This window comes from Taudactylus pleione, unplaced genomic scaffold, assembly GCF_031769625.1.
Source record: "Taudactylus pleione unplaced genomic scaffold, aTauple2 ptg000391l, whole genome shotgun sequence".
In the NCBI taxonomy this organism is placed as follows: Eukaryota; Metazoa; Chordata; class Amphibia; order Anura; family Myobatrachidae; genus Taudactylus; species Taudactylus pleione.
The window spans coordinates 6,485,125-7,061,840 of record NW_028284792.1 but is presented as its reverse complement, the minus strand read 5'-3'; the positions used below and the strand labels follow the sequence as shown (position 1 = coordinate 7,061,840).

The window sequence follows — 576,716 nt, the reverse complement described above, 5'->3', positions numbered from 1 at the left end:
CACAATCTCTACTATAGTTATTGAAGGACGTTCCAATCTTGCCAGATTGGCCAAATAACTACCAGGTCTATCACCTGTTGCATATCTAGAGTGTGAGTTGAATAAAAATTTATATCGAGCCTTATCTGTCAAACATTCATTCCATGCCCTCTGTGCAGACAGCCATGCGACCCTGGATGACTCTAATCCATCAGCAAGATAAGTGAGCTCTAATGATTGGCATGAGGCCTCCAGCTCCAAATCCTTTTTTTTGTAAAAAGACTGTAAATCCGCAACTCGTTTGATCAAAGTCCCCCTAAGAAAAGACTTAAATGTGCCCCATACTATCTGATCTGCGGCTGTAGCATGATTAAGTTCAAAATATTCCTTCCACAATTCTTCCAAATCAGAGCCCACCCCCATGCAGGTCAACCAAAATGAATTAAGTTTCCAAAATGATTGGCCCCTTTGACATCCCAGATCTAAGTTAAGTGTCAATGGAGAATGGTCCGAGATTCCCCTGGTCTCATAGCGCACGGACTTAATTCTAGGCAGCATATCCCACGTGAGCAGCACCAGGTCAATCCGGGAGAACGTGAGATGAGAATATGAAAAGCAGGAAAACTGCCTTGCAGTAGGGTTTTTTGTCCTCCACGCATCAACCAAGCCCAGCCCAGACACATAAGCCAAAAACCTGTTGCCTTGCGGTGAGGGACTTTTCTGAGTTGTACTCTTTCTATCCAAATCCTGATCCAAAACATTATTAAAATCCCCAACACATACTGTAGCCACTCCCGGGGATAGGGCCATAAACTCCGCTACTTTCTTTAAAACTGCAGAAGAATAAGGAGGCGGTATGTATATTGCCAATAATAAAAGTGATAGATTTTTAATCCTAGATTTCAAAAAGACATAACAACCTCCTGGGTCAATTTGCACCAACTCCAGTACAAAAGGGACCGATTTGCGGACAAGAACAGAAACCCCCGTAGAAGCGGACATGTGTGACGCATGATAAGCCCACCCCACCCACGGCTTTTTAAGGGAGAGCAATTTCCCGCCTACCAGATGTGTCTCCATAAGGCAGACTATATCTGCTCCATAATGTTTAAGTTGTCGCAGCACTAGGGAATGTTTTATTCTGTCATTAAGACCTCGTACGTTCCAAGTGAGAACATTGATATTAGCTTGCGTCATAATAGTCTAGCTAGTACAGCATCTCCTCCCAGTATATATATCCATAAGGCATTCCCGCATAGACCCAAAATATAAGCACACCCTGAGTTAAACCCACAATATTGCAGTATAAGATAATTTGTGACCACATAAGAAATCAAAGAAAAAAAAAAAGAAAAAATAGTAAAATGGTAAAACTACAACCCTTACCATTCTGTCCCCCCTCCCTGTATACCCAACCCCAACTGTGGCATACTTATTCCCACGCCCTTCCCTCAACAGGTAATCAATAGAAAAATAAGTTTACCAAACGAACATATAATAATTTATCCCGTATATAGGGTGAGGCAAAATATATAATGACCCCTAAACACAGGGAACCCCCCAAAACTTCACACCCCGGGGATAAAAATAACAACAAAATATTGTCCTGACCTAAAATAAAATACTATTAGGCTAGGGAGCATAGATATTATTCAAATATTTGAGAAAATGGTTATTATATTAATCTGCACTATCCCACAACAATTGGAGTAACCATATGCATAATCACAGGAAAAAAAAAAATATGGGAATACAATGACAAAATTCACATAACATCTAAAATAACATTTCTAGATCAATATTGGTAAGACCTGAAAAAAGAACACTTGACCATATTGGTAGACACATATATATAGCATAGTTACGTGCTATGCAAATCAGGAGTTATGGTCCATGTTCAGTCATTAACTAACGGCCTCATGGCCGGGACACGGTGATCCAGCCACAAAGCAGCCTCTCTCGGGGTGAAGAAGAATTTTGTTTCACCATCCGCAACCACTCGTAGTTTAGAAGGGAACAGCATGGCGTATGGAAGATTAAGATCTCGCAGGCGACGCTTGACTGGAAGAAACTGTGCCCTCTCCTTTTGAACTTCGACGGATAAGTCAGGAAACACCGAAATCCGGGAACCATTACGTTCCATAGGACCTTTAGTGCGAGCCAGCCTTATCACAGTGTCCCGATCCTAATAGTGTAGGAATTTGGCAATGAAAGTACGCGGAGGTGCTCCAGGAGGAAGCGGTCTGGTCGGCACACGATGAGCCCGCTCTACCACAAAGTGTGAAGTAAAGGCCTCCTGGCCATATGTTTCCAGCAACCATTTTTCCAGAAATTCCTCAGGGCTCGAGCCTTCCTCTTTTTCTGGTAGCCCCACAAATCAAGTCGGGGATTTAAATAGCCGCAGCAGGTGTTTTTTCCCGACATTGAAGAAGTGTTCAGAAGAGCACTTAGGTTATTTTTTTCATTTTTTTAAGTGGTCCCGTCAAATTTGGGGTACATGAAAATGGGTACTAGCATATTTTTATGTCCCTAAAGTAAGTTTTTAAAAATTCTGCAACTATGCACCTGCCGCTAATAGCCTATTCTGGAAAACACCTGCCGCATACTTGCAGAATAGCCCTGAACCTATTTCCCTATTTTTAAACACTTTTTTCCCATTTTTTTTTTTCACCCCAATTTTGAAATAAATTTTTTGGGGTGTCCCTATTTTTTTAAAAAACTTTTTTTGACACAGTTATTTTTAAAATGTCATTCCCAGGGGTGCAGGCTATTTTTTTTAAGCCTGCGCCCCTAAACCCCAATTCTGCACTTTTTTTCGCCACCTATTCAGTGGTGAAAAGTTTACCCCCGTTTTTTTTCAAAGACACTTCGCAGGTTCGAAAAGTATTAGCCCAATTACAAATGATGTGAATTCAATGTGTTGCAAATGCTGTAAGTAAGCAAGGCATGCAGTCCCTAACTGCAAAAGAGCACAGTCACAGTCAAAGCAGCAGATCTATTAAAGCAGTCTCATTGTAGTCATAGACCAGTCTCAGTATTACCTGACAACGCAACTGCCGTCCCTGATCGATGGTGGCAAGCTGCGACACTGGGGGACTGTTTAGATGGGCAGAGTTTAGAATCCTGGCGTCTTGGTCAAATAAGAACTGCTACTGTGGGTTACTCCTATGTTGCGCTAGTGTCAATAACTCCAGCACGTGTTGTAAACTAGCCGCTGAGTGTCCCGCTGTCATGGGACCTCCGGGCTGCAATCTCCTCCTGTAGAGTGGGGAGACACGGCTGCGTCTTGGTGTCTGTGAGGCACTTCCTGGTATGCTGAGGTCAACTGACACGTTTCTCGACCTATCACGTGGGTCGTTTCATCTGAGGTGCACTCACTAAAGTAGTTATGTTCTCCTTTCAGTATTGTACCACTTACACAGAGATGTAAAAAATAAGGGACTCCATATTTCTGTATGTTCAAAATAATTACACGCTGTACTTATAACGTTAAAAACTGAAAAAAGAAAATAAACTAGAGATTCATTTAATATAAAAAACTGTATATTATGATGGATAAAATAATAATAAACACAAGAATAATCTTCTGCCACTTCCCCCCAGTTATCTTTAGCCTCATTCCCCATGTTTCTGCAGCTCCAGTCCCACAGTGTCTACAGCTCCAGCCAGCACCCTTCTGTCTCTACAGCCCCCCAGTGTCTCACCAGCTCCTGCCAGCCCCCCCTTCTGTCTCTCCAGCCAGCCCCCCTACTGTCTCTCTAGCCAGCCCCCCTTCTGTCTCTCCAACCACCCCCTTCTATCTCTCCAGCCAGCACCCCATTTTGTCTCTCCAGCCAGTCCCCCTTCTGTCTTTCCAGCCAGCCTACTTCTGTCTCTCCAGCCAGCATTCCCTTCTGTCTCTCCAGCCAGCCTACTTCTGTCTCTCCAGCCAGCATTCCCTTCTGTCTCTCCAGCCAGCCTACTTCTGTCTCTCCAGCCAGTATTCCCTTCTGTCTCTCCAGCCAGCACCCATCTTCTGGTAAAGATTCATAAAAGATTTATTTTAGCAAAAAAAAATTGAAAAATATGATTTTCAGTGTTACAAAAAGAGGCCTCTTTCAGGGAACTAGTAATGGGTTAAGAGCTTACAGCTGTTCTGCAGCAATAAAAAATATGCTTGCCTTGGACATAAATAACAACGAGAGGGACTACTGAAGATATTTGCATATTTTCGCACATCCCATGGACACAAATGCCACCACACAGTAGTGGCATTAATGTCCATCACCGAAGCAGGCCCAGTGTTGGGAAGTACCTCCAGAACAGAAATGTCAGACAGATTTCATGCACCAAGTATAGGGCTGGAATGCCTGCTGATAGTGATGATGGCTACTTTCACAGGTGGATGGATAGAAGCGGTGTATTAAGCACATTTATGTCCCAGCACACGATGCGACTGCATCTGAACCTTACGTGCAACTCTGAGAGAGATAAAGCACCAACCAATAAGCTCCTAACTGTCATTTTTCAAGCAAAGGGCTCCACTTACTAATGAGTTTGAGGAGTTCCAAACTCATTGCATGTGAATTGTAGTGTTTCTGATATTTATTAAAGCCTGTTAGTGGCAGTGTAATGCAGCACTATTTTCTTTTCGATTTAACATGCAAATAGTAGGCTTCCCTTATTTACCAACGAACGGTATATCTAACCTACCGTTCGTTGCGTTATTTTGAACTCTTCAGCCCCAGGATTCTGTTAAACAGCGTTTACATGCGCTGAGGTCATGGCAGCCAGTCCTGGCATCCGAATCTTTGCCCATAATACTTTGTGGCCGCTGTGTTTCTATACCTTGCTGGTAGTAATAAAGGAGAGACAGATGCACATTCAACCTACAAGATGGCTCTCTGTCACAATCTCTGCGGTGTTCTGGAAGATAAACTGCGCATAACTAGTAAATGGAGCCTCAGGTCCTCCATGTCCACACCGACTCCTCTGGTCCTCAAGCCAGCTAAATATACCTTTCCAAGCCAGCTTCTCCATGGGTCTTGCTCGGAGTCCTTGCAGCACTGGGTCATCCTGTCCTTGTCCATCCTTTGCTCCCTCCGTGCTACGTCAGGCTGGGGTCGTCCATGCTCCACATCACCCCCGGACTGCCTCTTCCTCCGTGCTGCTCATGATGCCTCCTCCTGCAGATCCTCCAGGGGCACTCCTTCCAACATTGGTTTCTACTCAGGCAGCTGTGCCCTGCAAAATATTTTTTGTTGGGCTACGCATGCCAACACCTATACTCCTCCCAATTATGCTGTCCAGCTGCAAAGTCTTCAGCATTGCCGGCTCTCCCTGCTGGGTCTCCGTCACAGGCTACTTCAGTTTCCATGGTCACGGAGGATACACTTTCCAGTGGGAGGTCTGGAGAATGCAGGGTCTTCACTGTCTGTGGCAGGTACGGGCGTCTTCAATCCTCCCCAATCAGGCACACTCCAAGCCTCCTCAGAAAAGAAAACGTTTGTCAGCACTGCTTAGATATGTAAAACCGCGTCAACAGGTCCTCTCTTCATTAGTGCTCGCTGCGACCATAAGGAATAAAAAAATAGAAGGACAATAAGGTAAAAAAAATGCGGCAAATGAGAACGTTAATTATCACTTACCTAAAAACTCGTTAGTAAATGGAGCCCAAAGTCTGTAAAGTGTCAATTAGGAGCTGATTGGTTGGTACTTTATCTCCCTCCAAGGCTTAGTATACAGGCCCCTTAGTGTTAAAAAAACGTTTTATTAGGTTTTAAAAACAAACTGTGAATGTGTAATATTAACTCCTGTGCGTAGGATCTCTACATGACAGTTCAAACACTTTTTGAGAATCACTTTTCCTTTAAATATATGTCAAACATTTGTGTTTTCTCTATTTAAAATGAGATTTTTGTTCATCATAGTATTTTGGCCTGCTATCTTCTTCCTATCTCTTTCATGTCTAAAAATGCAGATGGCCCTTTTCTAAATGGCACATGAAAAGCTGTGCATTACTTTTGAACTACATCATGAGGAACCCATTCATATTTTCACTGCCAATAAAATGTTGTTTCTATGGACACTAACGAGCATTACAACTGTTGTTGCAAATTCAGTATTGGACACAAATGTTTGTAATGAATATACCAGAAAAGAGATAAAATGAATGGTCTCCTCACACAAGTGTAATCAGGAGTATTCTTCAGACTTACCCAACATCCTTTTTAGGATAGACATTGTTTATCCAATCTCATTTTTTTGATTAATCTTGCAATTGTCCTTGGATTTTAATAGTGATTGAGCATCAAATAACAGAAATTGTTCCTGTTTCGGAAGAATTACTTGACTTGTTCATAAATGCATAATAAAGTTACAGTATATTAGACAAAATACATTGTTATATATAGTTATATGTGTGAGTTTTGGCATTAATGTCTCAATTGCATGTTCCACTAAATCTGTACGTGAAAAGAAGTAAAAAAAACAAAAAAAACCTTTGCAGTGTACAAACTCAATCATGACATATTTATTTCAGGGCTGCTAAGCAACCATATTGCAGAGCTTTTGTATACTAGCCACCAGATATCGGAGGTACATGGTCCACCTTTTATATATTGGCTACGATTTCACTCCAGATTGGGTCCGAGTTGTACATCATACACCAGATTGGACTGCTCTGCATAGTAACCAGCAGATTTGGCCTAGTTTTGAATAAATGTCACCACTAGTAGTCAGCAGAATGGGTTCAGGTTTTAATGGTTGTCAATAGAATGGGCTCTGCTCTACATACTAGCAACCAGAGAGTTCTCTGGACATTATCCACCAGAATTGGTATTTGGGTAGTAGCCTTATTTGGCAGGGACCCCAAGATTTTTGGTGTTGGCCCAGTTCCTGAGCAAATTTCAGGTCACATAGGTGTGGGGTATTCAGCAAAGCTTGGGGAGAGAGATAGCATTGTGAAAGATGAAGTACCAACCAATCAGTTCCTGTAATTTTCAAACACAGCCTGTACAGTTAGGAGCAAATTGGTTGGTACTTTGTCTCACAATTTTATCTCTCTCTGAGGGGCATATTCAATTCTGTGTGAGAATAGCAAAAAACCCACACCTGCATGATTTTTCCTTAAATCGATGATTTTAGGTTAAATCACCAGGACATGCTCTGACACCCCCACGGCACCCCCCTGAGGTCTAATTAAGCAAATGGAAGTATCCAATTAGCTTAATTAGTCCTTAATTACTCACCTTCCGAAGCGCTGTCTTATGCATCTTCTTCTGCATCCAGCGTCGGGAGCCGGCTCTTCTGCAGCAGGGTGAGTATGTCAGTGTGTGTGGTGTATGTAAGTGTGTATGAGTGAGTGTGTGTGTGTGTGTGTGACCCCCGGTGTGGTTTGTGCGGCCCCTCCGGAATGGGCACTGGGAGAACTACACCTCCCAGCAGCCCTTGCTCCTCCCATCAGCACCCAGGACTCCCAGCAACCCCCTCTCCAGTAAGAAGAGAGAGGGGAAGCCACTGGGAGCCGCGGAGACCCCCTGCCAGGTAGGTATTTATTTTACACGGCACAGGGTTTTCAGTGCTGAAAACCCTGCGACCACTATTTTTTTCATTGAATACCACGGGTAACGGGAGCACGCATACCCGCGGTATTCCAGAATTGGGCATAAGGTGCACAAGGTTTGTAACTCGCTAAACCTCACGCCCAATTGTATATGCCCCTAAGTTTTGATTAATACTCTCCTTGGTTTTTCTGTTCACAACTTTGGGAGCTTTACCCATATTCATGCTGATGACATTGAGGGGTCTATTCATTATTACATAATTATCACTTATGATTATGTTTTAAACTCACTGTTGGGAGGTATTCATCATGCCTCATTAAAGTAGTACTTCTGAAAAGCTGCTCTTTTTGCGGAGTCAGCCTTTCAGAAAAGTGATACTTTTACCCCTACACTTGCTGTGTCCCTATTAATTTCCCGCCACCAGTGTCTGTGCCCCCACCCATAGCCACCGATGTCTGTGACCCCGCTAACCCCACTGCTGTGTGTAATTCCCCCATATCCTCTGTTGTCATCTGTCCCCCTGCTGCCAGCTGTCTGCTCTGCCCCCCTCCTGGAGTCCTCTCTCCTCCCCCTGCTGCTTTGTCCCGTTCACCGGTGGCCCCTCTGACCCCCACCCTGTGCTCTCGCTCATCCTCCTGCTGCTGTGTCCCGTCCCCCGTATCCTTTCAAAGTTGACTACTCGGTCCTCGCTCTCCCCCCCACCTGCTTCACCTCACTTGTCTCCTGTCCCTTTTCGGAGTGGCGCCTGGATGGGAGGAGGAATGTGAGCAGGTGAGTCGGACACAGGGCTGCGGTGCCCTGGAGCTCTCAGCTCCTGAAGTTATGCACAACAGGGAGGGATATGAATAGATCCCTCTGCTGGCTGCAGTGGCTGCCGTGTAATCGTCAGCCTGTGAAGGTTATAGGGGGCTGTATCTCAGGATGGCGTACAGCAACACCGCCAAGTTCCAATAAAAATGCTTTTTTGCAACTTGATGACTAGCCCTGACACTTAATTTATACAAAGGTATGTAAAATGTTAATGTTCACCTACTTTTGTATAAATTAAGTGATTATGAGTAGACCCCTGAGATACTCAAGGCTGGGCTGTTATCTCATTCTTTATGCACTATATACTATATGCAGTACTTTCCTGGTTGAGCTTGTGAAGCCGTATAGTGTCCTTGGAAATCATACAGTCATTAAATAGTTCTCTACTAAAATATTTGCAATCGTCAAAAAAATTATTGTTATGCTACATTTTTTTTTATGGGACATTTCTTCTTTGTGACTTGTGGTGTTTTGTTGTTTCTCAGTGTTTAAAAGAGATTGCACATGTAGTACAGTATACAAGCAATGGAATCAAGACCATCCGTCCTGGAGTCTCTCCCAGCTCATGTGTTATAAATTTTGTGCTTGATTTTGTTACTTTCTTTTTGTCTTTTACATATATGACAGGCTTAATCCACGGCACTCAACCATCCGGGGTGCCCTTGGTATGTGACCACACCATCTACATAAAAAATATCATACAAACTCGGCACTCGCTTGCTTTTTAAACTGCAACTCCTTTGAATACAGGGAATGTTGATTCCAAAATATTGCAATAATTTGTTAAGCTGGCCACCGCTTCATGGTCATTCCCATCTAGCCAGTCCCTACACTGATTCTCAGATAAATGATCTTGGTCTGCCACTTTTGTCTCAAGCTTGCATACATTTTAAACATGAATGTGGGTCCTGGCTTAAAGAGACAGGACCACACCCAGGGCTATCAGTTAATAAGCACCTGGATATAGACCAAAAAAAGTTTGTCTAACATTTGAAAAACAGGATGCCCTAGCAAGTGTGACCACAAAATTTAAATAAATGACATAAATATATGGTCTATTATTCCAGGTTGTTTAGCAGTGTTTAATAAATGTAGGTCCTTGTCCAGATGAGCACTGTAGTAATACAAGGTAGTTGTAGGCTGGCTGGGGATCCATTTATACCAGCATTATTTGATTATATGCTACATATTTCATAGCTATCTGTGTGTACAGAGCATTCAGATATGCATAAGATACAGCAGAGCAAATTATTCAGGATGTACAGTACTGGCATCCAGGTACTGTAATGTCATTCATGGCATGTTTACCAAAAAGGAAACAACTGTGCTAGTAGATACAAATACAGATTATAAGGCCAAGGTGTGTATATAATAAAATGGTCTTTAATATACAAACACAGAATGTTGTGTACAAACAAATAAAAGTAATTGCACATAGAACAGTGTAAAATCCAGAGAGTAATCATAGATATTCAGATGTTCTACAAAATAGAGAAAAAATGAGAATTCTACTTTTGCATATATGGTCATTACTGAAAAATAAAGAGCTTTCCGGGAACAAATCTTGAAGACCTGGGACTATTCCTGTAACTTATGGGAAACTATGCATTTAGTATACTGTATGTCTTCAATATGTATAACATCCACATAGGTGTTCGAACATTTCCTTTTTAAACACAAATTTAAATCCTCAGTTTCTGCTTATAAATTGCAAGAGAGTATTTGATTATTGCAGAAACTCATTCTGTGTTTCTTTAGGCCATGCGTAAGTATTATATCAATGGAATCAATCTTTGGTAAGTGCTTGGTAATAAAGGCGGTGCAGATAGATAATGGGAAGTGCAGTTAAGACACAACATCTATTTCAGATTGTGTTAGATAATGTTGTACCTGGGGCAGAGATTAGGCAGTGGGTAAAATCATAATTTTTCACTTATTACGCATATGGGCACTTCATGATTCATTTCAGAAGCTGAAACATTTTTCTTTCATCTGTAACTGCATTTGTGCTACATGCTATAACATGCTTGTGAGAATATCTTTGTACATATAATGGGGATTTGTTATTTTAGTTACAGTTTTTTTGCTCAGAGCACCTACAGCCTCAACCCATTTAAATAATTTGCTTTATAGAAGAGTTATTCTGACACAATTGGGATCACCATATGTGTTGGGCTAATGCTGTAGATAAACCATTCAGTACATCTTGAAGAAGTGATCAATGACATTAACATTTATTTTTTTGTTGTATTGTGTGCAGAGATGTTTGCTAATGCCACCGCAGCTGCGAATTTATATGCAGCTGCTGTGCGAAAGTACGTAAATGTCACAGATGCTGGGATTTGTATTGTGACGCCCATAGGCGGCATCGGTCGCATATCCTTCCATAATCAACCTACTGAGTAAACCTGTGGTCAATCAAAATGGTCATCTGTACTGAAACGCCGGAGCCATTTATATTGTGTACGGAATTGCAGACGTAGGCTGTGACACAGCCCGAAAATAGTCGCGATACGTCTACGTTTTTTGATGGCATCCAAACGCTTCTTGACTGTCAATCACACTGCAAATATAAAGTTGCTGCGAGTAACAACGGTAATGTACTTTGATGCATGCATAGTACGACTTTCAAACATGCGCAGATTATCGATAATTGCTCAACTGCGTAAATATTGGCATTCCGTACATCTCTATTCAGGCCCTACGTTTATAAGAAATGTGAAAAATCTAAAATAAGAGAGAATGTATAATGTGTATTAGGGTTGGCACACAGAATGTTTCATATTCTCTAATATGCATTCATGGAGTCATATTTCCCCAAATGTAAGACACTGGTGCAGGAGAAGTAGGGCATAATTATCTATAGGCAATACCCAGGGTATGTTCTTTAACCCGAAGCAATAAAACTGATTGATTGCCGTTTGTCATGTTTCAGTAGAACATTCTCCACGGAGGCATCACATTCAACGTTTTGACATGCCATATGCAACCATAATTGTGTAACTGTCCTTCTGGGAAGAAGAAAGGTATAGTGTAATCTGTTTTGAAGAACCTAGGAATCTTAATTAATATTTGTCAAGTTGTGAGTGATTTTTGAAAATAATTATCATCCTAAATAAAAACCAGTCATAGATAGAAAATGAGTTTCAGTTTTACTAAATGTATATTTTTATATTGTGAGGTGACTTTACATAAAATACAGTAATGGATAAAGGTTATCTGTTCTGGCCTTTAAATCTCAATTATAGGTATCTATGAAAGATGTTACATGTAACAAGATGGAATGTTGAAGTTTAGGGATTTATCCTTCATTTGGAGCACCTTGCCTAAAATATGCTAAAAAAAAATTTAAAGATGAAAAAAAAATGTTTTTAAGCGCCCGCATTAAATTGTTCCTCACAGAGACTGGAGCAGTTGCTGCTTGGAAATCATATCTACATGACATAACTACAAAGCAGCAAATATTTATATTTTCCTTTCTGGTTTACTTTATTTTCTGCTTTATAACTGAGTTAAACTACTGCTTTTTTTTGGAGACCACATCATCTGTTGCACAAGTATTCACTTGCCTCTATGACTGATCAGTTTCCCAGAAGCAACGAGGAGACATTGTTGTATCTGCCAGTGGGTACATCTCCTAAAACTGATTTATCTGAGGTTCCAACTTTACCCAGGATCGATCAGAGGATGCTAAAGATAAGCTTGCTTATCAACAATTGTTATTCATATATCTGGAGCAACAGTTTTTATTGGGGATGTAGTTAGGAAGCCGGCAGTCTAAATACAGACCGCCGACTTCCCGACTGTGAAAGCCCGGCAGGGGACTAAAGATAGGCATCGAAATCCCATCGCCTACCACTAGCCCTACGCCAAAATCCCTATGCCCGGCATACTGAACGTAGGTAAGCCGGGCGTCGGAAGCTCTTAGCCACGTGGGGGGATAGGATTAGGCAGCAGGGATGGGGGGGGGTTAGGTTTAGGCATCACTAAGGGAGGGTTAGGTTTAGGGGGGGAGGGGTATGGATAGCCTACTTACCACCCCTATCAGGATCTACATCTGCCGGCCTTCCGGCGTCGGGATTTCAACTGCCGGGCTAACATTACATACCCAACCCTTTTATTGCAATACCTTTTAAGTTCTATGTATATGATTATGAATGGGATATTTTATAAAATCACAACATATATATGTCTTTATTTCCATTACACTTTAGCTGGATCAATTGGAAGTGACACCAATCCTTTGCAGAGGTGTGTAGCAAGGTCCACCACTGGAGAGGCCCAGGAAGACATTTACCAGGGAAATTACATTGATGTAACCTGGCCCTGTAAGGCTTTAACAATATCCAGCATTGGGAATAATTATTCTGTTCTGATTCACTATTGTCCAGTCAGAGGCTAAGGCAATAAGCTAATCACATGTTGCTGCTGGTCTTAAGAATTTTGCTGCTGCGGTAAACCAATCCAGGCTCATTACATCACACTCCGCTCCCTCATACCGGCTAATATTAGCCAACGAGAGCCGTGAACAAAATTGGATGTCGGCACTGGAAGAAAAAGAAGCTAAAGACCAAAGAGTTCTCAGCAGTGAAAAAAGACATCAAAAGATGCAAGGATCAGGCAAGAATACCTGGTGTTGGGAGAAGAGCAATGGGATCAAGGGCAGAAGTTTGTGAGCGGAAGAGGCCCATGTCCGTACGGAAAGCAATAGTGAAAGAGATACATGACCATCCCTTTTGCTTCTTTTCCTGCAAGGAACAAGTAAGACTGTGGGTTATGCTTTGTATTACTATTTAGGCATCAGGCTCACTAGGAAACCAATATCTGTGTAAACTGTGCAGTAGGTGTTAGATGTAAATCACATTGACCACTGAATTGTGCTACTTTGGTAAGAAGTATCTTTTGGTTGCTCTGTAGCAGTGTTTTCATTTGCTTCAGACCCAAAGAGACACAGTATGTGGAATGATTTATTGGGGAACTTTGTAAGTGACAGGGTCACACATTGTTTTAAAAGTACTAATGTCAAGTTTGCTTGACTCTTCATTTTGTACCTAACCAATGTGATGACATCCCGGTTACCTGGCTAGCAATGCTGCCTTACATCACTCTGGTCATGGGTTTGATTGCAACCATGCATATGTGTGTGTAAGGTTAGATACGCAATCCCGGCGCACAGAATGCTGGTGGTCGCATTACCAATGTCAGAATCCTGACGGTTGAAATGCTGATGCCTGCAGGTATGTAACCTAACCCTCAGTGGCGTCAGAAGGGGGGTGCGGGCTGCACCCGAGTGTCACCCGCCGAGGGGTGACACCAAGGTGCACACTCCCCCTCAGTGACAGGAGCCGGGTGCTGCACTGTATAATTAAGTGCAGCACTCGGCTCCTGACTACTGTGAGGGAGCCGCCAGCACTGCACACAGGGCAGTCCGCACCTCCGACACCCTCCCTGCCTTCAGTAACAACGGGACCACGCGGGTTTGGCCATGGGGCCATGCCTCCTTCCCATGAGGTCATGCCTATGTCCGCTTGCCTACACCCCCACTTCGGCGCCGCATTCATATTGTCCCTCCCCGCACCGGGTGACATTGCGGGGAGGGACGACACTGCTAACCCTTACTCTAACCCTACCTCTAACCCACCTTTCCTGCAGCCTAACCCTAACCCTTCACTCTTGCAGCCTAACCCTCACCTCCCATAGCCTAATCCTAACCACTAATCCTAAACCTATGCCTAAAACTTACCTTTGGGATTGCGACCGCCGGGATTATCGAGCCAGGCTACTGACACTTGTCTGGATTCCAGCATTCTTTATTGCAACCGCCATGTGCATCGAGATCTGAACTACATCCCATGTGTTTTCTGTGCTATACACATAGGGGCATATTCAATAGGCTGCATGAAAAGCAAAAAACCTACACCTGCGAGGTTTTTCCTGCAGGTGCGGGTTTTTTGCTATTCTATTAGGTGCGTGTTTTGTTTTAAAACACGCGCGGGAGGTTTTTTTTTTGCGCACCTCCTGAGCAAGCGTGATTTTTCCTGAAATCGATGATTTCAGGATAAATCACCGGGTCTTGCTCTGACACCCCCGCGGCGCACCCCCCTGAGGACTAATTAAGCACTTGGAAGTAACCATTTAGCTTAATTAGTCCTTAATTACTTACCTTCTGCAGCGCTGTCTTCTCATCTTCTTCTTCATCCTGCGTCGGGAGCCGGCTCTTCTGCAGCAGCGGTGAGTATGTCAGTGTGTGTGCTGTATGTAAGTGTGTTTGAGAGTGTGTGTGTGTGTGTGGGCATGAGTGTGTGTGTGTGCCCCCGCAGTGCTTGTGTGGCCCCCCGGAATTGGCGCCTTGGAGAACTACATCTCCCAGCAGCCCTTGCTCCTCCCATCAGCCCCTGGGACTCCCAGCAGCCCCCTCTCCAGTAAGAAGAGAGAGGGGAGGCCGCCGGCAGCCGCGGGGACCCGGGCAGGTAAGTGACTTTTTTTTTTTAATTTACGCGTCCACTGTTTTTTAATTGAATCCCGCGGGTATCGGGAGCGCGCATACCCGCGGGATTCCGAAATTGGCTGCGAGGGGCGCAAGGTTTTTTCCTCGCAAAACCTCGCGCCCAATTGAATATACCCCATAGTGTACAGTTTTCCATCATTATGTCTCTGCATTTTACTAAGTAGTATTAGAAAACATCTGAAATTAGGACAAAAACTAATTTACATCAGTGACATTCCCTAAAACTCCAGGGGGGCTATGTGGCCACTAGTCCATTCAGTTCCAGTTTCTATACTAACACAATATTTGCCACCTTTACCAATGCCTATACTCATATTACATTGCCTTTTGCAGTTTCCAGTTGCAATACGACAATAGGTGCACTAATATAATTCTTGTTGACTTTGAATAATTCCCCTCTGGAAAAATCTCGTAGAGCACAACTATGTAGGAGAGGTACAATGCACAATTTTTGATTCAATACGAATGGTGTCACCAAGTTACTGGAGACTGGCCTACTTTCTTAGGAGTCCAGGAGAGACTTTCAAAATTCATCACTCTCCTAGACATTCCAAGAGAGTAACTATGCATGAATAAAGAGCTTCCAATGAACAAAACTTCAAGGCAATAAAACAATCCCTATGCCCCCCACCACTGTTTAGTGTAAACATAAACTAGATTACGACAAAAGACAAATTACACACTATAAATTAGGTGGTACTAAGGTTGGACTCGGTGTGATGTTTGTACTAATTTACCCTGTGTGTGTGGTACTCCAGGTGTTGTAGTGGGCACATATGAGTTAGGTGTAGATAGTACCTTACAGCTAAGATGGCAGTTCCAGTGGATCTTCCTTCTCCGTTAGCAATGACTCCACAATCTTTACCCACCTAAGGCTGTAGCAGAGAGGCTAGCTCCATACACGCAGTAAAATTACATACTGTAATGTAACAGCCTTGGCAAATAGAATAATCAAGTACATTATTAAAAGGGGGAAGGAGAACATAGATCCAGGGCAGGTCACTCTATGAAAATAATGAACACCATACATAATAATACTTATATTACAGGAGATCACAGCACAAAAGGGAATATATCAATTTCAAAACAACAGTTAGCAATACAGTAGAGAACAGGCAATGGGCAATAACTCTTTCCAATAGTTTTCTTTATCTTTACTGCTGCAGCACCTCTTTGACTATAGCTAGGAAAAGGCCAATTTCTTGGTTGTCTCAATATACTATACTTTAAACACATATTAACCTTTACTAAACATGGATATACACTAATAGCAACATGGATTATTACATTGATTTAGCAAAAACTTCAGCACTTCAGTATTTTAATCTAAAGTGCATACAAAGTTCTGTTGTTGGAGTACTCTCTTGGGTTGATGATCATAGACCTATAACATGCATGTATTTGTAATCCACAATGGACAATAGTACTAAGTTTAGCATCTAATGCTGTTATTTCCTAATTTCAGAAAGCAATAGCTTTGGTTTTCCTATGAAAAGGGACAATAAACACAGTTCCACTTGCAAAAAATCCCAATTGTTTTTAGCACTGCACAGTAGCTATTACTTTGTTCCAAAGAGTTCTTTAACTGGGCTCAGTATCCACACAAAATGGCTGCCACTCTTTACATCGAGAAACTCAGGCAGTGTTTCTCTAGTTGCCTAAACAAGATGGATATCATGCTTTTTAATCAAACTCAGTCTCTTGCACAAGTCAGGATTACACAGTACTTGAAATATAGCAGATCTCTGAATCTCAGAGCCATTCTCACTGTCTGTTGATAATTCTAAGGATCTCTCATATACTTCTGCGATAGCTCTGTAACAGTTCTCAGTAACTCTCGAGCAGCAGGAACATCTCCCTTTTATAGCTGGTTTACTCATTCAAAGCCTTTATGGATCTCAGCTGCGGCTCCCAAGTGCTTCACACTGTTTCCATCTCAATGTCAGCTGGTGCTTCTGCAGCGGTCACTCAGTGCACCATCAGTGTGTGTTCAGTGGATTCTGTCACCTCACTAATTCAGTGATAACACTTTCTCCAATCTCTTGTCCCTCGCAACAGATCTGCGGCAGCTTACCCCACTCTGCAACCTGTTCCTCGCCATCTCCAGGTCACTACTGTGCATGTATGACCACAAACATAATGTCCTGTCACTGTTTTAGCACATAATGGCTCCACCTGGTGACAGTCTCCTATACTGTAACATCTATTGACTCCTGTCAGAGCCAAAGGTATCACATCTGTTGCATAGATTGATTTTGTGGGGTTGTTTCCAAATACCATGAAGTAGGAGTGAATCTTGAAATGTGCTTGCATACACATATATGCACATTTGCACATAATGAATTGTGGGACCGTAGCATTATAAATTTGTTTTAAAGGCCACTTATTATGATGGTTACAGCTTAAGAAGATAAGTACCTGCGATGGCTGAACAAAAAGGCCCACAAGAATGAGTAATCTCGATTCATAGAGACAACATAGCAGCATGGTGCTCAGGAATTATTTCTCTAAGCTGGAAGAAGCTTGTAACTCTATAACAGAAGGAAATAATTGAACTAAGATAAACTAAAGTAAGTAAACATTATATTTGGAGGAATATAATAGGATCAATTTAAAACAACTAAAGAACATTAGCTGTCTGTAGCAGATAATGGAAAATAGTTAAAAAGAATAAAATAGAAATTACATTGTGGCAGTTGTGTAAGCCTTGCCTGAAGCTTATCATTTTGAAGTTCAAATATTAACTTAACAACAGCCTGGACTAGAATTAGCTGATCTTCCTAAAATATTTCATAGTGTTGATGCTTTGGAATTTAATAATCGACTATCGTCTTTACCCTTATTAGTCTGACTTGCAATTGGATAAAAGAAAGCATACACTGCTTAAAGGGTGGGTGGTTGATTGGACACATTGGGGGTGGGGATGCTGGGCACAATTCTCTACTTGTGGCTCGTGCATGTTTCTTTTTGGCCTGACCGATTACTATCTGTATGTATATTAGAAGAGCTAAGTATCTGAGAAGTGACTGTAATTATGTGTAGGCAATTTGTGTTACACTTTATCACAACTCTACTGTTATTGTTTCCCAGAACAAATAAAGAGAACCATTAACTTTAAAGAACCTTGCTTCCTTGGATTACAGCTTGGTTTTGATAAATGGTGCATTGTGATTAATGGAATTAAATGCAGTAGTTGATATGTGATTTAGTTAAAAGGCCAACACTGAGTATGCACTGTTAGGTTGACAGTGGGAATGCAGATCTGCAAATAATGTGATTTACAGCATTTTAGCAGTGCTGGCTCTACAACTTCAAACCTGATGGTAAATCATCAATTTCCAGCATCAAACCCGTTGTCTGCCTACCTTTCTCCTCCCATGGGTGGTGTGCAGGTTAGGCACTCGGGATTGTTGCCTGGTGGAACGGCTTCATCTGCTGTGGTCTGCTCCTCAGGTGGCACTGTTTGTTTTGCTGGTATGGCCCAACTGCATCGTGCTGCATTGAATGTAGTTCCTTGTAGACAGTGCGAAATGGTGATAAATAATAGAGAATATATAAAAATGATGAATTAGAAAATGAACAGCTGAGCTATATGACATAGACACTCATTTAATAATTATAAGAACATATAGGATATAAATGAAGGACAGTGATCACAGATATTATGATTTCTATTACATGAAATGACAAAGAAATCAGAGATAGAAATAAATATAATAGTCCAGGCTTCTGTTTAAGCTCACAGTTCATGATAAAATGACGGACATTCCGAAGGTAATACTTCGGATAATCATACACTCAGGATCTAATATCAGCAGAAATGGTGTTACCAGTATGTGGAGATGTAAAGTCCATACAGTCCTTAGCACAGAACTTACAGATGACATAGGGCTGGTAGGAAGATCCACAAGGTCACCTAGTAGCTGCAACATCTTTGGTCTAGAGTTAGGTGTGGAGGAGTCCAGGAAGAAATAGCAAACAAGCCTGATGCATTTCGCTGGGAAAATTACACCCAGCTTCCTCATTAGCAGACACTGTCATAGGAATGAATGGGGAAGCACTGCCATAGCAACTGTCCACTCCAGGCCAACTTACAACTTACTTTTGTTCCCCTTCTGAAAAGGATAATTCGCCCCCTTCAACAGCTGCTGAGAGATTCATCTTGGGAATTATGGATTGTATTAAAGGAGTCAGATTGCATTTGATTGATACAATTAATACTGTTCTTGAGGAGGCCAATGATGAGGGTGTTGGCAGTAAAGATTACATGAGGAATGTAGCCATGCTGCTGGTAGGGAAGGCAGTCAGGATGCTGGCGGATGAGCTGCCAGACGTCAATATACCAACGTCGGAATTCTGACGCCCATCAGAATGCCGACGCCGCTATCCTGAAGAGATGAAGATACCGGCATGCCGATTGTAAATTATGCAGGTTAGGGTTAGGTCGGGGATAGGGGGGGTTAGGTTTAGGGACCTCCTGGGGTGCATTCCGATTAGGAACCAACCGGGGAGGGTTAGGGTAAGGCTGCAGGGAGGGGGGGTTAGGGTTAGCCATCATCAGGAGTAAGTTAGGGTTAGGCACCACCCAGGGAGGGTTAGGTTTAGGGTGCAGGAAGAGGGGGTTAAGGTTTAGGCATCACTGTGGGGAGGTTAGGGTTAGGCACCACCGGTGGAGGGTTCGGGATAAGGGGAGAAAGGGGAGGGTTAGGCTACTTACCGGCCCCCGTCTAGATCCTGAACATTGGGATGCCGCTGTCGGCTGCCAGCATTCCGAATGCCGGTCAATTGTATGTATTCTGCTGGTAGTTGTTAACTGGACTGCTAATTTCCCATAATTTCTCGGTTTAGGGTAAAGAACTTGCATGATTATGCTGCAAATGACGTATTAATGAGGAGGAGCCTAAATGGTTAGCATTCCTACCTCACCTTATTTTGGTGTCACAAAGACTACAGATGACTTGACAAACGTTGTCTGGGTTGAGATAGAAATAGTTCCACACCTGAGAGGTTGACTTCCTGGTCTTTTGACCAGGTATAACATTACATGCTTATCATGGGCATAAGATTGGACCACTGGTGGCTTCCTTACTTGGAGACATTCTTCACTATCATCATCTATTTCAATACAACACATCATCACTGTCATCCTCATTGTCAGATACACTATTATCGCCATCATCCTGTTGCAGATTAACAACATCTAAATTTTCAGCCTTTATTTCTAAAATGTCTTCAATACTACTCATTCTCACATTATTAGATTATTTAGAAATTGTGAGAGCATGCTGCTCAGAACTTATCATAGTTTCATACTGTGATCTGTCTAACATACACATGCTGCTGATGGACACTCTTGGACTCAGCGCACCATCGCGTCCAGTGTCTCCTTCTGTACTCTGGCTAAACATGGCCTCTGTGGCTACAGCTCTGCATTTGGGAATATAACCACGTTCACTTACACGCCTGTGACACTCCCATAACACGCCCATGAGTCGGCCTTTGTGTTCACTTTAGGCCACCTCTCAAACACCGCCCAAGAATGCCCACGATTTTGCCTCTCTGGTTCTAATGCCAGTTCCTCTGTACGTAACAGAGGACTCTGTACACTCAGGGGGATGCATGCACCATATGGGTTTGCAATACTTTTCATGCATGCGCAGTAGCTAATAATCGCACAACTGCACTGTAGTGGGTAGATTCAGGTGACCATTACAGACTGAAGTGTTTCAAAACAAACAACCTTTTATTCCAGCAAAAAGTTACAGAGTAACATTCACCAATCACCAGTTTTACAGTTGGGAAAAAGACCTTGTTCTGGGCAAACAGAATTTATACTCCATGTGGATGGCAATAAACCGTCCCTAGTGCATGGCTGTTTGTCCTAATTATGCTCATTTACTATTACAATTACAGTATACTTTATTGTACCTCAATTTCTCTTTCTCCAACAACAGAAATAATGTATTTACTGGAAACCTTTACCAGACTCATATATTTCTGTTTTCAGTTGTGCAGTCATTAATTTCTGTTATATGCATTAATATATCATTTAGAGGTTATTTTGCTTGTTAAAGAGACTTTACAACATGTACTACTTGATACATCAGTATGACTGGGGTTGCTCAGACATGTACAATAAATAGATGAAGAAAACTTGCAATCTGTTGTTCTTACTGTATCACGTCTATACAGCTGACAGCTCATCTCATGATTACTCTCTAACAGAAACACATTTTGTCATGGAATTTTGGGCCTGATTCAGACCCACTCGCGAGCGGCTGTCCGCTCGCAAGTGGGTCGATGTTATGCACTGAGCATGCGCACGACGGAGGGAGCTCCGTCGTGCGCATGCGCCAGACGCGACGAGCGAAGGAAAGTCCTTCGCTCGTTGTGTCTGATCAAAGGGGGCGTGCTGTCGATGTTGATTGACAGCACGCCCCCTTTGGTGGGCGTGCCGGGGGCGTGCCTCCCTGACGGGGGCGTTCCCACGGGAACGCCTCCCGTCAGAAGCCGGCCCACTGACATCACTAGTGATGTCAGTGGGAGTGATTTTGCCTCTGATAGAGCCAAAATCACTCCGGAGCTTGCGGTTGAAAACCTCAACCTCAGGCTCCGGCTCGCAGTTTCGATGGTCACGACCATCGCGGCCATCAAAATGCACGCTCGTATAGGCTGTGGGTGGTGACCCACAGCTATACGAGCGTCCAGGAGGACGCTCCATTTTCATGGAGGGCGGCCCTCATTCAGAGCGTGCGCTCTGCTCAGAGCGTACGGCTCTGAATGAGGGCCTTTGTTCTTTTGCTTTCTTGCCACCTTTTTATGAACATTTTCAAAACATCATTAATAAAGAAAGTGGTACGACAATGTAATAACAGCAGGAAAACAGAAGGGAACCGTTGTGCTGAGAATCCTGCCGTATATATTTCAATAAAAGTTTACCTGTTTTCTTGCTTCGTAACCATTTTACAGCTGGATGTTTTGTATTGTTTTACAAAATTATTATTATTTTTAATTTATCATTACATAAATATGCCCAACAGTATGAGAGGCATACTTTAGAAAGTAGTCTATTGAAAAAACATTTTTAACAGTAAATACTTTTTTCCCTGTTTCTTCCTTTCCCTTCCCATATCTCGGTGCCCCTGTCTTTTTCTCAACGCTCTCTTACCGTGTCTTTCCCGCCCCCTTTCTCCCCTGTCTCTTTCCTTCTTATCTCTGTCTTCCCCTCTTATCCTGTCTCTGCCCCTACTTTCACCTCATCGCTCTCTCTTCCTTTTTCCCCACTTTTGTCTCTCTCTACCCCTCCTTTCCCCTATCTCTCTTTCTCTGTCTATCCCGGGTCTTCCTCTATTTCATAGGTTCTCAAACTCTGTCCTCAGGACCCCAAACAGTGCATGTTTTCAGGTCTCCTCACAGAATTACAGGTGAAATAATTAGCTCCCCCTGTGGATTTTTTAAATATGTCAGTTAGTAATGAATGCACCTGTCAGGAGACCTGGAAAACTTGACCTGTGTAGTGTCCTGAGGACCGAGTTTGAGAACCACTGATCTATTTGAATGCGTATTTCTGTCTGCATATTTAAAAGTTGTTTTTCATTTAATATTTTATTGTCTGTTTATTTTCTCTGTATTAGTTTGTCTCTGTGTTGCTTTTACATTTTCCACTCGTGTTCAGTATATCTATATTTCTTTGATGGTGTACAAAAAGCTCAGTCAGCCCTCCCATTCCCTCACCATCTCCAGTGTGTTGTTTGTGTATTAGTTTACTCTCTTTAATTGTTTTACTCTAAGATATAAGATAGCTAAATGCCTGTTATAGCAAGTAAATGCATACTGAATGTATTTAATGCAGCATAGGCCAATGCATATAAAGGTACTTCTTGTGAATCATTATGTAACAGCAAGCCTGCAAGCCCTATATACTAGTAGATAAATAATACTTAGACGCTCTCCAAAATAAAATCCTTCAATAATTTACTCAAATTTGTTTTTAGATCAGAGTCAGGACCTATGGATTGGGCTGACCGGTTGTAGTAGAATAGTAGTGGTAGGATCAGTCTGTCGCTGGAACCAATTGAGTGGAACTCAACACCTTACCCTAAATGTAGGGATAAGACAATACAGCGAGTAATTCAGGTGATCAGTAGCCCACCTAGCATCTGCTAACAGATACTGCACACTGATTATCAGAGCTGGGTCACTAGAGCCTAAATCTTCAAGAAGGAGCCTCGGTCCAGCACACAGATGGTATAGTGAGTAGTGAGTCCCAGAGTAGGTCAGGAGCTGTAATGCTGAGTAAAAGCAACATGATGCAGGTCAGGAGTAAACTAGAATACAGTGTGGTTAAAGACCATTTGAACCTGCAATGAGCAGAAGTGGACTTGCTAGTAGATATAGGGTTAGGCTACGGGGGGGGAGGAGTATAGGCTTAGGCTGCAGGGGGGGTAGTGTTAGGTACTAGAAGGAGGATTAGGGTTAGGTATAAGGGAGAAATACTTACTGAAATGCTGGAGTATTGGAGCTCTGACACGGAAGTGACCGCTGAGACACGGGAGACGCGGCTGTAGCAGCTACAGCCACTGGGGGCAGGGAAGTCACTTCTGGGCCACCAGGGGCGATATGTCAACATTCTAACACATCAACATTTTATCACTGTCTACATGATGAATGTTGACATTATGACCATGTCGACATTTTCATGTCAATCTGATGACTCGACATATTGACTGTAGACCCCCTTATCAATAAGGTCCCCAGAAATTTTCTACTGTACTTACATTTGAAGCACAATGGAGTATCACTGGTAACTGCTCCATTTTATACTGGTGATTTATATACTAGCTTACTGACTGGTCTGGTTAGTCACAGCCACTCACCATTCCTCAGATATGATGGCTGCTCCCTGACCCTACAATCACTGTGGAGCAGTGGGTAATAGATATTAAAAGGATAGGATATATAAACAATGATATGAAAATCAATAGTAATACAGTAAAGAGAAAATTAGTGAAAACTGTAAAACGAAAATTCTAATTAAATAAAAAACAAAATTAAAAGTGAAATAAAAAAATAGAATTAACATACATAGCGGTCATGTGTATTAAGTCATAATCAGAATAAGATTTATATTTGTTTGTTAGGGTAAATGGGTTATCACAGTTATCTTCTATTGGTGCAACTAGGTTTTAAATGAAAGCTGTTGCCCCACTAAGCCCTTATGTGATCTAGCTGACCTTGGCAGGCAAAGAGGGGGACCTTCTGCACCAGCTTATCCCTGCAGGTGTCAGTGCCACTCCTCAATTTGCTAAGTGCTGTGTCCTTTCTTGGCACTGGCTTGACTACGTCGGCTCTTGACTCTTACCAGGCTATACTTAGACAGCAGTGGGGCCAGTATAAGCTCTTTTGCAAGAGCCCCTTTTTCGCCAGGACTAAGGAATTCAGAAGTCTTCAGACTTGACCCGGCATCTTTTTCTTTCTCTCTGGTGTCTTTTTCCTTCTTCCAGCTTCTTCCCATTGGGTTTTCTACCTTCTGCAACATCATCTCTTCTTGTTGATCTTTGGGAGCTCTTATATCCTTCCTTGTTGCCAGACTCTCCCTGTATCACTCAAACTGGCTAATAAAAGCCAGAGTGCAGAGGCAGAACCATGATGCGGCCGGACACTACCTGTGTCAGTCTCTGATTGGCTTACAGTCCACGAGCCGCTATTGTCGCATAGTCGGCACTGATTTTAAACAGTCACAGCACCTTAACCTCCAGCACTGGGTGCCAATTCCTCCCTGCGGCCGGCCACCCCACTACCGTACATTCTCCTCCCCATTTTCACTTATGTATGATGCCTGAGATAGTGTGATTTCATGCTTAGTTGTCCACCCCAAAAATGTTATATTTTCCTTTTTTAAAAAAAAATAAAAAAAATTATAATTCAATTGAAATCATATTTCAAGGGAAAATGTGGTGTTTTTGAAAGGTAGTATATATTACTGTACTTCCTGAGTGTGGATGTGTCCCTATCAGCTGCACCCCAACATAATATATGCAACAAAGCCTTTTTTTCTAGTGTCAAAAAAATCTTGTCTTTTATCATTGAATTTCAAGAGTGTGTGTTTTTGAGAGGCAGCATATTTTACTGCACTTACTGGATTTGGGTGTGTCCCCATCATCAACATCCCAAAATAATAAAAGGGCAAAAAATAAATAAAAAATTCTGGTGTGAAAAAAAATCTCAAGTCTTTAAAACTGCATGTTCAAGGTAACAGTCCCTCATTTCCCTATCCCATAGCACATTCACTTTGTGTGGTGGCAGTTAAGGTCAACTATAGTAGCTTTACTCCTGTCCTGGTGTAAATCAATCATAGAAGAACAGGATCATTGCAGTACTAGTGCTGGCAGTCATGGTACTTCAACATCTTATTTTAAATAAGACAAGAGGTAAGAAAGGGCACTCCAAATTTGCAACATCTTGGATTTGTATCACTATATTTCAGCAACCATGCTTGATCCTAGGTTTAAGGCATATGTGTAATGTCTTTCTATCAAAATTACACAGATCTTAAGAGATGCAAAGTGCTCCTTGCAAGCAAGTTGTCAGCTCAAGTGGCACATGACACAATGGACCTCATTCAGAGTCGGTCAAAGCGGCCACACGGTCGTACGGGAAAAGGGGCCGGATATTCAAATGATTCCCTCACAAGTTGCGTCCCTAAGTTCGGATCGGTAGCTGGCCGACCAAGGGGAGGAAGCGGTCGGAATTAAAAAAAATACGCCCCCTTCTCGTACGCATTGCACGTCATCTCTGGGCATATAAGGATTAATCGAGACCATCGGGAACCATTGAAACTGGTCGTAGAGCTTAAGGTTGACCATACCCTCTCTTAAGCTCTACGATCATGTCAGTGTAAAAACCTCCCATGTCACATGTGCCATGATGCTACTTTGTTAATTATGCACTCCCATAAACCGTATGCACTCCCATAAAACGCTGTTCGCATAATTAGGCACGCCTGCGTTCAGATCTCCACTCCCCCGTTTTCAAGCACCTTCCCCTGTTACCACCCACAAACGCCTCATTCTGTCACTCAAACTACCGACCTGCCTGTGTTCAAGGAGAGAGAAATTTCTGATCGTAGTGGCTAGTTTGCGCACGCGCATTGCGAACTTTACACATGCGCAGTATAGCGAACATCGGTGGCGTAAGACCGTGCGGCCGCAACGACCGACTCTAAATGAGGTCCTATGTCTCCTGCTTCAGTTTCTACTACAAATGCTGCTGCCAGGAAAAAAATGACTTTTTCCAAGAGACCCACTGATGATCATGAGTCAACTCAGTGTATGAGCTTGAAACATTCTGACATCTGGTCAGGCTTAAAAGAATTGGCCATATATATTGACACCTCTACCTTGACTCAATCTGATACAGTAAGCATCAACAAAATGGTGGAGGATAACTTTAATAATGATGTACAAATTAGAATCTCTCACAGTCCCTTTGAATACTGGAAGGAAAAAAAGGCAATTTGGAGCCCCTTGTAAAAACTAGCTATGGTGTACTTTAGCTGCCCATCCTCCAGTGTGTACTCAGAAAGAGTGTTTAGGAGAGCCAGAAATCTTGTGAGTGATCAGCATACTGTAGGAGGCTACTTCCAAAAAATTTGGAAAAATGGATGTTCATCAGTATGAACTACAAATTGAATGAGGAAGACCTTTGCTGCCAATTACAACAAACACAGACTGTAACAGTGAATTCCAGTAGGAATAAGCTAATGTTGTGTGAAGATTATATTAACAACACATGATTGTGAGGGTGCGGATGAAGTTGATGACATATTCCAACTGTGAGGATGATTAACACTGTTTGCTTAAAGCCCATTAGTAGCTTGATTTAACCAAACCACCAAGATGTTTGAGGAGGACCAAACTGATCAAACACTTCAGGCACAAAAGTCGCTGAAGTGCTGGTTTGTTCAACTGTGCATGTCCTTTTTAGTATACAACATAAGGGTGGATGGGAGGGCCCAAAGATAAATCCATTATATTCCACTTTTCATTATGGGCTTTGCCAAGATTGTGTGTGTGTGTTTGACAAGCAACATATATTACTGTACTTTACTGGGGGTTTGGCCCCATATAAATATTATTTGAATATAAGGCTAAATTCTGACCACATAAAGACAAGGGCCCTCATTCAGAGCCACTCGCTAGCGGCAGTACGCTCGTTCCGAGCGCTGTTCGCACATCTGCGCATGCGTACGGATCGTTATACGCATGCGCGAACCAGTCAGTGCGGCCGAAATTCATGTGCTCGCAATATAGCGAATGCCTGCTATTTTGAGTGACAGAATGAGGCGTATGTGGGTGGTAACAGGGGAAGGTGCTTGAAAACGGGGAGTGGAGATCAGAACGCAGGCGTGCTTAAAGGTCAAAACGGGCGTTTTATGGGTGTGCATAATTAATACAGCAGCGTCATTGACCACGTCATTGGGTTATTTTATAGCCAGAACTGCTCGCAAGATTGTGGTAGCAAAAACCAACCACAAGAATAGCGAGCAGTTCATACGCTGGTCGATGTACTCGATTAATCTAATAAATAGCGGACATGACGTATGGTGCGAGCGGTCAGGGGGCGTTTTTAACAAATAAACGAGCGTATGTTTTGCTCGCTCGTTCAGACTTAGAGGTGTGAACAGACTGCAATTTGCGAACGGATCATTTGAATAGCCACCCCTTGTTTTTGAACGAACGACCGCAAATAGCGAACGGCTCTGAATCAGGCCCAAGGTTACAAGTCTCCATAAAATTATAACCACTATTCTCCTGTACAACGAATGTGAATAGTGATGGTGAGAATATGAAAACGTACTTTCTGCAATTATCAATTTCATTTTGCATGAGGCCTGTAATTTGCTGGTTGGAGAAGTTTGCTATTAGCTTATTAATTATTTATTAATTTCTAATTTATACTTTCTACAATTATAAAATTTTTATTGGCCTGAGGCCTTTGATTTGGTAATATATAACATATAGTTTATTAAACTGCCATCCTGTCTGCCACTGCTGTGCCACTATGTTTCATAAATGTGCTATGTTTTTTTTAACTGCCATGTGTTTGTGCCACTGCTCTGTCACTTAATTTAGCAAAACAGCTCGCTGCGGCTTTTGGCCAATATTGGTGAAAACAATATTGATACTGTGAGGTTGTCATAATTGACTGGAAATTAATGTTATTGATTTTAATAATAATAATGTAGGAAACAAAAACCGATCCAAATTATAGAATTTAAGCTGTTTTTTTAATATTTTTAAGGAATCCAAAACCAAATTTGAGGGGGGTTTTAGCAAAACTAAAACACGATGATTTAGAACTATCTCTAATTATTAAAAGTTATTTATATATTGCCAGCATATTCCATTGTGCTTTAAAATTGGGAACAAAATAGTAAAATAAGACTGCGTAATAACATTCAGACAGAGAGGTAGGAGGGCTCTGCTCATACAATTAAACACATCTATTACTACAGGCTAGGTATCCTATGTCAGTGTTATAGAAGGGAGACAGGGACTAACATAATGTTCTTTATTTATTTTTTTAGATAAATAAAGGTATGTAGACAGGTGAGCCCCTGACTGATATGGTAACCTGGTGCTCTGCACTGGTGGTAAATTCCAAACCTGTTTCAAAAGGATGAAGCAGTGTCTCTTGCATCCAAAGTTTTGACCACTTACCTGACGATTTTTCCAGTAAAATCGGGCAGAAATTACTGGGTCCGCAGGAGAGTCTGGGAAGTCACAGGAGATCCATTCTGCACATGTGTAGAACAAAAAACACAGCGGGCCGGTGCGGTCACACCATGTCAGCTGAAACACAACTTGCTGCATTCGCATCCCATACAACCATATCAGTTAAGTGGTTAAAGAAGGTATATTCATATTTTGTGTTTACTTCCTACCGGGCTTTTCTGATGAGATTAACGTGCGATAAATCCATTTAAAGGAATGATCGGAAAAACAGCACAACGAACCTAAACGATGTTAAAATGTGATTGGTTATTGTATCAATGGAACAATTGGTCCTATTTTCAGATCAGTGCACTAACATGAAAATTAATAAAAACAGCTCCATTAGGTGCTTAGTCTGAAGGTATTATGGCATTTATTCTCATGGCAGTCGTTTAGATTGATGGACTTTAAGAGACAAAGAAGAAAAAAAATATTTTGAAACCTGCAGACAAGAACACTGTGATATTTATTAAATGCTGTGTTTATGCTCATCAGTGATCCAGGGATTTAAAAGAGACATTGTCTCCCAGAGATACAGTGTTTAAAAGCTAATTAATAGCAAGGAGTTCTGGCTTATGCGCTGGTATAGTGTGACAGCTGATATCAATCATTGCATTGGAAAGGTTGGACTCTTATTTATCACTCTTGTCACGTTACTGATTTAAGAGGACGGGAATCTGTTTTCATGCAAACCAACCTTGTATCTACTACATAACAGCTTCTGTCTGCATCTAAGAGTTCATTGTAATGCATAGGACTTGCCAAACTAACATTTTATACTGTAAGTTTCAGCATAAAAGTGACCTTCAGCCTTCTTCCTCCACAGTACACTGCGTACACTATAGAAGCAAAATAATTACATTAAAGTCACTGTTGTATATGGAAGGGTTGTGTTCAATAGCCCGATGTTTGGGATGCCAGCGCTTAGAATACTGGTGCTGGGATCCTGACAACTGTCAGAATCTTGGCGCTGACATTCCCCAAAGTAAGTAGCAGGGTAAGGGTTAGGGGTTAGTGTTAGGCACTAGGGGAAGGGTTAGGCACTAAGGGGGAGGTTTAGGTTTAGGTACTGTGGGGGAGGGTTAGGTTTAGGCACTGGGAAGGGAGGGTATTAAATATTTTTTTCTTAGCATATGTAACAATATTTTTTTGTTTTTGTCCTTTGTCAGCCTCCCCCCTAAAAACTCTTGTGTTGGTACCTGCTGGTTTCACCACTGCTCATTTTGATTCCCTTTCCTATTGTCCTCCAGTCCCATACTGTCCTAGATTTCTGATTGGCCTTTGAATCGCACCAAGGCCTTTGAGTATTACTCCTTGAAACCACATCCAGCTTGGAGATTTATACTAATCTATAATGGCTGATAGGTGGACAAGTACTCTGGGGGAGAATTATGACACCTTCTAAAGAGGACTAGTGGGGGTGTTGCCTATAGCAACCAGTGAAATTCTAGCTATAATTATGTAGAATGTACTAAATAAATAATACAATCTAATTGGTTACTATGGGCAACACCTCCACTTGTTGCTCTTATATAGTTTGATAAATCTTCCCCTCTGTCAGCCCACAGCTGCACCCAGTAAGCCTGAGCTGCAAACAAGAACAAAGGTAATATACATTAACATCTCAGTAACAGTAACATCTCACCCATAGGTAACACTGTTTTGCATAGGGTGGTTGGGGAGGAGTTGGGGGGAGCACTCTCACACCAGTGCTCAGCATAGCAGAGCAGCGGGTTAATAGATGCAGTAAGAGGGAGAGCCTGGGGTCAGCCTAGCATCTACCAGAGTGATGACAATGGGGGCGTGCCACTAGGCCATGCCACACACCCTTTTCGGTGGCACATGCCTTTGGCACATGCACGGTCTCAAGTTTGATCTCATAAAAGTTGGGAGGTATGCATATACGTACTGTATGTATTGCGGTAAACCTCAGAAAAAGGTATGTTTTCTGAGGATTGACCACATTTTTTCATTTGATACATTCTGCCAAAGAAGAAAAAAGTTCATATATACTTAACTATTGCAACATCTGTAGTAGACTCCTTTGTCTCCTACTTCTCTACTGCTCCCTTCCCTAATAGGCCAGATACTTCACCTTCTCCACCACTATCCCATCCTCCTTCTTCTGGATGTATGAGCATCAGTAGGCTGTAAAACACATAAAAACAGAGTAAAACAAACAGCAACAAATCACAACACTGTACGGCTAAATGCTAATCATAGATTAAAAATTCAGATAAATAGAAATTACAGGACATCTACTGTACCTATGAAGGACTTGTGACAGACATTTGAAAGGTATCTAACATTACACATGATGCTCATTTATGCAAGGAATGCTCATACGCAAATTGACACAATGCATATTCTAACAATGGTGCACATTGGTGGATTATACATTTTACTCCCTTGTTTTATAGAGGATTACACATTTTAAACTCATATGTTGTTATAATTGTTTGAAACATGGCCTCTTCTGTACAAGGCTCATATTATCCTAACTTTCAGGTTTTGTTCATATTACCCTAACTTTATTGTTATCTATGTTATTTGTAAATGTGTGAAACTCATATTGGTTTGCATACTTACGCTGGCAGATCTTGTGCTGAGCTTTTTCAGGAGGCCAAGTTGCTCTGTTGCAGTTTGCGCCAAGATGGACAACTGAGTGCTTGCTTCTGGTCTATACACTACTTAGCGGCTTTGTATGTTGCAAGCTTTGGCGAGTTTTTATGATATACTATAGCACCAGGGCTTAATGTCCTGGAAAGGTGGTGGAACTCATATCCCCCGGCTACCCGCCACAACCTCCTATCTCTCCCCTTGTTAGGCAGAGCTACTCTGATATACTGCTTTGCCACTGCCAGAGGAGCAAATAGGGTTGATGGTGCCCTGAGTGAATTAAAAAATTGGTGCTCCTTGACAACTGTTCTTAAAATTCTGTATGTACAGATGTGTCCGGCTACATCTTTGCTCATAGCGCGGCATGGCACAGTAAGGCTTCTAAGTAGCGGCTTGATAATAGCGCGGCATGGCACAGTAAGGCGCAGTGAGACTTGACAACACCCACTACATGCAATACACAGCTTCACCACTGGGTGACCAGTGCTCTACAGATTAAAACTACAGTGGTGAATAATACAGTGGTGGATGGATACAGTATGGCAGTACAAAATACAACAGAACAGTAATCCCTGACATGCGGACCAATCACATATACAGTAGCCATAAATGCCGGTCGCACAGCAGAAAGTGGTGGCGGCACGCACATACTGTAGTGATTTCATGTCTTAGAAACTAGTAGAGATGTCTGAGTGAAAGATGTGTCTCTGGATTACAAACTGACTGTGCATTTTATGCTGCACACTTGCAACACTGTCGGTGCTGTCCCTGCGAGATCCCATGCATGTCCAGTGGAGCTGGCCAAAAGTGAGAGACAGTGCATTTGCACTTGGCTGTTGCACTGTGTGCTCAGCCAGTGATTACCGGCCGATGAGATGTTCATACTGTACACTGCAGCACTACAGAAAGTGGTTTTCAAATACTGTAGTGATTTCATGTCTTAGAAATTAGTAGTGGGGTCTGAGTGCAAGTGGTGTCTCTGGATTACAAACTGACTGTGCATTTTATGCTGCACACTTGCGGCACGGTCAGTGCTGTCAGCGCTGTCCCTGCTGCGGCAGCTGCACATGGATCTCGCAATGTTTGCAAGAACCCACGCATGCCCAGTGGAGTCAGCCGAGAGTGAGAGACTAGGCTGATGCGCTGTGTGCTCAGCCAGTGATTGCTGGAGGGGGGAGTTTTCACTCCCCCACTCCGGCCGATGAGATGTTCATACTGTACATCTCATCGTTAGTGTTTCCTGCCTTGCATCGGCAATTGCATCGGAGATTGTACAACATGTTGTTACTCGACACATAGCCAGAAGTTCCGGTCGCTGAGGCATTACAGAAAGTGGTGTGTGACATCACATACTGTAGTGATTTCATGTCTTAGAAACTAGTAGACTAGGGGTCTGAGTGAAAAAGGTGTCTCTGGATTACAAACTGACTGTGCGTTTTATGCTGCACACTTGCGGCACTGTCTGCGCTGTCGACACTGTTCCTGCTGCCAGTGCTGAGGGCTGCATGATGAAGCTTGCGGGATCCCGTGCATGCCTAGTGGAGCAGGTCAGGAGTGAGACACAGTGCACCAGGTCCCTTTCTCCAAAGCAAGCAAGGGCCTTTCATTAACATAATAAAGGATGCTTTGTTAGTCATTTAAGCAGTCAGCTCAAGGTCTGCCCTTACAATTACAGTACTAGTGTCCTGAAAAGGCGAGGAATGGTGACCACTGCTAGGACACCATCCCCCATTCGCTAGGCGGCTAAGAGAACTGCTCTGCCGCTAGGAAAGTGTCAGTTATGGCATTGTACAAAGTGGTGTGTTTCACTCACATAGCGATGGCATGTCTTAGGAACTACTGTAGTAGTGTGGTCTGAACAGTGGTGCATAAAACCATCACTGAACTACAAATCTCCACCCAGAAAGACGTGTCTATGGATTACAAACTGGCTGTGCATTATATGCTGCACACTTGCGGCACTGTCGGCACTGTTCCTGCTGTGGCGCTGCTGGCACCGGGGTCTGCACGATGATGCTTGCGGGATCCCGCGCATGCCCAGTGGATCGGGCCGGGAGTGAGACAAAGTGCATCAGGTCCCTTTCCTCAAGGCAAGCAAGAGCCTTTCATTAACATAATAAAGGACACTTTGTTGGCCATTTAAGCATCAGCTCATGGTCTGCCCATGCAATTACAGTAATTGTGTCCTGAAAAGTTGAGGAATGGTGACCATTGCTAGGACACAATCCCCTATCCACTAGGCAGCTAGGAGAACTGCTGTGTTGCTAGGAAAGTGTCGGTCACTGTGGAATTGTACAAAGTGGTGTGTGGCACTCACATAGTGATGGCATGTCTTAGGAACTACTGTAGTAGTGTGGTCTGAACAGTGGTGCATAAAAGCTAGCTTGGGGTGTTAATGCTTTGGCTGGGGTGACCTGGTGAAAGGGTCCCCTGGCTGTGGCATTACACCCCGGCTAGTTTGAGTCCAGTGCTGGTTTTAAAAATAGGGGGAACCCCACACCATTCCCTCCCATATTTTTAAATCAAGGACTGGTTCACAGAGCCCAGTGCTGTTTCATAAAAAATGGGGGACCCCTACACGTTTTGTCCCCTTTATTTTTAGAACCAGTACTGGCTCAGGAGCCCAGGGTTGGTTATGCTTTGGGGGGAAACCTATGTAAATTTTTTGCGCCAATGTCTGCACTGCTGTGTATGAAAACATCCCTCAACTATAAGTCTCAGCCCAGCTTGCTATATAGTGTATTATATGGTGAATATGATTGTAATGGGACACATGCAGTACATAATATTAGAGGGTTTTTTATTATTTATTTATCAGTTAGTGCTAACTGCAATACTGAAAGGATACTGGGCCTGATTCAGACCCGTTCACAAGCGGGTCGATTGTTAGGCAGTGTGCACGGTAGCCCCGGAGCGAGCGCATACAGCACTCGCTCCAGCGCTCGCATCCAAAAGGGGCGGCTGTCAATGTTGATCGACAGCTCACCCCATTTGGAAGGTGGGGTGGGGGGGTGGCTGGGCAAACGGAGGCGTTCCTGCAGGAACGCCTGCCATTTGTGGGCGGCCCTACTGACATCACTCGTGATGTCAGTAGGTGGACTTCCTGCTCTATTAGAGCAGGAAGTCCACTGGGGATTGCGGCCACGAGACCCTACTGCAAGTTTCTCGTCGCAAGCCCGATGGTCGCGATGGTCTTGACCATTGCGACCATCACCTGGCCGCTCGCATAAGCTGTGGGTGATTCAGAGCAAGCGCTCGCTTTTTGCGAGCGCCTCTGCATCAGGGCCACTGTAAGCAAGCATGAGCCTTTCATTACCATAATAAAGGACAAATTACTCCCACCCCAGTACCACCACATTAAGTTGGGCTTTGCTTTTGGATTGTTTTTCATCATTATTTGCTTGTTTTTCGTTTCAGAGTTGGCAACACTGGTTCCAATTGGCTTCTGCTCTACTTTTGAAGATGTACTGTAGACAGAAGCTTCCTTTGACGATGTAGACAGCTCAGGTGAACTTGCTTAAATCCACTTTGGACAAACGCTCTTTACCAGTGCGCCCTGCACTTTACCTCACACAATAGGCCTGATTCAGGATGTACGCAATGCCGACATTTATGCAGATCATGTATTTCGCACTGTGCAACATGCAGCAATTGTTTGGGGGAGGTAACAAGGTGGTTAGGCAAATGATGCCATGTCTATGCTCTGTATGAGAGGGTAGTAGTGGGCATCTGTCAAGCCGGATGATGGGCTGAGACCAGATCTCAAGTTAATATTTGGCCCTGACAACGCCATCTTGCATCGTCAGCATGAAACCATTATGTGTGATGCTAATATGCTATTATTAGCATTGTGCGACTGCATTGCTACCGCATATTGTTAAAAGTCCTACCATACCCAATACGCACATTAAATCATACATATAATATACAAGACACACAGCGCACAGTTGCGCTGTTTATCAAAGCACTCTACACATAAATCGCACCACGCATAAGACTCCACGCAATACACTCACACTTATATATACCGAAACTTATAAAAAGGTTCCTCCAAATTAAAGGCTTAATATTAGAGGTTATATTAGCGAATAATTATGTTGTGAAATGTAATGTATACGATATTTAAGGTACATAAGCTAGTAAACATATCATGTTTGGTACCACTCTAAATCACTGTTTGTTTGCAGATTTCCGGTTTGACCCGCAAGGAAATCGCATCATTCGTTCGCAAGATATGAACAATATGAAAATAGTGGTTAGAATGTGAAAATGTATGTAGTGTTTTTCTACTAGTTTAAACCAGTTATTTCGGCGGGAAAACCACACAAAGCAACGTTTGAGGAATTGGGACATACCCCTAATGATGCTATATGAACTGTCCAATGAACTGCATCGTACCAGAATGTCCACGAGCAAGATCCAATGGAAACCCGTTAACTAGTTTCTTTGTTCTGGGAGGGTATATAGCTTGCATGCTGGTTCTAGTCTACAGCCATTATTTCTTGGATGACCACAGACTTCTGGACTGATAACTGTTTGCTGTGACCAGTGCGCACACGTATGTATTGGGCTGTATCGTATTCTGTATTTCATTGCCTTTGCGCTAATTGTGCTAGATGAAAGCGTATAACTTTCTTTTATTACAATAAGAACTTTGGTGCGTTGGAAACACAATTATTGTCTGGATAGCGATTATTTCTCTTTAGCGATTTAAGGGTATTCATACGTCCCTATGCTTAGGTGAGTTTTGGAAACATTAGAATATTTTCGTAGCTGTTCGCAGCTGATTGCTATAAGGTACATTTCTGAATCAGGCCCATGGTGCCCTACACTTTACCTCTTTACCATTAAAGGCAAATTGAACTTTCTCTTCTGTAAACAGTCAATTGATAAATACAAAACATTCTAACAAAACATGGTGCACAACAAACAGATTTATTAACATAAATAAATAAAAAAATTACACAAAACGCATAACAAAATTAAAAAAAAGGTCCACTAAAAAGTGGGCAATCACATTAAAGAGCCCTAACCTGCGAAGAACTTGTTCTGTGGAACAAAAAGAAAAGGCACAGTATTACAGCACTAATATACAGTACTGTACAGTATTACAACACTAATATACAGTATTGTACAGTACAGTATATTGTAAAATCTTGACATCCACACTGTACTGTACTTAGTATACTACTGTATACTATAGTAGTAAGCATTGATGTACTTTACCTCAGGTGTAGCCCCCTTGAGAATTCTCTTGTAAGCCGTGTGGGCCCCTTTGGTCCTGGCGCCATTTTTGTTGGAGAGGAATTACTGTAGCTCTTTTAAAAAAAAAAATATATATATATATATAGATATGGTGATGGAGTATACCCTTTACATTATGCAACATTGTATAGCTGCCACGTAACATTATGTCGAATTGTAGTGTCGCCACTTCACGTCCACATTATGGAGGATGAGAGGAAGATAACATGTAATTTCAGAGGATACTATACTGTAAATCGTACATTGGGGCTGATAGTGTAGGGAGTGTACATAACAGCACATAATAAGATATAATCTGCCTCAAGCAAAGTGCAGTGTATGTACTGTACTACTTCATACAAGTCAGTGCTCATGGTAAGTCATTCATGTCTGAGCTAAATATTTTTATTTCTTATATTTTTAGGTCACCATTTTAGAATGCAGAGTCTTGAGTAGCAGCAGAAGAAACTACTGCACAGTACATTACCTAAAGGTGACCGCTTGATCTCATCGGCTGTGGAACTCCCTGACTCCACAACCGACTCGTCAATGATTAGCCGGTCTGTGTGTAAAATAAAAATGCTTTAATGTTAAATCAAGTACTTTTATTGTCTCCACATTACAACATGGGGGAGAAGTGGTATCATCACACATAGGGCTTTATTTACTACAATCTGCATATTGAATGCAGATTGTAGTGTGATATTACTGATTGAATTCACATTGCAAATTCAGCCTATATCACAGGGATTTACTAAAAATCCCTTGCAGAGACAGAGCTTGCGATAAAGCTCTGTCCCTGTGAATCCCCTTTCACAAAGAACACCGTGACAACTGCCCGCGTATGCGCCGACCGGCCACCGATAAGCCCTGCCCCCACTGTTAAGCCCCACCCCCGCGATCGCAACCCCCCTCTGTTAATTACACATACCTCCGGTGATGTCCTCCGTGACTCCAGTCAGCTGATCTCCCATCCTGCACTGGGACCTGGGTCCCAGTGCAGGATGGTAGATCAGATGACCGGAGGGAGGATATCACCGGAGCCCCGATCTCTGGTCCCTAGACTCTGGTAAGTTGTTTTTTTTTACTATTTTTTTTCTTTTTTTTAAGCAGTGATCAGCATGTGGTCTGTTTAGACCACACAACTGATCACTGGGGCCGGCTCCGGGCTCTGCTCTTCCTTTTAGAGCTGAGCAGGAGTCCGGTAACCGGCAGAGACCCTCCAGGTGGCATTATTATCACAGGGATTCCCCCGATACTTTTTCACAATTTATTTTTAATAACTTGCACACGGATCACATTTCCATTACAATTATGGGAAATGCGATCTGAAATGCGTAGAGGGCAGGAGGCAATGTGTTAGGAGGTGAGGTTGGAGATGTAAGGATCAGTGTAGTCTTTGGAGTACAGGAACAAAACAACTGCCCCTAAGTACTGTACCATAATTCTCAGAACACAATACTACTTTAATAGTGATGGCATAAGTATTGTAGCAAAATTAGAGCTGCTGAGAGTGGAGGACAGAGATACAGTAGAGTATAGCTACTTACTTGGCTGGGGAGGGTTGTCGGGCCCCGTCCACCTCCTTCTTAGGAGGAGGATATCTGGCGGATGTGCCGCCGATGTACTACAGCGAAACATAATACTATAATGTAAGTTTTCCTCAACACATGAAAAAAAAACCTCATGGAAACTTGTACAGAACTTACTTGGCTGTGCAGGCTCCCCCTCTTCTGCCTGCTGCTGCCTCCTCTGATGTACTGTAAAAAACCATCAATGCAATGTATACTAAAGTTGGTCTGAAAACAATTGGAACACAATCTGTGGTAGGGCAGGGGTACAATACGGCATCAACAAATGGAGAGGATATGGAAAAAATACATTGGCTCTTTGTCATCAATGGCTATGTACTCAGGCAGGGATCTCATCGGTAGTGCTTCCTGCTTCACCTTTTCCCATGGAGGAAAAACACACACACATACAGTAGGCTCCCCACAAATATATACTGTAACACATTGGCAACAGCGGCACATCTGTTGAAAAAAGCTGCTGATCTTAATCCACATCCCATGTTGGATTCCGGACTATAGATAAACAGTAAAAAGGTCGACAAAGTTTAGATAGACACAAAGGGCGGGATGTAATAGAGATCGAGTCTGCCGGAGGTGCGGGATGCAGACTGATCTCGATTGCTTTTTAAAGTTGCAGTCATTTACAAGGCAAAGCCAGTTCGGCTTTCCCTTGTAAATGACTGCAACTTTAAAAAAAATGATCGAGATCAGTCTGCATTCCGCACCTCCGACAGACTCGATCTCTATTACATCCCGCCCACTATGTTATACATGTCGACAATTTCTGTGTAGAACTGTAGACCTGGTCGACCATGTGTGCTTGTTGAATTTCGTACATGTAGACCGTTAGTGTGTTGACTTATTGACCCTGTCGACCTATTGACTGTCTAACATCTGGTGTCTATCTTAATCCACACCCCCTGGTTGCCTATACTTAACTATTGTAACTGTACAGTAACACTGTACTTACTACGCACAAGGCGCTGTCTGAGCCTCTGAAGCCATGGGGCATCCCTCCTCACCAGGTCACTAAACCGGTGCCGTAGTGACCAGATTGATCTATCCAGGCCTACTTGGGCCAGGATATCACGTCTGGAATTTATAAATGCCCGGTGTTTCTAAACATTGCTGAGAAGCGGCTTATTCCTCCACTCAAGGAGGATCTGCAACTCCCTCCTGGAATAGGGATGCTGCCTCACAGTCATTTTCTAAAGCATACAGTACTATAATAGTAGCACGCAGGGCGCTTGATGCTGGATATAAACGCGAAGGAGTGCATGCATGCGCAGGACATGAAATCACTGTCCGCACACCATTTCTGTAGTGCCACAGCAACCGGCACTTCCGGTTATATGTGTCTAGTAGTGGCATGTTGTACAAGCTCATTGCCGAGGTGAAGCAGGAAGTACTAACAATGAGAAGCAGGAAGTACTAACAATCTCAATGCCCGGAGTGGAGGAGTGAAAACTCCCCTCTCCGGCGATCACTGGCTGAGCACTCATCGCATCAGCCTAGTGCTGATGCACTGACTGTCACTCCTGGCTGGCTCCACTGGGCATGCGCGAAATCTTGCAAGCATCATGAGATCCCATGTGCAGCTGCCACAGCAGGGACATTGCCAACAGTGCTGACAGTGCTGCAAGTGTGCAGCATAAAATGCACAAGCAGTTTGTAATCCAGAAACACCACTTTCACTCAGACGCCACTACTAGTTTCTAAGACATGAAATCACTACAGTAGGTGAGTGCCACACATAACTTTCTGCGCCGCGCACCACTTTCTGCAGTGCCACAGCGACCAGCACTTCTGGCTATATGTTGAGCAGTGACATGTTGTACAAGTTCCTTGCCGAGGTGAATTACTGATGATGAGATGTACAGTATAAACAGCGTCGACAGTGCCGCAAGTTTGCAGCATAAAACGCACAGTCAGTTTGTAATCCAGAGACACCACTTCCACTCAGACCCTACTACTAGTTTCTAAGACATGAAATCATAACAGTATGTGAGCGCCGCACACCACTTTCTGCACTGCACACCACTTTCTGCAGTGCTGCAGAATTTGAGGCAAAGCAGAAAGCACTAACAGTGCCGCAAGTGTGCAGCATAAAACACACAGTTTGTAATCCAGAGACACCACTTTCACTCAGACCCCACTACTAATTTCTAAGACATGAAATCACTACAGTATGTGAGCGCCATATACCACTTTCTGCAATGCCACAGCAACCAGCACTTCCAGCTATGTGTCGAGTAGCGACATGTACAAACTCCTAGTGGCACAGTACAGCTGACATTGCCGCAAGTGTGCTGCATACAATGCACAGTCAGTTTGTAATTCAATTATTAAAAAAATCTATGTGGCATAGAAAAAAAATGGCGCATGTACTGTCATGCAAATGCCTAGTAATCTAAAGTAAAAAAGACTGTGTGAGTATCCTTTTAACAATAAAATGATAGTTTATTAAAACAATATAGCAACTAAAAAGCAGGTTAGGAACCCTGCTGGACTTTTTGGACTTGCTCTCCCTATGCACCAGGTGGCACCGGTAATTGTATACAGTCTCCTACCCATTAAGCACTTTATTGGGGATTACGCCTGTTCCTTTGGTGGACATTATACCATTCTTTTCTTTTTTATGTATTTCTATGCATACTACAGGATGATATTTGATCATATGCCAATTATTCATTATATCATGTGAGTTATGTATGCCACACATGCACCTACTTTTTAGTTGCTATATTGTTTTAATAAACTAGAATTTTATTGTCAAAAGGATACTCACGCAGCCTTTTTTCTTTAGATTACTAGGCATATATGCATGACAGTACTTGCACCATTTTTTCTATCCCACATAGATTTTTTACTAGCTATTTTTTTGGGTGACTACCCTACAATAACGGCAGCTGTTTTTTTGCATATATTATATCATTATATGATATACACTATTTATGGTTCATTGTATATATCCATTTATTTAACTATAAAATATTTTATGTATACTAGATATTTACTTATTATCTAATTTATCCACATTCATCTGGGTTGACATTTATTGGCGCCTTTATTGTACATTCTTGTGTACTAGTTTTCTGGTGTAATTTCATTATATCTCTTTCCGTGCTGAGACTTGTAGTTCAGTGATGGTTTTATACAGTGCCCTTCAAACATTTGTAAGGCATGTTATCACTGTGTGAGTGCCGTACATCCCTGCAAAACAATGTACTGTAGCACATCGCATGGACTAGCACTGACTTTTCTAAAATGAGGTGTGCATGTATCTAGCACTGTAATAATGATGGCAGAACACATGTATAAATTGTTTTGCAAAAGTGTACTCAGGACTCACACATGAATGATTTAATCCTTTATTACACACACAATTACAGCTCTCGATCGATCATAACTACAGCATACCAAATGACAGGTTCAGCTAGCCAGTCAGCGGGTGGTACTGCAGACATTGCATTGTCTTTTTTTTACTCATGCGCAGTTCAGTTTAGGAAAAGTGACAACTGGTGGACAGAAACTTGTACTACACTCTCCAGCTTTCCAGAGCTTCAGTATTTTATGATGCAACTCCATACACTACAGCATAACGCGACTAGCAAAGTGCGCTACATGGCATATGGAGCAAAGATGTAGCAGGACACATCTGTATACTTATATTAAAATACATATTGGAAACAGAAATAAGGGAGGTGTGAGAGCAAGGAAAAAGTACAATAGAACTGGATTAAATACCATGTGCACACACACTGTTGTGTATAGGAAAATATGAAGTGAATTGCTGGGAGTCTGGGGGCCGCTTAATCCCCCAGAAGCTTTAGGGGCTGATAGTGTGATATACATTATTTTTTTAAACACTCCTGTCACCATCTGAGACTACACTGTTAGGTCACTTAGAATAAAATATTTCTATGCCATCAGTGTCACTTAATTATTTTTCAATGAATTTGTCATGTGTGTGTCCCCATGTTTTTTTTGCTCTCCCTATCTATCCTGTGCTTACGTCTTTTCTGGTTTCTCTGCAATGGGGGACCTCTGAAGAAATTGAACTTCCATAGGCAGACAGTGTCTTGAGCCAGTATTCAGTATGCATAGAAGAGATAATGTGATACAAAAGCCATCTGTTTGTGTAGGAATAATATGTCAGCTACATACAACAGAGGTACAACTAGATAATACATAGTAATACAAGTTTGGGGGCAGAACAAAATATGAACTTCCCTAATCAAACATCCTGGAGAGACACACTATCCTCCTATGTCTTTCCATCACCACCCCTCTGCATCTCTATGGTATGATCCACTCTTGCATCTCCTCAGAGCCAACCCCCCTTAATCTCTTCAGAGCCAACCCCCCTGCATCTCCTCAGAGCCATCCCCCCTGCATCTCTTCAGAGCCATCCCCCTGCATCTCCTCAGAGCCACCCCCCCTGCATCTCTTCAGAGCCATCCCCCCTGCATCTCTTCAGAGCCATCCCCCCTGCATCTCTTCAGAGCCATCCCCCTGCATCTCTTCAGAGCCATCCCCCCTGCATCTCTTCAGTGCCATCCCCCCAGCAACTGTTCAGCTGCTCCACTATCTCAAATTAAAAAAATGGGAGTGATATCTGCCAAGTAATTGAAAAATAATCAATCATAATGACCCATATGAAATATAATCATGAATTACAACGCATTTGGGGGTGTTGCCCAGGACAACTAAATACAATAGTTTACAACCGGAAGAGGAAAGGAGTTGTCTTTTAATGTTGCACAAAAAAATAAAATGCAACTTTTATTTATCATTTTTAAAACAGATACATAACCTCAGTGACAGCAAAATATTGTTAAAAACATTAAAGACAGTTGAGAAGTACTATATAAATAAAGTAATTGGTAATTAAAATCAGAACATATGTCCAGCTGTATGTTTATTATTTTAGCACAGTATATACTTTTTATTTGAAATTAAATGTGTGCGAGTGTTGTAGTATTGATCGGATTGCATATGTTACCAATAGTGAATATTGAGCATGGATCAAAAAATACTCTCATGTGTTACCCTCTCTCTGTAATAATCTTCTATATGTTCAATAGCCCTTATATAAACTCTCTGAGCTAATTAAGATGTATTAACACAGTCTTGGGTATAAAAAGTAAATTATACATCCACAACTGGCTATAGTATTATAGGGGAATCGGTATGTAATGCCGTCAGTCGGGATGCCTCCTGTCAAAATACCGACAGCAGCATCCCAATGGTTGGTTATTTACCCTCCCCCCTTCTCCCCCTAACCCTAACCTTCCCTTCTTGTAGCCTAACCCTCCCCACCCTGCACCATAACCCTCCCCGTTAGTGCCTAAACCTAAGTCTCGCCCCCTTCGTGCCTAAACCTATCCCTCCCCCCTTAGTGCCTAACCCTAACCTCTCCCCCAAAACCTAACGATAACCCCGCTATGCTACCTAAACCTAAAACTCCCCCCTGCGGCTAACAGCTAAGACGCCCCCGGCTTACCTCATTCGGGCTGGCATCTTGTCTGTATTCTGGCATTGGGATTAAGATAGGCATCAGTATTTTGACGCCTATCTTAAGTCCCATGTTGGGCTTCCACCGTCGGGATTCAAACAGGCGGCATGCTGTCCACCGGTCTGGTAACTACATCCCATTATAGCTCCATATTATATTATCCAGATACCTTCATTTTTCTGTGCCTGATTCAGGGAGCTACACTTATGCAATCGCAACTGCATTCTCTCATGGATGAGTTGCTAAAATATGCTAATGCCTTTCAAAGCTTAGCCTAAAATAGGGACGCCCACTGCTGCCTTCTCATGTCCATCCAATGATGTACAACAGCCTATACATCTGTACCGTCGACACACATCGGGCAATCATACAGCATATAAGCCAAGTCTGACCTGCCACAAACACATGACATGCAGAGAGCTCTCATGCTGCAAAGGCAATCACATTGGCTAATTTATGCACACCCACGAAACAGCGTATATACGATCAGACACACCTGCGTTTTTCTAACCACCCGTTACCACCCTCAAACGCTGACTACCTGTCACTCTTATATATGACAGTAATCGCAATGCAATCGCTGCACATGTACAATGCTGCATTTGCACGTGTAGAATAGGAAACAATCGCTTGTTCTTCGTAAATATCGGCATTGCGTCTGTCTCTGAATAAGGCCCTGAGATCCTAATAACATAAGGACAAATCTAATTAAGTACACATGAAAGAAAATATATTTGTGTCTAACCTGTCACTAATGCAAATTAGTTCACATCAGGTTTTTTTTATTTGAAAGTTATTTGATGTCCCAGTAATTAAAACTCTGATGTTATACTCATATCACTGTAATCAATGGCTGCTAATTGTGGTAAGAAACATGTAGTTGTTGAATGTAAGATTCACTACAGTGTTGTTGGTAAATTTCCAAGATATCTAATTCTGCAGAGTTAAATTTAAGTCAAATAAATTAAAATAAAAAGGTTGGTTTAGTGTCTGCGATTAACGGTGTACCATATAACAGAAATATCTGCAGACAAACCAGAATGATTTTATAATAGAGGAATACTGTGTCTTGTTAGGCCCAGGCAAAAAGAATCAGAGATAGGTAAGTAATAAATTGTTTCAGTGCCCGGGATATCAGTATTCAAAATCATACAGTTGTGCCAAATTATATTTAACAATGCATTTTCCAGGAGTATATTCTCTCTCCCTGTATTGATTATAACAAAAGAAGAGGAAAATTTTACGTTATATATATATATATATATATATATATATATATATATAAAAATTGTATTGAGATAATATTGAGATTATAAGGTAAATTCCCTTGTGAATGGCACTTGCAATGTTTGTTGAAATTAACCCTATGACAGGTGAAGCACAGTGAGTTTGTGACTAAGAGATTAGTTATGCAACATGAGATCATGCTGTACATAATATCTAATATGTTGCAATTTTAAGTCAATACAGAGTACAGAGTCTGCCATTACAGAGTCTGCCATATTTATAACTGAGAGGAATAGATATTCGAAGGGAGTTTGTATATGTTGTACTATAAATCACAACATGCAGGTGGTCAAATTAAATCTTTTTCTTTTTACAGACCACAGCATTGCTAATGCCCAGAGTACACAAGTTGTAATTATATTGACATTATACGGAAAATTCCCTTGTGATATTGCTTGTAATGGTTAGTGAGATAAACCCTATGATGGGTGAAGCACAATAAATTTGCAACTCAGAGAGATTTGTAATTTATGTTGCAATTTTAAGTCATAACAGGTTCTCTGCCAAATTTATGATTGAGAGGCATACATATTCAGAAGGGAGTCTATATATGTTGTGGATCACCACTTGCAGGAGTTTAAATTATATAATTTGTGCATAATAGCAGTCACACCTCACTAAGTTATGGCTTCCAGGAAACCCCACTTTCTAAGGTGCTAAGCTCTCAGTCATTCACATACACTGGTCATTATAACATTATTTAAATACAACACATAAAAACACACAGTGCACAATGCACATTTTGCTGTGTACAGTTTTTTCCTTTACACCACTTTGTCTTAACAGCATCATCCCCCAGTGTCTCACCAGCATAATTCCCCTTGCATCTCACCAACATTACTCCCCCCCCTGCATCTCACCAGCATCATCCCCACCTGCATCTTTACAGCGTCATCCCCCCTTCTTTCCAGTGCTATCCCTCTACACCTCTCCAGCTCCATCCTATGTCTCACTAGCTTTATTATCCCCTACATCACTCCAACACCATACCCCATGTGTATCTTCAGGATCACCTTCCTGTGCCGTGCCAACAATCCACCCTGTGTCTCACCAGCATCATCCCCCAGTGTCTCACCAGCATAATTCATCCTGCATCTCACCAACATCATTCCCCCTCTGTGTCTCACCAGCATCATCCTCACCTGCATCTCTACAGCATCATCCCCCTGCATCTCTCCAATGCCACCCACTGCATCTCTACAGCGTCATGCTTCCTATCGCTCCAGCGCTATCCCCCTGCATCGCTCCAGCTCCCTCCCTATGTATCACTAGAGTCATTCCCTCTACATCACTCCAACACCATACCCCTGTGCACATCCTCACCTTCACCTTCCTTTGTCATACCAGCAATCCACCCCCTCGTGTCTCACCAGCATCATCCCCCAATGTCTCACCTAGGACAAAGGGGTACATTTGTCTTCCTCAGCAGCTGACATGAGCCACCCATCGGGCCCCTCCAACAAGCCCAGGTAGTCAGTAATCACCCCGCCGCCGCTCTTGGCACCCCTGCTTACTCCATACACAATAAGACACAGTCCATGATTGTAATACTCAGTGTGTAAAGTATGATTGCATTTGTTTGCAAAATATGAAAAAAAAAATAATTTTCAGATTTGAATAATAAACCTGACAACAAGTGTAGCAAAATGAAATGAGAATGCACTTGTTTTAGGACAATCGGTAATTCGGCAATCATCCAATGAGAATTGATGAGGTCATGTAGCCACATTTCATCATCATCATGTTGTATTTGCACATCCCTGTATTGTGCATTTACTTTTGTGTATACTGTATATCAGCAAAACTTCTGGTGGGCATGTCTACATAAGGACACCCATTCCCACCTCCATTCTACCCCTTTGTGTTCGTAAGAGCTAGTACAGTATGTCCAAATTGTGTTCTACTCTGCAATTGTGTATTTGCATGCATTTACATTTTGGGCACGTGCAGTGTGTAAATACCCAAAATACCCCAAGGAGACTGGTATAGTGCTCACTGAGCAACAGCCCCTGGGTAAGCAAAAATTAGTTGCCACTGAGAACTGATAAATGCACTAGCAAGAACTTGCATTTTCTATGCTTAACTTTTGGAAACATGTACAAATATAAAATAATAACCCCAGCAAAACATAGATGTATTTTACATGCAAAATAAATGATTAACTGAAAACATTGGCATACTACCATTTTGAAAATTTCTAAATATATTAATTGTCTATGTTTGAAAATGTAGGGGTCACACAATGAAACCCAGTATTAGTCCATTGTTTTCTGTGTGGTCATATTCCAACAAAATTAGCAGCCCCAGAAGTGATGGTGGAAGTAATCTCACCTAACCTGTCCTCCTAAGTCTGTGTCTGCCCATTTGTGGCCAGTTTAAGATCACCTGCTGGTCAGGGAAGACATTTGCAAAAACTTAAGGTGCCGACACACTATGCGTTGTGGTCAATATGCAAACTCGTGTCCGATTTTCCTTGAACTCTCCCCAGCAGCTCCCCGGCAGTCTTGGACACGATTTGGTGTTAAAAAGTGTCCAATGTGACAAACGATCTATCGTGCATCCTTTTTCCAGTGCAGCAGGCAAGATCTGAAGATGCGATGTACGACCAGCAGGTACCCGCATCGCCATCATGATTGGACACTCACGATTTGGACATATTTTACACGATTTGTCGTTCTGATGCTTTGAAATCGGGCAAATCCTGTAAAATATCGCCTAGAGTGTAGGCACCTTTACTATATATAAAAATTGAAAACAAAATATATATAAATTAGTTATCTAAATAATCACCAGTAGCGGCTCCAGGCACGGGTAAGCCGGTCCGTAACCCGGAGCGCTACTGTTTCCGGAGGGCGCAGGAAACGCCCACCTCCCTCCCACTGCTATAGTACATATTTAAGCTCAGGGGGAGGGAGCGGAGGAGGGAAGGGGCGGCAACACAGGACGGCGCTGGGCGCAGTACAGCCTAGCGCCGGCCCTGATAACCACCTATCTATCTATACATCTATACCCATCCTGACATTGACTCCACTGTAACTACCTATTTCCCTGTACCACAGGAACTTGTTAATCAGTTTTGCTGTGGATTGTTATTAGCAATACTGTATTTAGCTGCTTACAGCAGTTTATATCAGTATTTCATACATGACTGCAAAGTTACATGTTTAGTGACAAGTCATTTTGTTGGCTTGAGGACACATTTCAAATCTGTAGCAGTTGGCAACTTAATAAACTTACTAACTGCCAACTGAGCTGGGCAGCCAAGCAGTTTCCTGGAGCTTGCTAATAAGAGGGAAAGGAAAACAAGTTCTTTATACATTTTTTCATTGTTTTTTTTTTAAATTATTTTAAGATCACCAATGCCCATCAAGAGATCCCTGTATACCATTAATAAATTAACAAAAGAAATAAATAATAAAGTAACAATCTTGAAAGCTTTTGAGGTGATTAGCTTCATAAAGCTTGTACTGCAAATATAAAAAGAATGGAAATATATATTTAAATCCGTAACTCCCGCATTTCCAGTGTTTGTGCTACTACATTTAATTCCACTACTGTGTAATATTTTAAAAGTAGCATACAGTATTATAATATACATAGGCCCTTATGTAATAGCCAGCAAGATTCAGACATACTGTAGGCGCGACTTGTAATAGCCAGCGAGATGCCCGTATTTTTACAGCGGCAATAATTTAAAGAGCAAAGCCAGGTTGGTTTTGGCTTTTAAATTACTGACACTTCAAAAAATATGGCAGACTCAGTGGAATCTTGCCTGTGTCTGTATCTTGCAGGCTATTACATAAGGCCCATAAACAGTGCGTGAATCGCGTCACTGCCCCCCCATGGGGGATTCTCTTATAACTGTGGGGTGGGGCCGCCGGAAGACTTGCCTGCCTTTCTGGGGGGCCAGGAGCGGCACCTGATTTTCGGGAGGCTCCCGGACGAATCTGGAGGGTAGGCAAGTATGACTTTGTTATGTTTACATAATGTCATCTTTTGTTTCTGGTTATCACGAGATGTCAAAGATATGCGATGCTCATATTGAAACCATTTAAACAGATGTAGAGTTGAGCGAGGGGGGTGATTGAGGAGCACTCTGTGCTGGCTCTATTCCTAGCCCCAGAGCCTATGGGCACTAGGATATGGCGTGGCTCTCTCTAGACATGTGCTACTGCTCGTGTACGTACCACCCCAGTCTTTCTCCAGTGGTGTCCTGCACGTTAGGACATGCCCTGAAACTCCCCAGCATTATAGAGTCATACAAGGCCAGCATAGGTTCCCTGTTACAATGTGTCTTCAGTACTTACATAGAGGAGCAAATCGTTACCTAGTAGTAGGGTGTATGTGTCATTACCACCTGGCACACTTCAATGCCCAGTATACCCAAACGCATATAGCATCCAGTTAACTTGCATCAGTTTAACCCTGTGTCTACAGCCACCTGTATCTCTACCTAGTTAATAAACCAACACCCTGGTAAAGCCAGTCTGTTGTGTGGCCTCACCTCCATATGCACACCTGCTGCACAACTACCACACTGAGCACATTAGCCAAATACCAATTAATCTAAGGATGGTAGATAAGCATAATCTTCAGATTTTTATAAATTTTTGCTAAGAGGCTGAAAAATCAATATTGATATGTCCTATTCATTAAGCTCAAACCCCATTAATACAGTCACAGTATTCATTGGCGATAGCGTTTCTTTTGCCATATCCTTTACAGGGTTATCATCAGCAATAACAATAACACTACTGTCATTGGTTACAACCCTGCAGGCAGTGAAATTTACCAAGAATTACGTTTGCATTACCTGCTCTATTATTGCTACTTATGCACTATGGGTCAGCACTGTTCCCCCCCCCCCCCCCCCCAGACTAAAATGTGCCAGCCAGCCCCTGTTCTTACAGGCTGATGCTGTATTCTAGCTTTATGTATACAGTAGTTTCTCCTTTATATATAACAATCAAACGTATGTACAGTAGATTTGGGGGAAAAAAGGAGAGATTATTTTAAAAGTTTCAGATATATTAACACTAAAAAGCAGAGCAGAGGTTATTGAAGAAGTACATTCTGAGTTTAATGAGGCAGTCCCCCGCTGCTTTTTGCATCCTTTGATTTGACACTGCTTTGAACGCATCCTTTTAACAGAAGAAATAAGAATACCCATTATATATAGTGCACCTTTGCATTTTATAGGTGATTTTCAAATCAACATAATGTTTTTTTTTTCAGAATTCGGTCTATCAGAACGTGTTAACATTATTACCAAATATTATTTTTTTTCCCTATTGTTTTCACAATCTGGGTATTCAACCAGAGGATCACTTTTAAGACATTGCTCTTATACTTTGTTTATAGTGAATTTACATTCTGTTTATCTACAGTACCTCTGCATCATAGTTGCCGACTTTCTGGCTGCTCCTTCCGGGAGGGAGCAGCCAGATCGGCAGGGCAGCGGGGGGCGTGGCCGAAAAAGGGGGTGTCTCCGGATGGGTGCCTGGCATTTGTAGGCGTCACGGGGGCGGGGTCACGCAATTGCGTCATTTTGGCCCCGCCCCCGCTACACAATGCCGATAATACAGGCATTGTGAGGCAGGGGCGGGGCCAAAATGACGCAAATCGCGTCACTGGCTGCCCTCGCAGCGGGGGTTAGGAGTAAATTGCGGGGGATGTCAGGGGGATCTTGCCTGCCTTTCCGGGGGGGCGGGAGCTGCACCCGATTATCGGGAGGCTCCCGCCCAAATCGGGAGGGTAGGCAACCCTGCTGTGCATATTCATTAGTGTGCACTTATATTACATTCATTAATAGACAAATTGTTTGTCGGGGAAGAAATTTTATATTATATTTTAATATTATCAGTAAAAAAGTTATATATAAATATATATATACATATATATATATATAAATAAATAAATCCAGATAGGCTGCACTCACTTGAAAGAGTGTATAGTCCAGGGTGCTCCATTAAAGACAATAAAGTCCAGAATACAATAAACAAGATTGGGCACTCACCATTCAGCAGAAAATTGTAATTACTCACGGATAACAACAAAGTCGACGTTTCGGTCCCAAAAGAACCTTTGTCAGGACAAATTCACCACCACACAGCTACCACCAAACAGACCCTGGTGGTAGCTGTGTGGTGGCGAATTTGTCCTGACAAAGGTTCTTTTGGGACCAAAACGTCGACTTTACTATGTTATCCATGAGTAATTAAAACAATTTTCTACTGAATGGTGAGTGCCCAATCATGTTTATCTTATATATATATCTTTATGGGAAAAAAAAGAAATAAATATATATATATATATATATATATATATATATATATATATACAGTATGATTATTTCTAAAATATGAAATTCCACAAAGTTAAGTAACATACTTGTGGGAAGTTAATTCTGAGTCAGTCAGTGCATAGCATTGTGAATGTGGCTTTAATATTGGTTAGGACAAGAGGCAAAAGTACAGGGTCTTGTGTCTGTTTGGTGCCAAACAGCAACCCCTGACAAAAGACCCCACTCTCTATTGCTTTTGAAGGGTATTATTTTATGAGAAGCAGTATTGAACATTTGATAATAAGTGCCAAACATAGAGGGTGCTGCAGGTGTTTAATTCTACTCAGCAAACCCACCTCCCACTCAACAAAAATAAACAAAAAATATAAAATTTTGTCAAATTCAAGAGGTTATATTTGAAGTATTGTTGTGTGTGGAGCAGTACTAGATATCTAATAGCAAACAGTAAAATACTGGGAGCTGAACTCTGTTACTCTGAGCAGCAATTTCTCACCAAAAACTAAATGTTAAACAAATCTGGTTTAGCATTTATTTCTATTGCCATTTTAAAACTATCAATTAAAGTCACCAATGATTGGCAGCTTTGGCAACTCAATCCCTAGTAAATCTACCCCCAGGTGTAATATTTAAAAAAAGTCCCAGAAAATTGAGTCTGAAGAAGAAATGGGGTTGTCACAGAATCACGAGGAATGTCTAAGGTGTCTTTGAGTGCTATGTGTAGGTCTGGCATGTCAATATCTGCTACTATAATAAGGGCAGCCTTATTCCACAAGTTCTAATCTAAGGAAGACTAATGATGATGAGAATTTATATATTGAAATTAAAGATGCTACCTTGGACGTTGCTAATTTGCAGCAGGATGACAATAAGTGGATAATGAACATGAATGTGCTGAGAAGAAGAATAATGATGATGATGTTAATTGTGTTGAATGAAGTAAGGCAGCAACCAGTGGTACAACCTCATGTCCATGATAAGCGCATTGTTATTCCTTGGCAAAAGTCTAAAATCCACCTCTTACATGTGGAAAATGGAAATACTATTACCTCAACCCAGACAACATTTGTCAAAGCATCTTTAGCCTTTGTCGTGCCACATTAAGTAGAGCTAGGGATGATAAACATCTAGGCACCACCTCTCTCTTATGTCATTTGCAGAGAGTTCTTTAAGTGGTTTATCAAAAGCAGGAAAATCATATATAGCAACAAGTTTTCCAGCATCAGCTACCAGCAGCATGAATAGATGCTTCATGCAATCTTCATTGCCAATACTTGACCATCAACCTACTCATTACTAGGTAGTTCTGAAATGAAATCCCCAATGCAAACTAAGTTTTCTATTAAAATCCATGACTACAAAAGTAAAAGAAGAAGGAAAAGACAACTCCCTGGAATGGGGCACACTTTGCGGATAAAAAATAACTTTTGTTCTCACGTTTAAAAGAATGGGGGTGAACTGATAAAAAATGTAATTATTATATATAAAAATTATGAAGTCAAACTGATAACTTCAAATTTAAATCAAGTCCTTGAAAAGAGTATGGAGGAACAGCAAAAGGCCATCCAGGCCTACACAACAGACTATGACATAGGCTGTGGAGGGGGAATGCACCTTACTCAAGCGCAGTGGAGAATAATTTCCATGTTGTGCAAGGTTCTCAAACACTTTGAACTTGCCACACGTGAAGTTAGTTCAGACACTGCCAGCTTGAGTCAGGTCATTCCCCTCATCAGAATTTTGCAAAAACAGCTGGAGAAACTGCAAAAACAGCTGGAGAGGAGCTGAAATGGAGCAATTGCGCAAAGTATGTCGGACTGGTGGATCAAGCCTTTGATTCACTTCACCAGGATCCCAAGAGTCGTCAATCTATTGAAATCTGAAAAATATATTTTGGCCACCATTCTGGATCCTAGGTTTAAGTCCTACATTGTGAGTTTTTTTCCAACAGACCAAAATCTGAAACTATGCAAAGAGCTGTTGGTCAAAAAATTGTCATCTGCAGCTGCATGTGAAATGCCATCATCTCCTCCTTCAGTTTCAACATCTGCCAGGAAAAAACTAAATTTTCCCTACAGAATGCCTGCTGGTCATGCAGATCGTTCACCAAAAAATGACATCTGGTCAGGCCTGAGAGAAATACCTACTAGTGACATGTCTTCTACCGTGACTATGTGTGATACGGTTTCCATTCACAGAATGCTGGAGGACTATTTCAGAGATAACATTATATTAGGCATGTCAGACAGTCTCTTTCAGTACTGGCAGGAAAAAGGCAATTTGGAGTCCCATACACAAACTGGCTTTGCATTACTTAACAGTGTGTACTCCGAAAGAGTTTTCAGTGCAGCTGGCAACCTTGTCAGTGATTGGCGTAGGAGGTTACTTCCTCAAAATGTTGAAAAGATGATGTTAAAATGAATTACAAATTCCATGAGGAAGACCTCTACCAACAATTACATCAAAAAATTACAGAGGCGCCTATGGTGGATTCCAGCGGGGACAAATTAATATTGTGTGAAGGAGAGGATGTACACACTGATGGGGATGACGAGGACAACTTGTAATGTAAAGCCAGTTTGTGTATGGGATCAGCTTGTTTTATGGGGGGTCCAAATAAGCCAATCATTTCAGCCACAATTGCCAGTCCTTGTCGCTGAAATGATTGGTTTGTTAAACTGTCCTTTTTCGTATACAACATAAGGGTGGGTGGGAGGGCCCAAGGACTATTCCATCTTGCACCATTTTCCTTTCCATTATGTGCTGATTGGGGCATTGCTGTCTGACATTTTAAATTAATGTTATGGTTGGTTTAGGAACCAATGATTTATTTTTAAATTAATTTATGATCAATTTAACAGCAAGGGTCTGCACCCAATAAATTGTTTTTAAATTAATTTATGATCAATTTAACAGCCAGGGGCTGCACCCAATGAATCATTTTTAAATTAATTTATGATCAATTTAACATCCAGGGGCTGCACCCAATGAACTGTTTTTAAATTAATTTATAATCAATTTAACAGCCAGGGGCTGCACCCAATGAATTGTTTTTAAATTAATTTATTATCAATTTTACACCTGGCTGTCACTGTCATCGGCATAGCTGCACAGGGGTTCTGTGCTCTTGTCTGTCTAGGGGTTGCTGCCCAAAATAATAAAGAAACAATTTTTTTTTGTGCGTGCCAGCCACACCTGTCACCGGCATAGCTGTGCAGAGGTGCTGTGCTGCTGTCTGTCAAGGGGCTGCATGAATATTGCAATGAAAACTTTTTTTTAAGTTATTGGGTTACAAAAAGTTTTTTTTTAATCTTAAACATAGCAGAAATGTTATCCTAACAGCTTATAAAGTTATATATGCTCTAAAAAACTAAAGCCTATATTTGTAAAAAACTAAAGCCTAATTCTGCCAAAAGAGAGACTGACACCACGGCTAAACATAAGAATCACCTTCTGGATGTGAATTGCCTCATTTCCATGGGGAAAACCCAACCCTCAGATGAGATGGATCTCAGCCAGTGGACAACATTGAAATCACCATTAAAAAGTAACAATGGAAGACTACAGTGTGGAGAATCTTTCTTCACAGTCAGGAGAGGCCTCAGAGAACATGAAAAAAAAGATGCTCTAGGTGCTGAACTTCAAGGGATTTCTCCATCATGTTCTGTAGTGTGGAAAGGTTTAATTTACATGTTTTCTATAAAGCAGTTCAAAGTTAGAGCCTTCAAAGTATCACCCACCTTTGCCAGGATTTACCAAAGATCATTACAAGCAAAGTATTCATCTGTCCGGAATCTGTCTGGTAATTCATGAATTGTATTTGGCCTGAATGAACTAAGACATCCAGTGATTCTGTCACTGTGTTCTGTAGCCTACTTTATTCCTACCTGAATCGCAAACTGAAATACGGAATAGTAATCACAGACAACATGGAGGCCTTTGTTATTCCACTGCCTGCATACCAACCAATACCTCCCAGACTACACCCACTGGGGGGACCATGTCTTGATAACGACCATCCCTGTCTGTTGCTACTAGGCCTTCTTCTTCCAAACTATCCATGCTGGACTTCCTGTCCAAAAAGGGTAAGGGTACTGAAAGAGGAGCTAGATGTCCCCAATGACATTTTTTTTCTTCTATCATAGATGATGTGGAGAGATAAGAGCTTCAGATGTTGGAAGTACAGGGGCTCCCACCTCCAGAGAAAAGAGCTCTGTTCCTCAGGAAGTGTCTATGCCTGATAGGTAGGTAGTCTCTGCCTGTTGGTAAACTCCCTTCAGGAGATGGTAACCCAGAATAACAACAACAACTATAATAATGTGTCCCCTCAAAAACAGCCTGATCGCTTAACAGCAACATACCCCATATGGCCAACTCATAACATGACACCCAGTTTGCAGCCTCCTCTTCCTTATGACACTAATTCAGTCGCCATGGTTGATCAAACAGCCATGTGTGGTCCACCCAATTTTTGGCCTTCCGCATTCTAACATTCACATATCTAAGAAGAAGTGGACAGTGGGAACAATGGCAATTTGAAGGCCACTAACTAACTTTTTTTTAATGTCCTTGTACAGGTCGGAAAATTGTGTTACAGAACAGAAGGTTTGCAAAGGATTATTTAAGTTAATTGTCTATATATTTTTGGAAAGCACGCTTCCTGGTCCCCTTCTGGGATGAAAAAATCAACTCCCACCAAGCAGACATGGCGCTCAAGAAAGACGCAACGTAATACTTAAACCTTAGGCCTGAAATATTGCATTTGCTGCTCTGTTCCGCTTGTTCACAATATATCTCATATGGTTAAGTGGACAGTGGGAAGAACAGCAGTTTGAAGGCCACTAACTAACTATGGTTTTTTTTATGTCCCTCTACAGGTTGGGAAATGCCTTTATAGAAGATTTGCAAAGCATTATTTAAGTCAATTTTTTATTTATTTTTGGAAAGCATGCTTCCTGGTCCCCTTATGAGCTGTGAGATGGTTAAAATTGACTGGAAAAGAGTGAAAATAAATGTTATTGAGGTTATTAATACTGTAGGAACAAAAAAGACCCATTTTATGTGATTTTAGCTGTTTTTTTTATTTTTTAAGAAAAAATCCAGATCCAAAACCAAAACCAAAACACGAAAACAAAACACGGAGGTGAGGTTTTGGCAAAACCAGTCCAGATCCAAAACCAAAACACGAGGGTCGGCACACATCTCTACTCAAAATGTATCGCATTCCGGGGCTTGGTGCATATGAGAAATGCGGTCAAACCCCCGAAAACTGCATTTTTGTGGTGTGACCACATTTCTCAAATTGGTGCATCCAGTCCCAGGTCATTCACAGTTACGCACTTGTTTTGCTGGCTTCACAAATAAATATTAAGATGTCAATCTTTTGGAAACATTCCAGGAATGTCATAGCAGATAACTCATCCTGTTAAGGCTCTCTTCAGGATTCCTCACTACCAATAATGGAACAAACATTGTGTGAGCGTTATGACCTGTAAATTTCAACACGTACCATACTTTGGACACACAATAAACCTGGTGGGTGTGAATTTCCTAAAAAATGACAGGTCCTTACAAAAGATTCTGGGCCAAATATAATACGAAGAAAATAGATCTCAGACTGCACATTCTGGACATATATATATAATTGGAGGTGCTACCTGTGGAGACCATTGATATATACACAAAGAAAAAATACAGGTGCACAACTCCAAATTAACTGATTATATATAAATAAATACATTTTTGGAGTAAATACAATAGAGGTTTTTGGCATATTCTTGGCCAAGCTTATGGGCCTGCCCACCATATCCAGGTAACCTCTTGTCGGGCAGGTCCCTAACATACTAAGGCTCAAATCCAGAGCGCAGGACACCCCCAAACTAGCCCAGCCAATCCACCCCAAAACACCGCTCTAATAAGAAAAGTGAAGTGTTAAGAGCAGCCCATAAGCTTGGCCAAGAATATGCCAAAAACCTCTATTGTATTTACTGCAAAATGTATTTATTTATATATAATCAGTTAATTTGGAGTTGTGCACCTGTATTTTTTCTTTGTGTATATATCAATGGTCTCCACAGGTAGCACCTCCAATTATATATATATATATGTCCAGAATGTGCAGTCTGAGATCTCTTTTCTTTGTAAACTAATTAGTGCATTGATTTGCACACCTGGGAAACCTGAGCCACTTCCCACTCAGACTAGCACTTCTACTACATTGGTTACAGCATGGAGTCTGGCAATGTAATATGCACACCAGTCAGAGGCACAATAATAGGTAAGTCCTGCTAATATTTAGACTGTGTAGTGCAGCTTTGGTTCATTTTTGGGGTGTGGGTCCCCCTAGATTGCTTTGCTGATCTGCTTCAGGGCACCGCAGTATAACACATTTTCCTTTAACACATTTTAATACTTCACTGTCTGTTTCCTTTATATATATGTATTTCACTTTTTTATTTTTATGCTTTATATGCGGCCAGCGGCTGCTCTTAACACTTCACTTTTCTTATTAGAGCGGTGTTTTGGGGTGGATTGGCTGGGCTAGTTTGGGGGTGTCCTGCGCTCTGGATTTGAGCCTTAGTATGTTAGGGACCTGCCCGACAAGAGGTTACCCGGATATGGTGGGCAGGCCCATAAGCTTGGCCAAGAATATGCCAAAAACCTCTATTGTATTTACTGCAAAATGTATTTATTTATATATAATCAGTTAATTTGGAGTTGTGCACCTGTATTTTTTCTTTGTCCAAATATAATACGGTAAGAGTTTAGCAGTAAACTCTCACATTGGTCGACTTTTATTTTGAAAATGGGAAAACGTCTGGATGAGAGTTTAAATCGTGGGAGTATTTTGAGTCTAAAAACATGCGAGTTTGTATGTTCTCGGACTCTATTACATTGGGTGAGTTTAAAAGGTGTGAGAGTTTACTGCTAAACTCTCACATTTTCTAAACTCTCACCCTATTACAGTTGCCCATATGTCAATGTCCCATAGCATTCAGCAACTGCATGTAGGATTTGCAGTTGCAAAAAGAAAAAAATCATCTGCATTTGCTTAGATAATGGTTTGTACAAAAAAGCAAGTGAGCTTTGATTATAGCCATATTCATGACCTAGCTATACCATACACTTGCCTACCTATTTTTTATTATTATTATTATTATTATTTATTATTTTTAAATACTTTGCACCTTTTTGTACTCTTCTATTATCAGTTTTGTATGTAATTTTTGTATGTTTATAACTAAAATATATTGTATATAATAAAATTGTACTTACTTTATTATATACAATATATTTTAGTGGAATTCTGCCTTGTTACTCCCACTGAAACAAGTGGGAGTAACAAGGCAGAATTCCACACTTTATATGCATCAGGGAGGATGAACAACTGTAGGCCATCATGACCTACACATCAAGGGGACCATGCTACCTTACAGCAACACACTGAAGAATCAAATCATAACCCAAATGAAACTACTGAAAAGCAGCTAGAGATACTGAAGGGGGATTTAAACGTAAGAAATTCTGCCAAATATGTTAGCCTTGTAGATGAAGTTCTCTATTTGCTTTGGGGTGGGCTGGGCTGGGGGGTAGGGTGCCATCTGCTCTTTGGGCAGTTGCTTGGATCATTAGTGGTTGCAGCAGGGCTAGATTATAAAGGAGCAACCTGCCCTGTGAAACCCATCTCACAGACAGATTCCCTCCTCAGCCTCCCCCAACAGGTCAGCTTTACTTCCTTGGCTCTGTAGTAGATCTTCCCCCAACTCTCTTTCTCTCTTCCTCCCTGCTTCCATTGGCACCACATAGAAAAAGGGTGGCACTGTTGTAGCTCCTTATTTATTAAGTTTCTTATATAGCGCAGCAAATTCCGTTGCGCTTTACAATTTGAATCAAGATTAACATTATACTGGGTTGTAAAAGACATACATGACATACATAAGGGTAAGAGGGCCCTGCTCGCAAGCTTACAATCTATAGGGAAATAGGTGTTGGTACACAAGGAAAGGTGCTACATATTGCAAATTGGTCCAGCCCAATTGCAGATATTCTTGGTGGGCTGTATAATCCAATGACACTGGAAAGTTGGCCTAGGGTTAGGAGGATGCTAAATTGAAGAAAGAGAAGATGTTATAGGTGTTTACTATAAGAAGAGAGTTAGATAGGGAGCTATGAAAGGTTAGGTGGGCGGTCCTGGAATCTGATAAGCTTGTCTAAAGAGGTGAGTTTTCAGAGAACGCTTGAATGTTTGGAAACTAGTGGAAAGTCTTATCATGCGTGGGAGGGCATTCCACAGGGTGGGTGCAGCCCGAAAAAAGTCCTGTAACCGTGCATGGGAACAAGTAATGCGCGGGGATGAGAGACGCAGATCTTGTGCAGAACGGAGATGTCGGGTTGGAAGATATTTTGAGATAAGTGAAGAGATGTATGTTGGTGTGGTTTGGTTAATAGCTTTATGTGTTAGTGTAAGTATTTTGAATTGAATACGGTAGAAGACCGGCAGCCAATGGAGGGACTGACAGAGTGGATTAGCAGACACTGAATGTTTGGTGAGAAAGATCAACCACGCAGCTGCATTCAAAATGGATTGTAGTGGGGAGAGCCTGTTTTTGGGAAGACCAATAAGGAGACTATTGCAATAGTCAATGCGGGATATTATGAGTGCGTGTATTAGATTTTTTGCGGTGTCTTGCGTAAGATATGGTCGAATGTTTCTTAGATGTATGTAACAGGATTTAGAGACAGATTGAATGTGGGGAACAAAAGACAGTTCAGAGTTAAGGATCACACCTAGGCAGTGAGCTTGTGGGGTGGTGTTGATTGTCGAGTTGTCAACAGTAATAGAGATATCAGGTTGGTAACTGCTATTGGCCGGTGGAAATATAATTAATTATGTTTTGGATATATTAAGTTTGAGGTGGCGAGATGACATCCAAGATGAAATGGCAGAGAGACATTCAGTGACACGGACCAGCACAGATGGTGACAAATCTGGGGAGGATAGGTAAATTTGAGTATCGTCCGCGTACAGATGATACTGAAAGCCAAAAGAGCTGATTAGTTTGCCAAGAGAGGTGGTATAGATTGAGAAAAGCAGAGGACCTAATACTGAACCTTGTGGTACTCCAACTGATAGAGGTAGCGAAGTGGAGGTAGAATCAGAAAAGTGAACAGTGAAAGAGCGATTAGATAGGTAGGATGAGAACCAAGAAAGGGCTGTGTCTTGAAGACCTATGGATTGTAGTGTTTCTATGAGAAAAGAGTGGTCAACAGTGTCAAAGGCAGCTGAGAGATCTAGAAAAATTAGAAGTGAATGATGGCCTTTAGCCTTGGTAGTGACCAGATCATTTACTACCTTAGCCAGTGCTGTCTCAGTGGAGTGTTGGGAACGAAAGCCTGACTGAAGTGGATCCAATAAGTTGTGGGTGTTAAGAAAGTGTGTTAGGCGAGTGTAGGCAAGTCTCTCCAGTAGCTTGGAGGGGCAAGGTAGCTGGGAGATAGGACGGTAATTTGAGAGAGAGTTAGGGTCAGAATTTAGTTTTTTCAAAATGGGAGTGATCACTGCATGCTTGAACAGTGATGGAAAGATACCAGTAGAGAAAGAGAGATTACAGATTTCGTTAAGTGTGGAATGAGCACAGGAGACAGAGCTTTACTGATTTGTGAGGGTATAGGATCAAGAGGAGAGGTAGTAGAGTAGGAGGATGAGAAGAGTGTAGCTACTTCATCTTCATTAGTGGGGTCAAATGATAAGAATGTGCCACTGGGTTCAGGTAGGGAATTGAACAAGACCCTGGCTGAGGAAGTGCATACCATTTCATTTTGGATATTATCAATCTTGTTTTTGAAATAGGAAGCAAGATCTTGTGCACTGATAGTAGCTGGTGGGTTGGGTGATGGAGGGGTAAGAAGTGATTTAAATGTATTAAAAAGTCGCTTGGGGTTAGAGGCTTGGGCAGAGATAACAGATTGGATATATGTCTGTTTGGCTTTATCCAGTGCATTACGATAAGAGTGGTAGATCGTCCTTGAGCACCACCACAGAGGTACTGTCTTTCCCCTGCAGTCTCTCCCATTGTCCCCTACTTTTCCCTTGCAGTCTCTTCCACTGGACCCTATTCTCCTGCCATCTCTCTCATTGTCCCCCTCTCCCCTGCAGTCTCTCTCACTGTCCTCTTCTACCCTGCAGTCTCTCACTGTCTCCATTTTTATCCCCTGCAGTCTGTCTCACTGGGCCAAATGTAATAGCGTGAGACTCTCACATTGGTCGAGTTTTATCTTGAAAATGGGAAAATATCTGGATGAGAGTTTAAATCGTGAGTTTTTTTAGTTTAAAAGCATGAGTTTGTATGTTCTCAGACTCTATTACATTGGCCGAGTTTAAAGTGTGAGAGATTACTGCTAAATTTTAACATTTTCTAAACTTTCACCCTATTACATTTGGCCCACTGTCTCCTTATTCTCCCCTGCAGTCTTTCTCACTGTCCCCTTCTACTCCCCTGCCGTCTCTCCCACTGTCACCTTCTACCTTGCAATCTCTCTTTGTCCTTTTCTCCCATGTAATCTCTCCCACTGTTCCCTTCTCCCCTGCAGTCTCCATCACTGTCTGCTTTTCCTCTGCAGTCTCTCCCACTGTCCCCTTTTCCCCTGCAGTCTCTCACTGCCTGATAAGTTTGTGCTTCAGCCCCCTCCCCATATATGCCTGTGCACCCCCCCATCAGTGCCTCTGCCCCCTTCCCAATTGTGCCTCTGGCCCCTCCACATCAGTGCTCCTACCCCCTTTATCCTCATATGCCTATGTCCCCTCCCCACATGTGTGACCCTGTCCCCTTACTGCATGGCTGGTGGCTACAATCAAAATTGCCGTGGTTGGACGGAGGACCACTCTTGTTCAATGCCACAAATCTGAACCTAAGGATGGCAGGTAAGCACAATTTTCTGTTACTAAGGGGCAAATTTATGACAATCCAAATTTTTAATGCGGATGTGATAAATATTTTTTGGCCAAACTTGCAATGTGTAAATTAATATTATCACACAGCTTTACTAAAAGTATCTTGCCAGGAGACGGGCTCCGATAAGAGCCTGTCCTGGTGAAGAGATGGAAGCAGTGTCATCGCATAATACTATCACACTGCTTCCTGGGTCATTCCTCAGCGCACACTGCAAATGCATGGCTATCATATCTGGAGCACCCCTCTCCAGAAGAATTTGCAAAATAATAGCCCATAGGCAACTATAGGGTAATACTGTGGCCACTTGCTTGTGTTTGCCCCCCGGCTGAAAGTTGCCATCCAGCCCTGGACAAGATTCAAGGGTTTTCAGTATTTTGGAATTGAATCACTACATATTGACAACCATGCTTGATGTTTAAGTTTTTAAGTCGTATGTCTTTCTTTCCAACTGAAACATCTTAAAAGATGCAAACAGCTGTGATTGAGAAGCAATTTGCTGCTGTGATCTTCTGCTCAGGTGCGTCCCCTAATCTGTGGTCACTACAACTGTACCCCTTACAAACCTTCCTGATGTTGGCCCTGCTAACTTGTGTTCCTTTGGCCCATGCTACTTCATGGTCTTAGTAAGGACACATTGAAGCATGCATTCTACTTATGCCACTGAGGGCAATAGTTCATCTATAAGGTCTCTGTGCGCTAAATTTTGTCCTTGGCTGCCAAAACTCTTATTCTCTAAATTTAGTGGGTGAACTACTTCCTTCTCTTTTGTTATAATTGTTTAATAGGTTTCTAGTAATCCTCCCACCATATATATGTTGCAACTTTGATGTTGGCTTATCAATAGTTAAGACAATGCTTAACAGCATCTGACAGCATGTGAGAGATTTCATAGACCTGCTCTCCTGGGTAATGTCCAGTGCCTGTTTTTCTCTACAGGACCCTCCAGTACGTCCATCTCAGGACCCCCTGTTCCATCTGATACAAAGCCTTCCCTGACTCTGGAATCACCTGGAGAATGATTTCTAGAGTTGCAAATCGTTTCCTATCATGGCTGGCTCTGTGCTCAGTCATGCACCCCCAGTCCTGGTGCTACCTCACCATTCAGCTGCACCCCCAGTCCTAGTGCTACCTCAGTAGCTGTCAGCAGCATGTCGAAGCCGGATGGTTGGCTGAGACCTAAATTGTAAAATTAACATCTGAAGACGCCATTTTAGGTTGCCCCTGACAATGCCATCTTGCGTCGTCAGAATGAAACCATTGTGTGTGATGCTAATATGCTATTATTAGCATCGTGCGACCGCATTGCAACCGCATACTGTTTAAAATCCTATCATACCCCATACGCATGAATACACATATAAATCAGTGATGACAGACATGTCTGGTGGACATGTTTGTGACAAATAATTAAGAATACACAAGGATACTGTGTTTGCTCTGCATATTGATACATTGTGTCTGTGACAATTGAAGTATAACACAGACACTGATATGCTAAATGTAGATTTAGAAACAATGGTCAGACGTTTAGCCATCGTTTAACAATTGTATGCCTTGAATCTAATGTTGATGTGGTTAAGTAGAACTAACAGTTGTATTCTGGAGAACGTATTGTTAAAATTATCAGATTGTTTGCCAAAGCGTGCTCCATCTATAAACAGGACAAACCCCATTGTCTGTCATTCTTTTAGTTCAGACAGAAGTAATATTAATAATAACCAGTCTGAAGCCATGTATATATATATATATATACACTTAAACGATCACATGAGTATCCACAATGCGTGCACATATATATATATATATATATACAGTTGCATTTGTAAATAGAAATACACACAGCGCATGTTTTGGGCTGTAACACAAACCCTGCACACAGCGCACATTTTTACACTGCATGTAGACACACAATGCATACTTACATATAACCATAAATATACACGCACTCATAAAAGGTTCCTGCACATTATGACAAACAAAAATCCGGAGAATACCACTCTGCGCTCACCCAAGATATAGAATTTACTTATCTTCAATATGAAGTCCTGATCTTGGGACCTCAAATCCTTTTTATATTGGACACTTTATATGATAGGTGTGGGATGTATGTTCCAATGTTGATGAATATGTGGGAACATAAAACATAGAAAACAATCTAGTGCAGACGTATAAGAATTCACTTGAGTACACAATAATTCACATATAGGGGTGTATATGATCTACCCCAAATTAATACATATATAGTCCATTCAGGTATATGCTCTCCATATGTCCATATTAAAATGGAAAAAAGGCACATTTAAAAACCAAAGAGACAAAATTTCCAAAAAAATAAAAGTGTTTTAATTGGATATATCCAAATGAAGGAGTTCCAAATAACTTTAAAAATACAACAATGCTTCACAGCTGAAATATCCACAAAAGGTGAAGATGGCTTCCTACCAGAATACAGTGGTTTTTTGTGCGTATAAGAGTGATCTCACTGCCCGCAGTAATGCACCCAAATATTCGATGGAAATGGCACCGTCCTCCTCTGGTCTGGTCAGGATAGCTGTTCAACACCAATACCGCCAACGCGTTTCGATCAGTACTCTGATCTTCCTCAAGGCTTGGATGTCTGCCACTCTTCCCATGGGTATTTATACCCAGTGGGATAAAATGCACCTAATTACTGGGAGGAGCCATCCTCACTTACAAAATACACATGTTTACAAATATTGCATAAAAAACTCTCTAACATAAAAAATATCTTCCTGAACAAATGACCATGCCATCGTTTCTTTAATAACATAAAAAACATAGATTTTATAGTCTTTATTTGTAAATAAAGTTATATACATAAATTTCCGGCTATTACTTCCGGTTCGGCCAATAAATATGTCCCCACAAAACTTAACCATAATGGTTCCTCCTGCCATTAATCTGATCCTATACCTCCGTGTAGCCTGCGTTGCCCCAAGGGCATCACCATCCGGTCCCGCATCTGCATCCGGTTCGGACACAAAATGCGTCCCCGCGATGCTTCTACACCAGAGTTCCCCCCTGGCACTGCCTCAATGGGGGACTTCGGCTACACATCCGTAACGTGACGGACATCATCTTCCGGTCCCGCATCTGGGCGGGCCGAGAAAGATGTCCCCGCGATGTTTCCATACCAGGGTTCCCCTTCCATAGATTTATTAATAGGGGACAAAAAATAGTGTTGTGCATTGAACTCTAACCCGGATGTTATTCCGGTACTATTCCCGTTACATGCACTTCACAGTTACCTACCCAATTATTTTAACTGAACTGAAGCATTCAAAAAAGACTGGGATAAAATAATTGAAAATTGTTCATTTAAACTTATGGAATTAATTATTCAGGAAAGACGTAAACAATTAAAAATGGTGGAGGAGGAAATAGAAGTGTCAAAAACTCTTATTGCCCCATTTTCGAAACATTCTGATTATAAAGATTTAGAAAAAAGTATTGTGTTTAGATTAAAAAAGAATGAAAAGGAACTAATGACAAAAAAATTAAAGAAATTTAATAGAGATAAAAATGAATCTAGTATACTACAGGAGGGACGGGATGTTGTATCAGTGAGAAATAGTAGATATAATCCAAGATCTACAACAGCAAATTATGTTCCTTATGACAGGTTGGAGAAACCCTGGAATGGGACAAGAAAAAGAAGGGAATCTCCTATAAGGATAGAAAAGGAGTACACACCTTATCATAATTGGAAATCTCAAAACTACACAGAAAATAGATCTTTTTCAAATAAAGGATGGACAAGGGTTCCATCATTTAGATATAAACAGGATAATTGGAGGACAGTGGATCATAATAATAAAAGGTGGGAGGAAAGAAGTTCCCCCATGGGTGGTCAGGAACGGTGGAGGAATAAAGACCACATTATTAGAACCAATAATCGATTTGGGACTTTAGGAGAATCAGATGATTTTTTAGATTATGGACACAACCGCAGACACAATACATAAAACCCTATTTACATAGGGGAAAAAGGGGAGGTCAAAAAAAGACGAAAAACAAAAGAAATATTAGGAGACAAAAACGAAAAAGAGGAGGAATAACTACAAACCAAAAAAATTCCAACACTGAGAATAATAGTGAATTGCAGGGAAAAATTAAGATTTTTAATTTAAGTCAACATATTCTGAATGAACACGAAATATCCCTGCTTGAAAAGGGCCTAAAATTTGCCCCTTCTGCAAAACTAAATAAATTTGATTTATATGTGGACCTTCAGAAATTTTTGCGGAAACTATCTATAAAAAGATTTTTTGAAGCAAAGGTTCCCTTAGGATCGGAAATTGAATATGATGTTACTTGCCCTAAACAGTTTAAACCAAAGTCGATATTCAACCCCACTCATATGAGAGGAAATTACGTGGAGACGTTCGGACATTTGGTGAATAGAGACATAGATTTAATAATACCAAAATGTAAAAACTTTAACCTGACAAAAAAGGAGAATGAAGCATTGAAAAATCTTAGGCTAAATAAAAACATTGTAATAAAACCCACCGATAAAGGGGGAGAAGTGGTGGTGATGGACTTAGGCAAGTATGAGGAGGAGGTTTACAGACAGTTAAATGATATTAAGGTATATAAAAAATTAAGAGGGGATCCGACTAAAAGGATTTTAACAAATTTAGTCTCTCTGATAACAGAATATATACATAATGGAACCATTACTGAGTCAGAGGGAAAATTCTTAATACCTGAGGATCCTAACATACCAGTGATTTATATTTTGCCAAAGGTCCACAAGGACACTCAAAATCCTCCGGGTCGTCCAATCGTTTCGGGTTGCAATTCTATAACTGCAAACCTTTCTGAATTTATAGACTACTACTTACAACCTCTTGTAATAAAGAATAAGTCCCATCTTAAGGATACCCGTGATGCCCTAAATGTTTTGAAAGAGATACAGTGGGAGGATGACTATTATGTTGTGACAGCAGATGTTAATTCCCTGTACACAATAATTAATCATGATTTAGGAGTGGAAGCTGTTACCACTTTTCTGGAGGACAGTGGCTATGAAACAGAACTCTGTGACCTTTTGATTAAGGGAATTTATTTTATCCTCCGAAATAATTATTTTCACTTTAAGGATCAATTCTACTTACAAAAAATGGGGACTGCAATGGGTACCAGGTTCGCCCCAAGCTATGCCAATATGTTCATGGGAATGTGGGAGTCGGAATATGTTTGGCAGAACCATCAGTTTGGGGCGAGCCTGGTATCCTGGTCACGATACATAGATGACATCCTTTTTATATGGAAGGGTGATGCAGAATCCTTAACCTCTTTTTGCAGTCATCTTAATAATAATAGTTATAATATAGTGTTGACATTTGATAGTAGCAAGATTGGTGTGAATTTCCTGGATCTCAACATTTATGTTGAGGATGGTATATTAAAAACTCGTAATTTTGTTAAACCTACAGACTCAGGATCATATATCCATACTTCAAGTTGTCACCATAGTAATTGGTTAGATTCCATTCCAGAAAGCCAACTACAAAGATTGAAGAGAAACTGCACGGATGATCAAGTTTATAAAAATCAGGCGGAAGAGTTGATCAATAAATTCAGAAATAGTGGTTATATACCTGAAAATTTGGAGAAAGCTAGAAAAAAATGTGGGGATATAGATAGAAAGTTCCTATTAGTTCCAAAGGCAAATATAGAGGGTAAGGGAGACAAAGGTGATACATTAAAGAGAGACTTGTCCATAGCATTTATCTCGGGTTATACCACCCAGTTCAAACAGGTAGAAAAAATCTTCAAAACACATTGGCCCATTTTAGTAGAGGACCCTCTTTTAAAAAATGTTATCTCTGATAAACCCAAATTCATATACAGAAAGGCTAAAAACATAAAAGATAATTTAGTTAAGAGTGCATTGTCTCCACAGAAAACGGGCACCACTATTTTGTCGAAAGGTTTTTTTAGGTGTGGCACGTGTTGTATGTGTAAAAACACTATGGGGATGAATAAATGTGAAGAAATAACAATAAATGGCCACACCAAAAAAAAATAAGGGAATTTATAACTTGTGCCTCAAAAAATGTTATTTATTTCATAAAATGTAGTTGTGAGAAATATTATGTGGGGAGAACCTCCAGGAAGGTTCGGGGAACACTTACGTAATATAAAGAATGGGTTGGAAACCCATGCACTCTCCTTACATTTTAAGGAATACCATCAGGGAAATCGGAAAGAAATTACAGCCTTTGGGGCATGTAAATTAGTAAAAGGGAGTTGGAGATGCAATAACGTTGCGAAAGTTTTAGCCAAAACTGAGATGGAACACATATACTCATTTAAAACCTTGATGCCATATGGGTTAAATAAGGATTTTGAAGTGAAGTGGTTTTTGGAGTAATAATGTTTCTGGTTTTTGAATATGTAATTCTTATATGATATTTTTCCTCTATCTTAAAGGGCTAACATATGGAGAACACCAAGGATAACTTTGAAAAATAACGGATCACCAAAAAAATGATGTCTGTTTAAAAAAAAAAAAAAAAAAAAAAATATGATGTTTTTTATTTGTTTAACTGTATATCACTAAATATGTCAAATATGGTTAATTTTGTGAATAACATTTAATTATTCAACGCATAGGTTGTCAAATTGATTATTTGGTGAAAAAAACAGATATGCCAGGATCTAAAATGGCCACTGAAGATTCTTTTATATAGGCCAAATGTCAACATATCGATTTGCCAAATTTTAAGAAAAAGAGATATCTGGTTATTTCAAAAAGCAATAATTGTTGTATTGTTCAGCTAAGGTTTTTTAAAATAATTGGGTAGGTAACTGTGAAGTGCATGTAACGGGAATAGTACCGGAATAACATCCGGGTTAGAGTTCAATGCACAACACTATTTTTTGTCCCCTATTAATAAATCTATGGAAGGGGAACCCTGGTATGGAAACATCGCGGGGACATCTTTCTCAGCCCGCCCAGATGCGGGACCGGAAGATGATGTCCGTCACGTTACGGATGTGTAGCCGAAGTCCCCCATTGAGGCAGTGCCAGGGGGGAACTCTGGTGTAGAAGCATCGCGGGGACGCATTTTGTGTCCGAACCGGATGCAGATGCGGAACCGGATGGTGATGCCCTTGGGGCAACGCAGGCTACACGGAGGTATAGGATCAGATTAATGGCAGGAGGAACCATTATGGTTAAGTTTTGTGGGGACATATTTATTGGCCGAACCGGAAGTAATAGCCGGAAATTTATGTATATAACTTTATTTACAAATAAAGACTATAAAATCTATGTTTTTTATGTTATTAAAGAAACGATGGCATGGTCATTTGTTCAGGAAGATATTTTTTATGTTAGAGAGTTTTTTATGCAATATTTGTAAACATGTGTATTTTGTAAGTGAGGATGGCTCCTCCCAGTAATTAGGTGCATTTTATCCCACTGGGTATAAATACCCATGGGAAGAGTGGCAGACATCCAAGCCTTGAGGAAGATCAGAGTACTGATCGAAACGCGTTGGCGGTATTGGTGTTGAACAGCTATCCTGACCAGACCAGAGGAGGACGGTGCCATTTCCATCGAATATTTGGGTGCATTACTGCGGGCAGTGAGATCACTCTTATACGCACAAAAAACCACTGTATTCTGGTAGGAAGCCATCTTCACCTTTTGTGGATATTTCAGCTGTGAAGCATTGTTGTATTTTTAAAGTTATTTGGAACTCCTTCATTTGGATATATCCAATTAAAACACTTTTATTTTTTTGGAAATTTTGTCTCTTTGGTTTTTAAATGTGCCTTTTTTTCCATTTTAATATGGACATATGGAGAGCATATACCTGAATGGACTATATATGTATTAATTTGGGGTAGATCATATACACCCCTATATGTGAATTATTGTGTACTCAAGTGAATTCTTATACGTCTGCACTAGATTGTTTTCTATGTTTTATGTTCCCACATATTCATCAACATTGGAACATACATCCCACACCTATCATATAAAGTGTCCAATATAAAAAGGATTTGAGGTCCCAAGATCAGGACTTCATATTGAAGATAAGTAAATTCTATATCTTGGGTGAGCGCAGAGTGGTATTCTCCGGATTTTTGTTTGTGTTAATGTAGTTTTGGTGAGGATAACACCAAGGAGATTTACCCTTTAGCAGCCTTTGTAGCGCAATTGTTGGCAGATATCACCTTCTACATTCTCCTGCACATTATGGTTTATATTAAAGTTATTAATTATGATGTAAAATGTATGTATTTGATATTAATGGCATACAACATTACAGACATGGCATTTTGGTACTAAACTGACACACTGTTTATTTAGAGATATCTGAATCTGTCAGCGAGGGAGTCGCATCTTGCGTTCGATGGTTATGGAATATAGGAAATTAATGGTTAGAATGCATTCTGTATGTAGTGTCTATTGATTAGTTAAAACACACACAAAGAGCCATTGGAGGGCTGAACTACCATTGAACAAACTGACCTATGACAGAAGAACCAAGAGGAAGAACCAATGGGATTATGCCAACTCGTTTCTATTGTATTGCCTGCTCTCTGTAAGGGTATATATTCAGGCGCTCTGTATTCAGTAGTTAGTCATCATATTCTTTCTTTTGACGGAGGCTTCACCTTTGATGCCGGAAGTCTGGATCCAGAGCGCCTGCGTAATGTATCGACTGTACCTTATTTCTGTATAATCCTTTGCGCTAATTGTATTTAGATCACAGCGTGTAACTAAATGCTTTTTATGTGAATAATAACTTTTGTGCTTTGGAACCACACACAAAGTCTGGAAAGTGATTATTTCATATGCGTACTCTACGCTAAATAGCGACATTTAGGTATATAGGAATTCATAAGCATTTGTGACCTCCTTTGAGCAGCTGACCGCTCCCTTCACAACCACAGATTCTGATTAGTATTCTGTCTACTTTGCTCACAAATCCGTTACACTGCTTGTCACTCTCCGAACTTCTGCTCCACCTCAGTGGGCTGATAACCTGTCCCTCACACCCCTCTCTAAACCAGCAGCTGACTGTAACACAAGCCACTCCCTGGGCCTCCTCAGCCTTTATCCTCAGTGTATGGGGATTCTGACCAACTGAGGTGGCTGCTAAGTGACAGCAGCGGTTGTACAATCTCTGGTACTCACAGCCCCTCTGGCAGGTGCAACTTCAAGAGCAGGGTCTGTTCCCATGTTCTCACACTGCAGCTCTCCAGACACTGCTGAGTGAGCGAGCAGTCTAACATCAAAATAATATTTACATAAGTAACAGCTAATAAATGTCTATATTCAAAACATCTGGTCAAGAGTTGCTCTACACAGTGGCTATACTTGTATCCATAACATTCCTAACATAATTCTGTACCAACTTAAGTAAACTCTAATGGGGTTACACTCTCCCCCTGGTATGCTGGAGGAAGGGATTAATGCATTCTGCCTGGACACCATCAAAAACAATTATTACATATTCTTAGTTAGGTTAAAGTACTTATCTCATTACACAACATCTAAGATTCCCTTCACAATCCCTGAGACCAATCAAAAGAAGGCCAGGAGACTTTTATACTCTGCTATACCACATAAAGTTGGTTAGATGGTTTCTCTAGATGGTTGTAAGTAAGCATGATAGGGGGCTTGATGCTTCTCTCAGGACGAGTGCTCTCTCTGGGGTACCCTTATATTGTTCTCTAAACTCACTAGGAATAGACCCAGGGCTCTTTGTATCTTTCAGTGTTCTAGCTTCAAAGTTGTCCCTCTGAGCTGAAGACTACTTTACTCTGATGTCGGTGTGGCCACTGTCTCATCTACCCTTTCAGAAAGTGTGGAACCCTTCAGTCTCTATGCTGTCTCCATTGTCTATATTACTGAATTCTAGGGTCTCTTGGATGTAACATCCATCACCATAGTCATCTGCAGTAGAACTTTCTTCTTCCTGCCAACCCTTAGTTTGTATCTTGTTGTTTGGCTGGCCACAGGCTGCTTGATCCACAACCACATCCTTCTGAACTTGCAGTTTAGGTTTTCCTTGATGGCTACTCGAGGAGTCTGTTTCAGGCCAAGGCTCAGGGGAAATCTTGATTTCGCTTCCTAAATGGAGTAGGTGTGCCTGTGATATTTATTAATAGGGCCAGATGCCCCATCAGGCTTAATTTTATCTGAGGGTTTCCCAGGGAAGTGTACTGATACCACCAAAGGTTATGACTCCATCTGTTACACAGCTTGTATCTTGTGGTCCTTGCTTTCAAACAAACACCCTGTTGCCAGGAAGTAATACAGTCACGCACTTCTACATTGTATCAGGATTTATTCATTTCAACTAGCCATTCAGCCATTCTTTTTCACTAGTTGATAGGCTGTCTGAAGATATTTTTGCTACTGATCTACATACTTGGTGTGAGGAATATTGTTAAAATCTTGCAGTGTTAAGCCTATGTAGATGTCTATGGACAGCCAAGCTTCTCTGCCAAACATCAAAAAGTAAGGGGAGTATCCTCTTAGTACAATTGTATGCATGGACCAAGCTGCAGAAGTACCAACACCATTGAGCCTTCCTGTCTGGATCCAAGGTTCACAGCATACCAAGGAGCGTACCTCTTGGGTTATTGATCCCCTTGAGGATGGAAGAAGGTGGTCCACAAATTTTGTATGCCACAAACCTCACACAACTCCTGAATTGACCCACTTCCAAATTCTGCCCCTGATCAGAATGTAATTAGGCAGGCATACCATAATTAATTTCTTCCATAGTGGTTTAGCCACCATATTTGCTCTCTGTACCCAAGTCAAAAATGCTTGATAATAGCGGGAGAGGTAGTTTGTAACCACCAGGATATTGTATTTTTTCCATTCTTCAGAGTCAATGTTTAGGAAATCAATACACACTAATTCCATTGGCTCTTTAGTGTGGATATATTTTAAGGGGGCATTCTTGCTAAGTAGGGTTTTCCTAAGTATGCAGTTTTCACAGGTCTTAGAGTAACAATCTATGTCTTCTGCCATTTTGGGCAAATAAAATTGGTCTGTAATTAGACCAAATGTTTTTTGGCAAATACAAAATGGCCATGATCACCGTCTAGGGCTGTGTTTTCCAATCTCAGTCCTCAAGGCACACTATCTATCCTTAATTAGTATCTCAGTTATTTTAATTTAAATGTCTGTGCTCAAGCATGGATAGCCTTAAAACCTGGACTGTTAGGGGTAAATTTACTAAGAATCGAGTCTGATCGAGTTTGTTTTTTTAAACTCGATTTGCTTTGTGGAAACTCTGGTGCTTTTCCCATTTTTAAACTCGCAAATTTACTAAGAATTGAGTTTAGTTGAAAGTGAGTTGGCCGATGGTGAAGCAGATCGAGATTTCTCCCCTGAGCAACAAGTTTAGATGAGATTACTCATCCGAGATTGCAGTGTTTTCTCTCTGCAATACTCTCCAGAGCAAGCAGCCTGCACGTGTCAGTGAGATATGTGAAGGCTGCATGTGTGGACTACCTGTTAAACAAGAGTTATATTTTTATAAAAAATTACGTAGGGTCTCACCCCCCCCCCAAAAAAAGCATAACCAGCCTTGGACTGCTCAGCCAGTCCTGGTTCCTAAAATTACGAGGACAAAATGAGTAGGGTTCCCCCGTAATTTAGGAACCAGCACCTGGCTGCAGGTCCAGTGCTCTGGCTCCGGCTCCTGACTCACTGTCCAGCTCACGTGGGAACTGTCAGGAGCCAGGGTCAATCAGCGGGCACTCTACAGTCAGCGGCTGCTGATTTGCTACCGTCTCCGGACAGTTCACACTGATCAGTCATGGTCACACACATACACCGTTACAGTAAGTATATGGATTGGGTTCTGTGTTTTTATTTTGCCAAGACCCCTGGATGCTACAGAGACCAGCGCGAGGATGGAGGTGAGTATAGGATCTTTATTCCAGGTACTCCAAATGGATTCTACTAGAAAAGGGGACCAACCAGCTGGCTGCAGGTATGTGTGAGGTAGGTAAGTGTGTAATAAAGTTTTTCTTTAGACAGTGTGTGTGTACTGTGTTTTTTTTAACTATTTATTTTACAGTGGAGGTAAGGGTGCCGGCCACCTGCTGGCACTTGTAGTTCCACAAGTGCCAAAGGACGGGCATGCTGGTACCTGTAGTTCTACCGTAAATTACAATAGTTTAGAATGATTTAACACATTATTACCCCCATACCCACCGCTCCAGGGGTGTGGGGAAGAGCCCCAGGCTTCAGCGTAAGCCCCTGGGGTTTTGGGAGAGGGGGGGCCATTTCTTGGGGGGGTCCCCACCTCCCTTGAGATCCCTGGCGTGGGCTGACTGACTCGGGGTCTTAATGCTTTGGTCCTGGAGTCCCGGTGATAGGGTCTCTTGGCTGTGGCAGTACACCTCGGTCGGTTTGGGTCTGGTGCTGGTTTTAAATATAGGGGACCCCTACCCATTTTCCCCCCCTATATTTAAAACCAGCACTGGCCCTGCAGCTAGGTGCTGGTTCCTAAATTACGGGGGAACCCTACTCGTTTTGTTCCTCGTAATTTTAGGAACCAGGACTGGCTGAGCAGTCCAGGGCTGGTTGTGCTTTTGGGGGAGGACCCTACATTATTATTTTTTAAATAAAAACACTTTAAATTAAGTACACATGCAGAAACATACACAAATCACACTGATCTGTGTATGTTTCTGCAAAACTCGCAGCTCAGGAGGTGGAGTGTTTGGAACTTCAATTTATCAGGGAGATTGTAATCTCGATTCTTGGTAAATTCCCGAGTTGCATCTTTTTCATGAAAAGGATTTCAGAGTTTGGCCAATGGTGAGTTGTTTCGAGCTTGCAATCTCACCCGAGTTTTATGAATGAGAAGAGATAATTTCTCCCAAACTCACCAGTTCGTCTTTAGTAAATTCACGAGTTGAAAAACATGGCTAGTGGTGGATATCTCCAGCATGCTTCAATGACTCTGTAAATATCCTTAATGTAGGGACCATCCAGAGGGAAGGCACTCCCCGTAGCCCCCAAGGAGGTGACATAGGGCCCGATTCAGCAAGAAACGCAGTTGCTAATACGCATGCAATCGATCGATTGTTGTGTACTGCATATGCATTGCACATGCGCAAGCTAGCAATTGAGATCTGAACTGCGATTGTAGAGGCTACGCAGGCCCAGAGCACAGTGATTGACAGGAAGTGCCATTTGTGGGTGGTAATGGGAGGTGGTCGGGTGAACGCAGGCATGCCAGTGCGTTGCAACGCCGTTGCAGAGGCGTACATAAATTATCCACTTTGTGAGCATATGCAGCCTGAGGCCTCATAGCATCTGCTGAAGTTAGCAATTCCTCAGTGAGGTCTGACCTGTTTTAACTGTGCATATGGGTCCGATGCTACCAAGTAATTTTCTATGTTGGCCAAGTATACGGATGTGAGAAAGGGGAACTGGCGTCCTTATGTTAGGCTGTGATCGCTATGCGATTGCAAACATTTACATTTCACCGCTGATACTAGCAACTGCGTAGCGCGTATTAGCAGAATTGCTGAATCAGGCCCTGTTAAAGTCTGTCCACCTCATAATGCTGAGATCTGATGGCATAAGCTTTTAACCTCTGATGCGGGCACTTCAGCCCAATCTTCTCCTACAGGTTCTATTGGTTTCTGAGTCAGCTTTGAGAGAGTATTCGCTTCAATTTTGTTGACTCCTGCCCGATACTTTTAACATAACTCTTAGATACTGCAGAGAGCCAGCCGTGTCCCGTGACATCCATCTTCACTGTAGTTTGAACATAGGTCAGCAGGTTATTGTCAGTGTGGAGCTCAAAGGCCGCACTATACAAATAGCCCTGTAATTTATCCATGACTGTCCACTTTAGTGCCAGTAACTCCAGTTTTTGTGCTGGATAGTTCTCACTAGAAGTGAGCCCACGACTTACGTAGAACACTGGCATGGAGAACACATCTCAGCCCATCCAAGGACACATCTTATTGCAAAATATAGGGCCTACTTGGATCTGCATAGGCCAAATCTGGTATGCTAGTCAATTTTTTTTTTAATTTTTGAAACATCTGCAAGGTATACCTATCTCCAAATTCCTGTGATACAATAGTAGGGCCTTAGTTCTCTCTTGTTTGTAGTCTTCAAATGCTACTTGGTAGGTGGTACCCCTTTGTAAGATTAGTTGATCTGGTAATCATTGAAAATTGTGAAAAAAAAGTAGTAACCACAAAAACCTAAACAAGAACATAGCTCTTCTAGTTTGGTGGGTCTTGGTCACTCCTTTACTGCCTCAACTTTAAAAGGGTCAGCCACAATCCCATAATAGCTGACTATATGCGATATGTATTTTTCTGATTTCTGACAGTACACTTTTCAATAGAAAGCTTAAACCTGTGGTTCATTAGTAGATAAAGAACTTTCATCAATCTCAATCAATTATCTAAGGTCCGACCAAACATAACTATATTGTCCAGAAATACCACCACTTTCCATAGTTTCATATCTTTTACCATTTTTGCCATGCTCCTCTGGACACATTTATCCCCTGGGACATATGCACAAATTCATATAACCCCAGTGGACAGCACCATCTTCTCTGTATCCTCTGGGCTCACAGGAATCTGATAGAACCTGCTCTGGAGATCCAATACAGAAAACCACTGGTTCCCATTTAAAGAGCCCAGGGCTTCATCAACTTTAGGTACAGTGTATTGGTCTGGGATTGTACACTAATTGAGAGTGTGCGCTAGTCAACGATATGCATACCTCACCATTTTTCTTCCCTGCAACAACAAAACGGAGATGTGAATGGACTTTGGGATTTAATAATGACATGGTTGTCTAACAGCATCTTCAGATGCTGCCTCATGTAATGAAAGTCCATAGGGGCTAACCTCCAAAATCTCTCCTTGAAAGGGATATTATCAGTCAGATGTATGTAGTGTTTTGCATTGGTGGGTTTGGTGGCTAACACCAAGTTCCATTCGTGACCTATTGGAATCAAGGCTTCATAGAACCATTGCGCCAATGTATTAAACACATTAGCATTTGTACCAATAATAACTGGCACCCCACAATCCTCATCAAAGTAAGGGCAAATGAGAGCCATAGTGGTTATTTCACCATTTACTCTTGCTAATTAGGCTTACTGGTATGTAGCCTAAGTAGGAATAACAATGGTTGCTAAGGCTTACACAACCCCTCGAAAATAATGGACACTGAGGGTACAGAGTTATATCTACAGGAGTTCCCCATTACTCTTTGAGTGGTTTCTAGGAAGTCGATGCAGAGTTTAAGGCCACTCTATGGTGTTATCCCGATGGTCCTACACCACAAATATCATGGGGTTGTAGGTGCCATCATCAGCCTATTGAAACTCGGATTCAAAGGCCCTCTTCCCTAGTTTTCCACAGCTGAAACATCTTTGCTGTCTGAGAATCTGCTCTCTCCTTCTCAGAACTACACCTTGGCCCCTTATGTTTTTCACCTCATTGGTCAGTTGGGATGTAGTCTATCCCGACAGCGGAATCCTGGTATTTCAATTCCGTTCCGGTCAGCTCTTCCATTTTTGGCTAGACTGTTGCTTACTTTGGGTATAACTATTTTCACATTCTTTACAGTCTTTTCCCTGGCCTCCACCAGCATTTCTTCATGTCAAACTTCTCTCATCAGTTGCATAAACGTCAGAAGATGCCTACTGATGGAAGTGTACCTAAATCTTTGAGTGATAGGGTCTGTGGTAAGAGCACCGTCCAGAAACTGTTACATCCTTCTTTAATTTACTTCTCCCTTAGTGAATCATCCTTTATCCACAATACTATGAGCTGATTTGTCTAAGCTGTGTATGAATGCAGTCAGCCTCTCCCCCTGAGCTTGGTTAATGTGACGGAACCTACAGTATATATGGGGTCTTTCGCATTTTCCATAATTCCAAATTGTAAATCTAAGGCAGTGAAGTAATCCTTGAAATTAGCATTTGAATCTCTTCTTCTAGTTGACAATTTGCCTCTGAAGCTGTCTCACTGAGTCTTTCGACTAAGCATTGTTTCTTTTTTAAATCAGGACAATGGGATCAGGACAGATTCAAAAAAATTCTTACAATTGTCAGCTTCCTTCACAGCTACCGCTTCTGACTAGTGTTCTGCCTTTACTTACACAGCTAGCTTAGCAACAATGCTTGCAGATTTCTGCTCTACCTTAGGTGGCTGCAGGGCCGGTTAAGGTTTCTTGGCACCCTAGGCATTTCTGCAGCCTTACGCCCCCACCCCCACCCTCGATAGCTACACAAGCCCTTATACAATGCCCCCAGTAGTGTCCCTTATACAGTACCCCCGGTAGTGGCCCCATATGCAGTGCCCCCAGTAGTGCCAGCAGTAGTGGTCCCCCTATGCAATGCCCCCAGTAGTTTTCCCACCTATGCAGTGCCCCCAGTAGAGGTCCCACCTATGCAGTGCTCCAGTAGTGGTCCCCCCATGCAGTGTCCCTAGTAGTACTCCTCCCCCCCAGCAGTGCACCTAGTAGTGCCCCCAGAAGTAATCCCCCCTATGTAGTGCCCCCAGTAGCAGTCCCCCCGCAGCAGTGCCCCCAGTAGTAATCCCCCCCAGCAGTGCCCCCAGTAGTAGTCCCCACAGCAGTACCCCTAGTAGTAATTGCCCTCTAGGCAGTGCCTCCAGTAGTGGTCCCACCAGTGTGCAGTGCCTGCAGTAGTCCCCCCCCAGCAGCGCCCATAGTAGTAGTTCCCCCCGGCCAGGCAGACACACACACAAGGGGTAGAAAAATAACTCTTCCACTTACCTTAATCCCCGCGCAGGCATCTGCTCCTCCGTCTGGCGTCCTCCTGGGCTGGACCGCTTTGCATGATGGGAGAGACGTCTTGATGTCTCTCTCCCATCAATCACTGTGGGACCCGGAAAATGGAGCTCATGAGTGAGTTCCAGCCCAACTCCGGCAGTGGGCGCAGCAGCCGATGAGAGTCTGACTCTCATCGGCTGCGAAAACAAACATACAGCTGCCAGCGCCGGTGGCTGTGTGTTTGTTACTAGTAGTGTAGTGCGGACTGTCTAAGTTTGCCTAGTGGAAGCACTGGCCCTGGGTGATTGATAACCAAACCCTCATGTCCCTCTCTAAACCAGCTGCCGATTGTAACACAAGTCGGGCCTGTCATGGATATGGGGTAGACTCCATGTCTCTCCAGTGGCCGCCCATTCTCCAGTACTCACAGTCCCTCTGACAGGTACAACTTTAAGTACAGGGTCTGTTCCAGAAGTGAGTAGGCTCCTTACTACTTATACTCTGCCTTCCCGCTTGCACTGCAGCTTTCTAGGCACTGCTGGGCATGGGCAGTCTAGAGTATTCTCTGCCCCTCGCGCTGACAACCCCAGCTATACTCTGGTTTCATTACACAGGAATATTTACAGGGGGTACAGATACCCTATGTTGACTCAAGGCAGCATAAATATAATACATAAATAAATGTATATTTACATAAGTAACAGCTAATAAATGCCCACTCTGCCTCACTGCCCTGTCATTGTGGCGCTACTCTTCAGGAACTGCTGGGTGTGCGGGCAGTCTAATACAGAAACAAATATACATTTACATAATAGCTAAAAAAAACTTTATATTCAATACATTAAACAGCACATACTGTACATATACACAAATGAATATACGAAGTATAGATAACCATAGTTTATTCAAACAGAAACCAGTCAAGGGTTGCACTGTACAGCGGCTTCACTGCTTCCCATGACATTCCTAACTTAATTCTGTACCAATTTAGGCAAACTCCAAGGCGGTTACATTATTTAAAAAATATTTGGATCATATAATCCTCTAAAGACAATATTAAAAAAGGAAGGTTTGAAAACAAAAGTATTTATTTTACAAATGATTACCATACAGTTCATCTTGCAGTACACTTTAAATCACAAATCATTTTATTTATGCAATGTGTTGGCAGAAATCCAGAGAAAATGGAATTTATTGACTTCTATGGACCCCGTGAATCTATTACATTTCAACATAAGAAAGTCTGTCATACCATATTGCGCCAACAAAAATCAATGAAGGCCAGCATGTGGTAATCTGTTACCTGCTTTCATGTGCGTTCCACTAATTATAGCTAGTAATTATGCTTGCAGGCTAATCCATTAGCAACCGTCGCTAGTAAATGGTTAATTTATCACAACAGTATATTTCCCTACTATTCATGCAAATGAACATTTCTGCCAATATATGTTAAAAATAAAATGTTATATCCACTGTTGAGTTTAACTATTATAGAGCATGTAGTAGCCATTAACAATTAAACACAGTTTACAAAATTTTAATGTTCTGCGACAAGAACAATGTTTCCATTATTCAAAAGAATTAGATACTGCTGAACGTTTTATTACATCTAAAGTTAAGACAAATGTAATCTTTACAGATCCATGAAAGCGTAATCCATAATCCATAATCTGGAAGACAAGAGCGGTGAACAATCACTTCATAAATTAGATAAGCAGTGTGGTCATAGGAATAATGATTTACATTTTTCCAATAGGCATTTCTAAAATCTATCTATCTATCTATCTATCTATCTATCTATCTATCTATCTATCTATCTATCTATCTATCTAACTATCTATCTATCTATCTATCTATCTATCTATCTATGAGCTTACTTTGATTACTTTGAATTACATTAACATTAACAAATTGGAAAGTGTATCTTTTTTACTATATTCTACTATTTATGTTCAATTAAACATATTGTATGGTATATGATTATTTTATTTTAATATTATATTGAGCATGACAGGGAAATATTGCTTTGTTCACCACAGTTAAATTATCTTACATCCATAAGACTTTTTCATAAAGAAAATGTAATCACAGTTTCCTCCTATTATTGTTCTATAATTTATAGCTTCTGGTTTGTTTTGGTTGTCCATTGGTTATCTTCAACATCCAGACGCATGGTCGAGTTTTATCTTGTCCTCATTCATAATGTCGACATCTCAATGCCAACACCAGACCGTCAACATGGTTCAACAAGTCAACAGGCACCAGGCCAACAACATCAGGATGTCAACATGCTCATAATGTCGGCATCTGATATGTCACCAAGTGCAATACCGCCGGTGATGGTTAGGCGTCTCCAGGAGGGTTAAGGTTAGGCTGTGGGGGAAGAGTTTAGGGTTAGGCACTAGGGAAGGGTTATGTTTAGGGATTAAGGTAAGAGATACTTCCCAGAACACCGAAGTATCGGATCACTCTGCCGAAACTGACGGTCAAATAACCGCCAGGAGCGGAAAGAAGGTGCTGGAGACGCCACTTCCTCAAGGCCAGGTAAGTAACTGCTGGGCCACCAGAGGAGTTCTTCGTGAAAGTCGACATTCTCATGTCAACCTAATGCAGGGTAATATGGTGCAGCTGAGGCTTAGAGGTGTGAGGTGCATAGCGAAGTTGCAATAAATTCCAGCCAGGGTAATTTATTAATATAAAGATTGGAATGCATAACTAGAAATATTGTTTTATATATATATATAAAATATTTGTCTATATAATAATCTATGCATTGAAACCAGATCCTGGAAGCAATGCAGAAATATAGAATCTAAACGTATTTAAACTTCTGGGAAGCTACAAACTGTGACTATACCCTTAACCACTTGCCTGGTCACAGGGTAGGAGAAGGAGGATTGGGGTGCAAAAACAGGGGATTTTTACAGGGGAGGCAGTTGGGTAATGTTGCTATGATTTATGACAATTGTGGGGTCTATTGCCCGGCTTCCCGACTGTCATATCCCGGCATGGGTCTAAAGACAGGCGTTGATATGCCGACGCCTGTCATTAGACATACGCCGGGAGCCCGGCATCCCGGTCGAAGGGACGCCGGGCGCCGAGTGCGGATAGTCGCAGGGGAGAAGGGTTAGGTTTTGGGTTCCCGGGGGGGGACTTAGGGTTAGGCACCCCCGGGAGGTTAGGTTTAGGCTAGGGGAAGGGGGGTTAGCATTAGGCACCCCCCCGGGGGACTTAGTTGTAGGCGGCGGGGAAGGGGGGGTTAGGTTTAGGCACTTAGAGGGGGGATTAGGGTTAGGCACTGGGGGGAAGGTTAGGGTTAGGCACCCCTAAGGGAGGGTTAGGGGGTAGACATAGGTTAGTATATACTTACCTTTGGCGATCGGATTTCCTCCTCTGCCGGGATGCCGCTGTCAGGATTCCAACCGCCGGGCATGGGTCCGGCAGTAAATCATACCGATTCCTGCGAGACACCCACTAGGTATATTTTTTCCAATAAAATATTTAAATATACTTTTAAACATATTTTGTAAACTTTTAAAATGTATTAAATTAATAGAAAAACTGGCAATGTCTGACTGGTTTTGCTGGTAAAAAAATGTTCAGTGAAGTGGTTAAAGGTAAAATGGGGGAGATGGGGAATGGAAGGAAAAAGGATCATGGAAGTAGGGAAGAGGGAGGAAGGAAAGAGAAACTCACAAAATTAAATCTTACAAAACTGCACCAAAAAGACAGGAAGAGGCACCCCAACTTCATGTCCAGGGTAACAAAAATTTCAGTATGGGTGCCAGGGGGACAGTAATGGTAATCACCCAAAAGGTATACCAGGCAAAGTATATGAGAATAGTACATAGCACAACAGGCTAGCTTCAAACAGCAAAAACATCATAAATCTGACATAACAAAATGTGAAATGCAAAAATATACAAAATACTGATAGTATATTGAATCAGAGCTAAACATGGAGAATTATAACATGGCAGAGCAAGGATGTGCGAAAGTAAATCCATTATGTAGCTTGAAATTAAAAAAGGGACAATCTGACCAATAATGGACATTGGAGGAAAAGTTCAGGTTACATCAGGAGCTAGGGCCAGGCAGACTTCTGCTTCATGTTTGGGACCTGCTGCCAAGGTTCCCCAGCTGATGAGAGGAAAGGAATTGTTACTTGACAATGAAGAACCTCCCAGTCCAGAGGCACCAGTGGTTGGATATCCAGGGAGGAAAAGAAGGTGCCTAGGTCCGCTGGCATTTGCAACTATGTAACCTTGCCATGATGACGTACTTGCAGGATAAACGGGAAACCCCAGCAATACTTCAGATCATGCTGGTGATTGTCCGCGAGGACTTTAGGATCCTCCATTGTTGTAAGGTGTGCCATGAAAAATCGGGAAATATTTGTATCTTATCGCCATTAAAATCTATCCAATGAAGTTGACGGATCTTCATCAGGAGTGCCTCCTTCTGAGTGTAATAATGAAGGTGATAGATAACATCTTTAGGTTTGTCCATTGGTAGACTTCTTGGAAGGAGAGCTCTATGTGCCAAGATTTCACAGTTAGGATCCAAGCATAGTGTTTTCGTCAAAGATCTTGTACAGTCAGCGGACTAAATTGGGAAATGTCTTCCAGGAGTCCTCGAATTGAATATTATTGCAACAACTGTGATTAGTCACCCATGACTTCAGAGAATGAAATTCTGCTGACGGGACTTCACCTCACTAAATTTGTTGAGAATATCATCAGAGGACTCCTTGTGTTCTTCCAAAATGGCAATGTGATCTGTAAGTTGCGCTATATCTTATTAAATGGTATACACCTCTTGACAGACAAAAAATCCTGTTTTATTGTATATGATAGCGGATTTCACTGATCTCCTCACGCAGGGTAGCCAAAAGAAGGGTATTCAGACCTTCCACTGAATACATTCTATCGAGAGAGGAGGATGGCACAGGAAGGGGAGGGGAAAAAGTATCCTCCAGTCTAGAACTAGATATATTTAGATTTCTTTAGCTACTAGCACATCAGGATGAGGATCACTGTCTTTCTGTCTCATCAATTCGGATATGGATTTGGCTTTATTGTTCTTTCCCATAGATAACTTGCAGTGTGGAAAGGAGTGTAGATGAGAAGTAGCCAATATAAGACCTCAGAATACCAGGCAAGTTAGCAAAAAAGAAAGATGGGCCATCATAGGAAACTGTCCCCCAGGAGAAATAAAGGCAGCAGGCATTCAGAGCATAGCTAATTAGTAGAAAAGTCCATGGTCCAGAGAGCTAGTACATAGTGGTTGAATGTAGCCAACAATTTGTACCCAAACAACATACTGGAAATCAGTGTCTCTAGATGCAGATAGGGAGCACTTCTACTCTCCAGATCCACAGAGCAGGTGGAAATAGGCCTGGTCAAATCTATCTCAGGAGAAAAGGTGTGGACAACGCTATAAGTAGCCCCACAATTAGAGCTGTGATTATGGAGGGCACCTCAAACCCTCACCCATAGGGCCAAACCATCCAGGGCCAGGCCATTTGTAATTGACAGAGGAACCCGCTGAGAGCTGCAGAGGATGTGGTTGGCTCAGACAGAAGGGCTCCTGCACTCCACGGAGGGCTACACAGCCATCTGAATGCAGGTTATACAACACATGCCAAACACAATGACAGAAAGGTCGATTGGGCAATCATCATTAGGCCCAACTGCAGTGATAAAATATACTTTTACGGCAGTTATCACTGCAAGTATTAAAATGTGCTAATACCCAGAGCACCACAGTACAAGTGTGCCTGAATGAAGTGAATGTGCTTCAGTGGTGCAGTTGTCATGGAAAATTGTATTTGTAGCAAAAAATATATATATTGGTTTGTGGCTTTGTTAGTACCGCGGATCCAAGAAGAAAGTTTCATATTAAGCTTAACTACTGTATAAGAACAATGAGTATGGTGGCTTCTATTTATAAAAGCAGTGTTTTATTAAATCAGAATTTGTTTAAGTACTATATAGGCAAAGTCATTGCACAATTTAAAAAAAAAAGAACTTATTACAGATGCGTGCTTCAGTTTTACTCCATTATGTTCGGATCTCACAAACGGCATCTTATTGGCTATCTTGCTCTCACGTGTTTTGGGTAGCCAATGAGATAAATCCAAACTTGTGCTAATTTGGCGAAAAAGAACAGCGCAAACTGAACCGTTCATCTCTAGAAATTATGCACAAATACTTTACCAAATCAGACTCATTTTAAATACTTTGCAGCCTTTATACCAGAAATTCCCATTCTGCTGTATTCAGTAGGTTGTAAGCACGTTTTATGCCAGGGGTGTATTTTTTCAATATATTTCACAGTTCTACAAGTTCCTGTGTAGTAAATTATCAAAGCGCACTAAGTAATTTGCCAGGCAAAGTATGACAAGGTCATTACACAGCAATTTACAGACTGACAAATAGACCCCGAACAATCCACCACTGTGCACTGATTTCTCCCCCTGACAGATGAATGATTGGTCCCCTCTCTACGAGAATAATCATTTTCAAAGTAAAAAGTCTAGTTCAGGAGGACCCATGAGTCTGGTTTAATGCTTTTCATGACCTCTATTTTTTGTGAGGATTTGCTGCTATTTCTGTCTACACTTATAAATTAGTATGAACAGCTTCCAGAAACAGCACACGCTACAGCACCCCAAATAAAGCAAAATTAGACAAGCATTACATCCTTCCTTCTCCATGTTTATAATGTAACAATCTTTCAGTCTTTCTTATATATCCACATTCCTTTTACTCTGTTTCTTGGCACTGATCACTGCTGTCATGCAGTATATATAAAATACTCCTTAGCCAGTGTTCTCATTTCAGTGTGACAAGTGAATGGCTGTCCAATGCTCTGGCAGTCTTGTTCGTTTGCTTTTCTCATGTTACAGCAATGGGTAAATGGGAAGGAGATGTCAGTCCTTCCATATTCAACAACAGCTGATATTATTGTATTTATATTTATTACTCTTTTAATAGGTGAAAGATAAAATCAGATATTGAGAAGGCGATTGAGTCATACGTGTCAGACTACAATTAGGAGTTAGTGAATATTTTTTATTGTATTCACAGGAGCAGTAGGATTAATAGTAAACCAATTCATTATATATAGAATTATGCAGATTCTGTCACATTTTACAATTACAAATTCTTAAAGAGATGGATTGGGAGAGGGATGTGGCAGCCCATACAGTACATACATTATTTTGTGCATCTCTTAAGTAAATAACACATAAACAAAATCTATTTTCTGTCATAGAGATAGATGTATGAAGAATTTAAGTTTGACATAACATCAGGTCATCTTATGCACACGAATTCCGCAGCACATATCCTAACCCACTGCTCCATGCTCCTTCCTCATATCTACCCCATTTGTGTCACCCCTGTCTGTCTGCCCGTCCCCTTTAGAATGTAAGCTCTCATGAGCAGGGCCCTCATCCCTCACGTGGTTCTCCTCCCCCTTCTCATAGTATCTTTTACTCCTAACTTCCCAATTGGCACCTTACAATGATTTGCTGAGGCCCTGCTGCTTGTGTTATGCAGCTGTGTGTATAAACCATGTCCTTGTCCTGTATTGTTTTATATTACTATTAACTGTTTTTCTTGTGTGCTCATTTATGTACTGTGTAAGGCGCTGCGGAACCTTTGTGGCGCCATATAAATAAAGGATAATAATAATAATACATTAATGACTTGTTCCTGGAAATACAGCTGAGGTATACATTGATGAAGAAGTACAAATGGCAGCCAGTAAGTGTATCTCTTGCAAGTGCTGGAGGGCTTCTGTAAAAGTTAAACCTGGCTTATGTTAATGTTAATGTTGTAGAACTGGAAACACCTTGAGCATCTGACTGAGCATATGCATGTACATGTGCTTATTGTGTGTGCTACTTTTCCTTTTCCCAAAGCCCCTTCCTCCCCACCCCTTACCGTCACGCATGGTGCCGCACCTATCTCTTGCATTGATGATGTTATAACAAAGTGCAGGTTATTTCTAGGAGTTTCCACTACAAAATGATGCCGTTTTCATGAAAATCGCTTCAGTAGTTTTTGCACTAACTTGGAACAAACAGACACAACATTCTTATTATATTAGTATAGATAACAAATCAATGAGACAAACTTGCAGTAGAAAATAAATGTCATTATCCTGAGAAAAATGGGATGCAATGAGAGCCCTACAACCTACATCTGTATTAGTAAATGACAATAGTCTATTTATGAGAAGTGGGACGGTTTTCATATTTACATAACTCTAATGAAAATAATACTTAATCTCCACAATGATAAGATTAAAATGATCAAAGATAATATAGTTTATACCCTACAATAAAAAGGTCTGTACAATTGCTGTCTATGCTACAATATCTTTTTCTTGGCACTGAAGAATAGACTATAAACTAGATATATACATCTAATCTCATTTAACACGTACTGCTTCACAATATTTATCTTCACCACTCAATCTGTCTGGTAGTCATCATATAACAAAGCCCTTTCAAAGGACAAATTCACTGCAGAGACACACAGTTTAAGAAGGTATAACGCTATATAGCAATAAAATATGTATTTATTGTTAGAGTTGTACAAAATACAGAACTATACAATACAACAATATTTTTTGGTTAAGGTTCCAGTAAAAATTATTGAAGCAACTTACAAAAACCATGTTCATGTATTAGATGTGTATTGCTGAATGTATTCATGTCACTCAAAAAGTGGGATAGCCATGTAACTAATACACTTGGGATAAGCTATTGGCAAGTAGGCAATCCATGGGGATGTAGTCACCATCCGCCGGCGCACATCATCCCGGTGCCGGAATCCCAACCGTACTCAGAATCCCGGCTCCAGAATCCCAATAGCTGCGATCCCGACGGTGAGTATTAGGGTTAGGTTTAGAAGGAGGGTTAGACTGTGGGAGGGGATAGTTAGGATTAGGCTGCGGGAGGGGAGGGTTAGGCTGCGGGAAAGGGTTAGAATACTTACCTGTATGTGTCAGGATTTCCACCGGCGGGATTACGCTGTCGGGATTCTGATCGCCGGCATTATCATCGCTCGGAACGCGTATCCAACCCATGTTATGAACTTACAGCCACAAGACAGATGGGAGACCTAGCCAGTACTTATTTATTGTACTGTGACATGTGTGTGTGAATTTTAATATTTTATAACCAAAGGGGAAAGGAGATGTCTCTCAGTGGCGCACATAAAAATATAGTAAAATATAACTTTGTTAATTGTATATAATAAAGATGAATGCTGATAAAAACAAGCGTGCCTTTTGGACATAACATGCATGATCCACGCACATTAGCAGTCATTTTCACTCTCACCTGGACTTCTCTATTACAGCTGGAGGTGCAGCAGATAGTGGTACATGTTGATCCCTAGTGGTATCCCCAATCTCTTCAGTCCCTCCAGGGGAGGACAGGACACACAATAACAAGCATGGCGATGAGAGGAGACACACTCTGAAGCATAGTCACCGAGGGTACTGCAAAAGACAAAACACCCAGGCAACGCCAGGTGCAACTGTCTATTAGCCATATATAAGAAAGGAAATAATTTGCCAGTACTTGCTTAGGTGGGCATGTATAAGCAGCCATTGTTTTAAATACATACTGTAAAACAAAAGTATGTATTTCAAAAATGGAATTCGTATATATATATATATATATATATATATATAAATATATATATATATAATACCAGAAAGGACATATAGTGAATTTAAAGTAGCCCCTGGAGAATATTCTGAAAGTTACTTTATGTGGTTGGTGTGGCCTGATTGTTAGTAGGCAGGGTTGAATCACTAGGAAGCAGGCTGTCAGTGTAGATGTAACCACAAAGCCGTACGTGGGACTAAACAGCACACACAAGAGTGTAGCTATTGTTTTATACAGTATTAGGATATTCGTCAACCTCTCTCCTTCAAACACACAGGAAATATTGTGTGGGCAAAAATAAATAAAAAATAATACAATTTTGTATTACAAATATCATCAAACAGACAATTGTTTGCTTCATGTGATGATTGCTCAGGAAAGAAGAGTAGACTGTTGTGTAGACTGGGCCTGCCCTAACAAATTGTACCAGCAACCAGACATGGACCGCTCTGAGGCGTGTGGTGTAGTTTTCCATATGGGTGGACACTGGAGGCAGGGGGCCTGATTCAGACCCACTCGCGAGCGCTCGCAAGCGGGTTGATGGTGCCCAAGTGCACATCGGAGGCGGCTCCGTCGTGCGCATGCGCGAGACCCGAATAACGACAGCCAAGCCGTCGTTATGGGTCTCGCACCAAAGGGGGCGTGCTGTCGATGTTGATTGACAGCACGCCCCCTTTGGTGGGCGTGCCGAGGGTGTGGCTGCTCAGATGGAGGCGTTCCCATGGGAACTCCTACCGTCTGGGTCCGGCCCCACTGACATCACTAGTGATGTCAGTGGGAGTGCTTTTGGCTCTGATAGAGCCAAAAGCACTCCTGAGCTTGCGGCAGCGAGACCCTATCGCAGGGTCTCATTGCAAGCCCGATGGTCTTGACCATTGCGACCATCATTTTGGCCGCTCGCTATAGCTGTGGGTGGTCACCCACAGCTATGCGAGCGGCCAGGAGGCCGCTCCAAAAAGGAGTAGGGACGGCCCTGATTCAGAGCGAGCGCTCTGTCAGAGCGTCCGGCTCTGAATCAGGGCCAGAGTCTGGAGGATTTCCTGGCAGAAGCAAGGCTCCCTCCCTATCAGCAAACATACATGGCACATGCAATATTGCAATTGACTGTCATGTTAAGCCGGCTTTGTGTATTATTGCTAAGTGTCAAGCACAAATTATATTATATTATCCCACTTTAGATGCATGATTTATAAAATGTGGCTATTGTCTCTGTGATCAGAAAACAGCCTGTATTATCCTGGTTGGAATCAGTGTTTATGGTAAAGGAAAGTGCCAGCCTCTGCTCACTAGCTGTTTATTTATGATTTAATTAGACTACAAGGGACCCCTGATTTCTGTCCTATTACCAGGGAATAACCACAGCACAGCTCATTCCAGCTTGTCAGCTCTTCTCCCTTCCTGTACAATCTCATACCTGTCCCTCTAGTGGCCTCAGTCTGCTGCTCCAGTGGAGAGGAACTCTGTCTTGTGAGAGAATGGCTGCCAGCCTCTTCTCGTGATGTCAGTAGCTCCTTCATGGGAAGGTTGCACTGCTTGCTATGACAGGTGTCAGAGGGCTGCCTATCATTCAAGAAGTGTGACGCTACTGGGGATGGGACCACATGCAACAGGTTGCCCGTTAGGCAGTCTCACAACTGTATCAGCCCCCCAGGAATCTTCCCAATGAGCCCAATGGCCAATCCACCCCTGCATGCCAGGCAATAATTAACTTGTATTTGAACCATACAACTAAATTGAAATGTAATCTTAATATCTTATTTTTATGGAAAAATGTAAGTAACTATGCTCACAAATGTATTTTATTTGCCCACATATTTCATTGTCTATATTAACTTCCATCTATATGTTGTACTAGGTGAAGTACCCGACGTTGCCCGGGTTTAAATCTTCAAGTTATTAAGTTTTATTATGTGATGTCGTCCAAATCCATCCAGTGGAAGGCCCAGAACAGGCTCCCTGGATCAAAGTTCTGCCCAGAACACTCCGGGTCAAAGTTCTGCAGAGCGTACAGCGGTGGCTGTTTATAGGCAACAGGAATACAGTGACAAAATTATGAAACAAGTGCTGCTCTTGGCCGACCGGAAGAGCATGAAATTATCCTGTTCCTGCACCGTGTCCACCCGCATCATTTCAAAAAAAGTGGGTGGTCTGGGTGGTCTATGACGCAATTTGCCCTGTTTATAATGGTGTTTAATAATCAGGATGATCTGATTGCACTGTCACGCCCCCCCCCCCCCCACACACAGCCCAACTATGCTGAGCCTTGCACCCTGTACGCCAACTTGGCTGCTCCCTCCCATAAGTGGTAGCCAAAAAGTTGGCAAGTATGGACAAAATGCTGCTCTGGTGGGAGAATCAACAAAATGCCCACATGGTCAACCACACTGATTGGCAATTTCCTCACCTGTGTATCTCATGGGTCGCAAACAGTGCAGCTGCTATTGTTTTCAGCAGTAACCTTTGACAGAGACAGGGGAAGAGAGATGGGGAAAAGGGAGGAGACAGAGTGTGGGTAGAGACATGGGGGAAAGGGAGGGAATTATGTAATAAGAGAGAAGGTTAGGGTGCCACCAGCCAGCTTCTGCAGCAGACCTTGCTCTCTTTTTCCCTCCAGATCACTTAACCATTGAGCACTGCTGATTCTCATTGGGACGGACCCCTTGCATCAGGCGGCACCCTGGTCTGAATGCTGCTGGCCTCCATATGATCCCCCCAATGAGCTTCATTATAGGAGACATTTTTTACAGCTTTCATCCATCTTGTACCCTTTTTGATCTCCTTCACTGCTGCATTCCCAGATTAAATGTTTTCACCCTGCACCCTTCGACGCTCTATTCACTATACCTCCTAAAAAGGATTAGGGTGAAGTGAAATATACGACATCATCACATAGCATGCACCAATAACTGTAGGGGACCTGCTATGGGCTCTGAGGCTTCTAGGCCCTACATCACTTCTACTTTCAGGCCCCCTAATTCTGAAGTTTCGAGAACTCGCTCTCCAGTAGTACCGCTAAAGCTGACATCAGTAAGTCAGACATATTGTAATACCTAAATACCCTCACAACCAAGTCTAACCTCCAAAATTTAGAGATGCAGCTTTAGCAGAAGCTGTCTACCAAATTGGAGCTTCTCCAGCCTGAAATGACACATATCACCGGAAGATTGGAGTGTTTTGAGGAGTTGAAAGAGGGACTGTAGAATCGAGTTAACCAGTTACATGAATTGCTGGCCACTCAATTAATGGAGTTCAGATCCTAATACAGGTTAGATGGCCTTGATAATATAGGTCGCTACAATAATCTCTGTGTCCGCAGATCTTCAATGAGGTACTGTACCCCCTGGATGACTTAATTCTATTTGATAGAACCCACATAGCTTTAGGACCAGTATTACGCTGCGAGAGATGTCACCTGCAGTATTCGTTATTTTACGGTTAAGGAGGAAATCTTGCTGAAGGCTTGTCGTTGGAAGAACACAGAGTGTAAAAGCAGCAAGATACAGGGCCTGATTCAGAGCCGCTCGTAAGTGACCGCTCGTTCGTTCCGAGCGATGTTTGCACAACTGCGCATGCATACGGATCGTAATACGCATGCGTGAACCAGTCAGTGCGGCCGAAAATCGTTTGTTTGCTAAATAGCGAATGCCTGCTATTTTGAGTGACAGGAGGAGGCGTATGTGGGTGGTAACAGGGGAAGGTGCTTGAAAACGGGGAGTGGAGATCAGAACGCAGGCGTGCTTAAAGGTCAAAACGGGCGTTTTATGGGTGTGCATAATTAATACAGCAGCGTCATTGACCCCGTCACTGGGTTATTTTATAGTCAGAACTGCTCGCATGATTGCGGTAGGAAAAACCAACCACAAGAATAGCGAGCAGTTCATACGCTGGTCGATGTACTCGATTAATCTAATAGCAGACATGACGTAGGATGCGAGCGGCCAGGGGGCGTAGTTTCCCAAAAAACGACTGCAAGTTTTGTTCGCTCGTTCAGACATAGAGGCGTGAACAGACCGCAAAGAGCGAACGGTTCATTTGAATAGACACCCCTTTTTTCTGAACGAGCTAGCGCAAATAGCGTCCGGCTCTGAATCAGGCCCACAGATTTTCCAGGAATTATCATGGCATACCCTCCAGCAATTGAATTTAAGAAGAAGGACATTAAATATTACTCAGGATTTCCTTTCTGCCTACATGCTTATCAGTAGAAGAAGGTTCTTTTCCTGAATGTTCCATCTGACCACCATGTAACTGACCTTTGGCACTTGCAACACCCCTGTGATAGGTAGGGATTATTAATATTTCTCTGCACCCCTTCAAATGTAAAGCGAAATACATAATTTTTATGATTCATATATATCTACACCTTCTCCTTGACTCCTTTATTGGCCCTGTTACCTGTTTGGATCATGCTCTGGTTTGTTATGTGTTGGAGGTCCCCAACCCTAGCAGTGCTCTTGGCAGTTTAACAAACTCATGCTTCAAGATCTGCCCAGCAAACTGCAATTATAGTAGACTCTTAACACATTGCCACTAATGATACTCCAGTTGTTTCTCTCTCCTCAATTTGGGAAACCCATAAATGTGTTATGAGGGGCAAATGTATACAACTGGGCTTGTGCCTTAAAAATAGAGAGGAAGGCACGAGTGGTAGCTTTCTTAGATAAAATTAAAGCTCTTGAAACTTGGTTGGCTCTGAACAAATTTGTCACGCTCAGGACTATTAAAACCACTTTCTTACCGATGCCTGTCCAGGATAGCAGAGAGGTCCGCTCATGCTGCACATCGCTCCCGGCTGGTGCTGAGATCTGTCTGTGCTGCTCCTGCCCCGTCTGCTAAGTGTCCTGTTACTGAGCATGGAGATGGCTCTCTGTAGCCCCTTGCTCACAGCGTGTTTTCCAGCATGATGGCACACAGGATGCATGCCAAAGTTCCTTCCTAAACAACATTATGGGCACAGCCATGTTAGACTCTGTCACCTGACGCTCTACCTCCACTCACAGCGCTGCTCCCAGACCAGTTGATTTGAGCATCCAATCCCTGGGGTCCCTCCCCTATAAATTCCATTTCCTGACTGGCCTCTGTTGCCAGTACAATGTTGTTTTTTGCTGAAGTTACAGCTTAGTGCTGAGCTCCCAGGTACTCTGGAACTGAACGGTCCCAGTCCATTATATTCAGTTCATAGATCTGGTAAACAAGTCTCTTATACCATCTTCTGTTTTTTACCACTGAGGCTTGTTCTTACAGTCACTATCGGTTCCAGCCGATACCTCCAACCATTGGTCTCATCCGATACTTCCAACATTGGACTCATATCAATTAAGTTCTTCAATTCATCAACATTGGTCCCAACTGATCAGGTTAACCATTCATTAATATCGGACTAATATCAATTAAGTTCTTCAATTCTTCAACATCGGGTTCAATGCAGCATCATCGGTCCCAATCCAATTCTGCCCATTCATTCAGTATTATCTTCAGTTCTCCTTCTAACCTGCTGTTTAATAAAGCATTCTATTTCTGTCCTCGCTCAAGCCACCCAAGTTCCTTCACGTGCATCTCTGATCTCCCCTTCAGCCTCCCACGCCTGTTCCTACCCAAACCAACCCTCAGGCATGACAAAATGGCTAACTGATATATTAAAATTAGCTTGTCATAAATGTAGGACAATAAACCTGGCAGGCTTCTAGGGGCCCTCCGTAAACAGAGGAGTCTTTGTTACATTTAGAAAATTAAAAATAAAGCAGGCTCCCTGGTGCATACCACAGGTGATATAGAGGCTTTTTTTCAATGTTATTTTTCAGGTCTCTCTACAAACTACCTTCCCCTGTTCTCTCTCAACAGATTGCCTCATAACTTGAAGGGGTATATTTCCCTAGATTGCTCTTAGGTATCTTAAATGAACTTCAGAAAACAGAAGAGGCTGTTGTTTGGGGGGGGGGGGGGGGGGGTGTCAAGGCTAGGCTGAGATCGGATACTTTCTGCAGAAGGAGGGATCAGGTGGGTATTCAACTATGTGACCTTTTATATTATTGTTATGCTACCAATCTGACCTGGATTTTGATCTTGCCATAGCAAGGAGCGAGTAAGCAGTGGCCATGGATTGAATTGAGGAATATTTTCTTGATCTCCCAATGGCTGTGAACCCATGGCTCCCTGTTGTGCCACTAATCAACCATCTGACTACAGGCCGCACTTTAGTCTGCTGGAAGAAGTTTCGAGGTCAATCTACTCTCTCTTCCAACATTTCATCTCTCCAATGCACAATCTTTAATTCCCTCCTCCAGAAAATGAGGGTGTGGATCAGAGAGGACCCCTTTGGTTTGGTCAAACTGCTGGATGTTGTGACGTACTGGCCATTTGAAACCTTGCAGGCCAAATTTAATCTTCCTTTTAAGTAGCACATAACATTTTGCTGATCTATAAATTGTTGAGTGAACACTGATATGATGGTCTCCCTTGCTTTGCCTTCTTATGGCAGGAAGAATGTAACCTTGATTTCAGCGAGTCTGACTTGTTGGGGTGTGGTATAAGAGATAGGCAGTAATTAGATGTTAGACAGTCAATAGGTCGACAGGTACAAAAGGTCACTAGGTCGACAGGTACAAAAGGTCGACATGAAAATGGTCAACACAAAATTGGTCGACACATGATTTTTTTTAATTTTTATCCCTAATCTGCACTTTAACTCTAACCCGCCCCTTGGTGCCTAACCCTCCCTCCTGGTGCCTAACCCTAACCGTCAGGGTAGGTGCCTGATCCTAACCGTCCCTTCTAGTGCCTTACTCTAACTCTCCGGTAAGTGCCTAACCCTAACCCTCCCTCCTGGTGCCTAACCCTAACAGTCTTGGTAAGTGCCTAACCATCTTGGTAAGTACCTAACCCTAACCGTGGGGGTAAGTGCCTAACCCTAAACCTAACTAAAAATCATGCGTTGATAATTTTTGTATCGACCATTTTTATGTCAACCTTTTGACCATGTCGACCATTTGTACCTGTCGATCTTCTTACATGCCGACCTATAGTGTGTCGACCTTTTGTACCTGTCGACCTATTGACTGTCTATCATCTGGGGGTAAATTTACTAAAGTGAGAGTTTTTAGAAGTGAGTTTTAGAAGAGATGTTGCCCATGGCAACCAATCAGATTCTAGCTATTATCTTCTAGAAGGTGCTAGTGAAATGTCAAGTAGAATCTGATATGGGCAACATCTCTTCTAAAACTCACTTCTAAAAACTCTCACTTTAGAAAATGTACCCCCTGGGTTCTATCTAGACATTGTCTAACTAATTACTGTCTATCTACAGTCCAAAACCCGACTTGTTGAAGGTCTTCCAGTACAAATTTGTAAGCTGACAAAGTGTCTCAATTCTTGAAACGCAATACAAATTTTATCATGGTGGTACTGATGCCCTACTGTATTGCACAAAATGTTCTCAAGCTTGCCAAAAATCTATTTGAGATGTGGCCTTTCTCTCGGTTCTACTTACCATATTTTGTGGGAATGCCCTAGCATCACTGCATATTGGCAGCAGGTGTTTGCAGTCTCTCCCTCTCTTTGGCGGGCCTGGATACTCTGATGAAATTTAAGTTTTGGCTTTCTAATTTTACTATATTTATCTCCAAATATAGAAAAAAAAATACTATTGAAACATCTTACAGATGCTGCAAAGGCATTATTAAGATACTAAGGACATAGATTACAAAAAAAAGAGACAGAGATAAAGAGAAAGGGGGAAGAGGGAGAGAGAGATGAGGAAGAAGAGGAAAATAAAAGTCAGCAACGTTGGGCACAACAGCTACAAGTAACCATCCAGATCACACTATTTCTGCTAGATTACGATGCAGCGAACTATGGGTCAAAAATCCTAGTATGTTATATTTTCCTGGAGTGACAAATAGTCAGTGATAAGATGGTTGTGTATATGTACATAAGTGTCGGCTAAAATGACAGAGGCAATCAACTAATATATATGCAGTTGCCAGAATCACCATGCTGCAAAATGGCAACTAATTGATCTGATTTTGGGTGGTTGTAGTAATCACTTCAACACAATAAGTAGGAACGTCTTTCAAAGGGAGGTTAGCTATTGTATATGAAATAAATTGAATGCCCTCCTTCTGCTTGTTGTTGTCAATTCTCCAGGAGAGCGACTTGTAACACACACACATGTATAAATATATACAATATGTTGTTAGAATTATCCACTTGCTTCTTGATATAATTGTAACTGTCTTGTTATGTAATGTATCTGTGCATTTATCCTTGGACTTATCTTCCCTGTAAAATGGCAATGTAAGATTTATTTCCACAGAAGTGGAACTTTTTGCAAAACCAATTTAAATATATACCAGTAGTGCATGCTGGGAAAAGATCCAAGATTTGTATATTCTCTGTATATCTGTTCTTTTTGAGATTGCACATCATTTTCATTGAAATTATCTTCTGAAATCACTTTCTACAGGCCAGAATGTACAGGGATAAATCTACTTAAATTGTTTAGTTTAATAGCATATTAGTCAAATGCAACGTGCTTAGAGTAAAGTGAGATGCTCAACGTCTTACATTACATGGTTAATGTCCCATTATATAATCTACTTTTCTGACAAAACATGTAACAAAGCATGTGACATTGTGACTAATCCATCATTTTTGTGCATTCAAAGCCAATATAAACAAAAGTCACTAGCAGCTAGAACAGGGGTCGTTTCAGCTGTGGCCAGACGAAAATGTTCTGCTTGTAATTTCTTAGCTATTGATTTGTTCTTAAGTTTCTAAACAGGGCATACATATCACAAGCCCAGTGAAGTCATATGCTGTCGAATGTACCGAGCAATTGCCCAATATGCCATACAGCAACTGCAAATTTCATACAGAGGGGCCTATTCATGTTGTTAAGTATCGAGGTCCACCGATAATTAACATTCTAAATCACCAGGGAATCTGGAGCAATTCATCATTGCTCCAGCGCAGTGACGGCTGAGCAGTGACGGTAGTGCGTGGTGACAACTGAGCAGTGACGCTAGTGCACATGAGTGAACTACAGTACAGGTCACGCATGCACACAAGATCCGTATTCGCAACCCAGACCTCCTTCCCATAGGAACCCAGACCTCCTTCCCATAGGAACCCAGACCTCCTTCCCATCTGAAGATGGCGAATGCTCCTGCAGTTAAGCTCCGAAAATATTGTATTTTCGGAGTCTGATGAATTCTGTCCCCATACAGAGGGCCATTCCGCAAGAGGAAGGTAAGCAGGAGATATCTGTGATATCTCCTGCTTTACCTTCTTGATGAATGGCCTGAAAACCCAATTTTCACAATTGCAGGTGAAAATTATCATTTTCACCTGCTTTTGTAAAAATTAAGTGTTGATGAATAGGCCCCCTAATGTCTGGCATTTATTTTAAATGAAAAGATGTTGGTATAAGTACATAATTTTATTAACCAAATTGTTGGATCTAGATTACCATTTTTTCTGGCAATCATTTCTCTTTGCTGATTTTACCACCTGGTCTCCAGCAATTATCCCTTCTAATATATTACCCTTTCTCACAGATATGGTCACTTTAGCTAGAAAACTTATCCTACAAAGATGGATCTCTAAAGCAGCTCCATCCCTGGAAATGCTTAAATTAGAATTACTTAACATACTTTATTATGATAGATGTACAGCAATTTATGACATTGCAAAAGGTGTAATTAAATTTTATAATAAATGGGAAACATATCTCGCTTAATCCCGCACAGATTATGAAAATACTTGAAAATACCACTTGGCCTTCATTAAAAAATATCAATAAGATATATTTAATAGAACTTGGACATATATGACGATTCACCTAACACTCTTCATGTGGTTACCCCCCCAACCCCGCTCCTACCTATCCCCTTTACATTTGCAAAAAAAAAAAATATTCTTAGGAAATAACTGTAACAAATAAATACCCAGAATGTAGGAGTTCAGTCAACTTAAAGGGTTCTCATTGTCTACACTATACTTACATGATAATATTATATGTTACAGTTTCTGTGTTCCTAATGTGTTTCTTTAAACTTATATATCATCTATTCTGTTTTCCTGGTAACTATTGTATGTTCCTCATTGTATTTCTCTGATTTCTATGGTAACAGAATGTAACATATGTTTTTCTATGATATATGTAATCTTGATTTTAATAAAATATTGTTTTAAAAAAAAAGAAATGGAGAAACAACTCCCCCCCCCCACGCAACAAATTAAGAAACTTAAGCCCCACGGAACCGAATTGATACAGTCAACATGTTAGCAACTTAATGGATGGTTAACATACTGTAGGTGCATAAGGTGGCTGAGATCCTTACAGGAGATATTTTCTAACAGACATGCCAAAGCAGTGTCATACATGACAGCAGAAGATGATTTTAAGAGCTGAGGTGAATATGTTAGATACCAACTCATTTTGGTGGAATTTACAGTTTAGGTTCCCTTCCAGACACGCACAAACATACTAGGGTTAATTTTGTCAGAATCTTATTAACCTATCATGTTTGTTTTTGGAGTGTGACAGAAAACCAGAGCACCCAGAGTAAATATGAGCAAACATGAGAAGAACATACAAACACCACGCAGATAGTGGCCCTTGTATTTTCTGTTTTTTTAGGATCAATGAATGATTCCACTTCAGAGATACCACAGAGATGTGTTTCCTATTTCAGAACAGTCAGTAAAATAAAGCGAGGCTAATAGTCTTGTATGTAGAAAATGTGTGTAGGGCTTCCCACTATAGTTCCACCAGGACTGGCTGTCAAAACCTAGTGCTGGTTAGCCAAAAACAAGGAGGGACCCCACGTTTTTCTCCCCTGATTTTCAGGTGACTAGTACTAGTGCTGGTTAACAATGGATGGAGGAAGGGGGGGTATCCACACATTTGTTTATTTATTTATTTTCAGGGTTTTTTACATAAAGTACATTCAACTGCGGTCAAGCCCTTTTTGACTTTTGTATATGAGACAAACGATAATCTGATAAATGAATGGGGAGAAAAGATTTGTGACAAATGACCTCTATAGAAGAATGTCGGGCATATCTGATGAAAAATCTGTCAATGTATGGAGTCAACTTTATGGTCGATTAGTTGGTTAGACGTTCAGTTGGTCTGAACTGATGAAAAAGTTGGTACTGTATGTCTGGCTTTAGTCTCTATAACAGCACATTTATTATTAAGGTTTCCCACACCTGGTTTTTAGAGATCAGTGTTTTTTTCCAAACTACTCAAAAGCAAAATATCTTGAGTCCATGGACTCTGGGAAACAGTAACATGGTATGGCAGTGGGTACAAGGACCTGGCAATTGCTTAGACTCTTAATTTGGCTTTTATCAACAGAACCACAAAACATTGTCTTATCTTTGTTTCAACAATTCATTTCCTCATGTATAAAATGTATAAAAAAAAAACTATTTTAATAAACAATGGTAGCTGACTGGCCCAAAATGTGAATGTCATTAGTTTAGAATGAATCTATTTGAACATATTACCAAAGCAAAAGAGAGTTTGGACTGACAGAAAGATCACTGTAATACACACTGTATACAGGTTGGTTACAGGAATTCTGATGCCGGCATCCCGACAGGGTTAGGATACAGACACCTGTCAGTAAGTATCCTAACCATACTCTTAGCTCTACCTAACCCTTCCTCACCGCACCCTTAACCTAACCTCCCCCATGCCGAAACCTAACTCTCCCCCCTTAGTGCCGAACCCTAACCCTCTCCAAATAGTGTCTAACCCTAACCCTCTACCTAATGCCTAGCCCAAAAACCTAACCCCACTACTCACCATCAGGATGTCAACAGTCAGGATTCCGGTGCCGGCATTCTGAGTTCCAGCATGACAGCCGGGATAATAACTACCTCCCCTGCATACATGTTTAGGGTAAAAGCTGTTGGACTTGGCTATGGAGAAATCATTAGCAATTCTAGAATATTTTATGAAGTGCTATGGACATATAGACAGTCCCGTATATATAGCATGTTAAAGTAATTTGCAAATATAGTAGAATAACAAGACGGTGATGCTTTTTTAAATGAAAGCTTGGCTGTCATCTGTTTGACTAAAGATTAAAGTATATATATTTTTTTAAATGGATAAGTTAAAGGGAGATATTACAGATAGTGAAAAGCAAATGGAATGAAAATACATTATGTAATAATGTAATAAGTAATAAAAGTAAGTAATAAAATGGCAAGAAGATGGGTAGAAGAGACCTTATCTTATATCAAATAAATTAAGATGGTGAGTGAGTGATAAATTCTTCCTCCATATTATTATGCCGTATAATTTAATCCATTCAGCAGTCATTTATATTTCTTATTTAATCATGTCTTTAAATCAAAATGGCAAACCAATGAAGTTCCAGTTGCTATGCTTTAGGGAATGATAAAGCTTGGTCTACATTGACAACAAGTCCACCATAGTTTCATAAAACAAGAGCTGCAATTATCTGGGTTGCAAACTACCCAACAAATATATTATAAAACAGGATTTTGGTACTTACCGTTAAATCCATTTCTCCGATTCCACAGGGGACACTGGAGCTTCATGACAGTGGGGGTATAGACGGTGGGTTGAGTTGAGCCTGGCACTTTAAAAATCTACAAGTGTGACTGGCTCCTCCCCCTCTATGCCCCATCAGCCCCAGTTTTAAAGAACTGAGCCCGAGAGGAGACGGAGAACAGACTGAAGAACAGAGAAGGAGAACAGGAAAAGAAACAATCCAACATACTGACACACTGCAAGAACACAGCAGGCTCCAGGGATAAACAGTCACACAAAGAAAACAGACCAAACTGCAACAGAACTGAAGCAGAACAAGTAACTGAGAACAGGCAAGAAGCACTGGGTGGGCGTCCAGTGTCCCCTGTGGAATCGGAGAAATGGATTTAACGGTAAGTACCAAAATCCTGTTTTCTCCTTCATCCACTAGGGGACACTGGAGCTTCATGACAGTGGGGACGTCCCAAAGCTACCCTCCTGGGGGGGAGAGTGCTGAACGCCCTGCAAGACACTGTGACCAAAATTTTAAGCAGAAGCCGCAAAAGTGTCAAATCTGTGGAAACGTACAAAAGTATAAACCGAAGACCACTTCGCTGCCCTACAAAGCTGTGAAGCTGAGACACCTCTACGTGCCGCCCAAGAAGTACCCACAGAGCGCATAGAATGCGCAGAAATGGATACCGGCGGTGGTCGAGCAGAAGCAACATATGCCTGACGAATAGTCAGACGAATCCACCTGGCCAAAGTTTGCTTAGACTCAGGCCAGCCACGCCGATTAGCATCATAAAGGACGAACAGAGCCTCTGATTTACGTAGCCCCTCAGTACGGGACACATAAATGCGAAGTGCCCGAACCACATCCAAGGAGTGAGAATCCCCGGAAGAGTCCGACAACGCTGGCACTACAATCGGCTGATTCAGATGAAACTCCGAGACCACCTTGGGCAAAAAAGAAGGGCAGGTACGAAGTTCCGCCCGATCTTCATGAAAAATCATGTAAGGGGAACGGCAGGACAAGGCTCCAAGTTCAGACACTCGTCTGGCCGAAGCCAGGGCCAATAAAAGGATCATCTTCCAAGTCAAATACTTCAGTTCCACCTCCTGCAAAGGCTCAAAGGTGGATGACTGAAGAAAAGATAAAACAAGATTCAGGTCCCAAGGAGCCATGGATGGCACAAAGGGGGGCTGAATTCTAAGAACCCCTTGAAAAAAGGTCTGAACCTCTGGAATCAGAGCTAGACGACGCTGGAAAAATATAGAAAGAGCAGAAATCTGCACTTTAAGCGATCAAAAACGTAAGCCCGCATCAAGACGTGGTAAATGAAAAGAGGAAATGGAAGATCCACGACCTTCACACCAGGAGATATAAGCCCTCCAAATGCGATGATAATGCGCTGATGTTACCGGTTTTCTAGCCCTAAGCATGGTAGGAATGACCGACCTAGGAACACCATGGCTTCTTAGGATGGCGGTCTCAGTAGCCACGCCGTTAAACGAAGCCACCGTAAATTCGGGTACACACATGGACCCTGTTGTAGAAGGTCCGTCTGCCAGAAGGAATAATAGATCGGAGTACCAAACCCGACGAGGCCAATCCGGAGCCACTAGGATGACGGTGGATGACTCTCGTTTGATCCGCTTGAGAATCCGAGGGAGAAGCGGAAATGGTGGGAACAGGTACACAAGGCTGTACGGCCAAGGGATCAGTAAAGCATCTGCTCCCAATTCTGCCGTATCCATGGTCCTGGAGCAGTAAAGGGGTAGTTGATGATTTATACGTGATGCCATCAGGTCTATCTGTGGTTTCCCCCATCTGCAAACCAGTTGATGAAAGACCTCGGGATGAAGGGACCACTCCCCGGGATGAAGATCCTGACGACTGAGGTAGTCCGCTTCCCAGTTGTCGACTCCCGGAATAAACACTGCGGAAATTACCTCTACGTGTCTTTCTGCCCACAGAAGGATGCGACAGGCTTCTCTCATTGCCAGGCGACTGCGGGTTCCTCCTTGGCGATTTATGTATGCCACTGCCGTGGCGTTGTCGGATTGTATCCGAACCGGAAGTCCTCGTAACAGAGGAGCAGCCTGTATCAAAGCTCTGTAGACTGCCCGCAGTTCGAGAACATTGATTGGTAATAGGGATTCCTGCTGCAACCAAAGCCCCTGCAAGTGATTGCCCAGAACCACCGCTCCCCATCCGCGGAGGCTGGCATCCGTGGTGACCAAGGTCCAATTCCAAATTCCGAAGCGTCGACCCGCTAACAGATGCTCCGTTCGAAGCCACCAGAGCAAGGATATGCGGGTCCGGGGAGACAGACGCACCAGCCGATGCATCTGTAGGTGGGACCCGGACCATTGAGACAGAAGATCCAGTTGAAAAATTCTGGAGTGAAATCTGCCGAATTGAATGGCCTCGAAAGAAGCCACCATTTTTCCCAGGAGACGGATGCAAAGATGCACAGACACTTTCCTGGGTCTGAGCACCAGACGAACCAGCTCCTGTATGGCTAAGGCCTTGTCCCTTGGCAAGAATATACGAAGCAGAACAGTGTCTAGAATCATTCCTAGGAAATTAAGTCTCTGGGACGGCATCAACTGAGTAAATCGTTTAGGTACCGAACTATCGTCACCCCTCGAGAGCGCAAGTGAGACACCATGACGGCCATCACTTTGGTGAATACCCTGGGAGCTGACGAGAGACCGAATGGCAGGGCCTGAAACTGGTAATGAGCTTCCCTGATGGCAAATCTGAGGAAAGCCTGGTGAGGAACCCAAATTGGGACATGCAGATAGGCGTCCTTGATATCTATCGACACCAGAAACTCTCCTGCCTCTAGTCCCGCAATGACAGAATGGAGAGACTCCATCTTGAACTTGTGAAATGAAAGATACTGGTTCAAGGATTTCAGATTCAGAATGGGTCTGACTGACCCATGCGGTTTCGGAACCACAAAAAGGTTTGAGTAAAACCCTTGTTGTCTTTGTGCAATGGGAACCGCCACAAGAACCTCGGCCAGCAAAAGTTTCTCGATCGCTTGACGTAAAATTAGTTGCTTCAAGGGATCGATGGGCAAACCTGTTGTAAAATAACGCACAGGAGGAGTGAAAGCGAACTCGATCTTGTATCCTTGAGATACCAGATTCCGAACCCAAGTGTCTGGAGAAGTCCGTCTCCAAACCTCCGAGAAATGCTGGAGACGAGCCCCCACCTTCGAATTTCCGAGATGGGATGGGAGCCCGTCATGCCACAGGCTTGTCTGCTGGCTTGGGATCTGGACGGCGGGCATTATTCGCTTGACGTCCTCTAGCACGGCCTCCTCGCCCCGCTGAAGACGAACCTCGCGATCGTCCCTGAAATCTTGCAGATGCTCGAAAGGAACGAAAGGAAGGTCCCCTAAACGAGCGACGCGGAGGAGGTGCTGATGAAGGTAGAAAAGTACTCTTACCTCCAGTGGCCAGCGACATCCACTTGTCCAGCTCTGGACCAAATAAAATATCGCCTGTGAAAGGAAGAGCTTCCACTGCTCTTTTTGACTCAGCATCCGCTTGCCAGGCATGAAGCCAAAGTGCCCGGCGAGCCGAGACCGCCGAAGCAGAAATCCTAGCGCCTACCTGGCCGATATCTCTGGAGGCGTCTCCTAAGTATACTGCAGATTCCTGAATATGTTCTGCCAAGGTAATCATATCTGCCCGCGGAGTGTTGGATTTAAGACCCTCAGTCAATTGTTCCGCCCAATTTTCCACAGCCTTGTTGACCCAAGATCCTACCAAGGCCGGCCGGAGAAGTGCACCTGCGGCTGTATAAATGGATTTCAAAGTGGTTTCTAATCTCCGCTCTGAGGTTTCCTTCAATGTAGTAGCTCCTGGAACAGGTAACGTGGTCTTCTTTGACAACCGAGAAACCGAAGAATCCACAGGCGGTGGTGTCTCCCACCTCTTCCTATTTTCCGCAGGAAATGGGTAAAGAGAGAAAAAACGCTTAGGAATCTGGAATTTACGGTCCGGATTCTGCTAGGCTGCCGTCATCTGTTCGTCCAACTGGAGAGAAACAGGGAATGTGACAGCAATCTTCTGTGACCTGGCAAATAAGGAGTCTTCTAACTATTCTGGAGCTTCCTGGCCAGAAATCTTAAGAACTTCCCTTACCGCTAGGATGAGTGCATCAATACCTTGCATTGCCTCAGGTTCTTGTGAGTAAGTCTCTACGTCTGATTCGTCCAGCATCTCCCCTTCCTCCTGAGACGAGTGATCCGCTGCCGAATCCTCATCCAACTGGAGAACCGCCGGAAGAGCCCTCTTCTTAGATGAGCGACTTACCGTAGCTTCAGGAGCTTTAGACGCAGAACCCATCACCTGAGCAAGGCTATTCACCGAGCGGACTAAATTCTGAGCCCACGCTGGTTCTGTTGCTAGAAAAGAAGGGTGAGATGTGCTAGGTAGATCTCTGGCGGCCTCCCGTTCCCTACGGGAAGCGGCTAATTCAGAAGAAAGATCCGACATGAACCCTGCCAAACTATTTATGAAGGAGGGAGTGACAGACTGCGTGCTAGCACTCTCTGCTTCACACGTCTCGCACAGGGAAGACCCTTCGGAGCGAGCATGGGTAAATTTTTTCCTGCACTTAGTGCAGGCAAACAGCTTTTGTGAAGCAGCTTTTTCTGTCCTGGATGTCATCATGTACTCACAGACAGACACCACATACAACTCAGGAATGCAGAAGGAGTATAGGGAGAAGCAGAATTTCAATAATAATGCTACTCAAGTATGGGAGCAGACAGAGCAATAAGGGAGGAGCAGAATTTCAATAATAATGCTACTCAAGATGCAGGCAGAGCAATATAGGAGGAGCAGAATTGCAATAATAATGCAGCTCAGTAACAGGGGCAGACAGTGCAATATAAGGGAGGAGCAGAATTTTGTTAATAATGCTACTCATAGAAACCAGAAGGTAGTTAAAACTACCTTCTGTAATTACAGACCCCCTGTAGAAGCTGTCAGCCTTCTCCCCCTCCGATCAGTGCCTTCAGGGAGTCTCTAGCTCTTCTGAGGCGCCACTCCCTTTCAGAGCGCGCCAAACTAGTTCTCCCCCTCTCCCAGGCAGTGAAGGAGGAAGAGGAGTAGGGACCTATACGCTCCACCTTCCTAATGGCCGCCGTATGATTTGCGGGCGGGTTACACTACATGTAGTCAGCCTAGCCGCGCTGACTGCGGGGGCCAACGGCACGACCGCCGCCAGTGATAAACGTGCCGGTGCCTTTTACACAAGCACAGGCACGCACAGGTAGAACCGCCGCTGCCGAGCGCGCCTACCTAACAGCCAGCGCCGGTGTTCTCCGCAAACACCAGCGTGGCACTGACAGCCGCGCGCTGTTAACAGACCCAGCAGATTATTTTCACCTCTCCTGCTAGTCAGGAGAGGTGTGCTACTTACCGGGCTGCTGCGGCCAGAGCGCTGGGCAGTGAGGGGAGAGCGGGGACCCGGACACAAGCCAGTGTTAGCTGTGGCGGGCCCCGCTGAGTCTGATGACTCCTTAACTGCCAAAAGCAGCCTCCCCTCCATACGGTGACCGGACACAGGCTGCAGTAGCCGTGTGGTACCCTCTCTGGAGGCTCCCACGATGCAGGCAGACTGTCACAGCCAAAAGTCTGCCTGTCCTCTTGCTTGAATACTTTCTTTTACAAATATAAAAATTAATTTAAGGGCTGGAGACAGCCCTGTGCACTGGCTCTACTCGGGCACATTCTAAAAACTGGGGCTGATGGGGCATAGAGGGGGAGGAGCCAGTCACACTTGTAGATTTTTAAAGTGCCAGTCTCAACTCAACCCACCGTCTATACCCCCACTGTCATGAAGCTCCAGTGTCCCCTAGTGGATGAAGGAGAAATAAATGGCTATCAAATAAGATTTTGCTAAAATCATTAGTTAACACAAAAAAAGATATCTATATGGTCTGCTCAATCTCCTTCATCTTCAATCACCTTCTCATATACGAAATACATTTCTCCTCATCTTACTCCTCCTCTCTCATTTATATCATAATTATTTTATTTTATCTATTTTCATCGGCACCTTCACAACATCAACAAGTCCATCATTACAAAGCCCTCACTGGACCCCTCATAGCTCTCCAACCATCACTGTATCTTTATTCCAATACCCTGCTACGGTATACCCTCTACAACTGGGTGTAGAATGGTATGTTGATATGATCATAATGTCAACATTGACCATGTCACATTCATCACTGAGACAGTGATGAAATGTCGACATAGTACAATGTCAACATATCATCCCTGGTGGCCCTGCAGTGACTTATCTTCTGACATCATGTGACCGTGACTTCTGGGTCAGAGCTGTGTTCCTCTAGGGGTTTCGGTAAGTAATTTTTCACTAACCCTAATCCCTTTGGTATGCGCCACATGGAGACCGACAGCATAAGGTCTTCAGTAATAATTTCGGTGCCCTATGTCCTAGACCCAACCAGCCTCATTCTGAACAGCACTGATAGATGAAAATGTATTATAAACTGCTGTGGAACTACAGGCCCCAACTAGCCTGTAGTCATTCTGACACTTTACTACAAGTTCTAGCAACCAATGGCAGTTAGGGCCCACTAAATCATATAGCTCCATAATAGCAGTGTCAGAATCTGTAATTGTTTAGACCCAGAACTGGGACCACTGGGCTAGACTGGTTAGTGCTGGAGTGAATAAAGTGAGGTGGTCATATGAGGCTTTTCCACAACCAGTTCTACCTTCAGGATAAACTGAACAGGAAGGAGAACAGAAAAAATACAAAGCTAATGAACTATGGAGGTAGCACTAACTGAAGCCTAGAACACAGATATACCAGTAGTGCACAATATAGGTTGTGCACCAGGAACACAAAGGAATGAGTTGAGTTAGTATAATTCACAAGAGAGATATGTACACTGGTAATGAGCAGGTGCAAGTGAGTGGTTTAAGTAGGAGGCTCTGGACAGTCATTTGTTGCACATGTCATGTGGAAAGTAATTCCCCAGTGATTAGACAAATCCAGAGTCAGCTGACCAAAGCAAGATGGCAACACCCATGCCTCTCCGACTTTAGGAGAAAGGCCAAAACACAACACTAGGTTGTCACTAAATGTGCACTTTGGGAAGACTGACCAATCGGGGCATGCCAGGCGATGAACTGGCAGCGCCGAGTGTGACACGGGGGTCTGAGAGGGTGATGTATGACAAGCAGTGTGAGGAATATGGCATATATTGCAAATTGATATAATGAGTTTTTTAATAATTTGCTGTTAAAACTCTGGCCTCTCACAGATCAATAGGATGCTAATTGCATATGACTCACATGATAACTATGCTTTTGAAGTGCATGGGGCAGGAAGGCATTTTGGTTATAGTCCTGTCATAATAGTCCAGGTAAGGGAATTAAGAGCCAAACCAAGTTACCACTAGCTTGTTTACAAAGTTAGGAAATGCTGAGCAGATTTGCCTAGGGTAGAGCCCACCTGTACGTTCATTCAATAATGGTAATTTGCAGCCATACACCAGGGGAGAGGTAAACCCATTCACAGCAGGTATCTGCAGGTATAAATAGAGATGAAATAGATTAATAGATTTAATAGTAGATTATGAGGTGAGGATGAAAAATTAATCTTTCTCTAATTAGTAGGAGCAGCTAACTTTCCGTAAAGAGGTATCAATCCTATTCGCAGGTTAGATGCAATTTTCAAATCTCCCAGAAGTATTGTTTCAGAGATATGAGATATCTCAACGATCCCACAACGTAAACACATAAAATTTACATTCATTTTATAGCCAAAATAAGGGTAATTAATGTGAACACCCCCTATTTTAGGTAATCTTTCTGCAGGGAAAGTTATGAAGAATTATTAGGTTTTAAGTTAAAAAGGGATTTAGCAGTCTGTGAGGGTTCTAGACCCAATTAACTAATCATCCATTCAGCTGAGACTAGGAAGACATCATTCTAGGTGTGATGCTCTGCTGATAAAAGGTATTGGAGTTCTTCGTTCTGGAATCCAACTGAGGTACTGTATCAATGTCGTGTTGAAGCTTAATCTACGTTTCTTGCATTTCTTGCCGTTTCTTCTGGACAGATGTATCTATGTATCTGTAAGTTTATACCCTTTTTATTTGTAAATTGCAATACATGTATGTATTCTTAACCATTTTTTCTTTGTAACATTCTTTTTAAGCATTGTACTCCTTTTGTAAATAAAGTATTCTTTTTTAATTTATTTCATATATGCTCCGAAACCTAGGGGCCTATTCATCATACCTAAACTTTCTCTGGAGGTAATTAGATTTAGAACTCGCATAGAGTTCTACATAATTACCGGAGGAATTCATCATTCCTCCTCCCCATAAATATCTATTTAGAAAAGCTGTCATTTTTGCGATGACAGCTTTTCAGGAAATAGATAGTTATCTCTATCTACACTAACTTACCGCAGCTGGAATCCGTTCTGCGCATGCGATGTTACATTCGTATAGCCAGCGCATGCGCAGCACTACCTACAGCTGCAGTGATTTTGTGTGTCCCCCCCCTCCGCTCACCTCCCCGACTTACCTGCTTGCGCAGCAGCCTCAGGCTCCGTCTGCTATGCTGTCATGTGTTCTCCCCAGCAGCACTCAGTAGTTTAGAAAAAAAAAACATTTTTTTTTTCTAAACTTTATTGTGTTCTGCTGGGGAGAACACATGACAGCATAGCAGACGGAGCAAGAGGAGAGTCCAGAGCGATGGAGGAAGACGCCGGGGGACATGCCCAGTTGAAAGCAGGTAAGTGTTACCTACTCTACGCCACCTCACAGTGGCGTATGGTAACACCATCAAATTCCGAAAATACATAATTTTCGGAATTTGATGAATAACCTAATTTCCATATCCCCATACTAATGTACTAATGCATGGGGAGTGTGGAAATTAACGCAGGGGGACTTAACCAGGAGATATCAGTGATATCTCCTGTGTTAAGTATCTTCATGAATACTAAAATAACGTTAATTAAGGAAAATATCCTTAAAAACTTTTAGTGTTGATGAATAGGCCCCCTAGTCTTTAAAGAGATGATTAGTCTGCTAGGGTGATGCTACATGTATTGTTAATTGCTAGAAGCAGAGGGCAGTCTCAGCAAACTATGGTCGTCTGTGATGCTGAGCCTGCATAATTGGGATAGAGCAGGGGCATCTTAAGATAGGAGTGCACACCCAGTGCGGGGGCCCCTCCTCTCTTACCGGTGGCTGGCAGCCGACTGACGCGGCTGGCCAGCCACCAGAGCATTAGTAGACTCCGGACACTAGAGTGTGCCCGGAGTCTACTGCGCATGCGCAGAACCCCTGGGACCCGCGGCGGCCATTTTCCGGTGTTCTGAGCAGCGCTGACACCCGCCACGGGACCACGGACAGGTAAGTTTAAAATAATATGTGTGCAGGGTGTGCAGTGTGGGGCCCCCCTGGTCCAGGGGGCCCGTGTGCCCCACACACACTGCACCTATTATAGATATGCAACTGGGATAGAGGTTATGCGATAACTGTGATAATTCCTAGAAGCAGGGGACAGCAGATTAACTAAGTGGGAATCCTGTTGCCGAGTCTGTGCAATTGTTAAATAGGGGACCGGTGGCCTTCTTCGATCAGTGGTGGCAGTATTCATATTACGGCACTCTGTCTATAACAGAGTTTAACCCCTAAGTAAAAACAAAACAACTATGAAATTATCCCAATTATTTTCTAGGTTCCCCACCTCTAAATGATATCAATGAAGCCAGACATGTCTTCTTATATTTTAATTGTCCTCTGAAAAAGGTGAATTCTAGAGTTAATTTTGGAATTTATTAAATACTATACTAATAACATACTACACATATCTAAATATAGTTTATATCCATTATACAATGGGAATATTTGTTGGTTGTTTTTCTAAAAAAAAATGTTTAAAGATTTTTTATTTGTTTAACCTACAACCATGTTTCTGATTGGACAATTTAATTATATAAGGACTGTTATAGTTTCTCTAGCCCCTTGAGAAAGACTGCATTGTTGAAAAAAACATAATCTGGGGTCTGGAAGTACCAAAGATGCAACAGAGGAGACAGGACATACTTGCCAATGTTCACCTTTCCGGGAGAAGCCTGGAAAGGAGGTGCAGATGATTACTTCGGGAGTGGGCCATGTTCTTCATGTCATTATGCCCGCTCCTGTCACAGCAAAATGCAGCAAATCAAGGGTCCATAGGGAGGGACGGGGCTGAAATTACATAAATGTAATCATATTGGCCCTGCTCCCTCCATACAGGCCTGCAATTCCCAGTATTATCTCCCCATCCTGCCCAATTCACTAGGAAGTGAGTGGGATGTGGGAGTTCCACCCACTCTTCCAGGGGGTCTGGGGGACTACCTGAAAAATCAGGAGTCTCCTGCACCTTCCGGGAGAGTAGGTAAGCATGGTCCAGGAGCCTATAAAAGCTATTCATGTTTTTACATCTGTCTGTATTTGGAGAGAGACTTCCACTACGTGGAGGAAACTCTTGTTTTAATTGATAAGTGCTGAATAAATACTCTGGGGCTGAATCTGATATTTTTAGCAAAGCAAAATAAAACAAAGTAACTTTGCACCTTGTCAAAACCATGTTGCATTGCAAATGGGGCTGATATAAATGTGCAGAGAGTGAGAGAAGTGTGACCTAACTCAAAACTAAATTGCAATGTGTAAATAAAGCTGTGCAGTATTTGTTGGCTACATGCAAAACCAGTCAGTATTTATCCTGTATGCAAATATATGAATGTATTTAAACCATACTTACCTACTCTGCTCTGAAGGGGATGGAGCTAAGGGCCCGATTCAGAGCCGCTCGCAAGCGGCTCAATGCTAATGCCCTGCGAATGCGCCACATCCGGCGTGCGCATGCGCAAGCCCCGCTGAGCGACTGAAGTTCAGTCGCTATGGGGCTCGCAACAAGACAGGGTGGCTGTTGATGTTGATTTCACAGCTTGCCCCGTTTTGTGGGCGGGTAAAGGGGGTGGCCGGACAAACGCAGGCATTCCCTTAGGAACGCCTGGCGTTTGTTGGGAGTGGTTACTGACATCACTAGTGATGTCAGTAGTGGACTTACTGCTCTATTAGAGCAGGAAGTCCACTCGGGCTTGCGGCAGCTAGACCCTACCCCAGGGTCTCGTCGCAAGCCCGATGGTCGCGACTATCGCAACGGTCTCCTGGCCACTCGCACAAGCTGTGGGTGGTTTCCCACAGCTTTGTGAGTGGCCGGGGAAAAAAGAATAAAATAAAATAAACGCCCACATTCAGAGCGAGCGGCTCTGAATGAGGTCCTAAGTATATAATTTAGCCCCACCCCCTCCCCACTGACCTGTAAATCCTGGCATTTTGTTGAGACGGGGGAGGGGCCTAATGACATCAGAGCCGCCCCGCTCCCCGAAGTAACCAGCTGCATCCCCTCTCCAGGTGTTTCTTCAAAAAAATCGGCAAGTATGATTTGAACCCATGGTTTTTGCACAACATGTTTGTCCAGGTGTAAAGTTATTTGTTTTTTTTTGCTGTGCTCCCAACTCAAAATCAGCTCCTCTATACTGTATGCTTGTGCTTTATTTTAAATGATAAATAATGCATTATACAGTAGGAATTTTGTGTTTTCTTTCTTTATGAAGGCATACATAATAATACATATATGCAGGGCCTGCGAGAGCTAAACAAGGCTTGGGTCCTGAGGGCGTGGCCAACTCCCGACTGAAAAAATGACTACAAAGGAGGACATTTGTCCTCTCTGCAGCATTGCAAAGGTAGACATTCCTTCCTCAGCAGCTGACCCCTGCCCTGGTTATCAGTATATATGAGGAAAATGCTCTAATTATATATTAATACCATATTGTGTAGGATGGAATTTACTGTTATGGCACTTTTTGTTTCTTCTCTCAGTTAATGAGACATTTTTCCTTTACATTGTAAGTTCTTTTTAGTATAATTCTAAAAGCATTTAACATTTTGCCTCAAGGTGGCGGGGCTTAAGGACACAGTGCCTGCTCTTGAGTCTGTCGGGGGGTTTCTGGGTACTCATAAACCACCCCTGCGTGCGCTATTGTCCATCGTGGTACATTCTTTGGGAATATGGCAAATGCGCACAAGAGAGTAAAGGGACCATACCAGAGTCTTTGCTTTCCCTGCGCAATGCCATCTTCCTGAAGAAGTCATTGGGAAGATGGCCCTGCGGAGGGAGGACCCGCTTGTTGGCACAAGCTAAGTATACTCTGAGTGCAGGGTGTGCGATGTGGGGCCCTTTGGACCCAGGAGCCCATGTGTATTGCACATTGTGAATCCATGGTAACTACACCTATGATCCTGAAGCACTTCAAGCAAATGACTTTGCCTGTAAAGAGACTTTATTCAGCTGAAATGTCTGTGCTGTAACACTGAATGTGAGTCCTATGGCTCGTCCTATATATAGAGGACTGAGCGCACTGCTTGAGCTTTGCTGTGGCCTCCTGGTTCCTAGGTTTGGAAATCAACAGTGTCAATGAGTCACGTGACTGTCAGTAGGGTCCAGTAGCGGATGTAGACTTTACTTTGGTGGGCGCGATTTAAGAATAATACTGATTCCCCCCACCTGGATCCACCCACAATAATAATCTGGTCCACAAGCAGGCACCCCCCATGTCCCACAGGCACACCAGACCCCCCTGGACCCCCCACAATAATAATATGCTCCACAAGCAGGCTCCTCCAATCTCACATGTCCACCAGATCCCCCTGGACCCCCACATTAACAATATGCTCCACAAGCAGCTCCCTCCAGCCACACATATGCACCACATTACAGAATGACTCACAGCCACAAAGAATCTGTATTTACCAGTGGACCACCGGTCTGTCACAGCCTGCTTGGACGGATCAGCTTCCTCACTGTCTTTGCTGCGTTTGTCAGCAGTCTCTGACTGCGCATGCGCAAAGGAGGACAGAGGGGGGGGAGCCAGCCGCCAGCCGCGGATTATATTCTACTACTAGGTAACTCAGCGGGCTGCCGCGGCTGCCCAGCTCCGGCGCGATGTGCATGTGACAGACTTTCCCTGCCAGAGGCTCTGGCTGCAGAGAGTCTGTCACATGCACATCGCGCTGCTGATGACAGGTAACAGTGCGCTGCCCGGCTGAGCCTGTGTGTGTCTTTCTAAATAAATGGGTGGGACCTTCGGGAGTCAGGGGCCAGGCTATGTGTACGGGGGCGATCACCCCAGTGAATCCGCCACTGGTAGGGTCCCGTATACTGAAATTGACTTATTTTTTAAGACAAAAGGCAAGGCTCTGGGTGAAAGCTCTGCAAGGCCATGGCTGCATACAATGACAGTCACGGTATGCTTCCTCTTGGGAGTTTTTTATTTTTTTAGAAAATCAGCACCAAACATCGCTATGCATAATCTTAATTTTCTATGACAAATAAATCAATAAGTAGCTGCCTAGAAAAAGTACACCTCAAACAAAGGAATTGTAGTTGAAATATTAGTGTACCTAGGTATAAATTAGCGGCACATTGAACACTTAATTCTAACAACTTCCACAAATAAAACAAATCAAATCTTGAACTTCACAGAGACATTTAATAAGAAAGTTGAATTGAATTTTTGTAATTGGGTGGCTTTATTATATGTCTGGTTTTCATCTGTTTTAATGTTTTCTACTTTATTCTTAGAGTTTCATTGTACTTCGCAATTTATAGTTGCTGTCTTGATTATGATGTATAGTGTTCTGAAGCTAGCCTAGTCAATAAATTCTAAGAAATTAAATGCATCTCATTAGAACACACTCTACACCCATCTATAAAACACAAAGCAGTGCACACAGTTGGCTTCACACATGTTATTTATATTGTACTAATTCTTGTTCCTGAATACTTTTGGATTTGGTATAACATTGGATGACGAATGTCATATAATACACTGCAGAGTTTCTTTCTCAAAATTAATAAAATAATTTTTCCATCACTTTGTCACGTAATATGGTAGACAAGGAGTTACAAGCAGACATGTAGTCTGCACATGGGGTCTGGTACACTTTCACACACCACACATGCATATATATATATATATATATATATATACAGTAATATATATATATATATATATATATACACATACACATACATACATACAGATAGTCACACACAAACACACATATATACACCACACAGACATATGTCACACTTTCATTACATGCACAATTACCTTGCAGCATCGGCAGACTGCAGGTTGTAGATGGGAACAGGACCTGGCACCATATTTTCAATAAAGTTGCATCATATTGACTGCACCTCCTCACAGTTGACCCGTGAATCGCAGCATTTTGTCGTGAGGGAGCCGGGGCTTAATAACATGGTGCCTTCTCTGGTGTCTACCAGGGGGGGGGGGTCTAGGTACTACTCAGAGAGCCATCTGTATTTGGCATTAGCTGCCACGGCAAATCCAACAATTAAGCAACCTCCATAGAAACCTATGGGGGCTGCTGTTGCTGTCAGAAATAGAGGGACCGTGGTAGATATCGGAAATAGCTGTTGCTGTCCTTCCTATTTGCTGGTATCCCCCGAAAACATGTTTTTGGTTACAAACCAGACATTTTTTAAAAAAATATGCCCCTAAATGAGCAGAACCTTTGCATATAAATTAAAAGCAACAAAGGGGCTAAATGTATTGAACTATAGGTTTTCAAAATCTAATTTTTTTGCCGATGTTACCATCTGTTTTTAATATGGCAAAAGTAGTAAAGGCAACACAACTGTAGGTAGATGCTTCCTTTAATAACTTCAATGAATTGATTTTGAAAACCCACAACTCAATGCATTTATCTCTAGATCTAGTATTGAGGATGCTGGGTAGTTTCCCATTTAATTCCTAAACTGCAAAGATTAATTATTGCTGTTTATATGATAATATGTACGGTGGTCATGTACAGTAGTAGTGTTCACTCTAGCTCCGGCGGCAGGGCACCGGAGCTAGAGAGGGCAACCTTATGCGCGCGCGCGTCCGAAAAGGGGGCATGGTCATGAAAAGGGGGCGTGTCTATAAGACGCGCCCCCTTTTCGTCATACTTGGGGGCGTGCCCGGCGCTTACGGACATGCCGCTCAGGCCCCAAGCGCTGCAGAAAGGGAGAATAGATGCCGGGCGCATGCGCCCGGCGTCTATTCTCCGGCGGTGACCGGGACACCGCATGATTCTCCACCCGTGGGACGCTGCATTAAATCTAGCAGATACATTTTTGTGACTGCAATTACATGCTATTACATTTATCCTGGCATGTACAACTATTAGGCTCCTTGCTCTTGTTTCCAAAGAGGGGGTCTCCTGACCCCATCCACAGACCCCCCAGTCAGGGATGCCTCCAGAAATTTCCCCAGGCTGGTTTCCAGCCCAATCCGCCCCTGATCAAAACAGCTTAATAATTTAGCTTCAATGTTAAGCAACAATAAAGAATTAAGACATCTTTCTCCCATGGTTGCTTGAAGGCAAGACTTTCTCCTTTTCAAGGCCAGAAATATTCTGCGAAATAACTCCAGTGTACGGTACCATATTCCATCTTCAATGGAGTTTGAACAGTAGGACATGCTCTGTCTGCACAAGTCCTATCCATCCGCACTCCACTCCAGATGGAGTACAGTGGAAATACAAAAACATCAGAGTGCAGTCCCCAGTAAATCACGCTCCTAGGCACGTGCCTAATTGCATGCGCGGTTAGTTAGACCAGTGACAGACCACTGTAATGGAGCATCTAGTGATGTGGGATCACTGCACATCCTTAAAACGATTGTCTATTTTTACACCATGGTTATAAACATCAAACTACAGGAGCAAATTCAGCTAAATTATTAAAAGTGCTGATCAGATTAAAAGTATAGGGAGAACCTTTTATTATTGTATTTCTACTTCAGGGTCCATAGGGTATCCACAGGATACCTTGGGGTATAGGTGTGACGTCAGTCATCGGGCACCATAGAGTTAAGGTTTCAGCCTCCCAGGATGCACTAGGGTCCCCCTCCTATACCCCGCCCCCGAGCCAAGGCACCTCAGTTTAGTTTGGTGCCCGGCCGGAGTCGGGTGCACCTGTTGGAGTGGGGGCTAAGAAGAGCCCCTGAAGTTTTCCTGCATGCAGCTGTGGCTGCACATCTGGATGTACAGCATGGACAGTCAGTCTGTTTTGTTTCAAAATTTTGCCTTGAGCTATCATGGCAGCTTTCAATTAAGGCTATAAAAAGCCTAGTTGGGTGTGGCTAACAGCCAGCCCTGTATAGATGTGTCCCTCTGTATCTAGGAGGTGAGTACATTTGACTGCAATGTAATGATGTGCTAGGCATATATGCTAGTGTTAGGGACCTGCAGAAAAATGGGGTCCCTTGATGCTGGGCTGCAGGCTTAAGTGCTTTGATCAAATCATGACAAAATCCCCTTTGTTTTATTTGCTGCACACACATAAATTTGCAGTATATTATTGTTAGCGCCGATAGCAAAAGTTTTTCTGTTTTGTATACATATATGGCAATAATATTGCCATGCTGCTGGTACCATGTATGATATGGGTAAAACCGAGCGCGGGCATATTTCTTTTCAGTCCTGACGTCCATGCTGTCTTCCCTACACCCCCGCCGGTACCAGAACGCCTGTACCGATCCGGGGATGCTGGTGAACATCTGGGGTCACAGCTAGCGGTGACCTCAGATGTTCCGGACCATGGCCGGATTCAAGGGAGACATCAAGGTAAGCAGCGGGGTCCCGCGGTGGGTCCCCGCTGTTACATGGTCCAGAGTCCCCAGGCAGGGGGCTCCCTGGGGACTGGCTGCAGCGTGGAGCCAGGTAAGAACCTGCGCTTCCACTACCCCCCTGGGACAGCGGACCGCAGCAGAGCGGTAGCGCTGCGGCGTCCCGGGGGTTAAATGCATGCCAGGGGAGCGCGCCTTCCCTGTCTCACAGCCGGCGCCTCCCCCGCTGCACACAGCCCTCTGCACTCTGCCGACTGGCCCTGTGGCAGCGCTCCTCCCCCAGGCCAGCCTCCTCTCTGCTCCTCGGCGGTCATCTTCCTGAACGCATGGTGAACGCTGCTGGAAGCCTGGAAGGAAGCATCGTGGTCTGGGTCCCCTGCATACCTCTCCTCCGTTGTGGTCAGGTCTGTGTATGCAGCGCTGTGTCCTACCAGACTCTGTGTCTGCGTAGTTGAGTGATCAGCGCTGGTCAGTGCAGGAATTGATTTTCTTTGCATTGTATGTGACTGTGCTAGCGCTGCTGCCTGTATCTTCTATTCTGACTGTCAGCTTTATTACTGTCCCTGTTCTTTCTGCTAAGCCCTTGCGGTGCGGTGCTGCAGAGTGGTCTCTCGCCTCTTTAAAATACAATTGGTGAGAGGGGTCACAAACTTAGTACCATCATGTCTGAAAGTGATGTTCCTCACCGGCTACAGTGTACTACGTGTAAAGTACCTTTAGCGGAGGGGGAGGGTAGCGCGGAGGCCTCTGCCGGCAGTGTTTGTCAATGGCGCGGCCTATTATGGTTACAGCACCGGTACAGGAGCCGCCCTGGGCTTGTTTCGCTCAGGCGCTTACAACCTTAGTGGGCCAGTTAGCTCCGCAGCCCACGTTTTCGCAGATGGGTTTGTCCCAGCAGTCAGTGGTGTCGTCACCCATGCAGGGTTTCCCAAGACAATTGGTGGTACCCCGCAGTCTCCCTATTTCCCCTCTCCCGGTTTCTCAGGAGCCGGCGTGGGTTAACTCCCTGACGAGTTCTGTACAGCACTTGTCGGATGTGTTGCAGGGGGAGGCTGTGATGCGGCCACATAAACGGCCGGTGGCGTCTCTGTCGGCTCCTTATGAGGATGACGAAGAGACGTCTGATGATGGGGAGATTCTGGATCCTTACGATCAGGAACCTCTCCATACTAAGGACGCTGAAGCTAGGTCCAAGGTATATATTCCTGGACTTATTCGGGCAGTCCGCACAGCCTTGGTGATTGAGGACGAAGTTCCCCCAGCTGCTAAATCCAAGTATGCCTTTTTTAAGGAGGTGAAGGGTGACGCCACAGTCTTTCCTCTTTCGGGTCAGTTAATGGACGTGGAAACAGCCTGGCAAGCGATACCAGCCGCAGAGGCGCCTGGCAGTGGCTTATTCGTTCGCGGATAATTATTTTGCTAAGTGGGAATCCCCTCCACAGGTGGATTCTCATGTGACACGTCTTGTCCGTAGTGCCACATTGCCGATGCCATCCATGTCCTCCCTTAAGGATGCTACGGACTGCAAGGTGGAGATCTGCCTGAAGTCTGCTTATTCCCTTGCGGGGGGGCAGCGTGGCCGGCTATGGCCATTTGCTGGGTTGCCAGAGTGATGGAGCGCTGGGCGGATTCATTGGTTCCGACTGTCCGGCCGAACAAACGGAGTTGATTGGTAGTCTCCGTGATTCGGCCACTTATATCAACGAGGCAGCCTTAGACATTAGTACACTGGTGTCTCGAATTTCTTCAGCAGCGGTGGCTGCTCGTCGCACCTTGTGGTTGCGATCCTGGAAGGCGGACGCCCACTCCAAAAAGGGTTTGGAGGCATTGCCCTTTAACGGAGAAGTTCTCTTCGGTCCAGATCTGGACAAGATTGTGGCCACGCTGGCGGCAGCCAAATCGGCATGTCTCCCGTCGGCCACGGTTCCTTCTGGTTCAGGACCATCGTCCTTTCGGTCTTATAGGGCCCAGGGCAGGCCCAAACCACAGTCTTTTCCCCGACAGGCTGGTCCCAAGAAATCGGTCAAGCCCTGGAAGCAGGCATGGAGTACCAGACGTCCGGCCCCTAAGCCTGATGACAAGCCTGCGGCCTGACGGTCCGGGCCTCCCGTTGGGGGATCCCAGGGTGGGAGGCCGTCTACTGCAGTTCGCCCGGTGTTGGTCGGTCACCACGACAGACACTTGGGTTCTCGAGGTGGTCTCCCACGGGTACGCCCTCTCTTTCCGGCACAGACCCCGGCTCGATTCTTCACCACGGGTCTACCATCAGACCGGAACAAGGCCACGGAGCTGCGGAAGGTCTTGCACACTATGCTCCAGGCTGGAGTTATAGTGCCTGTTCCATTCTCCCAGAGGGGCCAGGGTTTCTATTCAAATCTTTTTTTGGTGCAGAAACCCAATGGGTCGTATCGTCCGATTCTCAACCTCAAAGCTCTCAACAAGTCTTTGCGGGTGCCGAAGTTTCGGATGGAGACCCTACGGTCCATCATTCTGGCGCTGGAACCTGGGGACTACTTGGTGTCATTGGACATACAGGGCGCTTACCTGCATGTCCCTATTCTTTTGCGCCATCAACAGTTCCTCAGGTTTGCAGTCCGCAGCGACCACTTTCAGTTTCGGGCGATACCTTTTGGCCTGGCGACAGCACCGCGTGTGTTCACCAAGGTGATGGCGGTCATGGCGGCCTCTCTGCGGCTGCAGGGAGTCCGCATGTTGCCGTACTTGGACGACCTGTTATTAGTGGCAGGATCTCCAGAGCTCCTTCTACGCCACTTGGACCTGACCATTGCGCTGCTGCAATGGAACGGCTGGTTAATCAACTGGCAGAAGTCCACTCTAATCCCGTCTCGGCGGATTCTGCACCTCGGAGCCTTATTGGACTCGGGACAGCAAAGGATCTTTGTGACGGGGGAAAAGATCTCTGCTTTACAGTCGAGGGTGCGCAGTTGTCTGCACAGCCGCCGGGTGTCTCTACACTCAGCGATGAGGTTACTGGGCTCCATGGTGTCGGTGTTCGACATGGTGGAATATGCCCAGTTTCACTCCAGACCTCTGCAGCACCTGATCATGTCCAAGTGGAACGGGCTGCCTCAGTCTCTAAAGTCCCAGACGATAGTGCTCACCCCGGAGGTTCGCCTGTCCCTTGCCTGGTGGTTGCAGACGACCCATCTCAGCAAGGGATGTCCGTTCTGGGTACCAAATTGGGTCCTGTTGACAACGGACGCCAGTCTTCGGGGCTGGGGAGCAGTTTCGGGTCCACACTTGTTCCAGGGCAGGTGGGCGCCGACAGAAGCGGAGCGTCCAATAAATATCTTGGAACTCCGTGCAGTTTTCAATGCTCTCCAGCAGGCACATCAGGTTCTCCAGGGTCGCCTGGTGCAGGTCCGGTCGGACAACGCTACCACCGTGGCCTACATAAACAGGCAAGGAGGAACCCGAAGTCGGGAGGCTCTCGTAGAGGTGTCTCGGATCCTGGCATGGGCGGAGCGCAATCTTCCGGCCATATCAGCGGTCTTCATCCCGGGAGTGCTAAATTGGGAGGCGGACTTTCTAAGTCGCCAGGACATTCATCCGGAGGAATGGTCCCTGCACCCGGACGTTTTTCAACTGCTGGTGGACAGGTGGGGTCTTCCAGAGATCGACCTCATGGCGTCCCGGCACAACAACAAGTTGCCGGTGTACGGGTCTCGCACAAGAGACGAAGAGGCGTCTCTGGTGGATGCTCTGTCCGTCCGGTGGACGTTCCGGTTCGCATACCTGTTTCCTCCGGTTTCCCTTCTTCCACGGGTAATCCGGAAATTCAAACAGGAAGGAGGAACGCTCCTGTTGATAGCTCCCGTGTGGTGGAGTCGGCACTGGTTCTCAGACCTTCAGGGTCTGTCCGTGGACAGTCCTCTGCGGTTGCCGCTATGACCAGACATTCCGTCGCAGGGTCCTTGTCTTCACCCGGACCTGGCTCGGCTGTCTTTGATGGCGTTGTTGTTGAGACAGCCATGTTGAGGTCCAGGGGGTTTTCCTGCTCTGTGGTGCGTACCATGTTACGAGCTCGGATACCGTCGTCCACGAGGATATACCATCGCGTGTGGCATACGTTCTTCCAATGGTGTCGACTGAGAGGTTATGCACCGTGGGAGTTTCGTCTGTCTAGGATACTTGCCTTCCTACAAGCGGGACTAGATCATGGGCTTCGCCTTGCTTCTTTGAAGGTACAGGTTTCGGCCCTGTCTGTCTGGTTTCACCGAAGGATTGCTACAATCCCGGATGTGCGCACCTTTATGCAAGGTGTTCTCCACATTCAGCCGCCCTTTCTTCCACCTGTGGCACCTTGGGATTTGGCTGTGGTCCTGAGGGCTCTCCAGGGACCGCCGTTTGAACCACTGGGCTCAGTGGATCTTAAATGGCTAAGACTGTTTTCCTTCTGGCCATTGCTTCGGCCAAACGTGTTTCTGATTTAGGGGCTCTTTCTTGTAGACCCCCTTTCTTGATTTTTCATGGGAACAGGGCAGTGGTCTGCACTCGGCCTGAATTTCTTCCCAAAGTTGTTTCCCAGTTTCATGTTAACGAGGAAATAGTTGTTCCGGCCTTTAACTCACCTGGCCTTTCAGTGGGTGAGGCCACTTTGGATGTTGTGCGGGCCTTAAGGACTTATGTTGACCGCACTTCTTCGTTTAGGAAGTCGGACGCCTTGTTTGTCCTCTATGGCTTCCGTAAAAAGGGTTGGCCTGCTTCAAAGCAAACTTTGGCAGCCTGGATCCGTATGGCTATTTCTGAAGCTTATCTTCATGAAGGTCTGCCGGTTCCTCCTTCTTGAAGGCTCATTCCACTAGGTCTGTGGGTCCTTTGTTGGCAGCTCGACGTGGTGCCTCTGCAGTCCAGATCTGCAAGGCTGCTACGTGGTCCTCTGTCCATACCTTCGTGAGGTATTACAGGTTTGACACCTTTGCCTCTCAGGATGCTTCCTTCGGGCGGCGGATTCTCCTTTCAGCACAGGAGCGTCCCCACCCTTAAAGGATACTGCTTTGGGACATCCCCAAGGTATCCTGTGGATACCCTATGGACCCTGAAGTAGAAAATATGAGATATGGTAAGAACTTACCTTTGTTATCTCTATTTCTACGAAGTCCATAGGGTTCCACAGGACTTCCGCCCTGTCGCACCTGTGCTGCAGATGGGCTTTGGTCTGGTCACCGGTTTTACCGTCTCCCTCTGGTAAGAGTGTGATTCTTGTGTGTATCCAGATCTTCTTTCTCTCTCTTCCTTCTTCTCCTCCGGCCTATGGCTTGGTAACTAACTGAGGTGCCTTGGCTCGGGGGCGGGGTATAGGAGGGGGACCCTAGTGCATCCTGGGAGGCTGAAAGCTTAACTCTATGGTGCCCAATGACTGACGTCACACCTATACCCCAAGGTATCCTGTGGAACCCTATTGACTTCGTAGAAATAGAGATAACAAAGGTAAGTTCTTACGTTATCTCATATTTTTTTCTTTGTATATTTCATAGCAAAAGAACAAATCACAAATAACTTGAAATAATTAAAAGAAAAGGCATATATTAAATATCTACATTAACCTAATCCCATTTACTTATGTTGTACAATAAAACAGTTTGTTGTTTAATTTATATTTAGGTAAAATGTAATAAAGACCCAGTTGTTTACTACTTCTGTTTTGTTTCTTTGTTTTATTATATGTTTTACTGCCTGTTAGCAGGAACAGTGTTTCCCAAGTTTACAGGAAGAATATAAAATAATTATTTTGTAGCTGCATTCAGTTCTAGTTCCTAAGATGTGTTATTGAACCATTCTGTATGATTTGTTAGGCTGTACAACTTCTTACGACCTTTTTTCCCAGCAACAATAATATATTTTGTGACTGCATAGGTATGGGTGTAGATCAGTGGGTACAAATTTATATTCAGGCAATACTATGTATAGACAGTCATCTGCAGACACATGATATTCATTTATAGTTTTTGCTCTGCCAATTATATAGGCCAGACATTAGTTATAGCATTTTCTGAACACCAGACAAGTACAGAGAGGAACAGTACAATTTAATTTATCCTAAATAGTCTACCAACCAAATGGATATAATTTATAGCTAGAAAATACCCCATGAAATAGCACACCTAGAGGCATATGTATCAAAGCTTGATGTGAGATATATATCACCGACCAATCAGCTTCTAACTTACATTTTGCAGGCTGTGTTTAAGAAATGATAGTTTGGAGCTGATTGGTTGGTGATATATATTTCACAATTTTATCTCACATCAAGCTTTGATACATATGCCCCCTAGTTGTAAACCATATATGGCATTTTTGACGGACATTTAATTAAACTGTGCAAATCCATTCTCAAGCAATTACGCCAATAATTTTGGCACTCTGTGCAAAGAAGGAAACACCTTTATGTCTGCCCTATCTTCACTCCTTGTGGCTCATGTTAATATCTTGTATGCACACCACATTCATGTTTTAAAGTTGCATTGACTAGACCTGTTTGCAAATGTTACTTGCTTATTATGAATGAATGCTCAAATTAGTTAGCAGATCAACTAAAAAGTTTATATTCATGTGTTTGAAAAATGTGAGAACATTTGCTTGCAGCATAGCAACCATTGGACAGATTCACTGAATCATGTGTCCACAATGCATCCTTTACGTCACTGCTTAGCAAGAATGTGCTGTATATTACACTGTAGCACAGTGCTGGCCAACTTCTTCAGGATGTAGAGCATTTTTGTATCATGTTGTGCAGGGAAAGTCTCATAAAAAAATATAGAAAGTTATAATATCATATACCATGATCCATTTTGAGTTCATATAGCATTCAAGAAGTCTGGCATCAGTACAACATACATAACTAAATATGTCAGATACTCATAATTGTAACTTATTCCTCTCCTGTCTTTGAGCTGTGAGTTTATTTTACATTTCTAAAATCCCCAGAATTAATTTTTTTTCACTTTCCATTCTTCTCTAATTCTCTGGCCTATGTATTAATAATTGCGGTACTGCCACGATTATTAATGTTCCAACTCGCCGGGGATATTTTCACTTTTAATGAAAATATCCCGTCTATGTACTACCGGGAACTTGCAGGGACAGCAGTTTTGGTAACCGCTGTCCCTGCAAGTTATATCCCTGGCATTTCAGAGAAGTTTTTTACAAGAGTGAAAGACTTCCCCGGGTGAAAAACACTGCTCATGTGCACAGCGTCAGCTTCTGGGACTGGCGGGGGGCTGCAGGGGAGTGCCCATAGGCAAACAGTAGTTTACACCATCTGAAGATGGTGTAAACTAACGGGTCTAAACTCCAAAAAGTTTAGCTTTAGTACATAGGGGTTAGATTGTAGTCCCCATTGGTAATAATGGGGACTGCGATCTGAAATGCTAATTAGCACTTTGCAGGAGATTTCTGTGATCTCCTGCAATGTGCCATTAGTACAAAGGATCGATACATAAAATTATGCAGAAACAGCAGTTTCTGCATATTTATATGTAAAAAATGGCTTGATACATAGGCCCCTAAATCGTAGAGCAGTGGTTCTCAAACTTGGTCCTCAGGACCCAACACAGTTCACATTTTACATGTCACCCAGCAGGTGCACAGGTGTAGTCATTACTCACTGACATATTTTAAAAGATCCATAGGTGGAGCTAATTATTTCACCTGTGACTCTGTGAGTAGACAAGGAAACATGCACTGTTTGCGGTACTGAAGACCGAGTTTGAGAACCTATACCAGAGATTCCGAAACGCGGTCCTCACCTGTGTTCAGCCATGGAGATCTCTAAAACCTGAACTGTTGGGGAGCCTTAAGGATCACATTTGGGAACTTCTGCACTATACTATAAAGCAGGGATGCCCAACCACGGTCCTCAAGGCACACTAACAGTCCAGGTTTTAAGGATAGCCATACTTGAGCACAGGTGACTTAATCAGTGCCTCAGTTATTTTGATTTAACCATCTGCGCTTAAGCATGGATATCACTAAAACCAGGACTGTTAGTGTGCCTTGAGGACCGAGGTTGGGAATCACTACTATAAAGGTTGAACATTTAACCCTTTCACTGTCACTGGTTAGTGCTTAAATTGCACATGATGAGGCCTGCACCATGCTTGCTTCCTGACAAATATGGTTTTCTTCTGCTACCACAGTTAACCATTGAACTTTCTAATATTCTTTCCAAAAATTTCCCCCAATTTTTTTTTTAAATTATGTAAATAATAGCTATTTAAACCTGATTATTTATTAACTTTTGTAATAAATATGCAGATTTGCCAACAACAAAATTATACTTAATCAGGTTAACATAGCTAATATTTACATAATTTGATAGAAAAAAGACATTTTGAAAAAAGTTATAAACAGTTACTGCACTGTGTTAACTAGTATCTACACACACATATACACCTTTATACATTTTATATATATATATATATATATATATATATACACATTATATATATAATTTATCATTTTATTATCTGTTCTCCAGGAAATGTCTGGCCATTTTGGGAGGTGGGGCCGGGTTCCTATGTCATTAGGCCCTGCCCCCATCACGACAGACTACCGCAAATCGCGGGAGCAATTATCTCCCCATCCTGTCCACTTCACCAGGAATGCGTAAGATCCGGATACTCTTCCAGGGGTGCGGGGGGTTTACCCGAAAATTCGGGAGCCTCCCGCAACTTTCGGAGAGTAGGTATGACACACAGGCAATTGCCCATGGCTGGGGAGGGATCTAGCGAGGGAGCACAGAGGCTGGCACAGTGTTTTGAATATTAGCTTCCAGCAGTCACCGCTGAGCGTATCTAACAATCTGATGCTTCTGGGGCAGTTACACCAGTGACAGTCGCACAGCCGTTGAGTACAAAGACGCAGCAGCTGCCGCTATAGAGTTCATCTCTGAATCAGCCCCTTAGTTATTTTTGGAAAATTGTTCATTAAGGTGGATACGGATGCTTTTTAATTTTTCTAATATTGGCTTTTAGGACTATAGGTGTAACCTCCAAGGAGGCTTACATCCTATGGATCTATTTACTAAATTTCCACTACAAAATTATCATACATGGTAGTTGGTATGAGAAATAATTATGATAACTGAAGGTGGATGAGCACACAAGATTAAGAATCGCTGTCCTACATTAACAAGACAAATTCCTTTTAAATAGAACACTTTATCCCGCTCACAGGGCCTGATTCAGCAGTGATCGCTAATGCGGTCGCAGCTGCGATTTAGCACGAAACGCAGCTGCGAAAATATGCTAATGCCTGCCAAAGCACAGCCAGCATGAAGACACCCACTACTGCTTTCTCATGTCCGTCCACTGTCGCTCTTCTACGTAAATATCGGTACCATCAACGTACAGCAGCCAGTCACGCAGGGCTTTTTAATTGTATTTTTATTACATATCTGCTGTGATTATTCATTTTTTGTGTATTTTCTATGCTCATTAATTGAAGTAAATGTCATCAGTCTATCTGCACTCTCCACTTTTGTTTTGTTTTCAGTGCTGCATCTTGACCAGGTTATCAATGCCTGGTTATTGGACCCAGCCAGGGCCAGCGCCACCATTCAAGCAGCTTCCTAGGGGCGTCTGCCACTGGAGGGCGCTGCTCATAAATGAGTTTGTATTGTGTACAGTACAGGCTGTGCCAGGCTGCCTGTGTGAAGTCCGAGCGGCGGTCGTGGCACTGGTGTAGCTAGCCGCAGCCACCGCTCAGTGACTGAGACAGTGTGCAGCAGCAGTGCTGCACACTGTTTTCTCATTCCCTGCAGCCACAGTGTCTGCCTGATGTGTCCAGGGCTCAGGCTGCCTCCTGTGTCAGTGTCAGTCAGCGCTGCCACTGACATGCCACCTTCAGCGATTGCTTTCACTTCTTGTTTGTGAAAGCAATCCTTATGAATCAATCGCCCGCCCCCTTGCTTTATACTTTCCCTTTGCTCCTTCTCTTAGAGATGCAGATGAGGAGCAGGGAATGGATGCCACCCAGACTGAGAGCCTGGGAGTGGGAAAGGAAAGACTGCTGTGGACTGGGAGTAATACTATATAATATTATATATGATATATATTAACAAGAAATGTATGTTATAACAAGTAGTGGGGGAGGTCAGTGCTAAGCAGTGGTGGAATCTCAGTGAAATTGAATAAGTCTATGACAATAAGTGTTTGATTCTAAAATGCCTTTATTTATATTCTCTGTGTACTGGGAGTCACAATGCTCCCTTTTAGTTTTAGACTAGATCTCTATTATTCCCTCTGCTGAGTATATAAATGTCCAACCTTTAGGGTTGGATGGATAGATGGCTTTATACTGGATAAAAGGTATAGAAAATAACAAATAAGAAAAACAATTTGGTCGTTTTATGAGTTTTCTGGTTATATAGTCACTTGTTTGCAAGTTTCAGTTAATCTCAAGTTAAGTCCAATGTGTGGGTGTTGGGGTTGTGTTTGGTGGGGCGGCGTCCCATACCCTCAGGCGCACAACTTACCCTTCGTTGTCTTGCGTCACACACCTCATGGTGTGTGGTCTGGTCCTTCTGTCTTCTTCCGCTGCTTGTTCCGTCTGCTGCTCCTCTATGTTGCTGCGTGTAGATAGCAGCCACATGCTGGCTGGGAAGCAGCTCTCGCTGGTTCACCTAGAGACTTCTGGGGTACCGCGATCTCACGAGATCATGCGGTCCCCAGGTCTCAGTTGGCGTGTGTGGCGGCTCATTCGATTATACCAAGGAGACTTCTCAAGTGTTCTATAGTAGGTTGTGGAGTCGTAGTCAGTATTAATGTGAGCTCCAATGCGTATAGGCCTGCAGGCCTTCCTCAGGGAGTTAGTGAGCGCCATCTTAGGTGTGGTTCCCTTATTATAGTGAAAACCTAGAGATGTAAGATATATCAGGTGCAATTTAAAATCTAATAAAAGTAAAAAATTTACAGATAAATGGATGAATATTATCCACCATGCAGCTCCCAATGAGGTTCCTGGAAGCATTAGTAAATAGACAAATATATAAAATTAATAAGGTATGATTATTAATGGTGACATAGCGGTGGGGTTTGAACTTCTTCCTCATACTGTTCTGTTTGTGTAGTTTCATGAACTGATTGGTACAGTTAGTTTTCATCAATAACAACACTTCTGCTTATTGTCACCTGGCTGATCCCTTTATGCAGAATTCTGTAACCCTTTTGCTATTCACTGTAGCCTACAAGCACTCTTTTCTTTGCACGAGCATCCCACTTTTGAGCGTTTCTTCTTTGGAACATGTACAAATGCTTTACTTCCAAATATTTTACATGTTTTAGGTCAGATTTCTTTCCATTCCACTGTTTATATGGAGTCTTTTCAAGTGTTTTCCCCAATAAATGATTTTGAAGATAACAGGCTGTCACATCTGCATAAAAAAATCATGATCCGTCCACATTTGTAGAGTGATCAAATTATTATTTTAGCAACATTTTGCTCTTGATTGTATGGTACTGATGTCTGGAACATAATTTCATATCTTTTCAGAATAGCTTGTGTCTTGCCACTTGTATACTCTGCCTCGTTATCTGTACATAGGGGCATATTCAATTGGATGCATTTTTTTAATATTTTTCGCGTTGTGAGTTTTTTAAATATTTGCGCATCCAAAAATGTTGTGCTATACAAATGCAGATATTTTTCTCGCGGTTTTTTTTTGGGGAGCGTGAGAAAAACGAGTACGAGCATGCATTTTCATGCACTTTCCTAATATAAAGTATTGAGGCATAGCTATTCAATTGACCTCGCGTCCCAAATCTTGTGCACATTTTTGAGAAAATTTTGCGTAATTTTTTCACGCATGTCTGGGAACTGCGTGATTTAACCTGGCCAGTGTCCAACACCTTCCAACCCCCAACAAAGCAAGTGTTACGTTCCAATTCCACCCTCCATTTTTGCTCCAAATACACAATGGAACATTCCAAACAGCTTTAGTCCTGCTTTTACCTGGAAATTTGCTGTAGCAGTCTGGTTCAACCACCATTTGCAGATTTTTGCTTTATGGTTGTGGCTGATTGATGAGGTTATGGAGGAAGGTGATAATCAAGACACTGCTCCGGAGCATCTAAATCTTTCTGCTTGGATCACTCCATCAGCTGATGCGGTATCAGTCCCATGGCCACGTTTATATCGTAGAAGGCGTTTGCTGGCAGACATCCCTGAGGCAAAGGTAATCAGATTGTATAGACTCTCCTCTCATGCAATTTTCGAATTGTATGACATATTAATGCTTGATCTTGAACCCAGGGCTAACACCAATCAAGTGGTCCCTGGTTTATCCAAATTATTGGCAGGCCTACACTTTTTTTCTTCTGGAAACTTTCAACCCACGCTTTCTGTGATAGCTGGTTTTTCCCAGGGATCTTTTTCCAGGATTTTAACCCAGGTCTTAAAGGCTTTCCGGAAACAAACTCCCAATTTTATCAAGTGGCCAGGTGAAAGAGAATGGAGGGAGATAAAGCATGATTTTTATCAATTTGGCGGCACGCCAAATGTCATGGGTGCAATTGATTGCACTCATGTAGCACTCACACCACCACAGAGTAATGAGGAATGTTTTTGCAATAGAAAAAAATTTCACTCAATCAATGTCTGTGATTCGCATCTGAAAATACACAATGTTTTGGTAGGCTACCCTGGATCATCACATGACATTGTCCAGCAGTCCTTTTTAACCTCATTCATGGAGGACAGACATGAACCTGGATGGCTTGTTGGTGAGTACAGTTCATGTTTTTTTTAATTATTTTTTTAGCTAATTTTACATTGTCTGTACTAGCATTAGCATTCCAAACATATATATTAATGTGGATTGTACATATGAGTTATTTACATTAACCATAACAATTTATGTTGATTTACCAGGTTATGCTGGTTATGGAGGCCGACCTTGGTTGCTTACGCCATTGTCTAATCCACTATCTCCAGCTGAGAAAAGGTTTCAGTCTGCACACAAAACTACAAGAGGAGTTGTTGAACTTACATTTGGTGTACTTAAGAGCCAATTTCGTTGCTTGGACCGTTCGGGTGGGGTGTTATTATATTCTCCTTCCAAAGTGTGTGAGTTAGTAATTACATGCTGCATTTTACATAACATCTTTATCAGTAAAAATTTGGCAATTGACATTGATCCCAATGTATTTTTGGATGAAGAACTTTCTTTGGCAGTAGATTATAACATTGCATCCGGGGAAAACGTAACACGTGAAGTCATCAATAATTTATTTTCCTGTGAATAGAAATGCTTTTTGTTTTTGGAGTAATCCATTAAAATCTGTCTAATTGCTTATCATTATTTAATTTTACTTTTTTTTTTTGGGGGGGCTAAAATCTATTAAATTGTGATGATTTTTCTAGCCTCTGTTGCTTATATCCATTGTTTTTAAAACATTTATATTTTTTAAATTAGGTTATTTAATGCATTTAATTATTACACAACCACAGTTTTGTTGGTTTTTAGAATTTAATCTTCCATGTCCTCTTACAGCTGGGCATCTTTTACACCCAGGTATATTGTTTGGCCTATTTTTCTGTATTGTTATTTTACAATTAGAATTTGCACAGTTGATTCCTTGAGAAAATAATAGTACTGACTGTTATTTTTTTTTTGGCCTTCAAAACATGAAATTTAATTTATTTTAAAATATTTAATTACAGTCCCAATTTTTACAATTTTTTTAATTTGCCAGAATTTGCCACAATTTAAAAAATAGCATGTTTTTACTCTTATTGAAGGACCCCCCAAAAAAGTGGATGGATGTAGGATCACTGCATCTACTCTCCCTATAAAGCTAATAATTATGAATATAAATGCAACGGTATTAGGAAGGGATGCCATGACTAACAAGCCTAGGTAACTCACTAGTACAGGTCTTCTTTTCTCTGCAATACCATTAATGTTTATTTCTTCTTCATTTAGAGAGAAAAACAATATCAACAACACATTTTGCTTCCAGCTGAAATTTTTTATGGAAAACACACTTTGAAAAATTAAGAGAAACATCTTACAAGGGATTCAATGTAAAACCCGCCATCTCAAGTGGAAGTCAGCCATCTTTTCTTTCACACGGTTTTGGAAACCACCTCAGACTATCCCAGGCCTATGGCTGAATCTCACATTTATCAATTCAGCTACTATGGACTGCAATAACATCTACAGAGCATTGTTGCATTTTGATCTGCTGCACTTGGCATTCTCGGTTCCGTTATATGCAACGTCTGTGTGACCACCACTACAAATGCTATTAAAATTTTTAATGCATGTTATTTTACTGCCAGCAGCATGAAGCACATTCATATTTAATTTCAGTATCCTTTTACCAACACATGCTTTTTCAAGAATACTTTAATTAAGCAGTTAAAAATACCCATAGCAAAATGTAATTTGAACTTCCACCCTTTTTTGATTGTTTTTAAAATGAAGAAACAAACAGCCATGTGACAATACACACCCAAAATGACCTATAGATACAATCCGTACTTTTCAAAATCATAGAAGGGTATATTTCTTTAATAAATTTTATTTTGAAAACTAAAGAATTACATTTCCATAAAAAAGCTTTTGGAATTCTTGCATTGACGCTTTATTGTTATTGTATTTTTGTAAGAAATGTGAATCAATTCCTGCTTGTACAACATTTCCAAATCTTTTGAATGCTGAATATGTAATCTTGGATGATTGGCATTGGAACAAACCTGTTTTAAATAATAAAAAAAAAATATGTACATGAATAATAGCATGACAGGAAAAAAAACATTAAGAGGATATTGATGAGGATAAAGGAATGGATACATTCTATATCACAGCGCAAGGGGTGCCATTGCAGAGAATTGCAGTGCCGGAATCCAGATACACTTGAGATGATGGCTGTCATGATGCTGTGTTTTTATTAGGTAGGTATGGTGGTTGGTTGTAGTGGTGTGGGGAGATTTAGTTTATGTTCCGGCACTGGGGATGAAGGGTTAGGGTAGGGACAGGGGATGGATAAGAATAGGTTTTGGAATTGTAACAGTATTGGGATACCGGCAACCATATTGTGTAAGCTATGATTTCAAATGCAATAAAATTCCAGGTTTGCGGGATCAAAAATAGAGGAGTTAGAACGTAGAGCAGTACCGATTTTTAAAAAGGTGAGAAGTAATAATTCTAAAGAAATGAAAAATAGATATCTAAGAAAGTAAAGAATGATGTTGAGAACATATGAGAACAAACAAGTGGATAGTATAAGAAAGGAGGACTTACACAAGCAGACCATATAAAATCTTATTCCTGTAAAAAAACAAAAATAGACTACGCACACACTGACAGGACAACAGACTCCCAACACACAGAAGACATGCACTATTCTCCCAGCGCCTCCGTGCAGACACATGCGCACACACACACACACACTACAAGGACTATAGACTCTCAACACACAGAAGACATGCACCATACTCCCAGCGCATTCATGCATACACACGCACACACACACATACAGAGCTGTAACTAGACATTTTGGTGCCCTGTGCCAGAGAGAGCATTGGCGCCCCCCCTCCATTTTCTAAATAGGGACATAAGATAGTGCAACTGAAAAAGGGCCATGGCTTCATGGGGAAGGGCCAGGGAAGAGATAGGGTAGGCTAGGAGATGCTGGGGATAAAAGAAGAGGAAGCTACAAGTGAGAATGATAATAAACAGGAAAATTGACAAGCCCAAACAGCGGTCCCCTGCCCTGCGGTGTCCTGTGCCATGGCACTGGTCGCACTACCCTAGTTACGGCCCTGCACACACACACACTACAAGGACTATAGACTCTCAACACACAGAAGACATGCATCATACTCCCAGCGCATTCATGCAGACACACGCACACAGACACCACAAAGACTATAGACGGAATCGGTATGATATCCCGGCTGCAGCATGACCGGGAGTTCGAATCCCAGCAGCGGCAGCCCGACATACCAGCAGAGCCCGGCAGCGGAAGCACAAACAGCGCTGGAAATCCCGATCATCCTAAGGTAAGTATCTACTAACCTAACCCCCCTAACCCTCCTTAGGGGTGCCTAACCCTAACCTCCCCCCTGTGCCTAACCCTAATCCTCCCTCTAAGTGCCTAACCCTAACCCGCCCTTCCCTGCTGCCTAAACCTAAGTCCCCCGGGGGGATGCCTAACTCTAAGTCCCCCCGGGGGTGCCTAACCCTATCCCTCCCTCCCCCTAGCCTAACCCTCCCGGGGGGGGTGCCTAACCCTAAATCCCCCCGGGTGCCCTAAACCTAACCCCCCCCACAGCTGTCCGCTCCCTTTGATCGTGATGCCGGGCGCCTGTCTCCCGGGATCGGGGAAATGACAGGCATCTAGATATAGACGCCCGGCATTTCACCCTCGCCTGGATATGACAGTCGGGAAGCCGGCAGCCGGCTTCCCGATTGTGTACCCTATAGACTACCAATACACATGTTGTGTTTTTACCTCTTGACTAGCCAAACATGGAGATTGTTGTATTGGTCCCAAGGTCCTCGAGGATTACTTCGAGCCAGTCTACTGGGTTCCTGGAAAGGAGGATCCGTCCTAGCAGCTGTGGTTGTGGTTGGAGGAACATTAATTCGCCCTGCTGTAAGTTGACCAACAATTCCAAGTTGTTGGCTATCAGTGTGGAATTAGCTGCTGATTGCTGGAAACTTGAAGCCATCTGAGCTTGACTGTTAGCTTGACATTCCAAGCTGCTAAAGAACTATTGCCTTCTTGGTTTGTAATCCAGTTTTGATACAATCTTCTCCAGACTGATGTTGATGTTGTCAAGCTTGCTTAAAAATTTAGAAAAACCACTTCCAACAGATGTTTGCAAATTTTGTTGCTGTTGCTCCACCAGTTTTCCATAGTCTTTGATTATGGCAATTCAGTCTGTTGATGTGGACTCAGATGCTTCTGTTTGAGGCGTAGGTGTTTGTTCCCTCACAGCCGTCGATGGCCTGATAGTTTAAACTTGTGGACTTGCTAAAAGCATTTGAGAAGGCATATTTGGAATAAAACAATATTGCATTGTTTACCAAAAGAAGATTTTTTATAAAAAAAAACACTTACCACTGTGTGTTAATGACAAGTCTGGTTGCAGATCATCCTCCACATCTGATTCTGATTTTGGATTAATTTATAATGCAAAACACATTAGGAAACAAATTTTTGAAAAACACCAAAAATAAAAAATAGATAAATTACCAAGTAATCCAAGATCCGGCCGATAAAACATAACTCCCAAAGATGTTCCACCACTTGTAATTGGTATTTCTACATTGTATGTAAAACATTAGGGAAGACAATTGAAAGATATTATATTAAAGATAGAAAGAAATACACAAAACAAATATGAAAAGATATACACACAAGAGAGAAGAAAAAGAGAAGAGACAGACAAGAAAGAGAGAGACAATAGAGACATGAAAGAGAAAAGACAAGAGAGAGAGAAAGGGAGAGGCATGAAACAGATATATAAATGTATTTATTAAATTAAGAAAAAACATATCTTCAGATACATCGACAACAACAACATCCTCCTCTTCTCTATTTGTTGGCTGGATGCCTTCTTCTACCCTAAGATTCCAGTATCACCTCTGGTGGCACTTCTATGTTTTGAGAAAAATTATTTAAAATTACAGAAAGAGAGAGCGAGAAAGAGAGAGACACCAAGAGATATTGAGAGAGAGAGAACAAGGGAGAGAGAGACATGAGAGGTAGAAATGAGAGAGAGCAACAGAGCCTGAAAGCAAAAATATGAAATATAGACTAAGGGTACATTTATGAAAGCGCTGGTTTTAAGAAGTTAATATGTTGAGCATAGCAATCAAAAATATTCTAAATAACATTAATCTAAACCATTATATTATATATTATCTCTAATCTTTTTAGTTGTTATGCCCAACATGTCCACTTTTAAAAACCTGTACTGTAGTAAATATAACCCCAACAAAGCAAGACTGAAATAATCCTAAAAAAATACCTATATCTTCGATTGTTGGCAGAGTTGGTTCCTGATTTTTTGGACGCTGAGACAAATGTATGAATCGAACATTTTTTATGTTGGCACCCCTACGGGAGGGTTAGGGTTCGGGGTAGAATTAGGTTAGTGAATACTTACCTAGGGACGATCAGGATTTTCATCCTTGTCGGACTGCCGCTGTTGGGATTTGAACCACCGGCCAGGGGTCTGGCGGTAAATCATAACAATTCCCACACAGGTGCTACCATACAACACACATGTTTAGCCTGGCTACACACAGCTGTAAGAAAATAAAAAAACACAAACATACAACACACAGGCACAACCATACAACCCACTTTACCATAAAACATGCATGCACAACCAAGTCATATGCTCAATTCTAAAACAGAAGATATTCCCCCGGATTTACCACTTGATTGAACCAGTTCTGCAAACATCTGTGTGAAGGTCTGTCTTCTGAGTGATTTTTCTGCAAACAATGTAGTTTATATTTTGGTGAAAATAAAAAATGATTAAAAAATATACCTGGAAGGCTCGCAGTTGAAGTATTCATTGAGTCTATTGTTCTGGCAACTCCTTCAACCATTTGTGGGCTTAATTTTTCTTTCATCCGCTCCTCCTATCAACCACTTCACTTTCTTTGCAGGTCCACCACCTGTACTGCGGGCATGGCAATGTTCTTTTGCCATTTTTTCTTTAGTTTTCCCCTTGCAATCCCTGTTGTATCCCTGCTTGCAAACGTCCACAGTTCTGGGTGCATGACCTACAGCGCTGACTTTTTCAGAAATTCGAAGTCAGTGGCTGACTTCTCTCTGGGAGCTGTTGTCTGGCCCCTACTGCCTATGATCTTGTCATAGTTTTTGAATACTTCTTCAACATGATGCAGGTTTTCTGGGTTGGTGAACCTGATGGATTTCCCCACCTGCTGCAGAACTTGGCTCTTGGGATTCTTCATCATACGCCTCCGTTTTTTTTGTTTTTTTTTGTGCTGGTTTGCCTTGTCTTTTTCCATGCTTCTTTCTTCTTTTGGTGTCTTTGATCCTCAATTTCTTCACTGGGACTATAGTCAGATCCAGATCCTTCAGAAGAAGAACCACAATTCGAAGGCTGCTGGCTTGCCATTTCCTCTGTAAAGAGAGCAAAAAGGATAAAAAATATAAAAACAATTAACATTTGCCAAAAAAAGTACAACCCAAAAATTTCACAAAATGTGCGGTTTGTATAGTGGGGGAGGGGAGGGGTTTAAGTAAAGTGATGATGGTTGGCTGAGTTTATGAGGTGTTTTAAGGAAGTCTTGTGATTGTGTTTGAAAAGGGGGTTGTGTTTGTGTAATGTGATTTGGGAGGGGTGGTGAGTGTGATGATTGTTTGACGTTTGTGATGGATGTGAATGTAGTGTTTACAATAATGAAAAATTCTAAAAAAATGGTGTGTTCACCCAAAAAAAAAAAAAAGTGGTATATGTTGGGGAAAGGAGGTGGATGGTGGGGCTTTTGCAAGACTGGACCTAGGCATAGGCTAAATAAGCAAATGCCTGGGGCATTTGGACTGCTTAGGGGCATCCAAGGTTCAGCCAGGCACAGCCGTGGCACCTGCTGCCATATGTGCAGAGACTCTGGCAGCTACTACTGCTGCTATGCAGCATCAACGATTGGAGCTCAGCTACCAGCTGCTATTGGACATGGCAGCAGCAAACAGCGGTCAGCAGCAGAACAACCAGTGGCGATTTGTGTGGATGGGGCTCCTGGAGGCGATTAGTGGTTAGATTTAGTTTGGCTCAGGGTTGCCATGCACCAGGGTTCAGCCTGCGAGCCTGAGCCGGGAAAAGCGGGTCCACCAGTTGCGGCTTGCTGTACCTCAAGTCGGCTGACTCTTCAGCCTGCACTCAAGTAAAGTAAGTCTGGAACTGGGAGAAGGCCAGGTTGCTGTGGCGCTCACAGCTGGAAAAGGGGTGCTCTGCTGGGAAAGGAGTGCTAGTTGAGGGTGGGTGCTGACACCATGCTGTGCTGGAAAAGGGGTGTGCTGTGCTGGGTAAGAGCCAGGGTGCTAGTTGAGGGGTGCTGTGCTGGGTAGGTGCCGGGGTGATGGGTGCTGTACTGGGAGAAGGGTGATGTGATGTGTTGGGTGATGAGTGCTGTGATCTGTGCTGGGTTAGGGGTGCTGTAATCTGTTATGTGCTGAGAGAGAGGTGCTGGGTGAAGGGTGCTGTGATCTATGCTGGGAGAGGGGTGCTGTGCTGAGAGAGTGGTGCTGTGCTGGGTGCTGTGCTGGGAGCACAACACAATGGGGGAAGGGGCCACAGCACAGTGAGACCACCCCCCTTCCATGAGGCAACACCTCTGTTCTGGATCCCATGGGTGCCACCACCTAAAATCTGGCCTAGGGCACTAATTTGGCTCTGGCCAGGTCTGGCCTTTGGATTGGAGGGGGAGGTAAAAGAGAAAGGTGATATCAGTGGGCTGGGTGGGTCAGTAATGAGGAGTGTGGTTAGTTTGGTGTTGTGTAAAAGTGAAAGATGTGCAGTGTGGTGTAAGGGGTGCAAATTTCTCACCAAAGTTAGCAGCTTTCCAACAGAAGTCCGCGTGTCGTCTCTCCCTTGTGTCTTTCAAAATGGATGCCAAAATCCTGTAAGGTGAGGTTTCTATATGCCACGCATGAACTTTCGATCCAGCCCCTCTCGTGTCCCTATGCTAATTGTGAGGCTAAGTTTTAATTGGATGGTGCTCAAATCGGGAATGCACATTGAAAAAACAGCCGCGAGTAATGTGAGTATTTAAAACAGATGAGTTTTTTAAAACACACGCGTCCAATTGAATATGCCCAATAGTGCTATTGGAAAATGTCCAATCTTGTTCTTTACTGCAAGATATTCTTCAAGTTTTTCTGAGACTTCATCCTTACTGTGCAGCAGGTAGAGTGTTGTGACCTTTGAGTTATCATTATTATTATTATAATTTATTTATATGTTACCACAAGTGTTCCGCAGCACCTTACAAAGTACATAAACAAATTGTAGACAAGCGACTTACAGATCAATACAATACAGGACCAGGACATGGATAATATATTTTGCTATATTAACTTCCATAATACCCAGATAAGCAACAGAACATAAGCAACCAAGTGTTAGGTGCCCTAGTGGTGAGTAAGAATAGATGAGACTAAAGTAGGGAGAAGCACAAGAGGGTAGAGGGCCATGCTCGTAAGAGCTTACATTCTAAAAGGGAGGGGAGTACAAACAGGTTTCACACAGATGGGGTAGATGGGGTATCATCAATGAATGTGAGAAAATATTTATTTTGTCGTGGGGCCACATATTCATTTGTCTACATGCATTTGTGTGAATTAGGTCTAGACACTTATTACTGGTTTTTGGAAAACTTTTTCTTTTAATTTTTCCCTTTAAGCAGCTTACACATTTCATTACTTGGTTGCAGGAATCAATCTTTATACCACCTTCATGCAATTCTTGTCCTAGTATTGTTATGACTTCAGGATTTCTGTGCCTAAGATGATGATGCCATGCATGAATACAGTTAAATATGTTTCTGCTTAGCTGTATTAACAGCTTCATTGCAAGTTAATTTAAATGTTGATTTGTGATTTTTTCTCCTGCAGGTGTGTGTCTATTGTTTGTAAAAATGCATTTATCACTTTTAAATGTCATAACATGGCCTTGCTTGGTAAACTGATTTAAAGACAACAGATATGGTGTCAAGATTAGGAACATATAATACAGTTTTCTTAAGTGTCTTTCTGGTAAATGATGGAGATACTGTAAAGTAAATATAACCTTCAACTTCTCCTATTCCTTCTGAGACCATATAATGACCATTAGCTGTGGCTATTATTTCTGAATTTCTTTGGTCTAACTAAAACTGGAATTAATATCATTTTCTATATGACATGTCGCCCTGAGTCAATACATCAGTCATTCAATCATTTATCACTCTTCCTTTGTTTATTTTGAAAGCACATTCAGCATTAAAATTATTTTTCCAGCTCCTTTATAGAATTCTTTGCATTCTGCTTTGTACCCTATTTCTTTAGCTGATTCATTTTTTGCTTTTCAGACTCTGCAATCTGCCTTTACCAGGTTTCTTGCACACAAAAAAAATCCTACAGTACAGAACTTTAAATGCTAAAATCAGAATACTGACACAAGTAGGTAAGTGTCCTAACCCTAACCCTCCCCCTAACCCAAATTTCTCACAGCCTAACCCTAACCCTCCCCTCCTGCAGCCTAACCCTAACCCTCCCTGCCCACAGACTATCCCTAACCATCCCCCCCTGCAGCCTAACCCTCCCCCTAGTGCCTAACCCCTAAACCTAACCCTCCCCCAACCCTAATACTTACCATTGTGATGCTGGATGAACGGTATTCTGGAGCCAGGATTCTGACTGTTGCTGGGATTCCTGCACCAATATTCTGAGAGCTGGCATCCTGACCACCGTGATGGTGACTACATCCCATCCTGAGACCATAACCTGTTGGCAGACATGCTATATAGGAGCAGCAGAAAGTATCAAACTCTTTATTTCTGTACTTAATATAAATATGTCCTGGAAGTATCCCCCATTACATCCTATGAGGGCTGTACGATCTTCAGAGACAGATGAAAAGTTGGAGAAATCAGTGATCATTGCAGTCAAATTTGGAGATACCTTAAATATCACTTTCTCCAGCAAATTTGCTGGAGAAATGTGATAATTATGTTTACTAAATATACCCCTAATTATTTTATAGACAACATCAAACTATACATGTAAAAGTCATTATCGCAGTGAACCCGCTCTATGCACATTTTAAGGTTGTCTGTCTAACATGTAGAAGTTACCGGTATGTCATTAGCCTCATAAGTGTGGGACAACAACCACTGTGAATACTAACATACTGTACAGCAATTGTATAAATCTCCTGTTCTCAAGGAATTCTGCTGATAAAAATATTTTTACTGTATGATAGCAACCAATTGTCATCATATCTGTAAACGATATAACTTTGCTGTGAGGTCTGACTGCAAATAGTAGTTAGACCTCGCAATAAAACCACAGACACATAAATAGTGTAGAAATGATGCCAGTATTTAATAAAATATTTTGTACAGTATTTCAAAGAAAGCAAAATGTGCTATATTTAAAGTATATGCCCCTTCCATTGAGTGATTTACAGATTGGCAGACTGTCACTGTAATTCTAGCTCATTTTCTGCTGTAGCTGAGGATGGCAATCAGCCTGTGATGTGCTACATGGGGCCAAGCACACTCCAAACTGCCAAGAATGTATCCTCGGCAACCAGGTACAACAAGAATAGAGCAGGCAATGAATACAGCAAGGGACCAGGGGTGAAGCTAGGCTTTTTTCACCTTTGGCAAAGACCCAACACTACCTAAATGACCACCTCATAATGTAGAGAACATGACTGTGACCCCATACAATACATAGAGCATTGCAGTGACCACCATACAATACATTGAACATCACAGTGCCTGTGATATAATGCAGAGAATATCACAGTGACCATCATACAATTCATAGAGCATCGCCATGAGCATCGAAGTGACCACAATATAATACAGAGAACATCACAGTGATCGCAATATTATACAGAAAGCATTAGTGTCAGCCATATAAAGCAGGGAGCATCATATATAAAGCACCAATGACCTCCATATAATACAGAGGAGTGTGACTGCCATATATTGCAAAGGGTATTTTTGATTGCCTTACAATATCATTCCCTCATTAATAACTTACCCTTCCTCTAAAAATACAGTAATAACTACTTCAGTATTATCTTATCAACCCACTCAATGTAATTATTATACTGTAATTAACCCCTTTACAATTTTTACATATTATACATAATTACATTTATGTATTAGCTCCAACATCATGAAATAATTCCATTTATGTACATTAACCCACTAATTATTTCCCTCAGGACAGGATCTATCAAGTATCGCATATACTTTGCAATACATCCAGCCCCTATTAGCATGCATACCATCATTTTTTTTAGCCAGGGCATCAGTCCGATCTGGTCACTGCCGGTATGACACGAGCATCATCACATAGATGCATAACATGCATTACCAGCAGATTGAAAGTTGCTGCTATGTGAAAAGTAAAGCTTGGCCGCACAGGTAGTGCAGGGAGGTGGGTTGTGCACAATTTCTTATGGCCTTTGCCAGATGGAGGTAGTGCTGATCTAGGTGGGACAGCCGCAATTGTATTACAGAGGCGGGTGGAGATGGTACAGAGGGGGGAGGAAGGGGCCTGCTATATTTACATACAGTAGCTTGTGGGAGGGCTGCTGGGGGAGGTGTAGCAATCCCTATGCTTGTCTGGCTTTAAGGGGAAACTCATCATATCCATTGCCCAGAAGCTCATAAGGAGATATTGGATCACTGTTACTTTAATGGATAGCGGGGATGTCCACTACCATATTAATGATGGTTACAGTGGTCCAGAAAGTGACATTAATTTCCTTGTAAGTTACAACCAGGATGTTTGTTCTTTAGTAAAATATGTCCCAATGTCTTTTCTTTAGAAATTCATTGCAAGTATTTAAATACATATTTAAAAATATATACTAAGAACAATAATAATATAATTATTATTATTGTGTATTTATAGTGTGGCACAAAGTATACAAAGGGCTGTTAAACTTTAATAAACAGGTGTGTTTTCAGGGCATTTTTGAATCCCGGCAGGCTGGTAGACATCCTAATAGGATAGGGAAGTGAGTTTCAGAGATGGGGAGCAGCATGAAAAAATGGGCGCCGCCACTGCCGGAACTTCTGACATCTCGCTCCGCCTCTGCCATCGGACTATCTAACACCTGCTGCTGCGCGCTGGCTAATATTAGCCGGCACGCGGGGACGGGGAGATGATGCATCAAGCCAAGACTGGCTCACTGTGACCATCTTGAATTTTAAAAATGGCACCGTGGTGACATTTTTTTACAACTGGAAGAGCCACCATAGCACGCCCGCTGCCGAACTCTGTAATAATGGCTGGCTGGACTGGATGCTGTAGGATCCAGGCCCGCCACCATGCCCGCTTCCACAACTGCTTCATGCTGGGTCCTGTAGCATTGGTGTTCAACGGTGCCAGGATCCCTCCAGATCCCACACTGCCACCACGTTGACAGTGTGCAGAACTGCCGCGACTGGAGATCGGTCACCAGCTCCGGTCTTGGCAGCCTACACACAGCAACATTGGTCAGCTGGTCAGCGGTCAGGTCTCCTGGTTTTTAATCATGTTTAAAAATGAGTACACCTGACAGGCGACCAAGATCAGGGTAATGGGTCAGTCAGCAGAGGGTACACACTTGTCCAATTTCAGACAAACCGGTTGGCCGGTAGTCAAATCTCCCAATGATTTGACAAGTGTGTACCCAGCTTTACACACACTAACCTCAAGTCAGTTGGCTGCATGTGTTTCAGCGCTGTCAACTGCTCCAATTCCTTCTACTATGCCTGGTCTGTAGCAGATGTGATTAGTCACCAATTTTTATGGACTCTCTCCTAAACCTCCCTCCCCCAATTAAACTGCATTTCTCTTCTCAGCTCCCTATTGTCCCATGTGCTCTGTCATCCATCCTGTAGATCTCTCTCCTGTTCTTTCGTTTCCGTAACTCTGTGTTCTCTCCCATCTCACCTTCTTTCCCCCCTTATTGCTTTTTTTTCTCTTCCAGCTAACCCTCTCCTTTCTACTTAAACCCCTCAGCCTGGTTCTCTTTTCTGAAGTTGCAATGAGGTAATTACTGTCTAGCTGCTCAGACCAATCACAGCAGCCTTTAGGACAGGCAGTTTCATTGGCTGCTGGGAAGTCAAACTCCTGATCTGTCTCCTTCACTCTAACTGCTGCTGCTGCTGTTGGTCTATTTAGTTGCAGTAAGTTGCTGTTCAGGGCGTATTTGGCTAAAGCTGTACCCTGTGTGCTAGAAGCAGCCTTCATGTGTCCTGGCTGCCCTGTTATAAAATCTATCAACATTCATGGGCTTTCCGACTGCAAAATCTGCATATTTATCATGGTCCAGCCCACTCTGCACAATGCTAAAATTCACTGCATAACACTGTGTTGGTGTTGTGTAGTTTTATGATAAATTGATTTACTCCACCCCGCCTTCGCCCAGTTGCTTGTAAAAAAATAGGTAATACAGTGGACTAATAAAGGAGGAATGTGCTGTATATAGTAGTAGCATTGAACTAGAGAAAAGTACAAAATGCAACAAGCCCAAGAGTTCCAATATGGGTGATGACTTACATTCTCGCAATTTTCTTAATCGGAAATCTGGGTATGTCTTCCCAACAGAAAAAAATATACAAAGAAAAAGAACACTGGTGTTGGTGTGGCTGGTAGGTGGCTATATATCACACAACACTATCTTGTAAATTGTATAATTTTTCCATATAATAAACAAAATCACAATATTATTGTAGATATATATATATATATATATGTGTGTGTGTGTATATATATATGAAATACAAGGGTACCTAGAATGTGCTAAAAAATAAAATCTTATCTTGACTGTTCCTTCTTTATACCCTTATATTGGTTGTGGGCAGCTAATCTCCAAAAAAGGTCCTTTACCAGTGGGAGCCTATCAATGTCAATGGGAGTTTTTGGTTTTTGTAGAGCGCCTGTTAATATTTCATTTACCAATATTCAATGGTTATAAATGGTTGTAAATTAATAAATGTATTTATATAATCAACTGCGTAATGTCATGTGTCTGAAGATATGATACGTATGTAATTTTAACATCTACAGAGTACACCCAAAACAATTTTTCTAAATTCAATTAAATATTTTTAAAACCAATTTAATTGCATTAAAAGCAAAATGTATTAAACATTTTCACATAATACAGAATAAACATCCCCCCTTGTAAGGTACAGATTTTGCTCTTGTTAATTTCCCCATTGGGGTAAGGTTCTGATTTTGACCAGTTCAAAACACTGTAAGCAACAAATGGTATCACCCAATGTGTTTCGGCAATTGTGACTTCTTAGTGGCTCAGGCCTCTAAAAAAAAAGTGTATAACTCGTATATGCTTTATAGGTTGAGGTTCCTCTTTAATCCTCAAGTGACAAGTCTGGTTTAATATGTGAAGCTTTTTAAAGGTGAGCATCCAATAAGGATTAACGCGTTAGACTGATTTTGTAAGTGAAGCCTTTCAGTGGAAAACTGGGGCTTCTGAGCTGCAAGGAAGGAGATTTCTGTTCAGACAAAGAGAAAAAGTTAAAGTTCACCAAATTAGCCCCATTGAAAAACTGCTCAGTTTGAAATGCTTCACTTACAAAATCAGTCTCAAGTTTAACAGTTAATCCTTATTGGATGCTGAACTTTAAAAAGCTTCACAAATTAAACCAGAATTGTCACTTGAGGATTAAAGAGGACCCTCAACCTATAAAGCATATATTATACACCTTTTTGAGAGGGCTGAGTCACTAAAACCAAACACCCCTGAAGAAGTCACAATTGACGAAAAGCATTGGGTGATACCATTAGTGACTTACAGTGTTTCAGACTGGTAGACATCAGAACCTTACCCCAATGTGGAAATAACAAGAGTAAAATCTGTACCTTACAAGGGTTATGTTTATTCTGTATCATATGAAAATGTTTTATAAATTTTGCTTTTAATGCAATTAAATTGGTTTTAAAAATATTTATTTAATTTAGAAAAATTGTTTTGGGTGTATTCTGTAGATGTTAAAATTACATACAAATCATATCTTCAGACACAGGACAGCACTCAGTTGATTATTTAAATAAGTTTATTAACTTACAACCATTTATAACCATTGAATATTTGTAAATTAAATTAATTAAATGTTAACAGGCGCTCTCCAAAATCCAAAAACTCCCATGTCTATACATATATATATATATAGAGAGAGAGAGAGAGAGAGAGAAATAGAGAGAGAGATGGAGTTACCTGAGTATAATATCATGAGTGTTAATAATCTACCTTTCTGTATATATATATATAAACTGTGCAATAGCTGGCACTCCTTTGCTGTAAGCAAACAGCCACGTCCGTTGCCCTCCTCTCGTGTGCCCAACCTCGATGGGCACACCACTGTAATGTAGCAGGGTGGGGCGGCACTCAGACGACTTTCACAGACCCAGTCATAAGTGAACATTTCAGAATCATCCTAAAAAAAGAATCAATAAAGATTCTGAAACATTGACTTATGAATAGGTCTAAAGAGGTTCTGTGAAAGTCGTCTGAGTTCCGCCTGCTACATTATATATATATATATGTAATATGTATATATATATATATATATATATAGTCCAAGGAGTCGGTTAGCACACACGAACAAAGATGTAAAGCTGCCTGGGGTGCTTCCCCAATGTTCCATCCAAGGTAACATCATGATATATCCACAGTAGTAAATAAGGTGCACTCACCAGGGACTTTTTCAAAAGATATAAAGGCTTATTTATTCCTTACTGCATAGTACAAGTCATCACAAGTCGACTTTTCGGTTAGCGAGAGTAACCTTCTTCAGGACGGACTCCCCAAACCACCAAGAAAGGCCCATGCTACACAGTGTGTTAAACCTCCCTATATACCCCCATGCATAATTGCTAGCCACACCCCCAGCCAAGTGGGTTGAAACAAATCCTCATCAGAAAACATAATAACAGGCCAGCCTACCTATTGGTTAACCTTAAAGAGGAATCCCAGCGCTATCGGGACTTCATAGCAATCCATCAAAAGTGTAAAAACACGTTTTTACACTTCAAACATCCAAATCACTGCAAATATCGTGGCACTTCCGGTTTGCGTTCCAATGCAACCAGAAGTCATCAAAAAATGTGTTCCAGGCACCAGAAGTGTGTTCCATGCACCGGAAGTACGTTCCATGCACCAGAAGTCAGGTGTTTTTCACCTCAAACACCTCAAATCTATAGTAGTCACGTCAGTCCAAAGTACAAACTATATTTTAAAAGTATTAACAAAGCTACCTATATGTATTCAAAGGCATTATGCACAAATAGAGTGCATGACATTCTAAGAATTGACTATTGCAATAACTGGTATAGAAGGGAGGCTCCACAACACTGTGTGAGTGTAGGAAAAAGAACATTAAAATATTCCAACAAATGTGGACATAATGTGCATAAAAGATCACAGAAATTACCTAGGGTAGGGTAATAGTATACATTAAATCAAAAACTACACAGATTAACTAATAATCATAATAAAGAACAACAAACAATACACAAAAAATTCCCAAAATATTCACAGAAAAAATCAAAAGCTAAAAACTCAAAGGAGTTTCCTATATATGCAACTGTCGGTGGACAAAAAATCTCAAAGACTACAATCACTCTGTTAGATATTTAACCCAAGAAGATGTTAAGATGATTGTATTCGTTGAGTCCTTTAGGCGATACCGTATCAAGTCTGTGTATCCACCTGGCCTCCTTCCTCAGGAGAATCAGTCCACGGCCAGCACCTCTTCTCAAGGGTTGCACCCGGTCAATCATCATGTATTTTAAAGATGATATCTGATGATTCATATGAAAAAAATGTAGTGCCACTGGTTTGTTAGTATTCCCCTTCTCGTAGGCCAATCTTATATCAGAACGGTGTGGTGTCATTCTCTCAGAGAAGGTTCTGGTGGGTTTTCCAACATACATTAAACCACAGGGGCATTGTAAAAAAATATATGATGTGGACCAATTAGCAAGTTAGTCAATGTCATATCAGAATTCGTTTTCCACTATGGGGATGTGCAAATGTATTGCCCACCAGTAGGGTTCTACAAGTTGTGCACCCCAGGCACCAGAAGCACCCTTTCTTTAGGTTTAAACGATTAGCCTTATTGGTGGTTGCTAATTCCATGTTAGTTCTATATAACAAGTCCTTCAAGTTAGGGCCACAGTGTACACTCATTGAAAGTGGAGTCATCCCCACTTTGCCCATACTGTTATCAGTGCCAACAAGTGGTCAGTGTCTCCTGATTGAACATTGTACTGTGCGTAGCCTGGTATCACATTTGACACCAAGGATCAGTTTATCGCTCTTTGTCAATCGATTATTGGTCACATTGTTACCTCCAAAGATCTTCCTTGCCCTGGTGAGGCAATTATCAACAACTTGGCTCTGGAATCCGCTTGCCAAGAATCTTTGTCTGGTTTCCTCCAACTGAAGTTCAGCCAGAACTATCTCAGAGTTGTTTCTTAGAACATGCAAAAACTGGGATGTCGGCAATTTACTCTTTAAAGCATCTGGGTGGTGACTCATAGAGGCCAAAAGTGTATTCCTATCTGTTACTTTTCAAAACAGAGTGTGTGCCAACTGGTTGTTTTTCTTAAAGACCAAAACGTCAAGAAAGTTCATCTGGTCCTGATTGGCTGATGCGCATTGGACTTCGTAGGCCATTAAGGCTCTCAACCATCAGAAGAAAGGAGTCCTTATCACCACGCCAAATGACAAAAATGTCATCAATAAAGCTTTTAAAATATACAATTTTGTCTCCAAAGTGGGGTATAATATGTTCATTCTCATAGTGATCCATAAAGATGTTCGCATATGAGGGGGCCAAATTGGACCCATAGCAGTCCCCAACAGTTGCATAAAAAAACTCATCAGCATATAAGAAGTGGTTATTCTCAAGTACCATCTGGAGTAGGGAGATCAAAAACTCCATAGGAGGACCTGATTGTTGTCATCGGGTCAGAATTTTTCATACCGCTTCAATTCCTCAGAGTGAGGTATTACAGTATAAAGACTGCATACATCTAATGTTGCCAGTAAGCAATCATCAGAATTAAATGTAAGTGTCTTAATCCCTTGTAAAAAAAATCCCCTGTGTCTTTAATATAAGTTATATAAGTTGATGATCATTGAGTTGTCTCCGTACCGCCAAATCATAGGCAACCATATCTTGGTGAACTACCGCTGCCCCCTTATCTGCCATACGAAAGACTATTGATTTATTTTCACAAAGTGTAGTAAGTGCCTCCCTTTCATCTGGGCTGAGATTATCAAATCTGCCTGTCCTTACATCCTGGTTACAATTAACCTCTTCATTGACCATCCATAAGAATATTTTCAGACTAGGGTTTGTCGATGGTGGGTCAAATCTCCCTGGTTTCCTGAAAATTTCACCAGTTTGTTCTGGTGATCCATGTTTATCTTTAAAAAATTCCCAAAGTCTGAGTTTCCTTCCCATTTTATAATGGTCCACCGACCGATCAAACAAATCAAATTTATAAGTGGGAATGAAACTCAGGCCACGTGACAACAGGTAACACTCTGCTTCTGTTAATGGGTGTCTAGACAGATTAAATATTAAGTCCTCATCTTTCCTCTTCTGCCCCTTGGGTGCCCTCATCCTGCTACCCCACCTCGGGTGTGGTTTCCTTGGTTTTCTATATGGGTGCCCTCTCAAGCTCGTGTATTCACCACTAAAAAAGTACCTGTAGAAGGACGAGTATCTACATTTTCAGACTCTGAGGAGGATTGAGAAGAGAAGGTGTCATATAGAGGGGCTCTCTGTTGTCTCCTAAAGCACACCCCTCCCATACCTCACCTTGAGTTACCACCACCGGCTAGCCAGCGATAGACCAAATGGTTCTTACAATCCTGGTCAACCACTTCTAATTTTTTCCTCTTAAAGGTGACAATGTCTAATCTATATTTATCAATCTGGTCTTGAAGTTTCTCAAGCCAGGGTTCATTTTTATCAGCTGATAAGGTGGGGGTAAATTCCTTATTGAATGATGCAAGTTCCTCTCTTGTCTTATTGAGCTCCACACCCTCCTCCTCAATAACCAGGAGGAGGAGGTCAAGAGAGCATTTATTTAAAATGCTGCACCACCAACTACAAAAATTGAGGTTCCTCCTACCTATAGTTGGTATGTTGTTAACGTGGAACCCCCTAGGGATGCGTTTTGTTCTAAACTACTCTGAGAGGAATTGCCCATGCAATATCAAATCCACCTCTCTTTTCCTCAGCCTATTTAATTTATTGTACAGGTCAGACGGGGTTTGACTCTGTAGACTCTTAAATTCAGTCTGTTCAAAGAGTACCCTCTCAGCATCATTGTCTTTTAGACGGATTTGGACATTCTCAGCATCACTTAATAGGGCCTCACTCAAAAAGCCTGTCACCATACTGGAGAATAGTTCACAGATTTATACCGTCTAGAAAAACACTAGCATGAATGAATACTTGAGAATACACACAACAAAAAAAATATTTTTGTCATACATAACAACAAGAAAAAAAAATACTCAAATTTCCAAACCCAGAGATAATATCTCAAAGCTTAGCAATGTAAAAAGTGCAAAAGAGTTTAAAAATACATCATTTGCATGGTGCCTTTCATGTAGCCTAGAGGGGAACTTCTTCCATCAATAATACAAAAAAATATATATAAATATCCTCACTTCATGAGCTTAGGAAGCCGGGTGCACAGCCAAAGAGAACCACAAGGTCATCTTTACTATAGTCCAAGGAGTCGGTTGGCACAAACAAATAAAGATGTAAAGCTGCCTGGAGTGCTTCCCCAATGTTCCATCCAAGGTAACATCAAGATATATCCACAGTAATAAATAAGGTAATAAATAAGGTGACTTTTTCAAAAGATATAAAGGCTTATTTATTCCTTACTGCATAGTACAAGTCATCACAAGTCGACGTTTCTGTTAGCGAGGGTAACCTTCAGGACAGACTCCCCAAACCACTAAGAAAGGCCCATGCTACACAGTGTGTTAAGCCTCCCTATATACCCCCATGCATAATTGCTAGCCACACCGCCAGCCAAGTGGGTTGAAACCAATCCTCATCAGAATACATAATAACAGACCAGCCTACCTATTGGTTAACCTTAAAGAGGCATCCCAGCGCTATCGGGACTTCATAGCAATCCATCAAAAGTGTAAAAACATGTTTTTACACTACAAACAGCCAAATCGCGGCAAAAATCGCGGCACCTCCAGTTTGCATTCCACCACAACCGGAAGTCATCAGAAAATGCATTCCACACACCGGTTGCCTATGATTTGGAGGTATGGAGAGAACTCAATGATCAACTAATTTATATGAAAGTGACCCATAACCCAATGTTGAACATCAAAAGTAGAGTTGACAATTTACAATTTATTGCTCTGTTGAATGGGTGGGTTGATGAAATTCTATATAAATTTCTGACAGGTGATCATCCTGTTTGCCCTGTCCTATACACCCTCCTTAATGTCCATAAAACCTTAGTGGACCCCCACAGGTGTCTGATTATTTCCGCCCGAGGGTCGGTCCTTCAGCCACTGGCTCAGCTGGTAGATTTTTCCCTGCAGGATTGTGTAATATCTATCAGCAGTTATATTAAAGACAAGGGATTTTTTACAAGGGATTAAGACACTTACATTTATTTCTGTTGATGACTTACTGGCAATATTAGATGTATGTAGTCTTTATACTGTAATACCTCACTCTGAGGGAATGGAGGCAGTACAAAAAATTCTGACTGAGGACAACATTCAGGTCCTCCTGTGGAGTTTTTGATCTCCCTACTCCGGATGGTACTTGAGAATAACCACTTCATATATGCTGATGAGTTTTTAATGCAACTGTCGGGGACTGCTATGGGGTCCAATTTGGCTCCCTCATACGAGAACATCTTTATGGATTGCTATGAGAATGAACATATTATACCCCACTTTGAAGACAAAATTGTATATTTTAAACGCTTTATTGCCAAAATTTTTTGTCATTTGGCATGGGGATAAGGACTCCTTTCTTCTGATGGTTGAGAGCTTTAATGGCCTACGAAGTCCAATGCGCTTTACAGCATCAGCCGATCAGGACCAGATGAACTTTCTTGACATTTTGGTCTTTAAGAAAAACAACCAGTTGGCACACACTCTGTTTCGAAAAAGTAACAGATAGGAATACACTTTTGGCCCTTACCAGTCACCACCCAGATGCTTTAAAGAATAAATTGCCGACATCCCAGTTTTTGTTCTAAGAAACAACTCTGAGATAGATCTGGCTGAACTTCAGTTGGAGGAAACCAGACAAAGATTCTTGGCAAGAGGATACAAGAGCCGAGTTGTTGATAATTGCCTCACAAGGGCAAGGAAGATCTTTGGAGGTAACAATATGACCAATGGTCGATTGACAAAGAGCGATAGAATGATCCTTGGTGTCAAATGTGATACCAGGCTACGCATAGTACAACGTTCAAACAGGAGACACTGGCTACTTGTTGGCACTGATAACAGTATGGGCAAAGTGGGGACGACTCCACCTTTACTGAGTGTACACCGTGGCCCTAACTTGAAGGACTTGTTATATAGAACTAACATGGAATTAACAACCACCAATAAGGCTAATTGGCTAAACCTAGATAAAGGGTGCTTCCAGTGCCTGGGGTGCACAACTTGTAGAGCACTACTGATGGGACATACATTTCCACATCCCCATAGTGGAAAATGAATTCTGATATGACATTGACTAACTTTCCAATTGGTCCACGTCATATATTTTTTACAATGCCACTGTGGTTTAATGTATGTGGGTAAAACCACCAGAACCTTCTGTGAGAGAATGACACAACACCTGATATAAGATTGGCCTATGAGAAGGGGAATACTGACAAACCAGTGGGACTACATTTTTTGCATATGAAGCATCAGATATCGTCTTTAAAATACATGATGATTGACCGGGTGTCACCCTTGAGAAGAGGTGGTGACAGTGGGCTGATTCTCCTGAGGAAGGAGGCCAGGTAGTTACACAGACTTGACACAGTATCGCCTAAAGGACTCAACGAATGCAATCATCTTAACACCTTCTTGGGTTAAATATCTAACAGAGTAATTGGAGTCTTTGAGATTTTTTGTCCACCGACAGTTGAATATATAGGAAACTCCTTTGAGTTTATTAGCCTTTCATTTTTTCTGTGAATATTTTCGGAATTTTTTGTGTATTGTTTGTTGTTCTTTATTATGATTTATGATTTATGATTATTAGTTAATCTGTGTAATTAGTTTTTGATTAATGTATACTATTATCCTACCCTAGGTAATTTCTGTGATCTTTCATGCACATTATGTCCACATTTGTTGGAATATTTTAATGTTCTTTTTCCTACACTCACACAGTGTTGTGGAGCCTCCCTTCTATCACAGTGATTGCAATAGTCTATTCTTAGAATGTCATTCACTCTATTTGTGCATAATGCCTTTGAATACATATAGGTAGCTTTGGTAATACTTTTTTAGATTTGGCATAATCTTGGCCAAGCTTATGGGCCTGCCCACCATATCCGGGTAACCTCGTCGGGCAGGTCCCTAACATACTAAGGCTCAAATCCAGAGCGCAGGACACCCCCAAACTAGCCCAGCCAATCCACCCCAAAGCACCGCTCTAATAAGAAAAGTGAAGTGTTAAGAGCAGCCGCTGGCCGCATATAAAGCATAAAAATAAAAAAGTGAAATACATATATATAAAGGAAACAGACAGTGAAGTATTAAAATGTGTTAAAGGAAAATGTGTTATACTGCGGTGCCCTGAAGCAGATCAGCAAAGCAATCTAGGGGGACTTGGCCAAGATTATGCCAAATACCTCTATTGTATTTACTGCAAAATGTATTTATTTATATATAATCAGTTAATTTGGAGTTGTGCACCTGTATTTCTTCTTTGTGTATATATCAATGGTCTCCACAGGTAGCACCTCCAATTATATATATATGTCCAGAATGTGCAGCCTATGGTATCCAGTAAGCAATGAGGCCAGACAAGTCAAGGCTGTAAGATGATGGTACTTACTTTGGGCGATTGCTCTTACCAATGCCCCAGTTCCTCGACAGACTGTCTCTAACAGTGTCACAGCCATGTGGCATCATTAGAGGATGTTTGTTGAGTGAGCTAAGAACTGCAGTGATGAAGGACAGAGGCGTGTTAAGGTTGAAGTTCAATATTGTTCTATATAATTTTGTTTATTATATAGTAAAACAATAGGAAAAGTCGACAGAGTAGCTGGCTGCTGTATGCAATTTGTCTAAGCAGTAACTTGGTAAAATTAAATGTTAGGCTGCAACAGATAAATGTGCTCTTGGTTATAACCATTTTATTAAACAAATTTGGTGTGCGCACATGTGGTTTGCAGTCAGTATGTCAACAATCACTATGTCGATATTGATAATGTTGACACCAGAATGTCGATAATTATGATGTCAACATGGTTAAAAAGTCGACATCTAACATATCAACATCTGGAAAATGTTGACATGGACAAAATGTCCACCACAAATGAGTCAGGCAATCTATGATTGGTGTATTTGATTAATATAACCCAGGTGTTTCTTTTGAGTCAACATAACACTGCTTATTGAGAGTTTCTTATGTATGCAAATTAGCTGCACAGACTGTAACGTACCTGATTTGGCAGGGACCTACATATAAGCTCTAATACAATCGCAAGGGGCATAAACAGGAGACGATATCTTTGAACTATATGATCGATAAAAATATCGTTCAATGATATATTGTTCGTATTGTTCAGTGTGTATGCAGTGAATGACCAATAATGGACGTTAATGATATCTTTGGTCATCCGTACATGCAGGCCAATTTGGACGATATCGTCAAGAATTGCCTGTTCAGAGATGTGACAGGATGACTTCACTGAAAGAAATCTATCAGTGTGTACACCCAATATCGTTTGTCCTGCACTACAGACAATTCATGGGAAATTTTTCACCAATATCGTTCATACAGCACATCGTCCCGTGTGTATGCACCAACTCTTGTACTCATTAGCTATGTTTATGTCTTGTTGTCTTTGATATGTATGATAACATACCACTATATGCTGACAAAGCTGTCACATTTTGAATTATATTTAGTATTTGTTTCATACCATTTATTTTTCCTATGTGTACTAGTTTTTATATAGATTCATAATAAAACTGTTTAAGCTTTATGTGTAATATAAGATTTAAAAAAATCTGAATGTTGGTGTTTTGATTGTTCTGCCACATTGGGACCTCTTTCTAATTAGCGCATCACCTATATAAATATTTTTAGTTTGCTCTACACATGTTTATTGGTGAGCTGTCACGGGCTCACATGGGGCCTGATTCAGAGCTCGCTCTGAATCAGGGCGGCCGCTTTGTTTTAAATAACCCGGCCTCCTGGCCGCTCGCTAAGCTGTGGGTGACCACCCACAGCTTTAGCGAGCGGCCAGGTGATGGTCTCGTCTGCCGCAAGCCCCAATGAGTTTCCGGCTCTAATAAAGCCGGAAGCTCACTACTGACATCACTCATGATGTCAGTAGGGCCGCCCACAAATGGCAGGCGTTCCTTTAGGAACGCCTCCGTTTGTCCAGCCACCCCCCCACCCCACCTACAAAACAGGGTGAGCTGTCGATCAACATCGACAGCCGCCCAGTTTGTAGTGAGCCCCGGAGCGAGAGAATGTCTCTCTAGCTCCGGGGCTTGCGCACGCGCATTGCGCATGCCACGCGTGCGCAATGCCCCACCATCGACCCGCTTGTGAGTGCATAGCGCTTGTGAGCGGGTCTGAATCAGGCCCATGGTGTTATGCTGCTATGATTAATTAAACAGCTTCATTGCTGATAAAATTAATATTGAGTTATAATTGCCATTTGATTAGCGCCAGGTGTTGTGTAAATATAAATTTTAACTTTAACCACAAAAGAGTCTTTCTCTTGCCATAATGAAACAAAATGTTGACATATGACAAAGTTAAAATGTCAACATTAGCGTTAGGGGTTAGGGTTAACTCTAACCACTAACGCTAATATTGACATTTTCCTGAAAAATTGTTTGTCGACATTTGTGACCAAGTCGACATTTCATCAGTGTCAACATACTGAACATGTTGACATGTCTATTGACATTTATACAATGTCATGATAATCATGTTGATTTTATGAATATTTACTTTGTTACTGTCGACCTAATATACTGAACCCCATTTAAGCATTTTGTCTTGTTTGCACCCATGGGTAGGCATGGTTTCAATTGGACACTCCAGAGTTTATACCATCTCTCAACGGGCATAAAATTCAGTCAGTACAAATTCAGGAAAAACTGTGATTACTACCTCTAAACTTTTGGGCCATTCAGAGCCGTAACTAGGGTAGTGTGACCTGTGCCATGGCACAGGGCACCGCAGGACAGGGGCCGCTGTTTTGGCATGTCAGTTTTCCTGTTTATTATCATTCTCACTTGTAGCTTCCCCTTCTTTTATCCCCAGGATCTCCTGGCTGCATCTATCTCTTCCCTGGCCCTTCCCCATGAAGCCATGGCCCATTTTCAGGTGCACTATCTTATGTCCCTAGTTAAAAATTGGAAGGTGGACGTGGGGGCCAACGCTCTCTCTGGCACAGGGCACCAATATGTCTAGTTACGGCTCCGGGGTCATTAATGTATTCATTTTGTGACCAATGTGCATATATATATATATATATATATATATATATATACTTTTTTTTCTTTACAGTTTTTGATAACATATACGTCCTTATATATTTTGATATAAAAAAATGAAAAGCTAAGGAAAATCTTCGATGTTCCTTCTTATATTGAATCAAACTAGCATATATTTCACATATAACTCTCGCTGAATTTGTTTTTTATTTATATTTTGTTAAGACTTTCCGTAGGGCACAGATAAATCCTTGTGACACATGCATGTTTGCATGGAGACAGGATGATTGGCAGCCAAAGCAGTATCCTGAGTGTTCTGGATGTACCTGACGCTGTGTACAGCAGTATGCAGGTATAACAGGTTGCAGCACCACTGGCCCTGGATCTCCCAATGGACATGTGGCTGTATGATGATCAGTCAGTGTACACATGTCTCTGCCTTCCCCTACACATACATGTGAGTCTCATCCCCTGCTCCTCCTCCTCCTCCAGTGAGAGCGGCTCAGCCAGGGAGACACTGTGCACCTCTCCTCCGCTCAGCAGCAGCTACAGTATTAGTACCAGTTGCAGCACTCGTCCAGCAATAGTAAGTCAGTGTTAGCGCTGTATGAGGGCGGCTGTAACGTCTCCCGTCCCCCCGCCGCTCCACGCTCTGCTGCACCGCGCACGGCTCTTTGAATTGCCCGCTCCTCCTGCAGGTGAGCCGGGTTTGCCGGACCAGACCCATGCCTATTCCTGCTCCATAGGAGAGCCAGCTCCGACACTGTGGGGTCAGGGGAATGGAGTTTACAGCAAGTGCAACTCGTAGTTCTCCTTCGCAGCCCCTGGATGTATGGAGCATTAATGCTGCTGGCTACACAGCTCATGAATGATCGGGACCCTTGTGTGACAGACGCATTACAGAAGTGGCGATGGGCAGGAGCCTGTGAAAGATGCCTGGCTTGTGCTGAATGTACTTCTTCCATAGCTGCCCCGGTCTAAGCTTTCCCTATCACGGGCAGAGGACACTGACCTGGATCACCAGCCCCAGAGAGCCGGGAACCAAAGAGAACAGCTATTAGGATCCTTCAGCTAGCAGAACACTGACAGGTAAGGTGCCCCCCGGGCTGTAACTACTATCTGTGATACATGTATGAGTTATTAGAGACTTCTAGCCAGGAGCAGCCTGCGGGGACCACACGGGGCTGAGCACCGGTTAGGGCTAATGTACTAATAGGCGATGTGAGACCCCTCTTTAGCGCGGAGACTACACCGGTCCCTAAAACCTGTTGTCATAGTAGTAGCGGGAAGCGGCCGCTCTCTGCATCAGCGCTGCTGCTGTACGGTGCCTTCATTTCTCATTAGGGAAATTGTCTTCTTGGCATTAGGTAGTTGGAGGTGTCCAGTAGGTCTGATGATAAGTCACTACCAGCGGCTTGCAGCAAGTAGACGTTATGGAGCTGTTCCTCTCTCTGGTAACGGAGCCGGCATCGGGCTCGGTGTCACAGGCAGCTGCCCCTCACTATGGCATACTGGAGGCACAGTAAGCATTGTACCCACACCTCTCCCATCCGGTGTCACCCAGCTATTCATATGCCGTGTGCTACACATATGTGTATGGAGAGGGGGGGCAGACTGAGAAGTACTACACACCTGTCTGTCATATACATCTGACAGGCTCATATATGTATATTATGTTATGTTAATATTCCCCTGCTGGTCGTCTCACACGTTCCAGCAGCAGAGCCTGTTATGGGCAGATGGCTAACTGGGCAGTGTGTGTGTGTGTGTGCATTTATCTATCTGAAAGATAGGTCTAATATATATATATATATATATATATATATATATATATATATATATATATATATATATATATAATGTGTTCTGAATCAGGGAAATTGAGGGATTGTCAGCATGAATGTAAGAGGTACCCTTTTATCTTCTTGTCTTTGGTGTACTGAGAAGAAATATGGAGTGTTATGACAGTTTTTTTAAATACACACCCTATGAGCAATGTCCAGTGCAGAGTTCACAGTCCCTGGCTGTAGTGCTTGGATAATTGTATTCTGTGATGATAAAATGGTCAGAATTATCAGGGTTAAATAACTGATACACAACCACAAGAGCAAGAGAACTGAATTGCACTGACTACACAGGGATCACAGCTTTCTACATAGTGCTTTTCAGACAAGACAGAATGGATCACACCACATATCATTGTTATTTTATCCAGTGTCTTATCCGGTGGGTGTTGTCTCAGCAGTGGACACCTGGAATACAATGTGATGCTCCTTGCCTGCAAATTGCAGTGATTACACTCTCCTCACATCCTCTTCTTGACATCATTGGTCTTTGAGTAAAGGTAAATATACTACACAGTATGAGGGCTCTTGCTCTCTGGTCTAGGTAAACACAGGCTAATGGTGTGCAATGAAGCATACCCCATCTAAAGCACTAAAATCCTCCTAGTAACAACTAGAGTACAGTATGTTTATAAAATATCTGTCAGAATAGAATACATTGTGTCACTGCTACCAAAATGTCCAGACGTCTTGTAACCCCAAAATACCACAATTATGTGTACACTCCAGTCATTGCAGCATTTTGGTTCAATTTTTAATAAATGGTTACTTTTAATTTTGAAATGTTTTACCAGTGCCTTACCATATCTAGCATAATAATTTATTATCTTTAAACATAATACAACCCTGAACATAATACGTTATAAATAATGTCACCAAAAAAATAATGGCGCAAACATCTATTCCCACAATGCAAAAATGTCCACAGTAACAGTGAAATTCTTAAAGGCAAGGTGTGTGTGTATATATTAAAAAAATAATAAAATATATATATATAATATAATTTTATTTTCTGTTTTACTAATCGCTGAATGCTCATTGCCTGAATATGTAAACACTGCATCACTATGTATAGTGTGTTGTTTTAAAAATGATTTGGCTATTCGTGTTTTTTACTTTCTGTTGTGATAAAAGAATCAGTCAGTGCAAATATATTCAATGTTTTACAGAACCTACACTAGAACCCCATGTCTCCTTCATTTTGCACTGTGAGGTGTCTCAGACAATGTAACAAGAATGTTGCAGCATGCATCTAAGCAAGATCTGTTCTCAGATGATAATGACTTCCAGTAGCTGCTGACCCAGGCCAGGTTCTAACTTGCTTCCTGTAGGAATAAAAGCTACACAACTAGTGCCAATCTATTGAGGCATCAGTGCTGTTACTCATATTCTGTGTTGCTTCTGCTATGAGCCAAAGATGAGTCATAACATTTGTGCACAGTGGCATACTGATTAAGACTCAGCTTTATCAAGAGGAAAACTTTGATTGGCTAATAGTGGTGTGACTCTTCAAGAGAGAGTGCAGGTTCCTCAGTGAGGTAGACAGACAAGTCTTAAATGAGGAATCCTTGAAACCTTAGAAATTGCTGACTTCAGGTTGCATGCGTCATGTATTATTTTATTGAATGACATTGAGAATTACAATTCAGTGCTAAATGGTATGTTTAAACAGAAATGATGACCACTTAAGTTAACAACAACTACATAGCAATAAAACAACATACAGAAGAAGCTTAAACTAATTTTATTTCTATTTTGCATTAGATTAATTCACCTCATGCTAGTAGCGCTTATTGTAATTGTGTAGGCATTTCATTGATAATATCACTTAGCTACTATAATTACTTTCAAAAGACATTCTTATCTCTCAATATGCAGATCTATGCCCTTCACAAGCCTTAGTCAGTTAGGGAAAGAAATAAAGTATAGACTTTTTAAAATGAATCTTAGGTGGCCCATACACGGTAAGATTTTTTAGACGATGTGCATGATTTTGATCGATCGCAACGATCAAACGTGCACATCGTATGTGGTTTGGCATGCTGTACGACGGCGATGCGTGTCCCCGCCATCGTCCATCGGCATCGTAGATCTTATGGAAAAACCGTAAGATCTGCGATCCGTCATGCTGTTAAATAGGTAACCGAAGCATCTTGTAAGATGCATCGTTTACCATTCACAGCAGCATGCGATGCATCGGGCTGAATTTGAAAACGTACCGAGGTGTACGTTTTCAAATCGCCCTGTGTTTGGCCGGCCTTAAGATGCTTATTGTGGTTATATAATACACAGAACTGCCAACAGGGGGAAACTTATTGCTTTAATAAAGTACACCTAGGGGTAAATCTAGTAAAGTGACAGTTTTTAGAAGTGAGTTTTAAAAGTGATGTTGCCCATAGCAACCAATCAGATTCTAGCTATTATCTTCTAGAAGGTGCTATTTAAATGTTAAGTAGAATCTGATTGGTTGCTATGGGCGACATCACTTTTAAAACTCACTTCTAAAAACTCTCACTTTAGTAAATTTTCCCCCTAATCTTAAAAGCACTCAACATACCATAGTTGTGTTTTTTTATCATAATTCCAAAAGTTTGTATGCCAAGGACTAGGGTCCGATACATATTAATTTCCTTATCACATCTATGCCTACTAGCATTAAGAGTAACGTGATCATAGTATTGTAATATTAATGTCATTAGCACTGATGTCAAGTGCTATCAATATCATTTTTGGTGTATTATAGTTATCATCTTTGTACTTTAAATATTTATAAAGTAACAGGGAGACAAAACATGAGGCATTTGAGGTTTCCAGAGATTTGCACTTAGAAAATCATTTAGTAAGAGAATATTTCCTGGAGCTATGCATAAAGCAGAAACAATGCGCCATTCTGTGTTCTTGAAATAACCATGTAGGACTATACTGTGTATACACGCTGTCAACCTTCCACTTCGTCAGTCATCCGCAGCCTAAACATACAGCTATGGTGTAATATCATTTATGTCCTTTTAATTTAAACTAGACCTCTTGTGGTGCCAATTTTACATTGGATATAGATTTGTATATAAAATAGCATGGCATGCAAATGAACACATCTCCCATTTTATAAATAAAATAATTAAGGGAAAAATGTGTTTCTTAAAGAAGTTCATATGTATTTAAATAACTGGAAATATACTAGTTGCATTAATATTTATTGAAGAGAGTTGCCAGGTACACAGTGACTTGCATGCCATGAAAATATCTTTCTGTACTGATTTGCTGTGTATAGAGAGACATGAAGCTGTGTAGTTTTATTAGTGCATTGTAATGTTTCAATTTTGTTATGCTTTGTGGTTACCTTTCAGGTTATTCATTCTGAGAATGACATTTTACCTATACATATTTATGATTGTATTCAGTGTCATCTGTACACAGATCTAGATGTGTTATGTATCCTTCTATAGGTGATACATTTATATGTTTATCTGTGTAAATTCATCATTGCTTCTCTCTGAATATTTGTGTGATTCCAGGGTTCATCTGCCAATGATCCCATTTCTTTTGTATTTATTTGATACAGTTAATACAGTTAAGTCAGTTACAAAAAGCTTTATACTGAATCCTGATGTCCTGTTAATTGTAGTTAGATTTAATTTTTTACCCTTTAATTCATTGTGACTTGATGCTGAAATGAGATCACTCATACTAGTTTATTTCGTCTCATTAAAGCTTTTTATTTTTTTTAATTCTTTTTAAAGGATGACATTTGAAGGTCATTTTCAACGTGTTCTCAGACTAGACTGTTCTGGGTGTCTATTGTAGTTTGTATCTTGGACTGGTTCATTTCTGCATTTTTATAATAGAATGTGGTTCTGTTATTCTTAAAGTTTACAGCTAAAAGAAGACTGATTCTTAAATAATTTTTATTAAATTTCAAGATTTTATTTAAACGAAAATGTACTCTGAGCACTGAGACATTGTGGCATTGTGACAAAATAAATGTAGTATACTTTCAGATCATATTATTAATATCTTAATAATTTGTGGAAAAACAGTTATGAAGGGTGAACCCAATTCTTGAAATGTAGATTATTTGAAAACATCATGCAGTCCAACCATTACCGTTATGGTGAAATAATCTGATAGGAACTAAAAGATCACACCGTGCGCACTTGCTATATCATTGTATTGCCTCAGAATACCGTAAAAGTATGTACCTAATCAATGAAAATGAGGAACAACATTATCAACTCTGTAGGACTTGTAGCATACACAGAAAGCAATAAGTAGGGTTACCATAAAGTGATCTTAATATTAGAACATAATGCAATATTCTATTACACATGATGACAAAATTGTACTCTGGTATTTTATATATTTTCATCAGTTCTACTACTTCATCTTTTACTGAATGGAAGCTGATGTGATGATCTCTTTTAAAGTAGGAGCTGAAATAGTTTATACTGATAGCACAACAAAAATCACATTGAAATTGATTTGCTCTGGTTATCTTTTTTAGAAAGTGGTACATGAAATCTGTTTAAGGAGATAATGCAAAGTCTGAGGTACTATAGATGACACCATCTCAAACAATTGGCTCTATTCAGCAATAGTGTTGATAATGTCCTGAATATTTTCATGCAACATCGACACAGTAATTTTTCTCAGCTATTCAGCATAAAACTTTGCAGGGACAGCGGTTGCATTAACACACTGTCCCTGTGACATCTCAGGCTGCATTCTTTTAGTTTATCCAAAAAGAATTCCCTCCATCTGCCCGCTGCCATTACCTGCCACTCGTGCCCTTCCTAATACAGGCTGCTAAACAGTGGAAGTGCAACCAGTGGGCTTGCAGAGGGCATGGGACAGGAGGCTACTGCAGGCACTGGATAGGAGGCTGTTGCAGACACTGGACAAGAGGCTGCTGCTGGCATGGAACAGGAGGCTGCAGTGGGCACAGTGTAGGAGGCTGCACCAACAAGGAGATATTACTATGAATGTCATATATCTACACTAATATTATGAGAACATTGTTTCTGTGTTTTTTCCAAGTTGGCACAAAAACTACTGAACAAATTTTCCTGAAAACTGCATTATTTTGAAGTGGAAACTCCTAGAAATAACCTGCACTTTGTTTAATTTCGATCCTTCAAGTTAATTCTGAGCAATAACAAAAACAAAATCTACTGATATCATCAATGCAAGAGATAAGTGTAGCACAATGCGCGTGGCCGGTAAGGGGTGGGGTAGAGGTGCTTTGGGCCCGCGTTCACTTGAATAGGATAGGCTACATCAGGGCCAAAACCTAGGATTTTTGTCAGCCAGGGCAAGACAGTAATTTGGCGCCCCCCCGGGTGATCCCCCCCATAGTAATTCACCTTTCAACAGTGCCCTTATAGTAATGCCTCCCTCAGCAGTACACCTATGGTAATGCCCACTTAGGTAATGCCCCTGTAGTAGTGCCTCCATAGTAATGCCCCTGTAGTAGTACCCATATAGTAATGCCCCTGTGGTAGTGCCCATATGGTAATGCCCCCATAGTAATGCCCCTGTAGTAGTGCCCATATAGTAATGCCCCTTTAGTAGTGCCCATATAGTAATGACCCTACAGTAGTGAACTCCTAAGCTGGAGTTCAGGAGAGAACTCAGCCTCCGGCTACCGCAGCGTTGCAGAGAAGGAGCCGGATACCCGCTGGTAATAACATCTCAGCGGGCATCCGGCTTGGAGCCTCCCTGCGGCACAAGGCTGGAGGACACTGGCGGCGGGTGCACCTCCAGCCCCCCCCTAGTTGCAGCCCTGGGCTACATAGCAGGCTGTGTACATGGAACACAGTGACATTGATGTGAGTGGTGGGTGAAAGCGCTGCTGCCACCAGTCTGTATAGTGCTGCTGGTCACATGGGCCACACCTATGCAAAGCAATACAGCTAGAACACCTCAAATAAAAAAAATGTCAGCAGAAGCGATTTTATTGTGGGCAAAGCCACAGACATTTTATAGACTGTGCTAGATAAATGATAGCTAAAAGCTGATTGGTTGCTATAGTTAATCTAGACTTTACCTCTCTCAAATCAAATTATTGATACATCTTCCCTTAGATGTTTTTTGACAAAACCCCCCCCAAATTCTTGTGGTTTTGTAGCGGTTTATCGGCAGAACTGAATCCCGCAGATTTACTAAGCTCAAACCACACTTTAAAATAGAATACTGAATGACATTGCTTTTTATACCATTACAAGTATGGAAAACCCTGATTTACCAAGCGACAAGGTTTAGAATCCGCTGCAAACATGCCAACAAGCCCGTTAAAAAAATAAGGTGGTTGTGACAGAAAAGTGAAATCACAAAGCATGATGATTGAGCTATCATAAGTGTTGTAAATCCTCTCCTTATGTTTGTCCTGATAGATGCAATGGTTTTACTGCAGTTTTGCAGTTTTCTACTGATCTAATGGTGTTTTTTTTTATGGTTTTTTTTTTTAACCAAAATTGCCATAAAACAGGTGGGTTTTGACGGTGGTTTATAAAACCCCATCAAAACCACTGAATTAATGGTTTGGCGTTTCAATATCCTGACAATGTGCAGCAGTTTCAAAACCCCAGCAAAATCTCTGCTTAGTAAATTTTCCCCCATGTGTATTGCGGGTAGTGTAATCAGTAGCTGAGGTCAATTAGATGGAGGGTAATCGGAATGAATCGTATATGTATTGTTTAAATACAGTGTATGAAAAGCTATGAATAACAACTATGAAGTATATTATCTTTGTTACTTTATCCTATAACTCATATCCTAAAGTGCACATGAAATATAGCATTTTCTTTAATATCTAATGATGTCAGACAGTAATAGGTATATTGGTTAATCTGCTAATTCTGACGATATTAGAAGTTTCTGACCAGCCCTGTAATGATAAAATGGAACAAAGCTGCAGGCTGGTTCCTGGTTTTGTGAACCTAATGTCACTTCTGATATCTGTAATGTTATAAGCAGGTGTGCATTATTTCTTATTATATCATCCTAATGAATACTAAAGAGATGAGCTTGGAACTCATTGACAATAAGCAGTGACATCAAAACTCATCATTTATATAATACACCTCCACTTTTATTCTGGGTATTAGAAGTCACCTCTGATATTTGCAAAAGTTATAAAAGTGTTTACGGCCTTGTGTTTCTATACAGGTCACAGGAATTGTTTGCGTTTTCAGGTCACGTTATTATGTATGTAAAATGTATTTATGTAGCAGCACCATATTCTGTAGGGCTTTACAACTGTAATACCACTTTTACACCTAAATTCCGGGTTTGACCCTGAGGTTGGAACAGGGTTCCAATCCGGATCAGACCCGGAATTTAGCCGGCGCCGACCCGTGACATTCCCAAGTCGGCGCCATTCACACCGTAGTCGGGTGTGCATAGACCCGGCTTTTCCGGCGTTGAAGTGGACGCTTGGAGATGACGTCATCTCCAAGCGCCACTGAAGCCGCACCAATCGGCTTACGCCTGTGTTAAACCCTGCAAGTTACCTGGGTTGGATTGCTTGGTCACTCGACCCGGCGATCCAACCCTCTCCCCTTTTACACCAAGGAGCTACCCGGGTTAACCCTGCAATAACCCGGGTTTTAGCTCCGGTGTAAAAGGGGTTTAACAAACACTTTATTGCACAATCCTATTAACTGCAGTTTTCGCAGGTGAAAATTCTCCAAAGCATTTAATGCAAATTTGTTTTCACCGCCTCCTGAGCAGGTGAAAAGTTATAGAAAATCCCTATTTTAGGGTAAAAATGTCAGGACTTGGTTCAGAACCACTTGGACACCTTCCTTAATGACTAATTAGGCAAAATAATTTTTTAATTAGCTTAATTTGGCCAATAATTATGTCATTTTGGGGTGAAAAAGTGCAGGAAAATGGGTTAATTGATGTGGGACAGGTATATGGGAGTGTTGTAGAAATGGGACAGGTGTTTTTAAGATTGCAGGTGGGTGTTAGAGGCGTATTTTGAAGTTTTTTTTTAAATATATATACACACTTATAGGTATTTTTATGCACACCCAATTTAAGTAGAACATTTATTTTGCCCAAAAAAATACTTGATTTCTATTATTATTTGCCTGTTTTAGAAAAATACATATACCAGCCATTTAACACAATTTAATAACCCCAATTTTTTTTATTAGGGCCACTAATACACTTCTATACTGTATTCTATATCACTTTGCCTTTTTTTAGGTTACTCGCAGAGTTCCCTATTTTTACCTACACTTATTGTGAGTAAGAGCAGCAAGAATTATCACGCGAATGCCGTAACGCTACTTTTGTAATTGAGCGCGCATAGACCCGATAAGTGAAATTACCACACGATAACGTAACACACAACAAGTTATCTCTTTATCACTGCTAATTGAATACCCCCCACAGTAACAAAACAACACTGGGTATTAACAGACAAACAGGTACGAGGGCCCTGCTTGTAAGCTTACAATCTGTAATTGGTACATACATGCCTGCCCTCCCGGAATTCGCGGGAGGCTCCTGATTATTCAGGTAAGACCCCGCACCCCTGGAAGGGTAGGCACTTCTCCCGCATTCTGCCCAGTTCCTAGGGAAGTGGGCAAAATGGGGAGAAAATTAGAGGGGATCGGCGATTCTGAGTGTTGGGAACTAATGACACAAATATATAAGAATCGCATCAGTTAGCCCCCCCATATTTTAAATACGCATAACCGCGGTGAATTTTCATAAGGGGGTGGGGCTTAATGATGCGACACGGTCAGGCCCACCCCTAACTCCACCCACCTGCTTCACCTCCCCGGCAAGTATGAATTGGTATCTGTGTGCATTAGTTCCTAATTTTTATACAAAAGAAAGCGCTGATTATCAGCAGTAACACCAGAGATTACTTTTTACTACATATATTATTTAGAAGAGTTTACAAATATAAACCCAGTTTTGTGTTGTGCACATATTTACATATAATAGCGTCACGTGTATGTTATAATGCTCAGATCATATACGTATTCACACCATTTATTATCATATACACAGAATTATTTTCTTCTCTCTACTGTATTAGATATGTCACATGTGAAAGCACTAGACATAATCTTAGGAAATAAAAAATAATTTGAACATTTGAAACTGTAATCAGGATTTTACAATTCTATTAATTCCTGTAAAGCGTTTATACTGTAGTATTGTGCAGCACTGGCTATAGACAGTATTTATTCCGACTTGCACTGTATATGCATACAGTCTTTCCCTTCTGTCCCTGTTTTGGAGAGAGAGAGAAAATCTAACATGGTAAAGAGTTTATGGACATGCTCACACCTTGGCAGATTTTGTAATACAAAGTAAAATAAGTCTTACTATATACAGCTAAAAATGTTTTACCCAGGTAAATACATATGTTTTGGCACAAAGGGGTCTATTTATATAGTAGTGTAAAGCCCTGTTTCACAAAGAGTAAACAGGGCTTTTCACTGCTTTGTTGTATTCAGGAAGGGGTATCCCTTGGAGAAGTTTCTGATTTCCCCAGTGGTGTCCCAGCTCCGTGTCAGGATTGTTTCCCCATATTGTAGTATGGAGAGCACGATTCAGAGAAGAACGGAAAGCTCAGTTTTCACTTCTCGAAATAAATTTGCCATCTCAGGATGACGTAGTCCTCCTGATGGGAGAAGCAGTGCTCCCCTGCCCCCTTCACTGACACCAGCCAATCAGAGGTGCCTGGGCTACTCAGTTTGAGAGAAGCAGTTATATAACCTGTCTTCCTTCTTTATATATTGTGATAGGATCACTGGTAAAGTGGTCTGTGACAGGGACATTTATCCCAGATTCCTGTCCTATGTGTTTAAAATCCCCAGGAGAAAGTCTGCAGTGTAGCAGGCTTGAGTTTAGGCTTTTTGAAAAGCCGGTTTGGGACCTGGGGGTTGTGGGTGAGAGGAGAGGGAGGGCTCCACCCACGGCCACTCCAGGTTTTGGTTCTCGCAGCCTGGTAACAGGCTTGTTAGTTTTCCACCTGAGAGTGGCCAATATAAGCCTAGTGTGTTGAGGGCTGATTGTCACACCTGGGAGAGCAGACAGGGAGTTTGCTCAGAGACACTTGGAAAACCTATCTGTGAGTGTTGTGCTGTGCTTTTGTTGCTGGCGAGGGCATTAGGCCCTGCCAGCTTCTGGTAGTGAGGGAACTACCTGTGAAGTTAGTGCCCCGGCAGGGCTAGGATTTATATTTATGTTTTCTTTATGTTGTTTCTGATATTGTACAATAAAGACTGGCACCGACCAGCTTGTACTTGCATCCAGTCTGGCGTACTGTTTCCCAGCTGCTGTGTGTGAAAGGAAGGAGTCCTCTACCCAGGGAAGGGACCCCCTAACCTAACTGTGTCACAATATGGTGGAGAATGCGGGCAACCACACACACTGAAGTTGCAGCGAGAGGAAAACTTTCCGTTTAAAAATTAAAGGGACAGACACCCAATTGGTGAGTGTGGAAATAACACTGTGTCCTTGGAGTCCCATAGAGGAGGCGTCAGCCAATGCTCAGAGAGGCAAGGTTCAGCTTCCAACCTACACCCCAGGACAAAATGGAGGACATTATTAAGGCCTTGCTCCAAGCTACAGCAGCTCAGCAGGAGACAAACAAACTTCAGCAGGAATCTACCAGAGCTCAGCAGGAGACGAACAAACTTCAGCAGGAAGCTACCTGGGCTCAGCAGGAATCTACCAGGGCTCAGCAGGAATCCACCAGGGTGCAACTGTTGGCCTTGGAGACAGCCCAGAGGCAACAACAGGTCGCCCTCGCGGAAAACAGCCAGGCCATAAAAGAGGTGGTACAGCACCTGGTCGCCCGGCCCAGAGATGTTAATACGGGTCCTCCCACCACCACTCACTCCGTACGAGCCAGTCACTTCCTCCAAAAGATGACTTTGGGCGATGATGTGGAGGCCTATCTCAGCGCATTTGAAAGAACGGCCGAAAGGGAGAGTTGGCCCCAGGAGCAGTGGGCAAGTCTGGTGGCACCTTTTTTGTCTGGGGAGCCACAAAAGGCCTATTTCGACTTATGCCTGGCTGATGCCAAGGACTATAAAAAACTAAAACAGGAGATCCTAACTCGCTTGGGAGTCACCACCTTTGTTCGTGCCCAACGGGTCCACCGCTGGGAGTTCCATATGGACAAGCCTCCACGTTCACAGATGCATGACCTCGTCCATCTGTCCTCAAAATGGCTACAGCCCGAGACGCTGACGGGACCACAGATCGTGGAAAGGGTCGTGATGGACCGGTACCTGCGATCATTACCCGCGACTCTGCGCAAGTGGGTGAGCCATGCAGACCCTAAGACCGCGGACCAGTTGGTCGAGCTAGTGGAGAGGTACGTGGTGGCTGAGGATCTGAGGAGTATGCCCCACCAAGCCCCGATGGCGCACCGACGAACTCCCACAGACACTGGTAAGACTGTTCCAGGGGAGAAGGGTGCTGGGCGGTGGGATGTACCTAAGACTGAGGGTGTAGAACCTGGAGACAGGCCTGCCAGGCCAGGAAGGTTCTTGCCCCATAAACGACTAGACATTAATATGATTCAGTGTTTCCGGTGTGGTGACTTCGGCCATATTTCCGCTAATTGTTCACTTACAACTGAACCTATGCAATGTGATACTGCTCATGTCTACCGCAGGGGGTCTTTCTTTGCACAAACAGCCTGTATGGCTGGCCGGCAGGCTGAGACTGATAAGCACATGTGTGTACTCACTGTAGATGGCAACCGAGTAGAGGCACTGTTAGACTCTGGTAGCTTGGTGACACTTATAAAAGCTGAGCTGGTGAACCACTTGAGGCATAAGGGGAAAACTGTTGGTGTGACCTGCATACATGGGGATAATTGATATTATGTTACTGCTGAGGTGAACATCGAGACACCATGTGGCTCTGCTATAGTTTCGGTGAGTTTGGTGCCTGGTCTGATGTACGATGCAATATTGGGGAGAGACTTTGCTCACTTCTGGAAATTGTGGGAAAGTCGTTTTGTTCCAGAAGTGAACAACCCCGGTCCACTTGAGAAGGTTGTCGATATAGTGGAGGAGGGAGTTTCTTCTGAGTCAGATTATTCCCTTTTCCTACTATGGTTGGCGAACTAGAGAATGCGGAGCGTGACGGTGGCCCGCCAACTGATGTGCCTCCCATTAAGGTGGGAAGTGTTGTTGGGCCAGTGGATCGTCTGCCTGATTTAGAGGTCAGAAGAGAGGTCTTTGCCGTGGAGCAGTTGAATGACCCTACTTTGGTAAAAGCCAGGGAGAATGTAAAAGTAGTTGATGGTAAACCCGTAGACCCTGATAGTCCTTTGTCCTATCCCCACATGGTAATGTGTCAGGATTTGTTATATCAGGTGACTAAGAAGGGGGAAGATATTGTGGAACAACTAATAGTTCCCAAAGCCTACAGAAGAACAGTGTTGGATCTGGCCCATGGTCATATAACGGTAGGCCATCTAGGGGTAGAGAAAACCACTGAGCGAATAATGCAGAGGTTTTTCTGGCCCAGGCTTCATAAAGAGGTGTCTGACATCTGCGCATCCTGCCCTAAGTGTCAGTATCATGCTCCCAGACCACATTTTAAGGTTCCACTAGTTCCAGTGCCTATTATAGAGGTGCCGATAGTAAGAGAGCACCTGGAACCGGCTCAACAGGCACGGCAGAGGGTATACAACCGCAATGCTCGGTTACGCAGCTTTGCTCCAGTAAATCCAGGGCCCTTAGTTCCCGAAGTGACAGTGGCAAAAACCCTGTTGGCAATTCAACAACGAGAGGTCAAGGAGTTTCTGGTCAGAAATAGGGTGCTGTTCTCTGACGTACCTGGGAAAACCTTGGTCATTAAACATGACATCATCACTGACCCAGGGGTTAAAGTTAATCTAAAGCCCTATAGGTTACCAGAAGCACCAAGAGCATCGGTGTCGAAAGAAATTAAAAATATGCTGGAGTTGGGGGTTATTGAAGTATCACATAGTGAGTGGTCAAGTCCCATTGTGTTGATTCCAGAGCCCGACGGGAGTGTGCGTTTTTGCAATGACTTCCGAAAGTTAAACAGTGTTTCAAAATTCGATGCCTACCCGGTGCCACAGTGGAGAAGGAGGCGTTGGCCATAAAGTGGGCGTTAGAGGCTCTCAGGTACTACCTGGTTGGTAGAAAGTTCAAATTGATCACTGACCATGCCCCTTTCAAGTGGATGTCCGAAAATAAGGACCGTAATGCGTGAATTACGAGATGGTTCTTGGCGTTACAAACTTTTAAATTTTAAGTGGAACACAGGCCAGGGGCCTGTTGTCTAAAGCAGACGCGTTGTCACGCGTTCATTGTTTGGGGGCTTCAGTTGTTCCGCCCCATAGGTCGAAACAAAGGGGGGGCATATGTGATAGGATCACTGGTAAAGTGGTCTGTGACAGGGACATTTATCCCAGATTCCTGTCCTATGTGTTTAAAATCCCCAGGAGAAAGTCTGCAGTGTAGCAGGCTTGAGTTTAGGCTTTTTGAAAAGCCGGTTTGGGACCTGGGGGTTGTGGGTGAGAGGAGAGGGAGGGCTCCACCCACGGCCACTCCAGGTTTTGGTTCTCGCAGCCTGGTAACAGGCTTGTTAGTTTTCCACCTGAGAATGGCCAATATAAGCCTAGTGTGTTGAGGGCTGATTGTCTCACCTGGGAGAGCAGACAGGGAGTTTGATCAGAGACACTTGGAAAACCTATCTGTGAGTGTTGTGCTGTGCTTTTGTTGCTGGCGAGGGCATTAGGCCCTGCCAGGTTCTGGTAGTGAGGGAACTACCTGTGAAGTTAGTGCCCCGACAGGGCTAGGATTTATATTTATGTTTTCTTTATGTTGTTTCTGATATTGTACAATAAAGACTGGCACCGACCAGCTTGTACTTGCATCCAGTCTGGCGTACTGTTTCCCAGCTGCTGTGTGTGAAAGGAAGGAGTCCCCTACCCAGGAGAGGGACCCACTAACCTAACTGTGTCACAATATATATATATAAACCCCAACAATGGATTAGGCAAACAAAAGGTTTTTTTAAATGCAACAATTGCAATATCTGTAAGTTTGTGAATAATATTAACAGCTCCTTCTCCAATCATGATAATACTTCTTCTTTTAAAATTAACAGTCTGATGAATTGCATGAGCAATTGGGTCATATATATAATTGAATGCCCATGCCACTTGCAATATGTAGGTAAAACAAAAAGAAATATAAAACTGAGAATTCAAGAACACATACGAGGAATTAAAAACAGGGTTGACAGCCACTCCATCCCTAAACATTTTTGCAAATATCATAATGCAGACCCCGCCGGTTTGAAGTATAAAGCCATAGAATGTGTCTCATTGGGGGACAGGGGCGGGGATAGGGAAAAGAAGTTGTCACAACGTGAAATGTATTGGATTTATACTCTGAATACAATGACTCCATTTGGTCTTAACGAAACGTACGAGATCGCACCATTTTTATAATCCTGTTTTTATTATATTATATTTTTTATTGTCCATTCTGTACATGTCCTGGATTTTAGTTATATTTATAACCTCACTCTTATGAGATTTATATATGTATTTTTAATAGCTATGCACTGATCTGTTTTGTACATTTTTATATACCCACCTTTATATACATCCTCATTTTTAGTCTATATTAACATTATTCTATTGTATTGCTAGTGTTTTATAAAAAATGTGCTGCTACTATATATCCACTATATATTTATTAATACTATGTTTAAATATGCTTTTGAATTATGCTATATACTGCACCAAAGGGTGGGTGCTATTTGAACTACAGAGGCACTTCAACAAAATGGCCACTATAGGTGGGACACCTTCTGAATAGCATTATACTGAATAGCATTATACTAAATGCCTGATAAACATTCCAGCTGAATATGTGTAAGACAATGAACTTGTGATCGAGTAATATGAGGGCTGAATGTTTTAACAGCACCGTTAATTTTAACATATGCTGAACAAATTTCTTATTGTATAAAAACTACAGGTCTCCGGCGCCATGTGGACCGCGCATGCGCGGGTAAACACAAGGTGGCGCCGCGGATCACGCGTGGTGTCTTAGAGCCCACGAGGTGTCACTTAGTCCTGCGCATGCGCGGGCAAACATAAGAGGGCGCCGCGACTCGCATATGGAGTCCCACACCTCCTGGAGACTCGCGAGTTTTGATTCAATCCCGCGCATGCGCAATACTGAACAAAATGGCGGCAATCACCGGAAAACACCTGTTTTGCACACTAGCAATTATGTTTAAAGCTATATAAGATAGTGCTTAAGGCTACTATGTGAATCCTCCTGAAGAAGTCCAGCTGAATTTGCACTAAGGACGAAAACGCGTTGAGGACTGTGGGTGTATTCCCAAACTCTGAGACCAGCTACTATCAGATAAGCTTGCTTGAAATTTTATCAATGTAATTCCCCATTTTTATGTGTGTTATGTGTACTTTGGATTAAAACCTTTTTTAAATGTACTACACTATGAGAAGTGTTTTCTCTCTCCTTAAATCCCATATTTGGAGTGCATAATCGGCTACCTTTTGGGTGTATAAGAGGAATAACGTGGTGAAACCTGGAAAAAGACTTATATACAAATACCTGTTGTTCTTGGTCATTACGGTACGCATGCCATTTTTCTAATTAGAGTGTGCTGCATACTTCACATACTACTACACTATATAGGCGCTCGTTCTCACCTTTTTGTTTTCCATATATATATATATATATATATATATATGCGCGCCGGGTCACCTCAGACTGCTAACTGCACCCCTGGTCGACTCTCTGTCCCCTATCTCGTAGCACTGCACCTCTTCCCAGGATTGCGGAGAGGCCTGCTTTACGGATCGCTTCATCGGAAAGGTAAGTATTCGTGAATTACTACTTAGAAGTTAGAACCACCAAATTTCTCATTAATATAATATGATATATATATGATACATAGTTATAATAAACACTTGCCTCACTGAACAGACCCCAAAGTGATGACGTCTAAATAGAACCGATCAACAATCAGTGTGTGGGTCATAAAGATGCAATTTGTGGGGCCATGACCCCTCACCTCCCACCTGTATGTTCCCTTTGCGATCTCTCCAGGAGGAAACATGTAAATTCTATATAAGCCTGTTTTAATAACACCATGGTGAAGTATATTAGCATTGTTAGCTATACAACCCCTTCCTATGGGAAGAAAGATTAACGCTAACAATATATTTTCATATCGCAGTTTGCATTGTCAATAACAAAACACAAGCAGCCTGCAGACAGATTACTTTATCAGATGACAATTTTTTGTTGGTCACACATGACCTAATAAAACTGACAGTTATAGATCTACTGACACATGGAAGGGAAGATTTGCAAGAAATCATTACAACACAACAGTAGGGATACATCACACCAGCAATGCAGTTTTTCCTGACAAAAATAGATCTACACAGAAAATCAACAGCAATTGTAAAAAAGAAATCTAATAAAAGCTACGGCTCTGGAATAGAGTTATTAAATCGGTTTCATATCTTACCAGCAGCTGAAACAAATTCAGGACTACGGCATTAAAGGCATGTACTGCTCACTAATATAACTTTGAATTAAATAACTATATGATATTACTTATAATACTTCCTAGCAATGTTTTAAATACATATGATAAAACTTTTTAACATTTTATGATCTGAGCTACAAAGTGTCACTCATACATTTTAAAGGGCAACTACTTGATATTAACGAGACACCTTGCTGGCAGTGGTGTCACTAGGCCAGTGTGGGCCACACCTTGTGACACCATTCGAAGGAGGTGACAACAAAATAGCAGAGCAATTCAGCAATGTTACCCCCTTAGATGGTGTCACCGAGCAGTAAAACTGTGGTAAACTATAGATTCAACGTTAATTGCTGAAATCTATGGGTTTCCCTGTGCGTGCCCAGAGGGAGCAGATTATTTTTCCTTGTAGCTCCTGGGGCTGCGAGGCAAAATCCTTGTTACCCGCATGGATGCTATTCCAATTTTGATCTCTATTTATCAGCGAGTTTTCTTCTTGTCAATATTTTGTGTTTCCGCTCACCGTGGTGTCTTTAATTATAGTGCTGGTAGGTACTACCCACCTGCTTGCTGGTGACCTTTACTGTTATTGAACCTTCCAGTTGTATTTCTCAGCGCCTGTCTGGGCTGACGAATGCAGGCGATTGGTGCATTAGCAGAGAGAGGAGTATTCCAGTGCATGTGCAGAGCGTTCAGTATTCCTGTGCATGCGCTGATTAAAAACAGTTGACAGGAGATGCAGCTGCCGAGGTGTATTCTGGGAAAAGACCCGGATGCCGCATCCTCAAGCTGGGACCTTAGTGCTCGTCAGCGCTATATAACTGGTTGCTATGGGCAACATCACTTCTAAAAACTCTCACTTTAGTAAATTTACCCCTGTGCAACTGTTAAATTGTGTTTCTAATGGCCTTTATGTACTGCTTTCAGGGTACAGCAGTGTAAAAAAGATGGTGACACTTTGTAAAATAATAATATTAAAATTAGTGCAATAATATTATGAATAGTTTCAGAGGACATTTTGTATATTTTGTTTAATCATATTATCTTTGTATTACCTCTTGAGGGCTTGATGCTAATTAAACTAATTTCCTCCTCATATCCCGGCAGTGACTGGGAGTTCCTCTTGAACGTCCACCAGTCAGAGGTTGCCTGTTGCTGGCTTCTCGTTCATTTATTGAATCTCTGATCCATTGTTCAATAGATTTCTGTTAAACATATCATTTCAAATTACTGTGTGCACTAATCTGAAATGCTTGTTCAATTACATTGTGTGCCCCTGAGGCAGTTTATAGCTGTCTGATTACAAAGACAGCCCTGTGTCAATGCTGTGAACATTAAAACATTTAACAAGTTACAGCTTTGTGATTTTCCTACTTTTCACATAATTTGGAAGGTCTAGGCAAAGTACTATTTAATACACAATTTATACACCGTGTCCTTTAGTAATCCTGGCCCTGTGAAAGTTCTAAAATATCACAAATGTAATATATCCACAAAACAAAATAGGTCGCACCAAAGAAATATAATAACACACAATACCTCCCCTAATAGGATTCCTATAGATAATATAAATGCTCTGAATGAGTTGGGAGGGTGCTATTCCTGGACAGTAATTCTAATATTCAATACAAAGGAAAAGTGGTCCATATACCGGAATGCACTAATGTGTCACTATATATAATATTTAAAACATAACTTTTATTGGTTATAAGTATAAACACAAAAATAATATAAATTCAGCGAATTAAAATGATAGTAAAGTAAGAAAGTATTAAAATAAGGGCTGTAGTATTCTTGTATCCCATCAATGTATTAGTAAACTGTATGTGAATATTGTAGCTGTTTATATATTGTTACAACTACAACAGTAGGCAACGTAATTGTGACAATAATGTATCTAATACCAGAAAAACAGATATAGTGTCTATCAATGGTTAATAATAATCTTGAAAAGACTACTCCGCACAGAGCTAGTCTTTAACCAGGAATATTAGGACTACCTGTTTTCTGTACCATTAGGGTGCCATTAATCACATTAGAATATTGGAGATACTGCTGTTTGTCCACTAAAACTGCTAATGATACCGGCTTTTACATGCTATAGCAAATTTAAGGCAATTGCTGCAGTCCGTTATCCACCACTGCTAATATCAGCCATTATCTGTTTAGGTGCTAGTGATCATAGCGTGCAGCACTCTGTGGCCACGTTTAACTAAAGCCGCTGTAATTCCCGGCTCGTCTCTGCCTCAAACACTGGCAGTCACCGCGTGCAGCGTTAGTGCCGCGATCAGACCCCCTTGATGTGGGAGGTTAGTAGCGGCTTATACATTTACAACATTGAGATACATAACAACATAACAGTAATTATTTCAATTTTAACTGGGTACAAATATTTGCTACTACAGCCCAACGCTGAGGCAGAGACGAGCCGGGAATTACAGCGGCTTTAGTTAAACGTGGCCACAGAGTGCTGCACGCTATGATCACTAGCACCTAAACAGATAATGGCTGATATTAGCAGTGGTGGATAACGGACTGCAGCAATTGCCTTAAATTTGCTATAGCATGTAAAAGCCGGTATCATTAGCAGTTTTAGTGGACAAACAGCAGTATCTCCAATATTCTAATGTGATTAATGGCACCCTAATGGTACAGAAAACAGGTAGTCCTAATATTCCTGGTTAAAGACTAGCTCTGTGCGGAGTAGTCTTTTCAAGATTATTATTAACCATTGATAGACACTATATCTGTTTTTTATTGTCACAATTACGTTGCCTACTGTTGTAGTTGTAACAATATATAAACAGCTACAATATTCACATACAGTTTACTAATACATTGATGGGATACAAGAATACTACAGCCCTTATTTTAATACTTTCTTACTTTACTATCATTTTAATTCACTGAATTTATATTATTTTTGTGTTTATACTTATAACCAATAAAAGTTATGTTTTAAATATTATATATAGTGACACATTAGTGCATTCCGGTATATGGACCACTTTTCCTTTGTAACAAATGTAATATAGCAATAATAATATACAGCCATGGCCAAAAGTTTTGAGAATGACACAAGTATTGGTTTTCACAAAGTTTGCTGCTTCAGTGTTTTTAGACCTTTTTGTCAGATGTTACTATGGTATACTGAAGTAAAATTACAAGCATTTCAAAGGCTTTTATTGACAATTACATTAAGTTTATGCAAAGAGTCTATTTCTAGTTCAAGGTCCATAGGGGGTCCACAGGGTTGACCTTGGGGTATAGCTGGATCTGGATCCACAGGCGCCACGCAGTTAAACCTTTTGCTGCTCCCAGGATGCACTGGGTCCATCCTCCTCTATACCCCGCCCCCGAGCCACAGGCACCTCAGTTTGAGCTGGTGTCTGGCTGGAGTCGGGTCACCGTTAGCACAGGGGGGCTGATTATCAGCCCCTAAGCTTATTTTATTTTATTAGTTTTATAGTTTTCTTTTGCTTTTAAGAATCTTCAGAGCAGCAGCATCGGACTGTCCATTGGATGTCCAAGTTGCTGCTCCTGCACCCCGCTGGTGCCGTGACGCCAGTACAGATATGGGGATCGCGGCGGGACCCCAGAGCCTGTACTAGCCGGGCTCTGGGGAATCCCACGACTGCTGCTAGAGCGCCGGGGATTAGATAGGTATATGCAGTCTCTGGGGACAGACTGGAGGCTCTAGCAGTGGCGACGGCCCCCCCCTCTCCGGAGGAATACCCCGTGGGACCACTAGACCACCAGGGAGTAAGTTGCTGGCAGCAGGAACCGGCGTCCCAGGGGTTAAATGCTAGCCAGGGGAGGTGGTAACAAAATCTTCCATTAATGTGTCGGCATTGGTGGGGGCGGTGTGGTTCATTCTTGATAGAGGATGACGCACCGTTCCCTAAGTCCAAGTATCCAAATTTTAAGCAGGCAAAAGTGATTTCGGCTGTTTTTGCTCTATCTGACCAGCTGACTAATCATATGGCGGAGGCCTGGCAGTCACCTAGTAAAAGGTTCCAGCTGCAAAAACATTTGGCGTCTAGTTATCCGTTTCCTGCAAGACATTGCAAAAAGTGGGATGTTACTCGCTTAATCAAGAGTGCTACCTTACCTTCCATTTCATCCCTAAAGGATCCCACAGACAGGAAAGTGGAGACTTGTTTAAATTCAATTTATTCTCTCTCAGGGGCGGTGGCCCGTCCATCCATGGCCATCTCTTGGGTGGCTAAAGACATTGAGAGCTGGACCAAGGTACTGGAAGATACTTTTCCTGAGGAAGCTTCGGAAGTTCAGAGAGCTTTAGTGGGACAGATGAGGGATGCCGCGTCGATATATTGGAGAAGCGTCTTTGGATGCCAGTCTTCTGACTTCCAGAGTTTCGGCGGCAGCGATCTCTGCTCGCTGGTCTTTGTGGCTCCGTTCTTGGATAGCGGATGCGGATTCCAAGTAAGGCCTGGAGGCCTTACCCTTTAATGGGGAGATTTTGTTCGGCCGAGACCAGGACAAAATTGTTGATACCCTGGCAAAGTCTAAGTCTGTGTTTCTGCCATCAGCGGCTGCGCCTTCTAAGGCTAGGACCTCAGCCTTTTGGTCCTTTTGTACTGAGGGGAAGTCCAAGGGTCAACCAAGGCTGCCCCTAAACCAAAGAAGCAGGCCTGGAGCACTAGACGCCCTGCTTCCAAGCCAGAGGATAAGCCTTCAGCCTGATGGGACGGGCCCCTCTCTGGGGGACCCCAGAGTGGGAGGCCGACTTCTTCAATTTGCCCAGTACGGGTACAATACCATCATGGATGCTTGGGTACAAGACATGGTCTCTCAGGGGTACGCCCTTTCCTTTCATCACAGACCCCCCAACAGTTCTTCTGCACAAGTCTTTCTCAGGACAAGACCAAGGCCTTGCAGATTCAGGGAACCATAGAGTCCTTGCTGAAAGCAGGGGCCATTGTTCCCGTTCCGCATTCTCAACGCTGGATGGGTTACCCAATGGTTCTCATCGGCCTATCCTCAACCTGAAGTCACTGAACAAGTTCCTCAGAGTGCCCAAACTCAGGATGGAAACTTTGCTTTCCATCATTCTGGCTATGGAACCGAGGGATTATATGGTCCCTTGGACATCCAGGATGCCTACCTCCCATGTTCCTATAGCACTTTCACACCAGTGGTATCTGAGGTTTGCTATACGCCAGCTTCACTTCCAATTTCAGGCTCTGGCCTTTGGCTTTAGATTGTTAACCAAAATCTGCGTAGCTGGGTACACGGCTTCTGCTGTATCTGGACAACCTCCTATTGCTGGCAGGCTCTCCGGAGGTACATCTACAACATCTGAACCTGATGACCGCTTGTCTGCAAGTGCACGGGTGGCTAATAAACTGGAAAAAGTCCTCCCTGATTCCGTCACAAAGGATGGTTCATTTGGGAGCACTTCTGGACTCTCGTCAGCAAAGGATCTTTCTGACTCCAGAAAAGATTTCCTCCCTACAACTACGAGTGAGTTGTTGTCTGAGGAGTTCCCAGATGTCGGTTCACTCGGCAATGAGGGTTCTGGGGTCCATGGTGTCTGCATTCGACATGGTGGAGTATGCCCAGTTTCATTCCAGGATCCTGCAGGGGCTGATTCTATCCAAATGGAATGGGTTACCACTCCGGATCAGGTCTCAGATGCTGGTGTTCTCTCTGGAGGTGCGCCTGTCACTTTCTTGGTGGCTTCAGACGGCACATCTCACCAAAGGTTGACCTTTTTGGATCCTGGACTGGGTTCTGCTCATGACAGATGCCAGTCTCCGGGGTTGGGGTGCAGTAACGGGTCCACTTTCCACTTTCACTTCAGGGCCGTTGGACAGCAGAAGAAGCGGTTCTTCCCATCAACATTCTGGAACTTTGGGCCATGTACAGGGCCTTCCAGTTGTCCAGTCACGCTCTTCAAGGAAGGGCCGTGCAAGTTCAGTCCGACGATGCTACCACGGGGGCGTACATCACCCATCAAGGGTTGACTCATAGTCAAGCAGCATTGTCAGAGGTGTCACGCATCCTGTCTTGGGCGAAGTGCCATCTTCCGGCCGTCTCGGCAGTCTTCATTCCAGGAGTCCTCAATTGGGAGGCGGACTTCCTCAGCCATCATGACGTGCATCCCGGGGAATGGTCCCTTCATCCAGCGGTATTTCAACTACTCGTGGACAGGTGGGGACTGCCGGAGGTTGTCCTCATGGCCTCCCGTCACAATCACAAGCTGCCCGTGTATGGGTCCAGGACAAGAGACCCTGGCGCAAACCTGGTGGACATGCTGTCAGTGAAATGGACATTTCAGCCGGCTAATCTATTCCCTCCGATATCCCTGCTGCCTCGGGTCCTTCGGAATTTCAAGCAGGTTGGCGGCACGCTTCTGCTGGTGGCTCTGGCTTGGCCCAGACGTCCTTGGTACTCCAATCTTCAGAGCCTCTCCATTGACACTCCGTTCCCTCTGCTTCAATGTCGGGACCTGTTGTCTCAGGGGCCCTGCCTTTACCCGGATCTGGGTCATCTGTCTTTGACGTCATGTCTCTTGAGACATCAGTCTTAAGGTCCTGGGGTTTTTCCAGCTCGGTCATCAGCACGATGCTACAGGCGCGCAAGCCTGCTTCTGCCAGGATTTACCACAGAGTGTGGCATACTTATTTTCAGTGGTGTGAGTCCAGAAACTACGATCCTCAGGCGTTTCGTGTTTCTAGGGTTCTGGCATTCCTTCAGTCTGGTTTGGACCTAGACTTATGCCTAGCTTCTTTAAAAGTTCACGTGTCTGCACTATCTGTGTGGTTCCAACGTAGGATAGCTACTCTGCCAGATGTCCGCACCTTTTTCCAGGGTGTTCTCAGGATTCAGCCACCCTTTGTTCCCCCAGTGGCTCCTTGGGATTTGGCAGTGGTGCTTCGGGCCCTGCAGGGTCCTCCATTTGAACTTTTTGGTCGGTGGAACTCAAATGGTTGACGGTTAAGACTGTTTTTCTCCTGGCGATTGCTTCGGCCAGAAGGGTGTCAGAATTGGGGGCGCTCTCCTGTCGTCCTCCTTTTCTGATTTTTCACCAGGACAGGCGGTGCTTTGCACTCGCCCGGGTTTTCTACCTAAAGTGGTTTCACATTAATCAGGAAATTGTTGTGCCGTCATTTCAGTCACCTGATCTGTCGACTGTTGAGGCTTCCTTAGATGTGGTCCATGCTCTCAAAGTATGTGGACTGGACTAGTTCCACTCGGAAGTCGGATTCCTTGTTCGCCCTCTTTGGTTTTCACAAGAGGGATTGGCCTGCTGGCAAACAAACTTTGGCCCATTGGCTTCATTTGGTTATTTGTGAGGCTTATGCACAGGAGGGTTTGCCTGTTCCGGCCTCTGTTAAGGCTCATTCTACATGGTCTGTGGGTCCCTCGTGGGCTGCTAGCCATGGTGCTTCAGTGTTCAGCTGTGTAAGGCAGCCACGTGGTCTTCCATCCAGACCTTTCTGAGGTTCTATGCTTTTAACACCTTCGCCTCTCAGGATGCAACCCTTCAGGCACCGGATTCTCCTTTCAGCACAGAGACGTCCCCGCCCTTAGTTGAACTGCTTTTGGACATCCCCAAGGTCAACCCTGTGGACCCCCTATGGACCCTGAAGTAGAAAACAAGAGATATGGTAAGAACTTACCTTTGTTATGTCTGTTTCTACAAAGTCCATAGGGTCCACAGGGCTATGTGGCTGGTCACCGGTTTTCTGTCTACCTTTCTGTGAGTATGGTTCTTGTGTGTTCTAGTCTTCCTTCTCTCTGTTTTTTTCCTCTTCCGGCCTTGGATACTTACCAACTGAGGTGCCTTTGGCTCGGGGGTGGGGTATAGAGGAGGATGGACCCAGTGCATCCTGGGAGCAGCAAAAGCTTTAACTGTGTGGTGCCAGTGGATCCAGATCCAGCTATACCCAAGGTCAACCCTGTGGACCCTATGGACTTCCTAGAAACAGAGATAACAAAGGTAAGTTCTTACCATATTTCTTGTTATTTGCAGTGTTGACCCTTCTTTTTAAAGACCTCTGCAATTCACCCTGGCATGCTGTCTATCAAATTCTGGGCCATATATTGACTGATGGCCACCCATTCTTGCCTAATCAATGCTTGGAGTTTTCAGAATTTGTGGGTTTTTGTTTGTCCACCCGCCTCTTGAGGATTGACCACAAGTTCTCAATGGGATTAAGGTATGGGGAGTTTCCTGGCCATAGACCCAAAATTTTGATATTTTGTTCCCCAAGCCACTTAGTTATCACTTTTGCCTTATTGCAAGGTGCTCCAATCATGTTGGAAAAGGCATTGTTCATCACCAACCTGTTCTTGGATGGTTGGGAGAAGTTGCTCTTGGAGGATGTTTTGGTACCATTCTTTATTCATGGCTGTGTTCTTAGGCAAAATTGTGAGTGATCCCACTCCCTTGGCTGAGAAGCAACCCCACACATGAATGGTCTCAGGATGCTTTACTGTTGGCATGTCACAGGACTGATGGTAGCGCTGACCTTTCCTTCTCTGGACAAGCGTTTTTCAAGATGCCCCAAACAATTTGAAAGGGGATTCATCAAAGAAAATAACTTTATCCCAGTCCTCAGCAGTCCAATCCCTGTACCTTTTGCAGAATATCAGTTTGTCTCTGATGTTTTTCCTGGAGAGAAGTGGCTTCTTTGCTGCTCTTCTTGACACCAGGCCAGTCTCCAAAAGTCTTCGCCTCACTGTGCGTGAAAATGCACTCACACCTGCCTGCTGCCATTCATGAGCAAGCTCTGCACTGGTGGTGCACCGATCCCGCAGCTGAATCAACTTGGCGCTTGTTGAACATTCTTGGGTGCCCTGAAGCTTTCTTCACAACTATTGAACCTCTCTTCTTGAAGTTCTTGATGATCCGATAAATGGTTGATTTAGGTGCAATATTACTAGCAGCAATATCCTTGCTTGTGAAGCCCTTTTTGTGCAAAGTAATGATGACTGCACGTATTTCCTTGCAGGTAACCATGGTTAACAGAGGAAGAACCACCCTCCTTTTAAAGCTTCCAGTCTGTTATTCTAACTCAATCAGCATGACAGAGTGATCTCCAGCCTCATCCTCGATACTCTCACCTGTGTTAATGAGAGAATCACTGACATGATGTCAGCTGGTCCTTTTGTGGCAGGGCTGAAATGCAGTGGAAATGTTGTTTTTGGGATTAAGGCCCTCATTCAGACCCGCTCGCTAGATGTGTTTGCTCGCTCAATGTGTATGCAATTTTGGGAAGGCAGGCGATCGCACGGCAAGGTACTAGCACGCCCACTATGTCTTGGCGTGCGATTGCTCTGTGTATGCAGACGCTCACCAGCCTGTCTTAAGACGCCCACTTGCGCACGTCATCTCCAGGAAGTGTATGAAACCATCGGTACCATCGATTACCATCGGATGCGATCGCAGCGCTTGTGGCTGACCATACCGTACCTCAAGCACTGCGAACACTCCAGTGTATAAATCAGCCAGGTGACGTGTACTATGAAGCTGGCTCTAAATTATGCACACCTGAGTTGAGATGCTCAGACACGCCTGAGTTCGCTCCTCCACTGCCCCGTTTTTAATGAACAGCCCCTGTCACCACCCACAAACTGCTTCTTCTGTCACTCACTCTGCTGGGCAGTCTATGCACAGCGAGCAAACGCTTCCAAATCTCACGCACTGGTTCACGCACGCGCACTGCGATACATACGCATGCACACAATGCAAAAATCGGCTAGCTACACGCGACTGCATCCTAGCGAGCGGGTTTGAATCAGGTCCTAAGTTCATTGTCATGGCAAAGAGGGACTTTGCAATTAATTGCAATTCATCTGATGACTCTTCATTACATTCTGGAGTATATGCAAATTGACATCTTAAAACTGATGCAGCAGACTTTGTGAAAACTAATACTTGTGTGATTCTCAAAACTTTTGCCCATGGCTGTACTATATGAACATAAAAAATGCAGCCTTGCAATGCGTCTCTAATTTGTGCCTTCTTGCCTGTTTGAAGCATTTCAGCATGCATGTTCACTTCGTGCCTTGGGAAACACACCTGTAAAGTCAGTCTGCACCTACAGTACATTTGTGGATTCACTAAGATATGCGCATGTTGATTATGGAAAAAACATCACCACAAAGTACAACTTATTTCAGTTTTAGGACTATCCTTAGATAAAATCAAAGGGCCTGATAAAGAGATGTACATTTATCCGATGATGAATGTACATCTCCGATGGTTAGAGATCTGCAACGGTGCATGACCTGTTCTGCGCATGCGCATGGGCGTTGATGGTCACTGCTCCCGGAAACGGACGAGGCCAGGGTTTGTGTCGGTGAGTAGATTCCTGGACTCTGAAGTAACCAGCACCCAGTCAGGCTGCACGAAGCTTCAACTCCCACAGCCTGACCAAAGGAGCAACCGGTTGCGATGGTGCTCGCAAATGCAGCAAGGAACTGTTTGACACCTTTTTTTGCATTTGCATTAAGATGGACAGAATTGCAAAGCTGTTTGTGTGCGGCTCTACAATTCTGTCCATCTCTAAATCAGGCCCTAAGTTTCCCCCTGAAATACTGCTATGTTTACAGTAGTCTTGTTTGTGATGCAGAGTTGAACAAAAGTCTGTTTGCTGACAGTATCTTATGTGTTTTTGCCCTGTACCTGCTTAGGAACCAGAGACATATGCAGGGCTGCCATCAGAAATTGTGGGATCCACAACAGATAAAACTGGCAAGGCTCTCCTCCAACCCATTGGCCACAAGCTATGACAACCCCTGACAGTGTTAACATATGGCTCATGCCCCACAGACCTCTCCACTTTCTGTCTGACCTCCGCACATGACAAAATTTGTACTTACCAGTCAATGTGGCATTGAACACTTGCCTCCATTCATCCATGCTACTTTTGATCTTCAGCCACCAACCATGGGGAGTGGAGTCAAAGTGACTGTTAGGGATGGGGGCAACAGAAGGGTCAATGATGGGGAAGGGGTCAACACATGGGGATCGATGGTAACAGGAACAGTCACACCTGGGGAGGTGGGGACAGAGGCACAATTAGGAAGGGATTATGGCAGAGGCACATTTGGGAAGGGATTGGGGCAGAGGCACACTTGGGGAGGGATTGTGGCAGAGGCACACTTGGGGAGGGATTGTGGCAGAGGCACACTTGGGGAGGGATTGTGGCAGAGGCACACTTGGGGAGGGATGGTAGCCGAGGCACACTTGGGCAGGGATTGGGGCAGAGGCAGACTTGGGGAGGGATTGGGGCAGAGGCACACTTGGGGAGGGATTGTGGCAGAGGCACACTTGGGGAGGGATGGTAGCAGAGGCACACCTGGTGAGGGATTGGGGCAGAGGCACACTTGGGGAGGGATTGGGGCAGAGGCACACTTGGGGAGGGATTGGGGCAGAGGCAAACTTGGGGAGGGATTGGGGCAGAGCCACACTTGGGGAGGGATTGTGACAGAGCCACACTTGGGGAGGGATTGTTGTAGAGGCACACTTGGGGAGGAATTGTGGCAGAGCCACACTTGGGGAGGGATAGGGGCAGGGCCACACTTGGGGAGGGATTATATCAGAGCCACACTTGGGGAGGGATTATGGCAGAGTCACACTTGGGGAGGGACTGTGGCAGAGGCACAGTTGGTGAGGGACTGTGGCAGAGGCACACTTGGGAAGGGATGGTGGCAGAGGCACAATTGGGGAGGGATCAAGACACACTTGGGGACAAATGGTGGTAGAGGCATACTTGGGGAGGGAAATCAAGGCACACTTGGGGAGGGATGGTAGCAGAGGGACACCTGGTGAGGGATTGGGGCAGAGGCACACTTGGGGAGGGATTGTGGCAGAGGCACACTTGGGGACTGATGGTAGCAGAGGCACACCTGGTGAGGGATTGGGGCAGAGGCACACTTGGGGAGGGATTGGGGCAGAGGCACACTTGGGGAGGGATTGGGGCAGAGGCAAACTTGGGGAGGGATTGGGGCAGAGCCACACTTGGGGAGGGATTGTGACAGAGCCACACTTGGGGAGGGATTGTTGTAGAGGCACACTTGGGGAGGAATTGTGGCAGAGCCACACTTGGGGAGGGATAGGGGCAGGGCCACACTTGGGGAGGGATTATGTCAGAGCCACACTTGGGGAGGGATTATGGCAGAGTCACACTTGGGGAGGGACTGTGGCAGAGGCACAGTTGGTGAGGGACTGTGGCAGAGGCACACTTGGGGAGGGATGGTGGCAGAGGCACAATTGGGGAGGGATGATGACAGAGCCACACTTGGGGAGGGGATCAAGACACACTGGGGGACAAATGGTGGTAGAGGCATACTTGGGGAGGGAAATCAAGGCACACTTGGACGGGGATAAACGCACACTTGGGGAGGGTTGGGGCAGAGGCATACTTGAGGAGGGATCTGCCCGCAGTCATCCCATATAGACACCTCCATGGATTCCAGAGACTGCAAACAGGGTGGGTGGACTCATATGGGCAGAAAGTTGAGAGGAGCAGGGAATGGAGCAGTGGCAATGGAGACCACACACACCAAGATGGTGGAGGAGATGCTGTGCTTTTCATTGTGAATGAGAGGTTGGAGCATCACTTCTCCTGGCTGCCCACTCAATGAGAGGGGTGCTCAGGACACACAACTGCCATGCCCCTATCTAAACCTTCCCATTCTACAGCTGCCAGGGTCTGCTACTCAGTGTCTAGCAGGGGCCAGTAGCGTGCTGATGATTCCAACAGCAAACTGCTTCCTACTCTCAGGCAGATGTAATAAGTGGATAAGAAGCAGTTCACAGGTTGGATCATCTGTGCACTGCAGGCCAATTTCTGAGGCCGGGCCCGGTACACTAGTACTGGTAGTACCCCCCTAATGGCGGCCCTGGATGTGTGCATCTCAGGCGTATCTCCACTTTCAATAGGTGTAAAGCTGGGTACACACACTATGATTCGTTATGATACAGAACAATTTATCATGTGCATGCCCATGGTCGTTCATCGCATCATTCCATTTCCTGTGCTGCACAGCAGATGGGATGATGCAATGAATGACTCCATGCAGCATGAAACAACACATCACGCCATCGTACCTGCATCGTGCAGTGTGTATGGACGGTGCAATGTCTCATTCCATCCTGATCGCATAGTGTGTACCCAGCTTAACTAGGCTGTAATTAAATATCTTCATGCATGCAAAGTTCAGAGAGAGCGTGTTAATGGAATTGCGAGCTATGTATAGTTGTGTGTACGCATAAATACACCTGTTTTCAGGAGTACAGTATATTTTGCATTGAGGAAAGTGCTTGAGCAAGTGTGCATCAATAGTAATGACTAATATTAAAGCAAGCATATGGATTGGTCAAGTGTGGTCACATAGATGGGCACAGCTCTGCTTACAGGTCACTCTTAACTTCAAATGTGGCCACATCTAGAGCACTTTAGGAAACTGTGCATGTGCCATACCGAACAAATGTGATTCTGAGTTCACATCTTAGACATTCATCTCCATCCATGAAACAAGCGTTTCCTAGTACTAGCTGAGCATACAAATGGAAGAGAAGCATCTCGTGGGCATGTAGTGGGTGCGTAGTTACACCATATTCTGAGTCATGTTTATACCATCAGGACAACTATTTCAGTCATATCTCTTGCACCTACCATGGGGTTGGTGTGATGCGTATACGTCAGGTCTAGCATTCCGTTTGCAATTAATTCACGTTCAGAATGCAGCTGCATTCGGACCTGCGTGGGTCTCAGAATCAGGCCCTCAGTTCTGTGCAGGTACTGTTAGTGCCTTTATTAAATGTGTAACTTTTCTGTTTTGGATTTTTTTTTTATACTAATTATATTAGTTACAGTGGCATTTACAGACAAAATACAAATAGAGGGGCTGATTCAGAGTTGGGAGCAAAAAAAAAAAAGGAAATTTTCACCGGGGCAAAACCATGTTGCTTTGCAAGTGGGGCCGATGTAAAATGTGCAGAGAGATTCAGATTTGGGATGGATGTGTTCAAGCTATACTTGCCTACCCTACTGAAGTGGGAAGAATATGGAAAATATTCCCGGGGATCGGCGGGTTCGTGAGTAGGGTCCGGGGCCTAATGACCTGATTCTCTGAGAATTGCGTAATTTGGACCCGTCCCCTATTTAAATATGCTGTGTTCACAGCAAATTACCGTGAGGAGGCAGAGTTTGATGGAAACCATCTGGCCCCTCCCCCAATATAGCCCACCTGCTTCTCCTCCCCGGGCTTTGGCAAGTATGGTTCACTCTCAGATCTAAATTGCAGTGTAAAAACAAAGCTGTCCAGTATTTGTGGGCTACATGCATTGGTGTATCTATAATGTGTGTAGAGTGTGCAGTGGACATGGGCCTCTAGGTCCATGGGCACCCATAATTATACTTACCTCTCTGGAGTCCCATATTGACTGGCACTGCAGAACAGCAGAAATAACTGGTAAAATGGTATGTCAGACATTTTGCCAGTGTTTTCCAGAATAGAGAAATCTCTGGGAATTGTGGCCATGTTCCTGGAGGCTAATTCAATTCCCACCTAAGGGTGTATTCAATTACAGGCGAAAAGTCAGAGGTCGGACTTTTTGCCATCATCGCTGCTTTTTCTGGGATAAAGTATCGGGCGTGTGGCCGCTTTCTTCCAGTATTCAATTATGATCTGGCGAAAACGGGACCCGGCGGAAAGGTAAGTATCGAAAAGTCCATTCAATTTTCGGGAAATGTTCCTGTCACCCCCCTAAAGATGTCCTGACATGGGGGATCACTAATGGTACCCCCGATTTTGGCTGCTGAAGGTAGTCAGGGTTTTTAATAGCCGCGGTAGGTGCATAAATGTGGCTTTAGAAGAAGGGGTGAAGAATAGCACTTAGGTTTTTTTTGGGGAAAAATAACTTGTCCCATCAAATTTGGGGTACATGAAAATGGGTGCAAGCATATTTTTAAGTCTATAAATAAATTTTGGAAAATTCTCAAAAAATGCACCTGTCGCTACCACCCGCATTCTAGAAAACACCTGCCACATACATGAGAACCCCCCCTGAATCAATTTCGCTAGTTTAATACTTTGTTCCCCTATTTTATTTTTCGCCCCTAAAATTAAAGTACATTTTTTGGGGTGTCCTGAGGATTTTGTTCAATTTTTTTTCATACAGATTACTTTTAGGGGACCCCTCCCAGGGCTGCAGGCTATTTTTTTTAAGCCTGCACCCCTAAACCCCAATTCTGACCTTTTTTTCGCCATGTAATACATGGCGAAAAGTTATCCCAGTTTTTTAACGAAGACTTTTCACACCGGCGAAAAGTGTTTGAAATTGAATATGGGGATAATTGAAATAGGCGAAAATGACGTCATCACGGACTTTTCGCCTGTAATTGAATATGGCCCTAAGTCTTTTGTGAAAAAGAAAAGTCTGTGTGCCTACTAGTAAAAAAGAAATAAAAAAGACATACTTAATTTGTCTTTTCCACTATCACAAACTAAATTACAGTAACCCTGCCTTCAATATTAAATCTGATGTGCAAAACTAGTAAACACATGTACCTAATTCTCACTTTACTTCAAATGCACAAACCTTTGTTGCACTATACTTGCCGACTTCTTTAATCTTGTCTCCGGGAGAAGCCCGGAGAGGAGATGATGCTGGCAACTTCGGAGGGTGGGGCCTGGCTCCTATGTCATTAGGCCCTGCCCCCATTACTGCAAACTGCCGCGAATTGCGGGGCCGCGAGGAGGGAGCAAGGCTAATTTATGCATTTTTGCATCATTTAGCCTTGTCTCCTCCATGCAGAGCCGCGTTTCCTGGCAATTATCTCCCTATACTGCTCTCTTCACTAGGAAGTGGATGGAATGTGGGAGATTGGGATACTCTTTCGGGAGTGCAATCTGCAATTCCGGGAGATGTAGCCATTTTAACGAACAAATCCATGCACAAAAAGTAGTTGTATGTTGTCACAAAAGAGCATTTTCAATTTTGTAGTCTGCACTTGTAGCATTTACATTATCAGTTGTTGAAGATTAAATGCAGGCTTATTACTAAGTGTAATATAAAGTTACAATTACATGCAACATTTACTTGCCATTGCTTTAATGTTTGGTATATTTTGTAGTCTACAACTGGCAGATTAATACAGTGCACATTATTTCATGCATTTTATAAGCATTTTATTTTTATATCCATATGTCATCACTGCATTTTATTGTGATTTTCACATATTAAAAATAAGCCATGGAATAATGCAGCAATTTTTGACTTGTCAAAATTTGTAAGAACACGATGTAATATTATGTTTTTTTTTTAATTGCCCTTATAAACACATCAATACAAATAATGATTTAAACCATGCAGGCTGTCAGTGCTGGCTAGCACTGCCATTAGGCACACATTTTAGATGCACCTAAAACACTGAATGAATGACATGACAGGACTTGTTTTTTGTTTTCACTGCTGCGTCCCTTTCCTCATCTGATACTCAGAGGAAAGGAGGTTATTTTATAGGGGCATGTGTATCAATTAATATTTATTTGTGGGATATCCCCTCAAAACACTAGTTTTCATGGTGTACTGCGTATATTAAGTAGCCCCTAAATATATATACAGGGAACTGGAGAGGATTTCTTCATTTTCACTCATAAAAGTGTCCTCACACTGTAGGTTCCTATGGGGGATGTTTTTTTGACAAATTTACCAAGCTCTGGAACGCAATGGTTTACGGAGCTTGGTACCGGTAGTTTACGCTATCTCCAGATGACATTAGCCACTGTAACCTATGAGGTACAGATCGCAAGAGTTACCGAATGCATGGTCAGCAGACTACGCATGTGTAGAACGGAGCCCCTGTCCCTGTGGGTGTATTTTAATACATCCAGGCATTCATTTATTTCTTATAGCAATGATAAGAAATTATAATTATTGGGTGTAGGACCCAATTAATAAATACGCCCCATATTGTTTAAATTATATTGTGTGCCCCCTGCATACATCCTTCCATTTACTCTGATGCTGTTGTTCCTCTGTCACAGTGAAAAGCTAGAGGTATGACACTTCAATGTAGGTAACCTTCTTGTTCTCCACACAAGGTAAGTAACCTTCTACTTTACTTGCATACAAGATGTTTAAAAAAACAGAAAAATGTGCTTGTGTAAATACGCCCTTTAGAGCCAAACAAACAAGTACAATTCTGCAATTGCTTGAAGACTCACCTACACTATTATGCTGCACATCCACAGGCAGATGGGTACATGACAATACAATTGCGACATCATAATAGTACCGTCGTCCCCATCCCCTGAGTGTCTACACTGAACGATATGTCTTTCAGTGCAGACACCCTCCGTCATCCCTGAACATGGTCAATCTGTCGTTATCGGCAGATTGACCAGCATGTTTGGGCAATGATTGATGCCGGCAACGGCCAGCATGAACACTTCACTGGTCATTGCTGACATTTTGCTGCCCGATCAGTGCACGATTAATGGACTACTGAATGATAACGATATCGTTATTGTTCAGTTGTCCATTAATATCGCACAGCGGATACGCACCTTAAGAAAGGAAATGTCCAGTTCTCACACATTACCCCACACAGCAGACTGCAAAAATGTCTATGCAGCCATGTAACAAATAAGTTTCATTTATACTAAAATGACTGCACTCTGTGAGTATCCTTCACTCATCAGGATACAATCATTTATAGAAGTGAAGAAAGAGTATTAATAACCTATGCTAACATTTCTTTTCAACACTGTCTCTATATCTAGAGACAATGATTTATGGATAGCTCTAATGAGCACAGAAAAGATGACCAGTGGAAGAGTTAAGAAATGCTTTTGTATTTTGAGACTTTGTGTAAAGGTTTCCACATATGTTAAGATCTGGCCCTTTGCCTCCATTACAGCACTGGGATCTGTGGAGGTTGTCTAAAGCCGGCCATACACGGTGCGATTATAAGTTGGTAAGATGTGTTGTACGATTGCCCTTGAAATTCTTCCCTTAAAATTCTCCATACGATGTGGTCAAATGGTGTACGATTGATCCTTACACTTGTATGCATCTTATCATATGATTGTATCGCATTGTACACAATAGATCGTAATCTTACGGTTTTGCAGTAAGATGTACGATCCCGCTATATGACTGCGGGGGCGCGCATCGGCATTGTAAACACACAGAAACAACACATGAAGTGCACGATTGATCATTACGATTGATTGAAATCGTCCACATCGTGCAATAAATTGCACAGTGTATGGGCCGCTTTAGATCTCTCTAACATTGGTGCCTTATCCACGTCTCTTATTAAGCCTATAAGATAATTAAAGCCATGTAGTTATTTACAAATGAAATGATCAAGGACAGTATGTAACTTGCTTCAATTTTTTTTATTAAAATATTTTTTAAATTATCTGTAGATTTTAAAAAGTCAGACATTTTATTGCATTACAAATCTTTACAGGGGTTTCCTCGCAAATGGCAACTATATCTAGCTGTAAACTTGATTCTAGAGCAGTGGGATAAACTACTTATGACTTTTATTTCTAGGTCAATGCTGTAATGCATATGTATAGAATGTACACTACAGAACTTTACACAGAATACTCTGCATACAGAATACAGAACATTTGTCACAAAGAGGTTACATCCTGTAGACATTGTAAATTCTGAAACAAATTTCTTTCTACAGTATTATTTTTCTGTGTTCCTTTGAAAAATATAAAATGGGATTTATACGCGCTCTTCATTTACATAATTCTCAAAAGATTCTGATATTATGGGGGGAAAAATATTCTATATATGACAAGGAAAGGTTTTTTTAATCATGAACAAAAAATTATTTTGCCATTTATAGCAAAGCAACTTCCTGTAATTTTCTTGGAGTCTCATCTTGTCCACCTTGAGCTTAAGTCCGCTTGTTCAACCATTTCCTTTTCTGTGAAATAGACTTTTCTCCTGTGACATATGAAGAAACGTGGTACTGTTGATTAATGCTGTGTCAAAAATTCATACAGAAAAAATCAGTCAGATCAGAGTGGTTGGAAAGAACATGGATTCTAATAATATTCCTTCAATTATATTTCACCACAAAGCGATATTTACATACAGACTTGGTAGTGAGAATTCATAAGTGTGATTTAGAACATAGCTGGCCCAGGAATAGATTGGCATAAATATGCTAAGCATATGTAGCAATATTATTTATTTTTTGTAACAAATCGTCTAACTGGTATGATTCCACAGCTTTGTTCAACCTCTGTACTAAAAGATTATTATTTAAAATTACAACATGTTAATAATGCAATGTATATGTTAAAGTCCATGTTTACGAACACAATATTAAAGTAGAGAACAGAAATATTCAACACATGATTGACTTCTTTTAACTTTAAAATATTAGATATATTTCACAACATTGTGACATATATATATATATATATATATACACTGTGTGTGTGTATGTATATATATATATATATATATATATATAAATGAAAAAAATAGTAGTCCCCTTTATGCTGCATTGCCCCCAGTAGTAGTCCCCCCTATGCTGAATTGCCCCCAGTAGTAGTCCCCCTTATGCTGCATTGCCCCCAGTAGTAGTCCCCCCTATGCTGCACTGCACCCAGTGGTAGTCCCCATTATGCTGCATTGCCCCCAGTAGTAGTCCCCCCTATGCTGCATTGCCCCCAGTAGTAGTCCCCCTATGCTGCATTGCCCACCTAGTAGTCCCCCTTATGCTGCATTTCCCACAGTAGCGGCCCCCCCTATACCGTGCCCCCAGTAGAAGACAAGCACATTAGAGTCTCTAGTTTGAGAAATAGACACCTCACAAGTCCTCAACTGGCAGCTTCATTAAATGGTACGTGCAAAACACCAGTGTCAACGTCTACAGTGAAGAGGCGACCTAGGGATGCTGGCCTTCTAGGCAGAGTGGGAAAGAAAAAGCCATATCCGAGACTGGCCAATAAAAGGAAAAGATTAATATGAGCAAAAGAACACAGACATTGGACAGAGGAAGATTGGAAAAAAGAGTTATGGACAGACTAATCGAAGTTTGAGGTGTTTGGATCACACAGAAGAACATTTGTAAGACGCAGAACAAATGAAAAGATGCTGGAAGAGTGCCTGACGCCATCTGTCCAGCATGGTGGAGGTAATGTGATGGTCTGGGGCTGCTTTGGTGCTGGTAAAGTGGGAGATTTGTACAAGGTAAAAGAGATTTTGAATAAGGAAGGCTATCACTCCATTTTGCAATGCCATGCCATACCCTGTGGACAGCGCTTGATTGGAGCCAATTTCCTCCTCCTACAAGACAATGACCCAAAGCACACCTCCAAATTATGCAAGAACTATTTAGGGAAGAAGCAGGCAGCTGGTATTCTGTCTGTAATGGAGTGGCCAGCGCAGTCACCAGATCTCAACCCCTTTGAGCTGTTGTGGGAGCATCTTGACCTTATGGTACGCAAGAAGTGCCCATCAAGCCAATCCAACTTGTGGGAGGTGCTTCAGGAAGTGTTGGGTGAAATCTCTTCAGATTACCTCAACAAATTAACAGCTAGAATGCCAAAGGTCTGCAATGCTGTAATTGCTGCAAAAGGTGCATTCTTTGACGAAAGCAAAGTTTGAAGGACAAAATTATTATTTCAAATAAAAATCATTATTTCTAACCTTGCCAATGACTATATGTTCTATTCATTTTGCAACTCATTTGATAAATAAGTCAGTTTTCATGTAAAACACAAAATTGTCTGGGTGACCTCAAACTTTCGAACGGTAGTGTGTGTATGTATATATATACATACACACACATACACCCGTCATATGCAGGGTCACCTCAGTCTGCTCACAGCTTCACCTCCCGTCCTGCTGCTTTGCCCTTACTCTAACGTTGGTGACTAATTCTGTGCTGAATATGATGGAAAGAGTTACCCAGGTGAGACCAAGGACATCAGAGATAAATACTTAGGGCATCCGCATTTAAAATGCAGATTGTAGTGAGATATTTGCGATTGTATTTGGATTTTGAATTTAGGAAAAATCCCTTGCAGGGACAGAGATTGCGATAAAGCTCTATCCCTGTAAATCCCCTCCTCATCCTTCTCACTATATTCTTTTAAAAAAAACAGTGACAAGGTGCCGCACATGTGCCGAATGGCTGCCGATATACCCCACATCATCATGACCCCCCGTGATGCCCCCCCGCAAATCCCTGAGGCTCCCTCCTCCCTGCGACCCTTCCCTTAATTTCACTTAACTCCAGTCATCGCCGCTCCGGTGATGTCCTCCCTTCAGGGCTCCGGTTAGCTGGTCTACCATCCTGCACTGTGACCCGGTTAGCTGTTCTATGCAGAAGCTGACCAGGGTCAAAGTGCAGGAGCCGGGAGATCAGCTGGCCGGTGCACCGGAGGACATCACCGAGCACCGATCTCCCTGGAATCAGGTAAATGTTCGAATTTTTGTTGCAGTGATCAGCTTATGGTCTGTTTAGACCACACAGCTGATCACTGAGACCCGGCTCCTGGCTCTGCTCTGCCTGTTGGAGCAGAGCAGGAGTCAGGGAATCGGGGGATGGGAGACCCTGGATAACGCGATCTCCTGGAGGCGTTACTATCACAGGGCTTTCCCCAGTATTTTTTCACATTTTATTTTTAGTAATCAGGCAGATTGCACTTCCCATTACAATTATGGGAAATGCGATCTGCTTACTAAAAATGTGATAATTAGGGCTTGGAGTATAATGTTACAAATTTTACAAATTCTACTCCAGTTGCCCTTTAGTAAATTAGGTGAAACTAGAATAATGTAAAAGGGTGTGAAAACACACTTTATCACTTCATTTTAGTAAAAATAATGTTAATAAATAGAGCCTTAGTGAGCACAATGGAGCAAGCTGGCTGGAAATGGCCATCATCACCAGTTGAAATATTTTATACATCATCACAGTTAATCAGGAAGATAAACAGGCCTACATTGATTAATTCATGTGCATTTCACAAATTTGAGTAATTTGTATCAGAGCACTTTCACTGAGGACAGAAATGTAACGTGAGTCACATCACATGTCAAAATGTATTTTAAGTATACTTTGCTTAACATTCAGGTTTTTGTTTGTGTGTCAATCATAAGTTTAGGGTCTTATAAGTAGATAGTATAACAATCATATTGTAAAAATAATTAGGAGATCAGGTTTAAATAAATAAGTCCCCTCAATTCCTATATATGCATTCTGTTGTAACATGAGTCACGCATATAAACAATAAAATGTAACTACAAAGGGGTAAATTTACTAAAGTGAGGGTTTATAGAAGTGGAGATGTTGCCCATAGCAACCAATCAGATTTTATGTAACATTTAAAAAGCACCTTCTAGAAGATAATAGCTAGATTCTGGTTGCTATGGGCAACATCTCCAATTCCAAAAGCTCTCACTTTAGTATATTTACCCCTAAGAGTGTACATTTTTACTGCTTCTAAGCATCAATTATGACTACCTACCCCATATATTTTTGTCATATTTTAAAAATGTTGCATTTCAACTTCATTTTTGTGTGTGGTGCATTTAAACTTCTAAAAATTTTACATGAAAGCTACATGAAAAGACACACACACACACACACACACACACACACACACACACACACACACACACACACACACACACACACACACACACACACACTCTCTAAACTAAAATTAAACATTGCTTTCTATCATTTTTCCACACATATGCAAATATGCATATAACAGCCCTTGGCCTACAAATAGGTTCACTAAATACTTTTATTAGGGCTGCTACTACTATTTATATTGATTCCCAGGGTCACTGAAGCTATTTATGGGGTACAGACTGATTTCCCCCCAAAAAGATGTCTTTTTCACTTGTTTCGCTTGGTTAAACATTCGCCTATCTGCGTTTTTCGCCTGTTTTAATTGAATAAGGCGAAAAGCGGGGACTCTCATGGAGAAAACATCACAGCAAAACAGGCGAATGAGGCGATTTCATTCCGCTTTTCACCAGATGGCACTTTTCGCGGCTAATTGAATTCGGCCCTAAGTTGCAAAGAGATATACAAGTGTCACATATCAAATTCATCAGTACAGTCTCCTGGTGTGTCCTCGTTGCATCACATTGTGACTTAGACGCATTTTTGGCAAAAAGATGCCCGGTGCTAGCAGAGTATGTATGTTAAGTATATAAAATACATTCTACAATTTGTTTAAAAAAACGTCAGCTATTTTTAGCTTTAATTATCAAATAAAACAAGTTATAAAAATTGCCTGTATTTTTACTTATATGTTACTGAAATTGTTATACTTTACAGCACCTTATTTGTGAGTGTTGAAAAGTGCTTTTATGTACTGCAAGAACAAGCTGTACTACCGTAGCTATAAATATTTTTTTTTATCTTAAAATGTAGTAGTGGCATATACAATACTTTTTAAATGGCACAGTAAACGAAAATTAAAAACAAAAAAACAAAACACAAATTCTGTATGTAGGTGCAGATAAACATTACTTCATGATGTGCTAATTGGAATTCCTGTGTTTTTAATGACACAGTACATTTGATTGAATGGTGCAGCTAATCTGTGCACACTTCTCTGTTGGCATCTGTTCCTTCTGTACTCTAAAGTGGCATGGCATGGGTAGTTTGAGGCATTAGCAACTAAAGAATTAAATCATGTATCAACACAAAAACAAGTCTGTTTTGGCTGAAATAATATCAACACAATTATATATAGTAGAGAGAGAGAAATTTGAGAGAGATAAAGCACCGACCAATCTTCTCCTAACTGTCATTTTTCAAACACAGCCCATAAAGTGATAGTTAGGAGCTGACTAGTTGGTGCTTTATCTCACAATTTTCTCTTTCCATAAGCTTTATTAAATCTCCCCCTAAGTGACTGATCCAATATGCATACTCCTCCACAAATTTATAAATTTTTTTATAGTTTTTTTAGATACAGATGTATCCAAATGCATCTAGCCTTCTTGCGCGTTCAATGGCCCATGCCATAGCACGACTCTGTAGCGCCAAACGTATTTTCATGCAACTTATTCCCTTAAAATGCATCTTAGTTGCTGAAAAGCAATGGGAACAGTATGCACAAGCTTCTGCTGATTAAAATGATATGCAACATGCCTATATTCTGTGTACGACTGCAGTTATATGTGCATGCGAAATGCTGCATTACAGTGTCAGCGGGTGTACGTACAACTATGAATCAGGCCGATTATCTTTGCCAGAAATTCATATTATGCTTTCTTGATGGTTTTTTTCTCATTTGATAGGGATTTCTAAAATTGCCATATATATTGATCTTTAATGATCTTTTCATGTCCTGTCAATTGTCTACTTTTCTATGTTCTATCTATTGCTGAGCTTATTCTATTCCAAATTCTATTATTGTTCTTTTGCAATTTTAAGGGGTACTTTCACTTAGCGGTGTTAACCTGTTTTCAGGGGTTAACGTGGCTAAAAGCAACTTAACACAGACAGCCGTAAGTTTTTTGGTGTTAAAATATCCCATGTTAACTTTCCATAGGATTTAATGCTGCTTTTTTATCGCAGCCCCAGAGCAGACACCAAGTTTGGGAAAACCCCTATTTTACGGTAAAAATGTCAGGACTTGATAGAGAACCCTTGGGACACCCCTTCCTCCTTATGATTAATTAGGCACTTAGAAGTTTTTAATTAGCTTAATTTGGCCATTAATGACATGCAATTTTTGGGGTGATATTCTGCAAAATGTAGAACAATGGGTTAATTGATGTGAGACAGGTATATGGTGGTGTATTGATGGAAAGGTATCTTTAGCTTGCAGGTGGGAGTTGCAGGTATTTTTTTTAAAAGTGGCTGAAATCTTCCCCCCCTAAAAAGAAAGAATGATGCAAGTATTGGTTTTCACAAAGTTTGCTGCTTCAGTGTTTTTAGACCTTTTTGTCAGATGTTACTATGGTATACTGAAGTACTGAAGTAAAATTACAAGCATTTCATAAGTGTCAAAGGCTTTTATTGACAATTACATTAAGTTTATGTAAGAGTCAATATTAGCAGTGTTGACCCTTCTTTTTCAAGACCTCTCCAATTCGCCCTGGCATGCTGTCAATCAAATTCTGGGCAATATACTGACTGATGGCCGCCCATTCTTGCCTAATCAATGCTTGGAGTTTTGTCAGAATTTGTAGGTTTTCGTTTGTCCACCCACCTCTTGAGAATTGATCACAAGTTCTCAATGGGATTAAAGTCTGGGGAGTTTCCTGGCCATTGGCCCAAAATTTTGATGTTTTGTTCCCCGAACCACTTAGTTATCACTTTTGCCTTATGGCAAGGTGATCCACCATGCTGGAAAAGGCATTGTTCGTCACCAAACTGTTCTTGGATGGTTGGGAGAAGTTGCTCTTGGAGGATGTTTTGGTACCATTCTTTATTCATGGCTGTGTTCTTAGGCAAAATTGTGAGTGATCCCACTCCCTTGGCTGAGAAGCAAGTGTTGTGAGTGATACTGTACGAAAATCTGAGATAGCGTACAACACCCGATACCACTCACAAGCTGCCATTTACACTGCAGCTTGTGCATACCAGCTGTGTTTACTTACCTCCGGTGGCTCTGGGCTGTCTCAGGCTCCCTCCTCTGGTCCTGTTGTGCTCGCCTGCAGATTCCTGTCCACATCCTCCATCTCCCCCTGCCCGGCCTGGTTGCTGCCTGCATCCTCCATCTCCCCCCGGTGTACTATGTATGGTTCCCCTTGTCTTATGATTTTATTAAGATAAGTTACATTTTATTTGTTACAATGGTGGTTTTTGGGGGGCCTTTTTGGCTATTAGGTGTGTAATTAATAAATTTGACTTACTCTTTTGTTACTCTCTCCCCCTTTGTCTTTGTTTTTATTTGACCATCTGAAAATGCATGTTGTTTTACAGATTTACAGTTTTCTTGAGTGTGAGGAAGTTGATCCCTTACCATGGTAATGGAAGAGAGAGAGCAAGGTAGACCTCTATATAACGAGGGATGGAAACAAAGTATTTCTACTTATTACTAAATGTTAACAGCTACAAAATGCAGCAATCCAATTAAAAGCTATTATCCAGTCTGTATAGATAGACAAATATTGTGCCCGATTCACTACGGAGCGGATAGCTGCGATTACGAACGGAGGGCTGCTACGAAAATATGCTACAGAAAGCAATCGCAAATCTATCGCACAGCCAGCATAGAGGCGCCCACTACAGCTATCTCACATCCGTAATACCTTGCAGTCCTGCATATACATCGGTAACATTGAGTAGCATCGGCCCCTCACGCAGTATTATTCACTAATAATGAATTACAAAAATAGAAAACGGGTTCCTGCACTCCCTGTACAAAGTCAGAATATGTTCAAACAGTAAAACCTATAGTCACAGTAAATAATGGTACCAATAGTCCTTAGACTCGGACTGTGGTGTCTAGGTCTGTGTTTCAGAGTGTTACAGCCAAACTTTCTGTGGACACTTCCTTTTCCTTATAGTGCTTCACTTGGATACTTATTAATGGGTGAAATACCTCTAAAAAATGAAAGTGAAGCTCCACATAGTGTATTAACCATGACATTTATTATAATTAAAATAGAAACCACCAGATTGGGCCTATTGGGAAAGGCACACTTGAAGACATGAAGGTCAGAATGGTAAACCCGGGTAAATCTCCTTCTAAGTGTGTGTCGATCTGAACGTCCAATCAGTGAGCAGTGGTACCCCTCCACCAACGCGTTTCGACCACTGAGGTCTCATACACTCCAATGTCACTTCTGATTCTCGCCATAGCACCAAAACTACCATACTCATATCAGTTGTCTGAACAGCAGCAGTGCTTGGTATGCTTAGCTTGTCCTAATTTAATGCAGTATTAGAATGTTTTATTATGTCAGACACATTTTTATTCTTCATGTCTATTATTATTGTTCCAATTCCATTCTAAATTACTGCTACAAATGTGTCCTTGCTCATCTAGCCTCAATACGCTATGCAGTGCAATATACTGTGACACTTGCATATCTGTGTGCAACTGAGGGCCTGATTCAGCAGTGCACGCAGATTCCCGATGTTTGGGGATCTTCGCAGGTGCCAGACCTGTTCTGCGAGTGTGCAGAATGGGTCCTGCTAACACGTTCGCAGACTGGCAGCAGACTGCCAGTGTTTGACATTCTGCTGCCGTTTGTGGGAGGGGGCTGCGATGCCCTCCATTTCCCAAAATGGAGGTGCATCTCCGCTGTTGCAGGGAGGGAAGAAGCCAGGATCCCCGTCAGCTGACGGAGATTTCCTGGCCTCTTTCTCTAAACTGCGGCGGCTGCATGTGGGACCCCATGGGTCACTGCAGCTGGCTGATGTTATGCAGACTTTCCGATGCTGCATTGGACAACACAGCTCGGATAAGTAATGCACAGGAGGCGTGATACCACCTGTGCATTACCATATCTGCAAGGATCGCAATTGCAAAGCTGCCTGCATGCAGCTTTGCAATTAAGATACTTACAGAATCAGGCCCAGAGTCAGCAATTGGAACTTGGCATGGCACATTCTGTTTATTTGACCCCAAATATAAAGACGAAGGGCCAAATGTGAGAGTGTGAGTGTTTAGAAAATGTGACACTTTTTAAACTCGGCCATTGTAATACAGTACAAGAATATGTAAACTTGCATGTATTTAGACTAAAAAAACCTCACGATTTAAACTCTCATCCAGATGTTTTCCCATTTTGAAGATAAAACTCGACCAATGTGAGTGTTTACTTCTAAACTTTAAAATTTTCTAAACTCTCACCCTATTATATTTGGCCCAAAGTATCTATACTTTTCTCATCCTACTTTACTACCTCTCCTCCCCTATATCCTCAAAAATCAGTAAAGCTCTGTCTCCTGTGCTCATCCCACCCTTAACTAAAAATCTGTAATCTCTCTTTCTGGTATCTTTCCATCACTCAGTTGGAGTACTGCAAAACTCAGTCTTAGGCTTTTCTCAATCTATACCACTCTTGGCAAACGAATCAGCTCTTTCGGTTTTCAGTATCACCTGTACATGGACGATACTCATATATACCTATGCTCCCCAGATTTGTCACTATCTGTACTGGTCTGTGTCACTGAATGTCTTTCTGCCATTTTATCATGGTTGGCATCTCGCCACCTCAAACTTAACATGTACAAAACAGTATTAATTATATTTCCACTGGCCAATAGTAGTTACCAACCTGATATCTCTATCACTGTTTATAACTCGACAATCAACCTCACCCCACAAGCCCTCCGATTAGGTTTCATCCTTGACTCTGAACTGTGCTTTGTTCCCCACATTCAATCTGTCTCAAATCATGTTACATACATCTAAAACACATATCCAAAATTTTAATATATTTTACCTTAGACACTGCAAAACTCTAATCCATGCACTCACTGGACCTCATTCAGAGGCGGTCGTTAGATGCAAGCGGTCGCTCTGAATGAGGATGGCCGTTTGCATCTTGTAGTGCCGCCTCTTGGTCGATCGCTAAGCTGTGGGTTACCACCCACAGCTCTAGCAACCGACCAGGGTGACCATCGCGACCATCGGGGCTTGCGACGAGACCCTAAGGTTGGGTCTCGGCACTCGCAAGCCCCAGGGAGTTTCCTGCTCTGATCGAGCAGGAAGCTCCCCACTGACATCACTGCTGATGTCAGTGGGGCTGCCCCCAAATGGTAGGCATTCCTTCGGGAACGCATCCGTTTGGCCGGCCATGCCCCCTGCCCGCCTCCCAAACGGGGCGAGCTGTCACTCACCATCGACAGCTCGCCCCATTTGGTGCGAGACCCTTAGCGACGGAGCGCCCATCGCTAGCCGGGTCTCGCACATGCGCATGTCCCCAGTGGGGGAACATCGACCCGGTTGCGAGCGCTCAGCGCTTGCGACCAGGTCTGAATGACCCCCATTATCTCCCGCATTGACTATTGCAATAGTCTCCATACTGGTCTTCCCAAAAACAGGTTGCCACTAGAATTCAATGTAAAACACTTTTACTTGCACATAAAGCTATTAACCAAACCACATCAACATTCATCTCTTCGCTTATCTCAAAATATCTCCCATCTCCACTCTGCAATCTGGGTGGACCAATTTGCAATATGTAGCACCTAACCTTGTGTATCAACACCTATTTCCTTATAGACTGTAAGCTTGCGAGCAGAGCCCTCTTACCTTTTATGTCTATCTGTTACTACCCAGTTTTGTTCTATTAATGTTGTTTCCAATTGTAAAGCGCAACAGAATGTGCTGCGCTATATAAGAAACTGTTAAATTAATTTTAAAAAGCTGCAGCTGTTGCATCGTAGAACGTTGCATGCTGATTGAGACACTAAGTCGCACACAGATATACTGTACAAGTGTCACACACACAAAATTAATCAGCACAGTCTCCTGGTGCATCTTAGTCACATCGCATTGTGACTTCGATGCATTTTCGTCAATAAGATGCAAAAAAACTCCCTGCGCTAGCACAGTCGCACGGGTCCAGGCGTGGCAAGAGGGGCTGTTTTACGTGATTGCAGCAAAGATGAGAACACATCTGAATATACTTTATTTCCAAGCACATTTGGGATTACATGTACAAATTCACTCTGTTCACCATATAATCAAAACCTTATTTTTAGAATGCTAAAAGCAGAAAATGTCTCCCTATAAGATTTCTTGAACTGCAGAATCCATGCCGTGAATATTGTGTTTCTAATTACACTTCTTTATTTGTTTAGAACCCTTACAATTGTTTCTCATCCAGCGCAGTTTTTTTCGATTTTGTATTTGTGTGGAGTGAGCAATTTCTCCTTTTTTTAACTGCAGGAGGTTTCGTAGCATTTGGTGGTTACAGACGCTGGAGAAATATGTTTGAGTAAAAGTGATTTTTAAGGCAGTATTTGCTAGTTTTCAAGCATATGTATTTATTATTATATGGGTTAATCCAAGGATTAGAGGTAAACTATTTTTTGTTCCTAAAAGAGCAGGAGGCCTTTTATCAACTTCTGAAACTACAATCTGTTTGTTGGAATATGTGTGTACAGCAGGCGGTGATATGGCAAAGTGTAGGTACACACCAGTGCATGCCCTGAGTCAACGAACAGCCTACTACTTAAATAGTGGAGTTGTTTATTTTATAGCAATTTGAAATGTACAGCCGTACCCACGGTTATGCATACACAGACTTATTACAAGGAGCAGAGCATACAGGACACCAGCTGGTGACTGTATGTGTGTAGCAGTACAGGATGCAAGTGGTACCAGCATCTCTAGGCATCGTGGCTCAGCGGTAATACTGGGTCTTCCACATCCTTTTTCCATTGTGGTGCTCCAGCATAGAAACAAGATGGTGCCATGTATGCTCAGAAGTTTGGTTGGTGGCCATCTTGATTAGGGACTTTAAGCCTCCTTGTAGAACCAATATGGAGTATGCACAGTAGCGCTCTCCAGCTTCAAAACTGTTTCCTGGATTTGTCAGGTAAATCATTGTTTGGCTGCTGTAGAATATACACTACATCCCCCCATCCGCCCTTTTTTTTGCATAATATAATTTGACTTGTCTTCAACATACCAAAAATTGTGAAAAGCCCACTGTCTGTCTGGTAGCTGAGAATTTGGTAATTAATTTGGGTTAAACATAAACTGGCTACTCATTTAGGCATGACATGTGTTTTTCAAAGCCCTCTTTTCCCATCTGAGATAAAGATGTTCTTGCCTTTTTTAGCTACAAGAGGGCCTGATTTGGGGAAACCATATGTCATGTGAAGGATCCCATACAAGGTGCGATGGCACCGTGCAAGGCGACAGGGGATCCGTCGTCCCACGTATCGGTGGTCCGCACACATGGTGCGATCGGGTGGCCGACTGTCCGATATGCCGGCTCCCCCCTCTCTCACCCGCATAGCAATCCATGGGATCGCACATCCCATCCCCTGATCTTATGGTTCTGCAGAAAGATCAGGGGGTGCGATGTACAACCCAATGGGGAGCGCGCTCGGCCCAACATCAGGGCCATACACTGTGCGATATAGCAGGCAAATCGCACCAATCAGTCAGATCGCCTGCTTTATCACCCTGTGTATGGGGGCCTTAAGAATGTTATTATATTCAGTGTTTAATGTTCCATATAAAAGATGTTAAATTTAAAATTTCCCAGCAACAGAAAGAGGACTTGGATGTTCATGTGACTCTCAAATGGTGTTCTAAATATTTTGCTCAATCATCCATTGGCGGTTGCTTTCCTCCTAAATTATTTTGTATCCAAACATTTCACCATTATCACACTGGGGCTCAGTTAGGTGTTGATGCATATACACCTTTGGCGCATGTAGAAAATATGTATATGCTTCCAGTGGTGTAAATATGGTATTTGGAGCCCAGGGCAAATGTAAAAATGGAGCCCCCCTCCCCCCACTATGTGCGCGTGCAAAAAAATGGGCGTGGTCAAAGGGGCGTGACCACTTAAAAATGGGGCGTGTCAACATGACACACATACACCTTTCTCGTCACTGAACATTCCTTTCCATTCCATATGCACCTTAACCCCAGTAGTGCCCCTTATACAGTCCCCCCTATGCAGTGCCCCCAGTATTGGTCTCTCCTATGCAGGCCTTCAGTAGTGCCCCTTGTACAATACCCCCAGTAGTGGTCCCTCTTATGCAGGCCCCCAGTAGTGCCCCTTGTACAGTACCCCCAGTATGCAATGTCCCCAGTAGTGGTCCCTCTTATGCAGGCCCCCAGTAGTGCTCCTTGTACAGTACCCCCAGTAGTGGTCCCCATTATGCAGGCCCCCAGTAGTGCCCCTTATACAGTGCCTCCAGTAGTAATCTCCCTTCTGCAGTGCCCTATGTAGTGGTCCGCCCTATGCAGTGCCCCCCCTAGGGACCCTTATACAGTGCCCCCAGTAGTGGTCCCTCTTATGCAGGCCCCCAGTAGTTGTCCCCCCTATCCAGTGGCCCATGTAGTGGTCCTCCCTATTCAGTGCCCCCAGTGCAGTGTCCCTTGTGCCTCCAGTAGTAAGCCCCTTATATAGTGCCCTCAGTAGTAGACTCCCCTATGCAGTGCCCCAGTAGTGGTCCACCTATGCAGTGTCCCTTATATAGTGCTCCCAGTAGCAGTCCCCCCTATGCAGTGCCCCCCCAGTAGTAGCCCCCCTATGCAGTGCCCCCAGTAGTGGTCCCCGATGGAGTGTCCCCAGTAGTGGTCCCCCCAGTGGTGCCCCCAGTAGTAGTCCCCCCATTAGTGCCCCCAGTAGAGGTCCCCCCCATTAGTGCCCCCAGTAGAGGTTCCCCCCATTAGTGTCCCCAGTAAAGGTCCCCTCCATTAGTACCCTCGTTACAGGTCCCCTCCATTAGTGCCCCCACTATAAGTCCCCTCCATTAGTGCCAGTAGTATAGGTTCCCTCCATTAGTGCCCCCAGTATAAGTGCCCCAGTATAGGTCCCCTCCATTAGTGCCCCCAGTATAAGTGCTACCAGTATAAGTGCCCCCAGTATAGGTCCCCTCCATTAGTGCCCCCAGTTGTGTGTGTTAGAATGCACAGCATGAGCCTGCCTGCCCCCCTCCTCCAAGCGCTCAGGGAGAGGGAAGGGGCTTTGCTGTGCAGCACAGGACTGGCGCTGGGAAGCCTAGTGCCGGTCCTGTGTAAATGTGTAGTGATGACCGCACTTAGGCCCTCATTCAGAGCCGCTCGCTATTTGCGGTCGTTCGTTCTAAAACAAGGGGTGGCTATTCAAATGAACTGTTCGCTAATTGCGGTCTGTTCACGCCTCTAAGTCTGAACGTGCGAGCAAAACTTGCTTTTGTAATTTGGAAAAATACGCCCCCTTGCCGCTCGCACCATACGTCATGTCCGCTATTTATTAGATTAATCGAGTACATCGAACAGCGTATGAAATGCTCGCTATTCTTGTGGCTGGTTTTTTCAACCGCTATTTTGCGAGCAGTTCGGAGTAAAAAAAACCAAGTGACGTGGTCAATGACGCTGCTGTATTAATTATGCACTCCCTTAAAACGCCCGTTTTGACCTTTAAGCACGCCTGCGATCTAATTCCACACCCCCGTTTTCAAACACCTTCCCCTGTTACCACCCACATACGCCTCCTTCTGTCACTCAAAATAGCAGGCATTCGCTATATAGCGAACAAACGATTTTCGGCCGCACTGACTGGTTCGCGCATGCGTATTAAAATCCGTACGCATGCGCAGATGTGCGAACATCGGTCAGAACGAACGAGCAGCCGTTTATGAGCGGCTCTGAATCAGGGCCTTACTGCGGTCGGCACTACACTGACTAACTAGGACGGGCCGGTACCGTGGCCGGCGGCGGTCCCACGGCACCTAGGGTACGTGCCCTGCTCACCCTGCCCTAGTTACACCACTGTATGCATCCATATTTAGAGTTGAGCTTTCAATGTGAACTCAAAAAAGTGCTACTTTCTCCAGGCATGCATATATATATATTGCATATATATATATGTGTTAGGCATCTGCATTAGTATGCAATGCAGAAGTGGATTTACCATATTGACTTACAACCTAATAATGTAATACAATCATATTTTTTACAATCATTATGTTAAGTAGAAATAGAATAATACTGCCAGATACTCAAGAAAGAATAATAATAAAAAAGATAAATCTGTATTTACCATAGATTAAAAAAAAAATGCTATACTGCATCCGCTGTTTATTCCATTAAAAATAAACTTACTTTCATGCACCAGTCCATATGGAAATGTAAAGTAATGCTGTTAATTTGTTTATCTAATATAGCCACAATGCCAGGTAATGAAATTCAGGTAAAGGAGGTCAATCTGCAAATAGACAATAGACTAAACTGCTTTACAGTTATCATCACCATTCTCACAAGAAATATGTCTCCTGAAAGATGTATCTGTTCACCTTTAACTGAATGACACTTTTTTGAACATGCTCTTACTGTATTCCATATGTATTCCCGCACTTTCCCTCCCACGTACTTCCTCTCCAGATGTACTGTAAGTAAATCAAAAGACGAAGATATTCAAACTGCTTTATACTCACCTACATTTTTTTGGTGTGCATGCTCACTTTTTAAATGTGTATCTTCCAGAAAAAAAAATACATCAGATACATATAATTCTAAATTAATTTGATTGCAACCAGATTTATTTTCAGGACTTTCCTGACCAAAGGACAATATGATCCAAATATGGTGGTCTTTTCCAGCATTTTCACTGGACCCCAAATTACTGCCTCTTGCTAAGAATTTGTAAACTAGAATTTATTAATGTTAACTAATATACAGTATGTGGGGACTTTGACTTAAGGAAGAAATTACCCTATGCATTTTATCACACAACTTCATCAGGGGTATCAAGCGTGACGTCCCTGATGGTTGACTGCTTTTCTCCAGGACACAAAAATTAGTGGTGACTTCTAATATTTGTAGTAATTTACAGGAGGTGGGACAGTATTCCTTACAATTAGGGATGTGCAGGCTCGGTTCTACTCGGTTCCGTTCGTTTTTTTTCCCCGAATCTTATTGGGTTTCAGCTGTCACGAGTTTTGGATAGCCAATAAGATTCGGTAAAAAAAAATGAACGGAACCGAGTAGAACCAAGCCTGCACATCCCTACTTACAATACACATGCTTTAATAATGAACAATACATTGATGACAACAGAATTTGAACGTCAGAAGTGCCTCATTTATTAACGAGTTTTATCACCAAAACGAGTGATACACTTCACTGTGTATGAAAATGGTGCTCTAGCCAATCAGCTCCCAACTGTCAACTGTTAGAAAAATGACAGTTGGGAGCTGATATCCTGGAGCACCATTTATCATACACAGTGAAATGTATCACTCGTTTTGGTGATAAAACTCGTTAGTAAATGGAGGCCTATATTAGAGTTTCATGATCCCACTGCAGCATGATGTAATGTTACTACGGCGTTTTACCTGTAATCGGATTTGTTATGCATAAACCGTGGTGCTCCTTCACTTTATTATAATTGATTAGATAATAAAATGTTCTCACCAGGGATATATATAACATGCTAAGTGATCATTTGCAATATTATGTTGTTCGCATAACAATTCATGTCACAAACTGTGGCCTTTATATTCAGTGCATAGTGTTGCATTGATAAAACAGAGGTAGTTTGTAACAGAATATTTCAAAGCAATGGCGTTGGAGAGAAACAGGATTATATTTTCCAGGATCACAGCACAATATTTCCATAATGAAATATGCATACAGAGAACAGGCTAATTAATGGACCTGCGTCGATTTCTGTGAAAAGTCATTGGAAATATAAAACCAAAATACATTTATTTATAGAGAGGCACCAATGCATATTTTATTTTCCTTTTTCCTCAGTGGTCTGAAGTGAATGTGCTCGGAGAGAGTATTGGCCAGAAATTTAAATTACAAAAGCATTTCTCCCAGTGAGAGGAAGAGAAAGGGTCATGTATCTCCTACAGTACATCAGCCATACATTTGACAATCATTGATAAACTTGAGGGCTGAGAATGTGTACAGGTAGCATCGAGTTAGCAGATAGCTTTGATTTCCAGCTACATCTGGCATTGGGGGAGGGAATAATCTCAAATTCAAATTAACAGATTGATTCAGAGATGTACGCTATTCCGATGTTTACTTTTTTGAGCGATAATTGCAATCTGCATGCATCTGAGTCAGATGGCGAATGCTTCAAGTTGCATTACCGTAGTCGCTCGCAGCGACTATTTACTTGCAGTGTGATTGACAGGGAGCGTTTGGGGGTGGTAAAGGGTAGTGGCGGCAAAGAACTCTTTGTGTCTCGACTCTTTCCGGGGCGTGTCACAGCCTGCATCTGCGATTCTGTATGCAGTAAAAGTTGCTCCTGCATCTCTATACACAAGGCCATTCAGAAGTCACATTATTAAGGATCTGTGTCTAGGTATGCAGATGTTTGGATTTGCAAAGCCGCAGGTGGGCATCTCAATACTTTCCTCGCACAGCAGCTGCGTACAGGATTGCAGCTGTGATGGTTTTACCGTATAACTCTGAATCAGTCCCTAAGTCGTATTAGCACTGTTCTCCAACCAGTATTGCTGGATCCTGGTGCAGTCCCACCATATGTGTAAGAAGAACCCTTTTAGTTACATTCTCTCTAGGTCATATCAGATGTACTCCATAACATATAACAAAGCTTTACTACCTTGTTATACTAAGGGAAAAAGCACATTGTTGACATTTCTTTATTGCAGTCATTCATAAGATGAATGAACTCCCCTTAAAATATCTATTCACTCTGCCCGTATTAAGGACACTGTCGGATTCGCACAGTGAATGCGTCCCAATGGATTACCATTGTCACTCTCAGTGAGGAGTTATTTGCAAACTGATTTACATACAGGGACCCTTTGTGGTGGCAACGGGGGTTCGACTCAAACACATGCATGTCGTGACCATTTTGGGGGTGTGTCTCATCTTTGGGGCGATCCTGTATGCAGTTGTAAAGGCTCTGGCATCTCAGACCATAGTTTCGCTAAACTTTGCTAATCGACTGACGCTGCATCTTTATACAGAGGTAAAAACAGCTCTGTGCTCTATACAGAAACTAGCATAAGAAAAATATATATTAAACTGAATATAAAAGTAGAAACTGCAATTGTGACATATATACGACAAGGAGATCCAGGTGTGGTGTCACCAGCGTTACTAATTGTACAAGTCCTGTGAGTGCCACAGCCTCCCTTCTCTGTATACCATTCATCTGAGGGCACCCATGCACCAAAGTATTCGTGAAGTGTGTGTGTGTGTGTATGTATGTATGTATATACATATTAGGGGTGTGCACCGGCCACTTTTCGTGTTTTGTGTTTTGGTTTTGGATCTGGATCTTTCTTCATGTTTTGGATCTGGATTGGTTTTGCCAAAACCACCCATCCGTGTTTTGGGTTCTGGGTTTTGTGTTTTCGATCTGTATTTTTTTTAAAAAAAGCATAAAAACAGCTAAAATCACAGAATGTGTTGGTTTTTCTGCTCCTATGCTATTATTAACCTCAATAACCTTAATTTCCACTAATTTCCAGTCTATTCTGAACACCTCACACCTCACAATAGTGTTTTTATGTCCAAAAGGTTGCACCGAGGTAGCTGGATGACTATGCTAGCGACACGAGTGGGCGGCACAAACACGTGACCCATCTAGGAGTGATACTGCAGTGGCAGACAGGATGCCAGTTTGAAAAACTAGGCCCCAAACTGTACATAATGCAAAGAAAAAAAAGAGGTGCAAGATGGAATTGTCCTTGGGCCCTCCCACCCACCCTTATGTTGTATAAACAGGACATGCACACTTTAACAAAGCAATCATTTCAGCGCCAGGGTCTGCCACACAACTGTGGCTGAAATGATTGGTTCGTTTGGGCCCCCACAAAACAAGCTGGCAATTAATCTGTCCCTGCACAAACTGGCTCTACGGAGGCAAGATGTCGTCCTCATCCTCCTCATCCACCGATTCCTCACCCTCTTCAGTGCTGTGTACATCCTCATCCTCACAGAGTATTAACTCGTCCCCACTGGAATCCACCACCACAGGTCCCTCTGTACATTCTGGAGGCTTGTCTCCCTGGAAGAGTTGATAATTCATTTTTATGAACATCATCTTCTCCACATTTTGTGGAAGCAACCTCCTACGCCTTACGCTGACAAGGTTCCCGGCTGCACTAAACACTCTTTCGGAGTACACACTGGAGGGGGGGCAACTCAGGTAAAATAGAGCCAGTTTGTACAGGGGCCTCCAAATTGCCTCTTTTTCCTGCCAGTACAGGTATGGACTGTCTGACATGCCTACTTGGATGCTGTCACCGATGTAATCCTCCACCATTCTGTCAATGGTGACAGTATCATATGTAGTGACAGTAGACATGTCAGAAATTGTTGCCAGGTCCTTCAGTCCGGACCAGATATCCAAACTTGGTCCTGCCTGCCCTGCATCACCGCCAGCGGGTTGCTTAGGATACCTAAGTTTTTTCCTGGCAGCCCCAGTTGCGGGAGAAAATGAAGAAGGAGCTGTTGACGTGTCACGTTTCGCTTCAGCTGACAGTGTTTTCACCAGCAGGTCTTTGCACCTCTGCAGGCTTGTGTCGGCCAGAAAGAGAGACACCACATAGGCTTTAAACCTAGGATCGAGCACGGTGGCCAAAATGTAGTGGTCTGATTTCAACAGATTGACCACCCTGGAATCCTGGCAAAGCGAATGAAGGGCTTCATCCACAAGTCCCACATGCTGAGCGGAATCGCTCCATCTTAGCTCCTCCTTCACTTTCTCCAGCTGCTTCTGCAAAAGCCTGATGAGGGGAATGACCTGACTCAAGCTGGCAGTGTCTGAACTGACTTCACGTGTGGCAAGTTCGAAGGGCTGGAGAACCTTGCACAACACGGAAATCATTCTCCACTGCGCTTGAGTCAGGTGCATACCCCTCCTTTGCCTATGTCATAGGTGGATGTATAGGCTTGAATGGCCTTTTGCTGCTCCTCCATCCTCTGAAGCATATAGAGGTTTGAGTTCCACCGCGTCACAACCTCTTGCTTCAGGTGATGGCTGGGCAGGTTCAAGAGTGTTTGCTGGCGCTCCAGTCTTCGGCACGCAGTCGCTGAATGGCGAAAGTGGCCAGAAATTTTTCGAGCCACCCAAAGCGTCTCCTGCACGCCCGTCGCTTTTCAGAAAATTCTGCACCACCAAGTTTATTGTGTGAGCAAAACATGGGACGTTCTTGAATTTCTAAGGGGGGTAAGCCACTGGGCGATGATTTCCCTCAGTTTCTCTAAGAGGTTGTCGGCGGTGTGCCTCTTACTGAAACCGGTGATACACAGCGTAGCCTGCCTTGGAACGAGCTGGCGTTTCTGAGATGCTGCTACTGGTGACGCTGCTGCTGTTGCTGCGTAAGGTGATACATCTACCCAGTGGCCTGTCACAGTCATATACTCCTTAGTCTGCCCTGTTCCACTTGTCCACATGTCCGTGGTTAAGTGGACATTGGGTACAACGGCATTTTTCAGGATACTGAGGACACTTTTTCTGACATTTCTGTACAGTCTCGGTATCGCCTGCCTAGTGAAGTGGAACCTAGATGGGATTTGGAACTGGGGACACACTACCTCCATCAATTGTCTTAATCCCACTGCACTAATGGCGGATACCGGACGCAGGTCTAACACCAACATAGCAGCCAAGGCCTCAGTTATACGTTTTGCTTCAGGATGACTGCTGTCGTACTTCATCCTCCTCGCTAAGGACTGTTGGAGGGTCAATTGTTTAGTAAAAGTAGTGGTGTTCCTACTTCCTCCCTGGGATGATGAACGACTCCCAGCAACAGCAGCAGCGGCAGCAGGAGGCATAGCAATGCAGGATCCTCCGGAGGAATCCCGGATAGGAGAGTCAGTCATGCCAGTGACATGGCCTGCAGGACTACTTCCGATCCTGACTAAGGAGGAAATTGACGAGGAGGGAGTTGATGGTGTGGTTTGCAGGTGCTTGGATACAACAGGACAACGGGATTTAGGTGTCCCTGGACTGCTTACGGTCTTAGCCAAAGTTTCTGAACTTGACAGTAACTTTTTATGAACGCGCTGCAGGTGCCGTATAAGGGAGGATATTCCTAGGTGGTTAACGTCCCTACCCCTACTTATTTCACCTTTACATATGGTACATATGGCAAGACAGTTGTCCGGATTTGGATAGAAATATTGCCAGACCAAAGAGGTGGAATGTTTGGTCTTCTGCCCAGGCATGACCGTGATGGGCTTTTTCATCCCACGGACAACAACTGTCTCCCCCGGAGCCTGATTTAAACAAACCACATCACCATCAGAATCCTCCTCGCCAACTTCCTCCTCAGCGCCAGCTACACCAGTATCCTCATCCTGTTGTACTTCAACAGTGACATCTTCAATTTGCATATCAGCAAGTGGACTGTGGGTGCTCCTTTCAGCACTTGCAGGGGGCGTGCAAATGGTGGAAAGAGCCACCTCTTCCCGTCCAGTGCTGGGAAGGTCAGGCATCGCAACCGCCACCACACTTGGACTCTCCTTGGGGATTTGTGATATCTTCTTAGAACGCACAGTTCTTTGCTGTGCTTTTGCCAGCTTAACTCGTTTGATTTTTTTAGCGGGAGGAGGGCTTACATCGTCATGTGAAGCTGAACCACTAGTCATGAACATACTAGTCATACTAGTATGACACACACTAGTCATAGGGAAAGACCTTAGCCGTTCCTTGCCACTCCGTGTCATAAATGGCATATTGGCAAGTTTACGTTTCTCTTCAGATGATTTAAATGAACTTTCTCATTTGGGATTGTATGTGGCCTCTACTATGACATTGGGCATCAGCCTTGGAAGACGACGTTGATGGCATGTTATCGTCTATGTCATGACTAGTGGCAGCAGCTTCAGCACTAGGAGGAAGTGGTTCTTGATCTTTCCCTATTTTATTTTTATCGGAGAAAGTTTGGTCCTCCATTTATGTTATATCGATTTGATATATACGTGCGGCTAAGGCGCACACAAACACAGAAAATATTTTTTTATTTTTGCTGGAGAGTGTGCACTTTGTGGGTTACACCACCCTTTAAGAAATGAGCCAGCCGGCTCTTTACTTATGGGACACAGGCGCACGCTTGGCGCTGCTCCTTTGTTAATACACGTGCAGCCACAGTGCACACAATTCACAAACACAGAAAATGTTTTTATTTTGCTTGGAGTGTACTTTGGGGGTTACAGCACCCTTTAACGGTCAAGCCAGCCGGCCCTTTACTTATGACACAGGCGCACGCTTGGCACTACTTTGTTGATGCACGTGCGGCTACTGCGCACACAATTCACAAACACAAAAAAATATATATTTTTATTTTGTTTGGAGTGCCCTTTGGGGGTTACAGCACCCTTTAGCGGTCAATCCAGCCGGCCCTTTATTTATGGGACACAGGCGCACGCTTGGCACTACTTTGTTGATGCACGTGCGGCTACTGCGCACACAATTCACAAACACAAAAAAATATATTTTTTTATTTTGTTTGGAGTGCCCTTTGGGGGTTACAGCACCCTTTAGCAGTCAATCCAGCCGGCCCTTTATTTATGGGACACAGGCGCACGCTTGGCACTACTTTGTTGATGCACGTGCGGCTACTGCGCACACAATTCACAAACACAAAAAAATATATTTTTTTATTTTGTTTGGAGTGCCCTTTGGGGGTTACAGCACCCTTTAACGGACAATCCAGGTGGCCTTTTACTTATGGGACACAGGCGCACGCTTGGCGCTGCTCCTTTGTTGATGCACGTGCAGCCACAGTGCACACAATTCATAAACACAGAAAAAATATTTTTTTTTTTGCACTTGGGGGGAGCACCCCTGACGGACAGATCACCCCCTGGACAACACTACAGCACCCCTTTAGGACTGGGACACTGCACAGGACTTTGGAGTGGACACAGCTCCTATGGACAACTGACTGCACAACACAGTCCAGCCAGCCCCTATGGACTTTGAAGTAGTGGACACAGCCCCCTATTGACAACAGCAGCACAGTGCAGCACAGCACAACACTACACTGCACTACACTACACTGCACAGCCCAGCCAGCCCTAACTCCCACCCTCCCTCTTCACTGTCCACAGCCGAGTGAGAAAATGGTGCCGACGCGGGTACCTTATATAGGATCCAAAACCCGCGAGACCCGGAAGGCGGGATGATGACGTTTTGCCTCGATTTCAGTTCCGAGTCAGGCGGGAAAAGTCGAGCCTGACTCGGATCGGCCTCGGATCGGGGGGGCTCGGGGGGGGTTCAGATTTCAGAAATCCGAACCCGCTCACCCCTAATAGATATATATATATATATAATATATATATATATAATATATATATATATATATAATATATATATATATATATATATAATGTGTGTGTATATGAAACAAGTTAAAACGTATGTCCTAATAAAACAGTTAGCAACAGATGTGCCCGTTTATGTTTGTGGAAAACAGTAATTTTAAAATGCATAAGCAGCTTGGCTTATGCATTAATCTTGAAATTTTAAATTGATGCAGAAATGGATCATTTATTATTATCATTTAATAAAGTGGTAAGAGTAATGTGTGAATTGGAGATTGAGAGCAAGATATAATCTTCATAGGTATTTTATTTTCATAGTAAACTATTGAAATACTAGCATTATCTGTGTTACATTTGACCCTGTTGACCTGTGGCATGATTTCTAAGGCAAGAAAATGAGGTGACACCCTTGCCTGGTACCATTCTTAATATGAGCATGGATGATACAAATACAAACCATTTCATCAAGACTGAGTTATGTTGATATATAGAGCTGAATTCCTTTAAAAAGCTCACTGTGAAAATTGTATTCTGCTGTCCTCATAAAGATACTACCAACGTAATTGAAGGCATTTGAACAGCACTCGCAGTAGAAATTTAGTCCAGTCCAGTGACAGGGGGGACAAGGGTGCACCCTTACCGCGGCTCAGAGTATCAGCGACACAAAAAATGGGACCGCAGCACCTATTAATACTTTTTAAACTGTCTGCTCTGCTTACCAATTAACTAAAAACGAATTAACAAACCGCAATAACCTTCCCCCTCACTGGGTACTCCGTCACTTTTTACGGTTGTGGTGCTGCCAGTGTTGTGATGTCATGTCGCTGCTGATATTCAGCTCTGTGCTGGCCCCTCTCTATCTGCTAATGCTGATGCCGCTGAGGAGCAGCCTGGCTCAGCAGGAAAACCAGCTCCCGCAGGGCACTCTGTCACAGACTCGGTCAGAGGGCATACAGCCAGCAGCAGCCGCCCATAGACCCACTGCTGTCCCTGCAGACACGAGACGCCCTAGCTGTGGTGTGATGTTTGGAGGAGGGTCGAGGGAGGATGGCCCCCAGAGATATCAGTGTACTGGACCTCAAGATTTCTGCTGCTGGCTCTGATTTAGTCTAATTGATCTGTTGAACCTGGTCATTGTCCTTGAAGGATCATCAATGGTTTGCCAGCCTGGAATAAATATGATTTGCTGAACCCCGTACACACCCAAACTGTTGGGTACTAAGTCCCGGCTCGGATTACTTTGGGGTTCTGAGTAGAACAGAGTCCAGACTCTGGTCTTCTCACCAAGTTCGGAAATCAATCTAAAACCGGATCGTATTTTGGGTTTGCATTTATGTCCCTCCCTCATGATTTTCAGGTGCTGAGAGGTATAAAAACAGGCCCAAATTTCATGATTTTAGTTGTTTTTATCAATTTTTCAAGAAATCCAAAACTGAAACCAAACTAAAACTCAAAGTTGATTTAGAACCAAAACCAAAGCCAGGGGTCTACGCACATCTCTAGATTAGATTAAATCCAACCTGCTCAGGGTGTGCCATTTAGGAAAGAGTATTAAGTCTGACAGAAAGTTATACTTTTTTTTATATCAATATTAAAAAAGAAGGATGACGGTAGTTAGAAAATAGATTGGTGCCCTTATTTCCTTTGGGGATACAACATCAAAATAGGCTCCCTCTAATATTGACGTTGAATAATGCTGTTCATTTCAGAATCGTGATTTCTTATAATGAAGTGAATCTAATTATCATTATCACAAAGCTTCCTGTCTTTTCCAACATTTATATCTCATAGAAGAAAACCGGATGGCAGATATTTATTGAATTCCTCATGCGAGTTAATAAAGCCACATGGTATTGAGGTTATTGAGGTGAAAAAAAAAACATTAAACTGTTTGGAACATTTTTTCGGTCTTGAACAATAGGTACCGTTTTAACTTCCTGACGGATATAATGCTATGGAGAGTTTGTTTCTGTCTGAGCTTCTTTGCTAGGAGGAAGTCTGCGTTGTCTCTTTTTTCATCATATTTTTAGTTTGCCCTTTTAGAGGTTTGCAAGATTTCTTAGATAATATTGTATTGTGCTGGCCCCTCACTACTGCATGCTTCTACAGTATACTGGAGATACAAGGAGGCTTCATGTTTTAATTGAATATTTTTAAATTGCCAGATTAGCAGTGGCCTAATTTGCCTAATTTGTAGAAATTTAATGAATAGAAATCTCTGTTAGCTTCCCATATTGTCCATAGGGCTAGTTCATCACATTTGTTAAGAATGAAAAAAAAATTAATGAGAGCTTTTTTTAGTTTGACACAAGTGGAGGCATTAAGATATAGGAGCCCATTGAGGCACCAGTGCAGTTTTTTTTATAAAGATTAAAAAGATCAATTTTAAATTTAATATCTGAGTTATTAGTCCAAATGAATGGGAGTTCATGATAGCTAATCAGTTTGTAGAATAGGGTGGTGTCTGGAAATAAAATAAATCTAGGCATGGTAAATGTTATGAATAAAGGAATCAAGGGGTGCATTTACTAAAAGTCAATTTTGGATCTCTTTTAAAATCAACCAAAATAGCACCAACATCCCCCCAAAAAATCCAGTGTTTCTAATCATAATGGATCATGTACTAACAGTTTATTTTTGGTTCTATTCTGATTTTGATGGTGCATTGATTTAATTTTTAAGTTCTAAACCTGTTCCAATCACACTCAAATAAAATAAAAAAGTGACTCAAAATAGTCTTTATTATACAAAAGCATTCCTATTGGCCAAAACAGGGTCATATGCACTGTGTTACCCAAAAACACCTTCATTCAATTGCTAATTTGCATATTCCCCAAAATGTAAAAGCAATTTTGTGCCTTTTACATGCCATGAGTTGGACACCTAGAATGCTTGTCTCCCCTGTTATAGGCATCATAATGAGGTTTCAGCCAATTGCACATGTTTTAGAAATTAAATAGACCTGTTTTAGATGTGTCTATTTATTTTAGTGATTTTGGGTCCATTTTGAGTCAGTTTTAAAACAGACTGTTAGTAAATAAGTCATTTGTATAGAACTCTATATTAAAGTACTGATGTTTTGGTTGATATATTTTAGTTTTATTTCAGTTTGAAGTAGGGGTGTGCACCGGCCACTTTTCGTGTTTTGTGTTTTGGTTTTGGATCTGGATCTTTCTTCGTGTTTTGGATCTGGATTGGTTTTGCCAAAACCACCCTTCCGTGTTTTGGGTTCTGGGTTTTGTGTTTTGGATCTGTATTTTTTTTTAAAAAAAGCATAAAAACAGCTAAAATCACAGAATTTGTAGGTTTTTCTGCTCCTATGCTATTATTAACCTCAATAACCTTAATTTCCACTCATTTCCAGTCTATTCTGAACACCTCACAATAGTGTTTTTATGTCCAAAAGGTTGCACCGAGGTAGCTGGATGACTATGCTAAGCGACACGAGTGGGCGGCACAAACACGTGACCCATCTAGGCGTGATACTGCAGTGGCAGACAGGATGCCAGTTTGAAAAACTAGGCCCCAAACTGTACATAATGCAAAGAAAAAAAAGAGGTGCAAGATGGAATTGTCCTTGGGCCCTCCCACCCACCCTTATGTTGTATAAACAGGACATGCACACTTTAACAAACCAATCATTTCAGCGCCAGGGTCTGCCACACAACTGTGGCTGAAATGATTGGTTCGTTTGGGCCCCCACAAAACAAGCTGGCAATTAATCTGTCCCTGCACAAACTGGCTCTACGGAGGCAAGATGTCATCCTCATCCTCCTCATCCACCGATTCCTCACCCTCTTCAGTGTGTACATCCTCATCCTCACAAAGTATTAACTCGTCCCCACTTGAATCCACCACCACAGGTCCCTCTGTACATTCTGGAGGCTGGTCTCCCTGGAAGAGCTGATAATTCATTTTGATGAACATCATCTTCTCCACATTCTGTGGAAGCAACCTCCTACGCCTTTCGCTGACAAGGTTCCCGGCTGCACTAAACACTCTTTCGGAGTACACACTGGAGGGGGGGCAACTCAGGTAAAATAGAGCCAGTTTGTACAGGGGCCTCCAAATTGCCTCTTTTTCCTGCCAGTACAGGTATGGACTGTCTGACATGCCTACTTGGATGCTGTCACCGATGTAATCCTCCACCATTCTGTCAATGGTGACAGTATCATATGTAGTGACAGTAGACATGTCTGAAATTGTTGCCAGGTCCTTCAGTCCGGACCAGATATCCAAACTTGGTCCTGCCTGCCCTGCATCACCGCCAGAGGGTTGCTTAGGATACCTAAGTTTTTTCCTGGCAGCCCCAGTTGCGGGAGAAAATGAAGAAGGAGCTGTTGACGTGTCACGTTCCGCTTCAGCTTTCTGTGTGTTCACCAGCAGGTCTTTGCACCTCTGCAGGCTTGTGTCGGCCGGAAAGAGAGACACCACATAGGCTTTTAACCTAGGATCGAGCAAACTGGCCAAAATGTAGTGGTCTGATTTCAACAGATTGACCACCCTGGAATCCTGGCAAAGCGAATGAAGGGCTTCATCCACAAGTCCCACATGCCGAGCGGAATCGCTCCGTCTTAGCTCCTCCTTCACTTTCTCCAGCTGCTTCTGCAAAACGTAATGAGGGGAATGACCTGACTCAAGCTGGCAGTGTCTGAACTGACTTCACGTGTGGCAAGTTCGAAGGGCTGGAGAACCTTGCATAACACGGAAATCATTCTCCACTGCACTTGAGTCAGGTGCATACCCCCTCCTTTGCCTATGTCATAGGTGGATGTATAGGCTTGAATGGCCTTTTGCTGCTCCTCCATCCTCTGAAGCATATAGAGGGTTGAGTTCCACCGCGTCACAACCTCTTGCTTCAGGTGATGGCGGGGCAGATTCAAGAGTGTTTGCTGGCGCTCCAGTCTTCGGCACGCAGTCGCTGAATGGCGAAAGTGGCCAGAAATTTTTCGGGCGACCCAAAGCGTCTCCTACACGCCCCTGTCGCTTTTCAGAAAATTCTGCACCAACAAGTTTATTGTGTGAGCAAAACATGGGACGTGCTGGAATTTGCCCAGATGTAATGCCCGCACAATATTGGTGGCGTTGTCAGATATCACAAATCCCCAGGAGAGTCTAAGTGGGGTAAGCCACTGGGCGTTGATTTCCCTCAGTTTCTCTAAGAGGTTGTCGGCGGTGTGCCTATTACGTAGCAATGCAGGATCCTCTGGAGGAATCCCCGATAGGAGAGTCAGTCATGCCAGTGACATGGCCTGCAGGACTACTTCCGATCCTGACTAAGGAGGAAATTGATGAGGAGGGAGTTGACGGTGTGGTTTGCAGGCGCTTGGATACAACAGGACAACGGGATTTAGGTGTCCCTGGACTGCTTACGGTCTTAGCCAAAGTTTCTGAACTTGACAGTAACTTATTATGAACGCGCTGCAGGTGCCGTATAAGGGAGGATGTTCCTAGGTGGTTAACGTCCCTACCCCTACTTATTCCACCTTTACATAAGGTACATATGGCAAGACAGTTGTTGTCCGGATTTGGATAGAAATATTGCCAGACCAAAGAGGTGGAATGTTTGGTCTTCTGCCCAGGCATGACCGTGATGGGCTTTTTCATCCCACGGACAACAACTGTCTCCCCCGGAGCCTGATTTTAAACAAACCACATCACCATCAGAATCCTCCTCGCCAACTTCCTCCTCAGCGCCAGCTACACCAGTATCCTCATCCTGTTGTACTTCGACAGTGACATCTTCAATTTGCATATCAGCAAGTGGACTGTGGGTGCTCCTTTCAGCACTTGCAGGGGGCGTGCAAATGGTGGAAAGAGCCACCTCTTCCCGTCCAGTGCTGGGAAGGTCAGGCATCGCAACCACCACCACACTTGGACTCTCCTTGGGGATTTGTGATATCTTCTTAGAAAGCACAGTTCTTCGCTGTGCTTTTGCCAGCTTAACTCTTTTGATTTTTTTAGTGGGAGGAGGGCTTCCATCGTCATGTGAAGTTGAACCACTAGTCATGAACATACTAGGGATCGACCTTAGCCGTTCCTTGCCACTCCGTGTCGTAAATGGCATATTGGCAAGTTTACGTTTCTCTTCAGCTGATTTAAATGTTTTTTTCAAGGTCATTTTCCTGAACGTTGTCATTTGGGATTGTATGTGCCCTTATTATGACATTGGGCATCGGCCTTGGCAAACGACGTTGATGGCATGTTATCGTCTATGTCATGACTAGTGGCAGCAGCTTCAACACTAGGAGGAAGTGGTTCTTGATCTTTCTCTTTTTTATTTTTATCGGAGAAAGTTTGGTCCTCCATTTATGTTATATCTATATTATATATATGTGCGGCTAAACACAGAAAATATTTTTTTATTTTTGCTAGAGAGTAGTGCACTTTGTGGGTTACACCAGCCTTTAAGAAATGAGCCAGCTGGCTCTTTACTTATGGGACACAGGCGCACGCTTGGCGCTGCTCCTTTGTTGATGCACGTGCGGCTACTGCGCACACAATTCACAAACACAGAAAATAATTTTTTTTTTGGTTTGGACTGGAGTGTACTTTGGGGGTTACAGCACCCTTTAACGTTCAAGCCAGCCGGTCCTTTACTTATGACACAGGCGCACGCTTGGCACTACTTTGTTGATGCACGGGCGGCTACTGCGCACACAATTCACAAACACAGAAAATTATTATTTTTTTGGTTTGGACTGGAGTGTACTTTGGGGGTTACAGCACCCTTTAACGGTCAAGCCAGCCGGCCCTTTACTTATGACACAGGCGCACGCTTGGCACTTCTTTGTTGATGCACGTGCGGCTACTGCGCACACAATTCACAAACACAGAAAATAATTTTTTTTTTGGTTTGGACTGGAGTGTACTTTGGGGGTTACAGCACCCTTTAACGGTCAAGCCAGCCGGCCCTTTACTTATGACACAGGCGCACGCTTGGCACTACTTTGTTGATGCACGTGCGGCTACTGCGCACACAATTCACAAACACAGAAAATAATTTTTTTTTTGGTTTGGACTGGAGTGTACTTTGGGGGTTACAGCACCCTTTAACGGTCAAGCCAGCCGGCCCTTTACTTATGACACAGGTGCACGCTTGGCACTACTTTGTTGATGCACGTGCGGCTACTGCGCACACAATTCACAAACACAGAAAATAATTTTTTTTTTGGTTTGGACTGGAGTGTACTTTGGGGGTTACAGCACCCTTTAACGGTCAAGCCAGCCGGCCCTTTACTTATGACAGAGGCGCACGCTTGGCACTACTTTGTTGATGCACGTGCGGCTACTGCGCACACAATTCACAAACACAGAAAATATTTTTTTTTTGGTTTGGACTGGAGTGTACTTTGGGGGTTACAGCACCCTTTAACGGTCAAGCCAGCCTGCCCTTTACTTATGACACAGGCGCACGCTTGGCACTACTTTGTTGATGCACGTGCGGCTACTGCGCACACAATTCACAAACACAGAAATTTATTTATTTTTTGGTTTGGACTGGAGTGTACTTTGGGGGTTACAGCACCCTTTAACGGTCAAGCCAGCCGGCCCTTTACTTATGACACAGGCGCACGCTTGGCACTACTTTGTTGATGCACGTGCGGCTACTGCGCACACAATTCACAAACACACAAAAAATATTATTTTTTTAGCACTTGGGGGGAGCACCCCTGATGGACAGAGCACCCCCTGGACAACACTACAGCACCCCTTTAGGACTGGGACACTGCACAGGACTTTGGAGTGGACACAGCCCCTATGGAGAACTGCATGTACAACACAGTCCAGCCTGTCCCTATGGACTTTGAAGTAGTGGACACAGCCGCTATTAACAACAGCAGCACAGCACAACACAGCCAGCCCCTATGGACTTTGAAGTAGTGGACAACAGCAGCACAGCGCAGCACAGCACAGCACAACACTACTCTGCACTACACTACACTACACTACACAGCCCAGCCAGCCCTAACTCCCACCCTCCCTCTTCATTGTCCACAGCCGAGTGAGAAAATGGCGCCGACGCGGGTACCTTATATAGGTTCCAAAACCCGCGAGATTCGGAAGGCGGGATGATGACGTTTTGCCTCGATTTCAGATCCGAGTCAGGCGGGAAAAGTCGAGCCTGACTCGGATCTGCCTCGGATCGGGGGGGGGCTCGGGGGGGTTTGGATTTCAGAAATCCAAAACCGCTCACCCCTAGTTTGAAGTCTATTTTCTTGTGATTTTGAGTCGATTTTCAGTCTATTTTTTCTTTAGTAAATACCTGATTTTCAAAATAGAAGGAAAATCACCTGGATATCAAAATCGACTGTTAGTAAATATACCCTCACATGTGTATTTTCTGGCTTCTCCTTTAGCTGGCTGCCAGGAATTGACAAATGCATGGTTTTTTGGGGGGAATTTGACTAACTGTAGTGGTGGAATCTTACAATTCAGGTTTATGATATTCACATTGTTTGCAAGCAGGAGAGGCCCACTACAATATGGATGGACAGTCTGACAGAAGCCAGAACACCTTGGATAGCTCCAAGAGCCTCAAAGACTAAGAGCCAAGTTTTGGGTGTTGGAGGGGAGTGCTCTGCACTGTGTCCTATCAGTCTCTGCCACCTTGTACAGTTAATGTATGGAGGTGCGCTGATGTCACAGCATGCTATCTGACCCAGCCATCCAAAATGTGCTACTGCATGTGTGGCTTGTCTGTGCATCTTCTCTTCTCCATCCTCCATATTAAAGACCTGCCCCTGATTTTCTCCTGTATGGAGACTGTAATGTACAGCAAGTACCCTGCTTTCACCACTACGTTACCACCACTAACTGTGTTATATAATTCACTGTGACCACTGGATGAATACACCCATCAGACATAACATTAAAACTACTGGCAGGTTAAGTGAATAACATTAACCCATCCCTTGACAGTGGCACCTGTCAAGGGATGGGTTTTATTAGGCATCATGGGAACAGTCAGTTTTTGAAGTTGATGTGTTGGAGGCAGGAAAAATTAGCAAGCATAAGGATCAGAGTGAGTTAGAGCACCTCCAAAATGGTTATACTTGAGGGGTGTTCCCAGTATGCAGTGGTTAGTACCTAAAAAAGTGGTCCAAGGAAGGACAACTGGTGAACATCAGCAGGGTTATAGGCGGCCAATGCTCATTGATGCATGTGGGGAGAAAAGGCTAGCCTATCTGGTCCGATCCCACAGAGATGGTACCAGGATGCACTATGGAAGAAGGCAAGCCAGCAGAGGTAATGTGATGCACTGGGCAATGTTCAGCTGGGAAACCTTGGGTCCTGGCATTCATGTGTGTGTTACTTTGACACATACCACCTACTTAAATAATGTTGCAGACCAAGTACAACACTTCATGGCAGTGGCCTCTTTCAGCAGGACAATGTGCCCTGCCACATTGCAAGAATTGTTCAGAAATGGTTTGTAGAGCATGACAAAGAGTTTGAGCATCTGTGAGATGGGCATGTGTTGGAAAAATGGGTCTGAGCCATGGAGGCCCCACGTAAAAACAAGGATCTGCTGTTAATATGTTGGTGTCAGATACTACAAGACACCTTCAGAGGTCTTGTAGAGTCCAAGCCTTGATGGTTCAGACCAGGATCTGTTGTACCTGCTGGATGCCTGCATTTAGTACCTACAGTATACCAGCATTAACCATGTGCTGGGCTGCCGAGAGCTGCCATGGCCCTGGGTACTCAGATAATTCTTTAAAGGATGCTGTAGCAACACGCAGCAAACGAAAAAACACAAGTGCAGAAGGGGAGGGACATGATTCAAGTCTCAAAGAGGTGCAAAACAGAAACAAAAATCAAAACAAGAAGAAGTAGTCATTTTCAATACCTCTAAATATATTCCTACAGATACTGAAATATCAGTGTTATCCAAAGGATTAACATTTGTTAAAACATTTAAGCAAAAACCTTTTGATCTAGAGATAGACTTATATGCATTCCAGAGACAACTTAGATTTCACTTCTTTGATTCTAAAGAAAAAAGCATCATTAAATATAATTTCAAACCAAAAAGTACATTTGACCCAGTAGTCAATAACTCATATATAGATACCTTTATTAGTCTATTTAAAAGGGATACTATACCAATAATCAAATGTCAAAAAAGCTCATTTTCCAACTTGTCAAAAATACAAATTGATGCAATTAAGAGCTTGAAAGATAATAATAACATCATTATCCGCCCCGGCGATAAAGACAGGGGTATCATAATTTTAGATAGGGATAATTATATCCATGAAGTTTACAGACAACTAGCGGATGTTGGTTCTTATAAAAAATTGTCGCATGATCCTACAATTAACTATAAAAAGAGATAGACAATGTGATTAATATGTGTCTAACAAATTCTTGGTTGAATGAACAAACAGCAGCTTTTTTTACACAAGATTATCCTGTTGTACCCGTATTATACATTCTACCAAAAGTCCACAAGACTTTACATGACCCACCTGGGGGGGACCCATTATGTCCTCACGTGGATCATTATGCCAGACACTATCGCAGTATGTGGAATTTATATTACAGCCATTAGTTTAAAACACTGAATTTTACTTGAGGGATACCACCCACTTTTTGAACAAATTGAGAGACTTACCGACCCCTTGCAATGGTACTATTTTAGTAATATTAGATATAGTGAACCTTCAACACAAACATTCTCCATCATCTAGGAATGGAGGCCATCAGAAAGATTGCTACTGGTAATCCTTACTACACAGGTCTGCCAATAGATTTATTTACTTTTGCTCATTAATATCATATTACACAAAAATTACTTTGATAATGTTTTTTATTTGCAGTTATATGGTACTGCAATGAGGTCTAATATGGCCCCATCATATGCCAATTGGTTCATGCATGATGTTGAGAAAGAGCTGGTTATGAAACATCCATTGGCTAGCTATATTAGCTTTTATGTTCGCTTCATTGACAACATCTTTATAGTTTGGACAGGTAGTCAGACTTAATTGTTCACATTTGTTTAAGGATTAAATACTATGAGTGAAATATTAAGTTCACACTTAACTTTAGTAATAAAGTTATTAGTTATGTGGATGTCAATATTGATATATCTGCTGGACAATGAGACCACTGTGTTCACAAAAATGACTGACAGCAATATGCTGTTAGCCACCGACAGTTTCCACCCCATGCCACTCAAAAGGGGACTGCCTTTCTCCCAAATGGTTAGAACAACCAGAATTACTTTAGACAAAGAGAAATTATCCTTGGCCTTGAATCACATGGGGATAAATTGCTACAATGTGGCCATGATGACAGGGATTAAAGAGGCCATTGACAAATGTCTTATATTGGACAGAGTAGACTTGCTAACTAAAACAAAAAGTACTGAGCAATCTGAGTGCATGGCTTTTTCAACTACCTTTTCTATAGCATCACACATTGTCAAGAGGGTGGTCATGAAGCATTGGCACATAATTCAGACGGATCATATCTTTGGAAAAATATGCCAAGAAAAACCTCTGTTTTGCTACAGATGCAGCAACAATAAAGATGAGATCACCACCTCGGACATTGGCCGGAGGAAACAAGCAGGTTGGCTATCCTTAAAGGAAGGATCATATCGATGTTCTGGAAGTATAAATTGTCGCTTCATGTTAACGGGTACGGAATTTAAGGACAACAACTCTGGTAGAGTTGTCAAAATTCAACATTGCCTTAACTGCGAAAGCAGATATGTTATATATATCATGTACCCCTGCAAACTTCTATATATTAGAAAAACCATATAAATGCTCAAGGAGTGAATTGCACTCTATAGATCATCAATTAAAAAAGTATTTGAGAGTTTGGATACTAATACTCCTCCAGTGGCGAAACACTTTGTCCAAATGACACTTAATATCTTGGACTTTCGAGTGTTCCAATTGACCATGTTCCTCCTTTGAATATAGGAGGTAATAGGGAGAAATTACTCTTGCATCATGAAGCAAGGTGGATTTATGACCTAAAATCTATGACACCGAGTGGCTTAAATGAAGAACTGAATTTATCCTGTTTTCTTTAGATATACAGTATCTCCCTCTCCCTCTCTGCTTGATTTAGATATATTGTGACTTTAGATGTGTTTATTGTTTTAGAGATTATGGGTTTAATATATATGTTTTCACTTGTCAGCGAGTCCACATATTGATTATAATCACCTTTTTGGATCCCCATAAAGACTCCTCATGAGAGTCCCAGTAACTATGGTTACTTTAAGCACAGTGTGAAGCAGAGAGTGAGCTTCTAATTAGAGCTGTTTGACCCATGGTAGAATGCAATAGAGAGTTCCGAGTTAGTGGTTGTTGGACCGCAGCCATCATTTCCGGCTCTTTGGTTTGCCGATTAGATGGATGGCAGGTCACCATACCACATGAAGGGGATACACACTAATTGGTGAGTAATTATGTGAACTCTAAAACTTGCAGCAATATTTTCAATCCATGAACCGTTATGAAGGTGTGAGGAAGCACCAAAATAGCTGTCAGGCTGTGATACATAGACTCCTAAGGATACATTGGTTCTACGGCAGTTAGAATGCATGACAATACTGCAGCTGCCTTATCAATTATGGAACCCCGCTGTATACCCACATTTTGAATATGTACAAGTGTAACCTGTTAAGTATATGTTGCTGCTACACTATGCATACATTAGCACTTTATGACATGTGACTGCACCTTTTCATGCTGCTCAGTATTTCAATACAAAGAGAGTTTTTTTGCAAATTTGGTGTGCTGATTTTTTCAGTGAATACAGAAGTTACTATGCACGGTATGTATGTATATATATATATATATATATATTATTATTATCAAAAGCGGCACTCCTCAATTGAGCAATGTACAAATGATAATGTCTTACTGTACGGTGCCCTCCAAGACCAACATGATTCTTCATGTAGCTACATCCACAAACTTCCAAGCCAGCGGCACTGACAAAAATGCAAGAATAAGAGCATTGAAAAGTTGGTCTACATACAGTTGTGTGTGTCATTTTTCCTGAGTGCCGCCGGCTTGGAAGTGTGTGTATGTTGTATATATATGTATGTGTATATATATATATATATCTATATATATATATATATATATATATATATATAAAATGACACAGAAATTGAGGCAGCACTCAGACTTCAGAAATCGTGAAAAATTTGAACTTTTACTCTTACTGATGTCAACGTTTCAAGGACATGTTCCACTTCTTCAGGACAGTAACAAATGATACGATCATGCAGTGAAATATTTCTACACTTACCCACAAATATCCCCCCAATCAGCGCTGTCCATGGCCATGCCGCCCTCGGCTCCGGTCTGTTCACTTCCGGGATTGCACAGTATGTCCTGCCGGGGAAACGCAACTTGTCCTGGTAGCGTGGTCATGGATACACTGTAACCACAATAAATCACCTAGTAACAGAACGTGTAGTGATCAAATACTTTGGGAATCCCAAAATGTGCTAAGCAATCAATCACAATAACAAATATACATGGTTAATGGTTATAGTGTGACATACAAAGTACATGGCAATAAATAAAAAGTAATAACACACATGTGCAATCTTTTGCTTGTATAAAGTACCTGTGCATATTAAAAAAAAAATAATATATATATATATACATATATATATATATATATATATAAATATATATATATTTATACATCTTGAAGTGTGTAACATCTCAATTCTAAAAATACTGTATACTGTGTATTTGCAGTACTGTACCTGTAAGTTGAAATAATTGTCCTTTGAAGGAAATTTTCTGTAGCTTATAAACATCCACCTACTTCCAAGTTGCCTGCAGCTGCTTGTAAAATGTGACTATCAGATAAGGGCCAAATGCTTATCTATGCTCTGGATTTCCAGATTTTTGAACCCAGTGTATACAAATCAAACCCTCTGCCCGCTATCACAGAAGACTGGTCCACATTAAACGGCCTGTATGTAATTAACCATAACTATCCAGGACGTGCTTCAATATTATAACCACACATACCCATAATAAGTAAGTGGTTCCAGATGTTGGTGTAGGAGCTTGGTGGTGATAGTGATGTAACCACTTAGAAAGCAGTATGAGGAGTCTGTAACAGGCCATTACTGATGGTGAGAAGGAAACCCTATATCTGGTCACAACAGCATAGGAACATTAATATGGTGAATTGTCTATTGGAAGTAAAGCAGCATGGGTGAGGAAGCTGGGAAAGAAACACATTTGATTAATTTATAATTTATTATTATTATTATTATTATTATATTCCATATGCTCAACTCAGAACACCTAGCTCCACTCCATTTCTAAAAACCTTTCGCAAAACACATTAGCGTGCAACTCCCAATCAGCCAAAGAAGCGATTAGCCCAAAACTGTCATAAAAATGTAGACTATAGAGTTTACAGCCTAGTTTTTGGGTAAAGGTAATATCTTGTAATGAGATTGTCATCGGTAGACTATTCCATGCATAGTTTTAAGTATTCAAATAATTTCTAGTGTTACACAACTGTATATTTTAAATTGTAAAAGTTTGTCATATTTAATATTTACAAATGACAAATATTTTTATAAGTCTAGTACAGTTGTGTCCGGGCAAAATGATATAAGTTTTACAGTGATTGAACTCGATCTGTAGACTGAATTCACAATGAATTAGAAACATTCATCTTGTTGAGTCGTAAGATCATTCAAACAAAAGCAGCCTTGTTGCTGCCTCTGGACATTTTCAAATGTCCATTAACAGCAACTCAATCCATCACACGCTAGTATTATAATGTCTCTCTTCAATGGGTCTGAGAGGCAAAAATGAAACAATTATAATTTAATTTTCTTCATTTAGGCTGTATAAAATGACATTTAATCTTCATGTAATATAGATTTGATAGCATGAGACTAAATAAATGACAAACACAGACTCCATTATGAAAGTGAGTACGGCATATTAAAGAGTTTATTTTCTGTAGATTGTAACTGATGCATTGAACCCCCACTGCCATTAGTGGACTTTATTTATGTGTGCAAGCATGTTTTATATTGGCTCTTTTAAAATATTTTATATATATTCATTCTGCCCCATGCTGATCCAGATTGCCGATTACAACCCCCTACCAACTCACTCTTCCCCCATGCTGATCCAGACTGCAGACTGTACACACTCCCTTTGTGCTGACCCGGTCTGCCCCCAAGCTGGTCTAGACTGCAGTCTGCTGCACTCCCTTTCCCACACTGCCCAGGTCTGCACACACTGTTGAACGAGACTGCCCTCTGTCTGACCTGTCGGCTGCTCTGATCCTCAGACCTTTGCACTGCAGTCACATACGCAGTGAGAGGAAGACATATCTGACTTCTGAGGTTAGGGTTATGCACCCCCCAGGAGACTTGGGTTTAGGCTACGGGATGGGGGGGTTAGGTTTAGGCACTATGGGGGGGTTAGGGTTAGGCACTAGGGGGGAGGTATGGGTTAGGCACCCCTAAGGGTGGGTTAGGGGGGGTAGGCTTAGTTCTATTTGCCTAAATCTCCTGTCGGGATTTTCACTGCTGTCGGTCTGCCATAGGGCCGGCGGTCATTCATATTGATTCCATGTGAACACATCAGTAAGTTAGAAAAATACAAAGATAATCAGTGAAACCATAAAACACATTAAAAGTTGTTAAATAGTACTTATGGTTAACTTAGCATCATAATGCAGCAAATATACTTAGTACCCTATTAATTTTCATTACATGGCTAATTGTTATTAAAAAACATAATAAAACATGTCCTTATAAATAGTACTACAGTCCTTGTGCATACTTGGCTACTTTTGAAAAAGCATTTTAGGGATATTGAGAAAGGATCACCTATGAGCGCGCATTAAAGTGGATGTGTACTGCTACATCTGAGATGAGTGTCATAAAATTGATTTATATTCAAATGTAAATGAGCCCCAAATCAGTTAGATCTACTTGTTGATGAAAACACTGAAACTTTTCGGAAAATGCCTGAAGCCATAGGGATCATTGTGCCTTATAATAACCAATGCAGGGAAATTATACTAATGATGATCATCACACGTATACTAGCCTCCCCATGTTTGGCTTGTATACAATGTTTGTCAACAGGTTGATCGCAATGCCCCATTTCCAGAGCTTGGCGAATTGTACTTCTGTGTAACATCATGCACTCTTTAAACCACCTTTTTGTCTTGCCCATGTAGTGTAATCCCATGGGCAAGACAGGTATGCATTCGGCATCCCGACGGTCGAGATGCTGACGCTTACATTACCGGCACCTGAATACCGACACCAATCAGAATCCTGGCGCCGGCATTCTGACCGCCGGGATGCCGAAGGTAAGCAACGGGGTTGAGGGGAGGGTTAGGGTTATGTTTAGGGGTTAGGGTTAGGTACTAGGGGGAGGGTTAGGGTTAGGCATTGAGGGGGGTTAGGTTTAGGGTGTGGGGAGGGATAGGTTAGGTGCAGGCACTAAGAGGGGAGGTTAGAGGGAGGGCTAGGGTATTGAGAGGGGGAGGTTTAGCAAGCATATCGGCCAGCAAGTGTCAGTATGTTAACCCTGTTGGATCCCGGTATCGTGAATTCTGACCGCCAGGATCCCAACTGTCGGTATTTCATTCAGATTCCGGCAACGCAGTATGTATATAACACATTTAGGGGCATGTCCAATTGGGCACGAGGTTTAGCGAGGTAAAAGTCATTGCGCCCACTTTTGGATTACCACGGGTATGCGTGCTCCCGATACCCGTGGTTTCCAATAGAAAAAAGTGGTTGCGGGGTTTTCAGCTCTGAAAACCCAGCGCCGCATAAAAAAATAAAATAAAATATACTTACCTGCCCGGGGGTCTCCGGTGATCTCCATGGCTCCCGGTGGCCTCCCCTCCAACTTGTCACTGGGGAGGGGGCTGCTGGGAGGAGCAAGGGGAGAAGAGAGTGTATGTAGGTTTCTTTTTTTATTTAAACCTGTTACATCTAGTTTTACTACCAGATCTTTAAGTGTTATTTCCTCTAGTATAACTAGGTAATAGTGTTGAGCCTTGCATGGCTGGCAGGTCTTTACCATTGTTAATTATTGGCCATCACTGATTGGCTTTCTTTGTAATAGTATTACTTCTGGCAGTCAATTTATTCACCGATGGTACAACATTAGGGGAGGTTACTTCATGGGTTTTCATCTTCGGTGTTAGGGTTGTTTTATGTGTAATTTTCAATACTTTATTTTTAACTTGTTCCAACTCTCTCCTATTATAGCCCCTTAAGAACAATTTTTTTCCAGCTTCTTGTATGGCTAGTTCTACCTGAGCCTGATCAGAAGTGATCCGTTTACATAATTGTAGAGGGTGGAAGCTTTCATGCCTTAATAAGGTATTTCTATTGGTACATTTGGTATATAAGGAGGTATATAACCGTCATTGGTCAAAGTTATGTTTACATCTAGAATAGAAAATAAAATACATAAAAATGTGTCTGCGCCTGAGATCACTGAAACATATATAACAGAACAAAATAAAAATATATTTTTAGCTGGAAGTTAGTTTATTCATATTTCCAATAGCAACAAAGAATTTAATATTAGAACTGCAGTTCCTAAAATCAACAATAAAAGTTACATATCAGAAACAGTGTAACACTCTGTATATATGCACCATATTTATGCACCATTAGTAAAGATCTTGTGTTGTTCCTTATGGGACAAAATAAGTAGATTGACCGTGGTTATTCTACTGATGATCTCTATTTGAATTTTGCGCTCCATTATTTCTCCTTTCACTTAATGATTAAATCTAGAAACTGAACATCGGTTCTACTGATATTAAATGTGAATTTAACTACACTGGTTGTTAGCTTATGTTCGCCAATAATTTTACAAGTGTTATCCTCCCAAAAAATAAATAGATCATTCATATATCTCAAATATAATGCTACTTGATCAATGACTCCCCTATTAAATAAGAGCTTTTGCCGTATCTCATAAATAAAGGCATTGATGTATGATCTACCTCCTTATTCACCAAAAGTACACCCTCTTTTTTTTTTTATTGTGAACTTCTTGGTGGTGTCATCAGCAAATGCTTAGGGAAGCCAGATTCTGCTTCTCATTAGCACCAAGAAATAAAACCTTTACCCTGATCTTGCAAAATCTGTATATCAGAGTAAAGCCAGGTACTGTACGCTGATCGGACAACATATCGGGTACATCGTCTAGTGTGTACCCGTGTATCATCAGTGACATCGCCCATTGGACCTGCATGCACATCGTCTAGTGTGTACCGCCCATAACTCCTACTAAGGTTGATACATTTATTCTGCTTGCTTTCCATGTCAACATGCTTCAATGTTTTTAAGCTTCTGTAAATTAACAGACTTTTTCGAGACAATTGCATTATTTTTTCTAGATGTGCATTACTACAATGTGGACTAGCATGTCTCGGTTATGTTGGAGGAACTGTGGTGAGGTAGTCACACTTGTTCAGGTCTTTTGGAGCTGCCCAGTGATTTGTGATGAGATGTAGTCAGTATCTAGGCGTGCGGGATGCCGACGGTCTAAATGCTGGCGCCGAAATCCCTGTCTGTTTGTTCTCTATGCACGGCCAGAGATTTGAACCATGGTGGGGACACTCTTAAATTACACTGGTTTCAGGGCTGGCTCAAGTGGAAATTGGCAGTCTGCCAAAAACCTGTGTGAAAGCTTCAAAAGTATCCTTTTAACCTCATAGTCTGAGAAGTGTAAAACTTTATGACTCATGCAAGTTCAAATTAAATCCAGAGTTAGTCCTTTTTAAAATGACCATATAAGTCAGCATGCAAGAGTGTAACTAGAACTTTGGGGGCCACGTAGCAAAATCTTAAAAAGCCCCCCAGAGGTAAAAAAAACCCAATACATTTGGCCCCACACAGAGCCATTCAAGTTATGCCACACAGTAGTACCCCTTATACACATCATGCCATGCAGTAGTAGTGCCCCTTATACATTATGCTACACAGTATTGCCCCTTACACATTATACCACACAGTAATGCCCTGTACAGATTATGCCACATAGTAGTAGTGCCCCATATAACACAATGGGGCAGATGTATTAAGCTCCAGAAAATGATAAATTGGAGAGTGATAAACGACCAGCTCCTGTCATGTTACAGGCTGTGTTTGAAAAATGACAGTTAGCTGATTGGTTGGTCGTTTATCACTCTCCAATATATCACTTTCTAGAGCTTAATACATCTGCATCATTATTCCACACAATAGTAGTGCCCCTTACACATTATGCCATACAGTAATGCCCCTTACACATTATGGACCTCATTCAGAGTCGGTCGAAGCGGCCGCATGGTCTTACGCCACCGATGTTCGCTATACTGCACATGCGTAAAGTTCGCAATGCGCGTGCGCAAACTAGCCGCTACGATCAGAAATTTCTCTCTCCTTGAACACAGCCAGGTCGGTAGTTTGAGTGACAGATGGAGGCGTTTGTGGGTGGTAACAGGGGAAGGTGCTTGAAAACGGGGGAGTGGAGATCCGAACGCAGGCGTGCCTCATTATGCAAATGGCGTTTTATGGGAGTGCGTACGGATTATGGGAGTGCATAATTAACAAAGTAGCGTCATGGCACATGAGACATGGGAGGTTTTTACACTGACATGATCGTAGAGCTTAAGAGAGGGTATGGTCAACCTTAAGCTCTACGACCAGTTCCGATGGTTCCCAATGGTCTCGATTAATCCTTATATGCGCGGAGATGACGTGTAATGCGTACGAGAAGGGGGCGTATTTTTTTGTCTTCCGACCGCTTCCTCCCCTTGGTCGGTCAGCTACCGATCCGAACTTAGGGACGCAACTTGCGAGGGAATCATTTGCATATCCGGCCCCTTTTCCCATACGACCATGCGGCGGCTTTGACCGACTCTGAATGAGGTCCTATATCCTTTCAACATCTCCCCTCCCCATGTATTTCCAGCAGCCTCATGCCTCTCCCTGTATGTCGTCAGCGGGCAGCAGGTGTGGATTTTGGACAGACAGCGCTGGTGCAATTTGAATCTGGCACCGGTCGCGAGCCAATCGGAGCTCGCGGACCATCAGCTGATCAGGAGCCGCCACTGCTGATTGGCTGCCGGTCCACAAACTCTGATTGCTTTGTGACCAGCGGTGCTGTCTCTCCATGTCTGCCTGCCGGTGCATCAGCTGTGATCAGCTGGTGGGCTGGTACCAAATCAACACCGCTGCCACCCGGGTCGCCCTGGGCGGCCCTGACTGGACCGTCCCACCTTGTGTACATGATTGGGAGAAGGTGGAGGGTTGGGCTACAGAAGCAGCTTGCACACCATAGCAGCCACACCCCTTGCACCCATCGTAGTTATGCCACTGTTTGCATGCTTGTTAGCAAACAGTGGGATCCTTCTCCAGATGAATGGAATGGGGTTATAGACGAGGTCAATGTAAACAATGGCTGCAGGTGTACTTCATGGTACAATCTTCAACTTAGGCAACTCTGGGTATCCCATCTAGATGTTAATAGTTATGGGACCTGCTTTAAGCAGCAGTGCCAAGTCTTTATCATTTCCCCAGAGTTCATTTCCTATAGCATGTGATCAGTTCTGGATCAACAATTGGTCTGGAAGTAATATCAGGCCATAACTCATCACAGGAATGGGAGCAACAACTACCATTGTATATTTGTTTTGTTTTTGTAGTTAACAGAAAAATATGTTTCCAGAATGGTCTTGCATTGTAATTACCACATTATATAAATATTTGCAGAATGGTCAAACATTTATCACTTGGGTGATCACAAAAGATGTAGGGCTTACATATGGATTCCTCTTTTGTATCCTGACACACAGTGGTGAGAACACATCATATGCTCAGAGACTGTTCTTGTTTCTTAATCTGTGTTAGGTAAAATTCTCATAGCTAGTTGATAACTTGGAAAAGTGGGTTTAAGGGGTTTCCACAATTCATGGTAATTTGAAACCATCATTTATAAAATGTGATATCTTGTGAATCATCAAAATAATACGAGCTCTTGGATTTAACTAATGAAACAAGACTATGCATTTTGACCAGTTACTGTAGTCCTGTAAACAATATATTACGTGTATATCAGCTCCTTAAAAGGGATTTCCAAAATGGCAGAACTGTAATGTTTGGTGAAATTGTATATCCATCAAAGAAATGATAAAAGGAGTAATAGTAGGTATTAAACAAACTTTAAGGACACCTATTAAATCTAGTGAATTGAAAAGGGATGATTGAAAAAGAGGCATTCTTCTAGATGAGTCACTGTAATGACAATTTGTTACAGGATTTAAGAAATAAAATAAAAACTAAGCTGAAAATGACATGCCAAAATATATCTATTTCAGATATCAATGATTGCTGTTTATCTGCCAGTAGTTGGACATTATTGCTTGAGGCACCAATGTCATATTAGTATAGCACACACTGTGTAATTGACAGGTTACTTTAAGATAGCAGAGGGAGAAATTGCTACAAAGTATTATGCTGCAGTGACAAATCTAGAAAAAATATCTAGGACCATATATTTTCTTTGGCTTCAAATTATATTTGAAATAAAGAGCAATACAATAGATGTTCCATATCAAAATGTTTATTTGATTTACTGAATGTTTAATACACTTAGAATTAAATGTAGTGTGCAGTCATACATCTAAATCGAATAGGATTGATATTCCGATGGCTGTTTAGCCGCCGGTTCAAATCCCAACTACGGATGGTAAGTACCCTAACCCTCCCTTCTCCCCCGGGGGTGCCTAACCCTAAATCCACCTGGGGATGCCTAATCCTACCCCCCCTTCCTGCACCCTAAACCTAACCCACCTGGGGGGGCGGTGCCTAACCCTAACCTCCCCCTAGTGGCGCCTAATCCTAACCCTCCCTTCCCCTAGCCTAACCCTAACCCCCCCATTTCCCGGGCTAAGTAGTATACTTAACCCTGCTCTTGACGATCGGGATTGCGGGGGTCAGGCTTCCGGCGTCGGGATTAAGATAGGCATTGGTATTTCCACACCTATCTTAAATCCTGTGTTGGGCATGTATAGTTGGGATTTAGAGCGGCGGTATCGCGTCCACCGGCCTATTAACTACATCCCATCTAAATAACTTGATAATGAGCTACACGCACCAGGTAGGGAGTGGATTGGGGAACACATGTTATGGAAGCATGTAATCTCCTGTGACTGTTATTGTAAGTTCATTATGAACACATTTTTTTAAATGAGGCTATGCTCTAAACAGCTTTTTGCCTTTCTCATACCAAAATATTACAAAATTGTTCTAAATGTCTACATTGTATTAATTTGATGTTACAATATTACATGTTTCAAATTTTTCCCCCATGAGAGGGGGTACATTATTCTTATGGGAGACACTGCATTCCTGAAATGGCTTATACCAACAATACGTATTGGTCATTTATTTTGTTTATTCATACTAACATCTGAAGCTCTATGGAATGAGATCCTGGAAATAAAGTTTCTTATTGTTAGGACAACAAATAATTCACACATCACTTTCACCAAGACTCAAGGTTGCCTGGAGTGAGGTTCAACAGCAGGATGGATTTATATGATTTCATGCACACATCTGTTCAAAAGGAGCAAATACAGAACATGTACCTTTCTACATGAATCAATATTTTGCTAATGTTACTGCAGTTAAATTTAAAAAGTGCAGGCTTTGTCCAAAATAATATAGTGTAATGCATAGCAGATGCTCTTTGACAGCATGTGTAAACTGATTGTATTACATTAATATTTGTGCTTTGTGTCGACACCCAAAACGGAGTTGAGCTTTATAATTTTAAAACACATTACTGATATTATGATGCATGAACTGAAATACAATACTAAATTAGATACCAATTTATGTGATACTGTAGGATATGTGATTTGGAGTCAGCATTTCATTATAACAGACAGGTAATACTATGCATAAAAGACGTAAAATAAGAATACGGTATTTTGAAAATCATAGATAATAATACCCATTATATTTCATAGAATGTGTTGCTATATGTGGAGCATGTCATTGTTGTATTTAGTTTCAAATCTTTTAAACTAAAGAAGTAGTAGTTTAATGTAGTAACATGCATGGTCAATGATTTTTCTAAAAATATTTTTTTATTTGACAGGATATGGTTTTTCATGCTTCCATATAAGACAGCAATCACATGACAGGCAAAATAACGTACCCTATATTTAATTTATCATATGAGTTGCTGTTCATTGGTCATTAGGCAGATCATCAGTAGTGTTGAAAGACTGAAGTAGATTGGGAATGTTATTGAAGTTACAAAACAAGATGCTGTATTAACAATATTTGAATTTACAAACGTTGGACCTGATGCAATGTTGATACCAAATCGGCTCACACCAATTTGGCTCACACAGTACATGTACAGAACTAAGGGGGAGATTTATTTAAGCTTGGCAAAAGATAAAGTGGAAAGAGATAGATGTACTAAGCTCTGGAAGTGATAAATTGGAGAGTGATAAACTACCAACCAATCAGCTCCTAATTGTCATTTTTCAAACACAGCCTGTAACATGACAATTAGGAGCTGAGTGGCTGGTAGTTTATCACTTTCTAATTTATCACTTTCCAGAGCTTAGTACCCCCCACACACCAAAGTACTAATAAATATGCTTTTAACTGCCATTTTACAGACTTTGTTTGAAAAATGACAGGAGCTGATTGGTTAGTATTTTACCCCCAGGTTTTTAAGCTTCTGTCTGTTAAACAGAAGCTTATTATTAGCCTTGATTGCCAGACCATCTGTGAGGGGCTGATATAGGGTATGTCAATCTCTGTAGTCAGTCTCTCACTGCCTGTGGAAGGCCAGAGACATGTTGAGAGACACTATGATTAGTGAATGTAAGTGCTGTGCTAAAGACTTCTGTTTGTGAGAGGGATGTTAGGTTCTTCCACTCTGATAGAGGGAATCATTTTGTTTAGTTAGAGCCAGACAGGCTATGATTGACTTTTATGATTTGTTTATTTTTTGTGCTGCTAATAAAACTATCTGCGGATACTTGTACCAAGGCCCTGGACATTGCATGATACTACTTGGCTGCTGCTTGACAAGTGCAGCTGTGTACCCCAGGAGATGGCACCCTTATAACGATTTTGCCATACATGGTGGAGAATGCAAACATTGCACTTAAATTGCAGCCATAAAATCTATGTGGAAAATTGAAAATTACTTTTTTTTTTTTTTTTCAGAAAAAGACTGTTCACAATAAAACAAAGCCCTGTCTCTGGGTTTTTATGTTTAATAAATAGGCCCTATGGAATTAGTTTTTCACCTTATATATGATTACATAGAAAATAAGAATAAAGTATTTTTGGCTGTGCTATATAAAATGTGTTTTAATATGTTTACACATTTATAAGAAGATACATGGAGCAGTAAAATAATGCATTATTAGTGACAGCTGTTGATTGACATTTTGACCTCTCAGTAAAATTACTGCTATGCTTAACTGGTATCTAATAGCCAGTAACTCATTTAATGCACAAAACATTTGAAATCTTCAAATATAAACAAATGCAGCAGATGCCTAGCCAGTTGGAAGTTGCTGTAAATTTGCCTGTGCAAAAATCTGTAGCCAACTGCTACAGGAAGCATGATATCTTTATAACAAACAGCATAAAATGAATTCTTTTTTTTTTTCCGACTTTCGAAGAGAATATTTAAGAGACATATTTATGAGACATATTTTTACAAAAAGAATGTGATTACTAGTTTAATATAATGTTCAATGATATGTCTATTGCTTTACATATATCACATATAGCACATCTTGGAATTGATTATATGTACAAGTTAAAGGAAGGCATATGTAAAGTATTATGGATAGATTCAGCTAACCTGCTAAAGAGAACAAGTGGAGGTGTTGCCTATTTCAACCAATCAGATTGTAGCTATAATTTTATAGCATGTTTTAAATAAATTAAACCTTTACATGTCCACTTTAGAAGGTTTGTTAAATCTGTCCTTTAAAAGTTGGTCACCAAAAGGCTTACATATACCTCTTATTAATTTAAAAAGATAAATCAAGACACAAATAAGCCACCCATGATAGGCACAAACCAGATCTAGAGCCAAAATTTAAAAAATATGTTCTAAGCTTGTAAAAGATTAAGCAGCTCCGTAAAATAGGTTTCTGGTATGTTATTAGGATACGAGCGCTATGAATATATATTGGAAACTAGTGATAGGTGTTATGTTGATCTGCAAATTTGTATCAATAATGAGAGTATGGTAGAATATACAGATGCTGTCAGTATGTATCAGTATATATAAAAAAAACTAGTAACAGGTGTTTTGTCAACAGTGACTCTGCAAACTTGTATCAAATAATAACTGTGTGAATAAAATGTTATGAAACAGAATATAAGTAAGGAAAAAAATGTGTATATAGTAAAGCACTTTAAAACATATGGATCAACGTAACACCTTTCACTAGTTTCTAATATATATTCATCCACCCAGACCATGCCCAATTCTGCCTAAACTGCACCCACATTATCAAGAGGCCCTGTCACATTTTGGATTGGTGAATCATCCTTCCTGAATAGGACTTGATAGCAAGTGTGAAGTAAGTGTGTGTGATGACATTTCCCACAAGTGGTGAATAAAAATTAATAAAAGTTTCATAACTGGTCACCAATTTAACACATGTAAACTATTCACTGTCACCACACTGTCATACACTGTCATACACTGTCATAACACTGTCATACACTGTCACACACTCATACACTATCACACACTGTCATACACTATCACACACTGTCACACACAATCATGCACTGTCACGCACAGTCATACACTTTCACACAGTCATGCACTGTCACCACACTGTCACACACAGTCCTACACTGTCACCACACAGTCATACACTGACACCACACAATCATACACTGTCACCACACAGTCATACACTGTCACCACACTATCATACACTGTTACACACTCATACACTGTCATACACTGTCACACACAGTCATACACTGTCACCACACAGTCATACACTGTCACCACACTGTCATACACTGTCACACATTCATACACTGTCATACACTGTCACACACAATCATGCACTGTCACCACACTGTTATACACTGTCATACACTGTCAAACACTCATACACTGTCACACACAATCATGCACTGTCACGCACAGTCATACACTTTCACACAGTCATGCACTGTCACCACACTGTCACACACAGTCATACACTGTCACCACACAGTCATGCACTTCAAAATGCAGATTTACAAGTACAGTACATACCATTGTGGAGCTTGACCACCTCTGGAAATGGCTCATTCTGCTGCAAATGGCCTTTCATCTCTAGTGGCAGATATATGTCTTCCACGAATCAGATATATAAAGTATCAATTAGCAGTCCAGTTGACAACTCCTTCTCTCAACACTGGGTTCTATATATAAAGATGGGTACTTTCATAGTGAACATAATATTTAATAACCAAAAAGACTCACCTACTGTTCTGACCATCATAGTGATAAACTTTGTGTGAGGCCCATTGAAAATGCATTGATCTCATCCCATTTTTGTCATTGTTACTGTGGCATTGATTTCTTGCAACAGTTATAGTATTGTGCATGTGCGTGCTGTTAATGATGATGGCTACTTCCGCAAGTGGATGGAAAGGGGCGGTGCGTTCGCATGGTTGCATACCGCTCTACATATTAGCGAATATCTACAATCAGTTCTGTTTATGCAGTGCAATTGCATCCATCTTGTAGCCAAATTTTAATCGACCCATAAGTCCCAAAAATAAAACTGAAGTACTTTCAATAAAAACAAAATATTTTGAAGATATAAAAACACAATAGATGAGTTAATTTAATGTACTGTATATAACTGCTATTACTTAAAAGTTGAAAGAATAACCTATAACTAATAATACAAAATTGCACATTTCAATTGATCAGCCAAGACTTTGAAAGTTTACAAACTGCTACCAAATTTTGTTTTCCACAAATAAATAATAAATGGTAACAAATAGATATTTCTATGGACATTTAATTTTAAACTGCCATACTTCTGGGCACATCTTCCCAACACAGCATATGCACTGAAGGGCACATTTTCTGCACTTTTGTAAGCTACTTGTTCCAAAAAAAGAAATAAAAAATTGTCAACTATTTATTACTGTAAACATTCTGCTATTCACAAAGAAATATGATAAGGAGGTTTGTTTTCCTATGTGCGTCGTCTATAAACTGTACAGTGTGTTTCAAGAAATAACTAGAATATTTTAATATGTTGTATAGAATATGTGTTACTCTTCAGTAGTTGTTTGGCACGAAGGGTACAGAGTGATGGGTACACTACAAAGTTTCAGTAGTTACTCACTAGTGCTGCACCTTCAGGAGCAGTATCCATAACGTCTTTCTCTCTCACCAGTTTTGTTAATGCTTGCGGATGGTAGAAACATTTAGGCAGGTGTTTATTAGCACAAATTAAGCAATCAGTTACTGTGTGTTCTACCATCATGACTAACAGAATTGCATAAACTCTAACGTTACTGCTGATTGCTTGGCAGATTCAATGTAACACCTGTTCAGGCCTAGTTCAGCAAATAATTAAAGTAATTACATCCATCAAAAGAATTTTAAAGCCTACATTTTGTTGTATTTTCTTATTCCTCATATCTTGCTAACATAACGAATTTCAATGACTGTAATGCTATGTACATATTTGCTACTGTGAAGAACACACTCAATGTATAGTCTCTAATTTTTGATGAATACTTTTGTGTAGTCATTATTGTGAGAACATATTGCATTTTATTCGGTAAATCTGCTATCAAGTTAATTATGTTCATATAATTGATGGCATTCCGAAAATAAAAAAATAGATGATAAAGTAAGGTAACAAAACAATATAAAATAACATGTTAAGAAATGTGTAGAAGTGTTTATACTGTGGATGTGCTCTATTTAGTTTTTACATTTTCTTCTTTCATCCCATATTTACTGATTTTCCTGCAACATTTTGTATTCGGCTTCTCCCTCTTGCAGTGGGTGTTAAAATGCTGACGTAGATGTGCAAGGAGAAAGCACCGCTGCTTCTCTTTCATTTCACCAGTTTATGCTCTGTATGGGGGACTGTGGGGGTATTAACAATGTTGGATGAGTGGTATTATTTCACTTAATCAGTGTATTAGGTCTGAACTAACCATTTGAGTCTGCCTAAGTTCACCTAGTGATAGAACTGGCCCTGGCAGAACACCTATACCATTTTCTATATTCACTGACTAGTAAAGAGAGAGGACTTAAATATCACTATGCAGCTGTTCTTTAACTTATCCTGCTATCAATCTACTACAGCTTGTAACTGCTCAGCTTGTCTACCTGCATTGGGCATGCTACATATTCGGGATCTCGTTGGCCAATGAGCATTCCTGCTATTATTATATTTAAAGTTATAAGCTCAATTTATTGACTACAACTATTGGCTGCATCGTTTGTATTGTTTTTATTTATTGTGTACATTTTCATTTATCGCTTATACTTATTCTATAGAACAATTGATTATATATCCATGTATGTGGGGCTTCTTCTTCTTCATCAACATTTCATTTAAACAAACAATATAAACATACATTAACCTTGTAAGGGTTGAGCGCAGTACCCCTATTGTTTCTTTATTTTTATAGCAAGTTCTATAGATTGTCAGTTTGTGAGCAGGGCCTTCCTGCCTCTACATCTGTCTGTTATTACCCAGTTTTGTTCTAACACTGTTGTTTCCAATTGTAAAGTGCAACGGAATATGCTGTTAATAATAATAATAATAATAATAATAATAATAATAATAATATGGGTCCCCTTCAGTCTGCTCCTGAAGGGATTGCAAAGCCTGACCGGCATGCCTTGACTATAGTCCATAGCTTGCTAAGACAGGAAAATATAACAGTCTCCTCCCTAGCACATACATTTTTAAACCTCTGCTTGGTTCTTAGACCACATACAAAATGTTAGATTTATTTATTTTTTAATTAAGACAATATGTGAAGATTACTAGAAGCTGTATCCTACTTTTAAACCACAGAACTGTTATAATGTGAGTGGAGGGATTCTGGGCCACAGGAACTCCCTCCTAATGGAGCATGTATGGAAAGTATGGCTAAATGCCTGATTTATGGTAAACTGAGCAAAGTGCTTGTAAAAGCTATTTGAAGCTGATTTTTTTGGACATGCATGTGTCCCCCATAATAACTGACTACAATCACATAATCTGTCAAACCTTTACAACCATAACAGATCTACAGTACACAATCACTGTCACCGTACATTTTCCCTCACCTCCAGTTTACATTTTTTTTCCTTCTGAATGTATTTTTTTGAGTGGGAGTTCTCATTTTCATTGTATTCCCATCTCTTTGTAAATGTAAGTAATTATTGGAAGTTTTATTCCTATTGCCGACGAGAATGGGAGTTTTTCTTCTTACCCCATGCAAAGAGTTACCACCAGTGATGGTCACTAAGGCTGCTTTTGCATTAGGAAGCAGCAAAGTAAAAAAGTTATCCCCATGGTTGCATATTAATAAGCAGACTCCTGTGTCTCCTATATCAAAATTGTACTTTTAGGCATTATACTCTGATACAGTATATGAACAAACTGCCAACTTACTTGTCCCATTACTCTTAACTTACCTGATCCTATCACTACACTTAGTACTTCTAAGGCAGAGTAGCTGTAACATAGGGACAAAGCAGGTGGGAAATGAGCATACCTTAGTATGTGGCCTGACTCACCTGGGTAAGATTATGTATATATGCTATCCAATATGTCTTTACAAACTTGGGGTTTAAATAAAGGTACAGATCCCCCCTCCTCCACATGAAAAGTGCATAAGGCACCATATAATAATAAATACCTTTAGACAAGGTAGGTACTCTTGCTTTTCCTTGTGTTCCCTAATGAATGATTGATGACGATGATTCCCATGATCCTAATGTATATTCAAATGTCCTGACTGACTGAATGACTCACTGACTCACTGACTTATCAACGTCCAGCCAAAAACCCTGGACCTAGAAACACGAAAATCGAGGAGTATATGCCTTTCATGATATAGGTGCCCACTAAGAAGGAATTTTTCTAAATTCGACTCTTAAGGGGCTGAAAAAGGCTAAAATGTTTCCTCTTTCTGTGCAATGTCCTGACTCCCTGTCTCATTGTGACTGTAGCACAGTTCATATTGAAACACCAATTGTCATCGCAAATGCTGCCAAACATCACTTGCAGTTGGTGTGGCTCCCCTATTTGAATTGTGAGGGAAGTGAATGTGTTACTACAGAGGTGAGAGAGGAAAATGTGCTACTATACAGGTGAAGGAGGGGAATGCCAAATGTGTTAATATGGAGTGAAGGAGGGGATGTGTTACAACACGGGCAATGGTGGGGAATGTGTTACTCCAGAGATATGTGAGGGGAATAAGTTACTACAGATGTGAGTAAGGGTAATGTGTTACTACAGGTGTGAGGGAGGGATTACATTTCTATACAGGCGATGAAGGGCAAAGTCAAATGTGTTACAACACGGGAGAAGGAGGGAACTGTGTTACTACAGAGGTGAGTGAGCATAATGTATTATTACATAGGTGAGGGAGTGGAATGTGTTAGTACACAGGTGAGGGAGGGTAATGTCTTACTATAGCAGTGATGCATTACTAAAGAGGTGAAAGATTAATGTGTTTATTGGAGTGGTTAGATGGAAATGAAAGCAGTAAATATCTAAGGTCAAACTGGGTAGATCAGTTCGTAAATCATATATACATTAAAATAAGTTTAAAATCGATGCTAAACATATTGTTCCAAGTACTTTATTCTAAGACACTTTACTTAAATACATATTGAGTGTATATCACAATATACTGGTTTTATGAGCTTATGAAATATGTTCTAATTTTATTCTTTTATATATAAATGAGAGGATTGGTCATGCTCTGCCATGTCCAATTACAGAAACTAGTGCCAGTCACCATTCACCTGCTACCAGCATTAATTGCCAACATTTATCTATTAACCTTTAAAATTTCCTGTCCAGTAAGTATTGTGTGGCTACAATGTGTCACCTTACCTCTTACAATTCATAGTGAAGGTAATTATTAGATGTGTATGAGTACATGTAAGCCTCTCGTGACTTCTCACACCTATGAAAGCATCTAATTGGCAAATTTAAACTTTCTATGTAAAACAAAGAAAGAATGTTAATCATCTGCACTGGCATAGTAAAATAAATTGTATGTAGAAGACAGCTGTATAGTTAGGGTCACTGACACCATGTGGGCAAAAGAAAGGCAAATATAAATAAAATTTACCGTGCTATAGCTCGATTTAAAATAAATGTAACATGATAAAATAACTCTAGTCTCTGCGGATAAATAGACCATTTTTGCTACTTGCAATGTTATATCAGTAAGGCTGTGGTAGAATAATGGTGCATACACATGGTCAGACTTGCTAGATCAACGATGAACGATTTGACCAATGATTTCATGAACGATGAACGATTTCTGACAGTATTTATGGTGCATACACACGGTCAGATTTCTTATCAGATAAGAACGATAACGATTGTAAAAATCGTTCAATCGTTCATATCTTTGACATGTAGGGCATGAATCGACCAACGATGCGTGTTCCCGCATGTCAGATAGCGATATCTGACATTGACTGTGTTTGCAGACAGATTTGGACGATATCATTCATTTTAATACTGTCAGAAATCGTTCATCGTTCAAATTGTTCATCGTTCATCGTTGATATAGCAAGTCTGACCGTGTGTGTGCACCATTAAAATGAATTAAATCGTCCAAATCTATCTGCAAACAGTCGATGTCAGATATCGTTATCTGACATGCATGAAAGCGCATCGTTAGTCGATGCATTCCCTACAAGTCAAAGATATGAATGATTGAATGTTTTTAACAATCGTTATCGTTCATATCTGATAAGAAATCTGACAGCGTGTATGCACCATAACTATTAACTGTATAGATAGTGACAGTGTTGTGCCAGTTTTATTTAAGGGTAAGGGCTTACTGTGGCCTGAATACGTTAAAAGGTGGCAGTGACATTGAATTGGAGTATAATACTAGGATTTGTGTATTGATATTCTAAAAAAAATACTGTATTAATAGAGTGATTAATTTGCACCCCCACAGTAGGGATCAGCATTGTATGGTCTCTCCCACTCCTTATTTTTTTATTTCACACAGCAAACTGATTTATGCAGTAATCACTACTGAATGTATAAGGGCAAATAGTTTTTAAATCAAAACCTAAAAAAGAAAAAATGGATAAGAATAGTTATATGTAATATTTTATCATGTTTATTTAAAACCTGTCAGTATTTTATAATATTAAATAATAGTATTATGGTAATATTTTCAATGATTTAGTTAGTATAGTTCTTCCATGCCCACTAGAAATTATCCAGAATAGAAATAAATGTACACAAATCAATGACAAACACCATAATGCATACATCTAATTTACAATGACATATAAAAGTCATTGATAAAGTTAAATGTCGAGATGAGTACAGCAAATTTGACAATAATAGTTTCACAGCAACACTGACAGTTTCACAGTGGTGGACAGCTTTGGTATTGATATTGGGGTCTATTTACTAAGTCTTGGATGGAGATAAAGTGCCAACCAACCAGCTCCCAACTGTAATTTTTCAAACACAGCCTTTGACATGGCAGTTAGGATCTGATTGGCTGGAACTTTATTTGCGTTCAATTTATCTCCATCCAAGGCTTAGTAAATAGACTCCAAAGTCTTAATGGTTTTTAGAAGTGGATATGTTGCCCATATTAACCAATCAGATTCTAGCTATTATTTTCTTGAAGATACTAGATAAATGTACTAGATAAATGATAAGTAGAATTGATTGGGCACCATCTCAAAATCTAAAAATCCGCATCTTACAAAATATAACCCTTAGAGTTCAAATTTTAGTTCACTGTTCTGCACTGTGGTTGTTTGTGAAATTTGTAGTCTATGAATATACTGTAGGGGGTAAAACTACTGTATGGTCAATTAATTCTGCTCTGCGGTGAATAAAACTGAAACAGTTAAAGCCAATTCCATATGAAATTTTCCAAGTAAATACAGAATGGCACTCTGTGTTTTAAGGAACGTTTTTGAAAATGTCAGCTCTAGGTAAATTATTATATAAGTATAAACATCTAAACTAGATGGAAGACCTATGCTAAATTATTCTCCTCATTTACACCACACTGTATTCATTTTTGATATGTTGAATTAATTTAAATGTATTAAAGGATATATTTAAACGAACTGTTCTTAGTGATGCCAATTTGATACAGTATGACATGAATGTTTAAATGGAGATCTGAAATAAGATTGTAAAGGAGAAAAGTGAAAGTATTGTGTCAAAGTGTACAGTATGTCTCAAAGTAATATTCTAGAAGTGAAACCAGGAAGTATTGCATTGTGAAGGGATTTGTGTTAATAAAAAAAAGTTTATACAGAAAAGCTTAAAATATTTTATTCGTTTTCACTTTAAGTTCACAAAGAATAAACATAATAATAATCTAAGAAATATGACTCGTTTCTAGAGTTGAGTGGTATTTCAAAAAACAAAATATTGGCCTCATTCCAAATTTGGCTTTTAAATTTCTCCTACTGTACTAGCAAAATTTGGCTTTAAGTTTTCCCAGTCAGCTGAGAGGTGGTGTTTCTGAGTACTGTGTGATTTTCTTTATAAAGGTAAGATTAATGTTTGACATTATTTGTCCTGACAAAAGTAAAAAAAAATTTTTTTTACTTTGACAAGAGGTCTAGTGGTCTCCACTACTTTTTTGGATAATTACAAGTCCAATGAGGGCCGCAGCAAACCTTTGGATATTGCATCATACACAACTGGGGGTACCTGGGCACATTGTGAAAATTTGGATGGAGTTCCGGCTTATGCATACATTGTGTGTATACATACATATACCAAAGAAGTCCTGCACTCTCATTGTAAGGAGACGGGGTGCTTCCAAGGACCAAAAGGCCCCTAAATAATCAAATGTATCCACTGGTGGAAGGATGCACTCGCCACTTAAAATAATCAGTCAAATTTATTCATGATAGTATATCACAGTTGCATAGATGAAACGAATTGTGTTCGTGGTCGACGATTCGGTTCCACTCTGAACCTTTCTCAAGACCTCAGTCAGTGGTAGTCATAACCAACAGTAATGGCAAAATGGTAAGACAATCTGTGAAACAAAGAAGACAAAATGACCTGTTTATCAGCCTCCTATATAACACTTGATGTGGTGAGGAGTTAAACCGCTCTCATCCACTGTCAGATTGACTCCCAGTGCCAGGTAAAAGATAGCACGCACCTCTTGTCACAAATTAATTTCTTCTAATAATATATCCACACCAGAAACAATATGTGCATGAAAGCACGTGAGTAAATACCTCAGTATCAATCTGACCAAAGCTGAAACACCCTTAATCTGGGTCAACACTCCGGATCGCACAAATCTGTGGACAAATGTCAGGAATCACTAATTGGTTGATGCTTATAAAAGAGATTTAACTTCTTTTAAAAGAAAGAAACAATGTTGTCACATCTGATTATCAAAATTATACAGTCTACCGATGGTTGTTAGGTGGTAATACCCAGTTTAGATCTAGGCCAAAGGCTAGAACATCAAGGCGCAGACTGATTCCACAATTCCAGACAGAATCTGGGTCTTCACTTTCTACATCTGATACGGATGCTAATCATGATATGCAGAAATCCAGCAGCCATTTTTTAGATCTGGGATTAAACCAAGAGCACATTCCCCCCGATGTCAACGAAGAAAGAGCCGGAGACCACATCTGAGGCGGGGTGGCCACAAGGAGGCGACGACGAGGAAGGCGGATGTAGATGTGGTATTCAACCTTTCTAGTTCACAGCTTGCTGAGGCTCAATTAATGGTGCTAGCCAAAGGTCTATCTTTTGTGCCCACTTATAGGCACAGTGACTTTAAGAGTACAATCAACATGTATAAATTTGGAAGAACATTGAGATTAAAATATTTTTTTCCAATAAGGGCACCACATCAAATATTAAAAGATTTAAAAGACCATCAACATTTGACCTCCCCCTCCAACAATGCTAGTTTAAAAACCTCTCTTAGGTTGGTCAATAATGAAGTTACTTCTAATATTGCCCCTAGGGCATAAAACAATCTGACAACTACTGAGAGAAAGGCTCTACAGTCCTTGATAGAGAATCCTAATCTTGTAATTCAATCTGCTGACAATGGAGGGGCAGTAGTGGTGCAGGATTGGGCTGACTACATCGCAGAAATTATGTCGCAGCTGGATGATAGTAATGTGTACATGAGTTTTGCCGTTAGGCCGGTTGATGAAATTAAATCTCAAGTTGATATGGTTCTCAGTCATGCCCTTGCGCAGAGGTGGTTGATAAACCACAATGTCCCATTTTATACACACTGCCAACAATTCACAAAACATTACCACCTGGCAGACCGATTATTTCCGCTCAAGGATCTGTGTTGCAACTGCTGGCCATCTTTATTGATAGTGAATTACAACCGCTAGTGTGCAATCAACCACCTACCTTAGAGACACTGGACATCTGCTAAAGTCCATAAGGGATATTGGAGTTTTGGATAATATCATATTAGTTACCATGGATGTGAAGTCACTCTATTTCCCATGAGGAAGGTATAGAGTCATTAAGAGAGGCTTTGATGACAAGGTCATATAGACGCATTCCTACAGAATTTTTGGTTGAGCGTGCTACATTGGTATTATGTAAAAATAATTTTCAATACAGGGATCGTTACTATTTGCAGACATCCGGAACAGCTATGGGCTCAAATTTAGCCCCTTCATATTCCAATTTATTTATGGCCAAGTATGAGAATGAACATATAATTTCTAAGTATGGCGATATGATTAAGTTCTATCGCCGCTTTATAGATTACATTTTTTGATTTGGCAGGGCACTACTGAGGCTTTTGAGCAGATGGTATCCAATTTAAATACATTGGATCATCCAATTTGTTTCATGTATGAAATGGATGGAAGCACGATTAATTTTTTGGCCGTCTCCATAAGCTACACTGATGGGAAATTATCAACTTCCCTATTTAGGAAACCTACTGATAGGAATCTGGCGTTGCTGCTCACCAGCCACCACCCCACAGCGTTGAAAGAAAATTTGCCACTGTTGCAGTATCTATGTGTTATGCATATCAACTCCACAGTAGAAATGAGAGAACTCCAATTGATCGAAATGACAGCGAGATTTTTGAATCGAGGATACCAGCAATCAACATTGTCTAGGTGTCTACAGAAAGCAAAACATATATTTTCTCGACTGAACCTGATAATGTGACCGGGAACATCCAGAAAGACCCTCGCCTGATATACACCACCACGTTTGACGCCAAATTGAAAATAGCAGAAAAATCTCTTAAAAATTTTGTCCCGTCTTAAAAAGTGATAAGATGCTACCATTTCAAAATTTGGTACCACCCATGATGGCGTACAGGAGAGGACACAATTTGAGGCAGATGTTAATGAGACCCACCCTCTATCCAGGCAAAGAAAGTGATGTATCGGAAGTAATGTTGAAGAGACCAGACAGTTATTCTTGCGGCAGTTGTATAACCTGCACCTCAATGTTAGTTGGACCTACTCTTCCACATCCTCATTCGGTCTGTAAAATTCAAAATAAGTACAGACTACACTGCACTCTTGAACATTTGATATACAGTTTAATTTGCCCATGTGGGATATATTACTTAGGCTTTACGGCCTGAAGATTTCAAGATAGGATGGCAAACCATAGAGCGTCAATTAGGGCAGCCATACAGACTGGCAAGTGTGATAAATCGTTAGCCAGACATTTTCTGGAAAAATCCCATCAAATGGCATCTTTAAGGTGCAAATTGATTGATTGGATCCCTCCAAAACAAGGTAGAGATAGGCTCGTGTTGCTAAAAAAGCAAAAGAGTTTTTGGATACATGAATTAGATACTGTCACACCGAGAGGTTTATATGAGTATAATCCGCTTAGCATCTTTCTTTAATTTGTTTTTAATTTGTCTTATACTTATATTTCACATTGGGCACTTCACATTACCAACAATAGTGTACCAAGTTTGAATTTGCTGTATATTTTGTTTATTTTTCATTTTTCGTTTCACATATCATTTATATATTTTTTCATATTTTTCCATTTTTTTATTTTTTCAATATACATTTTTATTTTTTATAGATTTTTTTGTTCTTTTTCTGTTGATTTGTTTAGCAGTTTTTGTTTGGTAACCTTAGAGACAACAATGTTGTTTGTATACAGATATTTATGTATATTCGTACAATTTATGTTTATAATGCTCTGATTCATTTGTTCTATAATGTATACACCTCTACACATGTAATAAGCACTGTTAATACTGTTCTGCAGCATTTAGTTACAAAAAATTCTCATGCACTGAAAAAAGCGATTTAATATATTATATTGGATTGACTTGGTAGCATGCTGTTAGTCTAATCAGGCTCCTATATATTATCATGATTTGATCATCCTTTTACTGAGGATTTCTAGTCTGCATGTGTCTAATTTTTTCCTGTTGTCTGTGACAAATTAAATTTAAATATCAGTTTGATTGATGCCAAACTCTGAATGGCCACATATGGTCTTTTAAGGAAGCAATCCAGCATGAGAAAATTACAGCTTTGAAAAAATGGATTGTGCTGAGAAACACGTTAGCGACATACCCCCAGTGATTTCAGAGGCTCCAGCCGCACCACTCCAAAAGCTCCATTACCTCACCACCCAGTACCGCTCACCGCTTTGTTGATCCTTGCCGGGCGCATGGACAGCAGGTGCCGGCTTTAACTGTGGTGGCTCCTTCCCACAGAATGAGCTTGGCAAGCCCGCTCACTTAGCAGCACGCACATCCAGGTGTATCTGCCCAGCACTGAATCCCGGCAGCCTTTACTCACACCTGCTCTCCACGATCCTTGCTTGCAGATCCGGAGGTCCAACAAACACACGCCATCTCCTCTCAGGTACCTGATATCACTATCTCCTGAGGACCATATACTGTTTAAACATCAGGACCCTTTCAAGCCATTTTTGAGCAGTTCTCACTGTCACCAACAGTGAGTTCCCTTACACAATTCTTTTATTTCACCTGCTGGGATCTTTATACTTACCGACTACTGTGAGGTTGATTCCCACCAAGGTGGGAAATTGCGGTATTTTGTGGCACAAAGGGTGTTCATTATCAACAAGGATTCACTTGAATTATTTCCACTATTCAATTATTGGCTGCTATCTAGAGGGACTTTTATTAAGGATTTCCACTTAGAAACAATTCAGATCTGTCATCATCATTTTTGCCAGTTTTCAATACTCTATAATACAAGTGACATCTACTTCAAGTTTTGTTACTTTTCAATAAGGATATCAATTAGAGACATTTTAGAATTGTCAAAATGTATCTTATTTTATTATTTCACAAGAAGTTATATCCACTTCAAGATTGCTACATGTGCTCTCTTCTTAGCCATTTTGGAAGATACTTATAGCCTTTATATGAGGTTCAGCTCCTCATTTGAAGCTGTGGGACTCTAGACATACCCCAAGACACTTTTTGTCATTACATTTATAGGCTTCAACATATTTATTATCAATTTACATCTACTCTGATTAGCGCCTTATTGCCTTTTTTCATTTTTGATTTATTCTCTTGAGAAAGGAGGTTCATCCTTCGAAAAGTCAATAAATAAACTGGAGTTTGTTCACCATGATTAAAAGTCTCTGAGTGCTGCCTTCCTGGCTGTATATGTGGGAGTTTTGCTGAACCCTACAAGAGGGCACCGGAGCAGTTATCGTGTTGAGCACAGCCAGTTGAGTGCCGGTCCATTTTGCAGTATAAATATATGTGTGTGTGTGTGTATATATATTAAGCAGCAGTCCGGCGTTTTCCATGGATACACAGTATGAGAAGATAAAGGTCGGCACTTCCGGACTTCTTCAAGGATATTACAAAATGTTTATATCATAACTTTATCCATCAACGTTTCGGTGTTAACAAACACCTTTTTCAAGATGCAGAAAAACAATAGTATCAAAGCAACATTACACCTACAGCAATGGTATCAAACACTTACCCCTCTTAAGTAGACACCCGTGTGCTGGCCACAGTCCTGTGGAACAGACAGTGGGATGCCCACTGATGACATCATGCCCTGCTCTGGAAGCCCGTGACGTGCTCCCGCAGTGGGGAGTGGTTACTTACCATGCCCAGCAACAGGAGATGCTGATCGGACCTCGATCCACAAAATTACTATGGCAACAAAAATAAACAAAAAATAGATAAAACACCATAGTGCGTATAAACCTTCACCACTACAGAATCAAAACTGAACCATAATAAAACATACATAATCAAGACAATAACTAGACAGATTACTGATTCAGGGAATATCACATGATAATGTTGAGCAATACAATACTAAATTAGGCTGTTCCAGCAAACTTTCTCATTCAGGCCTTTAGGAGAAACAGTATCTAAATCTCATTATCCACTTGGTTTCTAATTTTAACAAGGTTTTTTTTACGATCACCTCCACGTCGATGTTCTGGGACATGATCAAAGATCATGTATCTTAGGCTTGCCAAGCTGTGTCCACGTGATAAAATATGTTTAGCAACGTTTGGTCGCTACAATTTTTAGAGAGAGCTAACCATATGACTGAACGATGGAGTGCCATTCGTTCCTTAAATTGTCTAAAAGTTTTCCCTACGTAACATAGCCCACAGGGGCAAATTATTATGTAGACAACAAACGTGATGTTTTAATTGAAATATATTTTCCATAATGAGGATGTCTTAAAGAAGGACCCATGTTCTAGTAGCTGCACGTAGTGCAGTTGATACATCTATAACATCCAGGTCTCTTCGTATATGCTCCTCATTTTGTACGTTCAAAATTCATTATGTCCGTGCGGACCACCATGTCCTTAATGTTTCTTCCTCGTCTGAAACAAGCCATCAGTGTCTTATCTTTGAATCCCTACAGGTTTTTATCAGTACTTACAATGGGCCGTAATGCTCTGGTCACCTTAGGAATAATACGACTACAGGTGGTATAATTACTAGCCCAGATGATGCGCTTCTTTTGTGATTTTTTTGTTGGTGTTCTCATATAGTAACTTCTCCCTAGGGATTTTCAACACCTTTTCTCTCTGTTTCATCAATAAATCCTCAGGATAACCTCTGAGTAAGAACTTATTAATTAATTCATCCAGTTGTTTTCTCGTGTTGTTGATATCACTATTAATCCTAGCAACTCTGAGCATCTGTGAATACGGTGAAAGCTAGTATATCTCAAAAGCGTATTCCTATCAGTCTCCTTCTGATACACAGTGGTTACTATTCTATTATTGACGCTTGAGATTTTCACATCCAGATAATCTATGTGATGGTGACTGCTTTTATATGAGAATTTGATTCAACTGGTTATTAAGCATCTCAATATATGCACTGAACATCCTCTGTGCCAGTTCAAAAAACTAGAAGATTGTCATTATAACGTAAATATAACAAAATGTGCAGATTTATGGAGGGTTCTTTGAAAAACATATGTTGTTCCTGCATAAAGATGTTTGCATATGTTGGTGCCACGTTAGAACCCATGGCACATTCAGAGGTCTGTATGTAATACTCCCTGTCAAAAAGAAAATAATTCCGATGTAATACTAATGACAGGAGTTGTAGCATAAAATCAATAGGTGGTCCAATATATCTGGGATTGTTGTAATGAATTCTTTCACCACCAGTAAACCTTCCTGATGGGGAATAGATGTATATAAACTGAGTACATCAAGTGTACACAGTAATATGTCATCTGGCAGATCACCCAGCTTGTCCAGTTGATTGAGTAATGAGGTAGTGACCTCATGGGTCATCCCGGTGGCCTAGTAGGATTTTATGGATCTTCGAAACTGTATACAATATTGGTGTAATATATATATATATATATAAACAGTATATATATATATATATATATAATTTTATTTAAACAAAGTATACAGTATATTGTAACATCTGTTATGTTATCTGTCCCATGAGATTGGATTCATTATATTTTTGGACATTGTGAGGACTAAATCTGTCAAGTCAGATATATATTAACATTGAAATAAATAATATTTTTTATTATAAAGTTTGGCAATATAGTCTTTGGTTGAACAATTAAAAACGTTTGTCATAGGATATGAGTCATATCATTGATAACTTAACATGGTGTGAGTCATAACATTTCTGAAAGTAAAGGAATTCTTGTAATAGGGCAGATAATTGTCATACCTATATACAGTTTATATACAATGCAAAGTGGTTAGATTAAATAGTAAAAAACTTTTTTTCTAATTTGAATATTCGGGTTTGCAAATGTTGAGCATTTATTATCAGATTGGCAATAGAGATACTTTACATGAATTTGACAACCATGGTCTCTTGCAAAAACAGCCATGGTGGTATAGTACGCTAACATACAGTAGATAAAGCTTTGAACCAACAAAACTATTATTCAAATGAATAAAACTATTTTTAATTGTAAAAATATAATTTTATTTCAATTTTCTTGACTTCAGAGAAATCAAGATTTAAAAAAAAATTAAAAAATTCTAAGATATGTATCTTGATTTCTGTGATACATTATTGCTGAAATGTGATGTTCATTTTGTCAATGAATAGGGCTGCTTTATTTTATTAGTTGTGTTTTTTCTAATGGTATTCAGTATTGGCACATATTTTTTTATAATTTAAAATTTTTACAATTGGTTTGAAAACAGGAAGAAATCAGTTAAATAATTTTAGAAATTAAATAAGTATCTTAAGACTTGTTCAAAGTATGGAAGTTACAATAAATCTAGTATCAATTCTGTGTCATTAGATGAGTACTGGCTGAATAAAGAAAACACTTGTAAGGCTCTATTTCCCAATTTTTGCATTGTATGGGCAATTCCACCAGTAATGGAATCACTTTTTTACAGTGATAAACTCTATTCGTTATACAACTGCCACCACTATTGTGAACAAATCATCATAACCCAACAGCTCACAATAAACCCCATATAAAGCACTATCAAAATAGCTAAAGTGCTATCTTGTGTAAGTTATCCTTGATAAATCAGCCTACTTTCAAAGTCAGTAACAAAATCACTATTCATGAGACATGTTACTATGTGTGTACACAAAATTGAAAAATCCAGCTTCCAGAATTAACTCTAGATTTTCACAATTTTATTGCAAGATGGGAACATCCAGGGGATATATCTACATACATTTGTGTAACCTGGGCACATTTTTTTTAAATAAAGTAACAGTATCACCAAGTGGGTAATCAGCATGGTAAAGTATACTGATTACAATATGGTTTGCTACCTATTAATGCAACTACTACAACTTATATTTCCTACAATGTTTTATAAAATATTTAAGGACAAAATTACAAAGTTTGGAATGTATCAACATGGCTCAATATTTGGAATACTTGTGATTGAATGTTGACATAAACATACAAACATAAATTCAGATACAAAGTAGAAGTGCAGATCAAAAATATCAACTACAAGTCATACTTGCCTACTTTTGGTTTATCCTCTTTGGATAGAAGCCCAGAGAGGAGACATAGCTGACCACTTTGTGGGGCGGACTGCAATCTCATGTAATTAGGTCCTGTCTATGTCATAGCAAAGTGCTGTAAATTGTGGGTCTGTGGTGAGTGGGCTGCACTAAAGTTGTGTGATTCATGGCAATTTAGCCCAGCCCCCTCTTTACTGACCCACGATTCCTGCCAATTACCTTCCCATCATAAAGACTAACCAAGTAGTACTCTGGAATCAGTGGACTGTTATCGATATTGGGGTGTTGCAACAACTTTAACTTTTGAACTAGTGAATATGCCTCTTTACAAATTGAAATATGTAGATAAAGTTAAAATGATATGCTTTATACTCACATAAATATGTTGAAAGTTATTGAGAATAACATCCAACACTTTTTTTTTAGGATTATTTAATAAATCACTATCAGCACATGGTTTATTGCAGCCTGTGTAATCAATGATTGAGATCAGCTGTAAAAACAGTAGCATCCCTTTTATATCTTCTTTCTGATCAAAGGGGCAATGTAATATGATTCCGTTACCAAAAAAATGGTGATTTCGTTACCTCAAATTACAGCGTGGAAAAAAATGTGAGCTTGTATTTAGAAACTTTTACATAAAATTTAATTTTGAGGTTATATCTCAAAATCTGAATAAATAAACTTTTTTTTTACTTTTTTTGGTAATGGAATCACCTTTTACTGTTGTACATTTTAATTTAACAATTTCATGGAGAGAGAATTATTTATGGCTGTTAAATTGCCCTATTTCCATTATTTTAACCATAATATTTAGATATTTTGTGATAATTTAATCAAACACATATATTTTCATTGTTTTATATGCAAATGAATGAAAGCCTACTGATAATATTGTTTTTGTTCAGCAAACACTGATAGCGTTAATATAAATTACTACATCACAAATTAAAATTATTTTCCTCCATCAACAAAATAGAGCACTTAAACTGATTAATTATCCCAACATCTTAAACCTGTATTGACTTTTATGTTTTAGGCCACATGTCCATATTTTCATGGAATTGCCCATATATAACTTAAATATTATATATATACATAATATATATATATATATATATACTGTGTATATATATTAGGGGTGAGCGGGTTCGGTTTTACTCGGATTTACTCGGATCTTTAAACTGCATTTTATTGGCTATCACCTATCATGTGTTTTGGATAGCCAATATAATAAATCCGAATTTGCGGTAAAGTGGCGATAAGAACCGAGTAAATCCGAGTAAAACCGAACCCGCTCACCCCTAATATATATATATATATATATAGAGAGAGAGAGAGACGGGACCACTTTTCATGCCCTATTTCCCAATTTTTGCATTTTATATAACTTACAGATAAATATATATAGAGAGAGGTAATGTAACTGATTTATCTCTATAAATCCCCATGGATACATTAGGTTTATGATGGGACTGATTCATATGTTTGCTATACGTTTTAAATATTTTTTGTTTTATAAATGTCTCAAATTGATTTGCCTATATTTATGTGGATCCACCCATCAATTAGATTCTGATGCTTGTATTTTATTTAAATTAGTTTTTAATTTATGAAATTCTATTGCGCAGTTTTTATTTCACTAAAAAAGTTCATGAAAAATGCAATAAGAACTAGGTTACTTTTATGTTCTTTCATGAGCATTGACATAATTTAAATTGATTTATATAATGTATAGTCTATTTATAGATGATTTTCTTTTTGAGTGGCCTTTCTGTTGGTATGAGCATACTTTCTCACATTCCACTATCCTTTGTTCTGGAAGCAGTTATCCAGTTTCTGTCTACAGTATATTTAATCTTTTCTCATTACTGTTATCATGAAAAATATTCCAATAGTATACATTATATATCAGGTATTTAAAAGCAAATTAAATAGTTATCATCAGTATCCCAATAATCAGCATTTGATAATCACAGGTGTTTAAAATGAAATTACATTAGTACTAGGTCCTGACTGAGTTTTGACTGAGAGGGACAGTCATCTAAAATTGAGACTCTCCTGGAAATCAAACTGTCCTGCTTTCTCCTACCTAATCTTGCAGCTTTCACTACTTGCTGTTGCTCATGTCTTAAGTTTGTGTCTTAAACTCAATTGTTGATTGTCTGGCATTCCTGTTTGTAAGAAAGAATAAAGACATGAACGAATATGAAAGTCTAACAATGAATGACCACACTAGGCTGTTGCCCTGATCAGTCCAAACTTTAAGTAAGTAGCAGCCACATTTAATAATTAAACCTCTCTCCCTGCAACTAACTTTGACATCAAAATAATAGCATTTATATTTAATGGATAGACTTTTTACACCAAACCAGCCCTGACATGCAATTGTGGGTATTGACACTGAAATAGACCTTTCCCCTTAACCAGCTTCACAATAAATTAACAGTATTCACATTTAATAAACAAACCTACTTCCTCCCTAACATTAAATAGTGGTATTTTTTCCTAAACTCAACATTAAATTGATAGCCCCGAAACCACCCCACCATAAATTAAAAGATCCCACTATAACCCCACTATTTTATTAAATAGTCCCTACCATCATACAAATAGTTCCCTCCATCACCCCACCAATAACTTAAAAGCTCCGGCCCAATATTATATTATTAGCTCCAACCTACACCCTACCATGAATGCACACCTCGCATACATTACATTCAGATTCAGAACTACCCATCCTGCACCCATCCTATCACACACTTACAGTAAAAGCCCCTCCAACCACACTTACACTGCAATTTATTTTGACTTCTACTAGCTGCACAGACACTGGTAGCGATTGAGAGGGGGAATCTAAACAAGAAAGGTAGGGGAGAAATGGATAAAAATGGTCCATGGCCATAAACTATAAGGTGGATGTTCCCAATGGAATGGCTAGCCATCTGGATGCATACTGTGTTCGGAGAGGGTTTTTCTCACATGGGACCACTTTTAACTAGATTTAGCAGCATCTTACAGGTAGCAGTGACCTTACCAGGCAGCAACATTAGAGACCTCAGAGCAGCAGGGATTCAATGCAAAAGTACTAATGTTAGCTGGCTCTTGACTGATATGCAACCAGGGAAATGTATGAAATGTTTTAAAGAATGGAGAAGATGCCCATAACAACCAATCAGCTTTAACCTCTCATTTTATTGAATGTACTTGATAAATGCCAAATTCAAATTGGTTGGGTGCTATGGTCAACTTCTCCACTAGACCACTTCTCCACTTGATCCATTACCCCACAGTATATACTTTAAAATATAAAATTGTAGTTATTTCTGGCCGATCATTTACTTTTCTGTCTTGAAGAGATGATTTCAGAAGCTGGCCAGAAGCTCTCGACAACCAATTGTAACCACTAATGCTGGGTACACATTGAGAGATACATTGGCCGATCAATTGATCGGCCAATATGTCTGCTGCACGTTGGCCAGTGTGTACCCGTGATATGTCGGTGAATGTCATCATTCACCGACATATCGCATTGGCTGTGCTGCACAGCCAATGGAAAGATATGTCTGCAGACATCTGTCCATCGGCAGGTGTGTATGGGCAGTCTGCAGACCGCCCGTACACACACAGCTGTAGCCGCAAGGAGGGGGCGGGACCCACCAGACCCGCCCACCAGCTGCCGGGGCCGAGGTCACAAGCAGCTGATGGCCATTCAGTGTGTATGAACGACCATCATCTGCAGATATATCTGCAGATCCCTCAATCTGCAGATACTGTATATATGTCAGGTGTGTACCCACCTTAAATTTTACAAATCTTAAAGAACCAGGAACTTGGCTTGTTTGCTGTTGGTTAATAAGATAATTGTTAATGTGTACTGACAGCACATTTACTATCAGTGATACCTTCTACTGTACAAAACAAAAATGTGAACACTTTGGTTTTCAATAGAAAAGAAGCATAACATCTCCAGAACAGCCACAATAACTTCCTACACTAGGAGATGCTATAGCATACAATTGAGTGTAACTAAAGTGACTTTTCTTCTTTTTTATCCTAGTATTGTACATTACAATCCATGTGATTTTATGACATGATTTTATGATTTTCAATTGTATTGCCCTATATTCAACAGGCAGGTCTAAGGATACAGCAAGTCATTCAGTGTTGATTATCTTGCTTTCTTAACACGCAAGATAAAGTATAATTATATTTTCTATTAGATAATGTGTGGCTTTGAATTTAATTTTTTTATCATGATAAGATATGTTTTAATTATTCATTTTATTTTAATTTATCGATTGACCTTTCTGATATGGGTTTCTTAAATGTAACAAACATTTGCATAGTCATGTCAAGTTACATATATTGAATTTTGAAATAGATTTTAAATTATTTATTATTTTTCTTTCATGGACGTAATTTAGTAATGATAGAAGGTGAAGTTTATAGAGTCAGAATCTTGTTATCATTGCTTGATTTGAATTTTAATCTTGCTTGATTTGGGATTTTTCCCTAGGTAAAATTAAACATCTTGATTCTATATTTTTATATATATATATATATATATATATATATTATATAAATATACATACAGTTAGTCCATATTAATAATACAGCCACCGGGGTGCAATTTCCAATTAGCCGGGACACCATGGATGATATCTCTAACAGGCAGCACTCCACAGATTTAAATGATGAGGGAATACTTGCCGATTGTGCAACATTTCAGATATTTATTACATCTTTCATCAACGCATAAAATGCATAATCGTGATCTTACCTTTATATGCTATTTTATTGCCTGAATTGTTTTCAATAAAAATTGGATGTTATATATTTTTTAAACACAGTTCTCAGTCCTATTTTAATGTGGTTTGGACACCTATAGTCACTCTATTACCCTATTCTTAATTAATCATATATATATTGTTCGGTGATTCTTTAAAAATATAAGCAATGATATGGTGTTGCAGTACAGTAAATATTTAAGGAACAATCTGAAACATTATTTCTAATTTGAATGCAGGAAGAAGATGCCATTCCATCATGTCACTGCTGGCTTGTTGTACAAGGGGAATAACTACTTGAACCGATCACTGTCCACTGGAAGTGACAGTGAGCAGCTTGCGAACATCTCAGTGGAAGAACTAGATGGTAAGATTAGTAATTTAAATTCTGGCTATGAGAGTACACTTAGAACTGAGACTACAGGTCTTGAACAGATAAAATATATGTAACCTCTACTGTGCTAGTGTGTGATGCTCTGCTTGAGCACCAGACATTTATATACATACCAGTACGTGAACTGTTTCTATACCAAATTTTTTTTCTTGTGTCAAAGTCTTAAATACTTTGTTGGTAGAAAATATACACCAGAAAAAGAATCACCACAGTAAACCATTCCTTCTGGAATTTTTACAAAACTCTGCCTGATGCTCTGAATCCTGTGCAACATGCAGAGTTTTTAATAATTCTAGAAGGAATGGTTTACTGCAGTGAATTTTTTTCTGGTGTATATATTTTACCAACAAAGTATTTAAGATGATGGTCGGGATACCAGCAGTCAGAATACTGACAGCAGCATCTCGACAGTCAGAATCCCGAACCTATTAGGTAAGTCTCCTAACTATAACTCTAACCCACCTTTCCCGAAGGCTAACCCTAACCCCCCCAGCCTGTCCCTAACCCTTCCCCTAGTGCCTAACCATAACCCCTAAACCTAACACACTCCCCAACCCTGATACTTACTGTGGGGATGGCGGCAGTTGGGATTCTGGCGCCGGAATTCTGACTGCTACTGGATTGAGGGCCACATGACGCTGTGGCTGAAAATTTTCAAGACCTATACTGAGAAGGGGAGAAGCTGTGACCAGTGCTGTGTAGGTGTGGCCCCTTGGTGGTAAGTACCCCCTACACTATCAGCCCCACTGTCACTCTAAATACACAAAAATATAGCAACTGCATAATTTTGTGAGAAAAATAAAAAAAACTATTTTAATACTTATGATTTATGGCCGACTGTGTGACTAGCTAGGCAGATGATCATCATGACAATGAGCCTATTATGTGGAGGCCTAGAGCTGTAGCTCCATCTGCCCTTTATTAATCTGGCCCTCCTGCTGACCACTGTTAGATGCACAGCTTCAGAGCAGAATGATAAGGTATATTATATACTCCTCTTAGTACAAGTTTTTGATATCATCGGACAATCTCTCAAAATGAGCACTTCCTTACCAGAAATGTGTCAGTTAGCAAATCATCTATTCCCTACCTTTTTCAGCTTGCAGTTTATAATACCTGATGTTTTGTGTGTGTTAGGCTCAGTTACCTCATATCCGTATCATTAAATATTTACACAGTGAGCAGCCAAACAGTGAGTTAAAATTCAAGACCTCCCTACCTGACTTTAACTTAATAGAAAAAACATTTACTAAACAGAACTCCATATCCCGTCTATCCAAAAAAGATTTGTAAGCTGACTACAGGCTTGTTTACTGATCTGGTTCTGGTATGAGTCCATCTTCATCATTGCTGGATTTTTATGTATTTCTGTGATTTATATGCCCGTATTATTTTTGGATAGATGGGCATAAGAAAATATTTTCTTTTTATGCTTCATTAAAAATTATATTGCTTCATACATATGAGTATGTGAAAATATTTTTAAAGAACATGTGCAAAGAAGGCATTTTTTTGACTTGCTGATATTTTCATCCTAAAGCTTATTATGGGATCATATAGGATAAATTGAGAGACTATTTGTATTTATGACCTGCACTACATTTTTTCTTTTGTGTATTTTTATGTGGTGAGAACCAAGGTTCATTGGTTTGTCCACGTACAAGAGGCGTTCGGAATATAAACAAGTATTTCTGTGAAAAAATATAAGTATTTAGTCACACACTTCTTTATAGATATAGGAGTGTGGGTTTTATATAGAGGCACTTGGGTGTGGTTCCTCCTATTTTTTACACATCTATAGTTGATCTAAGGATTGGAGTACATCCTATTGGGGGACCTGACTTTAGCTGCCCAGGCGCATTTGTTTGAAACATCTTATTCACATTTTCTCAAGCCCCAACATTAGTTAATACCATTCACATTCAATCTTTTAATGGTAGAAAATGTTACATTTTTGACAAAAGGATAAGAACTGGATACAAAAATAATATAGGTATATGATTTTTCAAAGGCATGTAAAAGTTTATTTTTTACAAGAATATGGCCTGTAAGGTGTAAATTTATAATGATTAAGGCAGGGTAGTGAACTTTACTGTTGTATTAATAAGACAAAATTATGGTTTTAATATGCTTTTATAGGCATCATGGGCTTCTAATATTATTACTATCGTTTTGTAGTGCCTTTACTGAAGCTTTGTAAGTTAGAAATTGGCAGTGTCGGGTTGCTATGGCAACTGAAGGCAATAAGTTTCACAGGCTTTAAGATACTTTACAGAATGGTGAATGGTGTGTATCATCTTTGATGTACCCCTTATAAACTTAAGGAAGTCTGCTATCATGTGGATGTTTTTGAGAGACCTTTGTAAACACACATAATAAGTATAAAGTCCTGGTTCGAGGTGGTAGTGACTAGTTATCAGATAAACTAAATATATCCATTCTTATTCATTTAAGAAATGTTGATGACCATTAGTAAGGAGATGCTAAGTTGTTATGGTAACTCAATTTATCACTGTAAAGCAGTAGTCATATATGATCTATAGAAGCACAACCATACCATTATCCAATTAATATCATGTATTATTGCCATGTAAACTGATGATATTGAATAATAGTATTTGGAGATAGAATATCAATATCGGGAATATTATGTTTAAAGTGAATTTTGCTAATTTGATTCTTGTTTGGTTGTTTATTATCGATACATATATGTTATATGAATATGATAAAAGATTTATATACCATTGACAACAAAGAGAACTACTGCACAGGTTCAATTCAACATCCACCCCATATAAATTTGTTAATATATTATGGTATTGCATACATAAATGTAACCAAAAGGGCTATCAACTACCAATTTACATTGACACAAAAGGAAAGGGGTAGTATAATGGTGCACTTTTCGAATGATACTAAAGATAAAGGTTTAAAAAAATAACTTTTATTAGAAATTCATTAAAATATATATAATTCCCCAGCGGGAGTTATGGTCATGGCGAAGTATTTTAAAAAAATATAAAGATAAAGAGATGAAATTAAAGTCTAAAATAATGTGCCTGGGGTAGTATTATACATTCAAGAAGACTCCTTATGATATCAACGTATCTGGGTACTAGCTCCTCATATAGTAAAATACAGGTATGATCAAAGTAACAATGGCCTGCAGTTTTGTTCTCTGTTTATCCATTCGTACAACATTTAGTATAGAACTATTTGTTGGGAAAAACTCTCTATTGTCTTGTTTCCCCAAGTTGTTATTCACTTGATTAAGCAAGCTGCGTATTATTATGTGTGCATATCTCACTCAGACATGTTTATTATGGTATAACAATTATTGATAAGATGTGTATTAAGAATCTCCAGTTGCTCAGGGATATCTTCTTTACTTATTACCCAGTTTTATAACTTTTCAGTGAAGTAATTAAATTATATTCAGTTTCTTACTTACTGGATATAGTTATAGCAAGGTGTGGAACAAATTCCTCATGTTACATTCTACTTTGCGATGTCATTAGTTTACTCACACACATATGAACTTCCAAATTGACCAATATATAGTTGCTAGTGTCATGACCCTGAATACAAGATGGGGCTTTAAGCTGTCCTTTTATAACAGATAATTTCCCTCCGGTAAAGCAAATCACATATACTGTATATACAAGCAAGAGAGAAGGGCACAATAGATGAAACCCAATTCAAATATCTTGAAACTTAAGAACCTAGGGTGGCAACTTTCTACATGCTTCCCAAAGTCCACAAGGACACACTCACTCCACTAGACAGGCATATAGTCTCTGGTATCAACAACTTAACCGAGAAAGCCAGCTGTTTCATAGATAAACATTTGAGGAAATTTGTTGTTAGTCTCCCGTCATATGTGAGGGATACCATGGATATCCTAACTAAAATTGAAGATCTTCTTCTAGTTCCAGGAACATGGCAGGCCAAATGTGACGAGGAGTCCTTATACACGAGTATTCAACATACTAGAGGCCTACACGCAACAGAATACTTTCTCAAAATGGACACTTACTGTGACTTCAACAATTTTCTACTCCCAACTCCTTGTGTTCATGTTGATGAAAAATTATTTCATCTTTAATGGAAGTTTCTTCCTGCAGCAGACAGGGACTGCAATGGGAACAGTTTGTGCACCAACTTATGCCAATTTATATATGGGTTGGTGGGAAAAAGAGTATATTTTTATGGAAGCTAATGAACACCATACCAGCATATCCTCCTATATCTGCAATATATAAATGATCTCTTCATAATCTGGGATGGAAACAAAGAGGAATTACAGAAGTTTATACAAATCCTCAATTCCAATCCTTTTAACCTAAGGTTGACCATGGAGATGACTCAACTAGCAGTGAACTTCTTAGACCTAATAATCTCGGTTAAAGAGGATGGACATCTTACCTCTGACATGTTTAGAAAGAAGACTATGACAATCAGTATTTTACACGCGACCAGTTCTCATCCAAGATCAGTAATTACTGGTATACCGAAGGGAGGGTTTTTGAGAACTCAAAATAATTGCACAGGAGAGGAGACTTTGAGATTAGAGCCAAGGAGTTGGATAAGAGACTGATAGCTAAAGGTTATAGTAGAAGATCGACACGGAAAACATTCAACTCGGCAAAATGAGAGGGAGAGAATCATTGATTCATCCCAAACAGAATCAAACTATGGGGGTTCAAGAAAAGCAACCAATAAGATTTATAGGTACTTACTGTCAGAAAAATCGAAGGATGAGATAGATTATCCAGAGCCACTGGCATGTCTTAAGGACAGATCCAGATCTAGCAACCATTGTTGGTGACAGAGTGAAAATCTGGCGAAGATCCAGAAATTTGAGAGATTCACTATCGATTAGAGTATGGTGTAAAACCATGAATCAAAGGCTTTTACAGTTGTGGGCACTGCAAAGCATGTCAGTACACAATTAAAACTAAAAATTTCTCTGATAAATACAACCATGTTTGGCAGATCCTTAAATTGTAATTCACAAAATGTCATCTACTGCCTAATCTGTCCTTGCAATCTTCGATATGTAGGCATGACCAACAGCCCTTTTAAACAAAGACTACTTGAAAATGCAGGTAATATTCTCAATGCTGAATCTGACCAGAAGAAATTTAAAACATGGACAACAGTTGCAAAACACTTCCTACTTCATCATCAAGGCAACCCACGTTTTCTTAAGGCCTTCATGATGGAAAAAGTCAGAACAGATAATAGAGGAGGAGACTTGACCAAACAACTCCTCAGACGAGAAGCACGCCTCATATTTCTGATGGGCAGTATCTACCCCATGGGCCTCAATGAGAAGAATAATTATTCTACTTTCCTTTAAATATATTTCAGTATAGATCTTAGACCTCCAATTTAGAGGGAGATGAATCTGGGTCTTGTATCTTGAAAAATTTGTATTAGAAGGATTTATGGGGTACACAATCAAACATAACATCTTGATAACAGTTGACTCAGAGTCACAATTAGCAAATTTATGATTTATATATACATATACATTTATTTCATCTCTCCCAATTAGTACATATTATTACATTTTAGTCAAAGTATTTTGTTTATTTTCTTTTTTCTTTATCACTCACAGAACGCATCAATTTTTATTACACTCATTTTTTATATTTTATTTATCACCTACATGAGTCATCAGTTTTTTTTATTCTCTCTCTTATAACTTGGGCACATATAGGAGTCAAATGGACCTACAGTAGTTTGCATCTTTTTTTCACAATTAATTTCCACACACTTTTCATATAATTCTCACTAACAATACAGGATAATTAGTATTCTGTTCAATCAGTGACACTGTACTAAGTTTTTTTTTTCTGAAGATTACATATAACATTTTTTAGTCACAATTTCACCAATATTTTTGCTTGAGTTGGGCAATGAGTCATGATTAAGTTTGTTATGCGATTCCAATCACTATATATAGGTATATATACATAATAGATTTATGATAACTCTATTTATTTAGGTTTAAGGTGATAATAATACCTTTTCTATTGGTGATCCTTAATAGAATTAAATTTTGGGTTTTTAATCAACCACTTTATTATTATGTGATAATTTTTGAACAAACAAGATAGTATCTACTGTTATGGATTACACATCATTTTATTTTCACCAATTTGTGATGCATATTACCCAGTTGATATACTGTATGTCTGTATCCCAATAGATCCCCTATGCAACCAGTTCATTAGTGATATTGCTATTAGACCGGAATATGTAGAATCAACTTTACTGACATCTATAAGTTCTGTCTGGTGCTTGAATCGGCAAGCGCTCAGTATTCCTGTCCCGAGAGTCTCTGTGATCACGGAGATTTAATTGGCTTGACCGCAATTGAATAGGAAGGTAAGGCTATTTAAATCCATCAGACTCGCCCATCGGGTGATTCCATGAGTCAGCCACAGGCAAAATGCACATTGGAGGGTGCCAGTGGCGCTCACAGACTCTTTGCTATTGACTAATGCTGATCACGGCCGTATTAATTGTATTTGAATGCCGGGCAGCAATATATAAGTTTTCAATACTAGCTGTATATGTGTGGCTACTGTGAGTTGCGAATATACTATAAAATGAGCACCGTTCTAGCACCAAGCCACAAACATTGTGCATATCCATTATTATAATTACTGTGGTCACAGCTGTTTGTTTGAATGACTCCATTGAATCTAATATTAATGTAAAATATCACATATTATATATAGAATATTTGTGAATGAGCATATTATTATAAGTCACCTTACTCCCTTACTTTATGTGAAGATTGAATAACAGGAACATAATTATCTATATAAACAAAACCAATAACAAATTGAAACCCACTGTTGTACTGATACTGTTATAAGCAGATACTGGCTATTAGCAGCTAATATCAACTCTATGGACCCTCTTGCTGCTTTATGTGGAAATGTGTTTTATATATTGTATATTGACAGAGTATGCAGCAATTGCCATTATAAGCTGGACTGTAGACAGCACAGAACGGGCTGATTATAAGCTTCTAAACACCTGTGAATCATCAACAACTGTTACAATTTATCTTAAGATAATTTGTTACTTTCTATATACTTTATAGCAACCCACTATACAACAAATCATTAACAGGATTAACTCATACTGTCTAAGGAATTATAAATAGATATTGATTATTATCAGCTAATATCAGCTGTATACACCCATTAGCTGCTATATGTGGAAACTTGTTGTATATATTGTATATTGATAGAGTGTGAAGCAATTGCCATTATCAACTGGATTGTAGACAGCACAGAACGGGCTGATTACAAGCTGCTAACACCTGTGAATCATCAATACTTGTCACAGTTTATCTCAAGACATTTTGTCACAAGCGAGATTGTTACAATAACAACCTACTATACAACAACTCATTGACAGACCTGATTTACAACTGTCCAAGGAATCATTACCAGCTCAATCAGGGTAATGATATCCATTATATTTAACAGCCTACATTAACCAAGTGGGATGGTTCCATTTTTTATTATGTGATTATAATTATACAGGAGGCGTGAAGTAATTTAAAATTTTTGGGCAATCACTGCACCCTAAATTATAAAGGAGAGGTCTTTCCCCTGCAGAATGAACACCCAATAAACATAGCATACACACACACACACACACACACACACACACACACACACACACACACACACACACACACACACACACACACACACACACATATATATATATATATACACACACACACACACAGATATAGATATATATATAATTTACTTTACCGGAGGGAAATTATCTGTTATAGAAGGACAGATATATATTATATATATATATATATATATATATATATAGCCCCATCTTGTAATCAGGGTGGTGACACTAGTAACTATATATTGATCAATTTGGAAGTACATATGTGTGTGTGAAACTAATGACATTTCAGAGTAGAAGGTAACATGAGGAATTTGTTCCACACTTGGCTATAACTATATCCAGTAAGTATGAAACTGAATATAATTTAATTATTTCACAGAAAAGTTATAAAACTGAGTAATAAGTGAAGAAGATATTCCTGAGCAACTAGAGATCCTTGTGGAAACAAGACAATACACAGTTTTTCCCAACAAATTGTTTATTCATTCGTACTACATTTAGTATAGAACTAACAGAGAACAAAACTGCGGGCCATTGTTACTTTGATCATACCTGTATTTTACTATATGAGGAGCTAGTACCCAGATACGTTGATGTCATAAGGAGTCTTCTTGAATGTGTGATACTACCCCAGGCATTTTATTTTAAACTTTAATTTCATCTCTTTATATATATTTTTTTAAATACTTTACCATGACCATAACTCCCGCTGGGGAATTATATATATTTTAACGAATATCTAATAAAAGTTATTTCTTATATGTTTATCTTTAGTATCATTTGAATAGTGCACAATTATACTATCCCTTCCCTTTTGTGTTTGTGTCAAGAGATTTATATACATAAGGTTTTATTTGAGACTCATGCTGGAGCTTATTAGTGCTCATTTCCCATTGGAAGAAAGAGATGCAAATACTGCTAACTTCTTAAGCTGGCCACACATCTAAAGATTATCTGTCCAACCAGCCAACTAGTTGATTGGTTGGAATGAAAATCTGGTAAGGAGTACAGTCAGCAATTTGTTCCCAAACACTGGAAAATTTAACAAAACTGTTGTTTGAACAAATTGGTTAGATGAAACATTTAACAAATTTGTCTGAACGACCATTTTCATCTGTTTTCTGGCATTTAGGAGAAAATTGCTGATCATCAGTTACTCCCATACGTTACCAGATTTTCATTCCAACCAATCAACAAGTTGGCTGGTTGGATGTAAGTTGGTCTAGTGTGTGGCCAGCTTTAGTGTCTCCCACAACCTTGGAAAATATTTTTCATTTGAAACATGTTGGTAGATGGTGAAGGGGAAAATTCAAGTTTATTCAACCATTTGGTGAGAAGAAATACTTGCACTTCCACATTTGAGTAATTTATTCTAAATACACTCCATGAGTGCATGGTAAAACCATTATGACCAAATTTTTCCATCCGGGTGGCATCAAGAAGTAGCCGGGTGGAGGCCTTTGCAGTAATAAAATGCCCTCAGATACTGGCCCCACTTGCAGGCTACACAGAATATATTTTTTATACAGCCCCACAGATACTGGCCCCACTTGCAGGCTACACAGAATATATTTTTTATACAGCAGCTCCACAGATACTGTTCCCACTTTCTGGCTACACAGAATATATTTTTTATACAGCTCCACAGACTCCCAAATACTGTCCCCAGCTCCAACACAGTGGACGGAGGTATACTCTCTTTAATCAGTTCAGGCGACTATTCCCGCCTGAACAGTGTGACTGTGCTTTTTTTTACAGGGGGAAGGATCTCTACCCTCCAGCCTGACACTGCCCCTGCACTGTGATGGGCAACTTCACCCCGCCCCAATGTCGCATCCCCGGCCCGGCACTGTCCCCCGCCCCAGTGCCACGTCCCTTGCCTGGCACCTACCCCCACCCCAATGCCGCAACCCCTGCACGGCACTCCCCCCCACTCCAATGCACCGCATCCCGGAACCCTCACTAACGTGTCCTTCTTGCCGGCGGACACAGAGCCTCCGATGTGAAGAACATGTGGCATCTGTGTCTGTGGCAACAAGGACACATTGAGGGTGATTGGGCGATTGGGGACGGGGCGCATTGGGGCGGGGGAGAGTGCCGATCAGGGGTCTCGGCATTGGGGGAGGGGGAAGTGCCAGGCGATAGCTGTTTCTTGACGGCATTGCACCCGCAAAAAAAACAGCTTGGGGAGAACAGTGCTTTAGCCAATCACCAAAAAAAAATTAATGGGTTTTGCGCTAATTTATAGTATATAAAAAATGTATAATAATACTATTCAGTACTATTACCAAATATGGCAGAACCAAATAATATCAAGACGCTATAATAATTTTAAATGTATTTACATTAATCTAACTCATAAAAAACATAGAAAGCATACATTTTCAGGTGCATGTATTATATACTGTAAAACATGCTAAAAAATCTGCACAATTATATATAGAGGTGGGTATGTCCAATAGCTGCTTCTTTTCCCCAATATAATGTTAATGGAGCAAAGTATGTCACATTAAGATCTCACCACATTAGTCTGTAAAGATAAAGTTGAGTGTCTGCTTCTCCATTTAATAAGCTCCAGTTCAGGTGTATTTGGAGCCCTGTCGGGCTAAGATGTTAGAGCGGTTAAGAAGTAATCGTTCAAATATGCAAGCGGTCCTTCAGCCTGTGACAGCCCTTTACCACGCTGAGAAAGAACACTCTCCTGGCTTACAAAATCGGCAAGTCTCCGTCTCTGTCTTCTCTCCTCTTTAAGCTGAGTGCTGAAGATACATGGTCCGGCCACACAAAGGGCCTGATTCAGAGCCGAACGCTCTGACCAGAGCGCTCGCTCTGAATTAGGGCCCTCCTCCATGAAAATGGAGCGTCCACCTGGACGCTCGCATAGCTGTGGGTGACCACCCACAGCTTATGCGTGCGTCCATGATGATGGTCACGATGGTCAAGACCATCGCGACCATCGGGCTTGCGACGGAGACCCTGCAGTAGGGTCTCCCTGCCGCAAGCCCTGGAGTGATTTTGGCTCTATCAGAGCCAAAATCACTCCCACTGACATCACCAAAGGGGGCGTGCTGTCAATCAACATCGACAGCACGCCCCCTTTGGTGCGAGACCCGGAGCGACGGAGAGCCCGTCGCTATCCGGGTCTCGCGCATGCGCACGATGGAGCTCCCTCCGTCGTGCGCATGCACAGTGGGGCAACATCGACCCGCTTACAAGCGTCCTGCGCTCGCGAGCGGGTCTGAATGACCCCCAAAGTCCCACCAAGTGGAAGATCAAATAAGGACAGTCCTTTGAAGTCCTCTAAACATAGAAGATCACAAACTAGCGAAATAAGGTTCTGGGGGTGCTCTAAGAAGGGGTCAAGTGTTTTTGGGATTGCAGGTGCTTTTATGAAGGTGGAATTTCGCATTTATTAAAACTTCACTTTACAAACATTAAAAGATGCTTGCACCCATTTTCAGGTACCACAAATTTGCACAAATTTGCAGGACAACTTATTTTCTCCTAAAAATACTGCTTTATGCCATGCTGTACCACTTGTGCAAAGAGTGGCAATTGTAATTAGTGGCAAGTTAAGTACCCCAAACAGTTTTATTAGGGCTAGTCAGGCACTACTACATTGATCCCCAATGTTTCTGCATATTTTGGGGGGGTTCAGGCTGATTTCCCCGCTTCTAACATCACTTTTTGCCTGTTCTGACTTCGCATGTTACCGTCTTTGCGTCTTTTGGAATCGAATAGGGTGAATAGCGGGTACGCGCATGATCATTTTCCGCGGCTAAAATATGCGATGTAGGCAAAAAGTCAAGCATGCAAAACTTTATCGCATGTGCGAAACTAATTGATTACCGCCCTAAATATGAAGGTAATACTCCTTAATAAACACAGATATTGAATTTGAAATACACAGTAAAAAAACCTAGCAAAAACAGATGGAGAGTCTAACAATGTTTCCCTCTTTAAACACCTGGAAGCACATCACACTAATAAAAAAAAATTACATGTTCCAATGTTGTTTTGCTTAGAGCAAACAGTAGTTAACGGTTGTCAGCATCGCTGAACTGAAGATAGTGGCAGCCAGATGCTAATTTTTCTGTTCAAATTATGTAAGGGCAAGAGAAATGTGCATTTACCAATGCAAACATTTATTGCAAAAAGCAAACTTGCCTTTTTAACTTTTGTTTCTTTTGTGCTATGAATATGCAAGAAAATACTTAATTTGCATTTTTTTTATCCATATAGTGTTATATAAAATACAATATTGTGATGTATATAGTGCATGCAGTTATGAAATTTGTGACGTAATTTTGTGATGGGTAAAATATTCTTAAGAAATCTGCTGTAATGATAATGTAATGGCCGACTGTTTATAAAAGATGCTAATCAGAGGTGTAACTACAGTGGGTGCAGCTATTATGATGCCAGTGCAACCTCTGGGGCCTGGTTCTCCTGCACCCCTATCATGCTGCTGACCGAATGCTGTTGGAGAGCCTGTATTAACAGGGGGTCTGGGGTACCTGCCCTGGGCCCCCTCTTCCATTTGGACCCCATGCCCTGTTTTGGATCACCAGCACAATCCCCCCTGCCTTGCCATGTGAAGACACTTCACATCCTATTGTCACAAACTCTATACCTACCCATCTTTAACTGAGGCAACATATATTCTACAACTCAGATACATGGCAACTCTGTTTCACTATTGGTGTATGACTGATGTGGCATCTTCTGGAGACTCATCTTCACTTGGGACATTACTGCACAGTGCAAGCAACCCAGACACTTCTCAAAATGTCTACAACTGTTACATTTAAAGGACGTCTAGCAGGGGCGTTTCAAGAGAGGAGGGGGCCTGTGTGCAGTCTCTGTCCGGGGCCCCCTCCTCTTTCTCTGGCGGCCGGCTGCACACTGAGCGCAGCGCCGCACCGGTAGACTCTGGGCACTAGAATGTACCCAGAGTCTACAGAGCATGCGCAGGTCACCAGGAAAATGGTGCCGCAACAATTTTCCCGGTGTGTTCCCTACTGCGTATGCGCAAAACGCAGGGAAACTGCCCACGGCAGCCATTTTCCAGGTGATCTTGACAGCACTGATACCAGCGCCATCATGGGACTCCGGCGATGGAGTGGTAAGTATTAAAAAAAGGTTGCAGGGTATGCGGTATGGGCCCCCTTGGACCTAGGGTCCTGTGTGCACCGCACACCCTGCACCCATTATAGAAACTCCCCTGAAGTCTGGAGTATTACTTTCAACATCATCTATATGTAAGGTACAGTTCACAGTAATTATAATGGGAACTTGCGGCACCATACTGCATAATGTAAACTGGTGACACTACAATGTGACATAATGTGAACAGGTGGCACTGGGTATAATGGAGAAAAACAATTGAACTTATGGTGCTGCACTTCAAAGCAGTGTGGGTCACTAATAAGTCACCAACTCACAAATACCTACAGATAAAAACAGTGACACAACTTGCGCTAAGGATTGTTACAGCTGACAGTATAATTTTTTTTTTATTATTGAAGAAAAAAAAACACAATGGTGTAATATTGTTGGGAGGGTTAACAACTCCATAAGTGTCCAAAACCGTAAATAAGAAGATGTTGTCCAAGTCCCTTTCCAAAGTTCAGACAGTCCCACTTCAGTAATATCACCGGAATGTGGTGGACACAGTGCAAACTCTTACATGTATTCTTACACAAGATAGGATGGTGAAAAGCTCATAAAGGTTTTTTTCAGATCATCTGGGATCTTCTCCAGGATTGGCTATATGATAGCATAGTTGCTCCAAAGGAAATATAAAACAGAATAAAAAAGCTATTCTGCAATAATGAGTTGCAAACACAAGCTTTTATTATAAAAACACAAGGGGAGTGTCTGTACCATATAGATGTAGAATATAGAACACCAGAAGATGGGACCTGGGTACTTATGCAAATGGTATGGTAAATATGGATAGGACCTCGTACCCCAATACGCTCACTCTCCTTAAACACTTTTCAGTGCACTGTGACGCCTTTATCAAGATGAGTATCTGCCACAAGATAGGCAAAGTAGTAAAAACATGTTTGTCTGGCAGCCATATTGTTTTGTAGCAATAAAGGTAGTTCAAACAGGCCTGTTTGAACTACCTTTATTGCTACCAAGCAATGTAAATATCAACATTATGACTGCATCCCCATTTTCTGTTGCTTCTTTATAGTAAAATGGGTTTGTTGAAGACCCATACACATAGGATCATCCACATACATGTGATTGCATCCACTGTGCAGAAAAACTGTTGTAGAATACAGTTTATGTGTCTCCAATAACAGGAATGAGCAGCTTGTTAAGTCTTAATGTTTAACTAGGAATGCAGCTTTAATTAAAAATTCCACCCAGGTCTTAAATAATTTGTTGTGTATAGAATTCACTGAATTAAAAGAAAACTTGGTTTTACTTGTAATCAAGCTTGACCCACCAGACTTCTTCATATTTTAATGAAGGTCAAACAAAACTACATTTTGTGTGATGTTTTTCTTTTAAATTTATCTGGTAACATATATCCAGTGCATTAGAGTGGGATGCGGTCAAAATCCCGACCGCGGGGATTCCAGTGCTCAGATGCCGGTTCCGGAATCCCGGCTCTTGTCAGAATCCCAGCCCTGGCATCCTGACTGTTGGAATCCCGAAGGTAAGTAGCAGGGTTGTGGGGAGGGTTAGCATTAGGGGTTAGAGTTAGGCACTAGGGGGAGGGTTAGGGTTAGGCACTAAGGGGGAAAGGTTAGGTTTTGCATGCGGGGAGGGGGAGGTTAGGTTTTAGCACTATGGGGGAGTTTAGGGTCAGGTACCCGGGAGGGTTAGGGTAGGGAGAGGGGGAGGGTATTCTAACCCTGTCGGGATGCCGATGATGGGATTCTGTCCGCCAGAGGACGTAGCTTGAAGCAATGTCTACTTGCTGCTGAAATTGTTTATTCTTTGGCCTGGGAAAGAAGTTCAGGTTGTAATTCACTTGTAGTGCATAGGATTGCATGCAATCTGAATACAGATTTGGCTTGCTCATATGCATTTCTCACAGCCAAACTTCTAGAAGTACAATCACCTGGCCTCTGTCTTTTTAATTGTAATGGGTAAAATGCACTAATTGTCATGCAGCCTAGATAACTTTAATCTTGTCATAGGAAATAATGTTACTTGCTCAGAAGAGCATGAAGGAATTGTGGCTCCATTAAGGAAATCCTGTGATTTTTATAATAAAATGGATCACGACAAAAGTATGCAAAACCGAGAAAATTGAACAGGTACAGATGTGCCCAGCTAGTTTGTTGCTCCATACAGCCATGTAGCGCATCATGAATCTCGCGCCACAAAGTAACCTTGAGTTGCACCACAGAAAATGTTTTGTAATTTAACGTAGCGTAGCACTGGAAAAAAAAGTCATCGTGTAATACAACTTTTTGTCCACCAGGTGTCACTTTTCCTAAACTACACAGGGCATGTGTCAGATTTCCAATGCATTTTCTGTATCACTGCCCAATGATTTACTGACAGAAGCTGTGATTCGGTACACTATAGTACAGCGTTTTGGTCATTAAATAAGGGCTGTAGAAGAATGTGTAATAAAGTATTAAATAATTACAGTACAGTATTTGTGTGAGTCCTGTACTTTAAAAAAAAAAAAATATTTTTTTTGTCTCAAGGGCTCAGACAGGGGTCACAGGCATGCACAGCTTTCACTGAGTCATGATGAATGTGTTTACATGTACTGTACTAATGTGGCGTGACAGTAGCACGAGTGTCTTTTATGCATCTTTTTACCTTCAAATGCCTCTGAATCATATAGCAAATCGAATTGATCAAATGTGCCTTATGGAATGCACGCTCTGTCTACAACAAACTAATATCCATCCAGGACCTCTTTATTTCAACAATCCTCAACTTTCTGGCAATAACAGAAACATGGCTCACAGAATCAGACACTGTCTCCACTGCTGCACTTACGGTAACCTACACTTCTCACACACCTCCAGGCCTGGTAATTGTAAAGGAGGTGGGGTAGGAATATTACTCTCCCAATCTTTCACATTCACAGTTCTCCTGCATGGGCCACCTCAATAATTTCTGGAACATTTTTAAGCCTGTCTCCCTCCCCTCCTATCCTCAGACGTCTCCACTATCATTATGGGTGATTTCAATATCCCCATTGACAGTCCACAATCTCCTCATGCCTCCAAACTACTCTCTCTAATCTCCTCTCTTGGCCTCTCCCAATGGACTGACTCCTCTACTCATAAGGAGGGCCACTGCCTTCATCTTGTTTTTACCAGACTATGCTCAGTTTCCGATTTCACTAATGCTCCTTTCCCTCTCTCAGATCACAACCCTATCACCTGCACACTCTCCTCCATTACATCAACCTCAATGTCCGTGAAATCAACCAAACCTCCTAAAACCCGCAGAAATATTAATGCAATTAATTTTCAACAACTATCTACCTCTCTACAACAACGACTCTCACCAATTTCTACATTCACTTCTCCTGAGACTGCTGCATCAAACCTAAACCAGATTCTAGTAAAAGCCCTCGATTAAGTAGCTCCAGCTGCCCATCACACTCCGCATAGACTTAGACGTCAACCGTGGCATTCTAACTTAACAGGGCATCTACAAAAACTTTCAGGTAAAGTAGAATGTCAGTGGCAAAAGTGTCGTACTCCAAGTGACTTCCTCACATGTAAGACTATCTACAACTCTTATCGTACTGCTCCGGACACTGCCAAACAAACATATTTCCAATCTCTTATCTCTGCTCAAGCCTCCAACCCCAAGCGATTTTTGAATACATTTAAACTGCTTCTTACCCCTCCCTCACCCAAGCCACCTGCTACTATCTGTGCGTATGATCTTGCTTCCTATTTTAAGGACAAGATTGATAATATCCAAAATGAAATGGTATGTTCTTCCTCAGCTAGTGACCACCTCAATTCCCTATCTGAACCCTATGGCACATTCTCTTCATTTGACCTCACAAACAAAGATGAGGTATCTACACTCTTCTCATCCTCTTACTCTATTACCTCTCCTCTAGATCCTATACCCTCACAAATCAGTAAAGCTCTGTCGCCTGTGCTCATCCCAACCCTAACTAAAATCTGTAATCTCTCTCTCTCTACTGGCATCTTTCCATCACTGTTCAAGCATGCAGTAATTACTCCCATTCTGAAAAAACAAAATTATGACCCTAACACTCTCTCAAATTACCGTCCTATCTCCCAGCTCCCATGCCCCTCCAAGCTACTGGAGAGACTTATCTACACTCACCTCACACACTTTCTTAACACTCACAACTTATTGGACCCACTTCAGTCTGGCTTTCGTTCCCAGCACTCCACAGAGACAGCACTGACTAAGGTAGTAAATTATCTGGTCACTGCCAAGGCTAAAGGCCAATACTCACTCCTAATTCTTCTAGATCTCTCTGCTGCTTTTGACACTGTTGACCACTCTCTTCTCGTATAAATATTACAATCCCTAGGTCTTAAGGACACAGCTCTTTCTTGGTTCTCTTCCTAACTATCTGATCGCTCTTTTCTGTTTGTTTTTTTGATTCTGCCTCCTCTTCGCTACCTTTATCAGTTGGAGTACCGCAAGGCTCTGTCTTAGGTCATTTGCTATTCTCAATCTATACCACCTATGTTAGCAAACTAATCCGCTCTTTTGGATTTCAGTACCATCTGTATGCAAATGATACTCAAATCTACCTATCCTCTCCAGATTAACACCATCTGTATTGGTCCGTGCCACTGAATGTATTTCTGACATTTCATTTTGGATGTCATCTCGCCACCTGAAACTTAATATTTCTAAAATAGAATTAATTATATTTCCAATGGCCAATAACAGTTACCAACCTGATCTCTTTATCACTGTTGATAACTCAACAATCCACCCCACCCCACAAGCTCGCTGCCTTGGCGTCATCCTTGCCTCTGAACTGTCCTTTGTTTCCCACATTCAATCTGTCTCAAAATCATGTTACATACATCTAAAAAACATATCCATAATTTGACCATATCTCACACAAGACACTGCAAAAACTAATTTCCCACATTGACTATTGCAATAGTCTCCTTGCTGGTCTTTCCAAAAACAGGCCATTGCCATTACGATCCATTATGAATGCAGCTGTGAGGCATATCTTCTTTGCCAAACGTTCATCGTCTGCTGCCCTGCTCTGTCAGTCCCTCTATTGGTTGCCAGTTTTCTACCGTATTCAATACAAAATACTGTTTCTTACACATAAGGCCATTAACCAAATTACACCAACATACATCTCTTCACTCACACATAAGGCCATTAACCAAATTACACCAACATACATCTCTTCGCTCATCTCAAAATATCTCCCAACCTGACCTTTCCGCTCAGCACAAGATCTGCGTCTCTCATCCCCACGCATTACTTGCTCCCATTTACGGTTACAGGACTTTCTTCAGGCTGCACCCACTCTATGGAATGCCTTACCACGCACAATAAGACTTACCTCTACTCTTCAATCCTACAAGCGTTTCCTGAAAACTCACCTCTTCAGACAAGTTTATCAGATTCCAGAACCGACCACATAAACTTCATAGCTTCCATGTCTTATTACATCCTCTCTCACAGTCCACACATAACCTCACACATTGTCTTTCTTTCACATACTTCTGACATTTGGCTGACATTCCTGTGTGACTGGATCATGCAGCCCACCAAGAAACTCTGCATTCTGGCCGGACCAAATTGCAATATATAGCACCTATCCTTGTGTATCAATGCCTATTTCCCTATAGATTGTAAGCTTGCAAGCAGGGCCCTTTTACCTCTGTCTATCTGTTATTACCCCGTTTTGGTCTATAAATGTTTCCAATTGTAAAGCGCAATGGAATATACTGCGCTATATGAGAAACTGTTAATAAATATATAAATAACACAAGCAGCTTCTGCTGATTAAAATTATATGCAGCATGCCTATATTCTGTGAGCCAGTGCGGGTGTATCTGCATGCAAAACACTATGTTATAGTATCAGCGACTGTAACATAGTGATTTGCTTGCAGATACACTCGCACTCGCTCACAGAATATAGGCATGCTGCATAACATTTTAATCAGCAGAAGCTGATTGTGCCAATAACATGCATTTGAAGGTAAAAAAAGACGCACAAAAAGACGCTTGGCGCTACCGAGCCACACAGCACTCCTGTGACCCTAGACTCAAAACATTTCTCTTGACATCCCACCGCTTGGCATATCCGCTATACAGTAGACATTGTATTGTACACATTACAGGGTCATCCACTTTAATAGTGTGGTATTCAGTAGTACAAATATCATCAGTGGAGCACTCGCCACCCAGAGGTTAAGCAGTGTATTACATGCCCTGGCTTATCTTTCATTGTAGAATACAACAGCATGCCACAGTACAGCCATCACGTAATGTTCCATGGCACGACACAGAGGCCTGGAATAGCGCGCTATGAGCAGCAAACTAGCTGGGCCCATCTGTATAATATAAATCCTTCACCTTTGTCTCTCTCCTGTGCGGAACCTATATTGAAACTTTTTTTTGACTGGTCACATTCCAACATCAGTATTATGTTATATAGGCTTACCATATCATCCCTTTACACCGGGACACTCATGGATTACACAGGTTCTGTGGCTCATTTAAACTAGATGAAATCCAGGCTTCAAGTCAGCCAGCCACAGTACCTGGAATAGTATGGTAAGCCTAATTTTATATATAATCTTCCAACAATACTATAATTTATTTTCAGGTTCTCAAACTCGGCCCTCAGGACCACAAACAGTCCATATTATACAGGCCTCCTCAAAGAATCACAAGTGAAATAATTAGCTCATGTGGATCTTTTAAAATGTGTCAGTGAGTAATGAATACACCCGTGCAACTGCAAAATACACGTGTCCTGGAAAAAATTATACACCAGTGTCCTGGAATACACCTGGAAAATACACCTGTGTCCTGGAAAAAGTGAACCGTGTGGGGTCCTGAGGACCAGGTTTGAGCACCACTTATCTATGCTGTACCCACACAAAATATGCATTGTTATTTTGAATTATCTGAAAATTCTAAACACCACCGAGAAATACTTTGCAATTCTTGCTGTTGTATCAATCCACATATCCACAAGATCAAAAAAGCAGGGTTCTGCACTCAGGATATCATAACAAAAATCTACACTTTAAAATTATAATGTAATTTTTTAAATTTACTCTGTCTTAAATTAAATGCATAAAACGTGTAGGAATAAATTTGGTAGCTCAACAAGGTCTAACATTTTGAAACCTGGACAACTTAACCATGACTGGCATGCCCAGTAGCTTCCAGCAGGGCTATCTCTTTCATTTGGCTTGTTGGGCAGTTGCCCAAGCTCCCGGAGCTTGTAGGGGCCCGCCAACCTGTCCACCTACAGCCGTGAGTACTCACCTCAGTCCCAGTTTCACTTCATCCGCCGGCTTCAGACCAGTCAGACAGAGTCTCTCTGCATGTGTGGGAGGGCTGATGGGCATGCAGGAGGGTTTAATTTTATTGACCATTTAAATTTTTTTCCCGTGAATGGGTGGGTAGGGACCCCAGTGCATTGATTTGCCCAGGGCCCACACTGCTGTTAAGACAACCCTGGATTCCAGAAGGTGGCGTAATAATGGAAAATAACACATTTTGCTATATTTACCAAATAAATGTTTTAAAAATCATTTGCATAACGTAGACTGTCATAAATTTCTGAATAATTGCAGGTCTAGTGAAAATAATAGTACCCCATTTGTATGAGTACAATTAGTGTCGGAGTTACCAGACGCTTTAGGTTTTTTTTTTTCCAAATATCAGTGAATTGTAAAGGTCATAAAAAAACAAAACACAGACAGGAATGGCATTCTAGTTGACAAATTAGACAACATACTGCAAATGAGGGGATCCCTATGTTTATTTGAGCCAGTATGAAGGAAATCTGGGCACTGTAACCTCCCACATCTCTGAATAATTTACCTTTTTGGTCATACCTCTCACACTACAGTCTCAATATTAGTCTTATTTTAGCTTTTATATTGACTCAGGGGACCCTCTGATTATGTTTTGCCAACCTCTGCTCTGCGTATATGAAACATTTTTGTTGTATGGCAGATGGGAGAGGGCTGCCTTGCATTTCTTAAGCACAAAAAAAGCCTACGTGGTGCAGGACACATACAACTTTTAGTTTCATGACGCCTTTGCATTCACTCCTTCTCCCACGAAGTACATAGATAATGTTGGGAGATTTTTTTGATACCCAGCAGATGGTAACTGTTAAGGGTATAATTTTAAAGAGCTGTCTTACCTCAATTTGAAAAAACTGTGTATTGGGCTTTCAAATAGAAAGCACAAAGCATAATGCAAAATATAAAAATATACCAGTAATAAAAAAGATAAAAAATTAGAAAAGCGTCAAAATTACATTTACAGTAAGGTCAAAAAGGGTATGACATGAAGGAATGGGATTGAAATGTCGGGCATCCTGACAGCGGATGCCTGACAGGATCAAGATCCCAACAGAGGCAGGTAAGTACCCTTACCTCCCCTGTCCCCCCCTTAACCCTCCCTTAGTGGTGCCTAACCCTAACCTACCCCACTAGTGCCTAAACCTAACCTACCCCCGGGAGTGTCAATCCCTAACCCCCCCTTACTGCTCCCTAAACATAACCTGGGGGGTGCCTAACCCTAACCTCTCCCTGGGGGTGCCTAACCCATACTCTCCCACCTAGTTTCCCCCCCAAACCTAACCCACTAGACTCCCTAATCCTAAACCTCCCCCCCGCGGCTAACGGTATTGGCTCCCCGGATGTACCTTCATTCGGGATGTCGTCCTCAGCATTCTGGCGTCGGGATTATGATAAGCGTCGGTATTTTGATGCCTATCATAAATCCCTATGCAGCATTCCGCTGTCGGGATTGTGATCGGCGGCCTTGTGGCCGCCGGTCACATGACTACATCCCGACATGAACACCAGTATTTAGAAACAGTAGAGGTTCATACAAATACAACTGACAGTCTACCTATACATGTTCAGCAAGGAACATTTGTATATGTGCAAATATCAGAAATAGTATTGCAAAGATAGAAACTTAAAAACCAATTAGGCAAGTGATAGAAGATGAAAATGGGAGGATGGAGGGAAAGGGGAATATATACCAGCAAGTGTTGCATCAATCATAATAACCATGTTACAAAATATAGAAGTAATACTGATCTGTCATTCCTTGCAAAACTCACTACAAGAATCAGCGAAGCATATGGCTATACGAATCAGCTAAGTCTGCTAATAAGATGACAGTTAGTATTTTTGAGTATGCTCATAATGCGATGTTGAGTAGCATAATCTTATTTTCTAAATATGATCCCCATTTTTTATCAGACGCTAGCAACTAACTTTTCTACATCTGGAAGTGGTAATTTTTTATAAAAATATAGAAATTTTCAACAACATTACACAAGTGGAGAAAAATGGGGCATCCATTTAATAACCATTAACTTTTTTGCTACCGTAACAATAATTGATGATAGTGGAGGAAGAGGTTTATGTTGAGGGGGTCATTGCCAATTAGTAAAATTTGCACTAAATTGGGCCAGTGGATATAAGTTGAGTTGCAAAGCAAACAGGGTATTTAAGAAAACTATCAATGTATTCAAAAAATGCTCTATATTACAACTTTCCTAAAAGTTATGTAGGAATGATCCATAAAAAGCGTGACATTTTGGGCAACTACCCATTTTGTCTGCTGCCATGTGCTTTCATAGATTATTCAGAATCAACACATGCCCAAAATTTGTCTAATCTCGGTTGAACAAGATCCCTATAGATACAGTGTGTTCTCTATGCAGGTATTCATGAGAGATAATAATGAAATGCATTCATCAGAGCTTTGAAACAAGGAGCTTCAATCGACTACATATAAAATGAGGGGTTTGTAGATCTATTTATAATTTACACCATACGTATCTAGCAAGTCGTGAAAAGACAAGATTGGTTTTTCATGATCAAAAACATCTTTCACTGCCAATAGGCCTTTACGCTTCCATTCCAAAAACCACACATTATCCAAAGCTGGAGGGAAACGGGGATTGCCTTAAATCATGTTATATTTAAAATTTGTCTGACTTCTAGAGAATATTTTATTTATCGCTAACCAAGTATGGTAAGTAACTCTAAAGATAATATTTGAATAGAAATTGGGTGGGATTTGTGTTTTAGTGGTATGTCAAAACGTGGTAAAAGAATAAAGAGCCATAACTGCCTCCTCCAGCCTGAAGTGTATGTGAACTGTTGTAAGAAAAAAAAAAAAATCACTATTGGTTTTTTTTTTTCCATCTGGAAAAAAAAGTCAAGGTATAGAGGAGAAGGGGACTTAGTGCTGTATCCACATCACGATTGAAAGGAGGGTCTACAGGGAAACATATGTTTGTGCGTCCCAATCTGTCTGTTTATGTGTGTGATGTATTTATGTGTATGGGTCTGGACAGGCACCCTGCAGCTGGTAGAGCTGCCCTGAGCGTCCAAAGGGCTGAGATCTAACATTTTAAACCCCCTCTATTAAAAGAATACTCCCCCCTTTGTGATATTCATCTTGATCCACCATATTTGTAATGTCCATTGCATTGACCTGTTTCTATATGTCAACTGCCCTGATCCAACCACCTTTTTCATCCAAGTTAAATGCAAAACTAAGATTTCTGCTTAATATGGCTTAGTGGGAATCTTGATTTGTTCAAATAGATTTGGAAATCTACAGGGACACTATACATCTCGGTTTTTCCTGGACTGTACTGGCATCTGGCCTTCCATCCCGGTGTCCCGATGACTGCAGTCACGATGCATAAATGTCCCGGTTACTGGACTGGCAAACACAGGACAAAAGCCGGAAACTGGTGTATCTCTGAGAGGCCAGGGGCAGGCTGGAAGAACAGCATGTTATTATGTTAACAGCGGCCAGCTGTCCATGTCTTCCTTCTCGCCTCAGAATACGGGGCAGTTCGGATTTTGGTGTTGGCCTGGATCACTCCTTCACAGATCAGTTCCCACAGTGACCATCCCCAGAGACAATAAATAAAGTGAAAAAGAGCATAAATTTAGAGAATAGATAAAGGGCATAGATTAGCAGAGAGCATAGATTGACAGAGTGCATAGATCCATTGACAGAGTGCATAGATCCAGTGACAGAGTGCATAGATAGACAGAGAGGCATATAGCCTGCTTTGACTATGCACCAGCACCAGGCTCTGTAAAATTACAAACAGAGTTAACAACACAGACTGTACTGAATACAGGGGTAGATGTATTATAGCAGCACTTATCTTGCCGCTATAACGCTTCCTACGCCTCTTTACCGTGCTGAAGCAGGAAGCACTAACGATGAGATGTATTAATCCTGTGTGCAGCACTGTCCCTGCTGTGGTAATAGGTTATCGCCAGGCTGCAGCTGTCGATCGATAGCTGCAGTTGGCAGAACGGTCAGGCAAACTGACCGTTCATTCATTGCCCTGCCCATTGGTGCTGCTATCTTGTAGATAGCAGCGCCGATAATGACAGGTCCGCCCAGCCCCCCAATCATACATGGGGAGAATCGGTATCAGCACACGTAATATGGTCTGATGCTGCTCCGGCGGATAATAAATCTGCCCCCACTGTATTATGTAGTCTGTTTTTCCCTCCTGCAAAATAATCCATATAGAAAATATAAAACACATTATCATCCTGCAATATAAGGGATAAAGACATTTTTTTTTTTTTATTTCAACTTGGTCTTGGGTCTTTTGACTCAAAAGACTGGCTTCCATAATTTATATTAAATACTATTTTGCAGTTAAGCTCGTGGTTCTAATTTATAATTATTTAAGAATGCCACCACCAAAGAGAAAATGTCATTTAACTGATAAATTGCATGATGACTTTCCTTTTATTAAGAAATGTAAAGAGAATGACAATGAAACTGTTATGCTCAGTGTGCAGTGCTGTGTTGTCAATTGGCCATGGTGGGAGGTCTGACATTACAGCCCATATTAAATCAAGGGAACACAAACTTGCATCAAAGGTTTTTTTAACTTCCAGGAAACTTACCAGTTTTTTTACACCTGTCAAAACAGATAATGAGTCTCTATAATGTGAGTGTTTAAAAATACTTCTTAATTTATTCAGTAGACACATTATTTTAAATGAAAATTAATTTAGTCATGATAAATTGTGAACTTTAAATTTGCCTTAAATATCCAAACATGACTAAATTCTATGTACAGTACAGTCTTTATTTTGCCTTCGCAGCAATATAATTCAGATTCTATGGTACTAATAGGGTGTGGTGTGGGTTGACTCGGGATCCTCGTGAATGTGTCCCAGTTTTTTATTTTTTCAATATTGCAAACCTAGAAATGGATCAAAATATTCTTTATAATACAATATGTAAAAACTATTTTGCTGATTGTCACAGCTCATTTTATAATGAGTTTATTTGTTCTACTGGTTGATGAAACTATGTTTAGAAAATTAGGACAGCAGAGTAAAGTAATAGATACAATGAAGCCTTTACATTTTTTCATTTGTATTTGTAGGTTTTATTCTTTTTCTTTACCATCTGTGCACACATTCTTTCCATAGGTCGGTGCTGTGTAGCAGTCATGTTTGCATTTTGATTGAACAAAATATTAGCCATTGTAGCACTCATTTACAATTCACCTTGTGTTACTTGTAATCACCTGTAGTTTCATCTTTCTTCTCCAAATGTGTCTCACAGCTCTTTCATATGTTAACATCCCTTTCTTTTAGTCTACTGTAGCATGTATTGCTGCAACAGTAAAGGGGCCTATCCACTAGGTGACCTGAAGGACTGAACATCTAGCGTTCAGACCTTCAGGTCGCCGAGGTACGGTGCCCGCACTGAACGGCGTTCACTGAACGTCATTCAGTGCAGGAGTCCGACCTTCTATCGCTGAACATTCCGAACCTGACGAGCATCGTCAGGCTGATGGGCATGTTCAGTAGATAGTCGGGGTCAGCAAGGACCCAGCGTGCACACGCATCACTGGTCCTTGCCAGCTATCCATTGCAAGACTTTGCGAACAATGAGACCAAAACCTCCTGGTTTTGGTCGGATTGTTCACAAAGTCGTGTAATGGATAGGCCCCTTAACTGGCAAGGTTTCTTAAATAGACTTTCATGCGAGACAGAAAAATTGCCAATGAGCAGCTCAAACTTTAACAAAATTGCTATGACATTTAAGGAAAGTTGAAATTAAATTTAACTCTACCATCCTCTATGCCATATCAAACTATGTCAGGTTTGTATCCAATTTAACAGTGTAAGTTAAAGGAAAATTAATCATTTTTCTTAATCAGATTTTCATTAACAGATTTTAAAAAAGCTCTTTCACAATTATACTTAAAACTTCCTTCCTTTGTGATAAAGGTCTTTGAGGTACAAATATTTGATGAGTGTTTTTAATCTTTAATTAAATGTGTAAATGTTGAAACATGCAAGTATCTATTTATTTTCAAGCCAAGTCTCTGAGAGTTGTGGCCGAATTAGTCTGCTGCGGAAGTTGAATCACCTTTTCGTATACACTATCTGACTACAAAGATGAATGATAATGTAAGGGACTGTATTTGCAAGTAGCTCACTGATCTATTTCTTATGAGCGTGGAATTAAGTTTTCTACTTTTTACTTTGAATGTAAAATCTAATTTGAAGACCATTCTATTTCAATATTAGCTCACAAATAATAAAACCTTCAGAAGTGATAATTAATGTTGTGTAGTTTAGATTGCATTGTAATGGGATTTTGTCTTGTTTATAATCTGTACACTTGGGGACTTGCTAAATTTTTTATATTCTTTGTATTTTGATCATTTTTATTTCAGTAAATATTTTTTGGCAGATTATTTATCTATGGATATTATATTGCATTCCATCAATATTAACACAGACTTCTGGTGGGTGAAGTATCTTGAATGGACACTTTTTAGCTGTGGTCCCGAGGAATGGAGTGGCTTTTCCTGTCACATCTCCCAAGGACTAGAGTCAGATAATTATGATGGATATTGGTGCTTCTGTACCCCATACAGGATGTGAAAGAATTAAATCCCCCAATTAAATGTAAAAATTATGCTAATTATATAAATAAATGTTCGCCTGATGTGAACTCTCCAAGTAATGCATTGAATGGAGGGGAGCTGGTTTGTTTTAAGAGCACTTTGGATAGGAAATTGTGTTGTGCCAAACTTTCATAGAAAGGCCAGGGGAGTAGCTATCCTTTTTCATAGGGATCTACAATATTCTATTCTGAACACTGTGGCAAATGTTAATGGTATATATTTGATCCTGTATGATGGAAATCTGGGGTACTTCTTACATCTTGGTTAATGTATATGCCCCGAATATTGTTGCTTATGACTTTTTAGGTCAAATCACTCAATTGTTGGCGCAAAGCTCTAATATTCCAATTATTTTGGGGAGCAACTTTATTGATATAGAGGACCCCAGACCTGACAGGCAGCTGATACTGCCATGCCATTCTCAGGCATTGTGGAAGCCATTTCAGTTTTTAAAAGAAACTTTCCATCTTACAGATATGTGGCATTTGTTTAATCCCATTGGACAAACATTTACATTCTGTTCAGTTGTGTATCATTCCTGGTCTCAGATCAACATGTTCTTAGTTCACCATACTTTAGTGTCCATAGTTAAGGAGGTAAAAACTTCATAACATCTTATGGAGTGATTAAAACATTTTTGGGCACCCAAACACAATGGGTGCCCAACAGAGAAATTAAATTGTTGCTACATTCATGCCATGTGTGTGCACCCAAAAGCACAGGGGTTTGGCTGCATTCCCAGATATTTAAAATCATGAGAAGCCCAAGTGATTGGGATATCATTCAGACCCATTGCAGAGGCATCTGTGTCTCCCAGCAAGAGTCACAGATTTACGAGCATTAACCGAAAAGCCTGAGACCACTTCAAATTGTTTAAGCAGCTGGAAGATAGTCTGTAATGATTCAGCTGGGTTTGCTATATACAACCAAACATCATCTGCAAAGTCTGTCAGCCTGGTCTCCCTGACACCAACCCGGATGCCTCTGAATTGAGGACAAAACTGTATAATCCTGAACAATGGGTATGTGGCCAAATTGAAAAGGAGGGGAGAGAAGGTGCATCCCTGGCAAGTACAATGGAACATCTCCAAGGGAGCTCTCCTATAACCATTGATGATCAATGAGGTCTTGGGAGCGGTGTAAAGGTATCTAATCAAGTTTACAAAGACTGATCCAAACCCACAGGCTCAAAAAATTGCAAAAAGGTGAGGCCACAATACAGTGTCAAATGCTTTCCTTGTGTCTAGACTGAGCAGCATTTTATGTATGTTAGCAACCCAGGAGGAAAAAACTACCATTCCTATTGCAGCCCATACACCTCAGACCAAATGAAAGTCCCATACAAATCCCTGCTGATGAGGGATGAGTACCTTGGAGCCTATATGTCATGATTTTGGCAAGCAGTTTAACATCCATCACCTCTACACCTGCGCACAGCTAGAAACCAATAATATAGAAGGTGGACTAGTAATATAAGTAAAACATAAAAGATATGTCTTTTACAAGGGACTTATTATCAAATGGTTCCAGACACTGTCAATCAGTTGTATATCAGTTTCCCTTCTGTTGATTGTATACTATCCCAATCTTCAAAAGATGACATAGGTTCCAAGGATTCCTCAGGAGAGGGAGACAAGAGAAGAAGGGAAACCAATGGTGTAGTACTTCTTAAATAGGTAAATGATAATTCTTCCACTTCAAATATCCCAATGGTATCAATGACATACCATACTCACGTTAAAAACGGAGTATATACTGCCCAAATCTTTTTCTATTTATTTTCTAAATCAACCAGTGAGATTTTAAATCCTTATGTATATATAGTAGATATCAGGTGGGCGTACCCCAACTCACAGTATAATATGCTGTTGGAGTCCTATAAAGGTTTCTTTACGTCATCCTTTCCATTTTCCTCCATCAGAGAATTTTCTCATTGGTATGAAGTATATGGACTATGGGTACTAGGATCAGGGTAATTTCAAAATAGGTTTATTTATATAATAGAATCCAGTTAAAATAACAAATACCATATACATAGGAGTATATCGAAAAAATAACAATCACCTGAAATGTGAGCAGATCCGGACTGACACATATACAGAGAATGTAACTCCTATTGTACAATGGGTTCTTCAGCACAGCAACCAACACGTTTCAACCTCAGTCTTTCTCAAGGTGTCTTATACCCCATGTATATTCCATATACTTCATACCAATGAGAAACTTCTCTAATGGAGGAAAATGGAAAGGATGATGTAAAGAAACCTTTATAGGACTCCAACAGCATATTATACTGTGAGTTGGGGTACGCCCACCTGATATCTACTATATACACATAAGGATTTATAATCTCACTGGTTGATTTAGAAAATAAATAGAAAAAGATACCTTTTTCGGCGGTATATGCTCCGTTTTTAGCATGAGTATGGTATGTTATTGATACCATTGGGATATTTGAAGTGGAAGAATTATCATTTACCTATTTAAGAAGTACTACACCATTGGTTTCCCTTCTTCTCTTGTCTCCCTCTCCTGAGGAATCCTTGGAACCTATGTCATCTTTTGAAGATTGGGATAGTATACAATCAACAGAAGAGAAACTGATATACCACTGATTGACAGTGTCTGGAACCATTTGATAATAAGTCCCTTTTAAAAGACATTTCTTTTATGTTTTACTTATACTACTAGTCCACCTTCTATATTATTGGTTTCTAGCTGTGCGCAGGTGTTGGGGTGCTGGATCTTTTTCTTCTTTATATTGGTAGGAGGTGGATGACCTCTTTTTAGCACCCATACACTGCCGCCGCTAGTGTGTGCATTTTATCCCTCCTCATATTTGTGTTTAACAGTTTAACATCCATATTTAGTAAACTAATGGGCTGATAGTATTCTAAAAGTTTATGATTTTGTTGCAGTTTGGGGAGTAAGATAGTATAAATGTCTTTAAAAGGTGGAAAAGTGTACCCATTGTGTATAAGATCATAAAAAAGGTTAACCAGGAATGGAGCTACCTGTTGTTGCAAGAGTTTATAATATTCATTCAAAAGCCAATCAGGGCCAAGATATGTACCCAGCTGTAACTTAGAGATAGCAGATAAAACCCCAGAGAGTGACAATATAGTAACTCCCTTTGGCCATTGGTGAGGTAAGGAATTTCAGCTTCCAGAAGCAGCTGAGCATGTGCAACTCTATCAATGGGCAATTCATGGTATAGGGTGGAATAGCAGTGTTAAAATTTTTGTACAATGTCTGGGGGGGAGGTACACAATACATTGGTATTAGAGTTGCATATAGCTGTAATATAGGTTTTCTTCCACCAGGGTTTTGACATTTTAGCCAAAAAGTAATCTGCTTTATCTTCCCATCTAAAAAATTGTATTCAGTAAATACATCTTTCTTAGCCTGGGATAATAGATGGTTATCCAATAACTGCCACTCCTGGAGATAGCAGAATAAGTTTAGAGCCTCAATATAGGTATGGAGAGCTAAAGTTAGGGCCCTGGAGAAAAAGTCATAGGCAGGTGCAGATTACTTATGCTGTCTAGAATCATGTTTAATTTTATGGCTCCTTCGTACCACCTTTAATGCTCCCCAGAACACTATGGAATTGTCCCATGAATCCAAACTATCATCTGAATAGTTAATTAATTGAGTAGTAATAAAGTCTTTAAACCTCTTAGACTTATAGAGATATGCTGGGAAGTGACAAAGGCAGAACCATGTGGTAAACAATCCAAAATTATATATATATATATATATATATATATATATATATATATGTATGGGTGTGATCAGACACTAAAGGGACGTTTCAATTGTTTTAGCAGTGGTGATTTTTTTGGGTGCCCAATGGAGCAATTCAATTGTTGCTCCTTCCGGGCGGGCAAAGCTGCAGCAGCACACATTACTGCTTGCAGCCCACCAGGGTCATCTGTTTGTGCACCGAAACGGGAGTTTGGGTGCCCCAAAGCAGTACTTTAAACAGGGTTAGCTGCTATATGCAGCTAAACCCCGTGCTTTTGGGTGCACACACATGGCACTGGCTCCCAAATGTAACAACAATTTAATTTCTCCGTTGGGCACCCATTGTGTTTGGGTGCCCAAAATGTTATAATCACTCCCTAAGATGTTATTAAGTTTTACCTCCTTAACCATGGACACTAACGTATGGTGAACTAAGAACATGTTGATCTGAGACCAGGAATGATACACAACTGAACAGAATGTACTGTAAATGTTTGTCCAATGGGATTGCACAAATGCCACATATCTGTAAAATGGAGAGTTTCTTTTAAAAACTGAAATAACTTCCACAATGCCTGAGAATGGCATGGCAGTCTCAGCTGCCTGTCAGGTCTGGGGTCCTCTATATCAATAAAGTTGCTCCCCAAAATAATTGGAAATTTAGAGCTTTGCGCCAACAATTGAGTGATTTGACCTAAAAAGTCATAAGCAACAATATTCGGGGCATATATATTAACTAAGATATAAATGACCAGGGAAGGGGGGAATAGGGGGATATAGTTTGAGCACAGGATATAATATATTGGATATAATTAGTCAAAAGAATAATGAAAATCCACAATTATAAATATCAAACCCTAGTATAGGTGTCAAGCAAAAATATTGTAAAGGGTGGAGGTGCTCCCCATGAGAGTATAGATAAACGTAGTATGGGGAAGAAGAAGAAAACTCTCTTGTTGGGGGCACTCGAATGTAAAGGTTATAATAAGAATAATATATAAAAAATAACTTTTATTAGATATATTTTAAAATACCAAAAACAAGTCTGAGCCTGTTACTTATTGGCATTACTGTTGGAATAACAGCTATAAATTATCACAAGCAGAACACGAACATACATAGAACATAAGACAACATATAATACAATACTTATCACAATTGTGTGAAGCTAAGTGAAATATTACAAATAGGTCTATAATTCTCTGTCTCATACAATATTGAGACCTATATAAAACATATACTAGTTCAATGACCTCATAATGTCGTCATAGCACAATGGCTAATCAGAATTACGGCAGAAGCATACAAGGAAATCTTCTAGAAAAGAATGTGATAATAACCATACAATATTCAATATAGGTTACGTGAGATATCACAGCACAATAACACTGAACAGTAATCAGAGAAATACAATGATAAGGGGGTCAGATGAAATAATAGCTGACCCTGCAAATATCAAAATGAATATAAGTAAATCACAGGTTGTAATGAGAGGCAGATCACACGTAGGTCGCCTGTGATGCCACCCAGGTACTTGTAGACAGTAAGGTTATAGGAAAAAGTAAAGCTACTCCTTTATGTGGAGTTTACAAAATAGCAGCTGCTGCATGCCATTGTATAGCCATTGAATGGCATGTGAGCGTACTATAAAGGTACTCCCAGGGTAGGGAATAAGTATATGTTTTATATAGGTCTCAATATTGTATGAGACAGAGAATTATAGACCTATTTGTAATATTTCACTTAGCTTCACACAATTGCGATAAGTATTGTATTATATGTTGTCTTATGTTCTATGTATGTTCGTGTTCTGCTTGTGATAATTTATAGCTGTTATTCCAACAGTAATGCCAATAAGTAACAGGCTCAGACTTGTTTTTGGTATTTTAAAATATATCTAATAAAAGTTATTTTTTATATATTATTCTTATTATAACCTTTACATTCGAGTGCCCCTAACAAGAGAGTTTTCTTCTTCTTCCCCATATTAACTAAGATGTAAGAAGTACTCCAGATTTCCATCGTACAGGATCAAATATATACCATTAACATTTGCCACAGTGTTCAGAATAGAATATTGTAGATCCCTATGAAAAAGGATAGCTACTCCCCTGGCCTTTCTATGAAAGTTTGGCACAACACAATTTCCTATCCAAAGTGCTCTTAAAACAGACCAGCTCCCCTCCATTCAATGCATTACTTGGAGAGAGTTCACATCAAGCCAACATTTTTTTATATAATTAGCATAATGTTTACATTTAATCAGTGGATTTAATTGCTTCACATCCTTTATGGAGTACAGAAGTGCCAATATCCGTCATAATTATCCTACCCTAGTCCTTGAGAGATGTGACAGATGAAGCCACTCCATTCCTCGGGACCACAGCTAAGTGTCCATTCAAGATGCTTCACCCAACAGAAGTCTGTGTTAATATTGAAGTAAATACTGTTAGTTTCTTTCTCCTTCACACTTGATCAAAAGTTTAAATCATCTACAATATTCCATTGGCTCTTCTGTCTAATGTGGGGTACACAACTGAATTACAGGCTGACCACCTGACCAACGTCACGATTTTGGTAAGCTACACACTTAATAATCAGCTGCACGATATGTCTGGCCAGACATAAATGTGCATGCCCAGTTGTGATGTCATTATTGATGGTTCCTCTGGCTATCATAAAATGCGGCTGTTTGGTAGGTGTGTACACACTATAAGATGTGAACTACATATCTTTCAGATATACTGTATTGCATCTGCTGTGCAACACTGCCGATGCAATATATCTGCAAATGACTTTCTCCACAGATATGTGTATACACGAGCAGAGGCACTAAACGATATAACATTCATCGGCTGTACACACAATATATTGCTTAACGTGTATTGTGTACCTAGATTATGTGAGATGGACCTAATTCATTTAAAATGACCTCTGCAATGATCTGTTTTAAGAAATATTTCAGGAATTCTATCACTTTAACAATTATCAGTTCATCATATTATCAGAAGGCATGTCAGCGTGCAAGTAATAAATACTATAAATGCCCTTTCTAAATATGTATATTATTTACAAATATACACGTAAATGCAAACCAGCAATCAATTTTTATTATTTCCTGCTAAATTAAATGTTTTTTTTTTGTTTTAAAAACAGTGAATTTATGATGACAAAATAAATAACGAAAAAAGAAAATAAGAGTATCCATCTTATAACATATCAGATGCTATGGACTAAAAGGACACTGCTGGGGGCACTGTTAGCATCTGTGTCCTAACAGGCTGTGTGTGAAAACATTTGCACTTTTCCACACGGTTTTCACCTCACTAGTGAGTTTGAAGACAGTCTTCAGAGGTCTGGACCATAAGGATCCCACTGAATCTGCTTGAATTTTCTTTAACTCTTAACAATAACAAATTGCACATGCAATATGAAGAAGAAAGAATCCTGTACCAAAAGTGGTTTGGGTGCAGCTTGTTGTTCTGCTCAGGTATATCCCACGTCATTGATCACAACGAGCAAGACCAGTGTTCCAGTTGTTACAAGACTTCTCCCAGCACTGGGCCGCACTGTATGTCATCATATTGTATCGCAACTCGTGTCCTACTCTGGCTGAAGCTCTATGCAGATGTGTAATTACAGTAATATGAGGACAGCCCTACCCTTCTCCATCCCTACAGTCATTGTGGCCAGTTCTAGACATGGACAGTCTGCACAGCCTTTCATGCAGCCTGCCCCCGGCACACTGTGACTAGTAGCAGGCTGGACTAAGAATGACTTTGGTGATTTGATTGGGATCCTTGGGCATTTCTGAGCTATCTTCTCCCGGTGGCCTAATCCTCCCTGGCTCCATTAGATTTTCATCCAGCCTCACAGCATTCAGGCTTATAACCCCTCCACTTAACTCTTCTTCCATTGTGTTCACCCATTTTCCCTATAGATTGGAAATTTGGATGAGCAGGGCCCTCTTCCTTTTGTTTTCTCTTCATGTCTGCATTAGTCTGTACTGTTGTATCCTGTTGTCAATTTTATTCTCTTGTACGTCACTACAGAACTTTTGTGGCACCTTATAAATAAAAGATAATATTAATAAACATTTTTTATTATTCATTGCTTGCAAAGTACGAACTGTCACAAAGTGACTAACATATCATGTGTGTCTAGCAGTGGGAGGCTTCAGGCTGTGACTGAGGTTGTATTATACAGACATGTGAAAGACTGCACATGTTTTAGGGAACTATGCTGGGCCGTATGAAGGGTCACATAGGCGTGGAGGTGAAAATGATCATGGGTCTATTGAGAGAAGTGCTGGTCATAGCAGATGGGCTATGACCAGTGCTGTGTGGAAATGGCCAGTGCCATGTGGGCATGTATACCCCCTATGCTATAAGCCCCACTGTCCCCCTAAATGCGTTAAAGTAGGAAAAGCATAATCATGAGGAGAAAGAAATACAACTTTAATATTTATGATCTATGACTAACAGTGTGGGTAGTTCAATGACTGGTGATCATCATGCTCTCTTTGATGATCAGCCTCCTTTTTTTGTGGAGGCCTGGGTCTGTAGTACCATCTGCCCCATTGTTAATCTGGCCCTGTATCTAGGGAAGGTGAGTGGTGTCAGACTCAGGGAGAGGAAGACATGGGTTTTATATTTTATCAGGATAGAGCTGAGTTTGAGCTTATTGTTTAAGTCTTATGTTTCTTTTGGGCGGAGTGATCCATGCGAGACAAGCTAGACGATCTAATAAACAGCTGGTCTGTTTAGATTAGTGCCAAGGATCGGCAAAGATGAAATTGGATGATTAGTTGAATGTTGTTTGCCATTCTGACAATAAAACAGAAGGTTGATGCATCAAAATTTAATGTTGAGTGTAATCATTGAGGTGTCAGTGTCACACCACATATTTCACATTGATATACAACATGGGAATTTTTAATAGAAACCATTTCACAAACAATAATGTAAACTGAAACATGATGTATTGTATCGATGTCCCAAAATAACACAAAATAATCTACTGTTGCAGGGAATATGTGAATCTGAAGGTATTTCTATATAAACTCTCCAAACAAAAAAACTCCCAACAAAACAACCAGAGGCTTTTCAGTACATACACACTGCATCCAGGAGAGAAATGTGGACAATTTTCTGCAAGTGGATCTAATGTATGCTAAAAAACAAAACAAAAAGGGGAGGAATTTTTTTTTGAGCTTTACAAAATGGAGGGAATCTTAGGTGCCTATTTGTAGAAACAAAGCAATTCAGATACACTTAAAAAATTGTGATCGTAAGATTGTGAGAAACACCCCCACACATGAGAAATCAAAACTCTAAAGCATAAGCATGGATATTGTGAGAAGAGCAATTATCTTTATTACAGCAACATGCTGCTACTGTAGACTCCATTAGAGAAGGGCAAATCGACACATGCACATAGTGGATATTTAGGGTAGAGGATTGGCATGCATCTTGATGTGCAGTTGGTAGATCACACTGTTGCATTGATGAAAAAGTTTTTACAGTGTGTATCACAAGCACTTCATCAATCACCTCTGACTGCAACAAAACACAATCGCTTTTTGTATTTTATCATTGGTGTCATAAACTATCTACGTTTGGAAATGGACAATTATGATACTGTTGTGTTTGTTACAATTCTGCAAGTAAAAAATGGGCTCATCTGAAAAGGAGTCAATGCTTGAGCATTACCAATAAATTCTTACTCACATCCTTCAGTCATTCCTGCAGCAAGAAAGGAAATGTGTCAGAGAAAAAATATGTCTGTTTACAACCACCTCAAGTTAGTGGTAATAAAATAAAGCAAACTGTCACTCATCTATAAACACATTTTCTTGTTTTTCTTAATTTTATTTTTGATTTATCCTTTTTATCTTACTTACACCTTTTTTCTTATTCTTTCATTTTTTTCTCTCACTGTTTTTCACTTATCTTTCATTGGTCCTGATTCAGAGATGGCGCAAATCCCATCGTGACTAGCGATTCCGTATGCAACGGACGTGCGAAAATATGCTAGTGACTCAACTGATGTCTTGTGCACCTCCGTTTCTCGCACCTACTGCTTATGTATAGTACAAAAGTGGAAACATTGGTTGCATATCTAACTTCTGAGTAATCCTATGCTGTCTCAGAGCGGCTCTCCTAAGACACTGGGGCCTCTCCAGCTGTGAATGAATTTGCAGGGGCTCACTAGAGCATGCCTAGAAAACGGACCTAACACACCTGTATCTTTCTAACCACCCGCCATTACCTCCCCCAAATGCTGACTACCTGCAAATAAATCCTCTTTGTAACTGCAGTCGCTTATCCATCAACACACGTGCACAGTACGGTAAAAAATTGCTCGACTGCATCCAAAATTGCATCAATCACTGAATCAGATCTGTTATATATGTTGGTTACCTTGTTTTCCTCCAACCAGCATTTTCAACAACCGAAGGAGCAGTTTGTCAGAACTAGTAGAAACTACAAATATAGATTTTGATTTAGGAGTGAGATCCCTGCAATTTTTTATGACCTTTGTGGATGATTGCAAAGCTATTTGTATTCGGTAAAAACACTTGCATTTTGAAAAGTCAGTGAGGCGATTTACTGATCCATAATTAGAAACCACTGTTTGCTAAATTCAGCTCCATTTGTGAATTTGTATTATAATTTAGTGATTTATACATATATACAGTATAGTTTCCATACCTGACAGTATTGCACTTTACAATGTTATACAGATTGCAACACCTGCAATTGCTTCTGAGAAATGACACAAAGTATGGAAAGAAAGCTGATCAGGAGCAGCAATTCTTAATCTTTAAACCCATCTCACCAATTCTAAATAAACCATCTCTGACTCACCAACTGCTGCCCTATTTCTCTCATCCCCTTTGCCTCCACACTACTTGAGCGACTTGTACACAACCGATCATCTCATTTTGTAACCTCTAACTCCATTTTCAACCCTCTGCATTTGGAAGTTTGTCCCTAACATTGCACTGTGACTGTGCTGACTAAGGGCCTGATTCAGAGCCACTCGTAATCGGCAGTTCGTTCGCTCCGAGCGATGTTTGGCCAACTGCGCATGCGTACGGATCGTTATACGCATGCGCGAACCAGTCAGTGCGGTCAAAATTCATCTGCTCGCAAAATAGCGAATGCCTGATAATTTGAGTGACAGAATGAGGCGTATGTGGGTGGTAACAGGGGAAGGTGCTTGAAAACGGGGAGTGGAAATCAGAACGCAGGCGTGCTTAAAGGTCAAAACGGGCGTTTTATGGTTGTGCATAATTAAAACAGCAGCGTCATTGACCACGTCACTGGGTTATTTTTAAGCCAGAACTGCTCGCAAAATTGTTGTAGCAAAAACCAACCACAAGAATAGCGAGCAGCTCATACCCTGGTCGATGTACTCGATTAATCTAATAAATAGCGGACATGACGTAGGATGCGAGCAGCCAGGGGGCGTAGTTTCCCAAAAAACGACCGCAAGTTTTGTTCGCTCGTTCAGACCTAAAGGCGTGAACAGACCGCAAACAGCGAACGGTTCATTTGAATAGCCACCCCTATTTTCAGGACGAGCGAGCGCTAATTGCGTCCGGCTCTGAATCAGGCCCCAAGTGATCAATGATCTAGTTACAGAAAAGTCTACAGCTTATTTCTCTGTACTATTCCTCCTGAGCTTCTCTCCTGTTGATATCCCTCTTCTCCTACACACTCTTTATTCCATTTGCCTTTTTCCTTGTTAACGTCATACCTATCAAAACACTCCTTTAGTGTCTCTAATGTTGTCCCATCCTCTGTTCTGCTCCCACTATCTATTGGTGTCTCCCATGGCTCTGTTCTTAGCCCTCTGCGTTTCTCTCTGAATACTTCTTCTCTCTAGCGGGATTTGCCAGGTAGTTTGTGAACTTGCAGGGCCAGAGAAACTGCGATCAGATGAGATATCCTTAGCATCTAATTATCTTATCTTCCAGTACCACCTCTATGCTGATGTAACACATATCTACTTCTTCCTGTCTGTACTATCTGGTGTAACAAACTTTATCAGATCTTTCTCCACATGGATGTCTCATACCTGACTAAAACTCAACAAGTCTAAAATTGTCTCACTTTCCTCATCACTTTTCATATCTCCCTCATCAACTTTAACACAACAGCTTGATCTGTCTCCATATTGTACCTATTGTCTTAATGTCATACTTCACTCTAACCTCTGCTTTATTCACATCAAGTCTCCTTTTCAGTCCTGTTGCCTTCACTTTGGAAATAATACTTTTTTTTCTTACCAAAGATGCTACCAAAACTCTTTTCTACTCTCTCATCATCTCCCACAATCTCCTGCAATGCCTTATGCATTGGTCATTGCTTCAGTCCATCTTAACTTCCATAGTAAACTTATGTTCCACTCTTATTGCTCAACAGCTATAGCAGCACTGTACCCTGGCTCTCTGTGTGCTTCAGAATCCAATTCAAATTACTCAAATCTTCAACAATACCAGTCTATACATTTCAATTGTCGCATCAAATACTCTATCACTTGCCTCCTTAGATCTGGCTCTGACCTGTACTTGTCTCATCTCTGATCCCCACCTTAATCCCACCTACAAGACTTCTATCATGGCGCTGACCACTTATGAAATGCCCCAACACACCCTCTCAGTCTCTCCCTAAGCCTTTAAATCTTAAACCCTTACTTAAAAAATATATATGTAAGAGCAGGGGCATCTTTAGAGAGGAGGGGGCCCATGTGCATTCCCCGTCTTGGGGCCCCCTCTTCTCTTCCCGATGGCCAGCAGCCGACTAACATGGTTGGCCAGCCACCGGAGCATTAGTAGACTCTGGGCACTAAAGTGTGCCTGGAGTCTACTGCGCATGCGCAAAACGCTGGAAAAATGTCCAAGGCGGCCATTTTTCTGGCTCTTTGCACAGCGCTGACACCCGGGACCTCATAGAGGTAAGTTTTAAGTAATATGGGTGCAGGGGCCCGTGTGCACCACACACCCTGCACCCATTATAGATATGCCCCTGTATAAGAGCTTACCCTACACACACCTATAATATCCAAACTAACATACCCTCCCAAGTATCATAATCTCCACTCTAAATCTCACTCATTCTTCTTGTTTTAGCTGTGTCCTCTTCCAATTACAATGCAAGCTCTCTCATGAGCAGGAACTTCCCAACCCTTGTTTTCATGTCTGCATTTATTTTGTCTACCTTGTATGTTTTATGTATGTCCTTGTACTTACCTATGATGTGGATCACTGTGATACCTTAAAAATCTTTAATAATAATTTATAATATTAATTTTACTATGCTAATTATAATAACAATGATAACTTTGCAAATAACAAGTAAGATGTTACATTTATTGCAATTTAATTATATGTGAAAATACAGTATATATATTATCTTCATGCATGTAATGAGAATAAGAAATCCTCATAACTGCCATCATGCAACACTTTGTATGTAAAACATTTTTTGTGCTTCTGAAAATATGCTTCTTTGCCAAAGTGCAGCAGTATCAAAGATGATTTTGTTCTGTCAGCCACTTTGTGCTTTGTAAATTTCTTATACTGCATTTAAAATACTAATTAATCGTTCAGCTAGCCATGCTTAGAGTTGCTTGTATATGCATTTTGAGTTTGCAGTTTTGATTTAATCATTATTTCAGATATTGTAGTTCTGATGTACAAAGTCTTGTATCAGAGATGACAAGAATATTTGTTTTCCTGATTACAATGACCTTTGTTTTGTTATACTGTCATAGCCAGAATTTATACTGCAAAGCATGCCATATAAATATGTCATTAAAAATAACTGACTCGATAAGTAAGACTGTGATAACCCGCTTTCATTGACTGCTTATGAATGCTGATGAAAGCTTTTTTCTCAAAAATCATGTTCTGGAAGAATATGTAACATTGAACAAAAAGTGTTGAGTATAATATATATGCAGTTTTTGAATACCGCTACTTTTATTATTGATAATCAACATTTGTTGCATACTGTATATATGAGTACTAGCAGATGTACCTGGCTTCACCTGGGTAGACCTCAGATATTTATTGTTTCTATTTCCATCTTACCACTCCAATAACACATTAATCCTTCACCTCTATACTAATGCATCTCTGCTATAGTAAGACATTACCTTCCCTCACCTTTGTACTACAACATTCCGCTCCCTCACCTCTGTAGTAACACCTTTCTCTCCCTCACCCGTGTTGTAACACATTCGACATTCCCCTCCCTCACCTGTGTAAAAATACATTCCCTCCCTCACTACCTGTAGTAACTTATTCCCCTCACTCAAACCTGTATTAACTTTTTCCCCTCCCTCACCTCTGTAGTAACACATTATCCCTGCTCACCCCTTTAGTAACACATTCCCCTCCCTCACCTCTGTAGTAACACATTACCCCCACTCACCCCTGTTGTAACACATTCCCCTCCCTCACCCCTGTGTTGTAACATATTCCCTTCCTTAACCCCATGGTAACACATTTGACATTCCCCTCCCTCACCTCTGTAGTAACACATTTCCTTCCCTCACTATTCAAATAGGGGAACCACACCAACTGCCAGTGATGTTTGGCAGCACTTGGGATGACAGCTGGTGTTTGAATTCTGAAATGTGCTGCAGCCACAATGAGTCAGTCAGGACATTGCGCAGGGGAGGTAACATTTTAGACCTTTTCACCCCCTTAGGAGTCGAATTTAAAAAAATCCCTTCTTAGTGGGCACCTATGTCATTTCAGGAATATACTCCCCGATTTTCATGTTTCTAGGTCCAGGAGCTTAGGCTGGGCGATGACGAGTTAGTCAGTCAGTCAGGACATTTTATTTTATATATATATATATATATATATATATACATATATATATATATATATATAAAATAAAATGTCCTGACTGCGGCTGGGGCCTGTTGCTATTCAATGAGGAATCTGCATTTAGTTAACCGGGTTTAATAGAGGAAATTGAGGCTTTTAGTATGCACCTTCAGAGTATGTGATAACTCTTCCTTTAATATAAAAATGTCAGGACATAGTGCAGTACCTCTGACACACCCTTCCCATTGTTGTATAATGTATATAAAAGGTATTTCAATACCATAAGGACTTACCAATTTTCAGGTAATTTTCCCTAAAGAGCAGAATATTGGTTTAATTATGTGGGACATGTAAATTGTATTATATTATATAGTTGTTGTAGTGATGGGAAGGACAGCAAAAAAAGAATAATTAAGAATGAGTCAGATTAAAGCCCAAGGAATTTTGGGGAGGAATTTTGACAATTGCTTTTATAAAGTGACAGCCCTTCCTGTTTTCTCCCTCTTTGAATCCTGAAGTTTTCCCTTCCACACTCCCTATGTTGCTTTATGTCAGTCTGTGTTAGTTCGTGTTGTGGTTTTGTTTGGGTATTGCGATGTGAAAAAACTGAGGTTAAGTTTGGTGGTACCATGAGGTTTTGGGTGCACTTTCCCTTAGTTTGGTGATACTGATGACTCTGGACAGGCCTAACAACATTGTTCTAAGGGAGGGTGGTTCATCAAGGAGTGTTGTGTGTTTGTATGTCTTTGTGGTTAGTGCCGTTTGCACTAGTTGCCACCATATCTTCTCATATCCTCCCCATTTTTCCTGATTTTTGTCAAAATAAATTAGCTTTATTATTATGGCAAATCTATGTTTCTGGTTCTTTATTTAATGTATTTACATTTTTAACTTAAATGATTATAGCTTTTGATTAAGGTATACAAGATATTTTGATTACAAGGTTTACACTCAAGAACTTCAGCTGTTAGGGCATTTAATGGGTATTGAACGAATAGGTAGGAGTTGCAAGTGTTCTTTCTCAACATTTTACAAACTTGTATATAAACACTTAAAAATCACAAAAGAGACATGTAAATATACCACAAAATACTCTAACCATTAGTAAAAGTTGTAAAAATCAACCATTTGATAGCTTTTAACTGTATTCTGTACTTTTGATTATACACTATCCTGATGTCTTATTTGCCACTGTCGTGATGTATAATTATTGTTTGGGTTCAGGATGATTTCCCCACTCTTTCATTTACTTCACATAGTTCTAACATTGATGCCCACAACTGGCCAATTCTAATTGAATTATTCAAGCTGTTAACATTTTTTGTGCCAAAAATATTCCACAAGATGCACTGAAAATGAACATGGAACTTCATAGTACAGAACTTGTGGTTAGTTGAATCTGCCCCTTAGTGTTTTCTTAACAAAATATTGTTAAAATAAAGTTTCATTGAGGGTTAAAGTCCCTGCTTTGTTCAGTGATGTGAGGCCTCTCAATGTTTTGGTATTGATACAGTATAAGATTGTTTACAGTGATGAAGTGAGTGTGATACAGAAATCTTGTCTAGAACATGAGGCTTTTGCTTCTGTCTAATGACACTCGTGTTGGTGAAGGAGCCATAGTCATTAGAAATGATCACTCTGTTCCCCTTGACTCTACCAGTATCTCTGATATTGCAGAAGTGGATGCAGTGCGATAACAGGGTGGCGGTGGGTCCTGTGCAAGCTCCACCCCCTAACCTTGTGATGTCATGATGTCACACTTAGGGATCTGGGCCACTGAGTCTAGGAAGTGAAGCACTACCCGGAACATCCACAGGCTGCAGGGTGCCTGCCTGGAGCATTCTTTGGATGGACTGTAACACTACTGGCTGCAGGGTGCTGTTCCAGACCTAGGTACAGCCCTGGGTGAATTAAGCATTTGCTCTATACAGACAAGCGCATGCAGTTCTCAGGTTGGTATCATGGATCCTAACACTGAGTCTGATTATGCCGGGCAGCATAAGCAACAGTGGTGCATGCATCTAATGCTGTCACTTCCAGATCAAGGAGCTTCCTGGGGACTTTACTGCTTGTCACAGACTTGCTGTCTCAACTCTTAGATGGATAATTAGGATGACTGTACAATTGGAGTTGGCGGAGACCCCGAACTGAGGAGTGAGTCTAAAGTATTGGTGGTATTCACAGGGGGCCCCACAAGAGTTTTGGACTTTGCTGCAGCTGATACACAAGTCATGGCCCTCAGTCTGGGTTCCACTGTACGGGCTGGTATGGGAAGGAACTGAAGTCAGGTGGAGGCTGGTCACCAAAGGGCGAACTGGAGCTTAGTCATCAAGAAAGGGTCAGGACCAGATGAGCAATGCGGTACCAGGGTGCGAGCAACTCAAGTCAAAGGAATATCCGAAGTCAGAAATAGGAATCACTAATAGCAAATACAGGGAGTATACTGAGAACAAACGTTGGACCTAGGTTTTATGCCCTCCCTTTTTAGGGAGGGTTTAAAATATGGCGCCAGCATGATGTCACTCTTTAGCGTTCCAATGCCTTTAAATTACAATGAGAGCATTGTACAGAACCCTATGGGAGCTGTGGCCACCTGCACACAGCAGCAGAGAGAGCCGCTGGCAGAGCCCACAGCAGTTTGGGAGGAAGTCGGTCTGAGGACAAGATTACTGTGGTGGGTGTCAGTGCCGCTGACCCATTAAGTTAGCTGTGAGCTCCGGGCTCTGACGTGCTGTGACACTTGCACATTTGTGCAGGCTTCCCAGTAATAAGAGAAAATATAAAGCTGCCAGAGATTCCTCGCTAGCTGCTTTTGTAATTCCTGGCGCTTATAGAGATATACAATTATCAATTTATGCTGCTAGTCCATAAACACCAGTTGCTAATCTGGCATTAGATCAGTATTAGAAGAAAAAGAGAAAATAAACTGCTCCCAAATTGATCACAGTATTAAATCAGTGTATTGTTTGAGTAAAATATATAAATTTTTTAAATTAAATTATGATTCCTTAAATTTTTGTTAATCCACCTGGTTAAAAAACCACAATAAAACACCTGTCGCAACTCAGAGGAGGGTGGTATCCATAGCTCCTGAGTGTTGCAATATGCATAGGCACTGGTATTAGTGTGCCAATCTTGGGCATTCATATGGACACTGCATTATCCTTTTCCGAAAAGACCCCTTAATGATCAGTAAAGAAAACACAAAGATATGATCATTGGAGTCAGGTGTTCTGAATTTCACTTGGCCTGGATGGATCAATGCATGATACCATGCACTCACTGGCTTTCTCAGATTGATACATATTTTTCACAATGTTGTCTAAAGGTGACCAGGATCCAGACTTGCTTTGCTTGGGTTGTTCTGAAATTCATGCATGGTCTAACATTTGTTTGATTCACAGAAGGCCACTCAAAGGCCTTTACAAAAACATGCTTTTGTTTGCACCTCTGTTCCTGAATCTCAAGAATTTTCATGAAATTGACATTCACCATGGAAAATAAATTGAGTTCAGCAATGTCTTGCATCTAATTAAAATGTAAATATATAATGTGTTTAGAAATATTAAAATGTCTTCAAAATGACTCTTAAAAACACAATACGGTGTATGTAAAAGTAAGAAAGAGAGATACCTTTTCCAAATATATGTTTAAGTGTTTTGGGAAAAATTTGGAAACATAGGGGTTAAGTTTGTAGATCTACCTTGCCTCCATTCTTACTAAATTGGTGATATAAAGTGAGATGTATACAACCTTCTAAATAGGAAACTTGGAGAAGTTGTACATAGCAACCAATCAACTTCTAGCTATCTATGGAATGTACTAGATAAATCATAGATAGAAGCTGATTGGCTGCTATAAGCAACTTTTCCACTGTCCTCTCAGAAAGTTTGATCTCCCCCTTAGTAACCTCTTCTCCAGTTCTTATTCACTTGTTGAATGCCATAGAATTTCAACCCTTTAGGATATTTGTTATGAACCATTGAAAAGTGTTGTGATACACTCTGCGTAGTGAGTACCTTTCTGATGTAGTATATACTGTATGTCCTGTTTTGATCTTTCTATTACATAGCATGCCTACTTTTACTTTAATTTCCAGAGTAATTTTGGCATCCGGTACAATTTGAACAGCAGTGAAATATTCTGTTGCAGTTGTTTCTCTGGTGTTCTGTTTCTAATGATATACAGTATAACATTTGTGACTTCATTTCTTAGCAGGGATCACACTGAGACCAAAATTGCAGTATGTGGGTATCGGGGTCCTGCTTCACTTTTTTTCTGGGTCAACATAATTTTTGCTTTTGAGTTCCCAATATGCCTCTCAGACCTCCCAACATGCCATCAGAAATCCCACATATTCCTAAAATGCCCATCAGATCCACCACGTAGCATCAGACCTTCCCATATACCCCTAAAATGCTCATATGATACTCACACTTAGCAACATACCTCCTCAGCAGATATCCAGCAGCCTCATGCCCAGCTTCTTGTTAGTATCAGTCTAACTGTGCTATGTGGGTCTTATTTTTTTTATTTATTTATTACCAGTTATTTATATAGCGCACACATATTCCGCAGCGCTTTACAGAGAGAATATTTGGCCATTCACATCTGTCCCTGCCCCAGTGGAGCTTACAATCTATATTCCCTACCACATGCTCACACACATACACACTATGGTAAATTTTTTGAAGGGAGCCAATTAACCTGCCAGTATATTTTTGGAGTGTGGGAGGAAACCGGAGTACCCGGAGGAAACCCACGCAAGCACAGGGAGAATATACAAACTCCACACAGTTAGGGCCATGGTGGGAATTGAACCTATGACCTCATTGCTGTGAGGCAGTAACGCTAACCATTACACCGTCTGCACTCAGCCATCAGCTACATAGAATCATAGCACAGTTTCTCCAGGCGATCCTGGTCAGTGGACACTTAGAGCATAGTTCCCTGCTGGCCTTCATTCTACAGCAAGTACTGTACTTGGCAGTATGGTACCCAGTAGTTACAAGGCCATACAAGGAGCGCAGGCCTATGTTGTAGTTTATGAGAGGGATGACGTCAGGGTAATGGTGGGAAGCTGTGGTGACACTCTCTGGGGAGTCCAGAAGGAGCAGGAACCAGGACAGCTGGAAGGTAGAGCTGTGATGTCTCTCAGTTCTTGCTTTCCATCAGAAGAGCAGCACATGAGATCACTAGCAGGGGAGGAACATTCCCATGGAAGAATGCAGCTGGGGAGCACATCAGTTGTACAGGGAGCAGGTAAGAAACAGCTGTCTCCTAGATGTCAGCTACACTTGTCTGAGTGTTGAGAAGCAGAGACCCATTGCTGCAGTGAGTGTTTGCTGGCCTCAATAATATGATGGAGCAGCACAGATAAAAAGTAGAACTCCCAACTTCAGACAAGATCCCTGCATAGAAAAACTTGGTGGTAATCAGATGAGCCAGCCCAGTAGTGGGGATTGCCCTGTTGACAGGGGATCTTCATGACTTGCATGGAGAGGTCAAGCAGGGAGGCCTTAGGCAGTGATTGGATGGGGAGATACTGCAGGATAGCTATAGGCTGCAGTGCACACAGCTAGATCCTATTGACCATAGCACTTCCTTTGGGACCTGATCAGTTTTCAAGTTTGAGTTACTCTCTGCAAAAAACTGTGTAAAAGAGGCATTATGGTAAAATTCAATCCTTGTCTTAGATTTTTTGCTTTTTTTTGTGGATTACCATGGGTTTAGTTGGAATAATGGTTTTTGGATCTTCATCTAGTTTTAGATCTTCTTCTAGTTTAATATATGCCAGTGTTTTGATATGTTTTCATGTGTTTTGTGTTGCTGTGATATTGTGTTACAAACATAATGTTGAAGGCTTCTTTGTGTGTCTGTCTTTTATATTGCATGAAATCTGAATGGTTGATTTGATTCATTCTCATTTGTTGATTTTGGAGATCAGTTTCCTTCTGACATCTTTTCATTTCTTGACTTTGATGTGAAAAGTTGGAAGGGATTGTAAAGTTCCTTTTTGCAGAACTGTCCTCCTGGAATATTTTTTATCCAGTTTGGATTGTGGTTACTAATTTGGTGGCTAGTAGCATATTGTTACAATCTACTTTTTTTGTATGTGTTCCTGTTTTTTGTGTTTTGTTGAATGAAGAATTCCAATTCTAGAAACAATACCATGTTTCTACTTGTTTCATATGTAAACTCCAGATTCAGGTTATTTATGTTAATAAAGGTGTTAAATTCCTCTATTTGTCTATATAGTGGTGCATATTAAATGTTGCTTGTAGAATAAATTTTCCCAAACAGTCATCTTCCCATTTGGAGACAAATAATTTTGCATAACTGGATGCAGATTGTGTACCCATAGCAATACCTTTGATTATGTTGGAGTATGTAGAGTATGCTATCCATGATGAAGTCTATTCGTGCACTATGTAGTGCTGATTGTGTGATTGTGTTAAAAAAATAATGTCTTGAATGTTCACATCCTTTTTCATGTCCTATGCACATGTAAAGCGATTTAACGGCACATGTGCCCAAAATATATGTGTTTACATTTTTGGTTGTTGATAATTTGTAGAATATGCTTGGTGTCTCTAAGATAGTCCTAGCTAGCTAGTTCTTGTAAAAAGCCAGCAATATATTGTGAATGATTGGATAAAATTGATTATTCTGGGTTATAGATGTATTAATGTATTTTAGGTAAGTGATAAAAAAATGGGTGTTCTTGAATCTCTGATGTTGATATAGTCATATTCCTTAATGTTTAATGTTCAAATTAAATCCCCCTTCTACTTATGTTGAAAGCTTCCTCTTTTTTTTATCTTCAACTGGATCTTTGTTTATTTGAGATATGTCTCTTTATCCTTTAAGTGTCTCTTGATTTCAGCTGATATTTGGTTTTGTCCACTTTGGCAAGCTCTCTTTCCTTGTCAGCATGTTCTATTATGATGTCAATGTCTTTTTTATTCCTTCAGGGTTTCTTTCACATTTGTATAGGTTGCATTTTGTTTTCTGATTTTCAGGAACTTCTTGTAGGTCCTTTTCTTTTCCAGTTGTCCTTTTATTTGACTTGAGAAGAAGTTTGATTGTGGTTTGATGTTGATGTGTTGGTATTGAGTGTTGGAGATAGGAATTGCACTTGTTATAGAATTTTTTTATGTAGTATTTATGTATTAAAAATTTTCATAACTTTGTGAAGATCAATGTATGTGCCAAATTTGTTTAAAGAAGAGTGAGGTGCAAATTTCAGGCCTCAAAAGGTTTGTTTGTTGAGATTCACCTTGGATGACATTAGACTCTGCCTCATTTAAATTTTTTGTCCTATTGTTCTTTCCATTTTGTCATCCTGATACTGTTTATCACTCTGTTGTAAAGATTTCACAATGGGTTTATTGATACTAATACGCATCTAGTATTAGGATTGCAATTTGGTACATGCCACTATAGGTATGTTTTCCGGCAGGTATTGTGGTGTAATTTTCATTTTTGTATAATTTTTTGCTAAAATAATCTACCACCATTTTCTCATTGTCCCAGTGTCAGTTACTTTACCATAACCCTTTGTTTTCTATTTATATGGCACTACAAAGTGTTGTATCACCGTACAAGGGAATTACAATAAAACACAGAAACTATACAATTATATTCAATCAAAGTGGAAGAATGAAACTGTGATATTTCTATACCACTAAATAGGTGACATATAATGAGTACTATTCAATGAATGAATGAATGCCCTGGGAGATGAAAAAGAAAGGATCAGATTGTGGGGAGCTGGAGACAAGGATAGTGCTTGTTGAAAACATAATCTAGGCACTAGTCTCCTAGCATAATGCTATAGAACTAGTTTAATATTGGTCTTACCCTTTAGCAGACTCCTAACCATACTCAGCTGCCTGTAGATATTGTGCACACAGGCTTATTCTATGGGGTGCTGAGAAAAGGCTAGGCAGTGTACAGACAAAAGTCATGGCAGGTGTTTCGCAGGAATTAGGTATTATTCAGACAGAAGTCAGGCAAGGCAGACAGTGAGAATTGTCCAATATCCAGACAGAGGTCAGGAAAGCCAGAAAGCAAGAAGGTCCAAACCAATGACATAGATTACAAAATTTGATTCTCTGAATATTTTATTGGGATGCTGTTAATATCCTGATGATCGGGGTGCCGACTGCCGGAATCCCGATCACTGAGAGAACACCGGCGCCGGAATCCCAACATGACTGGTGATGCTGACGTCGGAATCCTGGCAGCCAGCATCCCAATCATAAGGAAACCGGAGCATGGTAAGTATTAACCTGCGGGGGGGGGGTGGGTTAGCTTTAGGCACCCCAGGGGGATACTTAGGGTTAGGCTGCAGGAGGAGGGAGGTTAAGGTTAGGCTCCAGACAGGAGGGGCTAGGTTCAGGCACCACCGGTGGGAGGTTAGGGTTAGGCACTAGGGGGGAGGGTTAGGGTTAGGCACTAAGAGGGGAGGGTTAGGGTTAGGCACTAAGACGGGAGGGTTAGGTTTAAGCACTTACCGGGAGGGTTAGGGAGAGGGGTAGGGAGGGTTAGTAGAAGGGTACAAAAAAGGAGGGTTAGGGGGTAATTAGGACAGGGGAACAGTACTCACCATTCATCTGTCAGGATTCCAACTTTTGGGATGCTGCTGTCAGGTATATCATTCCATTTTATTTCTATTTCTATATGTTATCTAATACCTTTTGTATTTCTACACTGGTCAACTTGTAGAATATACAGACGTGAATTGAGTATTACGATAAATAAATTACACTTCAATGGAGTACATATCCTTCATCTTGCTAAAAAAAAGGTGCTAGGACATCCCATCACCTCTCACACATGCATCCTGCTCGGCACCGCATATGATAGGGACAATCTGGACCAGCAGACATTACACAGAACATCTTGGCAGGTACCATCCATCTTACCTAAGGTTTGCAATATAGAGTCCAATTGCCCTGAAACTGTGTTTCATTGTTTCTAAGGTGGAGAGAGGTGTATATACCCAACGCACCAAGTACACGGGCATACTGGGGGAAATATTTCAGCAATGGGACAGAACTACAACAAAACAACCTGCCATTTGTGGTAGCCATAATTTACTTGCACGAACACCCTGCCCAAAGTAATTGCCCACCAAGTCGCCATCGACAATATTGAGAGCACTCCACTGACAGCAAAAACATACAGTTATATCTTTGATCATCTAGCCTATATACGCCATGTAGCAACTCTCTTAGTGTCTGGTGTCAATTTTTTGCTGAAAATGTGTGTGTCACAATGTGATGTGACTAGGGTGCATCAGGAGACTGTGCTAATTAATTTGATATTCAACACTTGTATATCTGTGTGCAACTGAGTCTACAAACAAAACTTGGCTTGGATAAAAGCTGTGGTGCTTCCTAGTAACATCTCATTGCGACTTAGACACATTTTAGGCAAAATACAAAGATGCAAAAAAAGATGTCTCTGTTAGCAGAGTCCCATGTGTCCAGGCATGTTGCAAGGGGCTGTTTGGCATGACTGCAGCAAAGAAAAGTGAAGACACATCTGTACAACGGAACAAATATTGCTCAGAACACCCATTTCACAGCTTGTGAATAGACTATCAACATCACCCAACCTGACATATTACTTCAGATGTGGGCACTGCGATCAGAAGAAGGAGACTTGCATCAGATAAACAGAAGTCAGGAAATGTAAAAAACAACAACAGAGTGAATATAATATATATATATATATATATATATATATATATAATGGATATAAAAACATCCTGAGGTGGGAGAACAGTACTGGTACTTATACCAACACTGTCCTTGTTAAATTGGCAAGGAAGCCTCTGCCAGAGACTTACGGTAAAATCTTCTGCCAGCGATTACAGGCGATAGTTATTACCAGCATGGGAACATTTTAATTTATGACAACCATATTTTCATTACAATTTCACTAATTATAGAGCCAACAAATCACACCAGATGACTCCATTGAATCCAACCTTTTAGATGGCATTCACATAAAGTGATCCACTCCTTAATATGTGCTGTTTACTTTGATTCTGATTTGGAAACATTTGCCTGACTTTACAAAATTTTTTTATTCATGCTGTGTTTTTCAAAATATTACATGGGCTGTTTATAGCAGTTACAACTTTTTATCTGCTGATATTATACTCTGTATTTCTATTATGATATCATCACTATCACTTGAATTTAACTAGACCATTTTAAGGCTAGGTTAATTCATCATTGTCTTCATGACAAGTGGAAGACAATCTAACAGTGCTAATATTAGCAACCGTATTATCCTACCCAGAATCACTGTATTTGAGGGAAAAATGCATAACCACTTTATGCTGGGGAATTAAGGAAGGATTTCAGCCTTGACGGTATCAATGAAAGAAATATGAAAACTAGTTGTTTATCATCGTCACCTTACTCACCATCAACATCTGTATTGTTTATTTTATTTCAAATATAAGTAAATGCTATCCTGTTTTCTCTCTGCCTCCCCCTCAATCATTATTATTTAAAGAATTGTGCAGAATTATACACTTTTTGTCTGCCAATGCATTAATCTTTTCATAATCATTGGCAAATATGATTTGGCAACAATAGTAACACTTGTTAATGTATTTCTTACTGACCAAATGCAGCTGTGCTGGAAAGGGTCAAAACTACATGAGGACAATTAAATATACATATTTTCTAGTGCTGCTGCTAAAGGAGGAGGGAGTTATTTTTCATTCTTACAACATCACCAATGCATAAATCAATTGGTTCAGTGGAACTAATTTCACTCTCTTTCTACTCATTTATCCCAACATAGCTAGTTTGATTTAGGTTATAATAGCTGAAAATATTTGTACAGCAACTACATATTTGACTTTAATTACTTACATTTTAGCCAATGAATCATTCTAACTGCCATTTTTGATTATGCATTTTGGCACTATGTTTTCTGTTTAAACATGTTTAATGATAATTATGAGGGTAATGACTCACTGAATGATAGAGACCCATGTATGCTGTGAGGCTTAAAGGTGCTCTCAGTCTGTGATGGGTTTATGTCTTAAGGGGATTGGGAATAATGGTGTATAAAGACCTCAACTATATGAAATTTTCACTGCTGTTTTTAAAACTCTCAGTACATACTGTTAGTAATGTCTCAACTGTTACCCCAACCAAAGCCACAGAGAAGAATTAATTAGTTTTTGCTCCAACTCAATTTACAGATGTGTCGCCACTCATCTTTGCTGTAGTCACGTCAAACAGACCTTTTTGGTGCGCTTGGCCTCGTGAGACTCTGCTAGCACCGGGCATCTTTTATTGCCAAAAATGCTTCTTAAGTCACAATGCGATGTGACTAGGATGCACCAGGGGACTACGCTAACTCATTTGATATGTGACACTTGTAAATCAGTGTGCGACTTACACACATTTTCCTGCATTTTTGGCAAAAAAAGACGTCCAACGCAAGCAGAGTTGCATGGGACCTGACGGCTCACTCACGCCAGGAATATCTTGCACATGGTATAATTGAGGCTAGATGTGCAAGGACACATCTGTATAGTCTATATACTCTGCAAGATTCAAATTGACTATATTTCTGTCTGCGAATTGCCTTAACTGTTGTCTGCTACCTGTCCTGACCTTTGGTTACATTTACTGGAATATGCTGTCTGCTTCCTGTACATACATTTGTCTTGTCTTACTGGTTTGTCTTTATTTGGCTTTTTCTTTGTTTACTCAGTTGTTCACTGTCAGCCCTAGTTCTAGTGTACCACTCACCTGCAAATATGATTAGTCTAGTATCGCTAGTCTACATATTTCTGATGCTAAGCTGACAATCAGATAAACCTCTATTACTTTGAGTACTGGGGCTTCCAAGTGCTTGTGAGCATATTGCACTCTACGGGAACAATGGCTTTCTATAGGTAAAGACTTCATTATGCCTTGTTCTAGGAATTCATCTAATTTTTAGTTGTAACCCTAATAAATAGCATATTTTAGGTACTTCGCAGTATTAGTTTTGTTGATGAAAATTTACGCAAAAAGTAATCATCAATAACGTTTTTTTAAAGGACTAAATTGTAACGATAATATAAACATTATAATAACAAAAAATAATTTTTCAATTTGAAATAAGTGACTTTGTGGTCTATTTACTAAGCCTTGAAGGGAGATAAAGTAGACAGAGATAAAGTACCAGCCAGTGAGCTCCAAACTGCCATATCACAGGCTGTGTTAACCAGCCATGGATATCTCTAAAACATTAACTGTTGGGGAGCCTTGAGGACTGTATTTGTGAACCTCTGGTTTAGTGTGTACCCAGCCTGAGACTAAAATTAAATGTAAAATTCTTGTCAAAATTAACATTGGTTACTACATACACTACATTCTATTTTTGAAGTAGGGCTATTTTACATTTTTAAAGAACAAGTATGTGTTCTAGATATGTGCAGAAATGAAATATGACCGGTGTGAAGGAAATATAGCATTCCCGCTTCTTTCTTTCGCAGGGCACCGCATCCTTCCTCTTTTTTAAAAGTCAAAATGTGCCCTGCCACTTTTCCAGCACCCTGCTTGGATCACCGTGTTGACAGCCTGCAGAGCTGTATCAGTTCACTTTGGCTGTAAGCTCTTCCTGGCTCCATGGCTCTCCCGGCAAGTGAATAGATGCCGCACAGCATCTATTCACACTATGGGAGAGTTTGAGGCCAGCCCATGTTCCCTTTTCTAGTAACCATACCCCTTTTTCAGGCGTGTGTACGCCTACGGCACATGCAGCTAAGTGCCCCTGACTGAGAGCCACCCTGCTCCCTGGCCACCCTAGAAGTAACACTAGAATATGATTGTGTACTGCACTTGTTCTAACAAACTTAAGGCATTCATTTTTATATAATATATGACAGGAGTACTACGGTAAGTCAGTATGTACTGCAACACATTCTCACTCAGCCTACTGAGCCTAGATTACTAAACACATACTGTAGTTAAAGGTATGCTGACTTCAAGTTCTCAAGGGAATTTTAGAAAAAAGTTTTTTAGTATAATCCATTACAGTATCATTATACTGTTTTCAAAAATGATGACTAAAACACTGACTCAAATTAGACTAAAATGAAAACTAAGGTCAACTGACTAAATCTTGACTAAAACAAAGCAACAAAAGAGTCTAAATTGTGACTTTAAACCAACTACAATTTTAAATAAGTGCCTAAGACTAAAATTTTAAATCCTTGTCAAAATTAATGCTGTTCCTTTGTCTACCCACAGCAATGTGGAAAGCCCCATTTTGTCAGAAAGAAAGCTGGTAACCAATTTAATTAACATATTCTGTAGATAAATGTGTGTATATGTGTGTTATATTTTGATTTAAAAGAAATATCTTTTTTTAAATTTTCATTTGAACTATACTGTCCCTTATTTTTAGCTCTGTAATGAGTTATCTACAAGTTTTTTTAGCCATAATTACTTTTCTTAATTAATTGCTAGCAGATTTTTTAGTTTGCTCACACTGCAATATTCCCAATTTATTTAAATGTAAAGCACTTGGGTGCATTTATTAGGTAACTAATTAGAATGTTCCAGTTGTACTTTTCAGACATTATTTTATGTGCTGTACTACTTAGAAGTCTTTGATCATTCTTTTCCCATCAGAAGGTCCTTTCTTCGAAGACTTAAAACAAAATATGTTATAAAAACTGTTAAGTGCACAAGAAGAAACTTTTATACCTCTACTTTAATTTTCAAACTGGAAATTAGAAAAATTAATAGTGAAATTTAGAGTATCTCTAACTTACCAATAAAAATCTACAAAACCATAGGGACGCTAACACCCATGTGGCCAAATTTGGACAATAACCTGGAATAGCCAGAACTATAGATGAGAGTCATGTTCAGCCCTTGCGTGGCCACCTTAAAATTCTGATCACCTATATGTGGATGAGTTTTGTGTCCATAACTTTCAATTTCAAACTTCAAGCACCTCATAGTTGTGGTAGGAAAAGCAACCTAATGGATCAGGAAGAAAATACATGGCTAAATAATATTGTTTAAAAAAGGTGGTATTCACCATTTATCGCAGTCTCCCACATACTGTAGAAGACACAATTCAGTATTTATAGCTGCTATATATATATATATATATTCATATTTTTTCTTTATTACACATTCCTTTTAATACTGAGAATGTGCCATGATTAAGTACGTACGGTACTATGGCAAGACATTTGTGGAATGATTGAGTAGACATCTGGTTGATTTCTTCCAAAACTTCTTTAAATCTAGGTTTGTGTCACTTGGTTTTATGAATGTTCTACATTGTCAGACAAAGATTGTTGTACTGTACAGTATGTGGCTGGTACTAAACAAATGGAGGAAAGTTTCATTTTTTGAACACCATGTTACTGGTATGTGATTTGAGGAACATTTTAGGGGTTGGAAGGGGGTAACTGATGTAACTCAAATTTGCGATGAGGGAACATTAATAATATAACCCTGCACATAATATATTATCTGTATGGACAACTAGCAGTTTATATCAGAGGACTATTAAACATAATTATAATTTGCAATTTCATTCTAGCAATCTTTTCTGTGGCTCAATCCAGATGCCCTGGAATTGCACCATTATCTATCAAACTGTCCTAGAAAAATCCCCAATGTTTCCAGGATCCAGAATTAAAAAATACTGTTTTCATTGTCATGAACCATGCAATAGGTAACATACATGTATATTTACTGTGCATATGTTAAAAACCATCGGTTAGATTATTAGTAAATAATATAGTAACATGTTATATTATTTTATTGACAAGTTTAATTAATTCTGCAATAATTAGTAATGTTGAAACTTGGTATATAATACAGTTATCTTGCTCTGCAAAATGAGATCTTGTTTCTGCACTGCTCTTCAAAACAATGTGCCTGCCCTGTACTTTGCTAGCAGACCTTTTGGGCTTTATAATGACCTAAATTATATGGTTTAGACCTATTTAGCACATTTTCCATGGAAGTAGAATTGTGTAGCCTCTTACATGTTTTACATTTCTGGGATATATGAGCTAAGCTAAGAGTGGGAATATATATACAGCAAATAATGGGAGCTTTGCCTAGGCAGTCAAAGTTTAACATTCTACAATTGAAAATAATGTACACTTTCAGATACAAATTATCTGCTACAGTAAGGAGATAAAATATATACTTTAGCTACTTAATAGGCAAAAGCAGTTGACAATACACATATATCACTAATGATATGCTTTAAGAATGTATCTGACTTGAATATTGATAGATAGAATGCATGTGGTATGAATATAAATGTTGTTCTCTCTGAAAGGAAGGCTGCATTTCTTGAGTTTGTGTTAGTTAAGGAAATTGACATACCTTGTAACAAAACTATGTTATGATACACAGTAATTCACCATCACCATGTTCTAAATATGTGTGCTGAGACCATCACCAAGAGTAGGGTCAAAAAGCAAGACTCCTAAAGAGGGTTTTCATATATATATAAATCCAAAGACTACATATTACATACTAACATATTGGACCCGACATGTTCGAGGCCACCCCCCCTCTCTCTCTCTTTCTCTATCTCTCTAATATATATATATATATATATATATATATATATATATATATATATTCACAGAGAGGCACTCACCAGTCTTTTTATTTACAAATAGATGAAAGGTCCTTTAAATTTAGCCACAGAAATGCTGATTCATGGCATGTCTATTTACTGTAGGATTGCTATGTGGGTTCAGTTTGTATCTTAACTATACTTTGATCAAGATAGTATACACTTATGTGTCCAGTGATGATTTGACCAAAACAAAATTAGATTTTTTTATAACTGATCAGTTGCTTTAGGGGGAAATTCAATTATTCCCGTTAATGCAACAGGGGTGAAAAATGGTGGTAGCCTTGGGCTTTAACACTTGGGGCTATTCAATTCCAGCCCTTTTGCACCCATGACCCTTTTTACAGTTCACAGAGCTACAGAGTCTTAGCACCTGTTAACAGGCAATATAGTAGGGATTTCTTTTCGGGTCTGATGAGACCCCCCCAAAAAATCAGATAAGTGCAGCCTGTGGGCTGCCTCTGGGGCTATTTGAATAGGCCGGGGATCACTTAGTCTGCAGTAAATTACCGCGGCTAATTGAATTCCACCTTTAGTTTGTTTTGCTATTCCAAAACTGTTAGAATAACAAAGATTATGGGTCTGATTAAGAGTTGGACGTCCAGTCTTGCATCTGTTGTGGCTGCGTTAATATGCAAATATTAGTTTCTGCCTTCCCCTGGTGTATTAGCTTGCCTGAATGAGCAAGCCCAAAAAAGCACACTTTCAGTATCTCTGCTTGCTGTAACATTGCCGGTGATTCTTCACACCCCAACATCACATGCTCCGTTGACACTTGAATCAGTCCTGATCGCAACAGCATCTTTGGGGGTACACTCTGTGTAATGCATGCTCCATAGGGTTTTTCAAAACTTTTTGCATATACGCAGCTGTAACTCATCACTCAACTATGTGAATATTGGCATTGTGTTCACCTCTGAATCAGATCCTATGTGTCATTCTCTATAGTATGTTTGTATTTATTTCAGTGAAAATGATACTTTGGTCACAATAGTGGCTGTAGATGCCAGAGATTACTAGGACAGTGCACATCAAACTGAGACCTTGGGGTGTTGATAGCTTTAAACTGTTTTATGTTTTATAGACAAGAAGTATATATTAATTGAATTCTTCATACACAGATGATATAATTAAGTGTGATGGAGATGATGGGGTTTAAAAACTGATGGGACTCGCTGCTAACTGATGGCTGGTACATGGTCAAAACCTCTGTATTTGCACAAGGTCATTATGACCTTCTAAACTAAATCAGCCATTCATTGTTATACCCTAATCTCACCACAATATCACCACAAAAATGCAGCAGTACTAAGATCCATGCAGCATCTTTTAGAATTTTTGTGAAAAAATTTAAATTTAACCCACGGTTGGTTCTACTATAGCAGGGGGACATGTAGTGTGGGGTCCCTCATAGTGCCAACCAGACCTAGAGTGGCCAGCACATTAATGGAATCCATAAGAACTTAAAAAAAAGAACTATCCCCATACTGGTAGCACAAGGGCTATTCCCTCACTCCACTGGCTTGGTGGTTGTGAGATTAATAATAATGTGTTAATTATACAAAACATATTTTTTATTTACTGGTGCACTACAGGTCTCGTCTAGCCCTGTCCTACCCAATTTTAAATGGCTGCCAGTGCATGCTGAAACTTTAAGTGCTAGCCTGCCCTTGCAACCAGGGCTCACCGGGAACTGTAGTGCACCTGTATAAATACATATTAAAGATGAGGCTCACACACCATGAAAAAGTCATTTATTAAATAACCAATCACCCACACATCTTTTCTCTACTTAATTACATGCTAAGATTCTAATCTCCCTAGTAAAACAAAAATTAAACACTCAATCAAGAGGTCATTAAATGACATGGATTTAAAAAAAACCAAAACTACTGCTAACCCAAAACCACAATACACTTAAACCAATAATAAATGTTATTTTAGGGAGATAGCTAAATGATTTAATTAATTAACAACATGATGGGAAACTGTGTCCCAAAAATTCATCCACCTTACTTATTTTATTAACAAGGTCAGACATTTCTCACAACCTCTTATTGGGGCAGTACACAATCAATCATCATGCATTTTAATATCGAAACTTGATGTCACTTGATAAGGGAATGCTTAGCCACATGTTTCTCTAATGTACCATTTAATGGGCTAAACATATGGAGGATCTGTGACTAGCTATACTCTAACAAACATTTCTTGCTGTCTTCTCAATATACTTGAGTCTGCAGTGGCACATCACAATATACTGTTTAATATATAGTAGTAAAAAAGAACTGTCCTTAAACAATCCTTTGCATGTGGTGCAACCCATACATTTAAAATAACCATGTTTTGGTCATCATCAAATTTTCTCCATTATTGTCCAGATGTAAAAGGATCTCATTTAGAATTGGGGGAAGATTTATCGAATTTTGGAGAGAGGTAAAGTGGAGAGAGATAAAGTACCAACCAAATCAGTTTCTAACTGTAATTTTTCAAACAGCCTGTAAAATGACAGTTGAGAGGTCATTGATTAGTAGGGGAAGGCGGGGCTAGTTGTTACAGAAGCAAGTTGTTACAATGAATCTAAAGACACGCTCACATTGTGTCGCAGCTCATGCAACTGAGTTTGAACATGTTACCGTCAGTGCTTAGCAAAACTATGCTAATGCATACAGTGTCTGCAACATGGCTGCAAGAGAGGGGTGGTTTGATCTTTTAAAAATTGTCTGAATATCAGCACAAAGAAACCTTGATGTGCACTTCTCAAAAGTACAGATTCTATCCTACATGGGAGTCTGCACTTTCACAGCAGAGAAATTCAAAGAAACCTGTAGTAGGGTGTTTCAAACTCCACTGATGTAAGCAGACATGTGAGCACTCTTTTATTGTGAAATAAGTGACAGCCACAAAGATACCTTTACATGATTGCACTGCATGGGTTACATGTAAGCATACGTGTGAGCTATTCTTCTAAACCTAAACAATAGAGAAGCATTGTATTTGAGATATAAATCCCTTATAAGGGATATTTTAATTTTGAATACACAATACCAATACATTGTGTATGTTTTTTTGTTTTTATCCATTGGACCTACCACCAAGCTTCAAAACACCTTTGTCCCATTTAAGGAGTCATATAGGAACAGGACACCATTTATTGCCACTGTATTCCAATGAACATTATAATTTAGAGCGAGGTGCATAACGATAAGCGTATTGTCCTATTGTTAGATTTATCTGATTTGACTGAATATAGTCAATTCTATTCTGTTTTTAAATGTATTAGAGATTAAATCATCATTTCCGCATCTTTTATGTAAACCCCTATGCAGCAATGGGATAATGGAGAAGATAACGCAAATATCTTATCCATTAATTCCCATCTCATAGAGTACCACAGTGTAGGGATCAGCCATTGATCGCTACAGTGCTTTGACGCTTTTTGTTATTCAGCAAAGCAAAAAGCATTAAATTACTCAAAAAATCCTTACTTTATATAACACCATCTCAGAATGGCGTTATATGTAGAAATTGCATAAAATTTCCCGAAAACTGCAGGGACAGAGGGAAAATCTCCCATAAGTCCCTGCAGCATCGTGTAACTCCGCCTGGTCTCCGTCCCTGCTCTGCTGTGACTGCGGACAGGTAAGTCGCTCTAGAGCCTGTTAAACCTGCCGAAATTGATTGACATGTGTATACAGACTTTTTATTAGCCTGTATACATGTATATTTATGTGCTATTATATTTAACATTTATATATAAATGTTAAAAAAAAGGACATAAATGTACATGTATGCAGGCTAATATAAAGCCTGTATACACATGTCAATCACTTTGGACAGGCTGGAGACGCACTTACCCTTCTGCTGTCACCGCAAAGCAGGGACGGAGACTGTTCCTGAGCACATGACTGAGCATGCGCAGGAGCAGTAACAGCAGCATAGGCAAATGCAGGGGGGTTTCAGTCTGCCTGGAAACCCCCCTCCCCAACCCACACCATGACCACAATAGAAATAGTAATATAATAGAATGTTACTACTGCTGCATATCCTTCTCAGTATCACAAATGAAATAATTAGCACCACCTGTGGATCTTTTAACATGTGTCAGCCAGTAATATATAACCTGTGCACCAACTAGAAAATCTGGAAAACATTCACTGTTAGGGACGTGCTGCTATAGAGCCCAATATGTACATATATGTCCAGGGCAGTGCTAGGTTATTCTGAGGCTCCCCCAGACTCCTGGACATGCTCTAATACTCAGGAATGGTGCCCACATCTAAAATAAAAACATTCAGCTCAGTCAGGATGACCCTACTGCCGCATTTAATGGCTTACTGTGATCACTGGTCCTCTATATGCTTGAATTATGACACACAATATACTTTGTATGACGCATATTAAAGCTGGTTAAGTGCTAATTCTACCCTCCTTATGGACTGGCCACACTCACTCTAATATCAAGCATTTGGAACCCCCCCTCTAGAAATCCTGCGTTTGCCACTGAGCAGGGATTGTTTTCGGAAACCGATAACAATGCCTTCTATAACATCGCAGGGACAGCATGTTACCGCAACCGCTGTCCCTGCTCAAAATAATGCTGAATAGCAGACCTAAATATTTATAATTGATAAAAAATCGTGACGATGCTGCCCGATATAATTCTGGGCAACATAGTCACTATTGCTGAATAGACCCCTTGAAGAGATATGAAGTGGAGAGAGATAATGTACCAACCAATAAGCTCCTAACTGTCTTTTTACAGACTGTGTTTGAAAAATGTCTGTTAGGAGCTGATTGGTTGATAATTTATCTTTCTCAACTATACCTCTCTCCATGGCTTAGTACATCTACCCCTGGGGAGAGAAAAAAACTCAGTGACTAAGACCAGATCTGCTAACATTCCAGTTGGTAAATTGTAAAACTTAAGCCATGGCCATTATTTACTCAATACATGCCTAGTTCACAATAACCATTTATTATTATTTTCGACTTATTACCAGTTATCAATATAATGCACACATATTCCACATTGCTTTACAGAGAATATTTGACCATTCACATCAGTCCCTGCCCTATTGTAGCTTACAATTAACCTACAAATATAGTTTTGGATTGTGGGAGGAAACTGGAGTACCCAGAGAAGAACCACACTAGCATTGGGAGAATATACAAACTTTTAGGCCCTCATTCAGAGCTGTACGCTCTGAGCAGAGCGCACGCTCTGAATGAGGGCTGCCCTCCATAATTATGGAGCGTCCTCCTGGACGCTCGTATAGCTGTGGGTCACCACCCACAGCCTATACGAGTGTGCAGTTTGATGGCCGCGATGGTCTTGACTATCGTGACCATCGCCACTGCGAGCTGGAGCCTGCGGTTGAGTTTTTCAACCGCAAGGCCCGGAGTGATTTTGGCTCTATCAGAGCCAAAATCACTCCCACTGACATCACTAGTGATGTCAGTGGGGCCGGCTTTGGACGGTAGGCATTCCCTTGGGAACGCCCCCGTCAGGGAGGCACGCCCCTGGCACGCCCACCAAAGGGGGCGTGCTGTCAATCAACATTGACAGCACACCCCCTTTGATCAGACACAACGAGCGAAGGAAAGTCCTTCGCTCATCGCGTCTGGCGCATGCGCATGATGGAGCTCCCGCCGTCGTGCGCATGCGCAGTGCACAACATCGACCCACTTGCAAGCGGACAGCCGCTTGCGAGTGGGTCTGAATCAGGCCCTTAATTTCAATGCAATCACACTCAACTTCCAATAAACTATTTTTTTTTTTCCTAATTAATAGGACTGTGTCCTAAATTTCAGGATGGCATACAGTATATGGATAAAACAAAAAAACTAAAGCATAAGAAAATATAATACTTAAGAAAATATGAGCCCCCAAGACTCATTTTATGAATGTCTGCTCTCACACTAAGGTCCTTATTCAGAATCAACCTAAAAAATTTAAATTTGCAATTATTTCAAAAAGTTGCATCTCTGTGACCTATTCACATTGAGTCACTTCTGCAAATCTCCCTCCCAGTGTTGTACCTGTCTGAGATGAGACCAGATTGTGACTGGAAGCGTGACTATACAGACAGTACAGAAAATGTTAAAATCACAGCACACAATAGAAATACATTGAAGTTAATAAGTAAATGGCTGGACTCTGCATATAAAACACAGTATGTATACTGTATAAAAATATTTTTTTTTTTTCAAAACTTACAAATGCTTGTGCAGGCTCTCCCTTCCCCAATTGTTAATGGATCTATCATTATTTGTATAAAATGAGAGTTTCTTGCTACATTATATAAAATTACTTTTTAAATACTTATCTTTGTGTTTTACTAAATTTTAATAAGTTAGTCTGGTTTTCACAGTTACAATCTTTCAGACACAGCCATCATTAGCAGCTCTGCAAACATCACAATCACCTTTACATTTAACCCAGGGTCTGAGCTGACACCTCAGTCAGGCCCCTTTGGAGGCAACCTTTGAGACTCTTTGGCAGCTGTGTTTGTCTCAATTTGCAAATACATGCCTAGACCAGGGCTGCAACTAGGGGGGGCTAGAGGTGCACGTGCACCGGGTGCCGGATTGCGGGGGGTGAAAAAGCTGGCTCGCGGTGGCTTGGGGGCTGCAGATTCAGAAAACAGCCATCCAAAAATGGCCGCCGCCAAAGAGGAGACAAATGCTAGAGATCCTTACTGGACCTCTAGTGTATGTCTCCTCCTTGGCGGCGGCCATTTTTGGATGGCCATTTTCAGCAGATTCCATGTGGACTAGCCTTCCGCATGGACTCTGCTGAAGACAGCCATCCAAAAGTGGCCGCTGCCATGGAGGAGTCAGATGCTATAGATCCTACTGGACCTCTAGTGTCTGTTAGCAGAGCGCAATGCACACAGCATTCCCGGAAGTGCCGGGAACGCTGGCGCTGCTGGGAGAAGATGCTGAAAGCTGCATCTTCTCCCGTGAAACATACCTCCCAACATGACCCTCTCCAGGAGGGACACAATGCTCTGGTCCTGGACTTCCCTGGTAATTTATGATTGGTGGCGGCACCAGGGGTGGGGCTGCAGCACAGTCCAAAATTCAAATAGGGGAGTCACACCAACTGCCAGTGAGTCCCGGCCAGTGATGTTTGGCAGTGTGTGAAATGACAGTTGGTCTGGCTCCCCTTTTTGAATTTTGAACTGCGCTGCAGCCCCACCTCTTACCAGGGAAGTCCAGGACCAGAGCATTGTGTCCCTCCTGGAGAGGGTCATGTTGGGAGGTATGCGTGAAATCCCCTGGCAACAAACATAAACCCCTGTGGCAACGAGCATAAACCCCCCTGGAAATGAACATGAAGCCCCATGGCAAGGAGTATGAAACCCCCTGGCAACGAGCATGAAAACCCCCGGGCAACGAGCATCAACCCCATGGCAATGTGCATGTAACCCCTAGCAATGAGCATAAACCACCTGGCAACAAGCATGTAACCCCTGGCAACGAGCATGGAACCCCTGGTAATCATAAATCCCCTGACAACAAGCATGAAACTCCCTGGCAACGAGCATGTAACCCCATGGCAATGAGCATGTAACCCCTGGCAATGAGCATGTAACCCCTGGCAATGAGCATAAACCCCCTGGCAACAAGCATGAAACCTCTGGCAACGAGCATGGAACCCCTGGTAATGAGCATAAATCCCCTGACAACAAGAATGAAACCCCTTGGCAACGAGCATGTAACCCCTGGCAACAAGCATAAACCCCCATGGCAACAAGCATGAAACCCCATGGCAACGAGCAGGTAATTTTAAAGTAATTAGAAGCCTTACTGTGGGGCATAAAATGGTGTCGGGCAAATATGTAAGTGGCACTTTGGTAATGGGCATTACAGTGTGTGGCATAATGTGTAATGGACATTTTGATGTGTGGCACTGCCTTATGGAGGAGAAGGACAAAATCCAGGTACGGGAAGGGAGAGGGCGCAAAATTGCTACCTTGCACCCGGTGACAGATATCCTAGCTTCGGCCCTGCCTAGACCATGCCCTTATTGTACTTTCATTGAGAATGCACAGCAATTGCAGTCACATTTATACCCACTTTCTGTGAGTCCACACTAATTCCAGCTCCAGTCTCAGCCCCCTAGTTGTAGCGAGTCTTAAACTGGACTTGAGACAAAAATCTACTCAGTACAATAAGTCACGAATACTCATTGCCAAAAAATTAGTTTGAGACTGAAAAAGGTCTCTAATTGTGCTTAAGACTGACTCCTAATAAAGCCCTTATAGAGAAAGAAAACATAAGCTCAGCTACACAGAAAGAGCCATGTCCGAAATATAGGCTCGACACAATTACAGAGAAACAAGAGCTGGATGGAAGACAATTAAATATAAAATACAAATGCCACATTCAATGTTTGTACTCTTCTAATTACCAGCTGCTTTCTTTAACTCTGCTGTGAAAGATCTCTCCTGTGGTAAAGAGACATGAGCATCCCTGAAGGTGGTCCACATGGTGGTCCAGCTGGGACACTGCTAAGTACTGTAAATGGCAGGGTTTCTTGTGAAGCGCACTCTCCATAACAGTTCTAGAGAAAGGATAGGTGTTGGTTCAATTTGGTATTGAAGTATAATATCGTAAAAGCCAATTCGAGGTCATAGCATTTATTCATTTATGACTCAATTAGAATTTATAAATGGGTGGCCAAGAAGATGCTTCAAAAATCAGCTCTAGCTAAAATAAATTATACACAAATGAGTAATTTAAGATTATTGCAATACCAGCGCTCAGTACTTCCAAATGTAGAATCAAAATCAAAAGACAGCTGCCTGCATAAAAAGGGTATCCCAGAACCCGTTTGAATAGTTCAAATCAATATATACACGCATGCGGCGCTCATCGAGACTTTATACTAATTGACTGTGGTATGTGGTTAAATATGTGGTTAAATACCAACCACAGGTATTTATGTCTGTAAAACAATATGTAGTCTTATATATTCCTTAGATTGATATCTGTCCCATACACCAATATGTCCAATGTCTCTGTTGCTATTTTTAGTCCCGCACAAACAAAATATCCAACAGCCATAATAAACAGCCATTGGTAATAATAGTGTATTTATTATGTGTTCAAATCAGTTATATTTTGTATACTTTATGATCATTTTGAACACTATGGGATTATAGGCATAAAATAATAAAATACATGTGTGAATCCTTTTTAATACCATATTAAAGTGCAAGCTTGCTGCAGAAAAACAATTGCAATTTGTGTGTGGAACTTTTTTTTTCATAATTATTTTGTTCACAATTTTTTATGAGGGCTGATAATTATTTAATATCTGCAATTTAGAATTTTGCACTGTCACTTTCTCACAAAACTTGGGGCTTACAATATTAGAATGATGGAATGAACTGTGAATGTTAGATTTGTTGTTAGATGTGTTTGTTTCCTGTTCATTGATCCAAATATAAATTTAAATGAGAACAGGCACACAATCAACCATAAAAATCCAGAGAATGTGGGATATACCCAAGTGGACAGCTGTCAGTACTGTGAATACTAAATCAGAAATACCGACTCTTGTCAATTTTATACAATCATTGTAATGTGCAGAAAAAAGAAATGATGCAATGTAAGGTGGGTGAATTAGGAATTAGGAAAGGCCTGTTTAAGCAAACTACAGGTAAATTAAAAAGTATACAGTACAATATGTAACAAGTCAAAATAAATTAAATAGTAGTCTGTTATATTATTACACTTTGCTTCAGTGTCACATTGACATTGTGCATGGTGTGATTAGTGCATGAATGAATTTTCATCAAACTTGCACATGCATGAATTGCGCCAGCAACAACTGGATCTGGAGGAGCGTATGTGGAAAAGGTGAGTTGGAACAGACACTTTAATAACATGGAATATAAATGATTAATTATATATAGGATGTCCATTATGAATTTGATACTAATAGCACTAAAAAAAAAATCAAATCTGACCAGTTGATCCAACAGGATAGTCATGGATTTTCAGGAGTTTGTGACATATTAACTTGAAAATCTTGCCATTTGATTTATGGTGTGAATTTCATCATAAGCATCTGACACAATAAAAAAAAGTATAGGCTTTCTTTAAGATGTAAGCCAGGACTTTAATAATAGAGCAATTTCATATTTGTCTAAGCAGAATATTGGTGTAAATTTCCTACAAAAAATAAAAACAAAAGAGAACTGATTTCCATTTAAATATTTCAATTAATTATTTACTAAAGGCTGTGTTACACTGGTGATTTTCTCTAGCATTTTAATTACTGGCTAAATACCATTCCATATAAATAACTGGTTTTATATGTCAAGCTGTCCCAATATCTATGTTGTAGCCAAGATTCCTGGGTACAGCTTTTCGGCAGAGCAAGAATATTGCAGGAAAACAATGTAAACCGCTTAGGTCATGTCACATTGAGCAATCAAACTGCTCAAATCTCTCATTGTATTAATCAACCTTGTTGAAGATAAGGGTCTTAAGCAGTCAGTGATTCTCCAACTAATGCCAGCAACAAAATTACTGAGAAATAATTGTCAGTATGACACAATGCAAGTTTTTTTGGTTACTTACCTAGATTTGTATTCCAATTAAAAAAATTGTAAATTATGTAGCATAATATTTTTACCTTTTTTTTTTCTTTGATTTTATATGTATATTAGTATTACTTTCAAATTGATTATTCTTACTAAGAACATGTTTGTTATATAGATTGATTATTCTTACTAAGAACATGTTTGTTATATAGATGGAAAACATACTTATTCTTATGTATTGCAAAAGAATGTATAGTGCTAAATAAAACTATTGATTCATTACGGTCATGGTCATAGTTGCATAAAATGTGTCGTCTGGTTATGGCAGCAGGAGAAAAACTATATTAACTTAATGTATTAAATATTAATATAGTGATGTGCTAGGGTAGGATTTAAACATACTGACATCAAAATTGTACATTTTAAATGACAAATTCTACATTTTAAATTAAAAATTTCACAATGTAAGTCTAATAGTGTCTCTCAATATGTAGTAGTAAAAACTATTAAATGTATTTTGTGCCTAAGATTTTTAGATAAAAATTCATAGGGTTTCCATGCTTTTATTAAATAATTATGAAAATTGAGCCTTTGTGTATTTGTATTTGAATGGGTTTTCATTTAACACAGTGAATTAAAATTGAGTATTTTGTTAATTGTTTCAAACTTTTATAACAGAAATCCGAGAAGCCTTCCGAATATTGGATCGAGATGGGAATGGTTTTATTTCAAAACAAGAACTGGGCATGGCAATGCGATCATTGGGTTACATGCCTAGTGAAGTGGAGTTGGCCATCATTATGCAACGTCTTGATATGGATGGTAAGTGTCACTAACCAATCGTCCTAATTTTCAAGCTTACTAATAGATGTTGCTAAACTGGAATCAAAATAAATATTTGCAATATTATGTTGTTTTTGAATGATCCAAATAGAATTTATTTTTAGTAATGGCTTCTTATGGAAGCTTAAGATTTAAAGGGATTTTTGTTCAGCCCAAAAAACAAACAACCTAATGTTCTAGTTCAGTGGTTCCCAAACTTTTTTGAATCTTGGCGCCCTAGAGTATCAGCATTGTTTTAACGGCACCCCTAAGTTTAAGTTTGTTATTGAGAAATTCAGAAAAGAATGAAATAAAGTAGTAAAAGTGAAGTAAATTGTGGTTAACGGTCATCTTTAGGTTCAGTTATGTGGTGGTAGACAGGTTTGCCCTTCTGTTTGACAACATATTTACATTACATTGACCATAAATAATTTGATTTGGTGCTGGATCACCAACCTGAGGCACGCCTGAAGTGTCCCGAGGCTTCCCAGGGTGCCATGGCACACAATTTGGGAACCACTGTTCTAGTTAATACTCTGTAGCTATTAGCTTAGCACCATCATACAGTTAACTTTCACATCTTTGATTTGATAGTCTAGTGTGTTGTATTGGAATCATGGTAAGTTTATTTCCATTTCTCAACTGTTGAAAAATACATACAGTAATTGCTGCATGGTCATTTGTTAAGTGTTAGCTTGAAAACAGCAAACACATACATTTGAACAATGCCCTAAAGCATAGAGGTGGTATTTTACACTTGTTAAACAACCTCTTATATTTTTTGGATCTGCTTTTGATGTTCTACTATATGTTTTTAGAGTGCCATTCCAAGGAGAGATGTAGCTTGTAATTTTTCTCACAAAGACAATGCCCAACAACCACTTACAGTTTAAGACTGGAACTGATTGCTATTTCTGTTTGAAATTACATTGCATAATGAATTCCCTAACCATATAATCTCTTCGCCTGCTAAATGTTAAATAATGATTCTTCAGTAAGTAATATAAAGAAACTAATGCAGAGTCCAGGATTTAAAATGTTTTAAAAATTTTAGTTTATATTGTATTCCTTATGCTTCAGCAAAAGGAATTTTTATTTTAATAATGTATTTATAATAGACAAGTGATGTGATTATATGTATAAAGTAAGTAGTATAATAACATTTATTAGGTAACATATATGAGTATTATAATCTATATTATATTATCCAGGAACAAAAATATGTAATTGCATTGGCATGTGCTGTTAGTGTGCAGAGCACATGGCTACCAATAATGGGTAACCCTGTCCCCCAAAATCCACAACACCAATTTGCCTCTACTTACTTGGTTGATGCTCCATCATGCTCTGCCCTGGGAATGCCGAAATGGAAAGTTACTGAGACAGGGGCAGAGTGGATAATAGAGGTAGCCGAGGAGAGAGAGACTAAGAGGTAATGAGTGACAGAAAGTGAGAGACTGAAGAAAATACCAGTGAGAAAAGAAAACATTTTTTTTAATAACTTGCTGTCTATAATAAATAAAACACCAATCTCAACCCCACCAATGAAAGGTCCACTTTATAGTCATATGCTCTAAAAATGTCCATGATATCTTTTGTAAGTATAACATTTTAAATGCACTTTACTGATTGAGAAAGGAATGAACCTTGATGGACTTAAATTATAACACTTTGGACTCAAAACTATGCCCTAACCATTGCTTCACAATTATTTTTCTTAGCTCTTGCAATTTACACTGGGGGAAGTTCAATTAGCCTGCTAATTCAAACAGCGAGCTAATTGATTCTCTGGGGCTATCTAATTAGCTCCAAGGTGCGGCAGTAACAGGGATTTTTCTTTGGGACCTCAGCAAACTCTGAAAAGTAATCCACAATAATTAGCATGTTTTTGTGATGCCACCCGCGAAAAAACATAGCTCTATGAAAACAGATCATTTTTCAGGGGAAAAAAACAGGCTCTAATTGAATTACCCAAAGCTTAAAAATAAGGAAAAGTCAATTTTTTTTGCCCCCCAAAAGTATCAAGGCTAGTTGAATACCCCTCTTTTTTGCATGCTCTGAAAATAAGGCATGCACCAGCAGGCAATGCAGTCTTGTGTATCTTAGGCACATCTCCACATGGGACTGAATGCACATAACTGGGCTGTATTGGAGCATTCCCACATAGGCAATGGTTAGATAGGGTGTATTGACAGAATTCTGGCTTATGCATAGTTATGTGTACATGTTAATAGCAATGTTTTCCAAGGTGTCTTTTGCACCTAGTAAAGGGCACCTCGATGATAATGATGACTGCTAAATGAAGTGTACAGATAGGGGTTGTTTGGCTGAAAGATGCATACTGCTCCACATATGGAACAGAATTGTAAACTTGCTTTAGATTTAGACCCATCTCCTAAGCATAGTAAAGGTAAGCCATTGTGTGGCCTGAACCAAAAGTTATCAGAATGCAGTCTATCAATTCACAAGGAGCTGGTGACATCACTACTTAATTCCTCTAAACATTGGTTTAGACATGGCTGTATTTATTATGTGTAAGTGAAAGATCAATGTTAACACCTTCCTTATCTGCTACTTTTTCCTTTAAATATCAGAGTTGGCTTCATAGATGAATATAATGTAGCTATAATGAACAGTTACGAATTAGTCAGTAACTTACCAAATAAGGGCAGGTGTAATAGAGATCGAGTCTGCCGGTTCGGCTTTGCCTTGTAAATGACTGGAACTTTAAAAAAACGATCGAGATCAGTCTGCATCCCGCACCTCCGGCAGACTCTATCTCTATTCATCCCGCCCTTAGTGTCAACCTGGCCTATATGTGATTTAAAAAATAAAATAAAAAAAGCTCTGGTTTTAACGTTTCATGATTGCTATAGCTATTAAATAGTTACACAGTAAAATATATATGTATGGAGAACCCAAAACCGCTGCTTAAAAAAAAAAAAATTAAAACATGATAAGAAAAAATGTAAACAAATTTAAAATAATAGTGGAAAAAAGAAAAGAAAACAAAAGGGGAAGGGAGAGCAACCCAAGGTCAAAAATAGATCCACCCAGACCTGAATGCAAATGAAAATGTATAGGATTTTTTCTCAGGCGCTACCCATAGGGAAAAATGTGCCAAATGGATATAATCAAATTAATTATATATATGCCATATCAAATGTCTACAGTCTTATACTTAATAGCTCTTTAAAACACTAAAACCAAGAAAAATGGTCACAGTAAAAAAATACTATTTAATATACATATTAAAAGACAGGCAAGATACATAACTTCAATAATAATAAGCGGTGTCCCAATATTGGGATAAAGTAAAATGTTGCTGGGTGGCTGCTTTACCAAATCATGGAGTTAAAAGTGTGTGATAAAAATGGCAGATGAGTAGTTCAGATCCCTTGTTACTACCCACACTGTCCTCCCTCACTCGGTATGGAAGCCAGCCTCAGCGCCTCCTCTCCTTCCAATGCATTTCGGGACCAACTGTCCCTTTATCAAGGCATGGAGGCATGATGTCCAGCTACTATATTAAATGTTATTTTTTACCATGACCATTTATCTTGCCTTTAGTGTTTTAAAGAGCTATTAAGTATAAGACTAAAGGCATTTGATACGGCATATATACCATGAATTTGATTATATCCATTTGGCATGTTTTTTCCTATGGGTAGTGACTGAGAAAAAATCCTATACATTTTCAGTTACACAGTTTGTACACAGTCACCGACAATACCATTTAATTGGATTTCTAATTTATTGTATTATATATTTTTTGCAAGTGTCTTTGCAGTAGAGATTTCAACAACAGTACTCTTTATACACTTGAAATAGGACTTTAAAGAGCTTTCTTTTTTCCTGCAAAATGCTTGCTGTTTGTGCTGGTGGAATTGACTCATCACTCAATACTAGCCCCTGGAGTTAAAGATGTCCTTTCTAAACTGGTTGTCATATCATTATAGAGCCTCTGCTTGCAGTCTAGGGTCAAAATACATCAATACAGCTGCATGGACACACTACGCTGGTAATGTATACATTAGTGTCATCAATGGGAAACTGTCAAACCAATTACACATCTCGGAAACTGCTTCTGGTAGCTCTCTAGTAAAGGGATGTGAAACTGATTGTTAAAGAGATAAATTCCTTTTCCTGACAGACTCTTTCTTGAACAAACAGTGCAGTATACACTTAAACAGTGATGGATATTAATTATTAATGAAAACAACCAATTAAATTGTGTAACATCACAGTTTATATATCAGCTGCATGAAATGTAAATTTGTTCTATTTAATGTCTAATTTCTACATGGATGTGTTAGGGGTGAGCCTGCTCTATCTACTGTGTGAATGTGTCAGGGCAGAGCAGCCACAAGGAATTTGAGATGAGTATCTGTGTTTACTTCATGCAGTGAAAGGTGTACTAATGTGGGAAAGGTTGTGGTAATTTTGGGGAAGGTTGTGTGTGATTAATGGTGTACAGAAGACAAGACACAGATTCAGTACAATTAATGTATTCTCAAAGTTAAGAAAATTACAGTGGTTAATGAAACAATTATAGACAATGGGCTCGATTCCATTCAATGTAAAGTTGAATAGCCCCGTGAGGGAGTCCTCCAAAGCTATTCAATTCAACATGATGTTTGAGTGGCTAAAGGATTTTGTTCTCACACCCTCCTGGGATGCGAGGACAAATCCGACAAAAGTGCCGGCCACATGGCTGTTTTCCAGCTTAGCGTGGCGCTAACAGCTGCGTGGCCGGCACTTTAGTCGGAGAATGCCGGTTCTCGTGACTAAACACCCAGGTTAAGTTGTGAGAACCGGCATTCTCCGACATAACAGCACACTAAATTGAATTGCTTCGGGAGCCTCCCCCTAGGGCTATTCAACATCGCACTGAATGGAATCGCGCTCAATGTTTCTTCAACATGAAGGTGGTATTCTCCTGAGATCAAAGATCTGATGCTGAAATTGTAATATAACTATATTACAATGTAATACTCAACTCTAGGTTACATATCGGTTTTGACAGTCATATGGGTGGCGTATGCTTCATATCCTAAAATTCCTTGCTTAATCGTCTAATGTTTAGTAGGGTATTCATATACATAAAAATCTTATCATAGAAGTGTATGCTTGCCGATACTTGAGATGGTGATTAATATAAAAAATAGAAAGTAAAGTAAACACCAACTTCACCCCACCCCACCCCCACTGTATTATTCAGAACAACATATAGACATTTCTGCCAAGGGTTTTTTTTATTGTGTTTAATTATAAGCACATCTCACCCACACTCTCATAATACACCAAATATCCACATTTTTTGCTATCCTCAACCATTATAACATTGACACCTGGACAGTATAACTGAAGCCCCCCTTCTTGGAGTAGTAAATCACAAACCACATTCCATTTCTGACAAAGAAAACCTAAAACTTTATTTTGGTCAGTAGCATGATGGGATCCTCTATCTTATCACTTCCAAATTGGAATAAATAAATGTCACACATTTTACTTTTCTTTAAATGAGTCTTATTTACCACCTACTAAGGGCACCATTTATGACCGGTACTTATTGCAAGGAGCATATTTTGTTTAGAATCACATAAATACAAATGAATACACTGCTGGTATTTAACTAAATGAGGGAAGTCCCACAACATTTCCTTCTTCGGTGGCATACTCCACTCTGTTGCTGGCAGCATAATGCTGCCAGTGATGGGCTGCTGTGTAAAGCACATGTGTGCATGGGAACCGTATCAGTAATGCCTTCTATTATTATCAGTTATCTATATAGCACACACATATTCCACAGCGCTTTTCAGAGAATATTTGGCCATTCACATCAGTCCCTGCCCAGTGGAGCTTACAATCTATATTCCCTACCACATGTACACCCTCACAACTAGGGATCACTTTTTTGTCAGTAGCCAATTAATCTACCAATATATTTTTGGACTGTGGGAGGAAACCGGAATACCTGGAGAAAACCCACGCAAGTACAGGGAGAATATACAAAATTAACATAGTTAGGGTTGTGGATGGCGTTAGCATTACAGTGACAAACAGTGGTAAGCTAAGCTTACTGCTGTTTGCTAAATACTTAGTGAGTGCTAAAGGGGTTTTGTGTAATTTTTAAAAAGAGCCCTTAATGATTTAAATCAAATTCTTAATTGTAAATTAGGAGACAGTGAACTAGGCTACCATTAATTTCTGATAATCACAAAACCACATATGTATATTTTCCATCTGTAGAACACGCAAAACTTACTGTACACTGATGGGGGCTCACATACACTGATTTCACAGAAAAGAATCTCTGCATGCACTGTGGAAGACATCAGAGGAAGACTGAGCCACTTCAGCATGTCAGTGATGCTCCTCTGGTGGACAGTGCTGCCAGAAGGTAAATAATTATTGGACTAATTAAGTTAAATGAAAACTTCCGATTGGTTAGTCATTAACTCCAAAGGCTTCAGTAGCAAGTCTATACAATTTTTCCTAAAAATAACAATTTTAGGAAAAATTAGATTTGCTTTGCAGCTGCGAGAAAAGAAATAAAACAGACCCCCCCCCCAAAAAAAAGATATCTCTCACCGAATTGAATACCATAAATCTCACAAATGCTGGAAAAATCCTGCAGCTGCGAAATGTTTGGTAAGCTTGCACTTACAGTAAATAAATATTCCCCCTTGTGTTGGACAGTGCTACATTGTTACACACTGCAATATTACAATTTAACCAGCAGATCACTGATCACAAGAGAATACTCACCTCTATGATCAAGTAACATTGTAAACAATTGTTTTATTAACCACTGCTGTTGTCTTAACATTGAGAATAGATCAATTGTACTGATCCTGTGTTCTGTCTTCTGTACACAATTATCTACACAAACCTTCCAGACAATGAACACAATTTCCCTAAATTTACACACTCTTCACTAGACACAATGAGTGCAGGAACCCATCTCCCAGTATTGTAAGAAGTCGCTGAATATATTTTGTCAATTTATCCAAATTTTGGCTACATATGTGCAAATAGTGTTAAATCATTTATTTTCTTTTTGACAGTTGTTTTGATTAGCTTCTCTTCACCAGATTACATCTTTGATTTTCCATATCAGCCTTCTACAAATTCAGCACAACAGTGAGTGAGAGCTACTGTATGTTTGTTTTAGTCAGAGTTCAGATTTATCCTTTTTTGCATGTTTTTGGTACTTTCTCTTATTTTTATTGTCATTTTGTAAGGTTTTCTTTGCACATTTGTTTATAAGTTTCTTACATTTTTTTACCTATTATACAAGTGTACATATTTGGAGCTGAACCCGTATAGTGATGCCTTCAGAGCTGCAGGTCAGTCAGCTGGAGCAGCATGCTAATGCCCCTAGTACCACCACTGGCATAGAGTCTAATTTTGTGTAGCCTGCAGCTGATGTGTGCAATCTTTCTTATAATAGTAAAATGAGATAGATTCCAATGAGCATTGCCAACAGAGAACATAAAAATATTCATACTTACTGTATGTATGCGTTAAATCAGTACCACTACTCCATCGACGCACACCTATTGTGCATACTTGCATTAACCCTGAGTTACCCTACATCCTGTTATCTGACGATTAATAAAACAATAAACCTGGTTAAGTTATTTACCATGTGAACCGCCCTCCATTGCACACTGCTGAATCCTATCAATGCCATAGGTTCTGCCAATAGAACAGAGTTTTGTTTTAGCTTTATTTTTAAGGAAAACATATGGTTATCAAGTGAATATATACACTTAGTGGAAGGCCGCAGAGCCTTGAGAAGCAACATTAATATTCACAGAGGTTTTTTTGCAATTTCTCTCTGACTAGCTTTAATTAGGAAATATAACTAAGCATTTAGAGGGCAAAAGTGAAAACCTTTCTTGATATAAAAAAACACAATATTTTCATGCTTTTAAAACTGGATAGTATAAGTGGATGCATAGGTTGGAGATGTGAATATATTTGGTCCCCATCCAGGGACAGCGCAATGTGGTAAGCATTGCAGGGAGGTGTCAGATTGGAGAGGTGCCTTCCCCACTCTGCCAGCAATTCTTTCTTCTGCTTTATTAGACCCGGCTTCTCTTTTCTCCATCTGAGTTTATTTATTATTTATTAACAGTTTCTTTTATAGCGCAGCCTATTCTGTTGTGCTTTACAATGGAAACAACATTAATAGAACAAACTGGGTAGTAACAGACAGACGTATTTATAGGGAAATACAGTAGGTGTTGATACACAATAATAGGCACTATATATTGCAAATTGGTCCATCCAGATTGCAGATGTTATTGGGAAGCTGTATGGTCCAGTCACACAGGAAAGTTGGCCTAGAGTTAGGAGGATGTGAAATTGAAGAAAGAGAAAATATGTGATATGTGTATACTGTAAGAAGGGAGTTAGATAGGCAACCTATGAAGGTTATGTGGGTGGTTCTGGAACCTGATAATCTTGTTTGAAGAGGTGAGTTTTCAGGGAACGCTTGAATGTTTGGAGACTAGTGGAAAGTCTTATTGTGTGTGGGAGGGCATTCCACAGGGTGGGTGCAGCCCAAAAAAAGTCCTGTAACCGTGCGTGGGAACAAGTAATGCGTATGGATGAGAGATGCAGATCTTGCACAGAGCGGAGATGTCGGGTTGGAAGATATTTTGAGATAAGTGAAGAGATGTATGTTGGTGTGGTTTGGTTAATAGCTTTGTGTGTGAGTGTAAGTATTTTATATTGAATACGCTAGAAGACCGATAGCCATTGGAGGGACTGACAGAGTGGTTCAGCAGATAATGAACGTTTGGCGAGGAAGATCAGCCTCGCAGCTGCATTCAAAATGGATTGTAACAGCAAGGAGACTATTGCAAATAATGAGCGCATGGATTAGAGTTTTGCAGTGTCCTGTGTAAGATATGGTCGAATTTTGACTATGTTTTTTAGATGTATGTAACATGATTTTGAGACAGATTGAATGTGGGCAACAAAGGACAGTTCACAGTTAAGGATGACACCTAGGCAGCGGGTTTATGGGGTGGGATTGATTGTTGAGTTGTCAACAGTGATAGAGCTATCAGGTTGGTAACTACTAATGGCCGATCAAAATATAATTAATTCTGTCTTTAATATATTAAAAATATGGAACGCTTCATGAATTTTCATGTCATCCTTGCGCAGGGAACCTGTTCAGGAATCTGATCACATCTCCTCCCCATCCTCCATCTCTTCTGCTGCTGGGCCACTTTCCCTTCTGATCCTAAGCACCTTCAGTCATATTCTCCTTAATTTAACTAATTCAAAATAGTGTCTTACCAGGGACTCAAACCTATCACCTCACACTTTGCAGTCAGACACCTTACCAATGGAGCAATTTGCTCCTGCAATGGAAGCCTGTGAATTCTAACTATATGTGTTTATAAAAATATCCTAATAACTTTAAAATTATATTTGCAAGGAGTATATGTACTGGGCAGCTATCTAATAGCCATGCCAAAAAGCATTTCCTAAACATGTTCTGGAATTTCCTGGGAATGTTAAGGTCCTGAAGAGATATTTTGGCTCTATGGGAAAAAGGTAATCTCATTAGATTATGCAAGATCTTGAGGACATCAACCCAAGAGTCAGCAACAGTAGGGCAGGACCATTTGTTTAAATGTGACTTGGGAGCATAGACATCACCAATTTGAGGATATTGGAAATGTGCTACTCATATTTGGTGTAGTCTTATGCACAGGGGCAATTCCTGAACCTTTGTTATGCCTGCACTGCTGTTTCCTGACACCACCTACGTACCTCCGCTATATGCCTCCCCTTCACAGAACTTCCACTCCTGGGATCTTCATATAGTCATTTTTGGAGGTAGCGCACAGCCACTTCAGGTTGATGTGTACAGTGATAAGTGTCAGTGGACACTGTGTTCAGAGGGCAGAGATACAAGTAGGAAAAGTGAGGCTGCAATCTTTGTTGAGCCAACAGTTCTGCTGCCTGTAATGACCCCATCTCATGATAGATATGTAATTATCTATATATTAAAATTAGTTGATAAATCTGTCCCATAAATAGTTACTATGTTGAAACTCCCATTGCATGTTCCCATTAGAGTGTTATTTACAACTAGATAAAACATCTTAAACTAATTCCAAATCATTTAAGGTTAACTATTTTGTTTTTCACAGTGTGTATATGGAGTTTTTGAATACTAATTCTAGAATTTAACAATAAAACCAAGTTTTAATTCCCTTATTTCCATTTCTCTATATATGTATATCCTAAATTGTATATACAGTAATCTAGTGATAGTTCTTGTAATTTAATGTTTCTGTAATAAGTGTTCCTAAACCATAAGCGTGAGACTCTGCAACACTATATTTTCTATCTACAGTTTATTTGGGGGTTTTAGCATTATATCTTGGAGTTACTTACTGTGAGTAAACCGTTACTGTCAACTCTTTCCGGTGTCTCTCGGGCCACCAACAGTGCACTAGTTCTAAGAGAGTAGACACTGCCTTCACTAGGCTCCTTCACCTGCACCTGGAACTGCTTACTTATTGGTGTTTGGTATATCTGCAACAGCACCAATTTACTGGTAGCAGTGGATGGTTCCTCTTTACCTGTTACTTTGGTTTAAGACTGATGGTGTAGGAGGCAGAGCATTACAGTATCTCTGTTTGCTGGGTATAATACATGACTACAAGGGAATACTTTAGAGTTAGAGTTTATTCGCTCTTATCTGTTGGTTACAGGACTATAGGAGGCAATAGGTGTCCTGTAGAATCTTGTAAGCAGAATGGTGTTTCTTGCCCATACAGTAAAGAGCCATGATAAGAGCTGTTACACAGCAGTCTGTGGTAGTTATAATCGTCTCAGACATACAAGAAAGTAAAACTACATAGGCTTGGGATGTAATCAGCATCCCAGTGTGTGGGATGCAGGCAGTTGACATACAGGCGCCGGAGTCCTGACAGCATTGGATCCTGGCTCCAGAATTCCGACTACCAGTATCCCAAGGGTAAGTATCTGGGGTTAGGGAAGTGTTAGGGTTAGGGTTAGGCACTAGGTGGAGGCTTATGGTTAGGCACTAAGGGGGGAGGTTTAGGATGCGGGAAGGGGGAGGTTAGGTTTAGGCACTAGGGGGGAGGTTAAGTTTAGGCACCAAGGAGGGAGAGTTAGGGTTAGGAGAGGGGGCGGGTACTTCCCTTAAGGTAGTCAGGATTCTCACTGTCAGGATGCCGCTGTCCGTATTCTGTCTGGCGGCATCCCGACCGGCGGGATCCCATACCCAACCCCATGGGATCTGCTGCCTCTTTTTTTATAAAGTTTATACACATATGCATGCAGGGGAGGTAATCCACCTCCCTCTAGAGCCTTCATCACTAAGTCTACCACCTTAAATACTTCCAGGAGACCTGCCACACGAAGCAATGCTTTTACTAAAGTTAGATTTAAACACAATTTACAGCAACTTTTGATTTCTCAGATGACTTGCTGTTTCATTATGGCAATAATTTCCCTATTGCTCTATCACACAGATAAATAAGATACATAGAAGGATGACCTTCTGCTGACAATGTTAACACTGGCCTCAAACCAAATGCTTAACTAACATGGGATTACCTATTTTCAAAATGTCACACACAAAGTCTCCCTTTCAAAAATACCTAAAACAAAATATACCTTCCACATTTACAATATATATAGGAGCAATAACTTAATTAAAAGGTTATCTCTTCCTATCCTCGTGTGGGGAAGGTGGACTTATCCACATAGCCCAGAGGTGCAACCAATAATGCTGGTTTGTTCTCTAGTATAAATATTTGGGAAATTTTGCTTAGTTGTACAACCATGACAGTAGACACAACTGACTCATGCTCCACTAACATCCTTATGTCCAGCTAATTAGAAAGACATGAATAGATTATTGTCTCACAATGGAAAGGCATTGTTAGCAGTTACACTGACTCTCCTTAATGGGAAAGGAGATTCCTGAAATGTTTTTGATGACACTACGACATGGCAAGAGTTTGATTTTTTTGCATAAACCAACCGTTTTGGATAATTTTTTACTTTAGTTACATATGAATTCCTATTTTCACAAATTTATCAATATTAACTCAATATTTCATTCTGGGTAATAATTTACATAAAAGGTAACTTATTCCTTTATAGTGTCAATGAAATAATGCAGTAGCACAATTGCGGTCTATTCTTTCTACACATCTTTGTAACAGTTGTTACAGACCCTTGGTTATAAAACACAACAGCATTGTATACCTCTCTGCACACTTTCCATTAGATTAGGTGTCCAAACACTGTATTGACTTACTGGCTATACATTGCAACTTTATTTATGACAGTTTATATACATAACATATTATTATTCAATGCCACACATCACACGTTTCCTGACAGATTTACTATACTACTGTAATTTTCAAGAGTATAGCATGTGCCAGATAAAAAGGGAATGGCTTCAACAAGAGTAAAAAATTGAAGTAATGAAAGTATACATTACACTTACAATTCAGAAGGGTCTCTAGAGCATTCTATTTATCACTGTAGTTCATACAGAAGAAAGGACTAATGACACCACTGGCAAAAACATATCCTCAGACAAAGAAATACTGACTCTGATAGAACAGGGGAGCATTTAGGGCACAGTTTCTCAAACTCGGTCCTCAGGACCCCAAACAGTGCATGTTTAGCAGGTCTCCTCACATAATTACTAGTGAAATAGTTTGCTGCACCTGTAGATATTCTAAAATGTGTCAGTGAGTAATGAGTACACCTGTGCACCTGCTGGGTGACCTGCAAAAAGTGAACTGTGTGGGGTCCTGAGGACCGAGTTTGAGAACCACTGATTTAGGGTGTACATTTTTTAATAATTCATTAATTATAATTAGAGCAAGAGTAAAAGAATATCCCTGCATAAAAACAAAAGAGAAAATGATAGTATGTCCTGTAATATGACATGCTAAAAAAACATTGTATGTGTTGGAGTTATTAACACCTTGATTTATCTTAAACTTCACTTTGAGTTAATGAGTTGCATAGTTGAATATGAAAAGTAATAGTTAGATTTGTTTGAATTTGTGTTCTATAAAATTGTGCGAGTCATAAAAGTCCTGTATTGAGTATTAATAAATTAAAGATGATTAGTTAATCATGTACAGTTGTTCCAAATTAAATGTTGACCACTCTGTTGTCAAAGCGGAGCTTGTCAGATAAGCACTGAAGTAAATAATTACTACTGAGAGGTTTATTACAGTAAAATATAAACTCCACATTAAAAAATAAGGGATGATTGATTAATATGGGAAAAGTTAACCACAGAGCAGCTACTATATTTCAATTATCTCATTGATCCAAATAGAGTTTGCCAAGCAAGGTGTTAATTACTAATCAAGTATTAATCGATTGAGATAGTGAATATAAGTGCATCTAACCCTTATTATTTAGCTGTTTTAATTCTGATTTATATGGCTTAGTAGGCACAGCTAGTAAAAGCAATGCTAATAGCGTTTCTTCTCTGCATAGCACAATAAGAAAGGTATTAAAAGGTGAAGATTACAATCTAATTTCATACCTCTCACCATGACCTATTCTGTGAGAGACAAAATGCTCTGTTCCCGGACTTCACCTGTGTTGAAACACCTTTCTTATAAATTAATACGTTCATCACAGGTAACGGCAATCATAAATTTAGATGGAAGTCCAGGAACAGAGCATTTTGTCCCTCCTGGTCATGTTGGAATATATGCAATTATTACCACTAGTAAAATCCGTCTTAAAACATATTGAGTATTTGATCAATGCAAATTTGAACCGAGAAATAAATAAGTCAGCAGACAATATAATAATGTATAGATAGTATAGATATCTAATTTGGCATAACCCTCATTGGAACAGGCTGTAGAAAATATATTTGAATCAATATGTGATAAAACAATAATCAATTTTAGAAGATAATAGATTGTAGTACATGGAAAGTGTTTATACATGCATTAAATAGTATAAGACATTAGTTCAGAATTCTGGAGGTAACAAATTATAGTAGCATTGATATATATTGGGACTCAATTGGGAAAAGGGAAATAATAACATAAATGCTGTCTTGTGAAGGTCCCAGGTGAAAACTGGGGGCTAGTGAGACTACACACCTGTACCCTGCTAGTGCAATCCCTAACAGGCAACTGAATCCTGCTTTTCTGCCTGTAAACATACAGTAACAGAGAAAGTTATTTTTACATATAATGAATAATTGTGAGTCAATTAGTCAAACACATACAAATTAAATAAAAAACAGGTTGGTTAGTATAGCAGAGATGGCAAATATTAAATGTATGTATACAAGCATCAGTAAATCAATCATTATTAATGAATCATTTAAATTGTACTAAGGTTATAATACAATGGTTTGTCAAGGATAAGCATCACTCCAACAATACATTTTATTCCAAACTATCATTAAATTTAAAGTATTTAATTGGAAATTCAAGAAGTTTTCTCGTTCTATTAATGCTTGTCTGTCACCTCCCCTTATCTTTAATCATTGTCATGAAATTTCAGTATTTGAAGGTCAGTAAAATGTCTGTACATTGCCCATGTATTTGTATTTAAATTAATAATCATCTGTCTGTCCACACCAACTGGCATAAAGTACACCAGTTACAGTAGCTTAGGACCATCTCCATAACCAGAGCCTTACTGGTATACATTTCAGGAAACAACTCATCCTAATAGAATCATCATCTATAGAGTTTAATTCTAATGTGCCAAATAAATTCCTCAGAGTTACAAATCATATAAAATATAAATATCACATAAAAGCGAAACAAATACATATGAGGTTGACAAATGAGATGCAGACTGGAGACAAAGTGTAGAGAAGTTCCTTCTCATGAAAGCCTTCAGTCTCGAGCAACAATGCAAGTCTGAGACAATAAGAGCTAGTGAAATCAGAGTGATGATGGAACCAGAGATGCTATGCAGAGTTAGTAGGAGCATACAGTATGGAGAGTTTTTATATTCCACCATATACATACACCACTGTACAACAGTATACACTATGATCTCATTCTCTTTACTTTCCATTTTATAACCACATTGCTGAGAGAAAGGTATATCACTTATACACACTAATAAGACTGAGAAAGTTACAAGTCAAACTCCCTATCTATTATCCAAGTACAGTCTTGAAAATGATTGTTAGAAGCTTATTTGTGGCTATGGGCAACTCCTTCACTATCACACTTCTCCGCTCTTTACACTGCTTGATACACCCCCACTTAAATTCAAGAAGTTTGGATGAGGAAAAGTTTTCCCATCAAAATGTTTGGTTGCTAATTTAGTTTGTACTTTGTAATCCAATAAGTTTGTGTAGTTTGTGTTAATGCAAAAATATTGTACTTTTTGTGAATACTATTTAAGCAAGACTTTAGATGATGACTGTTGATGTTAAGATAATAAGTGCAGATGTTCACCTCTTCTTAAATGAGGTCTTTACTAGCACTGTGTGTAAATGATAAATGTATTGTACAATATATATTTATTTAAAAAAGGATTATATGTCAATCTTGTCTTGTTAGCCCCCAGATGATAAGATGATCAATATATCGCCTCCAAAGTAGAATGAAGGATTTATAGGGATTGTTGTAACAAATTGTCTAGTTTTCTAAGTATCCCAATAGTACCCATAGCTATACCTAGATGCTATATGAGTTTTTCTTATATACTGCATGAAAGGTCTTGGTAGAATCTTCACTAACACTATTAGATCAGCATTTTTTTGTGTAAAATGAGCTACAGATAACACCAAGTCCTATAGTTTTAGTGTGCAATGGAAAAATGAGGGTCAAGCCAAAATGTTCCATTGGGCCTTATCCCAACTTACATTCACATAGATTTGTGGACATGGTTAGATTATAACCATATGTGGTGGTAGAACAATGTGAGGGCAAAACAGGAAAATTATAAGCAGTCATTTACCTTTATGACTTTATAATGGTGTCAGACCTTCTATAAAGTAGACACATATTGTATCTCCTTGCTCAGGTAAGCTAATTACAAGTACAGTATATTGGAGAGCTAAATACCTACAAGCTAAATATGGAAACAATCATGGAAAAATAAAATATTCCCCTATTTTATTATGTTTTCACTAGATAACTCTTTTAATATAGAAATAGTTTTTCAATCTTCTATCAAAAGAAAGCTGTATCACTTACAAAATTACAATGAGTTAATGTTTATTGGCTGGATCAACAATACAGTCTTGTTGCTTAACCCTGTTATTGTAAACATTACAAAAATTGGACTTGACACTTGCTCTCATAATCAGTGTAACAACATTTTCAGATAATATTTCATTTCATTATTATATTATAGATTATTTTAACTACAGCTCCAGAATATTTTTTCATGAATAGTAAATATAATATTTTTGACATCATTAGTTCTTATTGTGTCCCTTTTATATAAACATATTACAGCTATTGTTCTGAAGCAGCAAGAAAAATATTCTTATTAACATTATCCAGCATGCTCTGGCATGCCCTTTGTTAATTATATTTCATGAATAATTATCAACATTCTGTGACCCAGTGAATTGTTTTTACTTCCAGGAATACTTTTGGCTAATTATTTAAAAGTTGAAAATGAATTATATAAGTGGTACTTTGCTAATTAGATATTATTAAAGTATGTGTCTTTCCCTGTTTAAGGTTGCTAGGAACAGATGCTCTAATTACTTGAAGCTGTACTTTTTCCTGTCAGAACTGTTGTTATCACTGAACACATTTATTATTACTTATAATCACAGTGCTGGAAATTGTAAATGAGCCTATAAATAGCTTTAGAACTCATCCAGAAGAGCTGCTTGATATATTATAGCTGGTAGATGTCCACTTTGTATAATTGTGCAGAAAGGAAAAATTGAGATTTAAACAGGTGCAGGTAATGACCTTACTGTATACATTGTACAATTTTTTATTTATGTCCCAATTCTGTGGACTCAAATTTCATGTCTCTAAACCTTGCCAAATTATCAAGAGCTAAGCTTCACTCATATCCTACTTCAACCTGATATATGTTTATCTGGAAACTAATTAGAATATGTCTATACATTGTAATGTCTATAAACACAGGTTGTTAAAGCAGGGTTATCATTAAATATGCAATGATCTATTTTGTTGGTACTGTATTTTGAATACATCCTTTCTAATTGTTGTTTGCTGAGAAATAAGTGCTTGAAAAAGAATTACTCTTTGAAACATGTCCCTTACCCTTTTACTAATTTTTTACTCATTCTTTAACTTAGTGTTGGTAGTGTTTGGAGGAATTTCTGTAGGCTTTTTTTTGGCAGATTTAAAACATGTCAGTAAATCTGACAGAAATTATATTATGGTCATTATAGGTCATAAACCTTCTCTAGAAAATTAAAAGCACTAGTATAAGAGCAAGGGAAGAGGATAACTAGTAAATGTCCTCTCCAAATGCATTCCTTTCAAAAATGATTCTGTAGGGTAATTAATGTTACACCAATAGGGCTTCTCAATGAACACCTGCAGAACAGAAATGTGGCATTGGAGGGGTTGCTAAGGGTAAGAAGCTTAAGGAAAAGTTAAGGAAAAAAACGTGTGTGTATATATATATATATATATATATATATATACAATGAAAACAGTCCGGCACTCCAGTATATAATGCCACTTGGCCCCCGTGCCCTCTGTAAATGAATTATTCAAATAGCAAAGCAAGATCAGCGGCACTCAGGGTCTTAAAAAAATCCAAACAAGTGTATTCAGCAAAAATCACTGCATAAATCCAATGTTTCGGAGCCCGTAGCCCCTTTGTCAAGGTGAGTGAGAACAAGTGAACAATGTGCCTTACCTTTTAAAGGATGTGGTGAAGAGTGAAAAAAACGCTTGTGTAGAAAGAGACGCCGGTTCCATTGTTTCCAGCCCCGCACCCAACACTTCCTGTGCAGCAGGAGATGACGTACATACCTCCCAGCGTCATGTCGTCCGGGCAACCCTGTGTCTATGACGACCACAAGACGCTGCTGGGCGCACCTGGAACCGGCTCTGGAAAAATGCATATAAGTGAAAAAAAAATCAAGATTAAAAGGAGCCGATCAACCACCAGACACTATGTGTATGTAGTTATTAATGCGCAAAAGAAAAAAGAAAAAATAGAAATGCAAAGAATAAAGTAAGTTAATGAGAAAAAAGATGAATCTGTGCTAAATTTGTAAAAAGAATATATATAAAGTGCCTGTATCTGTGTGATCAAATATGAATACTCATAACATGGTGATATAATCTTAATGAATAATTACTAAATAGATGCCTTAATAAACATATTAATAAAAAGGTGCACTTATATATTAATGATATAATACTATCATATGAAATCCACCAACTCTTCAATTAAGACTTTCACCCGGTTATTGGATGATTCCGTACAAAAGTACGTGGGGGCACAAAATTAGTTTCATAGCAATCTCTCTAAACAGGATAGGATTGCACTTAACAATATGAGCAATCTATGAGATGTAGTCTTTCGCCCCGCTGACAAGGGGGGAGGGATAGTCATTCAGGATCTTTCAGACTATCTCTCGGAATTGTACCGTCAACTGGCAGATACAGATACATATCAGAAACTATCCAAGGACCCAACATCAGTATACAAGAAAGAATTAGACGAGTTACTCCTACAAGCCAAAGATCGTAGATTGATTTCTGATAAAATATATAAAGCCCTAATTCAAGACTTCCCGGTAATGCCTTTATTATTCTCGGTACCTAAAATACATAAAAATCTAACCCATCTCCCGGGCAGACCGATAATATCGGCCAGAAATTCTTTATTTGAACCCATTTCCCAATTCTTAGATACCATTTTACAGCCGTTGGTCTCTAAACAACCTAGTTTCATCAAAGATACTACAGCATTTCTAACATGTTTAGCTTCAATAAATCATATTCCAGAAGGAGCTTTATTATGTGTTATGGATGTGTCTAATCTATACACCAGTATACCTCATGGGGAAGGATTGGAAGTAATGAGACAATTCTTATTGAAAGAGGAAATGCACAAAGTAGAGTTGGAATTCTTTCTAACTTTATTAAAATTAATTCTCAGTAGAAATTATTTTCTTTTTGATGGACAATTTTATGAACAGCGCTCAGGATGTGCCATGGGGAGCAGTGTCTCCCCTTTCTTTGCCAATGTCTTTATGTTCTCAGTGGAAGTATTTTTCGTGTGGACCGGTAATGCCACTGAGTTCATTAGTTTGATGGAAACAATCAATGCCAGAAGTTCACCCATTAAACTTACCTTTCAATACAGTCCAAAAACAATCAATTATCTGGATGTTTGTATAACTATAGAGGGGAATTGCCTCAATACCACTGTATTTACTAAGCCCACAGACAAAAATACAATTTTACGGGCCAATAGTCATCATCCTAAATCTCTTATCAAAGGATTACCCAAATCACAAATGATAAGAGTAGCCAGGATCAACAGTGATAGATCAAAACTAGAAGATGAACTGGACAAAGTGGTCACAAAATTTATGCAAAGAGGATATGTATTAAAGAATCTCAAGTCCTTAAAACAGCAAGTTCTGGGAATGCCAAGAACTACATTACTGATTCCCAAAAGAAAGGAACAGGCGGACATCATTCCTTGGAAAAGCAAATATAGCACAGCCAGTCCAGTGCTTCAACGAGCAACGAGAGCGCTATGGCCTATTGTTAAAACAGATAGAGATTTAACATGTTTTAAAAATAAACATCCTATGTCATGTTTCACCAGAGCAAAAAACATTAAAGACTATTTGGTACATGCCGACATCACGAACTTCAAGGCAGCTTCCTCATCTTCCTCTTCCTCATTTTTGTCTAAAAGCCCTGGGTGTTGCAAATGCTTAGGCTGCCTTACATGTAAATCTTTGATGAGCGGACCTTCTTTTAAACACCCACACATGGATAAATTGATCCCAATAAAACATGTTTTATCCTGTTCTTCAACTTATGTTATTTACTTGATAATCTGTCCTTGCGGACTTTATTATGTGGGAAAAACCATAAGACAATTGAAGGAAAGAATCGCCCTACATCGATCAGCAATCAAAGCAGCACTTTCAGGCAAGACAATGGATCAACCAGTAGCCAAACATTTCATGGAATTAAATCATCCGTTATCTTCATTAAAATATATGGCCATCGACCACATGCTGGCCACATTAAGAGGAGGAGACAGAAAAAACAAACTCCTTCAGCGGAAAACACGCTGGATTTTTACTTTAGACACCATTTGGCCTTCTGGCCTTAATGAAAAAAAAATTTCCTGGAATATTTACAAGTAGTTTTTAAACTTAATTTCAATTTCAGTTTCTAGATTGTGCTGTTGTTTATATTTATATGCAATCTTGTAGAATTTTTGATTTCATATGATAGTATTATATCGTTAATATATAAGTGCACCTTTTTATCAATATGTTTATTAAGGCATCTATTTAGTAATTATTCATTAAGATTATATCACCATGTTATGAGTATTCATATTTGATCACACAGATACAGGCACTTTATATATATTCTTTTTACAAATTTAGCACAGATTCATCTTTTTTCTCATTAACTTACTTTATTCTTTGCATTTCTATTTTTTCTTTTGCGCATTAATAACTACATACACATAGTGTCTGGTGGTTGATCGGCTCCTTTTAATCTTGATTTTTTTTTCACTTATATGCATTTTTCCAGAGCCGGTTCCAGGTGCGCCCAGCAGCGTCTTGTGGTCGTCATAGACACAGGGTTGCCCGGACGACATGACGCTGGGAGGTATGTACGTCATCTCCTGCTGCACAGGAAGTGTTGGGTGCGGGGCTGAAACAACGGAACCGGCGTCTCTTTCTACACAAGCGTTTTTTTCACTCTTCACCACATCCTATAAAAGGTAAGACACATTGTTCACATGTTCTCACTCACCTTGACAAAGGGGCTACGGGCTCCGAAACGTTGGATTTATGCAGTGATTTTCGCTGAATACACTTGTTTGGATTTTTTTAAGACCCTGAGTGCCGCTGATCTTTCTTTGCTATTTATATATATAATTATATATATATATATATAGATAGATATATATATAGATATATATATATATATATATATGTGTGAGTGTGTGTATATATATATATATATATATATATATAAAACACACATAATTGATAATATCTTGGCTATTTAAATCCTGTAATTTTCTATTAATTTGAAGGGATGTGGCTTGATATTGTACATGCTTCATTTATTTCAGGTGATGGCCAGGTGGATTTTGATGAATTTATGACAATTCTTGGTCCAAAACTCGTATCCACAGAAGGTCGGGATGGATTCCTTGGAAATACAATAGACAGTATATTTTGGCAGGTAAGTAATGAGCTTTTTTAAATTAATAGAATGTCTACTGTAACTGTATTATGGAATTCAAAAGGCATAAACTATATGTGATATAATCAGAACATTACGTATATACATTATATTTTCATCAATTTATGTATTTTATAGTTGTTTTCAGTAAACTACCATTCAAGTGATCAAATTGATTAGGAACTCTTTACTCAGTCAATCAATCTGTCATCAAGGAGTGCATGCATGCCACTTGATTCTCACTGACAATGACAAAGATAGATATGGTAGCAAATATATATGAAAATCACAAACATTTAAGCAATGCTATTTATAAGTCCTATTTGAGAAGACTGCTGTATAATTTTTAAATCAAGGTATCTAAGCAATATAAAATGTCTCATCCATGAATAAATAATAAAAAGGTACATAGAAAATATAACTTTCTTTAGAAGCCACCAAATATAGTGCTTCCTATGTATCTATGCAAAAAAAAATCTCACTTAGTTTAATTGAGTTATCCTCATATTTCTGCTATATATTTAGAGAGAATCATAATATATATAGAAAATATTATGATATTTCTGTATGAGCAAATTACTATAAAGCTAGTCATAAAACAGATCAGCATAGCAGCCCACCTCTTTCAATGAGGTTAAAAATAAGGGATGTTAAGATGGAAAATATTAGTTTAAAAAGGTAATGAAAATTTGAGACATTTTCATTTCTTGTTGCTGTCTTGTCCAGACAAGTTTAGTCATATTTAGACCAGATGGTTTGATTTGAATAACCCTTTCTCACTTACCCATCTAATGCGCAAGTGGGTGTTCTCATGACACATCATTCACCATTTATCTCTATATTGTTTTTTTAATTTAGGAATTGTGCTTTTGTTACACAGCATATAAAGTTAAATGTATTTTAATCATAATGGTTCCCAAATGCAGTCCTCAAGGCAACAGTTCAGGTTTTGGAGATATCCATGCTTTAGCACAGGCGGTTAAATCAAATTGACTGAGGCACTAATTAAGTCGCATGTGGTCAAGCATTGGGTATCCTTAAAACCTGGACTGTCAGGGTGCCTTCAGGAATGAGTTTGGGAACCTCTGATATAAATAATAGCATTAAAGAGGGATGGAAATGGGGAGACAACAAGGAATGATAATAAGGGGAAAAACTAGATATATAGCATTAAATAAATATTGTATGCCTCTTAACAATTTTTTCTAACCAACTAGCAATAGTATTTATGTTGATGTTTATGTGCCAGTACACATTATAATCAATTTAATAACCTTTAAAAGAGAAATGTCATATTCATTTTCAATCTTGATGGAAAAGTTATGGACTAGAATGATACACATTTCTACTGTGAATGAAGAAATGCATCAAATATATATATTTTTTTTAGTTACTGGACAACTATTTTATATTGTCTTTCTCATTATGTAAGTTTCAAAATGTAAACTTTGTAATTTTATTGTCCAATGCTTCCAAATACACATTTTGCATGTTAATTTTGTATATTATTACTGAGTTATACATTAAATAAATTTTATCTTAAGAGGGATGAAGTGTCACATAGTGCACATGTTATATCAGGGGTTCTCAATTCCAGTCCCCAAGTACCACCAACAGGTCAATATTTTATGCATTTCTTTAATTATTATTATTATTATTATTATTATTATTATTATTATCCTTTATTTATACATTGCCATGAGGGTTCCGCAGTGCCTTACATAATACAATCATGCTCAGGTGCGTTAATCTATATTGTTGGGTCAGTAATTATCCCACCTGTTTCCACAGGCAGAATTGTCCAAACCATGACCTGTTTGGAAAACTTCAAGGATGTGTTTGAGAACCACTGAGTTATATCAAATATTACAAAGTTTGAAAAAGTTGTTGTTTTTCAGATTGAATATATTATTATACAATTCTTTAACATGAAATAAATCTAATTCAGATGCAAAACTTATCTTCAGCAGTATCAAATTGTGGGTTTAGAGGTATTGAAAAAAGCTACAATTATATCATTTTATATGTTGCCTTAGAATTCCTTGATAGAGTGTGTGTCTCTAAAGAATTATTTTGAAGGCTTTTAACAATTGCAAAATATTTTAGTAGTAGGACATATTAATAATATATGTATATTTTTTATATACATTGATACAGTCCTATTTTAGCTAATGATTAATGATTTAGCTAATGTATTGTGTTGGATATGTGTTTGTATTTGTCACATTATAAACCCTCAATGTATCAGTATATATTTTAATTTGGTGTTGGGGTTCCCAACAATGTTGCTCTACTTAATGTTCCTCTTGTTTCTTGGTAATTGAAATGAAAAACATTTTGACATATGATGCATAATTTTAGTATTTTTTGTATGTTATTGCCAAAATGTATTTAATGCAGTTTGCTTCTATTTTGTTATGTATTGATTGAGACAACATAATTGAGAATTACCATAAGCTGTGAATTCTACATTTTAAGAGATCAATAGTCAGCTTCAATACAGTCTCAGCAGCTTGTAGAAGGCAAAACTTTATTTTTTGCAAGAGCCAAAGTTTTTGCAGATACACTTTTCGTAAGTACAAATGTAGTTTAGGATGTTTGTTAGAGCCAGAATACAGAGGTATATTTTTAAAACAGTGCTATATTTGGTGGACAATTTTTAGAATATCAAAATATATGCTCACTGTACTGAAACTATGTTACAACATTACTTAAATTAGAAGAGAAATTATGATTATTTTCTGTTTTTCACCACTGCATTAGGCTATAAAAAGACAGGTTCATTTATTATGAGACTTTAACTTGCTAGGGTTAAGGCGGGTACCACTACCCGACAGTGAAAAGACTGAACGATAATGATATCATTATCATTCAGTCGTTCACTACACTGCAGGGTGCCCACACTGAACAATATGTCGTTCAGTGCAGGCACAATCAATCATCTGCAAACATGCTGAACTTGACGATATCGTAAGGTTGATCAGCATGTTTGAACGATGATAGATGTCTAAAAGATGTCCAAAAGACCAAATTTTCAAACGATTATCGAACGATTTTATCGTTATCGTTCAATCGTTCAACTTTATCGTCTTGACAAAAAATTGTTTGGAAAAGCTGTTAATGAAAGCACATATTTTGTTGCGTAGTGACTTTGTCTTGTCTTGTAATTTTGTTTTACATCTACTTATTAGTAAAATATATACATCATACTGTGAAACTAAATATTAAAATATGCATGCAAATATATATAAAAGATACATAAAAACTACAGTGTACACTTTTTTATGCAGAACAGGGTACATATTTGCAGCATTAACTGTACAGTTTTATAATAATTGCACCAAATTATTCTATTTTTACTTTAATCTTTATGACCATTTTTTTGTGATTTTCTTTTCTCCTTGTTTACTGCTGATATTTTTTTTATATTTTGCTTAGTGAAATTAAATTGTGTGAAAAGTTGTTTACTGCTTATTATTTTGAAACCTTGCTGTTATCTTTAAGGCTGAAACAAAATAGAGCAAATTTTGATCACTCAAGTGCAAACATTTTCAGATGGGATTTGTACTGTACAGAAATGTATAGCTTGTTAATGTTGTTTACAATGAACAGTCTTTTTTTCTGATAATCTCTGGGGCAGATTCAAATAAGCATTTCCAGCCAGCTACAGTAGATAATTTCTGCTCACACCACAATAGGCTATAAGAAAAATTAGCCTCTGTGAGTTAACGGGCACAGCCGCTGGTGGATACTGTGTTTAATTGAAGCTGCTCCTAATATTTATTGCAAATAAATCTTTTTTCACTTTACACATTAAACACATTAGACACAAATAGTTCAATTATTTTAGTAATTGAAATTACGCTACTACTGTATATATATATATTTTTTATTTACACTGAACATTTCGGAATTTGGAAAGTTTGTGTCAACATAAGAAGAATATTCATTAATATATTTTTTTATGTCTATTTTAGAAGTATATCATATTAGATTCATAAATTTAAAAAATGCACTTTAAAGTTTATTTCAGATACAGAATATTTAAACTAAGGTATGTTTTCTCTGAGGGATGTTTTACAAAACAGATTTAGTGTACAAGCCAAAGTGTTAATTAAATGCTTAAATTAAATGATCATTGGTTACTGATTAAAGTGTTACCAGACACCAACAAATTAACACATTTAATCAAGTGAGAAGGAAATTTGCCATGCGGGTGTTGGCTTTCTGGAACACCTAACACACTAAGCATATTTATTGCACTACAGAGACTGAAGTAAGTAAGAAGAAAACATATTAAGTATCATAGAAATATAGATGTGATTGTCAATAAGCAAACAAAAAATGCAGGTGCACACTCTAAGTACTAAGAACAATAATAGTCAAAATAATCCTGATAAACTTTACAATTAACATTGAGTGTGAGTGAGGTTCTGAGTACATGTTTGGTTAAAAATGTTTGCCCATCCACAATGTCAAGGTGAACTCCATCAGATGGATCCACAATTCTAGATGACATTAAGCCATGAGAGCTTTATTAGACACTTTTGAATCTGTCGACGCTTTAAAAATTGTATATAAGTAAGAGAATAATGAAAAAGCTGCCATGCCCTTGAGGTGACCTCTCCTCAAATCTTAGAAGTAAGGAAAAAATAGTAAGGTGCTGGCACTAATAAATGTAGATATGGTTGTAATTGCAACAAATAAATCAATGCAACATAAATATATAACTAACTAGTGACCCGACCTGGCGTTGCATGGGAGCTATTTAATTTCACCACAGCCCCCTGCATCTCAAAACAGCCTCCTGCTTCTCACTCCTGCCCCCAAAATTTCACAACAGCATCCTATATTTCACCACAGCCATGCAGCTCACTACAGGCCCCTGCTTCTCATTCCTGCCTCTGGTTCTTACAGTAGCCCCCCTCACCTCACCACAGGTCTCTGCATCTCTCCATAACCCCATGCTTTTCACACCTGCCCCCTACATCTCACCAGTGCCACAACAACCTCCCTACTGCTGCCCTGCAGCTGGCTGGGGCCCGGCCACTAGGATGTGCTGGGAAGGACAGGAGGATCATGGATTAGAGATTTGTATTGCTCTACCATCAGTATTATCAGCACATGTCCCCAGGGCAAGGGCACCTGTGCATATTTCCGCACCCTTCATGTGCACCCCTCCCCGACTGCTGCAAATGGCAATGAGCAATGTCCTCTTTGCACAATGTACCCTGTATTTTCTGGGCTTCCTATTGAGACTCCTCGTCATGGTGCCCCTGTCCGAGAACAGCTCTGACTAACACGAGAGGAGCCTCTTGTTCACTAAGGGCATGTGGCTGAGCTGGAATATCATGCTGGAGAGGGAGCACTTAATGGTAGAGGAGTGGTGGCTGAAGTCAGCCTGCAGGTTCAGCAAAGAGATGGATATTGGAATCCGATGGTTACTAACCATCAATGTTTTTGTTCCGGTGGTAGTGTTTTACCATTTGATGGTGGCGGTCCGATGTTTGCACCGTCAAATGGAAATAATTTGATGGTGTTCTGATGGTTGTTTTGTTTTTTTAATTCTGGATAGCTGTGCCTTCCCTAGCTCCTTCCTGGCCACTGTGTCTGCATCAGGGAATCTTCATGGGTTCGTTGGAAGGCTGTCTCTCACTCACTGTCTGCCTCAGATGTGACCCTGCTCAGTCTCTGACTCCCTCCCCTATCTAGGCTGCTCCTAAGAAACTGGGCACATTGCTAGCTCTGATTGGCTCTCACTGTCTCAGAGATCCAATCAAAGTGCTGCCCTCATTCCAGTTGCAGCAGTCAGTCACTCACACACACACACACACACACACACACACACACACAGCACAACAGTTTTTTCTGTGACTTATTTTAGTAAAATTGTCACTGCTAGGCTCCCTTTTGTCACAGACGAATGCTTCATATATCTAAAGCTTTCTCTACCAATTCTGCATAGAATAGTGAAAACTCCATCAAAATCCATCCAATGGTTCAAGAGGTTAGCCCAATATATGTATATATATATATATATATATATATATATATATTATAGATATGTTACATTTATATAATTAGATTGAAAAGCAGATCAAAATACATATACAGTAAATACAAAACACATGAATAAAGCAGGCATGGAGGAGTATATACAGTATTGCACTCATAGAAATCCTGCACTAAAGAACTGCAATTACAGTAGTATCTCCACAGTGGGCTATTCCAATAACTAGTTATAAATGAATAGTGAATATAGCAACAAATAAGGTGCAGCATGTCTGATACTGTATGTTAGCTGTACTGTACTGTACTTACAGAAGTTCAAACTGAAAATCCATCAGATTCACAGGGCAATCTTACTTAACAATGCTGTCATTAGAACTGGGAGCTCCAACAAAAAGGGAGAACCCAGAGTGGAGATGTTACTGACGGCTTATGTTGGTGATGCTGGACTCTTTGCACCATTAGATGGAGCCAAAATAATGCTATTCTAATAGAATATGTCATATTAACCTAGTCGCATCACCTTGGACCCACAATTTGTGGTATTATTCTCACCATCCTCACAACTTCACTAGGAAATGTTTGGGATGCGAGAGGACCACCCGCTCTGTCAGAGACATGGAGGGCTCCCTGAAAATTCAGAGAGAGTAGGTAAGTATGTAAGGTAAGTATGCACCAGTAGTCAGCAAGTAAGTGGCAAAGGTTAGTACAGTGAGAATGTGACTTTACAAATAAACTATTTCTCCTTTGCATACTCTTATTTCAGTTTTCTCTTAAATGCATTTGCTTCTTATTGATTCCAATCCTTACATGTAGATTTATCAAGTAAAACTTTCATATGAACAACTTTACATATATAACCTTGCAGTGCAACTTGATTCATGGCAGAGATAATATTAATGTAAAATCTCATGATAATATTATTATTAATGTCTATCTGAGTGCAAAATTATTGTATGATAATTATAGGTAAAATGCAGGGACGCTGTCAATAACCTGACCGTGGGAATTCTGGCACTCAGAATCCCGGTGCTGGCATCCCAACCGCTGGAATCCTGACTGCCGGAATACCGAAGGTAAGTAGTTGGGATAAGGGGAGGTTTAGGGTTAGGCACTAGGTAGAGGGTTAGGTTTAGGCACTTAGGGGAAAGGATTTTGTTTAGGGTGCGGGAAGGGGGAGGTTAGGTTTAGACACTAGGGGTGAGGTTAGGTTCAGGCACCGGGGAGTGAGGAAAATGGAAAAGGGGAGGGTTAGGATACCTACCGACAGGTGTCGGTATCCTAACCCTGTTGGGATGCCAGCATCGGGATTCTGACCGCCGGGATCTCGAGCGCAGGCATCCCATACCCATCCCAAAATGCAAACATCTAACTTAAAGTGCAAGTAAACCCATTATTTTAAATAATTATGCATGAAAAACTGGGAATTATTAAGCTGGAGTAACAGGAGGATTTATACTTGATTATAAATACCCATTATGCTTGGTTTCATGCATATGCAACCAGTAAACTTTTTAAGAGAGAGGTGCTTCTCTAATTGAGAAAGCAGACAATGACTGACTGGAGTCAGGCAGACTTGATTTGCAGAAATGCACAGTGTGGATTTGTTAATTCATGCACCTGGGCACAGAGCTGCAGTGGTTCATTAACATAACCACAAACACAAGTACTTTGAAACACTCATTTCCATTTACTAATGAAAAATGCATTGCAACTTATGCTATGAATTTATGTTATAGTGAGATTTGTATTATGCAGGTTTTCATTTGTTTCAGTAATGTGTTGAACTACTCACCCCACAGGGAAAATGATTTGTCTAACAATATCCATAAACTAGATGTTGTTTTTAGAAGGTTTTTTTCTGTTTGTTTATTTGAATATTTTTTTTTGTCTCAATATAGCTTTACAAATGGAAAATTGTTTTTCCATGAACATACTATATAGTAAAGTATGTCACTGTGGATTTCTTTATACAAAATAATGTATGACAAAGTAATGAAACCTTGGCCATTGAAGCAAGGCAAAATCAATTCTGCTCAGAATTGGACTAAGCCCAACAACATAAGAGAATGATCCATTTTCTAGGAAGGTTTTAATTTTCTCAGAAGGTTGAGTTGCAAAATATAAGGTCAAATACAATTTCAAAAGTATATGTATATATATATATATATATATATATATATATATATTATATAAAATCACTGGGGAAGGGTTTGTTGAATCCGCACAGGAACACATATAATTTGACTCTGAATTAATCACTTATAATAATTTTATAACCAGTTTATTCATAATTTCTAGTGGGTGTTATCCCCTATTGGTTGTATATAGCTGGTGGTGCACCATAGGAAAAGTACAAGGTACTTATATGTAGAGTGTTGAATCACATAGAGATGACTCAACATAAAGAATTTTCCTTGAGTTGGTGCACTCTTTTATGAGAAAAATTTATTTTGTTTAAAATATAACTTAAATATATTTTAAAAATTCTTATTTTATACATACAAAACACAACACAAGTGCAGACAATATACGCACATATATTACTACATTTAGTTGAAGAAAAAAATATTCTTTATATTGAAAAAAATATAATGGCTCAATACATTTTTAGGGTCTATGATTAAGACCTGTGTGCTTATCTCTGTATTTACATTTCACATTTGCAGAGCACATATGGTCTTATCAAATAAAACTTGAACAATAAAGTGAAATATTTAAACCACTGAAATAGTCTGTCCTATATCATTTTATGACATATGTATTATTACCAATTATCAGGTCTTTTAATATATAATTGAATCACCAAAAAATATTTTTGTATATGTTAAGTATACATTCCCAGAGTCATAATTCATATATAGGAGTGGTTTGTATGCTGCAGACTAGAAGGAGAAATTCAAATGATTTTTTATATAAAGTAACATGTATTATATAATTATGCTCTGTAATTATAATCCTCTCTCAAAAAATATAGTCCCTATCACGAACATGAATCATGCTATTTATAGAAAATGTTTGTAATAAAACAGTGCCCTGTAATTGTTACACATTAGGTACATACAGTGATGATAACATAGTTGTTTATCAATAGCATGTATATATATATATATATATTATATATGGGAAGCAGTCGGGAAGCCGACAGATGTAATCCCGACCGCCGGCTTCCCAACTGCTTAATCCCGGCAAGGCGCTAATGACAGGCGTAATCCCAACGCCTGTCATTAGACCTATGCTGGGAGCCCGACACCCGGCTTCCCGATCGAAGGTAAGCCGGGCACCGGGAGTGGACAGCTGCTGGGGAAGGGTTAGGTTTAGGGCTCCCGGGGGGACTTAGGGTTAGGCACCCCTCTGGGAGGTTAGGTTTAGGCTAGGGGAAGGGGGGTTAGGGTTAGGCACCCCAGGGGGAGGTTAGGGTTAGGTACCACCCCGGGGGACTTAGGTTTATGTTGCGGTGAAGGTTTAGGCACTTGGGGAGGTTAGGGTTAGGCACCCCTAAGGGAGGGTTAGGCTTAGGTGAGGGTATTAGGTTAGTTAGTATTTACCTTAGGGACGATCGGGATTTCCTCCTCTGTCGGGCATCCGCTGTCAGGATTTGAACCGCCGGCCACGCGGCCGGTGGTAAATCATACTTATTCTAGATCTATATATTTATATATATATATATATATATATAAATTTTTTTTTTCTTATTAATTACTACAGTAAATTGGAAATGATCAATAGGGCATCAAAAATTCAAAATTTATAAATTGTAGCACATTTATAACTTTAATGCATAGTTATCTATAATATACAATAGGCATACATTTCTTAAATGTGTTTTAAACGATTGTAAAACACTAATTTTATCTTAAGTTCCTGTTAAATAATACTAAATCTGGGCATCCACTATACAGTTTTCTGTAAAATATCTGTCCAATCTGACTGGTTGGATTGAAAACCTGGTAATGTATGGGAGCAAATGACAATCGTCCATTTGCTCACAAACACTGGAAAATAGCCAAAAATGGTTGTTCAGACAAGTTGGTTAAAACACACAAATTTATCCAATTTGAACAATTTTTTTTGTCCTTTTTTCAATTTTAAAACCATATGATCCACTGTCATTTGCTGCCATACATTACCAGGTTTTCATTACAACCAGCCACATTGGACAGATATCTGACAGAAAATTGTACAGTGATTGTCCAGTTTAAGGCTCACTTAGGCTTGATGCACAATCTTGTTTTGCAAAACAGCACCACCCAACACTTAAGTTGTTCTATATTAAAGCATATTGTATCTACAAAATATTACAAATAAAAATTATGATTTATACAGGAAAACAATGAACTTATATTCTATTTGAGGCACTTACAGTATACACACTTAGGGTTAAAATTACTAAGAATCCATGACAGGCCCGTGTTTGTCCGTATTTAAACACGAGTAGGAGTGATCACGATTTCTTTTTTATATAAAAGAAATACAGAAATTTACTAAGCTCCCATGTTTCACTTGATCGTGTTTTCTGATGGTATATGTGATCGTTCTAACCCATGTTTTCTACGTGTTTCCCTAACCCAACACACATGAACAAGCAGCTTGCACATATCAATGAGATACGTGCAGTCTGCTTGTGTGTAAATGTGTGTAACTAAAGTGTTAATTTAATAAAAAAAAGATGTGTGGTTGTCCCCCCCTTCCCCCCCAAAAACATAACCATTCCCGGGTTTCAGGAGCCAGTCCTAGTTCTAAAAATACAGGGGACAAAATGTGTATGGGTGATACTGCATATTTTATGAACAAGCACTGGGCTCTGTGAATCAGTACTGGTTTTAAAATTATGGGTAAAAATGGTGTGGGGTTCCCTGTACCTTTAAAATCAGCACTGGACTCAAACTAGCCAGAGTGTAATGTCACCGCGGCCAAAGCATTAACATCCTTAAATAGTCAGCCCAGGTCAGGGATCCTAGGGGAGGTAGGGACCCCCTCAAAAAGGGGTATCCCCCTCTCCTGAACTGAAGCCCGGGGCTCTTCCCTGCACCCCTAGCCGGCGGGTGCAGGGGTAATAGTGTTAATAAATGGCTACTATTATATTTACAGTGGGGCTGCATGTGCCAGTGTGCCTGCCCTTTGGCACTTGTGAAACTACAAGTGCCAACAGGCGTCCTGCACCAGTACCCCAGTGTAAAAAAAATAAATAAAAAAATGATAGTACACACAGCGTAGAAATTATAAGTTTATTACACACAAAACACAAAAACATACTCACCTTGTCCCTGTTGGTTGGTCCCCTTCTCCAGTAGCAATCCATGGTTATCCCTTAAAAAAAATACCTATCTCCTGACGCAGGTTGGTCCTCTTCTCTAGTAGAGTCCCGGCCATGCAAACAAAATGAGTTACCCGGGCCACGAACAGTAAAGAGATGTACGTGTTACCACATATATTTCTTCCTCGGCAAATGACGGAGACCTCATGGGTAACGTCAGTTGCCGGGCTGCCAGCCAATCAGAGGCAGCTACAGAGTAAGCCGTGTGGCTGTCAATCAACAGCCAAAGGGCAGGCATGCTGGCACCTGTAGTCCCACTGTAAAAAACAATAGTAGTCCATTGGCCAGGTAAGAGCCCCGGTGTGACTAGTGTGGGGTGTTAATGCTTTGGCTGGGTAAAAGGGTCCCCTGGCTGTGTCATTACACTCTGGCTAGGTTGAATCTTGTTCTGGTTTTAAAAATACGGGGAAACCCACACCATTTTTTCTCTATACTTTTAAAATCAGGACTGGCTCACAGAGCCCAGTGCTGGTTCATAAAATATGGTGGACCCCTGCACATTTTGTCCCCCATATTTTCAGAACCAGGACTGGTTCCTGGAACCGGGGGCTGGTCATGCTTTTGGGGGTAAACTCTTTATTGTATTCATCAGAGGCAGAAACATACACTGATCACTCTGATCTGTGTATGTTTCTGCAAGACATGCTGCTCAGGTGGGGGTCTATTCCAGACTTCTATTTTTTTGACCCAGTTTGCTTAAATTACACCCGTGATTATAATCAGGATTCTTGGTAAATTCCTGTGTTGTATCCTGTCTATGGAAAGTACTGCCATAATCAGACGATGGTGCATTATTTTCTATTTGTACGGGTGCATTTTAACTCCAGATTCGGCCATGTACACCTCTGAAAATACAGAAAATACACCAGTTTTTGCCATAGTAAATTTCTGTGTTTAAAAATGCCAAAATACTCCGGTGACTGCAAATTCATGCAAACACAGAGTTATCTAGTGAGTTCTGCCCCTCACTAAGGGCCTCATTCAGAGGCAGTCGGAGGATGCAAGCGGTCGCTCAGAAACTGGGCGGCCACTTGCATCCTGAACGCCCACCTCTGTTGCGGTTGTTAGGCTGTGGGTTAACACCCACAGCTCTAATGACCGCTCCGGTGATGGTCGCGATGGTCAGAGACCATCGCGACCATCGGGGCATACAATGAGACCCTAGGGTAGGGTCTCCCTTGTCGTAAGCCCCAGAGAGCTTCTGGCTCTGTCTGATGTCAGTGGGGCGTTCCCTTGGGAACACCTCCGTTTGGGCTGCCACCCCCCGGACCCCGCCTTCCAAACGGGGCGAGCTGTCTATCAACATCGACAGCTTGCCCCCTTTGGATCGAGACCCGCTACGACCGGCGCTGTCGGTCGTAGCGGGTCTCATGCATGCGCACGACGGCGCCGGCGTGCGCATGCTCTGTGGGGGGCCATCGACCCGGTCCAAGCGCATCAGCGCTAACGACCGGGTCTGAATGACCCCCTAAGTGTCTGACAAATTTGGAGGAGACAGCATAACCAATACTCTATCTTCCAATAATTCAGTCAGATGTGGTCTGAAGAACGGAATTTATTATTCAATAGAGGAACTTGTTTAAATGTACACAGGTACATGCGTATAAGTGAGTGTGCGGTAAAACTGTAAATGTAAACAATAAAGTCAATTACAATATGCACATGGAAATGCAAGGCAAACATATACATAACATGGAATATGCAAACAGCATGAAGTTATACAATATGCAAAGAATAGACTGCGGTGTGACATAGTACAGCTAACATACATAACTGGCTAAGCAGTTCTATGCTGGCACAGTTGAAGCTTAGAAACTCACCATCGGATGCTATACCAGGGCACATGAAATGATGTCTGCCTGGGACCATGTGAGAATAAGAAATGCTGCTTACAGCTCCTTTAGCCCAGAATGCATTGCTAGACTGCTGAGGCACCTTAGGAAGGACAAAATAGATCACATTTAAGATGCTACTTTCCTGACCACTAGGTGGGGCTGCCAATATGAATTAGTGTAACACAAGTGAGATGGATTAACAAAGCCTATGCTGAAGGCATGACACAGTGGGCCTGATTCAGAGCCGCTCGTAAAAAGCGAGCGCTCGCTCTGAATCAGGGCGGCCACTTTGTTTTAAAAAACCAGGCCTCCGGGCCGCTCGCTAAGCTGTGGGTGACCACCCACAGCTTTAATGAGTGGCCAGGTGATGGTCACGATGGTCGCGACCATCGGGCTTGCGACGAGACCCTTGTGGTAGGGTCTCATCTGTCGCAAGCCCGAGTGAGCTTCCGGCTCTAATTAAGCCGGAAGCTCACTACTGGCATCACTCATGATGTCAGTAGGGCCACCCACAAGCAGCAGGTGTTCCTTCAGGAACGCCTCCGTTTGTCCAGCCAGCCCCCCACCCGCGCGAGCCCCGGAGTATGAGAATTTCTCTCTCGCTATGGGGCTTGCGCACGCGCATTGCGCACGCCACACGTGTGCAATGCCCCACCATCGACCTGCTTGCGAGCGCATAACGCTTGCGAGCGGGTCTGAATCAGGCCCAGAGTTTACTAAATGTACCCCTTACAGTTCAGTACATATTAAAATTAGATACATTTTAATAATCTATATAAAAATCACATCAGGATAAATCATTTATAGATGGTATGTTCAAATAGGAACTATACATAAATGGAAAAAATTACCCCTTAATCAATAATTGGTTTAAGTGGTATTCGTATCGCTATTATCTGTGCTGTTTTCAAAATAATATATATTAGTGTATATTAGTTTTGTTTAATGTCTATCTACTGTACTTGTGAGCTAGAGATTTCAGTTGATTCATAGCAGCTGTGTTTTTAAAAATATTTGCCTGGGCTACAGCTTAACTAAATGTTCTTTTGTTTTTTATTACTTTGTTGAAACAATTCCAATGTATTCTGCAAAACATTTAACCCTTGCAGTTAGGATGACTAGCTAATGGCCCATAAACACGGGTCGATCAGACAACAATCAGATATCGTTGTCTGATCGACCTGCATGTGCTGGATGTTCGATATTGAACATCCAGCAACATGCACCAACCCCCTAACGGCTTAACGATCCCGCAATCAACGATCGCGGGTCCCTAGAACAAACAGGCTAACCTGGTTGATATCGACCAGGTTTGCCTGCATGCATGGGCGATGGTCGATATCGACCATCCGTGCCCGCACATCAACCATGGTTTGGTCGCTAGAGTGGTTGAAAAAAAGAACAATATAAATGATCAAACGATAACGATATCATTATCGTTTATATCATTCTTTTAAGTTGGAATATGTGTATGCACCATAAGAATGATGACTAATTAAGAAGGAAAAAGCTATTGATGGCTAAAAATAGAGAGAAGCTGAAAAGGCAGACTTGATTCATGAGAAGTTTAACATTCAGGGGTAAATTTACTAAAGTGTGAGTTTTTAGAAGTGGAGATGTTGCCCATAGCAACCAGATTCTAGCTATTATCTTATAGAAGGTGCTAGTTAAATGTTAAGTAGAATCTGATTGCTTGCTATGGGTAACATCTCCACTTATAAAAACTCTCACTTTAGTAAATGTACCCCTAGGTGTGTGTTGAAGGCCATAGTTTTCCCCCTAACATATATCTAGGCAAAACTGAGACAAAATAAGTCCCACTCCAAATCTGTGCAAATCATACCCTCAAGTTACATACCCCCCAACCCACTATGTCTTGTCATCCCTAGCCACACACACTCAATGTTGAAGCCACACTCACTTCCTGGTATGCATGCCGCTTTCAATGTACACAAATTGGTGTAATGCATATCCTCATGGCTTTTGCTAGGGCAAGCCTCACATTGCAGTGCCTGTTATTGTAAACCCTTATCCATATATACAGTACATAGAAGATTTCTCTAAATCTCTCAAAACCCCTGCTATTCCTCCTTATCTCCATTCATGCATGCCTGGCATACATATATTTAGAGAAGACTTCCAGCTGCCTTCTTCTGAAAATGTATGTCTTTTGTATGGGATGCGGTCAGGATACCGGCGGGCGCTATCCCATCTGACAATATCCCAACACTTACATCCCGACATGGGACTAAAGATAGGCATCGAAATCCCCACACCATCATTAGCCCCACTACAAAATCCAGACACCCGGCATACCGAACGAAGGTAAGCTGGGTGTCTTAGCGTTTAGCCGGTGGGGGGGAGGGTTAGGTGTCGGGACCCCCGGGGGGACTTAGCATTAGGCATCACCCCCGGGAGGGTTAGGGTAGGGAACAGAGGGGTTAGGGTTAGGTACCACTAGGGTGGGTTAGACTCCCCCCCCCTGGGAGGGTTAGGTTAGGGTGCGGGGAGGGGTGTAAGGTTTAGGCACTAACGGAGGGGAGGTTAAGGTTAGGCACTAGGGGGGAGGTTAGGGTTAGGCACCACTAAGGGAGGGTTAGGGTAGGGAGAGGAGAGGTTTAGGGTACTTACCTGCTGCAGTCGGGATTTCGAGCCGTCGGGCTGCCACTGTCTGTATTTGATCCGGCCGCTAAGCAGTCGCCTGGCATTACATACCGATTCCCTTCTGTTGATGTAGACAGACTAAAATTAAAGTTAAAGATTACTGTATGATTAAAGTCATTGGTTGATGTACAATGTTTCAATCCTTAGAAACAAACATTTGGATTCCCAAATGTTCAATTAATACTTACAGGCACAAAAAAACAACCATAAAGTAATATCAAAATCTTGTAACACAATTAAATAGAATATTCAATTAAAATAGCATATGAATATCAACCTCTGTAATGTTTACTCAGTTTACACAAACCCAATGCATTATTATGTGTGTATAATGTGTATTACTTATTCTGTTTCCTAAGTAGTTTTCAGTAATCCCGGCTTACAGTACTTCCTCTTTCATGCTTCTCCTGTCAGTAAATGTATTAGCTTACCATTACTTAACATGAACACCCTCTGAGTAAAGTACAGTCAGTTATGCACTACCCTTTCAGACAAGAGAAACAACCCAGTAATTTTCCGGCATGAGCCGGGTTGAACTGTGTAATTTTTTTGTGTTAAAGGGTAAATCTGGGTCAAAATTCCTGGGACTTTAACCCTGGTAGTTACTAGGGTTTTTCCTGGGTCTGACACGGGCTAGCCGCTGTGTGAATGGGTGCGGCCCAGGTTTTCAACCCGAGTCGCAGTAAACAGTGCTGGTTGGCTGATCTGCCGGGGAACTGGCTGATTGGCTGTGCTTGCAGGTCTGTCTGATTGACTGAGTAGGCAGGGCAGATTGGCTGAGTGGGTGGGGCACTGGCACTGGTGTCTGAGGACATCAGAAAGCTGCAGAAATAAACAGAGAGACAGCATGGCTCATTGGAAAGAAGAGGAGATCTGTGAGTTGGTGGCAATTAGGTGGAAGGAGGAGGTACAAACCCAAATTACTGGGACAGTCAAGGATATGTATTCCAATGTATGCCCAAAGTCTCAGAGATCACTACCTTGCCCAAGGTCTCAGAGATCCCTGCCGTGCTCAAGGTCTCAGAGATCCCTAGCTTGCCCAAAGTCTCAGAGATCCCTGTCTTGCCTAAGGTATCTGAGATCACTGCATTTACAGAGGTCTCAGAGTTGACTGCACTGAGATTGATGTCTTGCCTAAGGTGTCAAAGATTGCTCACTACAAGGATCTGTTATTTGTTACTAAGTTATGCATATGTCCTATGTGTTTCTCACATATTGACTCATATAATATTGTTTTGTCCTGATACATATAACATGCCTCTTTTTTTGTCATTTTCTTTTGTGTTATACCTTACATTATGTTTCATGCCTTACACCATGTGTCATACTGTATATTATGTGTCATACCTTACACCATGTGTCATACCTTACATTATGTGTCATACCTTACACCATATGTCATACCTTACATTGTGTCATACCTTACACCATGTGTCATACCTTACATTATGTGTCATACGTTACACCATGTGTCATACCTTACATTATGTGTCATACCTTACTCCATGTGTCATATGTTACATCATGTGTCATACCTTGCATTATGTGTCATACCTTACACCATGTGTCATACCTTACATTATGTGTAATACCTTACACCATGTGTCATACCTTACATTATGTGTCATACCTTACATTATGTGTCATACCTTACACCATGTGTCAACCTTACATTATGTGTCATACCTTACATTATGTGTCATACCTTACACCATGTGTCATAGCTTACACCATGTGTCACATCTTACATTATGTGTCATACCTTACACCATGTGTCATACCTTACGCCATGTGTCATACCTTACATTATGTGTCATACCTTACATTATGTGTCATACCTTACGCCATGTGTCATACCTTACGCCATGTGTCATACCTTACAGAGATGTTTATTTTTACTTCTGTTGTCTCTAAAGCAAATTTAGCATAAATGACCGGAATGATTATATGTTTCCTGGTGATACAAGGGTATACTGTATATAATTTTCCTGGAATTACCATTTTCTAGTTCAATAGCATATTGCAAGCTATTATAAACTAAAAATTGTAATAGTATAGAGCTAGCTGTTTGTTCCAGAAATTTCTATTTGTGTAATTTTTTAACTTTTATATTAGTTTACAACATACCACCGGCATTATATGCAAGTGAGAGAAGAGATATACAGTGCATCCGGAAAGTATTCACAGTGCTTCACTTTTCCACATTTTGTTATGTTACAGCGGTTGCTCAATACTTTGTTGATGCAACTTTGGCAGCAATTACAGCCTCAAGTCTTTTTGAATATAATACCACAAGCTTGGTACACCTATCTTTGGGCAGTTTCGGCCATTCCTCTTTGCAGCACCTCTCAAGCTCCATCAGGTTGGTTGGGAAGCATCAGTGCACAGCCATTTTCAGATCTCTCCAGAGATTTTCAATCAGATTCAAGTCTGGGCTCTGGCTGGGCCACTCAAGGACATTCACAGAGTTGTCCTGAAGCCACTACTTTGATATCATGGCTGTGTGCTTAGGGTCGTTGTCCTGCTGAAAGATGAACCGTTGCCCCAGTCTGCGGTCAAGAGCTTTCTGGAGCAGGTTTTCATCCAGGATGTCTCTGTACATTCATCTTTCCCTCTATCCTGACTAGTCTCCCAGTTCCTGCTGCTGAAAAACATCCCAACAGCATGATGCTGCCACCACCATGCTTCACTGTACGGATGATATTGGCCTGGTGATGAGCGGTGCCTGATTTCCTCCAAACATAACGCCTGGCATTCACGCCAAAGAGTTCAATCTTTGTCTCATCAGACCAGAGAATTTTGTTTCTCATGGCCTGTGAGTCCTTCAGGTGCATTTTGGCAAACTCCAGGCGGGCTGCCATGTGTTTTTTTACTAAGGAGTGGCTTCCGTCTGGCCACTCTACCATACATGCCTGATTGGTGGATTGCTGCAGAGATGGTTGTCCTTCTGGAAGGTTCTCCTCTCTCCACAGAGGAATGCTGTAGCTCTGACAGAGTGACCATCGGGTTCTTGGTCACCTCCCTGACTAGGGCCCTTCTCCCCCAATCGCTCAGTTTAGATGGCCAACTATAGGAAGAGTGCCTTGAGACAATCCTGTTTCAGAGGTCTACAGACAATTCCTTGGACTTCATGCTTGGTTTGTGCTCTGACATGCACTGTCAAGTGTGGGACCTTATATAGACAGGTGTATGCCTTTCAAAATCATGTCCAATCAACTGAATTTACCACAGGTGGACTCCAGTTAAGCTGTAGCAACATGTCATGGAAGATCAGTGGAAACAGGATGCAAGTGATCTCAATTTTGAGCTTCATGGCAAAGGCTTTGAATACTTACGTACATGTGATTTCTTACTTTTTTTTAAATTAAATTTGCAAAAATCTCAAAATAACTTTTTACACGTTGTCATTATGGGGTATTGTGTGTAGTAGAATCTTGAGGACAAAAATGAATTTATTCCATTTTGGAATAAGGCTGTAACATAACAAAATGTGGAAAAAGTAAAGTGCTGTGAATACTTTCCGGATGCACTGTATACAGATGGCATTGTAGAGGATCATTTATACAAGTACATTTGCTTAATGTTTACATTAAAGTTTACATTAGTTTATGTAATAAAAGTTACACCCACAAGTACTGTAGGTATGACTTTGAACATTTTGTTGTGCTGTAAAGAGAATGTAAAATGTGTGTCCTTATTTGGACTTTTGCCTAAACCATTTACTGTACTTAAGGAATTAGAATTACTGTAAGAACCGTTCCCCATGTCATGTTGGTTTATTGTAATGTAAATTCATTCATTGCTTTATAAAACCCCAGCAATGCAGTACAATATGATGTATTTCCTTACAGCACCAAGGCCTATTAAATGAATAGCAGCTTGAGGCACCTATTGTCACTTTAATGCTTGCTGAATCTGTATGGAATTACAGCAACATGTACTGTAGTTTATTTTTATTTCACATTGTATGTTTCTCAACTTTAAGGTCTTATAATTGGTTAGTTTTTGCTTTTCCTGTATTTTGATAACCTTGTTGAAGATCAAATACTAGTATATGGTTCTATTAATCGTCTAATCACTTTACTGTTTGTTCCTGAGACTCTGGGCCTGATGCAGACCCGCTCCAGTGGGTCGATGGTGGCCCAGGGCGAATGCGCACGACGGAGCCGGCTCCGTCGTGCGCATGCGCGAGACCCGGTTAGCAACGGGCAAACCGTCGTTCCGGGTTTCGTACCAAAGGAGGCGTGCTGTCGATGTTCAGTGACAGCACGCCCCCTTTGTTGGGTGGGCTGGGGGCGTGGCTGCCCAGATGGAGGCGTTCCCATGGGAACGCCTACCGTCTGGGGCCGGCCCCACTGACATCACAAGTGATGTCAGTGGGAGTGCTTTCGGCTCTGTTAGAGCCGAAAGCACTCTAGGGCTTGCGGTAATGAGACCCTACCACAAGTGTCTCACCGCAAGCCCTATGGTCGCGATGGTCTTGACTATCGCGACCATCTTCCTGGCCGCTCGCTATAGCTGTGGGTGGTCACCCACAGCTATGCGAGCGGTCAGGAGGCCACTCTAAAAAAACAGAAGGCCGGCCCTGATTCAGAGCGAGCGCTCTGTCTGAGCGTCCGGCTCTGGATCAGGCCCACTATGATAAAGAGCTCTGCATTGTGCACAAGATGTATTTGCTGGCTGCTTGTTTTCTACTTTAATATGTTTTTCCCCTTCTGAACCCACTGAAGAATTGATATGATTTAACATTTCATAGTTTATTGATAATTTACAAGATGTTGTTTTGAATTGTGTCATAGCATGTTAACATATGGCATTGCCCATGAGACATGCATAATCAGTCCTTTTGTCGAATGAAAACATTTAGTGCCAGATACAATTAGCTGTGAAAAGCTGCGTAATGGCGAAAAGTGTTTGCATTTGCAAACTTTTTGCACAAAACTATGTATCGTGTAATCCTATTGCCGAAGTTTTTGCATGTGCGAAAACTCCGTAGACATAAACCAGCGAACTGTTTTCACCATCTCAGAGCAGGTGAAAAGTGTGCAAAATGCCTATTTTTGATTAAACATGTGAGGACTTGGGACCTGATTCAGACCCGCTCGCTAGATGCGATCACTGGTTGCCTTACCCTGCCGCAAGCACTGCGAGGACTTCAGTGTAAAAAGCAGGCATGTGACGTGTACTCTGATGCTGCCTGTTAATTATGCACGCCTTAAAAATGGCGTTGAAACACCGAGGCACGCCTGCATTCGCACCTCAACATACCCGTTATTAGTGGCCTGCCCCTGTTACCACCCACAAACGGCCTCTCTTGTCACTCATTTCACTGGGCTGTCTTTGCTGGGCGAGCGAGCGGGCTGCGATCGCACAGTGTAGTTCGCACACATGGAGAACGAAGCATGCGCGTACGCAAACCATCGGGCCGCTTGCGAGTGCACAGCACTAGCGAGCGGGTCAGAATGAGGTCCTTGGTTCAGAACCCTTTGGACATACCTCTAATGACTAATTAGGCAAAAACAATTTTTAACTTAATTCACCCTAATAATGACATGTCATTGTTGGGGTCAAAATTTAAAAAGTGTTTGAAAATGGGTTTAAAGTACTGGGTCAGGTGTTCTGGGGTGCTGTATGGATGGGACAGGTGTTTTAAATATTGCAGTTGGCTACACCAGGCGTATTTTAAAATTTTTTAAAAGTGCACTTTTAAGACCTAAAAATATACTTGCACCAATTTGAATGTACCCCCAATTTAACTGCAGTAATTATTTTCTCCAAATAATATTGCTTTTTATAATTTTTCCACACTTATACAAATATGCATATATCAGTCATTTGAGACAATTTAAAAACCCAAAATACTTTTGTTAGGTCCACTAATATACTTCTATATTGATGTCCAATGTCAGTTAGGCTTTCATGAGTTACAGGCCGATTTCCCAAAATGTGCTGTACTTTTCGCTGGTTTCACCATGCGCAGTTTTCACACCAATGCGTTTTTGCGCCTTTTGTATCAGGATAGTGTGAAAAACGGGAGCGAGGTTAGACAAAAGACATGAAAATATCGCACTAAAACAAGCGAATTGTGCGAAAACTTCTCCGACGTTAAGTTTTTGCTTTTTCGTGTCTAATTGAATTACGGTACCCCTTAATCGTTACTTCAAACATACTCAGTGAATGTTTGTTCTACCCCAGTGTAATAATCTGTAGGAGATCATTTTGCTTCTGTTGACCACAAGTGGCACGAGAATGTCATTGTATTGTGCTGACTTTTAAATATTCTCCAAAAATGGTTTAGCATAACAGTACATAAATAAGTCACCTTTGAGCTCTTCAGCATCTGCTCTTGAATTTTAATTAAGTTTCTTTTGCATCCGGTTATCACATATCATAACTGGTTATGGTAGTTGTACAATATGCTGTGATGATGATATTCAAGGTTCTTTGAAGTCATTTGTTTTCATTGCAAAAGTTTGTCAGTATTACTTAAAAAATGTATAGATATGCCTATCCAGCTTTTAACTTATGAGATATAATCTGAACTACTGAAAAGAATTTAACTACGAAGACTGAGCATTAATCCCATTTTGAATACGTACAGTATTATTTTAGGTTTATTATTATTTTTTAGTTTTTAAATGTGTTTAACCATAAAGATGATGAGAGACACAAGAGACATTTTTTATACAATTTAATTTTTAAAGTACAAGCAAAATTTTATATAATGAACAAGCTTAATAGATTGACACACCACAAGATAGGAATGAACAGAAACAAAAGTCAACAAAGGGCAAATACAGTACACAGGGCAAAAAGAATCCACAAGGATGTAGGTGCAGAAACAGTGATAAACAGCACAAAAAGAGTAGATTGAACCCCTGCAAAGACAGCACGTAGACTCCTCCACATGCCACTATTGTGCCATCACAATCCTCTGCATGTCACTATTATGCCATCAGACTCCTCTGCATGTCACTATTATGCCATCACACTCCTCTGCATGTCACTATTATGCCATCAGACACCTCCACATTCAGCTACACAGATTAGAATAAATATGATTAATTTCACACACACATTCTCAACTGTTACAGTATGCCTGAGCAGTGAAATTTCTATTCCATCCAGACTGCCCAAGCCGAGGGCAGCTGTGTCCATGCCTGTGTCTTTTGCTGCTGTTGTGGCTGGTACTTTATGCAAATGACACAATGTAAAGCCCTTCCCTGGTGTACATCCATGCTTCCTAATGTGCAAGGACTGAGATACCCACGCTGACATACCACTTAGCATGTCTTTAGATGCACCATCATCGCACAATCGAAACCTGCACCAGAACTATGTCAGATGCTGAGTATCCATCTGAATTTAGCCTAGTATGTGAACAGTTCTGCGTCTATGAATGCAACCACTATCAGCGGCACTCCCATAAAACATAAACTCTACATGCTTTTATTTAGCTACAGTATCCCATCTTACCTCCAGTCACCACTCAGGAATGCCCCATACATTTCTGCTACCACACATTATTGTAATGTGAAAGAGACAGACAGAAGACTCTGCACTCTTGAAACTGTTTAATGTAGAGATTAAAACTTAAATTATAATTGACAAAAAATAAATATAGGTTGGGGACAGACAAATTATTTTAATATTAGAGGCGTAATCCAACCTATGGGATGGATATTTCAGGTACCTTTGGTCGAAAGTAATAAGTCACTGGTTTGTAGCCTATATTAACAATGGAGTATATGGAAGGATAAGTTCAGTTATCATATTATAGATATACAACCCTGGTTGCATACTGTATATCAGAGATCTGCAGTATATGTTTGTGAGTATTCGACTGAAAGATGTCATAACCAACAGCGTATGAGGCAAATTAATTAGGTGCCTCAGCATAAAAATACACAAAATAATATATACCGTATATACTCAAGTATAAGTCGACCCGAATATAAGCCGAGGTACCTAATTTTACCACAAAAAACTAGGAAAACTTATTGACTCGAGTATAAGCCTAGGGTGGGAAATGCAGCAGCTACTGGTAGTAATCCATCCCCTGATACTGCCCCCAGTAGTAATATTCCCCCTCTGGTAGTGCCCCCAGTAGTAATACCCCCCCTGGTAGTGCCCCCAGTAGTAATATTCCCCCTTTGGTAGTGCCCCCAGTAGTAATACCCCCCCTGGTAGTGCCCCCAGTAGTATTACCCCCCTGGTAGTGCCCCCAGTAGCAATATACCCCCTGGTAGTGCCCCCAGTAGTAGCCCCCCCAGTAGAGAGAGATGTAATATAAAAAAAAAATACTTACCTGAAACCCCGCTCCTGGTCCCAACGCTGCTACTGGCTCCTCCGGCCACTTTGCATTATGGGAGAAACGTCATCATGATGACGTCTCTCCCATTACCCACTGCGGGAGCCGGAAGATGGCTCCCGCAGTGGGAGCAGCAGCAGCCGATGAGAGTCTGACAGACTCTCATCGGCTGCTGATTACAACAAACACACAGCTGCCGGCTCCGGCGGCTGTGTGTTTGGCATTGTGTAGTGCTGACCAAACTCCGTCTGGTCAGCGCTACACACGCGGTGCAGCTGTGTCACAGAGACACAGTCTGCACCGCGGCCTGCATGGTACGCTACTTAGCTGCGTACCATGCGGGTATGACTCGAGTATATGCCGAGGGGGTGCTTTTTCAGCACAAAAAATGTGCTGAAAAACTCGGCTTATACTCAAGTATATACGGTAGATATGAAATCAGCATAAAAGTCAAGACATGCAATCAACACAATAGTATTTTTGAGACCATGAATACATACCCCAAATATAGGACTGCTGAAAGTTAATAAGGCACATCAGGATATAGAGCATTAAATACCTCAAGTTATAAAGTTCATTCCTGCCAGACAAATATTAGGTGAAGGAATTATATTACCAGTTCATTGGAGATAGTCCAAACAGTTGTTAGCAAAATGTCCCTGCAATAGAGGTAATTGTAGGCAATCCTTGGCTGGCCACAATTATGCTGTTCCTTTATTTGGTCGTGGATATTAAAGTGCAGTGCAGGGGATTCTTGAGGTCTCAGATGAAATATGTAGCTGCTTAACGCATTTCGTTATGATGCCCTCAGCTTCTTCAGAGTAATAATCACAAATAGGGAGGGGCAAGCATGTTGTTGTGGAGAACACAAGGAAATTCTATTATCAAGTAAATCCTCATTTTTCCTTCCTTCTCCATGGCAGTACACACCCAGGGGTAATATCCATGCAGTTATTTCACAAGGGTGGGCCTCTTACTGAATATCTTCAAAATTAATGAGTATATTTACTAAGTGGCAGTTTTTCAATGGCATCGCTTGCTTGCTTACCCTTTTAAATCATAACAAGCTGCCATTTAGTATATATATATATATATATATATATATATGTCAAAGTATTTGAAATAAAAATGTAACTTAAAGATTCTCATTAAAGATTAATATTAAACAAAACAAGTGGCAAGATCCTTTATAGGCTTTTGTTTTCTCTACTGCAATCCTGTTTGTGTTACACAGGTATTCATTTGGGTGTTACTTGTCCTGAGCAAAATATTCTTGAATATATAATTAAAAGGAAAATGGTGGCCTTCTTCTAAAATATATTGTAAAGGCTGTTTCTTCCTAACATCTTCTATGATCATGACATTATAAATTGAATTTAATAGAGTAAACAATGTCTACATAAAAATGTAATTCCTCTAAAGGCTCAGATGAATCAGCATCTGAAGAATACAGTATTTCAGATTCTGTCTGATGTACATATGTCCAGGACTGATATTTTTAGGTCTTAATTTGTGTAAATTATCTTACAGTATGTTCCAAAAGTATCTGGTCCACTTTTATCCACTTTATCTTCTATGCTGTTTTTTTATTTACTATAGTTGTAATTAGCACAGACTTTCCAAGAAAACCCCTCTGAGAGATTCTTCTCACCAGCTGCATAATTTACAACCTTGTGTTGCTTTATTAGCTTTTTCAATGTCTCACAGCTTTGTTTCTAATTCATAACAGATCTAAGACACAATAATACTTAAAAGGCTATTTTTATAATAAAACCGTATTGCTAAATCAAATACAAAATATATAATTTCATTGGGGTTTACCCTGTAATCCTGCTCTAGGCCCACTTTTCCTAAATGCCTGGAGTGTAGCACTTGCTCAAAATTCTGCTGCCCTATTCTTCTCTGCAATTTGTCTATACTATGTTTTTGAAGCTCCATGTACAGCCATGGCCAAAAGTTTTGATAATGACACGAGTATTGGTTTTCACAAAGTCAGCTGCTTCAGCTTTTATGATGGCAATTTGCATATTATCCAGAATGTCATTAAGAGTGATCAGATGATTTGCAATTAATTGAAAAGTCCCTCTTTGCCATGTCAATTAACTTAATCTCAAAAACAACATTTCCACTGCATTTCAAACCTGCCACAAAAGGATCAGCTGACATCATGCCCGTGATTCTCTTGATAACACAGGTGAGGGTGTTGATGAGAACAAGGCTGGAGATCACTCTGTCATGCTGATTGAGTTAGAATAACAAACTGGAAGCTTTAAAAGGAGGGTGGTGCTTGAAATCATTGTTCTTCCTCTGTTAGCCATGGTTACCAGCAAGGACACACGTGCAGTCATCATTGCTTTGCACAAAAAGGGCTTCACAGGCAAGGATATTGCTGTTAGTAAGATTGTACCTAAATCAACCATTTATCGGATCATCAAGAACTTCAAGGAGAGAGGTTCAGTAGTTGTGAAGAATGCTTCAGGATGCCCAAGAACATCCATCAAGTGCCAGGACTGTTTTCTAAATTTGATTCAGCTGTGGGATCGGGGCACCACCAGTGCAGAGCTTGCTCATTAATGGCAGCAGGCAGGTGTGAGTGCATCTTCACGCACAGTGAGGCGAAGACTTTTGGAGGATGGCCTGGTGTCAAGAAGCAGCAAAGAAGCCACTTATTTCCAGGAAAAACATCAGGGACAGACTGATATTCTGCAAAAGGTACAGGGATTGGACTGCTGAGGAATGCGGTAAAGTTATTTTTTCTGATGAATCCCCTTTCAAATTGTTTGGGGCATCTGGAAAAATTATTGTCCAGAGAAGGAAAGGTGAGTGCTACCATCAGTCCTGTGTCATGCCAACAGTAAAGCATCCTGAGACCATTCATGTGTGGGGTTGCTTCTCAGCCAAGGGAGTGGGCTCATTCACAATTTTGCCTAAGAACACAGCCATGAACAAAGAATGGTACTAAAATATTCTCCAAGAGCAACTTCTCCCAACCATCTAAGAACAGTTTGGTGATGAACAATGCCTTTTCCAGCATGCCTTTTCTTGCCATAAGACAAAAGTGATAGCTAAGTGGCTCAGGGAACAAAGCATCAAAAGTTTGGATCAATGGCCAGGAAACTCCCCAGACCTTAATCCCATTGAGAACTTGTGGTCAATCCTCAAGAGGCGGGTGGACAAACAAAAACCCACAAATTCTGACAAACTCCAAGTATTGATTAGGCAAAAATGGGTGGCCATCAGACAGTATGTGGCCCAGAAGTTGATTAACAGCATGCCAAGGCGAATTGCAGAGGTCTTGAAAAAGAAGGGTCAACACTGCAAATATTGACTCTTTGCATAAACTTAATGTAATTGTCAATAAAAGCCTTTGGGCCTGATTCAGACCCACTCGCGAGCGGCTGTCCGCTCGCAAGTGGGTCGATGTTATGGACTGAGCATGCGCACGACGGAGGGAGCTCCGTCGTGCGCATGCGCCAGACGCGACGAGCGAAGGAAAGTCCTTCGCTCGTTGTGTCCAATCAAAGGGGGCGTGCTGTCAATGTTGATTGACAGCACGCCCCCTTTGGTGGGCGTGCCTCCCTGACGGGGGCGTTCCCACGGGAACGCCTCCCGTCAGAAGCCGGCCCACTGACATCACTAGTGATGTCAGTGGGAGTGATTTTGGCTCTGATAGAGCCAAAATCACTCCGGAGCTTGCGGTTGAAAACCTCAACCGCAGGCTCCGGCTCGCAATTTCGATGGTCGCGATGGTCTCGACCATTGCGGCCATCACAAAGCACGCTCGTATAGCCTGTGGGTGGTGACCCACAGCTATACGAGCGTCCAGGAGGACGCTCCATGAAAATGGAGCCCGGCCCTCATTCAGAGCGTGCGCTCTGCTCAGAACGTACGGCTCTGAATGAGGGCCATTGACGCTTATAAAATGTTTGTAATTTTACTTCAGTATACCATAGTAACATCTGACAAAGAGGTCTAAGAACCCTGAAGCCACAAACTTTGCGAAAACCAATACTTGTATCATTCTCAAAACTTTTGGCCATGGCTGTACAGCAATGCTCATGCTTGTTCCCATAATGCACCATCTTAAAGAGGCACACTTCAGAATACTCGAAGGATGTTTCTTTATAGGACCGTGTTAATTCTTCTATTGACCAAAGGATGACATGTGTGCAGATTTCTTAACATAAATATAGATGTATCCACTCAACCTTTCATCTTGACTACCCTCTCGGTAAAGTGGTGCTGTTTCCCCTTTGAAGATGGTACAGCCAGGGCTATTTTTCTTGAAAAATAGATTAAGGAACTGTGGGTGGAGCTACTGGAGGTTAGATATATAGTGTTTGGAAAGAAGGCACTCAAAAGAGTCTTTAAAATAAAACTTATCTTATGGAAAGTACATTTTAGTCCAGGGCATTATGTCATAGTTAATGAGAGGTTCAGTAACTGAGTTCCTGCTTGTTCCTGCTGAAAAATAGCACTGAGCCAACTAACCCACCCAGACATTAACAAATTGCGCTGGGAACCTTCCGTTCAAAACAATATAACTACCAAATCAAAACAAAAACAAACATGAAGGAAGGGAAGTCAGCAACAAAGAGGCTTTGGCCCACTAAGCCAGAGTCTTAAATACCATTACACTAAAAACACACACCCTAAATTTAAAAGGACCACAAGCAACAGTCTTGGGGGTATATTTACTAAAGGTCTATTTTGATTGATTTAAAATCGATAAAAAATAATGCAAATCAATCAACAACGATGTTTTGTTTCTGGGTCTAAATCTCACATTTACGAATACTTAAAAATATAAAAAAATATCTGTTAGTAAATGTGTGACTTCGCCCCAGAAACACAACACTGATATTGATCGCTTTTCATTGTTCATCAAAATCGATTAAAATTGACCTTTAGTAAATATACCCCAAAAGGTTTACACCACCTCATTGTCATTGTCAGTCACTCGATTTCTATAAACCTTCTAAATAACCTTCTATTGACTGAGGGGTGACATGTGTGCACTTAACATAACTATATCATACTAATAAATAGAACAATATGGAACAGAGCTAATATGAATATATATATATATAGAGAGAGAGAGAGAGAGAGAGAGAGAGAGAGAGAGAGAGAGAGAGAGAGAGAGAATAGTGGAACTTTGGCGCCGTGGCCGGAAAATATATTGTAGGTAATGCAAGGTCTGTTCTGGTGATCACACTATAATATCCTCTTCTAAAAGGTGGCAGCTCTGTCCCTTCAATAAGCCGTCTGGTATAATGGTATGTGCTGAAATTTAGAAGAGGGGAGAGGGGACAAGCGCCTGATAGTGTGGTATTGTCAGATAATACAATGAACAATTTTTTTAGAAGTAAGTGAGTACCCGTACCGTAAGTACACTTGTATATTAAGCGTAACAATAAATCCATCCTTGGACAGGAATCCCTCACGTTCCACCTTTCTAATTGCTCTCTTCCTCTGACTCCAGTACGCCACCAATTTGGATATCCTTAAAAGTGAACTACAATCACTAGTATCCAATAGTTAATGTTTTTTATTTCATGGTAAATAATTTTTAAAACAGTGTTACAATAGCAATTCAAGGTGGCTGGTCCTAAGGGAGAGTTTTCTTGTAGAATCGTGATTTCCAGGGATATACAGGATAGTCTCTTAATCAAATGGTGCAGGGTGTTGAACAGAGTTCCCAACATGTTTCGCCTCATAGGTTTCCTCAGGGGTTATGAGGGACCTTATTCTGAGTCTCCTTATATACCTGGCTGATCCCGCCCTCTAATGTCTCTGTGCTGTTTATATCAAGCACAGATACTAGAGGAATAGTAGCATCAGGCTACTTAGTCTTCACCATGGGAGGCGCCATTTTGTTGGTGATTCCTCCAATATATAGTAGTTAGATGCAGTTCTACTAGGAAGAAGGCAGGATCCCCAGTGTATAAAAGACTCATATTGTAACCGCGTGTTGATATATTATGAATATGGATTCACCTTGGGAGACACCATTTTGTTGGTGATTCCTCCAATACATAGTAGTTAGATGCAGTTCTACTAGGAAGAAGGCAGGATCTCCAGTGTATAACAGACTCTTATATTGTAACCGCGTGTTGATATATTATGAATATGGATTCATAATATGTCAACATGTGGTTACAATATAAGAGTCTTTTATACACTGGGACATTAGAGGGCGGGATCAGCCAGGTATATAAGGAGACTCAGAATAAGGTCCATCATAACCCCTGAGGAAGCCTACGAGGCGAAACATGTTGGGAACGCTGTCCAACACCCTGCACCATTGATTAAGAGACTATCCTGTATATCCCTGGAAATCACGATTCTACAAGAAAACTCTCCCTTAGGACCAGCCACCTTGTTTTTAAGATAAGTTTTTGAATTTCTATTGTAACACTGTTTTAAAAATTATTAACCATGTAATAAAAAACATTAACTATTGGATACTAGTGACTGTAGTTCACTTTTAAGAATATCCAAATTGGTGGCGTACTGGAGTCGGGGGAAGAGAGCAATTAGAAAGGTGGAACGTGAGGGATTCCTGTCCAAAGACGGATTTATTGTTACGCTTAATATACAAGTGTACTTACGGTACGGGTACTCATTTACTTCTAAAAAATTGTTCATTGTCTTATCTGACAATACCACACTATCAGGCGCTTGTCCCCTCTCCCCTCTTCTAAATATATATATATATATACAGTCAGGTCCATAAATATTGGGACATTGACAGAATTTTCATATTTTGGCCTCTATTCACTACCACAATGGCTTTGAAATGAAACAAACAAGATGTGATTTAACTGCAGACTTTCAGATTTAATGTGAGGGAAATTACATCCAAATCAGGTGAATGGTGTAGGAATTACAACGGTTTCTATATGTGCCTCCCACATTTTAAGTGGCCAAAAGTAATGGGACAAACTAAACAATCCTAAATGTAACTTTCACTTTTTAATACTTTGTTGCAAATCCTTTGCAGGCAATTACAGCCTGAAGTCTGGAATGCATAGACATCACCAGACGCTGGGTTTCATCCCTGGTGATGCTCTGCCAGGCCTCTACTGCAAATGTCTTCAGTTCCTGCTTGTTCTTGGGATGCATGCTCAATCGGATTCAGGTCAGGGGATTGACTTGGCCATTGCATAACATTCCACTTTTTAGCCTTAAAAAACTCTTTGGTTGCTTTTGCAGTATGCTTCGGGTCATTGTCCATCTGCACTGTGAAGCACCGTCCAATGAGTCCTGAAGCATTTGACTGAATATGAGCATATAATATTGCCCGAAACACTTCAGAATTCATTCTGCTGCTTTTGTCAGCAGTCACATCATCTATAAATACAAGGGAACCAGTTCCATTGGCAGCCATACATGCCCATGCCATGACACTACCACCACCATGCTTCACTGATGAGGTGGTATGTTTTGGATCATGAGCAGTTCCTTTCCTTCTCCATACTCTTCTCTTCCCATCACTCTGGTACAAGTTGATCTTTGTCTCATCTGTCCATAGGATGTTGTTCCAGAACTGTAATGGCTTTTTTAGATGTTTGGCAAACTCTAATCTGTTCTTCCTGTTTTTGTGGCTCACCAATGGTTTGCATCTTAGGGTGAACCCTCTATATTCACTCTTGTGAAGTCTTCTCTTGATTGTTGACTTTGACACATATACATCTACCTCCTGGAGAGTGTTCTTGATTTGGCCAACTGTTGTGAAGGGGTTTTTCTTCACCGGGGAAATAATTATTTTGTCATCCACCACAGTTGTTTTCCGTGGTCTTCCGGGTCTTTTGGTGTTGCTGAGCTCTCCGATGCGTTCTTTCTTTTTAAGAATGTTCCAAACAGTTGATTTGGCCACACCTAATGTTTTTGCTGTCTCTCTGATGGGTTTGTTTTGATTTTTCAGCCTAATGATGGCTTGCTTCACTGATAGCGACAGCTCTTTGGATCTCATATTGAGAGTTGACCGACAGCTCTTTGGATCTCATATTGAGAGTTGACAGCAACTGATTCCAAATGCAAATGTCACACCTAGAATCAACTCCAGACCTTTTACCTGCTTAATTGATAATGAAATAACGAGGGAATAGCCCACACCTGTCCATGAAATAGCTTTTGAGTTGATATTCCCATTACTTTTGGCCCCTTAAAAAGTGGGAGGCACATATTGAAACTGTTGTAATTCCTACACTGTTCACACGATTTGGATGTAATTACCCTCAAATTAAATCTGAAAGTCTGCAGTTAAAGCACATCTTGTTAGTTTCATTTCAAAACCATTGTGGTGGTGAAAAGTTCCAAAATCTGAAAATTCTGTCAATATCCCAATATTTATGGACCTGACTATATATATATATATATATATATATATATATATATATATATATATATATGATAGCCAGACCGGCACTCCTTCTCTAATGATTACTTGCCCTGGTGCCCTCCAGGGTCCACGTTCCAGGCCCATATACAAGTCCAAGTCAAGGCGGCACTCACAGGTCATATACCGTACCAACGGATGATGGAAAGAAAATCCTTTTCAGCATTTCGGTTTATTCAACCTTTGTCAAGAATGTATATATACGGTAAAAGACCAATACACATATATTAGTATCATATAATAAATAGCATTTAATAACAGTACATCGCTCAGGGAAAGCAGCTTTGCGACTATGAGTGGCCATCTCGCGTGTTCGTCGGACCTGGGGCACATATGCAAAGCCGGAGTATCTGGTAACTTACCCAGCAGTCTATCTGACTAATTATCTTGGGACTTGTAGTGCCACAAAGCAGCAATTCCATTGTCTGAACTGTGTACTTATTGTCTACTTATCTTTATAGTGCATATAATGGACTTCATTTCAGGGACACCGCTATATATTTTGTTGAACCAAGCATATAAGCATTTTGACTACAGTACAAAAGTCATAATAATATATACAAGTGTATTAATTCACCTTTTTTTTTACCTTATGCGCTTTATTAAATGCTGTTTGTTATATGATACTAATAATCAATAATAAGACATAATAATAATAAGACATGTGTCTTGTGGTCTGATTCAGGAAGGAACACAGATGCTAATACACACGCAATCGGTCAATGTTTGTGCTCTGCGCATGCATCACTGTGCATGTGTGAACTAGCAATTGCGATGGGAACTGCGATTGCTGAGGCTACGCAGACCCAGAGTACAATGATTGACAGGAAGTGCCATTTGTGGGTGGTGACGGGATTGGTGGTTGGGCGAACGCAGGCGTGCCAGTGCATTTCAATGCCGTTGCAGGGGCATGCATAAATTAGCCACTGCATGGCTATAAGCAGCCAAAGCACTGATAGCGTGCATGGCTGGTAGTAATTTCTGTGTAGATTCTGGGCTTGTGCAAGTGTGCATATGGGTCCGATGTTACTCTATGTTACCGATGGTTTCACTATGTTCCCTTAGTATATAGATGTGAGTAAGGGGAATTGGGTATCCTTATTTTAGGATGCGATCGCAATATGAATGCAAACATTTAAAAAGCACCGCTGATATTAGCAACTGCGGTATGTGCGCATTAGCAGAATAGCGATCCACAGTGAATCAGGCCCTTGATCTCTTACTGCCTTACCAGTGGTGTATATGTGTATATATAGAGATGTGCAGGTTTGGTTTTCAGAAAACAGAACCCACCCGAACGTACCCATTCCAAGTGACTCGGATCGCCATCTTCCCCGCGTCAAATCTCATAAGTTGTGGATCGGATATAAGTCCCTCAGTCCCTCCCATGGTGATTAGGTGCCATTTCAAACAGGACCACCGGAAAGAGAGCAGTGTGACAATGCTGGGTGTCTTCACCCAGTTACCCAGTTATGTGTTCATAAAACTTCATGCAGGCCATGATACTGTTTTTAAGTTAATAAGAACACTATCAGTCAGTAGGTGATGGGCCACTGTATTAATTACTACGCAGTGCATCAAAGTTGGTGGGCAGTTGTTTTAAAATATAAAAATAAAAAATATTTTTTGTGTGTTCAAAAAACTTCAGGCAGGCCATGATACTGTGTTTAAGTTATGTACGAACACTAATGGTTAGTAGGTCAAGGCCCACCGCCTTAATATCTGCACAGTGCATTGCAGTTGGTGGGCAGTTTTATATTCTAAAAAGAACAACAATTTTTTTGTATGTTCAAAAAACTTTAGGAAGGCCGTGATACTGTGTTTAAGTCAAGAACACCAATGGTCAGTAGGTCAAGAGCCACCGCCTTAATTTCTGCGCAGTGCATCACAGTTGGTGGGCTGTTTTGTATTATAAAAATAAAAAATATTTTTTATTGTGTATTCAAAAAACTTCAGGCACAAAAATGCTGTGTTTAAGTTAAAAAAGAAAACTAATGATTGGTACATCAAGGGCCACAATGTTAATAATATTAGTGCTGTGAGTCGAAATGGATCACAACTATCATTAGAACAGCAAAAGGAGCAACCAAGTGCTAGCTCTGCAGCTTCTGTCACAAGTCATGATGATACTAGTCCTTCAATATCATCAACCAAAGCCGGTGCTCAAGGGCATAGAGTGTTTAAGTCAGGGCATCTGAAATCAAAACAATGTTTTACGTTGCTCAAAAAAATCACATCTAATAAAGGGAAAGTTTCCTGCAGAAAAACATAAAATTGCCAACATGCCATACACCACATGCAGTGGCAAGGAAAGGCTCAGGCCTTGACCTTTATTTGTGAGTGGTGGTTCTGCAACTGCTGTCAGTCAGGCATCATCTTATGCCTCACATGACAATGGAAGACCTTCTCACTCAAAGTCTAGAAGAGGTGTCAAAAAAATTGAACAGGAAAATCAGTGCTCAAAAAAAGCACTAATACAGAATAATATACTGTGTGTTCAAAAATGTCACAAATGCCTGAGAAGAGTCAAAGTGTGTCCACGAGTGCTATGTGTGAGCTTGACCTTTCTGATACAGGACTCAGAGAAGAAGCCTCTTGACACCATTTTTGCATCCACTACAAATGTGGGGATACGCAGCACAAGTAAAAATGGTGACTTAGAAATTGAGGATGCTACTGAGGAAGTGCAACAGGATGCGGGGGGTATTTGTGTAGAATTGTTTATGTGGAATTGTTCTTACCCAAGTCCTGACAACAGTTGTCAAACCATCTGTAGCATTTGTAAAGCCAAGTAAGTAAAGGTAGGGATATTACCCATCTAGGAACCTCCTCCATGTTGCGTCATTTGCAGTGCGTTCATGAAATGTTTTTATCAAATTCTGAAAATTCTACTAAAGTAATAGCAACAAGAAGTCCAGCTTCAACAAGCTCCCATCTTTTAGCTGGATCCCAAGACCTGCAATCTCTACCACCAACACCTTCATCATCAATCATCTTATTAATGATCGGAGGTAGTCATGCCTCCAATTTGCTAAGACTAACTGAGTCCTCCCCTATCCAGGATTACTATGAAGTATCCTTGAGTGCTAGGCCTGCTACTTCTGGGGTTGGGTCTCCATCCCAGATGGGGACCAAGAAGACTACTAATAGTAGTTTAAAAAAATAATTGACTCTTAAACAATCCTTTGCAAGCAGACACAGCTGTCACCCAGTTGCACAGCAGATCACTGAAGCCATAATGACTATGCAAGTATTAGATCTGTATCCAATATCTGCCATTAATGCATATACTTTTAGACAGGTAATTGAGGTCCCCGCTACCTAATTCTGTCTCTGTTCCATTTCACCAGAATAGCAATTCCTCACCTGTAACAGGACTTTAAAAAAAACGAATTCTTGGCCTACAAAATACCATTGTACCCACTGTCCACTTAACCACAGATATATGGACAAGCGATACTGGCCAAATTAAAGATTACTTGACTGTGACAGTCCCCTGGGTGTATTTCCTTCAGCAGTAGGTAACACAAAATGCCAGCTCATTCCCAGGCAGGCTACTCTCTGTATCATCGGCTTCAATAATAGGCATGCCTGGTCAACCTATTAGAAAAATTAAGGGATGTCATAGCAAAATGGCTTACCCCACTTGGACTTTTCTCAGGGTTTGCAATTTCTGATAATGCCACAAATATTGTGAGAGCATTACAGCTGGGTGAATTCAAACACGTTCCATATTTTGCTCATATAATCAACTTGGTGGTTCCAAATTTTTTAAAGTATGACAGGGGCGTGCAGGAGATGCTGTCTTTGGCCCAAAAAAATTGGGATATTTTCACCAATCAGCAACTGCATATAGAAGATTGCAGGGGCTGAAAGAAAAGTTCAATATTTAAAGCCACCAACTTAAGTAAGAGGTAGTAACAAGGTGGAATTCCACCCTTTGTATGCTTTAGTAAATGGAGGAACAGCAACAAGCCATCCAAACCTACACAACAAGCCATGACATAGGGAGAGGAGGGGGAATGTGCCTTAGTCCAGCGCAGTGGAGAATACTTTCTATGCTGTATAAGGTGCTGAAACCATTCAAAGTAGTCACCGGAAAGTGAGTTCAGACTGTGCCAGCTTGAATCAGGTGATTCCCGTAATTATACTTTTGGAAATGCAGCTCAAGAAACTGAAGGAGAAGATGAAACAAAGCAATTCTGCTAAGTATGTTGGACTTGTAGATCAAGTTCTTTATTCGCTTCGCCAAGAGTTGTCTGCATTTTAAAATTGGATCACTACATTTTGTCGACTGTGCTTGATCCTAGGTTTAAATCATACTTCCAACAAAATTACAAACAAATTAAATAACAGGCACTGGGCAGGAGGAATTTTCCAATCACCCCTAAGAGCAGCTTTGTATGGTTAGCCAACCCTAATGAAACAAATTTTTAAAAGGACACAGCACTATAGTGGTGAATAAATACTAATTAACAATTTATAATTAAATTTACCAACTTATTTGCACAGTGCATATATTAAAACCATGAAATGTAAAAATGATTGGTCATTATTTAGGCCAATGTAAGACCTTATACACAATAGAGGGGAATATGGGGAGGAACACAGCACTTTGGTACTATTAAACCTCCTTACGCTTAATATGGAGGTAGGACAGTACACTTCACCTTACCCTCATATAATATACTTGCAGTAATCAAAAAATACTTCCAGCGCAATAAAGCATAAAATAGGAATAATAGGATTTATTAGTTTGTATGCAATAAATTTGACAAGTATATTCTTTATACAAATGGACTATTATATATATAAAATAAAGAAAGTAAAAAATCCTAATACCGGTATATACAACAATCAAGACATTTAAAAACAACTTATATAATGACATAAACATGTGGCAAAACACTTTGAGAGCATATTATTATTATTATAAGGGTATATTCCTCCTTAGTAGTTTATGGTTTGTGGTTTTATAAGTAGTTTGCATCATCACAATCTACTTTGCGATAGAAAGTCTTATCCAGATAGTCTTTTCAAGCAATGAGGGAAACACCTAAAGGTGTAAATCTCTACCTTAATTCCTCCAGGATCTGGTCTTAATGTTCTTTCTTGGTCCAATGTTTCACCCTATGCTAGGGTTTCCTCAGGAACAAACACAGAAGTGCCTGCCCTCATCTATGTATCTTTTATATAACTTCTAATTTGTTATAATTGGCATAAATTGTGAACATCCATTTCCTGTCCTGGTTGGCAAGTTACATATGATTGGCATACCTCATGGGATTGCATATGTTCATCCACTTCCTGTTCTGGTTGGCACGTTACATATAGTTGGCATACCTTGTGGGATTGCCTGTAGTCGAGCTGCCAGGATCATTGACTTCCGGTTGGCGCTGCCACGTGGTCGCTTGCATCTGGTGCGACCACGTGGCCGCTCAAACTCAATAGATGTACCTCATCTGGGATCCATACTTGCACCTAGTTGGCGTTCTTCCTTAGTATACAAACATTAATGCTTCACAATTAATGTCACTCAATTTAACACCTCAAGATATAATATGCTTGTGGATTATAATAATAATTAAATCTCAATAAATGCTAGACAACTCCTATTGTCCAAAAATATAAGTATATACTAGCTAGATTATTTGTGCATTTTAGGAACATTAACCAGCCAACAGTTCTAAAGTACCTCTATAGTCCCAGCAAAGCCAGCTTATGTACCTGCGATTGCTCCAATATTGTTAGGCTGCTGACCTGTATTTAATATCAGTCCATTCTAATAAATTTATTTTTAGCAATTAACAAAATGCAAAGTGAATGAACAGAAGAGAAATCTAAATCAATATTTGGTGTGACCACCCTTTGCCTTCAAAACTGCATCAATTCTTCTAGGTACACTTGCACACAGTTTTTGAAGGATGTTTTTTTCTAAACATCTTGGATAACTAACCACAGATCTTCTGTGGATGTAGGCTTGCTCAAATCCTTCTGTCTCTTCATGTAATCTCATCAATGTTGTTGAGATCATGGCTCTGTGGGGGCCATATCATCACTTCCATGACTCCTTGTTATTCTTTACACTTAAGATAGTTCTTAATGACAATGGCTGTATGTTTGGGGTCATTGTCCTGCTGCAGAATAAATTTGGAGCCAATTAGATGCCTACCTGATAGTATTGCATGATGGATAAGTACCTGCCTGTATTTCTCAGCATTGAGGACAGCATTAATCCTGACCAAATCCCCTACTCCATTTGCTGACATGCAGCCCCAAACTTGCAAGGAAACTCCACCATGCTTCCCTGTTGCCTGCAGGCACTCATTTTTGTACCGCTCTCTGCAGCGACAACAGAAAAAACACTAGGAAAAAAACTGGGGAAGACGAAAGGGGTGATGTTGGTAGGACAAAGCAAGGAAATAAAATGTAAAAGTCGGTAACAGGTTAAAACCAAAATCCTGCTGATGGACATCTATAATTATATCAATGAGCTGAATTATATCCATCCATTCAGGCAAAAAATAAAAAATCCCTCAAAACTGACAACAGTGGTGAGTGGAAAACCCTGAGTAGGATAGACAAGTGAGCTGAACAGAAGTAAACGGGACAATGATGACAAGCCAGAAAACAAAGGCACAACAAAAGCAACAGAGAACAATAGCTTCAGCAAAAAATACATATTCAGCAAAAATGCCTAATGTTACATTTGTAACTGGTCCATTTCCTCAGGCCCAAAGCCTGAATTTCAGGAACTGAAAAAACAGTGTCCGCAGCAGAGGCAGCAGCCTGTTTTCAAAATTAATGGGTGCAAAATCCTGCAGCATTAGGCCGTCAGCCAGTACTTAGTTAATGACATCCATCCAGATGCAAAAGCCAGGAACCCATCAATGTGGGTCGTTCTGTCACATAAAGCCTTGGAAGGGTAACCACCTAGACTCAGATAGAACTATTGAAAGTGATTGGCCTCTACCCATCTGACCAGTTTTAAAATGTCTCAGTCTGCACAGCAAGTGCCAATGGCCAACAACAACATCCAACTGGAGAAATGTTGCCTCCACCTGTTTGGAGGAGGTGACCAATTCCAAAATCCGAAAAGCCTCAAGAAAGACCATAAAAAATGTCAATTGAAATAAAATTGCAGTGAAACGAGACACCACAACATCTGCAATGGCAGCGAGTGAAGAAGATGACCTTCAATAGAGTGCCTTTCTCTGAATGGGAAAGCGTTTTTGCCATGTCAGAAAAAAATTAAATCCTAGAAAGTGACCGAGACACACAAGCTCTAATCCTGCCAGAGACATAGAGATTCCAAAATAAAAAAAAGGATCGAGTGATGCCCATCCTGTATGTCTTTGGTGACGGGAAAAAGCTTCCCACTCTTCCCAAGCTCACGGTATGCTGCATAGTGCTCAGGGCCAGAAATTGTTCACCTAAGATCTCCATGATGGATCAATGACCCTCTAAACATAAGAAGGGCAGAGCACATCAACAGCATCCATTTCAGGAGCCAAATGTTGGTAGCCCAATGAAAACAAGAGCGCGTCAGTAATCTCATTGTCAACACCTGGCACATGCAGAGTTTTAAACAAAATATTGCATTGCAAACAGGTTAAAACAAGCTGCACGAGCAAACACAAAACCAGCAGGAACAAAGCACTCTTCTGTTTAATAGAGTGTTCCATCCCAGGTTATCATGCCTAAGCAAGATACGACAATTGCGTAACTGCTCACCCCAAATTTCCAATGCAACCATTATTGCGAGGGGTTCAAGACCAAAAGATCTTTTTATAGGTGTGGTGGTCATTTTGAAAAACCTTAGGGTTGCTCAGATGCCCGATGCTCTACCTGATGGTCACAGTGTGGATCCGAAGCTGTGTCTTCAAATCTGTGGATCTTTGAAGTTGGCAGTGGGCGTTGGTGTCTTTTTACAAAAGATGGCTCTTGCAGCATTAGCATAAATTATCAGATCATCTGCTACCAAAGACACAGCAACAGCCCAGACTGTGTCCACCTTTGAATTAGGCCCTTACTGTGCTTATGATAGAAATGCCCATGGTATTAACAGATATTGTTTCTATCTCCATTCTCTATTTGGTTTGAAATATAACATAATTTGCCTGTGGATATAAAACTAAAGATATCATCATAAAACATTTACATCTGTATGTGCTAGGCAAGTTCAGACAAGTTATTTCAATGTACTGCAACTGTGAATGTCTATTACATTTTTTTAATAACTATAAATTTTATTTTCAAATGCAAGACTCACAGTAATAAAAAAAAATTAATTCAACAAATTAAATGTTCCAATTTACATACATACTCACATCAGCAATCTAGAGAATCATACTTAATAAATTCTAAAATATTTTTTTTGGGTAACATCTTGTTGCTTACATGACTTTAAATGAACATTACAAAATAGGATTGTGGAAAATAATCTTGACTATACAACATCTAGTGGTAATTAACATATGGAATAAAAGATGCAGGCACTAATGGACAATGCTCATTTAAGATGCCAGCCACTTACAAACATAAAGTTTGCCAGATGTTGACATCTCAGTTGTTCACCACCATTGGTCACGACCACATAGAGAGGAGCAGTTCATGGCATTGATAGTCATCAGTGCACACTTGTGCAGTATGTTGGCAGCTTTCTGTACTTGGATCCATGTGCATTATTACCATAAATTGGGATTTCACCTGGCAATCAGTGCTAAGTGATTGCCTCCTATGTAAGAGAGCATGCATACCTTGCTCCTGTATCCATTACCTTGTTTCCAAATTGAGGTTCCCCATTTGACTGCTCTTCTGTCTTCTGCTTCTTGTAGATTTCTGTGTACTGACATGGTTTTGGACTTATCTATTTTATTATTTCTGCTTGCTGTAACTCGACAGTCAGTGTATCAGTCCATGGATTTGTATTTTGACTTGCCTTTTCTCATCCTTGCCTGCTCTAATCTAACCTTCAGTATACCAGTCCCAGGTTTGCATGTCCACAAGATTAACCATAATGCCTCTTCTATATAGGTGAGCAACACACTGTGTTCAATTATCTATTGTGGTTGGTCACTACCTGCTACCATAATTGTCTCTCTACTGTTGGGGTCTAACCTATGATATAGAATTTTATACTCATTGAGTACATGTGACTACCATCTAGCCTAAAACAATGAACTCCACAGCATTGATGATTTATTTTCTAAGGCTTTCAATGATCCCCTTTGGGCTACTACTGCAGAATCAAACATTACCAACTTACAACAGAGGGACAGTTTAGTGCTGGTATAGACTGTGGTATTTAGACAGTGGATGATACAGAGGGAACTATGACTTCCAAGAAAAATCATTATTGTAAGGGATAGAATGATAATAATAAAGATTAATTGGCTTTGTTCTGCAAGTAGACCACAATAAATTATGATTGAATGCATACCAGAAGCATAGGTAGGCTGATTAAGCAGATAGATGTCTTTGGTAGTCAAAAACAAATAAATTCCCAGAAGATTGACATCTGGATAAGATAGCACTTAAGATTATATGAGAATGATATCTCTAAATTAACAAATCTGTTCCAAATATCACAGCTTGCACAAATGTTAGAAAATATCACTCCTACTGTACTAACTGGGAAAGGGAAATATTTGGCACTTACAGTATGTAGTTGAAAACTTCCTGAGGTGTAAATGAAACGTTCCTTCATAGGAATTGTTTTCCGCCATAAGGTTAAAAATAGTGCATTGTCTGATTCTGGATCCTCTGTGCAATCACCATCATCCTCAGGAGAGGAGATACAATCTAGCAGATTCTAATTAGCAGATGTAAGCTCGGGTAAAAATAGGTTGACCCACAGTAATAATGGAATTAAGAATTATCTGAAGCTCTTACATCCGTATCCAGCTAGGCCAAGGGTATAAAGTGAGTAAAATAAGGATTGAACATATCAACATTTTTCTCAGTAAATATATTTGTAATGGGGCTATTGTAATGAAATTGTCACCAAAATGTCAGCAGCAACCCATACAATCCACACATGCAAAGAAATCAAACCATAGATGTCCATAAATTAAATTATGTGTAATAATGTGAAATGACACATCGAAAAAGTATTGAACATGCTTACTAAAATCTATTTATAACTTTGTACAAAAGCCTTTGTTGTTAATGAAAGCTTCAAGATGCCTCCTGTATGGAGAAACTAGTCGCATGCATTGCTCAGGTGTGATTTTGGCCCATTCTTCCACACAAACAGTCTTCAAATCTTGAAGGTTCCGTGGGCCTCTTCTATGAACTCTGATCTTTAGTTCTTTCCATAGATTTTCAATTGGTTTCAAGTCAAGTGATTGGCTGGGCCATTCTAGCAGCTTTATTTTCTTTCTCTGAAATTGAAAGTGTCCTTGGCTGTGTGTTTGGGAAAGTCCACCAATGTTTCATCTTTTGCATCCTGGTAGATGGCAGCAGATTTTTATCAAGAATGTCTTGGTACAATTTTCCATTCATCCTTCCTTCAATAATATGAAGTATACCAGTACCGTGTGCTGAAAAACAGCCCTACACCATGATATTCCCACCTCCAAACTTCACTGTTGGTATTGTGTTTTTGGGGTGATTTGTAGTGCCATTTCACCTCCAAACATGGTGTGTATTATGGTCTCATCTGACCAGACTATATTCTCCCAGTATTTCACAGGCTTGTCCAAATGTTGTGCAGCAAACTTTAAATGAGCTCCAACATGCTTTTCTTCAGCAATGGAGTCTTGCATCATGAGTGTGCATACAGGCCATGGCAGTTGAGTGCATTACTTACTGTTTTCTTTGATACAATTGTACCTTTCTGAAGATCTCCACAAGTGGTCCTTGGCTCTTCTGATAATTCTTTTCACTCGTCTGTCAGAAATCTTGCGAGGAGCACCTGGTCATGGCCGGTTTATGGTGAAATTATGTTCTTTCCACTTCGAGATTATGGCCCCTACTGTGCTCACTGCAACATTCAGAAGTTTAGAAATCCTTCTGTAATCAATGCCATCAGTATGTTAGGTTGCAAAGGTCTTGAGAGCTGTTTACTTTTACCCATCATGAGATGTTTCTTGTGTGACACCTTAGTAATGAGACACTTTTTTATAGGCCATCAGTTGGGACTGAACCAGCTTATATTTGCACTGACAAGGGGCAGAATTGCTTTCTAATTACTGATAGATTTCATCTGGTGTCTTGGCTTTCCATGCCTTTTTGCACCTCCCTTTCTTCATGTGTTTAATACTTTTTCCCTGTGTCATTTCACATTATTACACATAACTTATTGTATGGACATCTATGGTTTGATTTCTTTGCATGTGTGGATTGCATGGGTTGTTGCTGACATTTGGTGTAGATTTCATTACAATAGCCCCACTACAAATATATTTACTGAGAAAAATGTTAATGTGTTCAATACTTATTTACCCGCTGTATATTCCCCTTTGTTAAAGATACAATTTTATTTGGGTAGAATTTAACTTAAATAAATTCTGGTCTGAAAATATTCACCATTCACTGTCTGTTTTAATTTTCATGGTGGGAAAGTTTCATTGCAGTCCTTTCAGTACCATCATGCAGTACATTTTGCAATGCTTCTATACCACCACACTTATGTGTGAAGATGACCCCTCCCCCAATTTGACTTTCAAAGCTGAGCAAATTTACCTGGTTTCTCTCAATGACCCCACCATGCCTCATGGAACTTACTATGTTATTTCTTTCTAATTGGGATACCTGGCATTGCCTGGGTGGAAGACTGGACCCTGAAATACACCTGCAGCCTTAATTTTTTGGCATTGTACTCGCCTATAACCTGGATAACTATGTAAATTAGGAGTGAATGACAGTGCAGGCAGGAGTATTCTCAAACCGTTTGGAATGGGGTATATAAAGAGCAGACTGACTTACAGAACAAAAATCAGTGTAACTTTCAAAATTACTTGAGTTTGAGAAATCACTGCAGTACAGAGGGGGTAATTCTGTTGCGGACGGATAGGCTATTGCACACCGCCGGACAGATATGCACACTGATGTATTAGCAGCTGTGAAAGCTGTAATATGTTAAGGCAGTAGAAGGCATTTCACCTCCTCCATGCATTACTGATCAGAGCTGCATCCAAGGGTGCAGCATTGGATCATCTGCAATCCCTTTGGCCGGCTGAGAGACCATGGGGTCAAGAAAGGTGGCCGCCGCAGATGAGTAAAAGAGGCCAGGAAATCTCCATCAGCCAATGGAGATCATGGCCTCTCCACTCTCCCATAATGGCAGTGACACACCTCTGTTTTGGGAAATGGAGGCTGTTGCAACAGGCTCTCTAGCCATAAATGTCAGCAAACTGTCAGTAATTTACAGTGCAGGATTGCAGACCCATACTGTAAATGCACAGTCTGGGTCAGGAGCATGCACATATTCCCCATCATTGGGAATCTATGCGATCCCTGTCACTGTCTCCACAGCTGAATCACCCCTTGAAATCACTCTGCAGACCAACATTGAAGATCATGTCTAGCAGGGCTGCCATCGGGGGGGATTGCCAAGACTAGATTCCCATTCCTGGACAGAAGGGGGCTCGCCCGCAGTAGCACTGTGTGGCTGTGATCAATCTCCACTGCTGTTTATAATTTCCATATGCTAATCTTTGCCAGGATCAAAGATTGTGGATTGATTATGCTGTCTGCCACAGTCTGAATGTATTGAGTGGAATGTATTGAGCGCTGAGCTGTTCATGAGCCTGCCAGAGGGTGACAGTGGGGATGTAGTTGAGTTCCCGGCTGTCGGGATGCTGGTGCTCAGAATGGCAGCGCCGAATTCCATCACCAGTTAGAATCTCGGTGCCAGCATCCCAACGGTAAGTATTGGAGTTAGGGGGAGGGTTAGGATTTGAGTTAGAGGTAGGGTTGGGCACTAGGGGTAGGGTTAGGGTTAGACTGCAGAGGAGGAATGTTAGGTTTAGGCTGTGGGTGGAGGGTTAGGTTTAGGTTGCAGGGAGGGAGGTTTAGGGTTAGGGTACTTACCTGCAGGTGTCGGTGTGATATCCCTGTCGGCATCAGGATTCTGACTGCTGGAATTTTGAGCGCCAGCATCCTTTACCCAACCCATGACAGTCTGTGTATGAAGCCGGCCCCTCAGCACCAGAACCTGTGTAATTTAGGAGTGTCTTGGTTTTATGGGATTCTGTGACAATGTGTGGCCCTGACAAAGTTCAAACCTAGGCAAAACCCTAATCCTGGTCAAACTACACCACCATGCCAAATTTGTTAGAGCTTGCTTCAAAACTCTAGCCATGCATAAAGGACAAACAGACAGACACACATACTTTCTCACTTATTATATAGATACATTTAAAATCTTTTTAAAATGGTTAATTTGACTCAGTATTCTACGACTTTATACTTTTCTTGATTTAATTAAATTCTTATTTAATTTTGCTTGTATTCCCAGACCCAGCTCATTGCATTATATCACTGTAAAAATGCTACTGATACTATATGTATATTTGTTTATTGCTAACATGCATTTATTAAAAAGATGTTCTAAAAATAATTTTCATGGTAATTATCATATTTTTCATAATATATCATGTTATAATTTGTGCACCCTAAAATGATTTATGATTACACTTCTTTTCAAATAAAAAAAAATTGTAATCCTTTATCATAAATCTTTTGATTGTCTTTCAGAGATCTTATTAGAATTGCATTACTTTTGAAGACATTTACATCTTTCGATGATTTCCCATTTCTGCAACTGTCATGAAACATTTTGTTTTTTATATAAATGAAGTAAAATTATTTTTTTTGGAATGCTTGAGTGCAAATCATGAAAACCCTTTCTTTTTTATTTTATTGTTTTATTACACAACAATATTAATTTCAAAATGAAAAAAAAAAAAAGATTTCTGTGTCATATCTTATCACTGTTGTATTAGATTTTCTTTATAAATATGTTATGTCAGCATATTGTTTTGGAAATGTTTAGTTGTGTTTTTATTTGTAGTTGCATGCTTTTTAATATGCTGGCTGCAATTCTACCTTACTATAGTATTTCCTGTATTTTTGGCCATACATATTGTGCATATAATGTAACAGAGTGGTCCAATACCTTTTTGTTTTCAATTAATTCCTTTTTATTATTATTATTATTATTATTATTATTATTATTATTATTTTTATTATTATTATAGATATTCTATGTTGTATAAAACATAAATGTTCAACTTGGGAACCTCAAGGTCATATTTTGCATCCTGCAACTTATTTCACCACTCTTCTTCTACTGCTCCTTTGTAACAAAATTCTGTGTTATGGGCAGGTTTGCTATTAATGCAGAGGCATGTGTAGAGGTGTCTGTAGAGACAACTCCTACACAAATCCTTGGCATAGTCCTGCAGGTCAACCTGTTTTGCAGCGCAAAGACAATGCCTGGTGAACTAATATCAATACACTCCTGAGTGTGCCACTAGCAAACCAGTGTGATTGAGTCAGGGGAGGCTACCACATACTGTAACCACTGCATTGATTAGTACATTAGTAGCGACCTGTATCCTAACAGAAGTTCTGACCTGCCATATTGTTTTTTAGGAGAAAGATGCAGTAACACAAGTGATGCTCTTTCCCACATTGTAGAAGTACCTGTATGTCAAGGAGGAAGGAGAGCAAATTGATTTGTGGAATCTAATATAGAGGGTATAGCGTCAGCTAGCGGAACAAGGTAGTTTGTAATAATGCAGACAGATAACCTGGGACTGGAGGGGGAGAAATGTAAGATAAGGGCAAGCTGATTTCTTTAATATACAAAAATTACATTTCAGTAGTAGCAAAGGAAGCAATCTATAGTGGCTCTAGAAACATGGACATTTTTACGGAATCGGATGTAATACCGCCGGCCGCATGACCGGCAGTCGAATCCCGGCAGCATCAGGCCGACAGAGGAACAGATCCCGTCAGCAAATCCCGATCATCCCTAGGTAAGTATTGTCACCTAACCTACCCCCTAACCCTAACTCTCCCTTAGGGGTGCCTACCCTAACCTCCCCCCAAGTGCCTAACCCTAATCGCCCCTCTAAGTGCCTAAACTTAACCCCCCCTTCCGCGCTGCCTAAACCTAAGTCCCCCGGGGGGGAGCCTAACCCTAACCTCCCCCCGGGGGTGCCTAACCCTAACCCTACCTCCCCCTAGACTAACCCTAACCTCCCGGGGGGGTGCCTAAACCCTAAGTCCCCCCCCGGGAGCCCTAAACCTAACCCTCACCCTCATGGCTGTCCGCTCGCGGTGCCCGGCATCCCCTCGTTTGGGATGCCGGGCGCCGGTCTCCCATCGTCGGTAAAATGAGCGGCGTCTACATCTAGACGCCGGTCATTTCACCCTCGCCGGGATATGACAGTCAGGAAGTCGGCTGTCGGTATAATGTCACCCGGCTTCCCGATTGCATCCCGTTTAAGAAGAAATGCATAAACAAAGAAATGCTTCTTTGATATGCAAGATTTAATGTATAGCAACATATTCACCTGAGCAACTAAATTAAATATTGTTAAAAATTACATTTATTAACATTTTATAATTAGAATGTATGTTTTTCACTTGCCAGTAATGTATTCTTACTATACCCCTACTTAATTTTGTGTATCTCTTATGTGTATGTGCTAGTATAAGAAGTTGTCACTCTGTTCTATATTATATGTTATTTCTTAGGTATAAATCTTTTATGTTGTTAATTGGGGGTAGTGGACGAATGTTCTGCAACACATTATAAATTGCTATTGACCAATGTGAATTGATGTATGGGTACTGTAGGTATGTGAACCACGCTAAGGGCCTGATTCAGCTTTGGAAATAGAGTGAGAAAGAGCACATAACTATGAACCAGGACAAACCATGTTGCAATGCAAGGGGTGCAAATACATACATTTTATTTTGCATGTAGGGTAAATACTGGCTGCTTTTGCATGTAGCCCACAAATAATGCACAGAATTATTTTTGCACTGCAATTTAGATGTCAGTTTGGACACATTCCTCCCAAATCTAATTCTCTCTGCACAATGTCCATCTTCCTCACCTGCAGGGCAGCATGGTTTCACCAAGATGATCAGTTACGTGCTGTTTCTCACTCTAAAAATTATGTACTGATAAGTGTGTAAGAAGCGCTTGTATTTAAGATATGTAAGCAATGCTGAAACACAAAAAGGTTATTATATGATGCAAAAATCAAGTAAATTAAACATATATTGTTCATAGCTCTTTGGGCATAAGTGGTGGGACCTGGGCGGCTGAATGGGCTGGTGGAAGAGTGCTGTAGAGGATGGTGATTCCGACTCGATGTTTGGAGACACAAGGAGTCTTTCACTAACTGTCCCTACTCCTACCTGGTCTCCTGGCAGCAGTCACATGCTCAATGTAGCCATAACTCTGTGTGCTTCTTCTCCCGCCGGCGCTTGTCCAGATGCCAGAAGTGGTGTGGCACTTCCGGTTTCAGCAGATGTTCAGTGTCCCGGTATCCAATTTGTTTCATGCTGGCGTGCACTTTGTTAAGGATACTGTTTCCTGCTTGGGGTCCAAATTTATGGGCAATGTTTTGTAAAACTTTATTTAAAAAACTTTGCCCAAAGAGTTTTAAACACTATGGACCTCATTCAGAGCCGCTCGCAAAATGCGAGCGCTCACTCTGAATGAGGGCGGCCGCATGTAAAAAATGATACGGCCTCCTGGCCGCTCGCTAGGCTGTGAGTTACCACCCACAGCCATAGCAAGGGACCAGGTGTAATAAAGCAAAATGTAATATTACATTTGTACAATTGAAAGAAACAGCTAAAACTACAATTAAACAAAGCACAACTGCTATACTTTATTTAAGTCACTGAACGTTTCGTAAAAATAAGTGATCTGAAAAAAAGCAGAATAATTACACTAATACTTTTAATTTGTTTCCTTTCTAAAAATAGTCATACATTACTAATTTGAGGTCAAGAAAAACTAAAATGATTTCAGAATGTTTATACTAGCTCTATTTTTTGAGCTACACTACTTGCACTATACTGTATGTACATTAGTAATATAGTCATAGTGAAAAGCTATTTTAAAATAATCTGATATTTTCTTGATTGAATTAAAACAACTGTTTTTTATTTTCTATCAGTCACAAATAAGAACAGAAAACGAAACAAACATACAGCATACGAAACAAACATATAGCATACAAAAGTACTATCTAATATAGTGGCCTATTCATGGGGGTGCTTTCTCTTTGCTTGTTGCCTGTGCTCCTCTTCTGGGGCATCTCTTGTCACTGTCCAACAGTAGTGATCACCTACCCTGATATCTTTGTTCCATTGTTGAAATGTCTTGGTGGAATCGCTCACTATGCTTGTCACTCAGTGCACCACAGTTATCTTGTGTGGGTAATCCCGTGAATCACATATATTTGAAGAGGGGAGGGGACAAATAACTGATCATTTAATTGGGTCATTAGGCTCCGCCCCCTCTGCGCGGAACACAGATTGCTGGTAAGATTGTCTCCATCCTGCCCACTTCACTAGGAATACCCCTATATCGTCATAAATGGGCTATATCTTGGAACTCAGAACTAACTGAGAGTTTTAAATGTCATATTCATTCTTTGAATGCTGAAATCAATTAGAAGTAACTATTTTCACATCGGAAACATTTTCATTGCTGTACAGTGTTATTTTATTAAAAGTGTGTGTGAAATGCCACATTAGCAGATACAATTCAAATTTGGAAAGAGCAAGTCAATGATCTGTAGCATGTACAATCACCTTAATAATTACACTATTGCTTCAGGTGGATTGACTGGTGGACATCTGGAATATCCCACTTCAAAATATCTGGTCTATTCATGTGAAATGTGTTTATTATTTGTATTCAAGTAACATTAAAGCTTGTTGCTGGAATTATAACAACTAGCTTTTGTATAGAATATCAATTGAGTCTTTGCATGGGAGTAGTTTCTCAATATAGGAGCACGGGCAACTAACCAAGTGTTTTCTATTCATAGGCACATATCAATGAATATCACACTCGCAATAACATTCTATACAAACAACTGCATTGATACTATATCACTTTTCTGAATCTACTATTTTGAATTAATTAGGCAATTATAGGGGGCGATTCTATTGCTCTGGGTGCCTATACGATTGGGCACCTGACGGAGCAATTCAATTGTTGCTCTTTTCGGAGAACCCTAAAGGCGCAGGGGGGGGGGGAATCATTTAATCTTGCAGTCTCCTGAGGTGCGAGCAGAAATGTGTGCAAAATCCAAAACGAAACGGCCCCTTCTCCCGCTCAGTACCTTGCCGGGGGTCCTAAAATTTTTTTGCCAGGACTCTTTGGAAAGGGGGGAATCTCTGCTGTAGGACAGGAGATATGATTGCCAAATGGTTGAGAGAGCGTGCGACGCTAGAGCGCAGCTTGCCGGGTAAGTGATTTTGATTTCTATGGAGTTACAGTATCTCTGGAACAGCTTGTCTCAGAAGCCTGTGTGAGGGCTTCAGGACCTCAGGAGAGTTTTGGCTAATCAAACCCTGTTGGCTGGAAGGAAACATCCCAGAGGTACTCTGTGGGCTGGAATCGGCCTCTGAAAGTCCCCAGTTGCAAAGGGTAACCTGATCACTTTCTCTTTGGAGTTTTATTTAGCCTTCTTGTGGATCATCCAAGGCTATATTTACAACAAAGGAAACCTATGGAGCTGTAAAATTCACTCTGTTTTTTAGTCACATTGTTTCATTACCAAAACGCAAATACTTTAGTGGAAAAATAAGTGATACTATACAGTTATTCTTACAGACACAGTATGTAATTACATATGCAATTTGATGTATTAGAATTCAAGGCCAAATGTAATAGGGTGAGAGTTCAGAAAATGTGTTTTCACACACTTCTTAAACTCGTCCAATGTAATAGAGTCTGAGAACAAAGCAACAGAGCAAACTCTCATGTTTTTTAGACTCAAAAAGCTGTCACGATCTAAAATCTCATTCAGATGTTTTCTCATTTTGAAGATAAAACTCGACCAATGTGAGAGTTTACTGCTAAACTCTCACATTTTCTAAACTCTCACCCTATTACATTTTTACATTTGGCCCTACAGTATGTGTTCAATTATACACATGCAAATAATTCCTTGGAGATCAGGTAGGTGAGACTGTGTAATTTTCTATATATGCAGTATAAGAACATGTACAGTGATCACAGTGGAAACTTAGAAGTATGGAAGTGAATTTAATTTTATGTCATTATCATTGAAGAAGTAGAAGAGGACATAAAGTATGGCATTCCACTGCATACTGGCCCACTCAGTATGTTCAATAAAACTCAGTATGTTCAATAAATGAAATACAGTAGATTATAGTATTATATCTGTCCTAAGATTTGTATCACTTTTCAATGAATAAAATCAATACAACTTACCTGACCTCATTCTTGCACTCATTCTTGAAATATTTATGATGCATCATCTTCCCCAAGTCTATAAGGGGCACATAGAGTGGCCTGATGGCACATAAGGGTCCTTTTGGAGGGGATATCAGCAGTGTTCCCAGTCCTAAATATTATACCAGTTATGCCCTTGCTAACTGAATTATGGAAGTAGCACTTCACTCCATATTTATTATACAAACAGTATCCCTGGTTATATTTATTATACTAACAGTACACCAGCCATATTTATCATACAAGCAGTGCTCCCAGCCTTGTCAATTTGTTCCCCAGATCTTATAATGAAACTGATACTTGTTTTTATGCTCTATTTTGGGAAATTAAAGAATGCTATGCTGTAAAGATGCTATAACACCACATATTGGTTTTTCCATTTGATTCCTGTTGATGGTGTTATGAAGAAACATGCACATAATAATGTTCTCACTGCAAAGCTTGCCAAACCTTTTGTATCAAGGATAAAATAAGGATTCCAAGCAATTTCATACATTTCAATTGATTGCTTTTACAGCCGTCTTTACCTGTGTTTATTGAAACTCTCACTATGCCCCCTTAACTATCCCTTTTCTCTCCTTTCTCCAACATTCTTCCTGTCATTTACAATTTTCAGGTTTCATTGTTCCAGAAATTGTAATTTTAGAATCAATGTGCAGATTGCAGTAGGACAGAGCAACTGCATTAACTACACATTTCTTCTTCCACTGTAGTTTTATTGAAACACTATACTGTCTTTTCACCACTCTCCTGTTTCCGACATGCATGCTGCAGATACTCGTTGCCCCTCCAATGACTCACACGCAGGGCTGCCATCAGCCCACGACTGACAAAATAGGCAGGGCCCCCCAAGCAGCCCCCCCATCCACAACCTTACTTTTCCCGCTACCTTATTTATACACAATAAAACTCCAAACATGCTTTGTCCACTGTTTGAATCAATGGCCTGGGATACAGTAACCATAGAACAAAGCAGTCCAACTCCCGAGTTCCCACTCCCCACATCTGCAACGTTTGAGATGCTGCAATAAATGTAATGCAAGCAGAATCAGACACACAGTCACAAAATTACCTTAGTTACCTTGCTCCTTCTTCTGCCTGCCTGTCTGCTCCGGTTCCTCAGTCCTCACACCACTCACCACCATTCGTCTTATTCCAGCAGCGTGGTGTGATGTCATGCAGCACCGGCTCAGTGCCCAGAAAAAAAAAACGTTATTGCGGCCAATACAGCATAGATGAGGTAGGAGGCAGAGCAGGGGGGACAGCTGGGTGAGAAGTGACAGTCACTTTACTTACTCTTTTGTGCGATGACGGGGGGGCCCGGCCTGGGGGGTATTAGTGGGCGGTCACCAGCCGGGCCTGTCACTGTCTGCACACAGTAACTCACTTTTTATGGCACCATGGCAGGGGGGAAGCTGGAGGGCCGCCTGAGAGCCCGGGCCCGGGACTCCAGTCCTGCCAGGATCCCCCTGAAGACAGCAAGTGAGTGATGGAACATAATCTATCTTAGCCAGAGAATAGGTAAAAGTGCAGCTATGGGAGGTGGATGAAAAAGTGGGACTGAGCAGGAGTGGAGCAGGACAGTGCAGGAAACAGAGGGGGTGAGATGAGACAGAGTGGGGGGTTGGAGCAGCAGAGAGGGGGGCTGGGTGGGACAGAGTGGAGGGCTGGATGTGGCGGAGTAATGGACAGAGAGATGCCAGGTATATTTAATATATTTTATTTATTTAGGAAAGGTGACACTTGGTTGTTAATGGATTCATGAAAGGAGGAGAAAATTAATTTATCTCTCTTGTAAGCAACTTGCACTTTTTTCTATTTTCCCAAGTTTTTATTTTGTTATTTTGTCATATAGGGCCCTATTAATCAAAATCTGCAATTTATTTGCGGTATTAAAGCGATATTAATGAAGATTATCGCATTGCAATAATCAAATTTATCACACTTATGTTTCAACATCTGCATGCCGGGACATAGCGTGCGATAATCCTCTCCGCAAACTTTTCACTGTTTTTCTCGAAAAAATACAGCAAAAAGTGTCTGCGCCTCTGTTGCCCCCGCATCCCCTGCTGCTGCCGTCCCATTGCCTTGCACCCCCTGCTGCTGCTCAGTTCTGCTCTCTCCATCCCCTGCCCCTGTCAACCCCCCCACCGTTACTGACTGCTGCTGCCCGGCTCTGACTGCCCCTGTCATTTTACTGCCACTACTGACTCTGCCCCCCCTCCACTGCTGACACTGCCTCCCCTGCCGCTGACACTCCCCCTCCCTGCCGCTGTGCCACTGACACTGCCCCCCCTCTGCTCAATCTGCCTATCCCCATCGCTAACACTGTCCCCCGTGCCACTGAAACTTGCCCCCCGCTGCCGCCACTGACTGCCAGTCACACTTACCTGTACCTCGGACTGAGCGGTGGTCTCCTCTGACTGGCCGAACAGCTGATGCTGCAGTCAGCTAAGATGCAGGAAAGTGCCAGCAGGCACTTTACTGCATCTAAGTTAGCAGCAATCATCAGCTGATCTGCTTGACAGAGGAGACCATAGCTCGCCGGTTCTGGGTAAGTCTCCTTATTTTAAACAAGTGGCTACTAGGGCAGCAGCAGTGGGATTAAGGCAGTGGTGGTGGCTGGAGTAGGGTGACGGGGCAGTGGCAGCGGCAGCAGGCAGATGACAAGGGAAGTATCAGGGGATGTGAGCATCAGAGCCGAGCAGCAGCAGCAGGGGATGATTAGCTTGTGGTCTATTTAGACCACACAGATGATCACTGGGACCCGGTTCCTGGCTCTGCTCTGTCAGAGCGGAGCAGGAGTTGGGGAACCGGGGCGAAAGCCGCGACAATGCTATCTCCATGTGGTGTTATTTTCACAGGGCTTTCCCACCTATTATTTTACAATTTATTTTTAGTAAATCTGGGCAGATCACATTTCCCATTACAATTATGGGAAATGCAATCTTGTTACTAAAAATATGTGATAATTAGGGCTTAGAGTACAGTTTTATGAATTCTACTCCAATTGCCCTTTAATAAATTTATGTGATACTAACATAATGTGAAAAGGCTGCGAAAACACCCTTTTTTTATTAAAAGCAATATTGATAAATAGGGCCCATAGTCTCTTGCTATATTTTACAGAAATCTGTTTGTTCACTGTCATAATTTATTAGATAGGGACATATTCAGATCCAGTGCAGGACACATAATCACTAAAATAATACTGTTGAATCAGGTGAACTAAATCATTGCAGTAAGTGTGGGTGCTTAGCTCACCCATAGAAGCAGCCACTAAAGCATGTCATGCCATTAGTTGACCCCAAATAGAGCAGTTGCATTGATATTGGTGATGCCTCTAGTTTTGAATTATTGACCAACATAAACAACACAATGGAAAACTGATCCATTAAAAATATCAAACAATATCCAAGTGTTAGTGACATTTTGGTTGGAAATGCTACATAAATGAATCCTTTCTTGTGGGTCTAAATGCCACTTGTCACATTTAGGGGTATATTTATTAAAGGTCGATTTTAATCGATTTAAAATCAATGAAAAACATAAAAAATCTGTTATGTTTTTGGGGCTAAATCATACATTTACAGTACTTATACTTCAAAAACCAAATCACATATTGGGGTAGATGTATAAAGCCCAGAAACAGTATCAGCGCACGTTAAGTGCGCTGATACCGTTTCTCCCTGATGTATGATCGGGGGTCTGGGCGGTAAATGACAGGGGCGCTATGCGCCCCTGTCATTATCGGCGCTGCTATCTACAAGATAGCAGCGCCAACAGCCTGGGCTATGTACGAACGGTCAGATCGTCTGACCGTTCGGCCGGCTGTAGCTATCGTTATCGACAGCTACAGCCTGGCGTTAGCCTATACCCACAGCAGGGACAGCGCTGTCCCTGCTATGGCGGCTACCGGCTCCAGGGCTGCACGCGGGGATCTCGCGATACTTGCGAGATCCCGCGCATGCTCATTGGGGCTGGCCGGGCCTGACACACATCGCATCAGCACTAGGCTGATGCGATGTGGTCTGTAGTGGGTAGCGCCGGAGGGGGGAGTTTACGCTCCCCCTCTCCAGCTGGTGAGATGTTCACACATCTCACCGGTATTGCTTCCTGCTTCGCCTCGGTAAAGAGGCGAAGCAGGAAGCGTTATAGCGGCACTTAACGTGCCACTATAATACATCTACCCCATTGTCTGTTAGCAAATGTGTGATCTAGCCCCAGAACCACATCTATCTATCAATCGATCTATCTATCTATCTATCTATCTATATTCATCTATTTATTGGACTCTGTTTACCTGATTCAGAGTTACACACAAGTCTGTTTCGCATATGTATTCTTCAATTTTTAGCACTGTGCATGCTTTATAGCCTAGCATATGCATTTTTGAGCAACTGTAGGCATTTCAGAGTTATATGCATTTCAGACACTTGTGGTTTAGTGGGTGTAGCTGGGCAGCAGCTGGTAATAAGTGTTCCATAGGCATGTCATAGATGTGTAGATTGAATGCAGGCTATTCAGGGTTATGCAAACACAGAGATCTTGCTGATTTCAGATGTACAGTATCTGTTTTGATAGGGATAACAACATATGTATAGGATCAGTATGGCTGCATGGGTCTGGTATAATGGTTTGAAAACTAATTAGATTGACAGTCAATAGGTTGATACCAGATGGTCGACAGGCAATATGTTGACATGGTCAAAAGGGATGACTGACAAATGGGCGAAAGGCAGAAGTTCAACAGGGTTAAAAAATTGACAGGTTCAAAAGGTTCGACACCAGGTTTTTTTTTTTGTAAGGTAACCAACCCTAACCCTTCCTCTAGTGCCTAACCCTAGCCCTAACCCTGGTCCCGAACCCTCCCCCTAGTGCCTAAACCTATCCCTTGCCTAATTCTTACCTTCCCCCTTATGCCTAACCCTAACAGTCCCCTCCGGTGGCCTAACTGTAACCTTCCTCTAAGTGCCTTACCCTAACCTTAAATATGTTGAAAACCCATAAAAAACATGTGTCAACTATTTTTGTGGCAACAATTTAAACATATTGACCTTTTAACCCTGTCAACCTTCTTCACTGTTGATTATTTATTAGTCAGCTTTTGTCCCTGTCAACCATTTCACCATGTCAACCTATTGCTTGTCGACCATCTGGTATCGACCTATTTCCTGTCAATCTAATTACTGTTGATCTTCCATCTGAATAGTGGCTGCATAGATACAATTGAATCTTAGAACATCAGTGCTCCAGTGTTTGTTCCCTGGCCCCCAGACTATTGGAGTAAATGTGCATACTTACCTATTTTTTTTAAGTTGTCCTCCGGAAGATCTGAGGTGAGGGAGGTCTAGGTCGGAGGTATGGGGGACATGTCATCTAAACAGCATCATTGTGGCCACACACCCACAGCATTTTTACAATTTGATTACTTGCATTGCCCTGAGCAGATATCTGGGAATGATATTCTGTTCTTTACATTGATAATTACCATTGCAAATGTGCTGCTGCAGCATTTCAATTCATATTTATAATATTTTGTAAATGAAGATTTCCAAGGAAAGAGACTTACTCTTGCTGAAATGTGACATAACTATATACAGTATTTAGCATAAGTACATAAATCAAGTTTATTTTTATTACAATGCAAGTCAGCACAAGAATTGTGTATTGCTTTTATTCTAGATTAAATCATAGATCTGGAGAATGAACAGTGAGACTATTTTATTTCATGGAAAAATATTGTAGAACATTATATTGCTTATTAGTGTTATGATTGTTTTGGCAGTTTGTATTAGGTTTGGACATGTACAAATTGAAATTAGTTTATAATAATTCTGATGTTTTACCATGGATTACTCTAATAAACTAAGATTTTTGAAGTAGCTTTCAGATGTGAGTTTATATTTTGTTGGGGTGTAGTGGAGCACATTCTTTGGTTATCTAAGAAGTTGTATAAATCAGAATTTGAAATGCTGTAGTATGTAAGTTACAGTAGTGTAGTAACCGGAACCATACAATTGCTACTGGGCTTTGGAGGAATAGGGTTGCCAGCACCCTTGACTACCCACAACCACGGAGAAGCTACCACTACTGTGACTGCTTTGAAGTTTGGAAGTGAAGCTCGATGTGTTGGTTTTCAGCAATGTGGAGTCCAATTCTCTGAACCATCATTTGACTGTGTGGCAGTGGCAGACCCATTCATGGGTGTAGGCATCTTTCTTAATTATAAAGACAAGCATAGTAATATGAGTATATTTGTGATAACTTATTTAGGAGCATATTTATCACAATCCACATTTTTAATGCAGATGTGACAAATATATTTTGCGTAATTTCATAACGTGACAATGATTATTGTCAAGCAAATATGCTATTTTACATGTGCAGGACATGGATCATCCTGGCAAAGAGCTGGAATCAGTGTGAAAGGCTAAAGCTATTATATTGCATCCTGGTTCGGGACTTTGGTACACACTGCGCATGCACAGCTGTCGCCTGCGTCACCAGGGACTGATGAAGAGGGATTCAGATGATCCCTCTCTGTAAAAATGTAGCAATATAGCAGCCCCTAGGCTACTATAGAATAATGCCACCTGGAGATGCATTACCTTATAGGGTTAAGCTCTGGAATGCTTTGTATTATGGAGATTTGTAAATCCGGCAGCATAGCAGCCCCCATAGACAGTGGCATCACAAGGGAGGTGTGGCCACACCTGGGTGTCACCAGCCGAAGGGTGACACCAAGGTGCAGGCTCCCCCTCAATGACAGGAGCCGGGTGCTGCACTGCTGCATTAAGTGCAGCACTCGGCTCCTGTCACAGTGAGAGAGCCACCACTGCCCGCACCTCCGGCACCCCCGACCACCCCATTAATAAGTTTAACCATGGGCCGGTAACTGGGTTTTGGACGCTAGACCATGCCCCTTCCTGAGGCCATGCCCCATTCCCAGAGGTCATGCCCCATTCCCAGAGGTCACGCCCCTTTTCAGAGGCTTGGCATCCCTCCCCCACCGGGTGTCACCGCGGGGACAGACGCCACTGCCTATAGAAACCTATGGAGACTGTATTTGCAGACTAAAATGAAGGGACCGTGGCAGATATGGTATATCTTTGCGATCTCTCCATAGTACATCTGGGTATCTTTAATATTTGCCTGTTCCCCCCCAAAAACAGAAAATATTTAATGATAAATATGCCACTTAATTTTGATAGTCAGATGAAGGTTCTGGGGTATAATTACTAGAGTGCGGGTTTATAGAAATAGAGATGTTGCCCATAGCAAACATTCAGAATCTACTTATCATTTATCTAGCACCTTCTAGAAAATAAAAGCTAGAATCTGGTTGGTAGCTAAACTATAGGTAACAACGCCACTTCTAAAAACCTGCACTTTAGTCAATATACCCCTCTGAGATGTAGTGCATGGTAATGTAAGTGGGAAGTCGCAGAAGGATCTAAATGAGGTTTCTCTGTGTAAAAATTGGATTTCTGCAGGTGTGCTGGGGCCCTGCATTAGATTTTGTACAGTGCTGAGGGGCCTCTAGCTATACCACTGTGGTAAAATATATAGAGAGATATCTTTAATCAATTTACTATAATTGTTAATAAGATTCTTCGCAAATAATTATTTTTGACTTTTTGTTAAAACACGTAAGAAATACATCTGCTTGCAGGAGAGTGGAAATTTCACTATTAAATATTAATTACAAAATACCTTTGTGGGCAACCAACCATTATAACTCGCAGCTGTCATGCTATTGTTGAATTTCAAGCATAGTAAACCTTGGTTCCGCACAGAAGATACATTTAATTTTAATTTATTTTAAATTAATTTAGATAAACATAATCTACATGAATTAAAATTTTTATAAAAAGTCTAATTTAGTTGAAGTAGGAGATTAAAAATGGAGGAGAGTCAGCTCTAGGTAGCTTGGTTAATGGGCCCAGAAATGTTATCAATTTAGCGCAGTTTAATATAAATCTGGCCACAGTGTTATATGAATTCCTATAAATCTTTATACCCTAAAGTCGCTATTTAGCATTGCGTATGCACAAGAAATAATTGCTTTCCAGACTTTGATTGTGGTTCCAAAGCACAAAAAGATATTATTCACATAAAAGCATATAGTTACACGCCTTGATCTATAATACAATTATCGCAAAGGTCATACAAAATACAAGATACAGTCGATAGATACGCATGCGCTCTGGATCCAGATTTCCCGGCATCAAATGTGAAACCTCCGTCAACAGAAAGAAAAAGATGACTAACTACCAGATCTAGAGTGCTTGCATATATACCCTTACAGAGATAGGCAATACAATAGAACGAGTTGGCATAATCCCATTGGTTCTTCCTCCTGGTTCTTCTGTTACGATACAGTTCATAGGTCAGTTTGTTTTGTAATAGTTCAGCCCTCCAATGGCTCTTTGTGTATGTTTTCCCACCGAAGAACAAGTCTAAACTGGCTAATAAACATTACATTACAGAGTACATTTCAATGCCTATCTCTCTATGATCCATAACTTGCAGGTGCATGTTGCGATTGCCTTGCCGATGGAACCGAAAAACTGTAAATAACCAGTGGTTTAGAATGGCACCAAACATGGTCTGCTTATCATGTACTAAACCCAAGATACCAAATATATGTATTTCACAATAGACTTGATAACGAATAAAACCTTTAATATTAACCTTAATGCTAGGGAACCTTTCTGTGTAAGTATGTAATGTTTCGGTGTGTGGATATTAAGAAAAGACGCTAGTATGCATTGTGCGTCTACGTGTTTGTGAAGTACACCATGATACATGCATTGCTGAGTTGTTCATATTATATGTAGTGATAAATGTACGTATTGTTTTTATCAGGACTTTTTACAGTGTTCTATTGCGTGGGAAACGCACAATGCTAAATAACAACCTAGCACCGTATATTACTGATACTGTGTGGGGAACGCAAAATAGCCCTGTGTAGCCATACGCAAAATGGCATCATGTAGCTATTCGCAAAATGGCGTCGTGCAAATTTTGGTTTTACAATTTAGGTCTCAGCTAACCATATGGCTTCGACAGTCCACCCTTTTATAGCAAACAATACGCTATCACATTCTGGTCTTAAATTTATTTTTAGTCTTACACTATGACATATTATTCAATGTTATATTATGGGATGAAACAATGTGGTTATTAAACCATTAATAATGTGTCTCTGGCATAAAACTACCCTTATACGCACACTGCGGATCTTGGAAGATCGTGGGAAAGATGTGGGGATGCATCTAACTATAAAGGAAGTCTTGAAGGGGATAGGGACTTACATTATTTAGGATGTTTAAAATAACATTTAATAATACATTTTATGCATGGCTAAATCTATACATCATCTGATGGTACATTCTAGTTCGGGGTTGTAATACATTTTATCTTTGACCTTGGTATCCATAATATCATTGCTCATCACCATCAGCTCAGGTTCTTGGTTCACCCTTGTGCACTTTCCACACTTCAATACATTAGGAACACACCTGACACATTAACCAATTACTAAGATGACAATCAGTATAAGGATCAGGAGCTTACCCACAGTGGCAACCAGTTCCTGGACCCATTCTCCTAGAATGGAGAACCATTTCACAGGGTTCAACCAAGTGAACCACTCTTCTACCTTCTCCTCTACTTCAATCAGTGAAGCATTATGGTTCTTCTGAAATTCCCATTTTAACTGCAGAATTTCATCCATCTTCCGGTCTATCACCTCCCTGGGGTCACTAGTGCTATTTGTAATATACGTGCAGCATTTGACACCAAATTGGGTGGCCAAAGTTACACAGTACCCTCCAGTGACAGCCGTTAAATAATTTAACACTAACCTATGTTGCACAAGTTCTTTCTTATAAGCTTGTAACTCCCTGCCTGTATGCCTAAACGTGTCATCATACATCTCGGTGATATTATGTATTAATTTAGCAAGATCATGAATATATCTGAAATTTAGAGTACCCCGAGTGACCCTGGTGGAATCCATTGCTACTAGAACTTGAAAGCCAGTTGTTTCACTAATCAATTATGTGGCTTTATGTACATAACCAGGTATCATGTTTCTCTTGTCACAGTGTTCATAATGCGTATGAAGATATGGGGATGGCGTGTTTTTATGGATACCAAGCATTTCACCATGTGTAAGGGTCATAACTTCTGGAATTACTCTTCCTAGGTAGCATAAACCTTCTGAACTCGGAGAGAGCCACTTATACGCTTTCCTTCCACATATAAAATACACGTAATCAGGGAGCACATAAGGGATAGTATGCATCATTATTGTTAAACACATTTCCCTAGCAAGTGATTCTATCTCTGGTTCTCCCATTTGACTCATACAAGTTTCTGGTTGTATTACCTTAGCACAGTACCCTTCTGGTACTCTACCAACCATTTCCTTGGTGGAACTTAGTATATATTTATACCGGAAGTGTCTTCCACCTAGCAAGATCTTGAATATATCTGAAATTTAAAGTACCCCGAGTGATCCTGGTGGGATCCAATGCTACTAAAACTTGAAAGCCAGTTGTTTCGCTAATCAACTGTGTGGCTGTATGTCCATCACTTGGTATCATGTTTCTTTTGTCTCTGTGTTCATACTGTATGTGAAGATATGGTGATGGTGTGTTTTTATGAATACCAAGCATTTCACCATGTGTAAGGGTCATAACCTCTGGGAGTACCCTTCCCAGGTAGCATAAACCTTCTGAACTTGGAGAGAGCCACTTATATGCTTTCCTTACACATATAAAATACATATCATCGGGGCGACCATAAGGAATAGAATGCATCATAATCCATCAAACACATTTCCCTAGCAAATGATTCTATCTCAGGTTCTCCCATCTGACTAACACATGTTTCTGGTTGTATAACCCTGGCACAGTACCCTTCTGGTACCCTACCAACCATTTCTTCGGTGTCACTACATGTATACCAATACTGGAACTCTATCCCACTTAATCTAGTTGTGTGTAAAAGTTCAAAATGTATAGGTTTATTATCAGCTCTTAGTGAGAAGGTCATCATCTGTTTATTCCCAGTCATCTCCAAAATTCCTTGTTTGTTGGGGTTGGTGATGTTCAAACATAAAAGTGATCTATCTACTTGATACTGGTGGAGTTTAAAATGAGGTGGTTTGGACATAAGACATTTTCCATCCAGTGCATCCCCTCTTTGCAATTCTAAAACCTCAGAGACACTCAATGGGAATGGCACTAACCCTACATTATGCTGTCCTTGAGGCATGTGAGAGCACACTCAACAGTCAGTTTGGATTAAAACTTTGCCCACCATGGTATGATTATCCTCTAAAGGATACCCACCCCAATACGGGTTATACTTAGGTTGGCACCGTTGGATGCATCTCTCATTGACTAGGGACCCACAAAACTCATACATACAATAATCCTCAGATGATAGACCTTCACACTGTCTCTGAGTTTCCAAAATAACAGATCTCTTAACAATTACTGTACTGGGTTTGGTCAGATACTCCCCCGATTGGTTTAGCACTCCTTCTCCCAACTCCACGCCATCAATATCACCATCAGCTCCCCTCTCCATCATCTGAAACCAGACATCCCGAAACAAACTAGAATGATGAAAACTCTGGAAAAAGACACAAACGTAACCCCAGCACACCACTCCATAGCTGGAACAGTAATCTACAAATTTCTTTAGCTAATGTGTCTCACTGCAACTTTTAACCCTCCCAGAACAGGCTCACAGTTGATAGGTCTATGCTATCTGCCTTGACTCCGCCTTGTCTCTCCACTGGTTGGTTGACCTTTTTTGTGAGTGGAATGGACCCAGGTATCTCTCTCTGCCACTTTCAAGGATGTTGTACTCGTCAGCAACACTTGATATGGACCTTCCCACCGATCTGTCAGACAACCTGAACATAAGAAATTTCTGATAATAACAAATTCTACAGGTTCAACATCATGACAGTTTGTTTCTGGCATATCATGTGACAACAATTTCTGCTGCTGCTGTTTCAACTGTTTACTCATTGTTATAAGATACTTTACAGTAACCTCGTTGTTACTCTTCATGTCTTCCTGCGGACTTACAGTCAAATTAGGTTGTCTACCAAACAGTTCTTCAAAGGGGGACTGATTGAGAGCGGGTCTAGGAGTTGTCCTGATGCTATGAAGGGCTAGTGGTAATGCTTCTGGCAACCCCAGTCCAGTTTCTGCCATGATCTTACTTAATTTATTTTTAATAGTACCATTCATCCTCTCCACCTTGGCGCTGGCTTGCGGTCAGAAAGGGGTGTGAAGTCTACTATTAATACCCATCAACTTACACATGTTCTGGAAGACATCACCTGTGAAATGAGTACCCCTATCACTTTCAATAATTCTAGGGATACGGTATCTGCATACAAACTCCTGAACAATCTTTTTAGCAGTAAACACAGCAGTATTAGTGGCAGCTGGATATGCCTCAACCCAATTAAAAAATACATCTGTACAAACTAATACATACTTGAGATTCCTGCAGGGTGGTAATTGGATGAAATCAATTTGTATTACCTGAAAAGGTCCGTCTGTCAGAGGAACGTGGGATGGCTCGTTTGGTGTTGTTTTTTCAATGTTCTTCCTCACACAGGTCAAACAGGACTTTTTCTCTCCTTTCCGCTTGAGAAGAAAAACCCGGTGCACACCAGTACGTTCTCACCAGCTTGCACATACCTTGCTTTCCCTGGGGAGTCAGACAGTGTGCTACCTGAGCCAAGCTTGGGTAATATGCCTTGGGTTCCACCGGCTTACCTTGTTCATCTCTCCAGAGTCCAGAGAACTCTTGCCCACATCCCTTAGATCCCTTGGATCTCCAGACTGCCTTTTCCTGAATGGAACACAAATTTTGCATCTCAATTAATTTCTGCATATCAATCATTTGGAACATCATCATTTGGTTAATTGGCATGTTACATTTTAAACCTGCTGCCCATTTGGCAGCTTCGTCTGCCCTGTTATTGCCCAGTGACACCGGATCGTCCTCAAATGTATGGGCTATACACTTAATGACAGCCACTGCCTTAGGCATTTGGATCACTGTCAATAGTCCTTTTATATGTTTTGAATGTGCGACTGGTGTGACTGCTGCTGTCATAAAATTTCTTAGACGCCATAGAGCACCAAAATCATGTACTACCCCGAAGGCGTACCTGGAGTCAGTGTAGATATTAGCAGATTTGCCTTTTGCTAATTCACATGCTCTCCTTAGTGCCACCAGCTCCGTCACTTGGGCGAGTGAGGTGGACCAAGGGGTTCGGCTTCTATGATGTCTTAGTCATTTACAACAGCATAACCTGTACATAACTCTCCAGTGTCATTTTGTCTATGACAACTCCCATCCGTGTAAAATGTCACATCTACATTTTCTAAAGGTGTATCACGTATGTCAGGTCTTGCAGTAAAGGTGTGATTCAAATATTCCATACAATCATGTGCATCAGTATACCTGCAGAATTCACCTTCCACCAGCAACTCACCTCTCTCCACCCTTTGTGCATCCTGAGGCACATATGGTAAATACGTTGCCGGGTTTAACATACTGCACATTTAATGGTGATGTTTGCAGGTGCTATTAGAGCTAGTTCCCATTTTGTGAATCTAGCTGAGGAAACATGTCTGGTTTGGGCAGAATTCAACAAAGCAGATACAGCATGGGGTGTATAAACAATCATATCATGGCCTAATACTACATTCTCACTCTTACTGACCAATAGAGCAGTTGCTGCTACACTTCTTAAACACGTTGGGAGTGATCTTGCCACAGTGTCCAATTGTGCACTGTAGTATGCTACGGGCCATTTTTTTGTGTGAGTACACCTGCTGCACAACCATTTACTTCCATACAATATAAATCAAAAGGCTTTTCATAATCTGGTATTCCCAATGCAGGTGCTCTTGTCAAACTATCCTTAAGATTAAGGAAAGCCTGCTCTGTTTCCTCTGTGTGTACGACACGATCGGGCTTTGAGGAAGAGACTAATGACCTCATTCAGAGCCGGTCGCACAGAGCGTGCGGTCGGTCTGAATGAGGGGAGGACGTCTTGAAGTTTCAAGACGTCCTCTTTTGCGGTGGTAAGGCTGTGGGTTAACACCCACAGCCTTACGACCGCCTAAGGTGATGGTCGCGATGGTCAAGACCATCGCGACCATCGGGGCTTACGACGAGACCCTAGGGTAGGGTCTCCCTTGTCGTAAGCCCCGGAGAGCTTTCGGCTCTGTCTGAGCCGGAAGCTCTCCACTAACATCACTAGTGATGTCATTGGGGCCGCCCCCAAACGGTAGGCATTCCCATGGGAACACCCCTGTTTGGGCTGCCACCCCCCGGCCCACCTTCCAAATGGGGCGAGCTGTCAATCAACATCGACAGCTCGCCCCCTTTGGATCAAGACCCACTACGACTGGCGCTGTCGGTCGTAGCGGGTCTCACGCATGCACACGACAGCGCCAGCGCTGTCGTGCGCATGCTCTGTGGGGGGCCATCGACCCGGTCCGAGCGCATCGGCACTAACGACCGGGTCTGAATGACCCCCTAAGTCCTGTAATGGTAAAGCCAAAATAGAAAAACCTGGGATCCACATTCTATAGTATCCTCACGTACCCAAGAAGGTACGAATTTGCTGTTGGTTCTGCGGCAGTGTCATGGTCTGTATGGCCTGGATTCTGTCAGTAGTCAGATGTTGTAATCCCTGGATTAGACAATGTCCCAAGTATTTAACCCTGGACTGGCATGGCTGTAATTTGTCCTTAGCAACCTTGTGTCCTGTCTGTGAGAGATGAAGCAAAAGTAGTTTAGTATCATTTAAACATGACATAAACGAATCAGAACACAAGAATAAATCATCTACATATTGTATTAGAACAGATCTATTGGCAGGTTGAAAGGATTGTAAACAGTCGTGTAAGGCCTGGGAGAAGATACTAGGGCTGTCTATGAAGCCCTGGGGAAATCGTGTCCATGTGTATTGTACCCCCTGTATGTAAATGCAAATAGATACTGACAATCAGTGTGGAGAGGGACAGAGAAGAAGGCAGAACAGAGGTCAATGACAGTAAAATGGGTTGCAGTTGGTGGTATCTGCATGAGAATGACAGCTGGATTTAGCGCTATGGGAAATTGGCTTTCAATGACCTTATTAACCCCTCTAAGGTCCTATACTAATCTATAGCCACTCCCCCCAGCCTTTTTCACTGGAAAAATGGGACTATTGGCTACGCTTGCTGTACGGAATAAAATCCCCTGCTGGAGCAAACTCTCAATTATGGGATACACCCCTAACTTTACCTCTGGTTTTAAAGGGTACTGGGGAATTTTTGGAGCTTGCCTACCGCTTTTTAGATTTACCGTTACGGGAGCTACATTTGCCATCAATCCAGTGTCCTGTCCATCTTTGGTCCAAAATGAACCTGGTATTTGAGATAACATCTGCTCTACCTGAGATGGATTCTTATCTGAAACAGTAGAGTGAAACATTAACCTTTTGGGGAGTGTCCAGTATATCCCTCACTTCGTGCGTAACTCTCTCTGGGATATCTAAAAGTATACCATCAGGGGTACAATAAATGACACATCCCATTTTACATAACAAATCCCTTCCCAGTAGGTTAGTAGGGGCTGCTGCTGCCAAGAGAAAGGAATGCCTGGTATGCAATGGACCAATAGTAATCTCTGGAGATTTGTTTAAAGGATAATGTTGCACTTTACCCATTACACCCATTGCTGGTACTGTTTTGCTGGTCACCTATAAATTAGATGGAGATGTTATCACTGATCTGGTCGCCCCTGTGAAAAGAATGTTTAGTACTAGCTACATCAACTATCATTACAGGTTCTCCTCTAGTATCCCCAGTTAACCTGACTGTCTGTAGACTACAGGTGTGACCTGACCCCTTGAGCTGACTATCTTCTTCCAGCAAAGTATTCACTGCTATGATGTGAGCAGGTTATGGCTGGAATTGTCCTGACTGTGGTGGGTGTCCCTTCTGTGGGTATCTTGGTGTTCCTTGGTTCAGATTCCCTGAGTGTGTCTACCGTAACTCCCCTCCAACCAGGAAGTGAGGTCTGAACCCTGGCCTTTAGAGTGTCTTTAAGACCATCCATAAGCACTGTGATTGTCATTTCCCTGTGGTGTGTGTTGTCTTTTATATCATCTATACCTGTGTATTGGGTAATAGTCTGCAGTGCTCTGGTGAAATAATCGGCTGCAGACTCAATCTCTTTCTGTTTAATCGTAAAAATCTTACTCCAGTTAACTACTACTGGGAAATATTTGGCCAACTCGGTGACAATGCGGGCTATGTTGTGCTGATTACCTTCATCAGTTATGGGACTATTTACATCCAATACACAGGCCGTGGTAAACTTTTTCACATCGGTATTGTGTGGAAGACATGCCCGTAATACCACTCGCCAGTCTTTGTTGGTTGGCTCATGAGCATTACCTAAAACTTTACAAATCTCTGGCACTTTGCTAGTTCTTTCCTAGAGTCAGGGAAATCTGTCATTATGGAATGTAGCTCTGCTCTTGTCCATGGACAATGCATCGCTACATTCCTGGTGGCCACTACAATATGTGCGTCCGAATTCCCATTGGGAACAGTTAGTGTCTGGACGGGATGGATGCCTGCCATAATGCTACCTTTGGCCTGATTACCTAGTTGAGGTTTCAGCCTACTGCTTCTACGTATGGTATTAGTAATCTCCACTACTGTTAAAGCGGGTGTTAATACTTCCTGTACGGGTGGGGAAACCTCCATTTCTGGTACTAGCGGGGCAGCTACCTGTGCTTGCTGTAGTGATACATTCAACATTTGTGCAACATGGGAAAGAGCGGACATCACAACAGGTTCATCATCTGCATCATAAATATGTCCCTTATAGTTACTTAGGAGAGGGTACAAGTTACTTGTTACATTTTTATGATTTTTGAGATCGACTGTACCTTCACCACCATCCGCATAGGGTGGTGGGGTGCGCATGCGCTACTAACATTACCTTCCGCAACGCTACTTTGGCGTGTGTGCACGCTACTTTGCAGCGCGCACACAACACTATTTAGTGTTGCATGCGCACTCCCTTGCGTCGTGTGCGCGATGCTAGTTTGCGTCGCGTGCACACCGCTGAACCACATGCTCCCCTCTTGCTGCCACAACTTCAAACAATCATTAAACTTTATCCTTTTCTTTAGAGATTTCACTAAACATATACTCTCTCTAACATTATTCAGAACCTCCGAATCAAAGCTAGCAATTTTAGGAAAAGGTGTTCTACATTCCTTGGTCATCTTGACCCATATGTCGCAGTATGCAGTAGCGTACGCACCATACTTTTTAAACATAACATACCTGGCTGATCCAGTCGGCCCTTCCATCAGCAGCACATGATCGACCATTACTAGAGATTGCCTTGCACCCATCTGAGAAAACGCTTAGCAATTTCTAGAGAGTTTCGATTGGTGAACGATTTTCAGAGAGCTACGTTCACGCACTTCCTCCCATTATGCACAGTCGGCGCACCTGGAAGTACAGTCGGCTTGCACAACGAGGAACAGAATAACCACCCATTGTAAATTATTCTACCTGCGACTATATTAAACCAAGCTTCCGCCGCTCGCTCCTTCTCTCTATGCACCACTTTCCCGCTAAGCGATAGTGTCCGTGTGCATAAACGAGGAGTAAAATAACCGCCTAGTGAATTTTTTTACTTGTGGTAAATTTAACTCCAAGCTTCACCACTCGCTTCCTACTTTGAGTTTAACCCCACTGGTAGCATCTAGAAGTTCCAATAACTCCTAACCTTGCCAGCAATTTCACTCCCACAACAACCCACTTCACAATCACGGTTTATATAACCATGCGGTTCGATCGCATTGCCCAAATAACCTAACTGATCAATGGACTTTGCGATTAATGGGTGCCGGACCAAGAAACACCTTCATTTCTCGATAACCACAATGTACCTGCTTTGCACACTGGCCCAGTAGTTTGTACGGTCCCGTCAGGCACCTACCGAGTTTCAATTAGGCTTAACAGACAGTTGCCTCCACTTCACACTTAGGCTTAACCAGACAGTAGCCTCCGCTTTGCAATAACATTTTTCAATTACATACACCTTTTTCTGAGCCGAAAAAAATAAATAAAACCTTTTCCCTTAATATAGCAGTATAATTCAGAGGTTTAACAAGCAATCACGCTATGCATAGAATGACTGTTTTAACACTTGGCAGCAATACAGGAAATATGCATACACTATTGTGCGACTTACCCTCAAACACAAAATTTTAACAATGAAAGAAAACAACTCTTCCTTCCTTGTCCCTAGATCCTAGTCAGCGCTCCCCTAACTCACACAATAATGGATAGCGGTCTCTCAGCATCAAGTGGTAGCAGGTTTTCGAAGTCAACGCGTTCTTTCCTGTGTATGGCGCCTCCACCCTTTGGTGAGAGACCGATAAACGTGTGTTACCATGTAAATTGTGATAGCGTGACTTCACTCGACGAGCCCCCAAGTATTAATTCCTATTAATCTTTATACCCTAAAGTCGCTATTTAGCATTGCGTACACACAAGAAATAATTGCTTTCCAGACTTTGATTGTGGTTACAAAGCACAAAAAAATATTATTCACATAAAAGCACATAGTTACACGCCTTGATCTATAATACAATTAGCGCAAAGGTTATACAAAATACAAGGTACAGTCGATACATATGCATGCACTCTGCATCCAGATTTCCCAGCATCAAATGTGAAACCTCCGCCAACTGAAAGAAAAGATGACTAACTACCAGATCTAGAGTGCTTGCATATATACACTTACAGAGATAGGCAATACAATAGAACGAGTTGGCATAATCCCATTGGTTCTTCCTCAGTTTGTTTTGTAATAGTTCAGCCCTCCAACGGCTCTTTGTGTGTGTTTTCCCGCAGAAGAACAAGTCTAAACTGGCTAATAAACATTACATTACAGAGTACATTTCAATGCCTATCTCTCTATGATCCATAACTTGCAGGTGCATGTTGCAATTGCCTTGCCGATGAAACCAAAAATCTGCAAATAAACAGTGGTTTAGAATGGCACCAAACATAGTCTGCTTATCATGTACTAAACTTTAGATACCAAATATATGTATTTCACAGTAGACTTGATAACGAATAAAACCTTTAGTTTTAACCTTAATGCTAGGGAACCTTTCTGTGTAAGTATGTAATGTGTCAGTGTGTGGATATTAAGAAAAGACGCTAGTATGCGTTGTGCGTCTACGTGTTTGTGAAGTACACCATGGGATGTGCTTTGCTGGGTTGTTCATATTATATGTAGTAATAAATGTACGTATTGTTTTTGACAGGACTTTTAACAGTGTTCTATTGCGTGGGAAACGCACGACGCTAAATAACAACCTAGCGCTGTATATTACTGATACTGTGTGGGGAACGCAAAATAGCGATGTGTAGCCATACGCAAAATTACATTGTGTAGCCATTCGCAAAATGGCGTAGTGCAGATTTTGATTCTACAATTTAGGTCTCAGCCAACCATCCGGCTTCGACAGTTATTATCAGCATTACTGTACATACTGCTTAGCAAATATTTAGCAAAGTAAAACTAGATTAAAATATTCCTCGTCCCCCCGCCCCACACAAACAAAATTATAAGATATTTACAATTGTTCCCACTAATATACTTAGTGCCTATTCACCAGGGCCATAACTAGGAAGGTGCAACCGATGTGGACACAAAGATAACAGGGAACTGTGGGCGCCACCGTCGCCACCCCATGACCCCAGCTTTTGGTGCAGTGTGCCTGGAATGCCACCCTGCAGGCAGTATCACTGTGGCATTGCTGCTCCTTTTGGACACTAAAGGCAGACACCTTGCCATAATTACAGCGGGCCCGAGGTGTCTTGAAGACACTCTGGGCATTGCTGCAGTTCTTAGTGGCAGTGGCCCCATCCCCCTTGTACACAATGTCATGACGGGAGTGGGGGCGGCACAGGGTGCTCACAGCACTTATTATGGCTCTGCTATTTACCAACCATGTTTTACCTTCATTTCAAGTAGAAATGGCATGAAATAAGTGTTGGGATATTTAAGAATTGCCTAATGCATGAGATATTAAGAGATATCTTGTGCTTTATGGAACAGACCGCAATCCTTATTATTCTGAATGTGGATTTCATTCTGTTCCTATTTACCAAGCTCCAAAGCATGTGAAGCTAATATTTGATGAACAAAGACTGTATGAGCAATATGCACCTATTAAGCCAGTCTTTAGTGAACAAAGACTACAGGGGCAGTCTACAGTATGTTTACAAGTTACTACATACTAAAAGTTTGTTAACAAAAATGTGAAACATGATGAAAGGACTACATGATTAAAAGCAAAGGTCATGACTGACAATGATGAGCCTAAGACTGACGATTTTTATTTATAATTTGTTACTATATATACATTGAGATGTTGTCCGCTATTATCTTCTAGAAGGTGCTAGTTGAATGTTAAGTAGAATTTGATTGGTTGCTATGGGTAACATCTACATTTCTAAAAACCCGCAATTTAGTAAATATACCCCTAAATACCCGATATTAGAGGGACTAATGATACATTTTGAAAGACCAGCTTTATTTATAATATAAACTTTGGTCCAAGAACATAATAGATCAACTGTATAAAAGTTGCACAATTTATTATAGCTTTGAATATAGTTATTGTATAAAATCGCAAAAATTTCATCTAGTTAAATGAGAACTGAAACTGAACAATGTTTTATAACTTACAAAATAGACATGAATTGTAGAATTAGCCGTAAAATATTTTTATAAAAAGTATTTTTATTCTAACTGTATATAAATGTATTAACCAAAAAATGTATACTGAAAAATAACACAAAATTAATTTCTCTGATATTGTAACTCTTGCTAGAACTATACATTTGCTTGCACATTCTGCCATTTAGTAAAAAGCATACAGTGTATGTGAGAAAATATTCTACAGTCAAATTCTAAAAATATTAAATTTACAGATGACTTTGACTCATTGCAGTGACCTACACTGCCTGCCACTTTCTGTTTAGGAATATGTGATGATGAAGAATGGTACTAACTACAAAGATTCCATATTCACCTAAATACCTTTCTTTCCAAGACCAATACATTTATTATATTTTACAATAACTGCCTTTTATGCAGTGCACATACAATAGAGCAGTGCCCTAATATGTCTCTGATAGCTGTAGTTTAAGCAAGATAAGGAAGCTGTAGGAAGTGCTTGTGTGACTCCATAACTACTAAATAAATGATACTGAACTGTACACCTATTTTATACATTTACATCCACTGTATCATTAATTAGTTGCCAATTTTGTCCTTTGTGATTGCATTTTGTTAATATTTGAATAATATAGGAATATGAGTGTGGGGCCAAGCAACCTAAGAGAGTGGACATATGCAAAGAGAACTCATCCTCAGCTCTTGTGGCATTTACCTCGCCTATTGTAAACAAGCACTATCAGCTTCACATACTCTGTCATTAGTATCTGGGACGCTTATATTCTATTTGAAGCCAATTCTTAGTGGCCTGGAGGAAAGAGATCATCTGTCATCAGGCATCCCTAACCTGACAATTTTTCATGTTGCCTGCAAAACATTCTGGCGCTTGGCAGCACCCCCATTGCAGCTGCACTTTTGGATTCCAGCATTGACTTGCACCATTGCCACAATCACCTGACCAGCCTCATCTCTGGGACACTTTCATAGATCATTCACCGCAGCACAGAAATTCAGAGACACCACCTCTTTCAACAACCAGCTTTATCACCTACAGGACCGCCACAGGATATTGTTTCACCCTCACACCAAAGGTTTTCCATCCAGATGCCTATTGAATCTCTATGGGGAGAGAGATATAAGTGGGGCCACCCTGTGATGGAGCTTCCAGCGATCACCTCTGGACAGCTACCCTGATCCTCTTCCTCTACATTTCTGTTGTAAGCACCATCTGCTCCTGAACCCACAGGCTTCTCAGATTGAAGAGGAGCTACAGAAAGTGCAGTGATCACTTATTACCTGGACAGACAGTGAGACTTATGCAGTCTGGCACTAGATTGCACATTAGAGGGGTTTCATACACTATCACTGCCCTTTGTTACCATACTTACTCTTTTCATTTCATCCCATGTATCTATATACACCTGGAGGTACTTGTGGCTCTCTATATTTGTCTTCTCCAAATTACCCCACAACAGGGCTGCCTTTAGTACTGACGTGACACCTGGTGGCTGTTTATTTCATTACACCTACTGTGTAACACTGGTTTCTTTAAGACCTCACTATTGTTTTCCAAGGTTCGATACTGTACATGAAGCATCTTCTTCCCTTATCAATAATGGGCAATTTCATGAAAATAAAAGTGAAGGACCTAAACTTGGCAAACAAATGAATGTTTTTTTTTCTTTCGTTTTGCTAAACATAAGGTTGATATTGCTGCAATTCAAGAAATCCATTGTGCTTGTTCCTACCAACCATTTTTTCAAAATCTACACTATATCCACTGCTATATATCCAATTCCAATGGCCCAGTCAAAAAGGCGTGTGTGATCCTCATTAGAAACCCAGTTATCAAATAGCCATGGCATGTAACTAACTACTAGGGCAATGAGATGATTGAGAAGTTACCCTGGTATTGACCTTTGGACCTGTTCACCCATCAGTAACATGAACACCAATCCTTGTGACTGTGACTGCACTTGTATCAGTAGAGAGCAGGATCCTGTGCATACATAAACAGACACTATACAGAACTTGGGTATTATATAGATGGCAGGGATTCCCAGGAGTCAAGGAATTGTTTACTGCAATTGACCTACCAGAAATTACCTTAAGTATTTTCCTGTATTATACACATTGAGAGCTTGTATGGACTTTGCAGTCCATCACAACCCTAATATTTGTAGGAGTCATGATTTAATAGACAGAAGAATCTGTAATGATTATTCATAGGATAGGCTGGTAACAGATATATTTACATGCTACTCATGTTTTCCAATGAACACATGCCCTATTGCCACAAGGACTGATTCTTTTATGTGTTCACAGAACAACTTGGAGAAGTCTTATATATTTATAGCACAGTAGGAAGTAATGTCAAAATGATCGTGCTTCATATGAAAAATAATTGGTGCTGCACCATTGTACTAATATATTTCATATTTTTCTAGTAACAGAATGCAAGGGATGTTATGTAACTGTGTCTTTCGCCTGATAAAGATGATAGGATTGGTTTTGCATGGAAACTAAAATCTGTGTTGAACCACCTGTGACAAAGCAAAATTGGTATTTTTAGGGTATATATTAGAACAAACGAAAAGCTGATACCAATGTGACTGATTGATATATCTTAAAATAGTGTAGGCATGGTAAGAACAGGTTGTACAGATCACTGCTTTTGGCTGAAAATAAGAACTATCTATCCAAAAGCTGCAGTACAATGATGCCAATTTACCAATAAAAAAATAAAATTAAAACCTCCACTGTAATGTCCAAAGCATTTTCTACTCATCACTTGTTATGCAAAAACCATTCATTGTATGATGTTGTAAACATTAAAAGCTTCTAACATACTACTTTACACAACTAATCTATATTTTTAATTTACATGTCTACCAATCTCTTATATTTAAGTTTGTCTGTCTTAATCTGTCTCACTATGTACAGATGTTAAATACATTAACTTGCCCTTTAAGTAGGAACAGAGCATTACATTTCTGTTCTTGTTTGATATTATAATATATTTTTTATTATTATATTATAATATGACATTATACTATAATATATAATTTCACTATAATATAATATAGTTTGCTATTATAATATTGTCACCAATATTAAACGTCTCACTTTCATTAGGTATTAGAATATGTTAGGGAACTATCATCACTTGGAAATGTCACAAGTAAATATGTGTATTTATTTGATCACTTGTTTTTCAGAGTTGTTGTTTCTCGCTCATGACCTGTTTACAGACAAAGTTTCAGCCACATGCATTTTAGAACTGCTTATATCAGGGAACATATTGTAAATGTCTACTGTATGTATAGTAATGCCCAAATGTAATAGTGATTAGTGACTAGATTTAAAGCGTTATTTAGTTTAAAGGCAAAACCAACCTGGAGTAGAGCAGGTTGACCCTAAGACAGTGTTGTTTGCTAAATAAATATGTAGACAATCTATAATTATGAATTGAAATTGGGGTATTGGGGTATTGTTATGATTCTCTCAAAAAGGAGAAATTGCAGGACTGCTGACCAGAGCAAGGTATGACACTACTAGGGCTAGCTGGAGTGTGGTTGCAGTAAATGACACTAGCAGCAACAATGGTCTGGGTATGTCTTGGGACTAGGGCAGGAATGACCAGGACTGTAGTGTGAATAGCAAGATAACAAGACAAAACAAGACTAGACTAGACATAACAAGACAGGACTATGACAAGACTGACAAAAAACAGACAAGGACTGGACACGACAAAATAAACACAGGATACTAGATATGGCCCAGAGGGCATGGTGCAGCTTAGACAGCCGGGACGTAGCTTGGAGAGCCAGGTGATACTGGGTTGAGTAAGCAACCTGTGGATTGAGGTGTGGCTGGGACAGCCAATGTGCGGCTTTGAGAGCCGGGTAGCTCTTGACAAGAAGCAGCCTGCGAGCTGAGGTGTGGCTGGGACAGCTGAGGTGCAGCTTTGAGAGCCGGGTAGTTCTTGGCAAGAAGCAGCCTGAGGGCTGGTGCCGATGGTGCGGCAGTAGCCATATGGAGAATGGTAGCACGGGAGCTACTAGGTGTGGCTGAGAAGCCATATGGAGAATGGTGGTAGCACGGGAGCAACTTGGTGCGACTGGGAAGCTGTATGGAGAATGGTGGTAGCCCGGGAGCTACTTGGTGCAGCTAAGAAGCTGTATGGAGAATGGTGGTAGCCCGGGAGCTATGTGGGGTGGCTGGGAAGCCATATGGAGAATGATGGTAGCACAGGAGCTACATGGTGCAGCTGGGAAGTTGTATGGAGACTGGTGGTAGCTCGGTAGCTACTTGGTGCAGCTGGGAAGCCATATGGAGAGTGGTGGTAGCATGGGAGCGACTTGGTGCAGCTGGGAAGCCGTATGGTGAATGTTGGCAGCACAGGGGCTTCTAGATGCGGCTAGGAAGCCGTTTGGAGGACAATGGCAGCCTGGGAGCTGCTTGGTGTCGGCTAGGAAGCCGAATGGAAGCAATCTCATGGAGAGAACAAAAAGCTGCCCATTCAGTTAAGCTGATGAAATCCACAGATACGCTGTGTTGCCCGGTTGACACAAGCAGCTGAGATGGTCTAGGCAGGGTCCTAAACAGAAGACAGGTGGATTCAGATGCTGCAGTAACACATAATGGAAGCAGTGAGGTGGAAACACTGCAGGTAACAAGATGAATGCAGATAGACAGGACTGTGGTATAATACTGCAGGGCTGAATGGAGACAGGATCCAGATTCAATAACCAAAGTACTCAGTAGACCAGCAAGCACTTAGGAACTGAACACAGCAAACATACACTGGTAATGATAGTATAACCAGCATGGAGTGAAAGACTGGCTGAAACTTAAAGGAAGCAGGGTCCAATCAGAACCAATTTCTGGAGAGAGCACTTCCTAATCAAAGGCATGTGTGCACCTGAGCTCTGCACCCAGACAGCTAGTAATTAGTGAAGCACATGACACAAAACACACAGACAGACATGAATGACAGGCTGTGATCTAAACACAGACAAGACAGGATTTCCAGCTACCTGCAAAAAGCCAGAACAAGGACAGGACATGATGCAGTTTCCCAGTAACAACTATGACTGGGAACTGCCACCAAGATGATTTGCTAACCACAAATCCTAACATGTATTTTTAGAAGTTTTCATTTAGTCTCCAGGAGGGTCTCTCCATCTGTGATTCCAAAAGTCAGGGTGGAAACTGACTACAGAGTGATCTGACCATTGATTTGGTCATATTGTGGAGGCCATTAGGTTGTGTGAAATGGAGAAGGAGTAGAGAATCATGTCTATTCTGGAATATACTTTGCGGGGTCATGAGTATAAAGTGTAGTCGTGCAAAGTCGGACTGAGTGCACACCAATAGTCAAAGAGACTAGTTTCATGGAGGTGTCTGTTGAGGTGCCTAAAGGTGTTGCAAGAGCTAGAGGAACTGGTGGGGAGAGACCAGTCCATGGCAGGGCAAACACTGCAAACAGGAGGACATTTTGGTGAATGAGAATTTTGTAAAGAAATTGATTTGGTTTATGTTTGGGCAAATGTAACACTGAGGTGGCCTAATTTGCCTACCAAGATGAAAAGCATTTACTGTATCTTTGTTGGAGGTGGTGGGAGTAAGAGTGAAAGGGAGAGATAGCAACTTCATTGTGCTTTTTGAAGTTGCATTAGTAGTATAAATTGGGGTAGTGTTTGGAAGCAGTGGATGGATGTTCCACATCCTGAAAGTGATTCTCCTGCACAAAGACTACTTTCATCTTGGACAATACGATGCAGAATATAGTGTGTTTGTGGGGTCATGGGCTTTGAAAGCAGCATAGTGGATAAAAACTTAAAGGCAGCTTGATAGGGAGTGCCAGTCACAATAGGCCTACTCCAGGGAGATAGAAGGGCAGGGTGGTAGGACCAGGTAAGGAGAGAGGATAGGGACTTGTTTGAGGGAGGATGGTGGGGAATAGGAGGAGGACGAGTCATAGAGTTGACTACTTGATACTCTACCAACAAACAAGTAGGGGTTAAGAGACCTGGATAAGACAGGGACACCTCATATGGATGGGGAATGGAAAAATATGAAGTTCAGAAGTGAAGAAGCATGGAAAAAGAGAGATGACAAGGTGGAAAGAAAGTTTTGCAGAAAGAACAAGCCTATGAGCATACCCATGTGTAAAAGGGAGATAAGAGAGAGCAAGTGAGAGAGAGAGAGGAGATACAGAACAAAACTAATCTTAACATAGAACAGCCAGTGGGGAGGATAGCTGGTAGAGAGGGAGGGGGAGTAAGAGTTATATTTGGTTTTGAGGGAAATATTTGGTGTTGAGGGAAAGGGCCAAGAAGGTGGTAGAGGAGAGGAACGGATGACGGAATGTAAGGAATTGGGGTAAACTGTTGGATAAGGGTTGGAGAATGGTGGTGAGTGGAACAGACAAGGTACAGTAGTACAGTTTCATAATGCTTGTGATTGTAGCAACATAACGACTTAACAAACCAGAACAACAGTAAAAATGCTTCAAATACATTTAAATATAAAAAACTTGTAAACTAACTCAAGCTTTCAGTGGGGATGCCCGAGGGGGAGGTAGGGATGTGCAGAGCCAGATAAGAACAGAGGAACCAGAGATAGACAAGAAAGTGGTTCCGCTTGATTAGGAAGCCACCCTTCCTAACCCAAAACCAAAGTGGAGCAATAAGGAACCAAAACCACTATCCGTTTACTGGAGTAATAGGCAATTAAAACAGGTATTGAACAGTACAGAATCAAATAAGATCCTAAGGGAGAGACAAGTTCTGACATGGAAAACCAAAATTTACGATCAGCTTGAAGGAAAATCCCCACTTATAGTGGATTCCACAGTTACAAAGCCCAAAGGTGAGGTCACAGAGATTCCTCGGGGCTAAATCTTGTAAGAATTGGAGCTTGGCATTATTGTAGAGCTCATGAGGTTTTCCACTTGCAGTTGAGATAATTTGTTCTTTATCTGTGAAGCTCAAAAACCAAAGACAACATCATGAGGAGGTTCAGAGTCACGCGGTTTGCAATAAATGGACTGTTGAAGATAAAGTGCAGTCATCTGGTTTTTCTAGTGCTGGGTTTAACAAACAGAGCAGAGTATTCTTATGACTGCCATCATTACCAGGCTGCATCTTCACTGGACTCAGGGCCTGATTCATTATGGATCACAACTGCGATTGCTCATGCAGTCTGACTGCAAAGGTATCCTAACCCCCTGCGAGCGCTATGCTGTTGCACCACTACACAGGGACACCCACTTTACCTTACACACATCCGTAATGTTTAGCAAGACTACAGAACCATCATCGTACACTATGAGTGCTCAAGCTGGATTATTTATGCACGCCCATGCAACGGTGATCAAATGCACTGGCATCCCTGCATTTTACCGACCACCCCTCCATCACCACCCACAAATGGCACTTCCTGTCAATAACTCTGCGATGGGTCTGTGTAGTCTCTGCAATTACAGTGGCAATCGCAGTGGCTGGTTTGCTCACTGCGATGCATACGCATGCGCAGAATGCAACAATCGGCCCATTGAGTGCGTATTAGCAGTTGCGATCCTTGCCCTCAATTTTCTATTAGACTTAATCAGATCTGGTCCAATTAAAACAGATACCAATTTTGTATAATGGTTGCTTTGGTGTCAACCTATGCTATAATGGTTGGATGTAATTGGTTAAATACCTACAATGTATTATTCAACTTTGTACATAATTAATGTACCATCAATGTACTAAGTATAATTAATGTGCCTAGTTGCAACAATGTACTGGGCAACATTTGGTGCATAATTGCCTTACCTGTAGTAGTCTAAGGGAGCAATCTAATTAACTATGTACTAAAATGTGCAAGTCTGGCACATGAGGGGGGTAAATACGGGTGCCAATGCCAGCATTTGTACACCATTGCAATGGCAACTTGTCTCCTTTACGGGTATTTGTACTGACCCCAAGAATCAAACATATTACTTGCATTATCCATATGTTTTTTATGGAAGTACTAATACTGTATCTCTCACTAAAAATGTACAATATTTGCAAATATATTTAATATAAATTGCAAATAAATTTATATACATTTTATTTTAAACCAGAAAAAAATTAATCTGTTTCTTTTTTAAATTTATAATTTATTCACTAACAAAAGTGGTGGGTCTGTAGCAGTCTATTAGAAATCTTTAATAGCCATCTAACCTTCAAAAATGCTGCACGTTATTCTTAATCTCTGTAATAACTAAAATTATTACATTTATTCAATGAGAAAGACACCTATCTGTAATAACATATCAGCTGGCCTTTTAAACCAACATTACAATATTGAAATAATCTGTTCTCTGCAAAGAAATGTGCCCTTTCTTGGGATACTTGTACATGGAAATTCTTTACTATATTTAAATAAACTATTAAATATATTATTAATAATGAACTTTTGAGGAGATTAAAGACCTGATTCAGAGGTGTCCCAGTGTCAATTAATGACGCAGTGGAGTGATTTTTGACTATTGTGCATGCACCACGTGGCAATGAGTTAAGACGCCGGTCACAACGAGGATTCTTTTGTAAAGTGAGTGACAGGTAGTCAGCGTTTGGGGAAGGTAACAGGGGGGTAACAGCATAGGGTTGCCCAGATATTAGATGTGCGATTAATGTGCAACTAGTGATCCCAATGTTTTGACTTTTGTGCCAAGCGGTAGATGTGAGACGCCAGAGGTGGGCATCTCTGTGCACAAGACATCAGCTAAATCATTAGCATATTTTTCTCACAGACGCTGCGCACAGACTCGCAGTTGCAACAGGATTTGTGTAACCCTCTGAGTCAGGCCCTAAATGTAACCATTTTTAGTTAGATGCTTATTATATATAGAGCATTCACTTTTTTCTACTATTTCTTTTATTTTCATAGTTTGCATTACTTTTTGTGCACAATGAGCCTGATTCAGAGATGCACGCTAAGGGCCTGATTCAGAGCTGGACGCAATTTCCGGACGGTCGTTCAGGAAAAGGGGGTGGCTATTCAAATGAACCATTCGCTCTTTGCGGTCTGTTCACGCCTCTATGTCTGAACGAGCGAACAAAACTTGCGGCAGTTTTTTTGATAACTACGCCCCCTGGCCGCTCGCATCCTACGTCATGTCCGCTATTTATTAGATTAATCGAGTACATCGACCAGCGTATGAACTGCTCGCTATTCTTGTGGTTGGTTTTTGCTACCACAATCTTGCGAGCAGTTCTGGCTATAAAATAACCCAGTGACGTGGTCAATGACGCTGCTGTAATTAATTATGCACACCCATAAAACGCCCGTTTTGACCTTTAAGCACGCCTGCGTTCGGATCTCCACTCCCCGTTTTCAAGCACCTTTCCCTGTTACCACCCACATACGCCTCCTCCTGTCACTCAAAATAGCAGGCATTCGCTGTTTAGCGAACAAACGATTTTTGGCCGCACTGACTGGTTCGCACATGCGTATTACGATCCGTATGCATGCACTGTTGGGCAAACATCGCTCGGAGCGAACAAACGGCCGCTTACGAGCGGCTCTGAATCAGGCCCTAAGTCCATGCCACACAGAAGTGGCCAATGTTTTCAGTCTGTGCATGCATTGAAGTGGCAATGGTTACTGCAGAAGCCACATAACAAATTTAGGCACAGAGAGAGGCAATTTCATTGGGCGTACCTGGGTGGTAACGGGGTGGCTAGCCAGACACTGACTATTGCTGCAGTTGCACTGATTTTGGCGGCCATGTTCAGATGGACATTATGCGCCTCTTCTTCCATAGGTGTGATTTAAGGATTAGCACCTAAGCCAGTGGGAATCTCTGTACGAATCCCATTGGCTATGGAATTAGTGTTAGGATGCCGTTGTGGCTGCATTAGCATGCACCTCTGAATCAGGCCCAATAAATTTGTATTGCTCTGTTCCTGACACTGAATAGATTTGCTTTTCATGCTTTTATGCTGATTTTGTTGGGTTTTTATAGCACTATGATGCACACTACTGCATGTTCAAGTGTGAGCCAATGTACCACTTTTTGTACTTTACGTTCTAGTGACTGCTTTTATCTGGTCATGCCTCACTTGATGCTATAACAATGTTGCCTTATAGCTGATCAGTCTCTCCTTGACATGAACAACAGTGTTACATTTATGCAGATGCTCGCTTTGTACGGAGTCTCTTTGCTGGGTGCTATCTGTTAGGATGATTAATAGTACGTGATACTATAACTCTGTCCCTGTTATCATGATCAGATTTGCTGGCTGATCATCATTTTTATATGGCATTTATATTTACATTATATACTACACATTGTGAGTGTTCTATTTAATTTTACATTTTATTTGTGACCTTTTTTTGACAATACTGTGGTATAATGTTTCTCCTGTTGTCCATTGCGGGTACTTACAGTCTACCTGCCCTATTGGAGCTTACAGTACTTTTACGAACATACAAAAGCACGCACACACATGCACACTAGGGCTAAGTTGTATCAGAATCTGATTAATCTAATAGTATGTGTTTGGGCTGTGGGAGAACATACAAACTAGACACATGCATACTTCCCAACATTAGGGAGGAACGGAGCGTGACGCCAAAGGGCGTGTATGTTGAAAAGAGGTATGACCTTGCAATACAGGGACGTGGTCTCATATCACTCCCCCATTTTTTGTCAAGCTGTGGGCATGCCCAGCACTTCCATAGCTGCTGGTCTGCCCCCAGTCCGTCTCCCTAGTGTATGAAAATCATGCACATGTGCACAGCATCCATTCACCACTACTTTGCTATGCAGAGCAGCAGGTAAGAGAGAGACCTTCCAATCTTGCCGGCGCTCAGAATGTGCCAGAATCCTGACACAAGTCCAAATCCTGGCACGAGCATCCCAACGGTAAGTAGTGGGGTAAATGGTTAGGCTTAGGCACTAGGGGGGAGGGTTAGTGTTAGACACTAGGGACAGAGGTTAAGTTTAGGGTGTGGGGAGGGAGATTTAGGTTAGGATACTTACCGACAGGTGTCGGTATCCTATCCCTGTCAGGATGGATGCCGGAATCGGGATTCTGACCGCCGGGATTTCAAGCACCAGCATCCTGTACCCAACCATATCTATCTACTCTTTGTTGGGGAAAAATAAAAAAGCTAGTATACAGTAGTAAGCTAGTATACAGTAGTAAGCAAGTACAATATATATTGCACTCCTTCCTGTAACTTGTATCTTCGACTAGGGAGACACTAAACTTGCCACAGGACCTGTATCAGTTCAGATGATTACGATATCTTTTTGTCATAGTACGTGCACCTTTTTTCATACAAAACACTATGTAAATACAGCTTAGTGTGGACAATGAGATGAGTCTTAATTGCACAACATACAGTACAGAATGTTACATTTATTGGTAACAAACCTCAATAACATACTATAGAAATTAAATAATCATTCCAATTAGCTATTTTGGGTAGCTGTCACACTTTTATGCACCTCTTATTTTCAGATGCTATATATGTACATTTAACATAAAAGTTACTTTACTGCAAAGACAATATAATATATATTTTTCAAATAAATTATTTTGCTATCATTTTGGTATTCACTATAGACTGAACACAAGACAGACACAAGTAAAGCTACTGCTGGGTGCATGGATTTTAATTCACAACAGCAGCTTCAGGGGTCTATCTACCAGCTAGTACCAGCTTTGGCTGGTACCTTATCTCCGTACACTTTATCTCCATCCAAGGCTTAGTAAATAGACCCCTTAATTTTGAGAGTTCGATCATTACAGCTGTATGTCAGTGTTTTCTTTTCGTAAAACAAGTTGTATAAAACAGCGAAAACACTGGGTTTAACTATTTAGGGTGCTGCATACTTGCCAATATTCTGGTCGCCCCTTCTGGGAGGTCAGCACAGCAGGGGGTGTGGTGTGGCATAAGGGGGCATGAGACGCACATGACACAGCATTGGAGGTGGAGCGGGGGGAGTGATCGCATTATTGCATCATCATAGCCGGCGTAGAGATTACCGGCTTTGTGAATCAGGAGACGTGGCCATGATGAAGCGATTCTGCGTGAATTGCGTTATCACCCCCCTTCTGCAAGTGTGTGTGCAGAGGTGGGAATCTGTATGATTTATCACCAGACCCATGCCCGGCAGTTGGAACCCCGACAGCGGCATCCTGGCGAGGAGGAAATCCCGATCATCCAAAGTAAGTATTGCCTAACCTGTTTCTACCCCTTAACCCTAACCCACCCTTAGGGGTGCCTAATCCTAACCTTCCCCCCAGTGCCTAACCCTAATACCCCCTCTAAGTGCCTAAACCTAAGTCCCCCGGGGGGGTGCCTAACCCAAGTTCCAGCCGGGAACCCTAAACCTAACCCCCCTGAGCGGCTATCCGCGCCCGGTGTACCTTCGATCGGGATGCCGGGCGCCAGTCTCCCGGCATCTGTAAAATGACAGGCGTCTAGATTTAGATGCCTGTCATTTAACCCTCACTGGGAATAAGCAGTCGGGATGCCGGCTGTCTGGATTAGGTTCGCCAGCTTCCCGACTGCATACTGCAGAGGTGTGGGGGTGGTCTGGGGTATGCAGGTAGGTGGCTGGGAGACTTGCCCACTTTTCTGGGTGGCCTGGAGCCTCTTGGCCATTCCAGGAGAGTAGATAAATATGGGTTGCTGTCAGACATTCAATACCTCAGTGATAGGATTTATTATGAACTACAGTATCACTAAATTGCAAATGAAACTAACATTATTATAGGACATATTTCTCAAATAATATATAAGGGATAGTCCCTGAAAACAGACGTTTTCAGGGGATATCTGCAAATATTATATATCCCCCAGATGTACTATGAAGGGATCTCAGTAGATATCTCCAATATCTGTTTTGGTCCCTCCAGTTTTAACAGCAGCCACAGCCCCATACTTATCTATGGGGGATGCAAAGTTGTCTCATTTACCAAACTCTGCAATGTTTGTCCTATAGTAGCCTATGGACTACTAACTTACAAAATGTTTCAGAAAGGAAGCCTCTGGCTCACTCTCCGCTGCCCCTTGGAGACGCATGCGCTGAACAACTGCCACGCATGTGCAGTGTGCACCAAGGAGCCAGACCAGGAAGCAGTGTGATAATGTTACGCTATCACGCTGCTTCCAGTTCTTCACCAGGAAGGGCTCTTATTGGAGCCAGTTTCCTTTCAAGAAAACATCGGTAAATTTGCGTGAAGATATTGAACTTCACTCTGCGAGTTTACGTGAAAAAAATTTACCACATTAAAAATGTGCATTGTAATAAATATGCCTCTCTGCCTTATATAAAGTATTTATCACATATTGAAATGTTGTAAAAGATGGCCTGATTCAGAAGTGCACTGCTGATCGCAATTTCCTGATTATCAGGAACCTGCGTGTGCGCAGAACCCATTCTGCTAGTGTGCAGAATGGGTCCTGCATAGTTGCATGCAGACCCTCCAATGTCTCTGCCTGATTGTCAGGCAGAGGCATTTAAGGGGCGGTGCTTGCGTGCAGCTTTGCAATTGTGATCTTTGCTGAATCAAGCCCAGAATATGAGTCATAAACTACATTGAAAATTATGAGCTTTATGAAGAAAGTAATCTAACCACATTCTTTTTTATAACTGCTTACATCAGTTGTACGCAGGCAGTCCATGCAGGCTTTATCGATCCAGTGTTACTTTAAAACTTCAGATGTGTTTTAGATGTGCTGCTTTAGATGTGCTGCAGTTGCACCAAATAGCCCCCATTCCCGTCAGGCTCTGCTAGCACCAGGCATCTTTTTCGCGTCTTTTTTTGCTGAAAATGCGAATAAGTAGCAATGCGATGAGACTAGGATACACCAAGAGACTGTGCAGATTAATTTGATATGTAACGCTTGTATCTCTGTCTGCGTCTGAGTCTCTGGATCAGCATGCAAAGTGCTATGATGCAGCGGCCACAGCTTTTTTCAACACCAAGTTCCATTTACAGTCTCCGTTGCACACAGATGTACAAGTGTCACATATCAAATTATTCAGCACAGTCTCCTGGTGTGTCCTAGTCGCACTACGACTTATGTAGAGCTGCACAGGACCTGGCGGCTCCCTCACACCAGGTATGTCACGTTGCATGGCGTGAGGATAGATATATAGATTGAGGATAGATGCAGAAGGACACAACTGTAAATGCTTATGATGAGCAAATTAAGGAAAACAAATTATATTTATTTGGTGTGCTTTGTTTATTTAAAAAGCAATTAGAATTATTCAGTAATTAATATCACCAACCTTAGTTGCAATAACTTGTTGTACACAAGTTTTCTTCATTTTAGTTGTAAAGAGTTGATTTATTGATCTTTTTGTAGTTCTTTCCACTTCTAGAAATATGCACCACACTGTTCAATAATCAATCAGCACACCGCCAGCTGCTAAGTCTCTGTAAGTCATTGCTTGTTTTAGCTAGACAAGGAACACTTTCTAATCAATAATTTCTCAATTTGGGGCATTGTTTACTGTTTCCATCTACATTTCTTTGCACTAATAAATTATATACAAATGTAACCAGGTTAAAGACAAAGGTTGCATGAATAAAAATATATATATGATGTAATCGATCAATAATTCATTTATCTTCAACATAGTCTTTAGGAAATATATATATATGTATGGCAATTCATGATTTTGAAATTGATATTTTATGAGGTAACAGCATGAGGTATAATGGCAAGAGCTATGTATATGTAATGAGTCATACTGTGTGTGTGTGTATATATATATATATATATATATAAGGAAAAGTTGCACACACTGAACTGGAGCATAGGTTCTGCAGTCACATAGGGGTTAAATATAATGCACTTCAGTCCTCATCAGGACAGAAAGGAAACCAATACACCAACTTCATAGATCAAAAATTGCAAATGTAATGTGAAAAAAATGTAAACAAATAGCCATGCTCAACATTATGTATCAGATAAAAAGCTGTGAGTCACATAACAGGAACCAGTAAATTAAATACTCATCATTTAGCCTGGTGACCAATCATAACAGCTCTGGGCCCGACGGCCGTTTCGGTGTGTTACCACCTTAGTCATGAGCACAAGGAACAAAAAGACCAGCAGGCTATTAAATAGTGAAAGAAAGGCGCCAAATCAGCAATCGGGATAAGCCTCACCTGTATCTCTGTACTCCCACTACTGCCGTATCCACATGAACACAACAACATTCTGCTGTGTGACCGGAAGATCATGCAGCACTACGTCATCCGCTCAGCACCATGGAGACACTGAGATGCGCTGAGGACAGCGCCAACTCAGGTCTCTCCAGCGGGACATGACGTAGGGCAAGTGGCCAATCACACACCAGCGGGTGATCGCACATGTAGTCTGTAAACAAACAGCATTATCAGGGAACCATAATAAAAAGTCTAGAGAACAGTGTCCGGAGTAGGTAGGCAAATTCCAGTTTGTCTGACTGGCACCAAGTTCCACACTATAAAATCCAGAGTAAAAAATATACATGACAAAAATACAGACAATCAGCAACATAAATAGCAACCAAAAAAAAGATAACTGAAGTTAATAAATGAAAAAACAATAAAACCCAACAAAGAAATTTTAAATAATCACTCTCAAATGAATTATTAAAAAATAGGTCACCAACCTGTACACAAACTATCCCCCCCAAAAAATATTTTCAATATATAGTCAAGCAAGATTCTATTATATCTCCGCAACAGGTTCTTGTTAGTACTTGATTTAAGCCAAAAGCAGCTCAAAAAGTAACATTCAACAAAAAAAAGTCAAACATTCTTGCGAGCAGCAAGAATTACCTCTAATAGAGAAAGCCTTCAACAGACACTCAAAAACATGGGTGGTGATTTTAAACAATGTGGCTATAATCATGATGAAGTTGATGAAGCAATTGCAAAATATCTTTCCCTTAACAAGCCGAAGGATGTGCCCGCCCAGCTTTCTTGGCTGATTTTCCCTACTACATTTTCGATATCATCAGGCAGGATGAGAAAGTCAGTTTTAAAGCACTGGCATATTCTTCAGTCCGACCCGTTCCTTAAAGATTCATGTCACAATACTCCTATATTTGCCTATAAATGGAGCAGTAACTTAAAAGACCTGGTGACCAATGCTGATATTAGCCCGGGCACTGTGAAGGACAATTGGCTGGAGCATTTTGCTGTAGTGGTTGTGTGAACTGTAGCTTTTTATTGATTGGAGACATCTTTGAACACCCTACAAGTGGAATACAGTTCCGTCTACGACAACGACTTAATTGCGAGAGCAAATTCGTGGTCTATATAATTATATGCCCGTGTCATAAATTATATATAGGCAAAACCAACCGTATGTTAAAAGAGAGGATAGCCATGCATTGCTCCTCTATAAAGAAGGCTCTTTCTAGTATTGATCAGAGCACACCACCGGTCGCAAGACATTTTGTGGAAACAGGACATAATGTGAAGGATTTTCATTTTATGCCATTGGTTCAAATTAAGCCATCTAAGAGAGGTGGAGATCATGGCAAAAAATTGCTACAGAAGGAATGTGAACTAATTTATAGATTTGGATCATTACGTCCTGGAGGGCTTAATGAGGAACTTTCGTTCAATGTTTTTCTTTGAAGAATGTTTGACTTTTTTTCAAATATTTTTTGTTGAATGTTACTTTTTGAGCTGTTTTCGGCTTAAATTGAGTACTAACAAGAACCTGTTGTGGAGATATAATAGAATATTGTTTGACTATGTATTGAAAATAATTTTTGGGGGGGATAGTTTGTGTACATGTTGGTGACCTATTTTTTTAATAGTTCTTTTGAGAGTTATTATTTAAATTTCCTTGTTGGGGTTTATTGTTTTTTTGTTTTTTCATTTAATAACTTCAGTTATCTCTTTTTGGTTGCTATTACAGTCAGGTGCTTAAATATTGGGACATTTACAGAGTTTTCATATTTTGGCCACTATTCACCACCACAATGAAATTGGGTTTGAAATGAAACAAACAAGATGTGCTTTAACTGCAGACTTTCAGATTTAATTTGAGGGTAATTATATCCAAATCAGGTGAACGGTGTAGGAATTACAACGGTTTCTATAAGTGCCTCCCACTTTTTAAGGGGCCAAAAGTAATGGGACAAACTAAACAATCCTAAATCTAACTTTCACTTTTTAATACTTTGTTGCAAATCCTTTACAGTGTGAAGTCTGGAACGCATAGACATCACCAGACGCTGGGTTTCATCCCTGGTGATGCTCTGCCAGGCCTCTACTGCAAATGTCTTCAGTTCCTGCTTGTTCTTGGGGCATTTTCCCTTTAGTTTTGTCTTCATCAAGTGAAATGCATTCTCAATCGGATTCAGGTCAGGGGATTGACGTGGCCATTGCATAACATTCCACTTTTTAGCCTTACAAAACTCTTTGGTTGCTTTTGCAGTATGCTTTGGGTCATTGTCCATCTGCACTGTGAAGCGCCGTCCAATGAGTTCTGAAGCATTTGACTGAATATAAGCATATAATATTGCCCGAAACACTTCAGAATTCATTCTGCTGCTCTTTTCAGCAGTCACATCATCAATAAATACAAGGGAACCGGTATCTTTGGCAGCCATACATGCCCACGCCATGACACTACCACCACCATGCTTCACTGATGAGGTGGTATGTTTTGGATCATGAGCAGTTCCTTTCCTTCTCCATACTCTTCTCTTCCCATCACTCTGGTACAAGTTGATCTTTGTCTCATCTGTCCATAGGATGTTGTTCCAGAACTGTAATGGCTTTTTTAGATGTTGTTTGGCAAACTCTAATCTGGTCTTCCTGTTTTTGAGGCTCACCAATGGTTTACATCTTGTGGTGAACCCTCTATATTCACTCTTGTGAAGTCTTCTCTTGATTGTTGACTTTAACACATATACACCTACCTCCTGGAGAGTGTTCTTGATTTGGCCAACTGTTGTGAAGGGGTTTTTCTTCACCAGGGAAATAATTCTTCTGTCATCCACCACAGTTGTTTTCTGTGGTCTTCCGGGTCTTTTGGTGTTGCTGAGCTCTCTGGTGCATTCTTTCTTTTTCAGAATGTTCCAAATAGTTGATTTGGCCACACCTAATGTTTTTGCTATCTCTCTGATGGGTTTGTTTTGATTTTTCAGCCTAATGATGGCTTGCTTCACTGATAGTGACAGCTCTATGGATCTCATATTGAGAGTCAACAGCAACTGATTCCAAATGCAAGTGTCCCACCTAGAGTCAACTCCAGACCTTTTACCTGCTTAATTGATAATGAAATAATGAGGGAATAGCCCACACATGTCCATGAAATAGCTTTTGAGTTGATAGTCCCATTACTTTTGTCCCCTTAAAAAGTGGGTGGCACATATAGAAACCGTTGTAATTCCTACACCGTTCACCTGATTTGGATGTAATTACCCTCAAATTAAATCTGAAAGTCTGCAGTTAAAGCACATCTTGTTTGTTTCATTTCAAAGCTATTGTGGTGGTGAATAGAGGCCAAAATATGAAAATTCTGTCAATGTCCCAATATTTATGCACCTGACTGTATGTTGCTGATTGTCTATATTTGTGTCACGTATATTTTTTACTCTGGGTTTTATAGTGTGGAACTTGGTGCCAGTCAGACAAACTGGAATTTGCCTACCTACACTGGACACTGGTCTCTAGGCTTTTTATTATGGTCTATCATAGGGCATGGTTCCCTGATGATGCTGTTTGTTTACATACTACATGTGCGATCACGCGCTGGTGTGTGATTGGCCATTTGCCCTACATCATGTCCCGCCAGAGAGACCTGAGTGGGCATTGTTCCCAGCGCGTCTCAGTGTCTCCATGGTGCTAAGCGGGTGACGTAGTGCCACATGATCTTCTGGTCACACAGCAGCATGTTGTTGTGATCATGTGGATGCGGCAGTAGCAGGAGTACAGAGATACAGGTGAGACTTTTTCCGATTGCTGATTTGGCGCCTTTCTTTCACTATTTAATAGCCTGCTGGTCTTTTGTTCCTTGTGCTCATGATTAAGGTGGTAACACACCAAAACGGCCATCGGGTCCAGGGCTGTTATGATTGGTCACTAGGCAAAATGATGAGTATTGAATTTACTGGTTCCTGTTATGTGACTCACAGCTTTTTATTTGATACATAATGTTGAGCATGGCTATTTGTTTATATGTTTTTCACAATACATTTGCAATTTTTGATCTATGAAGCCGGTGTGCTGGTTTCCTTTCTGTCCTGGACTGAAGTGCATTATATATATATATATATACATTGGATCGGTCTTAGCAAAAGCCACAGCAGGAGAAGTAAACACTCAGGACAGTGTAGGTGTATAGATTAGAGAGCCCCATGTCAAAGTATAGAGCAGCGCACGGCATCAGTGACTGGTGCTGCAGGTGGGAAGGTGAGGGTCGCGCAGCCAGAGAGGGGTTGTGTGCAGCATTGGTTGAGAGTATAAATAGAGTGGCAATAGTGCTTAGCGCTTAGTCTGGTGTTCCCTCAATCCAGTGTCTGCCCCCCCTTTGACCCAAGTGGCAGATGAGCTATGCTGCCAGGCGCAGGGAAGTGGAGCCAGTGAGGGAGCTGGTGGGCTAGGTGGCCGGGTCATGCTCTCCTTGACTATGGACGGAGGAGTCACCTGCAGCTGACCTGGAACAAAGCGCTAGAGAGGAAGAATCAGCAGCGGTCCTGTGTTCCTCTGTCCAGTGGAGGTCGGTTAGTCGCTGGGCTGATGGCAGGGGACATCCCACTGTCATTATTTAGATGGATATATTTTTGTGCGTTATTACATTCTCTGCTTTAGAACAATAATACATTTTTGTCTAAGAAATGTAATGGCATTCTAAACTAAACCTTGAGCTCATATTTTAATAACCTTCAGGACTTTATAATTTAAAATATGGACACTAATGCAATTCCCATGTCAATTGTCTCCAAAATAAATGGCGATTTTCTTTTTAATGCAATTTTATTTATACTAAAAGTAAATGCTTGGTCTGTTTCTGAAAGGCAAAATGGATAACTCTTTGGCTACTGTTTTGGTAAAGTCTTCTGAAGATAACATTATCATAACAGGGTGTATCACCTCAATGCTTTACAAATAGTATATCCCAGACTGCAGTAAATTAGTAATCCCATTAATACTTATGTGAAAGTGAAAATAATCCCTTTTGCCAACAATAACATCAGTCTTCCCCAGCCACTTTTTATTTCTAAAATGACCTCTTTTGGATGGACAGTAGCTCATGGGCCTGTCCTGTGTACCTTAACTTGCCCTTGTAGCCCCTGCAAACACATTCAATAACTTGAATTATTCCTGAGGAATGACTTCAAACTTTCATTCATGAAATTAGTTTTCTGTAGGATTCCATAAATATTTGCTCAGATTAAAAATGCACTCTTTTACAGTCTGTATTTGGTTTACTCATATTTTCTTACTTACTTATTTTAGTACTTCTTCCATTTCTTCAGTTCTTTTCACATAAATTGTGATGATACCTTTTAGCCAGATACCTACTTCTGAGGTAAGAGAAATAGAGCCTAGTGCATTGATAGAATCACTAATGTACTCATTAAAGGAAATAAATGTTGGTATTTTGAATTATTCAGTATCATCTTTGTAGCCTGGTTTCTTACAATTAATTTGCTGTTACAGTGATTGTATTGTTGCGAATAAAAGTTTGATTTTTCTCTTGGATAATTCATTTGAATTTGGATATTATAAGGTACAGGTAGAAGTCTTTATGAAGTCTTTGGGGTAAATTTACTAAAGGTCGATTTTCAATTAAAAATCTATGTAAATCGATTACACATTTCTTAACAGATGATTTTTCTATATTGATTTCTAAGTTTTACTAAATGTGTGATTTTGGGGTCTATTTTAACGATACTGGATCAGAACCTCTATATTCCCCTCCCTATACCTTCTAATATCCTACCTATAAACCTCTAAGGATGACGCTAATTTGCGTACGCAGTCATTCTGTAAATAAAGACATAAGACCTGGAATCTGTGGTTCCAAAGCACAAGTATTATTCAGGTAAAAGTACAGTCAGTTACACGCTATTGATCCAGACACAATTCGGTGCAAAGGAATTATACAGACCCAAGTACAGTATACATACGCAGCGCTTCCGGACCAGATGTTAGGCATCAGCAAGAAACCCCTCATCTATCAGCATTCAGCACGAAGACTAAAGACCCAGTGTTGGAGCACACATATTTATACCCCCCAGGAATAGACAAAACAATTGAGACGTTTGTTGCTGATGCTATTGGTTCCCAAGGGGGATCCATCTGTTACAGAGCATTTAACAGGCTGATTCAAATAGACACAACCCAGCCTCCGACAACTGAGGGTCCCTAGATTCCCGCCACATGCAACATCCTAACAGTTATTCATATCATATACATTTTGTTGCTTGAAGTCTCTGCGGTCCATAAGTCGAGAATGCATGATGCGATCTCCCCACCGATAATACCGAAATACTGTGGAAAGAGTACGCATCAGTACAAAACCAAACACGGCTTACTTATCATGTATAAAACCTTAGTTACCAAACAATCTTTATTTCATAGCATTTATACTAAATGAACAAACTTAAATCTTATACCTTAAAGCTTATGAAACCTTGTATGGGAATATGTAATGTGTGAGTATGCGGGGTTTCATATAAAGACGCTGGTTAACTTAGTGCGGGTGCATGCGCATTTAGCTACTAAACTGTGTTTTCATATTGGAATTTAGGCATTCGCTAATATGCGACTAGTTAACAGCGCAATTGTGCGTATTACTGTGTATATGAGAAATGATGAAAGATGAAGTCGCATGGTGCTAATAGTAATATCGCCATATGTACTTAAATGTGAGTTTATCTAAAATGGCTCTTGGGCGGCCATTTGCAAAATGGCGTCTTGCGATCTCATTTCCAAGATGGCGTCTTGCGGCCAGTCGCAAGATGGCGTCACCGCGATTCAATTTTAAACTGATCTTGTCTCAGCCAATTATCCAGCTTCGACAATTTACTAAGCTTTGGATGGAGATAAAGTGAATGGAGATAAGGTGCCAACCAACCACCTCCTAACTGTCATTTGTCAAACACAGCCTGTGACATGGCAGTTAGGAGCTGATTGGCTGGTACCTTATCTCCGTTCAGTTTATCTCCATCCAAGGCTTAGTAAATAGACCCCTTAGTCCCTGAAAAAAAATATAGATGCTGAAAGATTTTGATAGATTAAAATCGACCTTTAGTAAATTTGCCCCTATAATTTTACCTATCCAATTGATTTCTTGATTTGTGTGACATTCACATTACCATTCACTTTCTCTTTTAGATTACTACTTTTATATCTGATATAATATATATGTTGTTCATAATTTTCATAATTTTGTTCTATACCATCATGTCAAACTAACAATACTGAGCTAATGATTTTAGCTGCTGCATACATTAATTTCCATGCTATTTATTTGTGCTATGGGCATGATTCAGAGATGGGATGTAGTTCGGAAGCCGACGGTCTAAATGCCAACCGCCGGCTTCCAGACTTTCTAATCCCGGCGTGGTACTAATGACAGGCATTGAAAACTCGACGCCTGTCATTAACCATATGCCGGAAGACCGACGCCCGGCATACCGAATGAAGATAAGCCGGGCGCCGGGCAAGTACAGCTGCGGGGGGGAGGGTTAGGTCTAGGGCTTCCGGGGGGGACTTAGGGTTAGACACCCCCCTGAGAGGGTTAGGTTTAGGCTAGGGGAAGGGGGGGATAGGGTTAGGCAACCCCGGGGGTGGAGGTTTGGGTTAGGCACCTCCCTAGGGGACTTAGGTTTAGGCTGCGGGGAAGGGGGGTTAGGTTTAGGCACTTGTGGGGGAGGTTAGGGTTAGGCACTTGTGGGGGAGGTTAGAGTTAAGCAAACCTAAGGGAGGGTTAGGGTTAGGGGAGGAATTAGGTTAGTGATTTTTACCTTAGGGACGATCGGAATCTTCGCCCTTGTCGGGCTGCCGCTGTCGGGATTTGAACCGCCGCCCATACCTACTACACCCTCAGAGATGCACGCTAATGTCACTGCATCTGCAAATTTGTATGCAGCGGCTGTGTGAAAAATACGCCAGTGTTGCAGCTGCCAGTATTTGTGTTGAGATGCCCACCAACGGCTTTGCAAATCCAAGCGACTGTGTACAAAGACGCAGATCAGTCAATTATCAGACTTCTGAGTAACCCGATGGTCATGCAGAATGGCAGCAGGAACTGAGAGGCTGGAACCATTGTAACCACATACAGGATCACAGTCACATACAAAGACATGCCCCAAAAATGGTTGCGACACTCCTAAGTCGCCACTTCCCCATTGCCACCCACTAACAGTCCCCGCCTGCCAGTCACTTTGCGACTAAATCCTCACTGCGAGCAACAATGGCAATGGCACTTCACCCATGCACAATTCAACTCGGACGCATGTGCAAACCACCCGTAATCACTACACTACGTTATCTTCGGCATTGCATCTACTTGTGCATCAGGCTCTATAAGGATTCAAAACCAGCAACATTTTGGCTCCATGGAATATGCCTTTAGCTTGTTAAAAGGTTGCTGTTGGCAATTTTTCTTTTAACTTCTGAATGAATGTTTTAAGAAAGTGAATATATTTAGTAAGACATTTTTCTTGCAATGTATAATATGACAACATTAAAAAAGATATGCTGTCTTATCTTTACCTTTGTAAGTCTGTCTTAGCATGGAATACTAGTAAGCATTTTGCAGTTATTTTTTTATGTTAGAAATTCTATTTATTAGTAACAACTGCTGGTGGGGTTGTGCGGTTATTATGAGCCAGCCGTGATTTGGCGTTCATCTCTGATCCGTAAAGGCAGTTAGGTCTTTAATTGCCTTATTGGCTGCCTTCCTGCATGCAATTTTATTTAGCTATCCTTCGTCTGTGAACACACATTACTTACCAGAAGCACAGAAAAGAAGCATGTTTTGACATGCTGATTTGAGCACTTTTTAAATTCACATTTAAAAATAAAAATAGAGATTGTGTATGTAAATACAGTGTTATGTGCCATTTGAATAAAACAAATCAGCTTTATATAAAGTGAAGACATTTGTAAGAATATAACAGTGCATCTTGTTGTCAGTTAATCAGCTATTTGTCTACATTGACTAACTATGTTGCACTCTTCTTCAAACAGTAAATATCTATATTTGGTATCTTGTAGTTATATAGTATTTAACTTTCCTCTGTTAGCAATCAAATATACAGTATTATATACATATGCACACGTTGTATGTGTTTGCTTGTTTACCTTTATATAAAATGCCATGAACATTATTTTTGAGTTGTCTACATTTGTTGTCATTATTAGATTTACAAATAATGTATATAACTTTTTGTTTCATTTCCATATTGGAACCCTTCTGCATATTCTGTATACTGAGATTAGCTAATTAGTCTTTACCAGTTTCTAGACAATGCTGTTTCACATGCAATAAACAGTTGCACAGTAAAGAATGATTAGGTACCAGTTCCACATTAGGATGTTGGCAAATTACATGTATTTTTAGAATATGGAACAAGCAATTATGAGTGCAAATAAGGAATGACCTGGATAATCCTTAATAAAAATAATATATATTTTGGTTATCAATTCCTAATTTCCTAATTCCTCATTTTATTTAATGGGAAATCAGTAAAATGACTGTATAGAAAATTGACACAGCACTGACAAAGAGGAGGGAGAAGTATCATTGTACTTATGGATGATCTGCATTTCACTTATGATATACATTAAAATCATGCTCTAAGCAGGATCTGCTTTTCTTGTTTACATGTCTTAAAATAGCTGTTTTTCTATTTTTTGTCATCTGAAATCGCAATTGGATTACAATATGAAATACATTCTTGTGCGTTTTTATATTCTTGCCATTAGAACAATAATAAATATGTATCTAAGAAATAAAATGGCATTCCAACTAGACTTTGAGCTCATATTTTAATTCCCTTTGGGACTTTATGATTTAAAATATGGACACTAATGCAGTTCACATGTCAATTGGCTTCAAAATAAATGGCGACTTTCTTTTTAATGCAATTTAATTTATAATAAAAGTAAATGCTTGGTCTGTTTCAGAAAGGTAAAATGGATAACCTTTAGGAAACTTTCAGAAATGTAATTGGACAAATGTCTCATGTTGCTCAATCTGTTACTCAATCTGTGTCAAGTTTATTTAATATTGTGGCAAAATGCTGTTAAAGTTCAGCATCTTACAGTGGAAATATGCTCTCTTATTTGATTAGTAGTTGAGATACCAGAACTGGAATTACTGATTGAAGATGTAATGTAAGGTAATGCCACGATGCAGATATTAATGGAATACAGAAAACAAGGATAATCAACTGCCGAAACTCCAGAGGTTAAGCAAAGGATACAATAATGTTATGTACCATAGGTATAACCTAATATAAAATTGCTGTGCATGCTCTAAATAATGGTTCTTAAAAGTATAGCTGTCAATGCTCTAAGGGAGCTAAACAAACTGTCTTTGGACATATTTTTCTCAAAGGCAACTAGGAAACATAAATATGCAAAAGAACAAACCACTATTAATGAAAATAGACAGTACCGTAAATTATCATTCAAAATACAATACCGCATACATGACCTACATATTTTTCTAATTCGATCTATATTTCAGATCTGGGTGACCCTTTATTTAAAGTCAAATGCCCTCATAGTCTTGGTCCATGCCCATTTCCAACCTGGCATGATCGTTTTATTGCTTATAAATTCACACATCAAAAAAATCCTCACTGCCGCAGGATTTTTTTGCCACCTAATTATTGCTGGATTTAAACTTTCTAACCTTGGGTTGCAGCAGTTAGTACTTAACAACAACCCTGCTTCATTCCTTTTAATTATACCTATATCACGGAAGGTATTACTGATCTACTGATGCTAATGAATTACTGAGACTTGATACCAAGGGCCTATATAAACTTCTTCCTGGGACCATCAGAGTGCCAGTTTATTGAATCAGTTCCTAAAGCTTGCCACACATCTGGTCAACAACAGTTTTGGCCCAAAGATTTAGATGGGCGTACTAAGTATACTTTTTAAAGACGAATACGAATAAGCAATTACATTTTCTCCTATCAGGCTTAGTTTTTTTTGGCACCATATTTATTTTCCTTATTTTGAATACAACATGGACGAGTAGCACTTGTTAATTGACTTCTCAAAAGTCAGCTTAAAAGGGGTTTTTCTTTATAATGGAAATACATTTCCTTCCTTCTGATTTCCTTTAGTGTTTACACATGTAACATACATGAAGGATCATACAGCAACATGAAGTTGCTTATAGAAAAGTTCCAGTATTAGAAATATAAGTGGAATATCTGTTGAAATGCTACGGGTCATTGCACGTTTGCTAGGGTTGCAGCTAGGTCATTGCACGTTTGCTAGGGTTGCATCTAGATTATACCAAGTAATGTTGTTTTTAAAGTGAGTGGGACAGTAGGGACAAGGAAAACCAGTACATTCAGAAGGAATGGGCAAATATATCTCACCTGCTCTAGGCTAGAAAAATGTTGTGAACTGTTCACTTGTTGACCGTGATAAATTGTTCCTTCCTCCTTTGCTCATCAAGCTTAGGCTTATGAAAAACTTAAAATTCAAATAATAAATAAGAGAAATAAGTTTTCCTGGATCAGTGATGCCTATTTTTGTAGGCCTTTATAACAAAGAATTGTTAAAGGAATGGGAGATTTAAAGAGGAGTTCTAAAATAGTTTTCACAAACTTTTTGTGGAATCAAAGACCAAAAACTATTCTTAAATAGTAGGTGACCTTCTTATGCCTTACAAAGCTGCGGGGTGCAATATCTCCTTAAAGGTTCATTTATTGGGTGCTCACTTGGACATTTATCCAGAAAGCATGGGTGCGGTTAGCGACAAACACAGTGATTGTGATCATCAGGACATTTCTAACATGGATAAGAGTTACCAAGATAAGTGGAACCCTAGTTTGCTGGCTGACTATTACTGGACCCTTATGAGTAAATACGGTTTTATTTTTATTTTTTTCCATTGCATGTCACTCATAAACCTTAACTGATTTTACAAATTACCTGATTTTGCATTCAGCAAAAAAATACTGTAAGAATCAGGTATTTTCATCTTATGTTATGAAAAATGTTCCCCAGTGTTATGAAAAATGTTCCCCAGTGTTATAATTACAATCAAATATATTTAACCAATTTGTATGAACAAGAATTTTTGTCTATTTTCTGGTATTTGCAAGCAAACTGCCAATTGTTGTTTGCTCCCATACAATACCAGATTTTTATTCCAACCAGCCAATCAGTTGGCTTGTTGGAATAATAATCTTTAAATGTGTGGCCAGCTTTAAACTCCTCTCTTGCATTGCCTTCTCAATGTATGGTCTTGCCTTTGTATGACAACCCACCTGGCTGTTAACACTTTATCAGTGGGCATTGACTTTTGTCTACTTCCATTTACACTTGGGGTTATTATGGAATACTTACTTGGTTCAAATCATTGTGGACATTAAAGTTCAAACACTTTTAATGTCCTATTATTTTCAAGCTCCTATTAATTTATGTTGCTATATTGTTTACAGAAGAACACCACTAAATAAGGATTTAACTAATCAACCAAGCAAACATTCCAAGGTTTCCCCTGCAAATACACTAGAGACATTACATCCAGTTTCAGAATTCTGTTACTAAACAGCATGGATTAGAAATCTGAAAGCTCTCTTCACTTTCAGAGAAGTATATGGTCTAAGAATACTGATTATAGTTGTCCATAAATAAGGCAATAGACCAGGGCTGGTGCTAATTTTCTGAGCACCGTATGCAAAGATCCAGCAAACTGCCCCATTCTCTCCACAGTGCCAACTTCCCAGCCCCTCACACACTTGATTTTGTTAATATAAAAAATAATAACTATTATTTCTTCTGGCCTTCTGTCAAAAATGCAGTCTAAAGGCATGGATGTCCAGATACATACACTGTCCATGATCCACTGCTCCCCCGGTGCAAATGCAGCCAGGAGCGGATTGGGACAGAAAACCAGCCCGGGAAATTTATGGAAGCAGCCCTAATGGGGGTATGGCTGTTGAGGAGGTGGGGGTCCATCGAGGGGGTGGGAAAAAATTAAAGTTTGGAGCAGATTGGCTTTCTCCATTTTATATCTCCCCAAGGTTTAGTGAGTAGACCCCTAAGACTTTAGGTACAACCATCGGTCACACCATTGGAACTTTCAACAGACCTATGCTAGGCGCAGATCATCCAACTAAGTATGGCCTCCAATGTGAGCAATTCAGCGTCTCTATAGCCAATCCCCTGTAACCACCTAACACATTTCTAATACATCTGTACCTGCACTGCACTGACACATGTGCAGATCAAAAACAATGCACAAGAAAAAAATAAAACACTCTGCCCTCCACAGAAAAAAAAACCCACATTGAACCCCAACAGGAAAAAAAAAAAAATTATCCCCCACAGGAAAAAAATAAAAGACATTGGCCCCCACAGGAAAATAATGAACAAACATATTGGCACTCACAAAAAAAAGAAACACATATTGATCCCCACAGTAAAAAAAAAATACACCCGACACCCGACTGAAAAAAAAAAAACACAGCCTTCACAGAAAATAATAAAACACATTGGCCCCCTCATGAAAAAAATAAACACACATTAGCCTCAACAAGAACAAAATAAAACACACACCAGCTCCCACAGAAAAAAAACAAATACATTGGCCCCTACAGAAAACAAACAACCATTGGCCCCAAGAAATACAAATACATTATCCTCCACAAGAACAAAAATAGGGTGTGCAGTGTACGTCCCCACCAGAACTAGCACCAGGAGCACAAACGTCATAAACTCTGCCACCGCTGGGATCAGGATGGGAGTAGTAGTAGTGGGAAGCTGGATGGGAGTAGTAATAGTAGTGGGACACATGGGACAAGATGGGAGTAGTAGTAGTGGGAAGCAGGGGGTTGAATGGGAGTAGTAGTAGTAATGGCAGACAGGTGCAGGCTTGGAGTAGTAGTGCGGGACAGGCTGGGAGTAGTAGTTCAGAACAGGGGGCAGGATAGGAGTAATAGTGGAAAGCAGGGGAGGGATTGGAGTTATAGTGGAAAGCAGGGGGCAGGATGGGAGTAGTAGTGTGGCGCAGGGGGCAGGATGGGAGTAGTGGTATGGAGCAGGGGCAGGATGGGAGTAGTAGTGTGGAGCAGGGTGCAGGATGGGAGTAGTAGTGTGGAGCAGGGGGCAGGATGGGAGTAGTGGTGTGGAGCAGGGGGCAGGTTGGGAGTAGTGGTGTGGAGAAGGGGACAGTATGGGAGTAGTGGTGTGGAGCAGGGGGCAGGATGGGAGTAGTGGTGTGGAGCAGGTGGCAAGATGGGAGTAGTGGTGTGGATATGGGGGCAGGATGGAAGTAGTGGTGTGGATATGGGGGCAGGATGGGAGTAGTGGTGTGGAGCAGGGGGCAGGTTGTTAGTAGTGGTGTGGAGCAGGGGGCAGGATGGGAGTAGTGGTGTGGAGCAGGGGGCAGGATGGGAGTAGTGGTGTGGAGCAGGGGGCAGGATGGGAGTAGTGGTGTGGAGCAGGGGGCACGATGGGAGTAGTGGTGTGGAGCAGGGGCAGGATGGGAGTAGTGGTGTGGAGCAGGGGGCAGGATGGGAGTAGTGGTGTGGAACAGGAGGCAGGATGGGAGTAGTGGTGTGGAGCAGGGGGCAGGATGGGAGTAGTGGTGTGGAGCAGGGGGCAGGATGGGAGTAGTGGTGTGGAACAGGGGGCAGGATGGGAGTAGTGGTGTGGAGCAGGGGGCAGGATGGGAGTAGTAGTGAGAATAAGCGGGCTGGCTAGGAGTAAAAGAAGCTGAACAAGAATCATCTCAACTCCAGGGTCAGCTCAGCTCACCGCTTTCGTTCTATCTCCCCGCTGACATCCAGAGTGGGTTGGGAAAGCCGCTGCCATCCATGTCCCGGGCCACTCCTCTCAGTCACAGGAACAGCTGCACACACCCCGCCCTCTGCATCCCCAGGGAACAGGATGAAATGGCCCAAAGAAAAAGGGAGGCCTGACAACAGGCAATGAAGGCTAAGGGAGGGGACACTGCATATAGTGGAGCTTCCGGCTTGAATCTGTGCCTGTATAGCAGGCTATAGGAGGCTGTGGAGAGGCTGAAGGCTGAATGGGAAACACATATAAAGGTATCTTTCAATATACTTCACTGTGTATCACACGAAAGACTAAAAAATATATAGGCGTACCCCAACTCACGTGATAAGAAGTTAGGATCAACATATAAAGGTATCTTTTCCACTTAATGGTCAAATCCAATGAATAATTAAATGAATTAATCCAATGAATAATTAAATACTGTATGTGTTTCCCATTCACGCACTAAGTGAGTTTATGGTACGCCCATCTTTATGATTTGTGGTGGTGAGGATCTATCCTATCCTGATTGATTGATACCTATTTTTGGAACCAAAAAACGGACATCACCTTTTTCTTCTTCAAAACACTAAAGGATATATTCGTTTATTTTGATGTGTATTTATGTTTTGACATTACTTCACATATGTTCTTTTATTTTTTTTGTTTAATTTTCATATTACATTCCACAGAATGGGTAATTTCTAGAAAAGGAGAAATCTCTGTGTCGACGACCTCTATGATTTAAGTATACATTTGATTTATATCTGTATCGCCTTAGACGTTTTTCCCAACGTTTTTCAATTTTAAAGTAAAAATCCAACTTGCACCTTACCACATTGTTTGAGTGTACGAGTTGGTGCCAGGACTCGCAAATGTAATAGCCTGCAAACTTTTGAGCTCGAGGCTACTACAATATGCAAATCTGTGCGAGCATTTCCCTGTGTAAACTCACACCTTTTAATGAGACTAGTATTAAAAGGTGCGAGTTATACAGAAGCCTTCACAGATCAGTGAGATCCGTGAAGGCTCCTGTCTTTGTGTATTAAAAAAAGATGTGCACCCACACCCCAGAAGCATAACCAACCCCGGGATCTGTACAGCCTGTCCTGGTTATTAAAATACAGGGCCAAAATGGGTAGGGGGCCCCCTTATTTTAAGTACCAGCACAGGGCTTTTCTGCTGCAGTAATGATGTTACCGCAAGGTTCACCTCAAGTAGCCGCTACATTGTATCCAATTATATAACCACAAGGTTCACCACAAGTAGCCTTGCAGTTACGTCTTTGGATACAATGTAGCGGTTCCCACCATAGACTGCAATGTAGATTTCACACCTTGACGTCTATGGAGCAAACAGGCTGACCGTGCACAACCAATCAGCGGGCAGCTTCGACGGAGACGCCCACTTATTCACTGGTGGCTCCTGCAATGACTGGGCACATGTGTACCCCAGTCATTCGCGTAGAGGAAGGGTATGCATAAATACATACCTTTTCTCCTGTCCCGCATGGTTTTGGGTTTGTGCGTTTTTTTATTTTAACCCCCTGGATGCCTACATGGACAGAAGATTACATGAACAATGCATAGGAGAGATGAGTATGGATTTTTTAATACAGATACCCTATGGATTCCTACTGGACAAGGGGACATGATGGCATCAGGGATACTAGGAGAGTATGTGTGATAGTGACTATGAGTGTGCATGTGTTTGTACATGTATGTTATAATAAACTTTTACTGTCATGTTGTGTGTTTTGTGGTTTTTAAGTATTTATTTTGCTGTGGAACTGCAGGTACCAGCGGGCCCGTAATGCCCTGCTTGCCAGTACTTCTGGTTCTCCAAGTACCAGCATGTGGGGGGGGCTTGCTGGGACCTGTAGTTCCACAGTTAAAGACAATATTTTTACATCTAATTTTACCAAAACACTACACTATCAATCCTGGACTGACTAGCGATCAGGGGTAATGCTTTGGCCGGGGAACCCGGTGAAAGGGTTTCCCTGGCTGTGGCATTTCCCCCCCCCCACGCTAGAAAGAGTCCGGTGCTGGTTTTGTCCCCTGTATTTCCACAACCTGGACCGGAGCAGAAAAGCACTGTGCTGGTACTTAAAATACGGGGGTCCCCTACACATTTTGGCCCCTGTATTTTAAAAACCAGCACAGGCTGTACAGCTTCTGGGTAGAGGGTGCATGTCTTTTTTTAAGTATTTTCATATGTACATACACACAGAAACATACACGTATCTCATGGATATGTGCATGTTTCTGTGTTACTCTGACCTGCTCAGGATAAACTCGCTATCCTGAAGCTGGTCTATTGTTTTTGCGAGTTCTCAGGCAGTAATATGTGCGAGTGAAGCACTCGCACTCTATTACATTGCCTGAGTTCTATCTAGAGAATGGGAAAGCATCTGGATGCGAGATTTTTTTTTGCGAGTTATAGTAAAGCTCGAAAAATGCGAGTTTTACTATAGTTGCATCCTATTACATTTGCGAGTGAGTAAAAAATGCGAGTTTAGCGCTAAACTCGCATTTTTTACAAATTTGCAACCTATTACATTTGACCCCATGTGTCTACTTAAATTCATAGAACAAATTACTGAAAGCAAGAACTATAAAATGATGGCAGCTGCAGGTTATGGTGCACCATTGGCAGGCCCACATAGCTACACACCCCTCCTTTGGTTGACTAATGTCTGGATGGGATAAGAATGGCCCTGCTACACATTCCCTAGTGGTCACAGTGTTCCCTCTGCCCCACCTCTTGAGATATTGTGCTATATCATGAGCTTCCCCATATTGAACCTCTAATATATCATGGTCCCCTTATTATCCAGATATCATGGAACCTCCTGAATTGATTCTCATCAAATCATATCCCCACTCCTAAGTGAATTTCTCCCATATGCCCCACCTTGGTTTGATGCTCTATCTTACCTGCTTTTCTGTTTTGAGACTATCCTAATTATGCGCTCCCTGCTTACCTCAAAATACATCCTCCCCGTACCTGTTCACTCCTGCTTCTGAGCAAGAGCTGCACAGATCTTTCTGTCGACGGATTAAATGAAAATAAACAAATTGATTTAGACAATAATAAATATATATTAAAGGTGAGATTCCTTTTAATATTTTGCCTTGGCGCAGCCATAACTACAGTAATCTTTACTTCGTCTTTAGAAAGTAAAACTTTGGTCTGGAATCTTTCTCAGCTGTATGCTTCCTTTAATTTGCTGATGTTTTCTTCTAAGGTAGTGGTTTTTAAAACTATTGCAGGCAAAATAGTGAATCTCATTGTGTGCAATTTTGTACACAGCACTGTTAGAGGAGCGCTGTGCACTGCCTCTATTTCTATCCCTAGAGCTGATGGGCACTAGGACCTGGCACGACTCTCTTTGGAGGTCTGACCTTTCACATGGGCTGCTGCACATGCGCAGCTCCATTGTGCATGTATCTCCAGTGGCGTCCTGCATGGGAGGACATGCCCTGAGACTCCCCAGCATTACAGAGCCATACAAGGCACCCACATGTTCCATGTTACACTGCACATTCACTGCTTACATAGAGGAGCATAACGCTATCTACTGTGGTTGGAGGGTGTATTTGTTATTAACCACCTAGCACACTAACATACCCAATCACTCCAGTCTGCATCTTGCATCCATTTCACCTGTACTTGTTTAATCCTGTGCCTACAGCTACCTGTATTTATACCCGATTAATAAACCAGCACCCTGTTTAAGCCAATCTTCTGCGTGGTCACTTACATATGCACACTAAAATTGTTATATTAATATTTCTGTGGCAGCTCAATTTCCCATATGTAAGTCAAATTTTGTCAGCTTATTCCCCAGGTGCTCATTAACAGATATGCAGATACTGTATGCCAGGGGGGTTTCTGTCTGTAAGTTAGTGATCCAGTACCTGAACGCATGGAAAAAGTATAATTTTAATTTAATATCTTTGTGATAGCTGGAGCCAAATGGGGGAGAGCATATATGTGTATGTATATATATATATATATATATATATATACACAGCCAGGTGCATAAATATTGGGACATTGACAGAATTTTCTTATTTTGGCCTCTATTCACCACCACAATGGATTTGAAATGAAACAAACAAGATATGCTTTAACTGCAGACTTTCAGATTTAATTTGAGGGTAATTACATCCAAATCAGGTGAACGGTGTAGGAATTACAATGGTTTCTATATGTGCCTCCGACTTTTTAAAGTGCCAAAAGTAATGGGACAAACTAAACAATCCTAAATCTATCTTTCACTTTTTAATACTTTGGCCCTGATTCAGAGCCAGACGCTCTGACCAGAGCGCTCACTCTGAATCAGGGCCCACCTCCATAAATATGGAGCGTCCTCCTGGACGCTCGTATAGCTGTGGGTCACCACCCACAGCATATACGAGCGTGCAGGATGATGGTCGCGATGGTCTTGACCATCGCGACCATCGCCACTGCGAGCAGAAGCCTGCGGTTGAGTTTCTCAACCGCAAGGCCAGGAGTGATTTTGGCTCTATCAGAGCCAAAATCACTCCCACTGACATCACTAGTGATGTCAGTGGGGCCGGCTTCTGACGGTAGGCGTTCCCTTGGGAACGCCTCCATCTGGCAGGCACGCCCCCGGCACGCCTACCAAAGGGGGCGTGCTGTCATTCAACATCGACAGCACGCCCCCTTTGATCAAACACTACGAGCGAAGGAAAGTCCTTCGCTCGTCGCGTCTTGCGCATGTGCACGACGGAGCTCCCTCCGTCGTGTGCATGCGCAGTGCAGACCATTGACCCACTTGCGAGCGGACAGCTGCCCGCGAGTGGGTCTGAATCAGGGCCTTTGTTGCAAATTCTTTGCAGGCAATTACAACCTGAAGTCTGTAATGCATAGACATCACCAGACGCTGGGTTTCATCCCTGGTGATGCTCTGCCAGGCCTCTACTGCAAATGTCTTCAGTTCCTGCTTGTTCTTGGGGCATTTTCCCTTCAGTTTTGCTTTCACCAAGTGAAATGCATGCTTAATCGGATTCAGGTCAGGGGATTGACTTGGCCATTGCATAACATTCCACTTTTTAGCCTTAAAAAACTCTTTGGTTGCTTTTGCAGTATGCTTCGGGTCATTGTCCATCTGCACTGTGAAGCGCCATCCATTGAGATCTGAAGCATTTGACTGAATATGAGTATATAATATTGCCCGAAACACTTCAGAATTCATTCTGCTGCTTTTGTCAGCAGTCACATCATCAATAAATACAAGGGAACCAGTTCCATTGGCAGCCATACATGCCCACGCCATGACACTACCACCACCTTGTTTCACTGATGAGGTGGTATGTTTTGGATCATGAGCAGTTCCTTTCCTTCTCCATACTCTTCTCTTCCCATCACTCTGCTACAAGTTGATCTTTGTCTCATCTGTCCGTAGGATGTTGTTCCAGAACTGTAATGGCTTTTTTAGATGTTGTTTGGCAAACTCTAATCTGGTCTTCCTGTTTTTGAGGCTCACCAATGGTTTACATCTTGTGATGAACCCTCTATATTCACTCTTGTGAAGTCTTCTCTTGATTGTTGACTTTAACACATATACACCTCCTGGAGAGTGTTCTCGATTTGACCAACTGTTGTGAAGAGGTTTTTCTTCACCAGGTAAATAATTATTCTGTCAGCCACCACAGTTGTTTTTTTTTTCTGTGGTCTTCCGGGTCTTTTGGTGTTGCTGATCTCTCCGGTGCGTACTTTCTTTTTAAGAATGTTCCAAGCAGTTGATTTGGCCACACCTAATGTTTTTGCTATCACTCTGATGGGTTTGTTTTGATTTTTCAGCCTAATGATGGCTTGCTTCACTGATAGTGACAGCTCTTTGGATCTCATATTGAGAGTCGACAGCAACTGATTCCAAATGCAAATGTCACACCTAGAATCAACTCCAGACCTTTTACCTGCTTAATTGATAATGAAATAACAAGGGAATAGCCCACACCTGTCCATGAAATAGCTTTTGAGTTGATAGTCCCATTACTTTTGGCCCCTTAAAAAGTGGGAGGCACATATAGAAACTGTTGTAATTCCTACACCGTTCACCTGATTTGGATGTAATTACCCTCACATTAAATATGAAAATCTGCAGTTAAAGCATATTTTGTTTGTTTCATTTCAAAGCTATTGTGGTGGTGAATAGAGGCCAAAATATGAAAATTCTGTCAATGTCCCAATATTTATGCACCTGACATATATATATATATAAATATATATATATATATATGTGAAAGGAGTGTGAGGGTAGTGCACAGTAAAACTGAATTCCCTTATTATTAGTATAAATGAATGTGCAACTAGTGCAATATGTGAACGGTGGAGGAGTTAGTTTAAAGTCACTGATCCTTAATTAAAAGGTGGCTGCAGTCCTCTTGGGGTCCGTTTTGGCTAGCGGGTGAAATGGTTCTGGAAAAGAGGTTTAAGAAGACATGCGCCTGATAGTGTAGTATTTAAAACAATAGTAACGAGTGCTCATAAGAATAAGTGTGCGTACCAAAAATAAACACTTTTAAGCGTATCTGGGTTCCAGGGATGAGTAGTCCACGCTGGATAAGTTTAAATGGGATGTCATCAACTGGATCACCTTAAGGAGAGCTAATATATGCTCATGGGAGAAAGAGTATATATAGTGTAGTATATTATTGCAAATAATATAACAATTATAAGTAGAGGCTGCGTACCAGATAGTGTTAAATATATAGCCCGTAGTATGTTCTCCTCCAGAGACCGCCTAATACCCTCTAGGAATCCCTCTTTGGTGCTTGAATGTTCAATGTATGAGAGCTGAATACATATGCAATCTCTCGTCAGTACATTCCAAACAGGGGTTTTTATTAGGTTTACAGGGTATGGGGAGACATAAACCAAGGTATAAAAGAATAAAAAATGCTTATCTTATAAAAAGGTACCCAGTCCTCTTTAAGTAAATATCCAAGGAAACAGAGAGCCTGGGTCAGCAATATATATTGTGTGTGTATATATATATATATATATATATATATTAGGGGTGAGCGGGTTCGGATGTCTGAAATCCGAACCCCCCCGAGCCCCCCCGATCCAAGGCCGATCCGAATCAGGCTCGACTTTTCCCGCCTGACTCGGATCTGAAATCGAGGCAAAACGTCATCATCCCGCCTTCTGGGTCTCGCGGGTTTTGGATCCTATATAAGGTACCCACGTCGGCGCCATTTTCTCACTCGGCTGTGGACAGTGAAGAGGGAGGGTGGGAGTTAGGGCTGGCTGGGCTGTGTAGTGTAGTGTAGTGCAGAGTAGTGTTGTGCTGTGCTGTGCTGTGCTGTGCTGCGCTGTGCTGCTGTTGTCCATAGGGGCTGTGTCCACTACTTCAAAGTCCATAGGGGCTGGCTGTGTTGTGCTGTGCTGCTGTTGTTAATAGGGGCTGTGTCCACTACTTCAAAGTTCTTAGGGGCTGGCTGGACTGTGTTGTGCAGTCAGTTCTCCATAGGGGCTGTGTCCACTCCAAAGTCCTGTGCAGTGTCCCAGTCCTAAAGGGGTGCTGTAGTGTTGTCCAGGGGGTGCTCTGTCCATCAGGGGTGCTCCCCCCAAGTGCTAAAAAAATAATATTTTTTCTGTGTTTGTGAATTGTGTGCGCAGTAGCCGCACGTGCATCAACAAAGTATTGCCAAGCGTGCGCCTGTGTCATAAGTAAAGGGCTGGCTGGCTTGACCGTTAAAGGGTGCTGTAACCCCCAAAGTACACTCCAGTCCAAACCCAAAAAATATATATTTTCTGTGTTTGTGAATTGCGTGCGCAGTAGCCGCACGTGCATCAACAAAGTAGTGCCAAGCGTGCGCCTGTGTCATAAGTAAAGGGCCGGCTGGCTTGACCGTTATAGGGTGCTGTAACCCCCAAAGTACACTCATGTCCAAACCAAAAAAATATATATTTTCTGTGTTTGTGAATTGTGTGCGCAGTAGCCGCACGTGCATCAACAAAGTAGTGCCAAGCGTGCGCCTGTGTCATAAGTAAAGGGCCGGCTGGCTTGACCGTTAAAGGGTGCTGTAACCCCCAAAGTACACTCCAGTCCAAACCAAAAAAAAAAATATTTTCTGTGTTTGTGAATTGTTTGCGCAGTAGCCGCACGTGCATCAACAAAGTAGTGCCAAGCGTGCGCCTGTGTCATAAGTAAAGGGCCGGCTGGCTTGACCATTAAAGGGTGCTGTAACCCCCAAAGTACACTCCAGTCCAAACCAAAACAAAATATTTTTTCTGTGTTTGTGAATTGTGTGCGCAGTAGCCGCACGTGCATCAACAAAGGAGCAGCGCCAAGCGTGCGCCTGTGTCCCATAACTAAAGAGCTGGCTGGCTCATTTCTTAAAGGGTGGTGTAACCCACAAAGTGCACTACTCCAGCAAAAATAAAAAAATATTTTCTGTGTTTGTGTGCGCCTTAGCCGCACGTATATATCAATATAACATAAATGGAGGACCAAACTTTCTCCGATAAAAATAAAATAGGGAAAGATCAAGAACCACTTCCTCCTAGTGCTGTTGCTGCTGCTGGGAGTTGTTCATCATCCCAGAGAGGAAGTAGGAACATCACTACTTTTACTAAACAATTGACCCTCCAACAGTCCCTAGCGATGAGGATGAAGTACGACAGCAGTCATCCTGAAGCAAAACGTATAACTGAGGCCTTGACTGCTATGTTGGTGTTAGACGTGCGTCCGGTATCCACCATTAGTGCAGTGGGATTTAGACAATTGATGGAGGTAGTGTGTCCCCGGTTCCAAATCCCGTCTAGATTCCACCTGCATCCTCAAAGCAGCAGCGACAAGCGTGCGTCTGTCTGTTAAAGGATGGTGTAACCCTCAAAGTGCGCTCCACAAACAATAAAAATATTCTTCTTTTTTCTGTCTTTGTGAATTGTGTGGGCTGTAGCCGCACTTGCATCCTCAAAGCAGCAGCGACAAGCGTGCGTCTGTCTGTTAAAGGGTGGTGTAACCCTCAAAGTGCGCTCCACAAACAATAAAAATATTCTTTTTTTTTCTGTCTTTGTGAAATGTGTGGGCTGTAGCCGCACCTGCATCCTTAAAGCAGCAGCGACAAGCGTGCGTCTGTCTGTTAAAGGGTGGTGACACCCTCAAAGTGTGCTACACAAACAATCAAAATATTGTTCTTTTTTTTTCTGTCTTTGTGAAATGTGTGGGCTGTAGCCGCACCTGCATCCTTAAAGCAGCAGCGACAAGCGTGCGTCTGTCTGTTAAAGGGTGGTGACACCCTCAAAGTGTGCTACACAAACAATAAAAATATTCTTCTTCTTTTTTCTGTCTTTGTGAAATGTGTGGGCTGTAGCCGCACCTGCATCCTTAAAGCAGCAGCGACAAGCGTGCGTCTGTCTGTTAAAGGGTGGTGACACCCTCAAAGTGTGCTACACAAACAATAAAAATATTGTTCTTTTTTTTCCTGTCTTTGTGAATTGTGTGGGCTGTAGCCGCACTTGCATCCTCAAAGCAGCAGCGACAAGCGTGCGTCTGTCTGTTAAAGGGTGGTGACACCCTCAAAGTGTGCTACACAAACAATAAAAATATTCTTCTTTTTTCTGTCTTTGTAAATTGTGTGGGCTGTAGCCGCACTTGCATCCTCAAAGCAGCAGCGACAAGCGTGCATCTGTCTGTTAAAGGGTGGTGTAACCCTCAAAGTGCTCCAAAAAATAAAAAACTATTTTTTTAATGTGTTTGTGACTTGTGTGCGATGTAGCCGCACGTGCATCAACATAGTAGCAGCGCCAAGCGTGCGCCTGTGTCATAAGTCAAGGGCTGGTTTGGACATCTGGTCCGGACTGAAGGACGTGCCAACAATTTCTGACAAGTCTACTGTCACTGCATATGATACTGTCCTCAAAGCAGCAGCGACAAGCGTGCGTCTGTTAAAGGGTGGTGACACCCTCAAAGTGTGCTACACAAACAATAAAAATATTCTTCTTTTTTCTGTCTTTGTGAATTGTGTGGGCTGTAGCCGCACTTGCATCCTCAAAGCAGCAGCGACATGCGTGCGTCTGTCTGTTAAAGGGTGGTGACACCCTCAAAGTGTGCTACACAAACAATCAAAATAATCTTCTTTTTTTTTCTGTATTTGTGAATTGTGTGGGCTGTAGCTGCACTTGCATCCTCAAAGCAGCAGCGACAAGCGTGCGTCTGTCTGTTAAAGGGTGGTGACACCCTCAAAGTGTGCTACACAAACAATCAAAATATTCTTCTTCTTTCTTCTGTCTTTGTGAATTGTGTGGGCTGTAGCCGCACTTGCATCCTCAAAGCAGCAGCGACAAGCGTGCGTCTGTCTGTTAAAGGGTGGTGTAACCCTCAAAGTGCGCTCCACAAACAATAAAAATATTCTTTTTTTTTCTGTCTTTGTGAATTGTGTGGGCTGTAGCCGCACTTGCATCCTCAAAGCAGCAGCGACAAGCGTGCGTCTGTCTGTAAAAGGATTACTCCGGTGACAGCATCCAAGTAGGCATGTCAGACAGTCCGTACCTGTACTGGCAGGAAAAAGAAGCAATTTGGAGGTCCCTGTACAAACTGGCTCTATTTTACCTGAGTTGCCCCCCCTCCAGTGTGTACTCCGAAAGAGTGTTTAGTGCAGCCGGGAACCTTGTCAGCGAAAGGCATAGGAGGTTGCTTCCACAAAATGTGGAGAAGATGATGTTCATAAAATGAATTATCAACTCTTCCAGGGAGACCAGCCTCCAGAACGTACAGAGGGACCTGTGGTTGTGGATTCCAGCGGGGACGAATTAATACTCTGTGAGGATGAGGATGTACACAACACTGAAGAGGGTGAGGAATCGGTGGATGAGGAGGATGAGGACGACATCTTGCCTCCGTAGAGCCAGTTTGTGCAGGGACAGATTAATTGCCAGCTTGTTTTGTGGGGACCCAAACGAACCAATCATTTCAGCCACAGTCGTGTGGCAGACCCTGGCGCTGAAATGTTTGGTTTGTTAAAGTGTGCATGTCCTGTTTATACAACATAAGGGTGGGTGGGAGGGCCCAAGGACAATTCCATCTTGCACCTCTTTTTTTTCTTTGCATTATGTATAGTTTGGGGCCTAGTTTTTCAAACTGCCATCCTGTCTGCCACTGCAGTGTCACTCCTAGATGGACCACGTGTTTGTGCCGCCCACTCGTATCTCTTAGCATAGTCATCCAGCTACCTCGGTGCAACCTTTTGGACATAAAAACACTATTGTGAGGTGTGAGGTGTTCAGAATAGACTGGAAATGAGTGGAAATTAAGGTTATTGAGGTTAATAATAGCATAGGAGCAGAAAAACCCACAAATTCTGTGATTTTAGCAGTTTTTATGCTTTTTTTCAAAAAAATACAGATCCAAAACACAAAACCAAGAACCCAAAACACGGAAAGGTGGTTTTGGCAAAACCAATCCAGATCCAAAACACAAAGAAAGATCCAGATCCAAAACCAAAACACAAAATACGAAAAGTGGCCGGTGCACACCCCTAATATATATACAGTATATACAGTGTATGTATATATATAATTGTCTGAAGTCTTCTAGTCACTCTCTACCTATAGCTTTTCGTTTTACCTAGATATTTATAAATATATAGATACAAAAAATCTGTACTGAGTGAGAAAAACTGTAGTGATGCAAAGAGAGAAGTACAAATACCTCATCATGGTATCAATTTATTTAATATTGCTATAAATATACTTGCAGATCATCCCAATTTATTTTGCTATTTGACAGGAATTTGAAAATCTAGAGAGCAGATGGCTTTCTCAGAGCATTTAGTACCTTTGTGTGTGTCACTTTCAATGCCTTGCTCAATGCATTCACCTCTTTCAGCAAGTGGAATTTCAGGCCAGTGCAGACAAGGCAGCAGATTCCTATTTTAGATTTGTCTTCACAGGGCATCTTGAACTTGCCTGCTAGCTGCTTGTCTGGATACATTTTTTGGAGAGCAAAAGGGAATTCAGACTTTATTCCCAATTAAAACGCACAAGCTCATTCCACAGAGAATATGCTGCAAAATGGAGTTTAAATTAAAGATGTAAAGATCAAGTTAGACATGAATTCATTTTCATTTGGAACGTTTCCAGTTCTCTATTCAGCTGGGACATATTCCATTTAGAGAACTGTCATATTCCATGATCCTACAAATTTTACTCATTCTATATACAGTGCAATGTCATCTCCCCAAAACAAACGTGTCTTCATTATTAAAGTGATACAGAATATTGATCAGTGCTTTGGAGACATGTGAACATGACATTTAAAACATTTGACAATTAAGGTTTTGTAATACTTTATATGATGTATCATTATTTTAAATACTTTACATTCACAAATATATTTTGCTCTTTGTCTATGTATGGTTTCTAAAATAATCACCTTCATTTAAACCCATTTGAATGACAACAGTATTTTGTGGCCAGAAAGACATCATACAGACAGAGTAGAATGTTAAGTCATTCCAACAGTGACATTAGTGCCCACTTCCTGCCACTAGGCCATTTAACAAGCTGATGTATACAAATTAGATCAAGCGGAAGGCTTTAGAACAGGTAAAGGAATTGTGGGCTAGAGACTAAAACCATGAAGTTTTTGCCAAGGAATCTATGCGCTACTTGGTAACCATGTTTTTTTTTTTTTAATGGAAACTAAGCAGCATCCTTAAATAAATACAAGTAGCAGCTCCTTTATACTTTGTTATTTATATGACAAAATCTAACAAGATTTAATAGATTAAAAATAATGTAGATATATGATATATAAAAAGAGAAAAAAATATATATTTGACATACCACTCTTGGATGTGCAGTCACGCTCTGATATATGAACACCTTGGTGTGCATTGTGACACACGAGGTTGAAGACCAAGAGCATTCAACCACCCAAGGCATGCGGATACCAGAGCGCGACCGACACCCAAGAGTGTTATATCTATCTTATAAAATGCCCCTGCTGTAACAAAATAGTACTACGTGGAGATGATGTAGGGTGAAACAGATACAGGATAGGAAGAAAAAATAGTTCAGAATAGGCTGTTTAATTTGAATTATTTTTAATAAATAAACATTTAACTGGATAACAGTGTTAGTGAATAAAACAGCTGAACATTCAGAATAGGTTGTTTAAACAGTTAAACATTATACTTTGTGAATCTTGAAAAAGAGCCTGGAGGCTCTGAAACGTCAGATTCTATGCTAATATAGATCGTTTTTTGCATCAGACTTGGAGTCCCGCAGTTCTTTCTTTCCTATTGATTATATGCACCACAGAGGGCACCCAAGCAGCTTGGTTATATAGTCAGGAGTGCCAGTCCAATATCTGACTCTGTGATGGGTCTGCGTAGTCACTGCGATCACAGTTCCGATCGCAGTGGCTAGTTCGCACACGCACACTGGTATGCATACACATGCACTAAACGGCACAATTGGCCGGTTGTGATCCGTAATGAATCAGGCCCATAGTTAGGTCCATCATTTGTTGTGTATATGTGCATAACCATTATGCAGTCACATGGAAATATATGAATGCAGGTATCGAGCTTTAGGACCAGAAAGGTGGAACAGGGGCATGAAGAAGAATTCTATGATAATGTACCAGTAAGGGGGGTTCTCGTGCAAACTCAGCCCATTATGACCAGCAGTTTTGCGGATGGTAAAACAAAGGGCTATTTTACACATACCAGTTTTCACTGACCGGCAAAAAACCTGGCATTTTTTTGGCCGTAGATTAATTTTAATTAAGCCTGAAAACAGATGGGTCCTTTCAGATGGCACGAACGCGGCACGGTCACTGCGTTACAGCCGGGAATATCCACTGACAAGGACGGCTGCCATGCCGTGTCTGTGCCGTCACTGGAAGTCAGTCAAGTATATGTTGCAATGTTTCCTCTCACACACCGGCTGAAGTTTCTGAGCTTGTACAGCTGCTGCTGAGCATGCCCAATACATGAAGAAAAAAAATAAAGCCGTTGCATGTGAAAGGCACTGATTGCTGGCAAGAAAACGGCCGGCTTTGCCTTGTTTTTTTGTCGGCCGGTGAAAACCGGCGTGTGTGAAATAGCGCAAAAGGAGTTGAGCAATTTGCTCCAGCTACAGAGCAGGTGCAAATACAACTTGATGATAACAATGATAACAATGTAAAGGCCCCCATACATCAGCAATCTGAAAACCACAATTGAACAATTGCCCGATCTTAGGATCTTAGGATTTCCAATTTGAAGATGTATTGCCCGATCTTAGGATCTCCCAATCGAGCAAACTGCGCCCATACACTACAGATCTTTTTCACTGATTTGCAGATCGATTGCAGCAAACACAGATCTGGCAATCTTGAAAGGCCCATCATTTTGCTAGAAACGGTCTGCAAATCTGCTGATCATGTCCATACACTAGCAATCTACAGCCCCAATCCATCTGTGAAATCCAACATGTTGGACAATCTGATTAAACAATTCCAATCACTTTTTGGTTGCAATCTGCGATTTGTGAAGCCCATACATTGCAGATTTTTATACACAAGCGATTGCAAATTGCACGATTGCTGCAATCCATCTCTGATGTATGGGGGCCTATACACTAGCAATCTACAGCCCCAATCCATCTGTGAAATCCAACATGTTGGACAATCTGATTGAACAATTCCAATCACTTTTTGGTTGCAATCTGCGATCTGTGAAGCCCATACATTGCAGATTTTTATACACAATCGATTGCAAATTGCAGAATTGCCACAATCGATTGCTGATGTATGGGGGCCTTAACATCATCTCATTGATTCTAAAGGCCCCCATACATCAGAGATGGATTGCAGCAATTGTGCAATTTGCAATCAATTGTGTATAAAAATTTGCAATGTATGGGCTTCACAGATCGCAGATTGCAACCAAAAAGTGATTGGAATTGTTTAATCAGATTGTCCAACATGTTGTATTTCACATATCGATTGGGGCTGTAGATTGCTAGTGTATGGACATGATCAGCAGATTTGCAGACCGTTTCTAGCAAAATGATGGGCCTTTCAAGATGCAGATCTGTGTTTGCTGCAATTGATCTGCAAATCACTGAAAAAGATCTGTAGTGTATGGGCGCAGATTGCTCGATTGGGAAATCCTAAAATCGGGCAATAAATCTTCAAACTGTTTAATTGTGGTTTTCAGATTGCTGATGTATGGGGGCCTTAAATGGATGATTGCTAACTCACCAGCACAGCTGACAACACTGCTGTCATTAAGCACAGTCCTACAAGATGTGTGAGTGATTGCATGCTTGTGGCATTTTATAACATGTTCTGTAATGAAGAGTTCCGATAGATATGTGAATACTGTTTCCTTTGGTCAAAGTCATTTGTGCATGCGTCTGCCTCGCTAAATGACCGCTTGTCTGAAAACAGTAGTAATTAAATAGTTGCATTTTAATTAGTACTTACTGCACTTATTTTGGGGTTTTTTAAAATCCTTTCCTCTTTTGCAAATAAACAAAATCAGACTTTATGCATTGACTATTATTGTGTACAGTATGGAGTACATACTGTATGACCTTGTACATGTGTCCTCTCAATATGTCATATGTAATATAATTATTATCATGTCGTGTACATAACAACAGATACTGTAGCTTTATTCCCATTATAAAATATATATATTAAGGTCTTTTTATGTAATAAATGTAATTATTAACCTTTTGGTTTATACCTCTTTGAAGACAAATCTGTCATAATCACGTTAATCCTCTTAAGGGAAAATAAAACCATTTTTTGCAAATGGTGAGCACTTTTTGCATGTAACATCTATAGAAAAGAAACATTAATGTTTGGGAAGGAAAATGCATTTATTGTGTGTGTACTTTATAAAATATGTTTACTAAATGAAACTATTAAATGATCAAGCTTATGGCACATTTAAAAAAAAAAAATCTTTATTTGGACTTTTCTATTCCCCCACCTCCCCACTCCTAGTGCTCTTCTGCTCCACGGGAGGTTTCTGTCCTCCCTGCTCTCGCCTTAGGACACCTGCATTATGGTTTTGAAGGTGTACTGGCCCAGTCAAACTCCCCACCTGCCACTGTTCCCGGAGCAGGTGCGCGCTCACCGGCGTTTGGCGCCAGAAGCAAGAGCCCGCTCAGGACTCGCACCCCGTCTCACCGGGTAAGTGAAAATTAATTTTATCTCTCCACACCTGATTCCACTAGAAGCATCAGGTACAGAGATACAGCTGTGTTCACATACACCTATTCCATACCTCCCAATATGACCCATTCCAGGAGGAACAAAATGCTCTGTTACTGGACAAAAGGCCCCCATACATCAGAGATGGATTGCAGCAATCGTGCAATTTGCAATCGATTGTGTATAAAAATCTGCAATGTATGGCGTTCACAGATCGCAGATTGCAACCAAAAAATGATTGGAATTGTTTAATCAGATTGTCCAACATGTTGGATTTCACAGATCGATTGGGGCTGTAGATTGCTAGTGTATGGACATGATCAGCAGATTTGCAGACCATTTCTAGCAAAATGATGGGCCTTTCAAGATTGCCAGATCTGTGTTTGCTGCAATCGATCTGCAAATCACTGAAAAAGATCTGTAGTGTATGGGCACAGATTGCTCGATTGTGAAATCCTAAGATCAGGCAATAAATCTTCAAATTGTTCAATTGTGGTTTTCAGATTGCTGATGTATGGGGGTCTTTCCCTCTTAATTTATGATTGCTGTCACCTGTGTTGTTAAGGCCCCCATACATCAGCAATCTTAAAACCACAGGTTTTAGCATTCTCTATTATAGAGCTAATCATAGTGGCCTACTGCTCCTTCATCTCCTTTTGGGTACTGTTGATATTTTTTATGTTAATGTTGTCCAGCTTCCCCCATGATAGCCATATGCTGTCTCTTAGTACATCCACGAGTTACATAATTGGAGTTTATACAGCAGGAGGGTGGTGTATGTGGCTACTCATCTTCCTGCTCCTCAGAGTCCAGTGCCTGTAGTGTGGTTCATTGTTGTCAGACTGGTCTCCTGATGTATGTTCTTTGTCTGCATCTAAGAGGAGTAGCCAAATGTCATATGACTGTATAGAGCATATGTTTCTATTTCCCATCTTTTTACTTGCCTTATTACATTATAGTCTTTCAATACATCATATATTATGTGTTTTCCCTCTCTCACTTACTGTACTGTCTTTCTAGAGAGATAGCAAGAGAAAAGGTGAGCACATAATGTATGTTGTCTTTAGAAAGATAATAGCAAATTAGTGTTCTGCCAACAAGAACATTTTTAAGCAAAAATGTTGTTTGGGTCAAAATTAATATACTGACATAGTAGGTAGTTATATTGGTTCCAGTTTTTCTGAGTATGTTCATAATACCTGAGTCTGGCTTGTAAGTGACAAGTATCATTGTCTAGACTTCAAACCTGCTAAACCTCCTGGTTATCAATATAAGTGAAGTTGCTCCGCTTGAAAGGTGTCAGGGCCTCCCTGTCTTGGCACTGGCAATCCTGAAATTTGTTTTTACCGAAACTCTGCACCTGTTAACATGAACAAGATGCATTAATTAGTGATATCAAATATAAAAATAAATGTACTGCACTAGGTATGTCTATACAGCTGCTCAATTAAAAAACATCAAGTATGGAAAGGGAAAACGAGCACTTGTTAAAACTAGATCAGGGAAAACAAAAAAAAAATGAAACAATAAAAAAATTATATGAACAAGCAAATGAACAAACATAAAACACTGAAACCATATGTTTAAGCTCTTTTAGGAAAAATTGATGGCAGGTCCAAGCAAGCGTGCAGTGGTATGTTAAATCCAATGCGACCTAGCTGTCCCTACCTTAATCTGTGGCTTCAAGTGCTGGCAGCGTGTTGAATTGCCTGCACTGCACAGGAAGCTGCACGAAGTGTAAGTGGGGTAGCGGTGGTTGTGAGCAGCGGCACACGATGACGTCAACAAGTCAGGAAGATCGTCAAGTTGTAGTCCAGTAATGCTCCACTGTTCTTCCTCCACACTATCTCAGGGTCCAACGTGTTTCGTACCTGCCTAGGTACTTTTTCAAGGATAGTTTCCTTCTCTCTGGTTACTTCCTTTTATAGGGAAAACTTTATTAACCAATAAAAAACCGGAAGTGGTCATCATTAAAATGGCCGAAAAGAGCGGTAAGCTCATGGGCCAATGTTAAAACATGTGGTTTCACAAAAAATAATAAATAAAAAATAAAAAATAATATAATAAAAAAATAGGACAACATTGAAGACGAACATACAACATATAGCTAAAAGATAAAAGTGAAGAAGGGGGGATATTTCTATAAAAATACATTAAGCTCAATATCTACATTAAGTCCCAATGGCTGTAAAGTTTTTAATGAATAAATCCATTTGGTTTCATTTCTTTTTAGTATGTCTACTATATTGCCTCCTCTCCAATGGGGGGCAATTTTTTGTATGCCAACAAATTTCAGGCCAGATGGATCTTGATTATGTTTCTCCAGAAAATGTTGAGACACACTATGAGTTTTTAATCCTTTTTTTATACTATATATATGTTCGGAAACTCAAATTTTTAGTTGTCTTTTAGTTTGCCCTACATATTGATACCCACATGGGCATTCTAAAAGATAAATCATACCTTCTGTGTTACACGTCAATTGATTTTTGATTCTGTACTCTTTCTTGTCTTGGTTTGAAATGAATTTGGTAATTGGTCTTGTATCTGCTTTTTGGTTTTTGCACCCCTTGCATTATAAACAAAAATGAAAACCTGGTGTTTTGGTAGTTCTTTGTTCTTGTTCTGCCACTGTAATATAACTATTGGTTAGTTCCTGTTTAAGATTTTTTGCTCGTCTGTAGATTATTTTAGGTTTAGGAGGAATTTGTGTATTGAGATCTTTATCTAATAGAAGAATGTGCCAGTATTTTTCTAAAATCTGTTCAACTTTTTTGTGATCTGTACTAAATTGGGTAATGAAACTAGTAGTGAATTTATTTGTTCCGACATCATTTGATTTTGGTTTATATTGAATCAATTCATTCCGATTCAGTTTAGATACTTTCATTATTTCTTTTTGTAAGAAAGTTTCTTTATATCCCTTCTGTATAAATTTTTCTTTCAATATTTCACTTTGTTCTAAAAAGGTGTTTTCTTCAGTACAGTTTTGTCTAATCCTACGTAATTGGCCACCAGGAATATTGTGGATCCAATTGCGGTGATGATTACTCCTATAATGTAGCATATTGTTTCCATTCACTTTTTTAGTATGGCATCTAGTTTGAATGTTGTTGTCTTTTATAAAAATTTCCAGGTCGAGATATATGACCATCTCTTTACTGTAGGTAGTAGTGAATTCAAGATTTAATGTGTTCTTATTAATGTAGGCAATGAACTCTTGTAATTCTTACTCCTTTCACATCCAGATAAAAAAGAGGTCATCTATATACCTATACCATCGAATTAAATGTTTTCGGTATATATTGTTTTTCCAAATTTTCTCGTCTTCCCAGTACGCTACAAACAAATTTGCCTAACTGGGGGCGAAAGATGTCCCCATGGCCGTTCCTCTTGTCTGTAAATAAAAATCGCCATTATACCAAAAATAATTCTTCTGTAAAATAAAATTAATATTCTCCATTATAAAGTTAATTTGACTGTTATTGATATCTGTTTGTGTTGATAAATAGTGTCTTGAGGCTTCGCAGCCCTCTTGGTGTCCTATGCATGTATAAAGTGACTTAACGTCACTAGTACAAAGGAAATAGTCTTCTTTCCATTCTATTTCTTCGATAACTTGTAATAAATGCATGGTATCTTGAAGATAACTTTTTTGTTTTTCTACAATTGGCTGCAAGAAAAAGTCAATGTATTTAGAAAGATTTGAGGTCATTGAGCCTATCCCAGACACTATTGGTCGTCCCGGTGGATTCACTTCATCCTTATGGATCTTCGGTAAATGGTACAGGGTTGGGATCTTTGGGGCTTTTATATTCAAGAAATCAAATTCCTTTTTATTGATACTTCCAAATTCGAGGCCTTCTTCTAGATTTTCCATCTACTGTTTTTGAAATTTTGCTGTTGGATCACTTATTAGTTTCTTATATGTTTCTCTGTCTGAAAGGAGATTCTCTGTTTCTTGTTCATATTTCTCTCTATCAAGAATGACTACTCCTCCACCCTTAGCCGCAGGTTTAATTACAATTGTTTTGTCCTTTTTTAATTCTTTTAAGGCTTTTTTTTCTTTAATAGTGAAATTGTATGACAATTTATTTCTCTCCGGCAATTCGCTAATTTCTTTTTCCACCAATTTTTGAAAGGTTTCAATATGCACTCCTTTAATGTGGGAGGGATAGAATGTAGATGAGGGTTTGAAGGAGGTATGTTGATATTCTCTACTTTGAAGAATTGACTGTCTTGTAACCGGATCTTTTATGAAATACTTTTTTATGCATAACTTGCGAATGAACTTCTGTGTGTCGATATATAGGTCAAATTTATTAATGGTTGAATGAGGTGCGAACTTCAAACCTTTTCTAAGGACACTTGTTTGATCTGGAGTGAGAATCTTCTTACTTAGATTAAAAATTGTTTCTTTTTCCTCTATTGTATTGTGTATGTTTGACTTCTTGTTCCAGCTTCTGCCCCGTGTACCTCTTTTCCTTCTGGAGGTGTATTGTTCCTTCTTTTTTTGTACGCTGTCACTGGCATATCTGGAGGTTTCTCTGTTCCGTTGATGAAGTCTAAAAAATCACTCTCATCTTCAGAATTTTCATCTTCCAAGAAGATCCTCTTTTGCTGTCTTTGAGGTGTTGAATCTATATGGCCATTTCCTTCATTTTTTTCTTGGATGTTGTTTATAAGAGTCCTGAAATTGGATGTCTGTTCTCGTTCGGCTTCTTTTGTTCCTTGTGTGAAAGACTGTCTAATAAGTGTGTAAGGATTCTCTCTTCTATAAGGTTTTTTCGGCCATTTTTATGATGACCACTTCCGGTTTTTTATTGGTTAATAAAGTTTTCCCTATAAAAGGAAGTAACCAGAGAGAAGGAAACTATCCTTGAAAAAGTACCTAGGCAGGTACGAAACACGTTGGACCCTGAGATAGTGTGGAGGAAGAACAGTGGAGCATTACTGAACTACAACTTGACAATCTTCCTGACTTGTTGACGTCATCTTGTGCCGCTGCTCACAACCACCGCTACCTCACTTACACTTCGTGCAGCTTCCTGTGCAGTGCAGGCAATTCAACACGCTGCCAGCACTAGAAGCCACAGATTAAGGTAGGGACAGCTAGGTCGCATTGGATTTAACACACCACTGCACGCTTGCTTGGACCTGCCATCAATTTTTCCTAAAAGAGCTTAAACATATGGTTTCAGTGTTTTATGTTAAAATATGGCAAAATATTTACCTCACTGACACATTTTTGTTTATATGACACTTAAGGTGCCTACACACTAGACAACTCACAAAAGATGCAATGTCGTCAACGATTTTGCTTGAACTCCCCCGTCAACTTCCCTGCACTCCCAGACAAACGGTATAGTATTTTGCATAAACTGTCCAATCTGACAAACAATCTGACCAATGAGCTGAATCTTGTTAATGAGATTGGCAGATCTTGCCTGCTGTAGGCAAGATCTGAAGATGCGATGTACGACCAGCAGGGACACTCACTGGCATCGTGATCATGAGTGGACACTCACAATTTGGACAGATTTTACGCGATTTGTCATTCTGATGTGCCAAAATCGGGTAAATCGGGCAAAATATCGTCTAGTGTGTATGCACCTTTAGTTTTAATATCTGCAAATTCAAAAAAGAGACATTTATTTACAGTACAATTAGATAAGTACTTCACTATCACACACACAAACTTAATAGATTTTTATTATAATAAAAAAATATATTAACAGTACAGCCATCTTTTATCTCTATTATTATACAACATATGGTGCCACCACATTGATGTGTTGGGCAATATACTCCCATATTCTCTGTTTAGCCCCAGCTGTGATCTGATTGGTGTTATGGCAAAGCTTTTCCATGAAATGCACTAGTACCTCAACTCCATGAAATGCACTAGAACCTCAACTACATGAAACACGCTAGAACCTCAACTCCATGAAACGCAATAGGAAATCAACTTCAAGAAATGCACTAACAACTCAACTTCAAGAAATGCACTAGCACCACAACTCCATGAAATGCACTAGCACCTCAACTCCATGAAACGTACTAGCAACACAACTCCATGAAATGCACTAGCACCTCACCTCCATGAAATGCACTAGCACCTCAACTCCATGAAATGCAATAGCATCTCAACTACATGAAACACACTAGCACCTCAACCCCATAAAATGCACTAGCACATCAACTCCATGAAATGCAATAGCATCTCAACTCCATGAAACGCACTAGCACCTCAACCCTATAAAATGCACTAGCACATCAACTCCATGAAATGCACTAGCACCTTAACTCCATGAAATGCACTAGCACTAGCAACCTCTTTGTAACTGAATTTGGGCTGGTACTGTGGCATAGCAATTTTTTTGTTTAATATACACATATATATTGTTTATTATATATGATAGCAAAGTCTGCATTCACTGGCAAGTAAGCGCTGATATGTATTTGAGCGATGGAAGACTGATCTTTTTCAGGGGAAACCTAAGCTCAAGCTAAAAATACGCGGGAAAATGTGCTGCCGTGAGTGTGGAAATATATCTGGTTTATAGTAATATTTTGAGACTAGTACTTCTAATTAACAATACTAGAGGAGCCATGCATGTAGAAATAAAAATACATACTGTAGCACCAAACAGTTGCTATATATTAGTTATGACACCATATGGATTTAAAATATATTAACCCCAAAGAATCTGAAAGAAAGTGTAAAACCATCTGAGGAGTAATGGACATGGTGGTACTAAAAAAAAAAATCTAAGCAATATCAGAAGCACATTTCATATATTTGTCACATATAATTAAATGTGTGAGTATTTATCCCATAATTAACAATTAACTAAGTATTTAATCCAATACTGTGGTGCTTGCTGAAAGATAAGTATTATGCCATCACCTGGGTGCAAAGACACTATAACAGCAGCAGTCGGGTAGTCTTAGGTGTCACCCTATAACACTGTGAAAAGTCAAAAGTATATAATCAATAGGTGACAACCCAATCGCGCTAGTGACAGACAGAAAAAATATGAAGTTCACAAATATATGGAAAGATATTTTACTTCCCTTCGATTGAAGCAAAACTGGCTGATGGTTTGGATGTTCTTTTCTTTACAATGTGTGACGCCACTCATGCCATGCAAGATATAAAATAGGTAGAGACCATAGTGTAAAAAGTAAACACTGGTTTTATTAAACAATCTTAAATGGTACCTTGAAATAGAGAGTGCCACCTCTCGAAACGCATTGGTGTATGGTGACTCCAGGACATCTGTTGGGGAACCATCCAGTACTTAGTCCCACATTTAGGAGCTGACAAGGGGTTTCCGGAGACCTCCACCATCTGTCTACAGGCCCTAATACTGGGGACTTCTGGTAATTCTCCTATTCAGAATCAGTTGTTTCCTGAATTATTATTTATTTGGATTTGTTGTATGTTCAGTACCTCTTTATCAACATCGCTTTTTAATATTGTTTGATAAAACCAGTGTTTACTTTTTACAGTATGGTCTCTACCTATTTTATATCTTGCATGGCATGAGTGGCTTCACACATTGTAAAGAAAAGAACATCCAAACCATCAGCCAGTTCTGTTTCAATCGAAGGGAAGTAAAATATCTTTCCATATATTTGTGAACTTCATATTTTTTCTGTCTGTCACTAGCGCGATTGGGTTGTCACCTATTGATTATATACTGTGGTGCTTGCTATTAATACTTCTATATTAGCAATTAATGAGGGTAAATATGGTCAGATAACTCATTCTTTACTACTATGTTTTTGACGGGATGTAGTTAATATGCCAGCCGTCGATATACCGATGCTGAAATCCCACCACCCAGCAAAAAGCTTGCTCTGCCATCTCGAAGGGGACCAGGATACCGGTGTCAGCATCCCGGCCACCGGAATCCTGAACAAAGAATCCGGGTAAGTATTAGCGTTAGCCTGGGGATGGAGGGGGTTAGGTTTAGGGACCACGGGAGGGGGAGGTCAGGGTAATGCACCCCCCCAGGGAGGTTAGGGTTAGCCACCACTAAGGAATGGTTAGTATTAGGGGGAAGAGGAGAGAAATAGTGTACTTACCTGCCCCTGTCGGGATGTTCACTCAACGGGCTTCTGGCATCAGGATTTGAATATTCAACCGCAGGTATTTCATACCCATTCTGTTTTTGACAAATAGGTCAGTGCCTGTGTTTTGCCAAGGTTAAAGATTTCTACAGCTCAGAACCATTGTTTCCATTGTTGAAGGGTGCTGTGATGCTTTGGGATGCCTTTTCTGGTTTGGTTTCAGAGCAGTCATTATTTTAAAAGCAAGGTCAATGCTAAAAGCTTCTTACTGATAATTAGTGATTATCTTTATCCCATGTTTCGGCATTTCTTGACAAGAGCAGTGTTAATCTAGAACAGTGCCTGAGACAACATTTTCCACAATACCGCAGTGCTTACTGGCTACAAATGGCTCACTTGCTGATTATGTGACTTTATATTGGTGTTTCTTTTTTTTGTCCTTTACCTGTAACTTTCAAATACACTACTACTGATACAATCAATCTGCTGCCAGTCTCCGTGTGGGATCCCATACACGTTCTGCAAATGCACAGAACGAGTCAGTCGCCTGTGCAGATTCCCAACCATCAGGCCTTAAGTACAGTACTTTGCGAATGAAACCAGAGTCGCAACCACAGATGCAGGTGATTAACCACAGAGCAGGAACTCTATGAGGAGCAACAAAGGAAAACATAGAAAATAAAGCAAGGAATTTGCTAACTTTGTCTGCTGTGAACCTCAATCTATACAGCAAGCAAAGTCAAGCAGCAACTGGGACAAATGGAAATAAGCCATAGTTTCAGAGCTAACAGCTTTCGATAACAATGACAAGTGGACCATTGTGGACAGACCAAGCAACCATAAAACAGCCAAAAACAAGTAGGCCTTCTGCAAGAAATGAAACACTGATGGAAGTCTTGCTCAATACAAACCCAACTTGTTGCCAAGAGTTGCAGAGAAGAGAAGAGAAAAAAGATAGCTCCTAAGAGTGGGGCACACTTTATCACAAAAATTATTAAAAATTAACTTTTATTATTAAGTATATAAAAATTGAAAATACAATGGGGCAAGAAATAATTGGAAGATAAAGGTATGTAACATCCCTGACAAAAGGAAAAGTATGAAATTAGCATATCTCATAGATCCATAATAAATAATAATCAGTATCCATTGAGTAAATGCATAACCTGTGGAATAATAATCAAAAAAATATTCAATTTTGTTGCCCAGCAATGACACTGTATAATGCTGTGAAAATGTATTCACACTCTCTCTAATAAAAATGGTAATACAATGCAAATCAAAAAAATATACAATAACTTATTATGTCAAAAACCAATTAGCAGCCGTGAATATGAAAAGTGCCCATGCAAATCAGTACATATGTTTAAACAACATTGTTACTACAAAGAACAAGAAAAATCGATGATCAACAAATAAATAATTCCATCATAAAGTGCTGAGTGCAAAAGCATAAATCAATGAATTGGAGAGTATACCTGCTATATATGCATGGATGTCACCAGAGATAAATGCAAAACAGGTTACCTCAATAGATATCTGATGGATCTTGTGCAGCGACACCATGGTCCTACACATTCCTGTCCGATACAACAGAATGACTGATGAAGCTAAGGCCAATGGTGTCATTAGCAAACGCGAACATGATTTTCTCCAGGTGGTCCATCCTAAAGCTCCTACGTTTTATCTATTACCAAAAATACACAAAAAATGGGGTGGAACCACCTGGAAGACCTTTCGTGTCTGGGATAGGAGGATTATCAGTGCAAGGAAGTATTTTTGTGGATACACACTTGCGACAACACGTGACAACTCTTCAGTCCTATGCTCAGGACACATCTGACGTCCTCAGACGGATACATGACATCACATTAGAAGAAAGCCACTTTCTAGCTAGTATTGATGTTGAATCCTTATATACTAGCATTCATCACATACAAGGCATTGAGGCTACACAAATCTTCTTAAACATGGAAGGTACCTCCGATTTCAATGATTTTGTTTTGGAACTCCTGTCGTTTGTTTTGAACAACAACTATTTTGTTTTCAATAACAAATTTTGACTTTAGATTTTGTGCGCTTATGGATACATAACTCTGTGGGAGCACCTTTATCAATATATATTATCATGGGGCTTTCCTCATAATTCTTGTATTTCTTGATATATACATATATACAGTATATATATTTTAATTCCTTACAACTTGAGATCAAATTTATCTTCCCAATCCCCTTTTCCCTTTGTACACTTGCCAAGAGTTCCACCCAGGAACCAGGCATTAATTACCCAGGAACCAGGCATTAATTACCCAGGAACCAGGCATTAATCACCTGTTGCAAGGTACAGCATATTACGTATGGTCTTTGCTATATTTTCGATGTATGATTTACTCCTGTACCAACTAGACTTTGATTCAGCTTTCTTAAATGTTGAGCTACAGTAGCTGAAGAAATGGAACACTACAATGTTAATGCATTTGCAAAGGAAAAAGTCTGTTAAAGAAATTGTATGGGCTAAAGCAGAGGTTCTCAAACTCGGTCCTCAGGACCCTACACAGTTCACGTTTTGCAGATCACCAGGCAGGTGCACAGGTGTATTCACTACTGGCTGACACATTTTAAAAGATCCACAGGTGGAACTAATTATTTCTCTTGCGATTCTGTGAGGAGACATGGAAAACATGCACTGTTTGGGGTCCTGGGGACCGAGTTTGAGAACCTGTGGGCTAAAGCAAAGTGGCCACTTCTGGTACATCAAACTTGACAGTATATTACTAAAAATGTACTTTGTATGTTCCAAAACTGTTCACTGCTTATACTACAAATTAAAGAAAAGGTTTATTCATCATAGTGCACACCAATTGATAAAAGTATAAAAAGCTATGTGTCCAATGTCAGAGCCAGATATGCAGGAAATGAGCAGAATTCCTTATCAAAGTGCTATTGGAACTTTAATGAATGACATTACACATGCAGTCTTGTTAGTCAATTTGCAAACAACCCTGGAAGGGAGCATTGGACTGTTGTGCAATATATACCTGAAAGGTATTAGCGCCTTAAAACTAGTTTTCAAAAGCTACAAGTTTGGAGTTTCGGGCCTTCTGTGATGCCAATCGGGGATCAGGTGAGGATGATTGGCATTCCTACATGGAATCCTTGCTCACACTAGTGGGTACTGCCGTCAACTGGGCTAGCAGAAAACAGCCTACTGTTGCCTTGTCTACCACTGAAGCTCAGTACATTTCACTCACAGTATCAGCCAAAGATGGCTGAAGGAAACTTTGTGTGAACTCAGTCTTCTTACTACAAATTACACCGTCAACATTACATGTGATGATAAAAGTGCAATTGACATGTCTTCAAGCAAGAAATACTATGGTCGGTCTAAGCACATTGCCATAAGACACCTTTTCATAAGTGAGCTGTTAGATAGAGCTTTAGTAAGAGTGAATTATGTGACTAGTGAGTAAAACCTTGCTGATATGTTAACTAAGGGTCTGACATCACAAGTGCGTAATGCCTTACTGCATAAATGTGGACTGGAGTGAATTATGATATGTTGATATGATATGCTATGTTATGTATTCTCCTGTGTTTTTTGTTACAATAATGTTTGGTATTACCATGTAACCAGAGACAGCCTTAGTTGAGAGTTGTTGCGGAGAGTGCTCTGCGCTGTATCCCTATAGCTGATGCATGCCCTGCAGCAACAGGTGTGCTACTGGACATGCGTGAACTCCAACCAAATGCGTCTATTATGCATGCGCAGCATTACTGCCTGTCTTCCACTTTGGCCTCCAGACTGTAAGGACGTGCCTCTGAGTGTCTCCTAAGAGAAATTGCACAATACCGATGTGGTGGTGCCACCATACACTATGGTGCCACCACCGCTAGCCGGTCTGTGTATTGCACTGCCATCACTGCTCCAGATACTGCACACTACCTGCATTAACCTGCTCCTGGCTGGATCTGTTCATGTCCCTGTGTTGTGCTGCATTAACCCTGTGTTGGCGAACATCCTGCTAGTCTACCTGGTTAATAAACCAATCCATGGTTAAGCTATTCATCATGTGGACTAACCTCCATCATACTCCGCTGACACCTATCAACATGTGTTCTGCCCATGAAAACTATCCTTGCAGTATCATGAAATATGCTTTTAAATCAAAGTCGATATCATGTGCTAACAATTTTTCTAATAAAAAAAACATCTGCAAAGAAAATTTTTCTTGCTTCCTATAATGAGCATCACTGAAATATTGTAAGTTTATACCTCGTGATACTATATGTGCCTATTCTCCAGCTGTCCCTGTAATCCGTTATTGGTTTCCAAGAAGCCAGTTGGCTGCAGATTATTGTTTGTACCTCTCTCTTTGTTCTCTGTCCTTACATTACCAAGAAATGATTCTATAATCTGTTTATGAATATGTCATTTTCTGTGACAGATTTCTGAATCATGCTCTTTCCATTCAATGTTCTATACATTTCCATTATACAAAACGTGTTATTTGGTTGACCATTTTTATACTAAAATGACTATCACTTTATTATTCTAATGTTTTAGTGATTTGAAGTACATATCTTAATCTACAATCTAAAACAGCAAATGTATTGAATAACTAATTTCCTTAGGTGGAAAATAGTGCCATTGAATTTTTTTATGCTGCAAAAAATATGTCTATGCAAATTAGATTTGTAACCGGCATATTATAAATTAACACTTTTCCAAATGCTGATGAAAACATTTTGTGAGATGAATCAAAGGTTTTTTCAGATTTAGCTAGACATCATGCAAATAGATGTACGAAGGAGCTGCACTACAATTATCAGGATGTTTTCTGAATTCCAGCAGTGGACAATGGAGTGATGAAATATACAACTACATTCATTTTTCTGTTCTGAAGTAAATATATAAGGAAGGTGGTTGCGTGCATAAAAACAGCTACTCCAGATTACAGGGCTGGCTGGCAAATTTAAGCCCAGGGGGCAAGCACAGAACACAGGCCCATGAGCAGCGGCCCATCCAAAAAGTGGTTTAACATATAGAGCACATGGGATTTCTCCGCCGATAATGACTATTTTTTATTGCCACTTATTGCAGCAATAAAAATCCCTTTCCACCACAATTGATCAATAAAATATTGCTAGGGCAACTAGTAAAAGAATTTGAAGAAAATTAAATCATCAAAAAAACATTTAAAAATTAAACAAAAATGCTTACACTGAACAATAAATGCTTTATTATGTAGTAGTAATTGTGGTAAAGACACATGACAGTTGGGTGGGATTGGAGTAGGGACAAATGATACTGTTAGTGGGTTGGGGTAGCAATAGTACAGTAGGTATACATGTCAGGGGAATGGAGGTAGTAATAGTAGGGACACAGATAAAAGCTGGGTGTTAGAATTAGTAATAGGGACACAGATGATGTTGGGGGTAGTAGTAGCAAGGATCAAGATGACAGCATTAGTGGTGAAAGCAGTAGTAATAGTAGAGAGTGGGTTGGGATAATAGGAACACACATGACAACTGGGGGTGGTAAAAGCAGTAGTAGGGACTGGATGGGGGTAGTAATAGAGACACAAATGACAGTTTAGTAAAAGTAGTAGGAACACAGGGTGAGTGTACTGGGAGCCTTTTGCTATGCGGTAAGCATTGCAGGAGGGTGTCGGGCTGGAGTGGTGCCTTCCCTGCTGTGCCAGACGCCTATTCATTGTTGGTGCTCCTGTCAAACTGAATGACAGGCAAGAGGCAGTGCCGATCTCCCAGGTTCCCCCTCCCCTTATCTGTGCTCCCTGGCCACAACAGCCTCCTTTGCTCTGTCCCAGCTTCCTCTCCTCCTATTACTATTTCAGTGAAGCTATGCCTTCTTATATACCACTTTATATCATACACAGTAGGATTAGGGAGACTATATAATTTTTTAATATATTTTTTCATTTATAATAGTTACTATGTGCTAGTCACCTTTCATTGAATCTTTAAGGTCAAATGTGCAGGCAGTTAGTGCAAACATTGCATCATTTACAATCAGAATGGATTATAGGTAAAATAATTTGCAAATGTTTGAACATCTGCTTACATTCTAGGGCTGTACCTGGTAACTACTATATGTATTGAGAGCTCTACCTGCTAATACATTTAACTTTGCTTTGCAACAAAAAACAGTGAGTGCCGCCTTTTGTTCCATATAGATATCCTATATATATTCTCTATATATCTCTCTCATATATATATATATATATATATATATATATATATAATATGGGCCGTAACTTGGGGTGTGTGAGCAGTACTGTCGCCCATGGTTTTGTGTTGGGTGGACAAGACCATGACAAAATGAGGTGGCTTTCAATATACTTGCACACCATGCTCACAATCCTGAACGTTTACTTTTGCTCTTTCTCGCAATGCTAAAAAAAACAAAAACCTTCATAAGACTACACTGGGGGTATATAGCTAAATTTTTGCAAGGTTTGGTTTTAAAGGTTTCTTACCTTACCTTGTATTCAAATCACTCATCCTGGCTCTTCACCAATGGGTTTCTGTCCTCACCTTTTGCCACAACCAGTGGGAGCAAACAGGGCTGCCCTCTGTCACCACTTGTCTATGCTCTAGCAATGGAGACATTGGTAGAAGCAATACATTCAAATCATTATATCAATGGGCCCGTTATTGGTGACTCACACCATAAAGTATGTTTATTTGCAGATGATGTTATATTACCCATCCCAATACTTTGTTACCTGCTGTTCATACTGTTCTAAATTAATATTCTAAGACGTCATATTATAAACTAAATTCATCTACAGATGTATCCTGATACATCTAGCCTCAATACACCATCTTTTCTGCCAAAAATTCATCTTAGTAGCAATGCACCAGGAGACTGCACTGCTTAATTTGATATGTGACATTTGTATACAGTATCTGTGTGCAACTGAGTCTGCATAAGAAGCACAATGGAGCTTGGGGTGGAAAAGAGCAGCAGCTGCTGCATTGTAGCACTTTGTACATAGATTCAGTGACTCAGTCAAACACAGATATACAAGTGTCATCAAATTAATCAGTGCAGTCTCCTGGTGCATCCTGGTCACATCACACTCCAGTAAGATGCATTTTTGGCAAAAAAGACACCCAGTGCTAGCAGAGTTGCATGGGACTCTCTGCGCTGAGAGGGGTGTTTGATGCGACTGCAGCAATAATGTATAAGGACTCATCTGTACGTCTGACGCCCTGAAAAACTACTTTACATATATTTTAGTCTATTGTATTATTATGTTTATATACTGCAAGTGTAATAATGTCATTGTTTGAGTAGGTATTATTAAAAGGTTTGTAGTATTTAATCTAGCTTTTGTTATGAAATCAAGGCCTGATAACTTTTATATTGTCCTAAATATTCATTATTGAGCTGTACTATGGGCCTGATTCAGCATGGATCGCATTTGCAACAGCATACACAGATCAGCCAATTGTTGCGTACTGTGCATGCACCGCACTGCACGTGCGCGGCGATCGCACTGTGATTACGGACGCACTGTGGAATTCATCGCAGAGTGAATGACAGGCCATGAGCATTTAGGGGTGGTGACAGGGGAGTGGTTACAGAAACTCAGGCGTGCCTGTCCGTTATAACACTGTTGCATGGGTGTGCATAAATTAGCCACTGTGATTGCCTACGCAGCCTGAATACTCACTGCGTGCGACGAGACTTGCAAATTCTGAGATGGCCAATGTTCTCCGATGTTACCAATGTATATGCAGGACGGCGAGGTATTATGGATGTGAGAAGGCAATAGTGGACATCTCTATGCTGACTGAGTGGTGGCAGACATTTGAATACTTTCTCAGATTCATTGCATACGATTACGCATCTGCGATCGCAGTTATGATCCATGGTGAATCAGGCCCTATGTCATCTATTCTCTCCTCACCGCACCTCCATCAAAATGACCTGCATCTTGCCCAGTTAAAAACACAATGATTATGTACAGAATGCAAATATAAAAAATAGATGATAATAATTTCTCCACGTTTCAGGACCATGGTCAGCACCTGCCCATTATCACTGAAAATGTGTGTTGCACAAATGGATTAAATAAATGTAAGATCAACTATATACTACTGTATATATGGTTAAGTAGTAAGGGAGTAAAGTGTTGGTTGCAATCAGAAAGCCTCTGCAGTTGTATTTGTCATGCAAAGCAAATGTGTAAAGCTTCAGGTTATGTGTACAAAGCATAAACCTTTTCTGTATAATAAGAAAGATTTACGGAAATAATTGGATGCACTCTCAGTTTAACATTTTTAAAATGAGTCACCATTTAACTTTGACGCAAGCAGGTTCTTTGTTCCATTCCTGATCCCTTTTTTCTCACAATCAGTTGGCAGCTTTCCATTTATTCAACAATTGATTCCAGGGGAGACCACAAATGACTCAGGAGGCAAGAATAGCACATATCAAGCAACTGTCAGAATTTTCTTAAACTTGATTTGAAAGCCATGATAGTCAAAACATGACTGGGAAGTAGATGCAATTTTAAAGTAAAGGATATACTTAAAAGGGCATGTTGCTTATTCCTGGAGAGCAGCTATAGTAATTGTGCTCATGGTGAGTTTCCAGAAACATGAAGGAAATATTTCCATATTGGGATATACATTTATATACCTGCAGGGTCTCTTCTATACCCTGTCATTCCTGCTCCCTCACCCTGTAATCTCCGCCCTCTCCTGTTATACTTAACCCCTAGTTTTGGGTCTCTTCTGACCTGTCTGTTAGGAGTGATGTGCACGCTCCTCTGCCACAATTAAGTCATCATGCAAATGTGATAACCTAATTTTGATCATGGCCCTGTTTTATAATATTCAATATGTTTTTGTGATGTTATTATAAGAAATGTAGCATTATAAACAAGAATATTAGTATAATTTATGAAAAGCTTCATTATATTTTAAAGGAACATTTAAATATTGGTAAAATATTGATTATTTTGTTATTTATAATAAATCTTTCAGAATATGGATATTTAAAAATCATATAGTATAAATAAAATAAATTCCATGCAATTTATTTTTGCTTTATTTTGTGACACACCATTTTGAAATCTCCATTTCACTAAGGCAATAAGGTACAGTAGAGGGAGATGTCCCTGCATAATATAGACAACATGCAATCTCCTAGTATACCTTGGAACGCTCTAAACCTCTCAATCTACAGCACTATGTGGCTGCTCCAGCTGGTTTCTCAGCAGTAACTATTGGCGCCTAATCAGATAAATAGCTAACCAGGCAGAGAATTAATTGAAAAAATTAGATCTACACAGAGTCTGGCTGGGAGGAAAAACAGAAGCCTACTGATGTCTATATACAACAGGCAAATAGGTGTCAACAACTAAACTTAGCTGTAACAGGGTGTGACACAGTCAGAGACAGAAAGGAATTCCGAGATCACACAATAAGACAGACTAGACTGGACAATATCTGTCTACTTTTTAGACTGCCTAAATGGGTGTGATGGCATGATTTGCATAATTACAAACCTACTTACATCCATTGGGGTCCCTCCCCGCGTTGACACCTGTTGTGGCAAAAAGGGGGCATGGCCTCACTGGCAGGGGCATGGCCTCATGGGCCGTACCCCCGTTTTAGTCACTCTGGGGGTCCCAGAGGTGCAGACTGCCCCCAGGGACCACTCTGTGTGTAGTGCCGGCTCCCTCACTGTGTCAGGAGCCGAGTGCTGCACGTAATGCTACAGTGCAGAACCCAGCTCCTGTCACTGAGGAGGGTGACAACTATGTGTGGCCCGCTCTCCCCTTGTGACTCCACTGCTCACACCATTGCAATTAAGAGATTAGCAATTTATACCATTAGGCCCCAACACCCCAATCTGCAAAGGCAAAGACATGGTATATTGCATCAACAAGGCCCTACTCACTCACAACAAAGAAAAGCAGGATTTAGAAAGGTGATCTGCTCTTCCAGGAGTCCTGGAGGAACCCTAAAAATGTGCAAGTTTACCAGACATTGTGTCATATTTACCACGATCCTCATCTCAAATGCAGATGGGATGTGATAATATCACCCAAACTCGTAATGCAATATTTGAATACGTAGTAAGGATGTATCAAATATTATATGCAGGGACAGAGCTTGTGAGAAAGCACTATCCCTGTGAATCCTCTCCTCGTACTTCTCATGGTATTTTTCACAAAAAGTACCCTGAGAGTGTGACTGCTCATGCGCCACCTGCTACCCCTTATGATTACCCCAGGGGCGTTTCTAGAGAGGAGGGGGCCCGTGTGCAGTCTCCGACATGGGCCCCCTCCTCTCCTTCCGGCGGCTGGCAGTGCACTTAGCTGTGTGCGTGCCCAGTGCCGGAGTTACAGACTCTGGGCACTAGAGTGTGCTCCGAGTCTATAGTGTATGCACAGGCCCCTGGGAAAATGGCCGTGGCGGCCATTTTCCCTGTACTGCGCATGCGCAAATGACCGGAAAATGACCACCGCTGCCAATTTCCAGTCATTTTACAGCACCGACGTGGGACTCCAGAGAGGTAAGTAATATTATGGGTGCAGGGTGTGTGGTGCGGGGCCCCCCTGGATCCAGGGGCCCGTGCTCCCCACACACCCTACACCCATTATAGATATGCCTCTGGATTACCCCCATTTTCTCCTACCCCCATCTGCGATCCCCTTTAGCTAGCACTTACCTGCTTGATCAATGATCTCCTCCATGACTTCGATCAGCAGAACACCAGACTCCTGCTCAATGACCCCAGTCAGCTTCTCTGTGCTGTGAACTGGCATCTCAGTTTTCAGCACAGAGTAGCTAACAGGGGTCATCGATCACCAGCGCCTGGTGAGTTAGTGTTATTGTTTTTAATTTTGTTTTTTATTATAATTTTTTTTCTTTGTAATCAGCCTGTTGTCCTCCAGACACACATTGCTGAAGCCTGCTGAAACAGATCGCATTTCCCATTACAACAATGATTTACTTACTAAAAGAATGTGAATTTAAGGGCTTGGAGTAGTTTTTTGTGAAAGCAGCTCAAAAAGCCCTTCAATACATGTAAGAGATACTAAAATAATGTGAAAAAGGTGTGAAAATACCCATTTTCACATTATTTCAGTAAAAATAATATTGATAAATATGCCCGATTCTGTGAGTTAACTACAATAGAGTTTTTACTCTAGATCTCATTGAAGACAGAAATTTATAGCACTAATAATTCAATTCAAATTGATGTATTCTCAATTAAAACAGCTCAAATATATTTAAAATAAAAACATAATACATAAAATAAAATGGTGGTTAGTGCGATGCTGTCATGAGTAATTTTTGTATTCTTAAATGCAGTTTATCTGTTTATATATGGGCTAAATGTATTTTATGGGGTAGTATACTGTATGTCATGACTTGAATTTAATTTCTTCTCACAAAGTCTTTGTTTCACTGTTACATCCATAAGTTGATTGCACTACAGTATTTAATAAAGTACTATACTTTTATGACCCAACCTACTCCGTCTAATGTACAAATATTTAAACTTAATTTAATGTGTTCTAACAGAATGTGACTGTAATTCAATATAGCTTACTGCATGCAATTTCCCTATGGACAGAGACTTGTCTAGTCTACTTCCCTGGGTAGCTCGCAGCTACTGTATCTATGTCTAATTTCTAAGAGCTGTTAAAAATGTAATTCTGTGTTGTAGCAAAGCTCTTGGATTTTCACTAAGTGATTTTATTAGGGTCCATTAAATGTGATTTTCTCTTTACAAAAATGAAACAATTTTGGCAGTGACATGTTAAAAAACAGATATTGGTGCCTGATTAAGCAGAGGAAGCAGTGTGCAAAATTGTGCAGATTCTCGATGATTGGCAATCTGTGCATGTGCAGGACTCATACCACACGTGTGCAGTACCGGTCTGCGATCCTGCCAGCAGTCCAGCAGCAGACTGTCAGTGATTTATAGTCTGCAGCTGTTTCTGGGCAGGGAGGGAAAGGCTATGGCCTCCAATTCCCAAAACAGAGGCATGTTGCAGCCATTGGGGGTGAGTGAAGAGGCCAGGATCTCCATCAGCTTACAGAGTTTTTCTGGCCTCTTTTGTGCATCTGTGGTGGCCGGCTTGCGTGACCCCATGTGTCCTTGGTGGAACTTAAAATGCATTTTTCTTATTTGTTCAGTAAAACAAACAACATACACACTGTGATTGATCAGATCACACCTCCCTCATTAGAATGAGACAGAGAAACATTCCTTTCAGAACAGTAGTGTCCAAAGCTACTAAACCATGAAGGGAATTTACAACAGATTTTCACAACCCTTAAACCATTGACTACAAATCCTAACCAGATTTATGGCTATTAACCCTTTGTATCCCACTTCTGACACCACTAATTTTCACATTGGAACAAAATAAGACTCTTGGCTACAAAGTCATTAATCAAGCCAAACAAATATCTCAGTTAAAAAGATGTTTATTACAAAGCAAACAAAGCATATTATCAAACATCACTCAACTTGCTTGTTAGCTCCACTGCATTTTCAAACTACACTATTTGTTAAATACTGATAAGAAAGCTTTAACAAACTAATGCATTCGTACAGTATATACCTAAAGACAACGCCTTGAGGATTTATGGTGTGTCTAGTTTTCACATTTCTGTACCATCTAGTGTCTGATACAGCACCTAATGGCTGACACATTCATAAAAGCACTGAACACAACATGGCTTTGAGAAACTATTTTTGCTCTCCCATTACACCATGGGTCACTCAGCCAGCTGATAGTATCGCAGGTAATACAATGCTGCATCCTAGGTTGTTGCTCAGATCAGTAATGCATGCAGGAAACATGACTACTCCTGTTGCATTACCATATTAGTACTATCACAGCTGCTGCCATGATAGCAGCTGTGATAGCAACTCCATTCTCTGCTGAATGTCCCTTGGAATGGATTTTTCCAGAAATACATCAGATCCACAATGTTTACAATAAAATTATTTAATATGTTTCCTAGTAGGCCCAGATTGCATGATCTGATCCCATTTATAGAGAAATGTCCCTCCTTTTGGCTCATCCTGCATGCAATGCTCTCATCACAGGGACAGTTTTGAGATTTGGCAGAGAGATCAAATATTATTGCTTGTCCCTTGAGGGATTAGCTACCTTAATTCCAAATCTATCTTTTGACACTTGGAAGGCCCGAGGAATTTTAACCTTAGATGAAGTAACCACTCCAGATTCTCTGTTATCATATACTCAGCTTCAAACATTATTTTCTCTCCCCTCCAGAGACTTTTTCAAGTACCTACAATTGAGACATTGGCTCAGTAGTGTTACTCCCTCTCCATATATAGTGCACAGACTACCCAGATTTCTTATCGATCGATTGTGTACGATTGGAGGCAGAGGAGACATTACCTGGTGGCATCTATATTCAACTAATCCTCACGAATTTAATAAATTTAAATCCCTATTGAAATGGGAAGTAGATCTCTCATGTATAATATCCAAGGAAGATTGGCATATCATATTTCGAACATGTTTTAATCTCTCTAAGTGTATTACTCACACCGAACAGTTCTATAAATTGCTTCATCGTACATATCTCACCCTGGTGCTAATGCATACCTTTTGGTCCTCACAATCCAACTTTTGTTGGCACGATTGTGGAAATGTGGGCTCTCTGATCCATATATTTTGGTCGTGCCTTCGTATCAAAGTGTTATGGGCATCAGTGTTTGACCTAATCTTTAAAATACTTAATGTCTCTATCCCACCTAATCCATTAACAGCTTTATTCCATCTATATCATGGTTGCTTGACCAACAATGATCACTATATTATGGGTCGTGTCTTCCTGGCCACTAAACTGTTGTTGGCACGACAGTGGCGTACACCTTATACTCCCAGTTTAGATGCTATCGAGAAAGAGGTGCAATCACATTGCGAGTTTGAGACAGCGGGAGTTTGTTACTCCTCCTCTGCCTCCGATCCTCCTATTAGATGGCTTAGATGGTCTGAATATTGGGAATCAAAATTGAGGGTTTAACTATGCCATTCCCTGTAATCTTGTGATACCTCAGTGCAATGTTATGTATATTTAGACACTTTATTGTACAATATGTTGCTATGTGAACATTTTGTAATGATATATTTTATATATGTCCTGATAATGTGTACTTTGTGTTTTTTCCTTTGTATTTTTATTTCTTTTTTCCTTTATATCCCTTCTTTAGTATTTTCTATACTTTATTGTTTTTCAAAGAATTCAATAAAAATTTATTGTTGAAAAAAAAAATATATTATTGCTTGGCGAAAATGTATATTTGATTATTTACACAAATACTCAATCACAGTGATGTGGACACATCACAGGAACCTACAGATGTGTTTACATACATCTTACTTCCTTGCAGCTAAACAACCCTACTAGTCATGCCATGCTGTGGCATGATCCGGTAGCACAGATCGTCTTTTTGTGCAACTTTTTACATTCAAATGTGTCATATTTGCAAAGCAATGCAGATAGAATGCACAAGCAGCTTCTGGTGATTAAAATGATATGCGGCATGCCTATGTTCTGTGTGTGACTATGGATGTATCTGCATGTGAAATGCTGTGTTACAGTGTCACAGCCTCGTACAATGTAACGTAGCATGTCGCACGCAGATACAACTGCAGTCACACACAGAATATAGGCATGCCACATATCATTTTAATCACCAGATGTTGCCTGTGCATCCTATTTACATCGTTTAGCAAATAAGACACATTTGAAGGTAAAAAGTTGAAGAAAAGACGTTCGGTGCTACAGAGTCGCGCGACGCTCATGCGTTATGTTTAACTTCACTTGTACCACACAAAGGTAAGATGTATGTGGACACATCTGTAAATTCTTGTATCTTCTGAACTATTTACTTTAATCCAGAGAGTGGGATAATTGCCCTAAACTATATTTGAACAGTTAAGTAATGTTTATCTATAACCATAGATTTGACATGCATTTTGGGCTCCATCATATGAGCTTGGAGAGTAACGGGGGAGTACATTTAATTGGCTGACTGAATACCATCTGCATAATTTGTAATGAAACTATTGTAAAAGTATAAATATTGAAGCTCCTGGGTGTGCCTCAGATACACTTGTTTTCATAGTTTGTTAATCCATTAATTTGTGGGTTAGCTATGGGTGATGAGTGATCAGATGCATCCAGTATCAATTCATTTATGTTTATTAATGCAAAACACTGTCCTGCTACTTCATCTGGTTTGCTTGTGATTTTGTTATTATTTGTGTATTTTATTAGCTTCAATTTGAATAGTTATTTCCACTCTAAAACCTTTGACCTTGCTCATTCCTGGTGTTGCATATCTCCATTGCATTACCTGTTTGTTCCCTGCCCTACGATCCCTATCTAAGTGTAATATGTCATGTAGTTGCAAACAAATCAAAAACTGAATTTCAGAATCAATGTTTTAGTCTAATATTAGCAAGAATAAGACATACAACCTTGTCCGTTATACAAGCAGTCCTCAGTCTAGCTTGAAAATATTAGCAAAAAAAAATAAGTCATTACAGTGTTAACTATTGTATAACCTTCAAAATATACTGTACAATGACTTGTGCAGTTGAGAACAGGGCTGTTCCGCCTCGTATAAAAAGTACATGTATATCTTAGAATTCATTTCATCCTGAAATATAACTTCTTCTTCTTCAAGGCTAGGAAACTGCTGCTAACTACCCTTCAAGATTTGCAAGTAGCTGAACAAAAACATAGAAGTTTGTATTAAAACAAGATACAAATTTGTCAGTCACACCTAGGCTGGAGCAACATCTGTGACATGAGAAGAGTTCATTTATACAGATCATGGCTGATGCTATTTTTATTTGATCAGCATGAAAAGCTATTAGCCTTAGAAAAGGAGGTCACTAAAACAGATGGATGGACATTCAGTAATTTGATTGTAGCACCAATGAGAGTATATTATATTATGTATCTACACTTACATTATGGTAATTTTTTCCTGTTCAGTGTTTTGGTTGACATCAAGTAGAGTGGGTCAAGAAAGAAATGAAGTGTCCTAATTAATCATTTAAGGGATATTTTGGTAACCAAAAATCATCCATTTGAAAGCTCTGTGGATAATAGTCTTGAAACTGATTCGTCATTGGCTTTATTTGTTTTACAAATTATATTATTTTTGCCAATATTTGTAAATGTCTCATTGTAAGAATCTATGATTCGGAACTCTACTTGTTAAGTGGTAAAATCATTATTTCTGGCGACAACTGGTGTTTTTAGCAGAGATGGGCTTCCTCCTATTTATCAGTCTACTCTTGTGCCATTGCAGGTGGTAACCTCTGCTGGTCAATAGATTGCAGGGCTTCTCTTGTGACATCTTCCTCACTCAAAGTATGAGGAGAGTTTGTTTCATGGAACATCTCCACCACTTAAACTACAAATAGCCTCATTTGCAGCACAAGTCCTGAACATGTTATTAAATAGGGATGCCTCACAAAACCAAGAAAATAAAATCAGGATTCAATCTTTATTTATGGAATTGTTGGTGAAGAAATGGAAATCATTCCCTATACTTCACTGTAGAAACACTAAGTACCCAGAACTACTAGTTTTCATCACACATGCAAACATGTGGAGCTACAGTATATATACAATAGGCAATGTTACTTTATAGCAGATATTTGTAAAGTTCTTCTAAGGGCCCTTACCCACTGGTGTTGGAATTTCACCCACTAGAAAGGAAATGCTAGTTGCATGTGAAAACATATAACCATTATACACTTGCAAGTATTTTCTAAGATGCAAATAACATCTGATTGACATGTTTACATGCATTTGTGAAAACATGTAGAATACAAATAGTATGGTGCTTTCCCAAATCATTACAATAACCCTTTCATTTCAATGGTGTTTTTAGAAGGTGCACTTTATGTTGAAGCACCATGGATTGGGGCATTAGAATGAATTAGAATGCAATGTACAGTAGTAATTAATAAATCAGACAGTGCGCCCACTATCACAAATTTCTCAACTAGACCCAATGCTTACCAGCTTGGGCTGGTTCCACTAAAACAAGAGATATGCATGACCATAAAGGCATGTGGTCCCCATGCTAATGTGAAACTCAGCTCCAGATTAGACCTTTTAGGCTTTTATTCACTAATACATGGACAAAACATGCCAGGGTATCAACCTGTCTGAGTCTAGTCTGGGCTGGTCCCTATTATTGACACCACAACCACACAACCCCTGTTTAAAATAAATGGGCCATTATCTTAAATTTGAGGAAAAGCACCAAGCTGGTGGAACTGCTGTTGTAAACCACCAGTTGATAGTTACATACCACACTACCATATAGACAAATGCATTTTCTCCTGTTTGGTAACATGGTTTTTACTGAAATAAATCAAGCAATACACAAAAAGGTACACTGCAATGCAAATTCAAACAAACGTAAGTATGAATACTACAGCGTATTGATACATAGAAAAGATTTTCTCTCTATTTCTGTTTGTGGTATCGTGTCTTGCACTTAAGCTTAAATATGCAAGTCAGGTGCAGCATTTAAATACCAGTGGGTAAATATGCTAAAGAAACCCATTGCTGTAATTTAATTACAATGACTGGCTTTTCAGTTCAGTTAAGCTTATATAACCCTAACATTAGTGTTGCTTCTTTAAGGCTGCACCTGCAAATAACTGTAAATATGCAAACCATTATATGTACCTACTGTACTATACTACAATACAGGGTATAGTACTGGCAATGTGTAATGTTCTTGTTTACCTTTCCCTCTGCAGTTTGACATGCAAAGGATAACACTGGAAGAACTAAAGCACATTCTATATCATGCATTCCGGGATCATTTAACAATGAAGGACATTGAAAACATAATCATTACTGAAGAAGAAAGTTTAAATGAAAATTCTGGAAACTGCCAAACAGAGTTTGAAGGAGGTAGGATTTTTTTCTTTAGGTTTTTGAATTCTGTAATTAATGAAACAAAAGGGACACTTTGTGACAATTAAGGAATTTAATGTTATAATCATATCACCACTAGGTATATTAATTATAAGGCCTAGACCAGAGTTTCCAAAGCTCATCCATTACAGCCCAGGTTTTAAGGCTATCCATGCCTGAATCCATATGGTTAAATCAAATTAACTGAGGTACTAATGAAGTCACATGTGCTCAAGCATGGATATCATATCTGGACTGTAATGGCGGAATTTGGGAACCTCTGGCCTAAACATCTATAATCTTCTATTTAAATAAAATTAGTATGATTATTATATGTTTTTTTTATCAATAAAGTGAACATAATTGGAAGCCCCAAATAAAACTCATATTAATTAAAGACATACAGATCTGTCCTCATACATCTTTGCGTGTTGAAAAACTCTTCTAGTAGCGCCATGCTGTGGTGTGACTCAGTAGCTCAGAGTGTCTTTTCAAGCGACTTTTTACCTTTAAAATGATATGTGGCATGCCTATGTTCTCTGAGCAAGTGCGGGTCTATCTGCATGCAAAATAGTATGTTACAGTGTCTGCGGCTGTAATACTGTAACGCAGTGTTTAGCATGCAAATACTGTACACCCGCAGTCACACACGGAATAGAGGCATGCTGCATATCATTTTAATCAGCAGAAGCTGCTTGTGCATCCTATTCACTATGCGAATAAGAGGCATTTGAGGGTAAAAAGCCTCATGAAAAGACACTCGGCGCTACCGAGTCATTTACTAGTTGCACATGATAATGGTGCTCCAGCCAATCTGCTCCTAACTGTCATCTGTGTAAAAATGTTAGCTGGGAGCTGTTTAGTTGGAGCATCATTTATCATAGGCAATGAGTTGTATCACTCGATGCATATGATAAAACACATTGATAAATGAGCCTTATGTGTGAGCACTTTGAGGGCGCTGTGGTGTGCAGCTCATACAGAGGGCCTCTATATTTACAGGCCCCACACACTTGCCCATGACCCCCAAGTACAAGAGACTAGGTAGATCTCTTGGTGGATTATTATTACAAATGTGGGTCCTCATCTGTGTGATATTGATTAATTCATCAATTGGTAATAATTAGGACTATGCAAAATAAAATGTCCCAGAGTAAGTTTTCCATATACTGTGTGTGTATATATATATATATATATATATATATATATATATATATATATATATGTGTTTGTTATATGAACAGACACAACGTTTTAATCAACCAATAAAAAAAAGTTTCCAATTTATGTCAGTTTTATTCACTATCATGCACACAAACAAGATAATACAATTACATGGCTATCAATACAACACATTCCACAGATAACTATCTAGATTTATTGGATGTCCTGGATTTGCAACATTGAAACTGTCATCGTCTCACAGCCTGTCAAAATCTCTTTAGCATGATATTCCTTGTGGCTCAGAATTTTTTTTTAGCAATCAGGCAGTAGTATAATTGGCAAAGGGCAAGGCTTGTCGATTTAGAATGTGTTTCAGAGCGTAGGGCAAAGATAACGAGTACTCACCACAGCAATGCAATTACTGTATAACTCTACTATTACATAGACATGCTATTGGGTCTTCTAAACAACGATGACAATATTTTAATCCCTACAGAAACTTAACAATTGCATGAAACTAAAAGAAGCAGTGGCAAATGCAGGATTTCTAGAGGGGAGTTTCCAAATGCCTGATTTTAGAGTGAGTGTCGCCAGTCCATGAAGAGGGTAGAATTAGCACTTAACCAGCTTTAATATGCGTCATACAAAGTATATTGTGTGTCATAATTCCAGCATATAGAGGACCAGCAATCACAGTAATCCATTAAATGCGGCAGTAGGGCCATCCTGCCTGAGCTGAATGGTTTTATTTTAGATGTAAGCATCATGCATTAGAGCAAGTCCGGGAGCCTGGGGGAGCAGCAGAATAACCTAGCACTGCCCTGGACATATATGTACATATTGGGCTCTATAGCAGCACGTCCCTAACAGTGAATGTTTTCCAGATCTTCTAGTTGTTGCACAGGTTATTTATTACTGGCTGATACATGTGAAAAGATCCACAGGTGGTGCTAATTATTTAATTTGTGATACTAAAAAGAACATACTGCACTAGTAAAATTCTATTTTATTACTATTTCTATTGTGGTAATGGTGTGGGATGGGGAGGGGGGTTTCCAGGAAGACGGAAACCCCCCCTGCGTTTGCCTATGAGAAGTACTGTAATATTTGCATGAATGTGGTTGTACTTATCTGTTTATTAAAAAAGCATTCCCCAAATACAACTATTATAGGCTTGTCCAAAAGATATTCCTTTTTTTCACATCTCCAAACCAAGATATAGGAGGGTGATATATCAGCACTTAGAGAAACAGTAGTTAAAATGGAGTAATTTCCAAAAGCAACCAATCGGCTTTTAAAGTCGGGTACACACTTTGATGACGGATCGGTCAGCAGACCGATCTGCCACCAGAGCGGCCAATTGGTAAGCTATACACACTTACCAACCAACCGCTTGATGGGCTGACATCACAACTGGGTGAGCATTTAAATTTGCCTACCCAGTTGAGATATCAGTGTTGGCGGTTGGTCCCTGCAGCAATGCACACACCTGCAGATGCACCAATGTATCTTTCAGATATACCACATTGGCTGTGCTGCAGGTTTGACCTGATATGTCTGTGAATAATGTTGTTCACTTTTCTCTCGGTTGTACAAACCCACCGATGCACTCGTGATAAATCATGCAGCAATAAAATCAAATATATATCGGAAAGTGTGTACCCACCATACAGAATGTGTCCTTGCTCGTCTTTGCTCTGATCGCATCATAAGAGGTTAAAGTGGGCCGGAATGGGGCAGAACTGCGTTCCGTCATTTCTTTTTTTCTCAGACGGAACCAGTTCCATCTCCTCCGGCCCACCTCAGCCCGACGCCATAGGGAGGCTCCATTTGCCGGGCGCCCTATAAGGATTTGTTACTAACGGGCGCCCGGCTCTTTCGTCACAGCATCAGTGGCAGCCGTAGGCTGGAGCTCACTTCTGAGCTTCGGATTATGGCTCCCCCCACCGCCACTATGGTAGAGACGTCATGACATCTCTCCCATAGTTCTGAAGAGCAGCCAGGCAGACCGGATGGCAGCGGATGCAGGAGCGGGGCTAAAGGTGAGAATCGTGTTTTTTTTTTTTTTGTGTGTGTGCATGGCACTATTACAGGGGGCATTACTGCAGGAGGCATTACTATTGGGGGCACTATTACAGGGGGAATTACTGCAGGGGGCATTACTATTGGGGGAACTATTACAGGGGGCATTACTGCATGGGGCATTACTATAGGGGACATTACTGTTGGGGGATTTCTACAGGGGGGCATTACTTCTACAGGGGGCATTACTATTGGGGGCATTACTGCAGGGGACATTACCATTGGGGACACTACTGCAGGGGATATTTCTATTAGGGGCATTAATACACGGACATTACTTCTACTATGGGAATTACTGCAGGCGGCATTACTATTGAGGGCCTTACTACTACAGGGGGCATTACTACTACAAGGGGCAATACTACTGGGGGCATTACTACTGGGGGCAATACTACAGGGCCACTACTACAGGGGGCATTACTACAGGGGGCACTACTACATGGGGCACTGCTACAGGCAATGCCCATTTTTCAGCACACGCAGTGTCCCTTTTTTGAGAAAGCACTACATCTCTAGGACCACTTTAAGCACTTAGTCGAGGCATGTAATACACAGCTTAACTGCTGAGTGGCCAGTGCTCCACTGATAAAACGACAGAACTGAATACAATAGCAGTGGATGGAGGTGGCACTATAGTTTAGCAAGCCCTGACAGATGGGCCAGTCACGTACAGTGTAAAAAAATACATTAAGCAAATGTCGCAGCCACAGGTATATGTATTAAAGCATCTCAGATACCCTGCTTGTGTAAGAAATCGCTATAAAGTCGCTCATGCAGATGTAAACCACCAGACAGCAGTGAACTGTTCCTGAGGCAAAGTCGCACAACCGACTGCTAATAATCCGCAAACAAAGAGATTGAATAAAGTTGTACATGCAGTGTTTAATGAGATGTTTTTATGTTGAGACTTGTACTCTAATTGACTGCTTACTTTGCCACTAGCAGCTTACAGTACACTATCTAGTTGCTTGCAATAATGGTGCAGAGACAGAAGCTTTATTCAAAGCGCAAGCTTTTCACACAAGTGAAGTATAGGTATAGACCCCTATGCAATAACATTGAGAATAATCAATGCACAGGGGTGGGAGAGGACAAATATTTTATTATAGAAAATGGCATCAGAAGGGGGGTATCCAGCACCTGAATATAGTAGGTGGCTGCACTGGGTTAGTGATGTGGTCAATGCTTTACATAGTGCTTAACTGGGGTTCAATTCCCGTTAAGGACAGGTGTATTGTAGAATAATTTTGAATTTGATTTTGTTATCAATATTATATTATATACAGTATATTTTTAAGTGTTAATTTTAGATTGTTCTGCAAGTGAACTATTGATAATCAAGGCACTAAGTTGTATATAGATACTGTGCAGTATGTACATCTCTTACTGCAGAGGTTCCCAAACTCTGCCATTACAGTCCAGGTTTTAAGGATATCCATGCTTTTCAATGGATAGCAATAGAAGTTTTATGTAATTTGTTCTCCTATTAACTGTATACTGTGGGGGATGGTTGAATTTCTCTTTGGAAGAATGTGTAAGAGGTTGCCTGCTCCACTGCCATGGTGAAATGACTAATGTCCTGGGGGATGGACTGAATGAAAATATACAACATTAGAACAAAAGTGGAAAAAACTCTCACTACAGTACTGTACTTTGTAAAAAAACAAAAACATTGAATAAATAATTACAACATAATCTATGCACTTTTATGCACATCATTGCAAAATAGAAATTGAGTAAATGTATATAGTAGTATGCAGCAACAGTGAAAAAAAATACAGCATGCAAATGTCGTAGCCGCAGGGACTTGTATTGAAGCATCTCTGATCTTGTGTAAGAAGTCGCTATAAAGTCGAACACACAGAGGTAAACCACCGGAGCAGCAATGAACTGTTCCTGTGGCAAAATCGCATAACTGACTGCTAATAATCCACAAACATAGAGATTTAATAAAGTCACACACGCAGTGTTTAATAAATGAGAGGTTTACATGATACCACTTGACTCCAATCAAAGCATTGTCAATCTTCATCAGATGTAATATACAGTTTATTTTGAATGAAGCTTTGATTCTTTGCTTTTTGAAAGCAATTCAAAAGACTAATTTCTCATGAGCAGGACCCTCTTTACCCTTTGTCTCAGGTCTGCACCCTCTTTGTCATACTCGTCTGTGCTGACTGTAGTGTGTATGTTTTGTAACTCTTACTGGCGATGCTGCAGTTATTTGGCATCTTACAAATAAATGATGACAATGATGAATAGGAAATATTTAGTGGACCTCCCTACCATTAAAATATATTTTCTTCTTCCTTCAACATGACAACGCACCATGGGGATAATCTACCCTTCCTGCTGAGTCAGGACATGATTTCTTTACCTGTCCTTCGTTCCTATGATTCCTTCCTATGATTTCTTTACCTGTCCTTCGTCTAAGTGTCATGGTACAGTAACTAGGTTATTTATTTTATAGATGTATGATCTTGCATGTGGATATAATTCTCCTCTCATGTGTGATGTCATGAGGAGGAAGGAAATATACAATTCAATGCAATGCATTTGATAATTGTCTTTTCTTGACTAGTCCATGGCAGCACACACCAGGGGGTTACACCATCTTTCCTCCTGAAGCAGGACAGGAAAAGAAGACACACCTGGAAGGTATATAGATCTCCTGATTTCCCCAATGTTGTAACACATCTCAAACAGAATATATTCAAAATAACTGAATTTGGGTATAAGAAATTATGCTAAAATTGTAAAGATGACTAGACCAGTGCGGATCTGTTTAGTTCAAGGCACCCTACTGCAGTAAAAAAAGGTATGCCAACCTCACAACAAATATATAACACAGTAGGAGGGTATACTGCACTGGTGTGTCTCGGTCAGAACAATAAAACATGTACATAAGAATAATTTCTTAAAAGAAAGAATATAAATACATGAATAAACATAAATAGCAGCAGACTATATCACAGATAATGAGTAGCAGCCTGATGATAAGGTAACATTCAGCATAAGAACATGCTACACTTTATTCAGTGACCTAACAAATCAATACAAAGTAACATACTTTTTAGTATCTAAATTAGTATCAAAAGGAGTCACATGTAAAATGGCTGTATGGAAGCTGAAAGCACAGTCAGCAATTTATATTTCAACATTCAAATAATTCCATAGAATTTATGGCTATAATTACCCATAATTTGTTACAATTCTGTGTCCAGTCTTTTATATACTGGACTCCAAATTGTGTAAACTGTACTTTGCAGAATGCAACAATCGGCTGATAGCATGTGTAATCATCGCTGCTGAATCAGGCCCTTACCGGTTATTCCATTTTACTAATACATTAAGTTATAATTCAGTAGTGTTCTCTTCGTAATCTGCAGAAAATGTCTTCTTATAAATGTATTTTAATATAACAGAAAACTAGAACATTATTAAAGGTATAAGCATGGGCACTGGGCAGCACAGTTGCATAGTGGTTAGCATTCTGCCAAAAAATAAAACTGAAAAATAACCCTAATGTGTATGTGTGTCCATGTGATGAGGAATATATTATTTATTGGAGTAGGGACTGATGTAAATGATTAAATATTCTCTGTAAAGGCGCTGCATAATATGTGTGCACTATAGAACTATCTGTTAATATTCATAATAAATTGAAGCTGGTGTCTAGAAAGCTTTTCAATTGAAATGAAAGCTTGTCAAACTGGAATCCTGCCCTTTTTGAATCAGACCATATGTGAAGGGATAAAATGTACTCAAGACCTAGCGGTAGCACAGATTTAACTTTCCAGCAGCTCTGCTATTGAATGTATTCCCTTCAGTTATCACTGCCAGTCAGTGCAGAATTGACTACTCCAAATTAAATAGTGTCCTTCTGGAACTCTAACTGTGCTCCAGCATCAGCAATATATTGTCCATCTGCAAATACTGTAATTTAATTCTGTTGATTTTAACATTGTTATAGCTCATATGCATGACATCTGTCATACACATACACACAAATGATTTTGTCAGAATTCGTATTTGCAACAAAACCATTATCACCCACAGTATTTTATGATTTATGAAACTATATTGTTGATCTGCTTACAATGCTTTTAATGATTTTTCTTTTGTTTCCTGAATATAAAAAAATCATCATCATGTTCAAAAAACTATTGTTCCTGTGTGCATGCATTCATACTTGTACTCAGTTATTTAGAATAAATTTATTAAATAATGCACATAATAGTAACACAACTAAAACAAATTAAGAAGCACTTAGCCTTGTTCATTTGTACTACAGGGAAGGTATCATTATAACAAAAGTGCTGGTAAATTGTGACCTGGTGTACACATGATTTTCTCTTATGTCAATAAGAAGAACACATTAAAAGAATCTACAACAACCATCTTTAATTTAAGCAAGAAAATTCTCACACAAGCAGAAACTTCAGTATTACTAATATTACTAATATAAACAAATTCAGTTTATATATCGATGTTCCAAATTTGTGAGAAAATTATATGTTAAAAAATACTATGCAAAATCCAATGACAAGAGCCACAACAGTACAATTCAGACATAAATGATTTTAAACTTCCTTCAACTTTCAATCCTGCCCATTGCAAAGGACCTCAAATTGAGACTTTCCAGAATTTAATTACACAAGACATTGTCAAGTGTCCTGTTAAACCGAGAACCAAATATAATATATCGGAGGCAGAGAAAAAAGAACTAAAAGACTTGAAAGAAGACACTACAATTATCATTAAGCCGGCTGATAAAGGTGGAGGGGTAGGGATAATGGAGGAAGAGAAATACATTTTAGAAGTAGAATGCCTACTTTCAGGCACAGATACTTGAATTATTATCCAATGACCCAACCAAGGAAGTTTTCAAATAATTTTGCAAACCTGTGAAGAATTAGCCATGGAGATCAATAGAAAATAATATGATTTTAAAATGAAGAAGTACCCAAAAAGTGAAGCATTCTATTTTCTCCCAAAGTTCCACAAGGACTGCCATAATCCTCTGGGTCAGCTGATAATATTGGGTTGGAATTCAATTACAGCAAATTTATTATTGAAATATATAAAGATTTATTTTTGCAGATGCTCATATCTCAGCATAGGAGCCATCTGAAGGACAGCGTAAGTATCTTACAAGTATTGAACAACTTTCCCTGGAAAGAAAGCTACACACTTTGTACAAGCAATGTCAAGTGAATGTACAAATGCATAGCACACAACGTAGGCTGTGAATACACCTGTCACTATCTTTCCACCCTTATGGACATCCTAAACCAGCAAATAAATTTAATTATGGCAAATATTGATTTTAGATTAAAACATTTCTGGTATGACCGCAGTTTGTATCTTCAAAAATGCAGCACTGCCATGGGCACTTACTTTGCACCTAGTTATGTGAATTTATTTGTGTCAAGATAGGAGGATGAATGTATCTGGAATAACAATGTATATACAGTAAGAACAACATTATCTGCTGAAAAAGGTACATCGATGATGTCTTCTTTGTCTGGGATGGATCAAATCATGATCTGCAAAGATTCCTATGTTATATGAATAGCAACACTATCAATTTAGAGTTTACAAATCCACCAGTAAAAATACAGTAAAATTCCTTGACCTTGAAATTTACATCAATAATAATCAAGTGCAAACAAAAACACACATAAAAGAGGTGAACAGCAACAACATATTACCAGTTTCACTCAGTCACTACCATATTTGGATTAGCAACATACCGGCTGGTCAATTTAGAAGTATGAAATGAAATTGCACTGAAAATGACATTTTCAAACAGCAGAGTGAAGAAATGAGGACAAACTTGGTCCAGAAAAGTTACAAAGAGAAAGATCTGACAAGGCAATTAGGAAAAGTGGAAAAATGGAAAGAAGTGAATTGATTCAATATAAACCAAAATAGAAGAAAAGAAACTCTGATGAGAAGACATTGGCACATTCTGAAACTCAATGAAGATTTAAAACATTCAGTCTCAGACAATCCACGCATCATTTACAGGCGAGCGAAAAACATCAGACAGGAACTAATCAAAAGTTTCTTACAGCTGAGATCAATGTACTGTATCATCAAAAAATGAGTAAGGGTTATCATTATTGCTTAAATTGTAAAGCATGCAGAAACCATGGCAAATTGACCACAAAGACAACATGAGTTCAAATCAAACAATATAGGCAAAACTTATCAGATCAAGGAATATATGACATGTGTAATGGAAGAAGTAATTTACATATTGGAATGTCCATTTGGGCTTCAGTACATTGGTCAAGCAAAGAGAAAAATTAAAATAAGACTAGCAGAATATATATATATATAATATACAGACTCACAACACATAGTGTTTCCAATAATTTTCGAGAAGCACATAACAGAAACACTTCAGGCATAACATTTATGGCCATCCAAAGATACACCGTAACTGAAGAGGTGGAGATATAGTTAACAGATTGAAAAGAAATGAAGAAATGAAATCAATTGGATTTTTGAATTAAAGATGCTAAAACCCCGTGGATTAAATATCAACATTGAATTGAATGCGCTTTTATAAAAATCCCTTTTTTCCTATTTCTACAGCTTTTTCCCTTCGCATTCATTAGATATTATTCTAACAATTTGCATATATTTTATAAGTGGCACCTATTTATTTTTTTAATTGGATATTTATTTTTTTATAATAAGATGGCTTCTACAGCACATGGCTACAACCATTGTTATTAATTTCCAGCCTTCACTTCCGGTCTTTTAACCTGGAACAAAAATTTTTTTTAGTATATAAGGAAGCCTTCTATACACTTCAGCTATCATTGAAAAAGTGCACTTAGTGCATGGAATGCATTGGAGGCTATACGGTGGAGGGAATCGCTACATTCAGAAACTGCAACTAGCCACATCAGCGTCTGGCCCCAGACACAACTTTCTCTATTGGTTTATGTACCAATGATAATATAACAAATTTCTATTCATCTACAGTATTTACAGCTTTTTCCTTTTGTAAACTCTGTCTTTTGTCTGGGACATTCTGAACTTATAAGCACTTTTTTCCTCTTGGCACCAATGACGTAAACTCTGCCTGTACTTTTTCAGATACTATGACAGCGTTTTGTTCCACAGATACTAAACACTATTTTAAAGATTTTAAGAATGTTTTTAAACATTACTGACACAATTATAGAAATAGCAATAGCAGCTGCAGCCTGCCATTGTGTTCCCAACAACATACATTTGTTTAAGAAAGTGTAGAGTTTAAGGACATGAATTATGCAAGCGCCCGGGCTGATCTCTGCATTTAATTTAGAATTACTTATACCAATCATGTAAACATTACAAATTCACACTTTACGCTACGCTTTTTATTTCCATCCACTGGAATACATATTTTATCATCTCTCATTTTAACACTCACCATAGGAACGCACATAGTCAGAATAAGCTTCCTATGATCACCTGTTTTTCTCCAAGCAAATACAATCACTGATTTGTACTACCTCTTGCGACACATCTGTCTGTCGAAAAACAGGTACATCTCCACATTTCATATATTCATGATTCCTATATTCTTCACTACACAAATATTAAATAAACCTTGATTTGTGGGTGATCAGTCCACAATCTAAAATTATTAAAGCGTCTTAATACAGTTAACTCTACTTTTAGCAATATTACTTAAATGCAACAACACACAATATAAAATAATCTCTGAGTTCAACTTTAGCTACACCCCCTTGTCACCTGGTCACCCATTTCCTCTCGTTCTTACATAATATCTCGGAGCACAGAAATATACATATATATACACATGATGTATATATATAATTAATTCTGATACTCACAAAGATTTTGGAGATTGGATGTCCCAGCTGCTGGCCAGACAGCAGGTACAGCCACTCCTCTCCCATTGTTCAGGTAGTGAGGAAACCTGACAGGTCCATTTGGGACGATGGATGTCGTAAAGCCATAAGCAAGTGCCTCCTGCTGTTTAAGTTACCTTTAACCAGGTGTTGTTCCATAATAAGTAATATACTCCAATCCAGTATACTTAAGAATTTGTCATTTTATTAATTAATTAAATAAATAGATCTAGCCCTTTTAACTGGGACATATTCTCCCAGGGTTGATGCAGCAAAACAACCCAGATTGACATTATCATACAGTACTTATACATTATTACAATATTTAAGTAATACGCCCCCCTTATACACCCACTGACATCATCAGATAGACAAAGCTTGTTCTTGCTAGCTCCTCCTTGGCAATCAGAATCGAAACTGAATTCTTTTAAGAGATACTCATTGCTTGCTGCATCCCCATATTTAGTCTGAGTGTTGTTCTCAACACAAGGATACATATATTGGCATGCTCTTGTTCACTGTGTTAGATAAACAGTTTTCCTTGGGTTAGCGGCCTTAAAGACACACACTAATTTCCATTTAAATGTGAGTTTGGACAGAGAAACAAAATGGACGTACAAATGCCCTATTACATCTCATGAACTGCTTGATTATACAGCATAAAGCCTATGTAAATATGGAATTATGTAAATTAGTCTTTGACAAGTGTAATGTGAATAAGGGGCACTACTTTACCACACCCTTTCCCTATGAGACCACACCTTTTTTTGTATGTGCGCCTGTGACATGCAGTGTCCTTGTTTACAATATGGGGGGGCACCCATGCTTTTCTGGTAAAGGCCACCAAAATGTCTAGTTACAGCTCTGTCTTTAAGTGTGCCCGTATCTGTACAAACAAGTTTGGCCTGACCAGCATTTGTTTCCTGTAACCATCCCAATTTATTTCCATGCCTGAAATGGATTTTAATTGTATTTTACTCACTGTTTCAGTCTTCTCAAATAAACCATCATTATTATTCTGTCTTTTAGTAAAGTGGCAGTAAGTTTGAAAGATCAATATGTTCTAAATAATTACCATATTTATAATATTTTTAAAAGAAAAAATACAAATTATAAAAAGCTATAGTTTATAAAAAAAGATATAAAAATAGTAAGTCAAATATTTATAGTATGTCCTGTATATAGTATAAAATGTTTAAACAATATTTTTGTGGTTTGGAGCAGTCAGTAATCATTAACATATTTTTCTTAATTTTTCTGTTGAGGCTCCTGTCTTAGTAAAACCAGACTTGCACCGCTAAGGTGCTTTTTTTGTTTTTATGAATTCTGGTCACAGAAGCATGAACACAATACAGACTGATTTTTATCATTTATGTCCTGATTTATCTGAAAATCAAAAGTAAAGATATGTAGAGGGAGATGACTGAAAGCATTTAATTCTGTTTTTGAGCTAGCAATTTTTTAAATATTACAAATTCAGTCTGGAAACTACCTAGTTTATTTGGCAGTTTTCATTATAAAATGGGCATTATACTGTATGATGTCCATCCTTTTAAGCAAGGAATGCTTACAAAAATAGCTTGATGAAAATGTATCTTAAATATAGTGAAGGCTCAGCAATGAAGTTTTGGAGAATACAACTCCTTTCTCAATATATAATGTGCTGATGTCCTCCAGAAAACAAAAGGTGGCATTTGCTGGCTTTTTATGCAGAAAAAAATGTGCCTTTATTCCACAATAATGACAGCTTTCAAAGTTCAATACATAAATACCGGGTATGCCAAGGGAGTGTTTACAAATGGCAGTTCAATGTTTCATGGCTTCAGGACAGCATACTGTAAGAAATCAAACATACTGTACACAATGAAGCTGGCATAGCTTAAATAACATATTCAAGCAAGGTGGGAAACTCTGGACTGGCTGGAAAAGTGCCCACCTTGGTCGTCGTTATGACTATACCATCACCAAGATGATCCATAAACTCTGTGATGTCTATAGACAGTCACAACTTCACCTCTTAAAAATGACAGTGCTAATGAAAGTGATGGTGCAAATATAAACAAGTCTATGTGGATGTCTCTCCCTTCAAGAAGTAGAGGGGTAATTATACAGTTCTCCAGATGTCAAACGAACACATTAAATAAAGGAAAACAGGGCACTTATAAGATAGGAAGACACTGGGAATAAGATCCAAATAATAGAAGTGATAACAGCTGTATAAATGAAATCATACATTACAAATATCATATACAAATACTAATAAATAAGAAAACTAGTATAAAGTCTTGTACGGTTACATAAGTGAATTCCATGTAATTTATTTGTTAGTGCCCATATAGGACAGGGTATTAAGCTCAAAGATCCATTAAGCCTCAAGATGTTTCCCTGCTCTATAACCTCCCCTAATAAATATAGGTATATGATAAATTATTTTGCATTTTTACTAGCTATGGTATGAAATGTTTAGCTAAGCTAATGGATGGTCAACTTCATTTCCTTTCAGCGCTGAGCATATCGCCAAGTCTTGGAGAGCCATCCATTTAGCAAAATACCTAGTGGTTTGATCCACATAATATAGGCCACAAGGGCACAATATAATGAATACATTGAATTTGGAATAACAAGTGTGGATATACCGAATATGCAAAATATTACCACTTGTAAATATTTGATAAATTTAAGTGGAAATCCAATTTCAAATGGTGTACAGTGGACACTGAGTGACTGTATTCCTGTATTACACATGCTATGGGCATTCAGGCAGTGGGATTTTATTTGGAGGAGAATCTGAAATAAGTATTAAATAAAAAAAACTATTGCAGAATATATGAGCTATATCCTAAACAATATTCCAAAGAATATTGTTCAAAACAAGTTATGGAACTGCAATGGGCATACCTTTTGCATGCTGTTTCACAAGTTTGTATGAACCAGTGGAAAGAAACATATCTACAATGAAAATCCCTTTAAAGATAAGTTGTTGAAATGCTTCATTGATGATATACTTACAGTATGGGAGAGATCAGCTGCACAATTCAAGAAATTTATAGAGTATATCAGTGTAAATTATTTAATTTAAATGTTACCTCTAAATTTCAGGAGTCAGAAGTTAACTTATTAGATATAGGTTTAGATACAGCCAATAGGAAGAGAATGAGACAATTATTACTTGTACATACTGTATATAAAGAAAACTGATAGCAGTAATTACATTATTTACATGTGACAGATGTCAGATTCCTTTCTCACAAATTACTGAATTTAAACGATATTGCACAAAATTGGAAACTAGATTAAATACTCATGGAGATGCTCTTATAGGCCTCAAACATTCTTTAGGAGAGTTAGGACATTAAAAAGCACTTTAGCACCAAATCACTTCGTAGCTTCTAATAAATTTAGTGTTAATTTGTTAGTGAGACCTAAAGAATTGTTCCTATGTTCCTAATGTAAAATATACAAATAAGTTCTTTGATGCTGGAAATTGTAATGAGAGATATATTAAAAGTTTGATAAATTGACAGAAATCTTTAATTATTTTTATGACTAAGTGTGGTTGTAAAAAAAATAGGAAAAGGAAAAGCTATTCAAAATGAAAATATTAGAACATGCAATTATTAAGGGGAAAATAAATAATCATAGTGTACCAAGACACTTTAAAGATTGCCAAAACTTACCATTAGATACTTTCACATTTAAGGGAATAGAACACATGGTTGAACAATGCTTTCAAAAAACCACAGTGGAGGCCTATTCTGAGCATTCACTTATCCAGCAAATTCTCAGAAAAGGCTCCCAGGCTGCTCTTTTGGTAGTAGGGGGACAGGGCCATTACTCAAATTATGCTAGTGGGGAAGCACTTTTCTACCCCTGTATAAGAAAATGTTGTGTTGGTGTAGCAGTGCAGTCTGGTATTGTTGTGGGATGTGGTCAATATCCCTGTGTGTGGGATGCCGGCACTTAGAATATCGGTGCCGGAATCCCGACACCTGTCAGAATCCCGGCGCCGCCATCAGGTAAATAGTGGGGTTAGGGTTAGGGTTCCCAACCCATCCCATTCTAAGCCTTGTAGTTCTTTAGTTATATAAAAACAATAACCCATAGCCTGCATAATTTGAAAAATATGTCATATGTTTATAACTATTGTATGTCTCTAACAACTGGGGCAATAAATGACAGCGCAGTGTTTAGAGTATTCTTACATCTTGCATGGGTTCTGTCATGATGTTCTATTAAATTAACATTATACAGATGTAGCCAAGCTCATCTATGCCGCGTTGCAAGTGCATTGCGGTATGGTTGGCGCACTAGCATGCCCGCATCTATGGCGTGCGCATGCATGCACACACCATAGACTTCAATGGGGTAATCGCTGGCTGCGAGCGCTTGCAGCCTGGTGACTGCTGCAATATGCTGCGATGTGTGCGCACGTGCAGGCGCATCGCGGCAACGATGAGGCTAGAACATCACTTAATAATGATCTGTAAATTAAACTCCAAGCAGTAAAGCATTTAATTAATTATTTGTGTAATACGTTTAGAACATGTATGCTAATAAAAGAGGTTATCCATGTTTTAACATGTTCTACTTGTCTATGAGTGTTTGTTTTAACAGACTATTACAACGGGCTGAATTTATACAGGGTTCTGCTGACTTAATGGATTATCATTGTTCAGTAGGTCTGGGATTAAAGTGATTTAACATTTTCTTTTTAAAGATCTAATAAAACCTTTAAATAAGAGGCCAGATAGTGCTGTGATGGAAGACTCAGTGTAGGTAGAATGACACGATTTGATTTGGATGGATGAAACGTATAATACACAGTGGAAGTGGATAGTTGGTTTAAAAAATATCCTTCATAATCAGATGATGCTAAGAAAACTATTTTCTAGATGGTCAACATGACCTTGAACGAAAGTTATCAGCAATTGCGCTAACCATTAGAATTGTATTCTCTTGTTGCATTCACAGTGGCTGTATATAATAGGGGCACAGGGCAGCATGGTGTAAATGATTCTGTCCTGTTATCACCATCTCAAAATAGTAGAATCGAGCCCTTGCCCTTGGCATGATTTCTTATTTACCATGCGCTTTCTGCTACATTTGTGTAACAAACAGCTGTATAAATAGTTTACTATGCAACAGAATATAAGTATAATTTATTTTTTTATTACAATTATTTATTATATTATCATTATTATTATTATTATTATTATTATTATTATTATTAACAATTTAATGTCTCTTTGAAACCTTCTATTGTCCCTATCCATCCTACAGATGTGTCCTCATACACCATTGCCACAGTCGCTCCAAACAGACAATCTTGGCGCACCAGGTCCCATGAGACTCTACCGCACAAAGAGTCTTATTAGCTCAAAATGTGCCTCTTATTCTCACTAATAGAACAACTTGATGAGACAACTACTTTGCTAGATTGCACTGAACAATTTAATGTGTGACATTTGTACATCTGTGTGTGAAGGAGTCTTAATCTGTATATGAAGTGCTACAATGCAGTGGCCGTGACTTATTTTTATGCCAAGTTCTGTTGAACTTCATCATCTCATACTTGCCAACTCTCCTTGATTGTCAGTGAGACTCCCTGAAATAGTAGCAATCTCCCCGACTCCCTGAAGAGTCTAGAAATCTCCCTGATTGCACCTTCCCCCATTATGAAGCTATTATATAAAAAAGGCAGATATATATATACATTCAAATGGGATCATTAGTATAATTTCCCTGCAATGGCTATAAGGCACAATCATCCCTATGGCTACATGAATTTTCTGAAAAGTATCACTGTGTTTTCATCAACAAGTAGATCTTGCTAACTGCTTTGGGCTTATTTACATTTGGATGTAATAGTGTATACACACGGCATGAATAAAATGGACAATATGAACGCTAATGATATCGATCCTTTCGTTATCGTTCATATAGTGCATTTTTTGGTGGGCAAAGACCTGCGATGCGCGGGAACGTATGGACAATAATGATAATGTCCATCGCCCATGCATGCAGGTCAACCTGGTCGATATCGACGAGGTACGATTGCGGGTCATTGGCCATCGTTGGTGGGTACATGGTGTGCTGGATATTCGATATCGAACTTCCAGCACACCCGGGAGATCGTACAACGATATCGTTGTCAATCGTCCCATGTGTATGCACCATAAGCCAAATTTATGACACGACTCTCAGATGTAGCAGTACACGTCCACTTTACCGCCACGCTCATAGATGTTGCTTTCACAGTATCCCTCAAAAGTAGGCATGTGTGCTCCATCTGCGACTTTATACATGTTTAAAACAAACTTCTGTGTAGTGAAAGTCACAGCCCAGCATCTCTAGGACACTGTGAGTGGTGTTTCACCATGTCTGCGATGCAAATAAGACTAAAATTTAAAGAAAAGGGCAGTATGCTACACCGATCGGCACTGCTTAGTCGCCCCAGACATCTCACATCGTATGGAATATTGAGGTTTGGTGTATGAGGACACATCTGTACATTTTTACCTATTGTTTTTTAATATGTTGGTCAGGATTACTTTAGCTTTATTCAATCAACACGTTGTAAATATAGGATGTGAAGTTACAAAGCAATTGAGAAATTTAGGAGACAAACATATGCAATTTATGTACTATACTCATGTTTGGCTTGCCTTAACAAAGTGTGTCTATTTTCTCTTTTGCTATCGACTGATGACAACATATGCTGGAGTTGTGCTGATAGTGAGAGGTCCTAGAATCAGGGAAGGATTTGCTCATGCTGGATGAAGTAGTGGCTGATGCAGAGGGATTCTTTCTCTCACATGCCACTCCTTATGGAGATCCGTGAATATAATCCTTACTGCTACAACACATTCCAGGATTTGCTGAGTCTGGTGATGTGCACAGGAAAAGAAATTGCAGATGCACTATGTGATCATTACTGTTCAAATTTAAATGTATATTGTAATTATATATCATATCAGAGGTAGTTAACATATCATTGGCCAATGATACGGTCCTGCCCACCTATGTCAAGGTCACCTCGTCGAGCAGATCCCTAACACTCTGGGGTTCACATCTGGTGATGCCCTACATCCAGAGGAAGTATACCAGGCTATGGAGGGCCATATCTGCTGAGGAGAGGCTTATTGCTACCCTGTGCTTCCTGGCGACTGGCAGATCTCTCGCTAACCTCAAGTTTGGCTCCCTCATCTCACCGCAAGTTTTGGGCCTCATCATCCTGGACACCTGCAAAGTTATATTCACTGTCCTCAAGCAGCAGTACTTCAAGATAAGAACATGTTTGATGTCCCACAATGTAATATGTTGCTGCCCCCCCAAATGTTATTAGCTGTCCCCCTTATGGTATATGCAGCTGGCCACCACTGTATGCCCCCTAAATGTAAATTGCTGCTCCCCTTATGGTGTATGCTGCTGGCCACCACTGTATGCCCCCAAGTATTTTTTGCTGCACCCTTCATGGTTTTTGCTGGCCAGATCTGGAGTTAAAGGTAAAATACACGTATTAACCATTTTTTGTCTTTTTTCATTCTAGTTCCCTTTATCTGTGGAGGAATGGCAAAGTATAGTATAGCTCAGGAGTTTGAGTCACGGTGGAACTTCCCAAACTGTGGGGAAGCCATTGATGGGAAGCATGTGAGGATAACACCATCTGCCAACAGTGGATCCTTGTACTACAATTACAAGGGATTCTTTAGTATCATCATGATAGCCATCGTGAATGCCAACTATGAATTTCTGTTTGTGGACGTTGGCAAGAATGTCCATGCGTAGGATGGTGGGTCCTTCAGGGAGACCATGTTTTATGAGAGGCTCATGTCTAAATAGCTCAATGAACTTCATGCTTCGCAATAAAGTATGGACTGAATTTCATGTATGTTGCTGATGAGGCAGTTGCACTGCATGAGCACATCATGATTCCATATGCACAAAGGGGATTGACCAAGGAGAAGAGGATCTTTAACTATCGGATTTCTAAGGCACATCGTACTGTGGAGAATGCGTTTGGCATCCTCAGCAGTTGCTTCAGAATATTCCACACAGCCATCAACCTACAGTACGTGTGGATAAGATAGAATGGGTTTTATTGGCATGCTGTGCCCTGCATAATTTCCTGAGGCGTAAGAATATGCAACAAAGGCCACCCTTGATAGGTAGACTTCTGTAACCCCTGCTCCAGCCACAGAAGTGGCCTCTAGACCTGCTAAACAAGTCAGGGAGGAGTATCTGGCCTATTTCAATTCAGCGGGGGCAGTACCATGGCAGGAAGAATGCATAAAATAAAGACCTTCCCAAAAAATAAAAACATGAAAATTTCACATGCTATATAACAATGTTTTGTGTGAAAACTGTTTTTAGAATTTGTTTTTTTGCAAAATAATTTTTTATTTGGTTATCTAAAAATATATAGTGTGCATACAATATAATTTGTTTAAAGCTACTGGGAGGCATGCAAAATTGGTGGGCAGGGGTACTTTGTGGTATATACTAGGTGACATGTGTTTACATGTTTAAAATTATATTACATATAGGTACCCTACATATAGGTACCCCTATCCCCTCATATCCTCCCTATAGGTGCCCCATAATATGCTGCTGTCCACGGCGCAAATAGTAACACAACATTTTTTTTATTATTGTTATCCAAAAAAAGGCAAAGAACTAAGAATTCTGGTCTGGATTCATTGATTTATACCAGGCCACTGAGTGCCTCTAGAGCAGAGATTACTCCAGGAAAGTGAAATAAATCAGGCACTTCAACAATTGGTCATGTACAGTACAGGCCAAAATAGTTATGCCGACATAACTAGGGTCAATAAGAAGATCCAGATTTTGCAAGCTGTCTTCTCGAAAGAACACAAGAAACAAAAGGAGTCACAACATTCAGTAGCAGGGGCAAATGAAGTCCAATTTCCATCGTTATGGTACTTTGACCAACTCCTGGTCATCCTAAAGCAAGAGCCCAAGAAAAAGTCCAGAACAATTTGTGAAACATGTAAAAAAAAACAAATGAAAAAAATGACAAATAAAAAAACTGGGGGTCGCCATGGAGAGTGGACTGTGCACTCAGCCATGCAGAGTGTATGCCACTTGAAGAGGTTCTGGGATAGTTGGGTAGTGGCGTAGGGCTGCGCAGTGCAGGACAGGTGGGTGGTTGTGGAGGAGGACTTGGAGGTGCGGGATATGTTGGTGAGTGAGGTGAGTTCGGGAAAATACTGGAGGCCAGTGAAGTGGGCTGTTGTCTGGTATCTGATGCTAGGACAGTGTGCTCGGTCAATTGTCCAGCAAGCCCAAATATGATAGCGTCATATACCAGACGCTTGAAGTGCAGTTGCTGGGTTGGCTGCATGTCAAATTGTAAAGTGCAACGGAATATGCTGCACTATATAATAAACTGTTAATAAATAAAATAAATAAATAAATGTCCTGCATTTCAGTGGCGACATTCATCCCAAAAATCATAAATTTATCCGGGGCCTTCTGAAGAACCTTCTCCGCGTATTTCAAAAATTGTTCTGACCTAGATGATCCGGAACTGGGAGATTTGTATACCGTCCTCTGTTTCTTGGTGGGTGGCTGAGGTGGTGTGGTCTCCAACTTGCTCTCCTCCAGTTCTGTTGGCTCACTTGTGGGAGGGTCCAGATCCACTTCCAAAGCAGCGAACTGTAAAAAATAAAGTTGTTTAGGCTTTGTAAATACCTTTTTTTGTTAATTCTAGTTCTCTTTAAGTGTGGAGTAATGGAAAAGCAAAAGCAGTGACAAGAGTGGAGAAGTGAGCCAGTGGAGAGGTTGCCAATGTTAACCAATCAGCTTTGAGGTAATATTTATCAAGTGCATTCTAGAAAATTATATGCAGCAGCTGAATGGTTACCATGGGCAAATTCTCCACTCGCACACTTCTCCACTCTAGTCAATGCTTCAAGAATTTACCCCTCTGAACTTTAAAAAAAAAACATTTTGCAGGGTGTGTTTGCTTACCAGATCCTGACTCTCCATTTCCTCCTCTTCCAAGACCTCAGGCAATGAGCTCCTTGACCATTTCTTGGGCTCTTTCTCCAGCTTAAACAGAAGTAGGTCATAATACCATAAGGACGGTTTATGGACTTCATCGGCCCCAGCTTCCGAATGTTGTGAGTCTTTATACTTCTTGTGCTCTTTCCAGAAGACTGTTTGGAAATTCTGGATCTTCCTCTTGACCCAGCATATGTCAGCAGCACAGTTCTGGCCTCTACTGCACACGACCAATTACTTGAGTGCCTGATTCTTCCTCACTCTGTATATATTTATTGTATACCATTATACAATATATTTAAAACCATTTAATATTTAACATCAAGGTAAGGAGAAAACATTGGTGGGCAGTGGTGACATTGGTGGTTTAGTGGTTACATGTGACCTGTATACATTGGTGGGCAGTGGTGACATGCTATCTGTATACATTGGTGGGCAGTGGTGACATGCTATCTGTATACATTGGTGGGCAGTGGTGACATGCAGCCTGTATACATTGGTGGGCAGTGGTGACTTTTGCTGGGCAGTGGTGTGGGTACATTGGTGGCAGCACTGTACTCACCGATTTTTGAAGAATGCTGCCTCTCACTCCACATGTACAGGAGAAATGGAGGATGATGAGTGTCCAGGGAGTGGCTAAAGACTTCTATATCATTCATCATTCATTGCATACACACTGTATGATACGCACTATATCGTCAACGACATAGTCAAAATTGAGATGCATTGTACAGACAAAAGACATCGTTAACGACCCACGGGAGAGCGTTGTTCATCATTACGTACACACTGGATGATTTGAACGATCTATATTGTTCAAAGATGTCATTATTGTTCATATCATTTAAAAATAGCGCCCAGTGTGTTTGAGGCGTAAATTGTTTTTTTGAGATAAAAAGTTCTGTATGCAGGTTTTTTTAAACAATATTGAGTCATGAACTTTTTCTGTTTATGTAGTGTTTTACCTAAAGGTGGATCTGCCATCAACTAACTTTTAAATATTTAAAATAAGTTAACTAGAAATGTGGAATATTGTTAGACATTCCTGAATAAGTGGTATATGCAGTATAGGTAAAGGTCTAAGGGCCTGATTCGGATTTCTATACAAACCCAATGGTTTACATACAAATCCGATGCTTGGGGATCTGCGATGTGAAGAATGAATCCTGCATGATAGCTCGCAGTCCCCCCTTAGCCACAGCATTACTGACATTCTGCGGCATTTAACAGGCAGAGACCGGGACCATTCTACAAAACTGGGGCGTGATGTCAGCATTGTTAGGCACAGACTTCCTGGACCTGGCTGACCAGTTTTTAAAGCCAGTCTGCATAAGCTTTGGCTTATGCGGGCTGACCGGGGGCTGCAACCATCAGTTCAATGCTCCATCTTTGGATGCAGTGCTCGGATCATAGATGCATGCAGGAGGTGTCTATTATATACAGACACCTCGTGCTGCATTTGAATTTTTGTTCCTGCAGCTGTGCAATACTGTACAAATCAGAATCAGGCCCTTAATGACAGCACTATCAGGACGCAAACATTAAACAGATTTTTATATATGTTCTTCAACTCTTTCTGCTGCCATGCTTTGCCAGCTGCTGTTTTATCCAGTGAACACACAGATGAATAGACATTTTGGAGGCTACATTCACAAAGGTCTACATCAACTGTGAATACAACCAAGGATCTATAACACCAATAGTGTTGTCACTTCAGTTGTTTCCTGAATTTGCAATACTACACCAAACTCTGACCACATGATTATGGACCTGACTCAGAGATGTATCTGTCGACTGTGCATGAATCATGGTCACACTGCACACACGCTAAGGTACCTTTTGATGCCGCTTGTAGTGAGGATTACTTTGCAAAGTGATTGACAATCAGTACCCGTTTGGGGGAGATAACGAGTGGCGGATAATAAAATGCAGGCATGTCCCGGATGTTTTGGGGGCATGTCGTAGCCTGGGTCTGTGATCCCGTACATGGATAAAGTCAGGGCCGGATTAAGGTCTGTGGGGGCCCCTGGGCAACAAACATGTGGGGGCCCCTATTAAATGTGGACAAACTGGGGGCATGCACAATGGGGACCTTATGCAGAGGCCACAGTAGTGGTGCCTCTTATGCAGTGCCCCCAGTAATGTCAGTGCTCACAGTAGTAGTGTCCTATATGCAGAGCCCAGAGTAGTAGTGCCCCTAGGAGTGGTGCCCCTTATGCAGTGCCTATTCAATACCCCCATTAGTAGTGCCACCTGTAGTTATACCCCCTATTGTAGTGCCCCGAATAGTAATGCCCCCTTTATAAATGCCCCCAGTTGTAGAGCCCCGAATAGTAATCTCCCCTTTATAAATGCCCCCAGTAGTAGAACCCTGAATAGTAATGCCCCCCAGTAGTAAAGCCCCCTGTGGTAGTGCCACAAATAGTAATGCCCCCTATAGTGCAGCCCTCTGTATAAATACCCCCAGTAGTAATGGCCCTGTATTAGTGCCCCCAATAGTAAGTCTCCTTCTGTAATAGTGCCCCCTGTAGTAGTGCCCCAGTAGTAATGCACCACACCCAAGTAGAGCCCCCAATAGTAATGCCCCCCTGAGTATTTCCCCAAGTAGTAATGTCCCCCTGAGTATTGCCCCCAGTAGTAATGCCCCCCAAGCATTTCCCCCAGTAGTAATGCCCCCCAAGCATTGCCCCCAGTAGTAATGTCCCCCGAGCATTGCCCCTAGTGGTAATGGCCCCCGAGCATTGCCCCCCGTATTAATGTCCCCCAAGTATTGCCCCCTGTATTAATGTCCCCCGAGCTTTGTCCCCAGTAATAATGTCCCCCGCGTATTGCCCCCAGTAGTAATGCCCCCCAAGCATTGCCCCCAGTAGTAATGCCCCTGGAGCATTGCCCCTAGTGGTAATAGCCCCCGAGTATTGCCCCCTGTATTAATGTCCCCCAAGCTTTGTCCCCAGTAGTAATTTCCCCCACGTATTGCCCCCAGTAATAAAGCTGCCTGCACACACACAAAAAAACAACAACTAATACTTACCTTAAACCCCGCTCCCACGTCCGTTGCTGCCGTCCGGTCCCCTCGGCTGCTACTCTGCACTATGGGAGAGACGTCAAGATGTCTCTCCCATAGTGCACACTGCATGAGCTGGAAGTCGGAGCTCTCGAGTGAGCTCCGACTCCGGCTGCTGCTGAGGGGAGAGAGCTGAGTGCCTGCTATTTACCAGCGGGCGCCCGGTAAATTGACCCTCTCTGCGGCACCGGGCTGAGGTGGCCCGGAGGAGGCAGAACTGGTTCTGTCTCCTCCGGTGCAAGTTAACCTTGATGGGTGTGGGGGCCCTTTACGTGTGGGGGCCCAGGGATGACCACCCCTGTCGCCCCCCCCATTAATCCGGCCTTGGATAAAGTGGTTCTGACATCTCAGTATATGCTGCATTTCTGAGAGATCATAGGAATGATTATCAAATGACCTGCAATGGTAGCTGCGTATCTGTGCGCACTTACCTGGATCTGTGAACTGTCAGTGGGCGTCTCAATACATTTCCAGCTTGCTACAATATTAGCATATTTTTGCCCATCAGTTTTGTGCAGGATCAGAGCTGAAAATGCCTTAGCGTATGTCTCTGAATCAGGCCCTATAGTACTAAATTATAAAAACCATCTCTATAAAGTTCTACCTACTACTTTAGAACCTCCTTCTTTATTTATTTTAACGATTCCAAAATTTATATCCTACAAACTGCTTGGTTTAGCATTGTTTATGTCTTAAATAAATCATGAACATAAGGGGACACTGTGCTTTTACTATCCATGGCCCTCAATAGGGACAGAGGACCTCATTCAGAGTCTTTCGTTGCGGCCGCACGGTCGTACGCCACCGATGTTTGCTAAACTGCACATGCGTAAAATTCGCAATGCGCGTGTGCATACTAGCTATTGCGATCAGAAATTGCTCTCTCCTTCAACTTGGCCAGGTCGTTAGTTTGAGTGACAGGATGAGGCGTTTGTGGGTGGTAACAGGGGAAGGTGCTTGTGAACGGGAGAGTGGAGAGCCGAACGCAGGCATGCCTGACTATGCAAACGGCGTTTTATGGGAGTGCATAATTAACTAAGTAGTGTCATGGCACATGTGACATGGGAGGTTTTTACACTGACTTGATCGTAGTGCTTAAGAGAGGGTATGGTCAACCTTAAGCTCTACGACCAGCTCCGATGATTCCCGATGGTCTCGATTAATCCTTATATGCCCGGAGATGACGTGTAATGCGAACGAGAAGGGGGCGTATTTTTAATCTTACGGCCGCATCCTCCCCTCACTCGTCCAGCTAACGATCTCATCTTAACGACGCAACTTGTGAGCGCTTCATTTGCATATCCGGCCCCTTTTACCTTATGACCGTGCGGCCGCAATGACCGACTCTGAATGAGGTCCAGAGTTTTGCCCAAAAGTGTCAGTTTGGGCAGATTTGGAGCAGGGCTTATTTTGTCCTAACTTTGTTTGTCTAAATGTTGAGATATTTGCATGTGTTACTTATCTGTGCTTAAATGTATTGGCAGAACCAGTAGGTGTCAGCAGTGTGTGATGGAGGTTAGTCCACACGATGAATTGTTTAATCAGGGATTAATTTATTAACCAGATAGAACAGCAGGATGTGAGACAACACAGGGTTAATGCAGCACAATGCAGGAACATTTATTATAAGTCAGTTCCAGGAAGGAGCGAGTTAATGCAGGTGGTGTGCAGTGGGATGGAGCATGCACATACATACAATGCAAGACCATCTTAACATATGGGCACACTGGGCAACTGCCCTGGACCCCATGATTCTAGGGGCCTTCGAGCAGGGGCAGGCTAGGCCAGTAGGCATCTACATGGGGTGTGTGGATGGTCACTCTGTGTATAGCGCAGCCGGCTAAGAGGCAGGCAGAGAAAGATGCTCCCCGGCCACTCTAACAGGCAGCATTCTCTATCTGACTATCCAGCAGTCAGACTATATGGTAAAAGGGATTCAGGGAGGGGGCTCGGTCTATAAGTATGTACAGTATGTGTATAAGTGTGTGACTATATGTATTATGTATTTGTATAAATGTGTGATTATATGTATTATGTATGTGTATAAGTGTGTGACTATATGTATTATGTATGTGTATAAGTGTGTGACTATATGTATTATGTATGTGTATAAGTGTGTGACTATATGTATTATGTATGTGTATAAATGTGGGCTACTGGTTTCATTTTTATGTTGAAATGTGTTTGTTTTTCAAGGCTTGTGGGGCGGGATGCAGCAAAGCAAGAATGCGGTCAAACCCCGAATATGCATGTTTGGCCGCATTTCTCATATGCACCAAGGCGATGCGATGCACTACGGGACTTGGTTGCAGTGGGTAATGGCATATTAATATAAAGAAATGGAAGGGCAGTGACACGGCTGCTTATTTAAAATATATATTTTACTGTGTAAAACCACAATGTAATTAAAGAATAGTCTTTTACCTCTACCTTTAATCAGGGAGGATGATCGTCATGATCTGAAAAAATCCTTCCCTCTACCCTCGTGATGGGGAGGAACTGAATAAGCTTCTGATAACTGACAACCAGCAGTACTATGTGCTATGAATTAGTTGCTGATAATAAATGCCCGGTGATGAGCAGCACTGAGTCCCAGCGCAGAGGGACCTCAGCTCCTGATCCACGACCTGTCCAATCGGCCTAAGGATGTCAGAGGGGCTTCTGGGTTATAAACCCGGAAGTCCCTCCATTGCAATGGGCTACTCTTACCGAGAGAGCAGTCCTTTCCAGTGTCTTTCATGCATACCGGCGTTGCTCATGCTGGCATGTATGCAAAGGGTGGCACGATGCATCTCATCCTGAATACGTAGCGTCATGCATCCCGCCCATAATGTTCAAACGTTTTTGTTGATTAATCCTCGCTGCATCATGTTTTTTATGTTTAAACATTGATTTTGTTAAAAGTACCAATAAAGTACCAATAAATCTAAAGATTTAATTTTATTAACTATTTAAATTTTTATTCCCATGAATGAGTGGGTAGAGGCCTCAGTGCATTGCTTTGCCCAGAGCCTACAATGCTGTTAGGACGGCCCTGATACAATGGTGGTACTACTCAACAAAATGTTCTTATTTCATTGGTAAAAACTCAGAGAGAAATGCACTTCCCTGTAAAAGACTTGCAAATTTAATTTATGTATTTGCATGTCTGCCACAAAGAACTTGGGACCTCATTCAGAGCCGCTCGCAAAATGCGAGCGCTTGCTCTGAATGAGGGCGGCCGCTTCTATGTGAGGAGCCGGCCTCCTGGCCGCTCACTAGGCTGTGGGTGACTACCCACAGCTATAGCTAGCGGCCAGGTTGATGGTCGCGATGGTCAAGACCATTGCGACCATCGGGGCTTGCGATGAGACCCTTGTGGTAGGGTCTCGTCTACCGCAAGCCCCAGTGAGCTTTCGGCTCTATTAGAGCCGGAAGCTCACCACTGACATCACGAGTAATGTCAGTGGGGCTGCCCCCAAACAGCAGGCATTCCGTCGGGAATGCCTCCGTTTGTGTATCCACCCCCCTGCCCCGCCTACAAAACGGGGGAAAGCAGTCGGTCACCGTCGACAGCCGCCCCTTTTGTAGTGAGTCCCGGAGCAAGAGAATTTCTCTCTCGCTCCAGGGCTTGCGCACGTGCAGTGCGGCCGCTGCACGTGTGCAGGGCCTCAACATCAACCGGCTTGCGAACGCATAGGTGCTTGTGAGCGGGTCTGAATGAGACCCTCGATCCACCCAGATCTTTCGATAGAAGATATAGACTTTTGAAACTTCTCACGCGCGCAAATTCATGCCCTACTCATCTTGCCCATAGATATTCTTAACCTACAATAGGGTGTATATTTAATAAAGTGGGGGGTTTTAGAAGTAGAGTTGTTGCCCATAATCACAACTAATCAGATTCTAGCCATTATCTTCGAGAAGGTGCTAGAAAAAAGATAAGTTGAATGTGATTGGTTGTTATGGGCAACAACTCCACTCCTAAAAACCCGCACTTTAGTAAATATACCACTAGAATACCATTCACATCAGTTATTAATCAGTGGTCTTTTGCTGATCATTATGATCAAATTGTGAAAATAATATTGTGAAAGCACCACCTATGAGAGTGGCGGTAAAGTGGACATGTACTGCTACATCTGAGAGGCGTGTCATAAAATTGCTTTACATACAAATGTAAGCCCCAAAGCAGATAGTAAGATCTATTTGTTGATGAAAACACACTGATACTTTTCAGAAAATGCTTAAGGATCATTGTGCCTTGTAGCCAATGCAGGGAAATTATACTAATGATCCAATTTGAATGTATATATCTCTGTTTTTATTTTAATATAACAGCTTCATAATGGGGAGCAGATTGGTAGACTCTTCAGGAAGACGGGAACAGCCGGCCCTAACCAGTTTTATGCCCTAGGCAAGATTTTGGGTGTTACGGCTCTGACCCAGCACCCCTCTCCTAGCACGGAAAGCCGGCAGACGCAATGCCGACCGCCGGCTTCCCGACTGTCTAATCCTGGCAAGTGTCAAATGACAGGTGTCAAGATCACGACGCCTGTCATTAGACCTACCCTGGGAGTCCGACACAAGGCTTACCAATCGAAGGTAAGCCGGGTGCCGGGCAGGGACAGCCACGGGGGTGGGGGAGGGTTAGGTTAGGGGCTCCTGGGGGGGAATAGACTATGGGTTAGGAACTCCCCCCGGGAGGTTAGGGTTAGGCTAGTGGATGGGTGGATTAGGGTTAGGCACCCCCGGGGGGTGGATAGTGTTAGGCACACCCCCCCGGGAGACAGGGTTAGGCTGCAGGGACGGGGGTTAGGTTTAGGCACTTAGAGGGGGGTTATGGTTAGGCACTTGGGGGAGGATAGGGTTAAGCACCCCTAAGGGAGGGTTAGGGGGTAGAATTGTTAGTTGTACTTACCTTAGGGACGATCGGGATCAGAATTTCCTCCTCTGTCAGGCTGCCCCTGCTGGGGTAAATCATACTGACTCTCCTAGCACAGCACCCATCACCCAGCAGTACAGATCACAGCAGCAGCCCTCACCCATTGCAATCCTCATCCACAGAGCTGTAACAAGACTTTTGCTGCCCTGTGCCAGCAAGAACATTGGCATCCTCATACCCCTGTGTGTCTCGCTGCAGACAGGCCCAGCCTGCTGGACTCCGCAAAGGTCCATGGGAGAAGGAGCTGCTATGGCTGGGCATGTTAGCAGCCCTCCTCCAGCTGCGATTTTTGTTACTGAACTCTGCTCCCACTGTCTCTGCTCCTGACTCCTGCTGCTGCCAACTGTATGAGTTGCTGCCCGATGAGAGCCAAGAGCTCCGATTGTGGTAGGACAGCAAGAGTAGAGGCATTGCCCGCTGTCAAGCTGAGCTGGCCCTAGGGACAGCTCTGTAGACAGGGAGATTGCTACTATTTCATTGAGTCTCCCTGACAATGAGTAAGAGTTGGCAAGTATGGATCAAATGTCTGCCATGTTAGCTGTTTGATCTGTGTAAGAGACCATAAGAAAAATGTCCTAAATAGTCTGTAGTTAAGTGAGGAGGTAATTGTGTACTTTTTATACAGAGCTGCAGTGGAATGTCAGAGTAACACTGAGCAATGCTTTTACATGATGTTCAGTTCAATGTGCTTACATGATTCTGAATTTTTTTGTGGAGTATAGTAATACTTTAATACTGAACAGGGCCGGTTTTACATATACGCTGGTTAGGCAGCTGAGTAGGGCGCCACCTAGAGGAGGGCCAGTGACATGCAAAGCGGCCTCCGGGCAGACTGTGTCACTGTGACACAGTTGCCTGCGCCGATGCACCACAGCACTCAGGCAGGCACCTACCGACGTCGCTGCCAGACCAGTCCCCCGCCACCAGTCCTCTCTGCTGTCACTTTTAAGGATAGCCTGGAGCCAGCAGGTAAGTCTGAGTGGGAGGCTGTAATGGAGGGGGCTGTGATGGAGGGCTGTGATGAGGGGGAGTGAGAAGGGCTATGATGAGGGGCTGTGAAGAGGGGTTCTGATGGAGGGGCTGTGATGAGGGGGATATGGGGGCTGTGATGAGGGGATATGAGGGGCTCAGATGAGGGGAGTGAGAGGGGCTGTGATGGAGGGATGTGATGAGGGAATATGATGGGCTGTGATAAGGGGAGTGAGGGGGCTGTGAAGAGGGTATATGAGGGGCTGTGATGAGGGGGATATGAGAGGCTGTGTTGAGGGGCTGTGATGAGGGGAGTGAGGAGCTGTGATGAGGGGGGCTGTGATGATGGGTGCTGTGTGGGGCTGTGATGAGGGGAGGTACTGTGATGGAGGGCTGCAAAGAGGGGATATGAGGGGCTGTGATGAGGATATGGTGGCTGTGATGAGAGGATATGAGGGGCGCAAGGGGCTATGATGATGGGGGCTTGGTGTGGCTGTGATGAGGGGGATTAGAGAGGGCTGTGATGAGGGGGGCTGTGATGACTGGGACTGTGGTGAGGGGCTGTGATGAGGGGTGCTGTGATGGGGTGTGCTGTGAGGGGCTGTGATGAGGGATGCTCGGCCATGAGGGGCTCCATGGGGGGAATGAGTGAGCTGAGATGAAGGTCCACTGAGGGGCGCCAGAATCTATATCTGCTTACCAAGAAATATTGGCTTGGGCTGGCCCTGATCCTTAACAATGTAAAAAATATTGGTCATGTCTTTATAATCAGTTAGGTGCTATCAGCATCACAATAGCTAATAGATTGGAAAACTCATAATTTTTTTTTTTTTAAAAACAAAGTTTTTTTATTATGGAATTAATGTTTTTTTTTTATGTGTTGATATTTTTCTGTTGCTTTAATGCATCTAATAAATAATATACCTCACTCTGTGATTTTTAAGTTATTCTGAGAGATTATTTCTCTATTTTTTACTTTGACTGTTAGCATATTATCAGCCTGATTCTGGCTTTCATTAGTTATCTGTCTTGATTTTAATTAATCTGTCTTTAGCTCAGTTTTATCCTGTGGGATTATCTTTGCTTTACAACAAACTGAAACGATCCGTAACGGGAAATGTGGTAAACCACATATGACTTGCAAAGTGTTGTGGTAAAGCAGGGAGAATGTGGTTTTATGATAAAACATGTATTTTCTGGCAAATTGAACAAGCTTCAATAAATATATTTTGCATTTGGTTTTACTTTATAAATTGTAGTACATGACTGCATTTGGTGTTATAGCAGACATGACTTCTATTTCAGTGGTAGGTGTGGTTTGTTTTAGAATTTTCATGCCTTAACCAGACTTATCGTAACATTTTTGCTTGACCTGCAGATTTAGGGGTTTATTTATCATATAAGAGGGGAGGTGTATCAATTCTTGGGGAGAGAAAGTGGAGTAGTTGCCCAAGCAACCATTCAGCTTCTGTCATTTCAAACACTGTGCTAGATAAATTACAGTTAGAAGCTGATCGGTTGCTTTGGCAACATATCCCCCATAGAGATTTATCAAAATCTTAAATTTTTGGCAATTTTTAAAACGGCAATTCTTTTTAAAAAATAATGTTTTGCCTTTAATAAAATTGCCTTTAAAAAAAAAAAAAATAACAGAAGGAAAAGCACAGAAAATATGCTATTTAATAAATCACTATTTGATAAATACAACTCTTATTTCTTAATTTACTGTAATTTGAGTCTGAACCTTCAAATAAAGATTTGAAATCAAACTAGCAAATGTTTTAGGGCCTCATTCAAAAATGTATGCAAAGATGATATTTCCACAGACCGAGCGTTGTTTGTCATTGCACATTGAATTGCGATTACGCTCGTACAGAGGAACAACTCACAAAGTGAGTGACAGGTAGTCAGCATTTGGGGCCGGTAAGGGGGGGTGGTTAGAAAAACGCAGGCGTGTCTGACCGTTTGAACGCCATTTCATGGGCGTGCATAAATTAGCCATTATGAACTTCACAGCATGAGTACGCTGTGTGGGTCTCATTCAGACCCGCTTGCAAGCACCTAAGCGCTTGCAAGCGGGTCGATGTTGAGGCCCTGCGCACGCGCAGCGGCCGCACTGCACGTGCGCAAGCCCCGGAGCGAGAGAGAAATTCTCTCGCTCCGGGACTCACTACAAAAGGGGCGGCTGTCGATGGTGATCGACAGCTCGCCCAGTTTTGTAGGAGGGGTGGGGGGTGGCTACACAAACAGAGGCGTTTGGGGGCAGCCCCACTGACATCACTCATGATGTCAGTGGTGAGCTTCCGGCTCTAACAGAGCCAAAAGCTCACTGGGGCTTGTGGTAGATGAGATCCTACCACAAGGGTCTCATCGCAAGCCCCGATGGTCGTGATGGTCTTGACCATCGCGACCATCAACCTGGCTGCTCGCTAAAGCTGTGGGTGGTCACCCACAGCCTAGTGAGCAGCCAGGAGGCCGGGTTGGAAAATAGATGTGGCTGCCCTCATTCAGAGCGAGCTCTCGCATTTTGCGAGCGCCTCTGAATGAGGTACTGTGTGTCATGAAAGCTGCAGTGTTTGGGGCTGGTCACACATGACTTATATGCTGTGTCACTGCCCGATGTGCATTGATGTTACTGATGTTTGTTTACGCTGTTGTACATCATCTAGTGGACATGAGAAGGCAGCAGTGGGCGTCTCTATGCTCGGCTATGCTTTGAAAGGCATTACCATATTTAATCAACTGCAATCCGTGGGAAAATGCTGTTGCGATTGCATAAGTGTACCTCTGTGTTGTACCTCAGATTGTGTATTAGTGTATCTCTGTATCAGGCCCTTAGTGTGCAAGGTGTAGAAGTCTGACAGATGAAAAAAATGTTTTGTTTTCTCCACTTGTAAGAGTATGGCTTTCATATAAATCTACATATACATGACACTTTTTTATTAATGTGGTACACAATTCCTGTCGTTATACACTTACTAATATTTTGGAACTGTCATTCCCCGGGTCGCTAACTATCGTGCCCGGCATAGCAGATTTTTTCTTTCCTCTGTCTTCCCCCACTGAAGCATCTTTGTCCCCCCTCTGTCGCACTTGTCTTTTTATCTCTAATCTCTGTCCCCCTTCCTGTCTGTCTCTCATCTCTGTCTTCCTCCATCTGTCTCTCTCTCTCTTACCTCTGTCCACTCTTACCACCATTTCTCTATCTCTCTCCCTCTCCATGTCTTTCTCTCATCTTTGTTCCACATCTCTCTCTCATAACTGTTCTTTTTGTTTCCCCTTCCCTGTCTGTTTCTATCATCTCTCCCCATGTGTGTCTCTTTAATCTCTGTACCCCATCCCCATTTATCTCCCACCTCCCACTCCACCTGCCCATCTTTCTCATCTGTCCCCTCCCCATCTGTCTTATCTATGCCCCCTCCCCATCTGTCTTGTCTTAGTCCACCATCTGACTCTCTTATCTCTGTCCCCCCTTCCCCATCTGTCTGTCTCTCTCATGTCTGTCCCCTGTCTCCATCCTCTCTCTCTCTCAACTTTGTCCTCTTCCCATCTCTGTCTCTCATCTCTGCACCCCTCCCCACCACTGGAGTCACAATCCCTGTGCACTGACAGGAAAGTACAGACCTGTACATCCATACAGCACTAGGGGGAGAAGAGACAATGTGTCCGGTCATCAGCTCTAACTGTGCCTATTTTTATATTATTACAATGGCAGATATATAATAGATTATTTGTATCAGATGCACATAAATGTCAAAAGAGGACATGATAGTTTATTGGTTGGTGCACCGGCACACACATGGGTGTGTTCTGAGCACCCAGAACCCCCCTAATGTACCACTTTTTTTCCTCTACATTGGCTGCAGGCAGGGTGTGGGGCCAATATGACTAGCCACACCCTTTACCATAATGCTAAAAAATGGCGGAATTATGCAGTGAGGGGGCGGGGTCTAAGTATGCAAGGTCCCCATCAGCAATCTGCAGCAGCTGTTGAATCAGAAGTACTGTAAGTGTAAATATGTATGTGTTAGTGTGTATGTCCAGTATGTGTTATATATAATATATACATGTATGTTATATACGTGTGTGTGTGTTATACATAATATATGTATATGTTATATATAAATAATATATGTGTTTGCGTGTTATATAATATATAAGTAGCATTTGGTGTCATCAGCACAGGATTGATACTGAATATGAAACCTGATTGAGTTTCTGAAAATATAGCAGGGATCAAAGCTCCCTGAATAATTTTAATACAGGAAATGGGTAGAAAGCAGAACCTGCGATGGTACTGTACACTAAAAAAATAAATGGATACTAAAAGAAAGACATGAGGACCAGGCTATGGCAGCGTCCTTTAGGCTAAAGGGCCTAATAATTTGGACACTGGAATACAGTGCTGAAGGATGTAGGTTAGGTAGAACCAAAAAAAACAGACTGACATTTGAAATTTCTGTGGAATATAGTGTTGTAAATCTCCTTATTAAAAGGATCACAGTAAAATTCAGTAGACCAACCATGATCTGTAACTAGAGAACTGGTAGAGTAACTGACAAACCTACAGCTATAGCATCAGTTGTGTCCTCATACACAGTGGCTTCAGTCGCGCCAAATAGCCCATCTCTGTGCGTCAGGTCCTGAGTGACTCAGGCACCCAGAGCGTCTTTTTCATTCAAAATGTGCATCTTTTTCACTTAAATAAAACAACTGGAAGTGACAAAACTACTTTGCTAGATTGCACTGATCAATATGAGGCGCTACATTTGTACAGCTGTTTGGAAATGTGTCTGAATCTGTATATAAAGTGCCACAATGCAGCTGCCATGGCTTTTTCTCATGCCAAATTCCGTTGTGCTTCGTCTGGGACTTTGTACATGTTTAAAACTAACTGTGTGGTTATAGTCACAGACAGCATCTCTAGAACACTTTTAGTTGTATTTCATTGTGTCTGTATTGGGAATAAGATAACATTTAAAGAAAGCAACAGTACGCTACACCTCTCGGAGCAGCTCAGTCGCATCAGTTGTCTTGCACCATATGGTGTATTGACTCTAGAGGGTAAATTTACTAAAGTGAGAGTTTTTAGAAGTGGAGATGTTACTTCCGGTGGGCAGAGCATCGTGTATAGCCACTTTTTACTGAGGCTCCCTCATCCAGCTTACAATCCTATTCAATATGAACTCAAAACCTGTCCTCATTTGGAATAATCTTATATATTCTAATACCTGAGAGTTGCAGGTTGACCAGGGACTATCTATTTTGGAAGGAGCTCCTTTGATTACCTGGAATTCAGCTTCTGAAGTATGGTGCTCAAGACCTCCTTAGTTTTGGCACAAATGCCAGGCTTCCTCTCTATATCCCAAAGAGCCTGAGCTGAAGTTTACTTTCCCCCCCCTGCCTTATCTCTCCCACCTTCAATATCCCTGCCTGACATGGCCACTGGGATTGGGACTGAGAGTGACGGCATGGTTGCTTTGGTCTCACGTGAGGCGAAGAGTGTGCAGCGGGATCGGGTCTGGTTGAAGACTTTCAATGGTGTTGCTGAGTGACTTACCTCTCTCCGCTGCCGGAGGCTCCTTTCTCTGATCTGTGTTCCATGAACCCTACTATCCCTGGTGCATCTGAGCTGTTCCTCTGCTGGCTACCCAGCACCTATCTGGATGGTTCCATCTACCAGCTGGGGACACCCGTGGCTGTCCTGGTGACTGCTGCTTTGTGTGGGACTGCCTGCTGTTCCTGGCTTTGTGCTACACTGTATCCTTCTCAGCTTTTCCTACCCTGTGAGTTGACAGCTTCCATCTGCCATTTGCTGTAGTTGGAAGGACTCTGCTTTCGGCTGCACATATCAGTGCCTAGGACTTTGTGCCTTTACCTGGACCGTGAAAGGATCTGACAGTTTTGGACTCACATTCCTTTCTGCCTGGCTGCCTCCTTTGATCTCCGTGCTGCTCCCTTGGTCCCAGTGATTGTGCTACTGCTGTTTTGGGTGCTAAATCCACCCCCCCCCCGACAGATATTGTATAACCCTTTACTAACCACCTGTACCCTCCTGCACTGCTTTAAGAAGAGCCTTAAATAAGATAGCTGTTTACTATCCAGGCTGTACTGCATTTAATTTTTTATCTAAGTGTTGATTATCCGCTCCGCTACAAATTTGTTTTGGTACTTTCTGTTTGATCATTGTCTGTATCCATTTTTCTGTACATTTATTTAGCTATGGATCCTTTGGCTGCATTTCCCATTGCAGATAAACCACAACTGCCCCATTTAGTATCTCAGTTCTACAGCAAGCGGGATTGTATCTGGGTCTCTCTCCAAACAATACTATTACGCCTTAAATCCATTTCACCACCTGTCCCTGATATTCAACAGAATCCAAATGATAGCAATAGTGTACAACTCTTAACATCTACTGTTCAATCTTGCTCTCAGGTCCCTATTTCCCCACCCACTGATTTGGTTAACCTGAGAAGTCATGGTAACTGTCCCTCCCTTACACTCCTCCATGTACCTGAGGGACTCAGAAAATGACTTACCTCTTTTTTACTTTCCCCCATCTGATTATGTGCCTATGCTTACTGATGCCTGAAATTACTTGGGGCTCCCTAAATGGCAGTCAGGCATTCCCATCTACCTAAACCACCCTTTTTCTTCCCTAGAAGAGGTGAGGGATGATGTTGAATACTGTTGGTTTGTCCATATATTTCCAGTTGCCTTATGGTCACTTAGCATAAATGACACCACCTGAACCACACTCTTCAAACTTCTTACTGGGTCTAACCCCTTTTTGTTACCACATACAATAGGGGGTCAATTTACTAAGCTGAGAGTTTGGGAGAGTTTGCAAACTCTGGAGAGTTTGGGCATTTTTTCCCACTCTCAAATTTTCTAATGTAAAACTCTGGAGAGAGATCTCCTTTGCTATGGGAAAATACTGGAGAGTTAGCAAACTGTCTTCAATTCACCATCGGCAAAACTCGAGAACCTTTTCACTAGTGAAGATAGGATTCTGGAATTTACCAAGCAGAGAGGTTCTAAACTCTCATGAGATGGGAAAACTCTCTGTAAAAACTTGTGAATAAATACACCTGCCTGTGATCTGAGAGTTTGGCAGAAACATACACAGATCGCTGTGTTCCATGTATGCTTCTGCCTGTAAATATTGAAAAAAAATGTAAATATCAGAAAAATAATGACATAGGGTCCCCCCCCAAAAGCCTAAACAGCCCCAGCCTGTCCTGGATTCTAACATTATGGGGAACAAAATGTGTAGGGTTCCACAGTAATTTAGAAACCAACACCAGGCTGCAGGGCCAGTCCTGGTTTTAAATATAGGGGGCAAAAATGGGTAGGGTCCCCCCTATATTTTAAACCAGCACCAGACCCAAACCGGCCAGGCTGTAATGCTACAGCCCGGAGACCCTTTCACCGGGGCTCCGGGGCCAAAGCATTAACAGCCCAAGCCGGTCAGGCCAAGCTGGGGATCTCAGGAGAGGTGGGGACCCCCCCCAAAAAGGGTCACCCCTCTCCCTTAACCTCAGGCTTGGTATGAAGCCTGGGGCTCTTCCCCGCACCCCTGGAGCATTGGGTATGGGGGTAATAAAGTGCAGAAATATAAGTAAACTATTGTATTTTACAGTGGGACTACAGGTGTCAGCATGCCTGTCTTTTGGTACTTGTGGAACTGCAAGTGCCAGCAGACAGGCAGCACTTCTACCCCCACTGTAAAATAAATAGTTAAAGAAAGACAAAATACACACACTGTGATTAGTAAAGCTTTATTACATACACCTACCCATTCACACATACTTACCTATACTAGATGTTTCTGTCCCATTCTCCAGTACAATCCTTAATGACTGGCCCTGCAAAAAAGATTTCATACTCACCTATATCCAGGCGCTGGTCTCCGCAGCATCCCCGGGACTTGGCAAAACAAAAAAAACAACTTACCCGACTAGACAGATACATACAGATAGCTCGCGAATGCCAGTGTTGCCACACATACAGATAGCTCGCGAATGCCAGCTGACGGGACTGCATGGCATTTGCACATCCCGCCAGCCAATCAGCGGGCGCTAACTGTAGAGCGACCTCTGATTAGCTCCGGCTACTGACAGTTCCCACGTGGGAACTGTCAGTATCCGGAGCCAATCAGCGGTGGCTTAACATTAGCGGTCATTCATTGGCTGGGACCCACGTGGAGGAGCCGCTCATTGGCTAAGTCCACGTGAGTCCCAGCCAATGAGCGGCCGCGAATGTTAAGCCGCCGCTGATTGGCTCACACCCCGGCACTAATGATAGCTCAAAGCCTGAACTGTCATTAGCGTTACTGTAACAGCATGCAGGAGTGTGTTGTTATAGTGTATCCAGGGCCCTATTTGGATTACTGCAGAGAACATCGTGGGTCAAAAGGTGAGTATTGGATCTTTTTTCAGGTACTTCCAATGGATACTTTACATTGAGAAGGGGACGTGAACATCTGGCAGCAGGTGAGTATGTGTGAGTGTGTATGGATATAATAAATATTTTTTTTCATGGTGTGTTGTGTTTTTTACACATTTCTTTACAGGTGAATTACACGTACCAGTGGGCCCTTAATGCCCTGCATGCTGGTACTTGTGGTTCTCCAAGTACCAGCATGCGGGGAAGGCTTGCTGGGACTTGTAGTTCCACTGTAGACAATGTGAATTTTCTATTTTTTACACAGTACATCTATATTATAAACCCGCCACTCACCGCCCAGGGGTGGAGGGGATAGCCCCGGGCTATCAGTCTAGGCCAGGGGTGCCCTGGAGAGAGAGCTGGTTTTAAATATAGTGAGTACCTCACGCCAAATTTTTTAACCCTATATTTAAAACCAGGTCTGGCTCTGCTGCCTGGTGCTGGCTCTTAAATTATGGTGGAACCCTACACATTTTGTACCCCATAATTGTAAGAACCAGGACTGGCTGGCAAGTCCGGGGCTGGTTAAGCTTTAGGGAGCGGGCCCTATGTCATTTTTTTAAAAACTTTTAACCCGTTTTTTTACAGGTACAACACTAGCAGCTTACACATATCTCACTGATATGTGCAGGCTGCTTGCTCGGGAGAGTTTTGCAGAGAGAAGACACTGCAAACTCGGGTGAGTCATCTACTGCAAAACCTGCTACTCGGGGGAGAAATCTCCTGCAAAACCTGCTACTCGTTCTGCTTCACCATCGGCCATCTCACTCTCAGCTAAATTCCCTTCTTTGTAAATTTGCGTGTCTCAGGAGCTTCCAATCACCCGAGTTTAGGTGAAACTAATCAAGTTGAAAAAAGAGCAAACTCTCCCAGACTTGATTCTTAGTAAATTTAACCCTAAGTCTCACAACTTATAACAGTTATTATTGTAAATCTATCTAATACCGTTGTCTCCTGGCTCATTCTATAATTTACAATCAGTATTGTGCCTTATTAAAGTCTGTATGTTCTTTTTCTGACGCCCTTTCCTTTCCCATGCCATGTTAGCTATTAGTATTTATCTCCCCAATTTTACTTGCTGTTTTGTATGCTTATCTACACCTGGATGTTTCAGTGTCTTTTAGGAGAATTTGTTTTACTCTACCCAGGCTTCTCGGTCACAGCTGACACTCTACTCTTTACCTTTCCTTATATGTAAGGTCTTATCTGTTTCTACATATGTTATACAACCTATGACATTTATCACTGAGACCATTTTTGTTTGGTTCTGTTCTCCACCTTCTTTGTTCCCCTCTCCCCATGACTCTCATTATTGCTCATTATACCGTCTAGTTCTGGATATATTGAAAAATTTAGAAAGTTTCTTGTTACGCTATTATACATATTTTACATGTATATCTGGATGTACATCATTGTCTCAACTTACTAATAATATGGACTACTGTTTTTCTTATGTATATGGATACCCTCTTGTTCCCTGCCTATGATTCATCATACCATATGTCTGTTTCTATGGTTATACACTTTTCTTTGGTCCATTGTTATTGAGAACTACTGACTCTGATTTTATTTTGTATATTTTAAGAACTTTCAATAAAAACATTTTGAAAAAAAACAGAAGTGGAGATGTTACCCATAGCAACCAATCAGATTCTAGCTATTATCTTCTAAAATGCGTTAAATGTTAAGTAGAATCTGATTGGTTGCTATGGGCAACATCTCCACTTCTAAAAACTCTCACTTTAGTAAATATGGTGTATGAAGACACATCTGTTGGTATTATATTAGCAACAATTACCTTTGGGTCTATTTTGCACATCTAGCCAAATAACATTACACAAACTGGTAGAACTACCATATGGGCCTGATTCAGAGGCGCTCGCAAAAAGCGAGCACTCCCTCTGAATCAGGGCGGGCGCCTTTTTTTATTGTTGCGCCTCCTGGCCGCTCGCATAGCTGTGGTTGACCACCCACACAGCTATTGCGAGCGGCCTTGACCATCGCGACCATCGGGCTTGCGACGAGACCCTTGTGGTAGGGTCTCGTGGCCGCAAGCCCCAGAGAGCTTCTGGCTCTAATAGAGCCGGAAGCTCTCTCACTGACATCACTGGTGATGTCAGTGGCGCCGCCCACAAATGGCAGGTGTTCACTTGGGAACGCCTCCGTTTGTGAAGCCACCCCCCGGCCACGCCTATAAAACGGGGCGAGCTGTCGATCAACATCGACAGCCGCCCCTTTTGTAGTGAGTCCTGGAGCGAGTGCTTTTTGCGCTCGCTCCGGGGCTCGCGCATGCGCACTGGGCCACCATCGACCCGCTTGCAAGCGCAATGCGCTTGCGGGCGGGTCTGAGTCTCGCCCTACGGTCATATGCAAAGATCCATCTGATTTCAGACTAATCTCTTGCTCCAAGTATATGACTGGTGCAATTGCATGCTGATAGTGATAACAGCTACTTTCAAATGCAGCTTTATAGGGGTGGTGCGGCTGCAAAGGTATCGCCAACTCTAAATACAGGCAGAGATCTGCATTTATGTCCAAGTACTGTACATAGTGCAGCCCCATTTGAAAATGTCCGTACTTTATTTTCCAATGTTTTAGTGCCCATCCAACCCGTAAAACTGCATTATTAAATTTCTATGTAAATGGATTTAGGTATGTAAATTAGATGTACTCCTTTATTGCTTACTAATGCCAAATTTACTCTTTTTTTTTTCAGTACATTCCCAGAAGCAGAACAGGCAAACCTGCGTACGGAAGAGCCTTATATGTGCATTTGCCATGGCCTTTATTATAAGCGTCATGTTGATTGCAGCCAATCAGATTCTTCGGAGTGGCATGGAGTAGGTCTTTCACCATAACACTGTGAACAAAATGAACCATGCATGCGCATGCCTAGGTGAACATTTTTCTTAATGAATATTTAATGGTAACTGCTGCGAGAAGAACTGTTCTGCATCCCGTACAAGGCCAGCAGTTCTGAAGTGATGTACGGAACAATTGAACCTTCTCGGCAGGGATACAAAAAAGGGCTGTCTTAATGCTTTAACGGTTTTGTTTCCTAATGCAATAAACCCACAGGAGTTCTGAATTATTACTTCAAAGTTAAGTGATAACATCACCGTGCTGAATTTGTGCACAGATGCCTATGAACATTGACAGATAAAATGTGAATGGTGTTTAACTGTGTAAGTATTAATATCTACCCTGACAGAATTATCCATTCTAGCTGCACCAACTATGTTTCAGATTACATCAATTTAGATTTTGCACTAAGCTGTTTTAAAATGGCCAATGGCAACCAAGGAAACATTGTGTTTAATAGCTCATACAATTATTCCATGTGCTATTTATGTCCACACCTCAATTTATGTCCACACAGCAATCCACAATTTTACTATGTATATACTGTAAGCTACTCTAATGAAATTTGGTGTTTGCCCTTCTGAGTTAAATCTCTTTGCAGACATTGGAAATAGATGCATAGTTTGGATTAGTATAACAATCTGGTCATTCAATAATTACAATTTTGAAAATAACATTGTTTTTATGTAATTAAATACATTTGTTTCTATAATGATTAAAGCAATAATAACAATGGCACAAAAGATTTGGAGTAAATCCAATTTGGAGACATTGACTAGATGTTATTGACAAAATTATCCAGCTAATGCTTTGACCAATGTGTTTGCCGTTAGTTCTGTTTGTATTGCTGGTTGGTGGACAGTAGTGTACTAGACCCTTCAGTGTGATAATGCAATGCTCATGAAAAAAAAATCCTTGAACTAGCTACCATTTGTCCATGTAATAACTTTAGGAGAGCCAAAGCCATACTTACTGTACTTTCATACCATAAGCAAGCATTGCTTTGAATTATCACTTTGTATGACTACCTATTCAAATCTGACATTTCATGGTGTTCTATATTGGAAGCTGGAAGACAATTGTATTCTCTATTTTTCAATCCTAGACTTGCATTATAAATGATTATTCTACAAATATAAGAATATATTTACATTGAGTTGTCATGATAGGTTTTTATGTAGACCTCAATCATTTACTAAGTGCATCTTGCTTTTGCACCACTGAATGGATCGCCCAGCACACATCAGAGTGTATGACTACTTTATGTACTTGGGTTAGCATCACAAACTGGATGTATACACAGTGTCGGACTGGAGCATGAAGGGCCCACCGGGATAATCAGTGGTAAGGGCTCATGCTTAAGGGGAGTGGTTATCCACCAGAGGGGGTGTGGCCTGCCATTAGGCAAATCTTGGTGTAGATTCAGAGGGTGTGTGGCCTGCCATTAGGCAAATCTTGGTGTAGATTCAGAGGGTGTGTGGCCTGCCATTAGGCAAATCTTGGTGTAGATTCAGAGGGTGTGTGGCCTGCCATTAGGCAAATCTTGGTGTAGATTCTATAGAGGTGAACTAAGCCCCCTTGTTAATCAGTGGTCCTGCTCCACCAGGTAACTGAATGTCTAATAGTGTAACAATTTATAATTTGGGGTCTGAAACCTGACACCTAGAGGAGGGGGTGGACCCACAGGCAGTGGGGCCCACCGGGGATTTCCCCTATACCCCTCTGGGCCAGTCCAACCCTGTGTATACCTAACTGTGCCAAAAGGTAGCAAATTTGGAGGAATGCACTGTGAAAAATTGTAACCATCAAATCAAAAGTTCAACCTCTTAATGCTTTAGTATCATCTCTTTCATTAAATGTGCATTTCAGTTTATCTCCTAAAATACTGCTTGGTTTAGACTTATGGCATAATTAAATCATGACAGCGAGGAAATATCACACTGTGCATATGAAGCTTTTTATTACATTGCTCAGACTGTTCCTAGAAATGCATTTCTTGTACGAAGTGCAACATGGAAATGCAAAATATGTCCCATTAAAGTATAGGATAATACCTGAAGCCTGCCAAATCTGAGCTGAAGAGAATTGCTTACAGTATATGGAGTGTAAATGATGTTTAATCCTCTGCACAACACATGTTCCTAAAAATCTGCCCTCTCCGCCTTAAATCTAACTGTAATTAAAAAAAAAATCAAATTTTTGCAGTGCTCTCCAAATTGAGGCATACAGTACCAGTGCTCATACTCTGTACTGTGGGGGAGTTCTGGAAAGCACACTCTCACTGAGACCAACTGCCCCCAGACTATACACCCACGTGCTTCTTTGCAAAAGCCTCCATCATTCCCCTCAATCCTATGTCTTTAAGCAGAAACTTGTGCAAATGAAAGCACACACTGGGACCAATGCAGATTTTGGACTGTGCATCAGTAATTTTGTGCTTCTCAATCGATTTTTATTGTGTTTGTTGTTAAGGTTGTGCAGAAGTAATGTCTGCAATAAGCAGATTGTGTTTTTCAGGTATGTTTTCCTTTTTCAAGTATAAACTAAATACCGGTACATGTTTTAAATATAAACTATATTTGGCTTACTGGGGGAACAAATATGTATATTCAGCTTAAACGTTCTACTGCTAGTTTCAATTTCCACAAGGTAACTAGCTATTCTTAGTCCGCAAACATCAGAATTGTTCTTTTGATTGAAAAAAAGTGGCAGTATTCCTTGGAAGAACATAAAGAAATATATTGAGTGGTTACAACTGTGCTCACAAAGTAAGAATTCAATGGCAGAACCTGCTGGTTATTGCTTATTTCTACTCATTACATTTGGCATTCAATCTATTTTGATTTTAATTTTCACTTCTATGCTGCATAGTATGAATGTACAGTAGTGGCAATATAATAAAAGATATCTTTGCATACTTTATGCACAAAAGCATTGTAGACTATATAGATTATTTTTTTTTGTCTCAGACAATAAATAATTAAAAAACAACAACAATCCACTAATTGTATGTGATTTTGTAGAACATAAGCAGGGTGCTAACTGCTAATGGACATTTGTTCAGAAAGCAGCCGTGGGAGGGAAAGGACTGGCAGGAATATCAATTTTGAAAAAAACAAAAACTTTAAAGCAATTGAGTCACTTTATTTGTGTGGTAATCTACGACTTTCTAGATGTTATTTTTTTTTATTTAAAAGCTTTACAACTGTGCTAGCATTTAGAGAGGACTTAGGTGTGAAGATTGTAAACAATGAGAGTTTCTTTTATCCCATTGTCACACATTGTATGTCTTTGGTCTCATTGTCCTTATGTTTGTCTTTACTCTCCAGATGAATATATTTAATTTTTAATATAGTTATTCAGACTAAAATATGAAATATGGGGCACCAACAATTATTGTTTGCACAGATGTAGACATGATGGAAATTGATATCACATTAATTTACATCATGCCTACATCTGTGCAAACAAGGATTGTTGGTGCCACATAATTCATATTTTACAGGTATGTACAGACTTTTAATTGTGGTGCTTCTTATTTAGATAAAAGGCACCAAACAGCACTACTTGAAGTGAGGATACACTGGATTGCATTACACTAATCACACCATTAGTGTTTATTCATATTGTTACTGTGCTAGTGCTGCATGGTTAGTCAAGCAGAATTATTGGTGTGCCTAGTGTCTATCTATCTAGATATAACCCACCTATATAAAAAATATATATACATACATACACACACACACACACACACACACACACTCACACACATGCGCACACAGTACAGCACGCACACTTGACCTGTTGGGCTAATGCTCCAAAACATCAATCCTAACCATGACTGAGTATATCAAAATATTGCATAAATAATTACTAAGCTCACAAGTGTTGTTAAGCACCAGTACGAAAATAATAAATTAGAGCCTTTGTTTAAGCTTATCCATTATCAAAATAAATTTATACTGTACACCAAATATTGCAATTTAAGTTGGAATGGAAATTACCATCCTCAGTTTATAGGGTTGTTGTAAACATTTACAAGGTCACAGATTATCACTTATTTTAGTATCTTGCAGCTTGAAATCATTAGAGATCTCAAATAATCACAATTTTATAAATAGAATTATAAGCTTTAGGCTGATAGTTTAACTGAAAAGTAAGAATTACTTATCATAGTGCAAATTAATTGTTCTGTGTGAATAGCTATGCCTGCTATGTACTCTATGAGGTATATTTACTAAAGTGGAGTTGTTGCCCATAGCAACCAATCAGATTCTACTTAACATTTATCTACCACATTCTAGATGATAATAGCTAGAATTGTAAAAACCCACACTTAAAGTAAATATACCCCTATGTGTACAATTCAGGTAGCGAACACCATTTTAATAATTATGCTAAAAGTCATGCCTTTCTAAAGTCGAGAGTTCATATAATTATTTGTTAAATAATTTGCTGAAGAATCTTTCTTAAATAATTTTATTTACATAACAGGAAACTTTGAAATAAATACACAGATTGTGTTGTGAAATGCTGAACACGCTCATTTAGAGTTGAACATGTTTCTGGGTTTTTTTTTTTTATTTGGGTAGTAACAACTGCATTTTCACATTGCCCACGAGCAAACAAAATACAAATGCATACATCCATATTTATTTCATATCATTTATTTGCCTAATATGGTGGAACAGGGAAGGGGAAGGCAAAAACAGAAGAGTACAGTTCGGGCACGTATTGCATAAAGTCAACTCGTATAGATGTGGACTCATACGCACATATGCTTATTAGAAGATGTATCTCTTTTGGGTTCTGGAGAGCTGGTGCTAACATACGCAATGATGATTCTGAATATCACCAGTGCTATCTAGCTGATTCTGAATGTCTAATTGCTTATTGACCCATCGTCGTCATTATATTTTATTTATCAGGAACCACAGATTCCGTAGTGTCAGCAATTCATACAGATTTCACATAAATGAATGCAATAAACATAATAATATTAAATCAATAAATTTGATTACAGATACATGAAAACAATTAATCATTATGACACATACATGGATAGTCATGAGCAAGTACGGCTACAAATATAAATTTCATGTATGTTAATGATCAAAAGGAAGAAGAGTCATAAGATGTAACATCGGGGGCATACAAGGTAGGCAGCCATGAGACATAAGGGAGAGAGGATCCTGCCTGTGAGAGTTACAATTCAGAGACACTTCCAATACAGTAAATTAGCATAATGGCTGTATTAATGTTGACATCATTATAATGTCAGCAACACATTCCTGTTTGTCTATCAGGTACTAACCGGGTCCAGCAGTGTCTTCCGGGTCTGGAGGTGACGTCATGGTGCCTTCCACATCATCCTGCAGCGGTTCTGGTGGGGAGTATCCCTAACCCTCTTGTTAGTGCCTAACCCTAATATCCCCTCCCACTACCTAATCCAAACCCTCCCCCTAGTGCTTAAATCTCACCTCCTATAGCCTCACACTAACCCTCCACTGCCACAGCCTAACCGTAACCCTCTGGTCCTTGCAGAATGTTGACATTGTACAATGTCAACATCATAACTGCCAACATTTGTGTGTAGACATTATGAATGTCTACACACCATCCTTGAAATTTGCACAAGTGAATAAAGTACTTTTACTTCTTGGGTTATTTATGGAACTTACAATGTAAAGGAATTTACAGTGGAATGGAAAAGCCAACATATTTACTTACCTTTTTGGCCACACTGCATAGTAAAGTCATTAATGGTGTCCTGTGAGAATTCATAATTTGTGCCCTACAACACAAAACAAGCTATTAAATAAGAAGCTCACAAGGAAAACAGAAACGTACATGGAGAGCAGTATACATACTGTACAGAGGGTGGAGAGAGAGCAGGCTTACATTTTATATGTTCCCTGAGTTGGCAAACATCAGACCTTGGACTAAAGATGGCTTGCTTTTTACAAGCTGCTAAAGCATATGAACATTCAGACTTGGTTTATAAACTTGGTTTAAAGAAGTTGGACTACAAAATACTGTCTAGTTTTCCATAGTACTCATGGTAGAAAGATCACAATACATCTATTCCATTGTTCTGTATGACTCCAGGTCAACAGGCTCATGAATGATTACAAACTTTAATCCATTTCCAAGGCTATTTTACGTTAGCTGTTGAAAAAAGTATGTTTTAAATAGTGCTTGTGGTATATAAAAAATGATAAAGAAGCAAACAATTGTATATCTTGCTTGCCTACATCTTACCCAGGGCTCCTGAGAGATCTTGAAATGGAAGGCTCAGTTGGGAGGGGCAGGGGGTGCATTGTATTGAATCATGCTATCATGGTCCTGCCACCCAGTGTACAGTACCATAATTCACTGCATTTTAAGGTTGGGGCTAGACTATGATAATGCAATTCAGCTCAAGTTATGTCATCAAGTCCACAGACTGCACTCTTTTCTGGGATACAGGAGGCATTGATACTCTCCTGGAGTCAGGACAGTGTGATTGATATCTGAGATAATAAATCTAATTTTACAGTTTGTTTGCATAGTAACTAATCAGCACAGGTACACCAGTCTGTGAGGATTTCCTAGATCCAGGAAAGTAAAATACTTATCTATCTTAATATCTATCTTCATTAAATTATATTAGACATTGCTAGACACTGAATTATGGAGGCAGTGGAACAATAAAATAATGGACTAGATTAAAAACTTAGAAAAAAAACATTTGGGTCACTATAGGTATCTTTGTTTAATGTGCTTCCAAAATTGTAACTGGAATGCATTACTCTTTATTAAAGCACACTGAAGATTTAGTGCTGTTTCTTAGGTCATTAGGGAAGCTGCCAACTGTTTATCTAAATATGTATGCACCTAGAAATGCACTTGTGCAACATAGAGTCATAAAAAATGCCATTAAATGCATATTACAAGATCCCAAAACCTCCATCTCTAAAATTCAACTACTTTTGGGTTTTGCCAAATTAGTGCAAGTTCAGATTTGTCTTATTGACTATCCAAAACACGTGCTAGCCGGATAGCCAATAAAATTTGGTTTTCAGATCCAAACTTAACCGAGCCAAAACCAAACTGCTCCTCTCTACTAAATATGTGCCCTCTTCTTTAATTTATATCACTTTAATAATACCATATGTTAAACTTTCACACCCTCATTACATCTAGCGCCTTTCCTTTCCCTATTCAAATATCTGTCTCAGCAAATGCCGACATCCTGCTCTTTCAAGGCTAAAACCAAGCACACTTGTACAAAGCTTAAAAAAGTACAGAAGCTGTCACTAAATAATTGTAAATATAATTTAACCTTAGTAGTTTGAAATGATATTATATATTATGTTATTGTTATTATTATTATTATTATTATTATTATTATTTTATTATATAGGTTTCTCTCTGGTAGTAATATTGTAAACAGTGACACATGCAAATTTTTAAAAATATATTGCTGTATGTGGCATTTTAAAGAACATTGACAAACTTGTAGGAAAATCAATGGATAGTAATTAGAAAAATGACTAAATTATTTATGTATGCTATATTATGCAATGTTTGAAAATGTTTCGTATTCTAGCTCTGTTGTATTCTTTTATTAAACAAATGCTACACGACATTCTTCGCATACTGTAAGCACATAGGATGCATGTATATGTTTGGAAAAGCATACAAGCCGTATCTGGCATAATACAGTAGTGCTCGAGACAGAATGACACAGCAAGCTCAACAATGACTTCATTAATTATATGGCCTACACTCAAGTGCATATTAGGACATGTCTGACTACTGACCTACAGAGACAATATAATGAAAAGGCTGCTGCTCCACCTGCTGGGCAGAAGCCAACATGCTATCATTTTTTAACAAGCGTAGTCAGTATTTTTCATTAATGCTACAGCTGCAGTTGTTCAATGATTGTAGGTGTTGGAGTTTCAAAATAGTATAGGTTTGTTGTTATGCAATATAGTAAGTATGATAGGAGAAACCTTTGAAATTTTAATATACAGTATGTGCAACAAATTGACAATGTACAGTATATTACTCTGTGGACATTTTAAAATATTGTAATTGCCACAAAATCCAAAGTTTTACATTATTTAACACTTGATGGAGTTTTTGTATTTGTAGGATTTCTAAATTGTTATTTTTTATAATGGTAACTTTTCTATTTTTGGCAAGCATCATTCAAACTCAACACCTAAGGATAGTTGCTGTCTTCATATAGTTATGTGTTTTTTAGTCTCCCAATCACCTTGTAAAGAATAATTAAAAAATTCCAAACTAATAAATCCTGTTCATACATGCGCAAAAAGCAAAATGATGTGTAAATATCAAGCAGTTAAATACAGAAAGCATCAGTAAATAGCAAATGTGTTCAGGGCCGGATTAAGGCTTGTGAGGGCCCCATGGCAACTAAGTTGTGGGGGCCCCATCAATAAAATTGCCACAGCCTCACGTAGCAACTTCTATGCCCCTTATCTTGTCTCTGGACTCTCCACTGACCGGCAAGCGCAACATACTACTTCATGTCGGCGACACTGCTGGGAACCAACTCCCGGCAGCAAAGGAGACATGATCTAATACATTACTAGGAGCAAACACAGTATTTTTAGTGGGGGTATATATAGATAGATAAGATAGATATATAAATTGAGATAGATGTATATAGATAGATATATAGATATATTTATAGATAGAGCTATAGATAGATATATAGATACAAATATATATAGATAGATAAACAGAGTGAGGAGGGAGGGTGAGAGAGGGAGGAAGAGACAGGGAGGGAGACAGAGAGAGGGGGAAGGGAGGGACATGGAGTGAGAATGAGGCAGAGAGAGTGGGAGGAAGGGAAGAGAGAAATGGATGTAGGGAGAGAAAAAGGTAGGGAGGGAGAAAGGGAGAGAGAGGGGGAGGGAGACAGAGAGCAAGATAGATGAAGAGGGAAAGAGGGAGGGTAAAGAGAAATAAGGAAGGGAGAGAGAGGGAGGAGGGGGAGAGACAGAAGGGTAGGGAGAGAGAAAGAGGAAGAGAATGAGCAAGTGTGCACACTTACCTGTTGCAGCTGCAACATCAGCTTTCTGATGGGCGAGGGCACTTCACTTTCACCCCTACCCATACATCAGTGAATTGCAGCATTATGTCAGGGAGGGGGTGGGGTTTTCATAGTCAGCAGCCACGATTGGGTCTATTAGTGAGTGTGCTCTGTGCTGTCTGAGTGATGCTGCCAGGAGCCAGATAGGGACAGTCCACAGTGGCCAGGTTCCGGCCAATATTTGTGGCAGTGTGGAGACCCCCAAGGTGTAGGGTAACTGGGTGAATTTCCTGCCTATAATCCAGCCCTGAATGTGTTAACAAACATGTTTTTTTTAAAAGCTACCATTTGCCCCATCTCTTTAAAACTATATAGAATCTCCAACCAGCAGGCAGCTTTTCTTTAACATCTATTGCTTTGAGTCTCTACTGCTCTGCAAGGTCCAATTAACAAAGATTCTAGGGTGAAGTCATGTCTCTATGTAAGTACCGAAAACCCTGCTTAACAAAAGAAACCATGGGAAGCTATGTTGTGGATCCCTATCAAGCTAATTTAATTGGCAAGGTGTGGGGTTCTAATAAAAAAAAATAGAAGCTCAGTTGATGTACAATATATATGTATTTTTCCATAGTAAAGTCCATGCCTAGATTGTCAGTAACAAACACATGAAAGTATAAACATAATCTAAGGGACAAGTTGTCTCAAAACAGCACAAGGTATCACAATATAACATACTTACAAGATAATTTATTAAAAGTGGCCTCCAGGCAATCCATTACATGTTGGGAGCATCACAGAAAGCCAGAACAAAGGAGGTCCCAAACTATAGATCCCTGGAAGGTCATTGTCACAAACATTGTTCCATACCAGGTAGTGGAATTAAAATACTGTTGGATATGCCCTTGATAGGACTTTTAAGAACAGTAATGAAGCTTTCCCATGTTTTAATAAGGTATTGAGTGTGGCTCCCCTTCTGCAAGGATGCCCTTTCCTAATCTGGAATATTGCAAAAGTAGGGTAAGTGTTCTAGACCCACATTTGGAGCACTCTTTTGCGTGTCACAGCTTACACTGCCAGGAGGAGCTACACCCCTTAACACACAGAGGGAGAATGCAAAAAATAGTCCATTCAGTCATCAACAGACAATGTAATATCAAACCGATGGGCTTGAGAAAGATAAGGTCTGTGGAATATTTTTAAAAACATCTCCACATAAGTTATAGCAACCGGGTAGATTTAACAGAGAGCTGTGGAAACCTTTCCTAGCAGCACCCCAGCCCATTTTGAAGTTAGTCCTAATCCAATATCTGTCACAAAAAATGCAGTGGTTAGAAATGTTGTCACGAGACAGAGGATGACTAAAGAGTAGGAGCTTAGTCCAATCGCACCTTCAAAATATTTTTGCTCAATTACTTGAGTAATGATAGACATGTAAAAATGCAAAATTGAATTGGGCCACTACTGGGAATGCCTAAATCAGTTGTGGAAACATGAGTGTGTTTTACTTCTTCCATCCATAAATTGCCCAATCTTTTGGATACCAGCCTCCTGCCAAAAATACACATTTTTCAATGTACAGTAATATAATCTATGTTTGTACTGTATATGTGTAATCATCATTAGGTTGGCTTCCTAACTGCTGAGATCTAAATTATTTTTATAGGAAAATATTATTATTAATCCATAATACAATAAACTGAAATACTTTGTTCCCAATCTATGATTATTATAAGAAAATATTATTGAAACATGATTGGATATAACAGTTTAGTCTGAAAATTGCAGGTCTCTTGAGAATAATGATACATATGACCCTTTGGTGACTAAAGTATATGTAACATTTACATTGTGTTCATATTCTATACAACTGGAATTTGATATTCATACCTACTTAGTCAGTGTAAAGGAGAAACAGGAACACTAAGGGGTTTTATTTACTAAAAAGCAACATTTCAAGTCATCAATCAGCCACATTTTTGACCTCCGAAATAAAACAACAATACTACATACCTGATTTTGATCTTAATTGTATTGACGTTTTTAATACTGTAGGCAAAAAACAGTTTACTAATTTAATGTATATATCATCTCTTACTATAAATTAGTACATGGGATGTTTTTAACAATTTTGTGGGCTCCCCTTTAATATGTATGACTTTACTAATAGAGGTTTCTGATGCTTCGACTTTAGCTATGACATTCACTCAATTGACTGTACTACACATCTGAGTGTTAAAGAAAGGATAAGGTTATTATAAGGGATTCCGTAATGTGCATGACTTGTTTTGTTGTTTCATCTGAATTTCAACATGGATTTTGGTTTATCTAAGGGAAGTATAATCTAAAGTTCAGTATATACGGATGGATGCAGTACATTTAATGAGGTAGCACAATGACATAACCCATTTAAAACACATTTCAAAAATGAATTTTGTCCATTTACTAATAAAAAATGTTGACACAATCTTGTTTCTCTGACTGTACTGAACTCTGTATTAAAGAAAAACATAATCTTACATTTCTAGAGTAAACATTTGTCTTCCTCGGTTGCCTTTAGATCAAATTTCACTTATATCTGATACCTGCAGTAGTTGTGAGCACTGTATTGTATGTATTATAGCTAGTATTAACTAAGAGGATTTCAGTTCATTAGGCGATTTTCTTTATTAATCTACTTTTTAGAAAATTATCTCCTTAGTCCATTGAAATCTGTTGCTGGACAATGATTCTTGATAAATATCCCCGGCATACAGTAACATATGCTTTTATATTAATTCATATACTGTAGTATGAAGGTTTAGTGTTACCATGAATTGGATAATAAAGCTACTGGACATCACGGTGGCATAGTGGTTAGCGTTACTGCATGGCCATGAGTTCAATTCCTAACCAAGGCCTATTATGTGTGGAGTTCACATGTTCTATCCATGTCTGCATGGGTATCCTCTGGGTGCTTTGGTATCTAACTACACTCCAAAAACATACTGGTAGTTTTAATTGTTTTTGACAAAGAAAAGTATAGTAACCCTAGTGTTGATTTTTGTCCATGTGGTAGGGAATGTGGATTGTAAGCTCCACTGGTGCAGGGACTGATGTGAATGACAAGAAGTGTTGAGTAATATGTGTGCACTATATAAAAACAATTGTGTATATATTTTTTCCCACTTTGAATTATATTTGGACAGTTGCTCATGTTAGACATTGTGATAAAGCAAATAAACCCACTACAATCATATTGGAAATCAATATTTGCCATTCAGTATTTATATGACTAATAGAAACCTTGTGGAAAGGAAGTGGCATCTTTAAATATGTTTCTTTAGATGACTTATGATATGACGAAGCAAATACTTGTATTTAACTGATGCACTGTGCTTTGATTTAAATAATTAAGAACTCCTGTTTAATAATAAAAAAGAAACGCAAATATACAGCACATGTCATATAATGCACATGATGTTATTATCCATTTCATATTTACTTATGTAAATCATTGTTTTTCAATCATTGTTGCTGCATCTGAAATGAGGAAAATGACTTTTGATTGCCAGCAACACAATACTGTGTACCCCTTTCTTACAGACTCCTGAAGAGCCTTATTGTCCATATATGCCTTTGTGACAGTCTGTGCTTAAAAAGCAGGTATGGGCATCAGTTGCTACTGAACTACCCATGATTCACATCCCTGATAAAAGCATATTATAGAAGTTACAAAGTGGCATCTATGGGTTAAATAACTCTTATGTAAAATAAAGATAAATACTATGTAAATATTCCTTATGATAAAAAAATTCAGCATGCTACTTATTTAACTGAACAGAATATATATAGATATATATTTAAAGTATCTCAGCATATAAAGGAAAAGATGACTGCCATATGTACTAGAAATTTACTATAACCAAACACTATGTAAATATAGAATATGTATAAAAAATAATTTTGTCATTATTTATGAAATAGAATAAAGTTTTTTTTCTTCTTTTGGATATTGTGATTATTTGTGAAAAATGCTGAACTGCTTGGAAACATGTAGAAAATGTCTTTTTAATGTAATTACTGTGTACAGTGTACTTCAACTATCCAAAACTTTATAGCCATAATTATACCAAATGTTCTCTTTGCTTTATATACTGTTGTTCATTTATATTTACCATTCCATAAGATCATACAAACCACTGAAATGTAGGAAAATTGCATAGCTTTCATTAGAATAACAATACAGGCATTGCAGTGCTTTAACTTTATACCACTTCTTTTATTAAACTACCCTCCAATAATTCCATAATTATTCCTTTATGTACTGCACTGTTTATTGATATAAAATAATTTTCCACCTGTTTCAAACTAGCAAATACGTAAGGTGGCAGAGTACCTCATGTTATGACACATGACACATACGTCTTACTAAGAAGTTACAACTGTTTTAGATCGACCTTGACAAACAGGAAAAAGCATTGGGCGTTTGTATTGCTGGGACAGGGTTTCCACAGTAAAATAGATAGCATATTTTGTTATAATCCATTTCAAAAAAAGGTTTTATTTATTACTTGTTTATATTCTATGCATGTACCTACATAAAATGTATCTTAAAATATATGTATGGAACCTGGAATATGGATGGTCTTATCTCTCCAGTAAAACAAATATAAAGTACTTTTTACTTAAAAACCTTAACCCCTGACATTGTATTTGTATAGGACACTCAATAGAGAATCTATCAAGAGATGTCCTTTCAAGACTCCTGGATACAAAAATGTTTCTCCGCTCCTATTTATAAAACATGAAGTTACTATACTTTTGAACAGTTACTTACAACACTCTATAAAAGGGACAGTAAAGACACAGAAGGAAGATATATTCACATGACCAATATTGTCTCACTTGCTATTGCAAAAAGTTACATTCCCTTTGATACAGTAATAGGAGGTGATTCGATTTCTAACACTGTGGATGACCCCAAACTACTATAGGTAAATCTGGCTAAGCTTCTCCTCCTAGTTCCAGTTGGGAAGGCATTTAGGTCTTGAAAGGGGATGTAGTCAGGATGCCAGCGGTTGAAATGCCGACCGCCAGAATCCCAACATTGAAAGCCTGGCATGGGACTACAGATAGGCATCTAAATACTGACACCTATCATTTGCCCCACACTGAAATCCCAACGCCCGGCATATCGAACGTAGGTTAGCCGGGCGTTACGACCTGTTAGCCATGGGGAGGAGGGTTAGGTTTAGGCACTCCTGGGGGGACTTAGGGTTAGGCACCCCCCCGGGAGGGTTAGGTTTATGCTAGGGGAAGGGGGGGTTAGGGTTAGGCACCACGCGGGGGGAGGTTAGGGTTATGCACCACCCCGTGTGGATTAGGTTTATGGTGCGGGGAGGAGGGGTTAGGGTTAGGCACCATGGGGGGGACTTAGGGTTAGGCACCACCCCCAGGGTCTTAGGGTTAGGCACCCCCAAGAGAGGGTTAGGGGGGGGAGAGGGGAGGGTTAAATATACTAACGAGCTGGCATCAGAATTTTGACCTGTCGGGCTTCTCTTGTCGGGACTTGAACCGGCGGCTTGTAAGCTGTCGGTATTTCATACCCAACCCCTTGAAAGATCTGCATAGCGTCTCCCTGGAGGCACTTGAACTCCACATACTGAGCCTATACACACAAATTCACAGACTTTTCCCTAGAAGAGATTATATTTTGGCTCCTAACAAATGTTCCCAAGGATAGTCTCCTCTAATATTAACAGTATTGTCATCTCAGATCATTACCTTATCTCTGTTTTAACTCAAATACTTATACTGTACATATAATACACATTCTAGTGTTTCCCTTCTTTTCTCAGCCACTCAGATGATTTTTACAAATTGATGGAATTTGTAGACGGTAACTTGGAATAGTGGAATGACACTGTCCATTCACTGTCTATTTCTGAAAACTCAAAGGCATTACTTAGAGGTCATACAGTATTTTCGCACATCAGGCAAGGGAATATTTGAACAAATACAAAGTACTCCATTAAGCATAAGTAGAGCTTTCACTATCTATGGGGCTGATGCATGCAAGTCTGTTCCCATATGCATGTTGTGTTGTTCTCCACTGAATTGTGTAACTGGATGGAATCGGCCCCTATACGTATAACTCTAACATATACAAGGAAATACGTATAGGGAAAGAAAACTCTTAAAGAGTCTTTTTTTGGTGAGTGCACAAATAAAGTTGGATTATACTAAAAACAGCTTTTTGTATACATGTATCAATGCTGGTAAAGCCCTAAGACACATGACCATGTTACAGAAAAACGCAATATTATACTATATTGGTGATCTGAGATCAATATAATGGCAATAGACTTCTTTTGATTCTTGACATATTATCCAGATTCCAATCCTATTATGAGACCTTCTCCTTAGCCAATTATGATAAACTAGCTTCACAACAAAAATTCTTAATCATTTAATTTAATACTAAATTATCTAAGGTTTCATCCTCACATAGATACATCCTTAATGGAGAGATCATGGAAACAGAACACTGTACATAATCTTCTTTACAAGATTCAGTGAGGCACATATTATTTTTAATGCTTAATCCTCATATAAATCAGGAACATATTTCCTCATTCAGGCCACTAACATTAGTGAACAAATATTTTAGTATACTATTAAAAATAGAAGTTTTTCTATCTGATACCTGCTGTAGTTGTGAGCACTGTACTGTAGGCCTGATTCAGAGCCACTTGCTAGATGTGATCGCTTGCTACCAGCGTATGGAAATTCGGCTAAGTGACGTCAAGGCAGCCGCCCGCAGGGCAAGTCATAAGCACATCCACTATGTATTGGCGAGCGATCACTTTTTGTTTGTAGATGCCCACCAGCCTGTCTTAATACGCACACTTGCATACATCATCTCCAGGAAGTGCAATAAAACATTGGTACATCGAGTGCCATCAGATGCGACCGCAGCGCTTGAGGTTGACTATATCCTGCCGCAAGAACTGCGAGCATTTCAGTGTAGATTTCAAGCAAGTAACGTGTCCTATGACGCTGGCTGTTAATTATGCACGCCTCTGAAATGGCGTTGAATTTCTCAGGCACGCCTGCGTTTGCACCTCCACTCCCCCGTTTCCAGTGGCCTGCCCCAGTCACCACCCACAAACGGCTTGACCTGTCACTCATTCAGCTGGGCTGTCTATGCTTGGCGAGCGAGAGTTTCCCAATCACTCGTACCAGTTTGCACATGCGCAATACGAAGCGTATGCATGCGCAGATTGAAAAACATCGCTCGATCCGAGCGAGCTGCCGCTTGCGAGCAAGTCTGAATCAGGCCCTGTATGTATTATAGCTAGTATTAACTAAGAGGTTTTCAGTTTCATTAGGCGATTTTATTTATTAATCTTCTATTTAGAAAATGATCTCCTTAGTTTATTGAAATACGTTGCTGGAGAATGATTCTTGATAAATATCCCAGTCATACAGTAACATCTGCTTTTACATTAATTCATATACTGTAGTATGAAAGTTTAGTGTTACCATGAATTAAATAATAAAGCTACTGGACATCACGGTGGCATAGTGGTTAGCATTTTAGTATACTATTAAAAATATAATTTTTTTATATCTGATACATGCAGTAGTTGCTGGTAAATCCCTAAAACAAATGACCATGTGTTTTACCACCCTAGCAGGCCTGAAAGGAATATAGGAGCTCACTCAGACCCGATCGCTAGATGCGTACGCTCGCTCCCAGCATATGCAAATTCGGCTAAGTGACGGCATGGCAGGCAATCGCACGGCAAGGCATAAGCACACCCACTATATCTTGGCATGTGATTGCTTTGTGTATGTAGACGCCCACCAGCCATTCATACGATGCCCACTTGCTCACGTCATCTCCTGGAAGTGCTTGTAAGCATTGGTACATCGAGCACCATCGGATGCGATCGCAGCGCTTAAGGTTGCCTTTACCCTGCCGCAAGCATAGCGATCACTTCAGAGTGAAATCCCACCAAGTGACGTGTACTATGATGCTGCCTTTTAATTATGTACACCTCTGAAACGGCCTTGAGGCACTCAGACACGCCTGCGTTCGCACCTCTACTCCCCCGTTTCCAGTGGTCAGCCCATGTCACCAATCACAAACGGCCTCTCCTGTCAGTCGCTCTAATGGGCAGACTATATGAAGTGTGCAAACGCATTCCGATCTCTTGCTTTGTTTTGCGCACACGCATTGCGATTCGTACACATGTATTGGCCAGCTACGAGCATTCACATCATAGCGAAAGAGTCTGAATTGGTCACATAGTTCACCAGATGATTTTCTGCATAATTAAATTTAATGAAATTATGCAAGTATTTTAAACTATCTTGGGTGCATACATATCTTAAATATTTGGGCATCCAGTTACCAAAAAATACTCACAGTCTACACAATTTTATTATGAGACCAATTATTAAAGATATAGTGCCTCATTTATCAATGAGTTTTATCATAAATGGTGCTCCAGCCAATCAGCTCCCAACTGTAACAGATGACAGTTGGGAGCTGATTGGCTGGAACACCATTATCATACAGAATAAGTTTTATCATTCGTTATGAATGATAAAACTCGTTGATAAATTAGGCCCAAACAGTAATTGAGGATATGTGTAATTGGAAACACCTTATTTTATCATATTTGGAACATGACAATCTAATCAAATTTGTAACATTATACTAATCTCAAATTCAGATCTTACTGATATTACTAACTACTAAGGATATGAAACTGTTTAACAGAGAATTTCTAAAAAAAAAAGTTTCACTAATGTAAATTAGAAAACCATGCAGGAATAGCTAAATTTATAAGGGATTGGCTCTATATAAATATACCAACATGCCATTTGAACAATCTTTTCTGGAAAAATTAGAGCTTATTTTTACATGGCCACAATCAGGAACCTTCTGACAATATACTTCAAGTTTTTTACTGCCCCTCTCTGCAGAGGATGAGTTGCTCCTTTTCCCACAATGTCTCAAACCAATCCATCCTAAACATACGTCCCAGTGTCTCCTTGGTGAAAGATACATATAATGGAGAATGTTGAGGAACAAGTCAGTGAATGCTTATATTTCAAAAAACAGTAATCATCCTCCAACATGGTTAAAGAATAATCCAAAAGGACAAATGAGTAGAATCAGAAGTTTCTGGCTAAAAGCTATTCAGAAGAAAAACTAGACGGCCCTATTAAGGAAATGAGAGGCCAATAGGGATCATCTATTAAAACACAAACAGGTGTGAAAGTTGAGAAAGAAGATAGTGATATAGTTCTCCCCTTTTTTACAACTTATAATGGACAATATAAACAAATATAAAAACAGCATTGCCACCTATTGGAAAAGGACTCTATCCTAAAATCTGTAATCCCAAGAAAACCAACATGTATTTACAAAGGAGCCCCAAATATAAAAAACAAACTGGTTAAAAGTATGATACCCCCAAAAAGAGAAGGGAGAATCAAAATAATGGGGTTCTATAGGTGTAGGGTCTGTTTAATGTGCAGAAACCAGCATGGCCAAGTTAGCAAAATGGAAGACTATAACACCACTACAATGGATCAAGAATACACTATTACAGACTTTATAACCTGTAACAGTGGAAAGTGTGTTTACTTGATAGAATGTAAGTGGGGTTACAATATATTGGTTGAACTTCGAGATCCCTCAAAGACAGGTGGTCTGATCATCTGAGGAACATTAAAAAGGTATTTGAAAATCACACTCTGATTCAGCACTTTAAAGAACACCACCAGAGCTGAGTAAAATATATTAATAAAGTAATGGGCATTGAAATGGTGGCAAAACACTGGAGGAAGAAGAGTATAGATATCGGTCTGGCACAAGCAAAAATGAAAACTATATTCAAAATGAAGACTTTGATGCCAAAGGGTTTAAATGTAGATTTTGAAATTAAATGTTTTTTATAGATCTTCCTCTTGATTTTATACATTTAAATTATTAGACTGTTTTTATACTGAATTTCTCCCCACTGTATGTATTATTGAGTATGCCTTTGCATGAATATTTGAGGGCATTTTATGAGCCTCTATTGGTTATCTTCTGATTTTATAAATTTTTATATATTTTTTATTAATTTGAATCAAATTAATTTTTATGGTGTATATTTTAACTATAAGGCCAATATTTTATATTGTATTTTTTTTTATATGTAAATTACTAATCTATAAATATGAGAATGGAAGAAAGTATTCCTGTTTTAAAGTTTTATACACCATTGCACTTTCCCTGACATTATGCTGCCATGGAAACTAAGGATGCACTTCAGCATATTGCATTGCGGTCCATAGTATGGAACTCAAACAAGGAAGTAAGAGGACGTATTTCCGGTATATGAGATTAGATTCTGCATAACTAAATACCCTTGTGTTCCACAGGTTGGGAGGCATCAGACGCTTCCTCTGGATAAAGAGAAACCTCACAAACAATGTAAGAGATTCGCTGTACTATAGGAACTAGGGCATTGGCTATGAGTATGCATTTAAAACGTGAGAAAGAGCGATGGAACAGCTGAATAAAAGGTAAAGGATTTATCAGTAAGATTAAAAAGAAATAAGGGATCTGTTGATTGGTGATAGATTTTAAGAACATGAATATGTCTTCAGGAGGGGAGGCTAACCCTGCGATGGAGGTGACTTACAGTATTTAAAGAGGGATCATCAACAGTGTTAAAATCCCCTGCAACTATTATAGGAAAGTTAGATCGTTGATGTAAAACCTGATGGAGCTGGGTAAAAAAAAGGTTGTGAATGCACATTCGGGGCATAAATATTATTCAGGCTGTATTTAGTATTATAGATTTTCTACAGTGTAGACCCAGATTTCTCAACCCAATGTGTTTCCTGAAGGAAAAGCATGTCAGAGCATAGTCGTGAGTAATGAAATGCATCCATTTGACAGGAGGGTTTAATCCGCCAACATTCCAGGATATTAATTTCAATGATGTGGGCAGGGGAGGATGTATAGGCATAGTGACATTAGACAGCATGAAAAACTTACCTCTTGTGGAAAACATAAGATTTGGCAGATACACTGCCAAAAGTGGTAGAGAAGAGGAGGAGCAGACCAAAGTTTGTAAGAAATGTCCCCCTGGGCACTGGAAGGTTACAAAAAACATTAGTATAAGGCACAAAAGATAATAAACGAATGATACATGAATATACGGTATGCATACGAAGATAGAAATACACAGGTGTTGCAATGGAAAAAAAAAGAATAAACACATTTTTCTAGAGTTTTCCTCCAAAGTTAAAGAAATAGAAATGGGCATCATTTTATAAAAACAATGGTACGTGTTGAAAACTGAACAGGACCTCTAAGGTCAAATAACAATTAGATAGGGGAGAAGCCTCATGGGATTTGAAAAGAGAAAATGTAAAAGCTCAAGGGGTAACCAAGACCTAGCTTTCTAAAAACAGACAGGGGCACCGAGAGTGGGGGGGCGGGTACAAATTACCCGGGCCCGGGATTGCTGCAGGGGCCTGGTGGGGGCCCGGGTCTGGCACCGCTCAACCTCCCTCTTACCTCTTAAGTTACAGCTGCCCAGCACACGCTGCTGTGTGCTGGGCTGCACTGGGAGACTGCTCATGGCTGCTAAAGCAGCAGCTACAGCAGTCACCTATGCCAATGGGGGGAGCGATGATGCTGATCGCACCCCCATTGGCTGTGCGCTGAGCTGAGGGGCACACAGCACCTCCCTCCCCAACGGTGCTGACATTTAAAAAAAAAAAAAATTCTCTAAGGGGGCATTGCCATGCCTCCCATGATTAAGTCATGCCCCCTGTCATCTGGGCCCGGTGTGGCTTTCGTCAGCCCTGAAAACAGAACATTTAAAAAGTTGAATCTAAGTGTTTAAGAAAGTTTTCAGTGATGTGGGGACCTATGGGGTGATCAGTTTTGTAAAAATAAAAGGGCCCTAGCCTCCACAGGGTCTGTATAAAATGTGGTATTACCATTTTCCACTACTCTTAACTTTGCAGGATATAACAACACAAATCATATGTTGTGAGTGTATAAGTATCGACACAACGCTGCTAATCCCTTGCAACTTTGAGAAGAATTTTGATATCCTTCACCGGCTTTTGTAGGGCCTTACGATAAACAGTGAGAATAGCTTCCTTGGCCTGATAGTCTACAAATGTAGCAATAATGGGGTGAGGTCTAGTTTGATCCCACTCCCTCTCAGGCCCCAAACAATGGGCTTGTTCAAGCTGAGGAACTCAGAAGCTCTAAGAGGGGAGTGCTTTTAATGCTCTAGGGGATGCCTATGAATCAGAAGTTATTGCCGTAGTGACAGTTTTCCAAATTGTCCACCTTATCCCTCAACATTTGAATAATTTGAGAGTGGGACTGTAAAGACAGGTATCAAGCCTACAGTATCTATATTATCTCTAGTTCTATTCTTGAGTGCTGTTAAGTAAGAGGTATTAGAGTCAATTCGAGCCAGAGTTGCATCTAGATGGGCCTCCATATTATCAAACTTTCATCAATAAGAGGCATGATGGTGTCAGAGATTTTTTTAGCATTTAAGGCCTGTCAGAAGGTGGTCACAGGGGCCTTTGCATCAGATGCAACTGGAGCCTCTGTGCCAGACAGGGGGTGGGGGCGTGGATTTGCTAGAACCTGGTCTTGATCTATCCATTTTACAGGAGGCACTAGATTGCCGAGGTGGTAACTGTATATCAGAATTATCCAGGAATTTATCTGTGCCCAAGGGGCAGGAGAGAAGGTAAGACAAAATGAAAGACATGACAGGGAGGCAGGTGTCTAGAATGACTGATCACTTAATGTTGAGGAGCAGCAACTAGTAAGAAATATGGCAAATCATAGGGCCTCATTTATCAATGAGTTTTATCATTAACAACGAATGATAAATTTGTTGCGTATGATAATGGTGTTCCAGCCAATCAGCTCTCAACTGTCATCTGTTTGAAAAATGTTTGGAGCACCATTTATCATATTCAATGAGTTTTATCACTCATTGTGAATGATAATACTCATTGAAAAAATGAGGCCCATAGTATGACTCCATGGATACGTTTCCCCAATAAAATAAGAAATTCCAAAACACAAAATGACAAATTTAAACAAAGCATTAATACAGTGGTCAGGCAGGGGTGGTAATGTACCTCAGTACCTCCAAGTAGCAATAATAGCACAAATATCACATTCAAAAGTAGTAAGGTGGTACAGGTTGAGAGTCAGCAAAAATTGTAGACAGTATGACCACAATTATGCAGATTTTGACATGTAGTACCTCAAAAAAGCCAGTAGTTGGTGATATAACAAAAACAGGCTGCTACAACACCCACCCTAAAAAATGCACACTAAATCCCACCCCTCCAAACAGCCAACCAATATCCCAGCTATAGTGCACTTGAGATCCCTTCATGGGTACACAGAGAGAATCGTTAATGCCCTGGAGAAAGGGGAGATCAAAGTAAACCAGCATGGAGAGAAACAGTCAGGATATAAGGGTACAGGGGCAGTGGACATCAGGGTTCAAATGTTCCAAGAGCCACTGGCCAGAAAGGCAGAATGGGGAGAGCTCAGCACACCAAACAACAAATTGTAGACAGGAGGCATGACATTGCACCCTAAAGGTTGCAGAGCAGTACAGACTGCATCCAGGACCTACAAAAAGAGAAAGTAAGAGAATAAAAGAAAAGAATGGGGAAAGGGAAGACGAGTAGAGGAGGTTCAGTAATAGGGCTAAGACTTAGGTGGTGGTAGAAACAACAGGGTAGGAAAGGGGATATGAGGGAAGTGAGGAGAAAGAACAAATGGGGGAGACACTGCAGACACCATCAGGAGACAGGAGTTCCTATCCAGGAGCCTGGTACAGGAGGTCAGACAGGATGGTCACCAGTAGTAAATAAGAGGCCAGCAGAATGGACTTCAGGTGTGTAAGAAAGACCAGTGAGAGGGAGGCTGCCGTAGATGATGCCAGAGCAAACAACACCTCACTACAGCTGCAGCACCACGCTTCAGAGATCAGAGCAATGACAGATGGGTGACGAAGATAGAGGAGGGGACAACACCCTGAACCAGCCAGCAGCATGACCCAAAGGTTCAGTGTAGGGTAGGCCAGGCAGAGTGGACCCATGGTAGAAGACAGCGTGCTGTGCGGCTGAAGGGAGAGCACCCAGCAGCATTCTGGCAACTGCACTAACAATCCGCCAGCATGCCAAGTGTAGAGGTAGAATGCCCAAGTCAGCGAAGCCACACCCCAGTACTAAGATGGTGCAGAGACCCCCAGCAGTAGGCCCAACTTCAGGGCCAGACTCCAGAGATCGGTACACAGATCTGCAGTTCAGATTTCGGCAGCCATGCGTTGAGGGAGATCCCACTAGGTGCAGACCACTTTTAGGCAGGAATTGTCCACTAAGGAACTGTGGATGGGTGCCAGTTGTAGAGGAGATAGCGGAGCAGCTCTTCAAAAAAGCGGCCACACTCGGTGCCCCCCCCACCAGAAGTCTTTAATAAGATCGAATTTTTATACTATAGAAAATACAATAAAAAACATAATAGCTATATATGCTTATTTTTAGATGCGGAGTGTGATTTAATAAATAATAAGAGCTGATAATTGTAGATAAATTAATTGAAAAAACTAAATGTAAAAATATTTATAAAAAACTTTATAATATAAAAAATTAAAGAAATGATTAAATATGCATTGTATAAAGTATAAAGTTAGCATGATATCAAATACTAATTTCTTAGAGTTTTTAGTAGTTTCTAGTGGTTTTTGATAATTCTTAATTGTCGCTAATAGTTTTAGATTCCTTTTGATTATTTTAAATGTTTTACTTGTTTTAAATGAGTAGGTGCCATAGCATACACAAAAGTACTAATTCAACAATATATATAGATGAGTATATGTACTGTATATATATATCTATTTAGTTATCACCATACCTATGGAGAACCAATTACTCCACAGTATGTATAGTACTCAAGCTATGTGGTAGTTAATAAATATTCAGAACATTGATAGAGATTCAAAATGTGGAAATTCACATATAGATCTACCATAATTGAAAGTAGTATCTAAAGCTCTTTAGCACTCGAATGTAAAAAAAAATAACAACATGGATCTAGAAATAAATGTACTGTATAAACACCTTCAGAATATAATTGAACTTTGTATATAAATAAAATCTGTATACACTAAAATGAAATAAACATGAGATCTGTATATACCAGTGGTTCTCAAGCTCGGTCCTCAGGACCCCACACAGTTCACGTTTTCCAGGTCACCCAGTGGGTACCCGGGTGTAGTCATTACTCACTGACACATTTTAAAAGATCCATAGGTGGAGTTAATTATTTCACTTGTGATTCTGTGAAGAGACCTGGAAAACATGCAATGTTTGGGGTCCTGAGGACAGAGTTTGAAACCTGTGGTATATACTGAAGCGAGGTCCTGCATGGCAAAATAAATACTATCATAAATAAACTAAATAAGAGAATGGAGAGGAGATTGTGAAAGGTCTTGCAATGATGTTAGAGGAACTCTAGATCCACTGTTTCATTGAACTCTTCTGGATGGAGGGTGCTCATAAAGTGGATCCAGTGTGCATCTCTCATGCAAATCCTCTTAAACCTATCTCAATCTATAGTGGCATGGGTTATATGTTCTAATCCTCTTATTTTGGGCCAAATGTAATAGAATGAAAGTTTAGAAAATGTGAGAGTTTAGCAGTAAACTCACATTGATTGAGTTTTATCTTCAAAATGGGAAAACATCTGGATGAGAGTTTAAATCGTGACAGACTTTGAGTCTGAAAAACATGCAAGTTTGCATGTTCTCAGACTCTATTACATTTGCCGAGTTTAAAAAGTGTGAGAGTTTACTGTTAAACTCTAACATTTTCTAAACTCTCACCCTATTACATTTGGCCCCTTAAGTCCAGAGGGATCTGCATTACAGTTGCATCACAAGTGGGATGCAGGGAGTGACCCATCGGGGGGGGGGGGGTGACACCAAAGTGCCTCCCCAGTAACAGGAGCTGGGTGCTGCACTGTAGCATTACGTGCAGCCCATGGCTCCTGACACAGTGAGGGAGTCGGCACAGCACACAGAGTGATCACCGGGGGCAGTCTGCACCTCCGGGACCCCCAGAGTGACTAAAATGGGGGTTCAGGCCACTAGGCCACACCCCCCCATGGTCATGCCCCTGTCTGTGAGGCCACTCCTCTTTTTGCAGATGCATGGCTAAGCGGAGCACACTACAAACCTCCCCTCGCCAGATGTCACTGCGGGGAGGGATGGCACTGCTGCATTATGTGTGTTCATAAAGTGTCCGGGGGCACTATGAGTAATAGTCTTATATTTAGGATGTTACAATGCTCAAGGAAGCATTGTTTGAGTGTTCGAGGGGAGTCTGGCCCACGTATTTTAGTGTAATCTACACTCACATTTTAAAAGATAAACTACATGTTCTCTCACAGTTCACAAATGTGGTAAATTGATTAATTTATTTTGTCACTGTAGTAATACAGACTTTGGCTTTAGTCTGCATATACTAAAAAATGATACATCTTGTATGGTTACAATAAAAATTTCCACATTGTTTAGGCTGCGACCACAAAGTGGTTTGTCAGGGATTAATTTCAAAAAGACTACTGTAGGTGCTATATGGTTTCACAGATTTTGTAGCTTTTTCAAAAATGATGAAGGGTTTATTATTAAGACTTTCTTTTTGCAAAGGGTCCAATAGAAGTAGGAGATAATTATTCTCGACGATTTGGGAAACTTGTTTAGCAGAATTATTATAGAACCATACAAATATAATTCTGCGCTGGTATGATTGGTGTAATTCATAGAAATTATTTATTCAATAATACATTTCCCATAAAATCATGTAAATATCAACTTGTAAAAGAATAGCAGCATTGAGTTATGTTCGCACATTAGTACAATAGTATCACACAAACCTTGCAACTTTCATTTGAAAAAAGAAAATTGTCCGTGATTTAGCAGAATAGCTTCAATATATTTTTAAATGTCCAAAATCCAACTTTTTATACCAATTGCTACAGAATGGTACACTGTAAGGGTCAGTGTTTGTGAAGTGGGCAATTACCTCTTAATTATTCTGCAGCAGGTGTGGTGGTAATTTAGCTTAGACGTGGAGCAAATGCTGAGAATAATTATTTTAGCAGAATTATTATACCTAGAATCAAAAGATACCAAATAATCTTTGTCTGTCTTCTTTTTCTTATTAATGAAAGACATGTTCTGAGATGTACTCTCTGTTGGGTCTAAAGAATTATCTGACAAAGCTATAAAAGAGCTTCTATCCAAATCCTGAATTTTGGACATAGCTTGTGTAATTACCTTTTGTGGGTATCTCCTATCCTCAAATCCCTGGTAGATCTATTTTGCTTGTTCCCGTAATGGGTAGGAGGAATTGCATTTTAATCGCTGAAGTTGACCTTTGAGTATATAAAACCTCCTATGATAATAGCTAGAGTAATGAATAAAGGTATTTGAGACTATGGGTCAAATGTAATAGGGTGAGAGTTTAAATAATGTGAGAGTTTAGCAGTAAACTCTCACATTGGTCGAATTTTATCTTCAAAATGGGAAAACATATGGATGAGAGTTTAAATCGTGAGAGTTTTTATAGTCCAAAAACATGCAAGTTTGCCTGTTCTCAGACTCTATTACATTTGCCAAGTTTAAAAAGTGTTACAGTTTACTGCTAAACTCTCACATTTTCGAAACTCTCACCTTATTACATTTTACCCCTTTTCTTTCTTCTAGGTATATCCAGGAAGTTTATGAGTGAATCTGCTCATGAATGTGAGGTTAAAAATTTTTTAGGTGCTAATGACAAATAAATATATATAAATGTTTGATTCCTAAAGAAGAAAACACTTCCCTTAGAAATTTGATATTGATATTGTAGTCTGCATCTGGGTAGGCGCCTTAGACATCAATGAGCATATATACTGTATAGACAGTATATTTACATATATTTATGCGAAGAAAAAACTTACAATAGTGTATAACCTTACAATCATAGACCAGTATGGGAGGGTCAATTAAACTATTTGGGTAATGGAGCCTCTTAGGTATTCTCTGTACTTCCAATGAGAGATTAACAGACATACTGTATCAAGGAGTATCTACTGGTAGGGAATCTTTTCTCCTATAGAAATATAAGGGTCCATCTCAGAGGTTCATATAATGAAATAACACAGCAAACATAGGGAGATAAAGTACAAACCAATCAGCTTTTAACTGTCACTTTAGAGACTGTGTTTGAAAAATTACAGGAGCTGATTGGTTGGTAATTATCTAACTCCCTTTTATCCATTTCCAAGCTTTGATACATCTCCCCCACAGTGTATTATATTTTAAAAACAGCAACTGTTTAATCCAAAAGCATGGGTAAAAATGAACCAATTTATAAAAAGACTCAAATAAGTATGAAGGTGGTTTCGTACTGGATAGCTGATAAAACAAGCAATATGTTTTAAATTAGATGTGTCTCTGGATCATCTGTAGCTTCACCAAAAGTGTACAATGGGATACGGAATATCCTGCATGAACCCTCCACAATAACAGCCAATGAGTTTCCAGTAATTGGGCTTGTTTTCAAGGCAAATAATGGTGTCTGGTACAATACAAGTCAGACATATCAAAGATAGTCTTCAAACCAAAAGGAATATTCTTACATTCATCTCGATCTACAATGTCTCATGCAAAACCTAACTATGGGAGGCCTGGGCAGACATTATACTAATTGCTAGCTTTAGTTTTTCAACTATCCCAAATTGATCAACTGACCAACAGTGTATATATATATATATAGGAAAGGAAAAAACTGGCACACGGAGATGACAATATCCCAAACAAGATGTAATAAGTCAAACGTTTTCGAGGTCACAGACCCGTCCTCAGGACAATTACATACATGTAATGTAATTGTCCTGAGGACGGGGCTGTGACCCCAAAAATGTTTGACTTATTACATCTTGTTTGGGATATTGTCGTCTCCGTGTGCCAGTTTTTTCCTTTCCTACTGGTTCATTTATCTGTGCACCGGTGCAAATTGCTTGTATTGACTGAGTGCTGGCGAATTGGAAGAGGATATATATATATATATATATATATATATATATATATACTATATGGACAAAAGTATTCAGAAGCCTGACCATTACACCAACACGGACTGTAATGACATTGTATGACATTGTATTCAAATACATATACTTCAATATGGAGTTGGTCTGCATTTTGCAGTTGTAACAGCTTCCACAAGATCTTGGAGTGTTTCTGTGGGAATTTAAGGCCATTCATTCTGTAGAGCATTTATAAGGTCAGGCACTGATGTTAGACAAGAAGTCCTGGCTCGTAATCTCCATTCCAGTTCATCCCAAAGGTGCCTGATAGGGTTGAGGTCAGGGCTCTTTGCGGATCAGTCAAATTCTTCCATACCAAACTCATCAAACCATGTCTTTACAGTCCTTACTTTGTGCACTGGGGCACAGTCATGTTAGAATAGAAAAGGGCTTTCCCAAAGCTGTTGCCACAAAATTGGAAGCATAGCATTGTCCAAAATGTCTTTGTATGCTGAAGCATTAAGATTGACCTTCACTGGGCCTAGTCCAAACCCCTGAAAAACAGGCCCATACCATTATCCCTCCTCCACCAAACTTCACAGTTGGCACAATGCAGTCAGGCAGGTAACATATTCCCGGCATCCGGCAAACTCAGCCTCGCCCATCTGACTGCCAAACAGAGAAGCACGATTCATCACTCCACAGAACATGTTTTCACTGCTTCATGGTCCAGTGTCGGTGTGCTTTACACCACTCAATCCGATGCTTGGTATTGGACTTGGTGATGTGAGGCTTGCATGCAGCTGCTCAGCCATGGAAACCCATTCATTTAGCTCCCGCCAAACAGTTTTTTGTGCTTACATTAATGCCAGTGGAAGTTTGGAGCTCTTCAGCTATGGAATCAGCAGACCACTGGCGACTTTTACGCACCATGCGCCTTAGCAGTCATTGACTCTGCTTTGTGATTTTATGCGATCTTCAACTTTGAGGCTGAGTTACTGTTGTTCCTAAATGCTTCCACTTTCTAATAATATCACTTGCAGTTGACTGTTGAATATCCAGCTGGGATGAAATTTCCATCTTGTTGCAAAGGTGGAATTCTCTCACAGTACCACGTTTGAAGTCACTGAGCTCTTCAGAACTACCCATTTTGTGTCACTAATGTTTGCAAATGGAGACCTCATGGCTAGGTGCTCGATTTTATACACCTGTGGCAACATTTCTGATTGAAACACCTCCATTCAATAATTAACAGGTGTGGCCAAATACTTTTGTCCAGTTAGTGTATGTGTATATATATATATATATATATATATATATACACAAAGGAAAGAAGGCAGCACCCACAGGTTTTGTAGATAAAGAATCACTCTGACAACTGTGTCTGTTTTGTTCACAGACACAGTTGTAAGAGTGATTCTTGATCTACAAGACCCATGAGTGCCGCCATCTTTCCTTTGTTGTGCATTTAATTGAACACCAGGGCATTTGATTAGAGTGATCATAATTCACACAACATTATGAATGTGGAGTGCTGGCTCCATGAGATATATATATATATATCTCATGGAAATTGCACACATCACATAAAAATAAATGTTTCATATAACAGATGCCAGGTTAACATCAACGTCAATAGTATATGTCACCATCCGTCCTCTGAACTTGTGTCCCTGCATGGTATATAACCAACACGCTTGACTTGAATGCAAAAAAGTATATTCATTTCACCACAACAGAATGGAGGGGAGAACAAGCCATCCATTATAAAAAAAAACATGAGGAGACATCAGTACTTATCCAAAACCATTGTCACGGTCCAATGCAAGAGTTCCTCTGTGGAGGACGGTGAGCCAGGGGGGTTTGGGTGGCTAGGGAAGTGACAGTCCTAGTTCCCTTAATATAGGTCAAACCCAGGTATTGGCAAGACCTAGTCAGAGATGTGGAGTCTAGCCCTCGTGGTGCTCTTCACCAGTGACTCCTCCAATTGGGATGTGGGTTTTGCCACACCGAGTGAGCAGGTCGCGGCCCCCTGGCTAGGTACCTGGGGGAGATGAGGAAACTAAGGAATGACACTGTAATACTTGTACACAGGAGATGAGCTGAATACTTGAACACAGGAGATGAACTGAATACTTGAACACAGGAGTTCAAAAGCATACTTGAACACAGGAGATAAAGTGAATACTTGCACACAGGAGTTGAACTGAATACTTGAACACAGGAGATGACCTGAGTACTTGAACACAGGAGATGCACTAATAAATGTAGGAGAAGTAATCACAGGTATGCAGGTTGACAGCTGAATTAGTAATTAGCTTGAAGCCTGGCACATGTAACACAGTCAGCTTGGGAGCTTAGCAGCACACTAATAGATAACAAAGGAACTGTTATATGAGACACTGGAGTTCTGTGAGAAAGCAGAAGTAACATGCTGAGAATTAGCATGGGAGCTAATACAAGTGACACTGGAGAGGTCAGCATGAGGGCTGAAACAACACACTGGTGATATAAGGTGGAAAACACTGGAGAGCAAACAATCACTGGAACAGCAAAGTTGAACAGCAGTTTCCTGTTCTTGGAGTCAGACTTAAATATCCTTAGGTACAGATGTGCCCAGCTAATTTGTTGCTAAATATGCCATGTGTCACTCCATGCATCTCACGCCACACACTATACCATGAGTTGCGCCACACAGAATGTTTCCTAATGGAACGTAGCATAGCACTGAAAAAAAGTCATAACATGTAATACAACTTTTCGTCCACCAGGTGTCACTTTTCCTAAACTATGCAGTGCATGTGTCTGATTTCCAATGCATTTTCTATATCACTGCCCGATGATAGGCCGACAGAAGCAGTGATTCTGTACAATTTTGAAAATTGGCATGTGCATATGTAATCACCCCCTTTGCTATGAAGAGCCTCAAAAGTTCTGGTGCAAGCAATTACCTTCAGAAGTCACATAATTAGTGAAATGAAGTCCACCTGTGTGAAATCTAAGTGTCACATGTTCTGTCAGTATAAACACACCTTTTCTGAAAGGCCCCAGAGGCTGCAATACCACTAAACAAGAGGCATCACACCATGAAGACCAAGGAGCTCTGCAAACAAGTCAGGGACACAGTTGTTGAGAAGTACAATTCTGGGTTGGGTTATAAAAAAATATCCAAATCTTTGATGATTCCCCGGACCACCATCAAATCCATCATCATCAAATGGAAAGAACATGGTAGCACAACAAACCTGCCAAAAAAAGGCCACCCACCAAAACTCACAGACCGGGAAAGGAGGGCATTAATCAGAGAGGCATCACAGAGACCAAAGGTAACCCTGAAGGAGCTGCAGAGTTCCACAGCATAGCCTGGTGTATATGTGCATGTGACCACAATAAGCTGTACACTCCATAGAGCTGGGCTTTATGGAAGAGTGTCCAGAAAAAAGCCATTACTTAGTGATAAAAATAAGAAGACACGATTTGAGTTTGCCAAAAGGTATGTGGGCGACTCCCCAAATGTATGGAGGAAGGTGCTCTGGTCAGATGAGACTATAATAGAACTTTTCGGCCACCAAGGAAAACGCTGTCTGGTGCAAACCTCTCACCCCAAGAACACCATCCCCACAGTGAAACAAGGTGGTGGCACCATAATGATGTGGGGATGTTTTTCAGCAGCAGGGACTGGGAAACTGAATCGAGTCAAGGGAAAGATGGATGGTGCTAAATACAGGGATATTCTTGAGCAAAACCTGTTTCAGTCTGCCTGTGATTTGAGACTGGGACGGAGGTTCACCTTCCAGCAGGACAATGACCCGAAGCATATTGCTAAATCAACACTCGAGTGGTTTAAGGGGAAACATTTAACTGTGTTGGAATGGCCTAGTCAAAGCCCAGATCTCAATCCAATTGAGAATCTGTGGTCAGACATGAAGATTGCTATTCACAAGTGGAAACCATCCAACATGAAGGAGCTGGAGCAGTTTTGCCTTGATGAATGTGCAAAAATCCCAAGGGCAAGATGTGGCAAGCTCATAGAGACTTATCCAAAGCAACTTGCAGCTGTAATTGCCTTAAAAGGTGGCACGACAAAGTACTAACTTTAGGGGGGTGAATAGTTATGCACGCTGAAGTTTTCTGTTATGCTGTCCTAAATGTTGTTTGATTCACAATATAAAAAAACACAACTTCACAGTTGTAGGCATGTTCTGTAAATGAAATGATGCACATCTTCAAACATTCCATTTTAATTCCAGGTTGTGAGGCAACAAAACATGAAAAAATGCAAAGGGGGGTGAATACTTTTGCAAGGCACTGGTACAATGGGATCTCTGGTGCATGCCCAGTGGAGGGTTTGCAATGGGATCTCTGGTGCATGCCCAGTGGAGCAGCTCCATATACCAGTCGCGCTATGCCATGGCATATGGAGGACCATAGCACTGCGCATGCCCAGTGTGTTGGGAGTCACACACAGTGCATACCAGACTTAAACACTCTAGTGATTTCACAACTTTAGGAACTAGTAGCGGGCTGTTTGAAAGAGGGATCTCTGTATTAGAAACTGACTGTGTGGTACTTGAACACAGAAGATGAACTGAATACTTGAACATGGGCGATAAACTGAATTTTTGAATGCAGAAGATGAACTGAATACTTGAACACAGCAGATGAACTGAATACGCGAACACAGGAGATGAACTGAATACTTGAACACAAGAGTTGCACTAAGAAATGTAGGTGACGTAATCACAGGTATGCAGGTTGACAGCTGAATTAGTAATTAGCGTGAAGCCTTGCACATGTAACACAGTCAGCTTGGGAGCTGAGCAGCACACTAATAGATAACACAGGAACTGTTACATGAGACACTGGAGTTCTGTGAGAAAGCAGAAGTAACATGCTGAGAATTAGCTTGGGAGATAATTCAAGTGACACTGGAGAGGTCAGCATGAGGGCTGAAACAGCATGAGGGATATAAGGTGGAAAACACTGGAGAGCAAAACAATCACTGGAACAGCAAAGTTGAACAGCAGTTTCCATTCCTGGAGTCAGACCTAAATACCCTTAGGTAGCTGGTCATTGGATCAGAGGATCAGCTCAGACCCACAAGACTACCATTGGGAAAGACTAGTCAGGTGATATGGTCCAACATGGCTGCGCCCATGCCTGGCACCCCGGCCCATGCCTGGCACCCCAGGATATGGTCCAACATGGCTGCGCCCATGCCTGGCACATATTGTTGTTGTATGTGTCCTGACAAAGGGGTGCTGACCCAGAAATGTTGATTTGGAATGCAAAAATATTTTGTTGATTTAAGCCTCTGAGTGCCGTTTTTTTGCTGGAGTCTACTTATGACCACAGTTGGTGATTGTGGACTGAAAAATCCGAGGAGTGCCACCTATATCTTTTTGCTGAATTTGGAGATTGCGATTTCCCAGGGAGGTCACCCAGGTAGTTACCCTGTATTTATAGGAGTGCCGGTAAAACAGGTCAATCATTATATTTATAGTTTTATATATATATATATATATATATATATGGCCTCCCAGTCTCTCACCTCTCTCCTCTACAATTGGTTCTCAATGCTGCTGCTCAGCTCATCTTCCTCTCCAGATGTTCTACATCTGCTTCCCCTCTCATACAAGCCCTACACTGGCTCCCCTTCCCCTTCAGATGTCAATTCAAGGTTCTTACGCTCGCCTACAAAGCCCTCACCAAATCCTCTCCCGCATACATTTCTGACCTTCTCTCCCTTCACACTCCCACCCATCCACTTCGCTCAAAAAATGCATGCTGCCTCTCTTGCCAACTGATTACTTCCTCCCACTCCTGCATCCAAGATTTTGCCCGTGCTGCTCCCTACCTTTGGAATGCTCTTCCTCTCCCCATCAGATTCTCCACCTCTCTACAAATCTTCAAATGGGCTCTCAAGACCCACTACTTCATCAAGGCCTTCCAGCACTCATCCGAACCCACCTCATGCTCTTTCCTCCCTATCTTCCCCTTCTGTGTCACGCTTGTCTGTCTGCCCTCCCCTTTAGAATGTAAGCTCTCATGAGCAGGGACCTTTTACCTCATGTGCTTCTCTTTACATTTTCTTCTACTCTTTACTCCCTATAAGGGCACCTAACATGTGACTGCCAACTCCCGGCTGCTTATTGTGAGTTCTTTAATCGCTATTGCAGCAATGTATATAAATCGTGTCCTTGTCCTGCACTGTAATGTACTGTAAGTTACTTGTTTCCTGTTCACCTATTAGTTCTATGTACTATGTAAGGCACTGCGGAACACTTGTGGCGCCATATAAATAAAGGATAATAATAATAATAATAATAAAATATATATATATATATATATATATACATATGTGCACACACACACACTCATCTCATGGTGGAACTATACCCGGGCATGATATATTCGGGATGGGTTTGAAATACTGCCAGATGCATGTCGGTTCAAATCCCGATGCCAGAAGACCAGCACCAATGAAGATCCCGACAGCAGCTAAGGTAAGTACTAACTAACCTAACCCCCCCTTACCCCTAACCCTCCCTGAGGAGTGCCAAGCCCTAAGCTCCTCCCGGGGGTACCTAACCCACCCCTAACCACCCCCGGTGGGTGTCTAACCCTAAGTCCCCACCCGGGAGCCCCTTACCTAACCCTCCCTCCAGCAGCTGTCTGTGCCCGGCACCCAGCTTACCTTCGATCGGAATGCTGGGCGTCGGGCTCCCGGCATAGATAAAATGTCAGGCATCGGAATTTCGACGCCTGTCATTAGACACTTGCCAGGATTAGACAGTCGGGATGCCAACGGTCGGCATTTAGACCGTCGGCATCGCGACTGCATACCATATATTCATGTGTTCCAGTGGAGTTAAGCTACTTTTTATAAACTATATTGTGAAGTAGAAACTATTATATGAGGGTTGCAGCTTATAATAAACTCAGTAACACTAAATTGTATTTGATTTGTGACAATACCTAGAAACTACTGTGTGAGATTGGTTATCAATGCATAATATATACTGTATATCTTGAGTTAACTCTATACTGTATATGTATATATTAATAAATTCTGTCTGCATTGCATTCTAACAATAAAGCAGTATTAGAGAACAAGCAGAAAATGAAGTTACATGCAATGAGACTAATCAGTGTATGCTGGCACAGAATGGCTATCAACTGATTGCAACTTGACAAGGCTGATTAAATATAATTCAACTCATTTGCATGTGCCGAAAGATGTGGAATGAATAGCAAAGACCACAGCATTCACATTTTTAAAATAACTGCAGGCATTTAGCACAGTGAGTCTTGTGATCTGTTGTGTGAATTATGATCATGCGAATCAAGTAAATATAGCAATCTACAACAAGGATATAGGTAAACAGATAATCGGAGCATGCGTGATGGAAATTATATAATAACAATAATAATAATAAATTTATTCTACACAGACAAAAGTGGAAATATGAAAATAAACATATGTACAGTACTGTATATATAAGCCTGCTTG

The 576,716-nt window shown here is 40.7% G+C and overlaps 1 protein-coding gene, 1 long non-coding RNA gene and 1 pseudogene across 3 annotated transcripts; 2 read left to right on the top strand and 1 right to left on the bottom strand.

Annotated features, from left to right (window-relative positions):
• The first annotated feature begins 114,333 nt into the window (after positions 1 to 114,333).
• LOC148507548 (uncharacterized) lies at positions 114,334 to 131,850 on the top strand. The gene is made up of 3 exons (XR_015869696.1): positions 114,334 to 114,395; positions 130,545 to 130,631; positions 131,834 to 131,850. It is a non-coding gene; the product is annotated as an uncharacterized LOC148507548 (long non-coding RNA).
• Positions 131,851 to 156,828: 24,978 nt separating this feature from the next.
• Positions 156,829 to 541,187, top strand: CALN1 (calneuron 1). Of its 2 annotated transcripts, none has more exons than XM_088445859.1 (6): positions 156,829 to 157,428; positions 264,403 to 264,530; positions 332,889 to 333,032; positions 354,363 to 354,475; positions 499,444 to 499,600; positions 540,880 to 541,187. In XM_088445859.1, exons 2-6 carry the CDS (start codon positions 264,410 to 264,412, stop codon positions 541,005 to 541,007), a joined length of 663 nt encoding a protein of 220 aa, XP_088301985.1. In that variant the 5' UTR covers positions 156,829 to 157,428; positions 264,403 to 264,409; the 3' UTR covers positions 541,008 to 541,187. The 2 variants fall into 2 exon arrangements, with proteins under 2 accessions (XP_088301985.1, XP_088301984.1); XM_088445858.1 differs by lacking the exon at positions 156,829 to 157,428 and adding an exon at positions 157,773 to 157,861.
• LOC148507547 (uncharacterized) lies at positions 519,469 to 526,635 on the bottom strand (annotated as a pseudogene).
• Positions 541,188 to 576,716: the final 35,529 nt, after the last annotated feature.

Excerpts from the sequence above, each read along its gene's own strand:
- CALN1 (XM_088445858.1), top strand. The coding sequence starts at position 157,773 with ATGGAGCTGTTCCTCTCTCTGGTAACGGAGCCGGCATCGGGCTCGGTG. Across the intron at positions 333,033-354,362 it reads GCAACGTCTTGATATGGATG|GTGATGGCCAGGTGGATTTT; the intron begins GTAAGTGTCACT and ends CATTTATTTCAG. Across the intron at positions 499,601-540,879 it reads CCAAACAGAGTTTGAAGGAG|TACATTCCCAGAAGCAGAAC; the intron begins GTAGGATTTTTT and ends TTTTTTTTTCAG.